The sequence below is a fragment of the Onychostruthus taczanowskii genome, unplaced genomic scaffold (genome assembly GCF_017590055.1).
Source record: "Onychostruthus taczanowskii isolate IOZ18803 unplaced genomic scaffold, ASM1759005v1 scaffold120, whole genome shotgun sequence".
In the NCBI taxonomy this organism is placed as follows: Eukaryota; Metazoa; Chordata; class Aves; order Passeriformes; family Passeridae; genus Onychostruthus; species Onychostruthus taczanowskii.
Window position 1 is genome coordinate 546,919 of NW_024498352.1, and position 414,866 is coordinate 961,784.

General features: G+C 36.5%; 1 protein-coding gene across 1 annotated transcript; it reads right to left on the minus strand.

Annotated features, from left to right (window-relative positions):
- Positions 1 to 58,750: 58,750 nt before the first annotated feature.
- Positions 58,751 to 337,774, minus strand: FBXL17 (F-box and leucine rich repeat protein 17). The gene is made up of 9 exons (XM_041395888.1): positions 336,906 to 337,774; positions 323,268 to 323,390; positions 319,782 to 320,039; positions 318,931 to 319,062; positions 245,316 to 245,423; positions 236,776 to 236,906; positions 151,264 to 151,340; positions 73,377 to 73,519; positions 58,751 to 60,625 (listed from the first exon to the last, which is right to left on the minus strand). The coding sequence occupies exons 1-9, from the start codon at positions 337,635 to 337,637 to the stop codon at positions 60,488 to 60,490; spliced, it is 1,842 nt and encodes a 613-aa protein (XP_041251822.1). The 5' UTR covers positions 337,638 to 337,774; the 3' UTR covers positions 58,751 to 60,487.
- Positions 337,775 to 414,866: the final 77,092 nt, after the last annotated feature.

A 414,866-nucleotide genomic window follows, 5' to 3' on the forward strand; every position in this document is an offset into this window, starting at 1 on the left:
CAGCAATTCCTATTTTTTGCCATCTTTGAATTAAGTTCTTTTAATCGACATAAGCACATCCAATATTTCCTTAGTCCTTTTTTCTGCAGCACAGATAGACATGTGGAAATCACTGCCCTTGTAGGAAGCAGAAAAAATAACATTTTCTTTTTCCCCAAAGAATCTCCTCAGCCACATTTGTAAGAAATGCTCAATATTTTTTTTTTCCTCTTTGTTCTCCTTGTGAGAAGTACCACAGGGAAAGAGCAAGGGCTCAGTTTGTACAACTTAAAATACATTTTAATAGCAGAGTCAGACCTTAATCTAGTATATAAAATGTCCTTCCAGGACTGTGATGATTGAGTTTGTTTTTTATTTTTAAACACATACAAAGCTGTGAAAAGTAGGCAAACTATTAATAACTGGGGCAAAAAAATAAAAAAAAAATACTAACAATAGCAGGAATATATCCTTTTTTCCTGCTTTACTTAGCAAGCAAGCTGTAGGTGGCTGTATCTTAGTACTTTATAAACAATACAAAGACATAAATCCTTTGGACTGAAGATGTAAATTAATTCCACAAGTAAAACTAAATACCAGTTTAATAAAGAGAAGGTGAGAATATTTTTTTACATAACCACTTCACAGAACTGATCAAATATGCAGTACCCAGGAACTTACCAGCTTCTAGCCCATTCTCCATTTTCATGCTTACATGATTACACAATTATTGATAGCACAGTTGTAAAATGCTTCTGTGTACCAATGGTCCCTGGCATTAGCGTTCATTAGGCAGAAAGGTGAAGACTGTTAACAAGTGATCCAGCACTAGTGAAACTATTTTGAATACAGGGTTTAGAAAAATTCGTATGGGTGCACAGTGAATGTTTAGAACTGCCTCTGACAAGCTGGCCCTGGACCTTCAGCACAAAGGAACATTTACCATCCACTGCAGAGCCTGTACTTCCTTGGTGGCTGCGCAGAATTCCTGAGGGTTGATGTGCTGTGCTGCAGTCACTACCTTAACTGATCACATAGCTCAAAATAATCAAACTAAGCATAGCCTAAGACTTTGAGGGAAAAGTGATGTGTCTGAATATTTTCTTTCTTTGCTGATTGCTATTAACAATGCACATTATTTTTATCATTGTAGTAACACCATCAATCGTTTTTGTCTGTTCAAGATATCTAGAATTTCTGGACAATGTAGGTAGAGTTGTTGAAATATAATTTAAGTACTTGTCTTTGCCATTGAGGGATACTTTGTCACTCATAAAACAGAAAATAGCAAATATATCTCTGCATTGTTCCTATAGCTTGTATGTACGATTTTTATTTTCTATAAATTTGAGCAGTGCTTCAGAGGTAAAACTAACTGGTAGGACCCAATCCACCTTTTTTTTCTGACATTAAATACAGTGACTTTAAAGATATTCAACAGGCAAATATCATGGGCTCTTACCTTTTGTTAAAACTCAGAGAATTAAGGAAAGCCCATTCTGGAAAAATACTGCAAATTATAGCTGCAATATATAGCTGCATCTTAAAACTCTTTTTTTCCCCCTAAATTTTGTCAAAATGTGCATTTTAAAATCATATGTTAACATTTCAGTACAATTTTATTAAATATAACCAGGCAAAAATACATTTATTTTCCTACAGTTGGTCTGTGTTTAAATCATCTGCAATATTTTGTTAAAAGGCTGAACAAAATTTCAGCATATTTATCAGTGGTAACCCTGGACCTGTATTTTTCAGGACCTGAAAGCATCATGCTTTCTTATCTTTGTAATCACTCTCTGATTGCATAAACATGTTGACAAAAAAAAATATTTAGAAGCAATCTCAGCTTCAAGTTTTGCAAATTGATAACTGAACAGAATGGTTAATCATCACAAAATCTCTCATCTTTTTCTGTAATCACTGATACTGTAAACTGTCAAAGAATAATTCTGAACAAAATCTTGGACTAATTTCCATATGAGAAGAGTAGGTACCATAGACATAAACAATACTGTTGGAGAGAATTACTGAATTCTTTATAGGGAAGTGTGTTCCTAATTTGATTGCAAATATTCTCAACAGGATAAGAGCTTTCTATCTAGGTGATTTGTCTAACTTAAAAATATTTTTCCATCTCAGATACATTTACCTGTGAGAGACACTGTGTATGTACTACCGATTTCTTTTGTCCTTCTTTTGTTTCCTCATAGGAAGAAGAAACAATCTTATGAAAAGAATATAAGGAAATGGCTTCAGACAAACCTGAACCAGTATTTACTTGTGCATGTGAGTATTTTCAACTTGCTAGAATGGAGGAATTAAATTAAGATTCTCGATATTATATTTATTATGCTGTCTGGCGACTCCCTTGCTCCCCTAACCCTCATTTTCCAGTCCACTAACCAGGGATAGATTATATGTTTACTCTACTGAGTAATGTACTGAGGCTCAATAACTTCATGGGTTTGGATGCTCAAAGAAGCAGATTCAAGACCCTTGTATAAAAATAAAAGAAAATGCCATAGCACAAAATACAGTAATTGAATTTTAGATAACTTTTAGAGGGGTGTCTTTCTGAGATGTTTTTAGGAATATTATTTTGTCCAGGAATTATGCATGTTCCTTTTTGCATATGGTTCTTAAGAATTTGCTGTTGTTTTTAATGAAAATCTAGTTATCAACTTTGCATCCATTTCAGTTTGTCAGCTCAAATCCTGTATGTCTGGCTGAGCAGTCAAAAAGATCTGTAGCTCACAAATTGGGCAAGATCTCTTCAGCACATAACTTTGAATGTGAGTCTGAAAATTTACAAAGTTTAATACATTGAGAAAAATTTTAAGAAGGAGCCAAAATATTTCCTACCTTCATATAGCTATTTCATTATTTTTTTCATCCCCAAAGCTTGCAAGGGAGAAAATCACAAGTCACAAGATTTTCAAAGACATAAATGGAAGCAGGTTATTCATCTATTCCTAGACACAGAAGTACTGAAGTTAAATGCAATGTCCTCTCCATATATGTAGGTAATAACTAAGATATAGTGTGTTGCCATTCAAGTTTGTGTTTGTTTGTCTTCATAAATACTTTTGCTCATGTTTGCTAAATATCTAATTATGAGAAATTTTTTTGTTGACATACTTTAAAGACCTCAAAATTTATGCCTTTGTGAAGTTAAAATATTTTAATGCTGTCAGTTTGAAAGGCCAAATAAAAGTATTTGTTTCTACCCACTCAAGAGCCTTTGTAGAGTGTCTGTCTTTACAAAATGTAAAGCTCATTGCACTGATTTGTCATTAATATTGATTCAATAAGAATAACTGAAATATCTCATCAATAAAGTTGAAGCAAGAGAATCCATGGCCCTAGGATAAAGATAGAGCTTTCCTTTTCCCATCCACTTCAATTCCTAAAGACATTAATTTAAAGATCTTTTTTAAAGACTTTTGAAAGCAATTGCTCAATCTTAATTTATTATAGAGCTTGCAAAACCTTCAATTTTGGTATTATCACTGTAGAAGCAAGTATTTAAAGCTTGTAGGAGCAAGAAAGACTAAGTACTCTACTGTAAAAATAAAGTATAATGCAGAAAAAAAACCCAGAGACAGTGGACAGTATTAATGTAGTTATTGCAAAGATTGCCGTTTACTCCTGCAAAAAGCTCTGTATTGAGCAGATAGGTTATACAGGTTATACAGATTATGTTACATGATCAGGCTCTCATTTCAGCATCCATGCATCTCTTATGATGACAGGGCAGGACTCAAACCAGCTAAAGTGAATATTAACCCTGTTTGACCTTGTGATACTCTTAAATGATATTTTGTGTTGCTTGCTTTTCAAATGTACATGTTGAGACTGCATTTTCCCAAACTCCTTGTGATGAAAGTTAGCCTTTGAGGATTCTTTCTCTGCACTGAGTAATTGCATGTGGTGGTCTAGAACATCAGCATTTGTTTAGAAAGTCTCTTTTCAAGCAGTCTTTTCAAAACAGAAAGAAGGAGTTTTAAAAAATAACACCAAAACAAAACCCTCAGAAGACTAAAAGAGGTTTACATGCATGTAAAACCAAACACTGAATTCACAATAACATGACCAGAAACAGGCGCTTGCAGGTATATGTGGTCTTTGGTTTTGTAGTGATGCATTGACTAACGAAGAAATTACTGATGTTGCTTATGGGCATGATGTCTTTTGTTTGTTGCTGATTTAAGCCTTGTTGCATGGGATAGACAGCTAGGGTATTTTTTTGTCTGTGTCCAGATAAGTGAAGGAAAACAAGTTAGAAAATAAAGGCACAGGTTATCACCTGGAAACATGATGGAAATCCTGTTCTTGATTGCCATAAACCCCTATGCAGTAAACATGATTATTAATTTTTATTATTAATAGCACACTTTACGAGAATAAAAAAATTGACAAGATACCCTTTAATAATTTTCAGAATTTAATCAACTTTCAGGATAATTTTCAATTTAAGTTTGTGCAACTGCAACCATTATTCTTGCTGTTCATTTTACATATGAATCATAAGCTGTAAAATCATAAACAGTTCCTATTGTTGCAAAACCCTATGCTTGCTTGTGCATATCTTTCTGTACATAGCAAAGCCTTAGACTTTGACACTGTTCCTTCATCACACAGCACCACCCATTAACTAACATTACTCACCTTAGTGAAAATGAATCAACTTTAAAAAACCCAACAACAGGGCTGCAGAGTAGGTTATAACAGATCATGCCACAATTCAGGACTCAGTTAGCACTGGAGGCTATTACTGCCCTGATATGTTGCACAAGTAGGAGTTTTATAGACTAAAGACAGTCTAAGGAGTTTACACGCAGAGGTAGCTGAATGGCATGAGACAGCATCTCCATTCAGGAAACTTCAGAGCTCCTTCGCTAAGTTGGGCTCAGCATGCGTCACAGGCTGGAGAGCTCTGTGCAGAGGAGATGCCTTCCTCATCAGGGGAGCAGACCTGACAGGGCATTGCTGGGTGCCGTGGGTGACACATGGCTTGTGCAGATGGTGGTCTCCAAGACGTCTGTCAGCACGGCACAAATGTTACCCCCATGAGTGTTTGGTGCAGCTTGTCACCCAATGTTATTTACTTTGTACAGCAGCAGCTCTGCTGGTACTGCAGCCATGGAACAAAGTCCTTTGTGCTGGGGAGAAAATCTAATCTGGTTAAAAGAACAAACAGAAACAAGACTGATATATATTACTGCAGTTAATTAGCAAGCAAATTCTGACGAAGTCTGTGTGCAGCTATGCACTTTGGAAGGTTTAGCTGGAATAAAGAAATCTCAGAGGTTTCAGTGATGAAACACTGAAGAGTTTTTACTGTAAGGGGGGTGGAAGACCCTTGCAGTGTTTTTAGCTCTTTGGACTTCAACAACGCTTTTAATTAAAAAGCCTATTCTTAGACTCTTGTAACTGAGAGAAAACAAACCCTTCCCTTTAGAAACTGCATTTATGAACAGTTTGCAGAGTAGAGTTTGAATAGTGAGGCCTAAATGTTTTCGAAATAGCAAATGTCACATTAATGCCTGGATACCTGTTATTTGTAGTCCTGTACTTGTGTGAATTCCAACATGAAATAGAAAGGTAAGGGCTATCAAAGACATTAATGAGCACAACAAACAACTACTTTCAAGACAGAGTCATGAGGGAAAGGATATTTTCTTAGCCTTCTTTATTCCTAAATCAGAGAGGCCCACTAACACAGCACATTTGTTGTAGATTTTGTAGACAACCTTTTCCACTGCATGGTTTACCAAGTTTGGCTGACTCTTGAATTCCAGGAGATTAGACTCAGCCAAACAAGAACAGAACAGAATTAGCTGCCTTGTGTGATCTATGCCAACAAAACAGATATCAGCTTGACAAATGCCAGTCTGATAATCATCATGGAAAGCTAAATGCAGAAAAGCAACAAGGTTAAAATATTTTAGGACTGTTTAACAAGACCACTTGCAGTCTCACTGTCAGTGAAGGTGCTGTGGATCTAGTGGAGAATGGATTTATGAAAACATTGCAACAGTTTGAATTGCATTGTTTGCTTTGTGCCAGTTCTAAGTTGATATTATTCTCCTTATCATCAGCTGTGCCATAGCCTTCTATAGCATTGTACTGTCACAGGAGAAAATATGAGAATTTTATTTTCTTGGACTATAATGTCAAAAACTTAGAGAAAGTAGTCTTTTGGCACTCATGATCCCTCTTCCTTCACTGTGATTTTTTAAATAAGTTTCATCTCAGATGAGCTTTTGCACAGACTTCTCTGCTTAATGAAAATTATTCATTAAAATCTTACTCTTTTAAATTGAAGTTACAGGAGACTTGTACAGTTAAGAAATTACTTTCACACCTTTTTGGAGATCATTTGCTTTTACTGTCCTTAATTTTGGACCTTGGCCATAGGCACTCTAAAGACATTCATTGTTGTGGTGTTTTTTTTTGTTTTATTAGTAAATTTATTGTTTGATTTGTAATTGGGTAGTTTCCTTATGCTGTTTTCCTTTTTGTTTCTGCCCTTTTCCCAGAGCTTTCATCACTTTTTCTTAGATGCCAGTTTCTTTTTGAACCTGCCTTCTTTCGAGAAACTTCCCTGTCAGTTTTGTATTTCTCCAAACTTTATTAGTTCACTGGGACTGTTCTCCTCCCTTGGGATTCTTTATTGCTTTATACATTGTATTTCCCACCTTGCTTTTACTCCCAATTCTCCTGATTTGTTAAAGATTTTATCCCCCCTTGGGATCTGCCCCCGTATATAAGCTCCTGTCTGCCTGTCCTGTTCAGGGTCCCGGGAGCAGAAGAAGACAAGTTTTACCATCAAAAAAAGTTACCCCGGGACCCATGTGCTGCTCTTTGTTTTACGCTGCGCCTTCACTGGTAGCTGGGATTCAACAGGGCTGAAGCGGGAATCTGCTGCCCCCCCGCTCCTGTCATCAGCTAGCCGGGAGGAGCGGCAATGCATCTTACCTTTGACATTGGAAAGGTGTTCTCAAAACTAATTTTTTCAACCTTCCATTTCAAAGGGAAGAAAGCTGGAGATAGTGGAATCCAGCTACAAGATAAATGAAATACAGTTCTGAAATGTAGGACTGTCTTACAACTGTTGAAGGAAAATGCCACAATCAAGAATTGAAGGACTAGAGATTAGACCTAGAAGGGTAGAAATAAGATCATAAAAAGAATTCATAAGCAGACTTCTTAATTAGGTGGGATTATTAATATCTTACAAAATCCACTGTGTATTCTTAGAACATTTAGCATTTCAGCATAAACAAAAGAAAACAAACAATAATTGTGTTACACTTCTGAAATCTTTTTGTCAACAGGCATATGGTAGAAACAGCATGGAAAATCACATTATCTGAAGGCTGCCAATTAAATCACTTAAAACAGTAAAAAGTTTTTCACTTTGAGTGACAATTGATATTTTCTGCTGTTCAAATGTTTCTGCATATTCCCTGAGCCAAGAAATAGGAGTAATGGTTAATTTTGTGTAACTATTAACTTTACTTCAGAAGGGAAAGAAAGGGAAAAGGGGAAAACCCTGGGGCAAATCAAATCACAATGTGGCACTCTGAGGACTGAGGTCAATAGTTGGAGTGGATTTTTTTTATTACTAAGTTACCTAGGATTTGATTGGTTTGATCCTCCTTTGACATGTAATCGAATATCAGAACTTTATCAGAAGGAATTTGCTGCTTGATTTTATTGCCACATATTCCTATTTAACGGAACCTTGAGGTTAAATTCTGAGTTTGTCTACATGACCTAGTTAGCTGCAGAGTGGATGTTCTTTGTTCAGTGTACCACTAAGGTTGCAACTGCTGTATCACAGCACTCAGTAAAACACCCTGCTCCTGCAAGGTACTGAGAGAGACTGTCACACAGAGCATATTCATTTCTTCTTATCTTTGGTACAGTAAAGGATGTTTAGAATTTTACAGAAATTAATAGTATTAGACTTAGAGTGGATAAATCTTCCACGTGTTAAAAGAAAATTGCTGTGTTGCTATAAAACATGTTTATGGCTAGAGTCCATGCAAATTGTCATAAAGAGTGATTTACAAGTCACTTACGAGACGAGCTGTAGCAAGACATTTAACACAATCTTGCCAAAATCATGCAGATCTGACACAGCATGGTTTCTTTTGCATGACCTGCTCCATGGCATAGGCTTTATAACTTAAGGGATTCTTATATCTGTAGTGTAAATTTACATATGTGATAGACAATAAATGAAGATTACTAAAATATATTATTAATTTTTGCTGGTAATGGAAAAGCTTATGAGAAAAATCAAAGACTGTTCAATTGAGTTGAAGTTTTACCTGCAAACTTATCCTTTCCAACAAAAATACTGCTGATCAAGAAAGTATAATACATTGTATTTAGTGTAACTGTCAAAGTAGCAAAGGATGTCATTATAGCACAATAAATAGCTCAATAGCATAAAGCCTGATATGACTATTTATATTGTCAGACCAAATGTAGACCTCTAAAGCTTTTTTGCAACAAAGTCCTTATCTATCTATCTATCTATCTATCTATCTATCTATCTATCTATCATCTCCTTAAAAGAACACTTCTTTTGGTTTTTTTTTTTTGTTTGTTTTTTTTTTGGTCCTGAAAAACTTGAAATGTTATAATAATGGTTTAAAATAAGTAACTCTCAATTTTTCTCTTGTGGTCATCAATTCCACTTCTCTAAAGAACCTCATAAACACAATGGGCCCAGTGCCAAAACAAAAATTAAATGCTTACGTGATACTCAAAGGAAGACATACTTTAACTATGAAGTATTCTCACAAAGAGCCTCATAAACCCTACATGAAAGTGAATGATCTCCAGTTTGTAGCATTAATGTTTGTTGCTTTGACAGCACTTTTTATCAAAATAACTGCAATTTTCAAAGAAAGACTACTTAATTTTGACTATATTGCTTTTTTTTTTTTTTTTTTTTTTTTTTTTGGAAAGGAGCTAATAATAAGTTCACTAAGTTGCGGGGGTAGTTTGCAGTCAGTCTAGTTTGTTTTGCAGCAGTCAGTTAATCCCTTCAAAGTATCATCTCTTCGTCAGTTCATGGAATATATTAAAGCTATGTGGAAGCATTTAAAAAGAAAAAAAGTTGGTGGAGAGCAGTCCCCTGCATGTCAGCCCTTCAGAGAACTGAAAAAAGAGATGCTTTGTTGTATTGTTTCCCCAAAATGCTTCTACTGTCCTTTCCACTTTTCTTCATCTACTGTATTTACCTTTTTTCTTATACACATTTAAGAAACTGCTTTTAAAAAGCAAGTCAGGTTACATTTGTCAGGTACAGCTGCACTCATATTACTCTGATATTCTCTAGCTGCTCATTGCTTTTGTTACTTTTTGTTGATTTATAAGAGCTGGCTGTAATTTGGTAGCATGCATTTTAAAAGAAGTGGCAGTTTAACATCAAAAGACACAGAAGCAGTAAAGGTCTTAGACTTGCACAAAGTTTCCACGTACACAATATACTATTGTTTGTACTGCATATGCATAACAATTGTTTGAAAGTATTCAGCCTTGCTTGCCAATAACTTCTCAGACATGTGTATGGGCCTAGACCTTTTACATTTCAAGTTTTTTATTTGGTCTGCTTAAGAAGATGGATGTAAAATTCATCATGGACTTCAGTGAGATCTGGATTTCACCCACAGTGAGTAAGAAACATAACAACACCAAACAGAGTATCTGCAATATGCAATTCAGTGGCATGAAATCTCAGAATACTGTGCCAGATCTTCTAGCATAATTTTCTTTTATTTACAGCTAAGAGAAAGAAAAATAAAAGTATTTCAGAGGCTTGCAAATTTCACTACAAAATATACAAAAAAATTCTTTGATTTGTTGCATTCTGCAGGTATCAAGACATATCTTGCTCAGCCTGCAGAAGAATACAGGGAAAATATAATTGGTTGTAAACAAGGGAAAAATTGGGGCCATGTTTAGATAGTCAGCATCTCAGTGTGTTTTAGAAAGAGAGGCAGAGAATAATTTTGTCTTTTTTTTTACTGGGTGGCCTGAGGCATTTGAGTTCAGTACTTCTCTAGAAGCATCTGCTTCACAGCTGTAGCTGAGACTTTTCTGTAAGTCCCTGAAGTTATGGTTGGCTGTGGATTGAAGATCACTACTAGCTCAGGTAGTTGTCCACAGATGCAACTCCATGATATTGCAGTTCTGAAAGCTATGGCTCCTTTTTGTATGCTTTCCTCAGCCCTTCCTGAATAGTCAACAAGGCTTGCCTAACAGCATCATTGTTTCTGTAGGAGCCACCCCATTAAGAAAAATTAATACTGTGGAATAATGCCTTTTCCAGCAGTACCCAAAACACTCTTCCTTAGGAACTGCACCAGGATTAAGACTGAAGTCTGAAAGAATTTTACTACTGCTTACAGTGAAATCAGAATTTTGCCAAGTTTAATGTAACATAATCCAGGCCAGGATTTATGGGCACCCTGCGTGCTGATACCAGGCAGCACAAAGCTGCATTTAATCAGATAGGAAGTGGAAACTCAGAGCATGCTGTCTGTGGCAAGTAGTTTCAATAAACAGTGCCTTTTAACATATTTATAAGCATCTTCCACCATCGTTTTAGACAAAGAAAAAACACTGCACCCCCAACTTTATTAATACCATTAGCTGGTTTTGGTTTTATTAAGTAAAATGTATCCTCTCCCTGGTATTTTTTCAATAACCTCCCGGCTTCACTGATCAGCACTAAAATCTCTTACCTCATCTGTTCGGAGCTCTTTCTTTGCAGTTGCAAATACTTAGTTAACACCACCTGACTGCTAAGAAGTTAAAAGATCAACTGTTCTATCCAGAATATAACACAGTTGTATAGTTATGAGTTCTCACAACCTAAATTTTCCAGCAGTCCATATCTGATATTTGCTTGTTCCACAACCTGATTTGACAAATCAGTTAACTTTACAGATTCACAGCTTACATATCTGAAAAGCAGCTCTAGTAATAATTACCTACTTTTCACAAGTGTTGAGGGGATTAGTCTGTGTTTATTAAGCACTTAAAATCCCTCGGATGAAAGACTCTAAATTAAAAAAAAAAATTCTACTCAGAATTTTAAAGGCTAGAGTTATTGTTATTATAGTTCATCTGATTTTAAATGTTATACTCCCTGTAAATTCACTTCATTTGTCTCTGTGATTGCTGAAGCATCTCTCTCCTCAAATAATGTCCAGTCTTGAAATTAAAGAAAATCTGGACAATCTGATATCCCTGGACAGCTGTAACCTGGTGATACTGTAAAACTAGTTGTTACACAACTGTATCAAATTTGCCAAGCTACAGCTTTTATCCCTTTTGATTCTAGTAGCCTTTGTCTGCTATGTCTAAGTGCTCTGTTATACTGTATCTTCTCTTTTAGTTGTTGCTTATGTTTCCCTCTGACTGAAGGATCTTTGATAAACTGGAACTGAGTAAGTCTGGGAACTCACTTACAATCTGCTTTTCAGTGTCCCATTAATTTCTATAGTTCTTCACAGAACAATTCCATAATTTTTAGCATTTTTCCATTGAAGATAATAAAACTAGATGCAAAAGGACTCAGCAAACCACAAGATGCTCTTGCTCCTCACAGATAAGTATTTCTCTACCTACACTTCCAAGCATTTTTAGCTATAGCTATGAATAAATGTGAATCAAATAAATAAAGAGGCTTGTGACACTTGATTATTCACCCTAAAGTGAAAAGCAGTGGCTTTTAATAAAGCATTTAACAAATTGGGGTGCTAAAATGACCAGTGTTTTCTCTATTCCCTTGCTTGTACATTACATAAAAGTACCATGAATGAATGCTTTGCTATATTTTAGTCCACACAAGCATCTTACATAGGAATATCAGACTCTGTGTTCACAGGAATAGCTTGTAAAAATCTATGTGTTCTCCTGTCACAGGGATGCATATAAAGTTTTTGGGAGTCTGTAGTTATGAGTCAGTGGCCTTTCTATGTGCCATACATTTGTAGTTTCACATGCTTTAGAATTCCTGTGATCCCCAGCCAATAACAACTTCTTTCAAGAATTTCTTTCACAGGAACTTTTTCTTTGTCTCTGTATTCTTTTTCTTTGTTTATTTCTTGCACAGAATCATGCTGAGCTGGAAGGGACCTGTCAGGATCATGAAGTCCAACTCTTGGTCCTGCACAGGACACCCCACGTCACACCATGTGCCAGAGCATTGTCCAAACACTTCTTGCACTCAGTCACTGGTGCTGTGACCACTGCCCTGGGGAGTCTGTTCCAGTGCCCAGCCACCCTCTGGGGCAAGAACCTTTACCTGATACCCAGCCTAAACCTCCCCTGACACAACTTCAGGCCATTGCCTTGGGTCCTGTCACTGCAACCCCAGAGAAGAGATCAGGGTGTGCCTCTTCTCTCCCCCTAACAGAGATGTTGTAGACTCCAATGAAGTCTCCCCTCACTCTCATTTTCTCTTTCCAACTGTCTAGGACAATATTTAAAAACACTGTCTCCTTGCTTCCTCCCTCTGGGATCCCAGTCTTTATTTTCACCTCAACAATGGGTAAACTGCAATTTCTTTTTCTTTTTTTAATTTTTTTTTTATTTTTTTTTTATTCTGCATTAGTTAGGGCACTGTTGCCTGATTTTTTTTTTTCCCACTTAAAAATTTGTATGTTTCCTACTTAATAAAATAAAGTATATTCTTTCTTTTGTCCTGTTTTTAAGATAATGATAAAGACATCAGTGACAAGAAAATGAAATATTCTTATACAATTAGAAAGAAGCAATAGCATAAGCATATAGAGCACATATAAATTACATGATGTAGAAAACAGAGATGGACAGACTTTCTGTGGTGTCAGCCTTAGTGAAGTTTCAACTGCCAAGAGATGAACCTTCACTTTATCTTCAGAAGCTATGCCATAATGTTGCAGATCTAAACATGAAGATGTTTATTCTGACATTGAAACTACATTTGCTCATACTTTAATCTTATGACATCCCTGCTAGCTGTATCCATAAAAAACAGTTCTTCCTTCTTGGGATTTATAATCTTGCAATGCAGGTGTTTGAAATTAACTTGAAGACATTTCAAATTAATATGATCAAAACTAGTGTTGCTCCTGTTGTACTGTGTAGACTTTAGTGTCCAGTACTCCCAGACCAGGTTCATTCAGAAACTCCATGTGTGGACAGTTTTCATGCTTTAATACCAAGTTTACTTATCTTAAGATATTTGACATTGCAAGGGATTCAGCAGAGAAATACAGCAGTATTGTGAAGAAAATGAAACACAAGGATAATAAAGCAATTTTTGTACAGAGCTGAATAACAAGAAAAATCTGATTCCTAATCCAGGTGTCCCAATGGTTTCCGTCACTGGGGTTGAAGGCAGCTCATACCTGCTGCTCTGAAGTATGTTTTCTTGGTTCCTCAGTTTTTGTATCCCTATGTTGGGCTGAGTCACTTTGTACACTTCTCCCATGAAGCTCTAGCTGTCTTAGGATGACACCCACACCTTTTTGATTAGCTTATGGAAGGACACAACTCATTGATCCACTCAACTTTCAGAGCCATTGGTTAAACCAAAAGCCAGCCTCATGCCACCTTTGTGTTGGGGTAAATTCTGCTTTCTTTACAACAGGTGTAGTAAGGAAAGTGCTCTTCTCTGAGCCTCAGGATCTTTGTCCATCTCCTCTGGGTCTTTCTCCATTGTGGGGATTCATTGATCAGTTACAGTTGATGTGATCTTACCCTTAGTGATTTTGCAGATATTTCTACAGGCAGAGGAGAACAATTATGTTAAGATAGATGCACTTTAGCTAATGCACCAGTGAGGTCATCAGGAAGGAAAGCAGCAGGCATGGCACTGGTTGTTATACACATATCATACCATTCTGAAGAAGCAGATAGTATAATAAAAATTCAGATGAGATCTATACATTAGACTAAGTACTTCTAGCAGTGAAGTCAGAGTGCATTTGCCACCCAGAATGCTTTTTATGCTTTTCCTTTCTTGACACCCTTTTTTTTTCTAAGTGTCTCTGACAACACTGTCATGACAGAATACTGGACATATCAAACCTTTTGTCCGACCTGGTGCAGCTGTTCTTACATTCTTAATATAATAGGAACATCACCAAGGTCACTAACTAGCATCATCAAACTTGAGAAGTGTTTTAATCCAAAAAACTTTTGAAATAAATACATTCCTTAAACAGATTATGGCCATTTTCTTAGATTACCTTAGACAGAAGAGATGAACAAACCAAGACTGATATGCTTAAAACACAGCTAAGTTTTATTTTAATTCCTTTCAAGCAAAGATCTCAAAGTAAATACTGATCTAAGACCACAGAATTCCTATGGGAAGTACATTTGACTCTGAATTATTCTAATAGCTTTAAAAATGCATAAATAGGCTAAATGAATTATTCCACTAAACTCTGATAGAATACTGTTATTACATTTGACTTGGAGACCTGAATAGACCACACAGTGCCTGAGTGAACAAGTGGTATATAAACACAGCTTGGAGCAGTTGCTATCACAGCAAGGTTATAAACTTATTACCATAAGATATGACAATATATGTATTTATGTGGTCTACATATAAGTGAATAAATGCTAAAAATCTGTATTCTTGGACATGGACTTTCTGTAATTTCTGTTGGATATGCAATCTTTTGTCCCCAGGCAAAGTAGGCATTACTGACTTTCTGGGACAAAACGCAAAGTAGGCATAGAAAGCCTACTAGGCAAAGTAGAAAGCAAAGTAGGCATTACTGACTTTCTGGGACAGATTCCTCATCAGAAAATATATTACAGGAATTGGTAAACATCATTATTACTTTTGCTAATTTTTGTAAGATACCATTATTTTTAATGGTAGCCTAAAAGTTTTGTATGTGTTTTGTTAATTTTAGCTACTTTTGTCAAACCCAGTTCTCTCAGGGATTCTCCTACCAGAAATAAAATGAGTTCTACATTGTGAGTAACAGTTCTAGATTAACAGGTCAGAAGTATTGTAAAAAGGTTGTTGACAACTCTGACAGACTGCTTTGAGTTTTAAGAGCTTCCATGTACATCTTGGCAGAAGGACTGGATGCTACAAAAGATAAGACTTTCTAATAAATCTTCAGGAGACTAAAAAATCTAGTGGAACAGTTGAGTTAGTGCAATGAAGTGGTATAAGCCCAATTTTTATGGTATGTTGCCACAGTGTTCCCAAATGGCTTTAAAATGAAACAAGGAGAAAATGTGTGTTTATTGTGGAGTTATATGAGCAGCCCGAGAAAAAGAATTAAAGGCAAAGATGTTTTAAGTTGTAGGGGAAATCAAATCAAAAGGGCCATATCCATATCACATCACCACTGGCTGCTAAGGCCTTATTATATATGACAAATAGGTTTCAAAACAAGAAAATAACTTTTTTTTTCCCTATAAGTCTGTTGCCTCATTGCCTACTGTGGCAGCTAGGTAATGGAGATTACTTCATGCCCAAGTGGGAATGAATAGGCTACTGTGTACAAGTCTGTTGGGAAGAAAAATATTTTGGCTATCTTCATCTTAGAGCACAGTATTTTTGCAAAGATTTGAATGCAGAGTCACTAGGTTGCAGGGAACAGGATGATGGAGTAAATAAGATAACAATACATAGTTTTGGATAACATTAAAAATAGTATTAATCTGAGTTATTTTTTACTCCTTTAGAAATCTCACATTTTACTGTTTCTTTTCCACCTGTGTCCAATCCATGGCAGCCTCTGCTGCTTTGGGGCTAAAAAAAAACAAAAACAAAAACAAAAACAAAAGCAAAAAAAAAAAACAAACAAAAAAAAACCAAAAAAAAAAAAAAAAACAAACAAACAAACCCAAAACCCACTATTTTTCTTGGGGATAGCTGTTGGTGCTGAGATTAAGATCATTTAGTGTTCTTCAGGTGGCAGCATTTCACATTGTGAAGTTCCCACCTCACAAATGACATGACAGCGTTCCACCACAGAACAGTGAAAAACAAATCCCTACACTTCTGTTTCAGGACAGGTTAGACAGATATGACACTGTAAGTGTAAAGCACTAATAGGTTCCTTTGTCCCTGCAGCAGTGTCATACTAGGTTGGAAACTAAGCCTGGGCAGAGAAAAATGGAAGAGCTTGAGAGCAGAGGCTAGGCTAAAAGAGTGATGAAAACCAATTTAGCTGTAATCTAGCAGCTGTAAATTTAACTGTGATGGCAGAATATCTATAATTAGGAATAGGATAGAGAGGCAGACAGTATAGAAATAGCAAAAGAGCTATAAGATTTTGGTGGAGTTTTCTGACTATGATGGATTATTCTACAATGGAAAGAAAATTATAGCAATGAAGACAGGCCAATTATTTTTATAGAGTGTAATCAGGTACCAAAACTAGGTCAAGACAAAAATAACTTAGAGGGTTTTATCTAATTGAAAAAATTTAAATAAATTTACTACAACTAGTGGGGCTAGCAAAGGTATTTCCCCAACCAGAAGATGACAGCATTAAGTCAGTATGGTGTAATTTTGGCTTTCAGATGAAACTGCTTGATGATCAATAAGTGCTCTTGTAGTGTGTGTGAAAGGAAAAAACTAGCATGAACTCTGCAGAAATGCTCAGCAACAGGTCATTAATAATTCTAAGAATATAAAGTAAACCAGAACAAAAGAATGAAATCTTGGGATTTATCTAAGATTTCCCCCATTAAGAAATGTGGCAGTATACACTTTGCTTATGCCATCTGCACAAGTAAGGAACTCAGTCCAGTGCTCCAGGCACTGCTATATTAAATATTGATAGGAATTCACTGTATAGTAGATTTTTCCTTCTAAGGAGCTGCTAAATAGTTAATGAGGTGTTAGGCAGCTGAGTCCATCCTGGATGGGTAATTCTTTCAGTAACAACAGTTTGTTTGCCCCTTGAGGGTTCATTTTTTTACTATCTCGTACAACAAAATATAATTTGACTTAGGCTTATTATTTTGTAACCTAAAAAAAATATATATGAATTGATTACTGTCTTCTAAATGATCTGAACACCTTTGGAAATCTTTCCCTGCTCATAAATAAACAATGAACAAGTAGATAGTAGCTAGTCTGATGAATTACAGTGTTTGAAGCATCACAGTCAATATGATCTAGTCAATAATAGACAGCACCAAGAAAAGATACCAGCCTACCAGGCAGAAAAATGAGTCTTTCTGTTACTTTTACTCATTTCTTCCTAGCCACAGTGAATAGATATACCACTGCACATTCTAAACCTATGCTACTACAGTGTCAAGATTCTCAGTACACTGAGCCAATTTTTTTTTCCAGCTGTGTGTTCATCAGCTGTCAGCTTACTGCTTCTTTGTTAAAAAATTAGAAGGGGAGGGAAAAGAAAGTACTTTCTTTCCTGAGGATTTTGTGTTTAAAGATGGAGGCAACTGGAACTGAGATCTCTTTATCTATCTACAGAGGAATACAAAGGTAGAAAACATTTCCTTCACAGAAAACTACTAATACTCTTCTGTCAGGCAGTGAAAGAAGAAAGTGATTCTGTGAATCCTCAGGAATCTCCATGTTTGGGAAAGTGTATATTGTTTCTTTTCTGAAACTGACCTCAGGTGAGTTTTGGCTTGTGGCTTGCACTAGTATAGAGAGGGAAATGCTCATGGGCAATAGTCACCAGCCCAAATCAAACCCAAGTCTTCAGCTACAGAACATCTGTTCTGTTGCAGACACAGAGATCTTGCTGCAGGTGGACAAGATAAAAGCAAGTGCATGGAGAGCACTGACAATCTGCACAGGCTTTCCAAGTGACCCATTACAGGCATGCTCATCTTTTCACCACATCTCTATCTATGTAGAGTAACTGCTCCTGCTCAGTTCAGTGCATAAACGTGGGTCATTGTGTGGTTGATCTAATATTTTTTAAAATCCATTTCATAGGCACTCTAAGAGAAAACGCAGTAAGGAGTAATAAGATTTTGTAGTTGTATGGAGGGGTGTTAGGATACAAAAATGTAGCAGGTTTTATGTAAGTTAAACATTTGCTAGAATGGGTAGGCACAATCAGTTCAGTTCAGAAAACAATAACATAGCTGACTATGCACAGAAGGTATGAGGGATTACCTTGTAGCAGATAAACTAAATGTTTTTATATTTGGGCCACTTTCTCTCCACATTACCTTAAACAATCATAAAACATTATCTATTCCACAAAAACTGCTTCGTATTTCTGCTATAACAGGACAGTCCTGAACACAGTGCAAAAACCAGGCAGATTTTGCAATATGCTTTAGAGAGACATAAAGAGAAGGACTGTCAGAACATAAACATTTTATAAAGTAATATCGGTGTTACAGTAAGTAAGAAAATCTGAGCATTGAGAGACACCTCTCAAGTTAGTGAGGTAAGAAACTGTTGGGCTTGCATTTTTACTTTTTACAAGTTGTACTGTTTTCCCAACAAAATATGTCTGAATATTAAGGAAAATAATTTATCTGAATACAATATTACTATACCTCAAATATTGTCCTCTGATCAGTTTGTCCCAAAGCATTACTTCCACAAAATAAGAAGGGATGCTGACTATTTAAACACTGGTGCAAAAAAAATAGAAGAATGCATATTTCAAGCCTATCAGGCCTTCTCTCCCAGGGCTACTGAGCTGAATGGAGAAAGTTTGCGGGTTTTGCTAGCAGTCCACAGGAATCTGGGTTGTCTGTGTTGTTATTATATCTACTGATCATGCTGACAGCATCCTTTTACCAAAAGGTGCTGCATTTTAGTCTTTTCCACTGTCCCATCCATATCTATGGATAGAAGAGCAATGTTTGCCCTTTTCTGTCACTGCAGACACTCTTCTGCTCTGCCGTTTTTCTCCTACTGTGGCCTTTGTCATATTTAACAGAGAAAAGAGCAAATTTGGCTTCTCATTCACATGTTTTTTCACCCTCATAAAGTCATAATTCTGCAGCGAGCAACCTGATTACCTAGGAAACAGAGCACAACACAGTAGGTTTCAAGCAGCTGCTACAGTAAGACAGAGTGCCTACAGCACATAGGACCCTTGCATTACCCTTTTAGGTTTTACTTTGAGTCATGATGGAAAGAACATAGGATGAAATTAACCCTACTGGATCAGACCAAACCATCTAGGACAGTGTCTTGTCTGTGCCAGGGAGAAAAAGCAAGCAATAGGAGAAATTACCCATAAACAGAGTGTAAATTTGTAAAGAACTTTTCCCATGTTGATGCACTATGATGCACCATGGAAAGCTGAAGCTTTCTTCTCAACCTAATGCAGAGGAATTTGTGCCCGAGGGAGGTGAGGTTTATGTAGTTTTTTCCAGAGTTTCCAAAAAAAAAAATTAAGTAATGCTGATGAAAATAAGGTGAGGAAGCTTCTGTGTTTACAGCTTCATGCAGTTCAGAGAGGAATATCAATTGCCTGTCAATAGTAGCTAAACCAGTCTGCAAGTTACAGCAGTGATGGCAACAGTTCTTAAATAAACTGCTTCAAGGATTTGTTTGCTTGTATAAACGTACATGTTTCTACTAAGTCTTCACCAATGGCTGCTCACCCTGGAATATATGCCAACAACAGTTTAGTGAGGCAAACTTTCTTGAAGACCACCAGACCCTGAAAGCAGTGACATTTGGCTAAAAAGCAGATATTCTGAACAATATATCTGAGAAGGACAAATGCTTGTAGAGGTTGTTCTTTACAGTGTGCTCTGTTTACTGGGCTGAAGTGAATAAGCTAATAATTATTAAATAGCTGTTAGAGAGTCTGTCTGAGACAGTGCAGGCTGGAGCAAGACTCACCCATCCAAGATGTGAATAAACTGGAGGGCAACACAGAGAAACTATTATAAATAATCCTATTGTTACAGTGGCATGCTGGAAAGAACCACTGTCAGCAGGACAGATAGCGAAAAGGGTTAAGGAGAGAAAAAAGGGATTCTGATACTCTTAGGAGAGTAATGTCTTTGGAAAGCAAGTATGCAAATACGAGTGATGGAGTTGTAACTACTGTGAATCCCATGGAGTATGTCCTGTAGTTCAAGCACAGCAAATCACACGGCTCAGATAAAACACATCCAAGGGTACCAAAAAAAAAATCAGCCTTTGGAAATAATAGAAAAGCAATGAGGAAGCTGAAAATAATGAATATGACACAGAGCAAAAGAGGGAGCCGTTGTTTTGCACTCAGTATATTTGCAGAATTCATTGTCAGAATGGGGTCACAGAAAGATACCCAGAGACAAAGTAGGGCTGGTTCATGCAGTGACTTGATAACTCTGTGGTTATGCAAGTGGTAGGTGGTCTGCTCTGAAGTTTTGGTAAAAAGAGACTTAAGAGGGTGAGAAAGTAGGTTAGAAAAAGTGTCCCATGCCTCAACCATCTGTACTACTAGTGATGTCTGCATCATAAAATTTGCCTTCTCTGTGGGATCAAGAGCCAATGACTACTTCTGAAACATCAACATTGTCTGCTCAAAACTGTTTCTCTTTAGTACATTTCTCTACTAAGTTTCTGACCTATAATCATCTTCTTGATTAATTTTCTCACAGCTAGTGTATTTCTGTGACAGAATCTGCTAACCAGTGAATCAAGTCTGTGCTCACAGGCAAATGCATTCTGAGACCAGCCTGTGATGCTTCTACATTGGTGTGTGTAGCAACAGTCAGGAAGAGCAAAGAGTCAGGAGGGATTGCAAGGTCATGTCTGGTTTCAGGGCTACTGTGTGAGCACAGTCACAGAGACTGAGTGGCACAGCATGTGCATCATGCACAGGCTTCTTTAGGGAGACAAGAAGAGAAGGGAGGATTGCATTCTGTATAAAGAAGCTTCTTGAGGGGACAGCAATGGGATGAAATCTTTTGGTGGTCTTTGGATCCAGATTGATGAACCCTGGATAAATAAAAGTTAAAACAGTTCAGGAAAAAACATATTATATGCCTTCAGCCACCTACAGTGATTGGGTAAAATTCAATATTTTTCTAAAGTCTTTTGGGAAAAGGCCAAAGGTCAAATGGAATTAAATCTAGGCCTAGATTTAGAGATTAATGTAACATTTGTGAGTATGTGTGTAGGAGAAAACATGGGCTTGTTGTTGAATGAGAAAGACAACCTAATTAGTAATAAAAAGCAGCTTGGTGTCTGAATGGTAGCTAGGAAGAAATGGAGGTGAGTCCCATAAATCAATAATTTAATCAGTAACTTGAATATGAAGAAAGCGATTTTCAAATTATAATAAATAAGGGGAAGAGATTATTAAGTGGGAAAGTTAAACCACATTCTTAACAGACCTCACAAAATGTGAAGATTGGTGAACAGTTCAAGTGTAAATTTTGTACATGGACATAAAAGACAAATTAATGCACAAAGGTAGGCTGGGACTGAGTAGCAACCCTGGTGTCAATGCCTGGAAGCAGCAGTGAATATCAAGCAGAAAACAAGCCAGCATTGCAGACACATCACAAATAAGGGGAAATGCACACTGGCCTTGGCCAGCAGGTCAAGGGGAGGGACTATACACACTTTCCTGACCTTTGTGACGCTGGACTTAAAATAATGTAGCTAGGTTTGTGTTCCAAATCACGTGGGGTAAGGGAAAGAGTATCAACCAGGAGCTATTAAGATAGGTAGGATCCTAGAGCACATGACCTTCAAAGAGAAAGATTGGCTTGTTCAGCATAACATAGAGGTCATCTAATAGCAGTCCACGGCTGCTGGAAGGGATTTTATAATTTTTTGAGCTAAACTCTTCCCTTTAGAAGAAAATAACCTCAGAAGGAACAATGAACCCTTACTGCAGCTGGGACATTCAGATTAAATGTTTGGGATATCTTCCTAGAAAAAATGGTAAGTACAGTACAGAAGTAGTGAGAGATTGTGCAGTTTGACTAGGGAAAGAAATGCCTTACCTGATCTACAGCAGGTGATAGATTTGCTTCAGAGCAGAGGCTGAACTAGGTGTCTTCCAGAAGAAAATTCCAACAAACACTCTGAATCAATTACTATCTCATGGTTAAGTATATAATTTTCTTCACACATTGTATATTGTTTGATTTCCACTGCAGCAAAGGGATGAGTTTGTATGAAGCTCAAATGCTACTCCCAGAATGTTCATTTAAATCTGTGCTTGAAGAAAAGACTAGCAAATGAATTATGCTTCTGTACCTTGACAGAAGACCTATAGCTCAGGGTAAAACCAATTTTCATCTTGTTTTGTCCTGTATTCCCTTTGCCTGGAAAAAGTACATGCTTTGCTTTGCAGTGTCAATTCTTATGAGAGGACAGTCTTGAGTTAGTAGCAGCACCAAAGGTCAGGAGATTAGGAAGAATATCTAATTGCGTAAACAACCCAAATATTGCCCATTCTGCACCAGGGCTTTTATCAGCTCTTGTTTTAACAGAAATCAATCCATCCCTTCACAGTTTACTTGTTAATAGGATAAAAAATTAGTGCTTGCAGTAGTAAATATGGAAACTATAGCTATAATTCATCAGTTCCTTTATCTCTGATAAGCTTGTATCATTCACAATAGAAACTTCATGTATCTTTCATTTTACCAGTGAATGTGACATTTATTTATATAAACCATTTATACAGATAAACGTACAAAACTGAGTCTGCAGACATACCTGGAATATTTTCCCAGAGCAGTTATACTAAAAATACTTTATTGGTCATTTTTAGCTTGCATAGCTTCATCCAGCCTCAGAACCAAACTTTAATTGGCTGGAAGCACTTTTCTTTATAGGTATTATAATGTTACAATAGTTGGGTCTCATCTCTCTTTGTCTGAAAATTTTTATTGTCTTTTGTCTTCAGTGTATGATTTCCTTGAACTTCAACAGGAAACTCAGGCTTAGCTAAGATTTTTTTCAGATTTTTAACAACAGTCTCCAGGCTTTATTCATAGTCGTTTAAGCTTAGAGCTTAGAAGATTATGTATGATTAACACACACACACACACACACAAAAAACCCCAAAACCAGAAACCAATACCAAAACCAAAAACATCCCTGACAGTTAAATCATCCTCCACATTCCACATAAGGACTCTTCAGAAGACTGTTGTTTACCCAGCATCCTAGGACATGTGTAGTGCTCCAGAAGTGTGGTGGTAAGATCAGACTGATGCTCTAGGACGGATATGGAAAAGGGGAAGGGGAAGGGGGGAGAGGAGAGGAGAGGAGAGGAGAGGAGAGGAGAGGAGAGGAACTAACTGGAACAGAGGAGGACAGAGAAGGGAACAACAACCCAAAGACATGTCTCTGGGGTTGAGCTTTGCTTGATGCAGTGGTGAGAGGTAAGGCCTGGCTCTAGAAATGCTGCTTTCCCAGCTGACCCGTGGATTACCCAGACTTTCATTTCCTGGGTACAGGCTCTCATGGATCTACAGGCAGACCTCAGCTGCTTGCCATGGCAAGCACCTTTTCACTATCTCCTCTGCCCCTCTCTCTGGCCACAGTTTGGTGCAAGTCCGGCTGCTTCCAGGCCAGAGGGATGCACCAGTAGCAAGGGAGTGCTGTCTCTAAGTGGCCCTGTTGCTAAGTGTGGAGAGGAGACAGAAAGAGGGAGAGGGGACCTGTCTCTGAAAACCTGATATGCCTGTTACTGTCCAAATTTCCCACACTTGTAGCATGGTCCTGATGAAGTAGCACAACCACATCTGCTTCATGTTACTATTATTTTCTCACCTATCTCTGTCAATTTCTTTTTACTTCTTTCTCTCTTGATGTCTGCTGTTGGCTCTTTTTTTTTTTCTTTTCTTTCTATTTTTCTTTCTGTCTCAATATATATTTTTTTTCTATTTGGAGATTATTAACATCTTTTCTCTCAGAGTATAGCCCTCCTTGCCCTGTCATGAAATGAAATCATGTTGAACAGAAAGGCTTTACTTGGAGCTCAGACAGGAATTAAATACAGCAGTTTTAACAAGAACATATATAAGTATCCCCAGACTTCTTGTACTGCCAATGTGAGCTTCCTTATTCATGTTAAGATATTGGCAATCTATTTTCAAGGTAGGATACATATTGCTTTGCAACTTTCATGTATGAAATGTTTTGCAGCACTATGAATGCCTCTCAAAGACAGGCAAAAGACAAATGAGAGGACATCTAGTCCTCTCACAGCCCTTGCTGTCTAACCACATATTTCTCCTTGCAGTGAATGTATCTCAATAAATTCCTTAAAATGTATTAAACATGTATTATTTAAGTACAATTATAAGAGACAGAAAAGAAGTCCTAATTTTGCAGTGTATTGCTGCTGATTTAATCAGTGTACATTTGCAAACCTGTAAAGCACACACTATATTTCCCTTTTGCCTCCTGCTTTTTCCTCATGTCTGTTGACCACATGGATAACACTGGAGCTGCTAATTCTCTGCCTGCAGTGATTAATGCTCTTGCCAGAGCACTCATTACTAGAAAGACACTGAGGATCAAACCCATACCGAGAGTAATCCAGCGTAGCACCAGCTGAAGAGACAATAGTTGTCTCTCTCTGTGCCAGGGCTGCATCTATTCCTAAAACCATCTCAGCACAAAGATGCCTTGCCATGTTTATTCTGTGCCACCACATCTGGTATAATCAGGAGAGAATAAGAGACAAAAGGTTTACACTGTTGTTTTTATGTCTGCCAATAACAAGATTGGAGATTCACAGTATCTGCAGCCAGTCGGTTCATCAACGTGCTGTTCAGTTGCACAAAGCACTCCATCTTAGCTTCGCGTCCTATTGTGCATTTCAGGGGATCTTTCAATATGCTCGTCTAGGCAGTGCTAGCAAACTTAGCAATATGCACTCTTGCCTTACTTGCTGACTGGCTTAAAAAAAGAAAATTAAATGCATTTCTCATATGGCTATAATGTGGAATTTTCCCACACTGTTAAATAAAATGTTACTCTAGTTCATTTTGGCATTTTCTAGGAGAAAACATTTCTTAAGCTAAACTTACTGAGTTGTTTGGGGGCATTTTGCTAGCGCACATCATATTTTTTCCCCAACACATATAATATTTCTGCTTCTGTGCTAGCAACTCACCTAACATAGAAAATCAGCTGCCTCTCCATCTCTCACCAGAATAAACCAAGAGTAATTCTTCTGAAGCCCAAGGAGTTAAAACCAGTGTACAGAAGAGAAAATCATGTTCTGCCTGATCAACCATGTAAAAGAAATCAAGATACAATCTTTATTAGAAAAAGCAAAGTTACTTTGGTTTTTCATGTAGCTTAAGTGGTAGAGTACAACACATAATATCAGTAACATTTTATGAGTAACTAAGAAAAAAAAATTGCATGTGATGTGCATTTCTTTGTGCAACAACAGCCACGAGAAATAAGTTCTTCAAAACAATAATATTTCTTTGTCAATATATTATGCACACACCTGTGCATTCACATAGGTTAACAGGAGGGCAAAAGGAGCCTTAGTGCAAATGTGATAGCCAGAGTAGAGCAAACACAAAGGAAAGTTATAGTGAAAGACAGACAGAAAGGTTTAATGCTAGACATTGGAGCTACTGGAACTGATACTGTGAGCTAGTGTTTCTTACCATTAAGGCTTCCTTCTCTGTCTTCCTTAAAATCCTATTACATAGGTCTGGTTATTGGGTTAGACTCATTTAAAATCTAGCCTTGTGTCACCTATTAAGCTAACAGATGTAGATCCATAGATGAATGAATTACTACTAGCTTCAAAATGCTTGGCGTGTGTAAGGGGATTGAGGTGCTGTATGATGCTTGGGATTTTTTATTTTCTTCTTGCCTTATCCACATGAGAAATACTTTGCCAGGCACTAACTTGCTTGACCTTTTTGTCTCAGTCAGAAATTTTCTATTAAAAGTAAAAAATGATCCTAACAGAGAGATACCAAACATCCATTGTTTAATCTCTGGGGTCCTTCAACCAATTTGAAAGTCAAAAGTGGAGGAAGCAATTTTTTTCTGTTTGTTTCAGCCTGATCTCCTACAGTTGTTTAAATTGGACTAGCACACAGTTTTAAATTAACTGAATAGTAAAATAAACATTTTGTGTACAGTTTTTATAACGCTTGCACAGAGGAATATGATTGTTTAAAAAAAACCAACACAATAGGGACTATAGAATGACATTCCTATCACAAAATAGTAAAGAAAGACATATTATACAAAAAAAAAAGATGTATCCCTCTCTGATAGACAGGTCAGAGTCTCAATTAGGCTAGAGGTTATTAACATAGTCTGGGTGAAAAACATACTTTTGGTCCTATGCAACCTTGTTTGAGATATAAATAAATCATGTCCATCCCGTCAGACCAAGTTACATGTATGCATGTTCAGAAGAACATCTGTACACATACTGAGACCTGCACATTCTAAAATATAGCGTAGTGTTTGACAGGCCATTTGTAAAGGTAGCACAGAATTCTTTGCTCTTAAAATGTCTATTAAATTATAATAATTTGTTTCTAGGGTTATGGCACTTATCTCTTTCCAAACAAAATCTCCAACACAGTCTTTTCTCATTTTTGGGGAAAAAACCCCCGAAAGATCCAACCAAAAAACCCCAGTCTGCTGAGTGAAGATTTATTGGTTTAGACTTCAGAATCAAAATTTCTAACAGTTCTTTGGTGGAAGACAGAACTCTGTACAATTTTATTGATATTTAGAAATACCCAAGTAAAAATCTTTGGTGACCCCAGAGAAAGAAGTCCAGTGAGACAGTGTTACATAATGTATCAACATAAAACTCATTTGCATATTTGTTTGGAGTCTGACAAAGAAATCACCAGATAGTTCACCTTTATATTTTGTTTAGGATGAAACTTACCTAAAATCGCTCAGACAGAGCTCTTATAATTACAAGTTTTGTGTTCATTTGCAGCTATTTGTAGCAATGTTGCGAGCTTCAGAGAAATCACATGGCAATATGAGGTTTTGTCATTGCTCTAAAATGTTAAATCCTGTAAAGCTAGCTAAATATTGACTAGGAGTTAATACGAAACATAAACATGCTAAAATATTGACATTCACTGCATTAAAGATCACCCCAAGTGAAGAACAATGCAACAGTGCTGTCTGTGAAGGCAGTGGTATTACAGAATAAAAAGGCATTCTCCCTGATCCAAAGTGCAGTTTTAATTTCACCCTCTGTGAAGGGCCAGATTTTACCTTCAGATAAACACATCTTGCCAAGCAATTTTCTGAGCAGGTGTACCAAGATTCCCAGGTTCCAGCCTCTCTAGAAACTGTAAAACAGCAGCACCAGAAAACAAGCTGAAGGGGGAAGCTCTAACCAGGTCCTGGATTTATTAATCTCAGTAGTTCTTTCCTTGAAACAAGCAAACAAACAGGCACAGCCTTCTGCAAACTTAAACAGGTGCTGCCTAGCATGAATCCTTCTACCTGATGAAATAAAATCTGTTTATAAATTCTGCTCCAAACTGCAGCTTGTGACATAGCAACTTTCCCATTTTTTTCATTTATTTTGATTTTCACTTTTAGAAATGAAAATTAAGAGTCAACTGTTGTGCATTAAATATTAATTTCTAGATAGTGCCTGTTTCACTGTTTGCCGTGTTTCACTGTTTGCCGTGTTTCACTGTTTGCCATGTTTTAAGAACTGAAAAATTATTCACAGTCTCTATTTCCTTGAGGATTTTGGAGGCTTCCTCAGCAGCAGAGCACCATAAAGAATTCTGTGACAAAACTAAGAGATGCTAAGAAACATCAAGATTTGGCATCATATATTTGTTAATCCAGTGTTCCTAACAAGTCCAGTCCTTTGGGAGTTTTATGCAACTTCACAGAAGAGAGGAAGTTCAATACAGAGAAAATGGTGTGTGATCTTGGGATAGTTTGGATTTACTATGCCATCTCCTCCTCATTTCCTTTATTTTCTAAAGACAGTAACTCTTAGTTAATAAAATTGTACTAGACCCAGGGAACTGTTCCAGCTCTGGGTCCCCATACAGCAGGAGAGCTTGGGGATCATCACAAAGTTCTCACTATGGAGAAAGCTTTCAAGCCTGCCAGTGAATTCACTGCCAAGACTTCTGCTAAAACAGCTGATTTTTTTGGGAACTCTGACCAAAATCCTTTTAAAATATTATTCCCAGTTTCACTGACAGCACTTCACAGTGAACAAACACTGTCTGCAGGGATTTCATTTTTGTGGGGCTTTAGCTTACGTCCATTTTTGACCAATTAAGCGTAGCAATTTCTTTTTAAGATGTTCCCTTCTTTTCTAACAATCCTTCCACCTACTGTACTTGGAAGTTTTCAGAATAGTCAGGGAAAAAAAATTTAATAAAGTCCCCAGTAAAGGAACACAAGGCACATCTATGTCAGAAAACTCTTGTTAGTGATTTCTGAACCACTTTTGTCACTGAAATTTAAAGCAAGAATAACAAAACCCTATTATAAAGGAGGACTGAAACATTGTTTCTCTCTTTTACCTCTTTGTATTATCATGTCACTCTGATTCAACTAAAGCTGCACAGAGGGAGGAAACCACGGTCTCAATCTCTCTGATTTTTGTAGCAGGCCTAATTTTAGAATCTGTTGTGTCAAGTTTTTCTAAACCTGTCAGTTTAATTTGGCAGATGCGGGTTAATGGAGACCCACTGAAAGCAGGGTGAAAGTCTATCCGAGTAGACGAACATAATTCATGACTTTCACAATGCAGCAGTAAGGTAATAGATAAATGTCGCTTCCTTGAAGTTGTAGCAGGAAGCTATAGACAAAGGTACCTTTTTAAGAAAAAAAAAAAAAGGCACTAGAAAGGACAAAACGTTAATGGCCATGGAAAGGGAAAGAAAATGCTGCTATGTTAGCTGGTCCCTTATCTTCAAATTCTGAAGTGGCAGCTGCAAAAAGATCAAGACAGGTAGGGCAGCAGAAGGTAGAGGCTTAGGCACAAAAAAGCTTTAATTGGAAGCAAAGCACTTCAGGCACCATGATATAAATCAGCAGTGGCGGAAGAAACCTTTCAAGAAAATAATTTAATATTTGTTAAATAATTTGTAAGAACTTTTACAATATTACTTAGCTCTCTTCAGACCCAGACCACCAGTGAGTCAGGAGTCCGGAAAATGCTGTCCTGACTGGACACTGGTCCATTTAGCTAACTTAATACATACATCTAATGTAGAGAGCTGAGGGATATTCAACTTTGCAATTACATTACATTAATTCTATAGTGATTTTCATTCTGATAAAAAAAAAATGATGAGTGAAAATTCACAGCCACAGACCTCAGGGCAGCAAAACCTACAAATTTTGTATCCTATCAGGACAGTTCAAATCCCATTTGTCTCTCTACATCTCAAGGGAGAACCTCCCCTCAGGGCTTCATGCAAGTCCTCTGAATTACTCCTTGGAGATCATCAGAGGGTTCTAATATTTCACATTGCCTCTCACAAGGAGCTAGGCAGAATTTAAAGACTTAGAAGAGACCTGTTTTCAAAGAGCTGCCCTCTTTAAGATAGGGCACAAAAACCAGTACAGCCATTACCTGAAAGGATATTTGTGCAGGCAGATAAAAAACCACAGACATAGTCTTTAACTTGCTTGTGAAAATAGAAGGAAATGAGTTGTGCTTCACTTTTTGATGGTTCACCTGGTAAAGAAAGCATGAAAAACTACAAAAAAGTTTCTTTGTATACTCACAGGACTTGTCAGTAGCAGCCACAGCACACTCCAGAGCAAGCAATCACAGCTATGATGTATATCTGACAACAAGGCAGGAAAAGAAGAATCTCCCTCATACACAAGAGCCATGCCAAATTGCACTATTAAGTACTGTAAAAGTCAGGCCCTTTAATTTTTGTGAGAGTGAAGGAAAAATCCTTTATACTCAAAAGTGTAAGCTGCAAGCCACCAGGGAAGCAAGGTTGACTAGCACAGCAGCCCTCTGGAGGCTTGGATCATTAGGCCCTAGGTATGTGTTTATCCATGCTGTCTCTTTGCAGCTTTCCTTTGTCACAAAAGGGCATCTCAGTTATAAATGTTGTTCCACATATGCCCCAAATTCAGGACCTTGAGAGCACCATGACAAAAGACCACAAAGCCCAAAGCCACAGGAGAGAGGTGAAATACCACTTCTTACCAATCTTAGTCCTTTTGGCAGTCAACTGACCTCCACCCATATTAACTAGCTCTCCATCTGGCTTCCCCATAACCTAGGTAAATCCAGAACTGCTGGACAAATCCTGAGGCAAGGTGATTGTATGCACTGTGGTAACAAGTAATATGTGTGAAATAGTTTAATCAGATCTATGGCTGTTGTACCATTATTCATCTGCTTATCATGAAAAACTTTGTTTACACTTCAGAGAATTCCAAACAACTTTAGATTTTCATTGCTCTAGGTATGAAGTGACCCTGCCATGCACAGAATCAGCATCTGCTCAGGATGAGACGCTTATAGCATATCAAGTGACAAAACCAATCAGTGAAAGCAACTTGGCTCACTAATAGAAGTTTCATGCTAATGAATAATGTTTAAGCAATATTTTTGCTATGTAAGTCACTTTCATCCTGTATTCAATTCAAAATTCATTGGAATACCTCTAGTTGACAGTTTGACTCACAGAATTATAAGGAAAAAGGCTGGAGGGTCCTCAGGAGGTCATCTTTCTACCCCCCATGCCCTAAAGCTGAAACCCCAGGGATGCTAAGACTTCAGGAGTGATTATGTCTGATTCTGTGAGAAGTTTGCCTTTCAGATATGCTAAAGGGCAGAGGGCAGCAAGAACAACTCTGATCCATTGTACCATGCTTGAGACATTCACTGTTGTGGGTTAAGGGTCAGGGTCTATCCAGATCATTTTCCATTGTTGCCTAAAAAGGAAAGGCCTCTCTGAATACTGAGAAATCGCTTTAAAGCCTTGCTTTAACAGCACAGGATTTGCTATGCTGGATCATGGCACGAGTTCCACTGAGAGTGGTTTTCCTCCTAATTCGACAATCCACACCAGAGCCTTCAGAAGGAGCTGCAATGCATCAGTGTGCAAAGAGGGGAGACACCCCAGAGGGTGTCTTCTAGCTCACAGAGCTTCTATACTATGGTTATTGCTGTTACAGTTTGCAAACCTGTAAATATTGTAAGCTGTCATAAATCTATAAAGATCTTTCAAATATCCAGAGTAGTTAACCGGCCACATCAGTGAACTTCATAGACTGTCTGTTCCCCAGGAGAATCATGATTTCCATGTTTGTGTTCTGAGTATACTTGTACTTCCTTGTATTCTAGCATGCTGTGGGGCAAAGGTAAAAAAAAAGAGTTTCCAGTTTTACTATAACTTCCACAAATACCTGGCAATTATTTGAAAAACTTCGCATTTTTCATTGGTGTGTTTCCTCATGACAGCTAGACCATTTTTTTCTATGCAGTTTCCTTTCTTGTCTTGCCATCCCTCCAACAGGCATTTTTTGTCTGTCTCAGATTTTATGCAACTCCTGCTATTGCTCTCTTATGTATTAGGTTTTACTAGCATCTGTGGGCCAGATGCAACAGAGCTCTAACCAATTCCATAAGCACTGGTGTCAGTTCTGGAGTCAGAGCATTCCCTCCAAAAACTTCCAACTTCCAAAGCTGAAGTTCAAGCAAGAAAAAAAAAACCAACCTGTGATCCTAAGCCATGAAAACTATCAATAGCTACACTTGCTCTTTAAAAATTAATTGAAACAGCACAAGAGCTTGTTTAAATCCCTGAAATTAGTGTAGCTCCTCAGGGTCCTTTAGCAGAGCTAGAATGAGCTCCCAGTCCCACTACCTTACAGAAGCTCTAGTTCCAGAAGGTGATTTATTCCTCTGAGAGTGCCTGAAGCAAGATACATCCTCCACAGCCGGGCGAAGGTGGAAAAGTGACCTTTTCTGCACATTGATATAGTATTTATAATATATAAATACTATATATTCCATCTCTTTCAGTCATGTGAGTGACTGTTAGAGTGTTAGCAATGATACCTCAGACATTGCTGCATAGGAAGCATCTTTCCAATGCAAGGCTCATCACCAGAAATCACAGGTTAGGGTTACCTCGATGAGGTTACATGGCCAGATCCTCAGGTGGTACATCCACAGTTGAGACGGGGATGCATATCAACAATCAGTCTTTCAGAACCTGAGCCCAGGCATTTTCTTGGGTTAAATCCTATCTTTCAAGCTTGCATTGAGTGCAGGAGAAGAATTAGGCACCCAGGAATTTGATCTAAGCCTCTGAGAAAGATTTGCTTAAGTGAAAGAGGAGATGATGAGGAAGGTTTCAGGAATCTATTCTTTATCTCCTTAAATAAACCCCAAAGACTATTTCAAAGTCTCCTAGCATGGTCCACACGTCCTGATAAAATATGGGCAAAGCTATGTGAGTTTGACACTGAATTTTTGGACTAAATTCTTCTAACTTACTTGTGGAATGCCATATTTATTGAAGAGATGAAATTGTTCCTTGATAAATTTCTGGCACATTAAACAGTGTTGGTAATTTTTTAGTAAAAAAAAATTACTTGCTGCATTAAACATAATTATTTTGTTATTTTCTGGGGTATATGCTAGCAAAAATAATGGTTCATTTTATTCCCTAATTAATTTTCTTTAGAAAAAATCATTGCTCAATACACCATATCTCAATTTTTTTTTCTTTTTTTTTTTTCTTTTTGCTTTAAAACACTTTACCACCATTAACAAATTAATTTTTATTGCCCTTTCATAACTGGCAGAGTGCCATGGAATAAAAAAATCATTGCATTGTTATTTTCTGGGCATTTAGAGCCATAGTATCCAGTACTGATATCTTCAACCTATGTCATCTCTGTGGCCAGTTAATGGAAAGACTCTTCTTAATGGAGGACCTGATCCAACTCCAGTAGAAATCAGTGAACCTCTACTTTTCCACTCTAAGACTGGAAGAATTAAGAAGTAATTGAGCTGATAAAACCAAACAATAATGAGGACTGCAGAAAAATCTGCTCTTACCTGAACTGGATGTGTTGAATCACCAGCATCCTGAAATGTTGTTCGATCTTGGAGTGCTGCCATGGAGAATTCCTGAGTTTATCTACTGAAGTGCAGCCAAAAAATTGTCCCCTTTCCTGAAAGTTAGCCTCAGTAGTGTCACCTCTCCTGAACAGGACCAGAGCTTCAGTCTCATTTGAACTCATCAGTTCATCAAACTGTCCTGGAGTCATAGATGGTGCAGTAGGATCCACTCCTGGTAAGAATGACTAGGTTGTTGCAGGGGAGTAGGTCAGTAAAAAGTAATGGCTATAGTATTTTAGTCATCAAAGCAACAAAAACTTTAAATGATTAAAGTATTATGTCTACAAGCTAGATTATTTTTTCTCAAGTCTGGCCAATTTTGTCAGGAATAGCCCCCCAAAACCCACCAAAAAACAACAAATAAGCAAAAAAGAAACAAACCAAAACCAGAACCTAAACCAAAACCCATCCAGAATGCAGTAAAAGACCTGAAAGACATTAACACTGCAATCAAAATAATTCTCCAGAATTTCAAAAGTTGGGATCAGTAAAAATGTATACACTTACCTTCAGAAAAAGTGTAGAAAGTGCAAGTTAATGTTGCTGATATGCAATTTATGCCAAGAGAGATCTCAGTATTTATATGGCAAGTCAATGGAAATTCTGGTGAAGAAGTCAAGACATAGGAAATGTTGTGGGGAAAATCAATACATTTTGCTGGTTAGTGGCTCTTCTAAAACTGCAGGACTTTATTTAACTATTTTTAATACTGTGTAGGTTCACTGCTTTCTTCCCTCCATGCTAATAATGGATAAAAATCATCCCTTTTTCCCCTGCACTTCTCTGTGTTGTCACACTACTCAAAACATAAATTGCAGATTTTCTCAGTTTTTGTACTTCACTTTCATTAATTATCTGATCTGTGGAAGGCAAAAGGTACACTTATATTTTAATAACAAGTTTTCAATTTATCAACACACTAATTTTGTTCTTTCCTCCACCTCCTCTGTATTAAGGATGTTTTCATGATAACAATTAATAGAAGGAAAAATTTTTATGATACTGCCTAGGATCAAGTTTTCAGCTTTTAAAATTCAGACTATATATATATACAGATCATATTACCTCTGGGAAAGCTTTTATTAATCTCAACGTCAGAGCTGTTTCAACAAATCTACCACAATAATGAAAAGACATCTTATCACATTTTGCTTTCAGTAAATTTACTATTCTTTGATAAGGTTGCAAACAACTGAGAAGTAATTGATCTGTAATTAGTGTGGCGAGAGCACAAGATAGACTGCACTGGGATTTCATCATTTTTCTGTCCAGTGCTCTGCATCCTGCTCTGTAATATTAAATTATTTAGCTTCTCTCTTCAAATACAAATGGTTTCATGCATCCTCCATTATTTTAGGAGGTCTCCAAAGATGAGAATAACATTTAAATTTCTGATTATCTGTCACCAGCAGAATTATTGCCAAAGGGATAATTTTTCACACATGCCTTGCCATCTCCTTACTTAGAAAGACATTGTCTGCCCATGCCTGTGAATGGACTTTACAAAAGCCCATTTGATCTGCACCAATTATCCCTATTTGTCACTTGGCTGCACTAAGCTCCTGGTATATGTGATTGCCTAGCTGAATCCTTCAAGAGCTGCAGTAACTAAAGGGTGCAAGCTTAGCACACCATGGCTGTGGCACAGAACCACTACCATCATCTACATCACAGTTTCCAATTACTCAGGCTCTGTCTGCCACCCATTCCAAGAATAGGCTGCAGGTCATCACATAACTCCACAGGGAGAACAGTGGCCTTCTGACAAGTTTTTTATAGTGGGACTTTTTTGTAAGAACATATGAAGCATGATTTTTTTCAGCGCTGTGTTTCTTCTTAACTTTGAAGACCGGGGAGAAGAAGGTAACGTGGGTGTTCATTGACCTGGGAGAAGAAGTGGCCATAGTTTAATTTACGTAACTGAAGACATAATTTCTTCAATAGATTAGGAAGAGAGAAATGGCATTACCCTTTTGTCGCTCAGCTTCATTTTCTTTTCATTAACAGTTACATTCATCAGTTCACAAAGAAGTCGAAAGGAGAGCCTGTCCTTTGAACTCAGAAGTGTCAGGACAGTTACATATTAGTTCATATCCAGACTCTGAATCTTTATTAATTTCTGCTGTATAACTGACACAGGAAAATGAGCAGAACAGAATACCAAGTGATAGTGCTTCAGTGTCACTGTATATAGGGACATGATGAAGTCTTAAATATTAGTTTCTATTCAATTTTTTAACACATTCTAAGTCAAACTTTTTCTCCGCAGCTGTATAACCAAAATGAGTTTTTTGATGAGCTAATGAGACTGCTACGGTGAGTTACTATTGTAAAACAAAACAATTAGCACAAGTGCTTAAAAAATTCCTCTCAGTATATATTTTCCACCAGCTAATTTCTTTTGTTAATTGCCTTAGCTTTGTCATGCCCTTTAAAGTGTCTCATAGTGCCATCCACAGTAGCAAAAGTACCTTGTAATTGTTGTTTATTCTTGATCACTGATGTATTGACACCACCAGTCCTGCCCCAACCTAGTGGGTTGGTAACAATCCATTTTCATTTTATGTATGCTTTACTTTTCATGTTTCAGCATTTAGTGCTTCAGGTATCAGTTTTTGTAGCAACTCTCTTTAAGTCACCCCTTTCCATGCTGCAGTTGGAGAGTGTCTAGCCATTGTGGGCACTGTTTATTCTTGCCTTCCTCTGGCAGCATAGGTTTTGGTGATTTGCAGGTTTCTCCACAGCCTGTTTTTTAGTAAAAATCATACATGTGATGAGAAATAGGCATCTTCCCAAGTGCTTCATGAGATCACTGTCAAGCAGAGCTTTGCAGATGGTGCTTAGCCTGGTGCCAGGTTTTCCATGAATGGAACCAGCTAAGTAGGCCTTGAGTACAAAATGTCTGCAAACTGCTCCTAATCTCTGCAGTACTGAATTATGTTTTCAGCAGTTGTCATTGGACTCCTGAACTTGTGGCAGGAACTTTGACAAGAAGGTATTCCTGACATATGTTAAAGTACGGAAAGTCCTAAACCCTAAATATATTCATTTACATATTTTACTTACTCAAATATTTAACATTTTCTCTGCCCATAATACCTTCAAATCTCCCTCACTCTGATCCTAATCTTCCTTTTTAATCTCTTAGCTAAGCAGGAATTACAGATGGCAAATTCAGGCATTAGTTTGCTCACTTGAACTGCACTATAAAGCAAGAACTCAAGATGTGGGAGCCAGATGTTTTGTACTTACCAAAGATTTACCATGTTATGAGTTACAGATACTGTGGTACAGCCCAGAGGACAGAATTCACATGACTTTTAACTCATCTGGACTTTCTGTGAAATGGGATGGTGAAATGGAAGGGTGAAACTGGAGGGTGAGCTTTTTGAGCAGGTCTCCCTTCACAGAGGAATGCTGGCAGCCTCAGAGTTAGTGAGATTTAAGTTGAAATTAACTTGAAATATATTAGTGAGAAAGAAAAAAGGAAATTAAAAGAAGCTCTAATGAACAGATGTGGTAAAGCTCTTTGTAGACCCAAGATGCTTAGAATGTGTACTTAGAGGCAGGAGGAAGAAAAGCACTAAGTAAGTGTAAGCTGTTTTACCCTTTGCTGTCCCTTGTAGGTTTAGTCAAGCTTAGCCACACTTCAGCTCTGGTCGCACAAAGTACCCTGCCCTTATTTGACTTCTCCTGGGCTCTTCTGCTCAGACTCATCAGGGAAATCAAACAGAAGCTGAATCTCATTACGACAGACTAATGGGGAACTGGCAAAGAGCCTCAGAACACTCAGCAAAATGGCAAGGGCAGTGCACTGCGGGCAAGTGCAGGAAGCCTGGTCTGGGGCCAGAGCGGTCTGTGAAGGCACCCCTCAGGTCCACCTGCTCCCCTTTCCCTGTGTGGGCACTGCTGAGGACCTGCTTCCTCTGCCTGGTGCTTGTGGGCTTTTTAGCTGTGAAACCTTCACGATGGAAATCCTCTGTGAATTTGCCACGTACATAAACCAGCAAGTACAGGTTAAAGCTGTCAGGCCTGATCTCAGACCTGTTGCAAGGGGTGGATGTTGGTATCTATTAAAAAAAAAAAAAAGTCCTTTGTGTATTTTTTCAGAACTATGATAAGAAAAAGCAGGTGTATAAATACACAAAGATTAGCAGTTGGCTCAGGACATTTGGTAGTGACAATTGGGTTACTGATTTAAATCCAGTCTGTTCAAATGACCCAAATTAACTACCGAGCAACTGACTGATGGGCTGTGGCACAGGTTTAGTGAACCTGGTCTGGAACAAAAGGGACAAGTGTTCCCAAAATCCCATTGCTGACACTGCAGGGTGGCAGGAATGAGGCTCCTGGGGAGGCTGCAGATAATTTGCACAGCAGGACAGGCAGGACAGTGGGTCTCTGTGCAGGACAAACAGGAGAGGACATGCAGGATCCTGGGGGCTGAGGGGGAAGGAAGAACTGCCAACTCCAAGCAAGAAAAAGGGATACCTTGGCTACTCCATCACTGAGTAAGAGCAAATTTAATGAAAGACTAAAAGCAAAGTTACACACAAATTGTTTCCACAAAGTGAATGGAAGTGAGCTGAATTCTGATGAATTCACACAGCAGTTCCATAGTGGAATGGAAAACCATAAAAGCCCTACACATGCACGCATACATAGAGCCTGCCAAAACAAAGTGTGATCAAAGCAAAAAGAAGCAAACATATGGACAAATTCTTAGCCAGAGAAAAGCGTAGCCAAGTTCACTGACCTTTATTTTAATTTTCTTTAGTTCTCAGCTTTATGAGGAGTGCAGGAAATGGAATGTGCTAATCCCAGCTGATACAATCTTCAAGAAAGGTGCAAAATCTCCCCAAACTAGAGAAAATTGAATGCAGCCAGAAGTCTGTTTAATCTGCTCTCCCCCAGTGTCCTTCCAAATAAAGCTCTCCTGATGTTCTCCCAGGGGCCACCAAATAAGTCAACAAGGAATTTGCAGGGTGTCAGAGAGCTTGTTTTTAAAAATATATTAATACATCTCATGGAAAAATCACTTCAAGGAGATGAGAATTTATTTGAAACACTAGGGGATATTTTTTCAAATGGCAATGAAGAGCTCCAGGGTTTTTGTTTTAATTAATTTTTTTGTTGTTGTGGTGGTGGGTGATTTTAAAATTTATTTATTTTTACTTGCTATTATTTATTTTATTTTGATTTATTAGCTGTTGCTCCATTTCCAGTGTCTCTTTTATTATCACATCATTTGATAGCATCCAGCAGAGCAATAGGAGAATATTGCTAGGGAGTGTATTGGATGGGGTTTTAAACTGACTTCTGGAGGTCTATATTTGGAGTTCACCTTGTAATGTTTTCAATCTGCTGCTACATAAACATGAACTCTGAGGGTAGAATGAAATTTTCACATGAATTTTACTCTTTCACATTCACAGAGTCATTTTCTTTATGAAGTATAAATTTAAAGCAGTGAGGTTCCTTGTGAAATTGTAAACTTTACACTTATTTTACAAACAAATGGATTATAGTAACAAAATAGATGAAACTCAAGCCAAGGACATATCTCATTGTCATTATCATATAATGACAATATCTCACATCCAGCTTCAGGCAGTACAATAAGAGTAAAAACTTTGGCATTTCATTGGAAGGTGGAAGGTGTCCTTCTTACTCACCTGGTGGGAGTTTCACCACTGCCTTTTTGGGACCAGGATTTCATTCATGGTTCATGACAAGCAGGGCTGCCAAACTGGCCATTAACTCGGGCTGACAGCAGAGCAATGCCATATCTGTGTCACCTGCATGGATGAGTGTACTCTGCTTGAAACAGTCTCCCAGTGAAGACTGACTTATTTAACCTTCATTTTACCAAACACTCTTGAAGACAACCTGGTGGCTATTGAGTTGAGTTTTGCTTTGGCCAGACATTCCTCATGCAGAGATTACCAAGTAGAGTTCATAAATTGCAGTGATGAACCCTTTGCAGAACTCAGGGATACACATTAGACTGTCTGAATCTTGAGCTCATGTCTTAAACTGCAGTATAATTTCCTAATTGATAAGTCTGTGATTTAAGTACTGTGTGACTGCCTATAGATTTTTTTTTGTGTAAATATATTTTAAAAATAACAAAAAATTCAAGAACTTATGATTTGGCACTTTATTAGACTATGCAGTAAGTTTTTCTTTGATTTTGCCTGGAGGTAATACAGTTTATTCTCTTATAATATAGGTTATGAACTATCAATCATCATAGCAGTGTATATGAAAGAAGTTGTGGTTTAAACTGACCACTGAGCTTCTGATCAGCAGTGGGACCACAGAAATAGAAGCATGATTGAAAATCTAGGCATTAGTGACTAGAATAAGAGGGTTTAGTAGGAAGGGTCAAGGTTTTACAACTAAATGTTCCCTTCATGCTTGAACTTTATTTTAAAGAGATAGATTTACTTGGGTTTATAAATGCCATAATTGTTTTCACCCTGGAACTTTGGAAAAATTTGGAAACAGAAATATTATTCTTTCAGTATTTAAAAAAAATTAAACATTTATTAAAATAAATGTGTGTTTTTCTCTCTGTTGCTCTGAATAAAATAAAAATTTAAAAAATAATAAAATAAAACCAAAACTTTAAAAATTTTTTGTTCTCATCTTCTCATTTTTTTCTGCTTATCCAGTTTTCAAATATTCTGCAGTGTTTTCAAGTTGCAGAGCAAAAATTCTGCATCACCTCCATTCTTTTGTCACTGTAACATTTACTAAGCATGAAAATGTATAGAATATGGAAAGGTGGAAGAAAGCAAAAATAGAACTATTAAAAGATAGCCTGCCTAGACATAGGTAAAAAAATGAAAAAGCAGAAAAAGAAGGGAAAAAAAACCAACAAAAAACAACATCTGAAGCTGTTCTATAAAGAAAAAAAATTCCAAAACCTGAGTTTCATAGAAAAAGTTTGAATTTAAGCATTAGGTAGAAGAACTCTACCACATACTCCTTTCCTTTTGGAAGCTGCAACTGGCAAGGCGAGCAACCATCTTCAACTTATATAAAGCAGCATGCTGAGAGGGTATGATGGCATTATAATGCTGCACATCGTATCCCTGCCAGACATTCTGGAGCTGCTTTCTTGCTATTTCTGTCACAGTCCTCCCTCTACCCTGCCGTTTGCTCAGTATGTTGGTGCAAAATTTTGTAAGGTAGTATTTAGGAAAAGCCAAATTAGTTCTTGCTGCCTCTGACCCACATTATACAAACGAAAAATTAAAAACAAACCAAAATTATTTTGGAAGTTATTTCATTAAATTTAAAGAATATGCAATTTTTCAAAGAAGAAAATGGCAAAGAATATTCGTTTAGAGCAAAGAACATGCATATTTCAATGCTTTAGTATATAAGTCCATTAGCAAATTCAGAAAAGCTCATAAACCTTACTATATCTCCCTGTAAAAAAATGTAAGAAACAAAACCTGAATATATTGGTAGAAAAGAGCTGTTATAAAGCTGTTCTTTCTTGTGTATTTACAGGTACATGAGGCTGAATTTGTAATGGCTTTCATTTTTCATACATTCCTATTCATCCATAAGCATAGACATCCAGTGGCCACATTTGCATGGGCAAATGAGCAACTATACAATTAATGTAGTATGATCAAGGCTCAGAAATACAGAAACTGTGTGTTGAAAAGTTTATGGTCTCTAAAAATATGCCTTTGGAAAATGTGACAATAAACCTTCTGTGTTCTCACGTCCACAGGAAAAAAAACCCCTTGTTTTAGTCATTTTGATAAATTTTAATGGTAAGGAAACCTTACCATTAAAGAAATCACAGCCATCTCTCCTGGGTTTGAAGAGAGAGGATGCAACAAAAGCATCATGTAAATTGCATTGTCAAGACTGACACACAATGCTACATGCACTTGCTACAGTTGCTGAAGCTTTCAAAGTAAAGAAAGAAAAGCAAATTTCAATGAATACCCTAAGGCTTATGTAATAATGTAATAATTTTCCTGGCTAAAACAGAGTTCTAGAAATGGCTCCCAGAACTTGTAAATCTGTACTCTTAATCTGTACTTGTCTTCCTGAATATACCCTAAATAGGCTGTTTTCCCCTTAATGCCTTTCCCTTTAGGTGATACAGGAAAACACATCTAGTCAGCTTTAGCCTGAAGACACATAGAAGAGAAACTGAGAGTCCTCCTGTTTTAGCAGGCTCCCATTCCAGTATCTACCACAGTCCCACTCTGGATGTAGTGCTATAAATCTACCAGTCCATCTGCTTTTACCTCCTTCCAGCTTTCGATGCAGAAGTCACTATCCCTCTGTTGCACTCTCAGCTTACCAAGCTGCAGAAGAGAACACACCCCAAATGCCTGTGTGTTGCTTACAAACCTTTCAACTTTGAGCAATGCATCATCCCTGCACCTCCTGCTGAAGAGGACCTGCGGCTGGTTCTGAAAAGCAGAAGCATCCTGTCCCTTCACAGCTCACCCAGCAGAGCTACTTCACCTCATCTGGGGTGATCTCCCTGCTATTTCCTCAGTCCATCCATGTGTGAATACAGTGAGACCTGACTTGATTTTCTAGCATTTGTACTATCAAATTTACTGGTTTATGGTAGCTCATTAATGAGTTTTACAGCTAAGATGTTTGTTCAACCTCTCCTTACATGCTGTTAAAACTGTGCTGTTTTAATAGCTGGGAGCCCACAAGATCAGATCTCTGCTCAAGAATATTTATGTGTGGTAAGAGTATTCAATTTGCCAGCAAATGAGGTTACAGTGCCTTGTAAGTTGTTCATTTTGATGTTTATTTCGTCTGGAATTGCTCTCAGGGGTAGATCTTCCTTCCTGTCAAATGGCTCCACATTCATTTCTCACCAGCTGTTCTTCTGTATTCCTGAATATTTCCTGGACTGTGAGAAATGCATATTCCCTGATTTGCTTGATTGCAACATGTAACAAAAAAAGCAGAGCCCAGTCTATGGCTCTAATCAGATACTATGGGAAGAAAGGGGAGGAATTTTGGGAGAATAATATTAACAGAGGGTTTTTCCCATTTTCCCCCCACTCTTTCACCTTTTCCTTTATTTTTTCTGTGGGTGCAGGTCAGGCAGAAAGTCCTAGAGTAATTTTCATCATTTGGTTCAAAGGTCATCACTGTGAAGCACTGTGCTGTGCTGGCTTTCACCTCATCTGCTCTAAGCAGGCCATTGCTGTTTACAAGAAAACTTAAATAAATGCCTACATAAAAACTGCAGCCCCAACTGATAAGAGAAAATCCCTCCAAGCTTAGCACTGAGGAAAACTCAAGCAACTGAGCAAGTTTTGTGTCTCATACAGACTGACTAATGTAGCTCTGATTAACATGCTCATATGTTGGAACCAAGTCCTCAGCACTGGTCTTTGTAAAAATAAAGAAAAAGACAGCAAATGAGGACAACAGACCTCTTGCAATGCAAGTGTCATTGCATAAGCTCCGAGTCCCAGTTTCAGTGTCTTTGTGCTGCTCCCTTTTAATTTATTTTCTCTTTCTGTGGGGCTTTTTGCCACTAATGAAAACAGAAGTTGCAAAGCATGCATGTCTTGATTATCTCAATAGGTTTTCTACTCTGCTGGGATACCTTAGCATCTTGAAAGTTTTAAGCTGATATACAGTGCAACAGTAAAAAATTAATTATTATTAAGGGTTAGCCAAGGACCTGAGCAGTGGAAACCAATCCAGTTGTGTATAATTAGAGAGTAGCTACCTTGTTATATTGAAGCTGTAAATAGCTCCAGTGGGAGCCCTGACAGAAGGCTGAGGTGTTTACAAGGCACAAGAGATGCTTCCTCAACGTACATAACTCCTGTTGCCATAACTATTGCTGATATAATGGATGTGTTCATTAAAACCACAGGATTATTTGTTTATCCATCTTTCTCTATTGCAGGCTCTTCCTCAGAGGGAGGGGCAGCTTCTTTTCAACACAAATATATAGTACACACTACCTTTTTTTTTTGCCCAGTCAGAGGAATATTAAAGGATTGCTTTATTGATTGCTACCCAGTGGTCTGCTCCCCACTGAGAAAACTAACTTCTCCAAACTGCTTGTGAACAGCCCTGCAGAATCCAGAAGGGAAGGAAATGTGCATACATCCATGTTTAGGCTCCTGTCAGGCCACTTAATATGTGCCACATATTAAGTCTTTGTCTGCAAGGCATGCTGCTTTCCCCAGCAAGGCCATTACCCAGGCTCCTCCTTATGCACTCAGCTAGGTTGCTGGAAAATTCATCCTGGGCCAGTCTTGCATGAGAAAGAAGGTGTGAAAGTTACCTAAGGAGGAATAAGAGGAACTGTCACACCTGACCACAACATCCATTACCTGTCCCCTGCTCTGGCTGTAGGGAAGGGGTGAAGGAATCTGGAAACAGGGAGACGTTGAGCCTGAGTGAATGAGTGAGCTGAGAAAGGTGCTTTAGTTTTTGTCTTTACTGCTCACTTTCCAAACTTACTGGAGTGGTAAGAAATTAAAGTAATTTTCCTCAGGTGGTACCTGGCTTGTTTCTAAAAGTGACTGGTGACTGATCTCCCTGTCTTTGTCTCCATCCATAACACTTTTCCTTCTTACTAGGTACCAACATCCTCTTGGTGAGGAGGTGTGGGCACTTGGTAGCCAAGTGAAGTTGGTGCATCAGAGCCCCATGGGCACATGACCTCAGCATGTGGTTCCAGAGCTCCTGCCCTGTCACTACACACACAGAGTTCTCTCTCCATGCACTACTGAAATTCCAACATGTGACCATGTGCAGCAACATGAGGAAAGATACCAGGAATACAACAGCAGCAGTACCAGAAAACTAATAATAACCAAGCAGATATAGCATTTCTCCATGGGCTCTTCATGGCTTGCTTCCAAATGGTGAGGCCACGGGTGGCTGGGGAAGGCTGCCAACAAGACGACATCTTCACAGGCCATGCTAAAAGCTTCTTCACAGCCTTGTGCTTCTAGAAATGAGCAAGGGATGGATTTTCACAGACTGGTATTTCTGGATGGGCTTCAACCTAATTTTTTTCTTCATTAATACTACCTGAGGTGTGGGATCATGATTCAGGTTTAATACATAGTGTGCATTTATCTCCAGAAGATGCTGCTCCAGGTGTCCTCAGGCTGGTGTCATTGCTAACATGCCAGAATGAATCACTTACTAATTTTGGAGCAAATGTGAAGTAACAGCCTGGTTTTCAGAAGGTGGAGATCCAGTGTTGGGCTACTGAGAGCAAGCATGCTGGCAAGCATCCTGCAAGCACAGTGAGGGTGGTAAGAGAGCTCTGCTGTGGTCACTTTGAAATGAACTGTCCTGCTTGGAAAGAGTAACTGCCCTACAGACATCCAGGAAACCCCTAACCTAAACTGCATGCTGTCAGAGTTTCCATGCACAATGTCATCTGAGGAAAGGTTAATTTATTAAGAGGAGGCAGTTTTAACCATAAGATATAAGAACAATGTTTTTCTCCTGGCAAGCATCATCATCTGTAGTCTAAATATTTCTTTTACCACTGCTGTTATCCTTATCTATTGTAGCTCAGTATTTCAGACATCAGTCATTCAGCCTTTGGTGTGTAACTTTATCCCCTTTTACCTTTTCACATATTAATTTTAATCAAATTTTATCATATGCAGAATTTTTGTCACATAAATATCAAAGCTTAGAGTTAGAAAATGTATACACAATTATTTTTTAATTTTTGTTTCTAGTCTGCGTAACCCTTTGTGCAGTGAAAGTTCTGTACCTTAGATTTCTTACCATTGTGAGGGCAGACCAGGATGGAGCAAATGCAGTGGGTTGGCACAAATAGCTTGGTCACCAGCTTGCAGGAAAAACAGCAGGTGTAGTGTTGCAGGCTGCCAAAGTCTGGCAATGTAAGAAGAAAGCTTCAATGCAACATGGACCAGCTTGGGATCTCTAAAGGTCAATCTCAGCATCCAAAACTCTTTTTGTTGTCATAGGTTTGGGGTCAGGGGGAATATTTTCAGCTATTTTTAGTAGGTTTTTTTTTTTCACCTGTTAGTTTTTGCAATTGCAGGTGAGATTTCAGCAGAGGCCCAAAACCCCTGCTGAGGCTTTGCTGTCTCTGCTCTCCATTGTCACCAGTGCCTGGTTTCAGAAGATGTCTGGAAGCCAAGAATTGCAAACTTGATCCCAGTTAAATATTTTGCCAAATGTTTTCCCTATCCACACGTTCCAAAATCACAATTGGTAGAAATCTCTTCAGATTCTTTTGAGGTTCCTCAGGGGAAAGCAACTCTGTAGAAGTTTGAGCACTAAGGTAATCAGAAAGCATTTCAACAAGCTAATACTTTGCTCTTAAACACTATGGAAATGCTATTGCAAATCAGCTTCTGGCCAAGTGGTGAGCACGTGTGCTTAATTTGAAGTATTGATTTCATGATTAAGCAGTATCCACTGTATTGATAGATATCCCTGAATCAGGGCCTTAAAGTATGCAGTGGCTCTTCTAATTAGCTACTTCGGTCATTTCATCATGACCTCTTAATTTTGTATGATTGGAGTTTACTAGTTTATGAAAGAATATAAAAGCATTCAATAAGAAAGCAGGAAACAGTAAATCAATTCATGCCATTCTCATCAGGGGTTTGATCCTGGGATATACTGAGCATTGACAGTGCTTAGAGAAGTCAACACAGAGGCTATTGTACAACTTCAGGTAACTTGCCATTAAAGCAAACTGTAAGCTTCTCTGGTTATCCACATTTTCACATGCCAACAGAAATCTTAAAGCAAAAAATATAGCAGTATTGTCATTTAAAGGGGTCTTAAGAGACTGGAACATTTAGTATTCAGCAATGAATGCAGAGGACAATCACACTCTAAGTACTATCCAACCCTCTTGTGATATTATTTAAAAGATGGCAGCACTGAGACACAAAGTGTGAAGAAATACATGGCACAGTACATTTGTATTAGGAAGTAAGGAGTTGTAGCAGGCATAGATCATGATAATTTTCAAAGAGGTTGCAGTTCTCATTGATCAGAAAATTGTTAGTTTCAGCACCCCATTCCATCCCAAAAAGCCAGATGAAAAAATTCATTATTATATCTTGTTTATTCATACAAACATAGTAACCAGAAAACAATAATCACATACTTTATAAACTACTGTAAAAAAACATAACACATAATATGATATAAATACAATTCAAAGGTTACTGATCAGTATTGCTACCTGTAAATAAATAAATAAATAAATAGTGTGAGATTAGGAAGTATAGTGACCTTCATGTAACACTGTAGGAAAGAAATTAGCTCAAGGTCACTTGCAGATCAGAATGGCTTAGGAGGATAGTTTAGTCCTGAGCTGTTGACCAGGACAATGAGATTTATATATCCTTGTTTGTAGATACTATGATATTTATTTAACACATCTGTCTGGATAATATTTGCACAGAACAAGCAGGGAAGAAAGGATGAAAGAGCCAAATGTCAGCTATTTTATGTTTGTGTGTACAATAAAAGGGAGAGTTTACAAATGTCAGCAACTTGTATTTGTGTTTCACTCCTTCAAAACATCTTGCAACAAAAAATTGGATGTGGCAAGAAATTAATCCATATTGTGATCTAATTATTGTTGGAATTATGGGAAAAATGTAAGACGTCTAAAATATTTAATTGTGAGTAGTGTCTATTAAGCTAACTTTGCAGTGAACTTCTAAGATTTTTAAACACTTGTGCCAGGTTTGAGGTGCCTAAAGAACTAGAAGACTGTGATTTTCTCTTTCAGGGATATACATGGAGTACACACACAGAAAACATTTCTAATTCTTACAATCCAGACCAGGGCCTGCCATTCTTCTTACTGCCATTGCATAGTCACAGGGAAATGGGCTTTTTTCCAGGTAGGCTGGAGGGGAAAGGTGAGTTGGGGAATCCAAACTTCCTTTACGGCTGGCAGAGCTGGGGCTGCTGTGCTGAGCCACATCCTTCTGCCAGCCTGGATGCAGTGGAAGTGGTGCCTCATTCACATGCTGAAGTCTCAGCTTTCAGGAAATGTTTGCACAGAAACTGATAACAGCTGAAAAAATCCTGGCTTTTTATTTTAAATCTCATTTAACTATCTCATGCCACCTCTTTGACAGATGACCATTTTTGGCAGTGTTGTTTGGGCACCTACACCATGATCAAAAGCCTGTAAATACTTGTTTACATGCCCTTCTACTAACACGATATGCTGCTGGGTGTTTTCATATTAAGCTGCAGCAAGGCAATAAGGCAGTGCTCACCCAGAAGACTCTCCAGAGAGTTTGCCAGAAAATTAGATAGGCTGTGCCAACCTGTGCAAACCAAACTGAACTGTCATGAACACAACTATTGGCACAACAAGTCATTCCTTATTCACTATGGTCGAGTAACTCAGATACAATATGGAAATGAAGGAATTTTGCTCAGCTCCTCTTTGGGGGGTTACCTATCAGCAGTAATGAGGAATACAAAATGGAAGTACAGATATAACAATTAATAAAAATCTGTATTAGATATCCCTTTCCTTTTGTAATGTGTGATAAGCAGTGCAGGGGTTTTAAGCTTAACTCATTGAACACACTTCTCTCTGGCAAGTGAATGCGTTGAGGACATCTGGGGCTGTGCACGTTGTTGTCTCCTCCAGTAAAAGCACCCTTGGATCATTACTATCCACAAAAAGTTCAACAAGAAAGGAGAGAAAGCAGAAGGGAGGGCAGAAACACTCAATACCCTCCTCTTTCCCAGCCCCTCACTTTCTCATCGTGACCCTGGCTCCTGAGCCTCTGGCCTGGCCTCCCTAACTGTAGCCCCCATGGACTGACCCCAAGGGCATCTTCCCATCCTCCCCCCCATGCTCTTCGGTGGTCAGATCTGCACCACCCCTTTCATAGTCTGAGGTGAAGAATCAGCCTGATGTGGCTCCAGCTGAGGTTCCCAGGGGCTTTCCTGGGTTATCCACCCCTTTCCCTGGCCCCTGAGTAAACAGCACAGCTGGATGCACACCTGGCCTATCAGGGACTGTCGTCTCCCATGCCAGCTGTGTAGGGCTGGGCTGGCATCCAGTGCTTCCTCCTAGCTTGGAAGTGCCCCATGGACCACCAGTTCAGCAGTTCTAATTCCTTTCCTGTCCAGTCATACTAGCAGTAAAAATCATCACTACAAGGTCTGCTTTGCTGTTGTTTTTTTTTTTTTTTTCCCTCCATATTTTTTACAAGGATTTCAAAATTGTGGCAAATATTAAGTGATGAATTGCTTATTACCAAATTATTTGGTAACTTCCACATTGTCTTTGATCACTTAATTAGGTTGAGTATATCACATTTTGGAGAAAAATTAATGAAACTTATTTGCATTTGTATTAAAAATTGGATGTAGTACAAGACTCCAAAAGAAGGGATGATGAATCTTACCATGTTTTTGGCAAGACAATGTAAAAAAATTCAGAACTGGGTTCATTACTTTGTATCTGTCTTAGATGCTGATGTTTGTGTGAAATTCTTACAAAGAGTATGAGAGTAATTATGGTTTTAATGATTGACTACAGCCAGTTTTCACAAGTGGAAAGGACAACCAGAGGTGGAGGCAACAGAAAACATGGGGCTTGGGGTGTCCTATGATTTCATCCTCATACCACTGATCTAAATGGCAGTCTTCTTTCATCAAGAGGTCATTAGGTCAACCAAGTGGTTAAGTTCCTAGTAGCTTAATTTGTGTCAAGGGGACTGCATGTTTGCACAACTCATCTGAGAATACCACCAGGTCCCACACGCTTTCAGACAAATTTTGCACTTATTTAACTTGGTGTGGAGTAAGAGTAGATTCTTGTCATTAGTGCAATTTATTCAAATATATATCATTATAATCTTCAGCAGCATTCACCTATTCAGAAGCATGCTTTCTATTTTGTGCACATAACTTCCCTTGACATTAACAGGAGGGGATAATAGACATGGAAATGTAAAGAGAGGTTAATACTCTTCCCTGTGACCTTCCCAGAGACATCATATTTTCTCAAGCTGACCTCTCATTATGCTGAAAACTGCAAAGAAAAAACTCCACGGTTTCTGTTGCTTTTTTTGTTCACTTCAGAGATTACAGACATTTGCCCTAAGTACTTTCTGTTAATAATTATTTTGATTGTATTCTAAAAATCCACATCATCCCCAAAGAGGGGAAAAACACAAAAGAAACCCCAGTTGGTGAGGGAGGACAATGTGCAACATTATAAGCAGTGCTGGAGCTGCCTGCCGGGATTGCCACTCAGAGATAAAAATCATTCCTCACACTTTGAGACAAAAGTAAATGGCAGTTTGCAATGTTAAGGACCCCTGTGGAAATAAGATGAAATGAGATGAGGCTTCCAGACCTGTGAGAAAAATCAATCTGATGGAAAATTGACAAACTTGTTTAACGTGTCGGCACAAGATCCGAGAGCTGACCCGTAGAGACCTCCACTTAGGCAGACCGTGAAGTTACTGTCAGTTCTCTTAATCTGTTCAATTACACAACAGGATCTCAAAGGGGACTTTTTACCAAACATCACTTTAAATTAACTTTTCTCCTTCGTGTTTTAAACTTGCAGTCCTTCCCCGCCTCTTTGCAGCAACATGGGTAAATTATTAAAAGCCCACTTGCTTGTCAGTGTAAATGCTACAGAAAGATCAGTTTAAAATTTCGATTGGAAATACAGAAGGTTTGTGAGGTTAAAAAAGAAAAATGCTCATCTTGTTACATGTCACCAAATTAATCTCCATGATAATGTCTCTGAGGCAAAGGTCTATTGTTTTTCTAGTTTAGGGGAATGAAGAAATGGTAGAAAAAGCAGCACACCATAATTTTTATTCTATTAGGAACATGAAACTGTGCCACTTTTCACAGCCACGGGTCACAAAGTGAAACAGAGAAGTATTCAAAATGGAAGATATACAACTGTACTCAACTGACCCTAAATGTAATTTTTTTTCCTTGGGGAAGTGGAGTGGGAAGAGGATAGGAAGGGAAGATGCTAAATAATGCAAAGGATGAAAGAAATTTAACTTTGAAGACAGGTAGAGCAAAATTTAAGAGGGAGAGATGGAACTGCAAATGGCCAAAGAAGAGAATTTTGGATTTTCTGTCTTCATTATTTTATTAAATGCACCACTGAAATAAAAGACTAATATTCCCGCAGATCTGTTATATTTGAAGTCTGAAGTGAAGGATTCTGAAACTGAGCAGAAAGAGCAGTAGAAATGTGGCCTATCAACTAAATTCAAGTGCCAAGACTTATTGAGATTGATGGGTGGTAACAGTGCAAATGCCCAGAAATATTATTTAATAGGTGCAATTTCCCTAAATACATTCTGTTAACTAGCCAACTCATAGAAAATGTCATAGTAGCCACAGTAGTCTGTCTCCTATTGATTTGGAGTAGGTGTGGATTATGTGATGCATCCTACTGCTGATGTGTCTTGTTTTTGTTGATTTCATTGGAATGTGGATCTGTACCAGGTTCTTTGCTGGTTTTCCATTTCATAGTTTGATTTTTCTATTAAACAGATTGAAGGTGAGAGACCAACATTCATTTTGTGTAGTAAAGAATGAAGAATGAAACACCAAGATGAATGATAGTGCATTTTTTGGGGGGTGGGGGAGAAAAGTGCACGTGGAGAAGAAATTGCATCTAGGAAGAGAGCAGAAGCAAGCAGAAGGGACTAAGTGATATTCTACCATTCTTGTTAGAACATACTGGGAAAAGGTTTACTTCTGTAACCACTTAAAATACAAAAGGTATCAAATTCTGAAGGTCTCTTGTCAGTTTTGTTGGAAGTATTAATATTGTTGTAGTGTCGATGGTTCTTGATAAAACAAAATACAGCCAACTGCTCTTGATTAAACAATACAACCAACTGCTTGAATAGATAGCACTGTAAAAAGTGGTTAATACTGTGTTCTCCGTTTGAAGATTTAAGGTAAAGGTACATTAAATACCTACTTTATAATTATGTCTGCACTACTATGAGAGATACCTCTATTTCAGCAGTGCAGTAATTTGTAAAATTTTTTTTTTGTATAAGCCACTGTTAAGGCTCATTGGTAACTTGTTAAAAAGTAGTATTAACTCTTTTCTCACTTTCTGACTGACCTGAGAAAGACCTTTTTGCTCTTTTCACCAACAAGAACTTTATACAAGCTATGCTTTTCATAGGTTTTAAAAACTTCAACCTCCTCGGAGTCCTCAAAAATTGTTGTAACTCAGAGCCCAAATCCACATCTCAGTTTTGATGGGTCATTGAATGGTTAGCCTGGTCCCCTGATCCAAGAGCAGAGGTGGCACATTATGGCTAGTGATTCCAGCTGCCAGCTCCTGTATGTTGCTTACCTGGAGACTACAATAGGTAACACAATTTTCAGAGATGCCCTATGCATCTATAGGCACTCTTAAGAGAATAAAGACAAAGTTTGCTCAAAATTAGAAGGGTAGCAGTTCTACTCTTTAATGGAAGTCTTGTGACTTCAGCTACAAACGAGATTCAGTTACCGAGTATTAGCCCTACTACTGATGATAGTGTTTAATACTAAGTACTCAGTATTAACATTTGTACTAAGTATCTTCTAATTTGTGACTTCAGCTACAAAGGAGATTCAGTGTTACCGAGTATTAGCCCTACTACTGATGATAGTGTTTAATACTAAGTACTCAGTATTAACATTTGTACTAAGTATCTTCTAAGCAAAAGGTCAAGAACAAGGTGTATGATAAATATCACAAACACATATATAAGAACATAGATCACTATAATGACAATGAAGTGGTCTCCACAGTATGTTTTAGTTAATTGATATTAAAATGCTAGTGCAGTATCAATGGTTTAGAAGTGAGTATAACTGAGCCTTGAAGACTGTGGTTAAAAAAATACTTCAGGGATGAGTCTAGGCAAGTCAACACATTAAAAAGTCATTGAAATGTAGCTGCCAGCAAGTTAGGCTGGTGGGTTTGCAGACATCCTAAAAGGAAGCACAATCTACATATCACTTGTTTCTCATTTATGTCATTTGTGCTTTCTGTCAGAAGGAAAGACTTTTCCTTTTATTAGACAGCAACCAATAAGGGGAGGGAAGGACAGATGTACACGAAGCAAGGAAGTCCTTCTTTTTACTTTTATTGCTGCAAGCTTGACTTACAAGACAGAAGTTTCTGTGGCCTTTATCATAACAGTGTATGGCCACCTTCTGTTAAATTTCCAATATGCCCCAAGGACTTACTCATCTAAATGCAGAGGCTTTGGAAATTCTTACCCTTTCTCTTATACGTGTGGTTCTTGTCTGTTATATCCTGATGATGCAAAGAATTACCCTTTAGTCACTATCTGTATCAAGGGTGGGGGTTTATTTTTTTTTTTCCCATTAATCTATTTCTCTTATTCCCACATGTTCACACTATAGCAATGCAATTTTATCCTCTCCTAGGCATAAAGGGCAATTTCCCAGACTAGAAATGAAGAAATGTGCTGATCTTACAGAAAATTTCTCTTCCTTTATTGTTGCCGTTGCCACTTCCCAAAAATATTCTGTCATGTTGGCAAAGATCCTACATAGATCCTATCCAAGGCATCCTTGCTTCTGCCAAGTACCAGATCTTATCCTTATGCTTTGATACACTGGACTGCAGAACATTTAAGAAAGTTAAATGATAGTTTTGGTGGGTTTTGCTTCATTCTGCTTTTCTTTTTTTTTTTTTTTTTTTTTTTTTTTAAAAATGGATTCAAATGTGATATTTCTCTCGTTTTCTAGAATATCAACAAAACTTCATTGAAAAATTTATGAGTACAGACAGAAACATATAAAGGTGGGAAAAATAAGTTTCTGAGGGCTGGTAATAATTTCAGTATTTAACAGCTGTCTGCATTTGCTCAACCCTACCTCTGCTAAGGAGATTTCTACCCATGGAAGATTTACCCAGATTTATTTTTCAGAGGCAATTTTTTCACAGGCAAATTTCTTGAGCTTAATTTACTGCACATCCTTGCTGGAATAGTTCTCAATGCTTTGCAGATGCAAAGTCACAGAGAGCTGCCTGGATATATATGATTTTACATGCCTTGCAGATAGCTCAGAGATGCAATTGCAAAATCTAGCTCTCACAGACAGTTGGGAATTTGTGACAGTCCCTGAAGGACTTTGCATCCATAAACCAATGACTGGATTACACTGATTCATAAATGTGTTATTCTTCTATCTCTGGCTAATGCAATACAAATAGTCTTCCTGCCGTTAACTGTTTCTGAAGCCAAACACAAGAGAATATAAAGGATATGGCATATATTCAAACAGAAAGGTCAGCAGGTAATTTGCTCTTTATGCTAGCAAAAGAACTTCAATATCTGTAGTGTTGGAGAAAGAATTAAATGCAGAAATATTTCTTAATTTAAGTTCTGTGTTCAGAAAATTTTGCTAAAAAATAGTGATTCATTCAGACCCTAAAGGGGATTGGAGACAAAGTCTGGTCTACAGCAGGAAAACTCAATTTGTGAACAAGCTGTGGGGAGAAAGCTGTAGGTTTGTTTGCCAGCATTTCCTGCTCTGTAAGAATCCAGGAACTCTCATGCTGACGTCACCTCCTCAGCATTGTACCCACTGTACCCCTGTCAGCCTGGCTTAGAACCTTTTCTGCCTTGTACCATCCTACAGGCCCCCTTGACTGCCTGGCAGCCAGGGATAGAGGCAGGAGGGACCTGTGTGTCAAAGGTGCAGCTGGCCCATGGCTACCTGGCTGGGTGAGGGGCTTTCCCTGGCCTCTGCTCCACCAGAGGGCTGGAAAGGACTGCTGCCCTGCACAGAGTGAGATTCACTGCAGCAGCAAGGGGCTCTGGGGCACAGTGCTGGGCAGGAGCAGGGCTGAGTTGGAACCCTTGACACTGATAACCAGTGATAACCACACCCTGCAAAAAACATATGAGCCACGGAGCTATGTCTTTGTGAGTAGATTGAACTTGCCTGGGATAGCTCTCTAGTGCTGAGGCCGACAGACATGGGACAACTCATGCCTGTGCCATTCCTGCCCTCAGGAAGCCACAGCTGTATTCAAGGAGATGGATATTAGGCATCTGAATGTTTTCACAGCCACAAGGCCAAAAGCATCCCAGTGATAGCTAGAGTGACCTGAGAGTCCAGCAGTGCTCCTGGCACAGCTCTTGCTACCAAGAGAAGTGCAGCTACAGAAGTGAATGCCATGTCCTGGAAAATGCAGTGCCTAGTGAAAGCAACATCTAATGAACAAACTCTTCCATTGTTTCTATTGAGAAGATCATGAAGTCATGACCTTCTTGGATTTTGGACTTAATTTCAAATTTCTGCAAGGTCATTAAAAAGTAATTTTGTTTTAGCTACAACCTTTTTGGTTACTATTAAAGATTTCCAGGTTTATTTACTCCCTAACAAGGAAGCAAATCCTTGCTGTGTTTCTCTTCAGGAAAATTATTTTTTTATATTTTCTAGCTTTCTCATTGACCTCGGTATTTGAACACCCATGAAAGACTCAAGCAAGGTGATTAACATTCACTACATTTGTTTCTCATTTGTCTCCAAGGAAAGAAGGATATGAAGCATTTGCTTTGTATATAAATATTACTGCCTATTTAAGACAAAAAAATACCCACCCCTTAGAGCAGAGATTAATTTATATTGCTTCAGGGACCATGACTTACATTATGTGGTTGGGAGAGGTGACCAGAGATTAAAACAACAGCACAAAGACAACCTTTTAGTCCTTTAAACTTAAGAACTGAAATGTTGATCTTGGTTCAAGGAGAAGCCAAAGCAAGGCACCTGGGACAAGTTAAGTGTGTGCACTGAGAGTTAGTGCTGCTGAGAATATTCTTGCAGCTTTCTCTAAAAGCTGGTATTTTGAAAACACCAAAGGCTGTAACATTTTGCAATAGGGTACATGATGAAAGCATGAGATTATGAAATTTTCAGTCCAGAAGTCTTTGTAACTTCACAGCAGCTGGAAATGTGCAAAAATCTTCATTGTAAAATTTTTCATTTCAAGACTTCTAACATTCATTTAAACACACACTTTTCATCAGCTATATACAGAAAGACCTACCTAAATATTGTAGAGGAAACAGTTCAGCTTGCTGTTTTTGTTGACTTTAGCCCCCAAATAAACCTGAAACACAACTCATTAGCAAAACTTTGTAAAGCTGAAACACTTGGATTTAACTTATATAATCCTGACAGCCTTTACAAAAAACCCAACCCTAAAAATAAATTGAAGAATTTTTGCCTCAGTTTCTTTCTAACAGATGTAAAGATGCAGCTGTTACACAGACCTTTATTCCATGCTACCTTACTCCAGCTTGTGAAAGTAGATTCAGTTAAGCAACCACAGCCACAATGCTGTGTGTGATTCAGCCAATTTGTGTTAATCTGAACCTAATGCAGACAAAGAGCCAGAGGAACATCTGAACTTTTCCCCAATTTTTCAGCAACTATGTCATCTACAATGATTGCATGTTGAAAATACATCCAAAGAGCCTAGCACAGGGAGGCTTTTAGTAAAGCAGGACTTGGAAATACAAGACCCCATAAAATATGGGTCACAAAATGTGACCTTGTACCTACCCTGTCTAGATTGGCAGGGCACAGCTATTATCACAAAGAATTATTTGGCTTTTCAGTAGTGCCAATCTATGGTAGATTCCACATGCTCAAGCTTGGAGCATCTCCCAGGGTGTCTGTCATTTGAAAAAAGAGCTTCACACCTCTGCTTCTAAGTATACCAGAACTTCAAATAAAAATCTCAGTCACTTATATGCTGCCAATATCACAGATCACTCAGGGGAAAATCTGTAAGAAAAAAACTACAGGAGGCAAGTTAACATTGTTTTAAATATTTTATTGTAATGGACTCTTTAAATGGATCTGCTTTAAAGTGACTCTTTGTTAATATGGGGTTTCATAAATAAGCAGCATAAACCCTCACCTGCTTTAAAATACAAATCTGAATGTTTACGAGGTCAGGTATCATCATATTCTTTTCATGTATGCTTCTACCATTGTTGTTTTGCAAAGCATTTCTTCAAGAGAGTGGTCAAGCACAGGAACAGGCTTCCTGGGCAGACGATCAATGCCCCAAGCCTGTCAGTGTTCGAGAGGCTTTTGGGTGATGCCCTTTGTTGCTCAGTACTGTCAGGTAGTTGGACTAGTTGGTCACTACAGATGCCTTCCAACAGAAATAGTGTATCCTATCCTATCCTATCCTATCCTATCCTATCCTATCCTATCCTATCCTAATTATTTATTAGACATAACAGTCCTTTTCCTTTCCTTGTTCAAGATCCCATGACCTAAAGAAAGCTTGCTTTGGATTTCTGTTTTCATAAAACCAAAATGTATCTGACCTGCCGCTTCTCTTGATTTTGCTCCTGTCAACACCACAGTTTATGAAGAATCACCAAGGCCATACTTATCTTGATAATCTGTGTGGACATCATTGAGCTCATGAGTAGCCAAGCTGAGAGCCTGAAAAAATTAACTGTTTGTTAATTATTCTTATTAGGGCTATTTTCTCATTTAAAAGGGATTAAAGCTTGTTTTCATAGAATCAAACAATATCTTGGGTTAGACCAGACTTTAAAGACCACTTGGTTCCAATCCCTCTGACACTAGCAGAGACCAAGTTGCTCAGAACTCCATCTTGACCTTGATACCCCCTTGATGGGGCATCCACAGCTGCTCTGGCCAACCTGTTCTAGTGCTGCACCACCCTCACAGTAAAGAATTTCTTCCTTGTATCTAATCTAAACCTACTCTCCTTCAGCTGGAAACTATTTCCCTTGACGTGTCACTACATGATCTTGCAGAAATTCTTCTCCATCTTTTTTGTGGGCTAGCTTCAGCTACTGGAAGGCCAGAGCTACCTCATCCTGAAGCTTTCTATTCTTCTGGTTGAGCCAGCGCAATTCTCTCAGCCTTTCCTCAAAGTAGAGGTGCCCATCCCTCTCATCATCCTGGTGGCCTCCTCTGGACTTGCTCCAACAGGTCCATGTGTGTCCTTTGCTGGGGAGTGTGAGAGACCAAAATGTTTAAGGTTAATGACTCAATCAGCTACTGGCAAAAGCAGCACGTGATTTGCTGGGGGCAGATTTGCACCCTCAAGCATAGCAGGGAGGTGAGCTTTTGGGTGTGTGGTGGCAAAATCTCTGATCTGCCTAAGAACAGCCAAGGTGCAGAGGGGGTGAGCGAGTGGAGGATGACCACCAGTGGAGGATGGCCACAACAAACCAACCTTTGTTTGGCAGCAAGCTGGATTTTGAGCCAGGTAACAGAGAAGGCTGATAAGAAGCAGATCATGTGAGGTGAGATAAACTTTTTACCATGCCCATGTCCTCCCTTGCACAACTGGATCATGTGTAAAACTCCCACCTCGGGTATCAGGACATTCACATGTAAGCCTGAAGATACTCATCCCATCTGATGGGGCATAACTGGCTCAACTACACAGTTTCGGAATTTTTGAGAGAAATACACTTTGTCCCTGTTCTTCTTCAGGTGCATACTAGAATATGCCGAGTACTGCATAGAGCACCTGCTAACAAGGGAAGTATGCCATCTTGGATTTGGCATTTTAGTAAATTTCTCACTAATCTGGGAGCCTGGGCAAAGTGACTTTGAACCTGCATGAGAAACATCACACTAGCCATTCCCGTTGGTGAGACAAATTGCACACGAACACTCCCCTCCACATAGCCCTTAGGTGGTGAGAGATGGGTGGAATGACCACCAGGTGAACTATCTGAGTTTGCTTTAAGCCTTAATTACACATGGATTTAAAGAGTGAAAATAAACATTATCTGTCTTTCTCCTACAACCACCTACCCCTTAATTCAGAAAACATTTAAGAGTTTGTCTCAGCTTTTCCTGCAGGCTGAACAAGCCCATCCTAGAAATGTTTCTGATAAGAAAGTGCTGAGCCACAGGTTACCCTATCTTAACAACAGGCTCCCACAAAGAATTTAAAGGAAAAAAGGACATTTTTTCCTAGTCAAGTAGGCCTTTTGGACCTAGGGAATCCAGAAGTCACCTATGAGTTTTTCAGTTCACTCTAAGTTTTGCATATGAAAAAACAGAGATAATTTTTATTTTTACAAGAAGCAGTAGCTTCCACCATAATGAAATTTTCCCTGTATGACATGTCAAAGATGAGTGTGCAGTATTATTAATTCTTAAAACTACTTTGGAAACTATTAATATAAGGATATTAAGGAACTATCTGTGTCAACACTGCAATTAGAAAAACATATTTCCATCCAGAGTTCTTATACCACATAAAACTAAAATTAATTAGTCATGGTGAGATCTGTAGATCAGTATGTTCATAAAACTGAGAAATGAATAGTCAGTAAAAGGCAAAACTACTGGAAGTGACTTAAATGACTGAAGTGAATAGAGATGACCAGCCAGATCCATAATATTTTAAAAATCTGTGGAATTATAATACATTTTAGATGGAAAAAGATCTATGGATGTTGTCTAATTAAACTCTGTCAGTCAAAGCAGGGCCAGTTTACTAAGGATCACATCCAGGTGAGGTCTACCTATTCAACAGTGGAGATTTCAGACTCTCTGTTAGTGCCGTCTAAGTACGGTTAGCAGCACAGATAAACAGAAAACATCACATCCTTATTGTTTTATTAAAATTTATTGCAAGATCAAAGGTCTCACAAAAAAATAGAAACTTACAAATTGTGTGAATAGTTTCAATGCACTCATAAAAAGACATTAAAAGAAAATTGACTAAGATTCTGTACTATATCTGCAATATAATTCACTGGCTTTCTTCTTAAAATATTGTTGCCATTTAGGAGTAAATGAACAGCATAGCATTACACATGTTCACAAGTATTTACCACTTATTTTAAACAAAATCTTTATGATATATTTTTTTTTTCCAGAGAAATTAGTTCATCCCCATTTTGAAAAGTCTAATAAGAAAACATTCAACATCCTCACTGGAAGTAACGTGAGTTGATGTTTCTGTTGTAAAAAATTATGCTATGGAAATCAACAAATAGGTTTACAGGGTTATACAGCCATACTAAACAATCTTCTATGTTATGCTGCATTAGGCCTTCTGGATTAGCAAAACATTTTGACAATAATGACAACTTTTCAGCTGAAGCTTAAGCATTTCATAGTTTGGATTAAATACTGTAATCTTTTAAAAACAAATATCCAGTGTTACATACCTGACAACATTCTTAACCAAATGGTAATACTCTAAAGGTTAAGGCAACTCCAAATTGAAGCTGCAATGTCTGTATTTTTCACAATTCCCTGCTCAAATTTAACTCCTTAGAATGCAATGTGTGAGAGAGAGTGAGAGAAAGGCTGTGTGATACATGGTTGCTGTTTGGGATTAAACCATAGTAGTCCCACAGAGAAAATTAATAATTTTATGTGCTTAATTTGGACATTTCCATGCACACACTGTATTAGGAAGCATCTGATCCTACAGAAGATACCCACAATGGGACTCACGTTGTGATGGCCTTCTCAAGGTAAGCACTATTTGCATTGGAAGATCCATTCTAAAATAAAACCACACAGGAAATGAGAGGGATCCTGTTATTGACTTATACCCATTCATCAGAATTTTCCAATTTGTCAACAGAACAGCATAGTCAGAGGAGACAAGTTCATTTACAATAGACATAAATTCTTTTAGCCAAATATAATACGCATCACCAACTTATTTCTGATAGTTGGTGTATTCAGCTATTCTTGCTCTTCATGAAATGCAGCTGGTTATTATTCTTACGGTAAGCAGTGTTATTCATTATTAAAATGTTATTATTATTAAAATGTCAAGGTGGGAAAGACTTTACTATCACTACAGCTTCCTATATTTAAAGAAAAAAACCTGAAGATGTTGATAAGAAAGTTCACGGTAGATTTTCTTATTACTCTGTATCTTAAAACCACTGGCATAGCTTTAGTAAATAAAAAGCATCAAGTTTAGTTCCCATTTTCAACATGTGCCTCTGTTGATCAACTGCACTGACGCTAGCACTGGGTTACCATTTACAGATCAAAGGAAACACACATGACCAAGGCAAAGTAAACAGAGGAAAACAAGCTTAACATCTATAACTCAAACTATCCAGAGAACTAGTAGGAATCCACTTCAAGAAATTTGCCAAAGGCTTTTATCACTTTTATGCAAACAAAACCACAATGCATTTCTAAAGTTTTGCTTCAATATTTGTACTTAGTTGTACAGTACATTAAAGTCAGTGTACAGCTTTTGCCATTTTACTGTAACCTCTGTAAACTCACAACTATATTGCATCATATGAAAGGTTATAAACCCTTCTGCAATCCCCATTAGATCTACCAAATGCAGCAGTGGAACAGGTTGGTACAGAAAGTTAGGAGCCAGAAGACATATTGGGTGTCCAGCCCATTTGATAAGCCCGCTCCAGTGTTCTCTTGCAATCCTGCAGCACAGTACTGAAGGTTATATGTGGATATTGCTGCACCAGCTGCTCCACTGTGGCCTCATTCACCTGCAACAAAAGAACAGAACCTGTGATGTGCAGAAAGTGAATGAAAAGGGTAACATTAGGCAAGGTAGAAGAATGAAAAAGCTTTGGACTCCTGGGCAGAGTTGCAGCATGGGGATTTTCATTGTTACTATAGGTTTGGGTACATTTATCACAAAATAAATATACAGAATGTAATGTCTGGTTAGAGAATGAAAAAACCAAAATCAAACCCCATGCTTTGATTTCATTTCAAAGGAAGAAGTTTTATTATCCTGGTTACACAAAATGCTGCACAGAGTAATAGATTTCTAACTTGAAATAGAAGCTATTTACTCAAAGTTGCTCAAGCAGACATACATTTAAAAACGTGAGTTTTTTTGGCTTTGGCAAATGAAAATAGATTACATCTATTAATTAATTTACGGTACAGTTATGGAGACATTTAAAAATGCTAAGTAGTAACTCCACAATTAACTTTACTGAAATGAACTTGGACTGTATGGTTGCTATCAACAGGTCTGCAATGAAAAGTAACATGACTAAAGATGGGGAAAAATACTAACTATTCTATGTTGCGGGTAGATCAATTACTCCTTTATGTCTCTTTTTCCAAAAGGTAAAAATCCTGCATGACTTCACATATATCACTGGCAGAAGATTTTATTTTAGCCTTCTTTTGTGAGGGTAACACTGCGGAATTGGGATCAATAATTAAAACATCCAATATCGTTGGGTCTGGGATGTCCCTCTTAAATCTGAGACATTAAAGTTAGCACCTTTATTCTTCATAAAACAATCCAACAGACCCAGCTAAACCTAACACCCTTACAACTTCAGTGCTGCAAGGGGATTAATTTGTTCAATTATTTTAAAGATGATTGCAGTTCATACCACAGAGGTGAATGGCTTTCTTCAGCCTTTAGACAAATAAAAGATTAACCTTAAGAACCATGACTTCTTGTTGGCTCCCTCTGAAATCTTTGCTGAACAACTGGGCATTTTAAAATGCATTGATACTACAGTTACTGAATCACCTACATAAGTAGCATGTACAAATTATGGCATTGTTTGCTTTTCTTCCCTCAGTGTTCCACTTTCCAGGCCAAAAGTAAAAAGGCAGACTGAAACGTTTACTACCATTACAAAGATCTGTCTTGTGAAAAATATTTTAAAGCACGGTAACCACAGTATCTAATAATATTTTTGTCCTTACAAGATAACAAGGACAGCTTCCTTCTGAACAGTGATTGCACCCAATGACAAGGATAAATGAAAGGTTTAATATCCAGTTCTTCTATTTTGATAATAGAAATACTCAATCTTCATTGGAAATTTCATCTAGCTGAGACTGACTTGGATAGAAAACTGGTTTACTTCACAGCACAAACTGTACTTCTCTGGCAAATTGCTATGTTACAGTAACATCTTTCAGTGCTGAAAAACAAGAAGTGACTTTGAAAAAGCAAAATGAAATCAGAGATAGCACAAGTCCCCATAATATTTGATATTTACAGCTGAATACATACTTGCAAATTGTAAGCTACAATTCACAGAAATATTGCTTGGAAGGGAAGAATCCCCAAAGTAGCAGTAATTTGCTACTTTATGCCTATCCGAAAAATAGTCAAAAGTCTCTTTTCATTAGAGTTATGCTGCAGAGACCCACGGCAGAATCTATCACGCTACCAGAAACTCCTCTTAATGTTTAACTCAGGCACAACAAAGAGGCTTACAACTGACAGTGGCTTATTTTGCTCCTTCTTAATGGGAAGCTTGAATGAGATGCGTTATTTATCTACTAGATAGTTGCAAATTTTACTAGTACATAGAAGTTATTATGATTTAGCACTAACCTGTTGGGCATTATTTGTTAAAACAGCATGGATATCCTGGCTTTAGAGCCAGTGTTACATGCATATTCTCTGTTATAAGAAACAAATAAGGTGAATTCATTACAAAGATGATGCTCACACACAGGAAGGTAGCAAATGCTCTCCATGCCCTGATGTATTGGACTCAGGCCATGTACACAAGATACAGCCTAGCTAGGTTTAAGTTGATATATTTATTACCAGGTTAACTTAGGCATGGCCCAGGACATTGAGGAAGGCAGAGGATGTTACAATGGTATATTTTAGTCATAAAAACCTATGAAGAAAACCACCTCTAACTGTTTGTCCTAGTTTTTTCCTGACACAATTATTACTAGATAAATTTTTTTTGCTATTTGCTATTAGTACTTTGCTAAACAGAAGCAGGAAGCTTTGGGCATCAAGTGCCAAATACAGTTACAAAATAAACATGAGTATGAAGAAGGCAGATAAAACCATTGCAGAAGTGCCACTGAAAAAAACACCTGTTCTATGACTAAAGTCTGAAGAGTAGAAGCTTTTTCCATTTTTTACTGGAGGATTAAGCAAATATTTTAAATTATTAGTTTGATCCTAAGCAACTTGTGTTGTAACTTGTTGTTAAACAGTAAAGCAATGACAAATCCTATGGATGTATTTGGAACAATAACATTTACAGAAAGAAATTACTTTGAGTCTGAAAAACTGAGTTTACTCTCATGATAAAAATATCTTACCAAGCTTCATGATAAATGATCGAATATATGTAACTTTAAGTTAAATATAAATGTTTTTAATCCTGAGAGTAAAATGCAAGGAGTTAAAAATTATGCCAAACTAAATTAAAAGTAAGATTACATAACAGAAGAAGGAAAAAAAAACTTGGCAGTGGAACAAGCAACCTGGACCCAGAGATGAGGAAAAAAGTATTCCCTATCTAAAGAATTTGATACCTTTTCTTTACCATGAGAAAAGTCTGGTCAGACACTAAAACAATGAAAAACTTTCAGTATTTAAAACTCTCCATACTACTGGACTAAAACTTCACTATCTGAAAAACAGGAAAAAAGGAAATAAAATTTTATTCTTTGTTAATGAATGTGAAAAGTAATATCTAAGTCAACTTCATTAGTATCCTTGTCATCTTTTCCCTAGTGGTAGGATTAAGATGAAAAGAAGTCTTATGCCCAGCCATTAGAACACAAGCTTCTGTCTCTTTGTTAAGATCAGCCTGGCTGGTGATAAAACAAAAGTTCTGAATGTCATTCCCAAAATAAGTTCATTACACAAACAGAACAATTTTCCCTTCTGAGCTTAAACATTCTTGTTCAATGAATGAAAAGTAAAAATCTCCACATCTTAATATATTGTAAAATGTTATATTTTTCTGGAGATAAACTACTTAGATTATCTAATACATAATCATTCATCTGAACTTGAATAGCTCTTCAATTATGTTTTAACACATAATGAGAGAATGCAGCCTGTATCATTAAGAACAAAGTAATAGGTTTTGCAAATCCTGGTAATCAAACAAAAAACCAAAATAACAACAAAGACTGTTTTGAAAATTATTTTTTCTTCCTGAAATAAGAATTTATCCCAGGCTAAGGAATAGATTGAAAAAACAAAACAAAGAAGAAGATGGGTTACAGAAAATGGAAGACTAAGTAGTATCATCTCCCTTTAACTCAATTAGTGCCTAGATTATGACCTAGAAGTCATAGTTTTGAATACTTTTTGCTTAAAGACACTTGAACACATATGGCCTATTTCCCAGAAGAATGCACTTGACTTTGTGACAAATGTTATCTGGGGTAGGACCTCCTTAACTTCTTCTTCGTCTAATGACAGTGTGGTTGTACAGACAGTATTTAAATATTATCCATGCTAGAGAACATTTCTAATGTGATAAATAGGAGTTAATCTTGGAAAGAAGAACAAGAACACCCTTCTAGTCCCTGTGAAATGGTACACTGGCAAAAGGGACTTGTGTATGCCTCTTTGGAGAACTTTCATCATCACTCTGCTATTACACACAAAATATGGCTGAAATACTGAGAAAAATGGGAAATCAATGTTCAACACTCTTACTCTCCTTTAGGTAAAATAGTCTGCCCATAACAGAAATCCTGAAAACTGCCACCACCTGCAAATATTTTTCCTAGAATAAAGTAACAAACACTTATGAGCTGATTTTTTTCAGGCTCAGAGTAAACTGAAAGCTACTCACAATAAAATATTAATTCATATTTTGATAGCATGTTATACTTACACATCTAGTCCTATTGCCAGTATTTACTAATTTGGAACACTGCTTGTCTGACACAGAACATCTTCAGAAATTTATGTTATGCCACCTTCCACAAGTTTTCATGAAAAATTCAAAATGCAAGCAAGAATAGTTATGAGGTAATTTTTTTTTTTTAAATTTGCTGTGTCATTTGGTTTAGTAATAAATAATGTTATTGATAATTTCAGCATTGTTTTCTTTAATTTCTAGATTCTAAAATTAGGAATTTCTAAAGATATAAAATTATTCCAAAGGGCTAGAATTTTTTTTTTTAAGCTAGTTATGTTCATTATGTTCCTACAACAGATCTTATTAAATTCAAAGGATGAATTCAAGTTTTCTTAATCCTGTTAAGGTAAATTAAAGATTACATTTAAAACCATCAGCCAAACCATGCATTTATTTTTAATGAGACTGACATCTTCATTCACTGCTCAGGAACAGAAACAGAGGTGGTTTTCTTTAACAGGACTTTCCTGGTTACTTTTCCTTATCTTGTCTTTTCAACTAAAGACAAGCTAAGGAAAAGTAACCAGGAAAGTCCTGTTTATATCATGTCCTGGAAATCTTGTCTGGGAAGAATTTCATTAAATTTTCATTAAATTTCATTAAATTGCCAAGAATTGTAAGATTTTGTACTGATCTCCAAAACCCCTCCTATAGGTGCATCAGGATCAGACTCTACAGCTATTAAAATGTGCCAAGAATGTCTGTGTTATCTAGAGCGATACTGAAAAGCAAGAGTAGACTCATCACTTAAATTGCAAGTTTTAGGCAGCTCTCCACAGTGTATGAGTATTCAGTGCTAATCTGAAGAGTTTGATCAGTCTTTTTCAACAACAAAACCTAAAAATCTTCACATCTTAATGACTTCAGTTTAATGACCAACTCACTTGATAATTAAAATGCTATCTCCATTCCAAGTTCAGAACTGAAACCAATAAGCAGTTATATAAATAAAAAAGCTAAAGCTTCCAAAACTGGATTAGTGCAAGGGTGCATAACTAGGACTTCATACACAAACCTGCCTGCGTCCCTCAGACCACCATTCAGGGATGACAGTTAAAATAGTTTCTGCATAGCATCTAACCTAGCTGTTGGAAGGGGCATTGGCTGGTTAGGTTAGAAAAATGGAACAAGTATTATCATAACATTTCTACATATAAACATCCACAAAATCAACTTCACACAGAAGAAATGCAAATGAATTTGTCTCCAAAGGGCTTTCTTACAATATTGTTGGCATTTTACTTATGGAGTGTTATTTCAGCATTAGGGCTACTGGAATTTGTGTGCAATTCTGTCTCAATACACATAGAGAAGTATTGCACGAAAGCCAAATTTGTATGCAATGGTCAAAGAAATGACTTTATAGTCATTGTGTGTATCCACAATGATGGATATGGAAAACTCTTTATGTTCCTATTTCTCTAATGTTTTACAAAAAAATCCAATATACACACACTTTAGAGTTATAAGGAAAACAGTTTCACACAGTCTTTGTCTTCTCTAAGTTGTAGTTTGCTTCCTCAAATGAGTGTCATATAAAAAGTGTACTTTGATTTTTTTTTTCTGCTAATAGTTGAATGAATTCTATTCTCAGGTGGCCCAATTATAACTGTTGCCTGTAGCCATAACAAAATTAAAGATTTCTGGAAACATTTTGTGTGAAGTGCAGTTGATCAGCCAAGGCAGACATATTCCACAGAGTTTCAGTTGCCCTTGTGCCCAGGGGCAGAACCCTTGTTTAGGACTTTAACAAAATAACAGCACTACCAATATTAGCACAATATCCTATAGTCCAAATAAAGTCCCTTATGACTTGAGAAAATAATGTGTTTTGACTTAGAGGATGCTGTTATTGAAAAAAAGGAAGAAAAACAATCACATATGTACACACACACACTGTATTTGTAGATTCATATATAATGAAATCGGCAAGTACAGTCTGTACAGTGCTATTATTATCATGACATTTGACAACTAAATTGTGTTAAACCCTAGCAATTAATTATCCATTTATATTTGTAAAAGTAAAGGAGTAGGTAAACAGAAATATCTGCAATCTTTTCTGCCATGTGAATTGAAATACATGGAATGCACAAGTCTTCTAATTTTCCATGGTAGCACTTCTGGAAGGATTTCAGTGGGAAGGTTGCTGGTGCAGTATATCTGCTTTATAGTTCTTGTTTAAATCTCACCTGAAAAGAATGAAATTCATTGTTGTAGTTGTTTTCTCATGTGAATGCTATTGCCTCAAACTGCCAGTCTACTGCAAATAAGCAACACCCATTTCAGATCTCCGTGAGGATGCAGAGTTTTCTGCAACACACTATTTTTTATTTAAGCTGTGTAAGTAAAAAAGGTTTCACTCTCAATTCTCTTTGCTTATTTTGAGGGTTTATTTTTCTATTAAAGCAGAGAACCATTTTAAAGGAGCCCTTCAGTTTGGCTGGTTAGTTGGTTTGCTAATTCTGCCCATTTCAACAGATGAACTTCTAGACTCCACCTATAGAATATTTCCAGGTAAAAATATTATCACTATTACAAACATTTCAAAATTTTTTTTCTTCTAAAAATTGCAGTTAATAAAGACCCAGATGCAGTGAAATTACAGTGGTAATTTATATAGCGATAAATATTTTTTCAGATTACTTTCTGCCTGTTGAATTAATAACACTGAATATTTTCCTTCCTATTTGACTACATTAGCAATAATTTGAGCACATAACTGTAATACCTGTCAAAATGACAGCATGTAAAACTAACAAAAAGTCTTTCTCAAAAGTTGCCAGCTGGCAAAAATAACTGAAAGTTCCAGGGAATAATGCCTCTAAATAAATTTCTCTGATTTTTGTTTTTTTATTCATAAAAATGCTGACCAGTTCACATTGCATTCTTCCTTAATAGTTTGCCTTATCATGATTTTGAACTGTTGATCATCACCTGAGGGTCCATCTTTCTCTTAAGAGAATAACATGGTTCAGGTGGGTGCCTTTTAGAAACAAGGACAATTTCATTAACTCTGGAAAATTCTTCATCCCCGTGCCATGGAACTGCTACAGAGGTATCAGCTTGGAGAATAAAAATCTTTTAGCAAAGAAATAGTTAAACTAGAAGAACAAAATCTTTAGCTTGTATAAAACCCCTTTCTTTTTGTGTGTGTTTCAGCAGATGCTTTCGTTTACACACATAATGGATCTGTTATCCTAGTTAACTAGGGGGAAAAAGCCAAAAGTAGTATTGTTCAGACTTTTAAAACTGTTGTTTTGAAAACCAAAGTGAAATAAATGCTATTCTTCTTTTGTTGTGGGTAGCTGTGGATTCCTTCTAATGAAATTCACAGATCTCATGAATCTAAAATCTTTATTATTCATAGAGAGATGTATCAATTGCAGGTCCTACATTATATATATAAAATAAAAAAAAATACAGGAATTCCTTTTTAATATGCAGCAATGTACTTGAACAAATTACAGTAATTTAAGAGAAAAAAAGGGCTACAGAATTTTTCTTAAAGAGAAGGATTGGATATTTTCATTCCTCTTCAAATCACAAAACCATAATTTCAAATCTCAAAATGAACCTCTTGTAATACAAAAGAAGAAATGGTAGCAATTTGACAGGTTTTCTGATCAGGCTAATGATAGCATTTTCTGAAAGTGGAAGGCAAATTGCTGTGATAATTACATTAAAACAAGCCATGGCTCTGTATTCTCACTATTCTGCCATTGATTAAGAACAGTCAAGTTCAAAAATATATCGGAAACCGAAAGATGTATCTCTAGAACCTAGGATATGTAAAAGAGCTAATGCTCTTTTTCACTTACATTCAGTTGCAGACTAGCCGTGTAAATTAAAAGCTTGTGAGTGATGGGTAAAAATGTTTCTCTTAAACAACAGGAGCTGCATTCCTAACTCTGCTAATAATTTGTGGTCTTCACTTAATATGCATTTACAAATATTTGTAAAACAGGTTTTGTAGAAGGAAAAAGTGATAAATTATATTTAAAATCCATATATAGTCTAAAAATCTTATTCTTACTTAAGATGCAAATGATGTCTTAACCAACCATTTTTATTTTTAGGGATCATCTATCTTTCTTCCTCTGGGAACATAAAATAGTTTGTCATTTTGTCAGTTGTACTGACCATCAACTTCTGTGCTCTAATATCTAAGCAAAACTAGAATAGGAAATATATGCTACAATTTATCTGAGAAAGTCTTCTGGAATAAGCTACAGGCTTTCAGAAGTATTTTCACGAAAAGCAACCATGTCTTTTCTGAGAAATTCATCTCAAAAAATGGAAAGAAAAAAAAACAAACAAGGAAAAAAAAAAGCAAGGAATAAGCCCCAACATGATTTATTAACTAAGTTGTGCATCCTTTCACAGCCAGCTTTGTTGGACTCTCTACATTTAATTTCATTCACACATAGTGGTGAATATTGAATTTTGTGGCTTCTGTTTTTCAGTGTCAGTTTTCTGCCTGTTTTCCCAAGAAATATCTCCTGCATTTAAGTGGGAACACTTGATAACTGCTACAAATTGCACCACGGTTACAGGAAAAGGATCTTGAAATATGAAAATTGTGTGTGAGAAAAGTTGCAGGAAGATTATTGTGACACGTTGTTCAACCAGTCAAGCTATCACCCAGAAAAAAACCAAAATAAAACAAAAACCAACAAATTTTTAGTCCCTATTTCCTAGCTGATACCCAGCTATTTCCCCCAAGGGTAAAGATTTCAAGCTGCCACCATTTAAAGCTGTTTCACTTCTTGTGAGAGCACAAGAAAGAAGTGCTATAAAGACACATTTCAAATGATTTCTAGAAATAAATAGTATGGAAAACATCACCCTTTTCCTCCATTTTTTAAAATATCAAGTATAAAATATACAAATTAATTAATTAATTCATTAACTAGAAAAAGTGAATAGGATCTAGGTCAGTTTAATTACAGGAATGTACAGTACACTGTGTTCAGAAAGAAAAGCTTGAAATGTGTATTTAAATCTGTTATTTTGATGCAGACATCATTTTATGCTCTTAGGATGCAAGAAAAGCTCTTAGGAATTCTGATGTCAGTGCTTGTGGGAGAAAAGAAAGTATCCTGTAACTGCCCACACCTTTCTTAAGATACTTAAAGTAATTAAAGGAAAGGTTCAATTATCTTTAAAATATCCTCTTTCCTAAGCTGTGATAAAAAATAAAAAGCTACAATTAAAAGTTGGTTGGAAGAATGAACAGTCATGTTCTCAATCCGCTGTGCGGAACTAACCTGAAGTGAATTTAATATAGCCCTTGTTATGCATTTCTTGGTGCTTCCGAGGTGACAAACCAAGAGATGCTGGGCTCTGAAGCAGCACCAACCTGCCTTGTGCTCCCACACAGCCACATCAAGTCCTAAAACACAACCCTAGCAGCACAGCACTCCTCTGTGCAGAGAAATGGGAAGTTTGTGGTTGCACCCTGCTCCCAGAGCACTGTGAAGAGGTGACAAGAAGGAACAAAGCCTGGCTTGCTACCCCTGGAAGCATGGCACAGTGCAAACACAGGCAGAACACCAGAATGTAAAACAGAAATGCCTTCTCTTTCATACCTTTTCCAATTCCTAACCTCTAAAACGTCCTGCTTAGGCCTTAAATAACTACTGATTTTATCTGTTACCGCTTTCAAAAGAAATGGAGACTCAGAATGGCAACACTTTCTTTCTATGGAACAACATATGACTTGTACAGTCCTGAGTGATGCCTGGTGCCTGCACAGACGTACACGTACCCATGTACACAAAAATTATTTGAACAGTCAATACCCTGTCCTGTGAGAGAGATCAGAAGGGAGAAGGGGCCCAGCTGCTTTAAGTACCTGGTCATGTTAGTATGCAGACAAGTGGGAATTCTGTTGTCCAGAACGTAGGTATTTAAAAACAGAGTCTACTCTAGATCACTTTCACACTTCAGGAGGTCTGGATGACAGTCTCTCAGATGTATTCCATCAGGCACAGAAAAGTTCCAACTGAAATACATGCTCTCATTATGATGACCTCATAGTAAAGTCAGCATTTTTAAGTGATATTTCTCAACACAATGTCATCTATTTTAAGGCAAAGACCATATTGCTTCTGTGGTGTGCATGTAAGATGGTAGGAAAAATGATAAAAAGAAAGGTCACGGCAATAGCAGTTTGATGAAAAATGAATAATTTGATTATTTTCATGGTGTGGATCAATAATGCTTTGCATCTACTGAAACACATTGCCTGGAGGCACTTGGATAATCAATGGCATAAAACAGAGACTGCCTTTACCCAGGCTCACAGCCTCTCTTGATCTTTCTGGGGCGGACCCTTGATGCCTCTAATTTATGTCAAGTGCATATCAAAGAAATTCCAAAAAGCCTGGCTCATAAAGAGTGTTTTAGTGGTACCCATTTGAAGTCTACTTACAGATGTTCCTTATGTAACTGTGTTTAAGTACTTCCCTTCCAAATGCCTGGGAATTCTTAGAAAGGCATAAAAGCTACCTGGTATGAGCATAACAGTCAGCACCTCAGAAAAGGAAGCCTGGTTAGATGGGACAAATCTTCAAACTTTCTCTTCATTGCAAGCTGACAACAGTACAAAGACAAGACTTTTGGCCAACTGGGAGTGTAAATAAACCCTTCTGCACCACCCAAGAATTCTCTTTAATGGAAGAATTCCATTAAAGTGTGCTGGACACTGACATTTTTAATTTAATAGAACAGCCCCTGAAAAAAATTAGTTCTGCATGATACTGGGGAGACACAGTTGAGAACACAATTTTGTTCAGAAATTTCTCTGTTCGTTTGCAGTGGAAAAAGGGAGTTGGCTTCTTCTAGCTGCCAAAAATCCCTTAAGTCAAAGACAGTACTTCATTCTGTCTGTGGAGCTATTCTTCCCATCAAGGCTTTGCAAACAAGAAAATAATTACCAGTGATAGTCCCACTACTACAATGTTCGCTGTAACAGTGTTTACACATTTCTTAACATCTTTTAGCTGCCGTACTTTGGATACTTGCAGATTCACACACACACTCGGAGGCACACAGTCAACAGTGCTTTTATATCTTCCCTGAAGCTTTCTTAAGTAATATTTTTTTTTCTTTTTAGCAGTTGACTTTTGTAACCCAAAAGATGTTGTACACTCCTGTCAAGAATGAGAAAAGTGTTTACCAGCAATTAAAGGAGTACAGACTGTAGTACATGTCTACAAAAACAACATATAGTTTAACTTATGAGGCAGCAAAGCTTGTTTTCAACATCAAGATCATTGATTTTCTATAGCAGTTAAAGACAGGATAAAATTATTGCACTTATTAGATCCTTGTTGATTGTCCAACATTAGCTAAATTCACAAGATAAATACATGTGCAGAAGTGGTTAGATGATTCCGGGTCAGGTCTAATTCCCAAGGTCAAGTAACCCTTTTAACATTCTCTAAGTACATAATCTTAGCACAATCCATCAAAGAGATTCACACACTCTTTTTGTCTGTTGGCTCTTATAAAACACTAATGTTTAGGAGATTAAGTAGACTCAGCTTTGATAGACAGAGCAATTCTTCCAAAGTGCTCAACCTCCTTGCAAACTGGAAACTGCCTAAGGCTGGCTTTGCAAAATGCTATTTCTAATTTTACCACTGACCTGAACATTATTATTCCTTGCCATTTGAAATACTGTGTTTTGTCACTGTCTTCTATAGTGCACTGTGAAGGATGCAAGGTAATGGTTTGGAGCATGAAGTTTCTTAGACTAAAACCTGTTTTTCTATAGAGTGTATCCAATCCACAAGCCTGAGAAATGCTTATGATGGGCATCACAAGGCAGACATTTTGTTGATGATGGCTGGAAAAGAAACAATCCCTGGAGGGTTATGTGAAGCCTTAAGGTCAGAGACTCTGGACCTCCAATGATTTTTGTTTTAGCTATTTCTGCTGTGTTCCTGGACCTCTTGATCTCTCTTCTAAACAGAAATATGATTTCTGAAGGTTATATACAGGGTGAAGTGGAGATGGACTGCCTTCTCCTTTTTTTTCTAATGATAAAGTGCTAAAACTTATAGACATTCTTACTATTCTCCAAGTATAAAGCTACACAGTAAGAAACTCAGTATTTTTTTCTCTTTTTAGCATTATAGTTTTATTCAAATCTTTCTCCTTTGTTTTCAAAACGATGATATATGATCAACAGAACATATACAGAAAACTGCTAAATCACTCATGAACTTACACTGAAGATTTTTTTCCTTTCTTTTTAAGAAACAAAGTAGTCTGTCACAGTTACAACATGACATGCCAACCACTTTCAGACAAAAGTATTCAAAACTGTCAGAGGACACGTTTATGAAAAACTTGTGAGCACCTCAGGCTGCAAGTGTAACCTACAAATGTATTTTGAAAATCTACATCAGCAAACATTTATACTGCTCCTTCTAGTCCTCTGTGTGCCTTTTGAGCTGCCAAAGTGAACACAGCACACCAGAACAGTTGCTACAGTAGTGAATACTGAACATTTTTGTTCAGAAAAACATAAATCCTGCTGCCTCCCTCACACACACAGGAACACTATCACACTCAGAATCAGGCACCAGCTCAGGCAAAGGCTCCTTACCTGATCACATCTCATCAGTCCCAAGTATCGGAGGGATTTGCTGCGCTGAGCAATCTGGGTGGCTCCACGGTCCGTGATCTCTTTGCACCATCCAACATCCACCGTCTCTATTGTCATGCTGTACCTCCCAATGGCTATCAGTGCTGGAACGACATGAAAGGCATGAAATACACAGCTCTGCAGATGGCAGCCTCAGCTCCATGCACACACTGAATAATGCTGAAATTGAGTTTTGACAAGCAGTTCTTACATGCACTTTGTAAATGACATTATATTTCATAATTCTCAACAATGAAAAAGCTGTCTCTTCAAATTGGAAGTACATGCATGTGCAAACACATACAAACACACAGGTATAAATATTTTCCAATATATTTTTCTATGAATCAAGATAAATAGACCAATTAGCAGACATAATCTATAAAAATTCTTTTAATTACTTTTTCCAGAAGAAGCAAGGATCAATGAATAAAATTGAAATAAATGCAAAATAAAAACAATTCTATCTCACTTTTCAGAGAAAATAACTGACTTCATACTACTAACACTTTTTTTTCCCAGGAAAATAATACTACAAAGACAGCACTGAGATTAACAGGACATTTTGTGAGTCAATAAGACATAGTTTTAGAAAACCCTGCAGGAAATCTCATGCCATGCACTCTATAATTATATTCTAAAATTCCATTTTTTCTCATTGTTCATATTGGTGATGTAAGAGCAACACTGTGTGTCACTTTCACTTTTTCTTCACAAACACTTTTCCAGTAAAAAATAAAGAAAGAGTTAAAAAGGTGATAAGGAATTAAAAGAAAAATTTGAATCTTTGTTAAAAGAAAGAGGATATGGAAGTTCTGAATGAACTGAAAAAAGGTATGTAGGAGAAACAACAAGGGATCTGAACTGGCTGGGAAGGTTTTGTCATGACATGACAATGACACCAAAGATAAAAATCACTGGTACCCTGGTCACCATGGACTATAGCACTTTTCAGAAATATGGACTCAGGAAGTCAAACTGGGATTTATTAACAGGAATTTTAGCAGCTAAAGTATCAGTTTAAGAAAAAAGGCCAAGGTTTCTGGTGTAGAAGTCAGCCACCTGCATATCATCAAGGCGTAGGATGTTCATACAGTTTTTAACTCCAATTATAAGGCAGCTGTTGAAAGGGAAGATGAAGGAGTGACTTATTCCAAGTAATGTGTGTATCTTTAAAGAGTTGATTTTTCAGCTGCTATGGGGCTGTTTTGTACATGCTACATTCCCAAATGTCAGGGGAGGAAAAAAAAAAAAAGATAAATTACAAAGAGCTGGTAGGTCTTGTTATACAAGATATTGATCTTAGCTAATCAGCATGTAAATGAGATCTAGAAGAAGAGAAAAAGAGCCCACCTCACCTTCCAGTGGTCCTGCAAAGAACAGTATTGCTGGTGTACAGCAGTGAGGATATTTGGATTATTTTAATTATCTACGTGGACTTGATTAGCAAACAAAATGAGCCAAAAGACACCAGAAACATTCTCAGAAGCTGAGGAAGGGTAAGTAGTGCATAATTTCTTTCTTGCAGCAGTTTTCCAAAATATTAACTGAATTTTGTTACTGACATATTGAATGTAAGATAAAAGCATCTGCATAGTTTCTTTATGGTTTCACTGATATTTGTAGGACAATGCCAATTTCCTGGTCTCTTTCCAGCACATCTCTTGAAAAGAAGTCCTCATTTTGCAAAATATAAATATATAGCAGAAAATAAACTTCATTCTATTTTTCCAGACACCTTTTAAAATATCACTATAATAAAAAGTATGGATAGTCAGAAACTTTCTGAATACATTTTTCTGAATAGGAAAAACTATAGTAATTATAGATTTTTGTACCTACACACAAAATGTTATAGACTTGAAGTAGTGCAAAAAATACTGAAAACCTTCCATTACATTAGAATATTGTAAGTTCATTTGAATATTTTGCCACTGTTTGTAAAGCCACAACCATATTTTGCGATTTCCAGTGCTTCATGTAAAACTGAAAAAGAGAAGAAAATCAACAGAGAATGCTTTCATAGAAGTGCCACTAAAGACCATTAGAAAACACTGGCAAAATCTGTCCCCAGGTTAGCAGACATCTCTCTGAAAAAACAAATATTTTGACAAGAGTGTTATACTGAAGTTATATGTTATACTGCAGTCATATACTACCACAGTTCATCTATCAAACATAGAAGGTATGCCATTTGAAAATTCCAATGACCATATTTTCTGGAAATTTCCATGTGTGGAACTGCACCCTTACCAGAACACAGTGGCTTAGAGAAAAGACACACTATGCAGTTTCTATCAGTATTCAGCAGTGGGAGATAAAGAAAGGCCATGAGAACCAGTGAAAATGTAACAATACTTTTCCAGAACATTTTCCTCACATGACAAATGTGCCCAAGCATTTTCTAAACTGGGGTTTATGCCTCTATACACTCACAAGTTCATCTGATCAGTCTTGTAGCCCACAAAACAACATCCATGCATCCTGTGGCAAGGAATCCTGCAGTTCAGGATTCTTTCCTCTTTAAAAAATCACCGTCCCATGTGGGAAATGCTTCCTGGAAATCCCAACAGACTGTATTGACCAGGTCTTCTTTATTGCTTCCTGACTTCTCCAAAGTACTGAAGTACAACCTCTCATAACAGCTGTGTCAACTCTTCCCTTATATGTTGCATTTATTCACATGTTCACTAACTGCATTCTGTATAATAACTAATTCACCTTATACAGACACCAGATTTATCAGTTAATATTTTTCTGATCTTCCCTGAAACATTTTTTTTAAATACTTCTGCAGGGCAATCCTGCAGTACTCAGGCATGTTTAAGTGAAGGATTACACAGTGCAGCTAGGAGCTTGGCTATTTCATCCTCAAGTTTTCTTTTACTGAGTACACACACATCTCTTGCTTGCATGAGCAAAACACTTCAAGCCACAAGATTCAGCTAAGAAAATGTTTGCATTGCTCAACAGCTTTTCTTCCTCTGTGCATTGCCCACAATAATCAGAATACACTGCTATTCTTCAAAAGCCTGGCAGTAATTTAGTGATGAAACATGCAGCAAAACCCTTACAAAACTAAGTTTGAATTCTGTGACTTGAGAACTCGTAGCACAATCAGCAGTGAATACCTAAAAGTGTGTTTCAACACTAACGACAGCCAGGCTTAAGAACATGATCAGTGATCAGAGGGAAGAACCTGACACACTGAAATTAAGCTGAGAAGGACACACAAAAATAGTCCAAGTAGTTTGAAGATGTTGGATTTGACATATGAACATCTCTTTTTTTTTTGAATATTTAACAAGGCATCCAATTATTTTTTCTCCTTTTTATAGTCTCATTTATTTTGGCAAAAGCAACATACCATATTTCTTTTTCCAGTGCTAGGTTTATGGAATGGAAATCAACTGATGTACAGCTCTTACTCTGCAGAAGATAAAGTGCAATGTCTCCAACTGGAATTGGAAAATCACCCCTACATCCTTGAACTGTATCAAGCAAAACTGTTTTTTTTTGGTTGTAATGGCACTTGGCTATTGAAGTTGAAAGGATCAGGTTTGTAGGAAAGAGAAACATCTTCTGGATGAGAAAACCAGAAAAATTCATCCATAGTGCACTACCACTAAGAGCAAATTGTAATTTAATCTCACTTTATTTTAAACTGATTAAAATAAACTGACACATATCAATGCATCTGCTGCTACAGACAGAAATGTCAGAGAGAAGGTCTCTCTTCAGCTGTGCATAACCTGTGAACCTAGTGGCTGCTATGTGGGTGTTGGCTTCAAGTCTAAGGTTGCTACAACAGAAAAATAAAAATATCTTTGCTATAAGCAACTGATATTTGGCCTACTCTTAATTTAATTTGAACTAGTTTTTATGTCTGGAAACAAATACCCCAGGTTTTGTATAATAATACCAAATACAAGTGTGTGGAAATCTGGTGTACTGAACACAATTATGTCCAATTAAAAATATTTTTTAATGACATGCACGTATTACACTGTAGAGTGCTTCCTTAATCAATAAGTCCTATTTCAATTTAACTGAAAATAAACCTCTGTAAGGCTTAACTGTGTTTCTGTTTTCTTCCTGTTACTACCTAAAATGCAAATGGACAAGGCACTGCATTTGGTCAGCCTTCAGTGAAGACTGGACAAAAAAGCTTTTAAAAATTAATTATGATTGATATCATCCTTACATGAGGGCATTACAGACAGATATGAATTCATGCAAAAATAATTTTTGCATTTCTTTCTTTCTTTTTTTCATTAATGTCAAAATCACTTAAATGTCCAAGAATTAGAATTCAAAATTTCCAATCTCTCTAAGGGTTTTAGACAGAGGAGAAATCAATCAGTCAACCAAGGATTATCAAGATGCAGTCCTCTTAGAAAACTTTCCATTATATTTTTATTTTCATATGTTTACATTATGTAATATATATATATATATAATTAATATTTATCTATTAATACCTGTATAAAACATAAATTATACAAAAGAACATACTGTATTATCTTTTAATTTATTTTATACCCAAAAGCTATTAAGGTGGCTTTGACAGTTATCTACTAACTCCTGGGGAGCCTAATTTATAAAAAAAAATTAGAAGTTTATGAGACTTAAAATCTGCAATAAGCAGATGTAATAAAAATAAAATCAGCAAAGAAACCAATACGTTCAGGTGTTAAAATATGGTGTAACAGATCAGCTTAGTGGATTTTGAAATAATCTTCTGCTGCTGTTGGCATTACAGAGTTACTCTCATTTGCCTGACTTATTTAAAATATGAATGGACAAAGCTCTGGAGAGAGAAGAAAATATTCTACAAGATAGACCAAAAGTAGGCAATGTAAAAAGTCTTTCCTGTCTTTTATTTATGTTGCTCTATTGAATTAGAAACAAAAGAGAAAGATTAAAATTATCCAAGTTAATTATAAATATCTGAATGCACCGAAGTTTTAACAGTCACCAAAATTATTCTGATATTTCATTTAAAGTGATTTGTAGGAAAGGAACTTAAACATTAGCATGCAATTAGACACAAACACTTGCAATTTGTAAAATACTGTTGAATATAGACAATACACTGCCATCTGATCTTAATATATTATTACATTTACAAATAGAAACCTTAAGATATATATGTTAATAACACTCCCTACAGTATGGCTTAAATATTGCTTATACATCGGAAAGGCTTTTATTTACAAATGCATGCCTATAAAAACTTAAATCAGGGCAACAGAATTTTATTCTCCAGAGCAAATCTTGATGCCATGAGAAAAAACTCTGTCATTTTGCCCACAATACTAACTGTGCCTGTTTAGTCCTTGCACTGGTGAGGCTGGTGGTTGTCTGCCATGCAAATTACTAAGTCCTGCAGTTTAGCTAATCTGCTATGTGCAGAAAGGCAGTACATGCCTATTTCCATTTCCATGCGTCAAAAGGTGTTTAGCTGCTGCAACCATGCACAGCAGTGGAAGAAATCACTGCTTTGCTACCTTGCTCACCCAGCAGAGGAATCATAGCTCACAATCCATATTGCTTATGCCTCAAACGAAATACTCACTGAATGATACAGCTTTTTATGCAATTCATTTATTTCTGTTTTGAAATTGTAAGGGTATTTTGATGATTAAATTAATGTTTGTTCATCAAATCCTGACATAAATCACACATCAAGCCCTTTAGTTCATCTTGTAGCAAATAAAGGCTACAATGGATGTATCAGTCCAAAACTCCACTTTGTGCTGGTTTCCTGGTAAAAACTCTAATTCTGCTCAGGCTTTTGTACATCCAGCTGACAGGCAGTATGACTTAGTTTTTAATTCCTCTGTAATCAAGACCTTTCATACCAGCTACATTTCAGTGCCACTAGGAAACAGCAAAGCAAGACAGACAAAATCTGTACAAAAACTGGCCTTCCACCAGGAATCTCAGCCAATTCCATTAACAGTCATGCACTTAAGTACATTCCTGGTTTTCACTGCAGTTCCCTTCAAATTAAAGTAAAAACATAAACAGAGGATGTAGCCCTGAATTTCACTGTTCTCATAATCAAATGTCAATCTTTATTCCCTAACTAAATTCCCACACAGTACATCCATGTAATAGACATATAGGAGAGCAAGCAAATCCTTTCCCTATGGTACAGTAGTGATGCAAAAGGGAGATTGGTCAGTGCTCATTTAAAAAAATATTTTACACTACTGGTATTTTAATATTTATAGCAAGTGCTCACAAAACACGGTGCCCAGAAAGGTATGTGAACAAGTAAATATTTCACTTCTGTAAATCTTAGATATGTTTAGAAGTGAAGCTGCCCAACCTCAACAGTTTTCCCAGTGGAATGCTGTATCACTTCTCAGCATGGACAACCTGCATTCTAACACACTTGGTGTATTTAGTGTTTTCCCTACTGTCTTCATCTGCCTCAGGCTGCTTGAGGTCTCCTGTGATAATTTTACTGTTGAACGTTTCTGCGTAAGTCGCTTGGGCATTTCTTCAGAATGAAGGATGGGACTGCAACAAAGTGCAGAAAGATGGAGTGGCATGACCACAACAGGAAACCAATCTAACCAGATGCCCCAAGGAAATGAAAAGGAGACAGACTGTACTCCTTGAGCAACCCTTTTTTTCTCTAAGAGTTTAGAAAATCTGGTTAAATCTCTTCTCTCTGAAATAATATTTTGACCTTAATTTGGGAGTATGGTGTAAAACCACTCAAGTAGTGATACTACTGTAAGTTTAAAAAAAAGAAGCTGTTTAGAAATGGTAACACATATGTATTTCTGGTTTAAGTTTTGAAAATAAAATCTCATTGTTTAATGTATTTGTTACCTAAAGAACCGTAAGGAAAATCCTGGAGGAAGGAAATCCCAAGGACTGAAAAGACCTCATGTGGGAGAAAAGATGACAGAGACACCTCTCATGCAGAAAAAGTAATTTATTTTCTACTTTTTATATAAAATGCATTTAATATAGGTAAATATTTTTTCTTTCAGAGTCACAAAAATAAATGGTATAGAGTTACTTGGCTATGATTTGGTTGTGGTAATTACAGTTACCACTAAGTTGGTACAGTATACATTACTGTACTCAATGCCAATTTAATTAACTCATACAAAGAAAATGGGCAACTGCTAACCAACTTTTATCCTACAGATAAAACTCCATGAAATGTATAGCACTTAGAGGGCTATGACTTCCCAAGTAAAATTTATCTTATTGCCTGATTTACTTCTTCATCTTGGCTATGTGATGCGACTAAAAGTATGTACAAATTGTAAACATTTGTACATTGTACAAAGTTTACCACTTGTTGTCCTACAATGTAAGCAAAGCTTTGCCCTAAACTAGAAATTAAATTGAAAATGAAGAAAAGAACGATCTTTCAAAATTATCTTAAATGTTACAACTATTAAGCACCTGTTTCCCCAGAAGGCCATACTAAGAACAAAGCTAACCTATGGGTAGTCATAGAAAATGGTTTGTTGTGTTTTTTACAGGTCTCTCAAGAAAAAATCCAACACTGACAACAATGAATTAATCATAAATATATCTGCAGTCTAAATTAAATCTATTAATCCCAAACATAAGCTCTGTGACTTTTCAGCCATTTCAGTATCTTTTACTCAATGCATACCAACAGCAAAAACCAAATAAAAACAAAGCATTCCCCCCTCCCAAATCTTCAAAACAAGGATGCAAAAAGACCTTAGTACTACGAACTGAAAGGCATGCAGCATATTTACTTCTGTCCTGACTGCAGACTTCTTATAAAAATGTTAAAAAATAACCATTTCAGAAATGGATTGCAAAAGTGGTTGGAGTTGCTGCTTTTAAACCCTAGGTCTTAAGCTAAAATAGCCCCTATGGACCAAGTTGTCATATACCAGCTCAATTTTCACTTTCCTGGGGACATTAAAACATAACTCATTTTCTTTGTACTATTTTACACTGAAGTGATTTCTAACCATTGTCACACAAATAGCCTAATTATCAATGGAAGACAGTAAGCCTGGCTTCAATCCCCAAGAAACTCATGGCACCAATTTTCCTGGAAACCACATCTTAAGCACAGAAAGATGACTGGGAACAGGCAGCACTGATGTAGCAAGTGCAAACCAAGCCTTGTCAATCTGACTGCCTTTCTGTCAGATTTTCCTTTCTGAGAAAACTGACTCTGTGGACAGGGATATGTACATTTCTTTTTTTTTTTTACATCAGTAGAGTATTGAGAAGATGTGCTATGGACTTTTAAAATTACTTCTTCCAGTCTACAGACAAAAACATTTTTTTTCTGTCATTAATAAAGACAGCAAAAATTAACTGAAACCTTTTAATCAAGAACAAGGAAATTTAAATACTGTCTTTTCAAAACACATAATGTGGCTTGGACTTATTTAAAGACACCTAATCTCTGAGAGCTGTAATTCTAAGCTGCTGTTGTACACAGAAGCTTAGTAGCACTCAGATACAACAGCCACTATCGAAGAACAGCAAAAAGCCAGATCTGTAAACCTCAATGATCTGATGTACATGCAATGCATTAACCTAGAGAGATAGGAAAGAAACAACCTGTTTTGAAATTCTGAATTGCTTGGATATCTGGTGTAAGAAGTGCTCCTAAACTTCTGTGAATGGTTCCAAAAAGCTATTCCTTAGAGTACTCCAGGAGCTATAGACACAGTCACAGAAGGCAGAACATCAAATATGGAGAGATGTAAAGATCACTTAATGTCTTACTGGAACAGTTTAAGATGATAAACTGGCAGAAGCTAGAAAAATCACTTTGCAACACTTAATAAAGTGTTACATAAGAAAGTGTTAAATAGTAATATAAATAATATTTATATATAACAATGTAACATAATTTATATAATATTATATATATAATATTATAATGATAAAATCTTAATAATAAGTGTTACTAAAGTGTTAAAATAATAATTAATATACAATTTTAGGCTATTAGACAATAATATGTACAATGTACATATGTAATACGTACACTTACATAATTCAAAATATTACAATTAACAGACTGTTCTGGTTAATGAGTTCAGTTTTTCAAGTCCAAATTTCACAGAAGAAATAAAAATTCAGATGTAGAAATGCTGGCTCTAAAAAAAGAAGAATTTTACTTTAGCTCTTAGTCACATGGGATTATAAGAGACGGGGTAGAGACTAAAGATGCTTTCCCAGAGAGGGAATTTAACGGTTTAGCCTGTTCAATTGTGAGATCAGGCAAGATTAGAGTGTGCCTCTTTGGAGAATGACAGAAAGTAATCCTAAATGATGTGGGAACACACCCTTTTGTACATTTAGCTTTGTCTTTTTCTCCTAAGGAATCTAGCTACTGTATTCTTCTGATTAATAAATAGTGACTTTGAAAAGCCTGCTCGATGGTCTGCAAATACTTGCTGAGACAAAGGATGACATCTGTGACAGAGGTCTGTACTCATTCTGTCAAAGACAGAAAATGTTGAAAACACAGGTCCTAAGCTCAAGAACAACAGAATTATGCATTTTGCCTTTTTAAAGAGGAGTCATAAATTCATCAATTTGAAAGGGTACACATGAAAAAGATTAAAAGACTGAAGGATGAAGAACATCTAATTAATGCATGACAGCACGTTACTTCTGTCACGAACTAAAGAATTTTACACTGTTTGATGGTAGAACAATAACTACTTAAATCATGACTCAGTGTAACAACTTCTAAGTTTTGATAAGCTTAGCAGCAAGTGGAGTAAAACAGATACAATTTTAGTACATAAAATTGAATCAAATTGAGACAAAAGAGCCAAATAAATACTTCCTAGAAGACAAAAACTGTTTACAAAAAGAAATTTTATGTACACAACCTAAAAGTGGAAGAAAATGGCTATTGAAAGTTTAGAATTTCATTGTATAACTCCTGATGTATAACTGTTTCGTACCCAAGAAGGGGTTAGATATTTGACTGTTCACCAGAACACGCAAAAAGTAAAAGGCAATACTTTCAAAATTGTAACAGGCAATGCACCCAAACAAACCACAGACAGGTTGTTCATGTACTTCAATAACCATGCAGTACTTTTTAACTCCCAGAAAAAACCCAATGCCATTTAAGACATTGATACAGTATTTACTGTTCTCTACTTTAAGAGTACAGGTTATTATTCATAAGAATCACTTACTTATTTCTCTAACCCAGACAGTTCATACTCATTCTCATCACTCAGTCTTCTTGCAATATGGTAAATGAAGACTGGAAAACTGGGGTTCATGCAATAGGGTTAGGGTTGTTGTGTAATCTTCTATAGTGGTATGCCTGGGAACTTAGACCAAGGGCTAGACAGAACAGCACTGAACAGAATAAAAAAAATCACTGTGCTTTTCAAGACACTATGCATTATGTTTTCAAAAGGCAGCTATGTTTGAAAGGGATAGGCAGAACAGAAACTGAGTGGTCTTATGAAATATGACGCATTTTGAATGAAATTAACAGAATACAAAATAACAAAAAATTAAACATGAAAGAAAAGATTTGTACATAAATACATGTAGATATATTTGTATAGTCCACATAAATACATGAATATTTGATAAGATAGAATATTAACATCTTTATTAAAACTCTTCATAGCTCTGGAATATTATTCTCTGGCACATTATGTTTCCTCCTTAACTGTTTTTCTTTTTTTCCTAAATAAATTATAATAATAAAAAAGTTTTCATTGAACATAACAGAATGCTTTCTATGTGCACATCTGTAACATTTTGGCTGTGCGGTGAACTGCTAGAAATGTGAACAAACAAACCAATGCAAACCCTCAATATATCTGATAAAGTATCACACATCCTGATTGTCAAATTTCTTTGTAAAAGACCTGTGTGTTTAATACCAGTCTAACAGCTACTTCCCACATTCTCAAGGACCACAGTATGAAAGCTATTATTTCAAAGAGAGGTCCATAAAGAGAAGGGAAAAAATATTCAACTTCAGATGGTGGTAGGAAAGTCAAAATTAGTCTATAACATACTGAAGAAATGCTTAGGCTTGTATTAGAAAAGCAATCTGAAAAATAGCAGCAACAGTCAATATTACCTAGTGATGTGACTGATTAATTATTACAGCATTTCCATAGCATTAAAAAAGGAGTCTGAAAAAACAACATTCAGACAAAATAATCCATGTGCACCATCACCGCTCTTTCAGCTGTTTCTTACTTTTAAGATACTTTAATTTTGCTTAGAATGTCTTCATACACTAGTTTTGCCCTCTTTCATCAACAACTAATTGTTACCTATATGATTAACACTTACTATGACTGCTACATTTAGGAAGCTTCACTGAAGATGTACAGCTAGTCAGGTATAACCTCAAATTCTGTGCTCAGTTTTGGGCCCCTCACTACAAGAAGGACATTGAGATGCTGGAGGGTGTCCATAGAATGGCACTGGAGGTGGGGAAGGGTCTGGAGCACGAGTCTGATGGGGAGCAGCTGAGGGAGCTGGGGGTGTTTATCCTGGAGAAAAGACAGCTCAGGGGTTGCTTTTATGCTGTCTACAATTCCCTGAAAGGAGGCTGAAGCTGGGTGGGGATCAGCCTCTTCTCCCAAGTAACAGAAACAGGATGAGGTGAAACAGCCTCAAGTTGAGACAGGGGAAGTTTAGATTTGATATTGAGAAACTTTCTTCACCAAAAGCGTTGTCAATCACCAGGAAAGGCTGCCCAGGGCAGTGGTGGAGTCACCATCCCTGGAGGTATTTGGAAGACATGCAGATGTACACTCAGGGACTTGAACTTGGATTAGTGCTGGACTTGGCAGTTTATGGTTGGCATAATGGTTAGAGTGAATGATCTTGAAGATTTTTCCCAACCTAAACAATTCTGTGATTCAAAAGATACAGCATATGGACAGCTAGAGCTATGGAACAACTTAGTTTTTCCAGGAACCGCAATTTTGAAGGCACTTAACAGCCAAGGCAATTAGTTCAAGAGTAAGGCACACAGTTTAAGTAAAATGGTAACAATGTTTCTGTCTCCACTGTTGAAGGGAGAAAACCTAGTTGAGCAGGAGGGGATATGAAGCTAGGACACAGCCAGGATGATATGAGCACAGGCAGTGATAGCATTTATTTTACAACCTTAAGCTTGTGCAGACTTCTTATCTAATTATGCCTGAGTACATTTGTGGATGAGTGTTTAAGGCAGCTCTGGGAATAGTATTTGCTGTTAAAGGCTTTGCAATGATCAGCGGAAGTGCAAACACTGTATTTTGTCAAGGAGAAATGAATCTTTACATGCAGAGAAGGCTGGGCACCCACGGAAGAAGGCACAAAACAAGCTAATGCAAGGTCCATGTTACCCTTCCAGATGTGCAGCTATCCCTACCATCCCAAATATCACAAAGATATTTGTCAAAGTAGAGTTGAAACTATTGCCAAGATGTTAACTCTATGTGATTTTTAAAGTAAAATAAAGTGAGATCAAAACACATGTTTTTATAAATAATCTATTTGTTAGATACCTATAATATAGGTGTTTGTTTTGTTTCACTGAAGATGGGAATTGATATAATGTTTTTCTTAAAATTGCTGAGTTAAAGTATATTACTGAAAGTAACTTTAGAGATCTAAAAGGCAGCCAAAAAGGACAATAAGGTTTGATGCAGTGGCTGACAGACTGCTTTGACTGTTTCCTATTGCAGCAATTGTTGCTTGGGTCTCAGATCACAGCATGAAGTTACATACAGCATATTCTGCAACAAACCTATACAATCAGGGAAAGAGAGACTGTCAGCCTCAATTTTGCATTTTCCTAGTTTTGTCAGCATATATCAATACACAGCTCAACATAAATTAACTTTAACACAGGATTCTGTGTCTGTTAACATAACATTTAATACATTCCAATGCAGTTATATTGTTCTGCTTCGGAAAACACAGTCAGAGAAAAGTGATGTAACTTGCCATTAATTTCATTATGACTAATGCAACTGAGCTTGTTCATATAAATCAATACAACTGGATGCTGAGTGAGCACAGCTGACTGGAAGAAATGAAAATAATTTTAAAAGGTTCCATACTGTGAATCATCACAAGTTGGCTTGAAAAATAACAAGGGAACTACTTTCAGAAAACTTGTTTCGAAGATCCTTCTTTTTAATATCTAAATTAAGCTGTGTTTATTCTTCTATGACAGCTAAAGCTGAGTTTTGATGAGAAAAACCATAAATTATCTGTAATTCCTTAAAGAGTAAGGTGTCAATATTTGATACCTACCGTGCATCTCCAAGATGTTTGCAGTTGAATGGTTACACTATCTCTCTAGAACAATAACACTTCCAGCATTAATTAGCTGTCCTGTATAATGAATAGAATGAAACTCCATAAAATGAGCCAAGTGTAATCACCTACAGAACTCTTCAAACAATAATTAGCATGGTGAAATGCAAACAAAAAATGCTAGTTCCTAAGGGCTTGAAAAATACTTGTCTTATTAAGTATTTCTTTAGGCATCTAATCCATTCCCTTAAAAATAAAGGCCACTTTGTGGGAACTCTACAGCAAAGCAGTTTAGTACAGTAGAACCTTTTCTCTAACAAAATCCAACTGGATCAGAAAATACAGCATCTACATGTTTATACCAAATAGAGCATGTCCAATTATTAGTACTACACATTAAGAAAATGCCCAATTTAAAATATAAATATGGTTTTGACAGGGGAAAAAATGCACAGCCAGCCTAAGGTAACTGCTTATCTAAGTTGCTTAGTGGTCTTTAATTTTCCTTTTGGCTCCGTAACATAAACACCTTAATAAACATGAAGATTTTTCCCTCTTATATGGTTGTGTAAGAATGCAATAGCTTACCTAATAACTTCATTCAGGACACCTTGAGCAAAAGAAAACCAGAAACTGAAATAATGAAGTTATAATGAAGATTTTATGGGCTAGATAAAGAATTGGCATGCATACAGACCCCATTGTTTTAGAAGAATAAAAAAAAAAAACCAAAACTATCTGATTTTGAATCAGGTATTTACTTTTCCAAAAAGCAGAATGTCTGCTTTTTGATAAGCAATGTTTATGAGTATTCTTGCGAGGAAGAAGAAGACCTCTGCTAAACTGTGGATCTCAATTATCTGTAATTGTACAAACAACACCACATGTGTTAATCTATATACACTTAATGAACTCATGCTTGCAAACTTAAGTGGAAGTCATCTTACTATGGCTAGTGACAGTCACAAACAACCACATTTTAAGACAGACAACCACTGGAAGTTTCAGGTATTAATTTACTCATTAATAAAGCTTAAAACCTGTAGCCTAAAACAGCCTGATCAACACTGGAGTATTTCAGAAAACCCTTAGTTTTATCACAGAAAAAGTCCTTTCCTTTAGCAGTGGTATCACTCAGATAAATGAATACCTTTTTTTTTCTGTAAAAATAAAGCAAAATGGTGTCATATTTTCTGTAAAAACAATCTTTCTGGGAATGCTAACGCAGTCTGTTCTACTATCAGGTAAAAAATTAAGCAAATTTTAGCTTATGGAAAGGATCCAAACAGTCAAACACTATCCAAATGAAGACGGTATACACGGAATCTTGTTAGAGAGTGGCAAACATTTATCTATAGCACATCTGCAGCAGTTTCGAGTCTTTTCTTGATGTGTAAGCAGTCACACAGGCTGAAGAAACAAATTTTCTCCTTTCTGCCAGAAGAATAATTACTTTCAATATTATTTATACTTTTGAGCAGCATGAATTTTAGAATTTTATGAGGAAGAAAACGTGGTGAATCATTTTCTGTTTCATAATGCAGAAGGCTAAGCAGTTGTGTTAGCAGAGTGGTGACCATGAAAGCAAAACTAACTGAACTGCTACTAACTGAAATTTCCAGATACATGAACTCAGCAGATAAATTCACTCCTATTTGCCTTGTCTTGACACCTGTTATGGGGCCTATCCTGCTCTACATTCCATTACAAATGACATGGTGTACATGTGACAGGGTCCCAATCCTTGTTAAACAATGTGGATCACAACTGTATTCCCACTGCATCCATTAATAAAGCCAATGTGGTAAATATGTTGTTGAGTTATTTCCAAACTTATAACTAATTTCTATGCTGCTGAAAGTCCACTCTTAATATTTAGCTGAATTGTATGCACACCAGGCATGACCAGGCATGAATGAGACAAAACCAACAGGTCAGTATGACGACATTTGAACTCAACAGTTCCATTTTTCTTCAACAGCAAGAGGAGAAAAAGAAAACAAACTTTTTCCCAGGAAGTATTTTTCTCCGTCTCCCTGATATCCACAAGATTCCATGAACATTACTCAGAAATATCAACAGTGCTGCTACAGATAAATTTCAACAGTGAACACACCTTTGTGCATGTACTATAAAAAATAATTTTGATCCTTGCAATAGATCAATATCTTTGTTTTCTACAGTTATGAGCACTGCTTTTATCCTGGATATCTTTTGTTCTACTATATTGCAGACAATACATCCCCAAAGCTGAAATGGACTTCCACCACATTTTGTTGTTATTGCTTTTTGCCTCAGCATGTCTGTCTTCAATCATATTGACAGTAATTGCTAAAAAAAAAAAAAAAAAAAAAAAAAAAAAAAAAAGAGGCGCTTAAATTTCTTTCCATTCCAAACTCTACTTGTGCTGGAACTGTGCTTACAGCTGTAAACCCCTAACCCTTGTACTTAAAGCCTTTTGCTTGCACAAAAAAATATGATGCTGCATAGAACCTACCCTGTAAAATCCATTATCAGCTAGTACATTAGTCAGGACACTGCTAGATAACTGAGTCTTCTGTTAAGTCTATACGTGATAACGCCTCTTCCAGCCTTCTGAAGCCTCCCTGTTTAAAATATTTTCTGTCAATTCTGTCTGTTACTTTTCTTTTTTCTTTCAGCCCATCTGTTGCTCGGAGTCATGCTCAAGAGCATCATAATTCCTACTCTATTAAGTAATTATGAAAACTAAATGACTCCTCTGTAAACTGAACAGTAAAATTCAACATAGACTCAAACCCAAAAGAAGAATGAGCTTATACTGTTAACTACTGATTTATTTGCAATGTAAATGACACTAAAATTAGGATAATTAGAAATTATTCATACACCTACACTTTAATTTACTTTGGCAAACAAATTGTGCCCACAGATTTGTCAAGCTGTAGAATCACCCAGGAAATGAGTAAAATGCTGTTGGGAAGCTAGTATTTCAGGGCCGTGTGAAGTACTTTTAAGAATTCTAACCTGAACAAAAGCCATAATCTTAACATTTCACTCAATGAAATGGCAATGTGAAAAATTCAGGAAAGTAAAGTAAAGCAAGCTTTATCATGGAGGGGAAAAAGGAAAAAATTATTAACAGACAGAAGTTTCATACATGAACATCACCTACAAGTTTCGCTAGTGGTGGGAGACACTACCTCCTCTATAGCTGACAATCTTCATTTACCCACTAACAGATTTTGCCACCAAAATGCTGCAAGCAGAAGAAAACTGTGGACTTTTTGCTCCCTTGTTACCAGCTTATCCCTATGCAAGGGATGATGGATCTATGACAAGAAAGGCAAGGAAAGAGAAAAGAACAAAGGTAGCTGCAGGTTTGGAGACCTCACCTTTTTTTTCCACAGACCGTTCCACAGACTAAATTTATAGCAAAGTCATTCCCAAACCCTCTAAGAAGACTGAAATTCCAAGAAACAAAATCCCAAATGCAAGACCTTTTCTTCCAAAATTCAGTGCAAGCTAGGAAGAAAACACTTAAATTTCACTCAATTGTAATGAAAGAAGCGCAAGCTTATGCATCTTGCTGGGTATTTTGAATCTGAGCGCTTTTCTGACTGATTATATTGGAGAATGGCATTATGATGTACTACTAATGTATTTCATACTCCTTTAATGAAAACCTTTTATTAAGATCTCAAGTTAGGAATTTAGTCTTAAACTCTAATTACAGATACGACATTAAGACATGGTTCCTTTTTGTAAAAGATTTAATTTCATTTTCCATGCAAACAAATTTTTTAAAAATAAATAATCACTTTCTGGGATGTCTATATAAATAAAAGTAACCTTTTCTCCTATTCCCACCCAAAAAAGTTAAGAAGACCAAAATATTTTTTTCCTTGCCAAAAATTATACTGAAAGTTTTAAGAATGGTAGATTAATTAGAAGGAGACAAGTCATAACTGTCATAAACAGATGGCCTGTGTAAGGGTTGATAAACAGTACAAGAAGCAACAGATTGTTGTTTAATTCATCCAGTCTTGTTCAAATATACATCTTGATGTGTACAAAATTAGATCTTGGTTGCAATTTTGGACTCGGTAAATGTGAAACAGAAATCTGAATTATACTAGGCAAAATTTCCCTTTATCTTTCTAACAGCCATAAGTAGCATCATACCAGCTACAGAAAACAGTAGAGGCAATATGATTGAGAATTTCAATAGAATTACGCTGTAAATCTGCTAATAATTGCTTATAATGCAAAGTGAGGATTTTTTTTATTTTGTCTTGTTTTGGTTTTGTTTTTTTTTTTTTTCTTTTCTAAATGCAGCAAAAAATTTATCCAAAGTTCTATGAGTGCATGACCTGGTTAAGAGAGAATGAACATACATAAGCTTTTTGTTATTATAATGCAGTAATTTTCAAATAGTTTTTTATGGACTGTAGGAACACACAATACTTCTGAAGGGCTTCATGGAAGACTCAAATATGACATACAGTAATCTACAAATATTTGTAGAACATCCATATTTCATTACAAAATTTGTAGAGATCCACAAATCAAGGAAGGCTGCACACCACTAGTGTGAACTGCTACAGTGATGTATACTTTACACTGAGGTAGATATATTTAAAATAAAAGTGAATATTGTCACATTTAAAGCAGCAAATACACAACATTATACACATAAAAATGATTAATTTTAAAAAAGCAGGCATTTCTAAATGCACATATGTATAAATGTAATCTGCATGGACATCTTCAAAAGATTATTAATGCATCCAAAGAATCATTTGCTTCATCACTTGGCTGAAAATTTCTAATAATTTAAAAGAAAAACACTCCCTGTCCCCATGCCTTCCACAGACACCCACTCCTTCTTTTAAAAGATTTAACAGAAAGATAAAAATGTGAACTTTACATTTACAAAGACAGACATTCAATGGTTCATTGGAAGATTAAAGTCCAGGATCCTGAGACACTGAATGAAATCATCAGTCTTTTCTAAAGAGAATATCTACTGTAATATCTTTCTCTATTCTGGTTGTTTCAAGTTAGCTGTTGAGCTAAAATTAACTTATAGGCCTGGACATGCTCAGAGAAATTAATCTGCAACAAATTCATACAAGGTGTTACAATAAATCAACATCTCGAAGGAAGTTAAAAACTGTCTAGAAATTAGGGCATGTTCTGGGGCATATATTGAAAAGTTTTGCAAAGAATCCAGTGGAACAGCCAGCAGTTATTTATTCAGAATTTTACACCAGGTTAAGACATAGCTTCAAGAAGGACACATTGCCTTAATAAACTCTCAGTTCAACAGATGTCGACACCAGTTAACAGGGTGGAAACCAAAGCTGGGCAAAAAATGGAAACCTCCTCACCAAATGTAATTACTGCTCGTTTACTTTCATGTAATCATTTCAGAGCAGAAAACAACTGAAAAATGTTGAAAGAATGCTTTACCAGCAAGTAACAAATAGCATCTGCTACAAAATCAACTGTCTTGGTGCTTCTTCTAAACTACTTGCATTTTCTGAAAATCATCACTTTTATGTAGTCTAACTCAATAGCCATGTAGGTAGCCCTCTTCCATATCTCCATCATACACTTGGATTAGAAACAAATATCTATTTTGTCTCAATGAAAAGTGCAAACTTGACTTTGATTATTTGGATTCCATTATGCACCAAAATGTAAGCATCTCCCTCACTGACTGAAGGCCATCAATGAAAGACCTTGAAGAATGGACTGTATTATCTCCAGAAGAATATTAACTTTACTGTGTTAACCAACATCTGGACATCAGAAAAAAACACCTAGATTTAGGTCTGTGACCACTTGTTTCCTCTAAATGTCTCAAAGATGCCAAACACTAGGAGTGAAGAAACCAGCTATTTAATGCTTATGTTAATGGGTTTTCTGCTTAATTTTAGGAAGTAGTCACATAGTTAAAAATGTCTTTAAGGAGTACTGTATGATAATATATTAAAATAATAGATATTCTATGTGGCAGTGGGGATTTCAAGATATTTGGTCTCTCCCTGCCAGCAGCAGTGGGGGTTTGAAGAATATGTTTAGTCTGTGTCTAAAGTTGTTGATCCCGTCTCACCATGGCAGTTACAAGAATTCCAGACTTTTCCCTGTCTACCCTCAAAAATCCTGCCCCTGTAGAATGTCTGTCATTGTCTGTCACCCCCCTTTATCTAGAGAATTCCCTGTCAGTTGTGACTTTTCCTTTCTGCCATTGGTCTGTGGCTTTCCCGCTTTAGGCTATGTTTACAGTTGTCACCCCAGGTCACTCCTATCCAGACATTGATTTGCTAGACAATGTCCTCCCAGGATTCCATGCCCACCCCCCCCCCCCCCCCCGCCTAAAACCACTGTTTTTCTCCGTTTCCCTGCTCTTTTGCCACTGTCCCACTTCGAGCCGCGCCACTCCTGCATCTTGCCCGCTCCTGCGAGGCTCTGCGTGACCTGAGCTGCTCCCACACAGTGCCCCGGCTCTGCTCCCATCACGGGAAAGAATAAAGGCAGCTTGGAGAAAACAAGCAAAGAGCCCTTCCTTCTTCCTTTGCCTCCATGCTTAGACGTTGGGTCCACGTTTATCGGCCACTCCTGGCAGTTTGGATCCCAGCCAGTGGCTGAACTGTGGTTCCTGCCTGCTCGTGCCTGAGTCGGAATACAGCCACCCCTGGCGCACACACACCGAAAGCGAAAGGAGTTTGGAGTACGCGGGTGACTGGCGTCACTGCTCCTTCCGCGATCGGGGTGCAACATCAATTCTACATTAGAAGACTTCAAAGATAATTTACAGAAATTATATGCTCAGAATACCTCACTCTGTATCAAGTGAACTGATCACCAGTTCGGACCAGTTACACATCCATCCCAGTTATCTGAAACAAGCACCTCTCAGGGCAATTAACCTGTTGCTGAGGCACATTTGGTGTTCATAGTGTATAAATGTGTAACAGACCTCCACAGCATAATCTGTCAGCACTAGAAAATTTGGCTGCAGCTTTAAAACTGTGGAAATAGTTGCACAGATTCACCAGGAACTGTATGAGTTCCTTGTGTCAGAACGAGAAGGGATGCTTTTTTTTTTCAGACTGCAGGAATCTGCAATACTTCAGGCTCCCAGTCCACAGGGCCTGAGCACAGGTTTTACATTATTTACCACTTTTCTGTATTTTTAGTAAGTACTTAGATGATGCTCATCTCCCTAGAATATACAGTCACTGCCAATAGATTCAGAAAGCTCAGATGTGAGGCCAATTTCACCTCTGCAATCATTTGCAAACTGGTTCTACAGGGACTATAAACTGTACAGACAAATGCATCCATTTTGATCTCTGAAGTAGTTCAGCTAGTGAGCTGAATATTTAATCTGAATATTCACTGAGCTGAATATTTCAGCTATGTGAGCTACAGTCACGTAAATTTCACACATAATCATAGCAAAAGTGTGTTACTGACAATGTTAGGACATAAAAATGTACTGGTGAACATAGATAATCATGTTTGTCCTAGTTGTCTGTTTTTTTAAACTATATTTTTTCCTGTGCTAGTTAGACCATATACTAGGGAGTAACAAGTCAGTGGAAAAAACAATTTACTATGAGTTTATCACCTTTTACCTCAATAAGATGTTGTTTCATGATAAAAGCAATAACAAGATTTGTTCCCTTACTTTTTTATTTAATAAATGCAAAATAAACTTTTTTTTCCTTTTTAAATAACACTTCTCTGCCACGTGGTAGAAGTATATTAACAGCTCAGATTGAAGCACCAGACATGACACAGAAGTGAGATGCTGGTCACTGGAGTGATGGTGCCACAAGTACAACTCCCACTGCAGCAACTCGTCAGCCAAACAGCATGCAGCCACCCTCAGTATCAAGAGATCAACGCTATAATATACATGTCAATACATATATCTTGATAGTATATTATCAAGAAATTGTAGTGTTCAATAAGCACATTAAGGACCCTTTCAGACAAGATGATTTCACAAATTGCTATTCCCTTCACGTAACCTTACAGAGATAATAATGACCCCTTCTGTTTAGTTAAAGGCCTGCAGCAGCAAAAGTCATGCACATGGTCAAGTGGAACTGACTGAGTTTAGTTTCAACATTCCACTGGGATTCACGAACTTCTAGCAAAATCCTCGTGTATAAGTATTTTGCATTTGTATGTAAAGCCATTCTGTTCTGAGCATTATCTTTGGAAGACAAAAATTAGAATTCTCCTAGCATTGATATTTTAAATTAAATTTTCCAAAAGAAGATCTATGCACGTAGACAAACAATGGCTTCAGCTGTCAGCAACAAGTGAAGGTTATTCCCTATGAAGAATGAATTGTATGCTACAAAATAATTTCTAAGAAGAGTTACATTCAGCATTAAAGGCTGGTAGGAACAGTTGTAATTAAAGAGAAGTTTGCTTCAAGTAAAACATGAGAAATTTTTTGTATCTGTTAAACATTTTTGCTCACAGTCACACCTGTAGTCCATTCCCAGACGGACTGAAAACAGTTACTTAGTATGGCAGCAGAAGAACATATAATAGGCATTATCCTTCCTCATTCAGGAAGATCTAACCTGTCCTAATCTGAAGTTTCATTCACTTCAATGGCACTATGTTGAGTCTCATGACCTGGACCATTTTGTGGCTGCATGAAATTACACTCTCTCTAAAGCACTACCTCAGAAGGAAGGTTTCCCACATTCCTGTGAGAGATTCTAGAATATTGCTCATTACTGATGAGTAGAATATGCATAGATAAATAAATAAAAATAAATAAATAAAATATATATGTATGTATGTATGTATGTATAAACCAAAAACCCAACAACCACTGTCATTAAAAGACTGCTTAATCTGTTTTATGTGTATCTGATCACTACAGAATCCTAAAGCAGGAACATTTGAAAGCTTGGGTAAGTAACTTGGGGAGGACTGTGACAAATAAATAATGGAACTGAAAAAAAAATTACAGAAAATAAACTCTGAGATAACTTTAGTTTTCAGGACAGTGTAAAGTCAGACACCATAACTCTGAAGAAATACTTTAAAGCTTGGCCATGTGTAAAGGTTTAACACTACTCAGAGCCGGTTTCATTGGAGTGACCTCCAAAAAAGACAGTGGAAATAATTGCAAAAAAGCTTCTTGGACAAGAAAGAATTTACACTTCCACCTGGCACTATAACAGATTACATATGGACTCGTCCACTTGGAAATCTGGAAAATTGGGTGAATCAAGAATAGGAAGCTGACACACTAATGGAGGATATTTATGAAAAATAATACCTTGTTTAAAATCACCTTGGGATGTGAACTATCACAAGGGCACAATTTACTTATTTTTTCCTGGAATGCACTGCTTTTCAAGACATTCCTCGATACAAAATCTTAGATTTTACATTGCATTTTAAAATTAAAAAGCTTTAATATATCTATAACTGAAGAACAAAAAAGGTAAAACATGTAATTTATTGTGAAATATATTAAGAAGTTTTATACTGATTGTTTCTTAGTAGTAATATTTGTCTGACTATAAATGAGACAACTCCACATGCAGTTTTTTCAATGTTTGTTCTTTCAAGGAAGTTTTTTCTGTAATTCAGAATACTGTTGAAATAAGAATTCTCCTTACTAAAGAACTAAAATCTGAACATAAAATACATGTAGATTGAATCAAAGCCAGCTATTTAAACAAAACTGTGAGGGAATGGGTATGTCCTTTACAAAACAGGTTTCATAGACTAGAAAAATCATGATTAATTAAATAATATTTTCTGTTTCTTTTATCCTTTTTTTTGATCTGACTACTCTAGTTGCAAATTTGGAAGATTATTGTGAAATTGTTGCATTAATAATACATAAATAAGTACAATAATTTACAATCAATTTCAACAGCTTCTTTTGTTAACTTGTCTCTCTGTTAATTATGTTTTTAGCTCTTTCTCCTTCATATTTTATGAACATGTGCAGATAGACAGAAACAAAGTGAAAGGAAAAGATCAAGTGCAATGTTCAATAAAAAAAAAAGACGAAAAATGTAACTTGTGAAATGTCTCTTTAGGCCAGCTGATTGCAGGGTAAGTACCAAAAAGCTGACACACACACTTTTATTTATATCTACTCAAAAGCAAGAAAATGTCAAAGAATCAGGATGAAGCTGATTTCCCTCTTGTGAGTGTGCATAGGTTTTGATTATAGGCTTTTTCCTCAATTGATGAACTATTACGTGGAATTCTGAATATCACTTCACAAAAATAGTGCTGTGTTCAGGGTCAATACCTCTCCAACAGTTAGCTATGAATTTACCACTGATTTTTTTGGAAAAGAGTGGGATCAAGTCCTCTTTATTTCACCTAGAAAGATTTTGGAAGTCTGCTTCCAGGAACAATAGAAAAACCCACACCTAACTAATTTGTCGGAGTCATTGATTTTTTTTTTTTTTTTCTGCTAAGGGGACAAATTGAATGAGATTTTACGCAATTTAAAAACCATCTTTCAACTTGGGAAAGACTATGAACTTAATCTGAATATTTGCTACAATAGTAAATATTGGCTGTATCAGCAAATATAGCTATTATCTGGAAATACTTAAAAAGAGAAATAACAAATGTAATTTTGAAGTAGATTTTCTCCATTATCAAAGCACCAAATCCTCAAGGTTTGGCATAGTTAATTTGTTTTGACACCTCTTCAAAAACCTCATTGTTTTTCAAGGTTAGCTAAGGAGTTTACAAAAAGGTCTTCCTGCAATATATGCAGTGCATCTGGAATCACATATTGTCCCTAAAGCTAGGAGCCAATGGTGATACTCCTTATCAAAAATACATATCTCTATTTTTAATGATAAAATATAAAAAGTCTGAGAACTTAGCAGACTTGAAGTCTTCATGTACATAACGAATCCCCTGACAAATTTCTACTACTCTCCTGTTTCTAGCATTTTTTTTCACTCTATCAGCTCCCTCACAGAAGACAGAAACACGTGAACCCATATCTAAATTTAGTGTTTGCATTAGGGCAACGAACAGGAGCCTGAAGATCATGTGCTGTGTTGCACTGCCAAAGCATTTTACCACCTGGGAACACTTCCTCATGAGGCACCAACTCAAGGTTTCAGCAATGGCAAGTGTTGTGAAGCACTACTCCAATGCAATAATGTAACTAGAGTATAGAGTAAAATATTTCTGATTAAAGGTTAGTAACATTAGTATCACAGGTAAAATATTCCATCTAAAAGCCATTTCAAAAAAGGTGGTTTTATTTGTTAGGAAAAAAGAACAAGCCAAATTAAGTGTAATTCCCAAAACTTAATGAAATCTGTGACATGGACAGGAACAAAGCATGGCTCTCCTGATGTTTTTCCCCTAGTTAATTTAGTCTTTTGACATGCTGCTTTCTCCATATGCAACAGAAATCTAAAATTAAGTTGAATTGACATTTATTATAGGACATTATTATAAACTGTTCCTTGCTTTTAATGCTTATCTTCAGTAATTTCTGCATCCTTAGAATCAATGCATAGCCACTCCAAGTTTTGCTGCAGTGCCAGAAAGGGAAGAGGGGAATCATAAAACACCTTTTTTAATTCAAAGCTAAGCCGCTGTTTTGCAAGCACAACCATTCTTCCCACACAACAGCATGAATTACACTTTTTCCACCTAGTTTTTTTTTTCCCTGACCTTCTTTGGCATTTAAGTGCAGAAAAGAAAGTATTTCAGGGCTGCATGTGTTACTCTCAGAGATTTGAAGTTCCGCTTGCCTGCAGGGGCCATTTAAAAACATTAGAGTTGTCCTGGGAAAAGCAGCCTTTGGACATACTCTCATCCATAACAAAAGAGATTCTAAATAATCAGTGTGAGAATATATTGTTTCTCTTTGACCACTGGTGTAGGAAACCTGGTTGTATCATAAAGTCTTGTGAAGAGAAGGAGCATGTAAAGGCAAACAATGGGAAAATAGGACGCCTATTATGCATGTTCAAACTCTCAGGAATAGCTTTTACCGAGATTAAAAAGGGAAATGAAACCAAATCCTTTGACCAGCTTTTCAGTGAACCTTTAACTAGTTTTGCAGTGTAGTGAGTATACAGAAGTAATCCGTTCCACTCAGGGTTCTAAAAATTTTTGATGTGGTATTTATGTAAAATAGTTTTAGTTTATGATTTGATATGTCAAGCAGGAAGTTGATTTAATTTTCACTAGAGATCTCTTTTCTAAACAATATAAATAAAATTGCATTTTACCTGTAGACACAGGTACTGTCTTTAAATGAAAAGCAATTTTATTCCTCCAGTAAAAGTTGATTTTTAAAAATGAACCTAGGTCAAAAGCCTTAAAAAAATCATTGCAGTTTCTTTGGTCACAGGCATTTAAAAAAGTTTACAGCAGCTAGATGGACAGCCCATGCTTTCAGAACAAGGATCTCTTTTCTTTAACAGACTTACTGTTGATCTAGAATTGCTTTTTACAAAAAGAACAGAGATCAATATTTTCCTTATTCTGAGTGCTTTTACATTTTTACTTAGTTGCATACTGATTTCTCCAAAAAGTTACTTTATTCAGCAAATATCTACAATTACATACAGCATATCTTTAGATATAATTTAAACCTTGCTTTGTCAAACATAGCCTTTTATGGTTTATATATCCATAGGTCATTTAATAGAGGGAAAAAATACTGTCAATGAGATATTTACCCTCTCTCTCTCTCTCTCTCTCTCTCTCTTTCTCTTTCTCTCACTCTCTCTTTTCTCTCTCTGGTCCCAGAGTTTTGCCACATCAACAGTAAAAAGAAGTCCTACTATAAATTAAACATCGAGCACTCTGAGGACATAAAAGACACATTTTTCTATTTAATTTTTTAGATAGAAAGTGAAACATTTTTTCACTGCTAACTCTTATATGTATCAATTTTGTGTATCTAAAATACTTCAGTCAGGGGAGTTCTCACCAAAACAACACATTACCAGCAGCTTGAACAGTTTGAAGCACATGCATAGCTAAATGGTCAGCCTTCAAATTCACTCTAAAAACACAGTAAACACAAAACAAAATGCTGAACTGACTGTCAAGTGCAAGTAGATGTAATAAGACAGGTGCATAGTGAGAATCCTGAGCTGTATGTGAACATCCACACTGAGTATTTGGTGGAGGCTGATTTAAAGTTGGAAAAATATCTGTGACAAACATGCCAGAGTGTGCCAAAATCTCAAACTGTTCCTCAAACCTTCACAACAAACTGCAGAAATCTACATTAGAAGTTAAGAATGAGATGCAAACTGCATGCCTGTGATCAAACTGGATGAGCCCAGGATCTTTCACTCTTCATTTTTTTTCTCAATCATGCCGTGAATGTATGTGCAGCTGCAAAATTTCACTGGAACATTTTCAAGGCTATTTCAGCATGGTAGCACCAGAAGAACTCAGAGTGCAGAATTCAGCACAAATGCATTATAAGTACTACAGACTCCTCATCATGAACTTTGATACGAAAACAGAAATCCTAACAAAGTGCGTCTGCTGAACACAAAGAAAGATGGATCATTCATGCAATAGCTCAGATTTCAAGATTTACTGGGCAGAAGCCCAGTACCCAGCATGTACTACGGAGTATCCAGAGCCCACTAAAAAGAATTACAGACATTTGAGAGAAGGCAGTAATTTGGCATAAGACTTACAATAAGACAGCATTACAGATCTATTTTGAAATCTATAAAGAAATAAACCTTTATCTCAGGAAAATAATACATTATTTCTAAGGTGGTCAAGAGATTAGTGTTTATTGTGATAAAAGAAGATTTTAAGTGTTGTTTGTTTTCTGCAGATGGTAGTTCATGAGACAAGAAAACAAAATGTGAAATTCTAAACCCCTTCATAAGGTCCCCTGGAAATGATATCTCCAAAGAGCTGTACTACTCCATAATTACTATTACTTTCCCCTGGGATGCTCTGTCTAACAAAGGATCACAGGCCATCTTTCTTTTTATTTTTTTAAACAAATTATAATGAATTAAAAGTTTTATTATGCAATCTTCGACAAATTCAGCAAGACAAACCATTTTAAATAAACACAGCATGCATACTCCAAAGTATTTCAAAAGCTGCCACAGAGGACCCATTGCCTTTTTATCTGGTGCCTATGACCAGCTTGGCTCAGGAATACTGACAAGTATATAAGTTGATGATCAGGAACATACATAACCATATTCTGCAAGGCATATCTATTATAAATATTCTTGTTAAAGCCACAGTTTAAATTTAATTTTCTGGCAAGTAAAATGAAAGCAGTCAAGCCTCTGACTTGAAAGATCAAAACTACTTCACTTCCCAGCAAAAAAAAAAAAACAAACCAAAAAAACCCCAAAAACAAAAAACAAAAAACAAACAAACAAACAAGCTAGATGCTTGTTAATTGAGTCTCAGGGGATAGAAAAATAAAAATTTATTTCCCTGCTTACTGTACACTGTTTGACTTTTGGGTTACAAAATGAAGCTGAGTATGGTTTCCCTAGCTATTACCCAAAGTACTTTCCAAAAAAAAAAAAAAAAAACAAAAAAAAACCACCAAAAAAACCCCACAACCAAAAACCAGCCAAACAAAAAAAAAACAAAAACCAAACCCTAAAACCCCAAAAAACTCCACAAACAAACAAACTAAAAACCAAATTTGATTCAGCTTTTCAGCCAGATGAGGTTTCAGCTTTTCTTTGTCCATTTCAAAGAGTGTGACCTTAACCCAAGCACAACTAGAAAATTTAAATTGTTGCAAAGTGTACAGCAACATTTAGTTAAGTGTTATACTACAATCAAATGTTGCTCCTCACAAAGGAACAAAATTCACATATGACAAATTCACACATTAGCTTTTATTCCTCAGATGTCTGCGATTTATTTTTGGACATGGAAGGACATTAGACTTTAGGTTTGGACTCTAGATACAAAGTTCTATCAGAATTCATACTGAACCAAAATGCAGAAAATATTGAAAAATTTTCAACAATAATTTCAGCAGTGATTTTCATTGGATCAGCTTTCAGAATTTATATTTAGGTCAAGTATCAAGGATTGCATATTATATGCATTACATTACTGCTATCAGTAAAACCACTGATAACAGTTATAAACCAGTGAGGTTTTATTGAATAACTTGAACAGATTCCCTTGGTGAAATCATTCCAGAAGTATACTTTTGATTCTGAACCAAGTAGTTCAGTGGCCACTTATTTGTTGTTTTGTGCACCTTATCATGGCTGAAACACTGAGAAATTACGTCAGCTGGCAGGCATTCCAGATCTGTCAATTTCAAAACTGTGACTAGGTTCTTGTCTCTAAAACAAAACCATACTGAGTAGAACCACCAAGAAATCTTAAACATGATTTAAAGATATCACAAACCTATCATAAGCTCAACTATGTACTCAAATCTTTAACCAATTTACTTAAGGATAAAAATACGCATTTCAGAAAGTTGGACTTTTGCTGCACACAACAGAATTATTTAACTAAGGTCATGCCTATACAAAGAAAAATGCACTGATTCAACTAAACTGATTGATTTTAAATCTAGTTAAACTGGTGCAAACATCTAATGTAAATGCACTTATCTCAGCTAAGACTTCACTTAAATTAATTTAGCTTACTTCAGCAATTTATCAATGTTAGCTAAACCAATTCTAGCAAAGGTTAAACAGGTTTAAGTGCATCTGTATAAGGAGTTTGAACAGATTTAACTATATTGTCTTAAAAAACATTTTAATTAAAACAGTGTAATGTCTTGTCTGGACAAGGTTTAAATCCCCAAGGCGGAGAAGAAAAGGAGCAAACTGAAATTTGTCCTGGCTGCCACCTGGGTACTCCTCTACTGATAAAGGGTACATAGGCTACGTAACCAGCATATGGGAGGAGGCACAGTAAAATCAAGACTAATTTCAGATGCCAGAAGATTTGTGGGACCAGCAGAAAAAGGAGAAAAAAAGAAAAAAACCCAAAACCAACCAAAATCCCAAATCCATAGTTAAGTACTGAGGAAACTTTGTCTGGTTATAAAATGAAATATAACAGAAGTACCATTCTATTATGGCATTTAAAAAAGTCTCCTCTCAGATTGAAAACTAACATATCTATTTAAGACTTTAAAAAAATACTGGTGCAGTATTCAAAAAGGGTTTACGTCTTTTATATCAATTCAGCCACTCTTGGAACTTCATGGTATGTGTGGTAGCCTCATCACATCTATTTTAAAGTGAACTTCACAAGGGGGATGATCTGTGGCAAAAGGCATCGAGATCAATTTTCTCCTGCCCATCAAAACATTAATCACTGCACTCTTCTAAGCAAACTTTCATATTGGCTCATTCTTGGTAGTCTTCAGAGGCATGGATCTGCACAGAGGTGCAGAGCCAGTCCTCCACACCTGCTGGCTGAGCAGCCCGTGCAGCCCAGAGGTGAGAGTGTCCCACTCTGTGCTAGGACATACACACCTATTCCCCATCCTTGGCATGTGAGCACAATCAGTGATGATCAGAGCAGCTACAGCCACCCAAGGTATCTGCATATATCCACATTCACTTTTGACTTTATGATTCCTGTCTATTAGCTCAAGATTTTAAAGAATTTACAACTACTAGAATACAGAGAGTAGCAGAGAAGTTTTCCTTCCCATTAATCATGATGGAGACACTAATCTAAACTCACTGCAGCTGGCAATGTTGTTCATGACACTTCCACCAGACTGTCTTCTGTCTTTTCTTTCTGAATTTGCAGATACTTTCTCTCATTCCTGAAGTTTACGGGCACTCATGATTCATGATTCTGGCTAAAAAGCTGCTTAAATATGTTTTTCCCTTCCTGACATCAATCCTACTAGACGAATCACCTAAGATGTTCTGTGTGCAATATATGACTAAATCTCTCCCCTGACACCTGAGATCATCACAGTTGCTACTTGCTTAGTCTCCACTGGTCTAATTTTTAGCATCCAAAATTATGTTTCTCACTAAAACATACACCAAATGAACAACTAAGTTACAGAGAGATTGCATAAGCTTAAAACTGACACATTTAGAGACATGTAATAATGTGTTCCCAAATGAACTAGATCTTGTATCGACTCTCAACTTTTAGGAGCATAAAAGAAACAATTATAGTTAAAATTTCTCAAAGGAAATTCTGAATTGCTGAACTTCAGTACCTTAAAAAAGATGTCTATGAAAATATGGCAGTGTATGCTGATGATTTCTTATGATACAGAAAAATATATCTGTAATTTCAAAATATTAATTTAAAGAGGGGCTGGATATTTTAAGTGGTATTTATCAAGCAACTCTGTCATTAGCTAACTCTTCCAGTATTCTTTGCTAACTCTGGTAAATTGTTTTCAAAATTATCAGGCAACTAAGTGCAAGGTTACATTTAATCTCAAATACTACTGATACTACTAAATTTGGAAGAAAGGACTTTGTTATGATGTCACCAGATGTTTTTCACAGTTAAATGTGTGTTATGTACTATGAACTGTGTGCCAACATAAAGCCACATTCTCTCTTTAAAGACATACTAATAAAATTTAGAATGAAGTTAAGGATGGATTAATCTCATCTAATTTTAGACATGTAAAGTGAGAAACCTCATCTTCACTGCTGGTCTATCTAAGCTCTATAGTAAGCTCAATGAAGAGATACTTCTGGATATGTCTGAAAAAGATGAATCATCCTTGTGGACCACAGGTCTTGCTCCTCACCAGCTGAAGAGGTACAGATGATTCATGGCTAGCACAAGCTGAGGTGAATCCCACGTTATCTGACTAAATATGGAAGGCAATTGAACAATTAGCAAATTGAAAAATTACTTACATATTTTCTATGCAAATTACTGTTATTTGCATACAGTTGTAACATATGGGAATGGTCATAAGATAGCAATGCCATACTTGAAAGTGCAATTTTTATGAGTATAATTTATTTTGCTTATAATTAGCAAAATCCACATGACGCTTGTGATGCATCTGAACAAAGACACAATAAAAAGCTTGCAGGTTTAAACACCTAAGATTGGGTTTCTATAAAAGAAGTGAAGTAGAAGTGTAACTCAAGATTCTTTTATAGAATTATTTTTACACTGTATCTTACATTATTGTCATTTAGAGAGCTCTAACCACTTCAAACTCTGTCTGCTCAGCATATTTTTACCCTTTTTTAGAAACTAGGTTTCTGCTTTATTACAAATATTATTGTATTTCACACTGTCATTCATCTTAGGTACACTTTGTATGAACCAACAGAGGGCAAGCACGAAGAGCATGTTTTGCATAACTAGCTCTTTGCTAGCATGCCACAAAAAACATAACTGCTTTAATTGTTACATGTAGGTATTGTCTAGAAGGTTGCTGCAGATATACATCTATGATGAATACATAACCCATTCACACAGCTTTAAAAAAAGAAAACATGCTACATGCTTTGTACTTAGGTGTTCTGTACTGGGCACAAACTAACACCATCAGACTGAAATACGACACTTTTTATTTGCCTCACCTGCAAGAATACCTTCAAGCACACCTTGGATCCTATGAATGTTGTTTCCCAAAATGGCTTTACTTTAAAATTACTTCCATTATCGAAAACCTTAAAAAGGCTAATAAAAATATCTGATACAGATCTTTGATAAAACTGCTACCAAGTTCTGCCAACAAACTTGATTTTTGCCACTATCACTGACATCCCTGGTTGCTTACAATAAAAGTACACATGAGCATGAATAATTTCTAAATCAGCTGCCAACTAATCACTGACTGAAGTGCTTATGCTGGAGAATATCCATCCTAGGCATGAGTAAGAACATGTTGTACCTGACTACCACGTCTTTCTGAAGCACCTACTGTCTGTGATGGACCAAATATAACATAACAATAACAATACAGATTTAAGCAGTAACAGTTTGATTTTAACTCAAAGATGGACCAGGTGCTGCTGGGAAGTGCTCATGCTCCTGGCAGAGTGCAGTGTCAGAGCAGCCTGGATTTTTTCTCCTAATGACCCGAGTCCATATAGAGGAAAATCCTTCCACTTCAGATGTCACCCACAGAAAATAGCAAGAAGACAAGTGCAGTCTGAGTCTGAACTAAGAAGGAAATACAAAAGGTGGAGAAAAACATTCTGTGAGAGGATTAGTTATTTGCCAGGTATGAAAATGGGGGAGAAGACAAATGCCCTACTGGATCCCTGTCAGTGAAAGGACAGAGTATGTGAAAGAACTCCATGAGTGGCTCAAGAAACAGGTTTGGAGAATAACTGGGTCAATGTAGCATGAATCACTTTATTTCAATGAATGTAAACAGATTTGAGTTTTGATGCAGAGTACAGTTAAGTACAGTCTATAGAAATGCAGTAAATTGGATTAGATACAGTTTATGAATTTATTCAAATACTCTACAGCTATGTTTTACAATTTGATAGGCTATGCCTTTACAAATCATCAATCTGTCTACTCTACAGCTTAAAAAAATAAACAAAACAAAAAATTGCATTACCAACACTAATAATCAGCAAGTGACTAAGATATATTTTTCTATCTCCTTAGTAGTGATATATTAGTTTAATCTCTACAGTACTGGCAGTGCAATCCTTTCCATATGGACACCCATATGCTACATTACTAGTAACATATCTTCTAGGAAATAGCCATATGTTTCACTTTTAAACCTGCATAATTTGAAGACTTGCTTGTATTTTTACTGTTCTCACTGTGCATTTGAAATACCTGTGGGCGTTAAGTAGCAGGACAATAATTAATGGTATATTGCACTACAATGCTACAATTGGAAATGCTTCCACACTCATTGCTGTTTTCAGCAATGATTTAAAAAAAAAAGAAAGATAAATATTTCTTGACTTCATTGTTGGTTCTGCACACTTTCCCCCTCTATTCCTGGGAAGAGGGGTGAGTATTTATTAACGTAATACAAAGCAGACAAAAGAACATTCAGTCTTAACTTTGGTTCACTAAAGGCAATTCACTGTTCTGCATCTTGGTGCAGACACAGCATTGCTCCGGAGTACTGGGGGACTTCAAACATCCATCTTGCCTATTGGGCCAGGCTCAAGCCATGAGAAACTGAAAAACTGTATTGTCCAGGACCAGGATGGATGAGGATTGTCCTCTCCATCCACTCTCCCTCCCTTTCACATTTGTCTGCTTCCAGCACTCAGGAGTGTTTGCCACAAAAGCAGGCTTACATTTTGATCAGGAAATCCATGCAACCCTCACACAAAGACTGGCAAAGAGAACACAATGAATACAATACAATTGAACTCAATTGAATGCTACTGAATAAAATTTGCAAGTTATCTCACTCTCTCCTACTTCTGTATAGCTCCATCTCTTCCTAGGGATAGAGACATACTGTGGGTATAGGAAAAGATAGTGTGCAGGCTACTAATGGCAGAGAGCATTAACTTAGAAAATTCCTGAGGAAACAGATGTCATAGAGATGAGCTATTTCTGAGCCCCTAAGAAATCCAATTGCAGAGGAACTTCCATGTGATTGAGGAAAAAGTATGTCCTTGTGGAAAAGTAAAATAAAAGCTTATGGTCTTTTTCATGCCACATTTTACTTGCCATGTCTCAAATTATAACAGGTAACCAAACCCAAACCCAAAGCCAACATGTAAAAAAAATGGCAGACTTCTGTTAAAATCTCTTATCCTCCAGTCTCTAGTAACTTTTGCTAGTCTAGGCACTGTAAGTATCACAGATGCTTATTAAAGAAATAATTAGGCTGGTATTGACTTTGTAAGACCGTTCTAAACACTTTGATCCATTGGTTTTGAATTAAAAATAAAAATAAAAATTGTCCAGTGAAAGAGTCTAATCAGAAGTTCTTTACTGCCACTTGTAAAAACATTTTCACAGCATGACTTTTTTAGTAACAAACAATTGTATTTTCTGTGCTGTTTCAGTATTATGTCACTATTTCTTGCTTGAATTGTTCCACAGAGAACAAAGAAAATCCGTTTATCAGAAGGTGATTTAGTATGCAATTCACAAAATGGTTAATCTCAGTAATCTCAGTTTTTGCAGTTGCATGCTTACTTAAAAATACACAATCTTTATAAACTAATTATTACGCATTACTAAAAAATCTCTATCAAAAGGTGGATTAAAAAAAGCCAGCTAGTTATTTTTCAGTTGATTTACACTGTTGTTTATCACTGTTGTTTATGTTATGCAAAACACATTAGTTCTCCTGAACAGAGAGCTATCTAGCTATCAGGTAGTGTATGCTCTTTCCTTTCTAGTGGTCACACAAGGTGAAAATGATAATAAAAGTGTAGGATATTAAGAGACTAGGTAACTTTGCTTTGTAACTGATGTCTCCATCTACACTTTTATCTACTCTACTCAAAATGAAATACAAGTTTCCAATTAAGGTTGTGATTGTAAACACAATTAACACACATGCAGAGGTTCTACATTTAAATAATTACAAAAACTTCAGTTACGTCATATTATTGCATATATATGCATCTTTCTCCACAATGAAAATAATATACCTCAGTGGGACTACTTATAGCAAGGAATCTGCAAAATTAAACTCTAAATATAGAAATTAAATTTATATAACCCAATACTATATTAAACATGATTTTATTTCTTTTCTTCTGCCCTTGGTTTATGCCAGCAGCAGATGATGCATTTAATTGAGTTATAGTTCCCACATTCATGTGTGTTTATATACACTAATTCATCACTACACAGAAAAGCCCTAAAGTATATTAACACAATATGTTATGTTTTCAGACATTTGCTTTATTTGAGAACCAGAAAAGATAAATGATAAAATATTACTACCAATCTCATTTACAATAACTCATTATTTTACTAAAATAAGACTGAAAAAAAATTTCATCTATAAAATACAGGCATAAAGAAAATAGTGTACAACTGTGCTAACCACTGATTTTGAATTTACTTATAGCCTGAGATCCATTTGCACCACATGTCTTCTGATATGTAATTGAAATACTTATTTCAGAAATAAAAATAATTAGCTCAGAAAAACTTGGAATTTACTAGGAGAGAAATTAGGGGGTATCCCAGTTAGTAAGTCTTTTCTGCCATCTGTTTTATATTTTTACAGTCCAACATACAAAACAAATTGAACATAGTCCTGCACTGTTCCTGAATATTTCAATCCTGAATTTAAAAAAAAAGAGATAAGTTTCAGTGCTTTTAATTCTGATTATTGTTCTTTCTCCTCAAAGCTGTATAACAATGTAAATGCCAAAACGGGATCTTTGAAAACTAGAAGTAAATTGACTTGCAGAGCTGACTGCAGAATTAATTTACTAGAACAAAAGAATAGATTACAGCATTTAAAGACTGCCATGACACATTGATTTCCATATTTAATCATGTCACTGCAGGAAATTTTCTGTGGTAACTTCCAGGCTTCATAATTTTGTAGAGTGCACCTACACATATGGTCAACACGATCACTTGGAGCAGCAGGACCAACACCAAACCTGTCAAAAACCAGCACTGGATCTTCAACACGGTGCCCTAAGAGAACACAGGGCAAACAAAGCACATTCAGTTCCCACCTGTGTCAGTGTGCACACGTTTCCCTTCTCCTGACCTCAACAAACCAACACAACCTGAAAAGTCCAATGCCCCACTTCAACATGACCCGCTGTTTTATTCCAGTCAAGGGAGGCAGAGGCGTAATCTCAAAGTTGCCAATTTCCTATGAGGTTTTGGAGTACTCTCTTCTGAGGAGCCATCAATGCTCACATGGAGGAAACAATTGCAGCGTGACATCAGGGGCTGAACCCGAGCTCAGCACACAAGCGCAAATCCAGAGCAAATCATGCTTCATTAGCAGTGTTCCTCTGAAATATCCATGTACTGTAACACAGAAATATTAAATAGAACAGAAAAACATGACTAATCTGAAAGTTTTCTTTGAAGTGATGCACAAAAGAGTGGTATTCTTTGACGTCTCATAAAATATCAGCTTCCAGAGGATGTAAGCCCAGTTTTAAATAACTTGGGTTTTTCACTCCAGAGTAAACAACAGCTCTGTAGTAAAGTACACAGAAACAGGTATTTCCTATCTTAAAATGGTTTCAATATTCAAGCTAAGTGATTTTTACACATCTGATGTTCACATAACAGCAAAATGCAGAAGAACGGCTTAATTCTTCCTTGTCTTTCCTCCTAAATGGTCTCTTGAGCCAGAAGAAAAAGCAGGCATACATAAAAAACACAGCAGATACCATCAATGTCTAATGCTGTTCTATGGTCCCATCAACTGTGACACAATTTCCTACCACTCACAGTAGGGCTGCATCTACACCACAACAAGAAATCCATTTTTCATCTTTTCAAATGGGGTGGTAGGTAACTCTCTTTGGCATGAATTGAAACTTTGGTAAAAAAATTAAAAACCCATAATTTTGGGAGATCAGTATGAACATAAATCTCAATTATCTTCTAGAATATACCATATTTGTACAAAGAAACACACATATATATCTTAAATTAGTCTGATATTCTTATATCGTTGAAGCTATTTATTAGTATAAAACTGCATAGGGCTCTAAGACAGTTTAATGAGTGCCATAAAGTTGTACTTCCCTAATTCTGAGATACTGTTAAATATTTCCTCAATAGAAATAATGATCATCAAACATTGTCAAATACAGAACTATTCCTTTGAACTTTACGTATATACATTACTTTTATACACACACACACACACACACACACACACACACACACACACATCCACAGACACATTTATTTATACATGTATGTATGTCCTTCACATTCATTTCCATCATACTAGAAATATAATTTATCCGAGATGCTTAGCATTTCCTAGAATTATAAATCCTGTTTGTCAGTTTTGCAATTAGTTCACTCTCAATAATTTTCTTGGTGCTGTCCTCAGACACTACATTGGGCCTTTTAAATTCAACAAATATTTTCCTTATATTTGAGATATTTAACATAGAAGGATTGTGCCAAGGATCTTTTATAACTTAAAATAATATTGTATTGTACACATATAAGTATATACCACACTTGGAAAATTATTAGAATTTTAGTAATGCGTAATGGAAAGCCATATTTCATGCAGGGATTCATGAGTCATAATCTGTGATGATCATCACATATACATAAAGGCATGCTGCAATTCCAGATGTTATAAATTCATACAGGCAATGTTTGAATCACAATTAAGAGTTTCAAAACTGCTACCTTTTCTATTTATAGCAAACATATATATTTGTAGAACTGGCTGGCTCTGAGGTCACATTTAAGGGCAGAGAAAGCCATCAGGACCTCTGCCTTCTCTCAAGCAGCAGACAGATGATACTGTCTTACCAGACAACTCTGCTTCAAGTCAGAGGTCACTGGCATAAAATAAACTTTACTGCTGGCTCAGGGCAATGTGTTTGAGAATTCTCACTCACTTTTCTCCACCCTGTTTTCCAGGTCCAGCAATGCACTTTTGCTATGGCTGCCACCTCTGTTTTCAATGATGCTGACCAACCACAGTGATGGCACTATATTCATATGTAAGTAAATAGATAAGGATTCTTTCACAAGGCATCTCCACTATTTGTTATTGCTTACGCAATTATAAAATGAAAAAAAATTTCAATATTAAAATCAAGATTAAAATTGGATGAATTGTGCAAGTGTGCATTTTTCTTATTCTGTGTATTGACAGGATATTCCAGAAAATTACCCAGACATATTTTTTGTCAGTTTATTTTTCTGTCCCAAAAATAATGTATGTCAATTCATGTTTCTGTTTGATTTTGAGATTCACTGATCAATTTTATCTCATTTTGCTTTCAGTCTCACCCACTATCTTCTCTAGAAATGAGACTGAGGGTATCATCTTCGTATCTTTCCACCTTCCCAGGCATTATATTTCTTTCATGTTCTTTGAGAATCAAAAAAAGCCATTATCTTCCTTATACTGATCCTTTTTTTCCAATAATCTTGTAAGAAAGATTTAACATAAGAAGGATCCCTTGTATCCAGTATGTTTCCATACATTCAGGCACAGTCATATTTAAAAGAGCATCTGAAACATCAATAATTGAAGTTTTATTACAGGGAAGACTTCTGAAGTTGTTTATTTCTCTTCAATATTTCCACAGTCTGGTGTAACCAAGCAGATTTTTTTACCAGAAGCAGATAAAATTTTAAGACAGATTGGAACTGGATGATTTAAATATTTTATAACATAAGGATTAGCATATATTTTTTTTCATTGTTAAGAAAAAAAGAAAAGAAACCAAAAAGAAAAGAAAGCAAAAAGAAAAAGCAGTCTAAACTGAACATGCTGTAAAATCTCATCCACTCAACCAACAGCATGAGTGGCAGAAATTTGTAAAGCGGGAAACAATTTAACCAGCACAAAGGAAACTTTCAGATCTCAGGTAAAAATGCCTCATAATTTATAAAACAATAAGCAAACTAGTAGAACATATTCCGTATCATACACAAAATCCCTCAAGAACAGCTACTTGGGAAAAACCATTTTCAAGTAAGTTTAAATATACACCAGCCTAAAGAAACTGCATGTGACCCATATAATAAAAATGTCAGACTTCTCTTAAAATCTCTTATCCTCCAGACTCTAGTAACTTGAGTTCAAATATGGTAAGTATCACAGATTCTCAAAAACTATTACCAGTGTCATGCGACTGGCATGCTGAGACTGCTGTTTTTCATGCTGACCATGACCACCTCACTGGTTCTTTGCATTTTCCAGTTTAATTTTATTTACCTCTGACCTCCAGTTTTATACATTGAATGTGATCTCTGAAGGGTAAGGACCCCAGGGACTCTTTTATTCTGTTTTTAAACGATGCCTAGTGCAAGTAGATTCCCCAGTTTGCTGCCAGAGATTTTGCAGTCACTCACAGTGCTGCAATAAACAGTAACACAGCAGATTAAAGATTGCTCTTGGGCAGTTTAGTGCATGTGGGGAGAGTAACATCGTGGCAACAGCATTACCGAAGGTAGTGAAGGCGTATCTTACAGAGAGAGTAATAAATTAAATAAACTGTTTCAAATAAGCAAAAATAAATGCTTTCAGACATTGCAAGTTTGTGTATTCTGTTCTTATACTCCGCCAAACACACTCCTATGCAGCCCTGGAATCCAGTTCTCTACAGAGTATGGGAAAGAGAAACCTTGTCAACAATACAGGTTTTAGATGGAAAAAGACACAAAATGCACTGTCAGACATGGTGAGAGACCAGAGAGTAGTGGTGGTGGGCTCAGACCCAGCCCTCAGGAACCTCACACTGCAGCTGGGATGTGCATGATCTGTTGGCCTCAGGTCAGTGTATGCACTACAGAATCATGACCTCCTGCATGGGCACAACCTGCTACCACAAAAGTTTCATAATACTTACGAATTATTTTAAAATCACATTCATTAAATGGGATAAGAAAAAAAAGAAAATAAAATCAAAGAACCATCTTATGAATTAATGAAGCCTGGTTTCCAAAGGATTTATGTTGTTGCTGATTTTTTAATTGCATTATGGTAAGACTTTAGGAAAAAACCCTCTAATATTTTATGTATGAAAAGAACCAACATAGGAAGGAAAAGCCATTATTGAGTAAGGAACTGAACCAGAAGAGAAATCCTTTCTGAGGATGAGGTACTCTGACATCCGATACAGCATTCATTTTAACAATTAGAGCATTCATAGTAGCTATTTTTACCTGGATCTTTGAACACCTAATAAAAATTGACATACGTTGATGATAGGGGCAACAATTGGTGTTTCTACCTTTCACCCAGAAGATTGTTTTAACAAAATTTGTTGGAACTTAAAACATCTGAGACTTATCTCAAATTCATTGAAAACCTAAAAGGTAAGCATGTTTGTAGGAGGGCCAAAGCAGAAGCAAATTTGCAAGCAAACACAGTGACATGGAACACTGTAAAAAGGTGAGGCAAAACTAGTACTAGTTAGGTTAGCGGCTTAATTTCATCCTTCATGCCTCCATCTGATGATGACAGAATGGTAATTAAGCATGAGATCCCAACAAACCCCTGTCACACTGAATGTGCAGAATAGATTGCTTTTCACTGAATGAGAATACATTTAAAATTTCTTACTAACTTCAAAATACACTGTTATTTTTGCACACAACATGCTTTCATACTTACAACCTAGGGATATGGTAACACAGCTACTGTGTCTGTGTTCTTTGCAAAAATTAAGATCTGATGGCATGTCCATAACTATACTGTGAGCTAGACTGAATTGTATTATCATCACAATTTTACACACAGGAACTGAGATGAAGATTAAAACCAGAAATGGTCAGAGGGTTGAAACTATCAAATAATGCTGAAGTGCTTGGCAACAGAAGTTTTCAACATAGCTCATGAGAGCATCCTGATTTCACCTATGCACCCTAAATACAGTAGGTCAGTACACTGGGACACAGAGGGGCCTGTAAAAATGCCTTGCCCAGCACCACACAGGAAGCCTCTGGCAGAGGCATGCAGCAATTCAGCTCTCTGGCAGAGCACTTGGCTGCCTTAGTATGACACTATGCTTTTTTCTACAGTCACCAATTCATTCACCACATATTTTCCAACTTCCGCAATAAAAGAAGCAGATGTACTACAGACAACAGCCTCATTGCAGCCCTAATGTGTCCCCAATACACATTTGAATTTGTCCTGTTCAAAGGAGAGAATGGAATGCATTATGCAACAGATATTTAAAACCTATCATGCAATGTACACAAAATAACCATGCAACTAATCATGCAGAACTTTCTTCACCAGCGCATTAATCTTAAGAAGCACTTGGAATCTTAAAGTTAAATAAGCCAAAACAATCCACAACTACCACCAATGGCTCTCATACAAACATGCAACAACCTGTTTCTCCTTGTTTCTCCTTCTTGAGACTACCTTCATAAAAAAATCTCAGGATTCTGGAGGAATATGCTCTAGTGAGCATTCATTCCCACTCCCCATTCATCGCCAGCCCCATGCTCTTTTCTTGATGTTTCTACTTCATGTTTTTCCCTTATTTCATTGACCAACTCCTGGTTCCTATTTCCAAACATTTTCTGCCCTTTTTTTCCTTCAAACATTTCAAAACTGTTGCCTTATCTTTGTAGCTCTAACACCTACCCTCCACTTGGATTTTATCCTCCTCTATTTCCAGCAAAAACTTTCTGCTTTTCTCCCAGCATTTTTCTGCATGGCTTTTCCCTTGACATCCACTTTTAATGTGAGTGATCATTCCTCCTCACAGATCCATAGTGCTGGATGGAGGAGTGAATGGTGCACAGGAAGTATTTTCTTTGCTGGCTTCTCCCACTGGACAAAGGGTTTGTTACTTCATAGTTGCAATAGCAGATGAGAGAGTCCTTAAAGGTCTGTGCCCTTTTTCCAGACAATTTAAATAGAGAACTGTAAAGAGATACATAATACCCCCTACAGACCAAGCACTGCCAACCCCTGACAGGTATTCTATGAGTATATGCAAACATATACTTACAATTTTGGCACGTGTGGATGAATTTGTACAAGGAGAGAAATGACGCTAGTATGACCCTGACTTCAAACTTCATGCAATTTCAATGTCATGACAGCTACTCTATGAAATTAATTTATTAATGGTTCAGGTGGACAAAACAATATAATTTAATTACTGAAAACTGCTGAACTGTTTGAACAAATATTTTCCAGAAGGTTGAACTGAAAAATATATCTCCCATGGAGAAATTATTCCCAAAGGTGCGGACAAATTGCAAAGGCATTCAAAACAGGTGTCTAATGAAGAATGCCAAACAGTCACAGCTGTGGAACACACTATCCCCTACCACTAGGAAACTATTTGTAGTATGTTATTGATAGTATTAACTATTGAATAGAAATATGGTAGAAATTTACCATATTTTTCTTACCCATCATTAAGAAAACACTTACTGTCAAGTAATTTATGATTCAGTAAGTTGCATTTTCATATGATACAATTGAGGAATGCAATAAAAGGAAAGGCATTGCCTTGAAGCATGCCACCAACACTGCTTCACCTCCTCTAAAGAACTTGAAAGCATTACAAAGTGTTGAATCTCCTAAAAGGAGTAACTGCAGCTGAAAGCCATTAGTGTGCAATGCGACAGCAGCCAGCGTAGGAGATGAATGAGACCATCCTATTGATAAGGTCACAATCGATCTGAGGCAGATTTTTTAAATTAATAAAATGTTGCAGCACTTTAGAAAGTGTCACCAACAGCTCTTCTCCATGAAAAATGCTCCAACTTGTCAGAAAGCTGTAATTTATTATTTTAAACAAAAAAATTGCCTCATAGTGATAGAGGATCATGTGTGACTTTTGTTGAAAGTGAGCTTAATTTTCTGAAGATAATATTCAGATCCGTACTCATAAGTTTCCTCTATAACTATTCTTAGAAAGATGATCTTCAAGAGTCATATGAACTGCTAGGATAGAGGTGAGGTTGGTCAGACCCAGGCACAGATTGGCCAGAGAAGCCATGGAGGGCTCACCCCTGGCAGTGTTCAAGGCCAGGATGGATGGGGCTCTGAACAACCTGATCAAGTGAAAAGTGTCCCATAGTGAGAGGGTCTTCAAGGGCCCTTCCAATCCTAAACATTCAATGACTCCATGATACATCCAGATTGAAAATATACTAAAGATAATTATTTTTATGTATATATGTATATATATATACACACACACACATACATACATACATACATATACACACACACACATATATACATATATACATATATGTATATTTACATGTGTGTGTATGTATGCATTAAAAAAGGTGATAGCCAACTTCAATTTCTTCAGAATAAGAAAAACTGCATAAGGAATTCTTAGAATGGCCTGGCTGTCCAACCACTTCCAGTACTTCAGCATACAGGATAGACAGCTGAAAACTGAAAGGATCGTGACCTCATGGAAGTTAAAACAAAAAAGCAGATGCTCATCCTCAGGGCCTTTCAAACAAAGGCTGTTCCTATGAGTTGCAAAGCACCCTTATCCTCCACTGTATGTCTCTATGCTCAGACCCTGGCAGAATCTGAAGTGTTGAGAGCAATATGGTAATGATGTTCACACACCCAGTATGGAAAACCATACCATTTGAGAGAGAAGCACAAAGGAATGGAATACTTCAGTTTCTTAATGCAAATTGACCTAACCTTTTTTCACAGACTTTAGAAAGAATTTTTCCCAAACACTACAGCTCCTGTTAAGCTGGTGATTTTCAAGTTTCCTTTAAAAAATATGTTTTTGAACACTGAAGAACACTGAAAATGCCAATGACCAAGGTCATACAAGGACACAGTTTCTGACTGAACCCAGGCACTAACAGTGAATAAACTCCAATACATTAGTAGACATAAAAGCTGTGGTGCAAAGCATGTATTCTGGAATAACAAAACACTTACTGTTTATATATGAAAGAGAGAATAAGCATTAAATACAAAATGTATGTCCACTGTCCCAGTTGTATTTGAAAGTCTCTCTTCCTAATGCTTAGACTTTTCAATTCTGCATTTAAGTTATTTAACAAATAACCTTAACTCACTGAATCACAGGTCCTTAATTATTGCCAGTCTCAACTGAGAAATGGCCTACAGCTGAGTCAGTATAAGACCTGCTTATTAAAAGAGGAACAATTCAACAGTAAATAAAAGCAAAGTGTGACAAGTTTTTCTTGAAAGCTTATAGTATAATTACTGTTTTCACGATACTTGATCTTTGTTTAAGTCCTTTAAAAAGGATAAAAATATCCATACAGCACGTGGCATGGGTACAGTTCATACTGGCAGATCCAGATATACATATATTTGGAGCATACTTCGTCTCAAAGCTAAAAGAATTTTACATTGCATTAGGAAAAAACACAGAATGTACTGCTACAGTTAGAGTAATGAACAGTGTACTAAAACTAAAACTAACACTGTAAATCTAACAGATCTTCCTGCTAATGTAAGGTAACAGCAACTGTAGGTGATAAAATAAAAAAGTAATGAAATGGTAAATTTACTAACAGTATCATTTACACAGCTACAGTGCATACTCTAAATATTTTGTTGAGTACTTTCAAAGAGTAAACAGTGACACTTTAAATTCCACTATAAATACAAAATGTGTAAATAACACAAAATTTAAAATTCTTGTGTAAATAACTGGACTATGTCAAGATTATAGTATAGCATTTACTTCATCATGTCGCAACTTGTTAGAAAATGCTATAGCCTGAATGGTAGCAGGCTGGGGTTAGAATTAACCTTCCTCTACAGATATGTTATTTTCTTTTTATATTCTTGTGAAGCATGTGATCCTAGTTATTCTTAGATGCAAGATTTATTGGCCTATTGGTCTGGTAAGCAAATAACATACTTAAGGACTTGAAATCCTCACATTTAATTAGCATGGTATCTTCTTGTCTGAGAGCAATAAAAATGAACTATAACTAAAGAACACTTCATGTGCAGGTATGTATTCTGCATACAAGTCCTACATGATTAATTCCAGTGATGTTCTCTGTTGAGTGTCTTCTCACAGTCAAGAATCAATGGAGCTAGGTCCTACCAGCTGAAGTTAACAATTTCTGCAAAGCAATAAATGTTTCTCAAATTCAGACTCAACTCAAAAAATTTAAACTAAATGGTTTCAAGGGAACTGTATGTTCCCTTAAATTCAAGCAAATATTCAAATGACTAATCAAAAGTATTTTCTATTGCAATTCTGTGAAAGAAAAAAGTATATTGAAATCAGCATGACAGTCCTGCTGCTTTAGTTCCTTCTTAAATTGTGGAAGCCTGGTGTGAAAGACCTTAATCAAATAAAATGTCAAGTATACAGCATGAGGACATGTGAAGGATGTTTGCTCCATTGAGTTTTTAAATTTCAAAGAACTATCAGAATAATAGTAAACCCTGAAATTTACCCCGTAACCAACAGCAATAATAAATATCATAGTTTGAGAGAAAAACTCTGTATCCATATGATAGTATATCAGTGCATATTTTATACAAATTATGTGTTTAAAGTGTTATAAGTTGCACTGCAAAATGCAGTGAAGGAACTAGGACACTTCTCACCAAACACAATTATTTTCCTCTTATCCACATGTCACAGAATCATAATGGTTCCTTCTCACTCTTCTGATTCCACAAACTGGATACCTTGCAGAGTGGCCCTGGCATGAATCCCACCACCACAATGGAAAGAGAGGAGATTGGTCACCTGGGTGGAGTCTCCTTTACACAAGTCCTTTTCCTCTATTAGGGAAATTCTCAATACAACTTTCATGAGCAATTTCTGATGGGACTTTGGAGATCTTGAAGGATGCATGAAGACATTCTTGTAGGGTTTCACTACATGCTTCTCTTCTATCAGGATCAAAACTATCTGCTTCCTCATGATCCCACTACAGCGACTGGATGACAGCAAGTTGTCTAAGCAATTTGAGGGGGAAGATATAAGACTCTTAAAAATGTAGAAAAAATTGTGTTAGGACAATAGTGCATATGCATTTTGCCTCAAGAGATCATGGTTTATGAGTATTTGACATAGTTCAACTACTGACAAACAACAGCTTTTTCTGAAACTGTATGGGTTTTATCAACTGTCACCATTATCTTGACTTTTTGTGCCTTTATAAATGTGTAGGATGTTAATTAAACTCATAAATAAGGGTAGTGAAAAAATCATTGCAGTTATTTCTACGAATACAAAAACCACAAATTAAATTATTTAAAAAGTTAGGAAAAGACTGCAAATTTTACCTCAAAAACATTAAAAGTTAATTATTCTTTCTAATTAACAGAAATGCAGAGCACAGATAAAGCCTCTGATGACAAGTCTTTCCTCAGGCATCAAAAGCTCTCTTTAAACACAGTGTACTGATGAACTATGTAACAAAAAAGAGGGTTAGCTGTAGCTTTTCTGTTTTCTTGCACTGATATAAAGACGACAGAACATCTAAGTAACTGTTTACCACACAGTGTGGGGTTGCTTTGCTCCTTATTTCTTCATCCCTGCAAGCATTGTAACTTGAAAGACCTCAATTTACATAGAAATAAGGCACTACTGCTTTTACACAGATACCCCCAGTAGCAACTGTGCAGACAAGAGTTTTAAAACTCATAATCTCTTCTTAGGTAGACTTGGTCAGGGATGACTGGCTAATTGGGAGAAAACACATGAAAGCACCTCAAAATCCAATTAGTGCTTTGTTGCAATTAAATAGCTTTGCTATTCTGTAGAGATATGGCTTTGATCTTGCTCTGAAAAGTGTCCTTTCTTAAAGCTGATGTTTTGACTTTTTTCTCAGTAATTAGTGCTAATTGTAAAGCTATTCCTGACATGCTATAAACAGTATTTTGCTGCGTTTGACACAATGACCTTAAATCAGTGTTCTCTTTTGTCTATATTGTACTGGTTTATTATTGGCCTAGCTACTTTACTCATTATTAAATGCACAATATGTAAAACATATTAGTCAGATGAAACAAATTACCTAGGTTTTAGAGCTTTTATGGATACCTTCACTGATAATATTAAAACTTTGATTCCACTGAAACAGAGGAGACAATACAGAATAATAATAAATTACAATTACACTGATCTGCTCTTTTAAATTTTTTTTTTCATTCTGAACTGGAAAATATGAGTTTTGATTTATGTCTGTTGTTTTGGGTTTTTTTTCCAGTCTACTCTAAGAAGTACACTGAATAATGAACTGGTCAAATAATTCTTATTCCAGTTGTCTTGACCACTATTCATTCCCTCTAAGCTACACTTCTTATAGCTACAAGTTTACTGGCTGCATTATTGACCTCCAAAAAGAAGAGCTAGTTATAACATACATTTTGATCTCAAATGCAAACTCATGAACACAAATGTATGAACTATTTTATGCACTAGTATTACACTTGACGGGAAAAATGACAATGATTTTTGTTGGCTTTTTGTATGCATGAAGCTGCCAGAAAGTCAACTGGTAGTTTCTATTGTTTGTTCTTCTCCTTGTCTCTCTTAATTCTGCAATTCAAGAAATCACCACAATACAGAAAACATAACTGTGATGTCCATTTGACTCAGGCCAAGAATTCAAAACAGATCTCACAATCTCAGACAGTAACTTGAACACTCCCATACATGCAATATTCAATGTATTATCTTTCTCAATTTTCCCTAGTGGGATTAGATTAGTATAAAATGCTTACATACTACATGTTTAGCTAGCTGTGAAAAACAGTGATTAATCTTTAGAAAGGAGTGAGAAATCCAGCTTTGGGATACAAGACAGAAGCTTTCTCTGTCTTTCATACAGAGGAACCAATGTACAACAACAACAGAACCGGTAACAAACTTTATATTTCTTTTTCTTAAACTTATTCATTAAAAAAATACTACTTTTGTCTTTTCTATGCCAGGAGTTCAAAAAATATCAATTAATTCATTCACAGTCAGAGCATGGGTTGAAAGTCAGGAAAATTGTGAATCTCAACAGCAATTCCATTATTCTCAGTTTACCACAGTCCTTTGACCTATTATTTTTGATGTGCTTGAGACAAATTTCACCTGCTGTGGTTATCAACTTGATATGCTACTGAGATTTCAGTTGTGGCAATCCTACTTGTATCGACAACTAGCTGAGGCCAAAGTAGCTGCTGCTTTGCAATGGCATTAAGTGTCACACTGCCACATGCCACTGAACAGAATCAGAGGAAGATACACTTCCAAGTAGGTCAAGTAATTTAACTGTTGTTCCCACTAAATAGTTCTACACAGGCTACAAAAGTTATTGTTTTAGTAACATAGTAAAACATACAACCTCAGGCAACAGGATCAATATTTTAATGATCTGTTTTCAGGGTTGAAAAAACAATTATAAGATTTGCTAAATTTTGAGAAAAATATTTATGTTAGCTCAGAAACGTTTTTTCCATCTACAAGCTTTGAATAAGTGACTGAACAGTCAGCTAAATGTTTATCCCTAAAAAGAAAAGACAAAGCATTTTATACTGAGGTTACTCACAAAAAAGGCAGATCATATTAAGGCCTAATCCTGCACTTTCTGACGTCAATGGGATTCTTGCCATTGGCCTCAATGGGAAAAAAGAGGGCCATTAAAATATAATTTTACTTTTAGTCAGTCTTAATTATACAATGATGGAATGATTCATTCAATTGTTTGATTCATAGCATTTTAGTATTTATAAACACGATTAAAACAGCTTTGAGATACTAATTAAATTTTAGGGGCATCTTTTAAAATAACATTTACCTATTAACTCTAGTAACAAGCATTACAACAAAACCTAAATGGTATACATTCAGTTTGGAAGCTACAGGTGCGTCACTACTAATGACATATACATTATACCACTGTTCTAAAAAACCAAATGCTTTGATAAGAGTAATGAGGAGGCTGCCAGCAGTGCACTCCAGCCCATTAGTTTCCACTTCCTGCTATGCCCTCACCTGCTTTTTAGCACCTTGCAGCCAACTTACAAATGGCAAACACTGAGACTGTGTCCAAATTGTAGAATTAGAAATTTTTTCCAAATATGAAAAGAAGGAAGGTCGCTCTTTTCCCAGTGTTATTACCCAGTCCAAGTCTCCAAAATTAAGAATGTTTGATGACCAGCAAGCACTTTGCAAAACATCTCTCTGCAAAACTCATCTCAAGATTAGTTAACTCTACTGACATGCTGACTTGCAAGGTTGATAATCAGCCACAAACAACATTTTTGCCTGCTAACAACACCAGGAATTAGTCTTCATTATTTTCCAGTCCTCTCACTGACTATAGTCAAAATGGATTCAAAATAGGTACTGCCATGTAACAAAAGAATGTGAAATGTTCTCCAATTAGGCAGACCTCTTATTAGATAGATGGCACATAATCTTCATAATCTTGGTATAAATGACTAAAACCAAAATTACTATAAATTGGTATTATGCAATCTAGTGCTTTAAATTGAATTGGTAACTCGCATTTACTCCAGAGCCTTTACCAAAATCTAACACAATAAAAAAATGTAAGGGATAGGACTTTTTTCCTAGTTGAGTGGCAGTGCAAGTAGGTCTAAGAAGACTCAAATAGATCTTGATAGCCAAGAGATTCTCAGAGCTGGACTACACCAGCTCAATGCCACTTTTGTCACAAAGCTGACAGGTACTAACTCATTAGATTAGAAATAACTGACCAAATACTGTGAAATGCTTAATGCTGTGATATCTACATATTGTAGAAAATTCTGTAATACTACTGGGATCTTGAAAAATGGTAGAAAAAGCCACATACTGCCCAGAAAATAAAACTGAGTTGCTATTCAATTAATGAGTAATATGTGAATGCCAAGAACCAAACACAAGTAATGTGGGTTATTAAGACATTCAATAGCCTCTTCCTGTATTGCACCACGACTTTCCAAAATGTTGTAACACTCAAAGTCAGATTTTTTTCAGCCTTAGAAGTCAGATCTTACTGAATTGCCAAGTGAAATGCACACTGTAGTCTGCCAACTTTTGCATATCCCAAAACTGATGATCAAGCAAGCTACAGCCTCCTAAGAAACAAAGGAAATAGTTTAAAGATGAGGCTTTTAACTATGAAAACAATCTTTAATTCCTTAACTAAAAGTCTGGCTGTAATCAGTCACCTATCCTACCTACATGGACAATGGGTTTAGCACAAAACCTTCTCAGGGTGAGTACTCCCTAAACACTGAATGGTATTTTTTCATAAATATTTCAAAGTAAAATACAGAAGGCTGTTTACCATATATTTACTTAAAAAGCATAAGAAAAATGACATAAAAAGGAGATGTATTTAAATATATGCATTTAAATAAGCCTGGAGAGAAAGAAAAGAAAGAAAGAAAAGAAAGAAAAGAAAGAAAGAAAAGAAAGAAAAAGAAAGAAAGAAAGAAAGAAAGAAAGAAAGAAAGAAAGAAAGAAAGAAAGAAAGAAAGAAAGAAAGAAAGAAAGAAAGAAAAGTTGCCCAACAAAGTTGGGCAGAGTATATACTTTGTCAGAAAGAAAACTGTATTTTAAGCATCTATAACTATCTCGTAATATTCTGGCATGTAAGCACCACAGTTACAGCCCAGACATGTTTCACAAACAGACTTCTACTTTTTACTTAACAACTTGTTCATGAAAAAACTCACTTCATATATAAAAAGAAATGCACTGTGCCACTCTTGAATAGCTAAGGAATGTCAGGCACTACCTTATTAACATTTATAAAAGGAAAACATGATGGAACACGAGGGAATAAAGAAACTCTCCCCTTTCCTCATATTGCACATTCCTTCCTGTATTTACTCAAAAGCAATGGAAAATATTTTAGAAAGCAAGAGTTTAAGATCTGTTTTGCCATGTGTTAAGTCCTACTATTTGGTATTCATTCATCTTTTAGTACCTGTGGCAATGGGCAGGCAGTGAACTGTGAATGTTGCCCTAGCTAGAGATTAAAGAATTTCAGTGTGTTTGCACTGTTAGTGTGATCCATGTTTTGATAAGCACTTTTATGCATTCCGTGCATTCACAGCAGTTTTATTTAACAAACAGCACCAAAAATGAAATGTTGCTTTTGTATATTTAAATTGCATTCCTAATTTCTAGGCAATTGGTGCCTAATACAAATCATAGGTATAAAAACTTAGAAAATATGACACATGTCATAGTCTAACTTAAAAACATAACAAAATAAGCTATGTTTTTGCTAAGTCATATACCTATTTAAATTAATTTCTGGTGATAGAGGATACAACCTTGTTTAATAAAGGGAATGACCAGTTACACAAATAGGCTTGTCCCACATTTTAACTCCCTCACAGTGTCTTTATATACTTATCTGGCTACCAAGCTATGAACAGCTGAATTTCTATGCACGAGGAATAAAAACCTTTTCCTCATGAAGGGCTTTGGATGCAAACACATTGATGCTTCTTGGCCACACTTCCTAACCCCAGAATGACATGGTAGTACCTGATCCTCAGCACTCTCATTGCATGTCCCTCTAAAAGCAGGATGGCGACAAATTTATGTTGCTCTATTTCCAGGTCCTAGCTCAGGATAGGGACTTGGTGGAAGTAACAGAAACTGAACCAATATAGTGACATATAGTCTTCTGTATTCAAACTACAGGTTACAAAGTAACATATTATTTGAAGCTTCTCTTTCATGTTCAAAATTGTGTTAAATAAAACTTCAGGGCATACCAGGCTCATTTATTTTCCTACAACATGTGCCAGAAAGAACATTACAGGAGACTACATTTTTCAGCTGCTGAATTTTAGTTTAAAACAAAAGAAGCTTAACCAAGCAGTCCATTAAAAAACTTTGAAGAATGAAAATAAAATACAATTCAAAGCAGTATTTTCATCTTTTGATAGCTGGCTGCAGAACACATACACAATACATATATATTTACCTCCACAGTTATTTTATCTATTTGGTTGCCATTAATACCTGAATTTATGTAAGATAGTTTTGGAAACATTTGAAACACATTTATGGAAACATTTAACACTAACACTTACCATTTAACATGTAACACTAACATTTATGGATTAAGAAAGCAGTGACATGTTAAATGCACAAATTTGTGTGGATTTGCTTTAATGCAAAACAATCGTAGAGTCTTTTCTCAGCTATACTGTGGTCTGAAACATGCTCTTCTGCATATTTTTCAAGTTACTCTAAAGAAAGCACAATATTATGACAACATTACATTTTATGCCATTTGGTGTCCACTTGAGAGACAACGGTACAAGGATCTCACCTCCCAGTGGAGGTATCATTAATTAAACAGCAACCTTTTTCTTTATGGTTTTGTAAATTTATGTTTGATTTTACAGTTCTAAAGCCCCTTGGTCCACATTTAAGCATCAGAAATGTCACTATGAACTTTAGTATGTTCTAATGAAGTGATAAATGTTTTAACAGAAATCCAAAGTTTGTAGAAATATTTGCTGTATGCCATATTTATTTCTACAACCAGAAGGTCTTTTGAAATCACTAGGTTCACCCATCGCAGTTTATTTCTAATTTCCAGCCAACTGATGGACCCTGCAGACAACACTTCTGTAAGTGGATCTTAATTACCATGTGTACTAATGATAATGTCACTCAGAAATAGACCACAATCCATCTTCCTATGATATTTAATGGATTTCTACAAAACAGCGTGAACATACAGAACAGGTGATGAATTATACTAATGACCTGCATAGCCTTTCCAGTTAAAGTTCTGTCATATTTCCATTATAAAATGTCTTCACTTTCTACCTGCATCAGGCATAAATTATTAGATGTATAATTTGTGAATGTTAGCTTTTAAATAATAAGCACCTAGAACATCATGAGATAGAGTAACAAGCAGTATTAATGTGAGAAGGATGAATTTTAAAATTCCTCTAAAGAACTAGCAGCTCCTGACCTAATCATTAAACTGTCAGGCAGAAATCCTTACAGGAACATACATTTTTCAAGAAGTACTTCCACCTTGATGCTGACATACTTTAGATTCACTAGACATCTTTCCATCTTCCTTGCATAACAATTTTCCCCCTGTTTTTGATGTAAGGAGATTAATACACTCAAATACAGGACTGAAGCTAAGCTGAGGTTCCACACCTAAAGCCAGAATCTGCAGAAATTGAGTACCATCAGACATGCTAAAGAATCTGCAATTTTTAATATTCTGGGATATACACATCCTTTGAAATAGATGAGGTCATACATATTCACCTCAGTTTTAAGCATATTCATGGGAAAGAAAATTAAAATTTACAAAAAATTCTAATAACTTGTAACATTAGATTTTAGTGAGAAAGAATCAAGAGGGAAACAAACTGAAACAATCCAAACAAAAAGCCCACTTGCTATAGTTTACTGTTGCAGACTTAGCCTTAGGGCATTTAAGAATTCATCTTGAATTCTGGCATTTATATATCCTTGGATATATATCAAGTCAGTTGAGGGTTCTCTATTTGAAACTCAAATCTTGGTTAATTAATAAACAATAAAAAGGTCACGTTAACACTTCTGGCTCTGCTTGCCTAGTTAGCACATGTCCCTTGCAAAACAGGTGATACATGCAACAGCTAGAATCATACGAAAATACTGCATCTTCATTATTGCAGAGGTAATTTTTAAAGAACAAGATGCTGGGAAAAAGTACTAGGGTGCTAACTACTAAAAACCCAAAGTAACATGTCTATTTCAATTTGGTCCATATCCACTCCAGACTGCACTGTCACAGAAATAGACCCAACCAAAACAGATATGTGGTAGAAACTGGTAAATTAATCTTAAATATTCAGTGTGATATATTGAAGATTACACAACTGCTGTTAGTTTTTTTGTGAGACAATAAATGACAGTATTTAACACTGAGGGTTTAGACCAGGACATGAAAAGTTGTAACTTCTCTCTCACTATACCACCCTTCCTTCTTCATCCTAGAAAGATAATCAACCACAGAAGTAGAATAAATTAACTTTATTATGGAACCAGAACAAATTAACATGAAGAATATTGTAACTCACTGTGTCATTACAGCAGGGTAAAAACCAATTCCTTCTCAAGCAGTTTTGCAAATGTCAGGTTTCTTGTTAACCACATGGACAATTTTAAATCAAAAGGGTCAAAAAGGAAATTACTAAAAAATAAACTATTGCACCCCAGTTTCACATGAAACTAGGTCTATCCATGTGAAACAGGTTTACCACAAATTCTTGTGACAGCATAAAAATGACTGATAAACTTCAGTAACCAAACTAATTGAAAAAAAGATGCTTCAGTCTTGTGATCAGATTTCTGTTTTTGAAAGATTGTTATACACCTCTGCAGCTGATATGTAAGGGTGTTCAGGGATGATGAGCCATTTGTTTTTGGCATTAAGCTGTAATGGCACATTGCCAGCTGTTTCAAGAGAAAACTAAAAATTCAGTACATGAGGTACAGATGGGGTAGCTATTCTTAGGTTACCCTGGAGAACAGTCTGACTCCTCTGAAGTCATGTCATTCTATGATAAGTTTCTGACTGTCTTAGCAAACATCACAGTTTGGTCTCTGAAGCTTTCTTCCTTTTCACATCAGCAATTACACACTGATGTGGGAAACAGCACTATTTAATGTGCTACCTTTCATTGACATACTTTTTCAAGTTTATAGACAATCAATTGGTATTATACATAATTTCTTCATTTCAAAAAAGTAAATTGCTAGCAAGTTTAAAGTGAAACGTTATTTTTACAGCTTCCAAGGTATTGAAAAACCTACAGTGCATGTGTACATCACTCCTCTTTCCCTAAAAGAAAACCCCAGCAAAATGAACTGTATTGAGGATAAGTATGGACAGCCTGTATAATTAAAACCCATACAACTGACAGCAATAGTATTAGCAGTACATACAAAGTTACTGGTAAACTATACTGGTCAAATGTATACACCAAAATGCAAATCTACTACACACAAAACCTACCAGAATCAGAAAAGACAGGATGTTCCCTACAGAACCCCTAGATATGCTTTTGCAATAACTTCGGTGCCAAGCAGCTATTTGTGTACAGTTAACTTGTGCATTTTACTTTTTGCTCATAAGCTGCTTATCTAAGTATTCCTCTTGCTTCCTAGTTCTTTTAGCATATTCTTCTGATCTTTCCCTCAGCAAGAAACCAATATAAGTAGTATTCATGAAAATGATTTTGATATTTTCCAATATATCCTACAGGAGAAAATAAAAGCTATGTCCCAAATGGAGGAATATAGCAACTCAAATAGATGATCTGCATGGAACACAATCAAAATAAAAGGAAATGTTTAGTGGGATGAGTTGGTTGTCTTGGTTAAAGATGATACATACCAACAAAAAGGAGAATTCTAGCTTGCATAAGGATGGATGGGTAGAGGTACATATGTATGTATGTGCGTATGAGCACTAGTACAAAATGTTCAAGGACAGCTGTAAAAAAAGATTTTAGGATGCTCCAGAAAATAAGCCATGGGGTCACTGCATGCAGTTTGCATGCCTGCATGGGTAGGAGTGGAAAGCTTTACCTAGTCCATATATATTTTTATTTTAACAATATTGTTACACAATGTTAACATATTGTTAACGTTGTTATTGTTAGGGATGATGCTGACATTTTTGAAAAGCTGTATTCCAGTTATGACTGCCACAAAAAAGTACCTATATATATAAATTATGAACAGAGCACATTTATAGAGAATATTTGGTAAGATCTGCATTGAAAGTGCTATCACTTGATGAAATTATCCACCACTATAAAAAAGCCCCAACCTGTCACACATTAAAACTAATATTTAATAAAATAAAATCTAATAAAAAATAATGTGTCTTCTACTGAGTTCAAGACATCTAAGCACAGGTGCCTATGTTTTTATCTTTGCTTATTAACTCCATTTCCTTGTAACTCAGATTACATCATTATCTGAAAACATACACATCAAAAACTGCTCTAGTCCACATGCCACATTTCTTTGTTTTCTGACCCAAGAAGTAAATGCTTCTTTACCTGCCCAGTGTTTGGGCTGCATTGTGTAATAGAACATTTATAATGTGAAGAAAAGTCATGAGGAGATAAATCATCTAGAGCTTTGAACATAACTTTTTCAGGTATTCTTATTTTAGGGCTATTAAAAAACACCACCAATAAATAAAGAAGCACCACACTTAATTAGTAATATTCTTGCATCTAGCAAAAAAAAAAAAAATAATTTCAGATAGTAGATAAATTGCATTTAAACCAATCTCTTTTCACAGCAACTGCTACTTCTCTGTTTTCCTGAACAGGGATGCTCTCCTGAACTCTGTGCACAGCAAACAAAAGTAGGACTGCTAATGCTCGTTTGTGAACGCAGTGCATGAAGACATTTAGCTTTAATATTTTTTTTTCAACTGCCAGAAAATCCCGAAAGCAGCTTGCTTTCTTCAATGCCATATAAATTGCTACCTCAGTATAAATCACTTATTTGTAAGAAAAATGTTTCCTGCAACACTAGGAATTGGTATTTTTCCTTGCTAGTTCAACAAACACTTTTCTACTTCTCTAAATTGTAAGGTAGAAATCTGCTGAAGAATCACTGCATATCTGGAAAACCGTTCCATTCATTGAAGTATCTCATCCCAATTACTAGACTGCTTATTTGATAAAATCATCATCCAATTTATCTATTTAATACATCTGTATTCCCTGGATATGAGATATTAAAGTGATGAAATTGAAACACTGCTGACCGGTTAAGTCACAATTCCATTTTAAAGCTTTGGTTAGGCTTTACCCTAGCATAAGCTGTGAAAGCTGATTGCAAAAAAAAAAAAGACCATCAATGATAAAATAATGCTTTAAAAAATTCTTTCAGTCAATTGAAATTAAAAAGTTAGGAAAATGCTTCCTTTTGTATCCTTTTGTGTCCTCTCTTCCAGTGTTCATGTAAAACAGAAACATAAACCAGAAGTGTTAACTCTAAAAACTACTAAGATTCCAACCTTCTCCAATGAGAAGACTCATTATGTGCTACAACTAAGAGATGATATTAAACTATTTCATTACACACAAAGAAGCTCAGACAGTTTTTCTTGCACATGGTTCATGATAGAGTGTTGATCCAGAAGGTGCAGGAGAGCTCTACAATTCTTCTGGTTTGCTTACCCAGGAAAGCTATAGCAAAATAATTGCGGGTTTGAATTTAGTAATTGTACTTTATACTTCATTCACTCCTTGAGTAGACTATTATCCTGCATCTCCAAATATGCATAGCCAGTCTTGTCCCACACATAGAGAACATAAAACATTTAAAGCTCCTTGAATAACTCATGGACAGTACCAGTAACACCAGAGGACATTATGTAAGTTACAAGATACATAAATAACCCCAAAACCCAAGCTTTTATCTTCTTTCTTTTTGCCAGAAAGAAGTAGAATAAAATGAAAAGTGACAGCAGTCAATTTTGGAATCTGCTTTTCCTAGCAGGTAACATGAATGAAAAGACAACTCAAAAGCAGAGAAGTAAGGTAGATTATAGAATTACAGAATGCCTTGGGTTGGAAGGGACCCTAAAGATCAAATCATCCACAACCTGCTTCCATGCATGGGAACACCTTCCACTAGACCAGATGTCTCAAAGCCCTGTCCAACCTGGCCTTGAACACTTCCAAGGATGAGGAAGTCATGACTTCTGCGGCCAACCTGTGCCAGGGCCTCACTAATCTTCCAGTAAAGAATTTCTTCCTAATATGTAATTTTAAACCCACCCTTTTTAAATTTAAAATCATTACTCTGTGTTCTATCACTAATGCCCTTCCAGAACCCTCCTGTTGCTCTCCTGTAACCTCCCTTAAGGTAATGAAAGGTTTCTAATAAAGCTGAATAATCCCACCATTCTCAGGCTGTCTCCATAGGAGTGGTGCTCAGACTGAACATCTAGATGGCTTCTTCTAGACTTGCTCCCCATCCTTCTCAGTTTGGGTCTCCCAGAGCTGGAGGCAGCTCTGCAGGTGGGATCACACTGGAGTGGGACAGAGGGCCAGAATCCCCTTCCTCCTCTGCTGCCCACAGGGTGCCAGATGCAGCCCAATAGGGCTGTGAGCCCAGCTGCCCATTCATGCTGAACTCCTCATCTACCAACATCCCAAGCCCTTCTTCCGAGAGTTGCTCTTGATCCATTCTCTGCCCAGCCTGTGCTTTATATTGTACTTGGAACTGCCCTGGCCCAGGTGCAGGACCTTGCACTTGGCTCTCTGGAACTTCATGAGATCCACACAGGCCCCTCTCAGGCCTGTCAAAGTGCCTGTGGGTGACGTCCCCTCCCTGCAGTGTGTCCATCACACCACACAGCTTGGTGTTGTCAGCAAATTTGCTGAGGGTGCTCTGACAAAGGTGTTCAGCAGGGTCAGTTCAAACATCAACATCTGACCACCAAGTCTCCACCTAGTGCCATTGACCACAACCCCTTAAGCGCAACAATCCAGACAATTCCTTATTCCCCAAATTCCATCAAATACAGATGTTGCAGCACAATTTGATTTTTTCTATCATGTAATGTATTCAATACCTCCTCCTCCCTTCCCTCCTCCATCATTCTTAAAATACCTTTTTCTTTTTCAAAACTTTTCTCTCAGTTTCTGCTTTTATTTCTCCACATAACTTGGTCACACACTTTTGACCTACTCTGGTATATAAAGCCAAAATCATTCTCAACAGAGACACCACACTGAATTTTATCTTTCATAAACTCCTTTAGTAGACAATTATTCTGCATCTCAAAACGTACATAATTTGTCCTTCCTACTAGAGGCAATAAGCAATCTAGGAAATGGCATTACCCACATGAAGAAAGGCTGAGGAGGAGTCAAACATGTAGCAACAGTGGGCAGAAACAACAACCTAACAAAAAATACTCAGTGCAAGACTAAAAGACTAGAAACAGAAAAATATTCTATTTTACAGAGACAATCATGAAATCATGGCAGGCAGGCTTACATTTTTACTCCAAGGCAGTGGGGACTTCAAAATTGTCACTGCAGTATAGAAGATAGAATGATCTGAAGAAGATGAATTTTCAGGTTCTTCAAATCCTATCACTTAAAGCAATTTTACCTTTCAAGTGTAAATACCACAAGAACTGATTCCATCACTGACTTTGTAAAAAGTTTGCAGGAAGCCGAAGAGTTGAAAAAAGGAGGTGTCTTGGACTGATAATTAATGCAGAATTTTGCATGAAATATCAGATGTCAGTTTTCAAGACAATAGAGAAACACTTAGGCAGCATGAATGACTGCCTTCATGCTTGTATAGTGAAGCCAATGTCTGCAACTATGAAAATAGTCAAATTTGTACATTTTTCATGTACAAAATACTGTCTTTCTCAGGAAAACTGTCTTCTTCTTTTTATCATATGTTCTAATGCTTAGTTATTCTGCTGGCTGAGAGGGATTTGATAAGCTTCAAATTATTCTAGTCATCTATGATATCCAAACCCAAAACCTCAGGAAGCCAATTTCTACAAAGCAGAAAAAATAAATCCCTCTCTCTGCTGCACCTATTTTTCAGTCCTTTCCTGGTGACTTCTGTCTGACTAATGCATTTGCAAAGCTTCTTACATTAGGCTGTGTCCATTTTTCTTTCTGAAGTGTTGACTCTGCAGGGTCAGCTTGCCTAATTTGGAATCTAAAGTAGACATGTATTTTGCGCATAATTTTCCCTGTTTATTTGCTACCAGACAGTTTGAGGCTTACCTCTGCCTAGAGGACAGAAAAGATGTCTCCTGGATCTTCATAGCCAAGGAATTATTTCTCAGGGTCCTTTCATTAAGAGTTTTTCCTATTATTTCACATCTTCCTATAACAAGTTTTCTTTTGTTCATGAATCAAATTAGAAAGAAGCTTTATGTTCTCTATTTTAAGTAATAGAGTAACAGATAAATTTGTGAGCTTTCTGGACCACATAATTTTTATATAATTTTTTTATTTTTAATCTTTGTTTCTCTTTTTACATGTCACTCTTGATTACTTATAAGAACAATCCATACTTTCATAATTATATAAAATAGCTCCAAGTATATTATGTACCTCTACAACAAATGCAGTTATTTTTCCCACCTAACTTAGTTTTATGTAATTTTAGTCTATGTTTTCTTCAGTAAGAACTGGTGCCAAAGATTCTAGACAGTGCAACAAATATTTTGTCAATCAATATTGGTCTCTTGGTACTCAAATGCTATTTGGATAGAGAGAAGCATCTTAAAACATCTGTTAGCTAATTCCATTTTAAATTGACAACCATGATACTCAAAAGAAGCTCACAAAAACAGTTCTTAAATACCGTATGACACAACAATATTTCTGAAATCTGCTTAAAAATTGGGTATCCAAGAGTTTGTACAGAACTCGTAAGTACTGCATGTAATTTTAATCAGATTACTGATTTTGTAGTCACTAAATTCACATGTAAATAAGCCAGAACTCTTCACCTGTTATTCTTTTGCTATTTGCAAACAAAAGCAAACCCCAACTTCAAGATGTATTCTGTCCTCATTACCACAGCTGAAATATTTTGCTTGTTCTTACTCTGAGAAGAAAGATAGAAAAGAGGTACTTGGAAAAGATAAATGTAAGTACCAAATACTGAAAACTAAATTAAACATGTAGTTAGAGATGGAAAGAAAAACTTAGTTTTTTAAGTTTCTTCCCCATCATAAAGAAGTCACTTTTTAATAGGGATTTTTTCTTCAGAATAAATTAAAATTGAGAGCACAGGGCATATCTGAAGAAAAAAAGGATTAAATCCACAAAAGCTAACACATTTCCTGCAAATTTGCAGGTAACAATGGCAAACTACAGACACTAATATGGTCACAACAACCATAGAACTAATGAAGAGAAGCAGACATTCTTACTCTTCGATGTACTTGCTAAGCAAGAATGTGTGGTAAAGCTGATGTTTGTAATGCCACTTTAAATGGAAAATAGAAATGGATGTTTTATTAAAGCTCCCAATCTCAGAATACAAAGACACTATAAATTCTTCGTATCTGGACACACGAAATTACCTATTAATACTACTGAATCATTTAGGTTGGAAAGTCCAGACATTAACCCATTAGTGTTAGGTCCACCACTAACTCATGTCTCTGTATGCCACTTCTGCATGTCTTTTAAATACTACCACTCACCTGGGCAGCCTGTTCCAGAGCTTGACAACACTTCTGGTGATGAAATTCTTCCTAGTATGAAATCTCAACCTCCTGTGGCTCAACTTGACACTGTTTCCTGTTGTCCTGTCACTTGTTACTAGGGAGAGGAACCTGACCCTCACCTAGTTACAATATTTTGTTTTAGAAAGAGATAACTCCGACCCCTCCCCGCCCCGCCCCACATGCTTTTTCTCCAGTCTGAACCAGCTCCCTTAGCTGCTTCTCATCAGACCTGCGCTCCAGACCCTTCTCCAGTCCTGCTACCCTTCTCAGGACACACTCCAGCCCCTCAGTGTCCTTCTTGTAGTGAGGGGCCCAGAACCCGACACAGGATTCAAGACGTGGCTTCAGCAGTGCCCAGCACAGGGGGATGGTCACTGCCCTGCTCCTGCTGCCCCACTGTTGCTGATCTGAGCCAGGTGTCATTGGCCTTCTCGGCCACCTGGGCACAGCCGGCTCATGTTCCACTGGTGTTGACCAGCACACCCAGGTTTTCCACAGGACAGCGCTCCAGCCACTCTTTCCCAGCCTGTATGAGGTTGTTGCGACCCAAGGGAGGTTCTGACACTTGACCATGTTGAACCTCAGAACACCTGCCTTGGACCATGGATCCAGCCTGTCCAGATGCCTCTGCAGAGCATTTCTGCCCTCCCACAGATCAACAATCTCAGTTAGAGGGCATTTGGTCCCCTTGTCTGATAAAGAAACTGAGCACAATTGTCCACAATACTGAGCAAATCTAAAGGGCGAACTAAAGACAATGTGAATGTAAATGGTCAACTTTACAACAGCTATGAAGAATGAAAAATATCAATGAAAAGTGCCTGACTTTGTGTAAATTTCTGACTCCAGTATCCTACTGCTTCCTGACAATTTGCATCCTGGCAGCATAGTAAGAGGTTCCAGGGCTTCTTAACACAGATCTGACTCTTTGAAACATTTCTCTTAACTGATTAGAAACACTGATCACCTAAAGCATGTAATGAAAAGAAAAGCTATGGAATATATGATGCATTGTCACAAATTGATGCCATTTTCTAGTACTCAGTCTCCATCTGGAAAAGGAAGAATTTAATCGTAATAGAGATAAGATTCATTTAAATATTTAAATTTGTGGGCAAGAGGGTGTATTTACAAAAGTACTCTTTCATACAACATTGCTGGTAGGAACAGAGAAGCTGAATGGGCTGAGAATTAACATTCCTCCACTGGGAACAAGAAGGATAAGGGTACATGCCTGTTGTGTGTATTCTTACTCCCCAAGCAAAGGGGTGGCCTGGGCAATGCCTAACCCCTCTGAAGACCCTCTCACAGCTCAGAGCATTATAGTCCTTCCACTCTAAAATCCATACCTGCTATTTCTCCTTTCCTGAGATAAAATTATCTATGCTTTATTATCCATGTGTGCTTTCTATCCCAGGGATCCTGTATTCTGTAATTTTTTTTGAGTGCCTGACCTCGGAGTTCCCCATCTACCCCTGTCACAGCCCACAGTCCTCTTGCTGAAACTACATCCTAACTCCATATGGGTCAGTCAAACTGTGGGAGTGACCAAACCCCTGGATCCCTCTCCTCCTTTATTCCCAAAGGCCACCACCACCTATTACTAGGTGAGCCTGCTGTCTTGCTTGGGCTATCTCAAAGTGTTAACTTTGGATGAGATTGAAAATACCTGCATTGCACTTATGAAAATACTAGCAAAGGGAAAAGAGGCCAGGTGTAGGTAAGAAGGCATCTACAGTAGCATTCCTCATGCAAAGTGACTTATTTCAGCAATACATATCCAAAGTTTGCAACAGCCAGAGTAAACACTTGAATGTTTCTTTTTTTGTCCAATCCAAAACAGATCAAGGTTGTCTCGAGACTATCAAGAGAGTTGAAAGGTACTATAAACTCTGTATTCAGCATTGCAGACTCTGAAAATGTTTTACATAATCAATTAAAAGTTCAAAAGAGAAAATATTTTCTGAGTTCCTAAACTGATCAAGGTTCCAGCTGACAGCAAAAAATCCAAGGATTTTTTCCCTAAACCATAGCTGCACATGTTATTGCTTTGACTGATTTGCTTTATTTTGAATTCGTTTGTTTTTATTCCTATACATCTAAAGCTGCTTTTATTCCCTATGTGATATCAGCAGATCTTCAAGATTTAAAGTCTATGTCAGGGAAAAAAAAAACAAAAAAAACCCCAAAAAAACAAAAAAACAAAAGAACAAACAACAACAAAAAAAACCATCAAAAACAACTAGAAAATGAACAAGGCTTTCCATCTTTCACATCATCTGATGTGCACCTACTCTCATTCAACAAAAGACCTATCAGTAGCTCTATTATCAAGTACAGTAATAGGCTTAACTTCTGTGTGCAGTTCTAAGCCACTTCCCACAGGAACTACACAAATGCTTATTTGTTAAACCCTGATTCAAGATTATGGACTTTTTATCTGCAAACTGCAAGGTGCTGCAAAATCTCTAGTACTGGAATCTTTGGTAATCAGATGAGTGACAATACACAAAGTTGCAACTGTGATGATTAGAGCATCATAAGCATCTTACATGAAGAACAGAGCAGAGATGTGTGGCTAGGTAATTTCACCCACCTAAAGGAACAGCTTTGTGTACACATGCTAAAAATGTATTACACAGTTTCTGTATTTTATCTGAAACAATCTTTTCATGAGATCCATACAATGAATACATCTCCATGAACTAGGGAACTCTGTTCTTATGGGATAGGTGGTATCTTTAGACCCCACAGCTTTCAGAGTGACCTTTAATTTTTATTTATTTATTACAATAAATAATTGTACATTTTGGGTAGATATCTCAGTGAGGAGATTCAGACACTTTGTAAACTTGAAAAAGGTTTTGTGCATTTCATATACATGAAATATATATATGAAATTGTGTATTGTTTACAATTCAAGCATTGTTACTTTGTTGTTTGGCACTAGCAACAGTATTTAAAATTGCACAAACAGAGGTAAATGTAAGAGGGTACACCAAATTTATACAGTCCATTTTCTTTCTGTTAGAGACCTCCCTCTTCCTAAAAATCAAATTAAATGGTAATATGCATTAGCAGAAAGTAATCAAATTGCACTTTATTTTACTAGAAAGACTACACTGTTAACCTTTTTATATTGATTAAAAACAACAGGAATGCCTGCAAAATTTACCAGTACTGTATCTGACTTATGAAACGCTCAGCTGCATTAGAAGTCAAATATGCAAAAAAAAAAAAAAAGAAAAAAGAAAAAAAAAATTTATACTGCTATCTAATCTTTTTCCTTTCCCTTAAAGACACCCTTGTAAGATGCATGCTATGTCTGTACTCTAAAGGCATTTCTTCAATTATGACTACATAAGAAACAAACATAATCCAAGGTGTTTGTGCATGTTTGCACCTGCATGTGCAGGCCTTGATAACCGAATATATGTGCAAACACATGGCTGGTGGCAAACCCCTCTACATAAGATCACAAAAAGGTATTGTGTATATTTATACAAATATATACACAAAGCCAGTGTATCTTCAGCCTATTTCACAAAACCTGTGCAAAACCTAATAAATCATAAATCATAGCTTGTAAGAAAATATAGATTGAAGAGGGAATAGCAGTCTCAATGAATTAGGCTTCTTTCAGTTTGCAGTTTCTATTAAAGTGTACTTGTATATTTATTGATTAAAGGACAAAATAGATTTCTTCCTTCTTTCTTTTTTCTTAGCAGTTACATTTGATCAGAATGATTTCTTAATCCTCCTCCTTTAATTATATGACAAGAACACAGCATGGTAGAAAAAAACAAGTTCTGTTTAACAGAATTGTTGAACTATGTCTAGGAAAAATAACTGATATGCCCTTAAACTACAAAAAAGAAATAGATCATCTAGCCAAAAGGTAGCCAAAGTGAAATTAGTGGGTGTCCTGTTTTCTTTCAGTGACATAGACAAACGTCACTTCAGGGATTTACCAGTAAAAAATGGAGACTTTAAGATTTTGATCAAGTAGGTACTGTTTCATAGCTGCTGAAAGTACCCTCTAAAAAAAGCAGGTCTTTTTCACTGAAATTCCATATCAACATGTTTTTTCACTTTCTTTGCATATACAGGAACAGTCCCATGTGGGTACAAAAAAAAGAAGTCCTTCCCGAGTCATTATAGTACATGGCCCCAAAGAACTATTCTTAGGCTCCAGTGTCACCAAACCCAACACAAAACACACCCACCACCACAACAATTCTGACTGGTGAATGTGATGTAACTAAAATGCACAAATCAAAGAACAGGCAGTGAAATTTTGAATATGTTACTGAGTTCATTTTTCCTGAAAAACATAGCTTCAAATACCTTTACATTTACAGTGTCATCATTCTGCTTTGCCTATTCAAAATTCTGAAGGATACCATGTTTCCACTAAGCAGTTTCCTGTTCTTCTGTCTAAAATGTAGATATAGCAGGGCCACTTTAGGACATCATTAGTTATGACTACAATTCCCCAAGGGTTTGAAAATAGCTTCCAATCACTTAGAGTACTTCTGTCTCCCTTAAACATCCATCAAGAAAAACTGGTACACCAAGTCAGATACCAAAGTTTAATGGTGGTGAAAGAAATGAAAAAGAGCCAAGTACAGACTAACCATAAAGGTTACATTCTACTGGTGTTTTCCACTTCACTGGTAAAAAAAGGTACAAACCTATGCTTTTAGGGAAATAGCAGAGATTCAGATGAAAAGTTAGAGGAACATAGGAGATGTACAATACACATAATTCGGGATTTGGTGCATCAGATCAGCAACTGGTTATAGTCAATTATGCTATGTTATCGTTTTATAAGGCAGCCACAGTTAAATGCTAGTCTCCTTGATTACACTTTTCATAACAGAGATGGTACCAGCAAAACTGGCAGGTTAGGATGTTAGAGCACTTATTCTGCTCAAATATTAATGAGTTTTCTTCATTGTGCCTGATTTCAAATCAAAATGAAAGTTAAAGAAATCATGTTTTACCAACATGAAAATGTAGCAATATCCAAATAGCCAGAAAGAGGTTTTACTCTTTTTCCCAATATCCCCTCATTGGTTTAAAACAAAGCTGTAGGCAACATAAAACTGTCACTGATTTTTAATGACATTTCAATGTTAACTGAAAAAAACAAAACAAATACAATTAATTCACAAGGCATTTGCTTTTTTTCTCAAAAGAATAAGTTAAAATGTAATGGTGAAACAAGTACTCGTGGCCTAAGGAAAAATTCAATATGATAAATATGCAGCATAAAAAGTGCCTAATAGGTGGAGCCATTGGATGACTAACCAAGAAATAGAAAGCTATTCTTAGTTGCTAACACTTGTCAATAATCTTTTTTTAAAAAGTTTCAGGTTTGTTTCACATGCAAAAATAACACTTTTCTGTTTCCCACAAATACAATATTGTGGTAAGATCTGAGTTGTATTGATGGTTATGAAAAGGATGGAGTCAAAGCTGACTCACAGCTTACCAAAAGATGTAACAAGGTCAATGGCCACAGTGTAGCATGTGAGATTTAGGTTGGACATTAGAGGGAAAAAACAAAAGTCCTTAGCAGTGTAAGTGAAGCACTGATGAAATGTCCAGAGACACATGGTGCAACCTCTGTCCCTGGAGGTCTTTACGTAATACCCAGGCAGAGCCACAGAGAGTGGACCTGATCAAAGGCTGGTGACATCTCCACCCTGGGTGCCTGTCAGGACTGAGTGACTCAACACAGGTCTCCTTCAATCAAAATTTCTATGATTTATTGATTATATCAAACTAAGAGTGTGGCTAATGCTCTAATGCAAGACCAGTCCTTTGAGAAACCCTTACAAACAATAAACAATGATGATTTCATACTTGACTTTTTTTGTTTACTGGTTGCTCACTAAACTTCAGGACAGCAATTTTTTTTTTAAATTAAATTCAGAAAATACTCCTGTTTAAGATGCATTAATTCAAATACTCATAAAACAAGATGCTTTAAGTAGCTATTTGAGAGAACATATATTTTTAAGCATAAATTCAACACTAGACAATTATTAGTTATACAGACATACAGATTTAATCAAGAAACATATTTGATTTCATACTTGAAGCACAGGGAGATGCTTTTACTATATCTTCAAATTAAATTTACACAAAACGCAATCTATAGTTTCAGTGTTTTCAAAGTTTGGTAGTATGAAGGAAATATTTTCCATTTCATCTTCATTCTAATATCCGTACATAGCAAAAGTACCATGTTCCTAGAGCTCCTGAGTTCACAAAAAAAAAATTAAGTTGCATTATATATATCATACATTCTATAAAAATGAGTTTTAAAAAACCCCAACGAAACATTGACCAGCACCTATCTCCCTCCACCAAAAAAAAAATTACTAATGTCTTTAGATTACTGAAAAGTTTGGTAAATTTGTACTCTGAATTATTATGCCTAGATAAAAACATTTAAACATTCCCACAATTGTATTATTTTTAAAAGTACCTAAACCAGTTGACGTCATGGAATATATTTCATTACCTATTACAAAGTGAAATGTAAAAATGAACAGAATATCCCAAACCACACATTTTTTAGAATTTCAGATCTATTAAAATTGGTTTTTTTCCACTATTCAAAAATTCTCTTTAACCATATTTATTCATTTCTCTTTGCGCTAACAATCTTCCATATTACATTTTTGGACATACTTTCCTACTCTTCTGTATTAGGCATCTTGTAATTAGAAGAAATATTGTTCAGTATGCATAGCTAAAATTAAGAGATGAGGGCACCAAGCCAAAGAGAACGGAAAATAAAGCAATCTTGCTGTCTAAGTGTTCTGGAAAGATACTTGACATTTCAAAAGCTAAAATAATCCCACTTGACTTATGAGAAACTAAAATACATAATTTAAAAGCTACTTTGAGACTAATTTTTTATAGAAAACTCTTCAAATATTTGAAGTTGACCAAAACACAATTTTTAAGTCAATTTATTAATTTTTGAAAGGACAATGATTACTTGATTATTTATGAAGTGAATCACATTCCCTCCACTGGTAACAGAACAGTTTCTACACTCTGTTCTATTCTGTGAAGAGCTTACAGCCTACAAAGACAGCACGAACCTCTTTGTATAATTCATTACAGATGTAAAAATCAAATGCTTTTGTCATAATAAAGCTAACCCAGAATCCCAATTACAGGAATGCAGAGGGGAAGTACCACTTATTACATTTCACTAAATAAATTAAAATGTTTTTTGGATGCATCCTCAATTCTTAAACAAGTTGATAAAAAAACATGTTATTAAATATTTTTATTATGTGTTTTGCTGTTGAGTTGTAATTCATGTTACAAACTAATACGAATTAAGAAAGATCCAGTCTCTACTACTTGATATTTCAGTATTTGGCAGATTCAATACTTACACATAACAGATCTGTTAATGCATATTCATAGTGAGACCGCACAAATATGTCAAAAGGCTGATATGTAGTAAAGTTAGAATTTGTATACATATTCTCCTTCCAATTGTTAAAAACATTCAGGCAGTGAATTGTTTAAATTAAACATTTCATTTTTTAAAATTAAAAAATAAAGCTCAAAACCAGTATTTATCATATTGCTGTGGCATTAGCGATTTAGTTTCCTTTATATACTAGTCAACTACATCAATATCTAAATCACTATTTTTTCATACATTTAAAGAAAAACCTTTTTTCTAGGTTCATTCCCTTAGCAAAATCCCTCTACAGAAGACTACATAAATCATTACAATAATTTTTTTTAAACTTATGCATTTAAAATAACTACACTAATGGTATGTCTACAAAACACTTTATTTGAATTTTTCAAGGCAGGCAGATAGATTACTGTAAAAATTAGATTTTTCTTGAGTAATTTGAGTTACACTGGAATTCAACAACACACCAAGAGAATGTACAAAACAGAATATGGAAAGGAAATTCTTCCACCAATAAATGAATGTTTTTAAAGATTTAACTTAGTTTGAGCAATTATGATGAAACAACTTCATTACTTGCTAAGTTTAAGCAACAGTTTCTATGTTTAAGATCTGTGAATGAGATTCTCCCTTTTGGATGCCAGCTGAAGAAAACAGTAACTTTTATTTAGGCAACACTGTTAGAAACACACTAACTTTAAAATGTAATTTTTAAAGTATATTTTATAGTGCAGCAAAAAGGGGGGATCATAAAACTGGCTCCATGGAATTTAGGAAAAATAAATTGCAACTGCACACTATCAGTCCTTTTAAAATATTGTGCAACTCTCTACTTGTACGATTACATATAACAACAAGACTTTCGTATCATAACCCATTGAATTGATAAAGACTTGGTAAATGATTTTTTTTATTCTTCTTTTTGAGTTCTGTTTCTCTCAGAGAAAAATACAAATACTGCTTTAAAATTTAGAATTATGAGAAGGAATGTTGAATAATCCCCGCTGAGACTAATACTATGTCTATATGAATAATTTTAAATGTAGCAAATGTATGGATTTTTAAAAATATATTGTTATTAGCCATTCAACAAATATTGTGGTTTAGGGACAAATTTTCAAGAAATCCAGAAGTACAATGAACTACATATAAAACTGGATTAGAGCAACAGTGTGTTAATATGAGTTGTAACTGCTGTTTATCAGAAAATATTCCATTTTAAATATTTAAATTAAATTATTCTATCCAAGCCAGAAATAAATTTATGCTAAATAAAGTTTTCACAATTGTTTTTGTTAAGTAAATCTACCTCTGACTGCAAATCAAATGTTATGTTAGAATTGGTATTCTTCCTTGCAGTGCAACATAACAGATACAGTTTGAAATGAAATACAAAATGACAATACATTTTGTTGGTAGTTTTTGGAGAGGAAAATCAAAATGAAAAAATCCTCAAAAGAAAAAACAATGACCCTAGTGTTCACAATATGATCACTGTTGCACAATTTACATGTAATCATTCATTTGCACTTTAAATCAGTCTTGTGCTCCAAAGGCAAGTGTTTAGGTATGTTACTTCTGCTATATGGTAGCTCACTGGAGAGGCACCCAGCACACTGGTTGTAATACAGGGGTTAACATGAGTACTGGAGGAATAAAGCTGTAAGTTACTCTTTTAGATCTCAGAAAAAAAAGAAAATATAACTAACACCAGAGAACAGAAGTCAGATCTTGAGTTCAGTGGAAGTCTGGTATTATATTAGTCTACTAACAGTAAATAAAGCAAGAACCAGAAAATGTATTTCTGGCAGTACATGAAGAGGTTGTGGCCATTTCAATTTTTGTTGTTGAAATACGTGTCTTGGAACTCAGAAATGAGGTGTATTTTTGCTGAAGATTAACTTAAGCACTACTCTCTAGTGATAAAACAGCACAAAATTAAACTTTCTATTACGACTGATAAATTGCAGCCAAATTTCTCAGCAAATACTTGAAATAACAATGCAAAGCACTATGTTTCCCACAGAAAAGCTTGAATTAATAGTACCTGTGGAACTCTCTACAAGACAAATCAAACCTGAAGTACAACGCGTCTCTGTTTTCCACTGTCAGAACAGGTAACTGGGAACAAACTGTGCACAAATCATAGGCTTCTGCTCTGTTCATCTTGACAATTCAAAAGTGCATCTATATCCAGCTTCCTCCATCTGGCTATTATACTACATAATTTTTAAAGGTACAGGTTAAGGGAGACAACCCATCTTCCAGGATGACAGAAAATAGTTTGGAAGTTTGTCTCATCTCATTGCTCATACAGAAAATCCTTTATTATGTACCATAGGACAAAGGATTTGCAACTGTCTATTATTTGAGAAATATGCTATTGCAGTAATTTATTTCACTGTATGGATCTTGAAGATGCACAGAGGTACCTCAAATCAGCTTCTAAAGAAAACTGCATGCCATTTTTGTGACATTGGGAATACTGATAAAATTTACACAAAAAGAAAATTTGGTATTTTGATAGTTGTGAATTATATATGGTGCTGACAAGATTGTTCAAGAGCTCTTTTATGCTTCAGGGATTATTTTTTATAAAGTTTTAATTTGACTTTTCCTTATTAATGATTTCCACAGACAGGTGACTGAAGTTTTGTATTCATTCATGAACATTCCTAGAAGTTCCTAAGAAAACTGAAAGAAGATACCCTCTGATAGGGTTTAATTCCCAAAATACATCAATATGCAGCTATTTTTCCTCACATTAACAAGTCTCTTGGTTTCAATGTCAACAGGATCCCCTATGGAAACAAAATTAGGTGTCAATACTGGCAAGAAGCTATGTGAGCAACTACTCCAAACTAAAACAACAAGAATAAATACAAAACCAAACAAGCTTTACAATGTCCTTACAAAACTTCTACACTGTAATTTTTCTTCCTAGCTGAAGGGAAATTTTCAGAGGTTTTGAAATATGTGAAAAGACCCCAACTTCTCCCTGCACACACCAACATAAACAGTAATGTCATTATAGTGGAGGAAGAGGCAGCAAATTATAGTAAGTACTGTTGGTATGTTAAACTACATAAAACTCTGAAACTCACCTCTACTTCCAGAATAAACTTTCACTGATCCTCATAATTACCAGGGTTTCTATGAAAATATTTGCTTCAGGATTCAGAAAAAATGAACATTTTAATGCCAAAAGCAAACAAAACCCCTTTACTAGCTGCTAGATTTTGTGAATGGAAGTAAGTATCATTAATACATACAACCGGGTACAGATTGCTTACCACCTACTTACTCTTCAGGTAATTTAATTCTTACAGTTTACTAGAGTTAAATTTGCAACCTATGCAAAAAACGAATACCAAAACCAAGAACCTCAAAAGTTTGTTTGGCACTAAACATCAACAATCTGGCTGACTTTCTTCAGTGAAGTCAGTTTTCTGTATAACTAGCAGAACAAAACCTAAAGAGAAAATGTTTTTGTGAAAAGAAAGAGAAAAAAAGTTTATAAGAAAGCAATATATATCTATATATATAGTAGTTAGATACTACTATGTACTGTAATGTTTTACCACCATTTTACAGAAGCACAAACATAGATATATACATAACATACACAACACCACTAAAGAAGGCAGCAGAGGTCCTGGTCCTTAAAAGATTATCCGTACTTTCACCTACAAGCATAAACATGTTTGTCAGTGTGATCACTGCTTGCTCTCACTGCATCACTAAAATAATGCAAAAGAGAAAGAACCACATACAGGATAGGAAAACTTTATAGGGGAAAAATTTATTCAAAGAAGAAGAGAAATTTGTAATTCAATACAGCAACAATTCAAAATCATTTTGAAAGACAAAAATAAAGTCGTATTTATTTAAATTATATGAATTGAGGAAGAGATTGCAAAACAGTAATGGGTGAGGATGAAATATTTAAAACTCAGAAATGTATTTACCACCTGTTCCATTCTGTCTATCCATAAATGCTGCTGTTATCTCCCCAAAAATATATTTGCCTTCTGAGTTATATTGTACTGAAGACACGGTGTTTTAAAACTAGATACAAAAAAGCTAATATTAGGAAAGTTTTCATGAGATCAAGCCTTAGAGAGATTTGCTAATCCATGTGAGAAGCAGACGTTAAACATTCTTTTTTGCAAAAATACTCACACTATGCTTATTCTTTATGATTTACATGAGAAATGGCAAATATTGGGAGAGAAAATGCAAGAAACTCCCAGTAGGACAACCTGATCCCTTGATAATCAAAATATTTTATTTTAAAATAGAAATCTTATGTGTCCTAAGTCTTTAAACGTTAGAATTTAATAGTATCTAGGGAGACTATTTTAACATTGTTAGTGGTATCTCACTTCTGAGAAAGAATCCATAATCCAGTTATGAAAAATAAGTGCAAGTTACAGTTTTTTTTCTTGTGACAATTGGACTTGATTCGGTATAAATGCTATCTTATTCTTCCAGACTTCTACTTGTAACAGCTATGCCTTATCTATAACATTTTAATATAAAAACTATATAATTCCATTATAGTTTGTTGTAATTAATTTTTTTGCTTCAACAAACACTCTCAGCAGAAGAAAAACCTTTAAAAAAAACCCCATGTGTCTTCACAGACACTAAACACATAATTAAATGTTGAAAACAGGCAAATATAAAAAAAGAATCGTACCCATTTTAGAAAAGAAAAACGCTACATATCTAGAGAGCTCTTTTTCAGTACTCAGAATCCTACAGTTTTCAGCAAAAGACCACAGTTCATCTCAGCCTCTTTGTGCCAAGCATTTCTTCTGAAAAGCTTTGTCCAATTACTTTACAGTTAGAAATAGAGACTTTTTAAGTTGTGCAAAATCCAGACCTACTAGGCAATGGAAATTCTACAAGATAACTATGAAGACAACAGTCATCTTCTGCAGGTTATTCAATAGGCAACATTGTAAGATATATTTATTCCCTGCACTCTGCTAACCACACTCTTGGTAGTAACCATTTGGGCACTTTTTTTTTTTTTTCAGAAAGTTCTTCAGTGATTTTACAAAACACAGCTAAAAAAGTGCTGGATTTCAACACTTCTTTTCAAATATTTTTCAAAGGTGACTTCTTTAGGGGTTTATTTTTTGGAGTGGTGGTGTTTGGATTTGCTTTTTCCCTTCCCCTGTGTTCTGTTAGTGGAAGTCTACTATTTAAAGCTTTCCTTGAAATTATTTTCTGCACTTATAGAGGAAACATTGGTCAGACTGCTTTTCTAAAGTGGAAGCAAAGCATTAGACTTTTAACTTTCACTAGTGAAAAGAATGTGGTTCTAAAGTAATTCTTAGTAAATAGACACTTAGCATTACTGCAAGATCAGACCCTTAAAACATCCACTCCTTTTCCACAAGCTAGTTTCATAGCATCTTTTTATCTTTGAACACAAAATCTCACTTTTGTGTTTCAGAGTGCATAGCACTCTGCACTATTACAAACTTGATAAGTAATAACTTCCTTAAAACAAATTCCCAGCACTAAGGATATCAATAAACCCTAGAAATAGAGCATAAAATTGAAGAGACAGTTACACAATTCTGTGTGTCCTTGCCGCCCTAGCTCACCACTCTGCATCTTCACAACAACCTAATTCATTTGACACACACTCTCCCCACAACTGAAAAAATCCCGCTTCCTTACCAGCTCTTAGGAAAATACAAAACCCGCTATGTTTAAGTAAAGTTAAGGTTGTGACACAAATCAACAGAAGGCAGGAAATTCAACGATAATACTGACAATCCATGCTTAATTCATGATTGCCTAACAAAAGGGTGAAATGTCAAGGAACTAATATTTAGCTTTTACTTCACTCTGTCTGTGCTCTTGGGCAAATAGGTGTTTATCTTGAAAATTATAGTAATTCAGTATGTCCTGACAGTCTAGATGTGTTCTAGTGATTATTTAGCATTTAAAAATGTGTTGGTAACAAAGAAACTTTTAAACTAATTGTCAATGTCCTAGTGTGCGCAACACTCCAAGAGACATCATTAATTAGAAATACATATTGAGAAAATTATGCTAGACCTAAAACCAGATATAATAACATAGTTTCTTTCAGAAGTAAACAAAACACATTTTTTGTATACAAAAATACAAAATCATTCATTTTGTAATGTAACATTAAATAAAGAATGATTTTTTGTCTCATCACTTAACAGCTCTAAGTATGTATACATACTACAATTCCTGTTTGAATCCTAATCTCTCTGTATACTACAAAGAATATTTTTCTGGTCAGAAAAATGTCAGAGAAAGGAATGCAGCCAATGGATACATTATTAGTGTGTAGCAGTTTTGATTTAATCTTTTAGGCTTCCAAATAAAATGTAGTATTTTAGTGCACTTTAAAAATACTAATTACATTTAAAAAACCCAACATGTATGCCTGGTAGCTTTGTATACTATCTATCCTATGCAGAAATTAGAAAAACAAGAGAAGGAAATGAATAAAATAACAGAGATCACACTTCACAGCCTTCTCTAGTGGACATGAAATTACCTCACCTGCCTCTCATACATACTTTACTGAGTTAATTGAAGGATACCAATAACAGTATTTGCTGTAATTATTTTCTTTATTTACTGAAGTTATTATTGATAAATTAATGTATCAAATGGTTAATTTTTTTTTCCTGGAAATTAGCAATAGTACATTTTTTATCCCATTTGAGTTACTAAGCAATTATGATCTTGTCCCAGACATCAAAATTCCTCTAACTTTCATAGCTTAAAAAATCTGAACTGAACAGTTTCAAAGAGGGCTTTCAAAATCCTGCATCTGTACAAACCTCGTGTCAAGATTTTAATTGTTAAAGCAAGGACAACTCTGTGTTTCACCCTCAGGATTATCAAAAACAGAGCACTGGGTGTTCTCTCACCCAGTCGCAGCCTCACAGAGCCTCAGACACTCTCTGATGGAGCCTGAAGAACTGTGTGAGTGAAGTTGTTAAGTCTTTGTAAGACCAAGCAACACCATCTAAAAGGTTCCCTGAGAAGTCAGGCATGTGCTCCTCAGCTGATTTCCTCTACTGAGGACATGACGGCTTCAAAAGCCTTTGGGGAATTGCAGCTGCTCTTCTCCCTTTGAGAAGAGAGACAAATTCTTTGATAAAAGAGGTTCAAAAATGAACAGAGCTTGCTGTAAGCGCTCACTTTTTAACTTACCAGCAACCAAAGCAAATGAAAGTCTTCAACTGAATTGCCAAAAAATAAATGAGAAAAGGGTGATGCCTGGCTCAACCCTGCAACACTCTTGTTAACCTAATAAACATTCACTTGCTATCACATTTTCAATCTAAGGCAAAATCTTTATTTCCTCAGAAACCATAAATTATGCTTATAAATTCTACTTTGTTACAGTTTGTTTTGTGTTTTCAGCACAGATATTAAAAGAACTTATTTATCAGTTTGGCATGCTGGGACACGCTGAAGATTATAATGATAATCAACTAGTCAATAATGTATCAAAAAATCAGTAAATATCTCAGCTGTTTTACTGGATCTTTAATAGCAAAAATAGTTGCATTTTTAAGCAAACAGTAAAGCTTAGCAGCAACAGTATCAACACAAAATATTCTCAAATTCCCAGTAACTGCGTGCAATGATGCTAAGTGACTGCAGAATACAACATGATACTGACATGATAGTGGTAAGTATACAGAAGAGAAGCTGAGGTTGGATAGAATTAATCAGACAAATGCTACATTTGTTTTCCATTCATTCATTCTCTGAAACATGCCTTCTGCCTTTTGTCTAGCTATGGACACTTCCTTTTCTCTCTCTTTATTCTTTCATAAGCAAGGTTTTCTTTCTCCTAGGTTTCTTTGCTTCAGTTTTTCAGTTGTCTCCCTACTTTTGGGATAAATCATGTTTTCCTCTGAGTAACTGCAGTGAATGAAGGGTGAAATCAGTTGGAGAAATTATTGATCCTCAAGACATGCATTCCATTATGCCCATGATAACTCTTTCCACATGGGTTGTCAGAGTCAGAAGGGACAAGAGCAGGACAGGACCCGTAAATCCACAGTACACAGACAGAAGAGACATGTCTGCCCTCAGACCCTGTCCTGCACCTCTCGCCCTTCAGCAGGGAAAAGAAGCGCCTTCATTATTATCACCTTGTGTACTACAGACAATTTCCCTCCCTGAATTTCCACAAGACATTTCACAAATTCAGAAATTCATCTTGGACAAGCAGTGTCGAGCTGAGAAAATCCATCTTCAACTCTGACAATGTCTATTCTGCCCATGGAAGTATAAACAACAGCAGACCAGAGAAAAGGGCAGTAAGGGCCCGTGTTCTCTTTCCTTTGCAACGCTCCAAGCTCTGCAGCTGCAGCAGCTGCATGGCAGCCTCATGTTCCAATATTGCAGACATAATGTGAGCAGAACACTGCAGAACAACATACCCTTGAATGCACAATACAAACGCCAGTGAAGTGCAGAATTTGAAAAGGAAAATACAAGAATGATTTTGTGACTACTGGAACGGTAATTTATCACTTCAACATAGTAATTCTTTATTAAAATCTAAGCAGTATAAAGTTAAAAAAAATCAGCAAGCCTGAAATGAACATCTCAAATATACAGTTTGTAAATCCTACTGAAATTTAGGCATGCAAGCGGGAGACAGACACTTGAGAATCTGCCCTTATGGCAAAAATAAGTGTCTTATTTAAGGTCAATATCTCATTTGAAAAAGGAAAGCAGCCTTTCCAAACAAGTTTTCCTATTCTAAATAAAAAATCTGTCCTTCTATGTGGCCTATCAGAGAGGACATTTAATTCTAAGATGCTCCTCTCTATTTTACCACTACAGCATTTTTAAAGGACCGTCAACCTCATTCAAATTTTATGGCCTACAACAGGCGATCAATTCACATTTTTGCTTGCCTAGTTATGCTTTTACAGCATCCAGAAACACATATATATTTTTTCATTTTCTCTCAAATGTTCTCCTGGTCTTCAGGACTATTCAAAGTGGACGCTACCCTGCCTAGTAACTGCCAATTCTATAAGTACACTTCGCGGCAAATATACACACTGACTTTCGTATTTCCAACCACAGATATTTTTAAGCAAGTCAAAGACGTTTTATAAATTTCCTATTTTTATGGGTAAAGGTTTTGAAAGTTTTTATCACTACATTTCCAACAGTTTTGATAACAATCCCTGTGAACTCCGGTTCAATCTTCACAAAAAATAAAGATATAGGTATATTACATACCATAATCTGTGATCTTACAGGATACTAAATACAGTTCTTTCAGGTTCCGTCCCTCTCTGGCAATCACCTCCACACATCTGGAAGACACAATAAAATCACTGTTATAAGACAGTAAATCACTTTAAAATATCAAGAGTACAATCCACAGATAAAATGTACTGTATCTCAGTCTCTTCATTTTGCAAATGCATCCATACATTTTACTGAAAATTAGTATGGCTACATGTTTACAACTACAGAAAAATATTATTTTAAATTTAATGCCTTTATATGGATATTCCTCTAAGTCTCTGAATATGTGAGTTGCTTGAAATGTATACAGACAAGCACTTTGGAAAATTACACAAATGTGAATTCCCACATCTTTATTACTTTGGAAAGTTTCTATTGCAAATTTTAAGCTCTGACAGCGTTCTTCCTGCACTGTAATGAGGACAAAATATAAGAAATTGTAATTTTAAATTCATGTTTGTATTTCTTCAGTGATTACTGCATGAGTCAGCATTCATCAGGTCATGAAAAGCTACATGATCATGGTGTTCCAATACATTGCTGGAGAAGCTTGTATAGATGAGAAAACAGCTCATTCACTTGCCTTATAACTGTGAAGAATATGCAATGAAACATAGAAGTTTTTATGTTCTTCTAGCTGTTTGATTTTTGCAAGCAAGAAAACTAATATTAATTAATGAAATTAAATACAAGCTTATGATGTACCTGTGACCAAGCCTATATTAATTACAATGCTATGTTTCCAAGTGCAGTGTACAAACAGAATCATAAAATACATTTTCAATCCTATTAAGGTAGATCAGTTATTAGATCAGCTAGCATGACTATTGTGCTATTTTCTACATAGATACATTTTTAAAAGTGTATTTTATTAGATGAATTGTAAGAATTTCTTCTGATCCAATATATTCAACTTTAATTTTCAGGTCAATTACCCAATCACTTACTCTGACACTTAAATCAACCCTTGAACAGTACGCAAAATTAAATTACTTGCCCATTTCTAAGAATATAAGTATTGCTGAATTTGTCATACTTTTGAAAGATACACCTAAATCCTCAGGGACCTTTTTCTTTCATGTACTACCTCCAACAGATTATATCCTAATCTGATTTAACTGTTCATGCTGGCAATTTTAGACTTTAAAAGCAACCACCCAATTCTTACAGCTTACAATAAGGCAATAACTGAACAATAGCCCTTATACCTATTTGTCCTCTCCCTGATTCCTTCTTCTAAAAAGTACAATGAAAATTAAATACTACTAATAAACAGCACACCTCTGACAGAGTATCTTAATCACAGTTTCTTTAACACTATTCTAAATATTCAACCCTGGAAAATTGCGAGATCCTGATATTTAGAATTTTTTTGCAATTCTTATCGTTAGGTAAAGGTTATCTTACCTCGTGAATACACATACAAAAGAAATATTTACACCAAGATTATGTTTTTTTAGTACAAGATAACCTCAGAACTTCATCATTTTCCTAAAATAAGGTAAGATTTAGAGCACTAAACACACTCTTAACACATGAAAAATTTATTCTGTTCCTGTCAGACATGATTTTGAAGAACATACTAATCTTTGTTAACTGGCTTATTAAGATAACTAAACCATGAGAAAATATTTTTATTATTTACTCCTGAAAAATACTTCGTAATAATGAGGTTTTATTTCTTTTACTGCTAATAAGAATAAAAGGAAAATCATCATCATGTAATTCATTAGTACCATTTTCATTAGGCATTTCAGCAAACAAGATATAATCAAAGAGTCAATGGACACTGAGACTAAAAGAAGCTTTTATTATCATACATATCATTTAGCAGAGCAATCATATTATGAAACACTTCTTACCCTTGGATAAAATTTCTGAACTTAAAAAATATTTTGTAAATTATATGAAATGAATCTGATATGAAAGGTTTTCAAATTATTTTTGCTAATTTTTACCCACTAAGAGACAATATAACAAAAATGAAGTACGGCAATCAGAGTCTAAAAATACCACCATAAGGCACTCAAGATGACATAAAAGACTAACTAATTTTCTCCATAACTTCAGCTGCAACCTTTTCAATCAGTCAGAGTCAAAGTTCTATTATCTGCACAAATGCAGAAGCACTTGACTGTGTGGCCCTTATATATGTATCCTTTAATACTTCCAGATAGTACCAGCTCTAAGGGTTAAAGTTTTTTATAGTGGCTTGAGTGACTCCAGTCCTGTTCTCAGTGACATCTTGGAATCTAAATTAAATAGTCTTCACTTTTTCCTACTAGGAAAAGAAAACCTTCACAGTCTTCAGCTATATTCATTAAACAGGGAAGAAAAACCCAAAAATATTAAAAAAAAAAAAAGGCTAAAAAAATGGTGATTTGACCTCCTCATTTCTTCCTGTTTTTTGAAAATATGAAAATTATCTAACATCTAGAACAATGAGGTAATGGCACATCTAGTTTGGAAAAAAATCACATATAGCTAAAACACTGAATTGAATTTATGTGCTTTTGCGTGCTTTCTATACCTTGCATAAGTCAATCTAATTCCAGTTTTAATTTCTATTATCCTTTCTATAGATCATTGTCATGTAAATCAACCTTCAGAGATAGGAGAAACACTTTATATTGCCTCATTTGCCTCTGCTCTATAGACAGTCACACAATACATAATTGCTCGTGAAAACTGACTTCTTTACAACATAAGGAAAAATAAGAGTAGTTGTGTATTTTTTTACCTTTTAATCTTTGTTAAACATGACAGCAAAGAAAAAGGTTAAGAGAAAAAAATCAAATTAACCTTTTCTAGAAAGCAAGGATCATGTTAATTCTGTTGCAATAATCCATCAAAATGATGTCAGATTGTTGTCATATCTATCTTTGGAAGTGTTTATATTTATGACGTTGCTGAGTTAGACAACAAAGAAGCCTAACCAAAAAAAACCCCAAAAAAACACCAACCCCCCCCACCCCCCCAAAACCCCCAAATACACCAAAAAACCAAAACCAAACAAAAACAACAACAAAAAAACAAAAAAAAAAAAAAAAAAAACCCCAAAAAAACACCAACCCCCCCCGCCCCCCCAAAACCCCCAAATACACCAAAAAACCAAAGCCAAACAAAAACAACAACAAAAAAACAAAAAAAAAAAAAAAAAAAAAAACCCACAAAAACCAAGCCAGAATTATACTGGTAAAAAAATGAAGAAATAAAATAAAACTTGGGGATAACAGGACAGTTAGTCAGGGACCTAACATGGACATGGACATAGTGGCAACAACTCTGCACCAATGTTGAGAGAATTTCTTAGATCTCTTCACCCAACGTTACTGAGCAGGCTTTTATCAACTGCACTAAACAAATTAAAATATAAAGACCCTTCCAGAAAGAAAAGAGATTTTTATGCTCAAAATAACTTATTACCAAAAATGAGCCAAGGAATAAAGAAATAAAACTGTAGTTAGAGCTTTGCTAATAAACATGTCTGGATCAGAGCTAGCCAATGTTAAAATCTTTTCACTTCCTATTTTGCAAATGAGTATCATATAGAACTGTGTAACACACTGAAATAACAAAACAGAGAACATGAAAAATTTTAGGAAGACACTGCTTATTAAACCTGAAAATATTATCCAATAAATGCTTACACCAAGTTTTGTGTAGATATACTCAATAGTTTATGAATGCTGTTCTCTGACAGACTGTTGAGCAATTCAGTTTTATTGCATTTGATTTGGAAAGTAAGAAATTAATATCACATACTGTGAAATTTACAGTGCAACCAGGAGCAAGAAAAAGGCAAAAAGCACAAACTGGTTTGACATAAACCAGTCAATCGAACAATAATATGAAATCAAGAATATAACTAAAAATGTACCTACATACTGTCAATTCCAAATAGAGTCAAAAGACCACAGAAGTCTGAAAGACAACTGGAAATGTAAGACAACTGAGCACTGTGATGTTGAACATATCCACACTGAAAACATCCCAAAATTCATGACATTCAGAGACTAATAAACCTAAGATTGCCTCTTACAGTTTCAATTTCTTAAGACGTCTTTCTACTTTGAAAACTAAAAAAAAATCTCAAGGTAAAAACAACATAGCTATAATGTTGCTCAACTTTTAACAATTGCTTTCAGGAGAAAACTCTCCATCTGGGTTACAGAAACTACAGAAATTTATCTACTAGCATGTACTTGTGTATATTGCTCTTGCCACCTGGTCTGCCTGCAGACATGAAAAATTACTTAGGTCTACAAAGACTTACTGGTATAAAGCTTCTCTGCCAAAACGTCTCTTCAAAAGTCACAAAACTGACTGAAACACAACTATGTCAACCGGCAACTTCTAATTTAGGCCCATATTCTTGATAACTTCACACACATAAATATGTGTAATGGTTTCTCAGAGTCAAGGTTTATGACTTCCCAAAACTTAAGAGCTTAAAAATAGTAACAAAACTCTAACAGACTAGAAAAAGTAAGCAATATGAAGCCCTGAAATTTTTCTTCTGTTAGCCAATTGATCCCTACATTCTTTGCCCGGAGTGAAAGTTTAAGGTAAATGAAATAAACAGCAAGCTTCTACCTGTAAGATAACATAGATCCTTAAGTTATGAAAAATTATTTTATTTATATATATATATGTGTATCTATGTGTGTGTATATGTATCTTATATATATATGTGTGTGTGTGTGTGTTTGTATATAAACACAGAGCTATTATTCTGATCTAAATTTGAAAACATTGGAAAATTGTATTTGTGGCAACTGAAAGGAACTAATGAGAAAATATGAGTACAGTATTTGTGGTGTAAGTAGTCCTGGGAGACCTTGTTACAGTGTGAGACTCTTCAGCTCTAAGTGGAGCTAATTGGAGTTGCCAATTACTGGTTATGAGTCTACAATTTGAGGGAGTGCGTGAGCTTCACCCACAAAAGAGGGATAAAACCCCCAAAACATTTTGACCTTGGTAAGGGTCAAAATGAACATCAGACTGCTTGCAAGTATTCTCTGGTATTTGACTGTATTTGTCTCTAGCAGTCAAGTGAACACCTCGCTATCCCTCAAATCATAACCAACAACACTACTGGGAAGCAAGAGGGAGCTTGGAAAGAACAAGAACACTAAAACATGCCATGGAAACCATAAACCTCTCATGAAGAAATATACTGTGCTCCCCAAAAATTAGCATTTCAAGCATAAATTCAGGCAGAAAAAAATAGCTGCACACGAAATAACACTCAAAGCCATTGGTTTTGATGACTTAAGTATTTCAATGGAAGGCAGTGATGCAACATAATAACCAAATCTCTCCTGTAACAAAACCAAACCTCTGACCATAGAAGCACAAATAGTCTTAAGAAAACTGATGTAATCTGAGGCGCACTGCACTAGAAAAGAATAATTTAAAGGCTAAACCAGTGAAAATACTAACATTTTACTGACACATCTATAACCCTTGTAAAACATCATAACAATAAATTATGGACTTAATACCCTGACGGATACATATTTTTGGTGCAGGATACTCTATCATTGATCATTTTATTTACATGATGAAAAACAAATCTCTTCCAATGCATTTGTTTTCTAATAATTTATACTAATAAGAAGTATGATTTTTACTTGTTTTTCAGTTACCCTTTTACATAGTTGTTACTGCCATTTTTGAATTACATTTAAAATATATGTTTTAAAATGATTTTTCATTTTAAGACCAAGAACTGCATCTAAAAGAAACAATATTAACCACGGAGACAGCAAAGGATAAGACTTGTAATCAAAAGCACAAGAAGAATTTGAAATGCACTTTTTATCTGGAACTAATATGCGAAGTGTCACTAGTTATACAAGTTAACAGTAATTATCTTAAGAGGTCATTAAGTTGTGATTAGCAGGGAGGTATTCTTTAGAAAAATCAATCTAATTTAAAATAAGGTTTGCAAAACAGATTTGCCACTTACAGCACAGGAAAACAGACAAGATTTTTTTTCATGCTGGAGCTTATAAATAACCAAGGTGAAGGCAGTCAAGTCCCCCAGTGTCTGCTTTTGCTCTGAGCTAGTCAGGTGCATGCAAGCTCCAATCAGAGAGCGACACAGATAAATGAATCAGCTCTTTGCTTAAACTATTATGCCCTGTCTTTCAGCAATAAATATCTATTTTCAAATATTCATTAGTAGTGTTATCTAAAATTAAATGCCTCCTGTTACCCCAAACGAACATAAATCCAGCAAGCAATTATACCAAGAAAAGAGAAATTCAGAAAACTGTGTAATTCCACTATCTGATGGATTTTTACAAGTAGTAGTATTCCAGGTGGCCTGCAGCTCCTTTCTGGCTTGGAGCACCTAGATACCATAATGGAAATTTAATAGAAATAAACTACTAGGGGAAAAAAAATCTTACCCTGAACCCTTCATAAATCTGATTTGCCACAGATAGTCATACTTAAGTCTTGAAAAAAATTAAATGGCATCTCTTACTTTTTTAAGAACTCTAAAATATTTTGGAATTCAGACTTAAACGAGAAGGCCTATCTGATAAAACCCTTCAAATATAGCTTCCTACATTTATTGTGGCAACCCATCTACTGTCATAAGGAAAACTAAAGTGTTCACTACCAGCAAGCCCATGCATAATCCTTAGTAAACATTGTTTTGTACTACAAAAATAAGCAATAGCTTCCTTCCTGAACTTTAGTGGTGCTTTTCCACTAAAATACTGGCAAAATATTTGCATTCCTGATGAGATTCTGTTGAATTACTCTATTACAGTGGTCAATAGTTCAGAGTCCAAAAGGCCACCAGTGAGAAGTGATGTCTTTCAGGAGTCCATACTGGGATCAGTGTTATTTTATTATCATGAATGTTATCTTCATTAATGACACAGATGAAGGGATCAAGTGCACCTTCAACAAATCTGCAGATGACACCAAGCTGAGTGGTGCAGTTGACACTCCTGAGGGACAGGATGCCATCCAGAAGGACCTGGAGAAGCTGAAGCAATGGCCCATGGGAATCTCATGAGGTTTTACAAGGCCAAATGCTGGTGCTACTCCTGGGTCAGGGCAATCCCTGGTGCCAGCCCAGGCTGGGCATGAACAGATGGAGAGCAGCCCTGCCCAAAAGGGCTTGGGGGTGCTGTGGGTGAGAGCTGGACATGAGCCAGCCATGGGCACTCCCAGCCAGAGAGCCAAGTGTGTCCTGGCTGCACCCAGAGCCCAGTGGGCAGCAGGGGAGGGAGGGGATTCTGCCCCTCTGTCCCGCTCTGGTGAGACCCCACCTGCAGAGCTGCCTCCAGCCCTGGGCTCCCAGCACAGCAAGGACACGGAGCTGCTGGAGAGACTCCAGAGGAGGCACCAGGGTGATCAGAGGGATGGAGCACCTCTGCTATGAGGAAAGGCACAAAGAGCTTTCTTTTTTTGTAAGTAGTCTTGTGCTATTCCATTAAGACTTAGTATAGAGAAAGAGTAAAAACAGCCCTTTTAATTTTTTTATTAAAAAGCTTCCAAGTTTAATATAGCAAAAGTAAGAAATGGCAACTGTACTGCAAGGCTCTAACTTTCCATAAATGTTCCTTGAAGTGTGCTTTTAGAATGCTTGGATAAACTTTAAAATAGTTTCATAAAAATGAAAAAACTTCACCTGATATTTTGAATACAAAATACCGTGTTTATACAGCTCTGGACTTCTTGATCGCAACCAGGAGTACACACATATGAGAAAATATTTCACCACATTCACTGCTTTATTTTAACATCACAGCGGCTGACATATGCTTTGCTGAGCTTTGCACATAGGCAGCTGATCTTATCTATTGAGATTTACCCTTTCAAACCCCTTTGTATCTCTGTTTTTTTTTTCCTAATTAAAAAAAGAACCCCCTAACCTCTACCAGGTATTCATTAATGTACAGCTTTAAAGACTGCCTTCTCTTGAAATGACACTGATGAATGGATTTCATCAAGGGTCTCTCCTGCTAATTTAAAAAAAAAAAAACAGCAAAACCACTGCCTCAGTTTCTCCTTTCCAAAATGGAAACATTCCACAAATCCATTTTTTTACAGAGTTGTAAACAGATTATTTAAATATTGCAAAGGGTCAGTTCTGTGAAAACATCAAGTCCCTATAAAAGCCTGATAAATGTTCTCAATCGTATTAATGGGAACAGCAGTATTCCTGAGAGTTATGATCTAAACTTATATGAGATGAACAAGGGGTTTACATGGGTAGTTTCTTCCATCAGACAGTAGAAGAAGTAAAGTCTTTTAAAGGAAATCAGGAAGCTCTTGTCTTATCATCACATCTGACATTTCTCCTCTACTGCTGAAGGACATTCAAGTTGGTAGTGAATTTCTGCTTAAACAAAGCAATGACAGAGCAGAAGAAGAGCCAAGATAATCAAAGAGGAAAAAAACCCCAAAACAGTACTCATCATAATTTATGTTTCTTTGAAATTGATTTGGGGTTCATTCTCTTCATACTTTAAGAATTAGAGCAAGTTGGTAGATCTGTTACATTCATTTAATTCTGCTGAAGTTAGCAAAACTGATGAAAGAAAAAATCAAGCTCAGTGCATTTTTTAACAAATGCTATAAAGGAAAGAGATTGCAGAATGTGAGCAATAACTGAGTTCTGCAGTTCTCAGGTCTCACCCAAAGGGCAGCATCACAGCAAAGCTTGTATGAGAAATTTGGAATACTTCATACATAATACCTTACAGGAAATATTTTAGTGTACAAATTTAAGCACAGGAAAAAAATTTCCATGCCTGCTAAAATTTTAAAACTCTTGATTTGCCATGAACTACTGTCTAAATCTTGGTAAGAATGCCAAGGTTCTTAGAACTTTGTTTTAAATTGGAAAGAATGCACTGACATAGCAATGTCTTTAAAAACAACCAAACAAATGCAAGACCAAAAAACAACCAGTTTAAAGGCAAATTTCAGAAGCTCTTCATGAAATGATAATGAATTTCTTTCCATGTGGCTGTCTGGCTAGCACTTCTGTTACTGGTACACTGCTTGGAGAAAGCAACAGAAAATAAGCTTGATGATGCTCTATATGATTTGTATGAAGCAAAACTGCCTCCTTTTAACTCAGAGAATATAGTAGCAAATATATTTATGGGAAGCTGGAAGAGCATTATGTCTTTCTATGTATCATGATCTTAATAGATTGCCAATTATAGTCTCTAAATGCAGATATTAATACCACCAAATAATACACAAACTTCACCTAATGCTGTTCAATTCTGGAAGCACTTAACAGGGTAACTTTTCAGGCAGTCTTACTGGAAAATAGTTTGTCAAGAAGGAATATTAGGAATATATTGTGTCCCTTCAAACTGAAGAGAGAAAACGTGGCTGGAGTTTTCAATAGCTGGAAATTTCATAACTGAGCAATTATGAACACATTCAGAAATAAGTGAAGAAATTTTTTTCATTCCTTCCTGTCTTAGGGCCCCGTGAGTTTTGTCGACATAGCTTTTAGTTTTGTAAAAGAAACATGACTTAGTGTTACCTGCCTGCACTTACATCTCAGTGTTGTCTCACTGGCTACCGCAAATGATATCAAATAGTTAAAAGATAATAAATTGCCACCCAAAACAAAAGAAAAAACCCCTACCTAAGAACAACCAGAATGGTTTTGACTGAAATTGACTGAAATTGATATTTTTTTCTTCCTAATTTTTCAGAAGTGTTTAACAAACCAAATGGTACAATATAATCCTCTGAGTGCTCGGTTCACTGATGTGAGTATCTTAAAGCTTGACAGCCTAAGTTTAGATGTCTTCCCAGCAAACCTCAGTGCAAACTTTGCACTGAAACAGAACAGAAATAGTCATGTGATTCCATCACGGCATCTCAGCTATAACAGAGACTATTATGTTCTGCTGCAGGACAATGACAAACAGCATCAAATGATTTCTTAAACTGATCCAGCTACATCCACAAAAGTGTAACTGTCTAAACCATGAGAAATTATGCAGTTAATTAAAATCTACATATTAAAAAACCTAAGGAAACTTCCGTGTGGTGCCTTTTTGCACCTCTGAAGAATTCAGGCAAGAATTCTATGATGCATTCATAATTCATTATACATAACTATAGTTTCACAGATTTTCTAGCAAACCAATATTTTAAAAAAATCTGTGAAATCACCTAACTGTAGACCTAACTTTACCTACTTTCCCATAGTAATATTATATTGCATTGAAGTACCAAATTTTGCTGATAGTTAAAGCTTTCCAAAGAAAAGATAGCGTTATCCTATTAATCTTAGCTCTAAAATTTGGCAGTTGCTTAAACCAGGTCAAACAGAGTTGGAATTGTCAGCCCCTCAGTGCAAGAAGTCATCTGTGTATAAAAGTAACACAGGCCACATTTCACCTAAGAAAGTTAGGGGAAAAGCAAAGTAACTAGTGTGCGTGCTTGATAGAAATGAAACAGTGTGGGGCAGGAAAATGTTACGTATATTCCATATGTGCAACTTTGAGAAATCACAGAAGGAATAGTGTACAAACACATTAGTTTGCTTTGCACTTTTTTAGACAGATAAGCAACATAGGCAGCAGAGCATGCAAGTGGTCATCTTGAGCAAACATGTCCACTGTCCAACACAACGCTTCATGTTTTTAAGAGTTCTAAACAGATACAATTTGCCAAGTTGTTCTGACATCCACTGTGTTCAGAATTTCTCTCACTGCTACTACATTTACTGGGGTGACAGCAAATTTAAAAAAAAAAGTAAGAAGAAATCTCTGAAGCACATTCAGGATTTTAGTAACAAATCTGTATTTAAAGGACACCTTGTTTTCTTTACGATCCACTGTATGCTAAGATACTCACAGGCTGTACTGATAACAATGACTTTAAAAGATTATGTTCTCACTCTCTTAATTCTGATTAAACTACTAGTTTTCAAGTTTCACATGGAAGCTCCTAGTACTTCCCGGATTATTGGCAGAACACATAAAGGAGTGGGTAACGCATTGCTAGACACAGTCTTGTAACATTTTAATTCAAATTTTTATCCAGATAAAAACCTTCTTTATATTCTTACTGACTTGTCTGTACCTAAAGTAGGCATTCAATTTGAGTTTCTATTTGTCTTTGGTTCCCAACATCCACCAAAGGACTGAAAGCTTGTTTTCTAATTGCAAGATTGGATTTACGTCCAAATTCCTTTAGAAGGTAAATAGTCAGCCAAAGTGATTCACAAAGCACAAGTAATGCGTTCATATTGGATTGAAAGGTAAATTTTTACCTGTTGCTCCAATTTCATTTTTTGTCTAGTACTTTCAGCAGAAGTACACAGAATGACTCTGGTTGAGAAAGAATGACCTCCCCCATGTGAAAAAAACCATGTAACATTTGTTCACCTATTATAAATGCAAAATTATTTGCCATGGCAAGTAGTTTGAAATCTTTAACTCCACGTACAAAATCTCTAGGTAATGGCCTCAAACATTACTAGGCCTTCAAAGCAGTTCATTGACAGAATTAATTACCTCCAATACTGGTTACTTCAAAGTGTTGACAAAATCTTAAAATATTTCCTGCACCAGCTAGCATCATAATGTGCTTATTGAGACGTGTTTTAGTTAACATTTGTCTTGGACAATTGTTAGAACATAGCAAGAAACATATGAGAGTTGATATGGAAGGCTAAATCTTTTGCTTGGGGCCATGAAAGAAATGAATTAACACCATTTACCTGAGTGAAGACATGTATCAGTTTCCTCTACAACAAACAACCAAACTGTGCCCCAAAAAGCAGAAAAAGAGCCTTCATATTCCCATTCTAGTGAGTTGCTACATGATTGCATGAAGTTTTCAGTTACAGCACTTCATTAGTAAGTGGAATCCTAATGCCTTTTCTGATTTTAGCGACTTTGGGTTTAATCCTGGATTTAGAAGAGCTCACGTACTATTTCCTCCTGCTCTCCGGATGAATTATTCATGTGACTAAGCTGCTTGGTATCTCTACTGTTTTTTTAGAAAATTATGACAGTAGTTCAGCTTCTGTCATAGTAAGACCAAGGGAAGTATCAGTAAGCAGAGCTCACACACCTCAAATTCTTCTCCATTGGCTTTAATGTCATTCCCATTTCCTGTTTGACTTGTTTGTGCGGCTCTAATTGATTTATTTTCTGCACCCTAGGCACCTCAAGACATGATTTTGTTCATCATGATGAAACATAGTCTGAGCATCTTCAAACTAAGTCCATCCCCACTAATCTACTGAATAAAATTTACCTTCTCTGTGATGAAGTTTGAGACAGCAGTGAGACTAAATCAGTGTAAAATAATGTTTCTATGCTAGATGGAGCAGTAAGTGGACGTAGAAAACCAATATGACATTCTCTCTTGTTACTTCATCAACCAATTAACACCTGTCACCAGTCAATAATTCTTCAGTTCAGCAGGAGCCCAGTGTGGTCAGACAAGATGTAAACCATCATAGGCAAAAAACCAGAAAACACATTTGTATCCATACCTTTAATTTTAATTTCAGCCACCACCAAATTAATTTTTTACCTACACCTTGTGAAGAAGTTTTTCAAGTATTTGTTTCCTACAAATACATGGCTTATATATCTGAATTTCAAAACCCAAGATTTTCTGAACCTTCCAAAATTGCATGTAGTGCAAAATGTGACTGACTGTTTTCTAATAAAATTCTCCTGTTGTAATTTTCTTGGCTTCCAGTTACATTTTGCATTGTAAATTATGAATCTTGGCTAAAAAAGGGTTAATTTCCACTGCATACTACAGTCACTAGCCCACTGTCTCAGAAAGGCAAGGAAAAGACTTTTGAATTGAGTATTTACATTTCATTTGAATGACCTCTAGATGAGGGTTAACGCATTTTCTTAAAGATTTAGGTAATTCTGATAACATCACAGACTCAGGTATGATCACTGCAGTGCTAAAACTTCTGAACTGTAGACTACTGAGCAAATAATAAGCAGACATCAGTAGATTAAAATGATATTTTTATGTCACAGTTTGCTCTCTTTACTATCTTCTTTAATGCTAGGTTTTTCAGCTAAACGTTATTGTATATACTGTAAATATTTAAAGGTAGAAATATTAGAACTTTAGAAATGTACTTAAAAGTATTTAATGCATTAATATTTCTAAATAGTAACATAGATGAAAACATACCCAATGTACAGTATCTACATATATTTCTATTTATGTTAATATAGGTTTTTCCCATTTTTTTGATATAAGAATATAAAACCAGTAAAATAATGTGTGCAGATATTTATAGAGGAAAAAGTCTTACAAGATATAATTCCACCCCTTACTATCACCAGCAAACAAAGTACTGCTACCTTGTGTACATAAGTTAGGCATTTGTGAGGCAGTCCATGAAACTATGCTTTTTTTCTCTTAAGAAGAACTCCCACAACTGCATAGAGTATTTTGTTTCATGTCAGGGATAGAGATGGTTGCAGTCACACTCTGACTACAGCACAAAGAGGGGCAAGTAACATAAAAAGTCGATAAGAAATTTTTTTTAGACTACTCCTCAATATTCATCAGAAGTAACCAAATTTCAAACATACACGTCTTTCAGTCATCATGACTCAGGCATTCTATAGGATATTACATTGATTAGAAGCAGTGTGACTTTTCTATACACAGATCACCTTGATTTCAAGTTCAGATAATTAGCTATTATCAATTACTTGACAGTGTTTAGAAAAGGTAGCCCCTCAAAGTGAATTTTAATTAATTTTATTTTGGATATAAAGAAAAGTTGCTAATTGATAAATTACAAGAACAGCATTTCAGTCAAATGGATGCAACACAAAACGCATCTTAAAATAATCCATAAAATTTTGTTTCTGTAATATAATGAGTAATAATCCACAATTTTTAGCATGACTGAAGAAACTGAGATCATGCTAAGCACTTGCAACTGAGACAGAGCTAACTGAAACACATGTAACTCTTCAGTTGAAGCCAGATTTCAAAACCTTTCTCTCCTTTAAGAACCCTGTTCGTGTGGGAATCAAGAAACAGCCGTAATTCTTGGCTACCAGTTGGCATCAGCTACAATAATTACCACCAACTCCCAACAGATTATTCTGAACCATTCTCACTTTCTTTTAGTATAACTAATTATGAAAACATTGTCTGTCCCTGCAAAAATACAACAGTAATCACAGTAATCTCAGATCTTGGTTTCTTGTGTGCCTCTCTTGTGCCTCTAAATTGGACACAAAAAAAATTTCCCTTTTCCTCTTAGCCAGTTTCTTTTTACCAGTGGTAACCCGGTGATTTCTAAAATGTCTCTACTTTTCAGCATGGCCTGTCTTTGTGAGAAATGCTTGGACAAAGCCGGATAACTTTGCCTTCACTGCCACCCTCTGGGCTCCTTACTTCAAAAGTAAGACTGAGTCGTGGCATAGAGATTTCAGTACGGTTTGACACACACTATCTTGCACATATTTATTAAATATAGTACTGCCTACTTACACAGCACCTTTCTCCTCCAAAAAGATCTCTGGCAAATGGCTTTACAGTTCTGTTGATGATATTGCAGCACAGATTTAAAACCAAGAGCAGTTAGAATAATCTTAAGTCTAGAAATAAAGCTAAGGCTATACTACTACAAAACAATTATATATTCTAAATGTTCACAACTGATTTATGACTGCAGATGAAAACATGTCCTGTCACTAAGAACTTACCTTTCACATTCTTATTTCAGTTACAGGCATCAAAACCTCACTGAAAACCAAATGTCCACAGGATTATTATTTTTATAATAAACATTTTTATTTTACTCAGTTACAAAGTTTCACCACCATAGGTTTCCATACTAAATATATGCACATGATACTGTTTGTGAAAATATCTGAGAAGCTCAATTGGTTTTTGTTTGGTTGGTTTTGGGTTTGGGGTGTTTTTTACATAAAAACAAAGAGGCAGGGTTTAAAAGGAGCCTTGGGTGGCAGCACAGGGAAGAGCTCTTGAGACGGAACTCAGTGTCTGCGTCCATTGCCTCTAGTTGTCTTAGATAATCACTGTGCGCTGTAGCATATACCCTGACAACAAGGAAGGCAATTAAATCCATACAAAGGTGGCTGTAGCCTGAGATGGCTTGGAAGGGCTGGCAGGTAGGAGCACCAGCTAACTCAAGAGCTGGAATTCTTTCTTCTTAACCATCATCCTCCTTCCCCTCCAGGGTCCATTGTGTCAACTTACACTTGAAATAATTTTCATTTGTACTCATCCAGACTAATTTTGTTTAACATGTGGAAAGTTTGAAGATTACTAAGGTTGAAAATAGTAATGTTTGTCAAACACAGTGGAAAAAGGATTTTCAGGTTATGTTCACACAGTGGGAGTTTTTGATTCCTTACATAATTTGGAAAACTTCTTTAACCAGGTAGATATATTAGAAAGAGTCATAAAATAAGAATTTATATCTACAACTAACAACAAAAGGAAAAGCTAGGCAGATGGGCAACATATAAAAAATTAAAGTTTTATCAAGAAATTCTCCAAGTATTGAAGTCATGAAGAAAAAAACAATGCATTGCAAACATCCAAGACATTTTAAAGTATATTTTTCCTCTTAGCATAACAAAATAGAGTATTAGAAGAACAACAAATAAAAATATACTCCCTGGTTTATATATAACATGGTTCTAAACTTTGTTTATGCCTCATATAAAATTACTCAGCAAGCCTACAAATCCCCACTCAAATAACTCTTCACAGGCCTCTCAACCCAGCTAGTTCAAGGAAGACAAAAGTGGTCACTAATCTTTACAAGCACTCAAGTTAGAGTCAAAGACATATAAAGATACTTCATAAGTAGTTCCTAAGGATTCTCAAATACTTCAGCAGTGGTCTTTGAAGACAACCACAACAATGCAATTAACAACTTATTACCATACTTTGCAATCCCCTACAAACACACACTCTGGCACTCAATAGGAAAAAAATCAGATGAAAACAAATAATTTGTTTTACTCTTTCACAGAGGAGAGATATAATCCATGAAAAGCTTCCAAAGTTGCAGACCCAGGTAAACAGTGTAATACATTAATCAAGTGACAAAAACAAAACAAAACAAAACAAGACAAAAAACACCCAAAAAAACCCCAAAAAAACCCCAAAAAGACTAAGGCATCAGAGAAAAGTGCATTTCCTAATAGAAAAATACAGGAGTTAGATAAAGTTTTACATAGAAAAAAACACTTGAGGAAAATAATGTTTAAAATAATGCCTTTGGAAACACTACTATTAAAAATCAAAATAAAACCAAGCCTTTTAAGCCACATGCTGAATCTACCAGTCAACAACCAGATGGTTACACTACATCTTTTGACTGCTGTAAAACTGCAATTGCATGAAAGTATTGTCAATGTAGATTTTCCCCTGTAATAATGTATTACATGCATGTATTTCCCAAACATACTGTGAGGCTTTATAAAAGATTTCAGAGTTATTTAAAAGACCTTATACAGGGTAAAAAATAGCCCTGCTCATGATTATCTCAGCTTGTTATACTAAGCATAAATATGAATTAAAAAAAACCAAAAACCAAAACAAACCACAAAGCAAAACCAAACCCATTATATGTAGTTCCAGTGAGAAAAAAAATTTCTACCTTTAGGGAATAAAGAAAATGGAAAATTTCATTTAAAAATTGTTAAAAATTAGATATCTTGAAAATAAAATTAAAAAAAAAGACTTTTAAATGTTGAATGAAGTTCTTAACACAGTAATAGCTCATGGTTGTGGAAAGCAGTTTGAGCTGAGTATTAACTCTAACATCTTTTTGTACATGTGACTAGATTTGCAAATAGATACACAACTTCCCAATCATCTTTATTAATACAGGCCAGATAAATATGTATGACAATGTATGGTCATTAAATATTGAAATTTTTTTATTGAAAATGTAAGTTGTTACACAGTAAAATAGAAGAATTTGTGAAATGAGACAAGGAGCCAAAAAAAAAACCCTGAATGTGCACAAATGAGATGCAGAACATCTCATGAATTTATTGCAAGAATTTTACATGAAGTTTCCTTCCTTTGTTATTTATCTACAAGAGAGAAGCAGGCAGGCAAGACTTTACATTTCACTTTGAAACTTTAAAAATTGCAGAAAACTATTCCATAACAGCACCCTGAGTGGGTTTTTACCACCATTCAGTTCAAAAGTAAGATTTCCTCCTAGTCCTCCAGAAAGATGTCTCAACACTTCTCCAAGCCTTTCATGCTAACACTCATGTTTCAGAAAACTGTAGCAGTGTTCAGTATTCAGGAAAGCAGCTGAAATTCTGAATCTTAAAACACCCAACAGGAATGCAGGACACAGAAGAAAATCAGTCTAGCTTTCCAGAATAGGTGGGAAGCTCAAAATAAATGATAGAGGCTGCTATCTGTAGCAGATCAAAGGGCTTCAAGCCATGAATTAGAGGTTGCCTGCTCCATACTGATAACCCTTACATGGGAGGATAAGGATTCTTTAAAATCCTCGGGAAAAGTCAGTAAAAATCAAGATTCCAAATGAACCTCAGCACATTGTGCATCCTACATTTAGACGGGTCATAGCCAATAATAGTTTACTGCAGAAATAAATACGGCAAATATGATTTGCCTTCTACATAAGGCTTTTTTTAAAAAAATCACAGCCTCAACATCATTTCATTTATTTAATATAAGAAAAATACATACTCTTTGCTTTTTTGCAACAAAAACATCAATGAAATTCCATTTAAGTGTATTGAAAGCAGATGCTCCAGCACTCTGTTTTTTACAACTAAGATAAAATATGTTGCCTTATGTATAAAAATAGGAGTATTTCTAACAGTGTGGTTATTTGCCAGTTGAACTAAACAGAAAACCCCTTTAAAGCAGCAATTTAAGAAAAAGAAAATTAAAGATAATTCAGCTTACAGTGCTAAATAGGGCAATATTCTTGAGCCAATTTTCATTAATTTCTGATATCATAAAAATATATTTATATTTAACAGGACAGTGGCTATTGTCAGAAGTCAGGAATGCTCTTTTCCAGTGGAAAGAATAATTAATAAAATCTCATATAAGTACTGTCTCAAACTGTATTTGAGAATGGGACTGGCTTTCATTAGAGGAAGCCATATACAGGAAATCAAGGACTATTGAAGAAATCTGTTATTCTAAGGAGATCCATTTTGCCTGAAGCTGGTATTTGAAAACATCTCGTTTTCAGTGTTTCATGGTAAACCCATAGAAACATAGTAAGTTCCAAATAGGTCAGGGTACATGGAAAAGCATTACCTGAAAGAAGCAACAAATGTTTACTTTTATATATTTTCTATCAAAGCTGTTGAAGATTTACAGCTATATTGAGCTTTGTGATTCAAATAAGATATTTTGCTCTAGTCAGAACACTCCTAGAAAACTAAAAATTACTCCTGACATCTTGTCAAAAATATTTGCAGCAGTATTTTATCATGGATTTTGAACAGGAAATAGATTTCTCCTTTCATCCATCCATTATGCAAGTGTTTTGGTCCTAACCATCTAAATTTTTTTTCAGTATCACAGAAAGAATGGACACAACTCTCACTTTTACTCCTGCACTCAATTTTTGTGTTGTATTGCATACTCTGAAGCAAAGATCCTTTGGCACCTAACTTGGGGCACATGTCCTATGCATATCTTCATGTCTATTTTCTTTTTTTTTTTTTTTTTAATGGCTTTTTAAAGTTTCATTTCAAACACTTTTTGCTTTTCATTACCAGAAAGGACAACAATGCCTTCAGCCACAGCCAGCTCAGAAAGTGTAAGGATAGAAATTATCCATCTAGAAACCCAGGGTACAGTAACCTACAAGACACGTACTATATATATCCAGGTATTACATGTAACAGCACCAATTTTTGTTGGTAGCATACAAAATAATAATATCTATACAGGAATACAGGACAAAACTGAAAGTTAGTGAAGACACACTAGAATTAACCAACACGAAATACTTTCAAACACAATCAGAATCTATGTTCCAAATAAAGGACCCTAGACCTTCATCTAGACACCTCAGTCTGTTTAAGAATCATATGAGAAAAGGAAGCATGCTGGATTAGCATCTCCTTCCATCAGGGCTAAAGGGTCCCAGCCTATAAATATGTTGAATGCCATCCTTTTACTTTTTTAACTATTTGGCCATGCCAATGAGTTGAAAACATCAAAAAAAAAAAAAAAAACAGCTGACTCTTTTCAGCTTTTGGTCAGCACACTACTGAGGCTGCTGTATTCTTTTCTTCTCACCTTATCACCTGGCTGTTTGCCCTTTCTTAAACAAGCTCTGGAAGAAGCTACTCAGTTCTATGATTCTATGATATAAAGAGGGTTAGAATAGAAAGATGAGGAAGATAACTGCTGACAAGTCTTCCTGACAGACATGTAAAAAAAGAATTCCACAACTGGACCTCCAGGGCCTCATGTATTTACTCTGTTGCTGGTTCAGATTCATGATGAATGATCAAGAAGTTTCTTCTGGCCAAGTAAAACCAAGTACATAGTTCATTCAGTTTCATACTGGGATGAGCAAACTATTTGTCTATACTCTAATTACCTGGAACCTAAAGAACATTTAAGTGGCTCTTTCTATAAAGGAATATGGAAAACCATCCATTAACAACTCAGAAAAAAGCCATCAAATGTTGAAATCCTACATGAGGAGGACAAACTATTTTCTTCTTTCATGTGTCTTGGACAGCCTACAGAAATCCTTAGCACTGCCGTCAAAAACCTCAGGTCTGTCAACCACCTTGACTTAAAAGTCTGAAGAATAAAGCTTGTTGGGAGACTAGTAAGACTACCTAAAAAGAAATTTTGAGCATATCCAAATTATACCTGCAATTATCCAAGCCAAAATTAATAAAAGAAAAGCTTCTAAATATCAGACAAGGAAAACTACATTACCATCTTAACAGATAACTGCAAGAAAAAGAAGGTATTGGAACAAAATGGTCATGGTCCAGTAGCAATATCCTTTCTGCAAAATACAGCATATTCACTGCCAAAGAAGCAGAGGAACAATCAATCTACAGGTCCTTACCCTTTAGCAACTCCCCTAAAGGCCTGTTACACAAGTGAGTCATTGAATTTGAAAGCTACCTCAACCCTTTGCACCCAAGTTCCTTGCAGCCCCTGAAGACCACAGGTATCAACTGTAAATCTGTTCCTTTGAAAAAACATAACATGCATAATATTAAAATATTGAGGGTTAAGAATTGAAGTAATTTGAACACGAGGTTAAAAGATAAGTTACGTAAGCCAGCAAGAACCTTACGTGGTTTAACATGCCGAAATGTTCCTAGAATGTCTTTGACACCAATTTAATAGTAAAACCTGCCTCTGGAGGAAGAGTTACTGAGGTTCTTGTTAATAACAGATCCCTTGAGATGGAGTAGAGTGAAAGGACACTGAACAGTGCCATGTTCTCATTTTAGCATGAGAATCATGCAGATAACACAGTGATGCTTTAGTTGCTGCTAAACTGTGCTTACCAGAAGTCAAGCTCTGCCAGTGTGTAGGTGCACAGGGAGCTGGTTGGGAGCACTGCCAGCAGAGTTGACCCAAACTAGCCAAAGCGATATTCACAGCACAGAATGTCATGCCCAGTATAAAAACCAGGGGGGGCTGACCAGGAGGGGCCCAGCACTGCTGGAGAACAGGCATTGGTGAACAACAGCATTGTGCCTCACTTCTTTCTCTTGGGTTTTATTTGTCTCATTTTGCTGTCTCTCTTTTCATTACAACAAGAATAATGGAACAGCAGGAACAGTAGTGCTGTAGAACACTACTACTACTCTTACTGCTGCTATTTTATTTCAATTATTAAACTGTTCTTACCTCATCCCTGGGATTCTGCCTTCCTCCTGATTCTCTTCCCCATCCCATGGTGGGAGTAGGTGCAAGCTGCATAGTACTTAGTTACTGCCTGGAACTAAGGCATGACTCTTTTCTACTTTTACATGGCAAATTGGGCATTTTTTTTGTATACCACTACTACTTAAAATGCACCCCAAAACATTTAAAATGAGATAAAGCTCATAAACCAAAAATTCTCTCTATGCAGAAGTCATCCAGATGAGCATGGCAAATGTACCATGTAAATGCTCAGTGAAAAATATCCCAACCTGTCAGGAACCCTTTGTTCACTGCGTTAACCAAAACCAGTGATGTTTCTCTGATATTTCAAGAACTGCTGCAAGTACTCTGCATGCAAGTGCTTTTCAGGTGAAGGTGACATGCTAAACAGATGCTTGAGCATAACATGCTGGTTGATTTGAAGGGCTCTCTATTACTCTGGACATATTTGGATGACCAGCATGCTACTGAGAGAGGCAGTCCCTCATTTAGATAAACCAGCATTTCTGGGAGATTGCCTGCCTGCAGCATGGCTCCAGCATAAGTGGGTATTTTCCCCAGAAGTAATTGTGTAATACAAGTCCCTCTTTGTCCCAGGGCACATGGGTATCAGTTGCTGAAACTCATAGTTAGAAAGCATTGGTTACTTGGCTAATCTGGACAGGTTTTTAGTTCTGGTACTTGGTGCTCATTTCTATTTATTGTCAAGAGAGCAGTTAACTACAAATGCATTTGTTAAATTAATGCATCTGTGAAAGCTGCTGCAGCTGATTCAACAGTGTGTAATCTCTAATGTAATGTGTAAATGTGTAAACCCTCAAAACATAGAGACATTTTGTAACATAGTCTACACAAATCAAAGCAAAAATATTTTCTAGTAGGACATATTATACAAATGATCACATTCAAAGGAAACATCAAACATGCCTGTGCTTTCACTAATTTCTGTTATCTGAGAAATGCTGCCTTTTCTCATTTGTACCTTAATAAGCCTTATCATCAATAAAATCAAATAGCTACACAGGAAACTAGGAAAAAAAATTCTGAAGGAAAACAGCAGTCTGTTCAGCTTGCTTGGCTGTTAAAAATTGTAACCTTAAAGCATGAAAAGAAAGGGCAACCTGGTGTAAATGTGACATATTCTCATTTCTGGTCAAGGGACAGCACACTCACTTTCTCACCCAGACAGAGATGTTATACAGGGCCAATCTTGGCATAAAGACTGTTTTGGTTAATACAGATTATACAGGTTAATACTGGCTCACACATTAATCATCAGGAAAATAATTTACATTTATAACTTGTTTTTAGCTGTCAGCTATAGAACATGTATGAATGATTATTAAGTCATTACAGAACACATTAAAGTAAAATAATATTGAAGTGTGATCAAACTAGAAAAATCTAAGAAATACCAGAATACAGACTCTTGTAGATGGAGAAGTGCTCATATAAGCTAAAAGCATCACTGGAATTTAAGGCACGTGTTTGTACAACTGACATCAAAACCAAAATTTTAATACTTTCAGTTCTCCATTCTCACAAAGTAAAAAGTTATTTAGACCCCTGCCTTGCAACACATCGTCACAAATATCTGGAACAATAGCAGAAAACCTGCAATCCTACACTTTGGATCTATCTTTCATACACTGCTGGGATAGCAGTAGCATTCAGAAACTGCTCCACTGAATATTGGTGTGAGTTACTGCAGGAAAGGCAATTATATGGTTTTATCTCCTGTCAGAAGATTACTCAAATTTTTAAATGTTTCTAAAAATTTACAAATACTTCAATATAAACAAAAGAAGAATCAAGTAGAAAAATCAACAGAGACAGGGTACAGAACTCTTGTGGTCCAAATGATTGCCTGAGACAGATACTCTGCTCATCAGTGCAAAGAAAAAAACCAACAGAATACATATTGTACAATATGAGAACCTAAATATTTATTTTTTCTGAATAAAATAGTGACTTCTCTTATAACAACTATTTTATGACAAAAGATGGAATTTCTTGAACTTCCTGCACTGCTTAAAAAATAGAAAGCACAATTCCATGTATCCACCCTAATTTTCTCAATTTTAAGTGGCTTTTTCATAATGACTTGATTCTCAGGCAATTAATATAAAAATTATTTTTTCAATCACTGAAAGCCCATGAAACCTAAATGGTATAATTAGTGTTACTTACACTTATATGTAGAAAGCTCAATAATTTGCTTATTGGTCTGATTAAATCTTTAAAGTGTAGGCATAAAAGAATGCATAAAGGCTAAAAAACCCCACTGCTTGCTCTACCCTCTCTTATATTGTCATGATTATAAATGTATCTTGCAAGAAGGACAAGAAAAATATAAATCATAGAATCATATGATTATGTGGCAGAAAAGAAACATAAAATAGAATTAGAATTAACTAAAATTGAGCCTATAGAAATGTATGAGATCAGATTTACAAGAAGTAAATCTGACCTTCAGTTAATAGTAAAACTATTTTAATCCTGTAATCATATTTTTGATATATCTGTTATACCTGATTCACTGAAAACATATGAAAATATAGTATTTTTTTAGATTAGGCATTAAATGATAAAGCTCGGTTCAAGCAGACATTAGTTCTAAGGCCACCTCATTGGGTAGGGGCTGGAAGTTTTCTCTGAGTTACTTAATGACAGATATTATAAGCAAATCCACACGGCAAGATGGTTTAATTTCTTTAAACTAAACTAAACTCCTTTTTAAAACCTGGATACCACAGCTGTTTGATTTGTGAATGCTAATTGAAGTGATTTATTAGAATTATTATCTGAAAACATTTTTCATTCATAAGTTTAATTCCTATGTCAGTAATACTTTAATTTATTTAATTTTAAGGGACTAAAGAAAATTAAACCATGAAAGAACAAATTATGATGATGAATTAAAAAATACTGGCTACCAAAACACCAAGCATGAAGAAAATATTAAGAATAAACATGCAAAAAAAGGTTGCAATTTTTTTTTTTACATAACTATTACAGTGCTTCATTTTTGTTTTTCAAAAACACCATGATTTCCATGATTTCTCCAAGATAAAGTAAGCAGAGAAGAGCTGTAGTCAGCACCACAAAGGCACTCCCTTGGCACTCCAAATAAAAAAGCAAACAAATTAAAACTGATTAAAACTGCAAAATGATGAAGTTTTTAATTTTAAATGCTGTCAACTCTATAAATACAGCATAAATAATTTTTAAATACCCAAAAAATACCAAGAACACCACCCAAACCCTATTTTAAAATAAAATATTGTATTTGTTCACTGTTACAGACCAATGAGAGATTACAGCTGTTCCAGTTACCAGCTTGGCAACCACTGGTTTCATAAGTAAATTAGTTTGAACTGATCAATGATGGAAGAAACATACCCAAAGAATAAATATTAAGTCCTGATTTGCCTTGTGCTTGCTCCTACATCCAGCTTCCCTTTTGCAGAGACACATTCTCTACAGTTAATGCTTACATGTGCCTGCATTTCATTCAAACCACAATAAAATCATTCATAGTCCATTTTCATTTATTTATTCATGAAATGCTTAATACTGAAAAGGATAACAAGACAGAGTAATGCAGAGGAAGGTTTCCAGAGATCTTGAGCACTTTCTCATTAATCTCCAAAACAAGATTTAGAAAGACAAAAACATATCCAAGCTGTTCCCTGTCCTTCCACTGACATGATTCGCAGATGAATCCATAATCTCCTGTAAACAGTACAGAAAGAAGACACACACACTCCTACTAATTTCAACAATTTACCTTACCTCTAACAATCCTAGATACCCATGGTAGTAACAATAAAATATCCCTTCCATACCTACTTCAGTGTTTAAATTGATGATTACCAAAACCACTTATGGGAAGCAATACACAGCAAGAATTGCCTCCCCTCAGTCTTTCCAATGCTGCAAATCAGAAAAACATGAACAGAACACAAGGTAATAACCTGCCACAGTGCCAACATGAAGTGTTAGGACACGAAGCACCAATAATGAAGAAAAACCTTTATAACAAGAAGTAAATCTGACTTACCTCAACAACCTGCTGAATGAACTTGCTATTCCTTGGTGTGATTTTCTCCAAGAAACTGCATGCGTCCTCATAATTTTTAAGGACCAGAGATCAACTAAACAGCTGGTTTTGTAACTTCCATCATTAAAATGTTAACCATAAACTACTTCATATTTCCTATCTCTTCAGAAAACTTTCTCTTTCATGTACTTCCTTCCTACACCATGAACACCCCAGAGAATACAGTACTTCTAATGGTGAAAAATAACACAAGAGTAAGTCAATTGGTTGAAATTTTTCTTAAAAGGCAGTTTTATCCCCTTCATATTTGCAGAAAACACCTTTTCTAAGAAATTGAAATAATTTTAAGTTCATACATAGTGACTGTGCAGGAAACACAATCTTGATGGATTATACAAATTTTTATTACTTGGTCCTCAATTTGGGACGAACAATTCTATCAATTGTTTTTTTTCACACTGGGGAAGAGGAAATTTTGTTTAAATGTTAAGATGTATTTAAAGAGATATGTAGCTATAAAATCACATTCAATCGCACACCTCCAATTACTTTGTCAGATTTACTTAAAATATTATTCTATGGACCTTTGTATTAGAAATAAAGGTATTTAAATTGACTATCCAAAGTGAAACATATCATAAACAAAAATCACTATTAATCATATTAAAAATATTAGAAAATGCTGTTTTGTGGATTTTAAATAAATCTAATGCTCATCCAAACACAGCTACCCACACATTCCTTGTAAATAAAAAAACTCTTGAGCTTTGTCCTAATAATTTTCTACAAAAATGTAAACAATAAGAATGCAATTAAATATGAAAACTCCCAAAAACCAAAGTCCAGGTTCTCCCTGCAGAGCACACAGGGCTCCTTGGGAGGACAATCGGCTACTGTGCCGGGCTGCAGTAACACAGGAGGTCACTTGTTCACCTGGAGGACTGCACTGTGTCATATAAATATAGACTTCTCCAGCATTTAGTGACAAATTGCCATGCTTTGATAGCTGTCACATGAAGAGAAACATCAGGTAAGGAACTGTAAGTACAGATGCAACCAACAGTGTTTGAATCCTGGCTTCCTGCTTGCTAATTTGATTTTGATAAGCATGAACTGCTGTTTTCTGATGAGAGAGTGTACCATGTTGCCTGTTCTGCTGATGATCTTGGGCATGATGACTTTGCCTCAGTAGAGCTCTCAGCTCTTTTCAAAGCTGGACAATCAAATTGTTTTTTCAATTTTTCCCTATTAACCCAGCTCTGGCCTCAACCTTTTAATTGTATTTAATGCAGTAATATAAAAACAAGACAAGTTTTTTACCTGTTTTTGCTTGTCCTGGTAATTTATTTGTAAAAAGAGTGATTTGCATTCATACTGCAAATACTAAAAAACTAGAAGAATTTATTTTAGCTTTCTTCCACTTTCTCACAACCCAGGTGCAGAAAATCACTGCTGTATTGCTGAGGGTGTAGCAAAAGGTGGGGGGGGGGAGGGGGGGCAAAGAGCAGAGGGGAGAGAAAGGGAAAGAAAATAGAAGGGTGAAGGCAGAGGAGGGGAATGACAGTGAGAGTAAGGAAAGAGGAAGGGAGCGAGTATGTCTGATATGAAAATGGAAACAGAAAGGTTGACAGTTAGAGTAGCAGCTATTTAGTAGATAATTTTATTTAATAGATTTAATACATTATTAACAACTACACGACTCAAGTATTCTGACTACAAGCTTTTTAGACACTTGTCCTGATCTACAACATTGGTTTTCTAAAATTTACTTTAAAACATCCCTGCGCACACAATTGACAGCAAAAGTTGGGTTAATCACATCCTTCACCTTTTTGATTAAGAAGATAAACTTTGTATTTTACACATAGTAAAAAACTTTAAATACTATTTTCCCACTTTTCCTAACTCATAGCATGCTGAGAAGTATTTAAGAGTTCACTGGCAAGCTTTCAATAATTAAATATAATTTATTACTCATGAAACTAAATAAAGCCAAATTGCATCTTTCTAAATACATAAAAATTTAGACTCCTCTTCAAAATAAAGCAGAGAAAATGAACAGGGATTTTTGTTCCTGCTTTAGTAAAGATCAAAGCAAACAGAACAAAGACTGGTGAAATATTTCAACTTATTACAGACTATCCAAGAGCATGATACAAGTGAATCTTGTTCAGCACTGTATTAATAAAACTAAGATGTGAAAGGCACAACTGAGGTGCTTCACGCTGCCTTCTGCTTGCAGCTCAGGAGACCCATTTTCAAAACAGACAAAATCAGCTCTAGATAAGACTTTAGCATTTAAATGCCAGGTTGAAGCTATTGGGCTTTGCTGATCTGATTCAAAGGCTAAGATGAAAACATGTAACAGATTCCCTATGTGTCAAATGAAGCTATTAAAAAAGACACTGATATATTGTTCTTCATGATCTCTGCAAGAAAAACAAATAAAATTGTAATAAAGACGCTCTCCTTGTGTTCCCCTACCTTACTGTCAGAACAGTGGAATGCTAAAACAAATTTCCTAGGAAGCAACATGGTATAAAAGGTTAGACATAATTTTGGATTGGTGTCCTGGTACTGCCTCAAAGAGAGAATTAATTTAAAATAAATTATTGGTCTTCCAGGTTTACATTGCTATGATCCTATAATTTTCATAAATTTCTAATTTCTTCTAATTTAACCTTTAGAAACTTAGTAACTGCTTTTTGCCTTTCTTTCTTTATTATGCAAAATGATGATTAAGAGTGAAAGTACCTTTGTAAACTTTACTGAAGGGCAGCATATTCATTTTTAAATGTATTTAACATCTGAAAAACCTTTCCTTGTTTAAATTCACAAAACAGTTCAATCTGTACATATTTTACTCCTTTACCAACTAAAGGAATATTAAAAATCAGTGTCATTGTTTTTGAAGAAACAAACATTCTTTAAATTAAATTAAATTATCAGAAGATGTCAAATAAACTGAAAGACGAATACACTGATTCTAAGAAGTTAAAGCTTTCTATTTTAAAATAGTATTTGGAAATCAGCTAATGGACAAAACCAAAGTAACTGTGCAACAAATTGCAAATGTTTTACTGGTTTAGTTAGTTTTTCCTTTACCAACTGACAGATACACATTAAACGACATATCAGTACCATGGTAGCTGAGTCGCAGATCAGAACTGTGCTAGTAAACCATAATCAATTCCTAATTAACATAAAAGATCTATCATACACAATGGTTCAGGTTTTTCATAACTTGGAATGAACACCACTTGGAGGAGGAGCTAATGCACACATAACCACCTCCTAATCTGCTACTGCCCGCATCCAATTTAGCATTTTTGGTTTCCAACTCAGTTTAAACAAAGTGCTCTCACAGGCTCTTGTTTCCCTGTAGTAAAAAATCCTTCAGGATCACTGAGCCACTTTGTGTGCAGTCCTTTTTTTTTCTTTAAAGGTTTTGAAAACCTCTTGGCTTAGGGATTATAGTGATCAAATTTGTGATACTTTACCGTCTAGTTGTATTTATGGTGGTTCCAATTTCTTATTATTTGTCATTATTTCCTCTGTTGGTGGGTAACTGCTGATGATTCTCAAACTTCTTTCCATATCTTTTTTCATTCTCCTATGCTAGTCTGTTCTGCAAACTAGGAGTCTGAATCTACACAGGGAGATGGCAATACTTTATTCTGCATACGATCTTCATTATTTATGGTCAGAGGTTTCAGTTCCACATTGTCTCCTCCCTGTCTCTATTCACAGAAACTGTTAAAATGTTGAGTTGCTTGTTTGGTAAACTATTCTCAACACACATGCTATAAATTGTATTGTCCTTCTAAATAGGAAGGATAATAATAAAATTATAAGCCTCCTCCTTATAATTTTTGTCTTTGTCTTTTAAGAATATCATGAAGATCTACTCAGCATGGATGCTGAATAGCTCTGAAAAATAACATCCCTTCTTTTCACCAGCAGCATTGGGTACTATACCTTTTTTGTATCTCTTTCCTTCAGTTGCCATCAGACTTTCCTGTACTTCTTATACGTATGTGATGACAATTCTGTACCTGTATGCCAAGCAGCCAATCTCTTCTGTTTTCACCCAGTGAATCAAAAACTCTTGCTCCAAATTCTTGTGCTGTGACCCATCCTACATCAGTGAAGCCTTTGGGGATCCTCTTCCTGGAGATGCTAACAGTGCCCTTTCCCATCTTCTCTAGCACGATGTCACAGGGGAAATGAACAAAGTCAAACAGCTGTCCCTGCAGTTATTGTAAAGGTGAGGAAGCAAACAGTGGCCTTTGATTACACCTTCCCCAACAGGAGGCACCTTCCTCCTGCAGCGATTCCTGCTGCTGCAAGGCACCTAAATGAGGACGGCAGAGGGAAAGCAAGGGCAGTGTGAAAAGGTGCTCTACTCAGGTTTGTTTTTCAGGTATGCTTCATAGTGAGTTAGTGCACTTTCTGCATTTGTTTGATTAAGACAAAGTTTTTAAAGGCTGAAATAATGCATTGGTTTTTTTTTTTTTTTTTTTTTGGTCTTTTACAGCTTTGGGCCAATTGTCACCGCTTAAATATTTAATATCAGCCATCATAGCAACAACAAACAATGATAAGTGCACTCTATGGATACTGAATCTATTTGTAGGGTCCCCTAGAAGTCATTAGGTGTCCTCCCCCATAAATATTTAATAAAGATTTGATTTCCAGGCACTTCCACTGTCTAGAATGTTTGAAAATCCTATGAAAGCACACAATTGTTAAATGAAGACTAAAAAGGCAGGGATATTACTTCTGCATTTTACAAAGTTTGAGCACTTTATGTCAAATGATACATGGTGTTATTACAGCTCTGTCTTGAGTAATGATTTTAATTTTATATTTCATCTACAGAGACTGACCATTGTGTTGCTAGTAAAGTGTTAGAAGTGACTTATCTGGTTAATATTTTAGACAGAGGTAACCATCTGCAAGCTTACATGTTAGAAGGGTAAGTGGATGCACCAGATGTATAATTGAGAGAAGCGACCATAAGGTGGCCTTTAACCAATATTATTTTTAACACTAACTTTGGTGCAGGGATGAAAAGTCAAGCCCAGGGAAACCAGAGTAAAAATCAGGATTTTATTGTTTTGCAGAAACATACTCAACATTAAATGTAAGTGTAATTCATGTGCATATCTGAAAAACATGCACAGTCCTTGGGATAACATTGCTTTCAATCAGAGAAGATGGTATTACTCTATGTTTCTTTCTATTTATATATCAGAGTGATACTCTTAGGTATGATGGTATGGGAATACCCACACCCAGGGATACCTCAAGCACTATACATTTAAAAACCATAGAAATAAGTTACTTTCATATTTATTTTTCTCTTCATCTGCACTTTGTATGAATGTTTAAAAGTTTGAAGACAATGTCTCTAAAGGGGTTTCTGAACACAAAATAAATGAAACTACTTAGTTAATATCACATTAGGGCTTCCCTAATTACGTTTTTTACTGAGTGGCTATGGTACTCAATAACAATAAACACAGTCATTCTGCTTTCTATTCCCCCATTTACTATACCTTTCAAAAGTTTTTAATTGTCTGTTTCTTGCTAGTTCTGTTGCACGAACACTACAAGCCATTAAGAGCATTAATACCGCAAGCCATTTAGAACATTCCCTTCAAGGCAAGGATTTATCCTTTGAAGCTTTAAAGAGGGATACAAGGAAGACACTGACTTGGGTAGGTTTCTCACAGGCAGAAGCTATTACAGGAAACTCATTACAAAGTAGAGGAAGAGAGGCAGGAAGAACCAAAAAAGCTTTGGAGCCCTATTAAAGGGAAGGCTGGTACACCTAGAGGTGACTAGAGGACCAGTGTCCCTGCCTATGCTGACAGCTCCTTGGGATCCCTCTGTTCCTCCCCAACAACTTCACTGAACTTCATTACAAGATCAATATTAATTCTTACAGCCTAGCTGAAACACCTGTTGCCTCCTCATAAGCACATACACATTGTTGCACTAGATAACACTGGAATTCCCCAGTACATTGAAACTATTTGAGTCACTCTGTGCCCTGCTGTTCTTCTGTGTATTTTATCCTAAATATGAAATTCATCATTCAAATTTTATGCTCCATAGGTCAAACACCTGACCTCTGCATGCTCTTTAAGGCTAACAGTAAAGATAAAAGCAGTATAAAGTAACAGTATTAAAAGACTGTATCTGCTTTGAAGGTAAGTAAACATGTTTCTGGGAAGGAAAAGAGTAATTACACCCTTCCATCTCCAGGTAAAACTCACTATCCTTGTTGAGTGCTGTGTGGAAATGTGCCCAGCCACAAGTGCAGCAGTGTACCCTCAATAGCCTTTCCCTTGCACCCTGAGCATGGCAGGGCAGTGTCACCGCGCCAATCACCCCGTCACCTTGCTGTGCCACAAGCACCTGAGGAAGGTCCCAGGATGCTGCACCATGACTGCTGCTGGATGGAGCCCTGTTCTGCACCCACAGCAGCATGAGCCTTGTCCACACAGGCTGCAGGACTGCTGTACAGCTCTGTAACATTCCCTCCTGCCCCACCAGTGATCCTGCTAAGCTGTCTACCTGGGAACCGATTTCTCTGGCAGAGATGATCTCATTAATAGACAAAAGGTTCCCCTGGAAAGCAGGTTGATAGAAATATGTTGAAGCAGTGGCAGTTTACTAACCATTGTTTTAAACTTCTGCTTTTACACAAATAAACAAGAACATATAGTGTTTAAATATACAAACACACTTAATCCTTCACAGTGTCTTTGAATCCTAAAACAGCTGAAATCTTCCATTAAATGCATTTTTACAATCCAGTCTCTGTAATCTCTAATTCCTAATTTCACAAAGTTTAACAAGATGGAACTTGCATTATCTTAAATAACAGCGCAGAAAAAAATCTTATGCTATAACTGAGTTATTGTTTGAAATACATGTATAACTTAGTTAGAAACCACTTACTGTAGCATTGTTCAGCCATATTGACTGGTTTGTTGGACAGATCAGTTTTACTGTGTGACTAAGATGCTCACAATGGTTTTATTTCATTTATAATTTAATTCCATGCTTTGATATATGTAAAACATCCTGAGGATATCCTTTTCATAACATTAAGGGCCTCTCAATTCAAGTACAACGACACCCACTTGTTAAGATCCTGTATTATCTAATGGCAGAATAACTTTCAAAAACTAACAATTTCCACTTAAAGAAAAACTGATTGCTAACTGGGTGTATAAGAAAAAGAAACTCCTGTAAATAAGCACATTTTTCTAAAAGTGTTATTTTAAGATTGAGGTGGAATATTCTTCTATATAGGTATTCTAAAATCAACATCCAACAGCATTTTACTCCTCAAAGCAATTAACTACAGATTATCTGGTATGAGAATTTTAGTTTTGCCATTTTTGTAGAACCCCAGTAAAATAATCAGTGAGTGCACTACGCTAGGCTGGGAAATGCATAGAACATTTGCTGTTAATCAACTTCAGGGAAAAAACCAATTATCTACAATCTCTTAAATGAAAAAATACTTCTTTTATTATTTAGGAGATAATTACTATATTTACTTTTACATGAAAAAGAAAATGCATTAACACATGCTATGTTAAAAATGAATAATGGCTTTCTTAGGGAAATGCAAATTTATGACACTTTACTAATGCTGGAATCAAAGGAGCTTTCTAGCTGTATTTTTACAATATTAGGGTCATCTTGCACAGCTATTTAATAATTATTTCATATAGATTCCATTAGAGAGATCAGCCCGATCAAAAACTTTCTGCTACCTTGAATAAATGCCACATTCTTAGTTATTTAAGGTTCTCTATCACACCAAGTCAGGCTACTGGTTGCTGATTTTACAGAACATAGAATCACTTAGGTTGGAAAACATCCATCATGATCAAGGCCAACCACTAACCCAACACAGCCAAATCCACTACTAATCTATGGCCCACATGCCACATCTGTGTTCATCTTTAAATTCCTCCAGAGATGGTGACTCCACCACTACTCTGTACAGCTTATTCCAATGCCCAACTAAACTTTCCCATGAAGAATTTTTGTCCAATATCCAATATAATCCTCCTTTACCTCCAGTTGAGACCATTTCCCCTTGTCTGTCACTTGTTAGCTGGGACAAGAGCTTAACCTGGATACACGTTCCTCTCAAGCAATTGTAGAGATAATAAGGTCACCTCCAAGCCTCCTTTTCTCCAGGCTTTGTCCCCCCAGCTGCTCTTCACCAAATTTATGCTCCAGACCCTTCCCCAGCCCTGCTGCCATTCTGTGGCCATGTTCCAGCCCCTCAGTGTCTTCTTGTGGTGAGCGTCCCAGAACTGGACACACAAAGTGAGCCCAACTGGGCCTCACCACTGCCCAGGACAGACAGCAGTGATTAGGATTTTCTATGCAGTAAGTTATGGTATTTTCTTATTCTGTATCTCAAGTGGGTTTTAAAGGGTGTAAGTTATGGTAGTAACTGTGGACATAAATGCTATTTTTGTCCTGAGTATAAGTTCATGACTTATGAGATAGAAAAGTAATTTTCAACCTCTAAAAGCAGCTAACTTTATGAAAAAATAAAAAAGCAAACAAATCAACCACAAAAAAGGTAACATGAGCACTATTCAGTTGGAACCATCTGAAGTACTGAATCAAGACTGAGCCAGAACTTTGTATTTCATTGGAAGAACCTGCTGAAGAATATCATCATGAATCAGGCTTTTTATGAGAAGCATGATTTGAATTAGCTGAGCTGATACTTCAGTCAACTGCAGAAGACAACAAGCAATTAACAAAGGGTTTGTAATGTGCTTGCACATATTTTTGACAAAGCAGGCAACTGGAACTGAGGCTTTTTAAGACACATTTTAAGTAGAGGGTGGAGAATATAAAGTTGAAGTCAGCTAATGAAAGTGATCTTGAAATGAGCCTTCAAATCAAAGTCACTCTGATTTTGCTAGATTACAAGTTTTGAATTTAGTAGTCTCCTCTTTTTTTCCTTCTTATTTTCCAGTCATTAAGAAAACAAAATTCTGATGACACAAAATTTAGCAGAATGAGGAAGAATGGCAAGAAAAACCTGTTGCAGACAAAGCAAAATTCTTCATGCTCTTAAACTCAGAAATTATTTAAAAGAAATGGATACTGTATCAAATGGGTAAGCATAATGGACTGAGAATTTAGGGACAAAATCAGAAAGAACCAAGCACAAACTGAAACAAAACTGGCAAGAGGCAAAGAACAATACAAATTATGCAAAAGTATGCTCAATAGGTACAGGAAAACCTGGGAAAAGATTGCTATATCATTCTACTGGTAAGGAAATCTGTCAAAATGTGATTCTGAAAGAAGAGAATTAAATTCCCTTCTTTACTTCTGACTCACTAAACTTCACCAACGACCAGACAGTTAACTCAATTACAACAATTACAAAAGAGTGACCTGGATGTTGGACCAAAATCTCTTTAAATCAAAAGGAATTCTTGCTCCTCATCAGTGGTGAGGTGATCTTCAGTTGCAGCAAGAAATATCCAGATAATGTTAACATAAGCTTTCCACTGGTGAGAAAATAAGATACTGCAATAGATTGTCTACAAATAAAATTAAATCTACAGGAAGGTATGTTTAAAGAACCAGATATAATGGAATACTTTCAATAGAGATGAACTTCAAGCTTCATTTTCTTTGGCTTTGTCACAATCTACGTGCAAGTGGCTTTGTCACAATCTACATGCAAGTGGCTCTGAAAACCTCTGGATAGTAACCACTGCCATAATCTGGAAAATGTCACAGGATATGGAACATTATGCTGTTTCTGAAGAGGTTTCAGTAGTTTGACTTCCATCTCTTGATATTTGTAAAATACTTCCATGACCACTGCAGGTTGCTGGGAAAATCATAGAACATGTAGAAGCACCTCCATGGTTATGGTTTTGTGTTTTTTTGCTGTTTTGCTTTTGAATTTTTGAACTAGTCACATTACTCTTGCATACGGTCAAGGAAGGAGAAGAGGAGGGATAAGAGAATTCAAAGGAAAAATGTTAGGCGGACAAGAGGCAAGTAATATTCTAAGGTATACAATAGCAGAGAAAATACTGTAGCCAGTTGTTTCTTTTTTCTACAACAGAATTTCAAATAGCAATATTATTTTCTTTTCTGTACTTCCATGTCTTTTATGTACAAGAGTATTTTGAATGAGCATCTAGATTATTATTATTATAGATGATTATTTTAGAGCTATTCCAAATCACAAGTTAAAAATTACTGGTAGGCAAGGTTCTCAAGCAGTGTTAACAGACCAGCAGAATGCCCCACTGCAGTTAAGGCAGAGACACAAGTGAATACAGCCTGACTAACTGAACAACTCCCATTGTTCATTCTACTTGACCTCTTTAGCAAGGAACTCACCACAGGAGCATTAATCTGAGCTCCCTAATCCTTCCAACCCTATGGTCTGAATTTGCCTTTAGAAAAATTCTCTAGATCAGGTCAAGAAGCCAGTCTCACACAATGGTTACTACTCCAAAATCTACTTTCATCCTTCTTTTCACTCCCTGATAAGCAGCTATCCGGTGCAAAATATCCAGTACTTGCATTAACTTCACACTTATTTTTGCTTACTCATGACCTGCAGCTGCAGGTCCCAAGCTCCCACTGCCCAGAGGCCTCAGCTGCTCTCTTCTGATTGACTACTGTACCTATTTGAGTTTGTCTCTGAGCCTGTACCTCAGATTTTTTCACCAATTTAAGTCAAAAACAGCTGCAGGAAGAAAATACTGACTGGACTGTGCTCAACAGATTCTGAGGAAGCAACACAATAAGGTATATCAGTGGTGTTGTGCAGAGTGCATTAAGATATGTTTAACTTTTTTTAATCCCAAAGTACAGCTGCAGTGGGCTGAAGAAGACCAGCAGAGTGCTGTGATCCTAAATCACAAAAAACTACCTGAAAAGCTGTGGCAGTGAGACATGTCATTCTACAAAATCTTGTAAGGTCACTCTATGAAGACAAGGGTAGGACCAGGTGATTCCCACAGATACCTGTGACATAGACTTTTCATGATTCTGCACTAAATTCAGAATTTACCTTATCATTGCAAGCTTCACTTTTACTGTCTGCCTTGTTTATAAAATGTAGTATGTAAAACAAGCATTCAGAAAAGTTTAAAATATGTAACCAATGAAACTGCTATAAGTGTTGCTTCTGTATTTTGAATTGCGAAATAAGGAACTGACTAATTACCTTTCTTCCTGCTGTTTCTTTCTTTCTTCTTGTATTTCAGTTGTGTTAGGGTTGAATAAGGTCACTAGACAAGCAAGTGAAGAAAGACTATGAGCTCATGCATGCATCTTTAGTATAATGTAAAGAAACTGCAAAAGCTAGGAGTTTTGAATGCTCAGAGGAGCATCCAGAAGTGATTTGTAAATAAAAAACCCACTGATTTTCCAAGGACCAATCTTACATAAAGAATTTCTCATCAGCTGAGTTATTACTTGAGTGATTCCAGTGACTGTAGACCCAATCTCTCTAAAGCTTGTTAAATCATTGGCTGTTGTATCGGCAAACTAGCTGCTGTTTGAACCTGAGACGTTCATGCCTCAAGTTTCTAGTGGGGAAATGACAAAGTCAAAGATTTGTGCATACTACCAGAGCAACAAAGTACACAGTTTCCAAAAGACTATAATTTTGCTACTCCTCTGTTAGGACAGCACACACTTTTGTTATGTAGGATTGAGAGGAAATACTTTAAGGTAGCTATTGACATTTCAGACTGACATAAACTTCTGTAGTGTACTCAGTAGGAGTAACTTATAGGAAATATAAAACCACCATCATAAATATTTTGTGACAGCATTTAATAGCTAATTCAATAACTGGAACGACAGAACCAACTCATCATTGCATACAGGTAGAGATTTAACTGGTTATAGCATTAAAGCTGGAGAATTATTAAATATGTGGTACACACTATATTACACAATAATGAGTGCTACCTTGTTTACCACCGCTGTAGACATGGGTCCAATATACACAACGACTACTTGAAGAAGTGACTTAGAAGAACTCAAAAAAGACTAATTAACTTCAAGAAACAGTGTTGTTCCTGTGGTGTTGCTGTTCTTGGCCTTATGCCCAAAAAGCAAACATCCAATAAAAATCAAAAGCCAAGATACTGATACTGAGCTCAAGATTGAACAGTTTATTTTTTACACATGTAACAGGATATATATGCCTCACTGTAAGCAAGCGCTTCATGTCTGCTGCACCACTGAGAAAGCAAGGAAATGTATTGGTTTTGAAAATACATAGTGAATTCTATCTGAAAAAAACCTGAAACAATGAGCTAATTGCCCTACTAGTCAAAAGCCATGTCAACTTAATTAGAAATATCATTACAAGCACACAAAGAAAACTTCAAAATTACTTCAGACACACTTAACTCTGTGTGCTGGTTTTGGCTGTGATGGAATTAATTTTCTTCATAGTTAAGTATCAGTATAATCATAAGTATTATGTTTAGGATTTATACTGCAAACAGAAGAAGCAAAAAAGGCCTTCACTCTATGTAAGCACTCCTCAACAATGACTAAAATACCCAACCCTGTAATATCAACATTGTCTTCAGCAAAAATTCTAATAATTGAATATTATAGAAATCATAGCCCCAAAAGAGTTGCTGTGAAATAAATTAACTCTACCCCAGCCCAAACTAGCCTAGTGGCATGTGCATGCCAAGTTAATGAAGAAGAAACAGCTTCAAACCGACGAACATGGTTCAATGAAGTACTAAGTATAAGATCCCATGAACTTGCTATATAGCAGTTTTAAACATGTTTTTTTTTTTTAAATCAGAATAAAGCTTTAACCAGGAAAGGAGATGTTCCTTTCTTTGAAAGAACAAATGACAAGCTAGAACCAAAAAACAAACTCCTGCAACTCCTTAATAAGGGTTGCACTTACTTTGCATCTATACAAAGTTGTTGTTTAAGCTAAGATACATGACAGGGATGATTTGCTTAATTTAAAAATGTATTTGCTATCAAAAATATGAGTTATTACAATAAAAATGAGTTCTTTCAAGATGAAGTACAGAATTGCAAACTTAGTACAAGGAAAACAAACAAAAAATCTTGTATCTGACATACAGTGCTATCACAAAAACAGAGAAAGAAGTCTACTACAATAAGTTCACTCTGAGACACATGACATAGAGGTTTTTCCTGGAAATTAGTTAACTGTCTGAGAAAACACAGTTATAAAAGAAGAGTTCAGTTGCTCTTAATAATGCAGCAAATTTTAATCATTGTGAGTGCTGCTGCTAAGTTCACTACCAACCTCATGGTAAGTGATGCATATGATGGACTACTACAGTTCCTTAAGAATGACAGTATAAAGGAAGCTCTCCAAGAACTTTCTGCAAGGTAAAACCTTTCATGAGCTATCTGAATAGCTCCAGTAGCTATTGGATTATCTGAAGTAACTTACCTCACCTTGTTTTAATTTCCTCACTTGTTTCTAGAACATATACTTTATATTACTATAGCTGTGAGACACAATATTTAATTCAAATTTTACATTAGAAATTCTTGGCTTCTAAGTAGATTATAGCCTATCCATTTAAAGTAAGTTTTACCAAAAACTTTTATTAAAAAATCTGAGCTGTAAGATACCTGAGCATTTATTCTTTGTCACAGAAAAGATTATTTGCTCCACAAATTTGAAAAAAAATGAATTTTAATGGCTTTCTAAATGCAATTGATACTAAGAGCAATACCTGATTTTTTTTTGCTACATTTTTCCATTAAGTGGGAAACAGAAAAAAAAATTAATCTGTAAGTAAGCACCTTAAGTTCTGACCTTTAAATTCAGTCTATATGCTAATCCCTCCTAGTTAGGAATTGGTTCCCCAAATCATCAATATGGAAAACTAAACATAATCCTGCTTTGAGATTCAAAGAAGTAACTTTGCAAACATGAAAGTTTTAGAACTAATTTTTGTTAAAAACATTTGAAAACTCTGTATTTTAAAGAGTTTCAGCTTGCCACAGAGTTTATCTTTCATATTCCTATACAGCCCCTTTCTTCTGTGCTATCAATAACAACTAACACTGACCTTCCTCCTAGAAGGTTAAACTTCTAGCTTCTGTTTGAAACACTAGAGTGCCTTTCCTCAGAAGAAATGCTACATAGACATGCTGCCAGCAACGAGAAAGAATACACTACTGCACCGACCCTTCATTAGTCAGAGCATCTTGGCAACAGCAATAGTTATAGGCTTATATACGATGTCTGCATGAAAAACTGTTTTCAAAGGCAACCTTGCCAAGGGCTATGTTCTGTCTTGGCAAAAGGAAGCAAACTTTTCTTTTCTACCAATCAGTTCACTCAGCATGAGAAACAGGTGTTATGATAGGAAATGGGACTTGGAGTAGAAACAAAATACAGTTCTCTAAAAATAAGTTCAGTTTGGAAAAAATCAGAGATAATAAGCCTGCAGGGCTTACATGTTTTTGCAAAATGCAAATAATGAAAACTGGTTAAGAGATTAAGTGCTCTTTTTCAAAAATGACCATGGAGATTATAATCATTAATTAAAATCATGTAAATAATATTCTGAAAAAACTCCTCCTTTTTATCTCACAGGTTTCAAAAAGCCTAATGGTAAAAGATTTAGTCTCAAAAGAGCTACTCTAATTAAAAAAAATTTTAGCATAATTAATAAGTGTGACTAGGCTTGTAATCTCACCACTTGCTATGACATTTTTTCAACAGAGAAATAAGATTATATTTTTAAGTATCATTTTACAAGGCTTATACAATGGATTATACCTTTACATGTCCCTTTATGTATTTTCAATCAATTTAATAAGTACTGGCATTAAAACCTTCTTGACTTTTGGTCACTCTTTACTACTACTCCTTAAAAAATGGCATGTGATTCTGCTCACTTCGTAAGCCTTCTGTCATTCATCTGTATTGATATATGATCAAAATATACAAAACAGATAGACTTAGTAAAAATAATTATAAAAAATATTTATCTATACAGCACACAGATTATCTCTATATTCTACAATTTCTCTACAGGAATACAGTGATGAATACTCTAGCTTTTTTCCAGAACTTCAAATTATTCTGGTAAGGAAGAGATACTTCTTCTGTATCCCATACTGAGGCTCAGCTAAGATATGCTGTTTTTTCATGAAAACAAGATGGGAATGCCTTGCTCTATCTTGAAATCAAAGATGCTTTTAAGAGTCCTTAACTGTGTTTCCTCTATGAATAAAGATGGATGATTTAATCTTTTTGCAGAATATATGATAAAGCAGAAGAGCATATTTAATGATCTAAAATAATTTGCACTGACATTTGAAGAATAAAATGTTTCTTAAAAAGAAAGCCTGAAATTTTAAATTACATTAAAAGCTGTGTTCCAGTTCTTGAAGTGTACTGACAAACTGAGTCTTTTAAAATTTGATTTTTTTTTCTATAAGAGTAATTGTTACCTTGCAGCATTTCACAGTAATAAGAATGGTAATACACAGTTACAAACCCACACAGCACTACAGGCTTGGGCCAAGGGGTTGGAAAGCTGCCTGGCAGAAAAGGACCTGGGGGTGCTGGTCAACAGCAGCTGAACATGAGCCAGCTGTGCCCAGGCGGCTAAGAAGGCCAAGGGCATCCTGTGCCCAGCAGGAGCAGGGTGGTGATTGTCCCCCTGTCCTGGCACTGGTGAGACCACATCTTGCATCCTGCGTCTAGTTCTGGGCACCTTAGTGCAGGAAAGACATTGAGGGGCTGGAGCGTGTCCCGAGAAGGGAACAGAGCTGTTGGAATGTTGGGAGACACAAGACAAGATGATGGACTTTGGACCTGGTTAATATAAGAGATTTGATAAGAGGATGCCTTGGCAAAGGCAAACGGAACTTTATAGTACAGATTACTAGTCTCCCTGAAATAGTATATAAGCATTTGTATCCCACAATAAAATCTGATCACCAATTCTGATCACCAACCCTGTCTCTCTCCATCGCCGACACAGAGCTGGGGAAGGGAGCACAAGTCTGATAGGAAGCAGCTGAGGGAGCTGGGGGTGTTCAGCCTGGAGAAAAGGAGGCTTGGGGGGGAGGTCCTTATAATCTCTACAACTCTCTGACAGGAGGGTGTAGGCAGGTAGGGGTTGGGCTCTGGTCCCAGACAGGATGAGAACAAGTAACAGGACAAGTAACAAGTGACAGAACAGGAGGAAATGTCCCAAGTTGTATCAGCAAGGTTCAGATTGGGTAGTAGGAAAATTTCTTCATGGGAATGGTTGGTCAGGCATTGGGACAGGCTGCACAGGGAAAGGGTGGAGTCACCATTCGCAGAGGTATGCAAAAGACCTACAGTTGCGGCTCTTGTGAACATGGTTCAGTGAAGGACTTCACAGCTGAATTCAATGATCTTGAAGGTCTTTTCCAAGCTAAATGATCCTATGATTCTAATAATATTTTAAAATGTATGTCAAAAGAAAAAATAAGTATAGACAGCTAACAATCACCTTTGACTACAATTAAAGCCATGAACAGCTGAACTTTCCTGCTAGTCACTTCACAGTTATTTTTGACTTATACTTTAAAGAAATCTGATCTAAATAACTCAAGTGAAAAAGGCTTGTGTTATTTCTCAGAACTGCTGCTCGGTTCTATAACAAAGTAAAAAAGCATGCCAGTTGTTCTTTTGTACATAGTAAAAAAGATGCAAATCGAACACACTAATATAAGGTGGCAAAAAGTATTTCCTTTGAGTTTGAACACAAAATGCATCTTGTAACTTAGCTAAAAGCCACAAACAAAAATTGCACTGCTACATACTCTAAAATAAGTAACAGTACATGCTACCCCCTTAATAATTTAAGAGAAAATCTGAAAACTTTCAACTTCTTGCAGGATTGAGTTCACAGCTTTTTACAAGTGCTGTACCCTTGCTGCATTTTGATTAGTAAGAGACTATACAGAGAGACCTGTAACCCAAAAGTAGTAATGTTCAACAAGCTTTCAAGTCCTAAATTCTGAGGATGTCTCAATTTTGAACATCACAGGGCACAGAGAAGTCACACTGAAGTAGAGCAGGTAGCATGGAAAAAGCAATTCACCCTCTTATATTTCATTCTATTTTCGATGTAATTGAAATGCTCTGTGAGCTAACCCAGCTGAATTGTTTGCTGTAATTTAAATAAACATGAAATCAGAATCACTGGGCAACACACAATACTACAAAAATTAGCATTTCCATTTCCATTTGTGCTCAATAACAAGGAAGAGATTATTAGATAAGGTGGAATGCACAAAAGACTAAGTACGCTACCATAACTTTCAAACAATCATATAGGCAGCTCATTTGCCAGAAATGGTAAGTAAAATAGAAGAAATACTTCTTGGTTTTGTAAGCAATTTACAGTATTGTAGCACGAATCTGTAACTATTCACTAGTAGACATGTACGGTGCATAAACAAGTTAAAAGTATCTATAGAAATATTTAAGCAAAAACGGAATTTTATACTAATTGGTGCTACTTTGAATCTTCTACAAAGCTTGAGAAATTAAAAACTTGGTAGATGGTTAGGAAAATTATAAGTAAAATGCAGTGGTATCAGTAAGACTTCTAGAGTGATTTTATGAAAAGAAAAATTTCACATAAAGGATTCTTCTTCATTCTTAGTTGAATGTCAGATGTCAGGCATAGAGTTTTCCATGACACATGTGGATTGCCACCACTGAGACTACTTTTTTTTTAAATTATAGTACAACCAACTACCTTGTTTGAACTCCACAATACCTTAAACTTAGTTTAAACTCTGCAAGTGCTATTTATAAATGTATGATTCCAAAACATTATAAAAAGCATCCACTCACTTTTAGAGAAACAAGCTTTGCTTTCAAAATAAAAATAAATCCCCTACAGAATTACAGTATTTTTTTCCTTCACAAATAGGTAGATAATGTAAAATTTAAAGCCCACTAAAAAATGTCACTTTGTGCAACCAAGAAGAATGTTTTCAGTTTAAATTCATCTCCTCCCCCCATAATATTCATTGCACTGATCAAACACTGCTAATTTTGCTTGACTGCAATTAAATAAATATGTCAGAACAATTAGGTTACAACTTCTTCAGAGCTCTTTACCTTCACAGAACTTTAATCACACCTCTCTCCCATTATTAATTCATCTATTATAAAACAGGGGCACTATAACCGAGTCACAAGCCTAATCACTGAAATGAAAAGAAGTTCATAGCAAGAATTCAGAAAATTAGAGATCTGAAAGGTGAACTTTAGAAGAAGGTAGTTGTGAGATGTGAAATTCTTCAAATATGACCAGTATTTTTCAGTATGTTAAACAAACCCCTAAAAACACAAATTCTTAATTTGTTTGGATAATTATTCAATTGTAAGAATTTACACAGCAAGCATAACAAGGCAATTATAGTTTTTCTCAAAGCAGCAAAGTCCAGCAATATTTCCTATGTAACTGAAAAATACTTGAGGCATGCAACAATATAAATGTGTCTGCATGACTTCTGTGCCTCAGCCACTTAGTAACATGCTGGAGAGTCCAAATCATGTACATTTTGTAAATTTGTCTTTATTTCATGAAGAAGTATTACTATTTCTTGTAAGATGAGTTCCTAAACATTTGAATTCCTCCCATCATAATGTTAGCCCAGAGTTCAACAGTTATGCCTAGTAATGATTTGTTTCTTTAGATAAATTCAGTATCTTTTCTATCTAGGAAGCTGTGCAGAAAGACTGACACTTTCCACAAAGAATTCTATGACTGCAGAACCACTGAATACAACAGTGAGTCATATTTGAAATGCACAGCAAAAGGACTACATTCATTACCTGACTGTTTTTCTCAATTATCTCTTACACTGTTAAGTTATTACGGTCAGGGGATAACAGAAGCAGTGCAGAAAGTGTTCAGGAGGAATTCTAGAAATGAAAGTCAGATCAATTCTCACAACCTTAGATAATCACTTCTCTTTCATATGCTTCTACCCTCATGCTGCAGAATTTTGTTAGAAGGCAGGTTCTTCAAATTTACTCTGAGGTAGATTAGATGTCTACATCTAATCTACAAATTCAGAACTATTCAGCATATAAATATACTGCAGATTACTTTTTTTAAATTACAAATTTTATTTTTACTACAGAATTCAAACCACTATAAGAGCAAGTCCATAAATTTCTGTATTAGATTCTAGTATCAAATGTAGACAATATAGTTAAATGTAGTATTGCTCCTAGTTAATTCTTCTGAATTACAAAATGACTTTTGAACTACATGAAGTTAATTTTCTCTTGAACTGCAGATGTATCCAGCAGAAAGTGGAGAAATAATTACTGAATTTGAAAATAAATTAGCTTTTAACTTGCCCTACAGTACAGAAAGGAAATGAAAACCCATATGGTATCTGGACAAATTGAAAGGAAACAGAAGGTACATAAACATTAGAAAGTACACAGTTTTGTGTGATCTTAAAGACGAGTGACAGTTTCCTTCTTTATTCTTTCAGAAACATATTCCTGGCATTTGAAAGGGATATAGATTAACACCCACACTGACAACTTCTCAGCTCAGCCTCAAAGTGCACACCAAATTATTTCTGGGTTGCTTCCTGGAAAAATGGGATAATAAAGATCCCACACAGTGCCCTGAACAGCAATGTGACTAACCTGTAAGTTTTGAAGTCACATTTATCAGATAGAAACTAGAAATTGACCTAAGTGCCACAGGTAAACTAGAAATTAATTGAGTCTGCTTAAAAATCAGTTAAAAATGGGAATATATCCTACCAATTACTTGTAATGTCAAAACATTCAGATTTCCACTAAAATTCTTCATTTTAGTCTAAACCTAAAAATTACTTTTACAGCATCAAACACATATAGTTCAAGTGTGGTTTGAAGTTGTCCTTACTAAAGCCAGTTCATCAGGTGATTAGAACATTCAGATTTGAGTGTGCTCAATTGTAAGATTTGAAAAAATAGAAGACAACTAAGGTAAATTTGAGGAAGCTGAGTGATTTCTGTAAGTTTTGGGTATCTAAAACGGTCAGCTTGAAACCTCCATACTTTATCTCCACACAAAGCCACAGATCTTCAGCATTCCATTTCTGGAAACGCCTCTGAAATGTAACTACAGGTATTCTGTCTTACAGATTGGATTCTGGACATTCTCTACATCAGAAATGGGAAAGAGTAGTCAATGCTTAAAACTCCAGATCAGAAACTTATGTACTATTTTATAATACTTTATGTATAGGATTTGCTGATGACAATATCTCAGCTGAATTCTTCACTTCATCTACTCCCTTGAAAAAAGGCATGATAGTAAGACAAAGAGGAAAGAATTCTGCAATTCTTCAATGTTAAAGCAGACTGAAAAGGCAGATTGTATAGTTCAGCTTTCAGAAAGGAAAGTTTCATTAAATTTACATGTTAATTTATATGTTTAAATTTGGCTTATATGCAAAAGTGCTATGAAAGAAAAGTGGTATGCTTCATTAATCTACTGCTCAAAACATGAAAAAAGTTGCACAGTACTTGGAAAATACTAATTTTGTAAGCAAAATTCATTCATTAGAGGATAAGGATAAGCACATGTGAATAGATATAGGCAGAAATTCAAGTATGATATTATGGGATTCTTAAATTTCAAGTATTCAGCTTTCAGCTAATTAATAATGCTTTCATTTTTATATTAACAAATATATTTGATCCAATTATAGAAAAAGATACCAGAACTCACAGAAAAAAAACCCCAGTATTGGAAGTTGCTATTCACTTGCTCTTTATTATGACTTTGCTTAATAAAGCTTTGTAGGCTTTTAGGATACTCCTTGAGAAAAGCGCAGTGGGATTATTGTTCTGTGTCACATTTGTAGATGCCAAAAAAATCTCCAAATCCATTATTTACAAGTAAGCAACATGTTAGTTTTCATTACTCAGAACTTCTAGTGACTAAAAACAGCCCAAATGAACCATCAAATTGGCATAACTGAATCTCATATATCTATCAGAAAATAGAAAAGAGAACAGAACACAGCATACCCTATTTAGTATTTGAATATGTGTAATGTGACTACTATTAGGTTTCCTGGATGCATCTTCATGCCCTGTGAGGAACAAGTGGCATTTGCTGGCAAAATAAATGTTCATACATGACATGATTTGTATCTTTTTGCTTGATTTACAGAATATCACCTTTTCCTCTAAGATTAGCCTCTGAATCTGAAAATAAAGTTCAAAATATTTTTTTTACATTCCTGCTCACATCAGAGTCCCTGACCTGCGCTCAGAGCTCTGTTATGCTCAGAGAAGCTACGGACTTGTGTGAAAGCACCTCATTGATGGCTCAACAGCATTATCACAGTCTATTGCTTTCTGCCCTCACTCCCAAAATCACATGCATTAGTAAAACAGGCAGAAGAGGCACAAAGAAGCTGATACTGACAAAACAAAAATCACACACATGGTTTTCTTGCATTTTAAAATGAAGCACAACTTCTACGATTAAGAAAGGCAGAATTAAGAGTTCAAGCAACAGGCTTAATTGCATAAATGATACTGGCTCAATTCTTCAAAAGCTTCTACCAGCTAGAGGATCAAAACTGGAAGAAAACACAGAAACTGGATATGTCAAAGATTGACATTTTTCCCTTCAGAATGAAAATAAAAAATTGAAACTTTGGGTAAAAGTTTAATAATTCTAAAAATATTCTAATCCAATTGTTTATTAGAACAGAGGTTTTTCTTATAGTGCATGTAGTCAGGTGACAGTTTACACACTATCATTACGTTTCCAGCTTTGACAACAGAAGCAAGCTCAAACAATCACTAATCTGAAGTTCTTCCATCTTCAACAGAGCCATATGAGTAGCAAAAACTGCTTGAAATTCAGTAATAATTCTTACACAATGACTTGTTTTGCACTAGAAAGAACTGGAGAATTTATACATACAATTATATGCAAACAGTGGTTTTCACATGGAAAAAAACCCCAAAAAGCTTAAGGGACTAAAACCTAATTAAAGAATTGCTTAGTTTTCAACTGGCTAAAGTGAAAAATAGAAGTCATTATGTCCTTCATTATTGATTTAATTCTACAGGATTTTTAAAATAATTTCAATTACTTGTCTTAAGCAATTAACACACATCAATGGAAACAAAAACATGAACATTTGAGCTAAGATAGTAGCATTATAATGCCTTCCACAACAAATTATAGCACTAAGTTAGAAAAAAAATCACTTTATGATTCAATTTCTTTTTCAGAATATTGTATCACCAGAACTACATCTAAAATGCATATATTTGAGCATTAAAAATTCTAAAGTATTCACTTGTTTGTAGTTTTGACAAAAAAGTATTCAAAAGTTTCCTTAAATCTATGCCAATATGATGGACTTACTCTAAAAACAAACATTGCTCTGAACCTCTAATTTAAAATTCTTTTTAAAGACAAGAACAGTTCATCAAAAGGAAAAAAAATCTGCCTGCATATACTTCAAAACTGCACAGATATAAGTTTCAATTCAGACTTCATTATATATTTTTAAAAATACATTATATATTTCCCAATAAACAGCCTTTGCAAAAATATATTGAGCTTACCTAAGAAAAGCTATGTAATTTTATTATATGAAAACTCCAAATATCCTAAAAAAACCATACTTTACTTTAGAGATACAAAACCAATGACCCCAAATTCAAGCCAGAGCTACACAAGTATTTAAGATGCATTGTTATTATAGAGTATCTTACTTTAATCACTCATGCCTATTAGCTAATGTTTCAATCAAAGCTACATTTTGCTTTTTTATGAAGAATCTGCACTGAATAGTAAATAAAACAATTTCCATAAACTAATGCAAAATATGAAGGCCAGTTAATTGATTTTCTGATCATTCCCAGCGCAGTAACTACTAAACGATAAATCTAACAGACCCAGCACTTCACGCTGTAGTTACAAATTTAAGTTTTGCCTATCCCACCTCTTAGAAACTGTACAATTGCTTATCCATTTATTGTGTCATTTAAATATTTCGTGGCATTTCTGCTTTCAAAATCTGCTTACTTTAAAGGTACTTTTCACTTTTTAGAGATAAACAAGTGAGTTGTATAATTGTATTAAGTTTCATATGATTATTTGATTTTAAAATCATCATAAATTAAGTATGTAAATGCATGAATATTAAAGGTTAATCACCATTTCTCACAACTGAATTTCACTGTTCTTCCAGGACACACATCACTAAATGTTTTACTGATGAAAATTAGGCAAGAAAGTAATTTCATAGCTGTAAAATGAAATAAAGATGTTAGATTCAAAACTCCACAATTTTTAACCTATGTTCAAGCATGATAGAAATATTTTAAAATTATTCTTATATATACAGTGGTTTTGTATAAGATAAGACATATCAAAAAAGCAACACTAACCAATGGCCAGTACACAACTGTAACAGAACTATAAACTAGAGGGGTCTGGATCTTCTGTGATTTTGACTGAGTTAACTAAGTCTGAAGGCAACTGATAAGTTGCTGAACACTGCTTATACAGGCACAGCCATTCATATGAAAAATTTAGGTTGTGGGAAGAGTACAACGAGCTTAAAAATAGATCAGAAGATACTAGCTAGGAAATGGCTGAAACTGCAAAAAAGCAATAAAGAAATTAGACATTAATTGAAAAAGCATAGATCAAATACTTTAGAAAGTAAAAGCAGGAACACTGTGCATTGTAGATTTACAAAAATATGGCCCTACATTGATCTATGGTTTGTTAGGGGGTGAAATCAGGCAAGCAGAATGTTTAAGTTCAGCCTTTTTCAACAAAATACTGAATTAAGTACTTTAAGTTACTGCATTCACATTGAGGCTTGCTTGTTTTGCTGATCAGGAAATATTTTACTGAAATAAGTTGAAACCTCTTTATTATGACAAGGCGGTGCATTACAGAAGACCAGAGTAACTACCGTAACTTTAAAAATTAATCAAAAATACAGAAATAAAGTTATTGCTTTTTACATCTAATTTCCAGTATGGGGTAAAAAACAAACTTAAGAACTCACGTCTAGTACAGAAAATGGAGGCAACTATAATTCCTGTAAATTAAAAATCCATAATCATCTTCATCATTAAACTTAGGAGAAAATGTAGAAGAGAACAAATTATATTTTGGGTGTACTAGATAATTCAGTACTTTAACTCCACCTAACTTCTAGAATACTGAAGCTGTCATTGTGAACGTAAACCACATCTATTAATCCATTATGTTTTACCTCTGCAAAGCATTCTCTATAAAGTATTAACCACACAAAATACTAATGTAGTGCATTCTGTTATTCCATATTTTAATTCTTTCACCTAGTTCTATTCTATTCACCTAGTTCATTCTATTAATTTTGAGCCACCTAACTCCTTAGCTACAGGAGTAGGTACAGGTACCTTGCCCAAACTATAATTCTAAAGAAAATATATATGACACCTAGAACTCTAAACTTAAGTAGCCTTAAGTGTAATATTATTTGCTACTCTAAAATGTGGGGACATTCAAAGAAGGAGAGGCAAAAGTCCTGATGAATCATTTTGTGATGTTGTACAGTATGGTCTGACTTGACAAAAGATGTTTACTTATTCTCTCTTCCTCTAAGAAAAAGTGTCTGTTTCTCGTTTTGTACGTGAAAGTTTATTATTTTATTTCTTCTTCATTAATATCAAAGTTCCTTATCTATATCACCTCAGCTCAATGTGAGAAAAGTACTTATAGGAACAGGGCAAGCGTACAGATCCAGGTCTTTCCATTTGTGTGAGACAATGAGGTTTGTATTTAATGCTGTGGGTTCTGTGGGTACCCACTAAATCCTTTCTACCCTGTATTATTTTCTTTCCCTTGTCCTAGACTTTATAAATGCACTTTTAGTGTATTGACATTCTATTCTGGATACTTTAATCTTGCCAGGGTGTCATACTGATCGTCTTTGCAATGGGACATACATGTGAAGACACGTTACTAAAGGAAAAAAACAAAACCCCAATACTATAGATTCCATTCTCCGCACTTCACAGCACAGGGCTCAGCTGAACTTGCCTTAAAACTCCTTATGATTTGTTTGCCCTTGAAGGGAGCATTTGAAAACACACTATCACTCTGATGTACCTACTGAACTTATTTGCATAGAAGCTCCTCTGCAACTCAGGTACTCTGATATTATGTAGAGAATCACAGACTTTGTGTATATGCACACAAATCCAATTATAGTCTTGCATACATGCATGCAAGTCATTCAAATACCTAAGAAAATTTTCTCAGAATGGGCAAACAGTTCTGGTCATTAAAAACCATGTTTTCTTTTCTTTTCACACCCTGTCAAACCTTTACATACTTCCTGACAATGCAGTAAAGGAATGGCTTTTGTTACAAAGCCTAAATGCTTTAAGAAGAGGGATCATTTGCTCCATACACACATTTGCTATATATTATTTCTCATAAGCAGATCATCCACTGAAAACAATTGTGAGGCAATGGAAGAGTTTATGGTTTGTTAGCAGAACTGTAAGATCTTTATGTGGCACTCAGTGGGCAAGGAATTATTGCATGGTGTCTCTTGTCCCAAAACACCTTTAGAATTTTGTAAGTAAAATAGCATACATAAATACAGATTGCGTTACAACTGTATTAACAAAACAGCTGAAAATGTCTTTTCTGTCCTAAAATATTATTCTATAACAACATCTTGGCTAAATAACTGGCTTGGTATGAAAATAAACTGTAAAACAGGTTTAAGAAGTGTAAACATTCAGGCACAAATCTCTATCATTCTCAAAGGAAAGTATCTTTTCTAGTCTCATCTACTCCACATAAGTGTGACACGCTAAATATAAAATGCTGTATCTTTCTGCATGTATCAATTATGTTCTACATAACTCCCTGAACAGTATTTAAAAGACAAAGAAATGAAAACAATACTCCACTTGCTGACAACAGAAAATCTGGCCAATGCAGCTTTAGAAAGATCACCATTTAAAAAAACCATAAATACTCCCTTCCCATGTAGCTCATTCCCTCCATGTGTTCCCTCTACAGAGGTCTATTATTTTGGCTGATAATCTTGGGGGAAAAAAACCCCCGAACAATAAAACAAAAAAAGCCCAAACCCTTTTGTTCATTGAACTGTTTGTATGGAATGGAGAAAACACATGAAAAACAATAAAATAATAACTAGCCAAAACCATCCAAGCTAAATTCCCACACGTCTCTAGAGAAAATCAATGCCTGTGAAGGGGTTAAAAAAAAAAGTTAAAGGACTTCTCACTACATAAATAAGAGTCAAGCTCTCAAAAATAAGACAGTATTACCCTTCATGCTCACTTTCTGTAAAATGCTTACATACTCCTGAAAGTTGTTGACCTGGGAGGCTGAACATTTTGTCCAGCTATGGAGAAAAATAGAAAAGTCTTCAAAGGAAGAAATACAAAATTTTCTGATACCATTATACATTGCAAACAAGCTCCTACACAACTTCCTATGATCTACCTAAGAACATAAAATAAGAATCCCATACTAAACAAAGATGTTTCATACACACAGACATTTATATAAAATTTCAATAAATCTATCTCAGGAATTCAACACTTCATGCAGCAGTCAAAGGTATTGGCTCCCAGTATTCTTCCTAAAAGTGGAATACTCTTTCCTCTTGGAAAGAAATGGAATAAAGAATGCTTGCTTAAATATTCTCTGACAAGTGTTTAACATTCTTTATAGAGCAAAGGAAAACCACCCATTCTCTGTAGATCTTTTTTACAAGAGAAATACAAATAGGAGCTCTTGGCAAAACTCAGACATAAAAAGAAAACATACAGAAAGTGGAGAAAGGAACACAAGAATATCGGAAGAATACAGAAGCATTGTTTAATCATCTAGGGATGAGGTTAGGAAAGTCAAAGCCAAAATGGAGCTGAGTCCAGTCAAGGATGTCAAAGACAATGGAAAGATTTTCTCTAAGTATATAAGGAGCAAAATAAAGGGTTGAGAAGATTTAAGCCTTTTGCTGTATGAAGCAGGGGACACAGAACATCAAAGAGGATTAGGTACTGAAAATGCTGCCTTCTTCTCAGTTTCCGTGAGTAGGCCTCCATGAATCTCAGCTCTGAGAGACATGGGGAAAAGTCTGGAGTAAAGAAAATGTAGCTGTGGTGGAAGCTACTTAAGAGTATAAAAACAAACTAAACACAAATAAATACAGAGGTGTTGACTCTTAGTGTAGTATGATGCACTTGAGTGCTCAGGGAGCTGGCAAACAGGATGCAAAGCCACTGTCAGTAACTTCTCAAAAATCATAGCAACTGTAAGAAGTGTCCGAGAACTAAGGAAAAGCAAATGTCACTATCACACAGAAGGACAGGAAAGGTGATCCAGAGAACTGCAGGTTGGTCAGCCTCACCTTGATCCATGAGAAAGCAGTACATCTGCAGGAATGTACTGTCAGCAGGAATAGGAAGGACAAAAAGATCGTCAAGCATTGTTAGCATAGATTCATTAGGAGAAAGTCAGGCTTGACCAACTTTATCACTGTCTATGATGAAATGACTGGCTTGGTAGGTGAGAAGAAAGCAGCAAGATATTGTCTACCCTTGACTTCTCTAAGGCTTTCAACGCTGCTTTCTGTAAGATCCTAAATAAAGAGGCTGGTGAAGCACAAGCTGGATGAGCAGACAGTGGAATGGACTGAAAAGTGACGGAAACACCATGTCCAGGGAGTGACAGTAATTAGCACAAAGTCTACTAGCAGTGTACTCCATGGGCCAATATCTTCACGAATGCTCTGGATGATGGCATCCCAGAGAAAGGGGATCAGCACCTCCCTCTTCACTTCCCCTCCCCAGGAAGCTGCAGAGAGCAATGAGGTCACTTTTCAGCCTCCTTTTCTCCAAAATGGACAAACCCAGACCTCCCAGCTGCCCCTCACTGGACAGCCTTTCCAGCCCTTCCACCAGTTCCACTGCCTTCCTCTGGGTGCATCCCAGTGCCTTCACATCCTTCCTAAAGTGTGAGGCCCAGAACTGCTCTGGTAAGGCCTGACCAACACTGAGCATAGTGCGATATTCCCCTCTGTTGAGGGGCTGAAGAAAATCAAGAGGTAAAGATGCACACGGGTCTCCATTTTCTGTAACCACCATTCTAAATTTGTCCAACAAGATTTGCTTTTCTCATTTGCTTTTTTTTCACAGTATCAGACACAGAAAGAAGACACAATGAGAAATTACATATTGGAAACTGCAGTTATAAACAAATATGTTCCTTTTCTGCTTTGCATGCACATTTCACCATAGATGATCAAGTAATGACAAAATCAAACTCAGACTATGGAGTGAAGAGCAATAAGGGGATTGCTTTGCTAAATATGGCATCTGTTTAAAATCCTTCTGTGCTGAAGAAGTATTTAAAGCATGCATGAAGTGCCAGTTGATCATTCCGCAATGTCCAGATTAGAGGACTTCCAAAGAGTTCTTTAAATTCAGGTAGGCTTCAATGAAGCCAGCATGACTTAATGTTTTGCAGTACACTGAAACTATAAAATTGAAATAAATATGCCTTAGCAAAAATTGCTGTTTCTCTCTATCATTTTCTCGTGGTAACATGTAGCAGAAAATTTCCAGGAAGGTTTGCTGATATACAGCTCAAAAATGCTGGACATTTGCAGTCAAACTAGCTTTGTCACTGCTTTATTATAAAACCAGAAGAACTGGAAAATAAATGGAGAATTCAAAGGGTTAAAACCCCACTGATATGTCACCTTAACATAACTTGCTCTGAAGCAAAAAAAAAAAAAAATCTTCTGGTGGTTGACACCTCACTCATAAAATTTCAAATGGAATAAAAGTCTAAAAAGCACAGCTGAAAGTTCTAAGTTCCATAGCACCATTTTATTCCAACGCACTTTTAAAATTTTATGAGATGTTGACTTCTTATATCACTTTTTAGAAGAAGCAACAGGGAGACACTTCAGTACACAGCTGATGATGATTCCGGCAACAGGCTCCAGAATATGAAGTCATATATTCAGAAGAAACACTTTTCCATCATATATTATTTAAGGGAAAAAACATACCAAGACTATTTACACAAAATGTATAATCAAATACTGCCAGAGCAATGCTATCACAATAATAACTGCTGCATCCATGTTTAACTAATATAATTTAAAAGAAAAAAATAATTATCTGATAATTTACAAGATGGGAGCAGTTAATCTGAAGAGTTTTCCTGTATTTATTACATTCTTTATTATAAAACTAAAAGCTATTTTGAAAGAATACACTTACTGATAAAATGAAGTAGGAAGGTAGGACTTGTTTTCCTTTACATAACATCTATCACACATTATGTTTGTTGTGTGAGAAATACTTTAATTTGAACCAGATTTGTGACCAGTTAGATCCCACTTAGGTACTGATCCCCTAGAATCCATGTGAAATTGATAAGTTTTCAGTGGAATGCCACAGAGATGCTGCCATCTGGTGCTGGAAAAAACATGAAATGAAAGAATTTTAAGAGTTGGTAGCAAAACCTATCATGCATTATAAGACTGCCTGTCAACCACAGACTATGAAAGCCTTTTGTTTTCCAATACATGCAACCTGAGGCACAACCCAATTTCTGAATAAAAACAGACTGGGATATCATCACAGAGGCTGATCAATTTTGAAATAAGTAAGGCTTTGTCAAAGAGTAGAAAGAAATATTTAATCAGAGTATTTGATTTCCTCTGGTGAAGGAAACTACACGTTCCAACTAGTGTGTTTAGTCACCTGTGCCATAAGAAAGACTGCATCCATTGAGTTGCTACTCCATTCTTTAATGACTCTCCTTAGTTTTGACCAATATTGCTTTGGAATAGTCCATTTTTTACTAGTAGAGAAGACAGTACCTTCTATCTTGTATTGTAATTTAGCACATACTCAAAAAGATTACTAGAATAGAATTTTTGTAACAATTTGGTCAACCCACAGAATTTCAGGCTCTACCATTCTTCTTGTTTCTCAAGATTAATCAAGCACAGAGACTGACTTTGGTTGAAAAACTCAGAATTACAGAAGAAGCGGCAATTTTTTTCAAAACTAGCAATAATGCTACCTCATTGTGAGAAACTGGCATTCAGACCAGAAAATGAAGAAGTTTAATGGGTTTCCAACTAACACACAGCCTTCACTCATTTTGGAAGCAAGACATCAAACAATGGGTCTCAGTTGTGGTACTGGCAATGTAAACAAGCATTACACAAAGCTTAGATCATGACTGTTCTAGCAAGAACATTACTCACTCAAGTTAAATTAGGTACCACAATTCTTTTAGAAATCGTTTAAAGAAAACTAAGATCCCAAAACTGGATTTTCCACGCACTGTTTTTCCAAGTGATCAAAGTTACCAGATAGCCTTCATCAAATTTGTTGAGAAATTTTAAGATAGCGCTAGATCTATGAAATGATCCGCAGTGCTCAAAAGCAGTGAAATTACTATCATGCTTGTTTAAGCAGCTTGAATGCAAGAGAGTGAAAAAAGTCAGGCACCAATGCACATGGATGATCGTTTTTTCATATAACTTGGTTGAAATCACAAACAAATGGACCAACAGGGTCATAAATGTATCCTGAAAGACCAGCCAGTATTGTGTGGATTAACATAAGTTTCATTTGTACTAGCCACTAACAATCAGCACTTTTAACCATATTTGAAACTTCCTTTTTCCAAATGTCTCAGTTCAGATTTGCTGGAAGAGTTTGGTCAAATTCACAAGCACACTAATGCAACCTAAACAGAAATGTGATCATGCCACATACTCACTATGCAACTGACCAAGTTAGCACCACTGGGACAGCTATCAATGGTTAAAAGATCTGCAACATCAAGATACCCAGATGAGTTTTTCCAAAAAGCAAGAAATAGAAAATCTACAGTGATACAGGTGATTGAATGGAACAATGAAAATAGATTAAGCAAAGAGGACAAAGCTGTACTATTTTTTAATTGTAGAAGGTACAGAATGTGGTTTGAAGAAGAGTGCCATTGAGAAGGATAAAGAGAGCATCAGACAAGGGAAGAATACTTTGTCTGAAAAATTGCAGTGTCAAAGTGTTGTAAGAAGCCTGAAAAGTATACAAACAAAAACCTGATTTCAGTATGGGAATGCTGATCAAACAAGAGAAGCTTATTTAAATTACTACTCAACAAAATCTCTTCATCTCAAAACACTAACCAGCCTTGAAATATCCAAAGAGCAGAATCCTTTGAGGTTATCATAGCAGAGAATTTTACAGGCCATCTCCATGCACCTAATTCAAAGAAAGCAAGCAGAAAATGCTACTGTGTTGTGAGGCAAGAGAGAAAGGACGTATGAGCAGCAGCAGGGCAAGCATAAGAAAAGTCATCATGACATGAGATGCCAAGGGTCAATTAAAAATGCAGAAAGGATGACAGGAAAGCTCATAGCCTGCAGCTAATACAAGAACAACGTGAGTCAAAACCATAGCTTTGGGAAGGTACAACACCACACAATTTCCCAAGTGAGTGTAAGAATATTTGGTGCAATGAACTATATACCGACAAAGAAATCTCTCTTGTTTCCAAAGAAACTGTGAATATGGAGAGGCACCTTAGGGCGTAATTTTTTTTTTTTTTTTTTTTTTTTTTTTGGTGTATGTGTGTTGTATGTATTCCTGGAAATACATCATTCAGGGCAAACATGACATAAAAATGGTGAACCATATGATAGCACTGCAAAACACTTCTAGCTGTGCTTGAGCTATTTGTAAGTTGCACTGATGGGTCTCATTTTGACCTCTACCAGTGTTGATCTCCACTATGGGAACATGTGAACAGCAGAGGAAGCACTTACCAAGACACATGAATTCCAATTATAAAAAGCATGAAGAAAAGACAGAGTAAATTACAAAATCTACTTAATCTAGACTAAGTGCATTAATATTAGAGTTAAAAAAATTGGGAGAGGGACTAATGGAAGGCAATTATTAGACCCTTATAATGTCTTCTGGAGGCAGCAGATGAATATGTTTAAACTGCTAACATTGGTAAATAACCTGTTCTGGTCCTACCCTTTTTCTTCTTACACCTATGCCTCAAGGGATTTACAACTTAATTATGCAGTTGGGCCTACAGATCTCCTCTGTCTCTCATCCCCTCCTTTCCTATCATCCTCTGTTGGTAATGTATTGATGGCAGGGAAGAGAAGAGAAAATTCAGCTTAAGAGTTGACAGGCAGATAATTCTCTATTTTCAAACACAGAATTCTGAAATGAGATTTTAGCAAACCCTATCTAATCATAAATCAAGGAAAGCTAAACCAGAACTTTTTACATGGAAATCATGAAGACAGCAGCAGAGATACACACATAGAATGGGATACAATATTAGGTGTAGCAGTGCTACTAGCACCACTCCAACTAGAACACCAGGACACTAGCACTGGACCGGGCCACTTTGTCTGGCTTTCTAAAAAAACCTCAGAACAGATTAATTCATTACTCACTGAAATCATATATAATTTCTGGTTTGTCACATGGATGCCAAGCCGGGCTTTCAACAGGGCCCAGCTTGCCTCCCTTACTCTTTCAAAAGAGGTCACAGAAGAACAGATTTCATTAATCAGAGCTCCCCCTGCTGCTGTCTGTCTGCACAAAGCCTGTCTGCAGGGTTGCCTGCAGTTCTGGCAGCACTCAGGCCAGCACAGCTGGTCTGCAGCTGGCAGATCCAGAAAGCAGATCAGTCCACAGCACATGCACTTGGCAGCACTGCCCTATCTCTGCTTATAATTTTAAAATCACTGAATAAAAAGCCCAGGTTTCTCTGGGTACAACTGCTGGCAGTTCCTCTAGGTCTTTACAAGTTTTGGTGGTAGCTGTGAGGACTGAAATATTGAAACACACAATGAATGTGCACATGTTTCAGGCCAAATATATCTAATTACACATCTAGCAGGTGTCTATTTTGTGTGCACAGACTTTTCCCCTGCAAATACTTTCTTGCAGATAATGTGTGTGTGGGCAAATCTTTTGCAGGATTGCAGGATTAACTTTTCATCCTTAATTGTACAAGTTAGTATGAGTCAAAAAAGTTAGCAATTCAGCACTGTGAGCACAGACGAGTTCAGAATGCCTCTACACAGACTCTTTTCCTTTTTCCCTGTCTGAATATAAAATAAGATGAATGTTATTTTACTAAAAGTTTCTTGGAAAGATAAAAGGGTATCACTGTAAACTAAGAAAGGTAAAATAACACTGCATAAGAAACAATGAGAGGGAAGAAACAAAATGGTCCAAATCCTTTAAGTATCTCTACCTATGAAATGACCTAAAGAGCCTTGGAAACCTACTTAAAATCTCTAAATGCTCTACTATCAGACTCTTCTCCAAGTATTTTCCAGCTTGTAGTCAAAAACAGTCTTAACAAAGTTCTAAGTAGCTGTACTTAGGTAACTTGCTTTATCCTTTTTCCAATTTTCCTTTTATATCAGTGGGTACATTCTCAGGAAGATTTTTACAAAAGAAATATTGATCTAGCTTAGAATCAAATTGTGGCTGTATGATGCTTACAGAGCAGAATTAACATCACCATCTCATGGCAAGGTAATAGAATATCTACAATTTTATTAATCACAAATATTTCTATTTATTTTTTTATTTCTTGACAATTGTACCTTTCTTATAAGCTGTATCAAAACTTCATGGGCAAAGTTAGAAGTTACAGTGTAATTGTAACTGCTTTGCAGTCAATGATTCTTTCCCTCACCTTTCTGGGAATTTTTCCCCTCCCACTTTATTAGAGCAGCAGGAGAGTTTTAAGAGGTTTTTAATGAGCTAAGACTGTATTCATTTGCTAAGAATTATAAGCAAGTTGTGTTTTAAACTTCCAAATGCTCCATATCTTTTTTGCAAGTCTATTTAAAGACCATCAAGAGACAATCTGGGTCCACAAAATACTGGGCAAATATTTCTTAAAATGAGTATTTGTTACAATCTGTTGACTCCTTTTGCCTCTACATTTAATAGGTAATTAACTATATGTTAACTGCAGTTACTGCTTTTTTGAAAATTGAAAAAAAACAAAACTCAAACCAAAGAAAAGCTATACATCAGTAGTTTCATTTTATTTTGCTGTATTTTAAAGAACTAAAAATGAGACAGTATGAAGGCAAAACAAAACATACGTAGACAGCCTACACAGTACTCTGTACAGAAAATGCAATATTAAACAAAAAATTGATACTTGTTCATTCAAGGAACACTAATATCAAGGTAGAATATAATTTTTTTTTTGAAGGGTTCTTTGACATTATTTATGTGTCACATATTTCTGGACCATGTTTTTCCATACAGCAACTTAGAAACTTTTTGGCTTTGTTACATTGAGAAGCAACAGTAAAACTTCCAACATGTTTCCAAGTAAGTTGCTGAATTTCATCAGGTTTCATTAAAGGTCCAACTGAAAAGAGCAGATACACCTTGGCAGGCACATGTTCCACTACTGGGGTGCCTGGAGCTACTGGGGTGCTGCTGGCCAAAATCTAGTCCAGCAGTGCTGCAGCTGAAAAAGGCCCTGAAAAACCCCACACTCTGGTGGCATCACAGCTATGAGAAGCAGCTGCTGAAGAAAACTTACCAACAGCAGAATGGCTTAACGACATCCATAAAAGTCAGGCATCTATAATTCTTTGAGGTATGATTTTTTTGTGAATATACATATTTTAAGGTGACAATTGGCATATTGCACTAGCTCCAGTCATTTTTTGACCAGCAGTAAGAAATAAAAACAAATATTTGCCCTGTAAATATCTGCGGTGTAACAGATAACTCTAAGATAAGATTTCAATGGTTGAATGAAATCAAAATACACAAATATTAGATCAACATTACTTTTTTAAAAAAGGGTTTTAAAAATAATACAAAGAAAGTTACTTCTGAAGAAAATCATCTCCTTTCCAATGCCATTTGACACTGAGATTTACAGAGAAAACCCAGTGGAGAACCACTGCTAACAAACCAGAATTTTTAATGTTATATAAAGTCGATAAATTAGAACATAAGTGAACTGGGAAAACAGAAGTAACATAATGCAGACCTTATGAAATCTGGGAAAAAGTGTGGCCATAAGATTCAGGCCCTGAAGAAGCACATATGTCTGGATCTTGTAGAACCAATAGGCATCTGACTTCCTTTGTCTCCACAGATTAAAAGTCAATATGCTTAACTGGGTTTTAATGGGCTCACAAGCAATGTAACTTTAATCACTATAAATGTTAGTACAGATATTCCACAACCACTTGCTTGTCACTGTAAAGAAGTTATATCCTGGAATAAAGCTTTGTGAAGTGCTTAAATTAACATCAGTGATCCTCTTTCTTATATCAATTCAGCTATGAAATAGAAGTTGATTTTTACATACTCCTCACAATAGCACTTTCATTCAAATCCATTTTTTCAAAGATAAAATACTGCAGAAAAAAAAGAGATTATAACTCCTTCTTCCACTCTACCAATTTAAGAGTCAATTCAACAAAGTATTTCAGCATATGTTCAGATTAATCACTTGAATATATCCAAATGAGACTAGCAAGATTTTAGCAAACAAATAAAGCACAGGATTATTCATCTACTCCTTTTAAAGCACTTTTCTGACTTGCAGTCACAAGCAAGCAGAAAAAATGTCAGATGAGGGAGCTTAAGCGTCTATCAGACTTCCAGCAGTATTAGAATCTCTAATTGAATATATGTCCCTATTATGTCAATCTCCCAGAAAGCATAAAGCTCTTGGCTCATCACCTTTTCATTAAACAAGTGACCCCTACTGTTCTTATTTTTTCACACTCCCTACAATGATTATCCATGGTGTACCATTATACCTAATGGAAGCATAAATGTCTCACATGCAGCATCTTCAGACAGTAACAATAATGAGCAGTACAGGAGTATCTTGCTAAAGGTTGCTTGGAAAGTGATTTTATAGTAACAGGACCAATTTATTCTCCGGGCACTAAAAGCCCTAAACACAATGAAACTTTGGTATACTTTCTTTCTGTGGTAGACCAAAGGTTCCTCTTAGCAATACATGACACCACTATTTTTAGTAGACGAATAATAGACGAATAGCAGGAGGTAGCTTCTTCACTTGCTTCTCTAAGAACTATCAGGTTGTTCTTCTACTCAAACCTGATTCACCACCTTTGCTTTTGGGGCTCAGGATAAAGCTCTCCTCAGCTTTTGCGCTCAAAAGACTTTTTTCCACTTTAACTATGCAGAGGGCATGAATATATGACTGCTGTTAGCACAGTAATAATAAACCAGTTGAGTGGCATACTACCATGCCAATAGCTTTTAGCCACCCAAAGCAAAACAAGATTGCCAAATACTCCATGAGCACTGGAACAATGAACCATTTCCCTTCTGTACCAGTTTGTACATGATCAGCTTACAGATTTCAATGATTAAAGCACTAAGTGAATGCTACGGAATGACAGAAAACAACTAGGGGACAGCACGTTGTTGAATATCTAGTTCCTTCCTAGATGTTTTAACAATTTCATTTTAATAATCTGATACTACATTTGGGTATTACAACACATATATCTGCTTCAGAATATGTAACAATTTCACAGAAAGGTAACAGCTTAAATGTTGTATAGTTCTCTACTTACATGTACTATGTTTTGTTTTTGGGCTTGGTTGTTACTGTTTTGGTTTTTTAAAAAATCATTATGCAACTCCAATTACATTTAAATACTAACTACAGTTTATTGGAAAACCCAAACCACGCTCAGGTAAATGTAGCCCTAAACAATTTCTATATATATAAACTTCAAAATACAGAACAAACAATACATGAACAGAAAATATGTACTATAAAAATACAGACAAAGAAGACATTATACTTGCCATATCAATATAAACTCCTATTCCAGAGTTCCAAAGACAGCATTAGTCATCACTAGTACTATCTGGATGACTGGGTAATGGTGGCTGTCATCAAGGCTTTTGGCACTGTGTCCCATGATATTCTCATAAGCAAACTCAGGAAGTGCAAGTGGACAGTGACATGGACTGAGAACCGGCTGAATGGCAGTTCTCAAAGGGTCATGATCAGTGGTACAGGGTCTCACTGGAGGCCTGTCACCAGTGATGTCTTGCAGAATTCAGTGCTGGCCCCAGCATTGTTTAACTTGGATGAAGGGATAGAGTGCACACCTCAGCCCATTTGCTGATGACACTAAGCTAGGAGGAGTTGCCTGAGAGCTTTCAGCCCTTCAGGAGGAACTCAACAGGTTGGAGAGATGGGCAGACAGCAACCATCTGAAATTCAACAAAGGCAAATGCAAGGTCCTTAACTTGAGGAAGAATAACCCCAGGCACCAGGACAGGTACACTAACCTGCTGGAGTGCAGCTGTGAGGAGGACTTGGGAGTGGACAACAAGCTCTCCATGAGCCAGCATGTCTTTGGGGCGAAAAATTGATCTTATGGTGCATTGGGAAGAGCACTGCCAGTAGGTCTAGGGAGGGTAATTGCAGCTCCACTCAATCCTAGTAGCAACCTGGAGGGCTGTATCTAGCTTAGGGCTCCTCAGGACAACAGACAAGGTGCACCTGGAGCAGGTCCAGCAGAGGCTTCAAAGATGATAAAGGGACAAGAGCATCTCATGAGAAAAGGCTGAGGGAGGTGGGCCTGTTCAGCATCAAGAAGAGACAACTGAGAGGGGACCTCATCCATGTCTGTCCACGTCTGCAGGGAAGGGTCTGGGCATAGACCAGGCTCCACACCATGGTACCAAACAACAGGACAAGAGGCAAAGGGCAGGAACTGATGCACAGTAAGGGAAGTTCCACCTGAACATAAGAACTTTACTGTGTGGGTGACTAAGAACTGCACATTGTCCAGAGAGGTTGTGGAGCCTCCCTCACCAGACACATTCAAAGGCTGTCTGAACAATCCTGTACAACATACTCTAGGATAAACCTGCTTGGGCATGGAGGCCAGACTGGATCCAGTGGTCCCTTTCCGCTGTAACCCGTTCCCTGATTCTGTAATAAGGGTGAAGGATACATAACTGACCCTGGAAGATTTTTCAGGAAACTTTTTTATCATTAAGTGTCAGTTAGAGGAAGAGTGCAAAAGTATTTCTTTATCGGTAGTAATCAATAAATATCCATGACCAGAAAATAAGGAACATTAGAGGTTTTAATAAATTCTATAAATTACACTTGCAAGCATAACCATCAATGGCCTTCATAATCCCTAATTTATTTAAAAGGAAGGTGAGGTCTAATAAAATTAAACGCTTAAGTTCCAACTTTTCCCAAAACACAAGGAACGATACTGGTCTATTATCATCAGCCTCTTATTGTAAAAAGAAAAAACAGCTGGTGCTGCACCTATCTTATCGAACAGTCATATCAAATGTTGCAAACTGAAAATAAGTGTTTCCAATTATTTCTTGAAGAAATAAGTTTAATTTAGTTTCTCATCAGTTCCAGTGTTTTTCTAACGCCTTCAAAGTATTCCAATAAGCATTATATAGTTTCTATTTAGGAAAAGATATATATCTTTTCCTAGTAGTAAATCCTACTATAAGCACTTACATCCTGTCAGTTTCATGGTGAATACTTCCTCTTCAAAATTGCTTTCACAAATTACTCAGGCTACTTGACTTTCTTCCTGAATTTCTCATTTCCCATAAGAAAAACTTAAGTTTTAGTAAGTTAAACACAAGTCTCAAATGAAAAGATTGCATAAGACATTGCTTGCATAGAAGACAAAATAGAATCATGATTACACCCAGTGAATATGAAGAATCTCACATTTAAGCTGTTAAAGCCACGGGACAGTACAAGCTATTCAAGGCGTCCCTTTAATAAAACATGAAGGGCTAATGCCATTTTGCCCAGCTCAACTCAGAATCTCTTAAAAGCTCTTTAAGTTAATTACATCTAAATACCATTTTTTTCCTGAGAAATTACAGAAATGATACACAATATGTAAAGAAAAGAAGATGGCCTGTTTAATGCCCTACTAATATCCTAAGGCTTTAACAATAATTACATAGAAGTACTGTGAACCAGAATTGATGAGGCTAATCACTGCCTGAAGCATACATTACAGGAAACCTTCTTTAAAGAGCACTGTTGGTTATGTAATACCCACTGCAGCCACTGATTGACTTATATGAATAAAAGAAGCTGGTATATGAAGATAGATAAAATAATTTACAGATATTCTTGCCAGAATTTTGGCATGTGAGTGTCCCAGGAAGTTGCAGGGTCTCTTTTAGAGCACCATAATACATTTAAAATTCCCTAAAAAAACAATAGCCCAAAAATGGGTAGAAACTGATCTGGATTTATTAATAAAAAATAAGAAAACAGTTTTGTAAACTAATATATTAATTAAATACTTCCACATATTCTGAGCATATGCATATAGTAACTATGGGAAAATTGTGGGTATTTTTCAGGAATAGCAGCAAAATGAAATTAGCTATTCTACTCATCTGAACAAACCTGTATTAACAAACTCTTGAGCTCTGTGGCACAGTACCAACCATCAGTCCGTGGACATTCTTCTCCTCTCAGAAGACATTACTACTACTTGCTGAACTAGCTGCTATTCAACTTAGCTTATGTTGGTATAGAGAGGTTAGCAGTGATAAAGTCATGCAGCTATTGAAATCCTGATATAAATGGCAAGCAATTCTAAAGCTTGTGACACAAAGAACCTACAAAAGAATTTCTGTTTCTCATGATTTTCAAACAGCAGGCCAGTTTGTAACAATGAAGTAACTGCACTAAATAAATTGGAAATTTAATAACCATCTAACACAGTCACATAATTTATCAGTCACGGCCAGTTGATTTATTAGGTATTTTACATGGATCCCCATAACATCCTCCTCTCCAAATCAGAGAGAAATTAATTTGATGGGTGGACTGTTTGGTGTATGAGGAACTGGCTGGACAGTCATATCCAGAGGGTAACAGTCAATGGCTCAGAGTCCCAGTGGGCATCAGTGACAAGTGGTGTCAAGAAGAGAAGGCTCCAGGAAGACCTCTCTGTGGCCTTTCAGTACTTAAAGGGTGCTTACAAGAAAGATGTGGACAAACTTTTCAGTAGGACTTCTTATGATAAAACAAAGGGTAATGGTTTTAAAGAGAGGGTTAATTTAGAGATCAGGAAGTTTTTTTACAGTGGGGGTGGTGAAGCACAGATTTCCCAGAGAGCTGGCAGATGCCCCATCCCTGGAAACATTCAACATCAGATTGGACAGAAGTCTGAGCAATCTGATCTGGTCAAAGATCTCTGTTCATGGCATGAAGGTTGGACTAGAAGTCCCTTAAAGGTCTCGTCCAACCCAAACCATACTATGATCTTCATATGCACCTGTCTGCAAGGGGAAGCACAGGTTATGGGCCAACTGGGTGGGAAAAAGTTCTGCAGAAAAGGACTTGGTATATTGGAAAGCAGTGAAATGCATGTGAGTCAGCAGTGCACTGGGGGAGTAAAGGAGGTCAACCTTATCCCTCCACAAGGGTCTGGGGCTGAAGATCAGGTCCTGCTGAGAGGTAGAGGGGTATTTTCAGTCTGGAGAAGTGGTTTGGGGGCACATAAAGCATCTTTCCTGTGCCTGCAATGTCACAAGACAAAGTGAAGTTCCAACAGTGATGCATGCCTGAAGAATGAGGCAAAAAATGTGTAATTTGAAACAAGAGTTTCAAATTTCAGTAATCTGAAACAAGAGTTTCATATTGGACGCCTGCTTCAGAACTTTTCCCCATGAGGACCGCCAAGCAGTGGCACAGAGAGGGTGCGCAGCCCTCATCCTTGGAGATTTTGATACACAACTGTCCTGATCTGGGCTCACAGCTGATTCTGCTCACAGCTGATTCTGAGCAGGGGAGTGGACTAGAGGAGCCCCTGAGGTCCAGATCCTATTCTAATTATATTGTTTTTAGCAAGCCAGGGATTTCTAGAAAAGTTAAAACACACCATTTACAATCTAGGAGTAAAATAAAAAAGCAAGCAGAACTCACTTTCCTTTGTAATTCGTTCTAAGACATACTATTTAAAATGTATTTAATTTCACATGTAAATGTATATTTTCAAATGCAAGTTATTTCATTCTTACAGATTTTAAAATGTCATCAACTGTTACCTTAACATTCTTCTACACTATTTTTGCAAGTCAATTGTCTTTGATTTTGTTTTTTGAGTTGTAAGACCATATTCCTTTACTTTAAAAAATATTAATACAGATGCTGTTTGTCACACTGTGGTATTATAATTTTTAAGGGCGTACACAAAGATTCAATAAGTTTCTTTACCCCAGGCCTCTTCAACTGTTTTACGATGTTTAGATAGCGTGAGTTCATTTCACTTGTTGTAATCCCTAAATCTGTTTGAGAATCATTATTCTCAAAGTTGCAACTCTTTTGCCATTGTGCAGGTACATCCTGCATTCTATGTTACAAAATATACAATTTTGTATATGGCTATACTGAAATTCATTTTTCCCAGCATGAACTTAGTTCACTAAAGTAATCTAGATTGCTTGGCAGCAACAGTCTATCTTCAGTGTTATTTACTACTTCTCTTCTTCTTGCATCACCCAAAGATTTAGTCTTTTTTCATTATATTAAAAGAATCCTGCAGAGTTACAAATACTGCAAGTCTGATGTATGGTAGAGGTCATGTAAATTTTAAGACATATTTAAATTACGAGATACTGAAATATAGCTTAAATTCAATTCCGAATTTATACAATGAACAGTTTCACTTTACTTTATCTATACTTTGTAGTAAATATTTGAGACATTTTAATTAGTAGTCCTTAAAAAGATAACTTCTTATTATTTTGTAAAGGAATAAATGGGATCATTGAGAGATTAAAAACACAAGACAGTAAAGCCTACAATAGCACTGAACTCTGATACTTTATTCACAGGGTCATACAGTTTTCCAAAATATCTAAGCATTTCTAAATTTTCTTTTTTTTAACCAATCTATTATGTGAACAAATATATAATGTCTCAATTTTTTTTCCTTAAGTATAAAACTAATTCTGCTTGCAATAGAGGATCATGCTAAAAATAAAATCTTCTTCATGTACTTGCCATCTAGTGTGATACTAATTAAAATCTAAAGATTCAACTACTTTTTCCTAACTTTACAGCAGATGTTATTTAACAAAGAATAGTTAGCAAAATGTGTGGGTCAAACTTGAACTACTGGATATCATGCACAACACTGTTTCAGCCTGTGAATTTCAGTGTCTCATTCCATCAGACCCTCCTTGAAAGTCCAGTATCATGCTCTGCATATCAAGAGCTGAAGATAATCACATCAGGCATCCAGGTTCTACTTCTTTGTCAGACTCAGAAACATACTTGCATAACGGAAAATTATTTTAAAAGGTCAATCAAACCTCCAAATGGCAAATATCCTACATATTCAGACCTATCAAAGTTATGAAATGACAATCAGTTCAATAGCTTCCATCTTGTCCCTTGTTTTCTGCACAACAGAGAAGTGCAGTGGTCACAGTGACTCCAAGCCCAGGCACAATTCTCCCTGCACTTCACCATCCACTGTCTTTCCAAAGCTTTCTGCTCAATGTACAAGGTTTATCTATCTGCCTGAATATTTGACTCTGTAATCAGAAGGTAACACAGACATAGGACAAATGGGATAAACAACTGCAGTTTCACTTGCAAAGTAAATTAATACAAACATAAATATCTAGACATAGAATCTAGCCCCACATACTACCAGTTTATTCTTTATTTTGAAAAACACAGAGATGAGATGATGAGACCTTCACTCTACTCCTTCAAATTCACAATACTTGCAGTCCTGAGGGACAGCTCCTACAAACACCAGCTCTACTAGATCTCACCAGTTTGTTGTAGTTGTTTGTTTTTTTAGAATTTTTTTAAAATCAGAACAAATACATAAAGATAAACAAGAAAATATGACAAGAAGAGGTACACAGAGTTTGTAACCAGATATAATCATGGTCTAGCCACCTGCGATTCATGCTTTCAAGTTTCCCCCATGACCCCAGAAAGATCAAAAAAAACCTGGATTGCTTGGCAAAAATGCTGCTTCAAAATAAAACAAATTAAGTTTTAGTTCAAAGTTTGCTTTAATCAAATATACCAAGGTAGGCTGTTGAAGAACAGATGAAGAACTTTGCTACAGGGTAAATTTAGGGAGGACAGCCCCAAGTGTCACCCTAGAACAAGTCTGTCACAATTTGCAGTCAGTGAATTATACCAATCTACACACATGGATAAAAAAAAAAAATCAGTTGGGACCAGCCATAAGCAGCTTTCTATGCTTCTGTCTCTTGTTACTCTTCTGGACCCTCATTCTAAATATGGTGTCTTGGTACTTGCTGTTTTGCCTTCTAGGTATTTTTGATACTTCCACCGCTATGAATGTATTTTTGAGTACCTCTAGCACATAGACAGTATAACCCAAAAGCAATTAATCTTTCAACAGGACATTTCCTATGTTCACATTTGCTGTCTTCCTATCATATGTTAACAAAATGACTCCTTAAGTTAAAGGTGTAATTGAGAGGTTAAGTCAATTTCTAAATTGTTTTTGTTTTTTTAATTAATATTGATTCAATGTCCCAGTTTGACATACACAGCTCTATTACATGGTGGCAATATAATATGGTCTGACACAGCGAGACCCTTTTTTTTAGTGGTGTAATGAAACACTCAAATTTTCTCTTAGGGTATTTCCAGGTAGGCGTACTAACACACACACAAAAAAAAAAAAACAAAACCCAAAAAAAAAAAAAAAAAAAAAAACCAAAAAAACCCCAAAAAAAAAAAACAAAAAAAAAAAACCAAAAAACCCCAAACAAAACAAAAAAAACCAAAAAAAAAAAAAAAAAAACAAAAAACAAAAAAAAAACCCACACCTTTCAGGTGTTGATTATTTGAATAAGAACTAAGTTCGTACATAAAATTTTACCATACCCCAACAGCAGTCTTTGAAGCGTTTTTTTAATAAAAACAATTTCTTAGTGCACAGCATATCTTCAGGAAAACCTATAGAAACTTAACCACACAATACAGGTGTCAGGACTGTACTTATATGGAATCATTCTTATAACTGGCCTCTGTTTTATGTGTGTATCCTGATGAGAACCAAGACTGAAGAAAAAAAAAAACAGGGAAAGAAAAGAAAGTAGATGAAAGAGTGCAACAGTTAAGATACCACTGCACTATTTTTTATAAGCACTATATGACCAAATTCAGTGACATTTGACACTGAATTTTTGACAAATTTTTGACAAATATTTGACATTACTACATTTGTTAAATTTGATGCCAACACCACAGCAGCTTTTGTAGCTAAAGATCTTTTTTCTCTCACTCATCATCTCTTAACTATGTGAAAATAGAAGGGTCAAATTGCACTCTAGCATATCCATTTCTATTCATTAAAGCAGCCAGGTTTTACTGCACACAAATCTTGAGAAACATGAGACAATGAAAAAACATGCAATTAACAGAGAGTACTTAATGTTATCTCTACTCAGCAGCACCAAGTGCCTCTAATAGAAAAAGTCTGCTGTAATTCCATGAAAGATAAGATTTATATACCCTAGCACTTGCGTTACACACTGATGAGTGGCATAAAATTGACATAATGGTTCTTCAGGGCTACAAAACGTGTTTTCTTTTACAGTTTAATTGACAATGACTACATTGACCTTTTCTCTATAATTGTAACTACAGTAGAGCAATTAGACAAATCGTCACCTCTATAATTTCCCACACATAATATGCAAAAGCAGAAAAAAACAACTGTTAATCACCTTTTCATGCTGATGTTACAGCAGTACAATATTTTACAATTGCATACATGAGTGAAAGCTGGAGTGAAAAAATTTGTTTAAATCATATACTTCAATGAATGAAATGTGACAAATATAGAAATGAAATATTAGAAATATTTAAAATCCTCTAATTTCCCAAATACTGTGTCGTAAATGAACATTTGCAACCTTCACTATTACCATAGTATCTTTTTTATAACAATTCACATTTTCACTTATATTTTAGCTCACTTAGAGCCCCTATATTGTAAGCAGTACTAAACTAGATACTTTTATACAGACATTCAAAACCACCTGTGCATATCAAAAATACTCAGGAATTTGTAACACTTGGATTTTACATTCAACAATTCAGTATTAGAGCTGTCTCCTTGTTTTTCATTCCCTCTTCCTCTTCCCTGCAGGTATTTACTGTCACCTCCATAGAGGAGGTAACAAAACCATGAAACACTTCGTGCAGTGATATTATTCAAAATGCCCATGATTGTTACTGGGAAATTGCAGAGTATCTTGTTTTAGTAAGGGATTTCTTCACAAGATAGAAATGCACAGCTACCAGCAATGTTGAAAAACTTTGAAATTAATCTTACCGAATGCGTGTCACTAGGATTTGAATCCTGTTTTAAAAAGTAAAATTGTATCAGTTTTTTGAGACTAAGTTCATAATATAGATTTTATAATATATCATTAAGTTTCACCTCGTATCTCTAGAATAGGGTTTGATCTTAATGTTTGACTAAGTCTGGACACAGAAGTTTTACTAATAAACGTACAATGTTGAAAAGTATCTTTTTATGGAAGATTCTGTAAAAAAATTCACTTTGATGTTCCTGAACAAACTCTGCATAACATGCATGAAGATATATGTATCTTTATATATATAGATGTTACCCAATATTCAGTATTTCAAAGGAAAAATTTTGAAATTTCAGGAAAAATTTTGAAATTTCAGGAAAAATTTTGAATAGAAAAGCATTCTATTGAATGATGAAATCTTCATAAAGAAAATTGGCGAACATCACCTCACTGTATGTATTTGTTGTAAGAATTTGTTTTCCGAAAGTGGAGGGATTTTATGCAACTTTTGTTTCCAGACATTTACAGGCATACCACTATTGAGTGTTGTTTTCTAACTTGAACATAGCTGGGTTACCTATGTAAACTATACCACCAGTGAATTTTAAAATACTGTAAGCTGGGAGCTGATGCTCAGCTGCAGCACCTAAAAATATTTCTTTTTTCCTTTTAATTGAACAACACATATGAATCTTATATGACATATGACTTGTTATAATAAGACAGTTTAAAGCAAGTTCCTATTTAACACCATTGTTCCCATGACACTTGCTGAGAAAGACTAATTGTGACAGGTAACAAACAGGATATGAAGAAGGGTTTCTAAGGCCTTCCCTCCTGATAAAATGAATAGCATAATTTGCAGTCACAGAAAGGGAAGCTTTACTTTGCTCTGCAATACTTTTTTGACCCTTTGAATGCTCAAAATAATGATGTAAAATGAGGCCTGAAAGGAAAGTGAGATAAATTATTTGTTGACATAAAGCTGAACAGTCAGTGACAAATTCTATCTGTAAACTCATTTTTAAGCCCTTGTGTTAGGACCTGGGGACTGTAAAAATATGGGTTAGAAATCTCTTATCACCTAAACTATATTAATCTGTTAATAAGATCGTAAATGGAAAGACCAGCTATTAGGGCAAGATCTAGAGAAGAATAAAACCCTGCCACCTCTTCTTACTTCTCTCCGAGCAGTTTCCATTTTGGCAGCCAATTAAAGAAATGCTTCAAGAAGGTTTTTTTAAAGGTCTATCATTCACTTACAGACACTTACAATGCAAAATTCTAGAAAACAATTTTATGAAAAGAGGAAAAATAAAACCAACTCAAACTCTACATATTCCTTTAAATTCTGAAAGGTTCATGTTTTATCTTAATGTATGTTACAGTACAGTATTGTCTTGAGGTACTTGGAGCAGTACTTGAAGAGACCAATCTATCCATAGCTGTATAAGAAATAAATATTAAATTGCAATTTCAATGTTTTCTGATTGGTATAATAGTAAAAAATGGCTACAGCAGTGACAAGTCAAACTCTAACTTTTGTACTCCTTTTTACAAAACCTGTGGTTTTCATATTGCCTCATCTGATTTATTTCATAGAACTCATAGGTATTCTAATTAACAGATACATGAATATAACACCATTCAGACCAGGGCGAATCAGGAAACATCTCTGCAAACTTCATTCAGCAAATATTTGACAGCATTGACCACTGGGATACATTCATTACACAGAAAAACAATTAGTCAAAGCAATGTTACAAGCAAAAATAGAAGTTTATATGCTACCAAAAATTCTTCTGAAATGCTTATTTTTCAATTTGACCTGAAGTGTTTAAGCACATTCATAACAGCCCTCAATTCTGTGGTAAGATTTTTTCAAAACATTTTTTCAAAACAAATTTTTTCTAACTATGTTTTAATTAGAAAATTAAATCTGTCAGGGACATCAAAGAAGAATGTTTATTACAGCATTCCAGGATAGCAACCTATAGTAACCACAATAAACAAAACATCTTTTAGAAGAGAATTATACAAGAAACTCCTCATAGTAGAAACCTTTATCCTTTTGCTTAGAGCAGATGTTTAGAACAATTGTTTAGCATCACAGGTAAGGAGATACCAAGATTAAGATATTACTAGAAAAGCTAGTTTTTACTTGTATTTTTTCACATTGCAGCTGATCTGAAGCTGTCCCTTAAACTCAATCAATCTAGATGAAAACAAGTCCCCAGATAAGGCAGGGACAGATTGGATTCAAACCCAAGTGAAGACCTCAGCCAACCCAGTTCTTGTTGAGATGCACATACACCACTGGCCAGAGAGCTGGGTAGAGAGGTCGGATCCAATTAATTATCTGAGCCTGGGAAATCCAAAGCCCATATAAAAGGGCAGCCTTTTAAACTCATTGCTGTTTGCTGATTACCCACAGTGTTGCGTCATGTATCTGTCTCCAACCCATGACACCATGTAACAGTATTTCAATTCTCTTTTTTTCTGGACACTAAATGCAAAACCAAAACAAACACAAACCAACATTATTTTTCTTGGAAATTTATACAGTTTTAAAATAGAATGGATTTTTGTGGGTTTATGCTGAATTGAGGGTTGAATATAACCTAAAATTTCTGAGTTACTCTTGCTATTATGTAAAATCAAGAGCATCCATTACAGTTAGCTCCTAGCTACAATAATTACTGGCAGTTGTGTTGCTACTGTCATCAACAAGAGTCCAGAAACAGGCAAGAAAGCAGTCCAAATGGAGACCACTGAGCACAACTAAGTTACACAGAATGTATTTTCCTTTTTCTTCCTGGGTTGTCCCAGGAGAGTCTAATATCATTTAAAATTCCTGACACAGTCTCCTAAGCCAGAAGACAATTAACGGATGAAAGCTTGAGCAAGCACTTTTTATTTTTGCCCTGCTGAAATTCTAAAGGATGGCACAAATTTTCTGAGCTAAATTCTGCTGTCTAATAACTACTGGGTCCGAAAGTAGAAATGGAACTATAGTTTGCAATACAGATTAGAGAAGCATTTTGGGTAGCAAATGGATATATATTTTATACATGAATAAAATATATCACACATGTGAGGAAAGGCATCCTCTCAACGCAGCCTGCATATGTCAAAATACAAAGGACCACTTTAAAAGAAATCACAACCACTAAATATAGACATGCAAAAAAAGAAACCACTGAAAACTATCAGATAAAAGAAATACATAGATTGGAAGAAAATAGAGCTATACAAGGCAAGATCTTCTACTTTAAGTAATTTTTCACAGCAGGCAAGTATTTTCAATATCAGAAAAAACTGAATGAATATTTGAATGCCATCTGACAGGCCTTTCTATGTCACATTTTGTGCACTTTTCAGCCTAACAAGCAAATTGTTATGTCTTGTTGATAAAAAGCTCCCAAGAGCAGCATGGAAGAGCAATTTATGCAATAGAAAGGTATCCAATCTTCAAGAATAAAATTTATCTGAATCAATTCAATAAGAACATAAATATTTCAAGAGTGGGTATCTTCGCAGTGACAGTTATCAGAAGCATTAAAAAATTAAGTTTGTTAGATCCTAAGTCGATTTACATACGATTTATAAACATGTTGAAAATATGTTGGAATTAATGTATTTCGTATACCAAGCATAGAATTAATTAAGGAACATAAAAGGCCTTTTGTCTCCTTTTAGTATTGTGCAAATCAAATGTATCTCCCAAATGTACTCTTCCAATCCAGGTATGGCTGGATTTTTTTCCCTTTTATATCAGCTCATGCTTGATTTTCCAGACTGAAATAAATTGTGCAACTTCAGTAGCATTGAAAAGGACTTTCAAGGAGCTTAGAAACATGAACTGCAGAACTGCATAACTCCTAATAAAGTCAAGCTAATAGCAATATGTATCTGGAAAGAATCAGAGGAGGGCAGAACAATTCTTAGATAATCCACTATACACATCTGTGAGTTTGAAATTCAGTTTTATAAATTAATTCCCATTGTTCAACAGTAGATGGAGAACAAAAATTAGCCTTTGGGCTCTGTTCTTTTCTGCACTGAGCAGGATCCACAAGCAGCTGATTAATCTTTCTGGCAGCCAGGCTTTCTAGATGCTGCATTCAGCCTCAGGTTTTGAAACAAAGGGTTTAGCATCACTAACTCTTGGTAAAGTCTGACTGAAATGTACTGTGGCTCCAGAAAAAAAAAAAAAATTACGACTGATATGTTACTCCTCAAGCAACAAATTAATAGTAAATCAGATTTAGAAACTTGCATAGATGTAACACTTAGGATTTCCCGAAATCTTCCTTAAGTCTTAAGACTTCCCTAAATAGGAAGCATTCATTCATTCAACGCCTTTAGCAGACCTGCTCATATGCAAAAATCTGCTATTACCCATCCCGAGAATATATTATATATGTATGTGTACATTTGCATACAAAAAATGAAATATGAAGACAAAACATAAACTTCAAGACACATTCTTTTTGAAAGAAAAGTAACAAAATATAAATAAAAATCAAAATCATTCCGAAATTGTATCTGCACTGATCTCAAATAACAAGTGTTATTTGTGTGTTACTTTAGCATACAAATTTTTTTGTGTGAAACCGTATGTATCATGTATGGCTTGTTATTCTGCTGACTTCCATAAAATGTTCATTTAGAAGTATATTAGTTAATTTTACCAGAAAGGAACTAAAGTATTAATCATTAATGACTCGTCACTTCTCTTTGTGAAGGCTCTTTTTCTAAAAGTGAATGGAAGACCAATCTTTTTATTTTACTATACAGGCTTGGAAAAGCTTTCCAGGTAGGTTAACATTTCGTTGCAGCTTGCCTTCCCTCTGTCTATAGGAAAACTTAGGGAACAAATCAGGAAAACACTACTGGCAGTGTTTTGCCTCCAGACCATCCTTTTTATTAGGAGCACTTTTCATTTACTAGAGACCCATATACTTTGAAACACCTCTACTAATGACAAGCTGGAAGGTGTTGGTAAATCTGGCTAGCTACAGCATGTCAAGAGCTAACAGGATTTCTTTTCTCAATGGAAAGAGAAGTACTACTGTATAGAACTAAGCAGATCCAAGAAAGCAAAGTTGGCACTTATCCTCTGTAAAACTAAGCAACTAAGTACAGATGGGATGTTCATCAGAAAAAAATGATCATGTCAAAAGCAATAACCACCTATAAAAATGTTCTAAGGTAATTCAGAAAAAAACTATGGCAATTTGAAATACAAAGCACTAAGAGCAGGTAAACTAGTTTTATTTTAACTCTACCCTTTGAAAATAAGACAGAAAGTCCTCTTTGCTCCCTCTCATGCTCTGGGGGGTGCTGCAAGGACAATAAATACAGAAAAAACTCACTGTCTTTGGAAACAAAATTTTTGATATTGTGCTGCAAGGGAGCAGACTACAAACCTCAGTCTGGAGTGACTGGAACTTGTCAAATTTGTTCCAATCCACAGTATTTGGACTTGCTCTTAACTCTCTCACTACCACAGACTCACAAACATCTGCTAAATGCCACAGGCTAGACAAATTAGGCTTTATCAGATAAAGTCTGAAGGGGAGGGAAAATTAAGACAAGCAATAAAAGAGTAGGAGGAGGTACCAATTGGTACTGGAAAGACATGGAAAGAATGAGGGCAATACACAATTTTTCCCACTCTTCACTATAAGCAGTAACATCAATGATGCTGATAGCGATATATCTCTAATTCCTTGTGGGCTGTCTTTAGGACTTCATTGACCAATACATTTTCCAGAATCAGGAGACAATGGTCTGTTCAAACATGTCACAACAAACTTTAAAAAATCAGAAGCACTCAAGGAATATGGCTGCTATGGTGGACCTCACCTCATGTACCTCCATCTACCTTAACAATCAAAATACACACTAACACGAGAGGTTCGTATGAGAGTCACAGAGTGTGTAAGTTAGAAAGAGGCCTGGAAGGCACCTAGAAACCTTGTCTCTAAGGAGGAAGACCCCACAGCCGCTCTGAGCAACTTGTGCTAGTGGTCAGCCATCATCACAGTGAAGAAATGTTTTCTGATGTTCAGAGAGAACCTCCTGTGTTTTAGTGTTTGCCCACCACCTGTCACCGAGCACCACTAGAAAGAGCCTGTCTCTGCTCTTTTGCTCCCTTTTTTCATGTGTTTATGCATATTGACCTTCTGTTCTCCAGGCTGAACAGCCCCAGTTCTCTCAGCCTGCCCTCACAAGACAGCTGCTCAAGTCCCTCCATCTTATTTATGGTCCTTTGCAAGACTCTATTCAGTATGTCCATGCCTTTCTTGTACTCAGCAACTGAGAAAAGGACATAGCATTCCCAGTGTGCCAGAATGACAGAAATTATAGAAGTTATAAATGAGATATAAGTGGTTTTGACAGTGAAAAATTCAGGCTATATTTAATGACTGGGCAGGATTTTTCATGTCTTTTCTGTCTGTATAGAACTGTGAGGTCTGGAAACACTCTGCCCCTCTGAAAGCTAGTTGGACAAGCTGGCTGAGTCCTAGCTCCCTTCAGACACATGGAGGTGTGAGTGTTTACCAGTTTCTTCTCTACTCCATGAGACTAAAAACTAGATACATTGACTGAAGGAAGTCTCAGACCAATTCACCATGGTTTTGAAAAACAGCAGATTGCAATCACAAGGTATGAATAGAAGTCAACAAGATTTCAAGCAGAGAGACATGGTTTTAGCCTTTTAAAACTTCTTTGTGTTGTTCACTTGTTTTTCCCTGACTATATCCTATAGGCATCACCATGACCACCACTTTAAATTACTGTTTATTTTCCTCATCACATTATTACTGCACTTTCAATGCAGTATACTATATTACTGCAAGTCATTTGTTCTGTCAGCTCAGTTTTCACTTCATCACTATCTTCCTCTTCCAGCTGACTACAACTTTTTAAAGGTACATTAAATTCCTGTATCCTTTACAAGTCAGTACCTATTGGTTAATCTTGAATTCTATAAACAAAATGTCCCTACATTTAACATCACAGAAAATTCAGAATACACCAGCATTCTTTGGTTTTAACAAAAGAAAAGCAGGGCTCACTGAGTAACCTGATCAGGATTGAAGACAATTAGTATGCAGCATCTGACACATTTCCTGTTTATATGATTGCATGATCCCACCATAAGATAAGTTTATGCTCACCCACATATATAGAAAGGAAAAAAACCCACCAAATAATTGCTTTTTTTTTCATTTTCAGCTTAGAACCCATGAAGCAGGAAACAGCCTAAAGTGAATTGAGAACATGGTTATGTTCCTTTCAAATGGTATTTATACTGGATATACTAACAGGCTCTAAACAATACAGTCAGTGCAGTAAATCACTGGGACACTCATTCCTTTTTCTCTCATCTTTTCAAGTACTGTGTCTATTCTGACTGCATGGTGAATTATAGGTTGCAACCTCAGAATATAACAGTAATTGCAATGAAGACTACATCTTCTTTTCTGAGACATGGCAGGTTGGATTTTTTTTAATTTTCTGTACTGCTTTAAATTATAACACTGGAAGTATTTTATCTGTACAGAAATGATATATAGACACAAAACCTTTCTGTTTTCGTGATGCATTGAGGAATCAGATTTATAACACACTGTCATTTCCATGCCTTCAGGGAGCATTGCACTTCCTTAATTTCTGTAAGGAATGTCATACAGAAAATCATCAAGCCACATTTTGTGTCATGCCTGCCATTTTTAATTATTAGCAACTAAGTTTAAGAAATTTCTCCTTTGGTTTAACAAGTGCATACCTAGCTTGCAGAATTTTTTTTTATGCCACAACTCATAAAATTGTTTAAGCTGATGTTTGTCCCTTGCACTAAATTACTAACTAATCACAGGAGATATTTATCATCTCAAGTTTCTACAAGAGAATTGTCAGAATTAATCACCCTCCTATTTTCACTATTTACAGACCATCATTTATCATATATTTCAGCAGTGTGACAACAGTGGACTATTTTCCCCGTTTTTCAAGTATGTTAAGAAAGACAAAAGCATGGCAAATCATTACAAGAGCTTGAAAGTTTTACTGTCTCAGATAACATCCATTTCCACCAAGAAATGGTCCCTAAAATACTATTTCTTTTAATACCAGTTTTATCTCAGCTATAGAGGAAAGTAGAATCAGCAGGCTAAAAGTAAGTTACACCTAATTATATAAAATGCATTCTAATTTTTATCACTGGTTAAACTCTGCAAATAGTATGAGAATGATCTGTTCTAATCAAATGTTTGTAAAAACAAATTTCTTTGATAACAGTGCTGAAGAAACAGTTCCCAGAAGCCTTTATAATGTGAGTTCGGGGCACGTTAATAGAAGATGAAAGGATGACTAACACTGGTAAGGTTAGTGATTGCTGGGGGAACTGCTGAGATATGGGTGGAATCATACACCACATTCTTTTCCCATTGCACTGATGAGTAAGAAAATATTTAAAACAAAGATACCCAGAACAGCACAAACATATGGCCATTGCTTGATTCCAGAGGAAGTTCATCCTGCACTCATGGGCATGAAAGATGCCATTCTCACACAAGATGCCATTCTGCACAATAAGAGCGAAATTATGTAAGATATCACATCACTGAAATAAAGTATGAGTGACAACACCCAAGTGTACAAAAGGAAACTGAAAGCATAAATGCTACCTCGATGTTCACAGAATCACAGTACTGAGCTGTGAGGAATTCATGCTTGGAGCAACCTGTTCTTTATTAACTGTACCCCATGGAAAAACCCCACAGTCCTTGGAGCAGTCCTTGAAGAACTGCAGGCCATGAATAGGACATACATTGGAGTAGTTTGTGCAGGAGAGAATGGAAGTGTGGGTAAGGATACCTTAAATGCCTGCCAGGTGGGCACCCAGCTGCTTCTCAGCCCTCCCTCCTCAGCAGGACTGGGGTAACAAAATAACATGAAACCGGCCTGTACGTCAAGATAAGGAATAGGAAATCACTTGCCACCTACGCAAAACAGACTTGGTTTGGAGAAACTGATCTAGCTGCTAATTGTCTATCCTGCTAGACAGAGCAGGATAATGAGAAATAAGAACAAATTTTAAAAAACCTTAGCTGCCATTTTTTGCTGGGCAAAGTTTACTCCCACCTCCCTTCTCTCTTCTCCCAGAGAGCAATGTGGAATGTGGGTCGCAGTCAGTTCACAATACTTTTCTCTGTTGCTCCTTTCTTCTCACACTCTTCACCTGCTCCCATGTGGGTGTCTCATTTCACTTTATCCCGCTACTCCGGACTAATCAAAAAGGGGTGTTTTTTTCTTCTTTTAATAATAATAAAAAAAAAATAAACACAAGACCCAGAACTTAAAGTCAATAAAGAAAACTCCCATGCTTAGGTGTATTCTTTGTCCAATTTCTACACTTTGTTCTGAATTAAAAAAAAAAACTTGACAGTCAGTCTCAAATCATTTCACAAAACATCTGCAGGGCAAAGCAAATTTTCTTCTAAATTTAATTAAAAAGTATGACATTCAAAACAGTAAGTAATTTTAAAAGTAAAATTGATTTGTGTTACATTATTTTAGTTTTTATTGAGTTCAAGTATTTAATGCAGCTGACTAAACATCTGATAAATATGCAGAGTACTCTAAGGAGATCTCTCAGATAACTCAAAATAGTTGAAATTAAATTAGAATAAAGAAATGCTAGTATTCACCTAGAGTGATTCATATATATATTTTATACAAATATTGTATAAAAGTACAGTTATTTTCTTTACTATAGAAGACGTTACTATATCCCCAAGTCCACATTATACAATATTACGGGTATCAATGAATAAATATCAATGCTCTTGAAGTACATTGCAACTTCACCCACACCTAAAATGATGAATACTAAGGTGCTATATTAGCATTGTAGTCATCAAAGTCAAAGTGGACATTTTTGATTAGGAAAAATATAAGCAAGATGAAAGCCTTGAATTCTTCCTTTAGAAGTAATTTCATTAAAATAATTTCCAAATCAAATATGCAGAGACTTTTAATTTCAGGAGGAAAAAACATTTTCTTCTACTTTCCAGAAAACAATTCTAGTGCTCACTAACCTTGCATTTTATTAAAAAAGAAACACTGTAAGAACTGAGCTACTATTGTGATGCCCATGTCTGCTAGTGAAATGGTGGGATATTCACACACACCAGCAGCTCTGGGACTAAAGACAGTGAGTTGATCCCCTGCTGAGATAATCTTCAGCACTGTATCCTCTACCCACAACAAATCCAGGTCTCATCAGATGGTCCCAAGGCTGATTACAAGGATTTACATGAACTCATAGTAGGCAGTCAACTTAAAATTTTGAACACTTCTCTAATGTATGGAAGACCACATTAACAGTTTACTAAGTAACAATGTGGAAACACCAAAATGCTCTGTGCCAACAACTGATACCCAGGTCTGAGAAATTGGCAGTGCATTAGTGACCTAGTCAAATAAAGTACATGGAGACTCTCTGAAGGTGAATTCTTCTTTCTCCCAAATCTGAAGCTGTACGAACAGCTTGATTTTCAGGCTTACAGTCTGTTTTCATGTTTCCACTGAATTTCTTTTGTATGTTGACATCCTGACTGCTCTCCTTGTGATATGTCTGTATTTTCAAGTTCCTGTGTCCTGGACTCCAACTATAATCCTTACCAACAAGTCTTAATCATTACAGTGTGGTTAGACTGTCTAACTGTGTGTTAGACTGCCTACTCTGGTTTATCCGTACTGGATTTTCATGGAAACACAAAAGAAGAAAGAGACATTTTCTCAGAAATGGAATAATGAGACTACATCCAGGTTTTTCACCTGTGCTAACAGCTCAAGGAGATGCACATTAATGCCTCTCTTCCCCCCCACTATCAACAGTCAGAAGTCCAATGATGATTAGCTATACCACCACAAGGTAAATAAGCAAAATTCTCACTGTTTTACTGTGCCATGGAGATATTGCATATTATACTCCAAGTCATAACCATAACTTGCTCTCAACAACATCCAGATGCTCTGCAAATCTGCTACTGAAGTCACCCACAACGTGTGCAATAAATTACATTAAAAAATACAGCTCTCTTGAGACATTATTACAAGAACATGTAGCACCACCTACAGAGGAAGAACCAAAGTTCTTAAATGGTTGGGAAAACATTGTCCTTTGACTGTAAAACTAATTGATAATTTTGTATTGCAGGTGGAATCTTATCCTGGGTGACTGGCAGTACCATGGCACAAAAAAGTCTCACTGTGCCTGTAAATATAGTTCCTTGCTTTATCTGCATTATTCCCTTCTTTCATAGAAGAAACATACAGTAGGGGGTGGCAAACATCCTCTATACAAATATTATACAAATATAAGGAAATATTTAAGTAAGATGATGACTGAAGCAAGCAGAAACACTCTTAAGATTTCACAGTCACTGCTTAGCTTTTAAATGACTGTCCCTAAGTGAATTACGTAACACAGATGTTGAAATTAATTGCAACTCTCAGTCCACAGCGATGAGATTCACAAAATAGACTGTCTGCTGTTTGCTTCCTGATCATTATGGATATTATAATAGCAGATGTTCCTCAAACTATTAAAAAACTCACATACGCCTGAAAACTTTGCCAGCACATCATACTACATTTCCTGAATCCCCCAAAAGATTTATTTCTAGATGTTCTGTTTTTACTTCATCAAGTGAAATTCAAAAGAACAAGGGCATTGACCGTAAAAACAACTTCAAGGTGATATGGTTACCGAAAGCAAGCTTCAGAGTATATTATTCACCTCACCATGTACAAAGAACTCAATCCTTTCCAATTGCAAAAACTTGATGTAACCTACTCATTATGCATATTAAAAGAATTTGCAAGCTTGGTTTTGTTCATATTTGAAAGAAGTAGGATTGTTTCTGTAACAAACTTAACCAATTTGAAAAAGAGTATATGAAGCTTTTAAGTGAGCTGGAATACTTAGAGAAGAAATCATTACATTAGATTACTTCAATAGGCGTTTTATGATCTTGCTTAACTCACAACTTTTAGAAACTTTTTTACAAGTCATCAGAAGACACCTCTTTTTCCTTCATTTGCAAACTAATGCCAAGAGTATCTCAGTGGAACATATTTTTTGCCTTAGGTAAATTATTTTTTTTTACTAGCCCACATAAGCCTTTTAGATGCATGCATCCAAAACAAAAAAGAGCTCTAATCAAAACACAGAAACAACGGTATTCATCAATTCTTGCATATGCAGAAGAATCACTGCAACAAAAACCTTAGCAAGTGCCTGCCAAGCAGAGCTCTTATACTCTGAAAATTTAAGTTATTTAAAAAGAAATGTAACGATCACAGGATTAACTCTAACACCATGTCACAAGCAAGAAAGAACTGTAAGTGTTCTAGAGTTATACTCTTGCTTATGGAAAGCATTTTCATGGATTTCTAGAAACAACCATGAAATCTAAAAGAAAGTTTTAAAACCAGTGACTTATTTTTGCCAAGCCATAATCCACTGCCTTTCAGAACTACTTAGCTCTTGTAAGTTACACTGGTATTTTAAAAACTTTCAGTTTTTCTTTCACACTCAATATTATGCACAAAGAAATGGAGCAAAACAGTTTTCCGAGGCATTAAAGAAGCCTCGGCCCTCAGTTCTCTAAAGTGTGCAGAACACTGTCCTATTAAGTTTGAAAAGATCTAGACTACAAGTCCTGTGTAGTTGGATCTCATAAGTAAACCTGCTTGATAACGGGGTGGGGAGTGGGGGAGAAGTGGAACTAATCTTTATTTTAAAAGCAGGAATCAGGAAAAGCATTAGACTGCTACTATCTCATATGCACTGGGAAGGTATCAAGAGACAGAATCTCCTCTGACATTCCCCTCTGACTAGGAGCCCACACAATGGCATCAAATTAAAAAAAAAAAAAAACAACGGTTAAGCTTAAATAATTAACTCATTTACTTAATTTAAACTAATTTGCATTTTAACCCAAGTGCCTGAACAGTCCTGTGAGCTTTTGAAAGCTGACCTGTATTCTCAAAATGGATACACTCAAAATACTCCACAAAACTGGTGTTTTCTTCAAATAAAATCATGTAGTTGTATCATGTTCCTTTTATATAATTTTCCATTATTCTCAACTGAGCTTTTAGCAGGAGTAAAGCAACCAAATTTATTCAGTTCAACTAGTATTTGGAGTTTCGTGCCACTTTTAAAAAAAGAAAAATATCTGAATTGTCAAATAACTTCTTCAGATTTACAGGCATTAATTATTTTCTAAATTCTCTTTTTTTTCCTTAAACTAGAAGATAATTAAAATTTACAAACTTTAATTGTTATATTAAGTACTAACAAGTACAATCCCAAAAAAACACAAAATGGAAAACTTTAAGAAACAGAAATAAACAACTTAAAGTTACATAGTTACATCCAGGAGCAGATTATCTGTCAGTGCTTGAAAGGGCTTCCTCCTCTTGCAAAGATTCACAATTCTTATAATTCATACTCAGTGTGACGTTTCAGAGTAATATTCATAGAATTAAAATATATACTTATTACTATAGTAATTCTAATAAAGGATTTTCAAGAACACTTTGACAGCAGCAGTTCAGATCAAACTTAGCAGACTGCTGCACTCAAAACATTCAAGCAGATGGATCTATGTTTCTAAGTACTTTAATTAAAACCTGAAAACTGCCTGGTTTTTTATTTGAATTTTTATTCTTATTATTTTTTCTAGCTTATCCTGGAATTTTCCAGTAACCTCATTCCACATGTGAAAATAAGGCCCTATAGACAGAAAGATGAGGCAACTAAATGCTTTCAAAACCAGTGAAGTTTCATCAAAGGTCTGAGCCAAACAAACAAATCCAAGAAACGGACTTAAAGGCTAAAAGAAGTTATGGCAAAAGTTACTGGTACTTCTTATTGAACACAATGCAATTTTATTATTTTTAGAATACTACACTTTCACCAAAGTCTGAGCTCACCTACACAGTACACCCTCAATGACTTTTGAAAACCTTGAAAGCATACCTTATTAAAAAAACAAAAAGTAATCATGGGAAAGAAGTACAATTGCTAGAACACATTATTCTGGTTTATATTAAACTGTTTTAGAAACTCTTTCTGTTAAAAGTGTGTTTTTCCTTTTGTTTAAAGCAGCAGTTATAATGAAGTAGTCTGGCAGAAGTAATTAAAAATATTCTTTCCTGTGTACCCTCAGGCACTGACTTTGCTCAATTTTTTGTTTAAAAAAAATGTTACCTTTAAAAATTCTCATTGTTAATCTGATCTATGATATAACTATACATAACCTTTGTCCACATACTTGATGTTGAAATAAATTAGTTGATCAAAAGACTGGAATACAGCAGGATAGGAAGTATTCTGGTCAGAAGGAAAAGTCTAGGTAATAACCCGGTCATTGTTCCATTTTCATTCTGAAGTTCTTTGCAAAAAAAACCCCAAAACCAGCCAAACAACCTTGTTGCTTTCTAAAAATACAGGAAATCCACTTATTAATTCACAAGCAGTTTATTTTTACTTATATAGTCAAATGTATGCTTCATTGTTTGAACGCATATAAATTTATCGAAATCCTGGACACCTACTGAGTCAGTTCAACAGCAATTGAACAGTTCAATCACTCTTTGTACAGAGCACATTCTCCTGAAATCTGCATAAATAAATTAGTGCCACCATCTGGTCATAAATAAACTGCTCTCCATTGCAGAAATAGGCAAACACTCTACAAAATAGGTGTCTGGATGATTTACCCAAAATAAGCAAGAACAAGCACTCAGCAAACACTGTTTACTGTAATCAATCTCCTCCAACCCCCCAAGCCATGAGGAATTATTGTCAACTAACAGAACCAGTCAATTTACATTACACTGCTTTTAGATGCTCTTATGAAGTTACCTGTCATTAATGATCCAGTTCAGACATAGATTGAGAGAATTAAGGTTTTTGCATCTCTTTACTATTTCCATCACGGTTTCATTGTCCAGTTCTGTGATATGGCGTAGGTCCAAGCTTGAAAGATTTCTTAGCTATTGAGACAAATATGAGAGAAAGAAATAATCTGAAATTCATTCACATATATAACTGTTGAAAAAACTGTTAATTTTTCTGAAAGTTGCACAGTATGTGCAAGCTAGTCATGAAAGATATTATTACTACATATTTTACAAAAAGCAAACATACCAGAGATATTCGCATAATTCACCTTGAGCAAAATTGTGATTCAGGCTCTCAGTTACTACATAAAATCCAGACATTCTCATTCAAGAAGTCATACAACCTATAGTAAGGCCTAGGCCCTCCTCATCCTCTTAAATACATGGAGTGTAAGACACCAAGGTAAGGTAAAATATCAACTTATTTAGGCATAATAAAAATAAGGCATGGAAGGAAGTGAGATAGCATGTTTGTGCTTAGATTCAAATGAATGCAATTAATGACTCCAGAGCATAAGACTTTCAAAGTAAACAAATAATACAAACTCCCTGGAAAATACAGTATTTATACTGTAGTCTCACCTGCACAGCTATCAATAACAGATTGGATATGCTAAACAACAAAACTTGGAGTCATAAAACAATGTGATTAGGAGTTATGCACTAATTAAACTGACTAATGTTAATCACTCTTGTATCCTTCAAAAGCAAACCCTTTTACAACTTTTATGAGTTACAGATGCAAAAAAAAAAAAATTAGACTTCTCCAGTATCACTTCAGTCATAATAACCTCCAAGTACTGTTTGCTTTTTAAGCTGTCTGAAATAATCTATCTTATACTCTGGAAAAATAATTGCATTAGGCAATATTGACACTTTAATTAAATTTACTTTCTCTGTAAGAGAGAAAAAATTATCCTCATCAGTGATTTAAGTCACTAAGGATTTGATTAGGTAAAGACATCCAACTGAGATCACATAATTGGTCCACTTCAGTAGTTAATTATTAAGTAGAACAGGTGGGTAGGGGGAGAGATGGCAGCATGGCGTGAGAGGAAATGAAGAAAAGGAAGAGAAAAGGACTTCAAATGTAGGTAGCCTTCCACAGAAATTGGAGTTTTGTTCTTCAAGTTTTTAACAGGCTCCAAACAAAAGCTGAAGATAAACTACATACTGTCCCCAAAAATTATAAAAGAGTAATATCAGGAACTCTCAACTCTGAGGAAGACCTGCAGGGTACATCTGCAGAATGTAGGACAATATTTTTATGATACTACCACAGGTATCACTGTGGAGGTAACTTGCTGCATTCCCACTGAAATTCTGATAAACTTTTTTGCATATTAGGGAGCAGAGCATATAGTGATTGATACTGTGTTGGTAAAATAGACACCTTTTACAAGCTCTTTCTATTCTCATTTCATACATGCTGCTCCACCATGAAGTTTATCTTCTATGTGCCGAAAAAAAGGCTCATAACCCTCATAACCAATTTCTCATTTTTTCCTGCATAAATTGCAAGAAGGGGAAGCTTTCAGCAACTGTGAATTTCCTCACCTTCACACAGCTATTCATACTAGATATTTCAGCCTTTAAACCATGCAGGCAATAATGTGGTCTATGCCTATGACACATAAAATACACCCACTGGACAATTCAACAATGAGTATGTTCTATGACATTAAACAACTAAGGAGACTTAAAAGACAAGTAGAAAATCTTCTCATTTAAGAAAATCCCAAGCTTTCTTTCTCAACAACATTCTTCTTACGAAAAGATGACAATACTGGTGATTCCTTTGCCATTATTATTACTTATAGACTAAAATGTATGAATTTACACTAAAGTATCAATGCATGGAAAGGGGCCAGTGCTCCTTTAAAAAATGCCTTCAAACCATGGCTTCAAATTCTGTAAGAGGTAACAACCGTATATTATCTACCTCAATGATGCAATGATGAATGCAACAGAAAGCATTTGTGGTTTCCCAGGAAAAAAAACCATTGGCATTGCATGGCTGGAATCAAAAACTAAACTTATTTCCTGGTATTCCTGTCCACCAAATTAATAGGGTTTTCAAGGTAGATTTTGTCCTTTACCATCACAGGAGAATGAACTTTCTTTCCTTCACACTAGTAATAGTCTATCTAATATTATATTCAATATACAGTAACTCAACCACCACTTGCCTTTTTTTACTGTCACATTCCTTCATTTTAAAGACCTGACCTACTTCACAGGTTAATTCTTCCTTTTCTCAGGCACAACATACTCAATGAAGAAAACCTTTGTGTCTTAGAAGTTTGAAGACACTGTTTCAGATTGATACATACTCAAACCTACAACCTCAAAATTGCCATTACATAAGTGTCAATGGCTTTCAAGAACCTGCACTGAATACACACTTGCTTTTGAGACAATTTTGGATCAATCTGAATATGACAGTGAAAAGAATACTTCCCTGCCTACTTAAGAGGTATCAACATCTCACTACTTGTGAGACAATTGTAATAAATATGTATGTAATCATTTATAATTTAAAAAGTATATATACCTTAATGACAAATTTCATACTTTATATCCTACCTGAGAAGTAATTTTAGGGGAAAAATGCTAGAATCACTACTATGAAAAAATTGGAAGAGAAAAACATGTAAGTCTTACATACTAATCCTCACAGCTAAAAGTAGCATGACATTAAAAAGAAAAATCAAACTTCTCCAAAGTAGACAATTATAACACAGATGCCAGACTCTACAATGCATTCCTAAATTCTGATATTAAAATAGTGTACCTTTAAACAGCATTTATTCCAGAGAAAGAGGATATTCTGTGACTTAAATACTCCATCTTACAGAATTAGGATGCATAATATCTTTCCTTTTGTGTTTTTTTTTTTTTTTAAACCAAAACTTATTCTGTTCCTGCAGCAACACCATTTTACTAAGCAATTTCAGGGCCCTTCTTCTGTAGACATCCAAGCTTTTCTTGAAATCTTAATTTTATTTGCAAATAATCATGCATGAGCAGAATTTAAACTTTGAACTCAGCTACAATAGTCAAAATGTTTTAATGGAAAACAGAATATTTAATGTGACAAAACACACAATGCAAATAAGTAGGCAGAAGGCTTAAAATATGAACCAGAAAATAACATAATTTTAAAAAGAAGCAACACTTTAATTTTGGGCGAGACTTATAAACACATTCTTGCTGAAATTACTGATTGTCACTTACACAAAAGTAATGATATCATTACTTTTAGATCTCAAATATTTTAAAATATGCTTAAACCTTTGGGGTTTTTAAATACTTTTGTTGGTTGGCTTAAATGAAATTTTATGCCAAATGATATATTTGAAGAGATTATCATACTGTTTGCGTGCCTGAATGTCATGCAATTAATAAGATTTCTATCTTGACTACTGAAACTTGGAATTTTAAAATATGTGCAGTGCTTTAAGTGATAGAAAATTACTATTAACATTGGGATCACAGGTAATTTAAGTGTGGGTGTACAAACTCCTGTGAATATTTAGATGTTATTGTATTGAAACTGTTAATATAATGGGTTATTTTATATGGGTTATAGATTTTTTCCCACTGCACACTTCCAAAGTTCCTGTAGAGATATGCTGCCCTAAAAAGCATAGAAGAGAACAGAACTATAGAATCATTTAGGTTGGAAAAGAACTTTAAGCCTGAGTCCAACTGAAACCTAAAACTGCCAAGTCCACCACTAAACAATTCATGTAAGATTAACCCTCTTCAGTATGACAGCCAAATAATTTCTGAAGAAAAGTCCTTATAAGGACTCAATGAGCTTTAAACTCAGATCTTTTGCTAATTAAGCTTAATTTTCTTGACACTCTCTGTATACATGCCTTCAGGGAATAAACTGCTCTCTGACTTAAGTCTCCAAAAGCAAATGTATGATTGCAGGAAATGAAGAATGGAACATGAAAAAAACTGTAAACCACATTCTTTGAATTGTAATGTCAATAGAATCAATGAACTATTTTTTTAAAGTCACTCACATTCATTAATTTTTACTGAAGAGCTGCCATAACTGAGCTACACAATTGAGATATATTGTTATCCTAGAACAGTAATCATACACGGCCTAAAGAATTGGAAAATTATTGAATAGTTACAAAGGAGATTATTTTCCCAAAGACTGATCAAAATGTTATGCATATTAATAAGATTTAATTTCAGTTCTTAGGTACTGTGAAATATTAATGTTCCACTGCTTAAGTAACAAACAAGCAATCAAAAACTGTGTCGCAAGCACCAAGATTTAACTACCTCTAGAGGAGGGACTTGACTTACACACACATATAAACTGCATGTATAGTATCTGTGTTACAAGACTCATTTCCAGTTTATAAACTACAAAAGTTGCTGTAGAATTATATTTTTACTGATTCATAGTTTACATCTTCATGTTATTTACTGTCAAGTACTTCTTGATTTTTTTTTTTGGGTGGTAGAGGGGAAGTGGAAGTTTCCTAGATTCAACACTTTCAATCATGCAGTCTTCTCTGCAATGTCTTTTTTACTTCATTGAAAGAAATGGCAGTTTGGTAAAACCATCAAATTCTTCAAAATAGCAACAAGAATCTCTTAAGAGGGATACAGTTAACTTGAATCAACAAAATCATCAGGTTCAGTTTCACAAGATGCAAAAACATTCACTTACACAGCACCATATCAGGTAAAATTTCAAGCCCACACACATGAAGAAAGTGCCAGAATCACTGTATTCAAAATCCCTTACTTAATGCGTTTTTCCTGACATTGGAACACTAAAAGGACACATTACTAAAGGCAAACAGATTGAAATAAATTATGTTTCATCTTATGATGAAATTGATTATACAAATTGATTAAGATACTGTTTTCTCTGTACCTAGCCAAAGAATAGCAATCATACCCTTAGTCAGGAAGCTTAATGATTTTAAGATCACAATGTATGCTGAACTACTACCATAAAAAGAGCAAAAAGCAGAACATCTGGTGTCAAAACAAATCATTTACTAGAAAGAAACCATACTTTACATGTGTTCAGAAAGGCTCTTGTAAAATCAGTCCTGTCATGTGTAGATTATCATTATGTATCTGTCATGCTGATGATGTCTACACTGAATGAGCCCAAAACATTTGCTCCATAAATCTAAAATTTGATTGACTTCATACAATGTTTGATTGACCACCAACTCAGCTACAGGTATCACTAAGTTCGACTAGATATGGTAACTATTATGAGATGAAGAAGAAGTGAAGATCACATTATTCCAAAACCAGTTCTTAGATTAACTGTCTTCATGCACTGGTGATTAGCAAAGTAAGTTAGAAATTTTTTCTGTTGAGGTTCTGTACAAGGATTCATGCACAAATAGATGTCTGTAAAAAAATTTACCAGACAGTCTGCCAGAAGTACATGGTGTAGAAGCACAGAGTATATTGCTACAAAGCTATTACCCTTGCATATATATCAGAAACCAAAGGAAGAAGCCAAGGAAGTGGCTTGGATGTCAAGATTTGCTGATGCTGGCTGTTAAAATTCTATTAAAAATGCAACAATTAAACTGCTGAGAAGCAATTACCACAACAGGGGAGGAAAATGCCACTGTTCTTGAGGTCAAAGATGTAACATTACAAAATCACTACCTCACTAGAAAGAATACAAAGTTTCTTATTCCCACATTGTTAATGAATTAAGATTACCCTTCTGGCTGTTCTGTGCTCAACACAATCACCTAATGTGCACAGGCACTTTCCACATTTGTGTCGATCTTCACACTTACAGGAAAAACAAATTAAAAAATAATCAGGGAGAAACTGTTGAGAGACAAGGATGTGTGGATGGGAGAAAGAGCACAAACAAGAAAAAAATTATACAGAGAAAGCTAATGAAATAACAAAATAAATTATAATAAGACATAAAACAAGAAAACAGTGGAGAAGTGGTGAAAACAGAAGATAAACTAAAACACTACACATGTCCTTCCCACCTCCACAGAAACAACATAGGTAAGTGTTGGGCTAAATACTTTGATGTCATAGAGGAGGTCACTAACTTCTTTTGTAACAATGTTTGACACATTAAAATTAAAGGAAAATGAAACATTCAGGTCACCAGAACAAACAACTGGTTTCAACTGCGAGTCTAACTGCGAATTGCATATAAACACACTCCTTTTTTCCCTTTCTTTCTGTGTATGTATATAAAGTGCCTCTCATCATACCCAATAATAATTATTTACTTTATATGTGGGCTTTTCCAGTTTATAATAACTTCAAGGAAAAAAGGCACCAACGTGATGACATGGTCTTGTTCACAAAGCAAATTTTTTTTTACTGTCATTGTGTTCAGTAGAAAAAGAGTGAAAATAACATGAATGTTTCTTCTTTTTCTTAAGTATACAACACTTTCTCTTCCACACCCCACAATTAGCTATTAAAAAAAGCTTCGTGACGCGGCAGCACTGTAATTTAGAATTTTCAAGTGGCAATATTTTTAAAGGGAGCTAACATTACTAGGGGGAAAATACAGTAATAATAAACCACTCTATTTTTATACATCCATCAGCACCAAAGCAATTTTACAACAACAAGACCACTGCTGTTATCTCCAGTTTGCACACAGGAAGCAGGACAGAAGGCAACTAGCTCTGCACAGCCTGGAGGGACACACTCACAGGCCACGGAGAGCAAACCCAGATTCCACGTTCTCTAGGAACTCCAGACTGGAATTACTACTAAACACTTATGAAACACCAGTTAAGTATTCAATGTAAAACCAACCATAGATGGTTAGAACAAAAAATTATGTCATCAACAGATGAATTCTGGGAAAGATAGATGCAGCAGATAATGTTACTACTTGCTACAATTCTTTGTAAAAAGTTATTTGAAAAATGTCCCCATTTTTCTTATAAACCCGCTTTAAGTACTGAAAGGTTGCAACAAGGTCTCCCTTGAGCCCCTTCCAGGTTAAGCAATCCCTAACTTTCAGTGTTATTACATCACTGTCTTTGCAACATTCAGAGCCTACAGAAGTTGTACAGATACAGCTTGAAGGAAGGAAACTGAAATACCTAAATCCCAAGTCCCGACATGCACCAATTACTTACAAAGTAATTACATACCAAAAGTCTAAGCATTCTCTTAGATATTTTCTGAATGACTATATTCAACAGGGTCGCTCCAATGTAAATCTGGATTTCTAATAATTTATTATTATTAAGCACATGAAAATCAGAAACACATTAATAAAAAGTCAAGCTCTTGACTCGTCTTCAATCTAATAAATGTGATTATAAAGCCATTTTGTTGAAGGATAAGACATCTAACATTTAGTAAATAATAAATCTAGGTCAGAATAATGTAATAATCCAAATACGTAGCTGAAAAGTGATCTTAGTGGAAATTTCCCACAAAGCCTTGGACTACACACCCTCTCTATGTAAAATGTCTAAATTTTGTACCTTCTGTATTTATGTTCTATATATAAACATAACCTATAATTATATATAGGTAGTTTTCATAGGAGATGAAAATATTTGTATAATTTCTTTCTCCAACAGACATGCACACCTTTTCCTCATCACTTCAATACACTGTGATTTCAAAATGGTCCTATAACTTTACCATACAAATTAATTTCCCTGGCTTATTTCTTTTTGCATGTGTTCCAAAATGTTTTCAATTCTTCTGTAGCTTCAGCTAAGAAGCTCTGATTATGAAAATTATGAAAGTAATTTATAGATATGCTGAATGGCTCTGTATAACAATAGGAGACCTTCACAGCTGCATCAAGAAAACCTTTGCTTTCACCAGTCACACTCCATTTGCATTAAATACACTTTTTACTTCCTACCTAAAGATCTCTTTAACCATTTTCATGCTTGCATGATCCCTGGATTTACTTTCAGTTACAAATTTTAATTAGATGGTATTTGTCCACCTCATTCAAGTCATCCATTTTATTGAAAACTTAAACTACTTTCTGCAGATTCACTCGTTTTCTCACACATCACTCACTCTTCTTATGCAAAAGAAAAAGGAAAAAAAAATAAAATGCATCTGTCACACTATCTGCGTCAAATAAGGAGATTAATATAGTCAAAATGCATGTACACAGGGGGTATACTTCTGCAACCAGAGGTCTGTCTAAATCTCTTGCAATTAGAATTTTGCATTTTAAAATGGAATTTTGTTTTGTTTTCAATGGAATCAGCAGCAATTACATATTTTAAAGAGTTTTGACCTGAACACCACTGTTACTTGTGAGAAAATGTATAATCCCATAAATATATTTTTGGTAAAGTGTTTTTATACAGTGAAATGTAAATAATGCAAACTTCACTCACTTAATCATGTTTCTGTCCAAGTCAGTGCTATAAATCACACACATAATCTTATCCTGGCTGATACCTATGACATGACTACAGTCCAAAACACTAGTGACTAGCAGAAAGTTGTTATGATACTTACATTGGTAAGGTGAATGACTCCTTTTGAAGTAACAGAGCAGCCCATGAAACCAACATACTGCAGCTCAGGGCAGTGTTCAGCAAAAGCTTTCACTGACTGATCTGTGACCTACAGAAAAGATAAAAAGGTAAGAGTTGAATAGGTGATATAAACACATACTAAACACAGATTAAGAAATTTCTATGTAACATTGGCAAGTGGCTCATTTAGACTTTTAGTATTATAATTACCACTACTATTATTTGTTTCAAGAGTTTGAGAGAGATTATTGGTTTGCACAGTTTGCATACATATGCATGGACATATAAACATGAAAATTAGGAAGAAAAAATATTTCTGGCAGAAGGCAGAGAAAAAAGAAACACAACGCAAGAGATGATATCCACAAATTCAGATCTTACTGTCATCCTATTTATGTGCAAATAACCCAAGAGACGATTATATTGACTATTTTCATAAAATATATACAAAAATGAAAATATAACAAATTAATTATTGTCATCCTGTAGACATCATTGACTTTGCAAAGAATTGTGTGCTATCTTGAATTTATATGCCTTGTCTTATATTTCTTTTTAACTAAAACACAGCAACTGAAGATTTTAACTTAAAAGTAATATTACATCTTGTTTCTCACATGAGACTAGGTAATCTCATGGCAATATAGCACTTTGTCAGTTATCAGACAAATGGAGATGTTATCTAGTTTATTACTGAGATTTATTTATTTATACAACTCTTTTTCATCTATAATTAAGTTTGTCTGGTAAAATTTAATAACTATAAAACAATCTATTGTATAAATACACTGCTTTGTAAATAGACTGAATGATCAAAAGCAACTTTGTGAAGAATGAAGAACTTAATGACATAAGTACACTTACAACACCTACACACCTTCCTTTAAACAAGTAAGGTTTGTTTTCTTTTTTTTTTTTTTCCCTCTGAAAAATATATATTCCCAGTGCAAATGGCAGTAATGAAAAACCATATACTGACTGTAGAACAAAGCCTGTATTTTCCAGCTACATGGCTCAGGAATGTCTCATGGTGTCCAGATTCCTAACTCCTGAATGCTGAGAACATTCAGAATTTCTATGGATGTCTTCCTGTTCCCACAGAAGCGAAAAGCAAACAGGTTTTGAAAGATGTAGCACTCAGCTGAGCCTCAGGTGAATTCATATCAGAGCACTATTCCTGCTGTGCTTTGGATAACCATCACCCAGAGCTCCAACTTGCCCAAGATGTCACATTCCTGCACCCTGGCAGCATATGGTGGGTGACCTTGGTAAGGACTTTGGCAGAACAACTTTTGAAAAGATAACCCAGAGATATGTATTTATAGGCCTACTATCTCATAAAAACTGTGTTGCTTTGGGGTTACTGAAAATTGTTACAGACCTAGTGCAGTTTTCTCAAAGCAATGATTTCTCAGCAAGCAGAGATTTTTACTGCTGCATGTCTGCCAAAAAAAAGGCAAGCCTTTTAGTATTGTATATTTAGAACCCAATTAAACGAAAACAGATCAAAAGGAAAGGAAAAAGGGTCAGCTGAACAGATTCAATCACAAATTGGGTAGTGATCATGGGGTATCTGCAGAGACCCATGTCTCAGGTCTGCCTGCTTGAACAAAAGCAAACCACTATGATAAGAAATTTCTTCTCTGATTTGATCTGACACAGTCTCACATTTTTACTTTGGCCCACTCCTCTAAGCTAAGGAAGGCCACACCAACTATTACTTTTTTTGAGATATTGATTACCAAAAACCTGTGACAAATACTATCACAAGTCAAAGGCTTAGAAATTTGTAGTACCACAAGTACTGTTACTTATGATGCCACCAGAACCAAACCAGGCTGAAAAAAAAAGTCTATCTCCTACAGAAAATAAATTAAAACCTCTGATTCAGCTAATAATCTCAGAGAAGACTATTAGTCTACTCTCCCTACAGAAGATTCAAGTGTAATTCTCTGTTGCAAACAGCTTTGTCCTACCTGTCAAGAAAATGTAGCAACAGAAAATCAGTACCATAAATGCCTAATATCACAAATTCATTACAGAGGTTAAAACTTCAATCTACAAATAATTTCTTACTTATATCTAACATTTAGGTGCATGAAGACTTTGTAAAATTGACATTTTTGATGCAAATAACATAATTAGTATGTCTTACAGTATGTTCTTTCCATACTACAGTATTTTCTGTAATCTAAGCAAAGCCTTTGGAAAAAATAGCTATAATAAAAATTAATAGCAGTAGATTATGACCATTTCTACTAAACAGTTTACAGATTAGCAGTGAACCTTTTCCGTGCTCTTTAAATATGCAACATCTTTTAAATCAGAAAAAGATTCTTCATTACCTCTGTATGCCTTATGATTTTCCAGTCAAAAGGAGTGTGACATAACCTGATTATGCTTTACAATTACTGTGGTAGTTTAGACATGTATTTTGCTACCACAAACAACTTGTTCTTAAATCTTGACTTAGAAATAAAAAGCAGTGTTTCTGTCTTCTGCTGTCAAACAATAAAACTCTACTATCTGGAGAAGATTACTTCAACTTTTATTGGGAAACACTGTAAAAATTGTTTCAATCAACTCTACCTTCCTCTCAGCATCCTTTGTTATACCAGTATCTAGGAATTCATTACTTCTCCTTCAGATCCTATATCATTTATGGCAATTGATTTTTTTAATAACATACTTCCCATTCAGACAGCCTGTAATGAAGACCACTTGATATTCTGTTTGGTTAAACACTTTAAACATGACTCCACTTTCCTATGATTGTATTAGCTGGGAAATAATATATATATATGCATTTCTCTATTTACATACACACACACTTGCAATTTCATTGAAATGGCTTCTCCTAAGATGAATGTAAGAGACTATGCATGGAAACACCAGATCTAAATACCTGTAATCTAAACATCTGCTAAAAGGTTAAAAGGTAAAATTTACATTACACCTTTTTGTTCTTTTTTTGCAGGGTTTGGGGAAAAGAAGAACATGTAGTGATTTGGAATTTATTTAAAACTTACGTGTAAACTGACAGTCAAGTAAAATTATCTAGTTTTCATTTAGAACAACAGACAACTAAATCCCATCAGTCCTTATTTATATATGGCTCAAAACCATCATGATATAATGTTAGTATGCATAAGTTTGGTTGGGTTTTTTTCATTAGACCTATTTGTATCAAGGAAAAAAAAAAAGTAGGTAAAGTTCAACCATAACTGAAAGAGTGATCAGACATTGGGATGGGCATCCCAGGGAGGTGATGGAGCCCCTGTCCTTAAAGGTGCTTAAAGAACACTGGACATGGCACTCAGTGCTGACTGACAAAATATTTGGTCAAAGCTTGGACTTAGTTACCCCAGAAGTTTTTCCAACATAAATCATTCTGTGATCTGTGATACAGAAGCAACAAAGTTAAGGATGCTTCTAAGACTGGAAACATCTCTTCTTCTGCTTAATTAGGCTTTCTACTTATTCATCATCTGCCATGTCCAGCACTGAAGGTCTGTATACAGACTTAAATTTCTGTACGAACTCCAACATGCAGCCTGGGTCACTATTTGTATCAGAAGTAGGTGCCAGAAATAGTAATAAGCTCTTTTACCATATGAATGTATTTTATACTTGCAAGAGATGGTCTAGTCAGCAAAATGAAAGAAAAATAAGTGAGTGATGAAAAGAAAAGCACGGAAAACTAGCAGTGATATGTATGCAATGATCATGCACCTTAACACTGCCTCTTTTTTATGCAATGTGTAGCTGTATGTTAAATCTTTACTACTCAGGAGATAGAACAGGTATATAAAATGTGTATTATAAATATGGCTTCTGTGAACTAACATATTTTTAAACAACTGACATTCTGATATATTATACAAACAGATTAGACTAGCATAATCTAAAACTAGATTACCATAAAAAATACTGCAGTTCTACAGAAATGACCCTTGTCAACAAAGACAGACATGCACACACAATTCTATTATAGATCACAGTACTGTTCTTCCAAGAATCTTTAGTAATTGGGTTGTCTAGTCGACTTTCACTGACTTTCATTCATTGTGTCTTGCTTCATGTTAGACTTGCTTTGAAAAAGTAATATAAGATGATGAAGACAGATTTATAAGTTTTGCACTAAAGCATTGTGAATGGGAAATATGCTGGTCTGGAACTAATGGAACAGATTTTGCTCCTATCAAAAAGATCTATGTTAAGTGAGATATGATTTAATCATTTTCTTTTTATGTATTGCAGCCTATTATATACGAATTCCAGTTCTGCATTGTTTTACAGAAATTCAATATTTTGCCTATGCTGAATTAGATTTTGTAAGTATTAGTTTATTTCACATTCTATTCAATAAATGAAAGTGCAAAAAGCAAAAAGCAGAGATGATAATTCAAAAAGAAAGACTGAGGTGCAACAATAAAAGCCAGTCAAATTCCAACTAAAAAGCCTCACAATTAATGAACACCTACAGAAGCTCAAACAGAAGTAACTCCAAAAAAGATAGGAAAATAAAAAGCCACTAGCACAGAACAAATACCCTGTTCTCTTATTTAAGCAGGTGCACTGCATTGTCTGTAAGTATATCTTAATATGCAATTTTTTCCATGAAATATACACATATAAAAGTTGCAAAAATATTCCTCAGAAGAATAAAGCACATTTTGCTAGAGTAAAAATATGCTGTCATGTAAATATAGAAGGGTCATGAAGCTCGGTAATCACCACACAAGGGAATACTAATGGTAGAATAAACCATTTTTCTCCTAATTCCTTAATCCATAAATTTTTTCTCCATTTTGGTCAGATGCCAGCTTAAGCAAACTTTATTTGGGCACCAAAGGAAGAAGGTAAGAGCCAGGGAGGGCTTACTAAAATACAGTTTTATGTCTAAAATGAGATTAAGTTTGCAAAAATCTCATCTGCCAATTCAGTCCTTGAACTTTCTTGCCTTATGCATTGTTATCTGCTACGGATTGAGGCCTACATGCCACCCACTCTGAAATCTGCACTGCAAGAAGCACGTGGCTACACCCTCCAATACAGTGTTTAAGGTCTCACATACTCAGTGTGCATCTCCCTGGTCTGTCTCCCCTGAAATCTTTGTGCGCCATAACCTACAATGATGTGCAGTTAGCCTAAATGCTGGTCTAGTTTTGGTTTAATTCCTTTCTACCAAGACCTCCAGAATACATTAATTTCAAAAGCTGCAGGCAATTCACACAAAGCAAAAGCATTTACAAGGGACTAATTTAGATCACAGGTGAATTCAACTAAATTCACAAGTACGCAATATATACAAAGAATATAAATATAAAGCAAAAAGATTGCTGATATACAAAAATATCTATATGCTGTAAACTGAGGCAGTCAGGCTACCACTGTTCTACCAGCAGGAAAGAAATTAAATATCATTACATGAACATCTTAAAAAAAAAAATCACAGTAATGAAGTAGTTTTGAGAGAGTGAGAAGACACTTCATAACATGTGTGTGCTTTCATAGGTATTTCCTACTTAGCTTAAAATTTGCATTACTATCCCTGTACTAAAATTATCAGATGATGCCTCTTTCCCACAAAGGGATAGATTACCTTGCCTCTCTTTTGACTAACACTTTCAAAACTACATTTTAGGGTCAAAAGGAGGGTAATAAGAAAGATCAAAATATTACAGTACAATACTATTAAACTTTACATAGTTAAACTAAAGCATATAATTAAAAATATTTAAGATTATACATATCTTCCTAGTCCTGTGAGTGGGAAATTAAAAGTAAATTCTGTTATAATTTAGCCACATTTAAATTTAAGTAACAATTCAATTTCATTTTTAAATTACTTTCCACAGGAAGCTGCAATACTCAAAGTATTTACTTACAGATCTAGTCCTAAGTTTCCACCAAACAAACCGGGGCATTCATTAGCATCAGTTCCCAAAAATACTTTAATATAATTTCTTATTAATACATTATACTATTAGATTGACCAGAAATATAAACCAAACTCATTTTAAATTAATGGTAATTTAGCACAAACTTATCTTAGAAATACACACAAATAAAGACTGCTATATACAAATATAGGGCTCTTTTGCCATACCTCCCTCAGAAAACAAAAGGCAGAAATGGTGGAAAATGATGTTTATGTTCCGAAGATTTATTTTAGAATTAAACTATAAAGGACTTTTCCTATTCAACAGGACTGATACACTGCCTGCTTTCCACAAGCATCAACTTAAATTATGTTTGTCATAAAAGCCATGATGAAGTAATTATTATTGGCAAACATGCATTTAATTTATGACCTCATATTGCAATTACAGAACACTGACAAAAATAAGGTATGGATAATCTGTCATCACACTCAAGTTCTTAGGACACCCAAATTTCATTAGTGAACAGCAGAAGGCAAGGCTCATCTTAACTAACTGCCAGAATGTATTTCTTCACCTTCAGTAAATTCAACAATTCTGCAATCAAAACAGAAATTCAACAACTTCCATCTTTAAGTTCCAGTAGTACCACCAATTTCTATGAGTACTCAAAAAGTGAAGTATAAATATTTCTATTCCTGCATCTTTGAAGGAAACTAACTGGAAAGCAAATGATGCCCATTTCATAACATATACTTTTAATTTATTTAACAGTTAGATCTTCAATCTTTTCACAATTTTGGTTTATAACCTTGAGTGGTTCTTTTTCATTAGAAAAAAGATCTTTTTACAACACAAATGTGTAGTCTTTCATAAAATAAAATGTTGCTGCTTACTAATGGCTTCAAAACATGTTCCATTATTAACTGAAAGGATTCATTAATCCATCAACATAAGTGATTTTTTTAAAAACAAGTTAAAACCAAAATTCTTTGTAAGTATTTTAAAATCAACTTAAGTTTTATATGTCCTGTGCACCCCTTTTACCTCAGACCTCATGAGAATATATACTCGCTCTGAGCCATTTTATAACAATTCACTACCCCAGCTTCACATCTGAGGGGAGGGGAAAAGTGAAGAGAATGGAATTGCTGTCCTTGCCCTCATCCTTATGCATCACTCCAGGAGTTAGTATCACTAATCTGCCCATGACACAAGAGAAGACAGACTAGAGTGAAAGGGCTGAAGAGATATAAAGAGCATTTTACGTTACGTTTACCAGCTGGCCTCATCACCTACGTAATGGTAACATCAACATCAACTATTTTAAACACCTTAAGGATGAAAACAACCCCAACATTTTGCGGAATACTCAATTCAATACTCAGGGAAATCATCACTTTATAAGGTACCCTTTTAGAATGCATGTGGATTTACAAAGTTTCTCCCTGGTTTTTAAGAGGATTGAACAACTGACTATCAAGACCAGAGTTCCTGTTTTATCTTGGTAATAGAGAAAGGGTACACAAATCATTCCTAATTATTCAAACATGATTTTTAGATACAAAACTCTAAGTACCTCGTTAAAGGCCACACAAAGTATTCATTCCATTTCTGTGGCAGAGTACCATTTTTTAATCTTATTTTCTTTTTGTTACTGATGACACTAGGAATCAAAAGATGACTTGTTTTTTTCTGCTCTATTTTATCCTGCAAATTATTTAGCACTAAACAAAACAACACCCTTGGAACATAGACAGTTTGAAATACTAAATAACTGGGGACAACCACTATCTTCAAACCAGTTTAAATATCTGGGTTAGAAAACAAATCTAAATTCTCAATATAAAGTACCTATGATTCCCATTATCTCACAATTGTATTAAGTACAGTTTACGTGCATCTGTATTAAACAAGACTATCAGCACACCCTCATTTATTTGTTGAAAAATGCAAATAGAATTGTAAAAGCAATTCTTCATCTTATAAAATACTGCCCTCCTACCAAAAGAGAAAATTTTTTATTAAAATGTGTTTACTCTGGACTTAGAAAATACTGCTTCCAAAACTAAACATCCTTCACCAAACAGCACGTATCATAATTTGATAGCTTAAAAAATATATAAAATTAAAATAAAAATTAAAATAAATTTTAAAATAATTAAAAGAAAATTAAAATTAAAATTTGTAAATAAAAAATAGAGTACCACTGCATTATAAATTTTGTAACAAGAATCACACACCAGAAATACTGTATGTTCACAAATGGTTATAGGAAAACTGAATGTTTCTCTGCATATTTTTTAAGCAGAAGAATGCACGATAATTTCTAAAAATTAAAAATAATATTCTCCTTTGCTTTTACAATACTCAATCAAAAAGACTAATGTGCTCACATGTTAAGAAATATGTAAGAAGTATTTTTATTTAGTACCATTCTGAATACAAAGGAAGAAAAAATTTCCACAAGATAGGTCCACGGTTCAGTGGTCTAGTAGCTTAGTATTTCCTCCTTGTCTAAGAAGTGTATGAATAAAATAGTTATTTTCTCTGGGACAAAAGATGACTTTGCATTATCTTCACTTTCAATGCCTCCAGAGCTATAGAGGCATATTTCCTATTCCACATTATGAGTAAAAAAAAAACTTCTCAAAACCCCAGTTTGTTCAACAGCTTTACTGTTCACCCTAACAGAATAATCTCATTACCACCTAAAATATTTTTAAAATAAAGTAATTTTTATTTTTACTTCCTCTGTGCAATTTGATCTTATACATTCCCATTAAATTCATTTACACGCAAATATATCTGTTTACTACAACTTCAAGGCTTTTAAAGTGGCTGGAAGCTTATTTTATGGTACACATTCACGTAACAAGTGTTTTATCCTCATACAGTTTCCTTTCTAAAAAGGCCTCACAAGATCATGGTTAATATTCACAAATAGTGGAGGTCTTGGTAAGGTAAACTATTAAATACTATTATGTCTGCATCCTTTTGGTTAACTCCGAAAGCATTCACAAATAAAAATGTATTTCATTTGCCTCGTTACTCTGAAGGCCTCCTAGATACCTAAATAAACCCTTCAATTTTCCTGGTCAAGAATCTGAAAAATCCATGTCCCTTTCATTAAAAACACAATCACTGCCATAAGTTTGTTTTGTCATCACATCCATCTCATAGGTAAAACTAATCTATCATTCTTTTAGTGTTTTTATTTCATGTGAAAAACTTAAATACCAACATAGACAATGCTCTCACTGCTATCATACAATACCAACTCAGAAACAATTACTTCTGACAGATTCTCACATATTAAAGCTTTTGTTCATTACAAAGAAACAGAACAGTATGAAGTATTGTAACTCCCTCTTTACCCTAAGTAACTATATGCATCACTGTGGTGTGGTATGCTACAGGGATAAATATTTTTCACATTCTTCACTAGGTCTAAGTTTCCTCAGTGAAACAAAGTGTTAAAGAAAGTGATAAAAAAGTTAAGCAAGCCAAAATACTAATATAAGAGTGATGTATTTATAACCAGATCCCTTCATCTACCCAACATAATCATATTCCTAGTATGCAATTCATTGACTAATACAATTTTGTGACATCTACATAACATTCATATATATATATATATATATGACAGTGGTACCAGAGCCACTGTAACCTGTAACCTGAGGCTAACACACACACACACACACAGAGCAAATACCTGGTACTTAGGCTGACAAAACCACCATAAATTTTAAGAGTAAAAACAGGTATGATGCCTTGGCATCAAATGTTTATTTTAGAAGTTAGTAAATATGACTGAAAATGTAATCTTATCATAAAATGGTTTGGGTTGGAAGGGACCTCTGAGATTACCTACAACTCTCCTGCCTGCCGTAAGCAGGGACACCTTGCCCTAGACCAGGCTGAAAAGTGTCTCAAGCAACCTGACCCTGAACACTTCCAGGGATGGAACATCCACAACTTCTCCAGCCAGCTCTTGCCAGTGACTCACCACCCTCACAGTCAAGGATTTCTTCCTAATATCTGATCTAAACGTACTCTCAAGTTTGAGTCCCTTGCCTTCTGCCCAGTCACACTATGCTCTTGTGAAGTCTCTTTCCATCTTTCTTGAGAGCTCTATTCAGTACTGGAAGGCTACAATTAGGTCAGCCCAAAGCCTTCTCTTCACGAGGTCAAACAACCCAAATTCCCTCAGCTTCCTCATAGCAGAGGTGCTCCATCCCTCTGATCACCTTGGTGCCTCCTCTGGACTCTCTCCAGCAGCTCCGTGTCCTTGCTGTGCTGGGAGCCCAGGGCTGGAGGCATCTGTGCAGGTGGGGTCTCACCAGAGCGGGACAGAGGGGCAGAATCCCCTCCCTCCCCTGCTGCCCACGGGGCTCTGGGTGCAGCCCAGGACACACTTGGCTCTCTGGCTGGGAGTGCCCATGGCTGGCTCATGTCCAGCTCTCACCCACAGCACCCCCAAGCCCTTCTGGGCAGGGCTGCTCTCCATCTGTTCATGCCCAGCCTGGGCTGGCACCAGGGATTGCCCTGACCCAGGAGTAGCACCAGCATTTGGCCTTGTAAAACCTCATGAGATTCCCATGGGCCACGGCTTCAGCTTCTCCAGGTCCTTCTGGATGGCATCCTGTCCCTCAGGAGTGTCAACTGCAGCACTCAGCTTGGTGTCATCTCAGAACGTGCTGAGTGTGCGTTCAATCTTTTCACTTGCGTCACTGACGAAAATATTAAATAACTCTGGTCCCCCATACCTTGTCCCCTGGGGGACATCTCTTGTCACAGATGCCCATTAGGACTCTGAGCCATTTATCACAACCCTCTGGATGAGTCATCCAGCCAGATCCTTACCCATTTAACAGCCCACTCATCAAATCCATGTCTCTGAAATTTGAACAGAGAAGGATATTGTAGGGGAATTGTGTCTAAGTCTTTATCGAAGTCCAGATAAATGACATTTGTAACCCCTCCCAGATCCAATAGCGCTGTCACTTCAACATACAAGGCCACCAGGTTGGTTATTTTAAAACAATGTGACCATTTTCTCTTATAAAGTTAAGACACTTGCAACATTTAGTAGAACTAGAGAGTTACAAAATCTTGTTCAAGTATCTTCTTCAAAGTTTCATGGATACCATGTAATTGTAATGAGTGAGGAAACTCTTGTAGCAGTGGAAAATATAAGGAAATATACACATACAGTTTGTGTAAGGTGATGTATACACAGTACATTCTATATCACAACCTACAGTGAAGGTATCTTCACAATTGCATCTGTTCTTCAAACACCTAACCATGTTTTATTTTTCAGGTTTCACACTAGCCATACACAATGGAAATACAGTATGACACCATCAAGCTGATATAATCAGCTGCAATATTTACCAAAGTTTACCACCATCAGTTATCTAGATTGCTACTGCAGAAAGTGAAAGATGGCAACAATACCAAAAAAGCTTTCTTACAATCTAGCCTCTAGATATCCCCATCCTACAGCATCCCACAATTTACAAATTCATCTCCTCTCCCTCTTTCACAAGCATAGAGGGACAAGATTTCCCCAAATTTTCCTCTACAGGCCACAGGTACAAAATTTTGCCTGCCCCATGCACCAATACAAATTTCATAGAGGAAACTTTCAGTTCTGAATATGTGGACTCTACTTAAATCAAATGGTCACCATTTGTTACAAATCATAAGAAAAATGCACACGTAAAGGCAGGGGGAAGGAAATTTTCTTAATTTGCTTATGATCTTCAAACTGAAGCACAGGATTAAGAAACTTTTTAATCACCAACAGGTCTCTGATGTCACACAGGAAACAGGAGAAGAAATAAGACAAGATAATTTCCTTCATATTGTAATAAATAGAAGTTAACATGAATACAGAAGAACTATGACTACAACTGCATAGGTCTAAGAAAATCATACTATAATTATAAACTTTCTTATACTACAATAACTATTTACTGAAAAATACTACATTAATCAAAATAATATCTAAAAACCAGCATTTTACAGCTCACAAAAAATACAAATCATTTAATGGACCCATTCACTGGCATACTACAAGAGTTTTTTAAAATAGTTATATCTTGCTCAAAAACCTTTACATATTAGTCTTCCTGGGTACCACACATTATTTAATATGAGCCATTATTTTTTAAACAAATGAGAAAACAAAACACAGAATGTCACTCAAATTTCAGATACAAATACTGTTACTGGCTGACATTTTTTCAATCTGCCTCTCAGGGACAACAGAGAATTTAGCAAATTTAACCAGCCCTACAATTTGTCTCTTGATATTGTAAGCTGCTAAAACAAAATTACATTCTCCCTATGAAAAGTCCTTCTAAAAAGAAAAAAGTGCAGGAAAAAAAAGATTTATTACAATATAGGTGAATGGACATGGTATTATACCTTTACTGCTGGCTAACAGACCAGTTATTAGGTATTAAGTACCCATGTTTATTCATCCTGTTGCAAGTACTAGAAGTCTTCACGTATCATTAATGAAAAATATGTAATATTCCATACTATTCTAGCACACAAAAACAGATAAAGTCAGAGTTCAAATCCTAACTGGAGGGGACTTCTTTTAAAAAACATCTTTCAAAAGAATCACAATTTCAGATGCCCTTAGGAAGTGCAATCAGTGCACAATCAGTGAAAATGAGAAATATTGCACAGAAGTGGAAATTGTTTTGATTTGATTTACATATGATCTTCACAAAACAGACGTCATACTAAAGAGAAATTCTTGATAATAAGAAACAACACAAAGAGGGTTTTTTCTTCACAATGTTTTTTACTTAGTGAACTGCATGCATTACCAGCAATTTAATTTAAAATAAACCTCTGTTACATTAGTCTGATCAAGCAGGACACCAACATCAGCTTTAAGGCATGGATTAGTTAAAAACCTGAAATGCATCAGACATGGTGAAAAGACAGATAGGAAGAGGATGTGATGTAATATAGTTCTCTGGTTTACACGTGTATGAAATACAATTGTTTACATGCTTTTTGATCTAGTCAGCACTGGAGCCAGTGGACATTCAGGCTATTCAGCACAGGAACTATTGGAAGAAACTGGACATCAAGATTCTCTTCACAGCAGCTGTAGAGTCTTGTCCCTACATTTACAAATTGAGACGGAGTTCTACATAAAATTTTATGGTAGGAAGTAAACATGTTACATCCTGTGAGAATTATTACATAAATGGGACTGGCCAACAATGAAAAGTTGCAGGAAAATTAGTCATTATAATGGTAATCTTTTGCATTTACTACTGTGATTGACTACTTCATTACAATCACAGTTTGATACCAGCCGTAACTGGTAGGAGCAACCTCCAAACACAGCAACAATAAAGAAAAAAAACCCCATAAAGCTGCTAAAATAGAATTTTGATATGCATGTATGCAAAGACTCAGGTCCCAGACACACTCTGGTTAAAAAAGAAGTTGATATTGCACAGATACATACACACATCCCTGCAAATACTTCAATGGAAATTTAATTTATACATTTTTAGCAAATAATCATCTCTAGCCCAGAAAAAAGCAAACCAAGGGGAAGTTCTGTACAGTCCTTGTACACCTTTCTTTGTTTAGCTGTTAATGATACATTACTATGTCTAGTGACAAAAATTTAAATCATTTGAAGTTTTTTTAAAAAACTTTTTTTAAAAAATTCTTGCACTAAAAAACACCAAAAAAATCCCCAAACTAAACAAACCACCTACAAGTTTTGCTTTGCCCTAACTACAATAGCAAGGAAAATCAATTACCTCCAGAAGGCATTAAAGAAAAGATGTTTATAGCTGGTAAGATATTATATAACCAAATTATTCATAACATACATTTCTATGAATTGCTTTTTTTTTTTAACAGACCTCTCAGCATGTAGATTATCGGAACTCAAAAGAAGAGGGATCTTTTTGTTGTGCTTTATTTTATCTCATAATATGTAAAGCAATCTTGATTTTTTTTTTCCTTTTCTGAATGGGCATCCAGTAACACCATTCTTGGTGTTACTTGGTAAGAAAATCATATACGTTAGTATACCTGGCTGACATCATTTACATTGCTAGTTTTGATCTATTAAAGTCTGAAGAGGCTGCCTGGATGCAGACGGCAAAAAACCCCTGAGAATACACAGCAAGAAGAACAAATAAAGTACAGTCAGGGACGTACTTAAACATATTAATGACATCCATTTGCCTTTTTGTCATCTGGATTAAACAATTTTACAATTTCAAGGCCAAAGACTGAAATAGAAAGACAAATCATCCCATAAGGGTCCTTACTGACACAGAAGAAAACAAAGGAGTCAGAATCTACAGCTTCAACATGTGCACACAGATACAGAAACTAGAAAGGCAGTATGTTGCTCTCTGCAATTGTATCAAGGCATAATCTAAAACAGGGCCAGGAAATGACGGCTGAGACATGACAAATGGTATTAAAAAGCAACTAGGCGATGACGATATGAATGCAAACATGAGTTAGATGTGATATTTTTTATCCTTACGTTGTCCAAAGGCATACCTGTTCAGATTACATCAATCTATCAGTGCATACATGCATTTCAGATCAGCACCCTGCTAATGAGAAATCCAAGTGGGACTGCTATGTTAGTTTTAACTGGAAGCAGGCTACAATCCTGATTAACCCCTATGCAGAACCCAGTGGCTGTCAGGCTTGTGTGAAGCCCTGTCTCCTGTGGGATAATGGCAGGACCAGCACAAGAGGGTGCTGAAGTTCATAAATTTAGATTCAAAAAAAAGAAAAATGAACACCTGCTTGCTCTTCCCAGAGCTCAGCACCTTCAGTAAGAAAAAATCATAACTGCTGCAAATCCCTAGGTCACCATGGAAAAGGAAAGGAAAAAAAAAACTAAATCAACCCAAAAACTAAGCAGCAAGCAAGTGGATAAGAAGAAAAAAAAATTAAACATCTTCAGCTTTGCTTAAATATGTCACTATGTCTTGGTTTAAACAGGCAGCTAAACATCACCCAGCCACTCACTGAATCCTTCACACTGTGGGGTGGGGGACAGAATCAGAATGGTTAAAGTGAGAAACTTGTGAGCTAAGTAAAGAAAGTTTAGATAAGATTTTTAAAAAATTTAAAATATAAAAATCAAAATTAAGAAAAACAAATTTTGTAAAGAAACCCAAACCAGTGGCTCACAATTAAACCAGCAAGTCACACTGGCAATCTGGCCAACTACCTTTACCCACCTGAGTTTTCTTGATGCACATCATGCCACTTGAACTGGAATTTCCATTTGGTCAGTTGGGGTCACCTTTCCCTGCTGTGTCCCCCCCAACTCCTTGTGCACCCCTGCCTTCTCACTGGTGGGGTGAGAAGCATAAAAGGGCTTGACACAGTGCAAGCCCTGGCCACAAACAACAAAAACATCCCTGTGTTATCAATACTGTCTGCAACACAAAACCAAACACAGCCCCATGCCAAGTACTGTGAATTTCACTTTAACCCAGACAAAATTAATACACTGTATTATCACAAACTCTCATTTTGGTTTAAGAAATTCCAAAGTTTAAAAACCCACAAAATCTAACTAAACAAACCCCAAGACCACCCTAAAGCCAACACACCTTTAAGCAAATAAACCCAGTTGTGAATAGATACATAATACCCCCAACATATTAAGTAAATTTTTTAAGTCCAGGTTGTTGACAAGATTTTTTTTTAACAAAATGTTTTTTTCCTGATCATTCTAATTTTTCCCAATGAAACACCCTTCACCCTTCTATGATGGTAAAATACAACAATTACAAGCAGAAATAATTTTTTATATGCCAGAGCTGTAAAACAATCTATATAAATCAATAAGGGGAGATGAGCCATTACTTTACTGAAAAACACAAAAACTATTGTCTGGCTTCTAAACCTTCTGAGAATTCCTTCACAAATTAGCTGCAATTTTGTGGCAACAGCAAACCATACAATATCCATAATCAATACATCTTCAATATTTCCAGCTTCTGGCAAAGCAATCAATTAGGCGGGCTCTCAAATTATTGTCAATAGTACCTGAGTTTAATGACTCCCAGTTGTACTGTATCAGCAATTTTTATTTTCTTTTTTGCTGGGGGACAGGGGATAGAGGCAGAGACTGCAAGAATTAAGTTCTCTCTTCCTACAGGAAGTCCTCCTACTTCCTGACTCAAGTAGAAAAAACAGAAGAAAAATTATGTTATTCCCATTCCTATTGTTATATCTGGAAAGATGTTAGAAATGCATTTTTGTTTCTTGTCTTTCTACGTCCCAAACTCACTCTCCTATCCTCATAATCTCCACAGTAAGAGTAGAATATAAGTAAGGCCTCAGGCTTCTTTAGACTTGGCAGCATCTTTCTTCAGAAACAAACAGAATGACCAGCTGAACAGTGATAATATTCACCTCCTATCTTGCTTCTTTGTCCTTGGATAGTTAGACCCTTAGCTGTCATTGACTCATTACCTTGAAATGAGACTTGCAGAGCCAGTGTTTGGCTATCATTAACTCAATCCCTCTTCTCCTGACTTCCTTATTATAAATTATTCCAACAATTACCAGAATACATTTTAAGGAAAGAAAAAGGATGCAGAAGTAAATGAAAAACCAGAAGCACACATTTATCTGAAGTAGGCTATGGTCTATTTAGCATCTGTAATTTTTACAACTTTTGTAGGGGTTTCCATGGATGAAGAAGCTACAACATCAACTATTTATTTGACTAATGCTTTTCATGGAATATCAACAAAAAAATTATTAAACTCTGAGGAAGATTGAACTCAATATAGGAGTTTAAGGGCAGGAAAGTAAAAACAGCTATGATGGAGATAGCAAAGAACTGGACAGAAAGGAGAATAGTTGAGCTGGGGGGACTGAACAGTTAACAAACACATTTTATATAACAGTCTTTAAACAGGTATTACAGAGTTTTACCAAGAAGGGTGTGAAATCCCCAAAAAGCAGAACACAATGAACTTTACTGGTGAAGTTGGGAGTATAATCAACACAGACAATAATAACTGGCCTATAATGTATATAGGTAAAGTCTTCTAGAACAGAGAAGGAACACAATTCCACAATTAATTCAGTAAAAATATGTGAAAGCCCTCTGCAATTCTGTTCACTCATCTTTGCACCAGACTAACACAGAAAAGAGGCACCAAAATCAGGGAATTGAAGCAAATGAGAGCACAGCGTGTATTAAAGATCTGATCTCTCACCTGAGATACACCAGAAGGCAAAAACGTAAGAAAAAACTATCTCTTAAGCATAATTATAAATACAACTCTTGTGTGGAAAGACTTACAACAAAGATCTGAAATTCACATAAAGTTTCAAAATTCACAGCAATTCAACTTCCTAGTATTAAAAGCATAAGAAATCTATTTATTGGTTTGAAACAGATACAAGCACCATTAAATAATGAGATTAGCTATGGAAGCAAGTCATGAGACTTCCTCACACAATGGGTCTCTCTTCCATATGTTTCCATATATTCCTTACACTAGTTAGATTAATTAGCTAAGTCTCACATATTTTAGCAACATCAAGGTTTAATGAGAAAAACATAATTGTAGTCATGGCTGCAGCAAATCTGCTTTTTACTTTTGGTTTTTACTTTTCTTAATGACTTTGCTTCACTCTTCTTAATGACTTAAATTGTCAAATATTCCTCTAGATCACAATTAGAAATCCAATGAGAAAGTAGAGCAGGCTCAAACATAAAAGCAAAAGTAAACTCAACAAACAAACCAACCAAAACAAAATCACACAAAAACATTACAAAACCAACTGCACCCACTAGGCTGGGACTCTGATCTGCAGTCAGAGTGACTATATGTATACGATATATATGCAAATTTTTTTAAAAATTAAAATGGATAGGCAGAGAAATACCAAATTTTGTATCTCCCCAAAATACATACAACATCAAAAGCCTTATTGAGTAATGGTTTCCAAGAGAGTGCAGTAAGTAAAAAATACCTGCTTTTTAAAGGAAAAAACCTTCCATATTCTTGCTATATATTGAAAAATTCATTAGGAAAGTCACAATTGCACCCATATTAATAAACTTCTTGTGTTTTCAATTGAAATTTTTTTATTTCATGAGATCTTATCTAACGGATGCACTTTTCTACCAACTGTTATGAAATATGGTGGTAATTTTCTTTTAAGAAACAGATCCAGTAAATGCCCTGTGCAAACATGCTTAACTCAAGGGCCACAGAATGTCCTTTAGTGGGGTAAAGTCATTTAGCAGGGACTGGAAAGACAGAAAACCTTAATACTTAAAGGTGACTGTCACTAAAAGGGCTATTTCCCGCAAAGTTAGAACTGTTAGCCTGAAAATGTGCCCTGCACAAACAGGAAAAAAGTCTAATTTTGCAGTTGTTTTTATTTCCTGTCTCACTGCATCACTGCACTGCAAAACCACAGGGAACTGAACAAGTAGTTTATGCAAACCACTCTTGTTGCTGTAAGAATATGAAAACAATACCCCATCTTTACTATTAAATGACCTTTATGGTCTGCATAACATTTGCCAGACTAATAAAATTTGTAAAAATACTTGCTGATATGATGGATTGCATTCTTCACTGCTCCAGTTACCTCAAACCAAATTGCCCGTCATTATAATGATGGCTTCTCTAAGCACAGTTTCTTAATTTGTTCCTCAGTCATTCAAAAGGGATTTCACAATAGACTTAAAGTGTTTATGGATCAATAACGTGCAAGAATAAAATGCTGCATTCTAACAAGAAGTATTTGTAATCTTTCTGCTTAAAGGGTGCTGTGACAGAGCATTAGCAGAGAACATAATTATAAGTAACAGGAAAATAACTTCAAACGTAGTTCACAAGCATCCAGCACCATGAACAGACAGAAAATCCTACAGATTCTGAAAACGATCCAGTGCTGGTGACCTGTGGTTCATCCAACAGACAAAAAAGAAAGTGAAAAAATTAGTCATAAAGTTGTAATCAACGTGTGTCTTCTCTACATACCTGATAACAAAACACCTGTCCTGCTGAGCTACCCGAATGTGCCTGACCTGTGTTTCCCTCACAGTGAGTTAAGGTGGAATGCACAATGAAATAATAATCAGCAGGGCTTTGAAAGGAATAGAAAATATTCAGAGCATTTACTCTTGTGGCTCACAGACATGATAAAAATGTCTGCATTACTTTCAGTAGCTGCAAACAGCACATCTTAATTCATATAGGAACACAGATAATCAGGTCATGCTGACAGCTTACTTCAGGTAGAGCACTCAGGAAGCAACTGTATCTCTACATGGGACAGTAAATCTGCACAGGATCAGGAAGCTTTCTCATTGACAGCCAGGTTCCTGAATGTCACAGATCCAAAGGACCTAAAGGAGCTCTCCTCAAAAATTCACAAAGGCAAAGTTGAGAGAATTGCCAGGAAATTTCTCTGCAAATCAACTCCTTTTATTAAAAAATGAGCTCAAAAGAAGGCAGCCTCCAATAGAAACTGAAATTTGAAGAGGTTCAGGCATGAGAATTACTGGTTTGTACCTGCTACAGACAAATGCAACGATGCTGTGCAGACTCTGGCTGGCTGTCAGACATGTAAACAGCCACTCCCCCACAGCCTCTCCTCAGCAAGACTGGGGGAACACTACACAGAAAAGTTCATGGGTCAGGTTAAGGACATTACTGACAATTACTGTCACAGGACAAACAGACTCAACTCCTCCATCTTCCTCTCCCCTGTGAGGGAAGTTGATGAATGGGGAATGGAAGTTGAGGTTAGTCCGTAACAGCTCCTTTATGCTACTACTCCATCCTTACATTTTTCTTCACCCAGTGTGGCGTCCTTCCTACTGGATTCAGTCTTTAATGTATTTTCCGATGTGGCTCCATTCCACCACATGAGGTCCTTCAGGAAAAGACTGCTCCATGGCCACAGTTCCTGCTGGGAAACCTGTGGGCTCCCCCTCCACAGGCCACATTTCGAGGAGCTTGCTCTGGCATGTGTTCTCCATGGCAGCAGTGTCCTGCAGGGCATCTCCACAGAGTGCCATGTGGAAATGAACTCCACAGTGGTCTTCAGCATGGTGTGCAGGGTAATCTTTGCTCCAGCATGGGGAGTACACCCTTGTCCTACTCCTTCACTAATCTTGGGGTCTGCAGTGCTGTTTCTCACACTTTGCTCTCACTCCCCTCTCACATTCTGCTGTAGTTTTATGCTTTTCACATTCTGCTGTAGTTTTATGCTTTTCAAAGAATACACTTTACTAGAGGTGCCACCCCATTGCCAACAGATCACCACAGGCACACACTGCACCAAGAAATGAACAAATTTTTTAAAACCCAGACCCTAAAAAGAATCCGGTAAACTGGTTGAGATTTTAGGTAAGAGCAAGAAAAAGATTATTATATAATGAATCTGAAGGTGGCAACTAGATGAAGACTTCCAATAGTAACTACTACATTACTGCTTCTCATCACCTTGGGGTCCAGAAGCTTAGGTTCAAACCCACATCCTGACACAGACTTTTGGGTTGTAATATACAAGAATATTTCACAGAAGTCATAATTAGGCTCATACTATTAAAACCGTATTATATATCTCTGATGCTCACTAGCCAAACTCCTCACTTTTCAATAAAAGTACAGTATTATTCCATTACACAGACACAGATTTAAGAGCTTCAGATTACATACCTGATTCAAAGCAATGTCATGAAAGACTGCAAATTTGTTTAATTCCACTCCTTTGTTTTTACCAGCACTACTTCAGTTAAATATCTTTCTTTAAATATCCTTCAGTTCAAATCACAGTACCCTATACATTAATATTTTAACTATAATTTCACATACTTCAATTAGGCTCCTCTAAAGGTTAAAGCAGTAACTTCAGAAGCTAAACTACACAAAGAAAGCTGAGTTACCCATAAAACTATGAACAAATCCAGTACCAAAAAGGCAGTAATAACTTTTCACTTACTTTTCAATACATCTTATCTCTCTCTCCTTTAGCACTTCCAAATACTTGTGTTACATGGAACTGCCTATAGGATTGAAAACCTTTATATAAACTTACGCACAAAACCTCAGGTTAAGAAATTCTTTTGTGCTACTGCGTAACAATATCTTGACTTATAAAAATATAATACATACACTACAGTGTAAACTACATCATATATATATATATATATTTATATATATTTATATATATTTAAATATATTTATATATATGTGTACATTAGGAAGGGACTATACACATTTTCAAACAAGCCAGTAAGTGGCATGAGAGATGTTTAAATCTCTGTTAATTTTCCAAAGCAAGTTCGTCAAAGGATCCCACTGTTTCTGCTGGGATCACAATTTAAAGGAATCTGCTGGGTCCTTGCATTTTATGCAGAATGGTGCTGCAAATGTCAATGCGCAGATACAAGGTAAAGCAGAGGCAAAAACAAAAACCAAACAACTCACCTAAAATTTCTAAGTAATATGGTTATGCTAAAGTAGCTGAGTGGAAATACATTTGCTCTAAGTACATCACTGCAGGTTTGCTCAATATTTTTGAAGATAAAGTCTCTTACCTTTTGTGCATTTTGTCCTAGTTATGTTGCTTTGTAGAAGCTTAAGTCACTGAGTCCCTCTACATTTACTTTCAAGTCCCACAACTTTCAAGTGCTTACAGAAAAATGGTATTGCTAAAAAATGTGAAGCTTAAAGGTATAAGTAATTACAAAATTAGGACTTCACTGAAATTATCTAAACAAGACCATAACATACTGTTAAACTGTGTACCCAGACTGTTTGGAAAAACTGAAAATAATGTTCTGATTACTGGGATTCATCAACATCAGTGACAATTTCTGCTCCTGTAACTAGATTTCAATACATGCCCAAATAAATGCCTTTGTCAAAACCAGAAGAATCTTCCAATTCTGAAAGACATGCTGTTGTAAACAAATAAATCATATCTCCTTTCACTGCTGCAGATACAAGGTGAAAGAACACAGACCTGTCTTCTTACTTGCAAAATTTACACAAAAAGACATGATACAGCCCCAGGGAAGAAGGACTGAACTACTTTCCCCTCATCATTAACAACAGCAAGAAACTAGGAATAACAACAATTTTTTTCTTCTGAAAAAAAAGCACAATTTCTTCCTCTTGTTCTTATAATCAGATGTAAGAGTTTATACAATAAACCAGCATTTTCTTCCAAAATATTCACTACCATGTAATTTTCCTGGGCAACACAAGACCACATGAGAGGTATGTGAAGAGCTGCTGGATTCAGATAAACCTAATTTAGAGACTCTTCTCAAGTGCTAAATTGCTTCTGGGAAACAAAATGGTTTATAGCCCAAAATATGTGTTGGTATTTCGCATCTATTCCTGTTTTGAACATTTCTCCCACACGAAAAATACAAAAATCAGGTGAGAAATAATCATTTTTTGCTTGAGGGGATGGTTTTTGGGGATTATTTTTTGGTGTGGTGTTTCTTTCTGCCTCTCCACCTGCATTGTTTCAATGCTTACAGGAGGTGTATGAGAAAGATGAGGATGGACTTTTTACTGGGGCCTAGTAGCACAGGGGGTAATGGTTTTAAACTGTGAGAGGGTAGACTGACACTAGCTGTAAGGAGGGAATTTTTGCACTGAGGCTGGTGAAACAGTGGAGCACGGAGAGATACTCCATTCCTGGAAACATTAAGAGTCAGGTTAGATGGGGCTCTGACCAACCTGCTCCAGTGGAAGATGTCCCTTCCCATGGCAGGTAGATTGGTTTAGACCACATTGAAAGGTTCTTTCTAACTCCAGCCATTCCATGATTCTATGATTTTCTCACAATAGAAGTGCCCGAACTAATGTTGCTACACTTGTTGACAAGTATTTTTCTAAAGTGAAAAAATTAAGGCTATTAGTAGAAATGCTAATAATGAGAGAAGCTGACTAATTATGAAAACACACCAACCCCAAATGTTCTTAATAATTTCAGTGTATATTTGAAGTCAGTATATATTTGGCGAAATAAAACAGCTGTATTTTTAACTATTCCCTAATAATAATAATAAAAAATCTTCTATTCCACTCCTGGGTATAATTTAAGTAAAATATTTTCATGTATATTACTATATGTACACCTCACTACATTTTTGTTTAAAATAGCTAAAATGAAAAGACATTTTAAAAATTAGGGCTAAAAATCTGACACACAGAAATTGAAGGCATTAAACAGTGACAAATATTTTTTAGTCACAGCTTCTAAGTAATGCTTCTTCTCAAACTTGCTTCATTGTTCAACTACTATATAAAAATACACTAAATAATTTTAACTAAAATTGAATTAATTTGACTAAATTATTTTCCAGCATGCCTTGAAATGATCTCTAAACATAAAAGAAACATTAAAAAGCATCAAATAAAACTAAACTTAAATACACAATAGTATATTAAAGAGCAGTTATCACTAGTAACAAAATTATTCCACACATGATTAGCTATAATCACTATCACAATACAAAAGCACAAAAATTACTTTCTTGTTTACATAGCAGTAATGCAATTATCACCTTATGTGATGATGACAATGAAACACCTTTAACTGCATACCAAGCAAAAAGATAATTTTCTGGTCTCTCCAACTAAATAAATTCAAACTACTAAGGCCTCTATACTATACTACACTTAAAAAGGATGATAGTAAGAAAAAAAAATTAAATCCTTATTGCTTTCTCAAACAACATGACTTGAAAGTTATATAAAAGTGCTTCTGTCACTTCACATTTTAAACTTAACTTACAATCCACTACCACTAGCTTACTATGCTTGAAGGTAGTTTTGGTAATTCAGAAATATTATGTCTTATCCTACTAATGCTTAGTCTCCTGAGCACCTTTTAACGGCTCTTAAAAAAAAAAAATTGGAATTCCAAATGGTCTTTATCAATCAAAACATTTTTTTCTATGTTTGTTAATCCTTTCAAAATAATTCTATCTTTAAACACTTTTTCCAAACTGATCTTACTCAAGTTTCCAAAAATACTGCCCTTATTTTTTCATCTACTTTGTCCAATGCATTTACATGGCTTACAGTCCTGTAATTCCATGCATCATGCACAGAACCATTAAACCAGGAAAAAAAAACCCAGGCAAAATACCTAATATTGCATTTGTTTTATGATACTGATTCCTTCATCTGACTGAAACTTCATCTTTTAACAGATGCATTCTTGCCTCCAATGATTTATCTCATTGACTTGTTTAACCTTGCTTCTTAAACTTTTGCCACATTTTTACATATTTTTAATGACATGTTTCCTCTTCTTCCTTAAGAATATTTCACTGACTACTATGTGGGTTTAATTTTTTTTACTGTACATTTTCTGTTCTTTTCAGTAAGTTGTTTTGTTTTATTTTGTTTCCTGAAGTTATGCACACTAACAGGTGTGTGGGTGTGTTCTGCAGCTAGTTTTGGGATTTTTGTCCTTCAATTTTTATTTTGATTTGCAACACACAGTAGCCCCTTTTACTGACAGGTGCTCATATTGGAAGTTTTTCACTCAGCACTACAACATTGGTTAAATCTCCTACATGTTCCATAATCTGCTCTGGCATATCACTCACAGTCTACATATCCCACATTAGCTGTATCTCAGTGTGAAATCCTCTCCCACAAGTACTGTATTTCAAGAGCGTATTTCCTGCTCTCCTATCTCCTTCAGTATGTTCCTGGATTTCACTTTAAAATATAATTCCCTTAGTGTAAAGAATAAAATTTAACTACAAGCTCAAATCACTAAAAAAAATATGCACCACATAAAAAACCCAGCTAATGCTGAGATTTAAAAAAAAAAAACAACACTTTTTCCCCTTGTATTTTTTACTACAACAAAAAAAGATTAAATGAAAGCTAGCATACATATAATCTAAAAGCCTTTCTTTACAAAATTATATAACAAGAGTTCAATTAGCAGACTGCTGGAAATATTCACCCAGTACTACTAGGTTTAGAAACAGCAATCTATACCAGATTGTCTTGAATTTCATATCGACAAATATAGAATATATAATAAATGTAAAATGTTTCTAAAATATAAAATAAACATGCAATAAACACAAATTGATTCTTAAGTGCATCTCCTTTACGTGCCTTTCATTATTTTCTGCCCTTATTTTCAGTGTTCCCTCGTTTTTGCTGCTCATGAAAACTCTGTTTTAAACAACCCTAGAATTCAAAAAGGTTTGCTTATGAATAAGAAGTATTTATGACATAAAACTTAGATTTATAAAACCCCACTTCTAATCTAAAAATAAATTGTTTTCCCCTACCGTGAAGTCACATACAAATAGTACACAGTGCAATTCTTGCTCATAAACTACAACTTTCTACACTCTATCCACAAAACTGCTGGATATCAAGGTTAAAGATAACTTCCCCCTTAAATGCCAATGAATACCAATTTAAACTCTTGAAACAGCTTTATACTCATGGACAGTGAAGTGTTTCTTCTGTAAATATAAAATCTAAACCAGAAAAAAATGTTACATTCATACTTCAGAACTCCAAATGAATAAGTAAATGTACTCATTATTAATGTACTTATTTAAACTTGTTTCCAAAATGTTATTACAATAACATGACTGCAGCATTTCTAAACTTTTATTTTTAGTAAATGAAATATTTTAACTTCAAATTTAGAAGGAAAAAGGCTACTTATAGAAGCATATGAGAACGGAAAGTATGCAGTAATAATTATAAACCCCACATCTTCTTTTAAAACTATAGTTTCTGACTGCAAGTCTATATCCATTCTTATTAATACTACCAAAGTTTTCAAATTAAAAATGTTACTTACAAGATCCATTTTTGTTGTATTAACAGTCTAATATAAGCATACAACAAAAAAATCTACACTACTTATTTATCAGCCATTGATATAGATTAAGACTCTGATGCAGTTCTAAAATGTCAGCAGCAGGCGGAAAAAAAGCTACAAATTTCTTTGTCGCCTTACAGAACAATACATATTTTTAATGCCTTTATGCCTTTTTTTTTTGATACAACCAGATGTTGGCTTAGACTTATTCCATATTGCACCACAGGTATGTTGAGACATTTTTGGAGCACCCAAAGATACTGCACTAGTTATTTACTTCCTTTACACAGATGCCAGAGCTATCCAAGAAAGGGAAATGCTTTCAAATTCATGGTCAGGGTATTATATTTCCTGGTACCCCTGAGTTTAATAAAAGACAAATGAAATTTCAAAAATAATACTTATATCTGACAATATCCATTATTAGAAACATTAAATAAATGAAATAAGGTATTCTGAACATAAACAGAAGGTACTGGGGGTGGCAGGGGGTAAAGGCTGCTTGTTGTTATCTCACTTTTTGAATTAGACAATGACAAAGAAATGCAGTCTGTTTAATCTCTTGCTGACTGTTGAGAGTTTTTTGCAGGACAACGGACAGGTACAACACATGCACAATCCAGCCTTCATAGAAACTGAGTGAGGTCACCATGCCCTTGAAGGACACAAAAGGAGAACACACTCAAAAGCAGACAGTTCAGGATGCAAAGGCAGACAAGAAAACCGCAGCGAGACACCTGAAGAAGGAAGATTAAAAAATTAACTGATACATTAAAATGCATTTAACCAATCATGTATTAGCTTGAGGGGTGAAGAATAGAAAACAGTATAAGTATAGCTTCCTTTTTTAATAAATTGGCTTCACTTGATAATATTGATCATGGCATGATGTCCTGTTAATGATTCTCCGCAATATTTTGGCGCCCAAGCAGAGACCTGAAGACGGCTATTTCACTGCTGTGCAGAGGTTCAGCAACAGCCTTCGGGAGGTGAAGAAGCCAGTCGAAAGTATCCTCACTGCCCCGGTGAGAAGAAAAGGTGAATAAAGGAGAACCAAGTGAAGAAGAACTGATCTCACCCTGATCAGGTGAGGAGGCGGGGAGGAATGGGGTTGGACCATGAAAGAGATGGGGTCCAGAAACTCCTCCAACATGTTCTCTCTAAGAGAGGACAGAAATATGATGCTTCCAATCTGAAGGGACTTATTTACTGGGCAGGGGAATGAAACCTCATACCAGGAGCGCAGGTCACTTCTGAGGTATCAGCATGGGAAGCTATGGGCAGCATGTTGTGGGACTGTATTGCTTCGGGAGGACGTGAGGCTAAGGAGGCATCTAAATATGCTACCCTGTGGAAAAACGCTGTAGAGGTATTATGGGCAGTGAAGGCAGAAAAGAAAGCCACTGCAGCAGCTTGTGTTGCTTTTTTCCCAAGCACCGATCCTGAGCCACAGGCATTTCCTGCTAGCAAGTTATTTTCAGCTGCGTTAGACGTTCCTTTGCGCTGCCCAGGACTCTCTAGCCTGGTTTCACTAACCAAAGAGGAACTCAAAACCTCAGAACCTTCAGATGAGATACAGAGTCTGGAAGGAGCTTTCCTTGGAGGTTCCAGCTGCCAACCCAAGAATAAAAGTATTCAGGAAAAGGGAGCAGCTGATGGTGAAGTTTTGGAAATAATGCATTCATCATCTGAAGATGAGGCTGAAGAAGAAAATAATTTGGGATGTGCCTCGGCAGAGAAGGAATTAAGAGCTTTGGTAGACAATTTGCAGAAATTAGTAATTCAACAAAGTGATCAAGTTGCTTCCCACGAGGTCTATTCTTTTGAAAAGGGGGAGCTGCCAGCTAGTCTGAGCTCTGAAAGGGCTCTTGAGGAGCGGAGGGGAAGACAGACACCCCCCTCCATCACAGAAAACAGGCAGTTAGAGCTAGATCCTGAAACAGAAACAGCACAAAAAAGAAAGTGGATAGGAGTTATCACTGAAGCAATCATTGAGGGGACATTCTCCCCTAGTACTATAGAAGCCTTCCCCGTGGTAACCCAAGCCACAGGGCGAGGATGGGAACCATTTGATTGGAAGATATTAGAAAAACTGAAAAGTGCCTCACACAATATGGCTTGAAATCTCAATTAGCACAACTGTTATTACAATTCATTTTTACAGCAAATATCTTTATTCCAGCTGATGTTCAAACTCTGGTTAGATTAATCATGCCCTCTCATCAGCAGATTCAGTTTTATAAGAACTGGGAAGGAGCATGTAAAAAAGAGGAAGCAAGACCTCGGGCGCAGGGGGACCCACTGTTTGGAGTCACAGCACAACAGTTATTAGGAGAGGGTCCCTGGTCCACAGCAACTGCCCAAGCCTGAAGTATCGATGAAGTTTTGCATTTAAGCTAACAACTTGCATATAACTCAATCCTTGCATTGTCTGATGGGCTGCATACTCAGGCTTTTACGCAGATACGCCAAGGGGGAAGTGAGGACTTTGATAAATTCATAGACCGCTTGCACAGAGCTATTAATGGTCACCCTGATTTGGATGCAGAAACAAAGCAGAAGCTATTTAAGATGCTTGCCTTTGATAATGCTAACAACAAGACTCTGCAGATTTTAGGCATGTTGCAAAAGGGAGCAGAGGTTGTTGACATGCTAGAATTAATGCCTAGAACCACAGAGAGACAAAAGGCTGCCTATGTGGCTGCTGCGGTACAAGGCGCCGTAAAGCCACTACTTTCAAAATTAGAAAAGAAGGCGCAAGGGAAAAACGTCAAATGTATTGGGTGCGGGAAGGTCGGACATGTACGGAATCAGTGACAATCTGTGCCAGTAAGGAAATTTTGTTCCATCTGCAAGAAGGATAATCACATCACGAGAGACTGCAGGTTCCAGAGAAACGGACCACGGAGCATGACCCCCCCACCCGAAGACACAAGCTCGGGGAGCTGCATGGGTGGCTCAGCTCCCTCTGGAGGACTTCACTCACTCCAATCCGCAACTCCTGGAAGCGCCGGAGTGGACACCACAGTAGACATTACCATCACTAACTCTGCAGTACATCTGGTAGAGACTAATGTAAAGGGACCTCTGGGGGGTGGGCTTAGTGCTTTCCTGTTAGGAAGGTCATCTGCTAGTAAAAGAAGATTGGATTCCTGGGGTTATTGATGCAGACTATCAAGGGGTTATCAAAATTATGGTTAGGACATATTTTCCTCCTGTATCTATCCCTAAAGGATCGCAAATTGCTCAACGTGTTCCTTTTAAGTCTTGTGTTCCCTGTACAGGACTGAAGGAGCAGGAAACAGGCAGTTTTGGTTCCAGAGGTAACCCTGAAGTGTATTGGGCAACGGACATTACAAGGTAAACCAGATAAGCAGGTAACCTTGACACATCCCAATAGTAATTCTATTACCAAGAGACTCACAATTGATACCAGAGCAGATGTAACAATCATTTCAAGCACTATATGGCCCAAAAATTGGCCAGTAGTCAACCCTGTTTTTGGAATTACAGGGATTGGTGGAACCCAAGCAACTCGGTTAAGCAGGGAGGTAATTACCTTTACTTTCCCAGATGGAGTGAGTGTAACAACACGACCCTATGTCATGCAGACTCCTGGTAATTTGTTAGGTTTAACTGGTAGAGATATACTGAGTCAACTAAAGATCACAATTGCAACAACAGGCCTTGAAACACATAGCCTCAAAGGTTGCCACAGCACATGCGCATCGCCTGATCAAAGGTGTTCCAGTTCAACTGATGATCATCAACCATAGCAAGGAGGGTGACCAGTATGCCAAACATCCTTTCGCATTGATTTGTCAATGGACAGAGACTCAGGCTAATCCTTTAACCATTCTGGAGTGGGTATTTTTACCTGTGCAACAGCCTAGAACCATTACCACTTGCCTAGAACCATTTGCTCAATTGATCATGAAGGGCAGAGGGAGGATACTAGAAATTTGGGGACAGGAACCGTATGCGATTGCAGTACCTTTAGCCAATTGGTATTTAGAATGGGGAATTAGGCATTCTGTACCCTTACAAATAGCCCTTACTGATTATGGTGGAAGAGTTCACAATACCTATCCGAGACATCGTGTGCTGTCCTTGTTAGAGCAGCAGCGGCTGGAGGACAGGCCATGGCAATCTGAGTATCCACTACTAGGACTAACAATCTTTACAGATGCAGGTAAACGGTCTAAAAGGGCTGCTTGTACGTGGCAGCAACAGGGTTCATGGAATCAGCATATAATTCCTGGGGAGGTAGGAGACACATTGCAAACCTTGGAGTTGAAGGCAGTTATTTGGGCCTTTGAGAACTGGAATGATCAGGCTATTAACATTGTTTCTGATTCACTTTGTGTTGTTGGCTTTGTACAATGCCTCAAAAGAGCAGTAGTTAAGGAAGTTAATAACAAACATTTGTATTCACTTTTAAGCCAACTACCGAGAAATTTGAACCAACGCTGACAGGAGTATTTTATTACTCATGTTTGCAGTCATCAAAATCTCCCTGGTCTGTCTGAAGGTAACACTCGAGCTGATCAGTTGGTAGCCACTGTCTGGCCAATGCCAACCTCCGATAAATTTAAATAAGCAAAAAATTCTCATGCCTTTTTGCATCAATCAGCAAAGATGCTAGTTAGACAATTTGATATCCCTCTTACTGATGCCACGGGCATTGTACAATCATACCCAGATTGTCAAAGGGATGGCACTGGTTTAGGCACCGGTGTTAACCCAAGAGATACTCAACCTTTGCAATTATGGCGAATGGATGTAACACATGTAGCAGAATTTGGCCAGAAGAAGTTTGTGCATGTTTGTATTGATACTTACTCTTGTGTTAAATGGGCTGCCCCTTTAACAGGTGAAACAGCACGTCATGTTGAGAAACATTTGTACAATTGCTTTGCAGTGTTGGGAGTCCCTTTAACCATTAAGACTGATAATGGCTTATTGTTCTTTAAAGTTTAAGCGTTTCTGCAACTTATGGGGTATTCAACATGATACCGGTATTCCACACAACCCTACAGGTCAGGCAATTACTGAGTGAGCCCATCAGACATTCAACGGCATACTGCAAAAACAAAAGGGGGGAATGATAGGGTTATCCCCGAAAGCAAGAACAGCTAAGGCTATCTTTGTACTTAAATTATCTCAGAACAACAGGAGACAGAGACAAACCACCTATTCTTGTGCATCATGCCCTCCTATGCAGGCCAAGTGAGGACCTGCCTGACAGTATTCAAGTCATGTTTAAAAGCCCTGAAACAGGGATGTGGAAGAGCCAGCCACAGTGAAATTAATGGGAAGAGGTTACATGTGCTTACTTACAGATGAAGGAATTCGCTGGATTACGGCTAAGTGGGTGAAACCTTACCTAAAGTCACACCTAAAGTCACACCTGCTAATGCTCTGTCCAGAAACAGAATGTCAGTGATAACTCCAACTCCAGACGCAGCTGAACCCGATACGCCAGCACCTGATGGTTGAACAACGATTGAACTTCCTTCCACAGCTATTAACAGATGCAGGTCAACTACCTGGACCTGGGGTTACGGTAACCTGTAATGATAGCTTATCACCACTTCCAACACGGGTCTTAAACCAACTTGAACAAGCTTGTTCTGTTCATGGCTATTTTTGCAAACCGTGGATCAGGGTCCAGTGTGTTAAATGCAAACTAAAGTGGTGGCGACAAGTCCCTCAGGAAAATAATCTTTTTATAACGTGCAAGAAAAAGCAAAAAATTTAGCTCTACTAATTTAGCTTGCAATAGATGTTTTGTTATACTTAATACACTTAATGTTGAGTGCATGCTAGAAATATTTTTAGGGCGGAGTCATAGAAGACAAACTCCCCCTGAACCTCTTAGAGGGATATTTTTACAACGTTGGAATTTTAACCAGGATTTAGCCCTTATTGAAACACAGGATCAGCGAGGTTTGCTTTGGATTCAATTTCACTTGGCAAAACAGGCAATAGCAAATCAAATTGTACTGCAAAGTCAGATTACAGCTGCAGAGTGTGCAAGAGGAATAGCAGTGCCACAACAGCATCACATTTCTGACAGTCAGTGGGACGAGGCCAAAGAGTATTGGCTAAAGCGTAGACGCGATCAGCAAAGGTGGTGACAATGGCAACTGTCCTGCAGATAATATTGATGATAATCATGATGATAATAGGAAAAATGCAGGCATTGCATAACATTGATCAGCGAGCAAACATGTGGGTTACATGGGCTAATCAAACAGGGCAGGAACCAATTTGCTTATCATTGGCTACACCCTCTGATCCTTTTCATACTTGTTTAATTGGAGTTCCAGTAGATTCTATGGAAGAATTTGGACCTTGCTAAAGCCACAGTGTACAAAAATTTAAATGAAGCTTGGTCAAGTTGGTGCACGGTCCAATGGTGGAATATCCAGAGGGGACTGACCTTTGCAAATTGGTGTGACACTTTTGGGATTTCAATGAACCCCTTGGGAGCACAAGCTTTTACAATTGCCCAGGACTGAATGTCATCGGCATGGAGCCACAGGAGCTAGACATCCTGGGTTCTATGCCAGGCAATTACTGTCTATTTTTTGGGTATTATTCTATGGGCTCAGATTTGTTTAGCATAAAAGAGAGATGACCAAAAAATGATAGCACTTGGATATCCCCTGGCTCCTCATGGTACTATAATACTACAGATTACTGCAACGATTGGATAAGGTCTTTACCAACAGAGCAAGGTGCAGCTAAAATGCTACCTCCTGGGGTCTTCCTCATTTGCGGGTCTTCCTCATTTGCCTGCAGTGCCCTAGAAAGCATTGGGAGGACCATGTTATTTTGTTAAACCAACATTATTTGCCCCTAACATCCACCAGATGCTTAACATCAGTCACAAGTCCCAGCGCTCAAGACGTAGTGTGCATCAGTTAGGCCCTGAATGTAGAGATGAGATACAATTAGGGGACCCACCATCAGTTATATTTGGCATCATTTTTCACGCCAGGAGTAGCCTCGGCGCAAGCCCTCACGCAATTAAGGTGACTAGCGTGCTGGACAGGGAAACAAATTAACATCACATCCACACTGCTAGATGAACTCACTGCTGATGTTGATAGCATACGCCATGCGGTGTTACAAAATAGGGCTGCCATAGATTTTTTATTGCTAGCACGAAGGCAGGGGTGTGAAGATTTTGAAGGGATGTATTGCATCAACCTTTCTGATCACTCTGAATCAATTCACAAGAAACTTTCACAACTTAAAGAAAACATGAAGAAACTTACAGTTGTTAATAACTCTTTTGATGAGTGGTTAAAATCTTAGGGCATTACTGGTTGGCTTAAAGACTTAGTTCACTTTGGCATTATGGTTTTTTGCATTATTTTAGTGATGTTGCTTATTGTACCTTGCTTATTACAGTGTGTACAAAGAATAACTGAACGTGCTATTAATTCAGTCTGGCTTGTGCAAAAACAAGACGGGAATTGTTGAGAGTTTTTTGCAGGACAATGGACATGTACAACATATGCACAATCCAGCCTTCATAGAAACTGAGTAAGGTCACCATGCCCTTGAAGGACACAAAAGGAGAAGAACACATTCAAAAGCAGACAGTTCAGGATGCAAAGGCAGACAAGAAAACCACAGTGAGATGCCTGAAGAAGGAAGATTAACTAAAATTAACTGATATATTAAAATGCATGCGTAAAAAGGATTTAACCAATCATGTATTAGCTTGCGGCGTGAACAGCAGAAAACAGTATAAGCATAGCTTGCTTTTTGTAATAAATTGGCTTCACTTGATCATATTGGTCATGGTGTGATGTCCCATTAATGATCCTCCGCAATAGCTGACAGCATACCTAAATACAAACAGACAATCTAGAAGCCAGTTGGCTAAATGAAACCACAACCAGCAGACAGAGGGACTCTGTGACCATAAACACCCTCCTGCTTCTAGCCCAGAAAATTCAGTCACATGACACAAAACAAAAGAGAAAGACTAGCAAAAGACAACGAAGGTAAAATTAGGGGTGGAAGGTTATTGTAAAATATCAACATTTATAAAGATTTTTTAAGATGTCAGTGAGCATCTTTTATGCATGGATAATCAGAAATAAGCACATTGAGTTAAGTACGCTGTCAAGAACTCAAGTTGTATCCTCATTCTTCTAACAACTTTGAGATTTGGTTTAGACAAATGAAATTTTTCTTCACATCAGGTTTAAATATACAATGCAGAAATGATACTTGGGATTTTCTGGAGAGCACCATAAAGAAAAATGAAAAAAAAATTTGCAAGACACTGATAGTGTTGCATGTTTTCTCAATCCCTTGTTTTCTCAATCTGTTTTTCTGCTAGTATGAAAGATAATTTATAACCGTTACGGTACCTTATCCCAAATTAAAAACATGCAAACTGAAAGCTTTCTAAATTCAGACAGCTTGAATTCTATAAAAAAAAAAAGGACACTTACTCCAGAGAGAAACATTTTTTCTCTAAATCCCAAAGTGCATCTGATTCAAGACAGATAAAAAATTGTAGACACTGAGTCTTTATTTTACAGCAATCCAAGAATGAAGAATTTTATCTTGTTGACATCCAAATTTTAATAATTTAAAACAATTTCCAAGCTTTGTATTTTTACTACACTATTTTATTTCTTCCCTACAGAATAAAAATCTTACATTTGCAGTTCTATTGACTGAACTACTGAATGTCCAGCAGCTGCTCCTCCTTAAAAATAGAGAAAAACAAAGAAAATGGGGGAGATATACACTGTACAGTCATATGTGAAGACGTCGGTTTTTCCAATATTTTTCAAAATGTTATAGAAATAATAAATAATATTAGTTATGTAAGCTCAATTTCATAATGACAGTATCATCTCCAAGGAAAACTAAAAAAAAGAAGTACTGAGAAAATATTTAATTCATTAGTCTGACTGAGGTTCTAAACTTAATTGAAGACATTTAATCTTTTTTTCCCAGGGTAACTCAAAATCTAATTATTCTATTCTTCAGAAGGAGGAAAATTTCAATTACAAAATAGGTCAAAATTGTATTTCTTAGTTTTTAAAGAAAATATCTATAGGCTTCCAACTTCACAGAAAAGTGACTTTCACAAGTCCACCAATAATGAACTGGCTTTTTCAGAATTAAATACATCTGTTTCTGCCATGGAATTAGTCTTGTTTTTTATTTTGCATGTGAACCTTAGTTAACTTAGTCACAGAACTAAGGTAATTAAGAAGAAGTGACAGGACACCGTAAAAGGCAGAACAGCAGGTGCAATTCTGAACATGTTGGTTCCTACAGGTATGCAATCTCAGAGTCTGAAGTCATAGTGAAAATAAAAGGCTACAGCTACATTTGTAGGCAGGCTGATGGCAAACGGGGCTCGGGGTGGGGGGGTGGTGAAAAGAAATACCAATTGATTGAGTACCAGGATAAGAAAAGAGGAGACCTGGTCTACATTGACCTAACACACTAACATTTCTCAAGCAAAGGATACATTCTGTTCCTCAAAAATCTACTGAATATTTTATGCAGTTAAGAACCAACCTCAGTGTATTACATCTTGTAAGTATTCTATTCAGCAACTGTATATATTGAAATTTTACAAAGACATCGTGCACTGACTTTGGCAACACCCAGAAATATTTTACAGCAACAGTATGTGGAGAAGTTTCTTGGGAGCTTTATTACCCTCATCTTTATCGCTTGAGGATGTGGTATGGAAAAATCCTTTTGGTCAGTTTTGGCATCTGTCCCAACTCTGTCCTTTCTCAACCTCTAACCAACACTCACCTTACAGATCTCTGGAGGGGATGGGGTTGGACATAAAGCCTTGACCCACCACAAGCAATTACAGCAGCCAAAATACTGATGTGTTACCAACATTGTTCAGCCATAACACAAATCTCAATCTGATATTGGCTGCATTGAAGAGCTACCTTGGACACCTGTACCTAATGTTCCCCAGGAGTCAGTACTGGGTTCAGTCATCAGTAACATGGATGAAGGGACTGAGTGTACCCCCAGAAAGTCTGCTGATAATACAAAGCTGAGAGGAGTGGCTGATACCCCAAAGAGTAGTGCTGCTGTTCAGTGAAACCTGGCTAGATTGTTGAGCAGAGAGGAACCCAGTGAAGCTCAGCTAAGGCAGGCTCAAGCTCCTGCACCGAGGGAGAAAAACTCTAGGTACATGTGAGTGGTTGACCTGCTGGAAAGCAGTTCTGAGGAGAACAACTTGGGGGTCCTAGTGGACAACAAGCTGACCATGAGAGCCCTGGGGGTTAAGAAGGGAACCTGGGGTGCTGCCAGCAGGACAAGGGAGGGGATGCTGTCTATCTACTAAGCCCTCGTGAGGCACATCTGGAGTGCTGTGTCCATTTCTGGGCTCTCCAGTTCAAGAAAGACAAGGAACTACTGGAGAAGGTCAGCAGAGGCTACAATGACAATGAGGGAACTGCAGGAAAGGATACCTTAATAGGTATCAAAAGGCTGAGGCCAGACTCTTCACTTGTGCTCTGGACAAGATCAAGGGGCAATAGGCACAAACTGAAACAGAAGTTCAATATGAACAGGAGAAAAATATTCTTTGAGGCTGGGAGACCACTGAAACAGGCTGCCCAGAGAGATTGTGGAGTCCCAATTTCTGAAGACATTGAAAAGCCACCTGGATAAGATCCTGTGCAACCTGTCCTAGGTGAACCAGCTTTAGGAAGTGGGTTGGACTAGTTTTTTCCAAAGGTCCCTTCCAATCCAAACCATTCTGTGATTCCGTATGAAAATGCCTATTGACATTTCACTTTCCAGGCTTTTCTTTAAATCTTAAAATTTAACCCATGTTTCTACTACAATCTGAAAATATTCAGCATTTCTAAGACATGAAATGTTATTTAGCATTGATGATTCCTATAAAAAGAATTGCTGAAATGTTTTTTCTAGTCCTGAAATAAAAATTAACATCTTTTGTATCTATTACTCTTTTATGCTTAAACTTCTGCAGTATTTGCAATGATTGATTTCAGGGGTTTTCCTGATATTTATCTGCTTAGCAGAAGTTAAAGCAATAAATGGTACCGTTGATCTGTAACCTTTGACAGCTTGTCACTCAACTGTCACAGTTTTCTGATTTGTGTCAAAATTTTTTTGCTCGAACCTTGACAGATGACAAGAGGGTTTGAAGCATTATGTCTATGACAAAATGAAGCTCTAATAGGGAAAATATAGCAAATCAAGTTTAATCATTATGGCAAATATCATAAGTGCGCTAATATTGAACATTATACCTGTTGACAAAGGTAACTCAAAGCACATAGTTCAGTAACACTTGTCAGATATTTTTATCTCATCAAGTATGATCATCAACGTACCATTATCACCATTGTATCTTCAGCTATAGCTCTTGCCAAAGAAACATCCTGCATTTCAGGAAGACCCTACCAAAATCTGAGGTTTTGTCCTGGACTGTGTCACTCCCTCATATTCTTATGTGTATGAATTTAAGAGCAATTTGCTATCTAAGGCATTGCTTTGGAACTATAAACATCAAATACATTTAAGATGATGTGGAACCTCACTGCCAAAAATACTTGGGTAGAACAACTCAAGAACTGTAATTAAGGCACCCATGTATGCATTTCTCTGAAGTCAACTCCCTCTATGACATTTCTAAAGAGAAAACACTTCTTTCTTAGCATAGTTCTGCTTAGCATGGTTCATAATGACATACCATTTATGGGACATGTATTTCCACCTCTGGAAAATTAAGGGCTTTTTCCTCAAGAATTAGAACAGGAAAATTATAGAGCAACACCAAATAATTTGTTTCTAAATATTCTGAAACAAACAAGTATTTCAAATTTTTGAAATTTTTATACAGCAAATAGGATTTTTCTCAATTATTTAACTGATAGTCTATTTGATGCAATCCTAATCTTAAATGAAGACAAGAAGGTAAGTACATTCAATCCATTGTCTTAGATTATTATTTTACTAAAACCTCCAAATTTATATACCTTTGTCACAAAATAACATAATTTGTCATTCTGGCAGCAGTTTAGATCATAAAACATCTAGTAAACATTCAGTCAAAACCTGCTACAACAGTGAACCAAGATTTAATCTATTCCCCACTAAACTGACACAGAAATAAAACAGTTCTTTCTCTCTACAACAGGAACTATCACCTCTTTCCCACAAAATGCTCCTGGTATGAATATGAAAGCTCAGTGAAACTCCTGATTCCTTCCTGGACCTATTTATGAACTACACAATCCCATAAATAATTAAATAATCCCACTGTATAAATAAACAATATACAGTTATTGGCTCTCGGTTCTTTTATGATGGCAACATTTCCTTACTTTATTGAAGATCATCTGAAAAAAAGACTTCTCCTGAATATTAATAAGCTAGGACACATTCACCTTTTTCTGTTTTTCATTATCCTCCATTTAGAATACTAAATGATTAAAATCATGAAGAGAAAAAAAAAACAGAATAGGTTGGAAAATTTAAAATCTTTATCCCCATCCTTCAGCAGAAGACCTTTCTTCCCTTCTTTTCCCAATTGCTAGAAAAGTGAAGCTGAAAATTTTCTCCTGATTGCTCCCAACCTGGTCACCCTGACTGCTGAATCCTTGAGACTTAACCCTCTCCTCATTTCTTACTTAATTCAACAGTAATATTTTTAAATTAGTCAGTTAATATTTGTGAAGCATCAACAACTGAGAATGAACAGGAGAGGAAAATATTCTGCCTTCAGAAAAGCATATGAACAGGGGAGCAAATAGTAAAATATTATCACTGGTCATAATTTGAAAACTAAGTGAAAAGAAAGTATTGTCTAAATTTCCACTAATACAAGCAACATCTGTAAAATGAAAATTAATTAATAAAATGAAGTTCCAAAATAAAAAATGGAAAATACTACCTTTTCATTTAAATGCTTTATAATAGTCAATAAGGCTTAAAAAGTTTACATGCACAGTGTTAAGTCAGGTTTCCCCAATTTTTGATGAGTCAACTTTGCCACTAAAGGCAAGATTTGATCATAAACACATCACACATTCGGAGAATGCCATCATTTCAAGCATTACTGAAATGATGTAAAGAATCCTACCTTGTTATTGCCAACTTTATATAGAGTATGTTGTAGACCAGTAAAATAACCAGTATCAACTACCTCTCTTACCTCACACAAGAATAACAACTTTGTTATCAGGTGCACAACTTCCCTACACGATTTCAAAGATCTTCATAGCCATGCCTGCCTAATCATTCCAAGAGCATGATAAAGTGAAATGTAAAAGGATTCTTCATCCACGCTGCTAAATAATCAATGACTGGCATATAACTGAAGCTTTCCCTCTCAATGTCATACATAATTACATTGTCATTTTTTGAAGCACAGGTTAAAAACTTAAATATACATGATATTTTAAAGCTTGTTAAAGAATTTTTTTTCTATCTGCTCCATGTGTTTACTGTGGCGCACTGGTAAGTTCTACACTTTCTTTCATCTCTGCTTTAAACACTTCCTTGTTATATCCAGCATGTTTAACTAAAAATGTGTGCAGCTTAATGCAAATTTTACCATGACAGCTTCTGCCATAGAGCAAAAGCCATACACATGGTAATTATTTGCAATACACAAAGAAATTACCCAAATTTTATTTTAAGCAAAAAAAAATAAATGACATATTTTGACACATAAAATTATAGAAACATCGTTACAAATGCTCCTTAGGAAATATTTCTTAATTATAAGATTTTTCACTGTGAATGTTTATTTAACATAGTACTTTCTTTTCTCTTTCACCCTCCAAATCTTACTGAAAACAGCAGCTACCCATTTGAACTTTAAGCTGTCAGACTTCACTCTTGCTTTGCAACCATGAGTTTATGGCCACCAGAATTTTAGCACTAGAGCATAAATTTATTATTGAACTACCTGCAGATGACTTGCAAGAACAAATATACAATTTCAACCACACAATCAGTGTTTTGGTAGGCACTATTCCAAGTCCCTGACATGATTCTGTTGCAGTTATAATTAGTTCTATGCTTACAAGAACGGGAATCATGCATGCAATCCTCTGGTTGTAAAAGACATAACCAGAGGTAAATAAATCCCTAGAATAGAAATGTGTTTCTCATATTCTTAAAAAGATCACATTAATTACAGATATTCTCCACCAAAGTGTGGGGAGAATATACTTTCAGAAGACAAAAGAAGATTTAATACTTGTGGGCCTGAGAATCTGAGACATCAGAAAATGTCTGGATTTCATGAAGCTTTTCATTGTTTAATAATGATAAACTTCAAGAGTATTAACTACTACATATTTATAGAATACTTCAGAAAAGCAAAGAATCATCTAAGAGGTAGGTATCATAATTCAAAGCATTCTGGCCAATAAGCTGAAGACAAGATACTGTCCTTTTCAGAAAAAAATTAAATGCATTATAAAGAGGATTTTCAAAAGTACTGGACTTCAGTTCCTGGAAGGCAGATCTTAATTTTTCTTCATTCCTAAAAAGATTTTTTTATTATGTTTTTCATACATAAAGTAGTATATTTAAAGAAACACACTTTGTAGACTTTGGCCTAATCAGAATAAGCTAAACTTAACAAAAATAATTTTTTTATTACACTGTCAAAGTGCTTAAGTGGAACAATATCAAATAAATCTCTGTTGACCAAAGCTACTGAGAGTTATTCAGAAAATGACAGTTTTATTTATGTACAGAATAAAAGTAATGAACAATATAAGAGTTTCCTTTAAAATCAGAATATCAACCATTAGACTAAAAATTCCTATATCTATCCCACTAGCACAAAAATAATCGCCTCCCATTTCAATTTTATAATCACAAACACTCCACATCCACAGAACTGAGCTTAAAAATTTCCTCAAACTCTAGCAGAAGCACCTACTCACACATAATTTGCCTTTGACTTTTCCTTTGTCAGACACTTAAAAGTACAGTAAAATAATCAAATACATTCTAATTTTCAATTCCAGCAAGCTGCAATTAAGGCTTCTATTTTTTCACATTGAAAAATTATATATTTAAGAGCACCTGAATCTCCTGTCATTTCTTCTCATGTCAATGTCCTTACAAAGCAGACTGACAGCCACAAATATCACAAATTTTCCAGTACCCATAGTTTCTAATGTTCAGCTGGTTTGCTTAAGTTACATCCACTCATTTCTACATTTCAAATTAAAACCTTGGAAGAAAAGAGTGGTTCAGTCAGCAAAATAACTGAGGGAGGTGGGAGGGAGTGGATGGGGAGGAAGAGAGTAGGAGCAGGTGTCTAATAGTATTGTGACCTTCATTAATAGCATCATCTGTCTACAGATAAATTACCACTGCCCATATCTGAGACACTTCTGAAGACTTTCCTAAAAGGCTTCCTTATTATAGAATAATACCACTCACTTAATTGGAAATTATATTTGTTACATAAGCACTTTCAGGGTTTTGTGGGGGTTTTTATTGTCTGTTTCTTGAATTTTCCATTACTACAAAAGATTATTCTTTCTTTTCTGGCACCTGCACATATACAAAGACAGAGCAAAGAACAAACTAATTCCTCTGTCAGAAGTGTCATTCCTCCCACCATAAATTCATACAGTAAATTAGCAACATAATAAATGTATGTACAAGAAACCAGCTACTGCCCCCAGAAAAAGTTACATTTACTGAAAACAATATAATCAACTACCAGTCTTGAAGGGAGAGCTTTCAGAGTTCCTAATCTGTTTAGTTGCTTCATGCTCCTTACATATGTATTTTTAGCAAATAAATTCTCCCATATATGGCAATATCAATGTACATTCTATAAAATGCTTACATTCTCCCATCTTAATGATCCATTGAAAACATCAACATCCTTTGCTTACTAGTCTTAAAATTACACAAGAAATTTCACGTCCATTTGTCTTTATTTTAAACAGGATCCCCCAAACTGCCAGATGAACTATTCAGACACAATTCTATGACTACGATACACCATAGACCACGAACTGACAATCACATTCTTACAACCTCCAGTACTATTTTCCATTCTATTTATCCCTAATAATTTATTTAAATGTTTCTTAATATAATTAGTCACATAGAAGTAAAGATTAATATTTGAAAGCATATAAAATTTTTATCTGGTTTCTTATTCTTGATAATAATTATTTAATCACTGATATGTAAAGTTCCACTCCCTTACACAAAAAGTCTGGAAGAAATAAAAGTCATGCTTTTGATTTTCAAAATTATTTCTTATTTTTGGAACATAACTCAATTTATCAAGCACTATTGCCCCACTGCAATTTATTCATCTTCACCAGTGACACAAAGTACTGGAAGTACAATAGATTAATGGATATTCCAATTACCTGCCTTACTGGCATGAGTAACAGGCTGGGCTAGCAAGAGTACAACAGCAAGATGGCCAGATACTGAAGCAGGTTGCCTGGAACAGATGTGGAATCTCCATCCTTGCAATACTCAAAACTCACCGGAAGATGACCTGAAAAACCTGCCTTGACCAGGAAACTGGATTGGATGACTTCTGGAAGTTAAAGGACTGGGGGACTTCTGAAGCTCTACCGTAATCTATACGATTTTATGACAAACAATTCTAGGACTTGTATGAGCAGGCTCTTTTCCTTTACTTTACTTTACTAACTGACAAACATTTTAGCACACAGTTTAACAGCTACTCTGACTTTCAGCTAAATGAATATATTTTCATATATTCTGACTTTCAGCTAAATGAATATATTTTCAAGGCTAAAACATGGACAATTCACACAATATCCTCCATAAGGCATAAGTTTCAATTTCAAAGGAGAATACTCCTACTCTTCAAACTGTTTATGAGGTAGCTCTTAGCTAATGATGTATCAATGGGGAAGTCAATGCACAAAGGAGTTAGGTGATTTACACAAGCTTTCAAGAAAAGCTTGTTTAATTTGGAAAATTTGAGTGTCACAGTATCTAGAGAAGATTATCACAGAGAAAGAATGGGCCCTTCCTCTGCCTCAACATTCTACAGGATTTTAGCCAGGTTTTACTGGCAATGTAAAAAGAAAAAATCACTGCAACTCCCAAGTCAAATATATCTATTGGCTACTTCTCTTCAGTATTAAACTTGACTCAGGCACATGACTGCATTATATAAACTGCAAAATACTATTTTGGTACATTAGGTAGTATTTGAAAATTCAAATGATAGATGAAATCAAGATACTTCTAAGATACTTCTTTCAAATGATACATACACAAAGTTAGCAAGAAAATGCAAAAAAACCAAAAAATTCAAACAAACTCTTAGTATATGAGCTGGTGTGCAACAACAAGCGTATTTAATTAATAAGCACAAAACAAGCTCTATTTTTCCAGCAAGTGCTCATTTTCTTTTCATCAACAGCCATGTGTATTCACAAATCAAGGGAACAGAATAAGCTCATTTCAAGGTCAACACAATGCATGCTTAAATTTTGTTAGTTGTAAATATAATATTACTATCAAAAGCTGACAATGTCATACATCACTATGTATACTCTGACAAGTTCCCTGATATCAATTCAGAAAGACAGATAGATTAATCACATTCTAGTTTGACAAATTGCATTGAAAAATGTGACTCGTAAGTACAACATTCAAGAGCTCAGCCACCTACATCAGATAATGAAGATTCAAAGACCTCTTTTCATGAGTGTCGTTTGATTAGTCCCTCTTCAAAAATGAGCCTTTTTCTTGTGATGAGATGCTTTCTTTTATGCACTTTTTTCTTTTTCTCCAGATTTATTATTAACTATATACTGAGATAAAACCAGTGAACAGCAAGGTGGCAATATGTTTTGTTTTATTTGAGATATAAACAGAGCAAATGAAGCTACTCTCTTACAGCACTATATGCATCATGCAGTGTAACACTGGTCCTGAACAAAATTTTAAAAAAGTACTTGCTCAAACAAAACAGTCAATATTCAAAAACAGGCTGTGAAATAATAATGTAAGGATATATTTTGTATTGTACAATCTGACCTGTAGAATTAATTAGTTCATTTTACTTACATTGAGTCACTTTTACCTAAACGAAAGTAAACATATTTTAAATGTTTTAAACATATTTTAACCTTCACAAAATAGTGAACCTAAGGGGAGATGCTACCTACACTACAAAACAGAAGAGAAAAAAAGACCTAAAAAAAGCTGCTTGAATATTCACAGAAGCTAGAGGATCTATACTATCACAGGAAAAAACAATTTCATATTACATATACAAGAAAGAGAAATAGCATAAATAACAGTCTCCCACTGCTAATGATCCCAAGAGACATGAAACCACACAATGTATTATGACACCTTAACCATTCTTCTCAACAATTATGTTGCTAACTGATGAGCATACTAAATGTTCTGCAGCCATACAAATTTTACATTATATACTTTAGCACAAACAGCTGACTTCTAATACAAAACTATCAAGCTTCAAAACCTCAAACTGTTTACTTATTACCCCTCAAAATCATTTTTGCAACTTAAGAGACAGAAAATATTCTGATATTCTTTCCATTGGTACCTGACATTATATATATTAATTTTTAATGCTTCATAAATACTACTACATATATTATTATATTACTAAAGAATAAACTTTATACAAGTAAACTCTGACAACAATGGATGCTGACAGTCAGTAGAAAAACACCTCTAAAATTCCAGAGTACAACAATGACACTGTTTTACAGAGCCAGAGCATTGTGATAACAGCCTACCTACTATCGCTTCAATTTTAAAGAATTTAATTTATTATACATTAAATTTCAGTTTCAAAGAACAACCATACAATGGCTAATCACAAACAAATATCAGAAACAGAATCAAATTTATTAAGTTCTTCTATTACTGTTCATAAAAATTTTAAAAGGAAAACACCATTTAATATTAACCAGGCAGTAGTAACACTGACTAATTAGCTGCACTTCTGACTCAAAGGTTTTTCTTTATTATATAAAATATACTCTTTCCATTAATTTAAAATTATCTTCTCTGTTACATGTACAATTTACAGTGAATAAGAGACAGTTCACTGAGAAAGAGTGCGGTACACCAAGTCTTCAATTTAGAAGGAAATATAAATACTCATCACAATCTTGTTTTCAGTTATTAAATTGTACACATGCACTACCAAATGACTTGCACTTATTCCCCAAAATTCTCCTTTACAATAATTTATTAGAAAGTAAATCTCCAGTCCTTGCATTAATTTATGAATTCCCCTTTTCTCAGGATTTGCCACACGTACAAAGCTTACAATGAAGGTAATCCCCTTTGTGCGCATGTCTGAGTTGAACTCACAGTTGCTGGAGACTCAACAATGCATTCAAAATACTGCACACAGAGGGGCCTTTTTCATCTTCAAAAAACACTGTATGAACTTAGAAATTAACCTGATCTATGCCTGCAAATGTTAAATAGTTTCTATTGAACAGATTTACACTAATTTCTACATTTAATTACATATCTAACTGTATAAAACAATGATTCTGTGTTATGCAAAATCACTGGCACATTTACACCTCTTATAAAACGAATATTAAAAGAATATTAAATTCAACAGTTAAATGCACACATACAGAAAATATTAGGAAGCAGAAGGGTATTTTTTCCTTTTTTTTTAGATTTTACTGCAAGTATTGCAGCTAGATTGTTAACTGCACCTTTTTTTTAAAGACAGTTAGCATAATGGTATGATTTTGGTAATCTTTTATGCAAACTAAAAAGCAGAACAAACACCATGTTGAAAAGATGTTGTTACACATACCAGCATTTTGAATCCCAGTCAGAGCTCACTGGTATTAAAACCACATAATTGTAATTTCCGTCTTACCAACTTCACAAAAGGCAGCAGTAAGTACCATGAGCAAAAAGAAGCCTTTCATTAATAGTGATCCCCAGCATTGAAATCGAAAATAGGAAAAAAAAAAAGGCAATTTTTTCACAATAATTATACTTTTAGATAGGACTCACATAATCTGTAACTTCTTCTTGCACACGGGGAAGCTCAGTAAACACAGTAACATTAATGTCATTAAAATAAATAAGGAAAATAACAATAAAAATTTTGAAAAGGAAAACTGCATACCAAACAGAATATATTTTGTGTAGGTATGTTCAAATAAAATTTATTAATTGTAAAATAACTTTTTTAAATTTTAAAAATAAGCATTTTAATAAATTTAACATAGCCTTTAGTGTCCCTGCATACACACACACATGAAAATAGAATAGTGTTTTCTTGAATGACAAATAAAAATAATTTTCTGGTTAAAGATGAAAATTAAGATCATCATTCCTCTAACGAAAGCTTGATCCTAAAAGGCTACATCAAAGAGGCTTAATAAAAATATCAAACTTTTCATATAGCTAAATACAGTCTCAAAAAGAAGCTCAAAACATAGAAATCAAATAAGAAAAGTGGACACAGGACATCTCTCTCCATTATTTTTAAACATTTTTTAGCTTTCACATTTTTTAATATTTTTGCTAACATTTTTAGCATTCAACTTCAAACTAATATTTCTGAACTAGTAAATACAAAAAAGATAGTAACATACGTTCCTTTTAAAATAAGACATTTATGGTGTGATGTAACAACACAAAGCAAACAGTTCTTACTTGAAGTGAGTTATTTACGTTCATTAGACTTACCAGAATTGTAAAAGAAAAGCTGGGGCCTTGTTTGATACATCCATAATAGTTTAAGTGTAGATTACAGTTACAGAAGAACAAAAAAGAAATGGAATGCACACATAGGCTAATGTCTGTCCCAGGGAAATACAAGAAAAAGAAAAATCTTAACACCTAACATATATGATCATATATTTCTATTACATTCATGTTTAATATTAAGATTCTAGAACAATAATGAGAGTAAAACTCCAGGAATAAGGATCAAATCATCATAAGTGAACAGTATGCCAAGTGAGATCTTACTAACATGTTTACGAAAAAGCGTTGTCTGTCACAAAAACAGCACTAGGAAGAGAGGCATGACCACCAAATCATATGTTTTCTTATGTTTTCTTCTTTCTTGATAAACAGCTCATTCAGATATCTTGAAAACATGAAGCACCACAGCAACCCAGTAATATGAAAAAGAATGTACAGTAAATTATACAAGACTGTAATGTAAGAACAGGTTCCAACCTTCTTCTGATAAATTACAACTGAGAAACAAACATGTTTTGGTCATACTTTCACTGTGAACTTATGTAAAAGCTTTTCTGACAGTACAAAAGTGACCAGTACTAACTTGCAATTAAACATTCATAAGGTGATGAACTAGTCATTAGTGAGGCAGCAAAAATCAGTATACTAGAATTAACTGGAGAACTGCAAGACTGATGTTCTATCACTGTATTTTACTGTAAAGTTTCTTAATTAATTGCTAAAATTTATTAATTAAAGAGTAAAATCAGATTAGATGGTGGAGGAAAACAAAGTATTAGATTTCACTGAATCTGATGAGCAAATCACCTTCAAAAAATTCATCTCCCAGATCTCACAGATCTCCCACCCACAATCACTATTGTTTTTGGAACAGTACTAGTTGCAGCAGAATGTCTTCTATCACTTACATTACTATAACTCATGCTCAAGATAAATTTTAAAATATTGATTTCCCCATTTCCAACCATCTTCATACTACAGCTTGGTGTTTCGCCCTTCTCTATCAATCCCTAAAAACTTATAGTTATGTTTTAGCAGTGCAAGACTAAACAGAACATGACTGGTCATGAAGCCTGGTATAGAAAAGCAGCGGATGAGCAGTAATCTACAACAGTAATCTAAAAACACTACCTATTTTCTGTTTTATTAAATCATTAAAGGTTTCCAGTCGAGCTTAAAAATTCAGACATGAATGATAGGTCTCAGTACCATCCAACTATGTACAGACTGTATTCATGATGTACTACAGTTGAAAGCATAATGCATGGCACTTTTTATTTAATACCTACTGCCTTTTACCATTTTAGAAGTTCAGACAAATACTTGTACTTTAAAGTTTTCCACATTATAGTTTCATGCAGTAAACCTACTTCATATTGCAGCCAATATGACAGAATAGTCTTAAATATAAAAATCAAAAACATAGCATGTTCAAAGTAGCCAGTGCAGACAGCACATGTGTAACCTGGTATTTACCATGCCCAAACACAATCAGAGACTTAGAATGCTTTTGAATTTAAAAAAATTAAATTTAAAAAAAATCTGAGATGTTTCTGATACTTAATAGATAAGCTAACTTATAGCATCTTAGATGTGACCAATACTCAAATTTGCAATATCTGGCAAATTTCTGACTTGATTTGTTAGGATTAGTACTTAATATATAACAAAATCCAGGCAGACCAAAAAGAATTAAAGGTAACAGCATCATTAACTAGAAAAAGGGCTTTTTTTGTGAAAAACATTCTAAACTTAAAAAATGAAGCATTCTTTCCCTTCAGAACAGTAAACAAAGACTTGAACATAACATAAAAACAAGTAATTTAGAACACATGCTAGCACATCAAGTGCAGGATTTCTTTCAATTCATTTTCAGACCTACTGCTCTCCATTTTAGTTTCCCTCCTCTTTTTTCATAAATAATTTTTCTGATGGTAATTAGTACCCATTTTCAAAGTTAAGGGGATCTCTAAATTTTGAGTATTTTGCAACCTCAAAGATATAGTTTACATAAGTACCAAAGCAGGCCCAAAACAAATATTTTAAGAAACTTTTCAAAAAGGAATACTACAAGCAACTCAGCAAAATTATTACAAGAGAATCAACAACCACATGGCCTTGAGATGGAATACCATTAAATGCCCCTCAAATTTCACCATCCTGATAGCTGCTTAAAATGCTACTGCATTTTATGTAGCAACAAATAGAGTTCCTTCCATAGAAACAGAACTTCCTAGAGCTCAGTATTTGCCACCATTTCATTTCTCCACCATCCCTTCCTCCCCTATGATTTCTCTTCTCTCTTTTTCTTATTCCTACCTTTTGTTTTTCCTTCCTTTCTTCCCCTCTCTTACTATGCACGTCTGTTTTGTCATCTGCTCTCATTTGTTACTTTCTTCCAGCTGGCAGCATGTGAACCCTGGGGCCGAGGTCCAATTTAGCCATGTCTGAGAATGTCAAGCAATTCTGGCTATGAAAACCAGCTACCACCTGGGAGGGGACAGAGGGGGGCTGTAAGTCCAACAGAAAAGCCTGCCCAATAAAAGTCAGCCTCCCAGCCTATAATTATAAACCTTCACACACAGACACTGGGGCCTTGGAAAATGTCCAAGCTTTCCTTTCTCCCACCCCTCCCCTCCTGTTCATTCTCTGCACTCTGGCAAACAGATGAAAAACTGAAGTGGTAGTCAACACTTTAGTACACCTCAAGGGTCTTATCTTACTGCCTGAATGACACTCTCTTGCAAACAGATGCCCCTCCAACTGTGAAAGAGTACTCAAAAATGTGGAGTTGTTTTTTTCACTGAACTAGAGAATGCGCAAGCAGGGTCATTAAGATATACTGCAGTGCAGTTTCTAAAGTCAGTTTGCAGTCCTTTTTTGCAGTTGCAAATGCCATCCTTATGCTGGAAATACAATCACTGGTGTACTCACTGTTAACAAAACACAGAATTTAATAGCCCTTTTAAATTTACTGAAATTTTGTTAGAACAGTAATTTTAACTGAATCCTTGAAAATGTGTACAGGCTACATATACTGCTAATGCTGTCATCAAGGGAAATATACAGATACATTCATCTCACTGTAATAGACACCATTTCATCAGTTACACACCCAATGTAATTAATGCGAAACAGAGGTATGCTGACATTAGTCAGTGCATAAACAGCTGACATATCAAAAGGGCATGTTTGCAGATGAAAAGGATATTCATCTTTTTATCTGCAGTATTTCTGTTGTGCCAAACTCCAACGTTATTTTTGCCACATTTAAAATTTCACGGAATATTTAACAATAGCTTGGGAATATTTAACAATAAGCTTTGCCCTCCATTAGAGGACCAGACTTTGTGCAAATGTATTGCAGCAACAAAAAAAGAAAGCACACTGTGCCAGCTCAGTGGTTTTATGGAGAGAAAAAAATCCAACCAACCAAAACAAACAAACAAACAAACACACACACAAAAGCTCAAACAAAACCAAACAAAAATCATACCAAAACAAAACCAAAACATCCACCAGAAAGCCCCAACACACAAAACACTAAAATCAGTAGGATACAACACAGGTTTTGTGTTAGAGCCTTTGTTAAATTACGCCCTCATATACTCCAAAACACACGACAAGCTATTATTATTCATTCTGGAACTGAGCTTTACCAAACAGTGTCACAATGTCCTGTGATACAAATCTATCTTGTCCATAAAATGAATTGAATCACTGTTACAAAACCTTACTGAAGTAAGTATTTAAAGCATCCAACACACACAGAGCTGTACTTTCAGCATTAGCTAGGCAACGGCTGGCACAGGACACACTATGGTTTTGCTAGAAGGACAAAACTGAAATTGGAAACATTTATAATTTTGCATATAAGAAGGAGTCAAATGAATAAAAGTAAACCTGGTGGGCACAGCAGAACATCTCTCAAGACATCCAAAGTAATGAACTAGCCCAAATTAATACCTCAAATTACTCTCTCAAACATTTATCAGATAGCTCAAAAGAGTCAAAGACACTGTAGTATGAACCTACAGGGGAAGCACTCAATACTCTTTTCAAAAGACTACAAAATTAAATATCTGTCAGTATGCAAATTAATTCTGAACTCATTTAGTAAGTAAAACAATATATTCTTATATTACTAATGGATGACTCCATACATACTAATGCAAAACATTCAAATGACATTATGGCAAGTTTTGTGCTATGTAGTGAACTGGAGTAGAAAAATGACCATTTTGAATTCTTTAAGCTTTTACTGTTCCTGTACCACAGCAATGCTTTCGTAAAGTAAATTACATAGCAAGCCTTACATCAGATTAAGAGACAATCAGTGTCTTAAAAACAATCTTGAATGTATTAATAGTAATTATGACCACTAGATGGCTCTAACTCAGAACTTCACCCATTTCATCCTCCCCCAAGATGCATCAGCTAAAACACATTTAATTTGGTATTTCCCTCTCCAATTACATAAATATAGGGAACCACTGATTTTGGACTTGGATGGTCATGGAAGTCTCTTCGCTCATTTGTTTATTTTCAATAAAAGAAATATTTGACTCAGATCTTTCTAGCCCTTTATTAGCTTAAAATGATGAGTGAATGACTTTCTGATTCCTTTTGAGATCTAATGTTTTGATTAGCCTGTATTTATGTCATAAAAATATTCATCTGTCTTTTATCACAGAACTGTCAGGGTTGTAAGGGACCTCTGGAAATCATCCATTCCAACCCCCTCTGCCATGGCAGGGCCACCTGAAGCAAGTGACAAAGGAAAATGTCCAGGTGGGGTCGGAATGTCTCAGCAGGGGAGACTCCACGCTCTCCCTTGACAGCTCTGTCACCCTCAGTGTAAAGAAGCTCTTCTACATGTTGAGGTGGAAACTCTTGTGCTTTAATCTACAGCCATTGCTCCTTGTCCATCACTGGGCACCACTGGAAAGAGCCTGGCAGCATCCTCCTGTCACCCGCCTGTGGGATATATGTATGTATAGGTCATTTAGTCATATTTTTCTGAACTTTTTGTGTACTCAAATTTCTCTAATGCTAACTTCCAAGAGATGCTCAGAAGATTTCAATGTTCCTACTAAAAATTAAGAAATTTTATTTTAACACTGCAAAGAGTTAGTTAGTTTTGTAGTCAGGAAAAAAAAATCTGCACATTAAACAAAGCTGGCCCAACACAGAAAGCTGCTTTATTTATAAAATCTGGACCATTTTTTGGTGTATCTTCATCATTATTGTTGTTGTTTGGTTGTAGGTAAGCTAGAGCTAAAAATTTATAAAATAGCTGGACTAGAGCCTATATTGATGGAAATAAAAAATTAAAGAAAAAAAATAAATAAAAGATAAATACCTAATCTCCTGCAGACAGGTCTTGCATTGCTTTTATTCAGATGGTTGCAAATCCAAGACAGGGTATAGAACAAATGTATGAAGATATTTTTATTTTGGCTAGGGTTTTACTTTTTGCCAATTGGAACATTAAACTTTCAGAAGATAAACATGTCACCTGAGGCTACATGTTAAATGATAAATCTGTTAGAGAACAAAAACCATAGGCAAAATCTAATAGAGTTTTAAATTTTTAGGTCAAAATGATTACTAGGAGGACTCAGATGGCACTGCAGCTGAAGCTTTATTATACTTTACTGCTCACAGGAATGTTAGAAGTGCCATTTCACTTAACAACAAAAACAACAGAAATAATAAAGGAAAGAAGTAGCAAATGCATAGCATTCATTCCCATTTATCTAGATTGCAGCAGGATGAAAACCACACATGACTATCCCTCTGAATACAAAGATTTATTCTGAATTTTTTTGTGTGGATGTGTAGTTATTTTTCTTTATCTCAGAGACGAGAAGAACAAACAGATCTTTTTAAAATATCTCAGATATTTTTCTTTATAAGATATTTGAACATTAGTTACTCTTGTAATTATTGCGTAAGTAGTATTTTGATTTCAAGCCACATGGTCACTTGAAAGGGAAGACTCTAAGACCAATTAATGGAAGTGTAAGGCTTGAGAAGCTACAGTCAAGAAGAAAAGGCCAGTCATGGAAGTACAGAATGAGTTCAGAAAAACGGGTTAGGTTTTTTCCATAGTAACAGTACAAATATTACAGAGCTGCACAGGACATTTCAATATTGAACTATGAAATTACTATAGTCAGTACTGACTACTTTGCTTAGTCAATACAGAACTATGTAAAACTTTTCAAGCTGATATTAAAACTTCTGGAGTATTTTTTAATCAGGTTTCTTTTTACAAAATTTAATTGAAGTTATCAAGGAAGATTATGCACCTTAAAAAAATAAACCTCTGAAATACCTGGCAATATACACACATTAACACTTTCAGATTTAACAAAAACCACAAAACATACTCATTAAGACAAAAATACCCTATATTCTACTCCTGTTAGACTCCACCTGCAGTGCTGCATCCAGCTCTGAGGTCAGAGCACAGGAAGGACATGAATGTCTTGGAGTGAGTCCAGAGGAGGGATGATCAGAGATGGAGCATCTCTGCTACAAGGGAAGGCTGAGAGAATTGGGATTGTTCCTCCTAGAAAACAAAGGGCTTTGGGGTGACTTCTACCCAAAGGGTAGCCCACAAGAAAGATGCAGAGAGACTATTTACAAGTGCATGGAATGACAGGACAAGAGGGAATAGCTTCAAAAAAAAGAGTAGGTTTTGATCAGATATTAGCAAAAAATTCTTTGCTGTGAGGGTGGTGAGGCCCTGGCACAGATTGCCCAGAGAAGCTGTGGCTGCCCCAGACCCGGAAATGTTCAAGGTCAGGTTGGATGGGGCTTGGAGCAACCTCGTTTAGTGGAAGGTGTCCCTGTCCATGGCGGGGAATTTGAACTAGGTAACTCGTAAGCTCCCTTGCTACAGAAATCACTCCATGACTCTACGGGGAAATGAAAAAAAAAGGAGAGGAGGAGGAGTAGAAGGGGAAGGGGAAAGGGAAGGTGAAGGCGAAGGTGAAGGTGAAGGTGAAGAGGGAGGAAAAGAGGGAGGAAAGCAGGGGTAAGTTGCGAATCTTTTCTAAAATACAAAGAAAGCTTAGATCATAGTTAGAAAAAAAGGACAATATAATTGTTAAACTACAAAACTATTTGTAATAGTTGATTTGAGTACAATTTTTTTGAGTATACACTCTACAAGATGCAGATATTCCTCATTTTGAGTGCAGAAAACAAAATTTATAATTGAAATGTGACAAGTATGCCTTCTAATAAAATAAATTTTTATTACGATATAGCTGTATAAAGAAAGTCATCCATAACAAAATTAGTTGTAAAATATACTTAACAGAATAAAAAAAGGTGCAGACATGAGGAATTATCTAAAGTACAAGGAAGCCTGTATAATAGAATTTATTAATTTACAGAATTATGTCATGGAACACCATAAAAAAAAATCACAACTACAAAAATGCTTAGGTTTTGCAGGTATGCATATATACGGGTAAGTATTTCAGGAATGGAGCACTCTTTGTGGAACACCAAGTATGGTTTATCATCATACTTGAAATGTTTACAGGCAATCCCTTATTGTTACATTATAGCTAACTAGACTTTAAATTATGAGTTATCATAAAAGTCTCCACAGAAAAAAATTGCATCTACTTATAGCATATGCAGCTACATCTCTCTGTTTAAAGAAATATAAATATTTCAAATATTTTAATCTTAATATTATAGTATTAGATAATATGTTAATTTATATTAGAATATTAATATGATCTAATATAAATTTCAGATTTTATCCTCAGTCATCAAACACCAGTCATTAAACACCACTGAAGAATTCATCAGTGAGATCAGGCTAGAAATAGAAAACCCAAGCCCTAAACATTTTACTTCCAATAGGGGTATTTTGGAGATTTTTTTTCAGCTGTGAAGTCCATACCAGCATTAGATAGGAAAACACCTTCAATTGCCCTGAAGAAATGGGAAATAAAACTCTTCCCTCTCTCCTTCAGTTCCCATCCTCACTCATTCACTGTAGATCAAAGGGAATCAGCACAACCTGACACATAAGGCCCATTCCTCTCAGTGATCCAGCAGGTGCTGAGGCCAGACAGAAAGCCTGTTTTCCGCAGCCCTTTACCTTGTTTGATCGCTGGTTACTTTTGATTTGACACTGCCCTCACACTAGTAATGACTTCCCCCTCGCAGTATCCACCTCGCATCTGTCACCCGGAATAAAGGGTATCACACTGAGCCCTGACAAGGCCTATGGCCATGAGATGTGCTGCCAGCGACAGGCTCCCCAGCTCCCACCATTTCCAATTCAGCTCCCTTTGTTCTGCTGGGTACTGAGGCCAGGGCACCAGGAGAACAGAAAGGATTATACACCAGCTGTGAAACTGAGTCTTCATGAATTTGTATCTTTTCATCTCGGCTTCACCGTCTCCCTAAATACAGTGAACTTTATGGTGGTTACTATGAAATACACAACCAACAAATGTTATGGAAAGTTTGCTTAAATCCTCTTTCCCTGTAAAAGAAAAGCCAGCAAATCTCCTCGAGTTAAACTGAGAAACACATTTTTTCCCCCAAATATTATTATTATTAAAGTTTTCTAACTGATGTTGCAGGAAGTGACAGAAGGCCAGCTGGTTCATACCACAGAAGGGCACAGGTGTGAGAAGCAGGGTATGATTTTTGTTTTACTGACAGAAGGTGTCTGAGAGTTAAATGAACAAGTTCTTTATATCCACTCTTTCCTTGCAACTGGGTTTTTTAACAGAAGGTAAAGAAAAGTAGAGGAGGACTTTAAATCAGATTATGTTACTTGGAGAAAATAAAAAAGTATACAGGTTTTCACATGCTACACAATAATAACATAAATTTTGGTTTAGCTTTGTAATTACAAGTGCTATTGTTGTTTAAATTTCAGTGCAGTAAGTATTTGAAAGACATGCAATCTTTTTGAGTCTGGAAGTCCAGTGAAAGAATTGAAACACATATCACAAAGGACACAATCACACTCCTCCACACCTCTATAAGATTTGCATGACATGGGTCAGAGCCTAATATTAAAGATCACACATTTAATACCCTAAATAAGAAGTTCCTGACTTCCAGAGTGTTGCATGGTCATTCTTCAAAATTAATAGAAACTGAGCATATTAAAAGTATTTGAAGCATGTTAAAAGCATTTTGAAATAACTTTTTGGAAGTCCTAAGTATGTGTGTATAGAAACTAAATTATGTCAATTGCTTAACTTCCAAAACTAAAATCAGATATTCTGAAGAGCTGTAGATCTAATTATCTCTTAGACAATTCAGAAGTAAGTACTTCCAGTCAGTATTAATTTTTAACTAAGTTCTGATGAAAATTCAACTAATTTTTCCAATTATTGTCTCTCAAAAGTATCACTCAAACTCCAGAAGCTAGCTGGACTCTTTGGAAGCTTGCTGAACTCCTCATGGCAAGATAATTATGTACAATAACAGGGCACCGTAACTTGCTGACATTCCCACATGCATCCTGGAATAATCCTCAAATTAACAGAAAGAATACATAGAAAATAAGCTCTCTTATAAGCTCTCTTATTTTCAACCCTTTTCCATCAAGAAACTCCAGGTCACTACATTAGTATCAGACAGATTTACTCAAGTCCATCCTTGCAAGGTCACATAACAACTGTTACAGCAAGTCATGACAACAGATGGATTTGTCAGAATTTGCGCAAGGCACTAATTGGGAACATCAAGGCACTATAATTTCTCCTTAAGAAATACTGCACTGTATTTAAAGAAGCTGTCTACCTTAAGACAAACAATTATTTTCATAGGTTTTAATGTAACTATGGTTTCTTGACAAAATTCAGCTTTTTCAAATAAAACAATCACATTTTGTCTGACAATTCAGTCTTACATGTCAGTGTTTATCCCTACATCATCTTTGTTCTAAATGGGTTTTTATTTAACCTACAAGTGGGTTACTAGATGAATTTAATGGGTAAAAAAATAGGTCTTCAAAACAAAATAATACAGGGAAGACAAGTATACAAAATTGTGAGAATTAAACTGGAACAGATCTCTCTCTAAATTGAATTTAAATACAAAGCTGCAGAATTTAGAAGAAAATCATAAGGATGAGAAAACCACTGGAAATACCTGAGAAAAATAAGACAAAAAGTATCTTAAATATTTTTTGGCTTATCTGAACAGAATAAAACAAAATGCACATGTGCATTTGAAGTGATATCTTTGCATATGGCAGCCTATGTGAAGTTTTAAATATAGCCTAAACAACAAACACTTCAACTGTTCTGGAATTGAAAAAAACAAAACTCAGACAAAGGAAAAAATAACAAAACTAAGTTCAGCATTCTTGAAATTAAAGTAATAATTAGAAAGACAGCAGATATTTAGAGCTACACACTTTTCCAGAAACAGATTAAAAGTCAATTGAAATTAGGTATGACTGATCTGCAAGTCACATCCTACTGAGTAACTGCTTTGTGCAGAGCAGAGCAGATCTTACTACAAACTCGGGTGATACCCCCTACCTCAGGGATTGATGCTTGTAATTTCTCATCCCTGCTCATGGTCTTAACACCCATTCTGATGCAAAACAACAATCTTTCTGAAACCTTGTTTACTGTTACTGGGTGAGGATGCCAGTGTTAATGGTATCAGACAGATAAAGCTAAACAAACTGACCTTGAACAAACTCAGTGTCAGCAAGTGAAAACTGAAAATAAACTGTGAAAGTACATAAGGCAAAGACAAAAGTGTTCAACAGAAGGAATGCTGGAGGGGAAAAAATTGCTTCAGTCAACTTAAAAGGATTGCAATAACACTGAATAACAACAAGGTGAAAATTATGGGGTTGCATCATAATTGTAATCTACTACCTGAATTTGAAAAGGAATTATGGTCTGCAAAGACAGAAGCCCTTTGCCTCCTTCAAACAGTTTGCAAGAGAGAATAAAAAGAAAAAAAGTCTAAAATCTTTGTGAGACAAATAATAAGTTTCAGTAAACATTTTCAATACCACTTGCACTAGATAGAAAAAAATGTATTAGCTACTAAATGACATGGTATTTGTGTAACAACTAGATTAGACTCAAAAACAAGGACAAAACCTTTGCAAAAATAATTTTGATTCCATGGGAGAAATGGTACAGAAAAAAACATGGCTACACAAAAATACAGCTTTATGAGGAATCAAAAAAATAACATCTTCAATATATTAGAGAGTTTTTTTAATTTTTAATTAAGGTCAGCATTTAATACTGCTACTGTTATACCCAAAATTCTCAATCAACAGAAGAGTCTAATTTTTTTGTTAACTGAATCTTTGGAATTCTATTTTCCTTTGCTTGATTGGAGAGCAGGCACAGTTTTCAAAAAGATAAGAGATTCTAAAACCATTCCATAGACCAACTTTGATTACAGCAACAAGTAAACAGTTCCCGTGAAATATACCATAATTAAGTAGAAGAAAATTGCACCTTTCCTCCCTCACACCACACCATCCCCTGAAGCAACCCACAGTGGTCAGAAAAAACACATTCTTAATAACAGGAATAGAATATTAAGGTTGAATTGTCAGCCTCCATCCATCAGAACTCCTCACACATTGGCAATGAGTTGTGATTTGTGAGTTATGCAACTCACAAATAATATGGTCTGTTGTTCCTTTAAAAAAAAAACGACATAAGGGAAGTCTTCACCTTACACAGATGCATATAATTTACCCCAATTAACTTTAAATTGGAGTATTTTATAAATTGATATTTAAACTATTTACATAACATTAAGTCAGTATTTAGGAGGAAAACAAACAACAAAATGCACATGGGATACCAAAATACCTTTAATCACAATAGTAATTCAAGAACTGTACAAAGAGCAGCTACGCAATAGTGAGTAATTTAAAACTTCTCCATCTGTGTAATTCACCTCTAAACAGTACTGATTTAGGCTCACAAATTCACACAGAAATAATTTTAAAACTGACTGATAAAGACTTTTGGTTCAGTTGATAAAAATCATAGTGTAAATACAAAAGACTGGATTTCATCAAGGCACTGGAATACATGTCAATTCAGTGATAAGTTCACAAATTTATAAATGGTGCACCATCACTGAATGACCACCTGTCCACTGGTAATTTGTTCATCGGTACTCTGCTAAACATGTCTGTCTTTTTAAAGACATTTTTCTACCACAGAAAATCCATCAGTAAGTGTTTATAAAATGGTAGCATAGAATAAAACATGAAAATATCAGTGAGAATTTAGACTTGCAATCTATATGGCCAAAGTCTACCTATGGCAAAAGTATTCCAGCTCAGCAGCGAAATATTTTTTCACATTGTGCTGTACAGCTGTGTGGGATTTCACTGCTAAGGATGAATCCAAAACCACCTTTCATAATTCCTATCCTCAGACTCAATGTCTTAAGATGTGGTTTCCCCTTCCTCCTTTTGTTTTGAGGAACCTATACACCAGGGAACATGTTCAAGAATTAATTTTCTAAGTTAGTCTGATGCTCTGATAATCTATTCCTTTTATTCCACACTCATTTATTAGTTTAATAATCTTTCATTTTAAAGACAAGATCATGTGGAGCACAAATTAGCAATCCCCTATGATAAAAATGGCTTACATTCACTCTCAGAAACAGTACTAGTAACACCAATGACTTAAACTTTCCCCCAGAAATGGGCGGGGGGGAAGGCAAAGAAACATGAGTTTAGGGAAAATCTGACTGCCAATCCCCACTCTTTTCTAGCAGAAAAAAAGCCAGAATGGGCTCTAAGACTGGATGTAGTTGGAGAGTAGCATCACTTACAACTGATCTGTCATTTGATTAGGCCAAGCTTCAACTTTAGGGGAGAACCATGGAAAAAGTAGGAGTGAAGCTTACAGCACCCATTGTTCTCAGTATCGGAGAACATGTGATTTCTGGGAAAGCAAGTTTTTTTAATCATCTTGCAGGTTTCAGCAGCAAGGCTTTTCCCAAATTCTCACTTTCTTTAATCCCCAAGCCATATTCTCCAAATGATCATAAAAACCCCCAATACTCAAAAGAAAATTTCAAAAAAACTCAAGCAAAAAATTCCACCCAAAACCTATCACCATGGAACTTAATTTTTGTTTTTCCAAGACAAAATCTAGATATATTAGTTAAAGCTGCCAAAAAAATATCAATGCCACCCACTGATTTTACCAGAGGGATGGAAAGCTTCTCAGACAAGACGGAAGAGAGTCAAGAGCTTTCCTTATTTTCCGATGTTCCTCTCAAAATCACCAAGAAATAAAGCATAGATGAGCAAAAGTAAACCACGACAAGACAACACAAAAACCACCATTGTCTACTTTTATTTGATCCTACACCTAGAGCAGACCACAGCATGTAGTGAAAGAAGTACCAGGTAGCCCTGGTACTTTCTGTTTCTGAACAGAAAATGTTCATCCTGTGCCAAGTCACATCACACTGCTCTACATCCGTCTAAGTAATCCATAAATTATAAAATAAATTGTCTTTATCATAGATGACATGTATATACAGGAAATAAAAATGTTTCTCTTCAAACCTGAGTTTGAACATAGGCAAGCTGTATTTTTTAAAGGATCATAAAACAGTGAAAGCACATCTGTCATACTGCTGTGGGTTCCTCTGTTAACTAGTGTAGAAAAAAACTGAATTTTAACGATTCATAAGGAGATATTCATAGAGATCTCTTAATTTTTTATGAAAAATGACAATTTCTCTAAATGAAAGATTGGCACATACATATTCTCCCTAGCTAGAAGGAGAATTTCTGTCTAAAGTAAAAAGCAAGGGAAAGCTATATGCAACTGAAAATATGAGGAAAATGGAAATTGTAATGCTACACTTATGCAAGTACTACAAACTGCAGTGACTGCAATATGAAATTAATTGGCAATTCTCCAATAATATTTGTTTTTGGTATCAACAGCTGCTTTTACAAAAATGTTGACTTTGTGGTGTACAACATTAGTAATTACTCCTTACATTCAGGGCCTGTCTTCTCTGCAAGACAAGAAAACAAGTCAGAAAAAATCAAGAAAACCATAATCATATGCCTTCTGAATACAAACAGGTTAACCAGTAAAAACAGTAATAATTCCACCTACTATGTTAAGCAAAGAAAATAATTTGCAGTGTTACCTGAAAAAAAATTGAACACTACTTTTAAGATAGCCAAGTCTGCCCGGAACAAATATGCCTAGAGAATTATATAGGTGAAAGAGGGGCGCAGTCTCCTGTGATAGAGACTAACTGTTGTAGAAGGTGCCTGTCCTAGTAAACACAGCCCTAGCACACCACTTCATACATGGCAGATTTGATACATATAGAATGACATCTTTAACAGAATTACCAGATTAAAAGAACAATTTATTGAGGCACACATTCATAATCCACAGTACCTAAATATTTTATCTACCTGCTGCCTTTTATTATGCATTGAAGTTTGACTTCTTTCAAAGCAGCATTTCCTAAAAAGACCAGACACAGAAAGACATGAAACATGTTTAATTCAAGATGAATGTATTAATTTTTTTAAACTGCTGGACAAAAATATTACATTTTTACTTGCAAATATTGTTTGAAAATATAAGCCAGATAATATTATAGAATAAAAGATTTAAATTCTTTTTCTTCAAATAGCATACTAAAAATGGTGGAGCATTTATATACATATTGCACTGCAAAATTTCTGCACAGCTAGCAGCATCTAAATAAGTTTGCATTTAGAGAGATATTCTTCAGATCAAAAGTGCTTATACCACAAAAACCACCCAGTTTTCAACTGTCTTTAATGCACATTTAGTATCTTTAATCACCTTCTATTACCTTGTCCATCTTCAAACTTAAAATCTGTTGCTAAATGGCAAGTAGACATTGTTCTGCAGACACAAAAATACCTAAATCTTACAAATGATTGAATTAGTGTCACCACATTTCTATGCATTAAGTAAATAGCTTTCAATTTACAAAAATAATCAAAAATAGGCATCTGGATATACTTCTTAATTAAAACATACTTGAAATTTTCCTTACAACTAATTGTAGCTTGAGAGCAGGAGCTTAAAGTATTTGTTTTAATATTCGACTTGTGCCTACTTTAACGTAGAAACTGCACTATCATCATTTTCACAAGACTAGAGGAAATTCTAGCTAAGCCAAAGTTAGGAATAAAAACAAAGAACTTAGCATAGCAGCTTTTTGCATTACCTCACCCAAATTTTATTTTGGGAGGGTGTCACTTCACAAATATGTCTCTTTCTACAGGCCAAGAATCACTATTGCCGTGTAAAAGCACAAGCCAATGAACTAAACCACCAGTATCTCACCATGAAAATCCAGGATATCCCATTTCTATAATACTTTTCAGTCCCAGACAGAGTGCTTTATAGGACAGGAAAACAGTGATCTACCTGAGTTTATGTTGTAATGCAGCACAACCTGCATGAAAACAACAACTAGGCCACTACCAAAGTATCTGAAATGGCAGGAATACCTTCAGAGGAGTTTCGAATTTCCAGGTAACTTCTGCCACCACAGAATGAAGCATATAGAGGAGGCAGGTAGTGGCCTTCACAGGATGTGACAGTCCTACCAGACAGAATCACAAGAATTTTGCTTGAATTTACAAAATCACTAGAATTTACAAAAAACTACTTCTGCCAAAGGATGATTGTCCTCCCAATTTTCCATTTGTATAATAGAACTAGTAAGAAAGTAATGCCATTCAAGTTTAAAATTCACTGTCCACATAGCTTTTCTCCTAACAAAAAAAAATAACATCAACCACTTATCTCTACAGGCACTGCAGTTTCACATCATTTCACAGAGGACTAGTATCACAATCGAAAAAAACAGAAGGTCAGCTGTAGCAATCCTTCTATAACAGTTTATTTGCAACACTGTTCCCAAGCAAGACTAAAAAAGAAAAGCAAAAAAGCACAGAACATCTACAAAATGTACATACAGCAAACACCGACACTACTTCAATCTCATTAAAAGCACTCCAAAACTTCCTGAAATTTTGTTGCAAATACTTCAAAACCTGGAGAAAGTATAGTCTAGGAGCAACAGTAACAGCACAGTGTTTTACACTGTACAGTGCTAAGAGACATTTTAAAAAACCCCAGCACATTAGCTCAAGAATGAGCTTTATAGGAAGAATAAATTTTCTAAGATAGTCTGAGATGTAAGAGATGTACTAAAAACAAAGAAAAACAGTACAAGATAGAGCTGTTCTGAAACCTATAAAGTACAAATTTTTGAATTGTGCACCATTAAGGCATTTTCAGAAATGCCTAAAACCACAGAAATTCTCAACTACTATTTCATTCTAGAAATTCCCATCTTTCTGAAATAACAAATACATTTAAACAGCCTTATGTAGTAGCTGAAATCATCCAATTTCAAGAATGCAATCACAAATCTCTCACTCATGTTATACAATATAAATATTCTCTACATAACTGAGTAATTCCCTGTATTTTCAAGAAACTGCACAAGAATAACAGCAAACACTCAATCTCCCACCAAAACAATCCAATAACTTCAGTGCGACCAACAACTTTCATTTCCACATGTTTAAAAGAGCAAATCAAAAAAGATACTAAAAAACATCACGACTACTTTAAAGAAAACTATAAAATTGCATTTATAAAAGCATCTTTTAAAAACTCTAAAGTCTCCGAACGTGAACAGAATGGGAAATACAATAAAAGAGAATTGTGCAGATGAAGAGTCTTGCAAAGCTGACATTTTATGCAAAGCAAACACCTCTTTTGTCACACCTACACCTTGCTGCAAAGCCCGACAGTGGTGAACTGTACGGATGTACCTCTGGCACAAAACCACACACAGCATTAGCAGGGTGACATCACCAGACACACAAGGTCTAGCAACAAATCCTCTGGGCATGCAGCTCATGTGTTAATGAGGGAGACCATGGCAGAGGCACAGCTATGCCTCCAACAGCAGCACCCCATCTGATCACTACTGAAAAAAGGCAGCCCTTGGAAGCAGTTCCAGCAAGTCTTCTGGAAAACTTCTGCTGGCAATGCACACTCACCCACAACAAAGTGGGCCCATTGACCCATTTCCAAATCCAGTAGTTTTTTCTTTTGGGAGTGAGGAAAATAAAAATACTTTATGAAAACTTTACCCTTGGAGGTATTTTGTTTGTTTTTCTCTATGTTCAAGAAGAACAATATTTAAAAATAACTACTTCCCAATCATATTTGATCTTTTTCATGATTTTGTAATCTAGATTTCTTTTTCTAATTTACATTTTAATGTTTCAGATAGAAAATATTCTTAAAGCATACTTGTAATTTTACCAAGGTGGTAGGAGAGGGAACACCAGCACAATCTTCTCCATTGCTGTGGTTTAACCTCAGGCCCTCAGGCAGCAGCTCATTACCCACGGTGGGATGGGGAGGGGAATCAGTAGGGTAACAGTGAGAACACACAGATACACACACACACATATATATGTGTGTATATATATATATATATATATATGTATATATCTCACAAAAACTTGAAAGACTTAAAAATAATTTTGCTGTTTTAGAAAACTGTAATTCAATTGCATAACAACAGAATATGTACAATTCCCAGAGAGACATACACCAAAAAAAAAAAAAAACAAACCCTGAACAAACCACATTTGGATGCAACAGAACAAGAAGATCAAATGGAGACAATCATACCAACACAAGTTGGTGTCTGAGGATCACCCCAGCAAGACACTTTTTAGGGAAAGCCTCAAATACAACAGAACTTTTAATAGTTATTACTGAAAAATATTAATTTAAAAAATTAATTTTAAAAACCAAACTATACAAAATAAGATAAAAGAGGAACACTAAGCTAAGGACTCTTAAAAATACTGGGGCAAAGCTACACACAATTCTAAAAAGCAGACTAGGATGTTCAAAATTTGCTACAATAACTACAACAGTACCTATGCCTAAAGTTCAGACAAACACAGTTTTTTAAACATTATCATTCTGGATTAAAAAAACAATGACAGTTGAAAGGCCATAGCAAATTCTAAAATAAATAATGTTGTAATTCCTACGATGAAAGTGCATAAAGTGAGTATGAGTGATAAAACTGCAATTTAAGTGTAAATCCAAGTATAAATGTAAAAATTGACCCACCAGGGGTACTGATATTGCAGTTTAAAACTCTAAAGAATTTAACCTTGACTCAGAAAAGACAGTATTTAGGATGATTTCAGCAGTTCAATTTCTGTTACTATTCAATTTGCCCAGTAACACTGTTTACCAACAATGTAGCATTTTGGACAATACAACTACCTGGAAAAGCACCTCCAGATACCCACAGAGAACACACATTTATACATGTGCTCCCAGGTACTGGTCACTACAGAAAGATGAGAAGAGGGAATGCAGACATTTGTAGAACTTGTACCCTAATGATCTGACCTCTCATACTGAAAACTCTAACTTATGTAAGTTACAGTGGAGTTCTCTGGGTAACAAAAGTGTTTGTTTTCCCACAGCTTCAGCAATTTGACCAGTTCATTCCTCTAGCTTCATAAAGATAAAAAAGTTCAACTGGAATTTGCTGGAAATAAATTATATAAACAAAGATGCTTGCCTGTCATTCATTACTTTTACATAATCTTGTCTTTGTCATATACAAATAAAAATGTATTTGTATTATCTTTGATTGATGCAAATTACTACTATTTTAAAATAATGATACTGACAGTTTTAAGGGATTTGCTTCACAGCATCATACTTATGATCTCTTTCAGTAAGTATCAGAGCTCACCGGGAGAAATATTATCAGTTTTGATTTATTGCTATCCTTAGTGAATAGCTGAAGAATCTTACAAAGTACAACATGAGTCAAGATACCAACTTAACAGATGAAGAACCTACAAGTGATTAATCTGGAGTTTGCCAGTGCTCTCTTTGGCACAAGATACCACCAGATTAAAACAAATGAACAAAAACCCCAACAAGAAAACAAACAAACTACAGAAATTTCAGGTCCATTTAGGTAAGTTTAATATCTAGCAGCCTAAATTTCAGTGGAAGAATTTTTCACTCTAATATCATGGATTTTGGTTTGTGACTAAAGTATTGTAATAGCAGTGATCCCAAAGGACAACTAAATATGGATATTTCAAACAACTGAAAAGGCTCCATATCCCGCAACCAATTCCTGGTCATCAAGTTTTTACTTAAAAGCTCAAATAACTTATTCAACAACAAAAACAGCCAAAAAAAACACACAAAAGAAACAAAAAAGCAGAAGTGCCTATATTCCAACTCAAAATTTAAAAGTCACAACTTCCTGAAATTTTCTTGTATATTCCATTTAGGATTTTTGCATTATTTCCATCCATGTGGACTTTCAATATCATAAGCTTCAACACTGAGAACATTATTTGTTACAATTTTTCCTAAGTTTAATGTACAACACTAGCATGCAAGCCATTAATGCACAGGCATAAAAAGATGTCATTTGAATGTATAAATAAATGCATTTAACCTTTATTAAAATTATATGCTAAATACATCATCTGCAAGTATCAAATGAAAAATCACCTTATAATGCTGACCAAACAGTAGAATAAAGTCTTGTACCAGCCACTTTTCCACACTTTCATTCCATCACTCCCTTCTTTGTCTTTGTATTAATCTACAGCGTATGTACTACACACTTTTATACATAAAATGTTTATTAAAAATAGTAAATTACAGCCCAAAGAAATGCTTCAAGTGGCATAATGCCTAATTTTATACCAATAACAAAACCGGAAGTTTTTTAAACAGTAGAGTAGGTACAGTCATAAATCAACCACAGGTGATCTGAAAGTAGTCAAGAAGTATAATTAATTCAGCAATACAGATTACAACTCCAGCTGTTTGTGGCTTTTAAATGTGTACACACACATTGTACATGCCAAGCAAACTCACAACATCAAAATGCAGTACCGGTCTAAAAAGAAACAATAGAAAAGAAGCAGAAAGTGGTGAAACCATACAGCTGACCTTATTGAGACACTTAAGAATTACTCTGATAGCAATCCTGGCAGCTGAGGGGAACACAGGGTCTGTGGAACTAGCACAATACTCAGAAATTATCTGCCATGCAGTGGCAATTCCCCATGGCTCGGGCCGGGAGCTCGTCACCACTACAAAGCCAATGCCGCCACCTAAGGGTGACAACACCTCACTGTGTTTACTGACAGTATTTACAGAAAGTTATATTGAAAATTGAAGTCTGCACTGTGGTTATAATGCCTTTACAGAAGACACATGTAGCTGATTTATGCACATGTACACAAGTTTTGTCTTTTTCCCTTCTGTTAACGTGAAACTTGGCATAAACATTTCACCTGCAGGAATAGTATTAGAGAAACTGCCCAGGACAAAATGCAACAGATGGATCAAAAAAAGACAAAAGACAAAAAAAAAACCTGAACTCTAAGGAATAAGGTTCTGTAAGTTAGGTTTCTAAGAAACTGACTGAATCATTTTATGTTGCTAAAAAAATTAATAAAGTAAATGTTTCAGAAGAGCTTGTCAAAAGACAAACTTTTCCACAGCATTTTTACTACCAGATGTCTCAAGTAGTTCTTATGAAAGCATGACTTCCTACACCTCATCTTAGTATCAGTATAGCTGTTAAATACTTTCTTAAAATGCTGAACCTTATTTTTATGGTCCATTAGGTGGTTCTGGTGTGTATGTAAACTGTTTGAGAAACTAAAATACAAGAGGAAATTCATCATTACTAGTGCGTACTACCAGCATGCCATCTGCACAAGGTTTTGCTTCAGAAATCTCTAGTATTTGACAGAAGATGAAACATCATTATCCGAAGCTATGATATACAGTGTACATAAGAAAGAAATCCATCTCAGTATGTACAGAGTCCTTTAGTGTGGGGGTGTGAGGCACTGGACCTCACAGGTTATCCAGAAATGCTGCCCCATGCCTGGAAGGTGACAGGTTGCATGGGGCTTTGAGCTACCTGGCCTACTGGTGTAGTAGTAGTGGGGTAGGGACCAGACCTCTTTAAGGTCCCTTCCAACCCAAACCATTGCATGACTCCATAGTCTTCCTGAATATGCATATAAACTTTTAGCAAGTAACTAGTTATTGAGAGATGCTAGTTATTCAGCATAAACAAGTCCTGAGTAGGATGAGCTACATGAAGTTACAAAGCTGTGAGATTCAGTGTGTTGCTTGCTTAGCATCAGTAGCTGGATTTGGTGAAGCCTTAGGCCAGAAGCTGTGAACTTAGACCTAGAGATGCTTTCAGCCAGATAAACTAATTTGCTTAGTCATCTTCCTAGGAACTGGTACAGTGCTGTGTTTTAGTTTTAGTATGACAAGAATATTGATAACATAGTGATGTTTTGGTTGTTGCTAGGCAATGTTTATTATATTAAGACTAGTGGTTTTTTAGCTTTCCATCCTCTGCCAGTGTGCAGGTGCACCTGAAAAAAACCAGAAAATAAGGAGGCTACAGTTGTCAGCAGAAACTGTAACTCAATGAGACAAGAAATCAAGGGCCTGCCTGTGTGGTGGACATGGAGAAAGAAACCAGGAAAGTGCTAGAAGACCACAAACCAAAAATCACCATTAGATCAAGGCATGAGAAGAGTGTGTGAGAGGTGGAGGCATAAGTCATAAGGGTATAATTGCCTGGGGTTTTTTTTGTTCTGGGTCTCTTTGAAAGTACTCAGCCTTCACTGACCTGATGCTGTATCTCTATTAAACCTGTTATTTTTATAATCCAGTGTCTGAGATTCTGCTGCAGGAAAACCTAAGTCACGTCTGAAGGAGAAGGAGGTGCCTGTGTCTGCAAAGAAAACCAGAAATGGGGTCCTTCTGAATATGGGGGTTTAATTGTAAAAATACTAATTGAAGGGGAAAGTCTGGAACAACTATAGTAACTTTCAAAACCTCAGATAATGATATAAAGTGGTTCAAAAGTATTTTGGGAAAGTATGCCTGTAGAAACATAGGAAATCAACGTTTTTTTCTGAAATTTCTTCAAGTAGAAGAACAGTTTTAAGCAACTGCATGTAAGAAGAGAAATAGCATATGGAATATATTGTGGGGGATGCAAAAAGGACAGGGAAATTACATTTTTTTGGAATATTTTTCCCAAAACATTTCTTTCATTTGACAGGTTATATGCCTTATAATACTTTCTTCCTAAAGCAATTTGCTTGGGCTAAACTCAAAGCAAAATACTCTTTCCTCTCAATGTTTGTGACACAAGGTACAATGAGGAAGTAAGTGTTTTGTAGATGAGAAGTACGAAGCACGAAGGGAAATGGTTCCCAAAGTAAAAACAGAACTGGGGAGGGGAATATCATTAAAAGACAAAAATAAATTTATCAGCTTACACAATACTTTTTATTCAGAAAATATGATAATTACATTTATTTTTTATCATGCATTTTATACTAAGTTGATTCTAGTCAATGCTGTAAAAGTATATGTTAACTGTTTAATTGTGTGACAAAACTGTAATATTCTGTTTAGTCTACCTTAATTATTTACTGAAACTAAAGCATATTTTTCACCTATCTTAGGCATTGTAGTTTCTATCAAACATAGCACCACAGTTAACTTGAATTTAAACACTTGTCTGCTGCAAACTGCAAAGGTAAGCAGAACACTTACAGAATACCCACCTTAAAAAACTGCTAAATAGTCACCTGTAAAATATGTACCTAAACAGTGTCATCACATATCAACTATATTGCAAACTGGGCCAAAACTTGGTCATCTTGTACTTGAAGACTCAAGAGTCTAACAAAGAAATAGAAACACAGTCAAGTTATATTCTAACTGTCTTAATGGACATATTTGGGAACCATCAAACATATTATTTGCCTTTAAGGATCCACTTCACAACCTCATTTTATTGGAAAGGAGAAATGCTGCCATAGCAGCTACTATACTAGCTCATCCACTCTTAAATGAGCTTGTAAAAGAGAAAAGACAGCAAGGGAACAAATTATAGAACTAGGAATATTGACATTCTCTTCTTACAGTATCTAAAACTCGACCTTGCTTTATCTTTAAAAGGTCTCTCTCATTACCCATATCTAGTTCACCACAAAAAATCCACAGACACTAGGTGGAATAGGAAGGAATTAACTTGTAACAACCACCTGGTTAAGTTTCATCAACAACTGTATCATAATTATAGCCATTAAGTTACCCAGCTAAGGAAAAGTAATTAAAAAATAAATCGGTGTACAAAATCAATTTAGTTAAGTGGAGAAGGGTTTTCTCCAGCTCTACATTGAGCTCCTAAATCTAGATCTCCTCTATTTGAAAAAAGGAAAAGAGACAGCTTGTACAAAAGCTTCTGGAGATAACCCTTTCATTTGGGTGCATTGCAGTAACTGAGTTCTGCATCTCACAAAACCTTTAAAATATTTTAGGACTTCACCCTTCTATTGCAATAAAAGCCATTCAGGTGAAATACCACCCAATCTGTGTCTCAGTTAGAATACTACACGTTAGTGTGCAACAGTGCACTGGCTTTGCACCAAAGCTAGGTACTCTTTGTGTCAGGTGGAAAAGTTCAAAAGAGCAACTGGTACAAAGATAATAATTAAATTAACCCATCCATCTTCCACCAGCTTCATTCACATTGAACACTCACATGATGCAAACACAGAAGTTACAGCACACCATACCAGTCACAACCATAAAATAAGAAGTTCAACTAAATTCAGACAAGGAATTAAGAAGTTTTCTAGTTTTGTCTGGACAGAGCTATAATCTGTTCTTTTCCATTTACACTGAAATTCTGTGAGATTATTCAATTGTTCAGTTCATCAGACTGCTTGGGGGCAGATCAAGAGAGACAACACAGTGGCACACATCTTTAGTCCTACAAAGTTGGGGTTTTTTGTTTGGTTTTTTTTTCACTAGGTTCCCAATTCAGCCAGTATGTTTCAGAGAAGAGGCTCAGCATATAATTTTCTGTCATTCAAAGGACAGAGGATAAATAAACATGTTTTGGAGAGATACAAATCCTGAGAAGTTATGCAAATAACAACAGCCTTCTGTTGTTAAGTTAGCCATGCAACATTAACTTTTTCCTCCTACGTCCTTTGTCCCATTTATTAATTGCAGCTTTTGCTTATTACCATGACACAATCAGCACTCCCAAGACAGGAAAGGGTCTATTTTTCTGTGAAATGTCTAGCATATTCAACAATCAGAACATAAATTCTCCTTTCTCTGCTTCTGCCCAGCAGTCTGATAACAGAGTTACTTAGCAACAGACGAAGCAATTGAACTGTGCTGCCTGATCCATACACATTTTACTGCAAAGTAACACTCACAAAGGCATTATTTAGCTGATGGTTGCCTCTGCCTAGATGTGTTTTTGAAGTGTAAAATCCATTAGTGTGAGACAAGCCTATATGAAAACTCAACCATCATGTACTATCTGTAATGCACTACACATTTTGAAATTAACAGAAATTGCCTGTAAGAGTCACACATATGATTTTAAGTACTCTGAGAAAGGAATAAACAAGAAAATGCAAACTAGAAGACTATTTATTTTATTTACATGGATGCTACAGCAGTTGCTTAGAAGGGGAGGATAGGAGTCCTCAGTCCTCAGCATACTGACAATGTACGAACTTTAAATACACAGACCAAGCCCTTGTACGTCAAGTACACTTTTCTTGCCACAAAATATTTTGATTTCAGAGAATGAATACTTATTCATTCTGAAAATACACACACACACCAACACATATCTTCCCAAACCACCTTCTTCACCAGTGGAGCAGGAAGTAATATGTGCCACACCAAATATTAATGAGATTTTTTAGAAGGGAGAAAAGTAACACACAGAACTTGACAAACCATTTGCCAACCATGACTCCCTTTAAAGGCAATTCCACAACTAAACAATCCCTTTATTTTTTATTTTGGCATGTAAAAGTTTCTATTTTACAATTGCAGAAGAACTTCTTAAAAGTTGTCTTGGTTCATCATATAAAACTACACTGCCAGCAAGACCTTAAAGTCTCCTGTCCCTAGCAAAGGAAAAGCACAGCAGCTTCTTCAGCTTCGTCATCTAATGGCATTGTTCAAGAGTTATTTTATTCTAAGGATTCAACACCCTGGAGTTCATAACAGCTTCAAAACTTATTTCATTTATACATATGAAGATCTATGAATCTGAATTTTAATTTTACAGAGCTATACCAAGTTTACCCCATGACTTTTTCTTCCCCCTGAAAAATTAAAGATGGGCAGGAATTTAAGTACAATTAGATACTAAAAAAAGAAAGTAAATTCTTGAAACACTAGGCAAAAATTCATTTTTGGTAAGTCACTAGACAAATTACCAGAAGGGGCAAAATTAAGAGAAATCTCCTATTTATTTGACAGCAAATATTTTTGTCTTATTCGCAATTAAAAATCAGTGTAATGTTTTCAACAATGAAGCAACCAAGTAGAGTGCAAGTTAAAAGCACATTTCACGACTGCCTCAAAAAGGATTAAAATACTTCCTATATTCCATTTCAACTAGGAACTTCGATGGTATTTCAGATACTAAAACCACAAAGTCTTTAAGTGCTAATAACTGCAATAACAACTTCTTAGGTTACCTTTCACATGATAAAGATAATAAAAACTTCAGTGATGAGAACTCTAAGATGCATTGACAAGGAAAGCTAAGTTAATAGCTTGCCTCCAAATTTTTCAGTGATCAAGTACTTATGCAGACATTTAAACACACTACTTTCTTAATTACAATTAAGCCATCTGTTACATGCAACTATGTAAATCTTGAAGGTTTTCCTCTTCCTTTCAAAGACAGGGTTAATTAATTAAAAAAGGTGGGTTAATTAATTTTAATTAACCCACCTTTCTCTTTCCAGAGAAGGAAGGAAGGAAGATGTTTTTCCTTCCAGACTTCTCAGATCATTTATTTTTTCTTTTAATATTTAAAGGTTTTTATGTATTAAGGTAAGAAGGACTAACTTTGACCATATTCAAGATTGTGTTTCAATACAAGAGGAGGGGCATGCCCTTTTTCTGCATTTAAACTACAGACAAATTAGTTTAGGTCTCTATCTCCTATTTTTCAACTTTCTATAGTTCTGATCAAAACCAATAACTGGCTACCTTTTTCCTTCTTTGTTGATTTGAGAATGGTTTATATTAAAAAAAAATCTTGAGCATTACAATTTCTTTGTATTTTTGAAGCTAAATATAAAATGATTCTTTAATACAAGGTATGCTGTTTTCTTACAAACACAATTTATTTTTTCCAATTCAGCCCTTTTGAAACAAAGGTTATAACCACAATGTTAGCTAACAGTTGAAAATTCAACTGCAAGCAAGTTTTACTTTCTTGCAAGAAATAAATGTTTCAAAATAAAATGAAACTTAGAAAAACCTTAAGTCAGTGTTCTGCTATACCATTTGCAAGCCACTCTATCTACATTAGAAACCATCATTTCAGAGACTGCTTAGAATTAGGACACAACATTGCTTTGTTACTCCCTCTACTAGCATAGGCACACTACTCCATCCTGATGAGAAAGTGACATATTTCAACAAAATATTATCAGAGTGTATCACTTGTAATGAAGAACCCAAGCTCCAAAAATCTTCTAGCTGTTTGCATTTTTTACTGCACTTGTAGAAACAAAATAAACATTCCATATGAACTGTTTTCCTATACAAACCACACACCTCCCAAACAATTACTCATTAAATATCACGTTAAAAACAAGAAGGTAATACATTTAGCTTAACTTATATTTTGCATCATCTTCTGTGCCATCTCTGCAAAACTGCAATTTTCACAGCCAGAAACATTTTTAAGCAATCCACTTACAAAAAACAGCCATTCTAAAGAAAACTTTTAAAAGATGAAGAGCAAGAGAAAGCTTTGACAATCAAAAAACGCCTTGGGAAGAACAAAATCATGATATGTACTTACTAATTTGTTTTCTTGCATATATATTCTTTGCAGCTTCAAACAGCCTTTAGCTATAATGATCATTCCTTCATCTGAGATCTTGTAACATTGCCCAAAATGTATGTCTTTCAATTCCCTGCACTTTGAGCCGAGCTGCAATTAATGAAATCAAAGTGAAAAAAACAACAACAGAATTTGACTGAAATGAAGAGATGGGAGTAAAGATTTTTTTCTGCTTCTCCACCCCCCCATTAAAAATTATCTTTCTTTTCAGGCTTTGAAACACTGTATGCAAACTAGAAAGACTCTAATTACACACATAACAAAATAAAGTTGCTAACTACAGTCAACCTAATGGAGCTATCAGCACCACATAAGAACTAAGTTATTTACTGTGTGTACAGGCAGTTAACAATGCCTTTATCTCAACAGCTTATTTGATTTGCTCTAACTCCTAAATGCTCCTTTAACACTCTCTGAGAGTTGATGAAAGCTCCTTGCACATCCAACAAATAAAGATCTTAGTCACCTTCAACATTCATGAAGCAAAAACAAGTTACTTAAACACAGGTTTTGAATAGCAACCAAGCTCAGGAAAATTGAATCCAACAGAAGTGAAGTACAGGATGTCAAACCGCACATTTAACTACAAAAGTGATCATTCAATCCCTGGGTATTAAAAAGAATAAAAAAGTAGATGCAGTCTCTAGAAAACAGCATTTATTGTACCAAAAAAAAGTCTCCATACACCAACTTTTAAAATAGAAGATTTTTCATCATTTTTATTAAATCCTATGAAAGGGTACCTTCTTCTTCTCGCTAAACTGAAATATGCTAAGTTTTCAGAAGGAGTCTGTGGAATGGGTGGTTACCTGCTTCAGGCCTTCATCAGTGAGTCTGTCTTGATTGCCCACATGCACTTTCTGAAGAAGAGGACACTGAGAGGCAACTGCAATAATAGAGGTGTCAGAAAGCTGTTTACACCTGTAGGCGGTATATCTTAAGAGCCCAGGACATTTAATTGCTAATATGCATACTCCTGTATCAGATACATTGCGGCAATCAGAAATATTGATTTCAGTAATATTCTGGCTTCTTGATGCTATTTTTTCCAACAGCTCATCAGTGACCTGCAAAGAAAAAACAAATACTCACATATAACTTTTTCCATAAAAATCTTTAATGTCACTAGGACAAAAATGGCTGTTTGTAAGATGCATCTCCATGAGCTATAGGAAAAATGAAACTAAACCTCCTTTACAAATATTACGTATGGCTGAATATTTTACCGCAACTGGTTTGTTTCAGAGGGGTGGGGCGGGCTGATGGTTTTGATAGAATATGATCAATTGGGGGAAAGCCAGTTCTGACATACTATGTAGGCTCTAGGTAGATGGCTTCATGATAAAGCTCACAGAGGGAGAGGCAACAGCAAGACAAGTACAGAAAATATGGGCAGCTGCAGGAATTTATGTCACCACAAAAAGAATCCCAAATGGCTGCCCAGCTTGACAAAAGTTCTCAAGTACCAGACTGAGCTCCAGAGTTAGAAGGGTAACCACAGACCTACTTCTCTTTCTAGCCATGAACAGACTATCTGTGATGTCCAGGTATTTAGAAAGATAAATTACTTGTTGGTAGATTTGCCTTATTAAAGTTTAGGGCTTGATGTGCCTCAGTGACCTCAGCTCCTAGAAAAGGTTAAAGCTTGGAGAGAGTAATGTACTACTGACCGTGGACACAAAGAATGCAGAATTCATAGACCACAATGACATATGGCAGAACTTCTTAGATAAGGAAGAAACTAACAAAGCAAACTCAGCAACTGGGTTGAATCAACTCCAACTGCGTTGTTGGAGTAAAAGGCAATTCTGGCAAGGAGATATGGCAAACACCACAGACCACCAACCCAAAAAACCCACCAACTCAAAAAGCCAGAAAGACTGAGTATGTGGACTAATTAGCATAAGAAGTGCAGGAATCATTTAACCAACAGAAGGTAGAATACCAACTAATAACAGAACTATGTAATTTGCAGCCACCAAACATTACTGCCTTTGTTTATTGAAATGTATGTGATTTCATACTGATAATCATTTGTGCCCTATGGCAATTGTGTTAGCCTTCATTCTATTATATTTCTTCCTTGTAGTAATGCTGTATGAAAGGGCAGTGTTTCAATGCCTTAAAACTTTTCTTTTTTTTCATTTTAATATACTAGCAGGTATGCTCCATTTAATCAAAGGGAGAACTGCTGAGGAATACACTCAGCGCAAATAGCTCAGGGTGTAGCTGAGCTCTAGGTGGCACAGCCAGCAGCAAAAGGCCATGAACTGGTGCCAGCCCTTTGTACAACAAAGGCCACAAGAGACCTGTGGCACAGCCAGGTGAGGGACACTCGGAAATACAGCAGGAGCCAAGAGGCCCCAGATGTACCCATGCACAGACTGTGAGGGTATAAAAGCACAGGGACCCTTTGTCGGGGTCCCTCCTCCTCCAGCCTGAGGTGTTATTCTATTGTTGCACAATGATTACATTGTTTTAAGGACCCTGAGACTCTGCTCTGGGAAATCTGAAGGCAGTAAGGAAAGTGGTCTGACTGTGTGGGGTGTGCAGGGAGCCAAGCAGGGCATCCATCACCTCCCTGGGGCCACCGCCACAGAGGGGCTTCGGTCCCAAGTAGATGTGCCAGTGTGGCTGACAGCAAAGTTTCCTTATCACCTTTGTAAAGAAACATTCCATCCATTTTGTATCTATACACATTGTAGTCAGCAAAACGAATAATCTTAAAAGAAGACAATCCTACAAAGGACCATTCAGAAATATTTACCCATGACTTGGCATAGACAAGATTTAGCTTTACCCACAGAGGGTAAGCGAGCTACACTAATCCCTTTAGATTTTTACCTTATACAGCTGAGGAGCAGACTTTGTTGCATTCAATATGGTTTTCATTTGTAGCAAGTCAGATCTCTTTTCTTGCTCTTTCATCAGGTAGGTGTTAAAATTGAAAAGAACTGGGCTGGTTTTGCCTGGGGTAGAATTTTCTCCATAGTGACTAGTATGCAACTATGTTTTGGATTTGTACTGGCTTTCTTATTGCTGAACAGGGATTGCACAGAGCCCAGGCTTTTTCTGCTTTTCACTCGGCACACTAGCAAAGAGGCTGGGAGGTTGGGAGGGAACACAGCCAGGACAGGTGACCCCCATCTGATCAAAGGGATATTCCAGACCATGTGGCATCACAGTCAGTGTATAAGTCAGTCAGTCAGTGAGGGGAAGAAGGAGGAAGGAGCCGGGGGGACATTTCCATTGATAGGGTCTGTCTTCTCAAGTCATTGAGAAGTGTCTTCTCAAGTGTGATGGGGCCTTGCTCTGCTGGGGATGCCTGCCAGCTGATAGGAAGCAGTGAATTAATTCTTTGCCTTGTTCTTAATTCTTATTTTATTATTATGTGTGTGTAATTTTGCTTTCATTATTAAACTCTTTGAACTCATTAATTATGTAGCTTTTATTCTTCCAGTTCTCTCCTCAACCCTACTGGTGGGGGAGTGAGGAAGGGGCTGCCTGGGCCTTGACTGCTGTCTGGGATTTAAACCACAACAAAGACAAATTGCAAAGAAAAAAAAAATCCTTCTTCAAATGCAACCGTCCAGTTGTTATTTCTCTGCACTTTGTAGTTTCATTAAACGCTCAAGGTGCAGTTTATAAACCCCACAAGTCAGTATTCAACAAGAAACCCAAGGGCACTGGCCAAAGAGTACTGGCATCCCTAAAGCTTTCCAATGAGGGAAGTTACCCTGTACAACTTAAGGCTATGCTCCCAGAGATCTCACTAAATTAAACCCACAAATATTTAATTGTAGGATCAGCTAAAAACCAAAAAAACCCAAAATACTGAAAACAAAAAAACAAACACAGTCTCATTTCTAATGAGTAGGAGCCATACCAGCTGAAGAATAAAATAAAATTTGTTAAAACAAACGGAGCAAGCACTACATATGTGACCACTCTTCCAACTAGAGCATTCCCAGAAATGCTCACGTTTGTCTTTGAATAATAAGACATCTCATCTCACAGCTCCAGACTACCTGATGCAGAATTGAGACAGATAACCCACAACCCATTTCAAATAGCACTTGTGCTCACACTGTTTCATAACTGATCTCAGACAAAATATACTATATTTAAAGGAATCCATCCCATCCAGACATTTTCAGCGAATAACAGAAAAATCTGTGTAACTATACATATCACCATTTTATGTATTTCTTTTGTTTACCCCTGGTCAAAAGTACAAGTTCCAAGAACAAATTCTGAGTCATGAAGACAATTATTCCACAATGATATTTTCATACCTGCTGACGACTACTGAGATCCAGTTGCTTCCAAAATTGAAAATCTAAACAGAGATCACGCCAATATTTACAGACTAATGACACTGAAAGGCAACGTTCATTCAGAGATAAGTTGGAAAATATCTGTAAAGAAAGAAAAAATAAATTTGTCACATATAATCATATTTTAGAGACAGAAATATTTTATTATCAATACATCTTGTAAAAGACAGAAAAGTATTAGCATGCATTATAATACACAATTTACAACTTGCCCCCTCCTTGATTAGTCAGAAACAATAACAACAAAACCTACATCCCAGAAGAATTGACAATATCAGTAAATCATATTAGCATAACGAACAATAGAATATATCCTAAGTACTCATCTCATAGGCTAAGTTTCAGAAGTGCTTCTGAGATGGCACACCTAAAGAATTACAAATTAGCCCAGTATTATTTGCAAGCCATTTAAAATGTGCTTTCATTCCCATCCTGGAAGGGATGGGAAACCTTTCTTTTTATTTTCTATTTTTTAACTGAACTGGTAAGAAGAGTCTTAAAGGTATTAAAATATCAGGTCTTGTGGGAAGGGGGCATGGGATGGTAGAGCATCCCATTAGCAAAGTCAATCGGCATCATAGAAGAGAACTGAAGCACAAAATTATCTTTTTATACCCCAAGGTTTTGAGCACTATAGCAGCTGGCAAAAAAAGAATAAACTGTAACTTTATAGCGAGACCATACATTGCCATAGCATGTATTACATTCATCCCTTTCTTAAAAACACTGTTGTTTATTAATAAATAGAAAAAGAGGGCCTGTCAAGAGTTCACATGAAGGTACCCTGTCAGCACAAATGAGCCTAAATCTACATGTGATCCTATAATGAGAAAAGGCAGTAGTGGCATTATGCCTACATGGGAGTATAGACTGCAAAACATTAAAAAGTCGTCCCACTGATCTGAGGACATCAAGTACTAAATAAAAGTACTACTGCCCATCTCAGTCAATTTTCTCAAGAAAATATGAGAACACTGAAGAGTGTCCATAGGAAAGCGCTGAAATCTAGCAAACATGAAAACATTCAAGGAAACTACTAGTACTGTTTAGCCAAGGAAAACGGATGGCAAAGAGAGGGGGAAAGAAAGAAGGAATAATGAAGCATTGAACTATAATGGTAACTTAAAGAACTTTGTTCATTGAGTGGTCTTTGAACTGTCAAGAACAACCATAAACTGTACCCCTTGTTCAAGGGGATGGCTTATCCCCCGAGTTTTAAATATGTATATCCCAACAAGACACCTTGATGAAGCAGAGCTGTAATAAGAGAGAAGGGAGTCATTTATGATGCTCTGTACATGTTTGCAAGATTTAACATTCTCTTTTTCTAGCTATGAGAAGCTTGCAATCTCTTACGCAATACTCCTCAGAGTTGAAGAATTGTGCGTGAACCCCATTTCCCTGCAGGCCTTTGCCTGGCTATTATCAGAGTCAGTGTCTGCTTCTCATTAGGCAGCCAGTTAAACACAGCAGACAGAAGAGCAAACAATCACTGCCTCCTTTCTCCCTGCAGTCCTTGTCTCTATTCGTGAAACCATGCGCAGGACCAGGAGGTGGCTGCAATCAGCACTAAAAAAAATACCATCACCCTCAGTCAAGCAGAAAGAAAGCACTGAATAGTAAGTGGTAATTTGGCATCTGACATTTCCAGCAAAAGTATAATTCCAAACATGAGAAAAGGTGACAGTCTGATGATGCTCAGTAATTCTAAGTTAGTAAGAGCAGCAGGAAACTTGAATTCCTGCTACCAGCATGAAACAGAAGACTGATCTTTTAACAGTTAAAAAAACCTTAGAATAGAACAAAGCAACATGATCCACATTATGTTTAGACAAACATTTGACTGACTCCAATTAATATTAACAAAAGATATCAAGGTTGGCATTATAAAATACTTCAACTAATCTTTACTCAAGTGAGAAATAAATATATTTATTTGTGGAAATACCACCTTTGAGAAACCAAAGCTTGCAGTACTGAAGAACATAGTAAACCTCGTAAAGACCATTGCTAATACAGCTGCCACTGTTAAAATGAAAGCACATAAATAATTTCTGTATTTTATTTTGCTTATCCTGGGTTTGCATGGCTAGGTTTTGAAATTTGGGGGGCTACAAAGGCAGCGCCTCTGAGAAGCTGCTAGAACCTTCCCTCCAGTGTCAGCTAGCACCCAAGATGGACCCAAAGTGGCTGAGGCTAAGACGGTCAGTGATGGCAGTAGCACCTCTGGAATAACATAAGAAGGAGAAAAAAAATGTCATTGAGAAGAAGTAAGTTGCGAGTAGAGACAGAGTGATGAAGAAGTAGGAGCAGAAACGAGGTATGATGAACTGACTGTAATTCCTACTCTGGTCCACCAGTACAGCTGGGGGAAGGAGGGAGAAAACTGTGAGTGCAGTTAAGCCAAGGAAAGACAAAACAGTTAGGAAATATGTAGGTTTTACTTCTCATTATCCTACTCTGATTTGATTGGTAATAAATCCAACCAATTTCCCTGTGGGATTCACATTCTCTGAACCTGAGAGAAGCAGTGAGAGAAGCAGAGAAAAGAATGATCAATTCTTATCTCATTTGCTGCTCCTTTGTTGTGCCAAAGTAGAATGCAATATGGAAACTGTTTACCTAAAGTGATGGTGTTTTGTTTCCTTGGCCTATCAGGGCCAAGCACATGTCCAGACTGTTGATCAGGAGACAGTCACAAAATTCAGTGGAGTTGGTTGCTTGCGCAGTTTTGGTTCAGATGTAGTGTAATATAGTATAGAATAACATAGCATAATAAAGTAATTAATTCGCCTTCTGATATCATTAAGTCAGATGCATCATTCTTCCCTGCGTCAGGGGACCCTTCATAATCCAATATTTCCCCAAGTTCAGTCTGTTTTGCCCATGAAAGCAATCACTGAGTGATCCCTCCCTGTCCTTAATTCATTACCCTTTCCTTATGTTTTCTCTAACCAGTCAAGGAGGAGAGTGCCAGGGCTTTGGAGGGGAACCCAGTGTCCAGCCAGGATCAACCCACCACGCTACCATCCCACTAAAAGTTGAAAGCCCATACAAATCACAGACCTACTGCTAAGCTGCATCTGCTGCATGAAGCAGCTGTAGCAACAACAAAACAAAAAAGAAGTTTGATTAAGTACTTGACACAAACAGTACTGCTGCATAGAAAATATTCTTTAAAATATCCAAAAGCATTTGTAGTAATGCTTTACTTCATGCTGTAATTAAGTCTAGAAGCAGAGACAATTAAGGAGTGCAGGTACTGCAAACTGACTTCTCAGAAAACAGTGAGGCCACCAGGATGAGAAAAGAGACCCAAATCGTTGAAGAAGTCCCAGCCTGCATAGGAGTAGCCATGTAAGTTACGTAAGAGGTATGTGTTCAAAAACAAGGCCTTGCCCATTTTGTTATATGCAGTAGCTCTAAAAGTTCCAGCTATAAAAGGATTCTGAATAATACCATGTAAAACAACAGCTTATCTTCAGAGCTTGCAACTGCTAAAAGATGATATATTGAATTACAATAGATGACATATTGAATTACACTAAATTGAATTTACAAACAAGGACTATACACATCCCAGGTGGTGGCACATCACCTTTATATTAAGTGATTAGCTGAGCTACTGATTAAAATACTACACTGGTACACAAAACAGTTCTACTCACTTTGATGACTTCACCACCCTTTAATTCAGTATTGCTCCCTAGAGACACACTGATATTGTGGCTTAAATTTTCTAATTCCCAAGGATGTATAAATACAGCTGAAAGCTAAAACCATTCCTACCCACAGGCCTGTTCATTTAACTCCCGCTTATGACAGATAATTTGGACGGCAATGGTTCTACTACTTAGCACATTTAATTCCTGAGGATTGTACTCAAACATCTTTCATATCGACCATTCAGTTTGCTCCCCCCTCAACTGTCTAATCCCTCTTCCAAACACCAGAATATCCTTCAGCACAGTAAAGGAAAAAAAAAATTTAATAGCTTTTTATAGAATAATTTTACATTATTTTCCCCATTGGCAAAAGGCAGGGGTAGAGGAAGCAGAGTTCTGGAAAAGGAGCTCCCTCTCTCTCATCTCACCCTCTTTCAGCTCAAATTCCTAATGCAGATGTCAGTTTCTCCTGGTTCACCCTTTCATGTCATTGTTCAGATTAGTGGTTTTATCTTTCCCTTCAATGGCTGCAAGAGACTCTCTGAGCCTTCAGGCTACATCCCATTTAAGGATACCTGATCTTCCCCACTGACAGCCTTATCATACCTTCCAGACAGAGTAAATTCTTCAACCACAAGCTCCTGCTTTGAAATAAAACTGTTCACACAGTCTCATTAAAGACCAGTAAATGCCTTCCTTGCCTCAATCTTCAACAGCAAGACTGGCTGCTCTCCAGGCACCACTGAACTGGAAGACAGGGACAGGGAGAAGAATGAAGTCCTCCATAATCTACTGGGGAAGAGTCAGTGACCCACCACACCACTTAAGACCCACACAAGCCTACAGGGCAAAATGAGATCCATGGACCCTGAGGGAGCTCGTGGAAGTGCTCACCAAGCCACCTTCCATCATTTAAAAGCAGTCCTAGCTGCTAACGGGCATTTCCAGTTGACTGAATGCCACAACATGTGATGTTGATCTACACAAAAGGCTTGAAGGAATATCCAGGGAACTACAATCCTGTCATCAGACCTTGCTCCTGGATAAGGGTATGGAGCAGATCCTCTGAAGTGTTGTTACATATAGGACAACCAGGAGTAAGGCCCAGCCAGCACAGGTTTGGGAAAGGCAGGTCCTGCTTGATCAACCTGGTCTCCTCCCATGACCAGGCAACCTGTATGGTGGAATGAGTGAAAGGCTGTGAATTTTGTCTGCCACAGTTTGCTTTGACACAGCACTCTTCTGGAGAAACTGTCTGCTCATGGCTTGCATCATGGTACTCCAGGGCAGTGACCATTCCCCTATGCTGGGCACTGGTGAAGCCACACCTCAATCCTGTGGTCAGTTTTGGATCCCTCATTACAAGAAAAACCCTGAAATGCTGGTGTGTGTCCAGAGGGCACTGGAGCTGGTGAAGGGTCTGGAGCACAAGTCAGATGGGGAGCAGCTGAGAGTTTTCAACCATGAGAACAGAAGGCTCAGGGGGAACCTTATTGCTCTCTACAACTGCCTCTAAGGAGGGTGTTGCAGGGTCTTCTCCCAGGCAAAAACTGACAGGACAACAAGAAATGGCCACAAGCTGAGGCAGGGGAGGTTTAGTTTAGAAACTAAAAAAAATTTATTCACTGAATAATGGAAAAATTTATTCACTGAAAGGATTATCCAGCACTGGAACAGGCTGCCCAAGGCAGTGGTGGAGGCACCATCCCTGAAGGTATTTAAAAGACATGTAGATGTGGCACTTAGGGGCGTGGGTTATTGGTGGACTTGACAGTACCAGGTTAATGGTTGGATTTAATGATCTTAGAGATGTTTTCCAACCTAAGTGATCCTACATTAAAAGAAAATACAAAAATGTAATGCCCATGACAGCAAAAATCAACTAACAGATACAGGAAGTTTTCAGCCAAATCACATTCAATCTGCTTCACTCAATTCATACAGTCTAATTTTATATTGATAGATACACCCACATAAATCCTTTACAAGAGAAAAGCCACAATGTTTTACCTTTAAACAACAAAACACAGCTAATTCCACCATACCCCACTTGAATCAATCCACCATTCTGAATCAGTGATAGCCAATTGATTTTAAATCAGCTAAACCAAGTCCTTGCACAGCACAATTCAGACCACCAAAAAAGTGCCTGATGAAGTTTTCGCGTTTTCTTCAACTTTTTAGAATATTTTGCAAGACAATGGATGAGAAAGGGAGAAAGCAGATGCTGATTAATATTAGTGAAGGGTCCAACCAGAAAAACTAGAATAAAGTTATTGTGGGTCATTTTCTAATTACCACTAAGTCCTTACATAATGGACCTCAGACACTACACCCTCAACAGTTCCCCACTGTTTCTATATTAAATGTATGCTAGAGAGTTCAACCTGTACATTTAAAAAAGACTATTTTGAACATTTGTGTCAAATGTTAAAAGTATTTCAGCAGAAACAGAGGAGAAAAAAAAAAAGCAGGAAAACAAAAAACACCACAAAGCATCTTATAAATATATTTTTAAAAAATAATAAAGATCAGTTTTAAAACATCAGGAATCCATGTACTAAATTTATTTAGTGTGTCTTTAAATATTTGGTAGTTTTGGCCTTAAATAAAGTTCCACAAAGTGAATCAAGTGAAGAAAAAACCTACACTTTTAATCAAAGGATATCATGAAAAGTCAACCATATCCATTAAAGTTACTATGAATGGAAGTTTGGTAGTAGAAAATTGTTTATGTGGTTGCTAACACAATATCCTCAGCATGAAGTTTTCTAAGAAGTAATTCACATCACCAAGATCAAATATAAACATGACCATAATTCAAGAAATAATTTTAACTTATCAAAAGACAATCTCAATCTAAAAAAAATTAAAAACCATAATCAAGGAGTTAGAATTATTGATTGCATATTCTAAAGAAACTTTTGCCACAGGAAAAGATGCAAGAGAATTCAGCTGATTACTAATACTATTCTTTAAAAGATACTGCTAATGTTAAAAAACAGGTATACTTCTATGGACATGAACGAAATATAGGCCCCACAGCAGAAGGGACTGTAAAAGGTGAATCTACACCCCCTATTTCTGTCCAGCATTTTCATATGAAAGAAATAATTTCATTTCTTTGAATGAAGCTCTCCTCTATCAACAAGAAACTTTTGTATTCAAGAATAGGTACCTATAAAATTGTTTTCATTACACTGCATCAAGTAGATTTGTTTGAAACCAAAAATCTTAAGAAATTAACAACAAAGGAACAATAAAATGTACACTCAAACATTTCATGGTGCCTAAGTAACTTGAAACATTCATTCTTGGAAAACAGCTCATTTGTTTCATCAATTTTTTCAGCAACTAACTACAACTTCTTTAACAAAAATATTTCTCAAGTACCATTTGACAAAAAAAACAAGCTTAACACATGACATTTTACTATGAACAGTAAAACACAATATTTGCTAATTGCAAGCATAGAGCAGTTAAACTACCCGATTAAGATTTATGTTTATTAAAGTCTGCTTCATTCTGTTTCAGAAAACTCAAGAATCATATGTAAGAGAATAGGAAGGAAGAAGAAGTATGTCCTTTGTTTTCAAGATATTTCTTCACTTTGCTCACGCATAACTTGAAAAGAACAAGGGAAATACAAATAATTCTGAGTTTATGAAAGAGATGTGAGCATTGAACTCACACACATCTGAAAGGAGCCTCAGTACACCCAGGAAGGAAATCAAGTTCAAACCGTCCTTGTGATTAAGAAAAATGTGCCAGCCAGGGAAAGTGATGATGTGAGTTCACATCACAGCCAGGATTCTCTTGGAAAGTTGCCATTCATACCAACCGTTTACCAGTCCCCTACTTCAAGTCATTTGAATTTTAGCACTGGATTTAGTGACTGTGCTTAGAGAAAGTCCTTTCAGGCAGCTGATTCTAAGGAAAAGTTTTGCAATATTAGATTGGTGTCAGATTAGCCAGATGAATTTACTCCCCCAGCAATTGCACAATCACTCTACAGAGCACAAAGCCAGTGGCAGGAACACACAGCCAGAAGTTACAAAAGGAGACAGACACTGACCTTTCCAGCCACTTACTCACAGATTGCCTTAGCTTCAAGGTAAACCACAATATTAGCTTCTGTCTGTAAGAAATGCCTGTCCTCCTAATGGAAAGGAAGAGTCCTGACCAATAAGCAGAGTAGCTTTACTTGCAGAAGCTCACCATGTTTTTACTCTCAGAAACCCAACTGTCCTCGCTAAAAGACACCAGGTAGTACTTCTGAATGATCATGTCAGTTTAAAAACAAAGACTTTAAAACAAAGCAAAATCTGTGAAAGATCAAACATGGGTTAGGTAAACTAAACAAAATAAACAAATAAATTATTTGGGAATGAAAGCACATGTTACATTTAATTTACTTTACATTCCAACACTGCACAATTTGTAATCTCTTCATTTTCTCCATGCAATAATATGTTGGTTTGGAGATGCTGAACAAGCCAAGACAACACCTAAACAACATTAGGGAAACTTTTACTGACCATGAGTGTTAAGGCACCTATCCCTGTCAAAGACACCAGAAATTTCGTTCCACAGCATTTCTCCTTCATCGCATAGCTCATTCTGTGATGTTAAAACCTACATGCTTGAATAAAAAACACCTTTTCAAACACACCTCTGCAAAGGAAAACAATTGTTTTTGTAATTCTGCAATGAATTATAAAATTCACAGCATCTTTCAGAAATTTATGATTGAGATAATGAGCATTTAGTTACTAGTCTACTGGCACCCTTCCCTTCACAATTGCTCCCCTCAACTGCATTCCAGAAGCTCAGTAATACCACAGTGAACCTCAGACAAGTTCATTTCCCCACTGGAATCACAGGGTAACAGTAAGCTTCCTGGGAAAAACAAAAAACAGTCAAGAAGCCAAAAAACCAAAACAAATCCATAACGAACCACACGGCTGTGCTGAGCATTGCTAAAGAAAAATGAGTTCAGGCAAATTAATAGGGAAATTAATGGACATTTTACCTCCCGGCATCAGTCACAAAGGTTTAAAGCCCATTCCGTGTCTCTTAGTGCTACGCTTAAAAGTAAGATTCAACATGAACTTGAGACAGGATAATATGCTGGAACACCAGCATAAATAGGAAAGAAAGCTAGTATTACAAAAGTGACTCAATGACCTCGCAGATAAAGTCCAATACAAATGATGTATTTTAACACCTCTTCCTCCTGACTAGCCAAAAGGAATTTAAAAAAAATTAAAAAAAGAAAATCACAGTGCAACTATAAAATGCACATGCAGTCTTTTCAGGTATAAATTCATAAAATCAGAAGACAAAATTAAAGGTCTATCTCCAGTCTATCAAACCCACCTGACATCACTCAGATTATTTTAAATTCAGTGCTAGCAGTTTAATGACAGCAGCAATGCATTTTGTTTCAATCAACATTATTATAAAAAAACATGTTATCATTGCAACAAAAGAAAACCTGTAACTTATTTCAACAAGGGAAGAATGAGAAAAATAAGTAAAAAGCATTGAGTAAAGAGAAAAGGAGTCAATAGTGCTTCAAATAACAGTAACAATACACTTATGAAAACCCTACATTAAATATATACCCACATATACGCTCACACACACACTTATCTTCCCTTTATAGTGCACTAGCTCTAAGCCAAAACTGACAGGGTCAGTGGTATAAGCACTTGTTCATGCTTTATAAAAATAAGATGAACAAGCTGAGAAAGAGGACTTCCAAAAGAATACATCATCTATTCTAGACCCTCTTGTTTTGAAGCAATTTCAAGCATACCCCAAACATTCCTGATAAGGGCATTCCCCTTGATGTTAAAAAAAAGAATCAATAAATAGAAATCCTAATTTGTCATGATACCTTGGGTTTTAGCTTTTACATTTTTCAGATTCTCTGCTGCCTGGTATGTAACTCTGAAACTTCCTATTAGGTGTTAGTAAGTTCTCTTCACAGGGTAGTCAGCCAAAACAATCCCTTCCCAGCTACAGAATCAAGGACAACCATTACCCAAAAAGCATAAACGACAGCGGAGAGAAGGGGGCAAGCCAGGGGGTTGAGACTTCATGACCTGGAGCTGTAACTGGACAATTGAACCCAGTATGTAATGAATCCAAACTTATAAAAGTGTAAAAACTTGTGACCGGCATCCATCTTGGATTCAACTTGGGTATAGCCCTGGCCAGCCTCTTGTGCTGCCCAAGGGGTATTCTTTTAAGGCCTTTCAATAAATACCTATTTTGTCCATTTAGCTCTGTTTAGTCTCTGCTCCTGATTAGCCTTTCTAGGCATCAGTCACATAACCATAGACAGGAAACCACTGTTGCCAAGGCCTGCAAAATAATACAGTGAAAGAACATTAAAGTATCTCACCCAAATTAAGCTTATTATTTCCTTCTATTCAACAAGGGACAGGAACACAGTTGAACTTTCTATCAATTTTCTCTTAACTAAAGATTGCATCTCAGTCTTCTTTCTGAACAACTGTCATTCAGTTTGTCCAGAATCTTCCAACAACTGCAATAGGCCATATTTTTCATGACCTCTAGCTCATCTCTGATGCCTCTCACACTTGTGTGTGTATTTCCCAAAGAGATCCCAGTGCCCACAACCTACTGCAGTACTCTAACAGAGGCTTTAAAAGCACCAAGCACAGAAGATAATTTCCTTTCTGTGTTTTACATGCAGAACTCCTGTTAATATACCTCAAAAGGAAATCTGAAGTATTTGAACTGGCATTCTCTCATAAGTTCATGGCTCAGCCTGCAGACCATTTTACACCTTTTTTGATTAAACAGCAGCACTGCAAAGAGGTAAGACACAACAGGAAGATTTATTTTTCTCTTTTATTTTCCAGGAATAAGCAGCAGTGACTCTTCAATAGGCACAAATTTGTGACATACAGCTCAAAGTTTTCAAAACTTAGTATGCAGCAGATTTTGTAATTTTCTGAAGTGCTTAGAAACAGCTTTTTTTTTTTTCATTCACACATATCTAGGACACAGTCAAGCTATCTATAGCTGACTGATCTATAATTCCTTAATTCTCCTCGAGTTTTAAAGAGAATGGCTTTAAATTATCCTTTAGTCAAAGATAATCACCCTACCAAGACTAAAGATGACATTTTGCCCACTGTATTACATTCCTTTCTCATACATGTTTCAGCAGCAAAATGAAAAGCAAAACACAAAACCTTGACTGTGGAAGCACCATTCTTTTATCACTTCATATTGACCAGAATACCTCTTCACCAGCCAGGGAAACAGGATCAACTGGCACACTGCACCATGAACCTCCCAATCCAGCAGGGCCTATCTAATGATCTGCTGGCCAGCTTCAGTCTGACAAATCCTTCCACCCATCCCAAACCCTTGGCTTAGAGGAGACTGAATCACTGTAACAGCTAAACAGCACCTGAGCAGACAAAGTGGCAAGCTCCTCATAAAAGAGTTTCTGACATATTTCCTTGGGCTTGTCTTGAGGCCACCTACAGACACTGGTGACAGCCATTCCTGCACCAGCACCACTCTATCAGAAAGTCACAGACATGGAAATCAAGAAAAAAACCCATAGGATCTGTCTCCTGATGTTTCCCAGGATGAAATCTCTTGTCTTTGTATTAAGGTTTGTGTGTCCTACACCTACTGTAAAAAGCTCAGTAAAGATTTTGGGTATATTTGTCTTCCACCTTCTCATAATAAATGACACCTTTGGAAAAAGGATTATATTTAGGATATTCTATCTGTATCAAAATCCATCATAAGAAGGCAAATGTAAATCCAGTTGACAGGACACCTGGTTGGACATGTGAAGATAAAAGTACCATAACAGAGTAGTATATTTTGGAAGCAACCAAAAAAACCCAAAACAATGGAATAGTTAAGAGACAGATATATAGATAACGATACACATATCTTGCGTACACATATATATATAATCTCAAAAAACCCAAAACCACAAACCCAACTCATTAGTACAACTATGGACTGAAGGGCAAATTTGGGGGTGAGTAGGTTGGCTCCTACCACAATGCTGTAAACAATGGCCTATTTTTTCAGACACTGCAGAAGGAACTGACTACAGGACAACTGTAGAGACAAAATCACTAAGGAAGGTAGATGCCTGCCCTGATTTCAGCTAGGATAAAATTCTTCCCAGATGCTGGTAACAGTGCTTTGTAGCTGGTACAAAACAAATGTTTTGTGCATCACCTGGATCTCTATTTCTTGCTCTCCCCTTTTTATACAAACATTGTTAATAGCATAATTTATTTTTCATCAGTTATTAAACTGTTCCTATCACAACTCACAAAGTACAGTTTTTTCCCCTGAATTCTCCACTCAACCAGTCTGTGGATGTGGTGTGTGAGTGGCCGCCTGGGGTTAAAACAAAATCCCTTGTTTGTAAACAAAAAAAGCAACCAAACACAAAACCCCCACAAGGGTAAGAATGAAATAGACAATAAACAACATTTAAACTAGTCCACAGGTAAGATGGACATAACATCTTTCACTATTAAAGTTATGGCACAGTTATGTGAAACTGAGTACTAAAAGTAACAACAGAAAAGTATTCATGCCATTGATCAAAAAAATACTTCAGCTACACCAATCAGATGAGTCCAGTTTCAAATCCTAAAACCAAATATCAAAGAAAAGAGTTATCTTCCAAAAACAGTGGCAAACAAATGGATTCCCTTCTAGAAGAACTACAAGACAAAGTTTCAATTTTGTAATCACATATGAAATTAATTCAGATGATAGCTCATGAATTTTTATTTACCTAGAATTCATTTGCATTGCACAACTATAAAACATGCTTATCATTACTAACACACTTATGAGTATTTAAAAAAAAACAGACAAAGCAAACAACAACAATAAAAAACCCTCAAACCAACTAAACCTCCCACAGAACTAGTGTTTAGTGCAAGACAGACAGGTAAGTAGGTTATTACTGTTTGACAACAAAAGAGTAAAGGAAGTACTTTCTACACTGGATGTACAACTAGCAAAATATGAACAGCAAGAGTAATGCCTCTCACTCCTCCATTACTATAACATGCTTTAAGTTCAGCCATCTGACCTCTCAGAAACTCCTGCAATCCTGAAAACTTATTCCCAAAATTTAAAGGCACACTCACATCAGACTATGGAAAACATCACCGCCTCAGTTCCACCTAGACTCCTCTTTTTAGCTAATGTTTAGTTGAAGGAAGTCATACAGGGGTCAAAAGAGTAGCTTAAAAATGGAAAGTGGTTCCAAAGGAGAACAGTATTAAAGGAACAGAAAGAGAGCAAAAGGGACAGAAGTGAGACTGTTCCTTGGGTATACAGCGTAAGAGGTTATGAAAGCATGTAATTCAAGAAGGCTGCAAACACTGTGGAACTACTAAGGCCAAAATTGATCCACAATACACATCAATACATCAATACAAACTGTTCAATAATCAACACTGAAAACTACTGACATGTAGCTCCAACACCGAGGGAAGCACTAAATACAGCGACATGCCCCCTTGTCCAGTACTACACCAGTGATGCAAGTAAAAGTCGACTTGTAAAAAAGGCCACCTTACGAAGTTAACGGGTACAGTCAAAACATTTACGAGACAGCTTCTGGAGCTGTGTGTCTGCATCTCCAGGTAATGCCTCACAACGTCGTTTCCAACCACAAACAAAGGAAGTCGCGGAACGGGACACAAACAACATCCCAGAACCCTATCCGTCTCCAAAAGCCAGGCGCTAAGCCAGCTCTGAACTGGCCCGGCCTCCTCCGGCTTCGCCCTGCACTGAGTCCGCCCGGCGACACCGGCGCCGCGGGGGCTGGCACAGCCCCTTCCCAGATCCTCAAGGAGAGGGCTGGCCCGCCCAATCCCCCATCCCGACCCACCTTGAGGAGGATGGAAGGCGGCAGCTGGTTTATATCCGGGGTGGGTGGCGGCTGCAACTCCCGGCAGCTGTCGCCCGGGTACTCCAGCGGCTCCTCGCAGCCCGCCTCGCCGCCTCGCTCCTTCTCCTCCTCCCGGCCCTGCTCCTTCTCGTCCTGGGCCGCGGGAGGCGGTGGCGAGGCGGGCTGTCCCCCACCACTCAGCCCGGCGGTGCCCCCGCCGCTCTCCCCGGCGTTGCATAACAGGGCGAGCAGCTGCGGCTCCGCCGGGCACTGGCAGGCGCCGGGCTCGGGCTCAGCGGCGGCGCAGCGCGGCTGCTTGCAGGGCGGGCAGGCGGACAGCCCGGCCCCCTTGCGCTTGCACACCATCTCGGAGGAGACCTCGCCGGGCGGCCCCAGGAGGCCCCGCACCGGCGAGGGCAGCAGGCCGGAGACGAAGAGGCGCTGGCAGCGGCCCGGAGGTTCCCAGACGGCGGGCGCCAGGCGCAGGAGGCGGCGGGCGACGCGCTGCTCCGCGGCGGTCAGCGACACGTAGGGCGGCGGCGGCGGAAGCAGCGGGTCCCCGGCGGGCAGCGGCTGCTCCGGGGCGGGTGGGCTGGTGCCGTGCACGATGAAGCAGAGCATGCAGGGCCCGCGCAGTAAGCAGCTCCTGCTGCGCGGCGGTGGCACTTTCCCCCGTGGGCGGCGGCGATCTCGGCTTAGGCTCCTTGCCTCCTTCGAGAGCAGGTGGCCCATATAGAAGGGGAAGCAGCGGCAGCGGAAGGGCGGGTGTCACCTGCGGGAGGCGGCGCCGGGAGCTGACATGCTGCCGGCGGGCCGGGGCAGGAGGCGGTGGCGACGGCGGGGCTTGTTCCGGGACGCCGGGAGGGAGGGAGAAGCTTCCGCTACCGCCGGCCTGACCTCCCCCAGGGAGCAGGGGCGGCGCTCCGTGGGCCGGCGCCGCTGCCGCCAGCGGCCGTGCTGGGCCCGGGGAGGGTCATGCGGGTGTGTGCCCGCCGTGTGCCCGCCGTGTGTCACATCGGTGCGCTCGCTGTGTGAACGCGGGTCTACAGACCGCCTACGGCACATACGCCTGTAATATGTGCGTGTATGCATTACCACAGAATCGTTAGGGGTTGGAAGGCACCTCTGGAGATCATCTCGACCTACCCTCCTGTCAAGACAGGGTCACCTGGATCAGGTAACACAGGAAGGCGTCCAGGTGGGTTTGGAATGTCCTCAGAAAGGGAGACGCCACGGCTCACCTGTTCTAGTGCTCTGCCACACTCAACGTGGCGTTCTTTTTGAGGTGGAACTTACTGTGTTTTATTTATACTAGTTATAGTTTAGTTTAATTATACTACGCCTTGTCATGTCATTGGGCAGCACTGAAAAGAGTCTGGACCATCCTGTTGGCACCGGCCTTGAAAATATTTATACACGTTGCTGAAAGCCCTTTCACTTTTCTCCGAACTAAACGGGCCCAGCTCCTGCAGTCTCTCCTTACAAGAGAGATGCTCCAGACCCACCATCATCTTTTTGGCATCTGCTGGACCCTTAGGTCATTGCCTTACATATATATACACATAAGACATATAAAATATGTGCATATTTTTTAGGAACTGATAAACAATTTTTTTGTGCTACACTTTTGTGGAAACCCAGAGCACCAAGAATATTTCTCTCTCTGCTGTGGGGTGCCCTGACCCCCAAGGGAGCACTGACTTTAACCCTCATTCATGGAGAAAGATTCCTAGAGTTCAAGACAGACTAGAATCCACAAAAGTGTGACATAGATTATAGAGAGCAGTGTAGGTGTATCACTTGGTGAGAAATTTAGGTTTTGGGATTTTTAGTATGTTGTGGATGGAAGCAAGATGAAGGGCACAGGGTGTCATCCTGGGTTTCTTCTTCATGCTTCTTCCTTCCTCTTTATGGCTTTGGGTGGCATTTTGTAATTGGGCAGAAAAGTCCACATTACAGGCTCTTTGGGATCAGTGATTGGGTTAAAAGGGAAAATCATCTAGGTGTCTGTTTTTAATTGGATAGTTTAGTCTTAAAAGACCTTATGTAACAAGAGATTGTTAGCCATCTTGTGCCTTGTAATGAAAAGCTGCTGAACTCACAGTAGTGAGTGTTTTACTGGTAAGAAATAATAAACACCTTAGTCCAAACATGAACTACTGTCTCAAGTACTTTCAATCCAGACCCAGAGTAACCAACACCATTTGTAGGCAAATGTGAGAAGACCCCTTCCTATTGGTCTCAGATTATACGTAGGACAGTGGCTGAGGTTTTGCAGTGGCAAAGCAACACAAGCTTAGAGACCACCAAGAGCAGTCTTCCAAGTCTCTTCTGTCAACATCATCTTCCCACCAGCACTTTCCAGAAAATACTTGTTTTATGCTGTTTTAATTCATTGTACATCTCAAAACAGGGCTCATATGGGACCTCTGACCCCCTATGCCCTCCTGCAGACACTCATCTCTAACTGCAGTGTGTTGAACCTCAGTAGGGGTGCCCTGGTTTGTAAATCCTTGCTGGAGGCTGCACTGCTTTAATTAAGACTCTGCTTAGTGCCTAGCAAAAGCAATTTATTTCAGCATTCAGTTCTAAACAGTTGACTTAGCTATATAGTCTTAGATATGTAGTTTAAATATATGTGCAATTTTGTCTTTAGTAAAAGGTGTCTGGGGAAGGAGAAGGCAAGTTATAGCTAGAGTATATATGACTCAGTACTAATATTAAACAACAAAGGGCAGGAAAAGAAATGCACAGTATTTTATATTGTGTAGCACGTGTTTTGGCCTTTTGCCCAGGGACGAGTTGTGTTAGGATTAAAATACCCATGCTGCTATTATTTTTGTTTGCTACCTCTATTATTAGTCTTCAGCAGCTCTGTAAAAATGTTTCCTATGAGAAAAGTACTAAATATGCCTTTGGATAAAAGCAGAGCAATAGAATATTTTGTTTGGATTTATACTTCAATGAGCTTAATCAATATAAAACACAGCAAATCTTAGCAAAATAAGGCAAGGCCTTTTCTGCTCTTTTGGGAGAATCTTCTTTCCATTGGGAGAATGGGTTGAAAAGCAGAAGACAGCTGGGAGTAAGTCTTGGTAAGACTGTGTGAACAGCAGGCCAGTCATCCTCGTATATGGACTGAGTTTAACAGTGCCTTCTCTGCACTTGTGTAGCCCAGGTGTTGCTTCAGAACTCCTCCAGTTAGCATAACGGACATAAATTCACTCTTTGTGCCTTAGCCATTGGTTTGTGCCTGTCCCAGCTGCCTGCCAATGGTGGCTCAGGCACTCCCTCCTCCCACTGACTCAAAATTTTATTTCAGTAAGGAAAAACAAAAACAGCATTAAAAGAAGATGAAAGTCCAAGTCAAATCTTCAAACCAATCTGAACTCAGAATAAATGCTGGCTGCCTTCAACTTCTCCAATGTGTTCCCTTCCCACACAGTCTGCAGTACTTCAAGAACCCCTCCAGAGTGGAGCCCTTCCATGAGTCCAGAGTTCATGCTAGGAGCCTGCTCCAGAATAGAATTCTGAAGGGATCACCTGTGCCTTTGGACATCCACCTGCCCCGGCACGGGATCCTCCATGGGCTGTCAGTGGTTCTGTGCTCTACTGCGGACTCCTCCACAGGTCACAGTCTCTTACACTCAAGTTCACATTGGAGTTCCAGCCTGCCCAGTATGGCAGCACAGGAGCACAGATTGCCCTGGGCACCCTCCAGCCCAGGCACTTTGCCATGGCTGTCACCAAAATGTTCCAGGTACTACATGCTGAGGTGACCAGCAAAGCAGCCAGCAGCAAAGTCAGAGCAGCCACTAACAAGCGCTGGGTTCCAACAGACAGACAGGAAAACAAGCCCCATGGCAAGCACAGTAGCCTGCCAATTAGTAGCTAAACAGCAGTAACAGCTACAAATTCATTGCAGCACATTCAATCAAATCTGCCATTATTTCAACCCTTCATGCAGTACACTGGGTGCCAAAACAACTGACGTGGTATAACTGCAGTTGTTCTTTTTTTCATTTTAATCACTTGCTTTTCTTGAGTTTTATTTCTTATTTCCTTGTTTTGTCTTCATTTTTGTATTTTACTTGCAATTCATTATTGCTACTACTATAACTTATTAAACTGCTGTTAGTTACCTCAGCCCATGAGTTTGTTTCTCAGTTTTACACTTCCATTTCTTTCCCTACCCACTAGGATGGGGGAGTGAGAGGAACTAAGCAGCTGTGTTTTTCTTAGTTGCCAGCTAAGGTTAAACCACAACAAGTGTGTTTAAGTATATTTGGTATGATTATAGAATTTTCCCTTCAAGTAGATTACACAATCACAGAATCCATTAGTTTGGAAAAGACCTGTGAGATCATCAAATCCAACTTTTTACCAAACGCCACTATATCAACTAGACCATGGCACTAAGTGCCACATCCAGCTTTCCCTTAAAAACCTCCAGGAATAGTGATTCCACCACCTGTCTGGACAGCGCATTCCAAGGTCTAATCCCCCTTTCTGTGAAGGAATTCTTCCTAGTGTCCAGTCTAAATCTCCCCTGAAGCAGCTTAAGACTATGTCCTCTTGTCCTGTAACTGGTTCCCTTGGAAAAGAGACCCCTCCTGCTACAGCCTCGGGTCAGGGAGTTGCAGGGACAGATTAGGTACCCCCCAGGCCTCCTTTTTTCCAGGCTAAATGCACCTATATTCTTCACCTGCTTGTAATCAGACTTGTGCTCAAGACCCTTTGCCAGCTTTTTTTCCCTTCTCTGGACATGCTCCAGCCCCTCAATGTCCTTCCTAGAATGGAGGAACCCAGAGCTGGACACAGTGCTCGAGGTGTGGTCTCACCAGTGCCCAGCACAGGAGGATGGTCACTGCCCTGTTCTGCTGCCGCACTGTTGCTGACACAGGCCAAGATGTCCTTGGGCCTTCTTGGCCACATGGGCACAGCTGGGTCATGTTCAGCTGCTGTCAACAATCACCCCCAGACACTTTACAAACAGGCAGCTCTGACCCAGCCTGCAGCAATGCAGGGGTTTTTGTGATCTTGTTGAACCTCAGACCACTGGCCTCAACCCATCAATCCAGCTTTTCAGATCCCTCTGCAGAGACTTCCTGCCTTGTAGCAGACCAACACACCCGCCCAAATTGGTGTTGTCCATGAATTTGCTAATGGTAGATTCAATCCCCTCATCCAGATCATCAGTGAAGATACTAAACAGAACTGGGCCAAGCACTGATCCTGGGGAATAGCACCAGTGACAAGAGGCCAGCCAGATCCAGCACCATTCACCACCATTCTCTGGGCCTGGCCATCAAAACAGTTTTTAACCCAGCAACGAGTGCTGCTGTCCAAGCACGGGGCTGCAGCTTTTCTGGGGAGATCAAAGGCTTTGCTGAAGCCCAGGCAGACCACAGCCTTTCTCTCCGCCCCCTGGTGGTCACCTGGTTATAACAGGAGATTTTTACACCGCTGGTATCTTAAGAACTGCTTTGTACAACTGGGTCATCAATAGCAGACATAATGTGTATCAGAAGTTACAGAATTTCTGAAGTTACTGCATGTATAAAATTTTTATCACTGTAGTAGACAAGTTCCAAGGCAATTATGCTGTCAGAGTGCCATGGGGGTCAGGGCAGCAGGCAGGGCAGGACAGGGCTTCACCAGCTGTGACCAGAGACAAACTTTACCACATCCCAGTTGTTCACAAATGTCTTTATTACCTAAACCTACACATTTATGTCTAGCTGCTTCAAGTAGATCTTCAAAGTTCCCGCAAGTGTTGCAATATCTGTAGGCAGAAGGAGAAATTATTGTTTTCAGTCTTCCATCTGAAGTCGAAACATACTTCTCCCAAAACACCACCTGCTTCAATTTCTGAACCTTGCAATCCAGTCTAATCAAGATCTCATTCAAAAACAGAATTTTGTAAGTACCATAACAAAGCTTTGGGTTTTGTTTTGTTTGTTTGTTTTTTTTAATAATCTAGGCATAACTTTTTAGATACAAACATAGAGGGAGAATTTAGCTTATTTTTCAAGATGGTAGACTGTGGGTTTTTTTCTAACAACCTGCAAGAGCTAAACAAATTTTAAATTACTATGGTAATTTAAATGAGATTTAAATGAATGATGAGAAATACAGAGAAGCAGAGGGTGCTTCCAGTCTATGCAAGCATTTTAACACTGAGTGTCACTGTTGCTTCATGAAAGGCAAGAATAGTAACCACCTATTGTAGAGTAAAAGCAGAATGAAATATTACATGACCAAATATCAGCTGTGAAATCTTCACTACATAATGTCAGAAGACAGATGTAACTAACAGTTCATTTCTTCATTAGCACTACTTATATTTCATGAAATTAGAAGTCAAAAACCAGTAATCTGAGATGCCTGAAAGCTACTACAATTTAGTCTTGGAATTAACCAGTAAAATCCCCTCTATTTATGATAGTAAGGGTTTATTACACACATAGCAATAGATTATGACACTTTTCATTGTTATCTCTGTGCATATTTAAATAGGCCACAAAGACTGGTGACCCAAGGTAGGTATGATATTTAAGTTTGAGCTGCAAGGGACCACAAGAAATTTTTAAGTTACCGTGTTGTATCTAGTCCTGATATCCCTTAAGTGCAAGTTCATCTGTATTTCAGGACTGGCCTTTAGAAAACTGAGTCTGTAATCTTTGGCCATATTGCCGATGTTGAGAGATAGTACTTAGTTAACTTAAAAAGTAAGTTTAACATAGAATTAGTTTCATTGAGTTATAAAGTTGTAACACTATGTGATTTAGTTTATTCCCTTTGCATAGCTTTGCTTGCTTAGCATCAGTAGCTTTGAAGTGGTGTGTTAGGAATGTCATTATGAAATAGATGGAAGGAAATAGCAGAGTTTCCATGTTGAGTATAGAAACAGATTTCAAGTTCTTTTGTAAAATCCTAGTTGTTTCACGATTTGTGCTTGTTTTAGCTGAAATATACTTAAATTTCTTCACAGTAGTTTGTAAGGGGCTGTGTTTTGATTGGTGACTGAAACAGTACATCGATATTTTGGTTTTTGCTGAGAAGGGCTTGCAGAGATCCAAAGGCTTTTTCTTCTTCTCTCTCCATCCTACCAGTGAACAAGGAAGGAATTGGGATGGGACTCAGCAGGGGCAGGATACTCCAGACCAGATGACGTCACATTCAGCAGTGAAGTGGGGGGAAGATGAAGGGAGACAAGAGGAACATTCCGAGGGGTGGCATTTTCCTCCCAAGTCACCATTATGTGATGGAGCCTTGCTTTCCTGGGAATGGCTTGCCCATGGGAAGGGAATAAATTCCTTGTTTTGCTTTGCTTGTACATTTACCTATTAAACTGTTTTTATCTGTACTCAAGAGTTTTCTCAGCATTATCCATCTGATTCTCTCCCCCATCCCACAGGGAGCAGTGAGTGAGGGGCTGTGTGGGGTTCAGCTGCTGGCTGGGGTGGCCCTTGGTCTGTGTGGGTATGAATGGAGGTTCCTCAGTTCTCCATTCCTGAAGGCCTACAATTTTTAGCAAGCTCAAAAGTGGCACCAATATGGAACAGTAAGGTATTGTTAGTGTAGAGTAGATCTTGTCAGCTAAAATACTGGATTAGGTTAACCCAGTCCCTGGATTACTCTCACTTCTGCACAGGTGGAGTGTTGGAGATGGAGAAGATAGCCTTCCTCCTGGCTGAATTTGGCACAGAGAAGAAAATGTGGTTGCTCACAACAATAAAGAGAGAGAGAGTGTCCACCGTGCTGCACTGGATGAGCAGTGATAAGGAACTTCAGGCATAGGATTAAGGAAAAGGGGAAGGGAGGAAAGATAAAAAAGGAGAGAGCAGTTAACTTCCTTCAGCCTCTGCTTTAAATATGCATTTGAAAAACAGTAAGACAGGCTACCTCTTGCAGTAAGCCCAGAAATAAAACAGTTTAAGGGGACTGATGCCTTACGGCCATTATCGGGAAAACATAATAGAGGCTCTTAGTCTGTGCAGTATTGGAGGTTTCTATTTTTGAGGATTTGGTGGAAAAGTTGGCAAGATTTCTGAAGTCATTATATATTTGATGAATTACATAATAAAGCTAAAGATACTGTTCTGGAAAAAACTGATTCTTTGGAGGACTTGAGGAATACTTTAAAGGATAAGTTCCCTCAATACCAAGGCTGCATATGAAAAGAAAGAAGAATTATCCAGCATAGAGATGAGGTAAGGAGTTCTCTGAAGTCAGAGCTCAAACCTAGTCACAGATTACAATTTTAGACACAGCACAAGCAAAAAGTGAAACATCATGGAATCTGTAAGGATATAATCTAGAATTTGAGTCTAGTCAAATTCTGATTTAGTATCCTTTTCCTTTATAGGATAGTAAGGAATATAAAAAGTCTATCTAATTTTAACTCACTTGCATATTTATTTGAAAATGGCATCAGGAGCTGGCTGTTCTTGATTTTTTTTTTTTTTTGGCTGGTGTTCTATTGTGTTTGCACTAAGTACAGTATTTATGTATTATCAAACACCGTATCCTGCCAGTACAGTAAGATAGCAACAGCAGTTCCCATTATGAAAAAAAATAAATTAATAGAAGTACCTGATTTTGTACTCTAATAAGAAATTTCAAAAAATATGTTTCAGTGTTTGTCATGGTTTAACCCCACAAGCAACCCAGCCCCATGGACACAGTTCTTAACTGCCCCACCAACAGGATCAGGGAGAGAATCGAAAAGGATCAGAGCTACAAAGCTCATGGGTTGAGATGCAGACAGTTTAATAGGGAAAGCAAAAGCCACGCACCCAAGCAAAGCAAACCAAGGAATGAATTTCCTGCTTCCAGTTGTTGAGCAGGTGTGCAGCCATTTCCAGTAGAGCACAGCCCATCACACTAATGGTGACTTGGGAGACAAACATCATCTCCTTTCCCCACTTTATATACCGAGCCTGATGTCACATGGTCTGGAATATTCCTTTGGTCAGTCTGGGGTCACCTGTCCTGGCTATGTTCCCTCCCACCCATCCTCACACCCCCAGGCACTTTGCCAGCATGGCAGTGTGAAAAGCAGAAAGGGCCCTGACTGTGCAATCCCTGCTCAGCAATAACTAAAACATCTTTGTAATATCAACTCTGTATTGAGCACAAATCCCAAAAACAGTCCCATACCGGCCACTGTGAAGAAAATTTACTCTATCTTGGCCAAAATCAGCAGTGTTTAAATGCAACTTAACTTATTACTTATTTATTGATATCTTGCAAGTCATAGGCCTCATTGCAACCACTGTATTATTTAATTCTTCATGTGATTCTCATGGTTGAATGGTGGCTGTGATTCTCATGACTAAATCTCAATTTCAGGGCACATCAAGAGGAAAAGGAAGATTAATGTCACTACTCTGATCAATATTTGGGTAGTATATACTCTGAATTATCTGTTTGCAGGGGTAGTTTACCTCTTCTTATTTGTTCTGCAGATATAATCATCTGATGCTCAAATGTCACCTTAAAGTTCTACTTTGCAGGAAGGAAAAAAGTATAAATATGACACATAATTTCAATCCATTGAATTGCAACAGTTTAGATTCTTCTTCCACAATGACCTGCCTGTGTATTGACAATGCACAGTATGTATACTTGGAAGTTTTTAGCAGTCAGGGGCTTTGCATGGCTGTAATCTTAACTGCCTATCTCTCATTACAAGGGAAATAATTGAATATTTTCATTCATGTTTTGCCCAAAATAACATCTAGCTGTGTTTAAGTAGTGGTAACCAAAGGTAGAAGGCAAAATTTGGAGATTCCCTTCCCTATTTCCTATAATGTATCAATCTGAAAGACCTTCAAAATAACCAGTTTTTTGTTTATTTGAGGTGATGACCCCCTCAGTAGCAAATAAACCCTCAGACTTGTAAACATGAAATATGGTCTGCCTGAAGATGGCAGTATTAGGTTTGGAAGAATAAATCCTGGAGAGAAATGCAGCTTGGATCCTGTTTTATTATTCATCATACCATGGCACCTAAGTGACAGGCTGTCAATAATTAAAGGGAGGGTAGGAGAAGAGAGGACACATGTTTCACAGTCTTCTGACCTGCCATAGTTTTTCCTTCTCTTTCAGCATGAAGATTCTCTAGTAAGTGTGTAGTAATAATCTATTTTCAGGCATTACAACACTTGCATTCAAGCCTCCAGAAATCCTTACATAGGAAATTCCTAATTTCTTTCATTTTTTTCTTTTTAATAAATTGCCAATTAAGATTTGCCCTTCCATGAAGTGATGAAGATAAAAATATCAGCACTATAATGTTTCCATTTCAGAGTTTTTCTTTTTGAGCATACACTGAATTTACAGTACTTAAAAACATTTTGTATCCAGGTATTTCAAGGTTAGCTAGGAACCACCACATTTAAGTTAAAATTTTATGCAGCTAAAAAGGACTGCAATCTTAGGAGAAAAAAAAAAAAAAAAGGAGATAACTTACTCATTATTCTCTCTAGATTTCTTTCATTAATTCACAGAATAATTACAGTTGTCTTGTAGAAAATTTCTTTACAGCAACATTATGTGAAAAATCATATGTAAATAAACAAACCAGCACAAATCAAAATAGAAGTTATCTTAAACAGAAATCTTGGGCTAGTCTTATTTTCAATATATTTATGGAAATCCTGTCTTTATTATGCATGTATGCTTTTTTCACCATTCCAAATAATTAATTTACAAGGGTCACATGAGTGTAAGAATGTATTTTTTGTTGCTTTGATTAAAGACTGCACAATACTCCCAAGGTCAGTACAACTTGTAAGTGGACATAATAACTACAATGCTCCTGGCTGCTAACATACTTGAGAAATCAGTTTCTGGTAATATGATAACCTTTTACTATTTATGATAGTTGCTTCCAAAGTAGAAATTGTGATTGTCAAGCTGGAGTTTGAGTATTGCAAGATCAGAAGAATGGTAACTAGGGGGGGTCCACAGGGCTCCATCTTAAGTTCTGTGTTCTTCAACATCTTCATAAATATCTTGGACAAAGGATTTGAAGGTACACTAAGTTTGCAGGTGATACAAAATAGGGAGGAACTTCTGACTCCCTCAGAGGTGGTGAGGCCCTGCGGATAGACCTCAACAAATTGGAGAGATGAACAATCACCAATTTTGTGAAATTTAACAACGACAAGTACTGGGTTCTAGACCTGGGATGGGGCAACCCTGGCTGTACAGACAGACTGAAGAATGAGAGGCTGGAGAGCAGCACTGAGGAGAGGGACTTGGGTGTCCTGGTCAATGGCAAACTGGATGTGAGCCAGCAGTGCCCTGGCAACCAGGAGGGCCAAGTGTGTCCTAGGGGCATCAGGCACCGCATCACCAGATGGGAAAGGGAGGGGATTGTCCTGCTGTGCTCTGGGATGGGGTGGCCTCCCCTCGAGTCCTGAGGGCAGTTTTGGGTGTATTGATGTGCAAAGATTATAAAGCTATTAAAGAGTGTCGTCCAAAGAGTCATGAAGATAATGGTCTAGAGGGGAAGGCATAGGAGGAGAAGCTGAGGTCACTTGCTCTGTTCATCCTGGAGGAAACTGCGAGGAGACCTCACAGGGGCTTTCAACATGCTCACAAAGGGGTAGAGAAGGGGCAGACACTGATCTCTCCTCTCAGGTGCCCAGTGACAGCACCCAAGAGAATGGCCTGAAGTTGTGCCGGGGGAAATTTACAATAGACACAAGAAAAAGGTTTTTCACCCAGAGGGTGTTTGGGCACTGGAACAGTAATTTAGAGGTTATTGAAGTAAACTAAAAGCACTGGAAAAGATGGGACGAATTTTTAAAAACTGTGACGTTTTTTCAGGGGATGGCTACGAAGCAGGATTCATACACATACTTTTAAGAACAAGCAAACAAACAAACCAACCACATCACAGCCATTGCTGTTTCTGCCATATACTTCTAAGGAAGAGGAGCAGGAAAATTACATTGTAGGAAAATTAGATTGCAGGCAGGCACAGACAGAGAATACAATCTCTCTAGGTATAGAGAGGTTTAAATATAGAAGTAGATGATAAAACTCTGAGAACAACACCTTCCAATGTAACATTCTCTGGGGTTTAAAAAAAAAAAGGTGGGAAAAGTTAGAGGATTCTGTCTTGATAGCCTCTAAGATAGGAAGTAAATAGTCCATGCTACCTTTCCATTAAAATGGATACTTGAATAATCACTTACAGAGAAAATTTGTAAGAAATCTTTATGATAAATTTATAAATTAATAACATCATTCAGGTAATGATATCTTCTTTTCATATCTGGAATATTCTTCTCTGTCCTTCCCATAAATATTTGTTTCAAGCAGCCAAACAGTAGAATGGCTGAAAATAGATGACTCACACCATATTATTCTGCCATATTATTCTGCATAGAGTCTGTCTGTTAGGCTGATGGTATAAACTTAAAACCTTGGCAGATGTATGTATATATATTAAATATAATCAAAATTTGATGAAATATTTTTGAAAAGGTACTCTTTGTAGCAACATTTTTTGAGCAGTGCCAACTCCCTTCTGTCTTTTTCTTTGAAGAGAAACTGGGGCCTTTGCCAGAATTTGTGTTAACTACTGCTGGCAGAAACCTACAGGCAAACTTGCCCTTTATCTGGAAGTAGCAGCTGCAGCACCAATATTTCAGAGGAGCCATATCCCTCAGTAACCTCTCAAGGTTTCATCACCTTGCTCCCATAAGAGGAAATCTGTTAAACGTTAGTACTCCTGTAAAATGCATATCCCTAAAATTGAAGAAATATCTAACAGGCAAATATAAAAAGTTGGGGAAGATGAGAGGCACCTTGGCAAATTATATTAATGCTATTGTTAGGACAGTTTCTGCATTTTGCACCTGTTAGTAAGATGGGACATAATGCTAAACAGTTGACCTATACTGAATGAAATGCACAATCTTTCCCATCAGTATGCCAGGGAAATGCATATGATATGTATTATGACATCAGCTAGCCTAACTAGAAAAAAAGAATGCATTTCTCTTTGGATTCCATGGTGTCCCGTGGTTGAGGGATGATAGAGAACAAAACTTGTTGAATTAAAAAGTGCACAAAGCAAGCTTTGTATATATCATGTGCACCTTTTAACCTTTCCTACCAGTGTGTTTCTGTAGAGATTGTTTGAAGACATCAAGGCTCTGCCTTAGCACAGAACTGTCCCAGTTGTTGCCTACTGCACTCTGTTGAGTGTTGGATAGATGTTCCCAACTCATCAGGTTTTATGCATGTACAAGGTCCAGCATAGCTCTGTGGGACTTTGGGTTGTAAGGTCAAGTCCTGAATTATGTACTGCAACAATACTCCTGGACTAGAAATTTAAATGAGAGACCTTGCCACAAAACTTCCTCGAGTGTGTAGGGACCAACAGAGACAGCTGTGGACAGCTGCTACCTCCTGTGCTGCGCGTGGGACTGTCAGAATTGGCTGCTGATTCGCTTTCTGGATGCATTTGTCTAACAATATCTGGCACGTGGGCATGGAGTGAAAAGAGCCTGTGATGCAGCTGGCTGGCATTAACTGTTGGCTGTATGTACCTGGTAAATGGGATCCCAGGCTAGGAGAAAGCCTATAATGCTGCTTTCAAGGAATTGAACATGGCCACAGCCCTCTCTCCTGCCTGTGCATCAACACACTGTAAAAGATGTGCTCTTTTTGCTGCTTAGGTTCAACTTCTCTGTCAGAGATGTACTGTGCAGTTTGTCCAATTTAAATACACAAGAGAGAATCTGTGGAGGAAAAAAAAAAGATTGTGAGGCTTCATATAGACTAAAGGAAAAATGAGATAGAAGTAAGTGATAGAAATAATGACTGAAAAGCTTTTCTCCAAGTATTAAAACAGGAAAAGTTTAGCTTGTTGATATAGATTTCTTCATAAGAAAAAAATAAAACAAACCACAAAGCAACTGTCTGAAATGTTATATAGAAAATGTGATTCTTGCTTTAACTGCTCAGGGTGTTGCAGACACCTTGAAAAGTTCTTTAGGTGCTTCCGAGGATTCTTGAAAACTGGTGCCCATTGTAGATCTTGATCACTTGAGAAAAACATTTAGCCTTGACTCTAACTCAGATTTTGAACGTGTGTCTTGGGCATACAAACCCAGACCATCAAAGTACCTAAGAAAATAAGTAAACCTGTTCTTTCACTTTCCATATAAATTAAAAGGTACTCTTTTGCCCAACTGAACCCTGCTAGGCAATGTCTGCTTTCTTCTAAATGTACATTTAATACTCTTGTTGCAATCCATAGAGTATATTCCTCTTTTACCAGTATGTGTTGCAGGAAACTGTCCACTCTGCAGGCAAATATCATTCAGAGGATTCAGAGAGAGATGGTTCCATTTTGCAATACAAGGGAAAATCAGTGTTGCATGGCTGTGGTGATTGCAGGAAGTGTCATGCTGTTACAGGAAATCAGTAGCAAAATAACTTCATGTCACTTTTTGCAAGAACTAGGGCATATGCTACCTAATTTTTCAGAATGACATGATTTCTGAAATTTAGCATTTATTCATCTTCTTCTCAGAAACATACACACTGCCTTGTTGCAGTGTGGGATTATTTAGAAGTAATTGCACAAATTGCTTGTCACGTACAATATTCCTTTACTGCTTGGGAAGCACTCTCTCAGCTGCAGTTAATTTGGACAGTAGTACCTAATATTTGTTAATTTTTTTGTTAAAAATCTGTTTTTCCTGTGTCTTATTTTCCACTTTGTACCTCAATGTAAATTTGCGTTGGTTACCATTATGTTCCCTGGTAAATCTTCATACTGAAGTTCTTTGCTAATGTAAATGCTTTCGTCATTATATATGTGTTTAAAATGAGCTAAGTCACTTTGAGTATAATTAATATATAATTTAAATGGCCCTGTAGTGCCTTATGGTCTTCCAGAAGATATTGTGCACTGACAAGTCTTTGAAAAGAAAACATTCTTTTAACATCTAAGGTGCCTTAGATGTATCATGACAATTTCTGTGCAGGCTCTATCAGTAGATGTTGGAAATTATCAGAAATGAAATTATGAAATCAAGTTGTATCAGTTGGATGAAGTGTAGTTATGTTGAATGAGGTACAAATGATGGAGGGACTGGTAAGAACAGCTGCATGAAGCTGTGGTTTCAAAAAGAAGAGAACCATAACCTAGGTTAAAGATCAAAATAGAGGTGCACTTGGCCTGTCACTTTACTGTTTTTCTGCATTGCCTTCTGTGTGTTTAGATTTAGGATTGTCAGTACTAAGGTGAGGTGCATACTGCAGTACAAGTTGAAGCGTGATTATTAGGGAAGTTCTGCTCCCGTGGGAACCTCTACTGGTCAATTAGTCAATTAGTCCTACCTGCAACTCTTTAAGTTCTCAGGTGTAGTAATAGGTCATGCACAAAGTAATCCTGTGTTTCTTCCTTAAGGCATGTGCATTTCACATTCAAAGCACTTTTTTTTCTAAGAAGAATAGCATTTCTAGTTAAGGGAAAAAAGCCTTTTTCTTTAAAGTTTTTAAAATGTAATTAAAATCTGAGGCTGCATATTAAAGCTTTGATCTGAATGCAAGAGAACAGTGAAATAGCATAATTTCACTTTGCTTTTTCTCATTTGAGCTGGTGCACCACTTACAGGTATACCACCACAGGAACACAGTAAGCCATGAAACTTGGATTTTTTGTCAATGGAAGTATTTCAATTTTTCTTCACAAATCAGACATTCCAATGTGTTGTATGCTCATCATTTGACTTGTCTTGTTCAGGACATAAACCACTTTTCCTATTTAGTGTAAAGAATTTTCATACACATCAGTAGAGCACTTTTTGTAACAAATAGATGAATTGGAAAAGGCATTCCTCAGTAGTGGTTATCTAGTATTTATTTATGGGAGTTAATTGAAAAGGTAAGCCTCCCCTTCTCTTCTTTGTGTCCATAGTTCTCAAACAGCTTTGCTTAAGGAAAAGGTTTAATGTTGGCACTGGCACTCACAGCCACAAGTAAGAGAAGGAGAGAGGGCTTTTCTGCTGTCCTGGCCATTTGGAAATCTTAGCAACACTGAAATATCAATAGCTTCAAAAGTGCAGGGAAGAAGAAAAAAGAATCATGTGAGCCCTTCCTGAGTTTACTGAGTGAGCTATACATAGCAAGTGTGACTCTTGCAGGACAAGGTGACTTCTAAAGATTAATGAACTCAGATTCACGTTACCATGAAGAGAGAAAAAACCTGTTATCTACAGGCACAGAAGGTGAATATGAGGCACAGACAGGATAAGGCAGTCTATAGTCACATAGGAAATCTGTGGCAGAATAAGAAATAGGATACAAAATTTATCAGTCATTTCCCATGATCTACTTACTTCATTGCCCTCATAATGGGGGCTGGGAATTAATTTAGTTCCACATCTTAATACTCATAGAGCTCCATGTGGGGGAAGAGAGGTAAAGTGTTCAGGACTGTCTTGCTTCCCTGAATAACACAGTCTCTGAGACAAATCCTAAAATGCTGGAGTGTCTTAAAATGTCTGAGATTATTCAACTTCATTAGGATTAAATGTTCTGAAGACTTCATGATGCAATGTGTGTGAAATAATATGGAGATGAAAAGAGAACAGCTTCCAGTTTGAAGAGATTTATTTTGAGACTTCAGACAACTTTATATTACTTTTTGACACACAACTTGTGATCTATCAGCATGAAAGGCTTCAGACTATAAAAAAATCAAGCCTTAATTAGTATGTAGATAGAAAATTATAAACCCATCCTCCCTCCTCATCTGCACTGTATTTGATTTGACAGCATTTTAAAGTCATTGCTGGATTTTTAATTTTTTTTTTCCTTTTACAGTGTTTTATCAGTATTTTCCAGATTTTGATTCACAAGCAATCTATTACTCACAAGCTCTGAAAATAGCCTTTGTGAACAAATATATCATCTGTCCTTGCAGCTCACACTGACTGGAACGGCAATTAGTGTGTTACCATTATAATGTTACTTGCTCCACAGTTTGCCAAGGATCAGGCAAAAGCTGAAGGCAACTTATTCATAACAGTAAAACTGTTTGAAGAATTACTTCTAGTCTGGACTTGGAGACAGTAATTGTGGGGTTTGACTTCGGCTGGCTGCCACATGATCACCCAGCTGCTCACTCACTTCCCTCCTCAACACAACAGGAGAGAAAATAAGATGTTAAAGCTCAAGAGATAAGATTAAAGACAAGGCTATTATTTACCATTCCCCATCACGGGCAAAACTGATGGTACCAGTGCCTGGGTGTGAACATCCAGTGCAATAATGGGTTGCTTGGTGGAGAACTTTTGTTTCTCTGTGGGAAGTTAGAGGCTGCTTTATGCAGTTTGTGGAAATAATGCATGAAACTGCCATAAATGCCCATTTAGAATACAGTAGAATAGAACAGAATGGAACAGAACAAAATAGAAGAGCATATTTTGGTTGGAAAACATGTACATCCAATCCAATTTTCTGACCACCTCAGGGCTCACCAGAACTTAAGATGTATTATGAAGGGCATTGTGCAAATACCTGTTCAGCACTGGCAGACTTGGGGCATTGACCACTTCCTTAAAAAGCCTGTTGCAGGGTCTGACCACTCTGTCAGTAAAGAATTGCATCCTAATGTCAAGTCTGAACCTTTCCTAGTGCACCTTTGAGCCATATCCGGGCATCCTGTCACTGGATCCTAGGGAGAAGACATCAGCACCTCCCTCTTCACTTCCCCACCTTAAGAAGCTGCAGAGAGCAGTGAGGTCACCCATCAGTCTCCTTTGCTCCAAACTTGAAAAACCCAGTCTCCTCAGCTGCTTCTCACTGAACAGCCCTTCCAGCCCTTCCACCAGTTCCACTGCTCTCCTCTGGGTGCACCCCAGTGCCTTCACATCCTTCCTAAATTTTGGGGCCAGAACTACACACTGTGCAATCCCCTCTGATAGCTGTTGGGCTGTGCTGTGTCTGACACATCCGAGGATGGGGTTTGCTCTCCTACTGACTGAGGTGGAGACTGCTGTCCACCAGCACCCTCAGACCCCTTTCTGCAGAGCTGCTGTCAATTCTCTCCCAATTCAGGCTTGTGCCTGGTGCTACTCTTTCCCAGATGCAGACTCTGACACTTGTTAAATTGCACACTGGTGATGATTAGCCAATGTTTAATCTATTTAGGTACTTCTACAAAGCCTTTTGTCCCTCCACCTTTCCCCGTGTCGGGGCACAGACACATAATAGCGGACCCCGACAGTCCCTCAAGAGAGTCAATAGCATTTTCCAGCAAATCTGCTTGTGATGCATCCAGCCTCTGCATTCAGATGATTGATAAAAGTATGGAATAGTACTGTCTCTAGTACTGAGCCCTAAGGAGCACAGCTGGTGATAGGTCTTCAGCCAGATGTTGCCTCATTTGCTATAACACTTGAGTCCTGCCTTTCAGCCACTTCTTCACCCAGCTCACCACATACCAGCTCATCTCACAGTTAGATCACTTCTACGGAAGGATGCTGTGGGTGACGCAATAAGTCTTTAAACAGCAAAAGCAAAAGTCTTTACACAGCAAAAGGTATCATATGACTGTGTGCACCCTTTAATAAATATTTCTTCAGTGTCTTTAGTACTCATATCCTTCAAGACAGACAGACAATTTGCATATCAAGAAAGTTACACCTGAGCACCTTACTGTTTTGCAGTCCTCACGGCTTCTTGCTCTGGTGGCAAGCTTTTCTTTTTAAGCAATTTGTGCAGCTGCTGATTCATTCAGAGTCTGCTGTATTTTGACAGATGGGCATGTTCAGCGGGGTGGCTCAGCCACAAAGGAGAAGGCACGTCTTTGCTCTGCCTGAGGTGGCTTTTTCTCTAAGGGGAAAAGATCATGCTCTCCCTGTGGGTCTCTGCCACATCAGCTGGCACAAAAGATGATGCTACATCAGAAGATGACAGGCTACAGAGCAAGGCCAGTTAAAAAGAGGTGACAGAGGGCAGAAACTCTGACTTTCCATACAGATTTGGAGAGTCCTGAAAGTCCATGGCAAGTCAGGAGTCCAACAAAAGCTTTTGATCTCAATATGAGCCTAAATGAGATTAATGCCTTGCCAGGGTAGTGAACAAGGCAAGGAGGTATTCTTGTATGAAACCTTTAGCTGTAGTCTGTCTGCATTTCCCCTGTGTTTTCTAAAAACTTTGCCCTGTCCTAGTTTGTGCTTAAATGAAAGACAACCTTAAATGTTCAAAACCATTTTGTTGTACCAGTGGAACCACTCCAAAATTCTCATTGAACCATTTTCAGTGTACTTGTATAGGTTATATATTAGCTACTTCTGTCATCTTGCTGATGTCACAGTGCTTTCAAAAAAGGCAATCATGTTCTTTGCATAACATGTATTTATTATTTGTAGTCTGTTTCCTGAGTATTTTGTAAAACATTTTGAAGGGACTTTCAGTAATGTCTGGGATAGAGATATCATTAGTGAACATACAGCTGAACATAACTGATTAGGATGATCTCATTTTATTTATATCTTCACAGATGATAGAAATTAACACCATAGGCCAGGGGTTAACACCAAATTATTTTCTGCTACATTCAGTAACTCAAAGAGAATTAAAGTGGGGATCTATACAAGAGGAAAAAACCCAACCCACCATCCTTTTACCACATCAAATCGTCTCCTTGTATTACAGCTTTTAAAAAGCTTAATCTTTCTCTAGAAAACAAATAAGAGGTAGAAAGAGAGCAAGAACCCAAAAGCTGAATCCCACTCCAGATCCCATTTTCCATAGATGCTTGGTAGGTCTATTGCAGTGCATACAGCACAGCAGGGTTTTTTTGGGTTTTTTTCCCCTCTTCTGAAATGTCATTACTGTATTGTTTACAGTGCTTTCTTCCTTGCTGATGTGAACTATCTGTGCTGCTTGCATCTGCTGCCCTCTTTTCCTCTTATTTTTTGCTGATGAGGCCTCAGTGACTCCAGGAAGACATCACAAAGGACACTGGAGGACCAAAAAGGAGCACTAAATGAAATCCAAACTTTGCAATTGCAGAGGGCTTCTAGGCCAATTGTGCTTGCATGGGCCTACCCAGCAAGGTCTACCTCCTGCTGTGAAAGGAAGGTCCAAAATACTGCTTTTTTATTTTCCCTTATCAGTTTGGAAATATTACTAAATCTAAAACACAATCTGGGACTTCGTTTGCTCTCCATACATAAGTTTGATACAACCACCAGAAGTACGAGTATGTCACATGGGATGCAAACATTTAGTCAGGGAAGTGATTTCAGCTGAACAACTTGATATAGTTGATTCACTAGCTCTGATCAGAGCTTTATAGAGATTTGGCTTCCACTGAGTTATTAAGAAAAATATCAAAATCCTGGACCAAAGTTTTTTTTCAGAGAAATCTGTGTGGCCTATTTAGTGTCCTTGCACATCTGACACCATTTTAAAGTCTGCCAGAGAGAATTTTTAATCCAGCTGGGTACTTCTTGCACTATTAGCAGTTCATACAAAAAGGAATTATAAAGTATCATGGACAAATGTAATGTTGTGCTAAGCAACTGAACATAAAGAAGATATTATATGAAGTGTCTGCAAAAATCTGGGTCTACAATCATCAGTACATTGTCAACCTTTTGTTCAAACTTTTTTTTGTTTGTCCAAAGCACAGGGCTTTTCTTACAGTGAAATTATTTTGAGCATATTTGTTTGCTTCTTGACCTCTTCCTTTGCATTCTTCTATCATACTGTCCTACCTCTCAAAGCTACCAGTCTTGGGACTAGGAGCAATTCGATATTTAATTGCCTTTTATATTTTTAAGGAATAGTACTACTGTGATTAACTCAAATTAAAACAGCTTTTTTTTTTTTATATATATAAAAAAGGATATTGGATGGATCCATCTGGCCACAATACCATTCTTCACAGCCATCCTTTCTTCACAGCTATATTCTCCAAAAGTGTTTCAAATGCAAAGCAGAAATTACTACATTTTCTACACTGCCATTTGCAGTTTCTCTGTCTGTGTTTCAAATATCTGTTATCAAAGAAATACCATCATTGACATAGTCATGCTGCTGCAGGCATATGATACATATATAGTACAATAGTTGACCCAACAGTTTTATTTTGTGGGGTCTGTCCATTGTGCTGAGAAATTCAGAGATTACTGGAAAATCTTCAGCTCTTTGATATTCCCTCTGAAAATTGTTGGTGTAATATCCCACAACACCTGCAGGGGATAGTGTACCCTTTACAGCCAGTGCTTAAGGTCAAGGGCACATTTGTGCCCCGTAGTGTCAGAGGGGCTAGGTACTGGATAAAAATGTATTTTCTACCTTTGGCAGACAGTGTCCAGCAAGTTACACTGATATTTCCTCCAGTTAAGCTATGAAAGTCAAATATTCACACAATTAAATGACAAGGATTTCTGTTTTTTTTTAAAATATAACTTAAGGAGACCTATATCTTTTTCCTTATTTGCAGTGGCCATTGATTTGCATGTAATTTTCCACATGTAACAGGTGCTTGCATATTAAGTGTATATTTACTGACATTTTGTTTCCATACTTTATTTAAAAGCACAATCACCTGAATGAAAATGCTTTATCACTATGTCTGCCTTAAATGAGTGTTAACTTCTCTTTAAGGAATAGTGGGTTTTGATATTGAGTAAAGTATCTTCCAAGAGAATTTCTAGACTGTTGTAGTTTAACCCCAGCCAACAATGAAGTGGGATGGGAAGAGACAATTGGAAAAGTGAGACAAGACATGAGTTGAGATACAGACAGTCTAATAGCGAGAGCAAAAGCATTACACACAAGCAGAGCAAAACAAGGAATTCATTCCCCCCTTCTCATGGCTGGACAGGTGTTCAGCCATGCCCAAGAGAGCAGGGCTGCATCACAGCAGTGGCTAGAGAAAACAAACACCATCATTCTGATCATTCTCACCTTCTTTCCTCTCCCCCAGCTTTACATGCAGAGCATGAAGTGATGTGGTCTGGAATATCCCTCTGGTCAGTTGGGATCAGCTGTCCTGGCTGTGTCCCCTCCCAACTCCTTGTGCACCCCCCTCCTGCTCGCAGGGGGGGTGAGGAGAAGAAAAGGGCTTGGTGCAGTGCAAGCCCTGCCCAGCAATAACAAAAACATCCCTGTGTTATCAACACTTTCCAGCACAAATCCAAAACACAGGCCCACACTAACTACTGTGAGGAAAATCAACTCTATGCCATCCTAAACTAGCCCAGTACTTTTAATTTTGTCTTTCACTTTTTTAGATTACAAGTGTTTCAAATCATTAGAATAATAGTTGCTTTAAGCTTAGTTGTCTTTTTAGAAGATTCAAACTTGGGGTTTGCATGCTGGCACTGCATTTTTATATAAGGAATATATAAAATTAAATTATGATAATTCCCCCTACAGGCAACCACTAATTTTTAGCTTCAGCTCTTCATTTCTGCATATATCTGACAGGTGTTACCACATGTAAAACAAGAGACTTTGATGTTTAAAAGGAAAAAGCCTTTATATAATTTGAAACTCTCAGACACCTTTGTTAATGTCTGCATAAGAATACTTGAGAAGAACCAGAAGTTTAAATGGTCAGTTTTGAACTATGAGAAAAATCATATATGTGTGTCTGGGATTGAAACTCAACTTTGATGAATTGAATAAAAAAATTGTTAGCAATTAATTAAAAAATATATTTCTTTTCTGGGAGTTTGTTGCCTGAAATCTAACAGATTCATCTCGAACAAATGCTGCTTATCATTTTAGAGGAAAACAATTTGCATTTGTAAACTTACACATAAATACAGATTCCATACTTAAAATTCAATTAGAGCAACGGCTTCAGATATGGTGAGCTCAAGGTTAAAGCCATATTGCATTGTCTGAAGCATTTGGATGAGCCACTTGCTGTTGGAAAAATGTGAGAGAACATATAAAGTACAAGTTCCAGGTTATAATAATATTGAGCTTTACTCCCTGGTGATAACCATACTGGAGATTATAATACAAATCTGAGTGAGTTTGCATATTGAGTAAGACTACTTTTAAGTGAGTATGGGTAAAAAAGAGATATCAGTGGAAGAGTTTAGGCAATTTGAATTGCAGGATCAAGATACATTTCTTATCTGAGTAAATTTCTTGTATGGAAATTTATTGTAATAGCTTTTGCCTTAGAGGCATACATCCTATAGCATTATGTAACCCAGCAACCTCAAGTTTTCAAAAAGAAAGCCATGCAACCATTAATCTATAGGGACAAAGAATTTTCCCCTTTTTCCTCCTTCCAGAAAGGGAAGCATAGCATTTCATATGAATACAACTTCTGCTGTTCACACAGCCATTACCTTTCTTAAAGAACACCAGCCCAATACTTGTATTTAAGCAACTGTAACGCCATTTCCCACTTCACTTAACATGGAAGACTTTTATAAGAAAAGGTGCAGAAAGTACTGCTGCATAACCAGCATAACACAGATTCAAAATACTTGTCCCCCAAGTGGGCAGAACTCCATGGGTATCAAATGGCTGATGCAATACAAGAGTGACTTACTAAGATTAAACATGGAAGACATAACCTAAGTATTGTGCCATATCATTTCTCTCAGAGGTCACCAGCATGCTGATGTCCTGAAGTGGAAGTGCAGTTCCACAACAGCGGAAGGCAGTGGAGCTCAGCAAGAGCTGCCAGCAGCAATAGGTGCTGCTGCTACACCACAGTGAAATCCTGCCCTAAAATGCACAACAATGAAGGAATCGTGATACCCTCTACAGGCATTGTGTGTGAGGGTAGTATGTGCATTTTAAAAAGATTGCAAAGTGTTAATAAATTCTCACTGAATGCCAAAGTATTGTACCATTAACATGGAGAACAGAAAGGCTTTTCTCCAGCTGCCTTTACCGACTTGAGCAAAGCAATTGACATAGTAGCTGCTATGAGCATTCCCTCTGCCTTAGCATGTTAGTACTTTAAGAAATATTTCTAAAATATCCATGTTATGTCACAAATTAAAATCCAAATACATTACACAAGTTTGCTTCCTTTGTTAAGTTGACAGTAGATACTAATAGTTTTTCTTCATTTACTTCAAATTCCATACTTAACACTGTTTTGATTCTTTTCCAGAAATGAAAAATCCTGTCTTGTTCTATTCACTCTACCCTGCATTATTAAACAGCAGGTTATATATCGACCTCTGTTTCTCCACATCTATAATTCTATTGGTTAATGGCTCCAAGTGGAGGGACTGCTGCGCTACTGTAAGCTGTTTGACACTGTTTGCTGCATGCTGACTTGTCAGCATCAGTGCTCCTTTGCATTAGACTGAAGTATCAAGTAATAAACTGTTTACATTCTGCTCTCATCCTATTCCCTAAGGGGTGTTGCCTTGAAGAGATGAAAGAATCGATTTTTCTCTGTCCAGCAGTTTTCATCTTATACTTGGGTTGCTTTACTACTATTCTGTACCAAAGTTTTCATTGAAACAAGAATCATTGAAAGTGAAAGAGCTTTTGCTTTTCCTGATAGTGTTTTGATTTAAAGTTTATTCTGTTTCCACAGCATATTTGAGCAATTGGTCTTAAAGCAAGATAGTACAAATTCAATCGAAGGACCATTTGGGAAACTTATTTGAGCTCAGGCAAGTGAGGAAGGCCCGGAATTTCTCATTAAAGCTGTGATGAGCTGTAATAAGAATTACCTTGAATACACTAGCTTTTAAATATCAGAATTATTTTACAAAGCTGGGTTGAGTTAGGCTATGTATGTAGAGTTATACAGAGGGGAAAAACAGGTGCATTCTGAGCAGGGACTCTTTTCTGCTCTTAGACATGACAAGACAAGTTGATTCTTCATGAAAGAAGGAGGCTCTAGCCTCCACTTCAGTAGTGTGAAATAATTTCAGTGCATTTGATTTTCAATCAATTTCAGAATTGACACAATTATTTTCACAGAACTTATTTTCATTCTTCTTCCAAATGTAAACTCACAGGGAGATTGTCCACATAGATTTAACAAACATTGTTCAAATACATTTGTTAGATCAGTTTCCTTTTTAAAGCTAAACTTCAAAGCAGCAGGACAGAAAGCCCTGTCAAATACATATCTTTTATATAGCTAAACCAATATTTTCTTTCACTGTGCTTTGCTTTGATTTTCAATTAAATCTCTTCCAAGTTTTTTTTTTTTAAAGTTATTCCTGCATGCAACTGTCCCAAGGACAAAGGAATGAAACTAGCTTATCTTACTCATTTTTACACTGAAAATGAAAAATTATTCAGCAATAACACCTAAGCAAAAACAAGTTCCCATTCTCTACTTTAGTCTTTGTTTAGACCCTAGTTTTTGTCTAGAGCTGCTTTGATATGTGTTCATACCTTTTCTTTTTCTTTTTTTCCAGATAAAACTTAAATAGGATAAAAAGAGAAGTAGAGAAGTATCATGGGTTTGAGGTAGTGGAATGTACTAGGATTTGAATTATTTAAATTATATGAAGTAATAAATGTAGAAAATAACTTTAAAATATTTTAATTGCAGGGTATTGAATCAAAAATTACACTCCTGAAATTTGTCCTACACAGCCTTTTCTCTGGCATAGTTTATATTGCTTTTTCTGTAGAGAAAAAATATAGATTACAGGGAAAAATAATAATCATAACAAGGTGGCTAGTATTTAACCTTTATCTAGCACATACATCAGAACAAGATGAGAAAAGTAAGACTATGTGTACATCGAACATTTTGTATTTGTTGCTGTCTTTTTCTCATTGGCAAAGTTAATTATTGTTCAATTAACATCATCCTCCAAATCATTATTAAAACATTAATTACCCTTGCTTTTGTATATCCTGTCCTTGTACCAGTATATTAATTTCTATGCATTTGCCTAACATGAAAAAAATGTATTCGCTATTTTTCTATACTGCTAATGAGGCTGCATTTTCTTTCTGTTTCCATAAATTCCCTATACTGCATAGTTAAATGAGTTTTGTTCAGATAGACTTTTCTTTCTGCATGTCAGAAGGGACATACAAACTTAGTTTGGTGTTCTCTGCTTGACAAATGTCTGCTAGCTTTTTTTCTTGGATACTTTCTGTGGGGGCTGGAGAACCAGCAAAGGGAAAGCCTGTTGCGCTCCTCTGGAGGGCCAACCCCTGAGCTACAGCCCTGTGGTTAGAGAGAGCAAGAAAATTGCCCCCAGAGCCCTTTGCGACTGTATGTTGATTTCTTCTACCCCATTAGCCCTAGTGTTCTGTCCTGCCCCTCAAGATCCCTATACAAACCCCTGCTTTTCCTGCCTGAGAGGCTCTTCATCCCTAGACTCTTTTGAGGAAGAAGCTCAATAAAGGCTCTCCTTGGAACCCCACATGCAGACCCTGTCTCTCCTGTGATGCCTAGATCACAGAAGAGCTGAAATCACTTGGTGTGAGCACAGACGTGCCTGTGCCCCCAAGGTGTCTTTTTCAAGACGCTTCTTCAGGAATGTCACAGCACTCTGAACAATGCCCGCCGCGACAACTTTCAGTCAGAAAGAGAGAAAATAGTTTCAAAAATCTAGCAAATCTGGATAGGTCTTTCAGTAGTCTCTTTACTCTATCAGCTGTTCTTTCGGGTTTGGGCTTTAGACATTCATTGTTCAGACAATTTAATCATATCCAATCCTCAACTGTTTTAGACACCACTTTTGTAAGTAAGCACAAACCCTTGCTATTTCTACTGAAAAACTATTTCAGAATACTTTCAGTATTCAGAATACTTTCAGTAGTCAGGAACAATCCTCTAGTTTATAACCCAGATATACCTTTAAGCATTTTATAACCATTGGTTATTCTGACAGCATTATCTACACGACTTTTCCCTTGCTTATTCTAATAATCTTCCTCTACTTCCCAGTTTTCTGTCTAAAATCACTGTATTGACTCTTCTATATATGAAGTAATCTTAATTCTACACAAAGAAAACAAAGTATTCTTAACTCAAGCATTTAGGGCTTGATTCCAGTATTGATCCAAGCGTGGTATTTTGGGAAAAAAGCTAATGTGTACTAGTGTTAGTGAAACGGAAATGGCAGAATCAAATCTGATAAGAAGAATAAGTGATAGTTGTTATGAATAAAAAGTTATCTATTTTTGTTTAAGGTTACAGAGCTAAATTTGTAAGGGAGAATTATTATTTTGAACAAAGTCTGGGATTCTTCTTACATGACAAACTATGGTAAACAAAAAACTCTGCAGAGAAAACCTTCATAAAACAAGAATTTGGAAGGAAAGCAATCAAAAGGCAGGATAAAAAAGGCAGGATGAAATGTGTAATAAAAGCACGTGCTTTCAATCTTAATTTTTCTCTCTCAATTTTCTCATCAAAACTCTATATTTTTCAACTTTTCAGCCATCACTTTATTTTCATGCAAATAATTTCTTACCCTTAAATTCTAGAAAACTGGAACAGAGAATGCATGACTATACAAATGAACAAAAGGTTTTAAAATTTTGCTCGGAGTCAGTCAGAGCAGGGAGATTACAGAGATCAGTTTAGTAAGATGCACATTTTCCTTTTAGCCAGGGAAATAATAACACAGCCATTATGCAAATCAGTGACTTAGAACCACTCAGAGCACAGACAAGGGACGGTGTGAGAAGTGCTTGCACTGACATGGAGAAGTAAACAGGTCAGCATTTTAAAGTGAATTGACTGGGGAATGATTTTCAGAAACTGAGCTGTGAATGTTACTTCATAAAAAAATGTTTTGGACTGTTATTTTCAAACTTTAGCTGCCATACAGTATTTAAAATGCAGATGTGTCCCAAGAAGGTTGCATAAGAAGAATACACAAGGAAAAAAAAATATGCAGAAAACCAAGAACCTCCTGCAAAATCACTGACAGCTAAGGTGTTACAGCCTTTGTGAACAACCAAGGAGTTGTTCTAGTGTAAACATGCAAGGTCTTCCAACATGTTTCCATCTACAGCTGTGTTAGTTTCTCTTCATTATGTTACACGTGGAATAAGAAAACTGTGATGAATAAAATTACAGTTATTGTTTGGTAGAGAGTAATGGGTTTATGGATTTTTTTTTTTTTTGGGTGGGGGTGTTTGTTGTTTGGGGTTTTTTCTTTGGTTGTTTTGGTTTTGGTTTTGATTTGGTTTTTTTGTTTTGGTTGTTTTTTTTGCTTTTGGTTGGTTTGGTGGGTTTTTTTGGTTTTTTTTTTTTGTTTTGTTTTTTTTGGGGGGTTTTTTGGGGCTTTTGGGTGGGGTTTTTTGGGTTTTTTTGGTTTTTTTTTCTTTTTTTTGGTTGTTTTTTTTTGTTTTGTTTTTGTTTTTTGTTTTTTGTTTTTTTGTTTTTTTTTTTTAAGGACAGATCCATAATCTTTTTGAGTTGACTTTCTTTAAGGTGAAAAGAGAAAACTGAACACACACAAAAAAAAAATTAAAAATCTAGCAGTCCCCATGCTTAGCAGCCTGGCTGGCACAATAGCTCCTGGTATGTTGGGTGGCTTCCCTTGTCTGCTGAAGCACTCTCCTTTATGCAAGCAATAAAAAGTGATCTTAAGCCAGATTGTGTCTCTTCTCCCAAGAGCAAGGTAAGAGGAAAACTATATGGGGAATGACTGGGGGTGCAACGGGATCCTTTGAATACAGAAGCTCTGCTGAAACTACGAAGCAGATCTATTTGTACTCTTGTTTCACCAGAGGGCTAGTGGCTGTGTTTTCTGTAGTCACCAGGGGTTCCCATCTCTCTCAGCACACCTTCATCACACTGGAGAACTCCTTTTATATTCATACTTCAGTGTTTATGTGTTTAATAAATGATCCCAGAAGTTACAGCAGATACTAAAGCTTTGTTTCCTTGATTTTCACTTTTCCTTCCTATTTTTAGCAATCTCTTTTGTCAGTCTATTCTTCAGAGGGTCTAGCTTTGCACACAGGTTGCTTTTAAACACAGCCCCAGCGAGAAGTAGCTGAAGGCAGCAAGGCATGACTGCTTATCTGTGATGGAAGGAAGGTCATTTCTGTACTCTTAGGTCAGACCTAACGACCAGTTCTCTTTCTCTCTCCTTCTGGTTATGACCCAGGGAGTGGGGGTTGTTTCAAAATTACTTTTTAAGTGGAAATTTTTGGGGGGTGGAGGCAAATGCCTCCTGTAGATGTAAGACTTGAGTTCAAATTTCAAAGGTGAAGCATAAACACACAGAAACCAGAAGGGAGCCCCACTAATCTGCCAAATTTAAGGAAGTTGTTGTCAAACAAGTAGTAACTAAGACATCTTAAATATAAACCCCATTTGTCTCCCTAGGAATTGTAACTCTAACTCAGCCAGTCAGAGCAATGTGTCCCATATATTTTTTCCCCTACTCATTTGCATGGTCTTATGGGAGGCAGAACAGATACCTGCTGATAAAATGAAAAATGCATAAGAGCTGCATTCTCAAAATCTCGCTGCCATATTAAAAGTTGTTTCAGTTCAACTCATTCTCTCAGGAACTGATTCTCTGAGAGAGGAAAAAGAAAGGCAGGTATCCATAATGTTTTGCGTATTGAAAATTATTTTTGAGTAATAGTTCCTACTCATATATGTCCTGAGATATTTACAAATTCTTTGAAAACAATCACAAAAGAGCTAGTACTCTTATCATATGTAGTTAACCTCTTTAAAATTTGATTGTGTATATAATACAAGAAAAAAATAGAAATAAACAGAAATAAAAATGAAAATACGAAATTTAGAGCAAACATCTGTTCAACTGATTGTAATCAACATTGTTTTGTATCTCCAGCAATCACCAGACATCTAGGCATGTACTTCAAGGTATTAAAAATGACAGGGGGCTCATTGCATTCATCTTGTCCATGAAGTGAAGAGAGTATTTTAGGTGAGAGAGGGTAACCCATGAAAACATAGGCATTAGATTAAAGATACTGTAGCAGTGTAGCTTGACAGTAGAAAGGCCTGCAGACAGTATATTGAGTTCCAGAACTGAGGAATGCATAGTCAGGATCTCTTTGCCATAGAAGCTAAGACAGAGTTGTTTCAAAACCCCAAACCAAACACAGCAGATGTATTTTCACATTAATTGGTGCCCTCAGCTAATCTACAACCCATTTCCATTTGTCTTGCAGCGTGCACCACAAAAGTTTCCAGAAAGTTAACTGAAAAGAACCCAAAAAACTTCTGGGCAAACACTGGCACTATGTGCTTCTTACTTCTGTACTCATCCCACCAAGTTCAATTTTCCTAATGTTTTGGTACCCTGTCAGAAATGCCAAGGGTCACTTTCTGCAGCCATTGTAATTGTTTTCAGCGTTTAATACAAAGCATGCTATTGAAGATACAGGGTGTATTATCACAAACTGCCATGGATGCCAGATACCACTTGCTGCCTGAAATCAGAGGGTATTCCCCTGGTGACTCCAGAAGTCCTCAGGCACGATCAGTTCCTGTTATTACACTGCAGAATAAACTTCCATGTTCTGAGTGGCTTACTCCTCCTTTTGTATCATTCATGCTCAGTACAATTATACTGCAGAATTTTCTAAGTGGAAAACAGTGAATGTTAGGGTTTACGACAAAAAAGTGCTTCAGATTTCAAAGACATTTTAATTTTATCTTTTTTTCTGAGGAGCGAGGAGGCAAGAGAATATGTGCAAATAAACCTGTGAAATGAACCAAATTCTGTAAAACTTGGCAAGGAATTGCTATTTTTAGTGAGGTTTTGAACACATGTTAAACCACAGTGCTCTGCTCTGAGAAGATAGTGGATTTGTAATAACTCATTCCTACCACTTTTTCTCTTAAGCATGATACCTGAATATTGCAGCCCAACCGAAGTTTGATAACAATCAGACATCAGTGTCAGTGCACTAAACTTCGGGAATGTGATAAACATGCACACAAAACTCTGATGGCACTGTCAGTCTAGTCCTGAACCACTGAAGCCTCCTGGAACCGGAATTAGGCAGAAGTCTCAGAAACAGTATTTTCATGTTCTTTTGTTGCTAAGCCAGACCAAACTGGCACCATTCAAAGCCAACTCTGATATTTTTTATCACTGGCAATAGATACAGAAGAATAGCTGGGAAGCAAAGCCCATAATCTTCTGTTTTCGTAGGCAGCAGAGATTTCTCTCAAACTAAATCTCTATCCTCACCCATTACATTAAGGCTTGAAGGTAGAGGTGGGTTCTCTACACATTCTGGAAGACTCTGAAGGGTTATGCACATTTCCCAAAAAGTCATGCATAATACCATAGATTATTTAGATGCAGGCACTTCCTCCTCATGCATGACCTCAACCACTAGACCATTCATTTCTGCAGTGGTTAGTTTTGGGAAGTTACAGAAAATAATGGGAATGCTGGAGTACTTTAAGATGTAGGAAAATCCTGGTAAAATACAACTAAGGGTTGGGGTTTTTTGAGATTAGTGGGGAGGGTGGCAGCGGAAGTAACCAGCCTTTTTAGTCCTTATAGGAATCTTTACTGAGAGGGTGAGTTTGCATTAAACTTGAGCCTCCCAAAAGAAAACTGTTTGAATATGAGCAAGATAATTAATCAATAATAAAAGACAACTCTGGGAACTGCATATATGCCTCCCTGTTCATTGAGTTCTTGGATTTGAGTCAAAAAATCTGATTTTAATGAAAAAAAACAATTTTCTTGCATATGGGACTGTAAATTTGACCACATGTAATTAAAATATTAAAATTAATATTCTCTATTTCCTGATGCACACATGCAAGATCAATATGTGACAACTAATATACGCCTAGCCAGACAGATATTCATAGAGGGTGTTTTAATTTCTAACCTTTACTTTTGCTTCTCATCTGGTTTTACTAAGCTATGTGGGAAAATGTTAATTATTGTTTTTGCACAAGATCCAACTAACTAAGATCTAACTAAATTATATCAAATAAATAGAACATTCAGATTAACATTACCACACATCATGTCCTCCCTTTTCCACATTCATATGCATTAAAATTTTTCCAGTCATGTACAGAAGGAGAAAGCTCTACACTAGGAAAAAAACAAGTACTTACAAATAAACCTCACTCTTAAAATTGAAGAGCAGAAAAATAATTTCATGTATTAGGTTCTGCCCAACCCATTATGCTGACAATGTAGACAAAATTAGAATTTCCTCCTGGCTTGGAGGAAATAATCTTGGTTTAAAATGTATTATGTAATTCTTAAATTGTACTTTCTAATACTACCTTATTCCAAATGTAACTATTCACTATTGTCTAGTCAATTTTTAGAGCAATTGGCATGAATTCTAGAAAAACTAGTACTACCCATGGGTTTTTAACTAAGTGGAAAAGCATTTGAAGTCTATTGCTATTCCTTCCTGACATTTCAGGTTCATCAGGAGGTTAATTAGACATAGTTCCAGCATTGCTTTAGGGCACAGCACAACAGGCCAGTTTTTTACCTATTTGCAGACTTGAAAGCCTTAGGAGACACCAGCTTAAGACCTACGGCAGAATTGTCTTTTCTCCTGCACACTTAGAAAATGTAGTGAAATTCTGTTCATCAGCATAAACTACCTGAACAAAATCGTGTCAGTGATATTTCACTAATGGCCAAAATGGAGACAATGTTCATCTCTTTTGTGTGATGGTTTTTAGTCACAGTAAAAATTGTAACATCCAAATGTCAGTATCCAGCAGGTAGAGTTGTGCAGTGTTCTGGCTCAGCTTGGTCACTGCCAGCCTTCTACTGCATTGATACTTGGACAAACACAAGGGCAAAAACAAGGACAAATTTACAAAACTTCTTTGCTTTGGTAATTCTTCTGAAGACGTGGAAAGCTAACCTTTCCTCACAAAAAACCAACCAAACAAACAAACAAATAACAACAAAAAACCCAAAAAACTGAAAAAAAACCATAAAGAAGAATGTATCTTGGTTTGAAAGACAGGTGTCTGCTAGGGAAGGCAGCCTAGCAGACACCCTTGCAATGGAGAATATGAACCCCCTTAATAGGAATTATTATAATATTGAAATTAAAGGGCTCTCAGGCAAAGACATGAGAATAGGAATAACAGTTCTTTACCAGTGTGTATAACAAGGCAAACAAACAACAATAACGACGGCACTAACAACAACCATCACCAGAACCCAGTGACAGGGCCCTTCTCGGCCGCGGCGCTTTCCCCTTGGTGCAGTTCCGGTCACAGCCGGCAGGGGCGCTGGCAGCTCCCGCTGGGCAGGGCAGGTGCGGTGATTCCCTCGGGGCTGCAGGGGGCGCTGTGGTGCGATCTCGGGGGCCGCGCTGTCATGGCGGCTCGGCTGAGATGGGAAGGGATGGAGGAGAGGTCTTGCTTCACAAACCCCCTGGGGCAGTCGATCCTGGTGCCCCAGAAGGGTCTCTGATGAGCATCAACCTGGAACGGCAGGAATGAACAAAAATCCTGGGTTGGTGAACGAGATGTATCAGAAGCTCCGCTGGTGTAGATGGAAACTGCAGCACATCCCAGCAGGGCAGGGGATGCGGGGCCTAGCAGCCAAAGAAAGGCAGCTCCCTGCTGGGTTTTGGCGGTGGCAGAGAATTCCTTTCGCCAAGCCACAGGTCTGACCACTCTCCTCCAAGGCCCAGAGAGACTGTCCCCAACTCCCCAGCCCTCCTCTTTTTCCTGCCTCTATTATTGTGGTGTATTTGTCACTCCAAGAGAAACTGCGAAAAAACAGAGGAGTCCCCCCTCTCATGCACCCAGCCATCAGTGCTTCTTAGCAACATAATGGGAAAAAATTCCACAAGCAGAAACGAAAAGGAAAAGGAAAAGGAAAAGGAAAAGGAAAAGGAAAAGGAAAAAACCGAACCCCCAACTGTCAGTACTTGTCTATGAAATTATAACCCTGCTTGGCACTACTGAGTGCCTGAGGCACAGGTGAAAAGCACATGTATATATTAACTTTTATGTACAATGATCCTATGACAACTCTTATTTGAGGTGATAGAAATACAACAGAATGTTTTTCTTGATACATCCCAGGCATCCAGTTAGCATCTTATACGTTATGCTGAATGTTAGTAAATCCAGCTACCATGCCACTACTTTCATTTCTATGTTTTTTGTTTCTTCATTGTGTTCTTTTTTGTGGCCTTTCCTCTCTTTCAAGACAAGCTGCACATAACAGATATTTTGGTGTCTGAAATAGAGGTGATGCCTTTAAGAAGGTAGAAATATAACAACATTCTTTTGAGATAATATTGGTATAGGTGGTAATGTAAAGGCTGGTCTTGGTTGGAGGCCTCCAGGGGCAGATATGGAAAATGACCAGAAAAGCCCACCCACATGGGGTGAAAACAGTTTTTTTAAGTTTAGCAAATTAGCTTACTTGACAAAAATCACCAATTAGGAGCTCTAGGGATGACCTAATTCCCCCTCCAGGCCAAGCCTCTTCTAAGTCCTTCTTCCTCAGATGGAAACTGAACTTGGTGATGAAAATGTGTCTTGGAGAGCTCTTTTTCGACCTTGGGTTCTAAGGAGAATCAAGATAGGAGAGGGGCTTTGGAATATGTTTGGTCTTTCTGCCTATCAGGGCAGGGAAAAGTACAAGTAAAACTAGCCATGAATCCAGTAATAGGCTACAAAGCTATGAATATATGTGTAAGAATACAGAGAATACATAAAAAAAGGCAAAAATCAACAGGCAGCAGAAATCCTGTGTATAAGACCTTTGTAGAAAAGCTCTTCTGTGCAATATCATTCTGTAAAGAAAATGGAAGAAGAATCTCTAAAATTAAAACTGATATGACCTCTTTACTATTAATATTTAATTTGCCCATGTTTCATTGCATTAATGTCCCAACAGATATTGCAGAAATTAGGCTAGTAAGGCTTCAGTCAACATCATGGGGCAGAGACAGTGCTAAACAGTCGTTTAAAATTATTTTTGTAGGACAAGTTAGGTAACTTTTCTTTTGAATAAATCTTTATTTTAATGTCGTCTACCAAAGTAAGTGCAGAGTCCAGTCCTCTTTATTTTTAGAGAACCAAGATTGGAGATAAAATGTTTCCCAGGTTTTTTTTGTTTGTTTGTTTGTTTTTCCCCGTTGTAGGGTTTTGGTGTTTTTTTGGGGTTTTTTTTGCGTTTATGTTTGGTGTCGCAGCGTGGGAGCTATGTGCCCCCAGCAACGGGTGACAAGAGGGGCACGACAGATCCCCTGGCAGACCCCGCACAATTCCAGCTGCCAGCGGAGATTCGGCACAGATGAACAAAGAGGCAGCAGCACGGGTCCTGGAGTCAGAACAGGGTAGCTTTATGCAGCAACACACCCCCCAATACCCAAAGTCCCAAGACCCTGAAGCAAGTGCAGGCACTAACTTATAAAGAGGGGCGGTCTTGGGGGAGGATACAATTGTTGACCAATTGGGAGGACAGAGGGTGGAACACAAGGCGGGGAAATACGATCTGTAAACCAATAGAGGATCTTAAGGGAGGGGAAAGGCTTAAATAAACCAATGGGGTTTCAAAGGATACAAAACTGACACAGAAGGTTCTGGAGGGAAGGGCAGTTTTAGGGAAGGATTGACATCTGAGGAGGGGAGGAACAGGGAAGGTTTTGGTGAAAAAGGGTAGGGACAAGAGGGATGGACAATTTAGCAGGGAGTGGGCAGGCAGCAAAGGAGAACTGACGGTTAACCGAGCTGAATAACAATAAGGGAGTGAGTCTAAATTTAGCAACGTAAGATACAAAATGGGGAACCTGTGCCACTCCAAAGGCAGGGGGAGAAAAACACAGAGGGATTTAAAAACCCACAAATCAAGCAGTAAAATATACCAAATAAAGAAAATGAAAACCCACCACAACAGTTTGGGGGTTTTTTTGTCTCAGCCTACATCATGAATATCATACAGAACTCCATTTCAGGTGAGACTATTTGTGTGACAGCAATTTTATTGATAAAACAGGCTAGCACACAGGAATTCAGAGCAGTATTTCTTATGTGCCATAAGATAGGATAAAATATAATAATATGGACTATGGGTTACAGGTTTAACAAAACTAGGTTCAGTAAAACTACAGAGGGGAAGCATCAATCCAGTTAGGAGGGCATCCACTCCTGTCACTTCTGTGGATGCTTAGAGGAAAAGCACGTGGTTCCCTGGTCATCATTTACTGCAAGAACAAAGCTTTGTGGGTCCCATGAGAGGACACTGAACAAGCACAGTGGTGCCACACAAAAGCCTGAATTTGGCACTGCTATTTCATGATCCAGGGCATTTGCTGTGGTTGAGATGACGTGTGTTCCCAAGTAAGACACAAGACCATGAATGACACAGGGCAGGTGAAGCTCTCTCCATCCTGAACCTCTTCACAGAACAGCTACTGAAAGTTTTAAAGGCAAAACTTTGGTGCAAATTCAAATACATGAAAGTTGCCCCAGGATGAAGGTGTTTGTTCCCAGGGCTGTTTATTCACTCAAGAAGAGCTCACAGGTGTGGCTGCTGCACCCCTCAGGTTTTCTCAAGAGGAAAAGGAACTGCCCCATGTTCGTGCTGGTCTCCTTGGAGAAGATACAGAGGGTTTTCAAAAGAGCAGTGAAAGTTTTCCTTCTCTCAGGTCCCTGCCTTGCTAAAAGGTATCCACTTGTCCAGATGGTTCTCTCTCTTCTATCTCTGTTCTCCAGCACATCCCCATTATTTTGTACTCGTAAAAATACCTATGGTTTTAAATACCACAATAAGGCTAAACAATTACATTTTTTAAGAATGCATCATTGCAAGTCCTTCTTAAAGAACATGTGTTTATTCTGGTTAAAGGGTTTATAATTTCTGTTTGCTTCAAAAAAACCAAAATCAGACTAGCCTTTTAAAAACCTTTTTAAAAAATGTTTTAAGATCTGCATAATTTTAAATATCTAGAAAAATGTAACATTACTGACTAGGTTAAATTGCTTTACTGGTTAGCAGTTATAGCTTTGAAAATAGAAATAGAGAAAACAAAAAGAATTTAAAAAATATTGTTTACGAAATAAGAAGGTAAAAACCCCCAAGGCCTGTAACTTCATTAAATTTCTTATTTCTTCTTATTTTTATAAGATCAGCAACTCGAAATATATATGTATCTCTATATATGTGTATATATAAATTCAGGAATGCTGCTCTGAACAATATTATCTGTTTTACTTGTGAGAGTTAAGACACAGCTGAAGTGATTCAAACAAAGGGTTTTCCAGTTCTACTCCTGAATCAAATTGTGACTAATGATTTTCAATATCTTCATGTTGTCTCAAAAGAAATACTAGAGCACAATCCATATTTTTAAAATTATTTTGAACATCAGTAATAGTATAACTTTGATGTTCTCCATGGTCCAAAATTCTGTTTGAAAAGTAGATTAATTCTAAACCAAGTGGGTTTTATTTCTTATGCTTTTTTAAAATTATCTTTGAAAATGTTATTTTTTAAATCTTATAATGCCTTAATTAGGTTACTATCACTTACCATACTGGCACAAGACTATAAGGATGCTTTTTCTGCATTGAATCCTCTTTTAAAAAAATTTATTTGAAACTTTCTTACTTCTTTTTTTTTTTTTTTCTTTTTTTGCGGGGCGGAGGGGTAGTGTTAAAATCTCTTTTTTTGTGTTCTGTTTTCTATTTCTTTCACAAGCTCTAGCTACAGTTTTACTTAAGAACAATGACAGTAAAGGAATAATTACATTTTTGGCTTAAGAATTAGAACTGAATTACCTACACTATTGCCTTAAATCTGTATCTTTAGTTTAGTGTTTAAGGTAATTTGCAATATTTATGTCATCTGGATTACATTAAGGAAAAATAGACAGTAGCTATAATTATTAGGAAATGAAATCCACATCCTGTAGTCTTGGTTAGCCCATGATTGTGTATCAGTAACAAGGCTGTCAGCGTATCCTTCTGTATATATATATACAAAATTGCTGGATGTATTAAGACACATCTGAGGTGCAAAGAATTTTACTTTCTTTGGAGTGGGATGTGCATGTGCAAACTACCTTAATCTGAGAAAAAAAAAAGTGAAAAATATAGAAGGGAAGAGTTTTCCCATGAAAACACAACTGCAATTATTTCCGTGTTCTATACAGTTTAAGGACTGATTCCTAGCAGTTAATAGAGATCTTGTTTTCTTACACAAATATGCTGAAAGTGGGGTTTTTTTTGGTTTTTTTTTGTTTTTTTGTTTTTTTGTTTTTTTGTTTTTTTGTTTTTTTGTTTTTTTGTTTTTTTGTTTTTTTGTTTTTTTGTTTTTTTGTTTTTTTGTTTTTTTTTTTTTTTGGTTTTGTTTTGTTTTGTTTATGTCTCATGTAGTTTTTTCTCTCCAAATTATCTATTCTTCCTGGTTTGACAAGTAGACCAGAGAAAAGGTGTATTTCATGCAAGGTGATGTGATGGATTGTATTGTCCTATATGTTCCCTGGTGACATTCCAGCATCACAGAAATATTACTTTCTCTCAGTCCTCTATGATGGGGGGAACAAGGTTGGAACTGATGCTTAAGAATTAGATTTTTGAGGCATCACAGCTGTTTTCCAGCTTGACCTTGGCTGACACAATATTCAAGACAGTATAACAGATACCACAAATTTGAATTGTTTCAATTTGTCCTTTTTTTAAAAAATGAAGTCTAATATTAATAATTAGTCCATTTTAAATTAAGCTATATGACACAGTTTATTTAATAAAAATCTTAAACAAATTTTATAAATATTTGGATTTTGGAAGTTGTTTCCTCTTGCACACAAATTAGGTATACATTGTTATTTTCACATATAAGGAATATATGTATAAAAATGGAATTATTTGTAAAGTTCCTCAATAATTTGTTACTCTATGACCCAGACTTAAAACACTTGCATTATCAAGCTGAGATAAAGACATCTGAAAACCTGTCTTCTGTAAGGATCTTATTTTCTTTGTAGGGTCTTGAAATTCTGTCTTCTGCTTCCAATTTTACCTGTACCTTTTTTTTTTTAATAATAATGAGCTTTGCCAATGTTGATAACTTTTCTATATTTTCCTTCCTTCTCCTCTTTCCCCCAAGTTCTGATTTTTTTTTGTTGCCTACTCCTTCAGAAATTACTGAGTACCCTTAAATCAATGTCGGGAGTTTTCTAGTGAGGGGTTTAATCATCTCTTCTTCTGAATAGGTTTTATGGAAGAGATTCTTTTTCTAAGACAGGCAGCCCTAATTGCAAAGCTGCCTTCACTGGAGTATTTATGTTATACAAGGGTGGTGCAAAGAGTCTGGACATTCCTGATTTTTCCTGATCCCTCTGCATTCTCAATAGCTCAACTCTGCAAACTCAGATAGCTTAGTAAACAAGTTACTCATTTACAAAGACAACAAAACTTTTGTTTTATTGTGGGCTTTTGGTAACTTTAATCAGTGTTGTCTTCCTTCTGGCATGAAACATTTCTATAGTATTGATATCATATTAGGGGGAAGAAAGCCCACAAAGAGAAAAAAAGTTAATTTAGTATATTCTGTTATTCAGCACTTGAAAACTCTACTTTCACTTAGCATCCACACATTAAGGATATGTTGTGAGCACGAGTATCTATGAGACACCTGTATTTCCAATTCCTTAGTGCAGGTCCTTCGTACTTTCTCAGTGAGCCATGCAGGATCCTCTGCTGCCAATAAATAACAGGTCAAATGCTCTTTATTTTCTCTTCAACAGGATCACTGTCATGAGATGGTACCTGTGGGTACAAATCTTCAAACTCTGTGCTGTGCCTGTTGCACAGATGTGATAGTCCACATAGCCAGAAGCGGTTACTCAAGTAAGAGGATAAAGAAAAGAGAGTTGTAATCACCATTCATTGGTTTAGAAATGTCATGCCAGTCGCATTTCAGTCATCGTGTGATATTAATACTAATCAGCATATATTAGCAGCCAGACATGTTAACAACTGTTCTAACAGCTGAGTGCCTCCAAGCTAAATTGATTTCATCCCTTAGACACCCATTAACACCTCTCCTTCCCATTTGGATAATAGAACACAGTTGTTCAGGGGTGTTTATGAAATGACATTCATTTGATTGATAAGTGACCTTGGCTGAATGAGAATATGTGCTTGCTGGAATTTAAACAATCACCTTCCTTTTGAATAACCTTGTCAGAGTTACAGACCTCCAAAGCCTCAAAGAATTTAAGTAATCACAATAAGTAACTACTGCTTTTTTTTTCGCTGGGAAGTGTGTTTGGGAGAATCAAGCTTTAAATTAGGTTTTGCCTACTAATATTCTAATTGTAGAAGGTGCTGAAGTAATCTGAGAATGATCATCTGCTTTTAAAAATAAATCAGTGTTTAATTATTTGGGTTTTGTACCTTAATCCATTTTGAATGACTCACTGGCTCAAGTAGGCCATTTTTACTAAGATGAAATTAAATATTGAAGCTTCATATACTGTTAATATTATAGTGAGATAATCTAGCCGTGATTAATTAAGAATATTGGAAACCAGAATGGCAGAATGCCAGAAAAAAAATCAGTTCAGTATAGGAAGCTTTTCTAGAGCAGCATTATGAGCATTTTTCAATAATAGATTAAACAGACTACATAATTAAAATGTCATTTGATTGAAATCAGACCATTCTCCTTGTATTTCGGCATTACATCCTTTAACAGGCAAAACTGGCTTTTCAGCTCCAGATATAGAGGCAGTCCTTCTTTTTCTGTACCTAAATTTAAAAAATGCGTCAGACAGAATTTAAAAGCAAGTGACAGACACTGAATAAAATATTTATCTTAAGAATATAAATGAAAATTTAAGGTTAGGGTTTTCAGGGATGGCTGAATGTAGTTAAAACCAAATTATTAGGGAAAATTACTAATAGATGCAGCCACTATGAGTATTCACCCTGAATGCAATCCTCTGGGGGATGCACTTGAAGGCTGGAGCCCTGATCATTTTTGTTGTGCAGCTGCTGTTTTTCCTGATGTTATCCTGAAGGATACAAGGACACCTGAGCAGCATCACCTCTGTTATAGCAGCCCCAGCCACAGCATTTTTTCAAGTTTCTGAGGCACTTAGGTGCCTTTGATGTGAGGCAGGATATAAGCAACCTGTGGGCCAGATGTGGTTCACCAATCACAAGTTGGACAGTCAATTAGCTACTCTATTGTGATTAACCATTTTACAGCCTTTTCTGCTAAAGCTGATTAATATATTAAAAAAATATATATCTATAAAAATAAAATGCTACCTGAAATAGAAGTTTTCAGGTAGTAAGAGCTCTCAAGTGGAGAAATTTCATGTATAGCTGGAAAGCTTCAGCAGTGGGAAGCCCGTCCCAACATATTCCACAGAACTGGAAGATTCTAATCCTGTCTGAAGGCTACAAAGAGATCAAACACCAATTACCTGATTCTGACAGGCACTTGAATTATGTCTTCCTCTTTGCAAGACATCACACCTAACAGACAAGCATTTGTTTCTCCTTTAAAATTTTTAAACGCAAATGCTAATTTAGAAATGTTTTCCCCAAATTTTCCAGTAACTGATACAAGTTATTTCCATTGTATGAAACAGCTGCTTATACTCAATCTCATTTAAGTGAGAGACAAATGGAAGCAAAAGCATCCAAGAGTCAGTTCAAAGTTATTTGCATAGATTAATTTAAAGGGGTTTTTTGGTAGCATATTTTCTCTATCCCCCTATTATACCTCTTTCAGTAATTTTCTCACTGCTGCTAAAAGTGAAAAAATCAATCAAGAATGATTCTCAAGGTGCAGTGATTACACCACTGGCTCTAAACACAAAATCCAGTTATTCCTTACACTAATCAAGGGTCTCACATAATTCATAGTTCAGCAGTCTCTGTATGAAGTACACTGTTCTCTCTACCTAGTGAGCGGTGCTCTGTAACCTACTTTTCAATGGCTAGACCAGTAAAAGTGAGAATCTGCCTTCGGGGACAAGCTGAGCCTGTGCTGCACTGGGATTCTCATCACTGGCTGCAGCACCAGTGTCACAGGTTTTTCAGTTTTGGGGTTGCATCCCCCAGGTGAGAGGAGAGATGCCAGTGCTGGGCTGGGAAGAAGAAGTCAAATGCATTTAATGTTCATGGTGTGAAACTTGACAGCCTCAGGTAAAGCTGAAGTCTTATATGAAAGCCAAAATGTAACCCTAAAAAAATGGTTAAGAGAATAAGACTGCACATAGGTGCAGCTGACATAACATGAGATAGCACACATGGAATAAAAATTCTTATTCGGTGTGCCAGTGTTCAGGAAACCAGAAGTTAATACAGGAAAGAAAAAAATGCCAGGCTACTTTTGAATAAAATAAATGGAGGTGCAGAAAGGGCATCACCACTCTTTGTTCTGATTAGAAGAACTGGCAATATTCCAGGCTGTTGTCTAGTTTCTTGGGTCAAAAGAGTAGAAATTATTTGAATGTAATGCAAAATAGACATCACAGTCAATATCACAATGATTATTATCATAGTATTTTTACATGTAATGCAATATTATCTCACAATGTTTTTGAACTGGCATGGTACAAAAGACACGGGGTGTTGACACTGAGTTTAAAGATGGTATTTGGGCTCACAGATTTTTCATTAATTCTTTAAAAATTGATCTTATATTATGGTATTTGTGCTTTCACCTTGATTGCTACAGGAACTGGCTTCTTTAAAGAATCTTCAGGAAGGAGTGATGGAAAACTAAATTATAACTTGACATGCAGGAATAGAATATTGTGAACTAGTTTGTACACATGTATTATTGCCATGTATTATTCTCACTGACCATAAAACCTTCAGGCTGATTTTCAGCTGCCAGATGCAAACTCACGTTTAATTACTCACATTAATAATTTTCCTATTAGATTTTTTTAAAAGTTGAAAGTTATTTGTCTAACTTATGTTTATGAGATCTTCTAAGATACTGGATAGTACTTGAGTACCTATTGGATCACAACGATTGTTCGCAATCCAGGCTGTGGATGTTCAGGATGCCCTGCTTGCTTCTGCTGTGAACAATTTAGTTTGGTTGCCCAGTTGAAGAAATTGATGTCTGTATCTAATCCAACAACAGATGACATAATTTTTATACTTTTGGCAGCACTGATGTATCATACCACAGCAGATCTATGAGTAAAGCTTTTAAATTGAAGGCATTGTGAGAGAAGACTGCTGGTGTTTTGAAAAATTAATCATTTTATTATCCTGAATGATGTCTGAGATGAGGAAAGAAAAAAAAGCCAGTAGATTCTATAAACTCAATTTCACCATCAGAGTCCGAGGTATGCTTGAAATTCCATAGGCTGCACATATTTTGCTGAAATGCCTTCTTCCTGAAAATAAAGGTCTGCACTCAGCACTGGTATGATTCTACTTTTGCCTCAGCTGTTGCTCATTTCTTAACTCTACCCCAGCCAGAGCTAGCACACTGACTCAGCCCTGCCCCTGCATGATAAAATCCTCTCCTTGCTATGGCCAGCACAACTGCTTGGAGGGACATCCTGTGGATTAAATCCGGGAACTAATCTGACAAAAAAAAAAAAGTGGCAAAAGAGAAGTTTCAGTATTCAGATTAGTGTCTGTACATGCTGTCCTCCTTCCCCCGGTAGTTCTGTTAACACAACAGATGGCTTTACACCACAGGGAGACAAAGGAATGAGCAACATGAAAACAAACAGTTTACAGTAAAACACACATTTTTAATCTACCACTGAGTAATAAACCAGGATTTAAACTTGCACTTAGTTTTCTGTAGTGCTGATTATTTCCTAGAATATCTTTGAAGGGGAAAAAAATTGCCCTCAGTTCATTTGCGCATGAATTTGTTCTTGTGTCAGCTTCTTGTGCAACAAATTTTCAAAGAGGCTGTAATATATGGAAGACTTAAGTAATTTTTATGGAGTTCTTCTCTCTTTTTTTTTTTTTGTGTTTCCTGATTAGTCAATGTTGTAATTTTCTGTGTAGATATAAAAGTCACACCAGAGGTCTGGTCAGTCAGACTGAAGGTCCACTAGCTCAGGATCTCATCTAAAATGGTAGCAGACAGACAGTGGAAAGTATAAACATATAGTAACATTTTTTGAAAGTGAACTCTTGCTGAAGGGCAGTACTGGCTTTATTTTGCCAAACTCATTAAACTGTGCTTGTTTCCTCTGTTTTATCAGAGAGAAAAAATAAAGTTATTTACCAAGAGACCAATTGTCCTAGACCTATACTGTAACACTTTTCTCCAGATGGGTAGTAAGAACTTTCCTTCCAACTTCAGGCTGACTGAGCTGTGACTGGGATAAAAAAAAAAAAAAAAGAAACAGGAGGAGTAAATTGGTACATGGTAGAAGCTTTGCATGACTTGGAAAGAAACTTGTTTGCCTGTGCTGATTGAGACTGAGCAGCTGGACTTGTCAAAGGTCAAAGACAAGAGAGTGTGGTTGATAATTTGACCAAAAAGTACTGGAGGCAACAAGATCATTTCACAGGTAGAATAACCACATTTGGAAATTAACACATTCCAAACTAGCAATATATTTATGAATGATGCATATCTCCCAGGCAAGTTTACAAAGGATCAGATTAGTGAGCAGATTGAAAGGATTGACTAGAAGCAAAAGCCCCTCTGCTTTTGAATTGTCCTTGAATTCACTCTGAGGAAAGTGATGAATTCAAGGACCATTCCATTCAAAAATTATCTCCTTTTTAGAGTTTCCATGGTCTGCAAGGACTCAATAGCCACAGGAAATGATAGATATTGAACAAAATTCTGTGGTATGGTGGATTCTAAATTTTTTTCTTGAAGTCCTAGTGTCTTGCCAGTGTAACCTTTCTGGGGATACATGATACATAGGAGGACCTTGTTACCCATGACATGTTCAACATCTAATTTGACAGAAGAACGTGTTCTCTGAGAAGTCTTTAAATTTCTATGTATATGATTCCAAAATGAATTAATTGAAGGCCCAAAATATATCCAGGCCCTTCCCTCCCTTTCATTATTCAAATAAAAATTGCACAGCAAATTTAAACAATTTCAGGTAGCCACCATCCTTTGTCTTTAGCTCTCTCTGAGACAAAATGAAGAGGCAGCCAGAAAATATCACTTAATCCCTTCCAGCTAACTTTTCTCAGTCTGTTTCCTCTGTCTAGCTCAAAGAAATGAATAAATTTAGTGTAAAGAGGCAAATCCATGCTGCTTGTTACGCCTGTGTTCTCAGTTTTGTGGCTTGGTATTAGAGAAGTTCTATTCATAAATCTCTTGTGAAAACAGCTCAGCATCTTCATTTGCTCTTCATCCGTTCAAAAGGAGTCTCTATATGTAGTGTTCTCTCTGTCCCTGCTCTGACATTTCTTTAATTAGTTTAAGTGATTGAATCTTTGGATTAGAACAGGCAATTAAAGACTCTTCATATAACTTGGAGTATATGTCAAAAAGTAGAAAATTTATATTTTTCAGGTAAACATATTTTGCTAGAATAAAAAATTACTGAAAGCTAATTCTTCTTGTTATATCTATGCTGTATTTCATCTCTACTTTAGGTGAAAGAGCAGCTCAGTCACTAAAATTATTGATCCCTCAGTCAAAATTATTAACAAATGTATCAGTTGTCTTTAATTTCAATATTAAGGAGATGTGTTGGTAGTGGGAAATGCACTACAAAGATGTTTCTCTCATGTGTAATAAGCTGAGTATCCCTGAGACAGAAAACAGACCAGGAACTCTGAAACACATGATCAAACAGCTGTGGCCATCTATGATTCTACCAACTTGCAGCTATTTCTCACCAAAATTCTGGTAGAAGTCACTTAGATGTGGCAAAGTCAACATACTTCACAGTCAGCTGTACACAGATCAGGACTATAATACAGTTCACCTTTGTCAGCCACATTTTACATTAAGGATTGGCTTACAGAGCAACTGAAGCTCAAAAACTTGCTTCTGTTTTCCATCTCAGCTATTGGGGAGAATCTTCAGAACAAGATCAGTTAGACAGATGGGAAAAGAATGTTTTGAAGCACTTCATAAGGGTTTGCCAGAGTTCATCTGTCAAAGATCTTGAGGAAAGTAGAACATCTGGGCAAAATTATTTATAAAAGTTAATAAATCAGCATTTTAGGGAAGGTTTCCTCTCCATAGGCCTATGCTATAGCAAGCCTTGAAGAAGCTAGAGACTTCAAGATTCCTAGGCCAGTGGAAATTTGCTTTTGGATCTCTTTAGAGTAATCCATGGCAATTTTCATGGAATTAGAAAGAGTGTTTCCCAGCTGGTTATAACCAGTTTCATATCTCAGCTGTTTTTAATACTGTTGAACGAAAACTTATACTTAGATCTTGACAATACTTAAATGAAAATTGCTCCTGTGTATTTTTGCTGTTTATGAGCAGAAATACAGGTACACCTGGATTCAGATGTTTTTAGAAATAGAAGGAACATGTAACTGCTTGCAAACTCTACAATTTTGTAAAGATGTATGATTGTGAACAGACTGGCTGACTGTTCTGTCCGTAAACCTGCGGGTGGCTTCCACATTCCTTCCTTTGAATACAGTATGCTAATTGGCCTGAAATTAAGCCATTCTTTGTTTTTATTAACTGATACGTGGGGGTAAGGGTAATGATGACATAATCTTCCAAGCAGGTACAAAGGACAGAGCAATGCTTTTGTAGCCAGCTCCTTTCACTAAGCCAAACTTAGTGAAAGGGGATCCATCTGAGTAATTTAACAAATGTGAAAAAAATACCTGTGTGCGAAGGATACCTATTTGAAATGGCTTTCTAAAGTCCAACCATTTTTTATTGCAATTGCTACGTGTTGATTACAGACTATAATAACTAAAAAGTGAAGTATTTAGTAGAAGCTAATATTGGATGGCAGATCTAAGACAAACTTAGCAATTTCTACTGCTTAATGAATGTCAAATCTTGACCAAGAGGTTACTTAATTGCTTAAATGGAAGAAATTTTACTTTTCTTTAAAGTACATTCAGAATTTCTTTTCCCAATTCTATCTCTTTGACTAAACCAAATTGAAATCCCAGTGTCTCCAGCCTTCTTTCATACTGCCATAAGAATTAAAAGGAAAGGTTTGGTCATTTGAATGTGATTGAACAAGAAGATGCTTTAAATATTCAAGCATCATAGCTTCTATTAAATGTTAAACTAGTCTAAAAGCATCTTAGAGAATAATTCACAGGCTTTGCTGGGTGGGCAAGATGCCTGTGTGGGTAGCTTTTTAGAAAGATGGACAGCATAAACTATGGAGTCTAAGTGCCATTTATGTAAGAGCTTTTCTCTATTTAAAGACACGATAGGCACTTCCCACTGGATAGGGATTCTAAGCTTTACTAACTTGCAAGTTAGCAGCCCTATAAGAAAGACTAATTGAAGTTACTCCTAAAGTTAAATTGCAATACAATTATTTTAATTGCAATTCACTAATATGCTTATAATTAATTACTTTCATAAACCTATTATCGTGGATATAAATGAGTGAGAATTGGACATAAAACCTGGAGATATATATCCTACTTTCCTGTCATTAGGAGCATTCTCTCTGAAAGCCTCCTGGAAATTCCCTGGTCTTTGACAGCATTGGGTGTCTCTTCTTTCTGAGGGATAGCCAGGTATGCATCTACATATCAAGCAGATATAATATATTTCACCATCAAACTCTACCACAAACTTAATGTATAGGCAATTTCAGCTGTTTTTACTGTTCTTTTTTTGCTGTGCTTAAAGTTTGCATCTCTTTTTAGGTTGTGACTATGTTTGGTGTGCAAATAGCTGGATCAAGCGCCCACCAACCCTGCAAGGTTTGTGACGTGGATCCAGAGAAAGCTGTGGTGGCAGTGAGCTTGTCAGCACTGGAAAAGCTGAGATTTATGAGGAGAATGTGCAGAAATCAGTGTTAGGCACCCAGTGCATGCTGGTGTCAGCAACTTATACCATTATAGACCTTATATTTCTCTTAGGCTGCAGGTTACCTGCCATTTGGAAGGTTACAGTTTTGGGCTTGAGTGGCTTGGCATGACAACTACTAAGATATAAAAATGCACTGGTGAAGTCTTACATCTTATCTTGCGAGGCTGAGTTCTGTTTTCACACACAGGTAATCAGATATAATAAGCAATCATCTGGTTCAAAACTCATACTTCATCACAAATACACTTGTCACATTACAAAATAATGAATGAATGATACCGAATGCTCTCGCCTCATCTTGAGTCTTGTTCAAAATTTTGTTCTTTAGGATTTTCAAAGTTTTTTAAGATGTTGGAGTACTGGTAGAAAAGCTCCATGAATTTCATGTCATTCAGACATGAATGGTAATTCATGTGTTTCTTCTACCCTGCATGTTGCATACTGTTTGCCATGAGCTGCTTACCCAGCACTTCAGTGACATTTAGTGATATATGGTACTTATATGATATAAAAAAGATGCTGCTCTGTGCTTTACCTGTTAGAAAATTATCCATATGCATTCAAGATAACTTTGCCTCCAGATTATAAATAATTTGAAGCATATGTGACATTTAGACCACATCCTATTTCTTTCTGTACAATCAGCATTTTCTGAGTAGATTATGACAACAACTTTTCATCTTGTACATTAATCATTCCAACATGTTTCATTAACAGATATGTGATTATAGATTTAGGAACATACTATACATAGATCCTTCTCAAAGTAGGAGCTAGTGCATATTTCTATCTTTAGATAACTAGTCATATAAAAAATGGAAAAGGTGTTTAAAAATTCTTTAGTATAGTTTTGGCAATCTGGTTTTAATGTGAGATAATTTTTTTAAAAGAGTCTCAGAGACTCGGGTTCTCATCTGTGAAATTTTGCAAGTTCTACTCACAGTAAACAAACATTGATAAATTCACGTGCAACAACTTCCATCCTGTTTTTCTTTTCAACAAAGTTTATCAGAAGAGTGAAAAACTTGAGTATGAATGTCTTTGAGATTCAATAATACACTAAATAGTATTAGTCTTTTAAACAGTCTACCTTGTTTGATTCAATAACAGATCCAAAGGAAGTGCAAGACAGCCAAATGGTCAGAACACAGCATCTTAAAGGGAAAAGAAAATCAATGTGAGAACATTATATAATAGAACAAATTATTTCTTCTTCATTCAGGTTTGGGTTTTTGGTTTTTTTTTTTTTCTGAAGGGTGGATAACTGCCAGACTGACCATATTGCATTAGAAATGTTGCTGTTTGCAGTAAATGTGAAATGTAGTTGGCAGTTTCAGTAGTCAAGATTAGCCCATCAGTCACTCCAAACTCATCCTCTGTGAACTCAACGAGACGTACATCAATCTGCAAACCTTTTTCTCCTGTACTGAATTGTCCTAGTATTCCCTCAGTGAATTCCTACAAAAATGCTCCTTTTCTGAGCTTCATAGCCACATCACAGCAATTTCCCCTCACATCGAGCTGAATCATTTCATATTGTCCGGTTTAACCAGTCCCTAGCATAAGATGTGACTGCTGGCTTAACTTATTTTTTTTACCCCTAAATTACCTGCTCGTAATGTTCACATGTAGAACTGAAAAAGTTTTCTAAAGAACAAAGTCTTGAACTTTATCCAAGATGAGGGAAAAGCATTCTATATCAGACACTATTTTGTAGTACCCAATACCATGCACTAGTCTCTGCTCCAAGAAATAGACAAGAAAAATATGTCTTGTCCACATATGGAAAAACTACAACAGTATTATACATATATTTTGTACCTTAATGGATTATAAAATAATTACAAGTTACAAAAAGTAAACAGAAAGTACAATGTCATTTATTCCTCATCATACCATACCATGGCTGAGTTTGGGAGGGACCTTTGGAGGTCACCTGATCCAACTCCCTCTGCTCAAGCAGGGCCACCCAGAGCTGATTATCCAGGACCATATCCAGATGGATTTTGTATACCTCCAAGGAGGGAGATTCCACCACATCCATCAGCAACCTGTGCCAGTGCTTGGTCCCCCTCAGAGTCTGAGCCCTTTGCCTCTTCTCCTGTCATTAAGCATTACTGGAAAGAACGTGGCTCTGTTCTGTTTACTCCCTCCCTGCAGATGAGATTCCCTTAGACCTTCTCTTGCCTACCATGAATAGTCCCAGCTTTCTCAGCCTTTCCTCCTAGAAGAGATGCTCCAGTCCAACATATTAGTGACCCTTCATGGGACTGTCCCAGTATGCCCGTGTCTGTCTGGTACTGGGGAACCAGCACTGGACACATCATTCCAGGTGTGGCTTCCCCAGTGCTGAATAGAGAGAATCATCTCCCGCAACCTGCTGGCAATTCTCCTAAGGTGTCCATAATGCAGGATACCATTGGAGTTCTTTGCTGCAAGGGCACATTGCTGGTCCATATTCAACACTTGGTGCTCACTGGGATCCCCAGGTCCTCCTCTCCCACTCAGCATGATCAACCAAAGATCACTGAGAGTGGCCTTGCAGTGACATCAGTGCCCTCAGCACTCATGGGTCCATCCCACCACAGCCCATGGACTGATGGAGGTCCATTTTTTTCTAAGTATTCACTGCCCAAATCTAAGGAAGAGGATCTCCTTTATTTTATTTGCTTTTTCCTTTCTGACTGGCCTTGCTAGACAAGAAAGGCATTCAGTATCTCAGTCCTTACAACAGAGCTGCCCATTACAATCACTTCTTCCTGGTCATCCTGCACAGTCTGGGGCCAGGTGGCCCAAACACTTCGCTTAAAGGCATATCTGGCTCCTTTTGGTTTCTCTTCCACTTTCAGGGTGGAGCCTGTGCTGTGTCTCTAAGCCCTAAGGTAGGGCAGGAGCCTTCCTGCTGAAGTCAGGATCATGAGCTCCCAGCCTTCACCTCATCCCCACGCAGCGGCAGCAGGAACCATCAGGTTTCTCAGAGATGTGTGGGTTTTCTGCAGTGATTTGGACCCCATCCCTGCAGTTCAGAAGCTTCCAAAGCAGAATACTAATGCCCCTTTTTGCTGTGCTTTCAGGAAAGTCAAATAAAGATTGAGGTACCTGCTTCCGTATTGGAGGGAAAAGACACAAACTCAGCAGTCAGTTCTTTCTACTTTACTGGTGCAGTGAAATTTCCTTCTTTCCTCTTAGTTTGAAATGAAACTGTATAGGTTTTTTTCATGGTAATTCTATTGTTTCTCATATTTTGATGGTCATTTTAAATCTGTATTTTTAATGACAATTTAAAAAGTTGTTGTTAGCATTTAGAAATCAGGTATGTTTTAAAAAAAACTAACAAAACAGAGATTTTTCTTCTGGCTTCTTCCAAATACTGGAATATGGAAAAGAACAAATTATTAACGAATGTTGCTAAGAAAGCATCTCTGCAGTTCCTTTAGACTTACATTTGTTTTCAAACTATTTTTCATACAGGTTCTGGCATTCCTGAAGCTGATCAGGGAGGCTTAACAAGGAACTGATTTCAATGGGAACTCACAAAGAAAAAAAGACACATTTCCAGGCCGATTTATTCCTTAATGTTGTTATTTTTGATTTCTAGTTTACTAGTATTTGGATAAGGAAGGGTTTGAATATATGAGCTTCAGAATTAAAGCACTGGTTATTAAATGCACCATCAAATGCACCAGCTTTTAAAAACCATATTTCAGGATATTTGCACATTGTTTCCCCTATCTTATTCTTATCATCACTGAGTGGGAACACAGTGACATTTTATCAATATGTTGTTGAGTGCCATAATGTCTGACCATGGAATTCTGTTAAATGCTCCATCAAACCAGATCTTGTTCAGGTGTAGGTGATACAGGAGAGGTCACTGAATGATATAATCAAGTGGCTCCACAGAAAAAATTGCTATTATCAGCCCTGTGTTTATAAAGAAAATCCAACCCAGAAAATGCATAGAGCCTTTCACTTAGTATGAGAAGTCCCACAATGAATAGCATTATTCCCATTTTATAGCTGAATGGTCCAAAGGTTGTATGGCAAGAGTGCCTTCCAATCTCCCTACTTCTTGTTTTATAAATGTCAGACTCTGTTCTGCCAAAGCTTCTGTGCTCTGTATTGCCAGCTTAAATCAGCACTCCTGCTCTATCTGGAACCAGCAGTGGCTGAGCACACAAACCTTGCAGAAAATGTTCATAGTATGATGCTGTGCTCTAGAAATAAGCAGTTTAATTCTTCATCAGCTTCAAAACTCAAGAATTCATTGTAATATTGTGCCCTGATCTAGAGATAACAATAAAAAAAATGCCACCCAGATCCATGCGGTTACACAATGATGGAAATGGTGTAGGAAATCTAGTAAGGTGCCCTCTAACTCAGAAGTCAGATGAAGTGGCAGCTGAAGGATGCACATGCTCAGGAAAATGGCTCACATCTTTTCCATATCCTCTGGTTGCTTTCCCTGCTGTCATCTTAGTATTACTATCCAGACTGAACTTAAGTCAATTTGCTCTCAGCCACACCACAGTCTCAACCGAGCTTTTAATTAGATGCTTGATCACACTCTCTGTGCAGATGCTGCAGATATAAAATTCCCTTCCAGACTCCCCTAATTGCAATTGCCTGATCCTTCTATTGAACAGAACCATGACAAGATCTCCTCAAGTGTCCTTCATGCTAGAACAACTACAACTCATTTAATGATTACTCACTTGCTTATTTAATAACAAAAATCAATGCACAAATCCAAGCATCAAATAAAGCAGATTTTTAAAGGCTGTTTTAATGTCTCAAAATGTATTTAATTTAATTTTGTCTTCTTTCTTCTTTAGAGGATTCTTGCATCCCACTTTGTTACAGTAATAGGATTATTGAATTTAACTGTTTACATAGGAAAATAAAATACCTCCACACAACCAAGGATGATAAGATAGAATTGCTGCAGCCAGGGGGGTTAGTAAGAAGCATCTTCCATAGATTGATTCTTACTATGTGTGGGTTGGTGCAATCATCTCCCCACCCTCCAGCAAAATAAAATCAAAAACGTCACTGAAAAAGTAGTGAAAATGAAACATTCCTGGGTGCCTCTTTTAACTATATGCATTAATTCTCTGACATGTCTTCCTGTCCTCTCCTCTTCCAAATGATTTACAGTATTTTACCTTTGTGCTGCAGTGATTATGTCCCCCATTGCCACACAAAATCGTTCACATTTTGAAACCATAATGAATTGGTACTACAGTGGTGGCTGTGGGATTTCTCAGTGAATTTTATTTAAGAACTCAGTAATAATATCTATCCGTAATGAATGTCTGCAAGATACAGTGACAGAATACATATGTATATATGCACAGACTTGTATTATTTATTATGTCCTTCTTTTATCCCTAAGTCTTATTTACATTATTCCAAGAGACTAATATTTCCTCTGTACCTTCTTCTCTTTTCTTTTTTCCCCTAAGCAATTTGCCTTCTTTGAAAAAGCTTTTAATTTTTGTGTTCTTCAGCAGTCCTATTTTTTCGTATGTCTGCTGCTGTAGATAACACCATGACATAGTCAGAGGCAATGTCAGATATGTACTCCTTCTCAAATAAAGACAATATTCTCCTTCTGGAATAAATGCTATAAATTCTTAAAATCCACTTATATAATGACTGTCTTATCAAACAGGCTTTGAGATGAATAATTTTGTATTTTACTAATCTTTCACACAGTGCTATGTATGTTTTGTGTGTTATGTAATGAGTCCTGTAACTTTGCTGTTATTTGCTGGAACTGTAATAGAGTTCAAAGGCCCTAACTGAGATCAGGATCCTATTACAATAGCACTGCCACAGGCTAAAAGCACTTCACCTTCTGACCCTGTGAAAAGAGTGGAATTAAACTCAGTAATAATCTTAAGCATGTCCAGGCTAGAGATGGACAAGGAAATATGTGGATTAAAGAAAGAAAATACTGCTGCCCCTGTTTTTTCTGTGGGGTAGAAAGTGGCCATAAATTTTCATGATTTATCCAGGACACACAAGGAATTCATGACACAGACAGATACTATTTTTTCAGTAAATAATCTTATGGATCTTTATTTTTTGCTCCTTATATAGGGGGAATAAGGTTTAAGCTGAAACAGCATAGAAACAATAGTATTTTGAATTGCAGTGTGTTAAACAGAAGTATAAAAAATAGATTTGTGAGCACACAGGTATCACTTAAGGCACAGTACTATGACAAATCTGCACCAATGGGTAATTTAAAAGCCATTTTTTCTGAGGCCTGTCTGTGGAGCCTGACGCTTGGTTAGGAGCTCCAGAGGTCAGCGAACTAAGCTAATAAGAATAGTGATAAATGGGGAGAAAGGGGCATCTAGGAATTAGGGGAAGAAATGACTCAAATTGGGAATAAAGGAACAAAACTGGATGTGTCATAGACTGGAGGGAAAGGACTAGAAAGGACTAAATTTGCAAAAGGGGTGTGAACTCACAGTGACACAATCTTCTTTAGAAATTAGATTTAAACTATGAATTCCCAAGTCTCAGAGTTCCTAGACTATCAGCAAATCCTTCACAAATTTCTACCACTTTCTACCACTCCGTTTTTGAAGATGCTATGCTGCAGCTCAGCTCAGAGCTGCATAAAGACCCAGTATGATCCAGGTGGGTATCTGTACGGTGACATACAGTCCACGGCTTTGTTTTGTTGCTTGGGCATTTTAAAAAACATGCAAGATCACATGCAAAAACACAACTTAAAGCATTATTGATGTTTCCTATACAAACTTAATAAATCCCTTTTGTGTCTTTGCATTATAATTTGGAAATTTATTTTACACAAGGTTTGCTCCCCATCCAGTGCTGTCTGAATAGTCTTGCTCTAGGGACAAATCAAATTATCCTTCCATTAATTTTGCAGAATTTAGAAGACATGTAGCAGAAACCTGATGAAAAAAGGGGATGGTCTGAAAATTCAGGGAAATGAAACGGTGCCCTCAGTAAGTGTATCCCTCATGCTCTCATGGATCTATACTATAATAGTACTTTTGGCAAGTGTATTCCTCTTTGTTGTAACTCCAAGCCCTACCTGTGATCTCAAAACATTACGTATCTATACCTGCAACACAGGCAACAGGCACTGAATGTATCCAGTACAATGTCTAAACTAAAACATATCCTGTATCTAAACCATCTGAAAAATCAGCTTGTAAGCATCTCAAAATGACTGCCAAAAATAGTGGATATTTTCTAATTTATGCTGTCTCAGTTCTCTCTCTGCCAAATTAGAATAATAATTTCTCTTCAGTGCACAGAAGTGCTGTGAAGATAAATTCATTAAGATTTGTAAAGCAACTCAGACACTGTAGTGATGAGCACCATGGAAAAGCCCACGAGAAAATTAAAAATTCTGCCTTCAAAGAAGAACTTAAAAATGTTACATGGGACCATACACTGAACAATAACAAAGAAACAAAATTATAAATAGTTCCTCATTCAGGGAGTATTATCTGTGTATTGTGCACCAAAGGAAGCAGGAATTCAGGTGAGGACCGGGATGTATGTGATCAGTTAATTGAAAACAGGCTTATAGTGCATGCCAGTAGATAGGAAAATAGAGGCTGGTGGACAATCCAAAGCCTGGGAATTCCAAGAGTTGAGCTTTTGGCTATAAATAAATGGTAATTTTTTTCCAGAATAGTTTTTGTGTTTAATATGTGGAAAGCCTAAAAGATCTCTATCTCCCTTAAATCCTTTCACTAAACATGACAGCAACCATAGGTTTGTCTAATGTTACAGCTGAGCTCCTAATTCAATAGATTTGAGGTAGTATTTCTCGTCCTTCTCCCAACTCAGCTTAATACCTTCTTTTAAAATGATAGGATCCTACCAGAGACAGATGAATTTTAATGTAACAGTGTCAAGTAAAATGAATGCTGTTAAAAGAATCTGAAGAAAACTTAATTGTGCCAATCCGATACCTGTTGTATGAATGAAACCCAAAATTTGCTGGCTGAATTATCTGGAAAACATTAATCCTAAGTAAGAATAAGTTATCCCTAACTACTTAAGTTTCTTTTTAAATTTAAATCTCCAAAGTTAAACAAAAAAAAGACTGCTCTTGGCATCTGTAAGTATAGAAACTAGATTTAAAATTCACATTGACAGTTTGGTTTTGCCTTCAGAAAGTCACCTTTCTAATTCTGTTGGCAGTGCTCTGATTGTCTGATTGTTCTTCATTGCCCTGATTGCAATATCTTTCCTTAATAAGTCAATCAGGAAACTCTGCATGTTTCATGGTGTCCCAGTAGCCCATATCCCCTTGCTTCACAGAAAACTTTTAATCAAACATAGACTAATGATCCTTACACATAGGGAACATTGGATTTTTAGAAAGAAGTAATCTCTTTCTTATTAAAAAATTATTTAGAAAGGGGAAAAGCTATCATCTCTACAAAACCAGCAGAGATGGGTAAGTAATTTAAAATACTTTTTCCCTAAATTTTTAGAATACCAGGGGTTTGTTTTTGTTTTTGTTGTGTGTTTGGTTGGTTGGTTTTTACAGAAATGTAAACATGAGATGTCACTTTTCCCAGACAATGCTGAACAATCTTAATATTCCATAATTTTTGATAGATATAAAAGAGAAAGGAAGGGCAAAAAAGTTTAAAATACCATTTTTTTTAGATAAAAGTACTTCTGTAGTAGTCTTGTACTTCCATAAACAACTTAATTTTAAAATGAAGGAGAATTCACAAGCTATAAAGTAAATCAAGACTGATACAGATAAAGTGTGTTTTAATTTATGAATTTAAGTCTTTTGGGTTTCTTTCTGTTTGAATATGGGTTTAAAGGTTAAGTTAGAAAAGTTAGAAAAAAAATTTAAAGTGACAGTACAGAACAGGGGTTCAATTTATCCCCTTTCAAAACTACTTGGAGTCCATGTGTATAGCAGTTACTTAGTACATATAATGAACACTTCTGTGGTTGGCATCCAGTGATTGCTGGGTTTAGTGCTTTTCCATTTTTATGTTTTTCCTACATTGATAGGACTAGTGAAACATCAAATATAACTGTAACCTGTGAAGAAAAAAATTAGAGGTTAAAACGGTAAGGTTTTATGTTATAGAAATACAGATAATGGTGAAGTTAAGTAAGTCTGTCACATTTTACTGGATAAATGCTCCATTTTTGAAAGAAATCAAGCAGTATTCCTAATGTAGGATGCTGTATTAACTTTATCTGAATCACTGAGCATCTTTCCAGAAGCAAGGCTAGAATGAGACAGGCATAAGACCAGCCATAATCATAAAAATTGAGAGAAGAAAAATTCTCTGTGGAACCAAATGATGAATTCTCTGAACTCATCATGCCAGTCAAGTACAAACAGATGTGTCTAAGAAGACACATGTGACAATATATAGCATGTCATTTTGTGATCCAGCCACCAATTACCATAATAGAGTGGGAAGTTCTCATATTTTATTGCCCTGACAATAGATTTTAGATTTCCAATAAATTTTAGAAATCCTCTGCCCCAGGTAAATTTGAATGCTTTAGAGAGGTAGATGGAAAATTCATCCCCTGGCAGATGTTTGCTAAGAAGCTTCAAGAAGTTGCCAGGCATAGCAAAGGACTTTCAGCATCCCCGGGTACTTCTGAAATCTCTCTTGGTCACTTGTAATGAAAGGCAAAATCCTTTTCAAGCTAATTCTGTAACAACTATTCAGATCTGAATTTGCACTTTGAGCAGAGGGAAAAAGGAGATTTAAGAGACCTGAGGTGAAACTCTAATATGTAATGTAATGCCATGCAAATGGCTGCAGATTTTAGGTCACAAGCTGCATTAGTTATACCTGCTGTACTTACTTTAATAGTTCTGTATATTCTGGTATCTAGAAAACAATGAAGGGAACATGTAAAAAGATATTCTGTAAATATCTCTTACACCTGCATCTGACATTACTGTTGTAATTTTATCATCAAGCCAATCTGACAAATAAAATGCTGTTGTGAGGAGATGCAGGACAGGCTTCAAGACGAAAGATTGGACTATTAGGTATTAAATTGCTCACCTAAACCTTAATGATGAAGAATTCCCAACTTTCTTTCACATCCGTCTTGCATTATTTAGAAAAGCATTAGCTTTTCTAAATAATAAGAGGTCCTTGTTTTGCTGAAACAATGTGTTCCCTTGAAACCTGAGAATTCACATTTCAGAAACAAGCAATTTACTAAGTACTGATCCAGTTTTCCCTCCTGCTTTGTTACATTTTTAATCAAAAGTAACTCTTGCCAAGAACACTTATACTAGGAATATTGAAATACACCCCAAATTTATAAGCCTTGATGAGCTTGTATCCAGCCCTTTTTAGCAACCAGTGAGGAGCTGCCACAAACAGAAATCATCGAAGTTGTTGCGTCTCAGCCTGTAGAGTCTGCATTACTCAGCCAAACTGACAAAGCAGCCTGGCTGACCTTAAGAGAGGAAACAAGTGCCAAACAGGCATAACAGCCAGAATTTACTGTCACTCCATAAGATCCACATGGCAGGTCAAAACAAACAGACAGGGACAGAATTCCTGTATGGGAAATTCTTGTACAGAAGGTTACAAGATGAAGCTCTGTACACTGGTGAAGCAGATCTTAGGTAATAAGTCCCTCAGCAAATTTTCTTCCAGATATTTCTAATGCTTATAAAGCCGTAATAAGATACATGTCTCATTCATATGATGGTTTTGGGAAGCAGCACACAGATTATATTTTTATTCCAGTGGGATTAGCATGCATCCCTCCATGGAGATCAACAACAGCAGCTCTCTAAATTTGTCAGATCACAGGTGCTAGCCAAGGAAAAAAAATATGTAATTTGATTTCTGGAGTGTAACATGAGGTATACTGTCTTGACTGTATCAATCAGATAAATCCAAATTTTGAAAGCACACATCTACAATACTAGAATACTTTCTGTTAACTATGGTTGAAAAGTGCTTTTTATTTAAAAAAAAAAAAGAGTCTATGAAGACTGTGAGTGTCATGAAATCTGAAAATCTTCTAGATATCATAAAATACTATTAGTTATAGTAAGGTGCTGAACCAACAACATCAGAATTAGAAGGCAAGCAAAAAAACTCAGTAGTCATTTAGCAGAAATATCAAGCTTGAATAAAGTAAAGCAAAAGGTAAAAAAAAATTAATTCAATACAGTTTAAAATTAAGCAGAAAAAAGATTCCATAGAACAATAGGTGTTGATATGTCAGTGCATAGAAAGGTTACATCAGCAAAAAACAACAGCACAGCTCTGGGTATGTTATGCCATCAATATGCACAGCCAAACAGAAAATAAATCACAGTAGAAAATTGTTCTTGCATAATTGACATTTAGTAATTATTTTTTGCTCTTTACCTTTCCAATTTCACTTAAAAATAAAATATTATCCTTCTGAAGCAAAATTTAATCAGAATGTAATATCCTTTACTAAACTTACCTGTGTGAAAAACAAGACTGGTTCTTCCTATCTTCAGAAATAAAAGGGATAAAATGAGTGTGAAATAATATACTTATGGCCATAAGCTGTAGTGCAACATTTAAAGTAAGATACAGTTCAAAGATAAATTTTTTACAATTTGGCACAATAATTTTGTCTTACTGTCACTAAAGGATTTGTGACACTCTTTCAAGAGATCCATTATTAAAACTCATATTAACCAGATTCCAATTTGGAGGGCTTGTTTAAAGCAGATAGTGTTTACAATTTTGAATAAATTGAAGTTAATTCTGTTATTTCTCCTCCCATCCCCCCCTCCCCTCCCCTCCCCTACCCTCCTGCCTCATGTGTCCCCAGGTCCTCTCTCCTCTCCTCTCCTCTCCTCTCCTCTCCTCTCATCATTATTGTTACGTGTAGGCAAACAGTTTTTATTTAAAATGAGACCTATACAACAAAGGACTAAATCATTCATAACTACAAGCTTCATTCCCCAGGTGTAACACACCAAAACTTCTTGAGTTGCATCTGTTAAGATGATCCTGGTTAATCTGATTGTACAAAGAAAGCTTAAATGTGCCCTTAGCACATTTAGCCCTTAACTCTTAGTGTTATGACACCTTTCACCAGTCCCAGTATACGGCCGTGAATAAAAGAGTTTTTGTGTCGTGCTGTTGGAGCTGTCCATTGGGACTGTGGCCCAGAGGCCTCATTAATAAAAGAGGGATAGAGGATAAACACTTTTGTCCAAGTGAAACAGCTTATAATCAACTCTGTGATCACAATCAGTATTGTGTGCCCTCAGTAGAGAGATTGTAGCACAACAGAGACCCTGAGCATCCCACAGCTGGTGCATGACTAATATTTTGTACAATATTTAATGTATGAATATGAAGTCAGCACTGGTTAGGAGGATTTCTGCTATCTGAGTGATGCCAACATGCTCTCATATTCTTCCTTTTCTGCAGTGTCAGGAAATAATAATAGAGGGCAATGTAGGCAAATCTTACGGGACTTGCAGATTGGAATTTAGGGAATCAGTAGCTGGGAAATAATTTGATGCTACTCTGAAGCCATGTGACAACGGGTAATTTTTAGGTCACTTAAGCATGCACAAAGAAGTGTCCATTTTAGAAAAACTCTTTCTCTTGTCCTGTACATGTGAGAGCACCCTGAAACAGCACTGAGGAAAACTGCAGGTCCTCTCAACCTGCTCAGAAGCACCAGTAAATAAAGGTACCAGGAAAATATTTGTGATAATGAAGGCCAACTGGTACAAAAAGACTGCAGGTCTTCTAGTCAAGTCTCTAGACAGGTCTCCAAGAGAGGAGCTGCAAGCAAGCTACCTGTCAGAGGTGGAGGGGCCTGATGAATTCTGACTCCCAAATCATGCTCAAGGATAATCCTAGGCAATGTTAACCAATAGCAAAAAATATGCCAGGAAATATACTAGGATAGGCATATCCAAAGAGTTTAGCAAGCTTTGGATCTAATAGCTTTGAAAGGAGCTTTTGTGGCTTATCAGAAATTACTTCACACACAGATCTGGACTGCATTGCTATTACTGCAAGCCAGGAACAGAAGACTGCTTGTTTTTATAGCATTGCTATAATAATATAATAACTTTCAGTGTTCCATGAATTTTGGAGAATTTATTAGTTGGCATTCCAATCTTAAAAGTGTTTTAAAAAGCATTGCATGATTTATGCAGTCTTAGTAAGAGATTTGTGTCAGAATTCATAGCTATCACCCAGGAGCCTGAGAAGAAAGTTTAAAAATTTAATACACAGGTGGAATGTGGACATTTATCCTTCTGAAATAAGAGGTGGATTCTAAGCTAAATTTCATCTTTCTTTTTCTCATGTAAAGAGCAGGTTATTTTATAAGAAAATTAGAAGAATGACTACCAATTAAATAAAGATAAGTAATTTTGGAGATGAACAATTGGAATTTGATAGGTGCCCAAGCTGGTGACCACTTTACAATTACACAATCTTGTTGCCCATTAAATCTATATTCACTCTCAATTTGTCAAGTTTTAATTAGGACAAACGTTTATGGGCCTGGTTTTTTATTAATCCAGTTCACCAGATAATAATTTTCAATAATTTTCAGCTGTCTACAAGTTTCTTCCAGAAATAGTATAATGAAGTTAACATAAACCCCAAATGAATATGCTACAAACCTTGCAGGCCTTCTCAAGAAAAGCTACAGGCTTTAACAATACTGAACAAACTTTTCAGCTTGCCCACTGGTGAGACTCGACATTCGTAATCTTCAGAAGCTTACTTGTGCCAAGCAATGAAAGGAAGAAATTATTTATTTCTGAATTTGACTATAGCTGCATTCAAACCTATCCAGGTCTCTTCCAACACAAACCATTCTATGATTCTTTGATTCAATGAAATATTAAGTTTGTGGTTCTTAGAATATCTACTTATAGGCAAACACAACATAAGGTCTGCATAACAAAGTTACCAACTCTGATTTGCTTTAACCTTTATATTTTTAAACTACTTTTTACCTTTGCACTTGCACATTTCCTCACTGGCTATGTTGTGTTCCTGGTAAGGCTTTGAACATTTTCCTCTACAGTACTTTTATACCTAGAGTAGGATGTTATGGATGCAACGATAAACAGACAAACTGGAGACCAGCACTGCTGGGAGGGAGATGAAGGTCCTGGTGTACAGCAATTTAAGTGATTCAGCTCTGTGCCCTACAGCATCCTAGCCTGAGTGGGAATATCATAATAGCATGAGCACAGGTTAAGGGAAGTGAGTATCCTGCTTCATGCAGCTCTTGTTAGACCACATTTAGAGTACTCCCGCCTCCAGTTTTGGACATACAGTGAAAAAAACATCAACAAACCAGAGGAGCAAGTGAAGCAGAAGGCCACCAAGAGTGTAGCCACATCACCCAAAAATCCCTTCTTGGCCGTCTTCTGATGGGGCACAAGTTGACCTCTGCAGCTGTGCTCAGCCTCATGTGGGACCCTCACCCAGGTGATACACTGCTACCTTCTCCCATGGGCACAGGGTGACATTCAAGGAGCGCCACTCTTCAGCCACACCTGCTCACATGCTGATCTGTAGGGTAATTTCCTGGCTTGATCTTGGACCTGGCCTCTCCTCAAATCTGTGAGATGCCCTGGACTTGAGGTTGCTCTTACTTTTAGCCCATCAACACTGAGCACTGCCCTGCTCCCTCCCTGGAGTGCTGAGATTGATTGCTGTGAGATTCCTGTCCTGAGAGAGATGGGTTCCCCTTGTCTCCCTGGGCCGGGGAGATCCTGGTCCTCTCCTGTGCTCTGGCACCTCGTTGTGACAACATTTTCAGTTGGCTGATTTTCTGCACTCACAACTCAAATGTTTAGACATAGGTGACTGGAAACAAGGCATTTTCACATGGTGACAAACACGTGTGGAGTTCACAGATATCCTTGATACTACATACAGTTCAAGGTAACAACTCTTGACATGTCTTGCTTGAATGGAGAAAAATTATGTGAGACATGGATAGTTAAAGATGTTTATTTGAATAATCCATAGCAAAGGTGCCAACGGAAATCTTGGCTTAATGCAGCAAAACCAGTCTTGCTACATACACTCCTTTCAAGGTTAGACATGTTGTTGCATTTATAAATAATACAAGAAGACACAGCTGAAGCACAGAGAATGCATCTTTAAAGGTACTTCTCTCATCAGCTAGAAGTATAATAAATCAGATCAAAACAGAATTTCCTGTTGAAAAAGATTATTTTTTTAACTAAGCAGAAACCATATATCTAATATAAACTAGCCAAGAAATTTCTGTAATTTGATATTGAAAGTGAGGAATGCTGATGAGCTACAGATATTATATTCTGTGCACTTCCATCAACAATTTAAGAGCAGTTTCAACTAATATAAATATAAATATTTATATTATAATATAATATAAACATGATCCTAGAATATCTACTGAGCAAGGAAAATCCCATGTTTTACAAGACACATGCTTCACAATTACACACAATATTAAAAAGTAGAGATACTATGTCATTATCTATGAAACAAAGCAAACTATTTTGATAAATGTTTAATTTAAAATACATTTTGTTGACTTTTTTATTTAAATAATGAAACAGAATCAAGTCAGTGCTTGTTTTATTCTGTTATGGATTCTAGAGGGCACAACTGATTTACTGCAGGTGATTAGACAAGGGCAAAAAAAAGTAAAAGCCTAGTAATCCATTTTTTACAGCTTCACCTACAGGTATTCAGAGCTGGAAGGTAGATATCTCCCTATTTTTCATTTGTTGCATATTGCGCATATTGCTGCAAACTGCAGAATCCATAGTGCTGGCCTTTGGATGTGCTCCCATTCTGTCAGTGCTGATACAGGCTGGCTTCAATGGGCAGGGTATCAGCACCTCCCAGGAAAGGCTTCCTGCTGTATGGAATAATGGAGCTGTTGCATAAAACCCTTGTTTGCAAATCCTATTGCTGGTTTCAGGGTGATTCACTTGCCAGAGGTCCGTGGAACACTGTGTGTGTACTCACCCATCTTTAAAACATGGTGTAGGCCTGACAGGCCTAAACTGTATAAATATGATATAATCTACTAAATACTCATTATACGTCTAGTGGCACAACATATTGGATACACCAGCAAGCACCAGCTTAATTTCCAGGGCTAGAATCTAGTCAGCTGCCCATAATTTTACCAGTAGCAGCTAGCAGTCAAGCTTGTATTAAAATCTGGGAAAACTGTTGGTCTGCATTCTCTCTCTCTTATTTTAAAATATTTTTTAAAAAATATTTTCCCCTAACCCACTTTCTGAGAGAATCTATTTGTTAACATATGTATGCTTATTCACAGACCTGACTAGCTGGTCTTTCCAGGCAAGACATATGACCTCTTACATAGTCAGAAGCAGTTTGGGATGGACTCTGAAAGTCAAAAACTGTATGTTAGATAGCTCTTTGTAACCAGTTATTATTGCTGTGCTGAGTAACACTTAAAAGACAATTTTAGCTGTGAAATACACTCTGCTTCAAAAAGAGCAATGCTGTGTAAAGTATCCCAGGCAACTGAGCTCTGGGAATCTAAAGCAGTTTCTGATAAGCAGAAATTCCACTTTAGAGAACTTCTAAAGAAATCCCTGTGTCTCTCCATAAAAGCTTCAAAGTAAATAATGGCAAAATTGATATTTTTTTTGCCTTGGAGCTCTACTATTCTCTCTTCCTGAATTTTTCAGCTCCATAGTTTGCAATGACATGGTGTCCCTCCAGGTACTCTCTTTCGAATAGATACTGAAAAAATATTACTGGACAGGACAGTTCTATTACAAAAAGACATAGGATTTTAATAACATGTTTCTGATATCAGGACAACAATAATACATTGGCTTTTTCCTTGAGGTCTATCTAGGTAGTGTAGCCAAAATTATAAAATATGGGGCAACTTATACCCCACTCAGAAAAAAACTGCCAAGTATGAAAATGAGGAAGTGAGAAAAATATTTTAACAAGATTTAATATTGAAATTACCCTTGGCACCAGAGAAAGGTAAAAATAACAGTAGAGTAATGCAATTTCACAAATCAAATCCATGCAACTTTTTTTGTCACATCTAGGGAGAGATTTAGAGGAAGAGCTACATCTCTTTGTACACTGGCTGTAGAAAACACCTCCATCACTTTCCTATAGAGTTGTCAAGTCACTTAATCAGCCATGGTGCTGTGGAGACAAATTTATATAAACGCTTCACCCTATAAAATCTTTGCCTTAAAGGAACAACACTTCAGAAATATGCAATCTTATAAATTCTGTTTCATGTCTGCCTTCTTAGGGATTTTAACGTTAATAAAGTTTACCTTTATCTTTTTCTGCTGCTTACATTTTAGAAAGACTCCTTTTTTTTACTGTAGTAGATATAATCTATCCAGAATGATTAAATCATCAACCTGTTCTGCTGTCTCAAGGCAAAGGCTGAGCTTCTAGGCCATGGATTAACAAATTCTGTTTTAAAGGGTTTTTTATTGTTTGCTTGCAGGATTTTATTTACTTTTATCAGTTTTCTTCACAATGTAATCCTACCAAAAGCTGTGTCAGCACAACCTAGGGTAGCAGCATATTGCAGCATGGGAAGAGGAATGTACATTGTGAGATGCAGGAATACTTTAAGCTGAAATTTGTCCTTAAGGTGGGTTTTCTTAGTACACTGAAAATTGTTTTATACAAATGTATTCCCAGTGAAGGCCACTATTTATTTAATCATATAAAGTAGCTCAGCATGAGCATTACAGTTCTGTCTTGTCAGAGTAGAAAAATTTCTTATCCCAGGTTTGGAGGGGTCAGAATGATGGCAAATTCAAAGAGGCAATTCAACCCTCTTGCTTCAGGAAAGGCATGCTTTAGTGACAATACAATAGTAGCCTGAGGAATTGCCACACTCATCCTGCTTCCATGACTCTTCACTGTGTGGCTGAGTTGTGCCGGCCCAACACCTTTATGACTGTGGTGTTCGGCAGATAGCAAACACACTTCGTTTGAAAAATCGTAATAAGACTTACACAATGAAATCATGTACATTTTAAAATGACAATTTTTTTAAAAGCCAGGTCATCATCTTTACATCTTTTGCAGAACAGGTGCATAAACTTCTGGTGCATTTCCGGGAGCAGAAGTGAGGAAAATGCTGAAGGCTGAGGAGGGTGGAAGGGTGGCAGAGGAATCAATGCTGACTTCAGGTATTGTATCCAAAGATTTAAAATCATGAACTGCAGTCTGAAATAAAATACCAACAGAAAGCTCAGTGGGCTTTTACCTGTACATTGACATACAGCTGGCCTGCTTTATTGCAGCTGGAAAATGAATTTGCTTTAACACCATTGAAATCTTTTAAGGTGGCTCCTGAATGTTAAACATTTACCCTATTTTCCAGTTGGAATAAGTAAGTAGCAAGACATAAATCCCATGATTTTCAAGGAGAGACATTTAGCTGAGAAATTATTGTTCCTTTAGCTTAAGAGTGGTAATGAGCTCTGGTTTTGTTGGTTTGGTTGTTTGGCCTTTGTGGTTTTTTGGTTTTTTTAATTAGTCAGGAGCATAATAACATATTAGCAATGCTGCTTCACACAGCTAGAGGTAGAAAAATTAAATCAGCGTGTCAGTCTGTAATGCCACCTGATGCACAGGATAAAACTTGGATAAAACTTTATCTCAGGGTAAAACTTGGATAAAACTTTAAAGTTTATAAACTTTAACTTGGGCTTGTCATATCAGGAATGTGGGATCATTGTAATAACATTGCATAAACTCTGTTATTAATTTTTTAATTGATCTAAATGCTCAGGAACTTATCTACAGGTCTCCTTCCTCATCATGGTGGTGCAGGATGTTATTCAAACCCCCTGTTTGATTTCTGTGTGTTCCAGTACTTGAACAATGTATCTTTGACCATCTATTAGGCTGAAGCTTTTATGACTCTAATTAATGGTAATGGCAGTAAATTTATTAGGACTTTAAACAGTTTTAGGAAATCAGGTGTTTGAAGGTAAAATCAGAAATTTGAATGTGTGTCTTTAGTTTTGGATTATGAATGGATACTCCACTGCACACTTGCTCTTTATATGCAGGCATTAGCAAGGATCAGTAGCAGCTTTTAAGAAAGAAAACATTGAATTTCCTCACACCACTGGGAATCTTTCCTTTTGTCTTCTGAGTTTTAATTCATTATAAAATTAAACTGAACTTACTGGTTCCTTTGACTTCTCTGAGAAGTTCTGTGGCAGATTACAGTTTACACGGATGAAAAACAAATTGTGTATGTGCACATTGAGCCTGCTTATTTGTAAATGTATATACACAAATATGTATGGAAATAAATAAAAGTATGCTTATTTCTTTTAATTCCACCATCATTTATTTAGCCACCATAGAGAAGAAAATAGTCAAATTAATGTGAATTGGGATGGAAAAGCACTGGCAAGTATTAGGATTTAGCAATGTGTATCTGCACTATAGCTTAGAGCTGGGAAAATCCTGTCAGATTATTCTAAGGAGACCTCCGGGTCCCTTAAACACAAAATGTAGTTTTAAATAGCACAGCACAGATTTGAAAAGGGTCTGAAGGCATCACTAGTCAGATTGTGGTGTTGCCATAGCAACAGACATTGAAATTCAAAATATGGAGTACAAAATGGGGGTGGGAGAAAAAGAAGGGTAGAGAGGAGAAAAATAGCAAGTAATAATGAAAATCTCTAAAAAGAATATGAAAATAAGACTTCTATAATCTGTGATAGAGTAACTATAATATCCTTACTCTGCTTACTATTATTTGCATTTTTTCACCTTTTCCACACAAAAATTTGAAAATGCATTGTAAATATTAACAATCTACACCTTCTAACATCCTGCAAGGAAAGTATTGATGTTGTCATTTACAGATAGAAATACTGAGGCAGGGAGTGCTTTGCATAAGTAGAATACCTACGGCAGACAGGAAAAGAGAGTTCAGCTGTTTGCTTAGCTCTGTATTCACATGCTTTTTGCTTCATTGCTTTAACATGCCTCAGTTTTATGACGTTACTATCTGGATATGCAATAGAAGAACCAGAATAATTTTTGAAAGAGTGGTAGCAACATTGTTCTCTTTCTGACACAAAAGCTCTGCTGCTTTATTACACATTTTGTATAGTCATTTAAAGGTTTCTTGGTATTCCCTTACAATGATAGTGACAGAAAATGGGAAAAGAAATTGTAAATTACAGGTTTTTTTAAAGATGTTCAATAGTTCAGAAAAAAGACACTCTTTCATGCCTAACTCATTAAGGCACTGCACTGCAGCAAATCTAATTCAACAGGAAGGAATTAATATGCCTTTGTTGGGGATCAAGGAAACATATTGCAGGTTAAAAGCCTGAGCTAATGTTTTTGTTGGGTTTTCTTTGAAAATTTATTATCTTTCACAGACATCTCTTTACAGTCTTTACTTCTGAGTATATATCTATATTAATATTTCTGTATTGCTGACTTGTATATAATAGAATTCTTTAGTATATCCAGGAGCTTTATTTAATCTTGAATTTTGCAATGACTCTTATTTTACCTCAGCACTATGACGGAGTGACAATGAGGAACTTTCCATCTCTCTATTTCCTACATTTATATTTCCCTTCCAGGTATATAATTTAGCTTACCGTCATTATTCTTGAAGGAATATAATGCTACAGTATGTCTCCTAAGAATAACTTTGAGGTTTTTCAACATCAGTATCAGCAGTATAGAAAAACTGATAACTTGCATGTCACATCCAAGAATTTTAGGCAATGAACCATAAACAAAGAAATTAGATAAAAGGTAGAAAAGAAGTATTAAAATTATGAAAAATATCCTGACTGAATTAGACTTGCAGTGTACCGGAGGAGTTGCAGCAAACAGAAGAACAAAGGGAAAAGAATTCTTGAAACCTATAGCTTACCTAAATAGGACAAGGGTTTTACTGTTTAAGAAGCAAATCCCTGGTATTTCTAGGGTCACAATGGTGGGTGGATGGATCATGATAGACTGACAATTCTCTAGGAGCTGGAAAGCCAGAAGAAACTAAAGCATGAGCTTACAGAAAATGAGTAATGTGGCAGGTGAAGAATGACCCAGGATACTGAACTCATTTCTTCAGGTATTTTTACCAGACAGCTGCTATTGTTGTAGGTGGTTGGGCCATGAATAATCTGCCTTGTAGCTGTTGAGGAGCTGCACCATGGAACCTGGCATGTGCCCAGGTTCTGCCAAGTTTCTTGGGAGGCAGTTTTGCAGTAAGGTCTGAAATAATGCTACAATGCCACAGTTGTCCAAACCAGCAGGTTTTAAGTACTGATGCTGATCACCTCTGGTCTAGCATAAAGATATAATGTGCAGGAGTTAACATTAGGAGCTGCTGAGGACAGAATGGAAAGTTTCAACATGGTTTATGAGGGAAACCCTCCTGATGCATCATGAGGTTCAAAAGGGTTCTCGCTTTTGAATGTTCTTCTCAGAGAGGAAACTAGGTGTGGCTGGATCCAAACCCAGTCCCAGACTTGGTCAAAAGTTTATGTCTGAAGATTTTTATAGGCACAATTGAACCTTACTACAGCTTTATCCTGCAGAGTTAAGGATAGCAAGCCAATACAGAAGAATTATTCATTTTAATTGACGATAAAAATACTTAGACTAAGGGATCTTAATCAGAATTTGTTACTACACAGTGAAAAGAGTTATAACTACTAGTATAATGCACAATTTATTGAATACTGAAGGAATAATATTAAAGCCAGCAAAACAATTATTAAGCAGAGATTGATGTTACCCATACCAACAACCGAGGGCAAATCTCTTCTGCTCAGTCTTGAGGAGTGGCCTTGAGGGGCATCCCCATTCAAGGGTGGAATATCCACAGTTGCTCTGAGATGTGGTGTGTTAGAATTCCCTGCAATTAAAAAGAGGGACTGGGCTTTTGTGATACAACGTGATTCACAGTCAGATGTCTCTGGGCCTGCAGCATCACCTCAGCCGCTTGAAATAAGTTATCAGTGCTATGACTTCATGGTGCCTCTAATAGCAACTTCACCTGGCACATCCTCACCAGTGCCAGTTTCTGTCAGGAAATGTTCTTCACATCCTCAGAATGTTTCACTTTGGGACTGATGATTCAGGCTGATTCTTCAACACCAAACACAGTATGAGGCCCCTTCCCCATCCACTACAAATAATTTTTGCAAATAGGGTCAAGTTTGAGCTGTTTTACCCCCCATTTAGGCAGAGCATCCTGCTACAGGAGCAAAGGGGAGAGGCTGGAAGAAAGTACAGACAGGATGTGTTGAGGCAAGAACACATCCACTTCCCTGATCCTTTTTGTCTCTTCTGGATACTTGCAGGAAGCAGCCTCTCCAATTTTGTACTTAGGCAGTTGGCCCTGGGTCAGGCTTCGGAGGAAAAGGGCAAAGGAAATATGTACTGGGCTGAGTGAATGAATATGTTCAGAACTGGAAGACTGGGAGAGGGAGGATCCTTTTACAAATAAACTTGCTAATTTGGATTTTAATTGCAAGTGGTGATAAACTTCTAAAGCTTTTTGTATTCAATTAATAACTGCACTTTATATATATAATTATTAACTTGATTTCCAAAATATTTTGCATATGTCTACACTACACTGCAGTGACTATAGTACAGGAACATATATCTTTCATCCTTATTTTAAAAATATATGAAAGCTTCAGTGGAAAAGAGCCAACCCTGTTACATAAAAAAGCACACAGAATCTTTTCTTCCTCAAAAATCAAGTAGATTCTTCGATAAAGTTTAAAAATTTCTAATCAGAAGGCAAACGAGGAAAGGTTTTTCTACCTTCATACCACTGCCTACCAGTTTTCACAAAGCTGAAGGGTCTCAAGACCAGGTAAACTACTGAACTGTACACAAAAATCATGCAACATCTGCAGGCACATAAGACTGGTAAGATACCTGCCCAATAAAATAGTCTGTGTTTGAATATAGCTGAACCAAGACTGGCTCATGTTGTTTGCACCAGCATTTGTCATAAAACACTCTAACTGATGACTTACAGCAAATTCAGTATTAGTATGTAAGATATTTATCCCACATCTAACACAGCTGGAAATCTACAAATGTAAATTACATCTTAAACCCCCATTCTCTACAACTAAATAGCTTTTTTTTCCTTCAGTACCATGCAAATTTGTTCATTATTGCAAACAGGTCTCAAGGTGCAGATGACGGACAAAGGAATGTAATTTTTTCTTATTTGATAAACAGGTAAATAAAGGAAAATATTTTTATGAGCTGTTTGGGAAGAAAACTTGTGAATGGCTTAAACAGAGACAGAAAACTGCACACACCAAAGTTTCATTAGTGTTCTTTAAACAATTTGGTCTAAAAAGAAGCCATGAACTGAAATATGACTGCTCTGTTCACATCTCAGTTTTTAGGGTCTTGAATACCAATCTCTACCAACCTCTCAGAAAAAGAAAAAAAAAAGAAAAGAAAAAAAAAGGATACTTCTCTGTAAGTTTAATCTAAACTGTTAAGGGGCTCTTCAGTATCTGTGAAATAGACTGTGCAATTAGATTTTGTTATTGCTACTTCATTAAATTGATTTTTTTTCATTTGCTTTGAGCATAATCTATTATAAAAGACTATATAAAAAGCTTTAATATTCATGGGTTTCCCTGAAACCTATCAAGGGTTTTTTCCCCATTTTTAACTGGATTTTTTTTTCTCCCTCTTTTTTTGCTTTTCTTTTTTTTCTCTTTTTTCCCCCCACCTTCCTTTTTCTTTCTGTTCTTTTTGCTCTTCATTTTTCCTTCTAGTTTTTCTTTCCTCCTTTTTTCTTTTATTCCCTTCTTTTTCCTGCCACTTTTTTCCTTTCTTTTTTCCTGCCATTTTTTTTCCTCTTCTTTTTGCCTTTTTTAAAATTTCCATTACCCACCCTTCTTTTCCCTTCTGTCTCCTTTTTCTTCCCCCTCCCCCTTTTTAATTTTTGCCCCTCTTATTTCCCCCTTTTTTTCCTTCTACTCCTGATTCTCTTTTTCACCCCCTTTCTTTTTTCACTGCTTGCTGCCTTCGGCTGAGCTGCCGAAGCATCAAATCACAGGGACTCCTCGTCCACCTGTCCGGGCAGCCGCGCTGCGCAGGAGTTACTCTCCGCATCTTGCACCACTGAGCTTCGAACGCCTCCCTCCCTGCCGGCGGCGCGGGCAGCAGGGACCCTCGGGGGTGTCCCCAGGGGTGTCCCCATGGCTGTCTCACCGGGTGTCCCCAAGGATGTCGCGGCGCGGGGGGGGGCGGGGAAAGTTGCCGGGAGACGTAGGCTCGCGGGAGGCGGTGGCGCGGGAGCGCGCCCCCCCGCCGCGCGCGCGTCAGCGGGCGAGACGGGCACCAGCGCCGCTCGCGTTTCGCTGCGCCGGGGCGGCGGCGGCGGCCGCATCCGGTCGCGTTCAGGTGGCGTCCCGCGGGGAGGTGTCAGAGACGCCGCTCGCCCGGCGGCGACTCCGCCCCGGCGGGGCAGGGGCAGCGCGGCGGGCGCGGATCCCGCCCCTTCCCCTGGTCCGCCGCCGAGGTCCGGGCAGGGGGAGGGAGAGGGCGGGTTCGGCCCCGGTCCGGCGGTGCCGGGCGTGTCTGTTCCCCTCCCCTGCTCCGGCCGGGTTGGAAGCGCTGGGAGTAACGGGGGGACGCGCCGGCCACCGCCAGGAGCTACGATGTGTGGCCATCCCTGCTTCCCAATAAATGCAACAGCCCCGGGAAGTCGGTTTGGGGTTTTGAGTTCTCTTCCTCCTTGGTGCCGCCTGACAGTTCTGTACAGCACAGCGGCTGCCTGCGTGAACTTGTGCGTTAGTGTTGGAGCCTGCATGGTGAGGCCTTGTCAGTGTCGCTGCCCTGGCGCTTTTCGTGTTCGTTCTAGTGCATTGTGCGTTTGAGATCTTGGTATCTGCACGTGTACTGAATACTCCTATTTGGTGTTCGAGTGGATTACACAGAAGTACATTAAACATCCCTTTTCTTGTTGGAGTATCTTTCTCTTTGGTTGGACTTTACATGACTGAAATGACACATCCTGTGTGAACACCGGGGGTTTTGTAAGACCTTTAAAACAAGCCAGCACATTTTCTCTTTGCAGGAGAGCATCACTGCTTTTCATGTAGGTGAAATAACTTTTCCCTGCTTTGAAACAGACCTGCTCAAACTGGCTTTGGTGGTCTGCTCTGTTGTACTGCAGATGCTTGGGGAAGTTGCAGTGTGAAGAAAAATGGGTGATGCATGAAGCTGGACAAACTGAAACTGGCCAAAAATCTCATTTGGTATTAAAATAACTTTATTAAAATAAGTTAATTTTACTTGCTAATAATACCTAACAAGGAGATTCCTTCTGCAGTTTATTTTATGTAAGTGGTAGTCTTTGAGAATCTCAGGGGGTTAGGACAGTCACACGTCATCTGCTCACAGTCAAAGCAAATTGCAAATGATGGACACATTGTAGGTTGAGTTAATGATTATTGTTGGTGAGACCAGTGTATGTTCCCTCATCTTATAAATTCCTTGTAATATGTTGACAGAAATTGTTAGTACAGTTACAACTTTAAAATATACATGTGTGGAATGTTAACCCTAGTAAACTTGGGCTTTGGAGGTATTTCTTTGAGGGAGCAGATTAAGTCTCGTACGTACAATGTCACTTACTAGCTGAGCAAAAGCTCAGTTATCCATCAGATTTTCTGATTTTCTACAACTGTAACTTCAGGTCACAACTGAGTCCTTTGTTCTTTGTCAGTTGGTATTTGGATTGCCAGTGTATAAAGTGATGATGTAGAAATAATTCTGACACTTGAAAGCAAGACAGGCTAGAGAAGGCAATGGACAGAGTAGAGAATAGAAATTTTCAGTTCCTCTGGAGTTGTTTGATAGATCTTAAAGATTAACTAGCAAAAAAGATAAAAAATGTATCAGTGTGTGCACAGGATGTCAGGCCAATTTCGGTCTCAAAGAACTTTAGTGATGCAAAGGTGAGATGGGCCTTAGTTAAGAGAGGAGAAGTGACATTTGCTTCACTAGATTAGAGGTATTTAACTAAGAGCAAAAAAGGGAAGAAAGGTTTGGCTACAGGAGGTGCACTGCATTTAGGTAACATGGGATGTATTTCCATACTTAAAATGTTCAGAGTTCAGTGTCATTCTTCCTGCCGTGGAGAGCAGAGGTGCTTTGGTGGTAAAGCGGGGCAGGCATCTGGTGGCCCGTTCTTTGTCCATGGGAAATCCCCTCTCCCTGCCCGGTCTGACCTCCCACTTGCTGCCTGTCCTTGGTGTTCCCTGAGTTGGGAAGCAGCAGGGTGAAGGAAGATATGTTTGCCGTGTCAGGCTGAAGGCAGAGAGCTGGCAGCAAGTCCGGAATTGCTCCATACAAGGAGATGGGTTGGGAGCATGAGGTCATCACTTCACAAGGAGGAGTTTTTTTCGCAGTGTGTGGGAAGTAGCTCTAGGAAAAGAGTCTTTTTTGCTTGCTCATGGGGAGGAGAAGCAAAGCAGTAAGAGAAGAAAGCCTAAATGCATTCCAGTAGGAAGTAAACGGCATATATGCTCCTATTCTAATATAAAACTGTCCACTTAGTCCTGGCCTAATAATATTGGTGCTATATTTGCCTTGTGAAAATGGATTTCAAAAACCTAGTGGAGAGCTTTATTCTACAGTAGAGATAGTATTGGAATTGTTGAGTATTCACCATTCTATTAGGGATTAAAGGATTTAAAATTTGGAGCATGAAAATATGCAGAAAGTTTCTGCTGTTTAACATTTGTGTCATGTAAATGTAGCATTTCTTGACAAAGGTTTATTTTTGAAACTTTTTCACAGTAGTGAATCAGTGAATCAAACAACATAGCTTTGTTTCCAGGGTTTGAGAGAAGATAGTAATTTCTCATTTTAAGAGCTATGTGTATGGTCTCATACAGTACATAGGAAGTTCTGGTAAGGATTCTTAAAACCCAGCAAGAGTCCTTCTAAAATGGCTTTTATTTTTGTGTTTGGGATTATAATTTTTTGTCTTGTGGAACAGCTTCACTGGATGGAAGGCTTTGATTGTTTTCAGCTTGTGGCATGAAATCATATTTGTCACCATTACTGTAATCCTTTCCTATTTTCTCCTGCAAGTTTAAGTGCAAAGTTCAGTTCGGTGTAAGGAGTCTGAAATAATAGGGAATTTTTAAATTCCTGTGTGTTTCCCTGATGATAATAAAAATAAATTCCCAATAATATAGGGCTTAATGCTGTTTTAAATCTGCGTGAGTGAACTGTACTTCATTATATCATTCTGCTTTGGATTTCAGATTGTTGTTCTGTACTAACCAGCTTCCTTTGCATTGCTGCTTTCTACACTTGAGAGAAAATGCAGGTGCTTTAACCACATGTAATTTCAAACTTTCTTCTTCATATCTGGGTTTCTTACTAACCTGCTTACAACACTCAGATGTGTGCCATAGCAGTTTGTAGAGACAGCTCTCTGTACTCGTAACTTTGCTGCAGTTCAGTGTCTGATTTCTGTTGCCGTGTATGGGTTTGACAGAATTACTGATCTTTGGAACATACTAGTTGGCTCTTTAAAATGTTGCTGATGTTGTGGGCTTGCACCTTGAGCAAAAAGGGTATTTTGTTAGGATTTCTAATATGGCTTCTCTTATTTTCTGCTGAGGGCACAGTTATTGCTTGGACCAGATAATTCCTTTAGGTTGTTGACAGGGTGAAGTAACAGCACTAATTGCATACAGTGAGAGCTTTCTGCCATGTAGCTCTCTATTAAGACAAACACATGCTGTCAGCTGTTGAGGGGGAAATAGAAAAATCATGTGTATACTGTTAATCTGTTCTTTAGGTACGCTGTACAATACTGGCTGCAAAATACTGTAGTCCACTTTCAACCCTCTTAGTATGAGATAGAATGAAAATACTTAATGAATAAGTACTTAATGGTTCTCACTTATTTGGCATTTTTCAATATGGCATTCAAATCTTGGTCTGAAGACAGGTAGCTGTCTTGCAATTGTCATTACTTGATCTTAAGAATCTCACAACTATTTTTTTCATACTGTGACTCAGTAAGTGATTTATTTCAACATGAGGAGCTGAGACATTTAGAAATTACGCTTAAGCATAAAACTAAATTACCATAATTAAGTCTTAATGAAAAAACAGTTATCTTGTAAGTAGTGGCAACCTGTGAAAAGTTTGTGAATTGTTGCATATTACATAAGCACTCTTTGCCAGAAGCAGAAGTTAAATCCAGAGCAGTGTTAAAGTGCATTAATCATGAGGCATTTGTTCCTTGAAATTGCCTATTTATTAAATGGGAGCCACACAATTATAGCAATGAGCCTGATAAGAGTCATGAAGATGAGCCCCTCTGACAGAGTGCTGAATCATACTCAGAGCACTCCATCCTCTCTAATAAATAGGCTGGGCATTTCTGGATAAAAGCACTGTGAAAGTAATTACACAATCACATAGTGCATATTCCAAAGAGGGTGGAATTTGGGTTTGCATCCTCATTTTGGGAATCTCTTAATTTTGTACATGGTTTGTCAGCTTTGCTGCTTTTTGTCAGTTCTGTTTATGCCTAACTTTTTGCTTTAGAAAGTTTGGAAAATCTTACTCCATACATTGACAGCATATTGTAGCTTACATTGTGTGTCATCACATTTGCAATGTTTGCTGTTTGAATTGAAAGTGGCAGTTTTAAGTTGTTTTTGATCTTGCAATAGAGAGCTGGAAAGGACATAGATTTAATGGTTATTAAATAAGACAGGAATTACTTTATTGAGTATTTGGTGTTTTAATACTCGGGCAAATAACCTATTAATAATGGCTGAGCTGGTCGGGGTTGTTAGCTGCTACACTTGTAAATCACAAAATTCACCTTTGGTAAACGTATAAACAAGTAGGAGTAGCATCATAGGATAAATCCTGATTTTTTGAATACATAAAGCTTGTTTTATCTGCTGTTACATTGTATAAATTTGTTATGATCACTGCAGTGTATTACTATTATGTTTCATAAAGTACAGCTTTTTAGAATTATGCTAAAGCTTCCTTTCTAGATTTCATGTGTCTTTCAGATATCATCTGACTTCCTAGTTGTGGCTTCTGCTTTCAGATGTTCATGAGTATAAAAAAATAAGCCACAGCATTTGTACTCTAAGTTTCAGGAAGTACAGATAAGGGCAAAGTGGTTAAGTCCAAAAGAGTGACAGCGTAAGCATTTTAAAATGTGAGAATTGCAATGTTAAGAAAAATCATACTTTACACCAGCTTTTTACTGATTAAAACATAAAAAACATGGAATCAGAAAAACACATCCTTCTTTATTTTAGGTATATTTGTTGTATGTCAATGCTGGGAATGCTGTGCTACCTCCCAACTTTTCCATGATATGGTTGATAAACTGAAGTTCATCAGATAAAAGGAAATGCCTAATTTGCCAAATACAGAAAAAAATGTTGTCAGTTGAAGTGTGCATCTGAAAAAGCAAACTGTTCTAAAGGGTCTGTAACAAAGATAGAGGAAAGTTGTATAATACCATTTCTGTCTTTTGGATTAGGTGAATGTTGAAATTGGAGCACAAAATCTCTCATCAATGTGTTAAGTAAATTTGGAGCTACTATTTTAATAAATTTAATTGGCATCCAGATAATCTAATTTATCTAAATGATTATTTTTTAATTGAGAGAAGGTAATTATATGCCTTGCTTACTGAAGTCAAAATGTAAGTTCAAGTAAGTCCTTGTGTTCCTTCATGGTCTCTTAGTTTTCCATGCTGCATGCTTTCTAGCTCTCCTTCTCTGGAGCCAGGTGGTACCCTCTGAAAGGAAGCCAACCCACAACTGAGTTTACTCCAGGCCCTGCTTCAGACACAATATGGAAACTCATTGCAGCAGATTTGTGCCCTTTGCAGAACAGTCTTCAGGAGGTATCCTGTGTCCCAAAGCTTTTTTTTTCCAGGAAGTATGCAGTGCATACCCTGTGCAAAAAAATCAGTCCAGTGGGCTGCGACA

What these genes read in the sequence shown, in the direction of transcription:
- FBXL17 (XM_041395888.1), bottom strand. Translation starts at nt 337,637, where the DNA reads ATGGGCCACCTGCTCTCGAAGGAGGCAAGGAGCCTAAGCCGAGATCGC. An exon ending in CGCCTTCCATCCTCCTCAAG is followed by an intron (nt 323,391 to 336,905) that starts GTGGGTCGGGAT and finishes CTTTCTTTACAG; the next exon opens with ATATTTTCCAACTTATCTCT. An exon ending in CTGATGAAGGCCTGAAGCAG is followed by an intron (nt 319,063 to 319,781) that starts GTAACCACCCAT and finishes CATTAATTGCAG; the next exon opens with CTCGGCTCAAAGTGCAGGGA.